At 39.2% G+C, this 576,716-nt stretch overlaps 2 protein-coding genes and 1 long non-coding RNA gene across 4 annotated transcripts; 2 read left to right on the forward strand and 1 right to left on the reverse strand.

The window, feature by feature from the left end:
- Positions 1 to 17,224: 17,224 nt before the first annotated feature.
- Rnf150 (ring finger protein 150) lies at positions 17,225 to 258,670 on the reverse strand. Of its 2 annotated transcripts, none has more exons than XM_074041195.1 (7): positions 258,078 to 258,670; positions 114,425 to 114,675; positions 97,888 to 97,959; positions 96,832 to 96,914; positions 78,311 to 78,407; positions 72,288 to 72,498; positions 17,225 to 25,571 (listed from the first exon to the last, which is right to left on the reverse strand). In XM_074041195.1, exons 1-7 carry the CDS (start codon positions 258,568 to 258,570, stop codon positions 25,453 to 25,455), a joined length of 1,326 nt encoding a protein of 441 aa, XP_073897296.1. In that variant the 5' UTR covers positions 258,571 to 258,670; the 3' UTR covers positions 17,225 to 25,452. The 2 variants fall into 2 exon arrangements, with proteins under 2 accessions (XP_073897296.1, XP_073897297.1); XM_074041196.1 differs by lacking the exon at positions 17,225 to 25,571 and adding an exon at positions 30,852 to 32,592.
- A 31,464-nt stretch (positions 258,671 to 290,134) lies between these two features.
- Positions 290,135 to 303,800, forward strand: LOC141410716 (uncharacterized). The gene is made up of 4 exons (XR_012435505.1): positions 290,135 to 290,204; positions 300,862 to 301,194; positions 302,023 to 302,137; positions 303,442 to 303,800. It is a non-coding gene; the product is annotated as an uncharacterized lncRNA (long non-coding RNA).
- A 22,820-nt stretch (positions 303,801 to 326,620) lies between these two features.
- Positions 326,621 to 337,621, forward strand: Znf330 (zinc finger protein 330). Its single transcript, XM_020179372.2, has 10 exons — positions 326,621 to 326,753; positions 327,873 to 328,004; positions 329,602 to 329,621; positions 329,710 to 329,780; positions 331,356 to 331,435; positions 333,341 to 333,467; positions 333,947 to 334,051; positions 334,527 to 334,573; positions 335,704 to 335,821; positions 336,869 to 337,621. Exons 2-10 carry the CDS (start codon positions 327,885 to 327,887, stop codon positions 337,141 to 337,143), a joined length of 963 nt encoding a protein of 320 aa, XP_020034961.1. The 5' UTR covers positions 326,621 to 326,753; positions 327,873 to 327,884; the 3' UTR covers positions 337,144 to 337,621.
- Positions 337,622 to 576,716: the final 239,095 nt, after the last annotated feature.

Here is a 576,716-nt window from a genome sequence, read left to right on the forward strand (position 1 = left end):
AATGCAGAAGCAAAGACACAGAAAGGCTAAGTAAGTCTCCTGAGATTTCACAGCTCTATGTCTCAGAGTTGGGATTTAATCCTGGCAGGCTGTAGATACCGAGATTTAAACTATTTAGGCTGCTTTCTTCTCTCTTTGTTTTCTCTCTCTCCCTTCATATTCTTTCCTTCTTTTCCTTTTAATAAGCAAACTTGTTGTGTGAGCATTCATTAGTGAATAAGGCATTTGTCTTTATCCATGCACAGTGGGGATGACGCTTATGTGAATAAACCAACAAGCAAGCAAACCAACAAAACTCTCAGGAATAATTAACCAAGGACACTTGTGAGATACTGTGATTTTGCTCTCCCTTGACTGTCTTAGCATTTTAAATTAACTCCACTGTAGAAACCTTCCCATTCTTCTTGAACTGTTCTGGAAGTCTTTGTGCACAGATATGACTCATTTTACCTGGTTCAAATTCTAGGAAGTAATGTTTATCTTTTATGCTCTGTCAGGTGGGCACAGTGAGCATCAGGTAAATATAAGCTGGCTCAGTGGATTGATGGAGTAGCTTCAGTCAACATAGAACCTGCTCATGGTTGCCCGTTGTCCTCAGGTTCCCTCAGGTGAGACCAGGGACCTGGCCCAGGGATGAGTCTACCTCTAGTTGGTTGTTCTGAAGGATGCACAAGGACCACCATTCTGAGTGGAGTTTACCTGGATGGAGCATCCTGAGTGGAGTTTATAGTACTTGGATATCTACCTGAGCAAGACCCTCAAACTTAAAGGTGAAGCCACCTTCAAAGAAATCATGACAGCATTTACATAAAAAGAAAGGCCTGCCTGACATAACATTTTTAGTGTGTTTACATTTTTTTACATTTTAGGCATCCTTTAGGATGTTGTGAGTTCTTTAGTATGTAAATCAGGTTGCACTGAATTCTGGGAGAATCTGTAACAAGTAACACATCATTCTGAACCCCACAAAGCTGGCTGGGGATAGGAAATAATTGTAGTTGGCAATATGGCAACAATTTAGTTTCTAAAAGACAGCAGGTCTTCCTGAAAAATAAGGAAGTCAAAGTCTTCTGTGTGTGCACCACTGCCTTCTAAAATCAGGGGAAATTGTTAGAAAGGCATTGTTGTGCAGTAGGTGGGAGGCTTCCTAAGAGAGGCCATCTTGAAAACAGAGCTTGTACCTTTGGAGCTTTTGAAGCCAGGCCTGCCTGTGCATCGTAGCTCCAGTCCTCCACCCAGCTAGCTTTTCCCATGTCACTACTTGGTGTAGCTGACATTCCTGACGATGTAGGAAGATGAGTAGTCTTGGTCTGGTTCAGTCATGATTAAGATTCTCTGCAGGAAGGATCTGGAAAATTTCAATTTCCTTCTTCTAGTAAACAGTTCATGAGCCTTTGATGTATATATGAGAAAGTCCATGTGTCAGTTGCTTGGAGATCATGGAAAGGAAGAAAGGTTATAAAAAATGTTTATATTCCTGCGTGACATTGACTTACTGTCAAGAAAGTAAAAATTCTGGAAGTCACTGCTTATACCTTTAGCCCTGCCCCTCAGCCTGGAATCCACAGGTCTCTAATGTGCTCTGTCCTGCTCTAAGTCCAGACCTGGGTGTTCAGAGTCTCTGGGCACCAAAAAGGATGACACAAATCATTCTTTTCTCCTCTTCTAACCCTTTACTTACTCAAGCCAAGACCAGAAGTAGATTGTGTCCATAAAGACCTCCACTGATGAAGGCCCTCAGAAATGCATGTGGTTTGGATAAGATTTTTAGATCTAATATACACATGCCAATCACATACTAATCACTTATTAGCATGTGTAAAAATCTAGCCAGGCTATGTTATGTTACCATTCTACATTTTAAGCACTTCTTGGATCATTTTCTTCTTCCCTGCCCAGGAGGGAGCCTGGCAGAAGGCATTGTCCTCAATTATTATTTGTTTACTAAATAAATCAGCAAGAATGCTCTTTTAAAAATAAACTGAGTGAAATATCCTTCATATATTTTTCTGGCTAGAAAACTCTGCAATTTCATTGTAAAAATGTACAAAACTCATAAGTATATAGAAATTATAATAGAAAGTCTTTTGTTGGAGATAACCACTAGTAGGTTTTATGTATAAACTCTCAGAGTTTAGAGCAAAGAAAAGAGAGAGAGAGAGAGAGAGAGAGAGAGAGAGAGAGAGGGAGAGACAGAGAGACAGAGATGTGAGGGAAGGAAGGAAGGGAAGGAAGAAAAAAGGTAGGGAAGGAAGCAGGAAAAGTAAGCAAGAAAGAAAGAGGAAAGAGAAAAAAAAATACGTGAATTTTGCCATGTGACTTCATTTCCATTCACTACATAAATGCTTAGGTCACACTTTCAAGTCAATATATATGGACAACATCGTTTTAAAAAGGGAGTCTTTTGTGCCTTAGTATACCTTTGTATGTAGCAATAAAGCTGCTATTGTTAAACTAATTGTTTCTTGTTTTTACAATGATAAATAATGACAATATTGATTCTTTCAATCCATGAATGTGGTATATCTTTCCACTTATTTATGTCTTCTTCAAATCTTTCATCCATGTTTGATAGTTTTCTGTATATAGATCTTTTACTCCCTTGGTGAAATGTATTTCTAAGTATTTTTGCTTTATTCCACATAGGACTGTTTCTTAATTTCTATTTTTTTAATAATTCCTTATAAGTATACTCTCTATTTCTTTTCTGATAGCTTGCTGTTGTTTACAGATATTCTAAGTGTTTTTAAATCCCTTCTGAAATAACACAGGCTAGACATAAGTAGACATACAAACTAACCAACAAATAAGCCTCCCCAAACTGCCTCATATTTCCAGGGCCTCTCACTTGCCAGACAAGTGCTCTACCACTTGAGCCATGCCCTAGTCTGTGCCTCATTGTTGTTGCAAGGAAGAAATGAGATAATTAAAAAAGCTTTATGTATACTGAGAAGCAGGGTACTTATAAGAGATACTGTATTCTGCTATTTGTTTGCTATAGTATTTGATATGTCAATACATTTTTCTTTATGACTAAATAAATACTGGTGGCTTTGGTGAGATTTTTGCTCCCATTTCAGAAATAAGTAAACATGTTAAGAAACCTCTTTCCTTTCAATTCACTGCTCCACATACATACACCTGAACTAAGTTTCTTGCTACTCCTTTTTTTTTTTTTTGACACTGAGGTTTAAACTCAGAGCAGAGATCTGCTAGGCAGATGCTCTTACTGCTTAAGCCACTCCACCAGCCCTTTTTTTTTGTGATGGGTTTTTTCAAGACAGTGTCTTTTGAACTATTTGCCATGGCTGGCTTTGAACAGTAATCCTCCTGATCTCTTCTTCTGAGTACCCAGGATTACAAATGTGAGCTACCAGTGCTCGGCAATCCTATCCCCTCCTCGATTTTTCATGGGCCTTCCATCTTCTGTGGGTATCATTGGTAGAACTTACAAAACGTGCTTCTCTCTTTATCTACACCTCGTCCTTGTCTGTTGCACAACACTTCCCAACTTCCCAGCACTCAATCTGCCACCTGCACTTCCCCATCCTGTGACCCATCCTTACATTCTTTCACCCGAGTGACCAAATGGATTTTAATAAAAATTCTGGAAATCAAGGATTTTAAGATTCAAATGAGTTATTCTCTAATAGAGAAATCTTGGCCAGAAAATTAGTTTTTAGCTTGGTCACTGAGAAAAGAGTTTGCCAAGATATTGAAATATATTAGTATAGTTTCTTTTCTTTTTTTGTGGTACTGGGGTCTGAACTCAAGGTTTTGTGCTTGACAGACATGAGGTCTACTGGTTGAGCTACACCTTCAGCCCTTTTTGTTTTGGTTATTTTGAGACAGGGTCTTGCTTTGTGCTCGGACCAACCTGGATCTTCCTGTTTGGCCTTTCCCACAGTAGCTGGGATGATGGCAGTGTATGACTTCCCAGCTTTTCTTGTTGAGATGGGGGTGCAAACCTGGATGGGCTTGGAACGATAATTCTTCCCATCTCAGCCTTCCAAGTCGCTAGGATCACAGTCTTGATCGTGGCATGTAATTCTTTGTAATTTTCTCTTTGTAGCTCATTTGGTAGGGGTTGTGGCATAGATATTTATAGCCAACCAAGTAGCCACGTGACAACAATTAAGTGAGCTCTTATTACAAGTTCTCACCAATGGACTGAGTCAAGTCAAGTGGGATGAAATATTTAGCACTGGTATATGAACTTCCCCACCAGCTTTTCTGAGGATGCCATGTGTCCCAGGAAATGGAGCTACATGCTAGTGAGCCTCCATTAGCTGGAGTCTGTGTGATTGTGGGAGCAGAGCTCCTCACAAACTCAAGTTGTTGATTTCTGAGTTTTATCCCATGTTAAGTCTTTGTTAGATAAGTAGTTTGCAAGTATTTTTTGCAGTTTGGTTTTCACTTTGCCAAAGGGTCTTTCACAGAGCAAAAGTTTTTAATTTTGGTGAGGTCCAAGTTATCAACAGTTTCTTTTATGGATCATATTTTTAGTATAAAGTCTATGAATTCTTTGCATAGCTATAGAACCCCAAGATTTTCTCCTGGTTTTTTTTTTGTACATTTATAGCTTAACGTTTTGCCTTTAAACCCATTTTATATTTGAGTTAATTTTGTATAAGATGTGAGACTTAGATGAAAGTTTTTTTTTTCCTCCTCCTGTGGCTGCCCAATTGCTGTCACCTAAAAAGTCTCCACGTTCTCTGTTGAATTGTAATGTACTTCATTGAAGCAGTGTGGGTTTTTTCCTGGAGTTGTCACTATTCTGCTCCATTGACCTATTTATCTCACCTCTGCCAATATTGCACAGTTTCATTAGTGTAGCTATGTCTTAGAAATGAGTAAACTAATTTTTGCAACATTTCCTTTTTCAAAATTGGTTTAGACATTTTAGCTCTTTGCCTTACCATATAAATTTTAGATTAATCTCATCTATCTCTACAAAAAGTATAGTGATAGAAATTATTTTAAACTTGCATGTCTATTTGGGGAGAATCAACACCTTCACCGTGTTAAAACTTCCAATCCATGACCATGGATGTGTGCTTTTATTTATTTTTATCTCTTTCGTTTTCATTTATTGACATTTTATAGTTTATAATACTGCATATAAGCACTGAACATGTTTTGCTGTATTAACCCTTGTGTTTCTTTTTTAAAAGTGATTGCAAGTGGTATTGCATTTTCACTTCAGTGTCTGTGTGTTCATGGGAATGTTGAGAAATACAGTTGATTTTTATATTTGATCTATGTCTTTGACCTTGGTGAACTCACTTATTAATCCTGTATTTTTTTAAATAGAGTCCATGGGATTTTCTGTGTAGTCTTATCATCTGCAAAATGGAAGAGTTTACTTTTTCTTTCTGATCTCCATGCTTTTTATTTCTCTTTCTTGATTTATTTTGCTGACTAGAATTTCAAGCATGATGCTGAATAAGAGTGATGGGAGCAGACATCATCACCTTATTCCCACGTCTTGTGGGGAGAGCATGCAGTCTTTCTTCATTAAGTAAAATACTAGCAGCAGCTTCTCTGTCAATCTATTTGTTAGAGGAAGGGTTCTCTATTCTTATTTTTCTGAGGGTTTTTTAAAAATCATGAGTGGGAACTAAATTTTGTAAATCATTTTTCTGTCTTAATTGGTACAATTGCTATTTTTCTTATCTGGATTTCATTTTCCAATTTTTGTTAAGAACTTTTGCCTCTGCATTCATGAGGACTATTGAGTTGTTGTTTTTGTTTTTGTACTGTCTTTGGTTTTAGTATCAGGGTTATACCAGCTTCCGAAAAATAATACGGAAGGTTCTGTCCTCTTCAGTTTGCTGCAGGAGCTTATATAATATGCAGTTGAGTTTTCTTTAAATGTTTGGTAGAGTCCTCTGTGAAACTCTGGATTTTGAGGGGAGGGTTAAAAATTTACAAATTCAGTTTTCTTATCTTTCCTTATATGAGTTTATTTAAATCATCTGTTCCATGCTGGTTGAATGATTTTTGAGAAATCGATCAATCGATCATTTCATCTAAGTTGTAGAATTTGTGTGAGGAATGGTTATATTATTCCCTAATTTTCTTCACGATGTCGACATGGACTGTACAGATAGCCTCAGATTCATTCCTAGCGTTGGTAGTTTCTATCTTCTCTCTTGTCCTCTTTGTCGGTCTTGCTAGAGGTTTGCCAATTTTATTGATCTTTTCAAAAAACTGTCTCTTTGTTTTATTGATTTTTTTCCTGTAGTTCCAATTTCATTGATTTTCACTGTAGTTTTTATTATTTCCTTTCTCTTGCTTGCTTTGGATTCATTTTGTTATCCTTTTTCTATGTTCTCAGGGTGGAAGCTTAGATTATTGATTTGAGATGTGTTTCTTTTCTAATATATGCAATTAGGGCTATAAAATCACTCTGCTTAATCCTTGGGTCTCTGATTTCTGTAGAATGGTGTTTTTCATTAGTACTGAGATTTTTAACCTGCATTTTCTGTCTCATTCCTTCCCTTCTCACCCTCTGAGGCTCCAGTTAAACCCTTGCTGCCTCTTGTCTTTTCTCCTATATCAGCAAAAAAAAAAAAAATGTTTTTGTCACTCAGTCCTTCATTGTAGATAGGTTTTTTTTGCTTATTTTCCACTTGATTTACTTTTTCTTCACCTCAAGTTAATCTGCTATTAAACCTATCTACAGAGTTTTAAATTTTGTATTTTTTTTCTAAAATTTGTATTCTTCAAAAATCTTTTTTACTTTAAACTACTGAAGTATAACTGTTTATAGTTTCCTCTTCTCTTACTTTCTAGACAAAAATTTTTAAACATGAATGTTCTTTTCTGGGGGTCAGCATTGGGTTTTGAACTCAGGGCCTCGCTTTTCCTAGGCAGGTGCTCTACCACTTAAACCACTCCACCAGCCACTCCCCCGCAAAATTTTAAACATAGTCCAGTTAATTTATACAATTCTAAGATTTGAAGTCTCTGCAATTCTGTTTCCGTGCTCTGTAGTCTGCTGAGTATTGCTCACAGTGTCTACTGTCTTTACATATCTGGCTATCTTTGACTTAGTCCTGGATTTGAGAAATTTACTGGATTTGAGAAATTTATTGGATAGATTGTCTGAGGCCCTCCTGTTCCAGGAGGGATTTACACTGGATTCTGCAAGGTACTTACAGGTAGCACCAATTTAAGACAACTTTAATCCAAGTTCAAGACTTGAGATTCCCTGGGAAACAGAGGAAACCCAAGGGACTTTACCCCAGAGTGTAATTCTGGACCAAGCCTGGTCTACATGGGGCACAACTATTTTACAGTCAAGATTACTATGGAGTGACTCTCTTATTAGACTCTCATATTTTATGTGATCTCTGGGCTTTTCTTTCTTTTTTCCCTCCCAGAATTTCACTAAAATGAAAATCCAAATTTTGGGGGGTGGATAACTATTGTCAGAGCAAAAGGAGCCTCTCCTTCATCCATGACCCTACTTTTCCTCAGGTAGGCTGGAGATTCCTTCCTGTTTTGTGATTTTAAGATGTATCTCTCTCTACTTGTTTATACTTTATCCTATTTAAAAAATGAGTTTTTACCAGAAGGACTGGGCTGAATGACCTGATTCAGTATGTAAGAGAAAGGATAGGCTTCCAAGGGAGAACAGATGTCAGAGAGCCTATAGGCCAAAGGTATTGGCTTCTATTGTTTCTCTGGCTTTTCTTCTCCTGGGTGATCAGGAATGTTTTTCTTCTTTTAGGAAGTATTAAATTCTGAAATCTGAGGACTGTTTTTTTTTCTGAGGCCATTGTGTGCATAGTATAACAATAGATATTTGCATTCTATCACTCTGTTTCCTTGAGATTGAGAATTTTCACCATAAAATGAAGGAGATGCATACAAGTCAATAGAGGAGTGGTTAATTTTAAAAACTTTATAGAACTCATAGTGTCAATATTATCTCAAGGGGGTATTTTTCTTTTTCTTTTTCTTTTGGTGGTGCTGGGGCTTGAACTCAGGGCCACTCCTTCATCCAGCCTTATTTTGTTTGTGATGGGTTTTTCAAGATAGAGTCACATGAAGTATTTGTCTGGGCTAGCTTTGAACAGCAATCCCCTGATCTCTGTCTCCTGAGTAGCAAGGATTACAAGCATGAGCCACGGGCACCTGGCAGTATTTTTCTTTTTTAAAAACACAAATGTATGTATCACTGAAGAGGCCTCACAACAATCCAGGCGCAAATGAGCGTTGTCCCTGCATAGATTCAGTCTTGACACATTCTGCTTAGGTGTGGTTAATTCTTAGGTGTGGTTCTGGAGCATCTTGGTGTACCAGACCGCAAGAGAGCACTCAAGGACTAGTCACATCACAGTGCATAAGGACTTAGAGGCTGACTCTGACGCCCCATTGGCCAGAGCTGAGAGAGCAAAAGAAGCCATGTAATTGGGGTCGCTCAGCTCAAGGGCCTCCTGTGTTGACTGCAGCTTTCCTTGGAATGGGTCCTTGCTCAAGGCCCAGCTGCATCAGGAGCAGTGCTTTCCCACCTCCCCTGAACCAGTACATACACACATAGAAGCGCTAATCTCCCTAGCACAGCCATAGAAAACTTGTCCTTCTGAAGGTCTGTCTTAAAAATGACACCATTTTTATTGTATGTCATCTAACCTTTTATTCTTTCCTATTACTTTTTTCTGTATCTTGTACAGCTTTTCTATATCATTCTATATCATTTTTTTCCCCAAATCTCCCAGCCGGCCTAGAATAATACTCAAATATTACTAGTTCCAATTCTTGGATGAAAGGGTTTTTTTTTTTTTTTTTGTCTTTTCTTTTTTGGTGCTGGAATCCAACCCAGGGCCTCACACATGCTAAGCAAGTGCTCCACCACTGAGCTACATCCCAGCCCGATGAAAGTGTTTTGTATAAAAGGAGTAAAACAGATAGGACTGGGCTAGAAGAGCTGGCAGGGACACAGTCACTCCTTCAGTTATTTATTCCACAAAATACATATTGAAAACCTGCTCTTAGCCAGATCTTGTGCTATGTACCGGGATGCATGGAAAATAAAAACATGCTCCCTCATGTAATTTGTGACCTATTAGAGACTGATGTTAATCGAGCAATCATACAGTAAATTCTGATTTTTAAATGCTGTTTGTTGCTACATTAAGTATATGGAGTAGATCTGTCACTAGAGCTACGAAGAGACAGTATAAAGCACTATGTGAGCATTTCACAGAGATGCCTAACTTAGGGGTTAAAGCAGATTCTTCCAAAACAAAGCCATTGGGCTGATGTCCAAAAGACAACTATGAAGAAGGAGAAATGGGTGAGAACAGTCAGGCAGAGGAAGAAGCCTGTGCAAAGATCTTGTGGTAGAAGAGTGCTCTGCACGCTAGAACCAGAAGATGCTAAAAAAAAAAAAAAAAAAGACAGTGGAGATAGAAGACATGGACCACATGGGAAAATGCAGAAAGTGATTCTGGAGATGCCAGAGACTCGATGGTACAGGACTTAGGAAACTAGTTAAGAACTCTGTTCTGTGCTTGGACTTAACAGAGATGTGAGACCATTAAAGAATTTTCCTTATGTGCCTGTGTGTGCAGAGGCTCTTGCTGCACGTAGATAGAGTTTGATGCATGAGCTATGTTGCTAAGTGCCAGGTAGAAGAAGATATTTGTGGTCAATCAGTAAGGACAGAGGGTGTTCCAAGAGCAGACTTTCACTATTACTTTTCAGAAATACAAGTCTTGTCTGGGGTAAGGCATTTCTATTTTTGTCACTTGTAAGCTGCTTTTCATTTAGGGATATAGAGTTCCAGCAACTGATAGGTCTAAGAACATCCCCAAGGGCTGCATAGTCTAAATCACCTCTCCCTTCCATGAAATGTCCACCATGTTGGCGGGCGCTGCCCATGCTCCCTCTGATACTGTGCAAATATTGCTAGAGTCAATTTCGGAATGGTTATTCTCCCTCCAAAGTTACCCTACAAACTTCAAAGTAGAATCCATGCCTGGTTTCCAGTGCCAGGACATCTTTTCCATTTAATGGGCAACAGAGCCCCCTACTGGAAGAAATGAGTATGCTACACAAATGCCAACAGAAAGGGCAAAGGTTCTGTAACACTTGGTGCTTTGGGTTTTGTTGTTTACCCAGCTAATGCTAAATGTGACTGCTGAGCACCAGCTAAGAGACCTACTCATTACAGTTGAATAACTTTAACATAGAATCACAAAAGATCAACTTCTCGTTCATATTTTCCGATTACTCTGCCTTGAAAAATCATTGTAACAATTAATGCAAATAACAGATATATAGTTTTAAAAATGGAATGTCAAGTAATATTTTGGATAAGCTTGGTGGCATGACTTGATTGGTAGAGTGCTTGCCTAGCAAGAGCAAGCCCCTGAGTTCACACCCCAGTACTGCCAGAAGAAGAAAGGAAAACAATATCAGTATTCATCAAGAATATTGAGCTGGGTATGGTAGGGCATGTCTGTAATCCCAGCACTCAGGAAGCTGAGGCAGGAGGATTGTGAGTTCCTGGGCTCCATAGTGAGGAGCCTGCCTCAAAACAAAGAACAAAACAGAAAGGAAAAAAAGACCATCATCTAAACTTTTCAAGACGCTGAATCCTCTGTTCTGTTCCTAACATTTCCAAGAAGAAGAGTCAACAATTACACGGAAAACCAATTTCTGTGTTCCTAGTGATTTAATGGTTCTCATATTGATAACAGCACTTCCTTAAGAATGAACTTATTTTGTAATAACTATAGATTTTCAGGGGAGCTACAAAGACGGTGCACAGAGTTCTGTGTGCTCCTTGCCATGAGTCCACAGTGGCTCACGACCATTATCTGAATTCCAGACCACCGGATTTCATGATCTCTGTAACTTTCTCCTGCTGTCCTCAGTCCCAGGAGCTCCATCAGGATCCCACGTTGCACGTAATTACACGTCCTTTCCCCTGGGGCTTGTCTGGTCTCCGGCAGCTTCTATGACTGTTTTTGGTGACTGTGCAGTTGCGAGGAGTGCATGGTCACGCGTTTTTGTAGCTCGCCCCCAGTGCATTTGTCTGAGGTTTTTGTCATGGTTCCGTGGGCTCTGGGTGAGGAGGACATTCTCATCACACCATATCATCAGGAGAGTGTGTTATTGTCATGATTTATCATTGTTGACACTGACTGCTCATTTTTGAGACAAGGTCTCACAGGTACCGCAGGCTGGCTTAGAAACCGAACTGCTCCAGCCTCCAGGAGCTGGGATTATAGGCTTTTCCATACCACGTACCTCACTGTTCTCAGGTTAACTTTGATCAGTCGGCTGAGGTTTGTTAGATTTCTCCACCTTAGGTTTACCTTTTCGTTATCCTTTTTCATGTTAATATAAATCTTTTTCTTTTACAGAAATGCAAAGTTGTCAGTTTTCCTTTCAGAAGAGGGAAGTCAAAATAATAATACTGAAGGTCAGCTGTTGTCTTGGTTTGTTCTTTTGAGACACTGTCTCCCTATGTAGCCCAGGCTGGCCTCAGACACATGATTGATTCTCCTACCTCAGCCTCCCGAGTGCTGGGATTATAGGTGTGGTCCACCATGCTGACTCCAGAACAAGTTTTAAGAGCCCTAAAGATGGGCACGTGAACAGTTTTGCCACTTACTGGCTGCGGATGTTACCTTCTGAGCTTCACTATCAAGGTGTGTGCAGTGCTGATCATCATATACTTGCCTCCAAGGGTTATGGGAAGGGCCAAGTGACTCAACGCACACGAAGCACTTACGGGTGTCTAACGCTGATGTGATAGCAGCGATCCTAAGCACTATGAATTTAGTTTAAAGTCATTGTTGAGTTTATTCTTCAAAGCCAGTGGGAGCAAATCCTCAGCATGCCATTCTTTCCGTGAGGATGATGGTCTGGTGGACTTGGTCCATCCGGTTAAATCCGCAAAGGTTCCCTGGTTCATTCAGTTATAATTTAATGCTGCTTAAGGAACTCTTCCTAGGTCTTGAAGACACTTGGTTGAACCAACAAGGGACAAGGTGGTTGTAGTCTGTGAGTCAGATGGAAAGTGCATAGACAGAGGTAACTGAAGGCACAGCCCTGGTCGGATTGTGAGGGAATGAATGACAGGGGTGACGCCATTGTGGGTGAGGGATACATTTTAAAAGCAGACATCTAAAGAGGTGTGAGAAACAACAAGCCTCTTACCAAGATAGCAAAATGCAGCTGCAGGATGTGGGTGGCAGACCCAAGACCAGGACAAGCAGATCAGACCTTCTTGAAATGTTCAGTTTGATAAGGAAGGGGAACGGACAGGTGGCCGGGTTCAGCAGGAAGTTGACTAGGTACCAACCAATCACAAATGTACTTTCAAGATAGAATAGTTGGACCTAAGCCAGACAGAACCCTATATCACTTCTTAACTCTGGCTATACCATGGCTTAGCTTTCCCTAGGCCCCTGCCATGCGGGAGCTTTGCTGTCTTTTCCATGAACTTTGTGCTTGCTTTACTTTTAACTCCTGGTGTGGTGTCTTCAATCAGTGACTTCGCTTGGACATGAACCTGGGATCAGCAATCCAGCATCTAGGTCCGATGGGATCCAATGGGTAAAATGTAAGAATAAGCTTGAGTATTCCTTCCTCACCAAAATGTCAGAGCCACAAAAGTCATAAGAGCAAGAAAACATTTAATGGATGAAATCCAGTCTCGTCCGTACCATCATCAAGATCAAAGTAGACTAACCAAATTAACGATTTTCCTATTGTAGAACTCCGCCAAACCCACCACCCCTGCTTCCTACTTTCATTTTAGTGGCTCTGCTGTTGAGCAAAGAGTGGCTGTCAAATATTAGGGTGCATTTTACTTTCCTGAAGGGCCCTTAGACGCTTATTTTATATCCTGTCCCTCTCCTTCCCACATTACCAGTGTTTCTCAACTCACTTCCTCACTGTGACTTGCTCCTTCAGTATTTTGAGATTTTTTTTCTTTTTTGGTTGGACCGGGGTTTGAACTCAGGGCTTTGCACTTGCAAAGCAGGCACTCTACTGCTTGAGCCACAGCTTCTGGCCATTTTGCTCTGGTTAATTTGGATAGGGGGTATCATGAACTATTTGCCTGGGTTCGAACCACATCTTAATCTCAGTCTTCCCAGGTAGATAGGAGGTAGTACAGGCATGAGTTCAGTGTCCAGCCTGAGGTGTTTTGTTTTGTTTGTTTGTTTTTTTCTTGAGGCAAGGTTTCACCAAGTAGCCCATGCTGGCCTTGAACTTGTGGTATTCTATCTCAAACTCCTGAACACTGGAATTATAGCTGTACTCCACAGACCTGGTTATTTTGAGATTTTTTTTGGTGGGACTGGAATTTGAACTTGGGGCTTTGTGCTTGCAAAACAGGTGTGCTCTACTGCTTTACCCTGTGAACCACATCTCTAGTCCATTTTGCTCTGGTTATTTTGGTGGTGGGGTCTCCAGAACTATTTGCCTGGGCTGGCTTCAAATCTCCATCCTCACAATCTCAGCCTCTTGAGTAGCTAGTATTATAGGTGTGAGCCACCAGTGCCCAGCTGACAGTCCTCATTTCTGATGGTGTTTTTTCTTCCGGACAAGCTCAGACCCTTCCTTTCTTGTCATTTCTGGTGACCAAGAGTTTCTTTTACTTTCCCACCAAGCTTAGATACTCATCTTAAAGGAGCTTGGAAACATTTCATCCATTGTTTTTAGCTGCTTTCTAGACAGCTGGTCCCCATAATACATGAGAAAGAAGTTCTCTGTCTTCACTTTGTCATCAAATTTCCATGCTTTAACAGGTGCTATAAGGTGGGCAGGCTGTAATCTGCCAGGCAAATTGGAAAGTACAGTGTAACTAAGGATGTTTTGAAGGAGCAGTCTAGAAAATAATAACACACATTGGGATTGTAAGACTGCACAGCTTTTTGGCATATCTAAAATTAGACTATATCCACCAGGAGCTTTGTGTGTGTGTGTGTGTGTGTGTGTGTGTGTGTGTGTGTGTGTTTGCACATGTCTCTCCTTATGGACTGTGGTTACATCCCTCATTTTTTTTTTCTGGATCAGACTTTGTCCTGTTCAGAGAATGTTTCATGACTATACAATGATCTTCCTATCAATACAACAAACTACAATTTTCAGTTTTTCTTGGTTTCCATTTCTGAGCGTCTTGAGCAGGCAGGAGATGCCTATCCATTTATGGAAGTAAAATGCTGCCACCCAGAAAACTCTGGCATGGGGTCAGCAAACTCAAGTGCTAGCCTGACTCTGCCCCTCACTAATGTCCTCCCTTTTCTCCTCCTTCTTCCTCCTGTTGCAAACAGAGGGAATGAAAACAGGGAAGGAGAAAGTGATAAGAGGCAAATGGCCACCTTTAAAATCCCGTCTTAATGGAAGGTCTGTGAGTTAGATATGCTTAGCTGCTGGCACTTTACCTCAATCCCAATCAAAGGTCTCCTGGAATGAGACGCACTGGGAGTTTTGCTGGTCTAAGAAAACATGAAGCCCACCCAGCGTGGTGTAATCTCATTCTCAGAGCTAGCTCTATTGTGTTCATACATTCACTTCTCTGCTCTCACAATTCCCAAGCTCTGAATTACATTTTTTTCTTAGAGATTTGAGATTCTTGGCTCCTGCTAGGCCTATAATATCAATGACAGCTGTGTTGTGTATAGAGCTCTCATAGCAACCAAGTACAACTGCCTGCCAATGAAAGCTGGCTATGTCTCCCCCTGGACTGTTTAATAAATGATTCTTAAGAACAAAGAAGGCAGGAATGCTGGAGGGAGGCTCAGAGGGGGTGATCAGGCTGAGGTCCTGACTATGATCAGAACTTGTGGATAGTCCCATACAGAGGGGGGGATGTCTGCCATAACAGAAGGGTCTGAAGAGATGGAGGGGTAGTTTTGTTGTTGGTGGTGGCACTGGTGTTTGAACTCAGGGCCTCCAACTTGCTAGGCAAGCTCTCTACCACTTGAGCCATTCCACCAGCCCTTTTTTAGTGGTAAGTATTTTCCAAATAGGATCTTACAAACTATTTCCTTGGGGCTGACTTCTAACCATGATCTCCCTCATCTCTGCCTCCTGAGTAGCTAGGATTACAGGCGTGAGATCCAGTGCTCGGCTCTGTGGGGATAATTTTTATCTCCCACCATGTCAGCACATACAGGCTCCCACTCATTAGGGACAGGGTGGCGTTCTTCTGCTCGTGAGGGTGCTGTGCTGGAATCCAGGAGAGGAGCTGTAGTCACTATGAGCAGAGTGCCCCTTGATCTTTGGTGGCTCACTGTCCCTCATTCTTCTCAGAGCCAAGCAAGAAGAGAGAATCTTAGAGAGTCTTGAGGGAAACTATCCCAGCAAGTGAGACCAAATAAGAGGTAAATAGTTTTTGCTGTTGGATCACAGGGAATGATAAGATTACTGTTTTAAAATGACTCATAAATATGCAACTTTTCTCGGTTATCTGGCTTTACCTTTCCCATCCCCCCACCCCCAGCCTGGAACAATGCAGTATTCAATGAAGGAAGAAAATGAGTTGCCATACTAACGTTGGTTATAAAGGAATTACGAGAGTCAGAACAGAGCTAGACACCTTTTCATGCCTTCAGAATATGGGTTTAGCTTATCATTCCCCTAAAACGTGGGGATGAACAGAATAAGAGTCACATGGCAAAAACTGGCCTCCCTGGCGGATTCAAAGCTTTGGGGAGCTTTAAACTTTCTGGTCTCCACGGGATGAATCTGCTATATGGCTCCTCCCAACAAAAGCCAGAGAAGAGTTATTGGTGTGATAGGGCCTCTAATTGCCTGGGGAAAGTGACACAGAATGCCAGGTCACTGCCCAGTGCCCCCTGGCACACACGTGCCCTGAGCAGCACCCAGTGACCTGTCCCCAGGACATACTGTTTGCCCCAGGTGACAGTGCAAACTGTGAACTGCTTGAGCCTTCACTAATTGACTAGTTAGGGACAAGAGCAGGGGTCCAGGCAGCATGCAAGATACAGGTGGGAAACCATGTCTGGTAGCTTTTATCAGTTTGAATACCACGGTGTTCACAGTCTGAGAAAGAGTCTATCAGTCAGGCTTAGGAAAACCTGCTACAAAGAGTTACAGAATGACTTTATGAGGGCCTCTCAGACAGAGCTAATATGTGTTGCCCAGAGCCTTGACCTTGGGACCTTGGGACTCTGCTGGTAACCAGCCCATGACCCACAGGACCCCCTGCTCCAGTGGAGAGATCGTCAGGACTGATGGGTCTGGATCCTGGATAGTGGCTTCATATCCTTAGGTGTCAGTGACCCTGCTGTCCATGGGTGCCTGCCTGCTAAAAATCGCCACGATGGAATCATGAAGTTCGTGGTGCCTTCCTGGGTGGCACAATTGTTTTTGTTCCTAATGATCCTCTCAGATGACCTTTGTACCCACAAGTCCACTGCATTAATGCTATCTACACAGCAGCTCCTGGAGGCCACAGCACTGTAAAGTGAGTTTTTGCCAGTGTAGTCTGTGGGATCCACAATTCCTGGAGGGGAACTTGGTCAGGGCAGTCTCCAATCACAGGCTGAACTGCACGTGAACTGCTGTCCAACCTGTCCAGCTCTTCAACGGGAGATGGTGGGGATCTTGGATGGGCCAGACAATGGGGGGAGGGGTGGGGAGGGTGCGAGAGAGGGGAGGAGAAGAGGGGACTACCCATTTCAAGCATTTCAAGCTGGGGCACCCCATTGCTATTCTCATCTTCCCAGCAGGCAGCCCCATCCCCCATCTCTTTTCTTCTCTTTGCTAATGTCTTGGTAATCCCAAAGGACAGCGATTTAAAATCCCTTAGATACAGACAAGTAGATGTAAAAAGGATGAGACTGTCCTGACTTCCCTCCCCGGCTGGCCGCATGGTGCAGCCCTGCTCTGAGTATAAACCTTCTGGAGACGGAGATGAAATGTCAGGGTGATGTTGGGTCCACCTCACAGCACCTTCAGCTAATGTACCGAACATTTTTCTTGCTCAACTCTGGACCAACTCAGAGATGAGCAGAGCTAAGAGGTCTAGTGCCTGGCACTTGACTGACTTACCTAAGATAAACGGGAAAATTATTGTTATCCAAAACCACTGGCGTCCAGATTATCCAAAGCTTTTTAACATAATCACAATTTACTAGTAGATATCAGTGTTTTCAGATCCATAGTGCTATCTCAGGAACACAAAGAAACTGGCAAAGTTAGGGAGTACAGATGACACCACAAAAAGCATCCAACTCCATTTTATTAAAAAAAAACAAAAACAAATTCTGCAGTGAAATGTCCTGGAATTCACAATTCTTGTGTTAAAACTTTTATAGTTGCAATATATATTTTTAACCAGTCCATAAGAACACGATCACACTTATTTACATTACAATCTTCTATATAACAAAAATAGTCATGTGGTACCATTGAGTTTCCAACTACCATCCTTCCTGTTTTATCATCAGCTCACTACAAGACAACCTGTTTATGCTCTCCGAGCACATGGAGAACGGAATAAATCAAAATAAAGTCAGTGTCTCCTAGTAGAAGACAAATTCCTTTAAAGACAGGTATAATTTTTTTTCCAAATTTCTTTGTATTATGAGATATAAAGTGCTTTGAAAGGAGGGTAGGTGTCGAGGAAGGAGAGAGATTTATACAGAAAAAAAAAAACTCAACAAAAACCCTAATCACACCAAGTTAACTAAATCCTTTAAATATGCACATGACTGTACAGAAAGTGACATTTGGGTAAAATGGCTGTAGAATCCACTGCTACTTTATTTCAGCAACCAAAGTCCAAGTTCAAATTCCTTATGCAAATTCCACTGGGAGTAACTTTTTGTAATTTTTGGGTCAGAGGGTAAAGAAACCAAGGAAACGGTTCTCATGACCTGAGGAGGGGAGCTGATGAACAATTCTAAAATGCTGTCACTGTGTGTCTGACCTGAGGACAGGCTAGAAATACCTCCTGGAAAGTTAAGGAAACTGTTCACGGGGGCACCACTCATTTTACAATCAAACCACAAATTCCGTTAGGAAGGGAAAAAAGCCAATGGATTTTCCTTTATCCAAAGGGAGGTACAGGAGATTGATTTAGGACATCGTATCTATTTCATAACTGTAAGTTCATTCTTTGTAGATTTTTTTTCCAGTGTGAAATAATGGTGTGCTATACGAAGGGGTTCAAATAACTTGGATTTTTGTCCCCATGGTTTTAAAGTGGCAATTGCTGGTTATGGTCTGCACTCTACAAAAGTGGGTACCACCTATGTACTGCTTGGGACGCTTACCTGGAAACTAGAACAATCCTCCTTCCAGCTCATAAATGTTTACAGATCAATACCTGTTTTTTTTTTTTAATTGATTTTCAGGAAGTGGATGGAATGTAACTTTTCACAAATACAAAATTACTTCAAATTCTCTAACTATAAGGGACATCCTACTACAAAAATAACAGCCCCTCCCCTCCCTCTCCCTCCCCCTCCCTCTCTTTCTAATTACAATGTTTCATATTCTAATGTGAAAGCAGGAAGTGAATATGTTATGTATGTACAAAACACATCGTATTTTCACACCATTCACATTCATATGAAAGAAGTCCTTTCATGGATCTTCCTTTGCAATTTCACAAGAAGAAAGCTGAGATAAATGAGAAGTCAAGCAGATCTCTGCTGTGAACTCTGCACACGCATTCCAGCCAAGGCAGCTTCTGTGCACACAGACCAACAGCACACTTGCTGATGGAAGAAGGGCTGACAGTGAGATCTTCTGTGAGGTCTCCTTTGACTTTTCAGTTTGTGACATTCTTTCCTCTTTTTATGAGTGTAGATCACGTTCTCAACTACTGAGGAAATTGTATGATGAAAGGCAAAAAACAAGTTGAAATGAGACCCAAGTCCAACTAATATGCTGAAAGAAAGAATGGTATTATTCCAGCAGAGGGCACTAAGCCCCTTGTGATAACATCGCCTGATCAGTAAGTACACAGATGCTAACAGTCAGACCGGGAAGTCCAGGTGCCAGTCCTTCTTCAACTGCTCTGCTATTAGTATAGGCAACAATTTGGTATTTTCTTCAAAGATCAGGATATACTATAATGAGCTAGCTCTTATACAGGAAAATTCTTTGGCTCTTTAAAATCTTCACTTTCTCAAAGAGAACAATATTCTGAGTTCAATAAAATGCTAAGATTTGTCTGAAAGTTTTGAAAAGAAAAGGAGGAAAAAGGGGAATGGATACTATACTTCAAAGATGGTGTGGTACTAAGACCACAATTAAGTTATTTTAGATTTCTGGGTTTAGTAAGGTCAATCAACAGTCTACAAAGGTTTCAATCAACAAACTACAAGGTTTCATGGTGATCGTCTTCACTTTTATTTGTGAGAACACTAGGAGAAAATTCAGCTAATTCATGGAAGAAACATGTGTCCATTTGGATGGTGATCAGTCTTTGGTTTATGTAGCACACATGGTCCTCACATTTTCCCTGCTTCTCCTAGACCACCACATGCTGCCAAGCAATGAGTTTGGGTAACTCAAATTAAGCTCCCTTTTCCATAGATTTTTCTCTGTTTTCACACCTGCAGGCCTCTTGGGAGATATATAGCATTTGCTCATCATTGTCACTCATACATATGTATCAGGTGGCCATATGCACACAGCTCTGTAGTAAAAGACATCCTTAGTAGCACAGGACTAGATCTTTGATCACTGAGGTTCCTGAAAAAGTTGCTCAATTATGAAACACATAACACCGGGAAAGAGAAATGTGAATAACCTCTGAAGGGTCTTATAGAAAAATCAAGTTTTGCAATTAAAGTGTTCAGTAAGTAAGGGTCCACATCTATGATCTGGACTTATTTCATTAATTCTGGGAATATAATTTAGTGCTCAGAATGGAAGAATGTGATATTGCTCTGTGAGTCTTTAAACATTTGTGTCCCTATGACAAAACCTCTGGGGTGAGAGGGAGGGAGGGAAGCAGGAGAGGGACAAGATAAGTGATGATGAGACACACCTGCTTCTCAAAATTGGTCAATTTTCATGATATCCCCATCTCCTTTGCAATCAGCAGTGTTTTAATTCATGAGTACTTAATTCCCTTGGCCCTGGAAACCCTGAATCTTCTCTAAACCGGAGCACTTCAGGGAGAACATGGGTTCTCTGCATCACTGAGGCTTTCTGGCCCTGCTTGGAGCAGCTACCTGACCAGAGGCCCTGTCATCTATTCTGACTTCCTGCAGGGTTCTGGTCCCATCCCCTGTGAACCACCATCATCAACTGTGCTGAGCGTAAAACAAGAACAGAGATGAGGGCCTCTCAGGCACCAGGCACTACTGCATACCACGTAGTCCTCCCTTTGCAGGACAATCTCTTTGTGCCTCTTTGTCAGGTTAAGTGGCCCTGAGATTCCGTACAAAGAGTAACCTGTTATGCTAAGACATTAAGAAGCATGAGTGGACGTCAGATGTCCCTCATCCACACAGGACACACAAATGCTGACCCTGGAGGCATGTGATGAACTGGGAAGATTACAAGTTCTGGTGTTTAATAGATCTAGAGAACATTGTAGCATTGTGACTGTGCTAGTATTTGCTCAGGAGACTTTTCTGGCAAGGATGCCTAAAAACAGGCAATAGCTGTAAGTAAAATTAGGGACACCAGGGATAGAAATGAGGCTAATGGATTTAAGGAGGAACTTAATTTATCTTTAGAGTAAACTGGTCTTCCTCATAAAAGTAAATGTATAAATCTTACTGAACAACACAATGAAGAATAACACCAACATTCCTGATCATAGTGATCACAATACTATAGACAGGAGCTGCCAGTTTTTTGAAGGTTATTTGAGATTTTCTTAGAAGAAGAGAAAACGAAGAAATAAGATAAAATGAAATAAGGAGAAAAGGAGAAGAGAGAAGATAGGAAAAGTGTGTGTGTGTGTGTGTGTGTGTGTGTGTGTGTGTGTGTGTACAGTTAGGCAGTCAAAGACATACAGAGAGACACACAGAGACAGAAAAGGGGAAAGAAATCCAAGTAAGAGAACATAAATTGATACTGGAAATTGCCTCAGTGGTCCTGGAACCACAGGAAGTGACTCCATAGCTTAGAGTTTCTGAACAAGTTTTGATTCAGTGAGATTTCTTTTTGTTCAGTCAAGACGATGCATCCAATGGGTAGCTAATGCAATTTAATTCTTAGGCTCTGTAAGAATTTTCTGCCTAAACAAAGCTAGGAAGAAAAGAAACCTAGGCTAGACAATCATCACTTTTGGTTCTAAAAATATGGTAGCCAGAGGGATGTTTGGGCAATGACTAAAAGTGCTACTGGGCACTGCCATTTTGATATGACATCTAGACCTATGCATATCCATAGATAAGAGAAATGTTAAAAACCCTCTTTGGAAAGACTTGACTCCATAGTCAGGAGCATCACCTTGTGATGTCACAATAGTGAGATGCCTTTGCCATTTTGATCTATTTTCTTCAGACTCTACCTCTCCATTGGCCACGTGACCAGAATTGACATTCCAGGTGTGGTCAAACCCTAGGGAACAACCAATATTCAAATGCTTTACTTCTGATCAGGGCTCAGCTCTTCCAAAAGGACAAGCTATATAGTTCAAGAGGCGATCTTAAATTATTCTGAGTGAATGCAAATGTTCTTTTTCTTCCCTGAAGCCTTTGGGTGATGTGTAATGCTAAGTTGATAGAAAGCTAGCTGCTGGAGGCCATAATTCAACAAGTAGCATCTAGATGGTCATAAGCCCCAGTGATTCTTTCTCCACAAGGCTCAAGTCATATATTTGAAGCCAATATGTAATTTGTCTCCTTTCTTCCTACATCCATAAGTTCTAGCTGGTGCCATGGGGTCAGGAGAACATTGGGACTGGAAGATGACCTTCTTTCAGTCATGAAGAGGAAGAACTAGGGTTTGAGGTAAAGTTGGATGGTTTCACTCTGGAATTCTCCTTGCCTCCTAAGTGTCACGTATTAGTCTAAGGGTCTGTCATAGAAGTGAGGCATATAATTTTTTTTTAGCACCAAATCAACATGGTTGGTATGACTTTTCAAAAAAATAACTTGTCAGAGAAATAACAATGAATGACAATGGATACCAGTGGTTAGAAAGGTCAAGCAGAAATTTCAAAAGGGGCTGTCTGAACTTTTATTTTTTACAAAACCAGTGGCTCTCTGGGCCTCGCATTAGGTGACTTGGTTGGTGTCTAGTTCTCTCTGAAGGTATTTGAGGTTTTAACTTTTTACTTCTGTCAGGATTAGGGACTCTTGTGAGAATATTGAAGGGCTCTAGCTCTGCAATGTCCAATCTGTGGCCACTATACATGTGTGACTTATGAAAGCTTGAGAAGCAGCTAGTCCAAATTGAGATGCGCCATGAGTGGAAAAAATACAATGGATTTAAAGACTTGGTACAAAAACAGAATGTTTCATCAATTTTTTTATATCAGTTACATGTTGAAACAGTAATATTGGGTTAAATAAAATACTATCAAAACTATTTAATCTGTCTCTTTTTACTTCTTAAAATGTGGGTAGTAGAAAATTTAAATATCTATATATATCTCCAGCATTATCTGCTGGGCAGTGTTGGTCTAGTCCCTTGCTACAGAAAAATGTGCATCTGTAAGGATACAGTTTGCATCTCTGGGCTACATAGTCTTTTATATCCTTGATCGTCTGACCATCTGATCGCTGGTCAGAGTCTTTTCTTTGGGGGAAGTGGAAAAGAAGGCAGTGGGGAAGGGCTTTTCCCATTGTTTTTGAAAGGGAAGTGCTCAGGTTCAATGTTTTGTTTTATTTTTTTTAACTGCCAAGGCTGCAGGGAAACCCTTGAAAATCCTTTGGAGAAACTCACAGGTTTAGGAGGTTTGCAGCAGGACCTCATTGGGGTTGGATCCTACCTAAGGCTCTGGTACCCCCCCTACCCTCATCTATTTCCAGGGAGCAACTGTGACCAGGGCCTGCATATGCAATGACTTCCTGACTCACCTGACCATTGGCTGAAAGAGGAACACTCATCAAAGAGAGGACTATACAATTCAACGACCATTTTCTCACTGGGCATAGAATACAATTTGTATTAGTTTTGCTCTCAAAGACTTCTCATTCTATTAGACTTAATTTAATACCAAAATTTGTTTGGGACATAGCTGACATGGAGAAATAGGAGACAATTTTTGTTCTCAGCAACATAGGAGTTCCAAATCCCAAAGGCTGTTATTGCATGTGACAGGTGGAGTCACTCTGCTTTCCCAGCCATGAAGCCTGCTTGCTACATGACATGGCTATCTGCAAAAAATGTAAAGTGCTCCTCAGTGATCCTAAAGACAGAGGGAGCCTTGGGAATCATCTTGTGAAAGTCCACTTTACAGACGGGGACATTGAGGCCTCCACAGGGCATGGCTCACTGAGCTACGACTTCTGTCCCCTGTTCAGAGTTCTTTTCATGTCCCCCTCCCTGTCTTCTCAGCCCTAAAGGGTGGAATTCATTACAGGAAGTCACGAACTCTCAGAGAGATGTGACCTTTCTAAGGTTGGTAATCATTTTCTCTGTCTTGCTTAAAAACCATCAAGGAAATCATTAGAGGTGGCGATGAGAAAGCAAGGAGTGTTTTCCCTTGATCTGCACCCCACGTTCCTGCAGGCAGCAAGGGTTTCCAGCAGAACCCAGCTCTGTTTGAATACGCATTAGTGTAATGAGGCAGAAAAGCCCTCATCAAATATGTGAATAGCGCTCCTACAGCTTGGTGAAAACAGCTTGCTTTTGTAGTTAATCCAGCAGCCGCCCGGCCTTCACTGACTGTTTAGAGAACATGAGGTGATCCACCGGATTCTCCACAAACGCGGGTCATCGCCCTCGTTGTCTTGCAGCGATCGGGAGAGTCTGAATGCCTTACAAAATTACCTACTGGAAAAATAGCATGTTTCTGTCATAGTTACAGAAAAAGAATAAAAACATAAACGGCTTAAAACACACAGGTGGGTTTTAGCACTCATTGGATTCTTCTTTTCCTTTCCCTCTGATTTGTCTGGCTCAGTCAGGATAAAATTGATCTGGCCGACTCCCCTGCTGTACTTTTTGGTTGAAATGAGTCATCAAATCATACCTCACACCGCACTTGGGACCTGGGCACTCTCGGGGAGCCCAAAGAGCAAACTGCTAAGGATTCACTGAAACCCTTCCTTGTGGTCTGGTAAGGTTTAGCAGAAGGGTGTAGAGAGTAAGGTTAAATGTAGGTAGGCTTCAAAATGATTGGATCTTTCTTGCAGACCCCGTTTCCTGCAGAACTCACCTATGGAGGTGATAACTGAGTTAGTGCCAGGGAAACCAGTGCAACAGGCTTTTCCTTTCAGTGGGAAGAAGATGTGACATTGGGTTTGAAATCTAGGCTTGTTGTTCCAGACACTACTTCTGAAGACTTAGGTCATGGCCTGGAGGGGAGTTCTGAGTTCAGAATTTTAGCCAAAGACCCTAAGACTCAGGGGAACCAGAGTCCTCCCCTAGGGCTTCCTCCTCATGCCACGGTGGCCCTAAACAGAGCCTGGCAAATGGAAACCACCGAGGTAACATAGCTTAAAATAATAAGCGTGGCCTCAGCTGATTTAGAACTTAGTGTTGGGATCTCTGGCAACTGAGATTTTCAAGATCCCCTTAGAGGAATTTAGGTTCTTTTTTTTTTTTGTGGTACTGGGGTTTGAACTCAAGGACTGCACCTCGAGCCACTCCACTGGCCCTTTTCTGTTATTGTTATTATTTTTTTTGAGATAGAGTCTCACAAACTATTTTCTTTGAACTGAGCTCCTCCTGATCTCTTCCTCCTGAATGGCTAGGATTACAGGTGTGAGCCACCAGTGCCCAGCCTGAATTTAGGTTCTTAATGGAAGTTGGCTTTACACTGTTTCAGGGTACTGAGGCACTTCTCAAAACCATGCCCACTTCATGCTGTGAGGTCAAGATCACAAACTGGTCATAGCAGGAACTTCTAAACAGAACTCTATAGAAGAACTGAGCGAACCAAAGGAGAAAACAAAGCAGTAGGTGTAAACTACACACAGTCTTTAAAACTAAACAGCCAAAGAAACTAAACAGTCTTCCCCAAATGAAAACAACACAACCTGGAAAAATGCAAATGAGGCTAAGAGGCCCTAGAGGTTTCCTTTCAGTCTCTGTTTTAGGAGCTTCTGAAATCTGTTTGCCTACAAGGATGAGGGAGGAGAAATCAGCTTTCAAAGTCTGAGCTGCCAAGGCCACAGACTGTCGCAGAGGTGGGAAGCCTGGGTCCCGATTAGGGAGACTTTGGATATTGCTTTCATTGCCCTTCATGAGCGGAGTGCCCTGGACTTGCCAAGGTCATCTGAAGGTGGGTGCCAGGTTCAAGTCTTGGAGCACTCCTCCCTTCTGTCCCCTTGGGTCCTACCATCTCTGTTTTCTGTATTTGCTATTTCAAGATTTCACCTCTTCGCAGTCTTGGTCAGTGGAAAGTTCCACGTCAGACAGTCCCCCTTCCATTGCCATAATCAAGGAGATATCCGAATCGCTGCTTACAGCTGGCTCCTGCTCACCTGCGAGGAGAAAGCAAAGTGAAGGTGAGCACTCAGCCACAGCTTTGGGTGTGGCTATTTCAGTACATTGCTTCTAACAGTATTTCTTTTAAAGTCAAGAGAAAATATTAGGAAATTTGGTTACAGGGCTAGAGGCATGGTTTAAGAGGTAGAGTGTGAGGTCCTGAGTTCAATCTCCTGTGCAGCCTTCTCTCCCCAACCCCCTCCCCAAAAAAGACTAGAAAAACCTTGGATACAATGAGAGCCTCATTTTATATTACATCCCAAATGAGTTCTAAGTGAGTCAAAAAGTTAAGTGTAAACAACAGCAGAAAACCAATAGAGCTAGAAGAAAGAGTGTCATGTACACACATATAAAGTAGGAAATACAGAAGAGGCCAAGGAAAGTGACTGAGCAAGTTACAGAAGACTGATAAATGTTAAAAACCATTTCAAATAATATCAAAAGGTATATATTAGACTGGGAGTTTGCAAAAATTTCACACAGGATTGTATGTTTAAAATACAAAAAACTCTAGGTAAATAAGAGTCCAACAGACTTTTAGGTCACCATCCTGGTGCAAAGGTCACCATGATGTGATCCACAGGAGATGGTAATATAAATAGAAGGTAAAAAACCAAGATATTCTTCTTGCCTCTGTAACCTTCTCTCTTCAGAAAAGATAATGGTACAGTTAAGAGTATATTGAGATAGGTGTGGTGATACATTGCACACAGAACTATGAAAAGTTCTTCCTTTTTGAGACATAACATTTGTACATCTTTATGGGCTGTGTTCTGGTAATTTAATACATGTATATAAGACATAGCCATCAAATCACAGCAATAATCATTTCCACCTCTTCAACATTATTTTTATGCATTAGAATTTTCATACTCTTTCTTTTATAGTCCTTTTGAAATAATCACCGATTGTTTTAACTAATAGTTACCTTACTGTGCTTTAGAAACACCAGAACAAATTCCTCCACTCTGTTTCGGTGCTCATTATTGAACCTCCACCCTTCCCAATCTCTACTGATCACTATTTCATTCCATTCTTCCACAAGGTTAACTTATTAGAACAGTGAAATGTTCACCTGGTAATTTCACTCCAGGAATGTATTGTATTATAGGGAAATAACTGTAGATACAGAAATATTCATTTAAGCTGGGTGATGGTGCATGACTGTAATCTCAGCACTCAGGAGGCTGTGGTAGGATTGTGAATTTGAAGCCAGCCTTGGCTACCTAGTGAGAAACCCTGTCTTAAAAACCAAAAAAAAATTCATTTAAGTTGTGACACTTTGCAAGTAACTTAAAATCCAATAGCAGAGAATATCTGGATAAACTGTTTTTCTCTAAAGGACAATATTCTCAGTAGAGCCATTAAAGTGAAGTTTCTGAAGAATTTGCTGTTATGTGAGTAAACATTTAACAGTATTCAGTACGACAGCATAGCCTTATATGAAAACAAAATGGCTGCGAGCTTGTGTACAGGGGATTCACAGACAAAGCTACCTGGAGGCAAGGAAACAAAAATGTGACCACAGTTATCTCTAATTTTAGGATTTGTATTCATTTTCTTAAAAAAAAGAAGTTCTACTCCCCAATTTTTGCAATGAACATAAAACACACATTCATTCAAAACATATTTGTTAGTTAGTTGGGGTATGGTAGTGCTTGCCTGTAATCCTGGGACTCAGGACATTGAGGCAGGAGGACTGTGAGTTCAAGGCCAGCCTGGGCTACATAACGAGACCACGCACACACACACACACACACTCTCTCTCTCTCTCTCTCTCTCTCTCTCTCTCACACAGGTACACATATATATTCACATACACACATATTGGTATTATTTATTGAACCCCTCTGTGTGCTAAAGATTGTATTAGATGCTTAGGAATGTAAGTGAGACAAGACACTCTGGTCTTCAAGTAGCTTACCACCAAAAAGGGCAGGCAGTCATGCTGGGTGTGGTGGTGCACACCTGTAATCCCAGCACTTGGGAAGTTGAGGTAGGAGGATTGCAAGTTGGAGGCCAGCTGGGGTGCATAGTGATTTCCAGGCCAGCCTGGGCTGCATAGTGAGACCCTGTCTTAAAAAACCAAAAAACCAAATACCAGAAAACAGAAAACACAACAACAGAAAACTAAAACACCACCACCAATTAAAAAAAAAAAAAAAAGCACCACAGTGGGACACAACGGGATTGACGCTGTGGTGGAAGAGAACGTGCCAGGCACTGTGAGAGCTGTGCAGCCATCTGCTGGGTCCCAGAAGCGGGTGCAATGTCCCGCTGGGTGCAATGTCCACGCAGAGTCCTGAAGTCTGCTCTGTGAGAGAATCATCTTTTAAGGAACCTGTACAGATGGGTGGGGGTGATGGGTGGCCTTGGGCATCACGGGATGGCTAAGTATGGCTGGCATGTGCAGTCAGGCCCGGAGCACGGGCAGGGCTGAGGAGCTGGGATGTATAAAAGCCTTGTATGTTCTCTTACCCTGCCCAAGAAACACGCATGTAAAAACCCAACAAAAATGTGTAAGCACTGAAGAGGGAGAAAGGCTACAGTACTTTTGCTCTGATCAGCGCTGGTATTTTTCCAGGTTGAGGCGCAGTCCAGGATGATACATGAGTTCCATGAAGGGCGGAGAATTCCTAAGATGTTTTAAAGAAGGCAAATAAAGAGAACTAACCTAGACTTATGACCTGAAGAATCAGTGTTGAAGAAATGCAGTGCTTCACAGGGAAACCTCAACCTCAGGGCTGCGCTGTAATGTTCCCAGAGCCACCTGTGCTGGGAGCCCACAAGGAGGACCAGTTCAATGGCTAGACTACAGCTCTGAAGCAGCTCTGGGAGGAGGGACCGACTTAGCATTTGAAAATGGTGGCATTCAGCGAATGCCTGATGAAACTGGGCATCTAGAAAGAAGTGCCATTGGGTGCTTGCCTACACTTCACCGCAAAATACCTCTAGGCTGGGTGTGTGTGTGTGTGCATGAGTGTGTGGACGTGCATGAGTGTGTGGCTGTGTATATGTGCATGGGTGTGTGTGTGTGTGTGCATATATCAGTGTGTATGTGTGCACATGTATGTGTATATGTTTGAGTGTGTGTGCACGTATATGTATATATGAGTGTGTGTATGTGTGTATATGAGTTTGGATGTGTATATGAGTGTGTGCATGAGTGTGTGCATGTGTCTGTGTGTGTACATATATCTTCCATCTGTATTTTTTATGTCTGCACATCCTTTTAATTTCTCCTTTTCTCCAGTTACGTGACACCTTCAACTCCTGACCTTTGGAGAACTCTTAGGTGCACACAATGGGTCTCCTTTTCCCCACGTCATCTCAGATCATGGTGTGCTCCTGTGCAGGGCGGCTCTGCATCTCTAAAGGACACACCTCACCTCCATGACATGTCTGGGTGCAGGGCCCCCTGGAGTGGGACAGTCACACCCTACATGGCTAGATGTTTGCTCTGTTTTTCAGCTCTGCTAAGTCATTGACTACTCATCCATTTTTTCCATTTGCCCAAATTTTGTTACCATCTCCCCTTTCATCATCCCTGTCCAGGTTAGAAAATTCCTTCACTAAGTTTTTGGTGAGGTTTTAGGAGAGGATGGAAGTAGTTTCATGTGTTGGAGCCAATCGTTTTACTCAGGGCTCTCCTTAAGTGTCATCAAAAAATAATCACACAGTGGGGTTCGCTGTGATGTTTCCACACATGAACTTAATGCACTTGGGTCATACTTACCTCCCCGTCACACCATGCTCTCCTCTCACCCTCCTCCTTCCTGCTGCCCACCCCAACAATCCCCCTTTACATTCAGTCCTTGCTTTTTATCAGTCTAGAGTGTGCACGTGAGAGAAAACTGCAATACTTGTCTTCTGAGTCTGGCTTACTTCTCTCATGCTCATCTCCAGCTCCACTCATTTTCCCATAAACAACATGACCTCATTCTTCTTATGGCTGAATACCACTCCATTATAAAAAGCCATAAAGAATTACTTATGAATTAATTGTTTAAGAATTAATTACTTTAGCCATTATTGTTATATACCATATTTTCTTTATCCATCCATCAGCTGATGGGCACTTCGGCTGATTCCATAGCTGGGCTTTTGTGATTAGTGCTGCTAGAAAGATGGTGTGCAGGTGTTTCTTTTGTGTGCAGACTCACATTTCTTCAGATACATGCCCAGCGGTGGTACAGCAGAGCATATGGCAGTTCTAGTTTTAGTTTTTTGAGGAACCTCCATGTTGATTTCCATCGTGGTTGCACTAATTTACATTCCCGCTAACAGTGTATACGGTTCCTGTCTTCTGTATGACTGCCAACATTTGTTATTGCTTTTCTCTTTTTTGGGGGGCATGCAGTACTGGGGGTTTGAACTCAGGCCTTGTGCTTGCTAGGCTGGAGTTTTACCACTTGAGCCACTCTGCCAGTCCTAAAATGAGAACCTGACTGACAGAGTTCTTTCTATTTGTTTATATATGTATGTGTTGATGTCAGTTTAGCACTGTGTTTTATACATAGTAGATTCTCAATAAGTAATGTTTTAGTAGAATTACCACTGAGAAACAAAGTTGTTAATATTTGTTTTTTTCTCTGTTAATCACAAAGGAGTTCTGCTTGCTGTTTGTGTAGTGAAAGTGTGCATTAGCGGGAGATTACACTTAGGGCTATAATGAAAATCCTAATCTTATTCCTAAAATAAGAAAAGAGAAGCTGGGCATGGTGGCACATGCCTGTAATCCCAGCACTCGAGAGGCTGGGACAGGAAGATCTCAAGTTTGAGGCTGGGCTACACAGTGAGTTTGAGGCCATCCTGTGCTACATAGCTAGATTCTATCACAAAACAATCAACAAAAAATGAGAACTATACTCTCCAGGGAGTTTAATCTTCTTTCTTCCTTCTTCCTTCCTTCCTTCCATGCTACAGATTGGGTCTGGAATTTTCCCCCAGAGGCATGTGTTAAAGACTTAGTCCTCAGCTTGGCGCTGGTGGAAGGAAGAGGCTTAGTGGGGAGTTTTAGATAGGGGCCATGGACTCAAAGTGGATATTGGGACCCTGGCCCCTTCTCCCTTTGCTTCCAGGCTGCTGTGAGGTCAACATAGGCTCCTGCCATGACATACGGGGTCACTACAGGCCCAAAGTGATGGACCCAGTGGTCAGGGACCCAAACCTCCAAACCTACGTTGATTTATGTTAGGCGCTTGGTACAGTTATAGCCATGGAAAGCTAACAGCTTCTTCACTCTTCCCTACTTCCCCTTCCCACCCCCTCTCCTTCTTAATGGCGACCAATCGGTTCAGCTCAGAAGATGTCTAATTTTTCAGCTCACAATTAAACTGCAAATCAACCAAATCACTTATTAACATGGAGCAGTTTCATGACTTTTACACGGATCTAGAGAGAAAAGAGGCACAGATAAAGAGCTGATTTACCACCGTTCCACAGAGACAGAGTCACTGCTGGCGGTGGCAGCTCTTGCCATCACTCTTGCCACCTGCCTCAGCTGATTTCATGGCTTCATTCTCACTTTGGTGTTTTCTAAGTTGGAATGAGTGAATTGGGGGGAAAAAAGGAGGCCTCAGGAACTGCTAATGTGCTAACCGATAACACTATTTTGGAAATTAAGACTGTCCTATAAAGCTTAAGGCAAAGGTGACTTCAAACGCACAAAAAGAGATTTGCAAAAACTGGCTAAATTTTTACACGGTAACATTTCACCAACTTCAGCATTTATCATTTTCGCTTTAAAAACTTCTTGTAAAAATGACCTGAAGATATTTGACATTATTTTTTAGTATATCCTATGTTTTAAATTGAACTTGATCTGCTCCATAATTTTTTTTAAAATCAGAGTTTTATGTTTTAATTAAGGTATATGTTTTACCTTGAGGTCTCAATAATATGAAGGGAAATTTTGTCATTTAAATATTTAGAAGGTTCTTTGTTGGTGGTAATAATTGGAAAGTGTAAGGAGTTATTAAAACATAAATGATCACTAAATTTTGCCTCCTTCCCTGAAAAAAGTAATGTAAAGCTAATGAAAAATAATATCGTTCTTTAATACTGTTGATGTAGGCTTTATTATTCTCATTTTACAGATGAAAATACATTTATTCCACTCGACACAGCAGTATAGTTATCTACTTGATATACTTTCTTCTCATGCATTATAAAGACATTGAGAAATTTTAACAGGGAGGAATATGATCTACTTAATATTTTAAGAGATACTTGCTGTTTACTGGAGACAGGTCAATGCACAGAAGGAATCCAGTCAGGAATTATTGCAGGAACTAATGAACATGGGGCTTACTGTCCAAATAAGAATGGAGATAAGGAGAGAAACTGAGGAGTGATCGGAAATGCAGGCTATATAGAAAAGTGGTCTGGACAACGCCAGCGAGAGAATAACTGTTTCTTGAGCAATACAGGTACCATGGATTGAGCCAGAAACAATGGAGGAGGAACAGTATTGGACACAGATGTAGAGTTTAGTTTTGCATACGCTGTAAGTGTGAAGTGCTTATGAGACACCCAAGGGAGAGACGGAGGTGGCAGCTATGTAGAGAAATCTGGAGTTTAGAGGGGAAGCCATGACTGCCAATAAATTTGGGAGGCTTCAGAACAGAGAAGGTTTTTAAACCAAGGAAATAGATGAAGTTTGAGGTCCTCTAGGAAAAGACTGTAAAGTGGGAAGATAAGGCCAGGCAAAATCTCCCAGGGGCCCTGAACTCTAGAACCAAAGTCTCAGCAGGTGAATTAGTTAACAATATTTAAAAATCAGTATATTTTAAATACAAATATACACCTGAAATTTATTTTGGCAAACAAAAGATCTGGCAATCTAGGCCTGATTCCCTAGTGGAAACCATTGGTGTGGGCTGAGCAACTGCTTCTCCATTTGGTCCAGTTTCACAGGTCTTGGTTTCTAATTTGTTGGGTGGCCCAGTGTGTGTAGACTCTTCAGTTTGAAACCTTACATTTAGGTTGAGGGCAGAAGAAGCAGAGAAGGGTAATCTGAAAAGGGCCAGGATGGTAAGAAGAAAATTAGCAGAATATTGTGTCATTCATTTTCTTATTTTATCTGAAATATGCTCCTTTGGCTTTTTACCTCATTTGTAGGTAAAATCCATATCCAAGGAAATGGGGCACTGTGATACTGCTGAATTAGCGGGGCACAATTTAAAGACTGACCCCCAGTCATCTCATTGAATTTCTCAGTCTTGAATTTCTCATCACCCCCCCATGGTACAGCATGTCTGATTGGATGAAACAGAAAATGTGGCTGTAAGTGGAGCTTTTTGACCTATTTTGTTGACTCACAACTCCTGCTTCCACATTTGATTCTGGGTAAAATTCATCACAGTTAGGGTAGCCTAACTGTGGTTAACCAAAAAATTCTTAGTGGTGCGATTTATTAATTCCATTTAGTTCATAAATTATGAATTTTTACTTTGGCTCTTTCTTCTTTAATACATAAAATGTTACCTAAAGAGTTTCCCTTTGTGAAACAGGCAACAGCTGTAGTCCTACTGTGGTTTTGATAGAATTATTGATTAACAATTGGCCAGATGGTTGCTGAGGACATTCCAACCTGAGAAGAGGAAAGACCTGGAGATCTGCTCCATTTAGTGTTGGCACGGTATGGTTTGAATGTCTCCTCCAAAATTCATGTGCAGCCAGGCACTCATGGTTGATACCTGTAAGTCTACCTACTTAGGAGGCAGAGATCAGAAGGATCCCAATTTGAGGCCAGTCAGGGCAAATAGTTTGTGAGACCCTCGCTTGAAAATACTTGACACAAAAACAGGCTGGTGGAGTAGCTCAAGTGGTAGAGTGCCTGCCTCGCAAGCATGTAGCCCTGAGTTCAAACTCCAGTACTGCCAAAAAAGAACAATAATAATGATTACTGTGTGCTTTGTAAATGCCAGGAACCATGCTAACTAACTACATTAGGTAGAGTATCTAATATCTGTATTAAGCTACAACACAGAAAGTATGACAATTTCTATTTTCTGATGCTACACCCCATATTGAAAAATGTTAAAAATTCCCCAGGTTATTTGGCAATTAAAGTTGGAACCAGAATTCAAACTACCTCTGCTTCACTCTAGAGGACTCTAGTCCATGAACTCGATCGTCATCTATACTGTACTTAAGATTCTTCACCTGAGCATAAGGGAACTTGCAGTGGAATTTGCATACAGAAAATTACATATACGGCCAGGCGCTGGTCCCTCAACCCTGTACTCCTAGCTACTTAAGAGGCAGAGATCAGGAGGATCATGGTTTGAACACAGCCTGAGCAAATAGTTCTGGAGACCCTATCTTGAAAACACTCATAACAAAAAAGGACTAGTGGAGTGGCTCAAGATGTAGGCCCTGAGTTCAAACCCCAGTACTGCCCCCCCCAGTCATATACAATTTTGTGTTTACATATACATATAGGCATTTTTCACTAGATTCTTAAGAGAACCCACAAAAGAGAGCTTGCTTCCTTGGCATGCTTGCTCTCTGGATAGCACACTACTGTAAGCAACAGAGCAGCTGGGTTTGTTTTTGTTTTAAATGCATATTTTGGTTTACATTCCACACTGTTGAGGTGTTTTATTAATTTGACATGATAGCTTTCACATGAATAATTGTTTCTTCATGGTGCTTATTCAAATCTTTAGCAGAAAACTGTCCTTCCCAGGTTTGATATTTACTCTGTTGCCTGTCTTATGAAAGAAGCACAGACCAGTAGCAGGCTGGAATAACTCCTCCTCTGTTAGGAATCAACAAACACCACCCTGGGAATAAGTGCTTTCTGTTTGGAGAGAAAATTACGGTGGTGATGGCTACAATCCCCCAGGTGTCCTGATTCTTCATAAGGTTTGGTGTTCACATGCTGGGAGCTGCTCCACCTCACATAAAAGCTTATTTTTCCCTCACATACTTGAAAAGTAAGGTTTCAAAAAAAATAGAACAACTTCTGTCCACTGCTACTGATGCTTATCTTCTGGAAAACAGGACATCATTTCCAATCAACCTTGTATTGTGTTTTTTTTTTTTTTTTTCTTATAGTACTGGGGATGGAGTCCAGGGCCTTTTGCATGCTAGGCAAGTGCTCTACCACTGAGCTGTAACTCCTCCAGCCTTTTCACCCTTGCACGGTGTAAGAGCACCAGGGGGGCACTTTCAGCCAGACTGGTTTCATTCTAACATTGCTTTTTCTTCATCTCTTCTTAGAATGTGAAGGTCCCCTCAGGCTGAAGTAGTTCCTTTACATTCCTTATCATTTTAGTGGGAAAGTTAGACTTGAAATGCCAGAGTTTTTGATTAGGAAATGTGTTCCTTTGCATCCTTTGCTTTGGCAAGAATTTTTGAGGAGATAAACTAGTTCTGATTTGGTTTACATTTTCCTGTTTATGAGTACCCTCTGCAGCAATGGCAGCTGTCAGAGGTGATGTATTAAAATGTCAAGTAATAGGTAGGATGCACTGGATCCTTTCTGTGTCTCAGACAGTGTGCCAAGCAATTACCTGTTACGTCTGTTCTCGTAACAATCTATTTCCTCATGGGTGTATGGCTACCCATGGTTACATACAGGTGAAGTCAACTTGTTCAAAGTCAGGCTCATAGAAAGTGGTAGGAAGGGGCTCTTGACCCATTGCTGTTGACATCTCTGCCATTCTAGAATGGCAGAACTTCTAGATTTACATTTGGCTAAATTGTTCTCACTAACAGTGCTCGACTATCTTTAGAAATAAACACTTCAGGCTTATGATATAAATTTATACACTTGGCCAAGTGCTTCGCACAATTGTTCAGACATAACTGGCAATTTTACCTAAAATTTAAATTCCTGCTCCATAATTGTAAAAATACATACAACAAGCCCAAATCAGGAAGACTCTTTCTCACTGTTCAGATGGGGAGGTTTAAAGCATTGTTTTTGTTTGGTGAGGGAGAATTCCTGGGAGGTCTATATATTAAATTAGATCACAGAGTTAGAACTTCACTTTGCTTTGATCTGGTCCCCACTGGTTTTCCTTCCCTAAGACACTTCACCCAGCTCGAGAAAGATCTGCTCCAGTTGCTCACTCTCATCTGACTTCTTGGCAGTCCATTCATCCCATACCGTGTGTCAAAAGAAGGGGAAACATGATTTTTGCATTAGTTTTACATTTTAGTAGTGGAGAGAGCAAAATCTAGTGAGCATTTCTGCTGCCGATGGCTACTTTAATCCATAGTTAGAACCACCTGCAGAGAACCTTAAGCACTAGCATAGGATCTGGTAGATGAAGGCTTTTGATGAGTGTGAATGTTATGGAAATGAAAGGGAGTGAAAAGGGGAAAATAACCAGATGGATTCACAAACAGGTTTACTTGTTTTTGCCACTCTATAAAATTATCCATAGACTTCATTCATTCATCTATCAATGTATTTAGTCATCCATTTATCCAACAGGTATTTATTGACTGTTACTAGGCGCACAGCACTACTGGTGAGCATGGTGGAGGAAATAAAAGATGATAGAAACACAGGTTTAAGTTAAACACAGGTTTAAGTTTATACACAGGTTGAAGTTGAATTTGATCCAGTAAAAGAGATCAGATGCATGGCTACATGAATTAGATACAAGGCGACACACACTCAAAGAGTAGTGGAAATGCCCTGTTAAGGAAGCTAAGGTGTGGGGAAATTTTCACCTTTGACTGGGTAGCCACAAGGATTAATGAAGTACCTTACATGGAAACTAGCAGTACGAATCTGGTTAGTATTGGGAAGTGTGGGGATGAGGGGAAATGGCACTCCTTTCAGGAGAACCAGTGTGACTAGATCAAATGCCAAGGCGTATGGATGGTTTACTTAGTGGTAGCTTAGTGCATGAAGAATGATAAGCTACGTAGGTTGAGTGTATTTGTGGCCTGTCCATCTTCTTGCCTTCTCTTTTGTGTTATAGGGAACTAGAAGGCAGGGAACTACATTTCCCAGACTCACTTGTCAGCTAGTGTACTGCCAATGGGATTGAAAGCCAGGAGGAATAGGGAAACCACTGTACTTTTGGTTCAGGTAGGTTCTTGTGTCTCCAGAATCAGAGGGAAGAGGATTTTGGGCTTCTTCCTACACAACAGAAGGGCTGGTGATTTCCCCAAAAGAAGCTAATGTTGCTCCAGTAACATCAAAATTATGGGTACATGATGCAGAGGTCTGGTGACACCCCCTTCCTCATCCATTCTTCAAAAGGTGTTTTTCACTGTGTAAATAATTTGTTGAAGCACAATTTACCTATGGTGAATTGCATCTACTTAAGTGCAGGATGTGAGGAGGTGAGATGGGGTGTTAGTAATGTACCTATGAAACCACCACTAATGTCCTAGTTTCTTTTTTAAAAGAACTTCAGCATTTTTATTTTACCCAAACGTTCTCATGCCACTTTATACTCAGTCTCTCCCTTTCTCCCAGGCCCCAGGTAACATCTGATCTGTGTCTCATAAGTCTTTATGAGGGTTTCTCAAAGTCTGATTGATATTTGGCACTGGGTAATTCTTTGTTGTGGAGGATACCTTGTGAATTGAAGGATTTTTTTCTTCCTGGGGTCTTGGTCTCTACCCATGGTAGCATAAGATGCAATAAAAATGTGACCCTGTCAAATGTCCTTTGGGGAACAACCCTCCCCCCCCCAGTGAAGAATCATGATTCTGGACTACGGTATTTTCTAGAACTTTGTATATTGGAACATATGACAGGATAACCTTCCATTTTAAAGTTGAGAAATATCCCACTGTATGTGTATACAACATTTGCCTTTATTCATCCATCCATTGATAGACATTTAAGTTGCTTCTATCTCTTGACTACTGTGAATAGCACTGTGGTGACCATGGGTGTGTATATGGGTTTTTCTAACATCTGGACTTTGATTCTATTGGATACACAGCCAGTGGGCCAGCGATATCATTTAGTACTTCTATTTTTAAATTATTTATTTATTTAATTTGTTAGGAATCGCCATATTTCAGAGTAGCTGTAGCATTTTACATTCCCACCAACAGTGCACAGGGTTCAAACTTCTCTATACCCTAACAGATTGAAGGGAATATGTCATTGTGGTTTTGATTTGCAGTTCCCTCATAATTATTAAATATCTTTTCATAGGCACATTGGCCATTTGCGTATCTTCTTTGAAGAGCTATCTAATCTAGTCGGTCACGGTATATAGCATCTTAATGTATGGTTGAGTTTGATTTAATAGTATTTTTTGAGGATGTCTGAATATTCATCCGGGAGAATGGTCTGTAATGGTTCTTTTCTTATAGTATGCTTATCTGGCTTTGGTATTGGTGCAATCACGACCTCATAAAATGAGTTTGGAAGTTTACTTTCCTCTTAAATTTTCTGGAAGATTTTGAGAAGAGCAGTCATTAATCCTTTTTCACATGTTTGGTAGAATTCTCTAGCAGACCATCGTTTGGAGAGGCTTTTGATACCTTCTTACTGTGATAGATTTTTTAATTCTTCAGATTCAGTCTTGATAGCTTTTATGTGTCTGAATGTATCCATGGCTTCTGGGTTATTATCTAATCCATTGGTGGCTAATTGTTTACAGTACTCCCTTATAATTTTTATTTCTGTGACATCAGTTGTAATGTCTCCTTTTTTAATTTCTGACTTTATTTGGCTCTCATCCCTTCTTAGTTTGGTCAGCCTAGCTAAAGGTTTGTCCATTTTGTGGAACTTTAAAAAAAAACACTCAAGTTTTATTTCATTTTCCATTGCTTTTCTATTCTTTATTTCATTTATTTTTGTTCCAGTTTTCATTTATTTCCTCCCTCCTTTTAATTTTGCATTTAGTGTGTTCTCCTTTATCTAGTTCCTTGAGGTATAAAGTTAGATAGTTGGTTTGGGACAAATGCAGTTATCTACTGGTATTAACTTCCCTGTTAGTACTGCTTTTGCTGTATCCCATAGATTTTGATATGCTGGCTTTGTGTTTTTCTTTGTCTTAAGATATCCAATTTCCTTTGGGATTCCTTCTTTGTCTCATTGCTTGCTGCTATAGTTTGGATCTGAAATGTCCAGATCCAAAGGCCTCTGTGTTAAGGGTTAGTCCCCAGCTTGATATTATGGAAGATGTAGAAAAGTTATGAGGTGGGACCAAGTGGAAATTCCTCTGGTCATTGGAAACATGCCCTTAAAGGGGAGAGTAGGACCCAAGCCTGTACTCTTGTTTTTTTTTTTTGGTTTTTTTTGGTGGGACTGGGGTTTGAACTCAGGACTTCATGCTTGCAAAGCAGGTGTTCTACCACTTGAGCCACACCTCTAGTCCATTTTGCTCTTGTTATTTTGGGTCTCATGAAGTATTTGCCTATGCTGGCCTCGAACTGCAGTCCTCCTGATCTTAGCCTCCTCAGTAGCTAGGATTACAGGCATGAGTCATGGTGCCCAGCAGTTATTACATTCTTAAATGCCAGAATTTCTATTTTGATTTCATCATAGACTCTATTGATATTCTCATTTTGTTCAGGTATCATTTCACTGATTATGTTTTATTTGTGTATTTTCTTCTTCAATGAACATATTTAAGACAGTTATTTTGAGCTTTCTGATAATTCATATACCTCCATTTCTGCCTGGTTGGCATCTGGGTATTTAATTTGCTCCTCTGATTGGGCCATGTTTCCCTGTTTCATGGCATGAATATCCTGTTATGTTCTGTGGGGACTTTAGCAGCTGAAGTACAAGCCATCTCTGCTAGTTTTTTCAGTAGGTTTCATACAGAAATAAGTAGTTCAACAGTGAGGTTGACTAGAAATTCTGGAGACCTCCCAAGCCTTTTCTGGGGTGTGTTCTTTCTGTTATTTTGCACGTAATCTAAGGGAAGAAGTTTGCCAGTTTTTCTCAGGAGCGCCCCCTACTGATTGTCGGCATCACCCTGGCCTTACGGGTGCTGGAGCTCCCCCTAGTGTCTGTCTTTGGAGGTGCTCCAGTAAGTCTGCTTGGTCATCTTTGTATTCCATGGCCTTTAAATCTGTCACCCTGTTCCTGTCTCTACTTAGATACAGGCAAAATTGAAACCAGTTACCCAGGTAGTCCCCAAAAATTCAAAGCACTGAATATCCCACTGTACATCTCACTTTTCTCTTCCCTGGCCCAGCATTAAATTTTGAGTTGACAGTTTTCTCCAGTGTCATTCCCTGCTTGGAGGAGGGTCTCAGGTCAGTAAGTATGGTGGATTTTTCTTCAACATGATATGCTTTGTGCTTGCCTGGGTGCAGGAACCTTTTAAGCAGTTTCTGTATTTTTACAAAGACAATTAATACATACATTCTTCTTAGATTGGTTGGCACCTCCATGGGGGAGGGAAGGTCCTATTCTGCCATCTTGCTCATGGCCCCTCCAAACTGTTTTTCAACAGAGCTGTACAATTTTCATTTAGAAGGGCAGTGTATAAAGGCTTTAGTTCCTCTACATTTGCTATCATGAATACTTTTCACCTCAGCCCTTCTAGTAGAAATATTGTGGTATTTGTAGTATCAGTGTATATTTCTCTGAAGACTAATGATAGCGTGCTTCCTTCCATGTTTGTATTACTCAGTATATTTGTCTTCTTTTTTTTTTTTGGTTAAATGTTCAAGTCCTTTGCCATTTTTTCCCAGCAAATATTAGCTTTAAGTTATTTGTTTATATTCCATATTTTTCCAGAAGAGGAGTACACACGTGTGTGTGCATGTGTGAGTGTGTGTGTGTGTGCATGTAGGTTGAGTGGAGTGGGCAGGACATAGCTAAAAAGGAGGAATGGATAAAGAATAGCTGAGCCACGCATCCTGTGGTGCTTTGCAAGAGTGTCCTGCAGGCCAGTCACCTGCACACATTGCCCATTTTTAAATTAGGTTGTTTGTCTTTTTATTGAGTTTAAGAGTCTTTCATGTATTCTTCACAAGTTCTTTGTCAGATACACATATTGCAAATATTTTCCCTCAATCTCTGGTCTGTAAAGTTTACATATCCATTTTTCTAGGGTGTTGATTGAATCTAAAATAACTTTCTTTACCCTGAAGTTGCAAACATTTGCTCCAAACTGGGCACCAGTGGCTGACGCTTGTAATCCTAGTTACTCAGAAGGCAGAGATCAGGAGGTTTGCAGTTCAAAGCCAGTCTGCACAAATAGTTCACCAGACCCTATCTTTTTTTTTAATTTTTATTTTTTTATTATTCATATGTGCATACAATGCTTGGGTCATTTCTCCCCCCTGCCCTCACCCCACCCTTACCACCCACTGCACCCCCCCTCTCTCCCCCACACCCCCTCGATAACCGGCAGAAACTATTTTGCCCTTATTTCTAATTTTGTTGGAGACAGTTTAAGCAAAAATAGGAAGGAACAAGGGTTTTTACTGGTTGAGATAAGGATAGCTATACAGGAAGTTGACTCACATTGATTTCCTGTGCGTGGGTGTTACCTTCTAGGTTAATTCTTCTTGATCTAACCTTTTCTCTAGTTCCTGGTCCCCTTCTCCTATTGGCCTCAGTTGCTTTTAAGGTATCTGCATTAGTTTCTCTGCTTTGAGGGCAACAAATGCAATCTACTTTTTTAGGTGTCTAACCTATCCTCATATCTCCCTTGTGTGCACTCACTTTTATCTTGTGACCAAAGTTCAATCGCCTTGTTGTGTTTGCCCTTGATCTAAAATCCACATATAAGGGAAAAACATATGATTTTTGGTCTTTTGGGCCAGGCTAACCTCACTCAGAATGATGTTCTCCAATTCCATCCATTTACCAGCGAATGATAACATTTCGTTCTTCTTCATGGCTGCATAAAATTCCATTGTGTATAGATACCACATTTTCTTAATCCATTCGTCAGTAGTGGGGCATCTTGGCTGTTTCCATAACTTGGCTATTGTGAATAGTGCCGCAATAAACACGGGTGTGCAGGTGCCTCTGGAGTAACAGTGTTTTGGGTATATCCCCAAGAGTGGTATTGCTGGATCAAATGCTAGATCAATGTTTAGCTTTTCAAGTAGCCTCCAATTTTTTTCCAGAGTGGTTGTACTAGTTTACATTCCCACCAACAGTGTAAGAGGGTTCCTTTTTCCCCCGCATCCTCGCCAATACCTGTTGTTGGTGGTGTTGCTAATGATGGCTATTCTAACAGGGGTGAGGTGGAATCTTGGTGTGGTTTTAATTTGCATTCCTTTATTGCTAGAGATGGTGAGCATTTTTTCATGTGTTTTTTTGGCCATTTGAATTTCTTCTTTTGAGAAAGTTCTGTTTAGTTCACTTGCCCATTTCTTTATTGGTTCATTAGTTTAGGGAGAATTTAGTTTTTTAAGTTCCCTATATATTCTGGTTATCAGTCCTTTGTCTGATGTATAGTTGGCAAATATTTTCTCCCACTCTGTGGGTGTTCTCTTCAGTTTGGAGACCATTTCTTTTGATGAACAGAAGCTTTTTAGTTTTATGAAGTCCCATTTATCTATGCTATCTCTTAGTTGCTGTGCTGCTGTGGTTTCATTGAGAAAGTTCTTACCTATACCTACTAACTCCAGAGTAGTTCCTACTCTTTCCTGTATCAACTTTAGAGTTTGTGCCAGACCCTATCTTGAAAATACTCAACACAAAAAGGGATGGTGGAGTGACTCAAGTTGTACGCCCTGAGTACCACCAAAACAAAACGAAACAAAAAGACAACAAAACTCTCCATTTCCTCTTGTTTTTTTTTCTTGAAGTTTTATAGCTCTAGCTTTTAAATCAAAATCAATGGCCCATTTCAAATTGTTTTTATGTATATTGTGAGGTATGGACTGATGTTCATTTTCCCCTAACATTTTTGTAATCAATTTCTTGTATTAAATTCCTGCATTTTGACATACCTAGAGAGATTACCATTTCCCCGAGTGCTCTCACTTGGTACAGCTGCAGGCTTAGAGAGAGGCGACGCTCAGTACTGCGGAGGTGTCTGGATGCTGGCCAAAAGCATCACAACATTACGTAACTTACATGGATGACATCATGTTGATACTTATTGGACTTTTTTTTTTTTTGGCAGCACTAGGGTTTGAACTCAGGGCCTCATACTTGCTAGGCAGGTGCTCTACCACTTCATGTTGATACTTAAGAAGTACTTGGGAAGGCGTGGGATATGCTCAGTGGAAGGGCACTGCCTAGCATATGTGAAGCCCTAGGTTCAATCCCCAGAGTCACAGAACAACTTGTTTAGATAAAGCACTGAAAAGTAATGATAACACAGCCTTTTGTAGCCTGTAATGCAATTTGGCCAGTACACACACATGCACAGTTGTGGGCAGCTGATTATGAAAAGCCTATCAGAACTTGACATAAGCCACAGCTGTGCTCAATGATCTACAGGCTGAGTTTGGCATGGCCCCAGCTGCACAAGGGGGAGAAGGCAAAATGCAGCACAGCTGCTTTTCCTAAGTTGTTTATGAACGTGGTTTTCTCTTGTTGCAATGTCAGGCCCCTCCCCGAGAAATGTTGCTCCACCTCCTTGTTTACCACTGGATATAAAAGACTTGCTGAGGAGGACCCAAGGCTTTTTGATGGGGGTTGATTGATTGGTGGGCTGCTGAGTTATGCTAGAGATTAAAGGGAGCATGGCACAGTGCAAGTCTGATGGCCAAGACTTTAAGAGAGAGTAAAGGAAACACAGAACACTGCAAGTCTAAGGAAAGAGACTTTAAAAAATAGAAAAGAAGACTTTAGAAGTAAAGTTTTAAAGAACAGAGAAAACAAGCAAAGTAAAAGAAGAGTTATAGAGAAAAGAAGCAATGAGGCATGATCCTATACCTTAAAGACCCAAAAAACTCGACTCAGAAGCTCCTAGACACCATCAATAGCTACAGCAAGGTAGCAGGATATAAAATCAACATAGAAAAATCATTAGCATTTCTATACACTAACAATGAGCAAACTGAAAAAGAATGTATGAAAACAATTCCATTTACAATAGCCTCAAAAAAATCAAATACCTAGGTGTAAACCTAACAAAAGATGTGAAAGACCTCTACAAGGAAAACTATACACTTCTGAAGAAAGAGATTGAGGAAGACTATAGAAAGTGGAGAGATCTCCCATGCTCATGGATTGGTAGAATCAACATAGTAAAAATGTCTATACTCCCAAAAGTAATCTACATGTTTAATGCAATTCCCATCAAAATTCCAATGACATTCATTAAAGAGATTGAAAAATCTACTGTGAAATTTATATGGAAACACAAGAGGCCACGAATAGCCAAGGCAATACTCAGTCAAAAGAACAATGCAGGAGGTATCACAATACCTGACTTCAAACTATATTACAAAGCAATAACAATAAAAACAGCATGGTACTGGCACAAAAACAGACATGAAGACCAGTGGAACAGAATAGAAGACCCAGATATGAACCCACAAAACTATAACCAACTTGTCTTTGACAAAGGAGCTAAAAATATACAATGGATAAAAAGCAGCCTCTTCAACAAAAACTGCTGGGAAAACTGGTTAGCAGTCTGCAAAAAACTGAAACTAGATCCATGTATATCACCCTATACCAATATTAACTCAAAATGGATCAAGGGTCTTAATATCAGACCCCAAACTCTTAAGTTGATTCAGGAAAGAGTAGGAAATACTCTGGAGTTAGTAGGTTTCTCAACGAAACCCCACCAGCACAGCAACTAAGAGACAGCATAGATAAATGGGACTTCATAAAGCTAAAAAGCTTCTGTTCATCAAAAGAAATGGTCTCCAAACTGAAGAGAACACCCACAGAGTGGGAGAAAATATTTGCCAGCTACACATCAGACAAAGGACTGATAACCAGAATATATAGGGAACTTAAAAAACTAAATTCTCCCTAAACTACTGAACCAATAAAGAAATGGGCAAGTGAACTAAACAGAACTTTCTCAAAAGAAGAAATTCAAATGGCCAAAAAACACATGAAAAAATGTTCACCATCTCTAGCAATAAAGGAAATGCAAATTAAAACCACACTAAGATTCCACCTCACTCCTGTTAGAATAGCCATCATTAGCAACACCACCAACAACAGGTATTGGCGAGGATGCGGGGAAAAAGGAACCCTCTTACACTGTTGGTGGGAATGTAGACTAGTACAACCACTCTGGAAAAAAACTGGAGGCTACTTGAAAAGCTGAACATTGATCTAGCATTTGATCCAGCAATACCACTCTTGGGGATATACCCAAAAGACTGTGACACAGGTTACTCCAGAGGCACCTGCACACCCATGTTTATTGTGGCACTATTCACAATAGCCAAGTTATGGAAACAGCCAAGATGCCCCACCACTGACGAATGGATTAAGAAAATGTGGTATCTATACACAATGGAATTTTATGCAGCCATGAAGAAGAACGAAATGTTATCATTCGCTGGTAAATGGATGGAATTGGAGAACATCATTCTGAGTGAGGTTAGCCTGGCCCAAAAGACCAAAAATTATATGTTCTCCCTCATATGGGGACATTAGATCAAGGGCAAACACAACAGGGGGATTAGACTTTTAGCACATGATAAAAGCGAGAGCACACAAGGGAGGGGTGAGGATAGGTAAGACACCTAAAAAATTAGCTAGCATTTGTTGCCCTTAATGCAGAGAAACTAAAGCAGATACTTTAAAAGCAACTGAGGCCAATAGGAAAAGGGGACCAGGAACTAGAGAAAAGGTGAGATCAAAAAGAATTAACCTAGAAAGTAACACACATGCACAGGAAATTAATGTGAGTCAACTCCTTGTACAGCTATCCTTATCTCAACCAGCAAAAACCCTTGTTCCTTCCTATTATAGCTTATACTCGCTCTTCAACAATATTAGAGATAAGGGCAAAATAGTTTCTGCTGGGTATTGGGAGGGGGGAGAGGGAGGGTGTGGACTAGGTGGTAAGGGAGGGGGTGGGGGCAGGAGGGAGCAATGACCCAAGCCTTGTATGCACATATGAATAATAAAACTAAAAAAAATCCTTCACAAAAAAGGGCTGGTAGAGTGGCTCTAGGTGTAGACCCTCAGTTCAAGCCCCAATACTGCAAAGTAAAATAAAATAAAAATCTCACATCACTAAATCTCAAAAAATATAAATAAATAAATAAAATGGATGTTTTGGCAAAAAAAAAAAAAAAACAAAAAAACAAACGCAATGAGGCTGTTGTGAATTTCCATCCAAGTGCCCAGAACACCTGGCCCCAGCTTTATGCATGTCTGTCTTCTATTGTTTGTCCTTTCTGCATCACCCGTTGCCCCCAGTTAGGTTGGTACAACAATAGCTTGAGAAAGCTCTCTACACACAGTGTTGTACACTATGTTTGGTACATGCTATACCACATATGTTGCTATTAATATATGTAATTTATTTATTGGGAACCTGTTTTATTCTTTCTTGATTAAGCTCACTAGCCTCCATCATTGCCCATCAGTGTGCTGGTAGATGAGGGAACACCTTCCTTTTCTTGGCCATTATCCCACTGTTTCTGTAATGTTCTATTTCTTCAGTGTTGTTGGATGTAGGTCAGTGCAGCCATATTTCATAGAGATCGTTCACCATGTGACAGCTTTGTACCCAGGTCTTGTTCAACTGTCACCCTGTTACATGATACTCCAGCACAAGAGCCAGAAGAAACTAGAGAACATGGCTCGGATGGAAACACAAGATCTAGTTTAAAGGTCAAGTCAGAGAACATAACAAAGTAGGAAATCCTTTCTTTTGCCCTGGAGGGGCTGGAGAGGGAAGGACAGAAGTAGGAACATACTCTCTTACACAAGCCAAGCATTTTCAGAAAGGGAGAAGCATTTAAAGCAGAAGATTTGTGCTCTATCATCCTTGGGAAATGCAGAAACAAATTATAAACTGCAGAGCCCAGTGCTGACCTGGACACTAAACACTGCCAGGTGCACACATGGATCTTTACAAGAAGGGCTCATTTTACATCAACCTGTCCAACTACTATATAAGGTTTGGAATAGAGTTGCCATTTTGACCATTCTGACCATCTGCTTTACTCAGAAAGCACACGGAGAAACCTGCTGGCAAAACTTTAAGACACTAAGTCATTTGTTTAGAAGAAGTTTTGATTCAATAAATACCTTCTCCAAGAAATACTTCACAATTCACCTTTGGCTGGATTGAAAGCAGGTCACTGCATATATTAAAAAGACTGAAAGATCCCAATCAATGACCTAATGATACATCTCAAACTCCTAGAAAAACAAAAACAAGCAAATCCCAAAACAAGTAGGAGAGAAATAATAAAAATAAGAGCTGAAATCAATGAAATAGAAACCAAAAAAACCATACAAAGAATTAATGAAACAAAAAGTTGGTTCTTTGAAAAAATAAACAAGATCGACAGACCTCTGGCAAACCTGACTAAAATGAGGAGAGAAAAAACCCAAATTAGTAGAATCAGGAATGCAAAAGGGGAGATAACAACAAACACCATGGAAGTCCAGGAAATCATCAGAGACTACTTCGAGAACCTATATTCAAATAAATTTGAAAATCTTAAAGAAATGGACAGATTTCTAGATACATATGATCATCCAAAACTGAACCAAGAGGAAATGAATCACCTGAATAGATCTATAACACAAAATGAGATTGAAGCAGCAATCAAGAGTCTCCCCAAAAAGAAAAGTCCAGGACCTGATGGATTCTCTGCTGAATTCTATCAGACCTTTAAAGAAGAACTGATACCAACCCTCCTTAAACTGTTCCATGAAATAGAAAGGGAAGGAAAACTGCCAAACACATTTTATGAAGCCAGTATTACACTTATCCCAAAACCAGGCAAAGACACCTCCAAAAAGGAGAACTATAGGCCAATCTCCTTAATGAACACTGACGCAAAAATCCTCAACAAAATAATGGCAAACCGAATTTAACAACACATCAAAAAGATTATTCACCACGACGAGGTAGGCTTCATCCCAGGGATGCAGGGGTGGTTCAACATACAAAAATCAATAAACCTAATAAACCACATTAACAGAAGCAAAAACAAAAACCACTTGATCATCTCAATAGATGCAGAAAAAGCCTTTGATAAGATCCAACACCATTTCATGATAAAAGCTCTAAGAAAACTAGGAATAGAAGGAAAGTTCCTCAACATTATAAAAGCTATATATGACAAACCTACAGCCAGCATTGTACTTAACGGAGAAAAACTGAAACCATCCCCTCTAAAATCAGGAACCAGACAAGGATGCCCACTATCTCCACTCCTATTCAACATAGTACTGGAATTCCTAGCCAGAGCAATTAGGCAAGAAGAAGGAATAAAAGGAATACAAATAGGTAAAGAAACTGTCAAAATATCCCTATTTGCAGACGACATGATCCTATACCTTAAAGACCCAAAAAACTCTACTCAGAAGCTCCTAGTCACCATCAATAGCTACAGGAAGGTAGCAGGATATAAAATCAACATAGAAAAATCATTAGCATTTCTATACACTAACAATGAGCAAACTGAAAAAGAATGTATGAAAACAATTCCACATACAATAGCCTAAAAAAAATCAAATACCTAGGTGTAAACCTAACAAAAGATGTGAAAGACCTCTACAAGGAAAATTATACACTTCTGAAGAAAGAGATTGAGGAAGACTATAGAAAGTGGAGAGATCTCCCATGCTCATGGATTGGTAGAATCAACATAGTAAAAATGTCAACACTCCCAAAAGTAATCTCCATGTTTAATGCAATTCCCATCAAAATTCCAATGACATTCATTAAAGAGATCGAAAAATCTACCATGAAATTTATATGGAAACACAAGAGTCCACGAATAGCCAAGGCAATACTCAGTCAAAAGAACAATGCAGGAGGTATCACAATACCTGACTTCAAACTATATTACAAAGCAATAACAATAAAAAGAGCATGGTACTGGCACAAAAACAGACATGAAGACCAGTGGAACAGAATAGAGGACCCAGATATGAAGCCACAAAACTATAACCACCTTGTCTTTGACAAAAGAGCTAAAAATATACGATGGAGAAATAGCAGCCTCTTCAACAAAAACTGCTGGGAAAACTGGTTAGCAGTCTGCAAAAAACTGAAACTAGATTCATGTATATCACCCTGTACCAATATTAACTCAAAATGGGTCAAGGATCTTAATATCAGACCACAAACGCTAAAGTTGATACAGGAAAGAGTAGGAACTACTCTGGAGTTAGTAGGTATAGGTAAGAACTTTCTCAACGAAACCCCAGCAGCACAGCAACTAAGAGATAGCATAGATAAATGGGACCTCATAAAACTAAAAAGCTTCTGTTCATCAAAAGAAATGGTCTCTAAACTGAAGAGAACACCCGCAGAGTGGGAGAAAATATTTGCCAGCTATACATCAGAAAAAGGACTGAAAACCAGAATATATAGGGAACTTAAAAAACTAAATTCTCCCTAAACTAATGAACCAATAAAGAAATGGGCAAGTGAACTAAACAGAACTTTCTCAAAAGAAGAAATTCAAATGGTCAAAAAACACATGAAAAAATGCTCACCATCTCTAGCAATAAAGGAAATGCAAATTAAAACCACACTAAGATTCCACCTCACTCCTGTTAGAATAGCCATCATTAGCAACACCACCAACAACAGGTGTTGGCGAGGATGCGGGGAAAAAGGAACCCTCTTACACTGTTGGTGGGAATGTAGACTAGTACAACCACTCTGGAAAAAAATTGGAGGCTACTTAAAAAGCTGAACATTGATCTAGCATTTGATCCAGCAATACCACTCTTGGGGATATACCCAAAAGACTGTGACACAGGTTACTCCAGAGGCACCTGCACACCCATGTTTATTGCGGCACTATTCACAATAGCCAAGTTATGGAAACAGCCAAGATGCTCCACCACTGATGAATGGATCAAGAAAATGTGGTATCTATACACAATGGAATTTTATGCAGCCATGAAGAAGAACGAAATGTTATCATTCGCTGGTAAATGGATGGAATTGGAGAACATCATTCTGAGTGAGGTTAGCCTGGCCCAAAAGACCAAAAATTTTATGTTCTCCCTCATATGTGGACATTAGATCAAGGGCAAACACAACAAGGGGATTGGACTTTGAGCACATGATAAAAGCGAGAGCACACAAGGAAGGGGTGAGGATAGGTAAGACACCTAAAAAATTAGCTAGCATTTGTTGCCCTTAACGCAGAGAAACTAAAGCAGATACCTTAAAAGCAACTGAGGCCAATAGGAAAAGGGAACCAGGAACTAGAGAAAAGGTGAGATCAAAAAGAATTAACCTAGAAGGTAACACACATGCACAGGAAATTAATGTGTGTCAATTCCCTGTATAGCTATCTTTATCTCAACCAGCAAAAACCCTTGTTCCTTCCTATTATAACTTATACTCTCTCTACAACAAAATTAGAAATAAGGGCAAAGTAGTTTTTGCCGGGTATTGAGGGCATGGGGGGAGAGGGAGGGGGCGGAGTGGGTGGTAAGGGAGGGGGTGGTGCAGGTGGGAGAAATGACCCAAGCCTTGTATGCACATATGAATAATAAAACAATAAAACAAACAAACAAACAAACAAAAGAAAGCAGGTCACAACTCACATCCTGAGGGATAGGGCAGGTGGGGAGGCCTCTAAGTGGTGGCACAAATAAGCCTCCAAAATGATAGACCCAGTCTTAGCTACAGAAAAGAGGTCTGATGTTTTGATCTAGAGTATGGGTTGATGTCCTAACAGTGAGTTACTGAAATTCACCTGAATGAGTGTGTTTGCATGCCTTCCGGGAAAACATAATGGATTAAACCTAAGCAGACAGTAGCAGAGCAACGGTCCTGTCATGCCTGTTATAAAATCATAGCCCAGTGCATTGTGCTGGCTCACAGAACACAATTTCCAGCCTTTTGTGTTTAGAACAAGAACCCCTAATTTACAGTCAATATTTGTCCTTGCAGTGGGAGTTCCTGGCCATGATTTAGGGTGAGAATGAAACAGAAATGTGGAAGGATGCTCAGTGAGGTAAAGGTGTGGAAAGGCAGAGGGAATTCGGGCATGGAGCTGGCCAGACATCTGTCCTCTGTTTGGCCCCTCTGGGATGGACACCACCATGTTTTTAATCTCTTGTGTCCTGTTTCATAACTGGGCTGGTAAAGCTGGAGGACAGAGCTTCTGAGAGGTACTGAATCAAATAGGGTAAGGCATATAAAACCTTTGGCCCAGTTTCTGCTCCAGAAGAGCCCTTAATAAAAAGTAGGCAGATGGTAGCGACGATACAGCTGGGGTTGCTCACGCTGTTGATGAGTCCAGGCTGTGACCTGACAGTGGAAGTCACACCAGGGTCCAGTGGGCAACCCAGATCCTGTCATGTCAAGATTAGGTGTCCTAACTCCTTACACAATTTTTTGTGACTTTATTTTACTTTCAAGAGCACATTTTTCAAACTCAAAGACACAGTGAACATAAAAAAATCTTATCCTTCCCATGAAGGTCTGACACCAGCGTTCCCTCCTCTCTCATCCTTAAGAATTGCTACTATCTTTCCTGAATCTCCAACTGTCAGAAAGATTGTTAAAGTGGCATTTTAAAAAACTTTTTGTCTTTTCTCAGTTATAAAATGAAGCCATTGCTTGGTGGATGTTTTCCCAGGCACATACTCCCATCAAAGTTGGTTCATTTGGTGTGTCATTTAAGGTCTCTGCTACTCTGAAGCAGACTTTTTTTTATTCTGGTGGTAGTGGGGTAAGATATTAAAAATGCTACCCAAGTGCAGGGAGTAATATAGTAAGTTAGACTGCCATGTCTCCATCACTAAGCACTGATGCTTTTGACATTCAAACCTTAGCCCTCAATGTCAATCCCTGAGATAAACTCTTCTCCATTGTTTGACCTGAGAGCCCCTTACCTGACCTTATTTTAATTTAATTGATAGTCATATCCTGACATTCTATTCTATACTTCTTCTGTCTGGTTCAACAGGATGTCATCTCCAGAGATCAGGGAATGCCTACACCAACACAAATTTCCTAGCACAGAGAGAAGGGTTTGAGATGCTCCAAGCAAGTACTCATTGAATGAATTGTGTTCTGTTTAAGCTTATATTTTTAGCAAAGCAAAATGGAAAAAAACCAAACAACTAAAAATCCCACATGAGTTCCTTTCGAACTTTATTTCTAATTTTATATGCTCTAACAAAGCAATCATTACTATGATTTGATATGAATTCTTGCAATACATTCAATGTAAGTCTACATGTACAAATGTGTACGTGCCTGGTCAAACAAACATGCACACATTTGTATACAGTGAGATTAATGTCCTTATAAGAAGTGTAAGAGACTGGAACCTGACAAAAATAAGTGTCCAACTTGTTCGTGGATTTATTATCTGCTCAAACATACAGACACATTTGTACACGTACATTTATATTGAATTGCTATATGGATTTATGACAATGCTCTCTCTCCTCTATGTGAGGACATGGAAAGATCCTAGAGTTCCCAGTTTCCTGAGCTACCAGAAATCAGTATCAACTATTTAACTTACTCAGTCTCTGGCATTTTGTTATAGCACCCTGAGTGGAGGGATACAGTGTATCTTTTGGTAGTTTTTCTATTAAGTGTTGGCTTTCTTCTTTCCTTGTTCTCAGAGCTTAAAAATATAAAATCACTTATTTCTCCTTGGAGAGGATGGGATGTTTTGAGAAGTTTAACAAAGCAACTCCCAGATGCTATCACTTATTTTGACTTTCCAGAAAATAAATGTCAAATTAATAAAAGAAATGAAGAGTTGTAAAGTACCATTTTTAACCACTGGTCCCTAAGATTAATTATAATAATAGCTACTCAAATGTCTGCATTCGTTCTTGCAGTTTGTGCTTATGGCACAGGATACTGAAGGTGGGAGGAACAGGTGAGTAAGATAGCACTGGTAGAAAGTGGCAGATTTGGCTCAGAATTGCTCTAACACTATTCCACAATCACAACTTATCATGTCATCATCCATTACTTTTGTTTAGTTTATAATCTTCTGTCACATAATTGTATATTTTTACATTAAGCTTATTATTTTGTTATTCTGAAGCAAACTTTTTCTTTTCATCATTTTTAAGAATTACAAGCAGCAAAACAAAACAAAACAAAACAAAAACAAAACCAAAAACTTACAAGCACACATCCTGACCTTGTTGGCAGGTTTCAGGGCATTCTGTGAAGTCCTAGGGTCTGCAAAGACACCCCAGGGGATGCTGTGGCATAGTCAGGGAGGCTGAACCATGGTGGATGATGATAACGATGAAAGTATGACAGCAATTGGAACAAGAACCTCTGAGACGGTTCTTCCCGAACCCATCCATTCCTTCCTCTCCCTTAGTATTAGTACAGCAATATACAGAGGCAGATGACTAACTAATAGTGTAATGAATCTTAGTTGAAATCATTTGTTAAATGACTTCATTCTAATCTGATGTTCATTTCCTTTGCTAGTCTGATCTCTTATTTCCTGGAAAGCCAAAATAAAACAAAACAAGCATCTGGTAGCTAAAATTAAGTCTCCCAATGCCTCTTCTTCTTCAAGTGATGCAATAAAGGAGAGAGAAGGACAAAGACTTCAGTAGACTCCGTGCCCGAGAGCTTTAAAAGGCTTATCTCTTTACTGCCTTTCAGCTTTACACAAATACAGCTGTCCTTTTGTATCCATTGGGGTTTGGTTCCAGAACTCCAAAGTGTATCCAATCCTTGGATGCTCTCAAGTCCCTTATATAAGCTGGTGTAGTGTTTGCATGTAACCTACATCTATCCTCGGTATGATTTAACTCATTTCTAGATTACTTCTAATGCCTAATACAATGTAAATACTATGTAAGTAATTGTCCTGCTTGCTTAAGGAATAAAGACACGACAAAAGTCTGTGCATGCTGAATACAGATGTAATTTTTCCAAACACTTTTCATTCACAGTTGGTTGAATTTATGGATGCAGAGTGTGTGCATAGGAAGGACAACTGTATTGGGTTTGAAAAGGCCTCTGCTGTAAAAAGCTCAAATGAAGGAAAGATTACGGACAGTCCACACCTTTCACACAATGGCAATTTACCTCATGCTACCCGTCTCTGAGTGGGTTAGAGGCTCAGACTCCTTGCCTTCAAAGACTCCTTCTCACTGGGGATGGCTGGAGCTTTGTCCAAGCTGTAGGGGTAGGTGCTGGCCACCATGATCTCTGCTTTCTCTGAACAGCACTTACAATCCACAATGTTCCAGAAACTCAGTTAAGAGCGCTGCTTTATTTTCATTATTACAAGCACTGATATTTTCTTCTCTGAATGAGAGCAGATTACAAATTCTCAGAGGGTACGGGTCTATTTTTCATAGACATCCCAAATCTCCATCCCCAAGGATATACAAATAAAAGAAATACAAAAGTTGTCACTTGAATGTATTGAATGAGTGCAAAATTCTGAAAAAAAAATCATGTCGATTTGCTAAAGTCTAAAACACGGGGGAGGGAGACTCATTTCCTTTGATCTCAGTACTCCGTGGAGTGCATCGCACTAAGTCATCAAATCCAGAGACTGGGCTGAGAGAGTCAGGTCCTGATCACGCACTAAGCCCCAGGGGTCCACTGATTTTACAACAGCCAGGAAACTTATTCCTACTCTGTCCAACTCTCCCACTTTACCAGGTACCTTCTAAGACAACTTCCTGGTTTTTGATGACTTCAGAGCCATGCCCAACGCCTGCCAGAGAAGCAGGACTACCTGTGTGGAATCCCATCACCATCACTGGCAAGAATCGGGTGTGAGGGAGCCGGCTGCTCTCTGGTGAGCTTGTTAAGCTTGAAATGATGAGGCAAGGAGAACTCCAAAGATATCATTTATAGCTGAACCACCATAAGGGAAAGCATATCTGTGACAAACACAGTATTAGGAAAGTGACCTAAAAACTAGCATTTTCCAGTATTAAGGTAGAAAATCTAGACAGAGGCATTTCAGCTAGTATCTTTCAATGTGTGTCAAAAAGGCCAAATTCCCTGAGCACGGCCATTGGGAATTCCTGGAATTAACACAGGGTTTTATTATTTACTCTACCAGATCATTCCTCTCTCCTTTTTAAACTAATGAGGTCTAAGAAGCCCCTGCACAGACGAAGCCTTTAGTTGATCTAGACAATGAGACCACTTCTTAAGAACTAGCACTTGGCAGAGTAACATCTGCCAAACATCTGTTTTACATCTATTAGACTCTAAATCCTTTCAGAGCAGGGACAATTTCATCCCAGCTCAAAATAGGCACTAATATTATACCATATCACCCACATCTTCAGCAAAATGGCTTTGACTAATTAATGAATCAGACTTCCAGATTCACTTCCAGTGAGGTGTCCTAGAAATTTTCAGTGGCTTATAATTTCTTCTTTTCTTCCTTATTCTTAATACATTTTGTAAAAGAAAGTCACTTCAAGATGTGACCCAGGTAGATTAAGAATTTTAATTTTTCAAAAGCACCAGACTGCAGCTATTTGGAACGACTACTGCTGTTTATAGTGAATTCCTTCCTTTCTTTTTAACCCTACAACTATGTAGAACAAATAATCCTAATATTTATTCCAGATAGAGTTCCTTCCTTTGCTGCATGCTGTGTATATCTTGCTGCTGATGTTTCCCAGGGGTACACCATCAATGTGCATTTCGAGCTGGTATTCTTGAAAAATCTGCAGCCACAAGTAAGGGCCTTGTCCCAAATAGGTACTTTATTAGTTTTCCGGATTTGTTTTTCAGCTTGCAAATATTTTATATTATTTTTTTCATAGAGGAATAGCTACTGGAAATGACTTCCAACATTTCCTTTAATGTGGGTTAAAAATCCATAAACTCCCAAATCACATATAACTTGCTCATCTGGTGCCCGGTCTACCAAGGGAGCATCTTCAATTGAGGGGCCTGCTGTGGAAGGAAGACTCCCTTATCCACTGGGAATATACTTGCCTTTTGTAAGTCCTGCTGGTTAACTCACTGGGGCCTAACTCACTAGGGTGTCTTTGTTTCTTTCACTCCAAGAGAAATATCCATGCACATATGAACTGATTGGGACTTCTGAGAATGTTTGGACGTTTCTCCCTCAAAATCTTGCAATTCCAGCAGCAGAGGGGAGTACGGTTTTCCATTTTACAGCTCTATTTTAGAGACAGGGCTTCTCTCAGAGAAGGATGCAATTCCAGGCACTGAGACCACCCTGGCTGAAAAATACGAGCATCTTGTCAGCATGAGGGTGTACCGATGGAAAGTCAAGCTTCCAACAATATTCCTTGGAAGACAGAAACATATTTCACTAAGAAACTGGCAAAATGCATTGTGAGAGCTCGGCACTAAGCAATGCTTCTTTTCTCTGGGTGGCACTGGAGTTTGAACTCAGGGTCTATGTGCTTGCAAGGCAGGCATTCCACCTTTTGAGCCACCCCACTAGCCCTTTATGCTTTAATAAGTTTTCGAATAGGGTCTGGGGTATATGCCCCGGCTAGCCTGCACTGTGACCCTTCTATTTATGCTTTCTGCATGGTGAGGCATGCCTCACCATGTCTGGCTTTTATTGACTGAGATGGAGTCTCACACATTTTTTTGCATGGCTGGCCTCAAAACACAATCCTCCCAATCTCCACCTTACAGGAATGAGTCACTGCACCTGGTTAAACCATGTTTCTATATGTTCCTTAACTGTAACTGTTCATCAAGAAAGAAAAATTAAAACAATGAAATAGTTTCAAACATTATGGCCCCCTTCCAAGTATCAAACTCGCAGCATATATTTTCTACCCTCTACCTTCGGTGAAAGATTATGGTGCTTAGCAACAGATACATAGAACTAGCCAGTTCTATCTTGAAGATCTCAGTGCCCATAAAGCCAGAGAAACCGTAAAATGTAGGTTTGTTTACTGATTTTTTCTTGTAGCAAAGAAAAGACCTGTTTCTGCAAAAAAAGTGTGTATCACTGGGAAAACCAATTTTAATTCTTTCAATCACCTTTCAGTCTACGGGTTCGAGGACTTGATTCAGATGTTTTCAATAGGAAGCACTTCCTTCTTCCAGTGGACAGATAACTCAGGAGTTGCTGCCTGTGCTCAAAATGTAAGTCGATGCCTGCACCACAGTCTGTGCGTCTCATGTCAGATCCACAGTGTCTCACTAGCAAAGGAGTGATTATTACAATAAAATGGCAGTGGGAGTCTGCCCCATACAGAAATGTGGGCTCTCAGAGTTAAACTTCATCAATACCTCAAGCAGGCATGACAAGATGAATATCTACTTCTCTTTTGTATGGATATTCCGGAGGTCATCTTAATTGCATACATGGGTAGACTGCATGAATCTTCAAAGAAGAATCCATCCAAAGACCAAGCACATAAAATCGCACTAATGTGTTCATTTGAGAAGCTCCCAAAACAGAGTCAACAAGAAATAGATGAGGTTAGTTTGGTTGAAGAGCATGCTCTAATTCTAGCGCCCCTGAATAAAACTAGTTTCAGGGTAAATATAGATAAAATTTAAATGAGCTGTTGCAATAGAAGACACATAGAATTTTTGACTTGTCTGGTTCTGTCCTCCTTGGCAGGCATCTTGGGGTAGTGGCATAGTTTGAGAAAGAATTGCTTGGGAAGTGCAATGGTTCAGATGTTGCTTGTCTTGAAAAGGTTGATGTGCTGCAAGCGTGATTTTGGGAGGTGTTGTGAAGCCTTTAAGAGGTGGGGGCTTAGGAGAGATCTTTCCATAAATCAGGAGCCAGTTCACAGGAAGGATTGTGAGACCCCAGTGGCTCCTGCTTTCCTGCTTGGTCATTTGTTCCTGCCATCTATCATGAGACAATGCCACCAAGGGGGGCCCTTGTCAGAACCTGAGCCATGCTGTTTGGACTTTCAGCATCCCAAAGTGTGAGCTAAATAAACATTTTTTCTTTATGAAGTTAGCCTCTGTCATTGATATCTTATTATAGTAATGAAAAATTGACTGATACAGGAAGCCTGGTAAACATGACAATTCTCAGTGCACCCCTGGAAACTGTGAGATGCTGGGATCTGAACTCCATTTAAGTTCAGACCACACCTGAGAAATGCTGGTGTGCTAGAAAGGGCCTGGGCTTTGGAAAGCATGACAAAAGCCCTGCCATTTACCCTATGCGTGCTCTCTGACGTGGTTCCTAGACTGTGCTAACTCAGTTTCTCATATGTAAGTGATCATAATTTTAAAGGTTAAATAAAACATGCCAAGGTCTTTGCAAGATTCTTGGCTCAAGGCATATGCTTAATAATGTGTGAGTCCCTTCTACTTTCTCCTCTGAATGATAGCAAGAGTGAGCATTTTCTGAATGCTTATTATAGACTCGGAACTTTCTAAGGAATTTGTATTACATTTAATCACATGAAATAAGTGTACAGATGAGTAAACACGGGTACAGAAAGGTTGAGCCATTTGCTCAAAGCCACATAGGCAGCAGGTGGCAGAGATGGGTCTTTTATTATTATTATTTTTTCTTTTATTCCTATGTGCATAAAATGTTTGGGTGATTTCTTCCCCCTTCCTTCCACCCCCTCCCCCTTGCTACCAGGTGGAAACTATTTTGCCCTTATCTCTAATTTTGTTGAAGAGAGAGTGTCTGCAAGTGCATCCTATTGCATAAATATTATGTCAACTTCAAAACAGAGAAATACATTTTTAATCCACTGCGATCTGCATAAAGTTCGAGTTCCAAATCCAGTTTTTTAATTAACTCCGTATGTAAATACCAGTGGTAATATTATTATGGTATTACTCTTCTTTAAAAAGTCATCCCGCTGTTCTTGTTCACAGCAGGAGTTTAAGTGTAGCCAATATTTTTTCGTGTCAACAGCTCTGACTAAGACCTAAATCTTTATTTATAGAAATGATTAGTTTGATAAGAAAGTTTCAGAGAACTTTAGTTTATAAACCCACTAATTGTTCCTCCCTGCTGTGAGCATTAGTTACCAGTGAGAATACTAGCTGTGAAGGTTGTGGGTAATAGGCCCACACACTGCTTTACTGCATCGTGTAACCAATAGTCCCTTTTTAAATTAAATGAGATCTAATAGGAAAATTGAAAACATCGATTTTCTCTGAGCCATCCATCATTACATGTGAAGGAAGTATGGTTGCCCTACAACTGTCCCTAACTTTGTAGTGAGTGGAAGAGTTCACACTTTATCTCAAGAGGGTTGTCATGACTCTGGTTAAGTCAAGTGTCACCGAGAGGGAGTGTGGTCCAGACTTGCTATGTCTTTCAACTTCCTTGAGTTGGAATTTCAATTTTGCATGCAAAACTGAAATGATACTTTCTAGCTGAACTTTATCCAGGTGTCTGCAGACCAAAGGTAACCCATCTGCAGGGAGCAGAGTCACGAGGGCTCTCATGCTACCTCTGCCCAGAACAATTCCCAGACATCAATTTCCTAGTGATTTGGAATGATGAGCTAGGTCCCTGGGTATTGGTGTGTGTGTGCATGTGTACATATGTGCCAATGTGCACTCAAGGACACATGTATAGGTAGGGATCATAGGGAACCTGGCTTGACTTTCACTTTGGGGCCCACAGGAAGCCTTTGGAGCAAGGAAGGACAGTTTCCATCCATACCGGCATTCTCACACAAACCCAGACCAGAGGGAGGGTGTCCCAGCTGATAACAAACACAGCTGGGCCCTGGACAGATGTGGGGAGGAGAGTTTGATTAAATCAGTTAACCATGAAGAAGAAGTGAACTGCAGGTAACCTTGGCATTGTTGAAAATGTCACATTCAAATCACAGCCTCAGCAAGGAGGAGTAGGAAGTAACCAGCTTCCAATGCCTTTTATAGCAGATGGGCCTGCAGACAAGGCTTGAGCTACCCTTGGCACGACAAGAAACTAAACTAAGAAGATATTTGTGCATTTTCAGAGATTCCTGTGCCAGGCTAGAGGACTGAATTGTCCAATATTAGAATTTCTTTGAGGAGAAATTAGGTGAGAAAAAATGTGATTTTAACAGTTGTTCCAGTTTTAGAGGAACCTAACAAAGAACATCTAATGGAACCCGGTGTTTCTTCAATAGCAGATGTCTGACGGGAAAAACAAGACGTTCACCTTCTGCAAACGAATGAACTTCAAAGCCTGCCCCAAACCTAACTGGAAAACACCAATCCTCTTGCCAACCATTTTACCTTTGGTTAACAAGGTGTCTTGGGGGCCAACAATTTAATTTGATACTGATGGCCAGAAAATAGAGGCTTACCTGAGATTTCAGAAACATGCATACTCTAAAACAAAAATATGATATTTCTGAAACATCATGGAATGCCAGATTATGGCCAAGTTCTAGGAAATTCAAGAAAGTAGTCAAGGGAAAAAGGCTTCAGAAAAGTTGTGACATGAGTGAGAAGACTGAGATAGAGGAGGAGGACACTAATACAGAGGAGGAGAGTTGCTGAAGTGACAACTTCAGCTCAGAAGTCCACGTTGACATCTTGGGCAAGAATTGCTACAAGAGCGTTCAGTCCAAGGCTGTGAATTTTTGTTTCATTCCTACTTTCCTGGAGGCCTTTTGCTGCAGGCCTCTGGTGTCAAGTGGTGTGTGGTCCATGGCAGATTCTCCCTGCAGATGTAGCAGGGTGGGTTCACATGCACTTTCATGCAGATCAGACTTGGGTCCCTGACACTCTCAACAGAATGATTTCCCTCCTCCTGTTACCAGCCTGTACTTTCCTATCCCTGGGACTAGAAGATAATGTTATGCCCCGAATGTGTTAAAAGGAATAAGATAATTATGAAAAAAAATGAATTGTAATGGAAGAGATGAAATCAACACATTGTAGGAGACCATGTCACCCCCAATATGCCACCTTAAACAATGCTAAGGTATTACTTTGATCTGAAGGCAACTGTGAGGAAGCAGACTGCCAAAAACTAAAAAGCATTTGGGCAAAATAATAGGACATAGGTTTACAGCTATTCCTTCCTCCATCTCTTCCAGGACAAGTGATGGGGACCCTGGGGAAATTGACATGCATCCCAATAATTGCTATGCTGTGTTCCAACCATCATCACTGCTTTCTAATGCCTTGAGTCAGACTTATTAAATGTTTAGCTATAGAGAAAATGATGGTTTTAATTAATAGATTTTTTGAGCTGTTTTGGGTTTACAGAAAAATTGAGCAGCAAGTACACAGTTCCCATATACTCTCCTCCTCCTGACTCTTCTATTACTAAACTCTTGTATTAGTGTGGTAAAAAACAAATCACTTAGCCACAATATATATTTTTTTCTCTAGAAGTTTTCCTATCCCAAAGGGAGGAATAAACTACAGTGAGAACCACAGAAGAAGCCAGTGAGTAAATATTCCTAAAGTTTAAAAGGTCTCCTAGTGCTCTCTCACTCTCTCTCTTCAGTACTAGGGATTGAACTCAGGTCTTTGCACTTGCTGGGTAAGTGCTCTACCACTTGCCCTAGCCCTTCTAGTGGTTTTTCTATGTGTATGCTGCAAATTTGGAGATGTGTATCAGTGGACACTTTCAAAGTTTTTGCTCCAAGCTGTCCCCTGAGGTTCCATTTACAAATATAAACAGAACATTTCAGATCTGAACAACAGATCTGAAGTTACTAGTTTATCCATAAATCAGTTGTCTGTTGGTGTGTATGCTCAAAACATGACCTAAAATTATTGGTAGAGCCACTGTCTATTGTATACAGGTTGAGTACCCCTAATTAAAAAAAAAAAACCTCCAAAGTGGGGAACTTTCTCAGTGCTCACATCATGCCACAAGTGGAAATTTCCACAGCTGATCTCATGTGACAAGTCAGTCAAAATGTAGGCATCTTTGGGCCATGTGTAAAATGAATATATGAAATACAAATGGATTTCATGTTTAGACTTGGGTTTCTTCCTCAAGATATCTCAATATGTATTTCCAAATCTGGAAAAAACCCAGAAATCTATAACATTTCCGATACGGGTTACTTAACTGATATAAGTGACACAAAGCCATGTGTAGAAAGGGCATTAATTATGACTCTCTAGGAATTGACTGTAATGGGTTGTTGATGGATTGATGGGCTGACTAGTGCGGATGCTGATAACCTGAGAGGTTCCTCTGTAAATGATGCTATAAGGAAGACATTATTTTCAATGAGATCATGGTCATAAAGACTGTAGTTAATAACTCAGGAGTACTCAAATGATCAATTAGTGGGAAAGATAAAAAAGATGAGTATGCATGCAACTGAGGCTCAGAACTAACATAATTCTGGTAACTGAACAAGAGCCAGGTGATGTCAGTTCTTATCCCCACAACAGATGGTCTGGGATCTAGCTGAGAGTCATCAGGTCTTGGAGATGTGCTGATATTTTTATACCAAAAATTTCAGTTGTACCAACAGACACCTGGGTATGTCTGTCCTATGCTATTCTTTGGGGAGAACAGAGGTAGGGTGGGGATAGAGGTAATGCTAATGAGTTGCTGAGTGCCAGGCACCGAAGCAGGAATTTTATACACACTATATCAACTCATTTGATCTTACAATGAACCTGTGAGGTAGGTTTTTGCTTTGTTTTGTTTTCTGTGGTACTAGGGTTTGAACTCAGGGCCTACACCTTGAGCCACTCCACCAGCCCTTTTTTGTGATAGGATTTTTTTGAGATAGGGTCTCACAAACTATTTTGCCTAGGGCTGGCTTTGAACCGTGATCCTCCTGATCTTGGCCTCCTGCATAGCCAGGATTACAGGTGTGAGCAAGCAGCACCTGGCATGGGTGGGTTTTATTTTGACAATTTTATTGATGAGGAAATCGAGGCCCAGAGATGTTAAGAGAATTGGCTACAGATAGCAAGTGGTCAGGCCAGGACCTGAGCCCAGATCTGTCTGACTCCAAAGTCATGAAGTTGCCACAAGTTTAAATTATCTCCCTTCTTTTATCCTGGATTAATGTGAAATAATGAGTCATGCCAATGTCAGAAACAAAACTGAAAAGCTTCATGCAAGCCTGCCGCGGTTTCTGGGCATTTGTTTTCATGCCATTACCAGTGCATTTGCAGAAATTTATGTGCAGTTAGGCTGAGGGCTTTTTTCCCAAACATTTCCCTTTGCTGCTGTTTCTGCTCCTCTCTCTTCACTGCTTTTAATCCTGTTTCTGCTGTGCGGTACAATGCCAATTGTGATAAATAATAAATCATCAGTCCATTTCTACAAGGCATTAGTCTCCCTCCTTCTTTATATGTGACCAGTTTAGCATTGTGCTCTTCTGTCCTTTGGGGGTAGGGGGTCACAGTATCATCACAGAGGGACTGCCTATGGGGAGGGCCTGGTCTTTGGAAGATAGGTTTGTTCTTTTCATTAGCAGACAAAATACAAATATAATCTCCGCCACTGTCCTATTACCATTGTTTTACCTTAAAATTCACCACATTTATTCATTCACCTAAGTACTGTTTATTGAGTCTAATGGCATGCCATAAACTATGCTGGGTTTTAGATAAAGGTGAAAAACTCAGTCCAAACCCTTCGAGGGACTATGAATTTAGTGGGGAGACGGCAATTTATCAAGAGAGGAGACTGTAGGAGAAGAAATACCAGATTCTACTTGGTGTAGCAAGAAGACATCTCAGAGGATACAGCAGATGGCGATGGGCTTGAAAGATACACAGGCAGGTGGGGAGAGAAGCATGGGGGCAAGTGTGGCTAGAACCACAGCTGGCTTAGAAAGCTCTGATGTAAAGTGCAAAGTAGGAGTGGTGGAAAATCAGGGAGAGGTGGGCAGAGGCCAAATGCTAATGGTTGATTGGATTGGCCAGGCTGAGATTTTACTCCGAGATGGTAAAAATGAGATTTTACTCCTAGATTTCTATGGATGATTACTCCGGAAGCTGGATGGGGACACCTGAAGGATGGTGAGACTGGACACAAGAATGAAGAGATGCTAAGGTGACGGATGATATGATATTTGTAATGGTTCCTAGAGAGATATTCAAATGGGGTTGTGATGATGGTTTTTCTATAGAGGGTAACAGAGCAGAAAGAATATAGGGTCACTCGGAGTTATTGACTTGAGCCTAGGCAAGGAAGTGATTTCACTGTAAAAATGGAAGTCAGCAACTTGTAAAATAAACCAATACATTATTATATTGTAAATGTAACACAAATGTGGCATGCAAAAAAAGAACTACTTAAAAATTTGTCATATATTTTCTGAAGCCTCGTGTGTTATGTGAGACCATAATTTTGGTTTAAAAGCAGATTTTTGCAGGGAGGGTTAATACAAAATGTGTTAAATAACAGCCTGTCACAGCTATTGTTAAACTGTACAGTGAGGCCATATAAAAACCAGGTGAGTACTGCTTCAGAACATTCTGTGAAGAGAGGACCATAATACTCTGAGTACAAGGGACTCTAAGAGGGAGCCCGTGGTACAGCTAGGGACCAAGGCCAACTGGGCTGTTCTTTCAGCCATCTCCATGCACTGCCCTCACCACTATTTTCTTTTCGGTGATACTGGGGTTTGAACTTAGGGCTTCATGTTTGCTAGGCAAGTGCACTACCAATTGAGTTGCACCACCAGCCTATTTCCATTTTAGTTTATTTTACAGACAGGATCTCTCTTTTTGCCTGGGGCTTCCTCTATACCTGCAATTCTGAGTAGCTGGGATCAACATGCATGCACCACCATGCCTAGCTTATTTGTTGAAATGGGGGAGGTCTCATTGACTTTTTGCTTGGGCTGGCCTTGAACTGTGATCCTCCTGATCTCCACCTCCAGAGTAGCTGGGATTACAGGCATAAGCCACTGCCCTTGGCCTTTCTACCTATCATTTTCTATGAAAATGAGCAGATGCCAGATCCCACAGTGGTCATCTGGACTCTTATAAAAAATGTGGGGTGGGAAATGTGCAGAGGACACAGCTCCTTACTAGGGTGGCTTAGTGGTGCTGGAAGAAGAAGAGGGCAATAAGGTCTTGTAAGTGAACCAGCAGGATCTTGACTCTTTCCTACTGTGACTCGGAGCTGTGCCAAGGTAGTGCTCCTAACTTTATCACAGAGTTGTGAGTCTGGAAAGGATCTTAGAAATCACTTGCTGTACAATTGATTAATGGAAAAGAGGGTAGGTGACTGATCAAAGATCACCATAATAATTAGGCCAAACATGGCTTTCAGACCCAATTGTCCTTCCTCAGGCTAGCTGTGTTCCCATGACCTTGTCTTCCCAAGTAGCACCAGTGACTTTCCCGACCCATCGCATTTCACTCCTGAAACACTGTGACTTACTGAGCCTTTGGACTCTTGATTTTCAAATCCAATCCTTATGCCATCCAAAAGGCATTTTCAGCTGTCCCTGCTCTCAGTCGCTGAATGATGGAACTTCCGTCATTTACTCTCCAGGTGAACCGCAAACAAAAAACTGTTATCTCATTTACACCTGATGCTGCCCAAACACTGAGAAAGTGCTGACCTGCGGGGCCCTGTTTCCTGCCCCCAGCTGTGCCTGGCTGCTGAGGTCCCTGTGCAGTGTGGGATGTCTGATAAAGTGCAGGTTTGCTCCAAAGTCCTGTCCTCGGCGCACACTGGGAACAGCTGCTGAGCCACCACACCTATCAAAAGGGAGATGGCGTTGTGAGGAATTAATTATGCGGAAGATGGTGCTGTCAATGAGTAACTCAGAGCATCTGAGATGAAATCCCAGCAACCAGTGCATTTAATCTGCTTCACTTCAGGAAGACAAGCTTCTTCCGGGGGGATGGTGTGTGTCCTATCCAGGCTGAGTGCTCCAAGTGGCCAGTTATCTGTGATTGAAATTGATTATTTCTCTACTGGGCTGTTTGTGAATCTGCAGATCCTCAAGCGTCTGTCCCTGTCAGAAGCACCAGACACACAAACGGGAGACACTGGGAGTCTGGCCCTGAGTGGGCTTGCTCAGATTGGCAAATGTTTTTAATCAAGGAGGAGCGTTGTCACAGGAACGCCTGTGGGCTGTGGATTGAATAGCTGCCATCTGGACAAGCTTGGTGACCAAGGCACATGCTCTTCACAACAGCTGTCCCTCTGCTGAAGCTGCCACCAGGCTGGAGAGCTGGAGGGCTCAGGAGCAAGGCGCTGATGTTGCTCCAGGGACCTGTCACATTGAGAGACATGAGATTGATTTGGAGCACTGTCACGATCTGTAAATGCTTCATTTTGTATAGATGTAGTCCACTGTGGGTTAACTACTTCCCGAAGGGGAGATGACATTGGGTCTAAGATCTAAGAGGCTGATTCCTTTGTCTATACCATGGAATCTGCTCATGAATTGAAGCAATCATGACTTCCAGGACTAATGTGAATCTTCTGGGTGCCAAAGGATATCATTCTGGTGGCTGGTTGCAGTTGGCATATTTATCCATAGTTAAGGGCAGCAATTTTGCCATTTCTGGCTTTAGAAAAAAAAAAAGCAGACGTGACTACTCACTCGTGCAACTCTCTCATAAACCCTGGGATGCTTCGCTTTATCTACATGTGTTTGTTTCCAAATGCTCCCGTGTATTTTAGAGCCACACAAACCCTGGAACTGCTCTTTTGCAAGTGCAGCCCGGCACAGTTGCGTATCTGAAACAGAAGTGTGATGTTCATGCCAGCGTTTGCTCTTTCTCTTGGCTGTCTTGACTCACTGAGGTTCAAAATCGGTTTCCCTGGAAAAGATCTGAACACACATGTTTTCTTGTTTGTTTTCATGTTCTGGTTGAGGTCAGAGCAGGCTTCAGGGCATCTAAGACTTTTGAATACAGACATTCCAAATGCTTCATCGTTGCTTGTTGAAAAACACAGGACTTAAAAAAGTTCGAGTGGATCTCACTTCTGGCCTGATTTTAAGAGGATGTGTTTTAGTAGTGAAGAATCCTCAGAGAGAAAGTGAATCATTTCAGAGACTAAACATGAGTCTCTGAATGAACTCTCTGGAAGCTTTTTCCATAATTAGTTTGAAGTGTGTGTCCCTGGAGGGTCCTGGGCGGTGGCAGCAACAGCTATGAGAGCTGGTATAAAAACTTTTTTATGCTTCAACTTCAGTCATGCTTTAACAATTATTTCTGCCTTGTGAGTGAATTTTGAAGATGACCATATATACATATTATGTATATTTTCCCTGCCAAAGGACTGACCTATCTTTAGGCTCTTTTAAAAGGGGCTGTTTAGTTAGCGATACCAGCTAAGAATTCGGTCCTAAGGCGAAGATCATCAAGACATTAAGGAACTAATTCTTTTGTGCTCTCATAGGACTCTTCCTGCCTCAGTTTCTCCAGAAGAGATGTGGACAGTAAAGAAGCAGAAGATAGACCCTCCCCTCTGCTTCTCTGCTCCCTTTGCAAAACGGACAAATGATATGAAAGGAAGCCTGTGCTGTGACTCTTGGCCCATGGGCCATTGAGAGGTAATAAAAAAGGAGAGAGATGGAGTTTATTTAGGGACAGTGCTGTCATGCTGAATTCCACACCTCCAGCCAGTGGGCTGGGGAAAAGGAACCTCCAAACCTCCAGGCCTGTGAAGGGTGCTGCAGGAGGGCCTCCCAAGACGTTCTGACATAGGCACTCCATGGTGGGACTCACCCCACTGGACTCAAACTTCAGAAGAGCTATAGCAGAGAGTGGACAGAAGTCTCCCTGATGCCTGTAATCTGCAGAGAGGAGGCCAATGGCCCATGAGGAATCAGATGCTGGATCCTGTTGCTGCTGGACCAGGAGAGGTGACATGTAAGTGCCTCTGTAATGGTGCCATATAAGTCAATGCACCAGACTAGGGTCAATGTGGAACCTATCTAAACGGATCTCCAGGATGGACAACTGTCAGTTACTTAAGAGTGAACAGAGAGGGGCTTGATTTGATTAAAGCATGATATAACAGGCCTGAAGTATCAAGGTGAATCCCTCCTTGGAATATCAATATGTACTTTTATAAAAATGAAGGGCAGGAGGGAAAAATAGGCCTTTTCTGGAGGTGGGTACCAGTGGGAGCGGGTAGGCACCAGGAAAGGGGGAATGAGGGTGAATATGATGGATGTATTTGTATCCATATATGAAAATAGAAGAACGAAATCTATTAAAAATTTTTTAAGAATGTGGGGCAAGAGAAAAGGATGGAGGGGTAAATCTAAGATACAATGCAAGCACATATGTAAATATCACAATGTATCTCCCTGTACAGCTATTATATGCTAATAAAAATAATTTTAACAAAAGATGACAAACTCAAAAAAAAAAAAAAAGAGTGGACAACTGCTAGGTCCACTGGAATTTTCATCCAGGGCAAGGAACATTATCCCCACTCAACACATTCTAAATAAAGATGCATTTTGAAGATGCCACAGCCATGTGTGCTCAACGCATTAGATACTGCACTCTCTCCCCAAGGATCAGAGTGGGTAGAAAGTTGGCAGAGGACATTTCCCAGAGGCGATCCCACCACCTTTCATCTCAGTTGGTCAGGATTTATCAGCCTCTGCACCAGCTCCTATGTATTGCTTCCTTCTGGCAAGCTTAAGACCAGATCTCCTGGTTATGTGTGTCCTGCCAGAGGCTCCTCCAAATGTCCTGGGGCAGATGTGAGAGTTCTTCGTTCTGCTTGCTTCCAATTTGAGGTGGAAGGATGGCAAGTGGGTAGTGGTCTGTAGGCAGCACCACAGGACTTTGGGATGATTCAGTAGAGAAATAAGGAAATGGATGGTAGAGTCAACAACTTTCTTGAAAAAAATACACGGAAGACTAGAGCAGCACTGAAGGGTTTTGGGAGGGGTAATAAAGTATTCTTTCTTTTTGTCTTTCTTTAGCTCCTCTCTGGAGTCTCCAAACACATAGGACTGTTTGTTTATTTTGTCTCCCTTTGTTCCTAAGAAATATTTTTCCCAGTGGAAGCAAGCACAACGATCTTCAGCCAAAGCTAGGGGACTCAGAAGCAAAGGATGTTTGGGTATGATCCAGCTGCAGATAGGGACTGGTGGGTGGTATTTGGGCATCCACACCATGGCCCCTGCACTAAAGCAGAGGAGAAAACTGTGATCTTGACTGCCACACGAGGTTACAAAAGATGGAATGTCAGAAACATTAATTAAAAGTGTATAAGTAAGACTGCCTCTCTTCCAATGTTAAGTTTGGGTTTCTGTGGATTTGTGAATGCTTTTTTTTCCTTTTTTCCTGGGGGCTGAAGATGATCCCTTAATGCTGGGTTTTTCCATCTTCACTCCAGAGGCAATCTGCTCTACTCCTTCTCCCCATGAGTGTTGAAAGGACTTTGGCAAGCATTGGATCTACACACCAGTTCTACTTACCAGGAAAAGAGGAAGGAATAAGAGTACAAATAGGAATGAAGCAAAGTTTTGATCTTTTAAGATTAAGATTACCAAAAGCAGGAAATGAATAAACTAAATGAGAAGTGAGTGAGCAACTATGTCAGTTGTGCTCCCCCCCACCCCCCTCATTCATTCTATGAGCACACAGAGCTCTGTAGTCAGCAGCCTGGTTTGAATTCCAGTGCCACCGACCACCATCTTAGGACCTTGGGTCAATGACTTTAATCTCTCTGTGCCTCTGTTTCTGCATCAGTAAATTGAGAATAAAAATAATATTTATCTCACAGGGCTGCTGTGAGTTAATGAACCAGGCTTCAAAGAGTGTCTGGTGCAGTTAGTACTACGTTATTTGCTAGCTGCTATTTTTTTCTTCATTTTCTTTCTTTTCCTAGGTCTGTGGATATGTGAGGAGGGAAAGGATAATTTGGAGAAAAGTCAGGTCCAGTCTCCGCTGGACTATTGATTTGTGATTTCTGGGAGTATTAGCTTCATCTATACTATTTTAGTAGTAAGCAATCTGATGACAATAACGTTGCTGAGAACTGGAATTGTTTCACACATTTAATGATATATTTCTGTTTGTTCATGTATTGATTATGTATTTATTTGAGGAGGGTATTAGGCAATTTAAAAACCTGCATAGGGAATTTTCCCCTTAAAAAATCTACTGCTACTTCATTAATGGTTATGTTTGTTAAATTCTGTTAAATCCCAATAAATAAGACCAATCAGAAATAGGTGGTCTAGGACAATGTTTTGTGACTAAAATGCAGTTTCTGTGCTGAGCAACTGATATTTCCCTGCCACATTCATATTGGTCTTCTGACTATAGATATGGTTTTTTTTCCTCCTGCCTCTTCACCTCACTTTTCCAATACCTTTCTTTGAAATTAACTGGTGCTTTTTTCTCCTGTTGCAACAGAAGGTTCTTGCTTCAGGCCTATGGTTGAACACTGCACCTCAAGACATCCAATAAACATCTAACATATGCCTGCTGTGACTTACCACGTTCATCCTATTTTACTCGAAAGCAGTTTAGAGGTTATGAGTCATATGGATATAGATTGTAATTTTCTGTTTCATTTTTGGATGTATTTTAACCCACAGAATGCTTCCATCTTTTAAGATTTTGGATGTTATTTAACTGGTATTAAATTAAAATGCTTTTTCATTTGTCATTTGGGATTTCCTGAGATGTATCAAGATATAGTCATTTTTTGTAATGAGGAATCTGAGATAACACATTGTCTCCTGAGAATCAAATAATTGTCCTGTTGTAAGGATAATGATCCAATTTTTATTTTGTTCTTTTTACCATCTGAAAAACGCTCATGCCTTAAATTTTTTGAACTGCTAGCAATATTCTGTCAGGCCTTCCAATAGACTTCCTTAAGGTCGTTAGTAGTCACATGTCTGATGGTGAGGGAGAATGTCCAATAAATAGAAAATTCACAAACCATCCTGTCCACATCCTGTCCACTGAGAGGAGAATTCATTGTTTGGCCTGGGTCACACATTTACGCATGATAAAAATTAGAAGCCACACCTTTCTCATGATAAAAATGAGAAATTCATCCTGATAAAAATTAAATAATCCTCAAGGTTCTATTTAAATCCTTGAGATTCTGGATCTACGTTTTCCAGGATGGCAGCCACTGAGCACATATGATTAACTGAGCACTTTAAGAGTGGCCAGTCTAAACTAAAATATATTGGAAACATAAAATATATTACAGGTTTTGAAGACTATACAAAAAATGTAAAATATTTTGAATATAAAGGTAAATGAAGTATATTATTAAATGATATTTACCCATTTATTTTAATTTTTGTAGTGTGTCTATAGAAAGTCCTGCATTACATATATGGCTTGCATTGTATTAGTACTGGATAAGCTCAGTGCAGATCTTTAAAGCAGAGGGATTAGAATCAGTCCTTAAGGAATTTTAAATGTTAATGGTCAGTATTTCAGTATTGAGATCCTTGTACTGTGAAAAGTCAAGTTTTTGGAGTTAAACCTCTTATTTATCAAGAACTAACAAACTTGGAATAGCACCAAATTCCTCTTCAATTTACCGTCTGTCAAAGTCCTGTGAAAATGCTAAGGTTTCAAAACTCAGCATTCATTTCTATAGGATTATCTCAACTCTGTCATAAAAAACTGATCAAGAAATAAGCCACAATGTTAAAAGGGACTATGTCTAGATATTGTGCCTTGATATTTTCTTTTTTATTTCCTCCCTCCTTCCCTCCCTCCCTTCCTGTGTTTCAACAGTTAAGATCGAAATGCCTATCTTTACATCTTATCAGAATTTTGTAGATCTGTAAAAAATCACAAAAATGTAAAAAAGAAGCTGACTTAAGAGAGAATGCTCAGGGTACTTCAATCTGCTTGTCTATATTTCTAAGTTTTCCAAAGAATAGTTTACTTCTATCAAGAGAAATACACTTTGTTTAAAACCTGCACCATCCTCCCACTCTTTTAACTTCAAAACCCAGTTAATCTGCACACCGATTTTCTTAGACCTCCTTAAGCTTTTGTCTCTTACTATATTAAACTAAGACTTTAGGTTTAAGCTTCAATCTTGATGTACTTATAGATGCTGTAATATTTTTGTGATAACTACCAGTGAACAAAACAGGATTCAGTGACAGACTAAGCAGGAGATGAGGGCAAGAATACCCAAAGGATGTTAAAATGTGCAGGGCCATGCCACTGTGTTCAGGGGTTCAAGCTATCCTACAAAAATGCCCATATAAAGGGTACCATTTACCTGGGCATGGTGGTGCTTGCCTGTAGTCCCAGCTGTTCATGAGGCTGAGGCAGGAACATTGCTTGAACCCAGGCATTTGGGACTAGCCTGGCAAGACCTTGTCTCTTACATAAAATAGAAAGTAGAGACTGTTTCTGTCTAAGTCCTACAGTAATGGGAAAACAGCCTGTTGCACACAGTCCAGACCAGCTCCTACAGCCACAAACACTCAAGAAGGCTCAAATGCTCCCACATGTGCAGACACATAAACAGGTTGGAGGGGCGATGACCTCTCCAGTCCTCCTGAGCATCTCTTGCAGTTATGGCTGTTACCTGCCTCTACTCTCAGAGGCCAGGCCCACAGCCATATCTGCTGCAGGTACTTTACTGAAGGGTACAAAGAGAATGTGCTGTGGGGTGTGTGCTGTAGTGTCAGGGAGGTAGGAGTGTAGGGACCCAGAGCCAGGTCTGCCATCTGTCCCACCAACTTTGGAAAAATCATCCTCTAAGGACCCAAGGTGTATGACTGTTGAGTGTGGCCGTGATATACTCACACAATGTACTTTTTTCTTCTTGAGGAAATGTTTCTTTCTCCAACTCCCAAGAGGCAATGGCCCTTTTAAGCACAGCAGACTTACTATTAGTAGTAAAGATGATGTCCCCCTCTTGGGGTGTGGGGTCTGTGTCCTGGACCACTTGCAAGGCTCCCACCGTTCGGACAGCAGGGTCTAGAGTGACTGAACTTTCATTTACTGTCGTGTCGCTGGCCCCTGTGATCTGGTTGGTTGGTGGGCCTCCCAGAGAGCCCTCAAAGTCAGTGGGCAAGTCATCCATGCAGTCGGCATTGGGCTGAGGGGAGGAGAAAAGCATCTGTTCTTAGAGCATGTCATCAGTTTAGAGATGAAATGTCTACAGCTTATTTTGTCTCAATGAACAATTAAGCTCTTTACTCTTTTCTTCTTGAACCACTTTGTTTAAAGTCAGTGCATATGTGGTTCCAGTAACATGAGAGGATCTTCCAAGTTCACATGAAAAGATCTTCTAACATTTCCTTCCCAAGGTTCCTTTAAGATATATAGGTATAGTTTATACATAGTTTTAATTTCAGGACTGGCAAGATTTCTATGCTTAAATAATTACTTGGGAGGAATGCATGATATCTGTTTATAATGATAGAACCTCCTTATATGTAGTGGGTTTTACTCCCCACATAGGATAGAGCTGGCAGCCCAATAATTATTCCCAAAGACTCATATGGGGTTCACAAATATATTAATGATATGAAAGTGGAAGGGGAACATAACCTGACTCATTGTGAATTGTTCATTAAAGATGCATACGTACCCACAAACACACACAAAAGCACAGTGCTAGGCTGCTTTTTTAAAAAGAGAAGCCAAAAATCAAGTATAGAAAAAGCTTCCTATGTACTAACATGGTATTGATCACACATTAGTCAAACCCTTAAAATCTTAGAGTCATAAATCTAGGGTGAGACCAGTCTATTCAATGGTTGCTTCATTATAGGACTTTTCTCTCTAATATGGCCAACTGCTCCCCTTGAGCCACACGGCAGTGGGAGCTCTCTGCTCTTCGAGGTAGGTGGCATTGGTCAGCGTTGGCCTTTTCTACTACTGGGTAGAATAGTACTCTTTGCGAGTTTCCCTCCTTGCTCTTAGTTCTTCTGTGGGTGTGTTTGTCTCTCTTCCACGAACAGTGTTCAAAATTACTTTCAGCCCTTGTGTCTACTTGAACTCATGAAAGTTTCGAACAGGTGGTGAAAGAAGGATGTAGTCTTATGGAATATTAAGAATAGCTGTGTTTTTTGTTGTTGTTTTGGGCTTTGTTCTGAACTTCAACTTTGCCTGATTCCCTGGGACTGTGCAGAGCCTGATGGTCAGGGTCAAGGGAAGAGAATTCTGAGTGGACCCTCACTGAATTAGCATCACCACAACACTGGAGTCAAAGCTCATTGAAACAGACACCCTGAACTCCTGGACTCACTGGGAGCAGAAAGCAGAAGACAACATGCTGGCCTCTTCCATGGTTTTCTGCCTGTCAACTGTGTAAGGTTAGCCTCCCGAGAGCCACAGCTGTGCTTCCAGCAGTCAGCTGGAAGTCTTCATCATCCCACAAACTCCCCAAAGTAAGCTCATTCCTTTCTTCTCTCTATCCTCTCTTCTTTTTGCCTTCTCTGCTCTATTGAAAGTGAGCCCATTCACTAAAACTCAATGTAGAAGATGATGGACTCACCAAATTTACTGATTTTGACATTGGACGTGAACAGGTATGCTTAGGAATGTTCTCACCCCATTACCAATCTCTGTCTCCTACCTGTCTCAGTTTATTTCAGTCTCCACTTTCTCACCAACAAAACAAAAGAAAACAACAATAAAACTCACGTAGACATGATTTCTCTGTTTTCCTGAGGAATGCATTACAATCTCCTTAGCACGACAGACCAGATGCTCTAGAGCCTCTCCAGCCTGTTTGTCTGGCCTCACCTTCAGTCTTCGAAAACAGACTGCACTGTACATTCTCTTATCTCAGTGCTTTTCCTTACACTGCTTCTCTGCTCAAGGTGACATTTGCCCCAATCACCTTCTCTTCCCCATTCCAAGGTCTCCAGCTGATCCCTGGTGAATTCCTAGTCACTCTTGGACTCTCAGGTCAATGCTAACATTTCTAAAAAGAGTTCCCTCCCAGCCAGTCATCACTGATCCTGTAGCACTTTATAAGACACTGCTCCTACTCTGTGTGGTCACCGGTTGATATGTTTGCCTCATCCCAGTCGCACCCAGCACTGTAAAGAGAAGCAATTGTATTGAATCTTGACTTCTGAACCTCCATGTAGGGCCTCAGACAACGTGAATGTTGATTTACAACAAAGTAAATATTGATTTGAACATTTTATCTGAGTCTCAGATTTCCCCTCTGAAAACTTGGGTGTATTCATATCTAACCAAGACCAATTAAGGGATGATTTGAGAAAATACTTTAAGAGCTGTAAAGTTTTGTGTCAAAAGTCAGTTTTACTGGGTGAAGATGTTTATTAAGTGGGGTATCAGGGAAGAAAGGATTTGGTAAAGGGGGCACACTGATGGTTATTCCTTCAACCATAAGCAACCAAATGCAGTCCTATGCAATACCAACTGACAAACTTTTCAAAATATTGATCCTGGTTGTTGACACTGTTCTTTCACTTTATGTCTTTCTTAGTTTTGATGCAGTACATCTTTGCTTATAGTTTGTGGGATGGCAGAAAGGGTGCTATGTTCTGAGCATGGGAGAGAAAAAGAGCTAATTAGCTCTGCGAGACTGTCAATGGAGGCAGGCATGAATGTGGCTTGGATATGACATGTAACAGATCATCCTTCTAGAACCTCTCAGTTTATATCCATTCGATATGGTTCATCAAACAGAACATTGTGAAAAGAAAACAAATTTATATGCTTCTAAGAGAAGTCACAGCCACAATGTTTAAAGAAGATGTCAACTGCTATCTTCAAATGAACACTGTGAGGTATTTAAATTCAGGTTAGCAGGGGGAAACTCAACTACATCAATGGATAATAGTTAGGAATACACCAGCAACATGGGCTTTTCTAGATGGTGACTATCATCCTCCCTACCATGGCGACAGTGGCAGGAGGAGGTGCCTGCTGGCATCAGAAAGACTGGGCTCCGTGGTGGCTGACAGGAGGAGTCATGGAAGCTGGGCCATCCCACAAAGGAGACCTGGACCTGGCTAGGTAGAAAGGAAGATGAGCCGTGTAATGTAGGGTATTATTTTCCTTTTGGCAGTGATAGCCACTGTGATGGGAATTTCATGATCCGTGAGCAGTACTATCATTCTTCAGCTCCGTGTAGAGAAATCATTTACAAATAAAAATGTCCCTAGGTCATGGCTTTTGACTTGTATTTGTTTGCTTGTAGGGGCAGGTAAATGGAGACTTGGTTAAAAACAATGGAAATGAAAAATCAAACAAACAAAAATAATATGCCTCAATCACCTGGATTTGAAACATCTAGTCAGTGTCATGACCAAGTCATATGTGAGTTGACATTGTTTAAAGGAGAATCAGGGTGTAATTTATAAATGTGGTTCTGGAACTGGCAGCCTTCACAACTCTGAAGGGCTACAATTCTACCGACATTTATCAAACACTTAGCATATGTAAGGGAAGGATTACAGAGGTGAAGGATTGACAGACATCAGCTATCAGAGTGACAGGCTGTTTATAACCTTCGTTAAATAAAAACAAATGGCAAGCCAAGTGTGGTGGTACACGTCTGTAATTCCAGCCCTTGGGAGGCTGAGGTAGGAGGATTACAAGTTTGAGACTAGCCTGGGCTACACATGGAGACCCTAAGAAATAAAAAAAATCAAGACAACTTCTTTAAGCTGCATAAAAAGGGTTTCAGTTAGTATAGGAAGTGTTTTCTAATTAAGAAAACGCAGTGAGCTTGTCTGATGATAGGCAAAACTGTAAGAACGGAGAAGTCATCTCATTGTATCTTTTAGTCATAGTGCTCCCCAGTGGCAGAAGAATGGAGCAGAATAAGACCTCAGATTCCTTCCAGAGCCTAACTTTCTCATTCTTTAGGACAGAAGCGGAAGAGCCCTGAGTGGTGTTTGTCAGAACTAGCATGGCATGCTACTCGCGTCTTGTTTATCACGGTGGATGTTCTGTTGTGTGGGGTGACCATGGGTTTGTGTCATGTCCTTGTTTGACTGACCTTCAAAAATCCTTGGAAAAATCCAAGAGATTCTACTGATGCTTATGGTCTCCCTCCAAGTACTAACCAGGCCCGACCCTGTTTAGCTTCTGAGATCAGATGAGACTGGGTGCGTTCAGGTTGGTGGGGCCATAGACAGTGACGTTTATTTTCTGAGAGTCAAATGTGCTAAGTAAAATCCTACCCTACTTGGTGGGCACCAAACTATGGCCAGAATGTCCAACTGCTAAAAAGTAAAATCTTACTGAACTTAGAAATAATCCAAAAGACCACTCAATAATTTCACTTCAGCAACATTAATAGTGATCTTTGTAACTCATGGACAAGTAGCTTCTGGAGAAATTATACCTCTGTGGGAATAGTTTGGAGCCAAATAGTACTCAGTGAAAAATTTAAGTATGGGGGTGGGAAGTGTTTGGTTTCTTTGTCCTGACCAAAGAGCACTGAGTCTGATCCTTAGGCTCTGAAAATATCCTGAGCAGTAGAAACTAGATCAAATGATGCAACTATCTCCCTCGAATTATGACAATTTTGAAGATTTTGGAGGCCAAAGACACAAACACATGTCTCCTCTCACCCTTAAAATATTCCATTGCAATAAAAAAATGTGAAAAGCACAAAGACTGAGTTGGATTTTTCAAGTTACCAGTGTCTGGTAGAGATAGATGTTGGGGTTTTGCTAACATTTCACATTTGCTGAAACTGATTTTCACCTTGACTGCACTATGCATTTGCAATTCTGATCTCAAAATTTAATGCATTGTCTTTAGAATCTAGCTTTAAAACCACAGTCATACAAGTTGGTTTGTGTTTGGTGGATTAATTGTACACATGAGCATACAGCAGGCAGGGAGGCAGCTGGCATAGGGCAAAACTCCAGCCACTGCATGACTCACAGGGCATCACGTGTACCCTGACCATCAGAGCTCCTCCGATATTCCTAATTAGCCCTTCGGCATTAAAGACAACTTTGATATGTGATCTGGTCCTCCTCTTCAGTGACGTCTCTGGATGACTCCATTCCCTTTATTCTCTGCCATTAGCAGTGAGGAGTGACTAAAGGCAGAGTGCAGGAAAGTGGAGCAGGGGGAGGATGAGGCTGGTTTCTGGATTCTGTCTGGTGGCTTCTTTTAGATAGGGCCTTGTGTTTTTTCCCTTGTGTCTCTGTGGAGTGCTTGGATCTGGTGGCCTGGCTTGTTTCCTGACCTCATCTGCTCAGAGGGGATAACACACAGCAGCTGGTGTCTCACCAGTTGCCACTTGTGAGTTCACTTAATATGGTCCTGGGAAAGGCTTTTCAGGGAGTGTGAAGCCAGCTGGCAGGATTCTCTTTGCCCTGGGGAGAGACTAAACTTTCAAAAACATGTGACTGCTGAAGCTGCTTGATGGGAGAGCTAGAGTTAAGTGGCTTTGGCTCTGGCTTCCTAAAGGTCTCCATAGAGATCTGAGTTTACCAGAGGCTTTGAGCTCAATTCTCAGCATTGTCCTCTTCTCCCATTGCTGGGAGGGACTCATTCCCTCTGAAATCTGGGAGATTGTGAGGCAACACCAGAAAGGTACCATGAAGATCTCCTTGATGACAGAGCAGGGTGATGACCAAAGAGACAGTCCATGTGGCTCATCCTACCTCTGTTGGTGTTCCATCTACCCTCAGAAGAGAGCTGTGAGCTGTACAATGGCACCTTGACTCACACACAAATTCAATGGACATGGTGAAGACTGGGATGTCCTCGGGTTGAGAAAAAGTGAGAGGAGAAATGTTCTCAACGTGGAGCTCTCTTGGGGCCTCATTGGATGATGTCACAGCTATGTGATTGAGTGGACATGGCAGGCCCAGGTAAGATGCTTTCTCCCTGCTTTGGGTAGGGGGAAAGATGCAGAAAGACAGACATGACAACGCTGTCAGCTGTGCTGTGCTTACCGGGATCCCTAGGGCTTTAAGAATGTTCATCTTGCACATGGGACAGGTGCGATGGTCTAGAAGCCAGGGGTCAACACAGGACTTGTGGAAAAGATGCCTGCAATGAGAACCATACATCTTAGAGCTGTGGTACCTGCAGAGACTCCCTTGTCCACTCTAGTCCAGCAATCTGTCTAAGGTTGCTCAACTGCTCAGTGGCAGGGGCAAGACTCAAACCTCTATCACCTAACCTGGGCTGAAGTGCTTCCCACTACAGCTTTGGTGATGTAGCCAAAAGCTGTCTGGATCCCAGGAGTGCCCTATATGATTTGCAACTGACTTCCAAGTTTCAGAAAATGTAGAGAATGTAAAAACAGAGATTTCTCTCCTTTTCAATAGGAAGAACATTTGATGGCAAGTAGGGAAAACTTTTTTTTTTTTTTTTTATGTTTTGGTGGTACTGGGGTTTGAACTCAGAGTTTTGTGCTTGTTAGGCAGGTGCTCTGTCACTTGGGCCATATCTCCAACCCTTTTTGCTCCAGTTATTTTTGAGATAGGATCTTGCTTTTTGTCCAGGCTGGCCTAGACTCCTATCCTCCTATTTTATTTTTCCAGCTGTTACAAGGATGACAGGTGCACACCACCACACCCAGATGTTAGTTGAGATGGGGTTTCAAAAACTTTTTGCCCAGAGTGGCCTTGAACTGCAGTCCTCCCCATCTCTTGAGTAGCTAGGGTTACAGGTGTGAACCACTGGTGCCTGGCTCAAGTGGGGAAACTTGTACAGGCCTTGCAGGATGATTCAATAGGGACTATTTAAAAAATTCCTTTTGCCATCCTCAGAAGACAGCTGGAAAGTAAAAGCTGATTACCATTACTATTTGGGGTTTAACACAAAGGGCAGAGGAGCACCTGGAGGCATTTAATAATACAAATAATATTTTAAACTGCTATGGTCACTGGCTGTCACATCAGAAGCCAGTGGGAAAGGCACTGTGCTTTTGCTGTGAGTGACTGTGCCTGTCTGCAGATGTGCTCATCTGTGTTGCTAATCTCAAGGGCTAGTGGGGATGAGCCTTTGTCTGACTGGCAGGAGAAGGGGGTGGGCATGAAGAGGGCTTCCTGACTCAACTTTGAACTTGGCTCATAAGAGACCTCAGTAGCTGCCCAAGTCAGAAGCTTTGCCTCTTACAAGACTCCAGACTACGGGACAGAAGCAGTCAGAATTTCCCACTGGGGGCAAGAAGAGGCAGCACTTCCTGTTTACAGCATGAGGGCTTCCTTGGGACATTCCATCTATGCCAGACTCCTCAACAGGGTACTGGTCTTCAATACTTCCACCCATTCTCCAACTTTCATCTTTTGTTTGAATACTTCTGATAACCTCATTTGCTTTGTGTTAGAGGGCCTTGGGTTCAAATGCTTATACATTTGAGTGCTCCCAAATTACAGAAGGGTTCAGGGAGGGGCCACCTATTAAGGTGAAATCCAGAAGAACTCACATGCCAATGACGGGATAACCTGTGTCCAGGATAGGACCATACTGGGGATAAGAAAAAGGAGAGTAGCACCAAGCTGTGCCACTGTGTTTCCAGAGGATTGTCAGGATCCCTGCAAGTTTACCGCTTGGAAGGAGAGCATCTCATTCATTCATTTTGTTATCCAATTGTTCACTCAACAGTAGCATATGTCTAGACTTGTGTTCAATACATAGAATCAGTAGAACGGGACTTGGCTCCTTCCCTTAAGGTATAACAGGAAAGACAGCATTACTAAAATAACATATGGACTACTTAGTGAAAGCAGTGCTAAGTATCACATTAGAAGGACAGAGTTTGGGGGCAGAGCTTATAACCAGGAGCTCCCAAGCTCAGAAAAGGTTCTGCAGAGGAAGTGACAAAGCTGAGACCTGAGGGCCATATGGACACTGCCAATAAGAAGAGGAAGGAGGGAGGGAAGACCAAGAATGCTCTAGGTAAAATGAATGTCTTATGCAACATGGCTCTTGCAGCAGCCTGAGTTGGGCACTGGGAGCGGTCAGTCCCAGTGGTGAATGAGAGGGCAATAAGGAGATGGGGGTGTGTGGGATCCAAGTTGGTGGAACTACTCACTGCACTCCCAAAAAACAATATTGACTGCCCTATGACCAGACTCCACCTTCAGAGAGGAGGAAACAATTTCCTCAGATAAACTTGCTCAGCAGTTGGTGTTGCTTCTGGGAAGTCAAACATTCTGGTTGTTTTGACTATTCCTGGGAAGTAGGTCTCTTTGGGGTTTTCTGCACATGCAGAGTCCTGATGGTGGCAGGGCCAATCATTAGCTGTCTTAACATTCAGATAAGGTGCTTACTGTCCTTAACCCTCAGTTACCGCATCTGTACAATGGGGACATAACTACGCAGGCAGAGAAGGCTTTCCCTGACACTCCAACCATCGTAGCCAGTGGCTGTCCTCTATTACTTGGCGGTGTTTGTGTCTGTCATTCTTGCCTCTCTTCTGTGATGGTTAGATGTCTGTGTCAACTCAGCAATGCTGTACCCAGTTGTTGTAATTCAACAGTGATCTAGGTGTTGCCATGAGATATTTGTAGGGCTGGATAATATTTGCAGTTGGTTGACTTTACGTAAAGAAGATTATCCTCAATCTAGGTGGGCTTTATCCTACCATTTGAAAGGCCTGCAGGGCAAAGTTGAGGTTTCCCTGTGAAGAAATTCTGCCTTGAGACTGTAGTGTCAGCTCCTACCCCTATATTTGCAGCCCACAAGCCTGTGCTGCAGACTTCAGATGTGCTAAGCCCCTACATCCCTGTAAGCCATCCTTGAAATATCTCTCTGCTTATCTCTGCCACCCATTGTCTGTGCTTCTCTAGATAACCCTGGTCACTACATCCTTTAGGTAGCCTGTAAGTTTCACAAGGGAAAAACCCTCATTTGCTTGGCTCATGGCTGCATCCCTAGTTCCTGGCACACAGTTGATGCTCAACAAACATTTGCTGCGTGAGTGGATATTTATGCATCCAGGGACTTCACCCTCCGCCCTGCCTCCACATGGTCATGGACTCTCATTCACTCACTCTTCCTAAGCCTCCGCTCCATTCACCACTTCTTTTCTCAATGTAGCTCCCTTGCTCATCACCTCATTATCTTTCTATTACCTCAGTAGCATCTAAGATGCTCTCCATGCTGTCAGGCCTTTCCTGTTCTCCTCATCCCACTCATTGTTGCCAGATTTATCTTCCTAAAATAGAGCACTAGTTACGTCACCCCCTGTTCCATTCTGTTCTGTGCTAGGAGATGGTACACAGATGAATAAGGTCCCTCCATTTAAGGCAGAACCGCAGTCCTCTGGTGTCACCTTGTTAACGACAATGTAATGATCATTGAAAGCCCACACTCCTGGATCCATTGTTTCCTGGCATTTCAATCTTAGGCAAGGTACCTTAGCTTTTAAAGACTCAGTCATTAATGAAATTTTACCTTTGGGTGTGGATCTTGCAAGTGAAAAGTCGTGTGTGTGTGTGTGTGTGTGTGTGTGTGTGTGTGTGTGTGTATGAGACACACACAGAAAGAGAGAGAGAGAGCGAAAGAGAAAGAGAAAAGACATAATGCCAATACAAGTCCTGTTGCACACGGTGATGCATGAGTATTTTCCTAGCACTTGGAAGGCCAAGTAGAAGATCATGAGTTCAAGGCCAGCCTGTGCTACATAGTGAGATCCTGTCCAAAAAAATGAAAAAGCAAGCAAACAACAATATAACAACAAACCCCACAACTCCTGGTACTCCTAAACTGTAAGCGATCATTAGTCTTATCACTACTATTGCATCTTAATTTTAGGCATTATATGATTACTAGGATTTCTACACTTTGGTATAAACTTTCTAACATAGAAACAAAATAAGTGCAAACTAAAAAAAAATTAAAGAGAACTAAGAGTAATAAAAGAAAAAGGGCTGAAGCAGGATGTAGAGTGGCCTTGCTTATCATTAACTAACATTCACTTAGTTCTAGCACCATATTTCTTGTGCCAACCATCAAAAATGAAAACTGTATCCTTATAATTGGGAGCACAAAACATTTTTATTTCTCCTAAATGGAAAGAAGAAACAAGTCAATAGACTAAAACGATAAACAAAGGGATAGAGAAGGAATCTAAAGTTTAGTTAAATACACAATTTAGTAAACATCTCTAAGGCAAACTCAGTCTCAACTCAGCTCACTTTATTTATAGAATTCACAGTAGCCCACCATGTTTTACCAAGTGTAGCTTGAGAAAAAGATATATAGAGGAACAACAGGACAGGATATTCTGTCCCTTTACAATCCCAACAAACTTGAAATATGGCAGAGGGCTGACCAAAACTGGTCTTCCTCCTATTCACCAAACTGAGCACACATTTTAGGAACAGTTCTTCCAACAGCTGATGAGAAAGGATGCTGACATCTGGTGCTGAGATGGTTATGATTAATCGGTTCTCACAATTTTAGCAGCGATGACAAACCAAGCTGAACTCGTTCGCACACCTATTGAGCCTGTTTCCCACTGTACTTTCACCTGTATGTGTTTTTCCCTCTCTCCCCAAGTCAATGGCATTTCTTCTCCTGGTCTCTCTATTTTGCTCACTTTTAGGGACTTTCTCAACCCTACCACCCTAGAGTTGGGATTAGGATTCTGTGGTGTTGGCATCAAGGCAAACCATTTCATTCTCCTTAGTGAAATACTTAGTGGCAAACATAAGTCACTTAGGCACCTAAGAAGTCCATGCCCTCAGGTAACATCAGTTACTTAAAAAAGTACCTCTGTGAGTAGCCAAAGTATTTTTTCAGAGCCTCTGTGCCATATCTGCCCAGTTGTCAATGAAGTGAGAGTGAGTTTTAAGTGAATAAACACTCCTGACAATGTTCACACTCATTATAACCCTACTGTGTACCAGGAATATTGTGTACATAATTAATTTACACCTGTCCTTTGAGGCACAAATTATTATTCTCATTTCATGGAGGTGCCATGAGCAGACTCCCCCTGCTAATACACGGTGGACAGAAATGAGTAAGAAAGCTTCAATGTCCTTCACAGTTGGTGTTTTGTTACTGCAGCAAAGCCTTAGTCCATCCTGGCTTGGAAAATATCTTCAGGGGTGGTTGTAAGGATTGAAAATGTGTGTTTATACAGTGCTTAGCTGGTAAATGTTCAGTGGATAATAGTGATATTAACTATTTGAGGTCATATAGATACAACATACAAAATGACAGGCATTAATAGATGAACATAAAATGCCCAGAGTTCAGGGAAGGGAGCCGTTACTTTCTAAGGAAATTCAGAAGCTGTTGGATAGTATAAGATCTTTTCTGCACAGTCTAAAAGAAGTGTAGAGATAGGAGGAAAGAATTCCAAGGAGAAAGAATTTATGAGAGTCAAGGTAAAGAGGCAGAGTATCATACACGTGGGAAACTAGGGGGCTGAAAAGTAGGCTGCTTTGAATGAAAGAACAGAAAGTGAAGTTGGAAAAGGTGAATCCAGCTCAGCATTCTGAAATAATGTGGATGGAATCAGTAGAAGAGACGTGTGAGCTGTGAGGCCTGAGTATACTGTCTTGTTCCTTGTGACGATGGACTTACCGTCGCTAAGCCATTTCCTTCTATACCATTTCACCTTTCTAGGTCTTCTATACAGGAAGCCCTGGCAACAGTAAGGAGGCAGTCACCACCTTGGTGCTTGGATTGTTCAAGCCAGGTGAGTGGACACCTGCCCTTCCTGCCACAAGCACCATCCTAGTGGCCCAGTAGCTTACTGTGGGCGTAAATGTTGCTATTGGGCTCCACTGGAAATAGTGAGACCAGTTGTGAAAGCTCCACTTCCCCATGGGAGACAAGAGGGAGAAAGGGAGGGAGGGAGGGAGAGAAAAGAAGAAGAACAAGAAGGCGGAGGAGGAGAGAGAAACAGAGAGGGAGGGAGGGAGGAAGGAAAGTGGGGGAATGCAAAGTAAAATCCAGAACAAGTAGGGTAAAAGCAAAATATTTTGTAAAGATGGGCTAGGTGTTCTTTGGTTTCCTTAGAGTTCTTAGGCATTTGGCTGAGTGACTTGGGGTATCTAAGACAAAATCTCTCTCTCTTTCTCTCCAAAACTCTCTCCTGAAAGAGCTGATTTTCTGCAAAGCTCCCACACAGTGAAGAGCCAAGGGTGGGCAACGGTGTCATGCATATAGCCAGTGGCACAGTGGAAAGAGCACTGGTTCAGGGAACAGAAAACCTGGCTTGGCTTCGGTCCTGTGACCCATCTGAGTTAAGGTTTTGTTTTAGTAAAATCCAGAGATCATAATGCTAATTTCCCTATCTATTTTATAGGTTGTTGTGAAACACAAATTAGACAGCATTTGTAAAAGTACTTTATAAACTGCAGAATCCTTTTCAAAGTTAAGGTGTTTTGATAATCAACCATTTATTTTTCCCAGCTCTCCATTGTATGAGGTTTAAGTAGCATGAAAATCCCCCAAGAAAACTACAAACAGAACAAAAGAACAACACCCCTCATTGTATCAGCTCCACTTGCTTCTAAACTCAGTTTTCTCTATTTTTAAACTACAGTGGAAGACATTGATGCTTTGGGAATGAAAGTTGGGAAGGATTTCCAAGTCCCTCATTTTACAGTGTGTCTCACTCCTTGGGGTTCTGGTAGAGGGAGGCTCTGAACTTAGAACTTGACCCTGGCCTAATTACATCATTTGGCTGGGGCACCAAGGCTGATTGGCTTCCATCCCATGTGTTCACTTGATTAATATGACTGGAGATCAGGACATCTGAAGTCTGAGTGCCATATTTAACAAGGTTGTTACAGTGAAAGACTTCTTTCCTAAGTCCGTGTTTGCTCTGTTAAATGACAGCAGAAACAAGCACATCAGACATCATCTACCAGCTTTGCCCTCTTCCTTCATCTTTTCTTCCTTTAATTCCTTAATTAAATGATATCTAATCACTAGCAATTCAGGAAGTAGTACACATAAAAATCTGAAGTAATCAAAGAAAAATGGTTAGAAAATGCCATCAGCAAACTTTGATCTTGAATATGATTTGTTTTGGACAACATGGAAAGTGACTTATTTGCTTTTACATTCTATGGAATCGCTTCTTTGGTACATCATTTTCTTCTTCAACACCTTAAATAAATTGTACTATATAAGAAATTGCATAAACCTTAAGCAAGTTTCTGACTTCTTAGGTGTGAGCACGGTTATTTACACACAGATGTGCCAGATGAAGTGGTACAAGTCTCCCTCACTCCAGAAAGTCCACTCCCGCTTCTTAATCAGTGAGCAGCCACTTCGGCCACGTAAGCACCATTGTGACCTCTGTTACCAGAGGTCATTCCTGAATTTCATATAAATGGAATCACAAAATATGTATTCTTTTTTGCCTGGCTCCTTTTGTTCAAAATAATGCCTTTCCAATTCATCTGAACCTTGGTGTATATCAATAACTTTTTTGTTTTACTGAATGGAAGTACCCCAACTAGTTTACAGATTATTTTTGTAGTTAGACATGTGGGTCACTTTCAGTTTCTAAGCTCATATGAATAAACATGTTATCGTCACTCTAGTACAAGTCTTTCTGTGAGCGTGTGTGGTCATTTCCCCTGGGTATACGTAATTGCTGTGACACAGAGAAGTGTGTTTTTAACTCTGACAGAAACCGACAAATTTCCAAAGAGCTTGTTCTGTTTAAAACTCCCATCGCAGCTTCCTAACTTTATTCGGCCAAGTATGTAAAACTATGTCTCTGAAAGAATGTTTTTAAAAATGTTTTTCATAACAGTGACCATTGAGTGGGATACAATGTATCAACAGATGAATTTAGAGAATGTAGTTAAATTGCTCAGTTATTTAATTTCTTTGTAGGGAAGGATTAAAATAAGGAGGAAGAGAAAAACAGAGATAAAAATTCATAAATTTTATAAGATGACTTTTAAACTCTAAATCAAAAAGTATCATAAGAATAAAATAATGTCATTGCAGTGAGGAAAAAAATTATTTACCCAAAAATATAAAAATAAATTGTGAAAACTGGTTAATACATTCCTTCATTCTCCACCCATGTTAACATAACTTAAATTAGGAAACTTGTTCCAGTCAATCGCAAGGAACTTGTGTTGGTGACCAGTAATATCCCAGAGAAATTAAAGACACAGGAGTTAAAGCTTCCCAAATATTTGGCTGGCAGATGAGAAAAATGGTTAAAAAACGTACTAACTCCTGGCCCTGGGGAGCTAAGCTAAGGTAATTCCCCTCCCAGCAGCGAGCAAGCTGTCAATCATACCACCTTTCTGAAAAGCGATTGGAAAAAATTTCCAAGACCCTTCAAAATCGTTTTTACCCAGTTGTTTACTTTAGGAGTGTATCCCAGGGATAAGTTCAGAAAACAAAAACTTGAAAACAAAAGCCTAATGTCATGATCTTATAATGATGAAAAAGTGAAGCAAATTAAAATGCTGAACAATAGAGGAAAGTTAAATAAACTCTATTAATGGGTTATTAGGTAGCCACTAAATTATTCTGGAGTAATTTCCAAGGTTATAAAATATTTGATTACTTTTTAATTTTTTTAGCAGCACTGGGGTTTGAACTCAGGGCCTCATGCTTGCTGGGCAGGTGCTCTACCACTTGATCCACTCCATCAGCCCAAATTTGCTTACTGTTTAATGTTAACTGAGAAATTGAACAAAAACTATATTGATTTCTTGACTCTACAATGTTTAAAAAATACATGTATGACGTTAATAAATATGCATTATAAAAATTAAATACATTAGTAATTGTTATTTGAGTAGTGAAATCATTGATTTTTGTTAACTTCTTTATACTTTTCTCTATTTCCAATATAATAGCAACAGAACCTTGAAAATTATTTTAAGAAAACCAACATCTACAAACAGCTAGAAATAAAATGCTTTGAAAACTAATTTGTATAACATGGGCATAAAAGAATAAGACAACTAGTAATTACCATGCTTCAAAAAAGGAAATTGGATGGAAATGTGCTCCTGATCAAGCACAAGTATCATCATGGGAGGGTAAACTGAGGACAGGCGTTGCTGCCAGGCTAGAAAGCACTCCTTTGTCTTCTTAGTTCACGGGGATGGGGTTCATAATCAGAATCCTGATCATATTACAGAGTTTTATAAAACTCTTTTACTTACAAAGACCTTGGCATTTTCTCTCCTTACAGACATTTGGCTCATTTCAAATCAAACTGGTCCCTGGGTTTAAAAATCTTAAGGGGTTAGTGTCTATTTTTTAGTGACTTCAGTAAAACTTGATTGTGACTCTTTGAATTTTCAGTATTAAAATTATGTTCACTGTAACATCAGGTTATAATTTTGCAGACTGCATGATTTATTTTGGTCAGGTTGCACCTGGCAGACAGCTTGACTGAGTGGTCCCTCCTCCTCTAAGAGAGAATGAATATTGGAGTCTAGCTAAGGATCCACAGGAGAGTTCTGAGAGAAGCAGGGGTGGTTATGATGCCCCGTGAGCTTGGTGGGAAGTGTCTAGTGACGATAAGGAAACTGGGACAAACTGAGGAAATGGCCGACCAAGAGCCTGTTCCACCCAAGCTGCTGTTTGTGAGGGACTTCTGGGGTAGGCACTGTGCTCTTTCTGTCACATTAGCTCAGTCCATCTCATTAATCAAATTTTAAGAAGACCAGGCCTTTGGCAGACAGGTCATTCTGAGCTCTAGGATCCCTGCTTGTTCAGCAAGCTTTACGTATGAACCCTTCCACTGTTTCCCATGTACTTTATGCTAGCTGTCACCCAGGCTGCTTCTCTGTGTCCTTGGGGACGGGAGTTAATGGAATACAGTACTTGAGAGTTCAAGCAACACTGAGACCCAGGTCAAAATAAGTATCAGTCACATTAACGGAGAAAGAAAAGTGGCTGTCGTCTGGCTACATGGACAGGGACTTAGGAGAATGGTGTCCACTGTGGACTCGTGGATTCACAGCAGGCCTTCATAGATATACTGAAACTAGAGCACCAAATTTAGGCTTTGACTTTTTCAGCAGCCCACAAAAAATTCCTTTCCCAAGTCTCCAGGCCTTTTCCTTTTGGGGTCTAGATGACTCAGCCACTGAAATGGCATTGGAAATTTCTTCGGAAGTTAGGGTATCTGTTGCCCCAATTTAAACATATAAGCTTCATCTGTCCCTTTGCCATGGGTGTGGGACATCATTGTGTTTAATCTTTTTTTTTTTTGGTAGCCCTGGTGTTTGAACTCATAGCCTCAGGGCCTCCTGCTTGCTAGGCAGGTGGTCTTACCACTTGAGCCACTCCGCCAGGCCAGGAAATCATTGTGCTTAAATCTCCATGTCATCTCTTGCAACACTAATGCTGTTAGTCATGTTCTGATTTTTGTAAAAAATATATCCTTATAAGGTGCAATGACTCACATCTGTAATTCCAGTTATTTGGGAGGCAGAGATCAGGAGGATCGTGGTTTAAGACCAGACTGGGAAAAGACTTGGTGAGACCTCATCCCAACAAACAAGCTGGGCATAGTGGCATATAGCCATAATCCAGCTATGCCAGAGGCACAGGTAGGAGGATTCAGGTCTAAGACTGGCCCTGGAAAGTGCTGATCTTATCTGAAAAATAACCTAAAGCAAAAAGGGTCACAGAGATGGCTCAAGAGGTAGACCAGTTGCCTAGCAAGTACAAGTCCTGGGTTCAAACTAGTACTGCCCTCCCCCCACCGAAAAAAGATCACTGAAATTTTAAATTTATAAAGAAAAGGAAACTGCATGATATAGTATATTTTCTAAGTTATAAAAAGGAACTCAAACTGATTAAGAAATTTAGCCACTTTCCTACAAAGGAGAGATGAGAAATAGGAAGAGTGACACAGTTGTCAATGTGAATGGATCTTTGCCTTTATGACCCAGTTGTGGGAGGGCTCAGGAGTTGGGAATGTCTCTGAAAGAAAATAAGCCAAAGCTGGCAAGTGTTTTATTTGTTTCTTGGTAAAGAAAAATCTGGTTTAGTACTTTCAATCTATTCCCTATGCTATATTTTTTTATTTAATTTTTTATTTTTTAAACTGTTTATACATTTATTCATATGTGTATTCATTGTATGGGCCATCTCTCCCCACTGCCTGTGCTATAGTTTTTGAGAGATGGTATCCCTGGATTTTTCTTTTCACTTAAAATCTGAATGAAAACACATGATCATGTTTTAAATGCAAAACAACAACAACAAAAAAAACTCATGTACCGATCAGCCACCAGCCTGTGAAACAGGTCACAAAATCACAGATTAAAACTTTGAAAAGTTTGGGCCTCTGCTGCTCCCCGGCCTCTCTGGAATAGATCCATCTCTGTGACACCTCAGTGCTAATACTCAAATTCAGTCTCCAACAATTCTTTCCTAGATTTTACAGTAGTCCCCAAACTGGTCCCTTGGACTCCAGACACATCCTGTTCAGCCACACTCCATACTGCTGCCAGTTGCTGTGTGTTGATCACAAACTAAAGCTCAGCAGGCCCCAAGGACACGGGGCTCACCCAGGCCCCTCGGCTGGGCATCAGGACTTGAACAAGGCTTCTGCCATATCCCTGATTCTTAACAACTCCAGGCTGCCACAGTTAGCCTCTTACGCCTGACTGCAAAACTTCTTCAGCATGACTTAATGGAGTATAACTAATCAATTTGAATCATAACCTTAGAAACTAGGAAATAATCCAAAAACTGAACGAACACTTATACCCAGAGCTCTTTACCATAGCCTTACTGGTAAAAGCAATAAAAGGCGTGAAGGTGTGGGGAACTGTCTGCAAGTAGTTAAGCAAACACATGGTATATGAGTTTGCATTTGAAATGTTCTCGACAAGGCCCACATGGTAAAGACTTGACCTTCAGCATGGTTCTATTGGGAGGTGGGGAAAACCTTAAGGGTGGGTCTAGTGGGGAGGACCTAGTTCCTTGGACACACGTCCTTGAAGGGGGCGGTGAGACACCAACCCCTTCCTCTCTTTCTTTTGCATGCCAGCTGTGAAGTGAGCGTTTGTGCCACTGTGTTCTGCTTTTTACCACAGGCCCAGGAGCAACAGGACCGGTCAATCAGTCATGGGCTATGAGCCAAATATACCTTCTGTTTTCATGAGTTTATTTTCTCAGATATTTGGCACAGTTATGGAAAGCTGATGGCACAACAGGATATGCTATGTGAGTGATGAGTGACGTTGATAAAGTTTCTAAAGACATGCAAAGTATTTATTCTAGAAAGGACATAAGGTAACTTAGAAGATGCAAATATTCAAAAAGATGCCTTAAATGCAAAAGGAGAAAGAAAAGAATGGAGACATAAAATCGAGTCATAGCTGAGGCTAAAAATACCTTTGGCGATGGGTAGCTCTTAGCTTTCTATCACAAAAATTCTGGGCAGTGTCACAATTCAGTATTTACTATATGAAAACCTTGTCCTTGGTTGGGAAATACACAGTCACTCCACAGGGGAATTGCTCTGGTGGGTCTCCATGAAGTCAGAGAACAGATCCCAAGTTTTTCAAAGACACAATGGTGAGTTCCCTTCAATAGCTTCTGACAGTTGTTCCCAAAGTAACTCAGTTCTCCAGTGGGGAACACATGTGAGGTACTGCATGTTTTTAGGTTTTTTTTTTTTTTAATGAATTACCTTGTTACAGGAGTACATTTTTAGATAGCTAGAAGTACTGGATTACATTTCAATTAATCTTCCCAAAGAATAATTTTACTACTCACTTTTTTTTTTTTGACAGTACTGGGGCTTGAGATCATTGCTTTCTGCTCTACTGCTTGAGCCAGGTCCCCAATCCTTTTGCTGCTTTTTAGTTTTGTTTTCAGGTAAGTTCTCATGTTTTTGCCCAGGCTGGCCTAGAGCCATGATCCTCCTAACTCCACCTCCTGAGGAGCTGGGTTCCAGGCATGCACCACCACGCCTGGCATTTTGTTTTGTTGAGTTTTGTTTGAGCCAGGGTCTTGCTATGAACCCTACAGGTGTGAGCTACCATGTCCAGCTCTAGCCAAATCTTTTATGCACTTGCTGAAAAAGTACCTGGAGTCCGGCAACTCTAGTTTGATAATTAAAAGTAGACTTATCAGAATAAATAATTAAAGGTCAAAGGTAGAAGGAAGGAGATTAGTGAGAGGCTACTGAAGAAGGCCAGAAAATGACATTAGCAAGGGTGTTAGCATAATTGTGTGAATAGTAATGCTAATGGTAATAGCTTAGTATTGCAATAATAATAATATCAGACATATCTAGAATTTTCACTTGTTGTCAGGTTTAGAGTCTATAAAAACCACTTTTTAGTCAGTCAACCTAAATTAGACTCTTAAATCCAAATTTGAGTTCCATAACTGACATTTCGGGATAATAAAAGTCAAACTTAAATTAAAAACAAAGCATACAGAAACATCCAGACTGGGAGATGTTGTTACTGTTCAGAGGGTTCAGAATTCAGTTTAGAAAGATGAAGAGGCTCTGAGGATGGACAGTGGTGACAACTGCACAGAAATGTGACTCGACTTAATGTCACTGCACCACACACTTGAAGATGGCCCAAAGGTACATTTTATGTTGTGTATACTTTCAAACAAACCTAGGAATCTGTTCTAGAGTGATCTCACAGGTGATCTCACTCAGGCAAAACTGATGTCCTGTTGTGGAAAGAAGCCTAACAGACCCTGGGCCTGTGGAACTGGTGACTGTTCCCAGAGCAGACATGGCGGTTTCCCTCCTTCCAGTCCCCTGGGCAATGGTTTCAGTGTTGGGATGCTGAACAGCTGCAGTCCACTTTCAGCATGGAGGGATTTCAGGGTAGGTGTTGTTACTTGCCTACTATATTCTACCACTTCCCCTGCTTCATCCATGGTGAAAAGAGCTCTGATTAATCTCTAGGCAGCACTGACCAGTGCTGCTTCTTACAGTCCCTGCTTCCCTCCAGGAAACCCTGTTTACAATCTGTAACCACAGGAAGTGATTTGTGAATCAGGTAAAAGTTGGGGAGCATCCAGCAAAGGTAACAGCTGGAGTTTTAGAAAATGTTAATTGTAGCTCAACTCTCATAATAGTAAGTCAGCAGGATGCATTGCCTTTACAGGTCACAGAAGCAAACAGTACATCGATGCCCAAGAAACTACTTTCATCTGTCCTCCATAGCATGTGGGATGGTGGATTGTGAACAGTTCCTCACTGGATTATTAAGAAGTAAGCTCAAGGGTCCAGGACACATTTCTGCTTTACCTCAGCAGGAAATTCTGGATGGGTCATGAAAAGCCCCTTCTAGAGAGAGTTCTGCATAAACACAGCATCCCAGGGCCAAAAGGTCAAAAGGAGCCACAAATAATCTAGTGCTACTTCTGGCAGATCCTTGTAACTACAGGTAAAAAGGACAGGGTGTTAAATAATGGTGACAATAAACCCTAACTTGCAGAAATGGGCATAAGAAATAAAAGGAAGCAAATATACGACAATGTTAGTTGCAGTTACCTGGATGAGGGAGTGAGATAATTAAATATTTTATCCATTTTACAAATTTTCTGTAATGACAATGTAAAGGACAAATGAAAGCATGGTTTGAAAAATCTGAAGAGACTGCTTTTTCTATGGAACCTTTCTTAATTTCCTTATGCCTGATATTAGCTCCACCTATTTTGTATACATTTTGTTATTATTGGTACACACATCATTCTGAATCTTGATTATTTATTGGAATTCCTGCCTTTCCCAGCAGGCCATTTCCTTTAGAGAGTGTGGACCGTGTCATTTATCTATTTCATGTCTTACAGTTACCATAAAATTCCTACTATTCCTGGCACACGGTGGCTTTAAAATATGTTATTCCAAAGAAAACATGATAAAAAAGTTTGTTATGCGAATCTGCTTATTAAAGAAAGAGGGTTCTAAGTTTTCCCCTCAGTTGTGGAGACTTTGCCAGACCAAAGGAAGAGACAATAGGAACTTATATCCTCATGAGTTAGTGATAATGCTACAGTGATAAATTAGAGACGGAAAACAGTTTATAGAGAAAGAATACATACATTGTTTGCTTTTACAGCTGGCAAACATGGATGGACTTTGGCTTGCGTAAGGAGTTCTATTCTTTCTGAGAAGTTGTGTGTTTGAAATTGGGCACTGAAATGGGCTGATATGAACAATTGTTGAGCATCAAGTAGGGACACCACAAAATAAAAGCCATGAAGAATCAGAGAGCCCAACCTATTCTCCAGACAAGGGAAAAGACAATAAAGCTTTGATAAAATATCTTTTATTACTAAAAATCATCCAAGACACAGCATCATGCATATTTTGGCATGTGTATGACGTAGCAAAACCAAAGTTTCTTGAAAAGGTCTTAATGATGTAATATGTCCAAACCCAAACTACAAAAGTTAGACCTGTCTGACGGTGATGTGCTCTGTGGACCTACATAGGTCTGTAGGTCTGTCCCTCACATTGTGTACACGCATCCAGCTCAAACTAAAGGAACCTCGTCTTCATATGCTAGGGAAGGACCAGATAAAAAAGAATGTGGGGGAGAAAACGTAGACTGTATATGTGGGTGACTTCCCTTTTAGAAAATCAGCTTGTCAATAAATAAAAGAGGAGAATACATTTGCTAATTTATCATTTGTGCAGGGTTCTCAGGAAGAGAGAAACAATGAAATGATTTTGAAAAAGTCATGGTACAAATTCACGCGTGGGTGACTTAGAAACACATCCTTAATGGTAACAGTGAAGGTGCACCTAGTAGGTCTGTAGTTATGAAGCCACAGAACAAAGCATTAGAGAAGGGACAGGGCATTTTTTGAAACAGAGATGCAAAGAGTTCTGTGGATGAGTCAGCCTGGAAATAATAGGAAAGTGAGTCTATGTGCTCACAGGGGCAAAAGTTTAATGATACCCCAGAGGAAATTATTCAGCAGAAAGCAAATGCCACTGCCTGTGTTGGATAACATCCATTAGTGCAAACCACCTGGCAGAAACCAGCGACAGGCAGAAAAATATCTTAAAATCAGCATGGTAAAGAAATGCATGAACTATCTGAAGAGTGTCTGTGTGTGACCACTATGAGATCAGGCAGTAATTAATCTAACCTATGCTTGGTAATGCTGTATTTTGCTATTAATAAAGCAGCATCCACAATAAAGAAATAAAAATACATGACCAGTAAGGAGCTTGAAGTGAAAAGAATCAGGACTGAACTGAGAACTAAAATCATTTGGAAAAGAAGGAGACTGACATTCTCAAAGTGGTAATTTCCATGGTCAATATGAAAATATAATTTTTCATGAATAATATTTGTAAAAAAAATTATACTAAAAGGAGGTCTGGACTAACATGAAAATGGAAACATTGCTAAAGCAATGTAATTGTCATAATTAGAAACTAGAATCAGCCAAATGTTCCGAAACAGGACATGGTAAATGAAGTTGTGACACAACCATGGCTTGACTGTTAGGCAGCCTCCAGCAGTGTTATGTAGTAACATGGAATTCACTCTTTACAGAGCTTTCAGTGACAATTACTCCACACTGTATGAATTGCAGAGCTAAAGCAATGCCATGTGTACATGCATATATACACATCTACATATATACATACATATATGTGTGTGTGTGTATATATATATATATATATATATATATATATATATTATATATATATATAATTTTGATAGTGCTGGCTAGGCAAATGCTTTACCATTTAAGCCATGCTCCCGGCTCTTTTTTGCTTTAGTTAGTTTTCAGGTAGGGTCTTGCATTTTTCCTAGGGCTGGCCTCAGACATAGATCCTCCCACTAGTGCTTTGTAACTGGGATTTATGGTTGTGCACCATCACACCTGGTTTGTTGGTTGAGATGGGGGTCTCCCTAACATTTTTGTTGGGATTGGCCTTGAACAATACAGATCTCTGCCACTAGAGTGGCTGGGATTATAGGCACAAGCCACCATGCCCAGCCTTCTCTCTCTTTATATATAAATATGTATATATTATATATATAATGTATGTACATATATTACATATATGGATATGTACATATTATCTGTATATATTACATATATAATTTTAAAAACAGATTTTGTTAATTGTACTTGGAAAGTTCTTTGGATTCTCAGCTATTAAACTTTAGTTACTTGTGGATATTTTTTATTAGTAGGACCCTCATAATGCTCTAAATAATCTCTTAGAAAAATACAGGGAAGCACCTGACTTGCTTCTTACAGAACCCTTAATAAAATACTTCGGAACTGAAAGATGGGACCCCGATGCATTTCCTGTAGTTCACATCCTCCCCTTCCTTGCTAGTGTTTCTGGAAGTCACTGAGTAAGACCTGAGTGTGGTGTCTAGAGAGAATGCACATACAGTGACCACATACACAGGAAACTAGTCTGTAGAGTCCCCATTTACGGTTTTTGTTTTGGAGGTAAACTAAGGACAGTGGCCACCCTTGCAGGCTGGGGAGCGGGCACACTGGACTGTTACCCCTTTTCCTGATAACAATTTGCCTGTGAGCATTTGAAGGATGATCTGTGCCCTTGGGAGTATCTGCATTTATTTGAGCATTCAGTCCTTTTTTATTTTTAATCATATTGAGATTGTTACACCAACCCTAAAGCCATATTTTATTCCTTTTGTATTTCTAATAAACGGTTCCTCAATTTGCATTGTTTAAATGAACCAATGGATTGTTTCATATGTTTGTGGTGCACAGTTTTCTACTTTACTCACTTTTGAATTCTCTTAACAATTTTTAAAGCCAATCTAAGGGAAGAACATTTTATCAAGGCATAATTTCATTTTTATTTTTAGGACATATTCACGGATGCAAAAATAGTAGAAGGATTTTCAATTAAGGAGGATGGCTTTTATACAACTTGAAAATACTTGATGTAATTGAAGTGTTCAAATGTAACAATTCGAGAGAATCTGGCACCTTTGCAGTGAATTTTAATCAGGAAGAAGCATTAGGGATATGGGAGAACCACCTGAGGAGTTTCCCCAGGTCTATACTCTGCCATTTTCACCTAGACCCCAGAATTTTATTTGGGGAAGAGAATGTCACATGGTTTTTCTGTAGTAAAAAGTTACGGGAATTGAAATTGCCTTTCGCTTCTTACTCACTCCTGCCACATTCTGATTGCTGAGCTCTTCATGATCATTCACAAAATATTTGAAGGGATTTGTTATTTCAATGAAAATACCAGCAGGGAAAGTCGGGACGGAATGTGAGCATCACAGAGCTGTTCAAGCAAACGCACACCTGGACCCAGAACACCACGTTCAGTCTCGTGAGGTGCTAGTTAATCGCTTCCTTTGATGCAAAAAGGGTCAGAAGAATGCTGCCGATTTCAACTGACACAGCCCTTTCAAGGTTCAAGGGTACCGGAAAAGGTGTGTTTGGCTTGTTGGCAAAGGCAACATTGTCACTGGGCCAGCAGGGCGGGGCCCGGGAGCGCCCCCCGCCACACACAGCCAGCCAATCAGAAGCAGGAGGTGTGGCCACTCACCTGCAGGGCAGGATCCTGACCACGTCGTTGGGCTTGTAGCCTTCGATGCAGACTGCACAGTTGTCAAAGTCGGGCTCCGTTTCCTGCAACAGAAGCAGCATGGCGAGCCGCCTTGGCCTCGGGTCCCAGGGGTCCCACACAGCAGGAGAGCTGGCGCGCAGCGAGCGTGCACAGCAGTCCCAGGGTCGAGTCCCCCAGCCAATAATTTATTACGGGTATAAGATTTTATCTTCTTGCGTATATAAATCGCTTTTGAGATCTCATAGTTTATTTCTGTGTAATAGTCCTTGAACTTTTGTTTTTCTCCGATGGAGGGGGAGAAAAGTCATGACCAAAATTTTAACTTTAAATTTGGTATAATCATTTTAAATGAATTTTATCTCATTAAGGTCAATCGTGTTTTCATTTGGTTGAAAAATAACAGCACATAATTTGTGTATAAAATCAATTATTCAGACTAGTGACAACACCTGGTGCACATGTGGACAGTGGAAGTTTCACGCACTCATTCTGCAGCCAGGGCAACTGCGATGACTTTGGGGTTCTGAGAGCTAGGGTTCAAGAGACAGAAGATCCTTCCTGCGTTTACACTACAGATGTAAGCCTTTTCTGTAAGGATTACTGGAAAATCTTTATCAGGTGGAGGTCATGTTTGTTTTTATCTTGTGGGACACTGGAATAAGGTAGTTGAAAATTGTTTAAATATTGAGTTTTGTTTCCTTTTTTGCATTGACGGATAGAAAATCCCAACTTAAACTCAGGGCCCATTTCTGTTATAGCTCTCAGGTAATGCACTTGTGTACTATTACCATTCTGGCTTTGTCTGTTCTCTTGCACACTTATTTTTATTTCTCATATTTATTAACCAATGATATTTTTTGTCCTTTTATAAACTGCTTTAGGTAACATTTAATTAAAAGAATGTATCAAATGCTTATAGCACAACTTTGAAAGAGCCTTTCCATTTCCCATTCTTCCCTCTTTCCTGCCCTGGCTGTCAGAAAAGACAAGAGCTTCTATGACTAGATCCTCACCACAAAGAAAAGAAGCTGTTACCTTGTCACCCTTCTTGATGGTTCTGACCTGGAGTTTGCTGATGGCTTTCTTTGCAGCATCTCCCAGTCGGCGCTGAAAAACCAAATGCTACTTGTTAGTAATAAAGAAGTGTAATTCTTGACTGCATTTCTAATGGCATTGAATAAGGCAAGGCAGCTGTCTCTGAAATCATGCACGTATGGCATGAATGTTAAGGATGAAGGCAGAAGGATGGGTGGTGGTGGCTGTGCGGAGTGGCTCTCCTAGTCGAGGACTATGAAAGAGCCCTGTCATAGGGAAGTGGCACGTGTCATAGAAAGATCCTGTCCTAGAGTGACTTCAGTGTAGGTTACATCTGCTCTAGCAACAAGCAAAAAGAGAAAGAAAGAGAAAAAGAAAGAAAGAAAGAAAAAGGAAAAAAAAGGTCTTTCTAGCTTGCCACTCTGGCTGCTCAATTTGTGACATGGATCTTTGACACATCTGGAGTCGTTGGAATAGACTTCATCTCCTCTTTTTTATGATCAGAGTATTTACTCCTATAAACCAATTCTCAGCTTAAATTTGGCTTTTTCTATCCTATTCAGTCACATTCTCACATGACAAATCCACCTTCTTTAAACATGAGTGTGAATGTACATAGGGAAAAATACATTATACATCATGTTCAGGTTATCAAATAATTGCAAAGCAAATACCTGGGTAACTACTACTGCTCATGTCAAGAAAAATATTATCAGACCCCCTTTTTGGTAGAGAAAATTACTACCTAATGAGCCCAGCAATAGTGCTACAAGAGGGCAATGAGGAAGAACGGGGAGGAAGAGAATTAACATTTTTATCCTATCAAGGAGAAAAATGGCTTCTTGTGTGGCTGTGTGTTTTCTAGATGTTTGTTTCTCCATTCTTGGCATGTGCACCACTAGCCTGAAATAGATGTGCCTTTATAGCACGTATTTACAGTGCGACATATTTGAAGAATTAAAATCAACATGGCTAATGTTTAAAACAGGTTAATTGTTTGCTTTCACTAATTTTGTTCTGTTTGGAAAAAACAATCATACTTCTTTCTTTCTGTGTCAAAAATTTTAATTTTATTTTTCTTGTGGTATCTGGGATGGAACCTACGAGGTCTTGCACATGTTAATCAAATGTTCTAACAATGAGCTATATACCTGTTCCTTTCTTCTCTCTGAAACAGTGAACACACAATATGTCTGAGGCACCTTGCTAAAACTTTATCTGCAATATCACCTTTAGCTTTACTACAGCACTATGAGAAAAGTACTATTTTTTAGAAAGAACTGAGACTGACAGTAAATTGTTAGCATTGGTAAGTTGTTCTATATCATAGAGTCTGTGAAAGTTTAATAAAAATTTGATTAACTTTAATGCCAAAGCTGATCTATCACCCTCATCTTTATTCACCAAACAGTTTTCCAGTTAATCAACCAGCCAATGAGGCAACCATCCAACATCTGGCCTTCCAACCAACCAACCAACTAGCTAGTCAACTCACCAACTGTTCAGCAACTAATCAGTCAAACAGCCAACCAACCACTCAGCCAACCAGTCATGCAGTCAAGCAACTAACCAGCCAACCTGTTGGCCAACTAAACAATATTAAGTATTTATCATGTAGCACTTCCCTAGCACATAGCAATTAAAGTAAATGAGCAGAAAAGGAGATACTGGCCTAATTAATTCATTTCTCTCTTAGATATTTTATTCGTTATTTCTAAAGTAATACTGGATGTTTTTTGGCATTATTCAGGTTTGAACTCATGCTAGCTAGGTGGGTGTTCAACCACTTGAGCCACAACTCCAACCCAATGCTGGCATTTTTATCTGAAGGGTAAGTATTGGATGTTTACTAAAAAGAGACTTACATACACTTGAGATTTATGAAAGTCTATTAATAGTTGGCAAACTAAGGTAGCAGGAAGAGTTTGCAATGGTAACTACCCAAGGGAACATGAGAGTGAGAGGGAAAGAAAAGAACTGAGGTGGAACTAAGCATGATGAGCCTTCCCTCTCCAGATCCTCTAAGACATTACTAATCACCATCCAGTCCCAGCTCAAGTCACTTCTTCAAACAGCCTTCCTAGATGTTCCCAGCAATATCTCTCTCATCTAAACCGTCATAGCACTTTGTACTTTTATAGCACACTCACGCTTGAAATTTGGTATTTGTTTTTACGATCAATCTCTGTTACACTCACCTCAAGTAAGCTCTGGGGGTGGAGGGGATGTTTATTTTGGGTCCTCAGCATGTAGAATAAAACTACCTTCAATAACTGGCATGTAATCCTTAACAAAAGAATTTTTTTGAGATGTGTCTTGCTATATAGCTCATGTTAGCCTTGAACTTGCTATGTAGCTCAGGCTGTCCTTGAACTTGCAGTCTTGCTTTCTCAGCCTCTCAGTGCTGGAATTACAAGTATGTACCATCATGCCTAACCAACACGTACTTTTGATCATATCTTCTATGCCAAACGCAGCTCTGGGTCTTAGAAAAATGCTACTGAAAAATAGCTCCCAAATTCCTGTCCTCTGTAGTTTCTAGTCCAGGAGAAATTCCATGAATAAAATATTCAGCCAATAGATTTTTTTTAGCATAGAAAGAACCTGAGAAATTTATTCAGTTAATGGGAAGATTGGCAGACAAATTATAGTGATATCTGGAACTTGTGGCAAGGATGGAAAGGCACTGAAGAAGGACTACTAAGTAAAGAGAGGAAACACCACCAACCTGCAAATTTCACATTTATAATAAGAAATCCGAACCCCAGATAAACAAATGTTGACTGCTTTGCTTTTTGAAAGCTTGGGCATTTTTTCAGTTGTGTTCAATTAGTATTTTATAGTATTTGTATCCAATTCAATCACTTAAATTATTTCTCTTTTCAAAGACTGAGGAGAATAATTAAATGGCAAACAGTATTGTTAAACAATGATCACAGATTATGACCAAAGGAGATCAAAGTATTGAAGCAGGTAAAGTGAAAATCAATAGTTATTTATTTTTTTGGTGGAACTTGGGTTTGAACTCAGGACCTCATCCTTGTTAGGCAGGTGCTCTACTACTTGAGCCACTCCCACCAGCCCCTTACTTGTTTATCTTTACGACAGGGTCTTGCTACATAGCACAGGCAGGCCTCACACCTTAATCCTCCTGCCTCGGCCTTCTGGGGGTTGGGATTACAGATCTGAACCACTGTACCAGCTAGGAATAATGTTTCTAAAATTGAATTTTATGTAAAACAATTGTTTAGCAATTGAAATATGTGTCCTTAAAATGTGGGTGTATAAGGTGAATTCAAAGATTAAATTTTGGCTATGTTTAATTTTACTTTTTGGCTACAAGAAGTAGGCTTGCTTTTGAAAATATTCCCTTTCTCCTTCTTTTTTTCCCCCAGGGAAGTGTCTCTTTCTGTGCCCTTTGAAAGGAAGTTGGAAAAAAAAAAAAAAAGCAAGTCAATTCAGGAGATGTAAAGCAAGGCAGCACTAATGTACCAGGGATTATGGCTAAACAGGAAAGTTAATGGTTGGGGATTAGGAAGATGATCTCCATTGCTGGCATCGTATGACTAGGGCTAGAGGGGATGAAGGAGTTTAGCAAAGGATAAAGTCATTTAGGAGATGGGCTTCCCAAATGAGCAGAATTAATGGACTGAAAGACTAGAGTAAAAGGGAGAATAATAAGGTCTTCAGCATGACGTTTATGAGGCCCTTCTCCCTGGACGCCTGGAAAAAATCAGTTCATTCACAAAGTTATGGCTGCATCTCAGAGACTGCTTTTGCAGAGAGCACTGTCCCTTCCCTTGGCCCTGCAGATGCCCAGTGGACAACTGATAGCAGGATAAAAGCTTGACATCTCTGCCTTAATTTTGGGTCTGTCACCCCTCTGCACACAGGTGTGTTTATCATTTCAGGAGCTGTCCTCCTTCTTCAAGGCTGAAGACACCCAGTTAAGAGTAACTAAGGTGCTTTCAAGATTTGCAGGGACCCTAATTAATAGATTGTCAACTGCCAGTCTTTACAATGTCTAGTTCCAGAACCCTGGAGTGGCGTGCCTGACTGTCTCCACACTGGATGTTTTCAGTCATTTCCATACACCTGCAGGAATAGGGAGCCTTAGAGGTGGATGATGTGCCTGGGCCCCCATGCAGGAGTAATCACCTCACAATAGGAACCAATTTGCCCCCTCAAGTGATTTCCCACCCACCTCCAGCTTCACAAAACCAATCTTGAGATAAGGACCAATCAGAGCAGTTTGACCAGGCTACTTGACTTCTTAAATCTTTCCCTATGTAATCCTGGAGCCCAAGTCTGCATCCTTGTGGATGCTTGACCCACATTGTTTTTCTAATAAGCTATGTTGAAAAGCTTCATTTCCTGCCTTTCACCATTACTTTTTCTGTTTGATTTCTGGGGTGAGTGGCTGGACCTGTTTTGTTAGGACTCCCTGACAACAGGCTCCCTCTTGCCTTTAGCTCTGGTAACAAAAGTAAGAAGACTTATTTTCCTCCATCATTCTGAAAAATACCTTAATAAATTCCTTTCCTTACAGTTCCTTGAGTCAAGACTCATTCCATATGTTACAGATATGTAATACACCCATACCTCTTTAGAAGAGGAAGAGGACAGCATTTTGGTAGTGGCTCATGAAGGCTATGAAAACCTCCTCTGGGAGGAGCAAAAGAAGTGATCCAGACACAACTTCTGAAAGACACATGTGCATGCATGCACACACACATGGTCACATAGCACTGGGCTTTTTTCTGGAAAAACAAAATATCAGGAAAAGCACCACCAACTTTTCCAAACTTTGGAATGTACTACATCCATTAGCCATTTACATGTAGCATTGCCAGTATATCCTCTTTTTAACTGACATGAAAATCACATCCAGAACAAATTGTTCCGTTGTCAACATTTAAAAACTTTTCAGTTGGGTGCTGGTGGCTCACACCTACAATACTAGCTATTTGAGAAGCAGAGATCAGGAGGATCCAGGTTCCAGCACAGCCAAGACAAAAAAATTCATGAGGCGCCCATCTCAATGGAAAAAAGCGCCCATCTCAATGGTGCAGCGGCACTTGCCTGTCATACAATCTGCCATGGAAGTGTAAAACAGGTCCTGTCATGGTTTAGCTATGCAGTGCTCCCCTAGGCCCATGTGTTGAAGGTTCCCAGTTGGTGGTGCTGTTGAGAGGTGATTGGATCAGGAGGATGGTTCATCCTCAACAATTCATTGATGAGTTCATTGCTGAGCGGGCTGTTAGGAGGTAGGGCTGAGTTGGAGGAAGTAGGTCACTGGAGGTGTGCCTTTTATATCTTGTCCCCAGCCTCTTTCCCTAACCCCCTCTCTGCTTTCTGATATGAGCAGCCTCCTCCAACATACATTCCTGCTGCTATGCTGTTCTGCCTCACCACAGGCCCATAGCAATGAAGCCAGCTGACTGTGGACTGAAATCTCTGAAACCATAAGTTAAAATAAATCTTTCCTCTTTTCAAGTTGTCCTCTCAGGGTTTTTGTCTCTCAGGGATTAAGTCATAGCAGTGAAAAGTGACTGACATAGGCCCAAATAAAGCAGTTGTTGGCTTTCCTAGTTGACCTCTTCTGTCTTTGGGAGTTTTGTTTTGTTCCGTTTGTTTTGGTGGTCCTAGGGATTGAGCTTACCACACATGGTAAACTCAACCACTGAGCTACATCCCAGCCCTGTGTGTGGGTTTTTAATGGCACCAAGTACAAAGGGAAAGGGAAACTACCGACCCTGCTCAAACTGAGTCTTACTCAGAGCCAGAATAGAGAGTCTAGCACCAGAACCTGAAGTCTATCACTGATTCTCAGGAATACAGAGTAATGTGAAGCTAATGGAGAACTTGGGACTACTTCTGACAGGCAAGGAGGCCACAGAAGGCCAGTGTGAGACTTTTGTTTGAGGGTGGGACTCCTCTGCCTTCTCCTAGATGGTTCTATGAATGTTCTCTAACCAAAACACATATAATCATTCTGTTTCTAAAAATTATCAGGAGTCAGGCATTTTGCTAGTTAGATTTATCCATCTATTTGATATAAATAGGTAGAAGAAAATATTTACAAAAGCTATTGGTTTTGCAACAATAGTGAAGATAAACTGTTGCATGGAAAATAAAAACAAAACCATATATTAAAAGAAAAAAGTCCTACATAAATGCAAACAAGGGTGCTAATAACAACAAGTCCCAATTTAACCCAAGACACAATAAACTAGTGATCTTCAAAATATTTAAGAAACTGGGAAAAATAAGACACTTTCCTCTTCATCTCCTCTGTGTTAGAAATGTTAGAAGGTAATTAAAAACAACCATGCAAAAGCAAAAGCTGGGATCACAGGGCACCAAACACAGAACTGGGTTGAGAAAATGATAGCCCCCAAGCATGCTGTTTTGGCATGCTGAGTTCTTTGTACTAAAGGAGACTGGAAGATCAGAAGCAGTCTCTCTCTGGCTTCTTCCTGCTCCCCTGAAGTCAGTCATAGAAAGCAGATTTCTCTCCTCCCAGGTGAGACATGCAAACTAGAACCCTCACTCCCAAAGCAAGCCGTGCAACTGAGAAAGGTCACTTTCTCTGTTCTCCCTTGAAGACCCTCATTTCAGAGCAGGAAGAGGGGCTGCACAGAGAACCCAAGAAGAATCTGGACAGACAGGTCTTGCCCCCTCCCCCTCTATCACCATTAGATGGAATCCTCTATTCAATCACACATTTACATGGCTGTCTATTCCTCATTTAACCTAAGAGTAAAGATGGTTTTCCCTCGGTCTTTGGGTCTTCATTTCTGAAGGCCCTGGTGCCATGTAAAACATTGCTTAAATAAAGTAATTATGCTGTTCTCTTTTTAACTTTACATGTGTCATCAAAGGTTGGCTGCGATTCTTATGATGGGCAAGAAAGGTTCCCCACCGCACCATAACTGAGTTTGTGTTCTCCCAATCTCATTTGATTTGATAACTCTGTATCACAGTTGCCCCCCTTTTTCTAAAAACTGTATTTTATAATTGTGTTAATTATCATCACCACCACCCAGTGGAAAAATAACGAAGTGGTCTTACATGGTAAGTGAGGGAAGGACTCCGCCAAGGAAAACGGAGTTGTCTGGACACTCACGTGACCAGAGGTAACTCACACATTTTCCTCGTGTGCTCTCAAACATAATAAGGACCCTCACAGGCTGGGCTGATAGGACTGAAATGCTCCACAGCCAGTCTAATCAATTTCCATGATGCAGAATTAGACTATTTTGACAGTGGTACTGAACCTCATAGAGAAGTGATGTAAAGCTGTGTGTTCTCAATGTGAGGTCAAACCCCAGGGCTGTTTTTTAGTGGGAGGGGAAGGCGATGCTAGTTAGCTCACTGATACTTTATGGGTGCAATATGCACTTTTGCATTCCTATCCCTCTGAGGGCTTGGTGCTTTCTTCTAGAGCAGTTTCACGGATAATTTTAGTTCTTATTCTTCAGGAGACAGACAATTCCCTGCCTACTCTCCAATCGTGGCTGACAGTCAGCATACACCTTTCCCTTTCCCTCTGAAGTTCAAGTTTGTTTTAAATTCCATGACTTCTTTTGTTCCAACATAGCACGAGCACCAATATGGGCAAAAAGAGATCACAGACACGTGAGCTCTGTACATGAAACAGTAGGAAAAGGATTTACTCTGGGAGGGAAAAAATCCTTCAAGAAAACTTCACTAAGTGTCATTACCAGGACTCACATAAAACAAAACCAATCAAAACAGGTTTGGCTTCCTTGATTAACCTCAGAAGTAATATTTAGGAAAACCAAAAAGGCTTAGCTAATATGCTCATTTCTGTAACTATTAACACAGATTGGGATTTGTGTGTTTTTCACAACAGGGACCCAGTCCTTGTATCTGAGATGATATCAAGACCTTCATAAGAAGACACACCTATCTGTCATGGACATGCCAGGAATACTTATAGGCTGGGTTTGCTGGGCCATTTTGTAGGTTTCCACCAATAGGACAAGGATAAGAACAGGGCAGTCAAAATGGCACATTTGGGAAATGAGAGGCACATGCCTCCTGGTTGGGGGGGGCACAATCCATTACGCACATTGGTGTTCAGAATCTCAGAGAGTGTCATGCACTTGTCCTACATCCAAGTTCAAGAGGTCACTAGATGGCAGGTCAGGAGATAGGTAGAATGGAGATGAATCCTTAGTACCCTCCTGAGGTTGGGACACTGGGTACTAGAAAAGGATTTAACAATTGAGCCTCACTTCTAAACCCAGAAAGGGCTCATGGTCAATGGTCAATGGCCAAGAGCTTCTTGTTTTACTGCCATGACTGAGTTGGGAATGGGAACCCTCATCAAGCCCTAAAGCTCCTCGACACCCCAGTGCTGCTGAGGTAGCTTGGTCTGGCAGAAACCATTTGACTTGAAATCACCAAGCTGCCTATGTGTCCTTCAAAAAAAATCACTTAACATTTCTCTTTCTCAAATTCATTATATCAAATATCCCCGTAAATCCTAAAAACTATGATTTGGGATCAGGCAGTCATCATTCACAAATACATGAGTCCAATTACAGCCGAGTGACTTCTGCCTCCTAATTCTTAGGACTATAGTTTCCATACACAGCCCTTCTGGGGACAAGGGTTCTCAGACTGACCTGAGAGGTGCCCATGTTGTGCACGGTAGAAGCCCACACTGGTGGCATTGGTGGGATATTTACTAAAATACTCAGAAAGGGGATTATTAGGGCTTGTGAGATGAGAAGGAAAGGTCTGTTATGATATTTAAAAGTTACCATGATATATGTTAAATGTCCAGGAAAATGTTTTCCCTAATCAATACTGCATTTGTGTGTGTGCGTGTGTGTGTTGCAATTTAATCTAGCCCCTCATGCAACTAGACAAGTGCTCCACCATTTAGCTGTACCCCAGCCTTTACCTGTTCCTTTAACAGGTGGAAGTATTACATAAATTGCTTCACCTAAGCAGCAATCCCTCGGCTTCCTCTCTTGGCCTGAACGGCTTTGGGCTCCATTTCTATCTTTGTATTAGATCCAGTCCATAACTCTGCATGATTGTATTTACAGACTACATTGTCCTCTGGCCTCATGATGCTCCCCTGCCCCAGACTCTGGTTCCACTTTGCACTAAACCCATCGTTAGATATAAACTCTCTAACCGTTAAATGTTCTCAGCTCCTGAAAGTTCACCCGTGACAGTGTTCTATGTCCTCACCTAGCTGCCCGGAAGGGTCACATTTATGCCTGATCATGAAATGGAGGATTCTGCATTTGGGCAGAGAGGAGATGTCATGGGTCTAGGATGAGACCTTGGGGAACTGACTCCCTGAAGGTCCTATGTGTGCTTGGAACAGACCTGCATCCTAACCCACATGAGAGACTTCCACAGGCTCTTACATGTCACAGGGCGCATCCAGGAATGGGGCACAGACCCCTGTACATCTAGTTACTGGGGCTTTGCTCAGAGTGGGCTTGAAACAATCAGTCACTGGACTTAGGGACACACAGGTCACCTGACAGATCAAGATTCCCAAGGGAGGCTGGACTTAAGCTAATGGCTTGCACTACAGACAAGCATCAGCAGGGAGACAGTGCTGCAGGGTAGTTAACCCTGAGTGGGAGCAGTGGTTCCAGGTGGTTGAAGGCTGAGCTTGGTCTCTGCAAACCAGCCTCCTGTTTCACCTCCCTCAGCATTCCTGCATGGACTGGGAAGGTGGGTACAAAGCAAGCAGGTTTCAGATGGTCAGAGTTTCCTGAAAATGATAAGAACTGGGAAGAAAAATAAAACAAGTCCATAAAACCATATGATCCAGGAAAAGAGACTGGGGAGTGGGTTAAGGCCACAGTACAGTTCAGTATCCCAAACTCAGGTCTCTAACATCTTCACCTGGGATAGCCACTCTCCATCTGAACTCCACCTGCTCTGATTATTTAAATGGCATCAATTTTCTCGAGGTCTTCCATGTTGCTATGTCTGACTTCTCTCCTGAGCTCCAGGTGGTGGAGTGGTTCAAGTGGTAAAGTGCTTGCCTAGCAGGCCTGAGGCCCTGAGTTCAAATCCCAGTTCTGCCAAAAAAAATTGTGAAAAACTCTCCTGAGCTCTAGCCTTCATTCTGAAAGCTGTACCTGGGATCCCTGCTTCAATAACTAATAGGCTTCTAAATGTACAATTGCTAAACCCATGTTCCCGACTCCCCAACCCCTCTAGATCTCTTCTGCTGTCTGTCCTATTTCAGTAAAGGTCTTGACCTTTGCCCTCTTTGCATCCTTCGTTCCTCTCCCTCTCTCAAACGTATGCTAACCGTGTAACTTCTAATCGAAACTGCGATTTTTTAAAACTTTATTATTTTTATTACCTATTATTGTTGTACTGGGTGTGCACTGTGACATTTACAAAAGTTCCTACAATATAGCATAGTTGAATTCAACCCCTCCATCATTCTTCTTTATCCCTCTCCCCAAACTGCAATGATTTTGATAGTAAACTGAGGAGCTAATAGTTAGGCTGTGTGATATCATGGTATATAAAAACATATATTTTGCTTTTTATCCCAGTTTCTGGCTAGAGTTCCTAAAACTCTTGTAATTTCCTAAGCCATGAGAGTGACAAAGGTGAAAGGACAGTCTTTTGTACCTAACAAGCCCCTTTCAACCATTCTGAGTTTATATTAAAGAGGTGACCTTTGGAAAGTCCCTAAAGATGGGGTCTGGTTGCCCAGGGAACCAGTCTTGTGATTAAGGGTTGGAATTTTCAGATCCACCACTTCCCGGGGAGGAGAAGGGGGCTGGGATGACCACCAGTGGCCACCAATTTAATACACTCTGAATAGGTAATGAAACTTCCACAAAGGTCCCACAGGGCAGAGTTCAGAGATCTGCAGATCATGGGGAAGAAAGGAAGCTGGTGCTCTGAGAGAGGGTGGAGGCTCTACACCCCTCCCCCACATTGTGCTCAATGTGTCTTTTCCATATCACTGTTCCTGAGCTGCAACTTTGATAAGCAAAGCAGTGCCCTGATTTCTGTGAGCTGTTCTAAAAAAATAAGCGAATTTGCCTTGAAGAGGGAGTTGTGAGAACCTCCCATTCAGAGCTGGTCAGTCGGAACTGGACTGGTGTCTGAAAAGAGCCACATGGAACCGAGTGCTCCATCTGTGGGGTTTGATGCTGGTGGTGTTAGACTGAAGTCAGATTGAAGACTGATGTAAGGGAAAATGACTGATGCGGGAAACCCCCCATGCATATGGTGATACAGAAATGTTCATGGGAGTACAGCAGGAGAAAGCAGGTTTTTCCCCTACTCTACAGATTGCCACAATAGGTACAAGCTAGGATATATTTTTATATTCTACATTGAATCCACAGAGTTTTAAAATCGTGCTTTAGTCTAGTCCATTCCTAGTTTTTTAACCTCACTCACTGTGGTCCAAACCCATCACCTGCCATCTATCTGACCCTTCAAGTGATCTACTTGTTTTCATAGGTGTTGCTTGTTGATGCTAAAATGTGGAAAAGAACTTTAAATATACACGCACAGATATATATAGGACTGAAACATCTTTGAGCACTCAAGGGAAGTGTGGTTAAGAGTTGCCTCTGTTAGAAGAAGGGAGTTCGCTGAAGGGAGTTCAGTGTGGGGAGAAAACTTACGCAAATGTATAACTTTTGCTTATTTATTATTATTTTTTACTGGGTACACATTTGTTGTTAGTTATAAAACAGTGCTGCACAGAAGATTTTTCTCCAAGAAAGCCAGATTATTTCTCTTCAGTGTATTTATATGCCTTCCTTTTCCCATAACTCTGGAGAAAACACAGAAGATCTCACTTCACTTGAAACTGTGTTATAACAGCTAAAAAATCCATATCTAGACTTAACCACATGTGAGTTGTGTAAGAATTGAGCTATGTACATCTTAGGGAGAAATACTATTTTCAAAATTTCTTTTGTCCACTAAAGGTGACCTCATTAACACCCTTCTAACAATGTCACACATTTTCTTATTCTTTCCTCCCAGCAAGACTACAGGGTTGGCCTGTTACCATTCTTACTTTATACATGAGGAAGCCTAGACGTGAGGACGAGAAGGAGCTCATGCAAGGTCACAACACTAGGCACCATCAAAGGTTTGAATCCAGAGCCACTTGACTCCCAAGCTGAAGCCTTTAAGAATTGTTCTGTACTGGACTTAACTTGGCACAGTCACTTTAGGAAACATGGCACAGCAGCCACGCCAACCATCCTCTCCATTTTCAGCTGTAGCCCTTATTTCTCCATGTTAACATCTAAGAGATCTTGCTGTGAACATCTAGCAATCTCGCCCCACGGGAAACTGCACTGAGATGGTCGTGTCCAGGTACAGTGTGGCATGAAAAGGGTCTTGATTGTGTAAGATGCTGGGGACTGTCCTTTAATTCTGAGCCACACAAAGTCAGGCAGACACCGATGTGCTCATCTGGCTAATTCAGGTTCAGTCTCTCTTGAAACAGCTGAACAGCTGGATACTTCACCAATATGAAATTACCATCTTTCATATTCTATTTCAGGCTGTGAACCTGAGAGTCACTCTTTCTGAAGGTCAATAATGCTTTAATAAAAATAAATGATTTAAGTTAACCTGATGCTTATTATAGCTATAGCTTGCACAGCTATAAGTTTCTGGTGAATAGAGTGGAACATTGGCCATCAAAGAGAAATACTTTTTCTAAGAGAAATTAAGTTCTCATTCCATTCACCAAAAGGCTAAAGTATAGTGACCATTTGGATCAGGAAATAGTGCTAACTTTTAACATGATCCCAGTTCCCCAACTGACCCTGAAGATAACATCCTGTAATTCAAAGAAAGTTAATAAAAATGAAGCAGAGTAAAAACTTAAAACCTCATGAGCCACTTCCATATTATCACCTTTCAATGGGTTTTTACTTATCTCATAGACCATGCACCTGCTAAACAGACATGAAAAGCTGTATCTGCTTGCACAAAGTGAAATGATTGAAGCAACTACTCAATTAACTCAAGGTTTAACTCATTCAAAACTTAAAAGTTCATCCATGTCTTAAGTGCTGAATAGTTGCTTAGCTTAGAGGGATGAAAATATAGGGATACCATCTCTATTTAGCACTGTTAGATTAGCTGGTGATAGACTTTTTAAGAATTGATATACACATGTGCACTTCATATGTAACCCCATAGGAACCACGTGAACATATTAGTTGCAATCCATGTTCACTGCCTTGTGTCTGTTACTGTGCTCATTTCCAGAATATGTAATGAAAGGACCAAGACTGGACTTGGGTGTAGTCATGAAGGAGTCAATGTGACAGGAATAATAGGTGATTATTGTCATGCTGAGGAGCTTTAAAAATATTGCAAATTAACTCATTTTTTTCTTCACTGTAACCATAGAGAAGTATATTTTACTGCCATTTAGTACAGAATATTAACAAAGACATTAAATAACTCTCTCGCTTTTGGTTAGTGGTGGAACCTAACTGTTATATAGCTACAAAAATTATATTTCTGAAGATTATTTAATGATGGGGAAATTTTTCAATATTTAATAAAAAGTAGAGCATAAAACACATATGTGTATGTTTGTGCCTCATATATACAAGGAGACACACATATACTGACAATTTCCCCCAATACATACGTAAAGGATTAAAAATACTTGAAAGGTAATATACTCAATTGTTAATAATTTAGTTGTTGTAATGGAAAATTCATCCTTTCGCTTCATGATAGCTAGAGTTTATTAAAATGATTATCATTTTGAGACTCAGAAAAAGCAATCGTAATGATTAAGAAATTGTTCTAGAAGCTGTAGGAAATTTAAACAGGTCTATTGTCACAAAAGAAATAGAAAGGTGAAAGGAGCTATCCTCCAAAGTGAACAGCTCAGACCTTATTAACTCAAAAATGTCTGCTGGTACATTAGAAGAGGTAACCCCGGTGTCATTTAAAGCAGCTCAGAGCAGCCATGCCCAGTAGAACTTCTGGGATGATGGCATGTGGCAAATGCATGGAGAAACAGAGTTCCCAACTTTATTACAGTCAATTGAAATTAAACAGCCACCCATGGCTAGTGACTTCCATGCTGCACATCACGACTCTAGACTAGAAAACAGCAAAGTTCAATGATTCTGATAAAGCCAGAAAAACCATTACCCAAACATGATAAAAATGTAAACTGTGACAAATTTCACACATGAATACCAACGTAACAAATAAATAATATACTAAATAAATTTGTAAATAAATTACAAATATAATCCAGACAGGTTCTACTTCAACTGTATCAATTGGGGATATAATTAGGGTTAGAGGATAGTATATACTGAAAATTCAGGGTGATTCAATGTTGGGAAAGCCATTAATATAATCCATTCCTTTTTTTTTCTGGTTCTGGGCATGCTAGGCAAGTGCTCTACCAGAGCTACAACCCCATCCTAACCCATTCTTTTGAACAGATCGAAAAACAAAACTTAGACCACCACAGCTATTGAAAAGACATGTTGGAATAACCTTCATTTTTGATTAAAAACTGTTAATAAAATAAGACTAAGTTGACATTTCTGACATTATTTTATAATGAGAGAAAACATATATCTCAATAAAGAAGATTGCACGGGGAAATAACAAATTTGAAAATGATAAAAACAATCCCATTAAATTGAGGGCACTCATAAGAAGAATGTGTGAGATTGATAGGGATGTTTACAAATGCTACTGGGGACAAAAAGAGTGTGTAGAAGGAGAACAAAATATATGTATATATTTTACTTGGAAAAGAAATTTCAACATCAAAGGTTATAAATTTCTCCTAACTTATTCTATAAATTTGCCAACTGGTATGGCAATTCTAAACTCATATAAACAGTGAAAACAGAGCAACAGAAGAAGTTAGCATGGGCAGATAAGAGATATTATAATTCTAGGGTAATGGAAAGAACAGCTGCGTAGGCAGGTGGATTAATGGTACAGTTTAGACAGCATTGAAACAGGACTGAGTACACAGGGGGATTTAATATATGCTAAACGGCTATACTGCAGTTGAGGGGAAAGCAACTACTCAAGAAAATGGTAAGCCATCTGAAAAAAAAAGGTCTTCTACTTCATTTTCTGCACTAAGTTCTCTGGTATTTAACCATAAAAATGTGATGGATAAAAACATGAGAGAATTTTCTCTAGTCTTGGTCTGTAGAAGATCTTTTTATACAAATCTTGGCAGCTATATTAAAAGATTGATAAATTTAGTTATGTAAAAACCAAAGATGTTTTCATATCCAACATCACTGTAGGTAAAATCAAAGACAATGACAAGCTGGGAGAAAACGCTGAATCCTATACCACAAATAATTATGAATAAAAATTTGTATACTTTAATAAAAAAAGATTGACTAAAAAGTGACAGAATATAAGCATATACTTTACAGAAAAACTTCAGTTTTTTTATACCTAAAAAGATATTTAATGTTACTTTTAATTAAAAAATGTGATATCATTTTTAATCTATCAAATCACAACAAAAAAGGTATTACACATTCTTTTGGTGAGGGTATAGGAAGCAATTTTTATAGACTGCTGATTAAAATATAAACTGGTTCAATGTTGGTTTTGGCAGACAATTTTGCAGTATACATTACAATTTAAATTAATATACTACCACCCTAACAAACTTCCAGTATTTACCATATAGATATACCTATACATGTGCTAAACTTCATATGAACATGAGTGTTTTTCTTTTGTAAGAGAAAACAAGTCCACGAACAGGAGCTGGTTAAATAAATGTGACATATGCAGACAGTGAGGAGACAGCTTGGTTTGTGTGATGACATGAATTAATCTCCAACATAATCTCCAAGATGAAGTGAGAGAGAAGGGAACAGAGTTGAGTGTGCGCTCTTTTGTTTAAACAATGTGTGCACACGTAAGAACAAGTGCATTTATATGTGCATGAAACAGCCCTAGGAAGAGAAGACAGTTCTTGGACTGGAACTGGGTAGTTGAGGGACACACATGGGAAAGCAACTGCTTTTCATCATATCTAATTTTATAACTTTTGCATTTTATACCATACTTATATATGTGTGTGTGTTCAAGAATTAACTGCTTTAAAGATAGCTTATTTATTATATCCATTTCTTCTTCTGTTCCCCAAGAGGACATCTTGGCTCTTTCCAAAGTGTGTTGTCCCTTCTAGCATAATTCACTTCCCTTTGTCCCTTTATTCTGGGCCTAATTAAATAAATAATTGTTTACAAAAAGCAACAGGAATGTGGGACAAATCACTGTCATTTTATGCAATACAAGTAAAACACCAAAATACATATATTTAAGAGAAGTCTAAGAAGCTCTAACCAGAAAGGTCACGAGTGTTTCTGTTGAGTGGAAGTATAATAGATAGTTTTCACTTTGTCTTGGTAATTTTCTGTGGTTGTAAAGTTTATACAGTACTGTGCATTGCTTTCGCAGTAACTTTTAAAGGTTATGACTTTTTAAACGTTTTGCTACTCACCTGGTTCCTGTCCCTGGCATTTGCATATCGAAACCTCTGGATATAATAAAAGACCAGCCATGCGAGGGAAATGATCATCAGAACAATGAAGGAGATGGAGACAAACACAACCGAGGTGCGGCTCACGTATTTCTGCAAGTTCCGTGTGCCGATGGTGATGTACATGCTTACGGTGACGTTCCTTTCCAGCAGGCCCACGATCTCCTTCCCTTTTGGCTCAGGAATCATTATGGCCACGATGTCTTCCACACCTGTGGCAGAAAAGGCAAGAGGAGGGGCGGGGGTGAGGGCAGGAAATCAGAGTGAAATGTCTGCGTGAAGCATCGTGCTAACAAACAATGACACTATTTCTGAGAGCCTGTGTACTATGCAGGGTAAAAGTTACATGACTTTATCCTAAGAGAGAGTCATTAAAAGTGCAGGCATCTAAAAATGGCACAAAGTGAAGTGAATTGGGATGAATTATTATTCTGATTAATGTACAAAATCCAGACAAAAAGGTACTCTGCTCGAGGGTCTAATTTGCTCAAAGGAGACATGGGTGCTGACGCGAATAACTAGACTGTTCCCCGATCTTTGCTTCATCCCAGCAGAACACCCCAAGAATAACTGCAGTGTAAGTGACCTATGTATGTGTGAGGCAGGAAAGATGAGACACAGGGGCAGGCAGGGAGAGGCTGGGGGGTGCAGAAAGCCCAGGGAGGGACCTCAGGGTCAAATCTTGCCCTAAGTAGCTATACACTGTCTATGTGTGGCACAGTGGTGGCTCTGGATCTCAGGGAAGAGAAGTTAACAGATGGCACATCTTGAAAGGGTAAATCTAGAGGTCAATCTACTTGGGTAATTCTGTGTTTACGTGATGCCTAGTCACTTGAATATTGAGTGACTCTTTTGGCAAAATTACATCAGTCTACCATCTATCTTCCTCCTAAAGGTACTTCATATTTCTGAGTAGCAAGTGATAAAACTACGTATTCTGGAAAAGCTTTTCAGTCTGAGGGGAGAAAGTGTGGCTAGGACACACAGGAGTTGGCTGCTGGACAAAGCAGGAACAATTTGCTTTTTTAATGCTTCCTTTGTCCATGATAGTACTTAGCTACTGTGATCTCATTTGGTAAATGCAGGTATGTAAGAAGTCAGAACAAAAGTTCGCAAAGCTAAAAGAATGTTCAATAACCAGGAAAGCCTCATAAGTTCAAGCCAGGTTGTTTAAACATTGCATTGGGAAAATGTCTACAATACCAGCAGAGGGCTAGACTGAACAGAACCTGCAGTCCCATTCATTCCTGTGCACCTCAGGGGGTTGTGACCTTCCTTTCATAGGTTCCATGTGATGAAGACTGTTTCCAATCCCCTGCATTCTTCTCTTTTCCCTAATCTGAACTTGTCTCTCTGTTGGCCCTTTGGGATTTAAGAAAATATAAGAAAACTTCCATTGCTCCATTTATAGATACCTTCTATTTAATACTGCTACAGTTTTTTTTAAAATATAGTCAGCTTCTGATTATCATCTATTCTCAAGTGAGATAATTTTATGTGAATTCCAAAACTGCAAAGGTACCATATAAATGCAAATTGTTATTACTACTTTCTGCATCAACAAATATGTATTTGATATACACAGATACAACAATCCTAAATAAAGCACTCCCAAATAGAATCCAATGGTACAGTAAAACAACTTGTATGCTCAAGTGGGGTTTATTCTGGGAATATGAGGATGATTTAATGTCAGAAAATAGGATGTTTTTGAGCACATTAACAAATTAAAGCAACAAAGCATATGATTTATCTCACATAGCTCCTTATCTTCTGATACTTGATCTGCTTTTCCTCTACAGTATTAGTGCTTATGCTAGATATAAGTTGCCTAGTGGAGAGCATTAACCCAAGACTCCCTTGCAGCTAGACGTGGCCGTGTGAGTAACACTGGCTGCTGAGGTGTGAGACTGCAGGGTCTTGTCGTAGAAAGGAAGAGTGCAGCTATTATCATTTGTGTAGCCACATGACCATGTACAAAAGCAAAGACAAGACTCAAAATCAGTATCCAAAATAAGCAGCTTCCTAGACAATAATGCATAGCCAGAAACAGAAAATTATCTAGCCATAATAGCAGTTTAAAGTTATGCAATTTCTAAGAAGACCTAATAAACCTTAGCTCTAAATAAAGCTATAAAAAAAAAGGTTTCCCTAAAAAACATAACATGTTTCTAAAGAAACAGATTTCATTTTTAACTCAAGGATTGGTAATTAAGTACTGTGTGTATCTTGCTTCCAAATACATGTAATATTTTAGTTATCCATTTATAATCATTATGTTGTGTTGTTGCAGTATGGACAAGGAACATAGTCTCTTGAAATTAGTCCTTAATTATGGTTTTTATGGGTAAATGCTCCATTTGTATTAAAGAAGCATTGCCTATCCTTTGTTGCATATACATAGCTTATTGATTAAGTTCATTAACTGTATTCAAATATTCCTTGTGTCTCCTTAACTTATTAATTTTGTTCGATCAGTTTCTGAATGGGGTGAGATAAAATGACCGATAAAAGTGTTGATCGCTTTCTCTGTAAGGCTCTGCTGCTGTTTGATGCATTTGGAGTATGTGTGGAAAATGGCTTGTGTTTTCATGATGGTTGTGCCAGCTCAGTAGCATTGCTACTGAGTGGGCTCGTGTCATCACAGTTCACATTCTTTGAAAGTGATCTGTCTTGTGCAACCCTCTGGAGCTGAATTGTAGAGGATCTTTGAGTTTGTACATGTCACTATGTCTATTTGTGAGCACTCATCCATTACCTTGGCCCTTGTGAACATTTTCAGACTCAAGCATTTCATTCTTTCCTCTAATTCTGAAACATTTGATTTCATGCTATTTTCAAATATTTCTTCTTATATTTTTTCTCTCCTGTAATGCCTATTATCCTGTTGGTGGTAATCATTCCTCTATCTTACATGTATTTCTTATCCTTTTCCTTGTCTCACTAAAACAAGTCTTTATTTTGAAATAGTTACAGACTAATAAAAAGTGGCAGAAACCGTGCACTGAGGTCCTGTGTGGCTGTTTCCTGGCTTTCTCCGATGGTGTCACCCTATATAATTTTGGTGCATTATCAATGATGCTCTCAGTTGCAGACCTTACTTGCATGTATCAGTTTTTAAAATGTCTCTGTCTAGAATTCTATGACATGTTAACATATGCCTAGAGTCATATGACACTAACGTTGTCAAGATATTGACATTTCCCATCACACAAGGGAATGACCTCCATCTTCCCTGTCCCTTCCCTAACCCCTAAGACCACTTTATCACCTCCTCTTTAAGTTTTCTCATTTCTAGACTGTTACATAAATGGAATCACATAACCTGTAATCCTTTGAGATCAGCCTTTCTGCCTAATGCCCATAACATGCAGCCATGAATGCATGGGTAATTTATTCCTATTCATGTGTAAGTAGCATTTCGTGGTATGGTACATCACACTTTAACTATTCACCAGTTGATGGATATAGGGTTACTGCCAGTTTTGGATTGTTATGAATAATGCTGCTATAAACATTCATGTATGAGTTTTGTGGAAATACAAATTTTCATCTCTTTGGGATCCATGCCCAAGAGTAGTGCCATGACTAGGTCATATGTTTGTTTTTTGGTGAAACAGCCAAACTATTTTCTAGAATGACTGTAGCATTTTACATTCCCATCAGCCATGTCTGAATCATCTAGTTTCTTGTCTAGCATTTAGCATTAACACTGTTCTTTATTTCAGCCATTCTCATGGGTACACAGGAGTATTTCATTGGGTCTTTTATAATTTCTTTTCAACGACTCTGGCTAACTTGTGAAAGAGGTTCCATGTTAGCCAGCTTTCTGTCACTGAGGTAAAATACCTAAGGCAAATCACCTTAAAAAGGGATGCATATTTGGGTTCAGGATTTCAGTTCATGTTCAAGTCCAGGGGATGCTTTGCCTCTTTGCCTTTGGGTTGTGGTGGCACAGCATACAGAAGAGGTTGTTGCTTATTGCATGGTAGCCAGGAAGGGGAAGAGAGGAGAACGAGAGAGGAAGAAAGGGCTGGGGTCCCAATATCTCTTTGCCCTGATGACCTACTTCCTCCCCTAGACCCCATCACCTAAAGGTTTCCCTTCCTCTCGATAGCACAAGCTAGTGACCAAGCCTTTTGCTTATGGGCCTCTGGGGGACGCTTAAGATCCAACCGTAGCAGTTTCTCAAGCTGATTTTCTAGCTTGTCAGTTTGTCTTTAGCTGTATCCATTCTATATTTTAGCCATTTATTGTGTTCTTTAATCTATTGCATTTCTCATGCTAAATATTTACTATTGGTTCCTTTTCACAGTTCTGTCTGTGTAGCATCATTCTTTATCTAATGTCGGTGGCCATCATCAACATCATTCCTTCACAGGTGGTACTTACTCATTCGAACCGCCATTAATAATGGGGCTACTTCTCAGTTGTCTGGTTAATGGCCTTTGCACTCATCTTCCCCCGATGGAACCAGCTGCTCTGTCTGGTGCTGTTTACTGGAGCAAAACCAAGTCAGAGGCCTTAGCCATATTGCTCCACAAGATTAAGAAGAGACATAAGTAGGTTTGGGTGACCCCAATTACAGGGCAGTCAGTGGCTCCTCCAGGTACTCACTCAGGCTCTCTGCGAAATCACTGCTTACTCACCTCCCCACAGGTAACTGGAGCTCCAGTTACCTTTCACCTGAGGCACTGCTGAAGTTCAGACCCCGTGGGTCAAGAATCAGCACAGATACTGATGGCAGAGCTGCTCTGTACATCATGTTAGTCAACTTAATTTCCTACCCATGTCCACTCCAAGCCCCTCTGAGACGCTCAGATATTTAAGGCTCTGGTCAACAGATTCCATCATAGCCTCAAACTCTTCCAGGAATGGTCCCTTCACCTCCTTGATGATCACTCTTAGTGATAACTGCTTTCACTGTACTGTGGTTAAGGGGAAACTTCACATTTTTTACAATTTATTTTTATTACATCACGCATATGTCAGGGGTAGGACCAGATCTTCATTCCTAGCCTCATCACATCCACCTTCAAAAACTACTTATCTTGCCACACACCTGTAACCCCAGCTACTCAGGAGGCAGAGATGGGGAGGTTTGCAGTTCAAGAAAAGCTCAGGCAAAAAAGAGGGACCCTAGCTCAACAAGTGGGTGGTGCATGACAAAAATCCCAGCTGTGTATAAGCTGTATATAAGAGAATCAAAGTCAGAGAAGGCAAAAAATGTAAGACCCTATCTGAAATGAACAAACAGACAAAACAAAATAAAGCAAAAAAAAAAAAAAAAAAAGCTCTTGGGGGTTTGGCTCAAGTGGTATAACACTTACCTAGTAAGCATTTTAGGTCCTGAGTTCAAAACCCAGTACTGGCCCCCCAAAGAAAAACAAAATAAGAAAACCCCAAAACATCTTGAGATGCTCTCCACTGGATTTATAACCCTACCATTCTCTGCTTGTTGCCCTCTGCCAGCCTCTTGCTTTTCTCTTCTCCCCCCTTTAGTCTAGCTAGCTTAATAATTATCTGCCTTGGATTGGAATATCGCTGGTCCTAGGGATAAACCCATAGAGCTCTGGCCTCTTGGTTGTTTGCCTTCCTCCTCCCCATCTACCTTTCTGGTTCTCCTTGGACACCTACTCCCAATGCACTGTCCTGGACCCATCACCACAAGGAGCTATGCCACCATGCAACCCTGCTTTCAAAGACTTCCCTTTCCAAATGCTGTCTCCTCTCCTTCCAGCTGTCTTAGCTCATCTACCTCTCTCTACTCCCCATCAGCTGGCTTCACTTCTCTTAGCCAGCCTCCATCACGTAGTCTACAGTAACAAACTTTCCAACGTCCCCTGAACTCCTCTTCTGTTTCTCCACCCAACCCTCTTACAAAGTCACCTTCGCCATGCCTCCACTTCACCATGTGAACATGGCCAAGAGAAAAATCTCACAAGCCATCCACTTTCACTTAAAATTTATGATCCCCATCCTCAGATGAAACTGGATATTGCCCTGTCCTACTGTACTGTGGATCCCCTCCCCACTCATCCAAAGGATGACCTCATATCTTCATTCTTCCTGAGAGCCTCCAGTACCCCTTCCTGCCCACATTCTCAATTAGTTACCTTCGCCACAGGAGTCCTTGAGAAAAACACCCACCATGGAGAAATATCCTGTCCTATTAAGAAATGAGGTAATTCTCAGTGAATTTCTTGGCACAGGTCCTATAGTATATAACCAACCACTAAATAGATGTTAACTTTTATTATTCCATTACTGTTGTCTTACCACTGCCAAGTGCACAAATCAGCCTGTATCCCTGCCACCCTCTTCTGATGACAAGGCAATACAAGGGCCTTCTGCTCCAGTGGCCTCACCCAATCAGTGCACTGGGCACCATCTGCCATAGTGACTGGCTCAGGTCCAGACAGTGCACACAGAAATTTTATTTGAGTTCTGAGGGAAGCAAATGCCCTTTTCCCCATAGATCTTAAACAGGAGCACCAGTGAGGCTAAGCTCTGGGGGTCATTTCAGCATAAGAATAGGGATGAGGCTGCACTGAAGGAGGAGGCCATAAACCAGGGCAGATTTCATCATCTGAGTCTTGATCAAGCCACATCTGAAGGCAGCCTCTCTCTGGACTATGCAGTTATTTTTAAAGGCTGCTTGTATTTTCTCCTACATATCTGTATTATACTTCTAGGTAGTGACAAAACACAAAATTCTGAGAATATAGACCTGAAATCCAAACTAGAGTCACCAAATCTCATTATATTATCATGCTGTTTTTTAGGTGGTCTCTAATTTAATTTTACTTCAATCAGTTCATTTGATTTCACAGTAGAATTCACCCTTACTGTTGTCATATAGTTTAGAAAAGATTGTCTCTATCTATCACGCTAAATTATTGCTGTGTGCCTGGTACATATTATTTCAAAGCCATCCTAGACCATGACTAAATGACCATTCTGTACAGCTCCAAAGTATGTCCTGTTAGTTTTTCTACCCTGGGGAGAAGTTACTGCTGTACTAAAATATATATCTTTCAAGCAAGTCTGCACTGCCACACTGTTGGGAACAGCAAGGATATTGTCTGGAACACAGACAGTCTGGACAATAAACATAGTTTCCAGGGTATAAAAACCTAAATTCACAGTAGGACTAACTGAAGAGTTTGAAATTCTATCATTTGGGGACCAAATCCAGAACCTTTAGTACAGACCAACTGACATGATTCTCTAGAAAACCTCTAAGCTCAAAATCAAAAGGTTCATCTGAGTTGCTGGGTAAGCCCTGGTCAACCTGTGCTCTCCAGTGCTCAGCTTCAGTCTTGAAAAATGTCAGATGCTGCAGGTTGCTGAGGTGCATTTTAATTACACACCAGTTTCTCTCAGTGGAGATTTGTCATTACAGCCAATCACAAATCACTTTTATGAGGTTAGAAATCCTTTAAGGAGATGCTAACAATAGCCAAGTTTTATTTTCCTTGGAATGGCTCTAGTAACTTAATTAACTCACTGATGTCAACTCCTCAGCTACGTTTGACAAGATAAATGAGTCATACTTTTAAAAAAATTTCATACATGTTCCTAGTATACAAGTGTAGAATTTTCTATGAATTTGTGTAAGGGGGGTGATGCATATAAACTAAGGAGAGTGATGAGTAGAAAATAAAATAGTTGTAGTCCCATCTGTAGTATTTCTTAGGACATATTCAGTAAATCATAATGAAAAATAACTTGCTTTTAGTTTCTGTGACAATTTCAATCGTTGAAATGGATGACAGAGTCCAGGCTGAAGTAAAACAAACCATAGAATACTATCTTGATTTTTATAATAGTTCAGTTTTGATTATAGCAAATAATCATGCTCAAGAACTTTCTGTTTATATATAAAATATTTTAAATTCTAATTTTGGTTTTGTACGTAAATCATCTCATTAAGGAGCAGATAGAAGAACCATAGGGCAGGAGATTAGGGGATACTGAGATTTCCCAGAAAATTTCTCTTCTGAATAGTCATTTAATAAAATTAAAGAGACTCATTTATCAGAGCTTCTAGCTGGCTGACCTGGGAAGATTTATTAAACCGTTAATAATCGTTAAGCTTCAAGTTCATTATTGTCACAACTCTAATAGCAAATGTCTCTCATCCAAAGTGTTGAGAGCACAGGTTAAATGGAACAATGCATACAATGGACCTGTTTTTATTTATTTTTATTTTTGGTGGTATTTGGATTTGAACTCAGGGCCTTGTGCTTGCTAGGCAGGTACTCTACCACTTGAGCCACTTCACCAGCCTTACAATGAACCTCAAACACAGATGCTCAGTAAATATTAGTGATGACTGTCATCATTAACATCATCTTATCAAATAAATATTTAAAATATTCCGGATAGTATTAAACCTGCTGCTGTGGTTTAGAAATGAGATGTCCCCTGAAGGTGCATGTGTTGCAGGCCTGGCTCCATTGAAGAGTAATTGGATCATGAAGGCACTAACATCCTCGATGGATTAAATCCACTGATCAGCTCATAGGTGAATGGGCTAATAGAAGGTGGGGCCTATGTGGTAGAGTTAGGTCACTGGGCATGTGCCTTAGAAGGGGGTGTCTTGTTCTTGGTCCTTTCACTCTCTCTCTCTGCTTCCTGCCTTCCATGAAGTAAGCAGCCCTGCACACCACATGTTCTCCTATCTCACCTCAGGCCCAAGGTAATGGACTGGCCACCCATGGTCTAGAACCTCGAAACCATGAGCCCAAATCATCTTTTCCTCCTTTTGAACGGTTTCTCTGAAGTATTTATGACAGAGATGGAAAACCTAACACACTGCATTTAGACAAAAAGAGGTAGGAAGTGAAGGAGCATGTTAAAGTTGTTTTCCATTGGTGCCCAGAAACAAGCATGAGTTACTGGGCAACTTGGAGCATCTGAGTTCTGCAGGGACTCTCTAAGCAGTTGAGGACCAGGAAGCCCAAGCTAGTCAAGTTCTATGCTGCGCTTTGGATGAGCATCCCTTAAGGCCCATGTGTTCAAAGGTTGGTCCCTGACCCATGGTGTTATCAGGGAAGTGGTAGATCCTTGAAGAAGCGGAGCCTAGCCCAGTGGTGGCTCATGCCTGTAGTCTTAGCTACATGGGAGGTAGAGGTTGGGAGGATCATGGTTTGAATCCAGCCTGGACAAAGTTTGTAAGACCCCATCTCAACTTACATTTGATGTGGTGGTACCCATCTATCATCCCAGCTATGCAGGGAAACACAAATAGGAGGATCACAGTCCAAGCCTCCCCAGGCAAAAAATGAGACCCTATCTCAAAAACAACCAGAGTGACAGAAATAGTAGGGCACCTTCCTAGCAAGCACAAGGCCTTGAGTTCAAACCTCGGTACTGCCAAAGAAAACAATAGCAAAAAGAGACAGAATCTAGTTGGGAGACTAGATTATACGGCGGTGAGCCCTCCAAGGGGATATTGGGACTCCATCCCTTCCTCTTGCTCTATCCACCATGAGGCGAGCTGTTTGCCCTACTACATTCTCCCACATGATGTGCTGCCTCACCACAGGTCCAGAAGCAATGGATCCACCTGGCCATGAAATGAAACCCCCCAACTTTTCTCAGGTATTGTGTCATAGTCATGGAAAGCTAACAAGCCATTTCTATAGCATTACAGGGCTAATGGTTTCACCCCCGCTGATCAATGAGAGCAAATTCTAAGGCAGATGAATATAAAATTCAGCAATTAGTGACCCAATTCATATTATTCTCTCAAGGTAGCAAAAAATAAAAAATATATATCTATAATGAAATATTCATATAATCGAACAAACATGGATTTGTATTTTGTTTTGCTTTGAGCTACTGGGAAAATTATAACTACTCTCTATTTGATTTTTTTAATAATACATGGCAAGAACCTAGAATTACAAGAATAAATCATTATCTTGGATCTAATGAACTTTTGTCGCATAGTATACCGTACCATTGCACAGAATAGGAAAATATACACAAAGTACCTCTTCTCACAGTTTTTGCTTATTTTTTTTGCCAGGTCTGGAATTCCCAATTTTTGCATAATTATTAAATGTCTCATGACTTGATTCATTTCCATATTTCTTTTTAGTACTCAACAAGTTGTCTTCAGTAGTGTTTGAAAAGTAGAAATGAGAGCACTCTTTATTAAAAGTGCACACTGGAAAAATCCCCTCTTAAAGGCCAGTTGAAGTTTCCTGTGTTGCCTTCTAGAAGCTGGGAATCCCCACATAGTTTTCCCTATGGTCAGAGGACTTGAGTTATGACAACAACAAATAATATTAAGGTCAGTTAAAAGACTAACTATGAACAGAACGGTGAAACATAGCAAGAGTGGGATAGAATTTGATGATTATTGGTGTGGCTAGTAACTGGGCTTTTCAAGAACCAGAGGACAAGTTCCAAAGAAGTAGAAAACACTGCATATCATCTGGTCTGATAAATTCTAGGGATGAACCATGATGAACATTAGTATAAAAAGATGTTTCGATTGATAACGTGTGTGAGTAGTCTATAAATTGCCTTATTCTTTCCGTCAGTAGTACTCAGGGCACGGAGTCTGGGTGGCATTTTATCAGGACCTCAACCTTGTATGAGGAGAAAGTTGGCCAACTGAGTATGTATTTTGAATCAGCTCCAGAGCTCTGATACCTATCTCCCTGTCCTCTGTTTGACATATTCTATATTATAAGTCAAAAAGTGTCTGTGACACATTTGGTCCATTACTCTCCCACATCCCCCAGCCCATACCTTTTAGTGCACGTTGTCTTGACTTTCAGACTTCTTTGTCTAAATGACTTCCGTAACCATTAGGTATCACTCTGTGAGTGGTATGGGATGGGAGAGGGGGATTATTATCTCCTGATAACTTCCCTACACTAATAACTGATCATGTGAGTGTATAAATGCCCCAGCTCCCCACTCCAGGGCTGGAGCGACACTGCAGCAAATTTTCTACACCATCCCCCAAAGTTTCCAAGTGGAATTAAGCTTAATAATACTTTTTATTGGCTCCATTCCTTCCTTGTCACACTCTTTCTGCTCTCCCTCCATTCCTTCTTCCTCCCCAACTCAGTGGTACTGGGGTTTGAACTCAGGACCTCACATATGCTAGATGGATGCTTTACCACTTGAACCACAGTCCCAGGACTTTTTTTGCTTTGTCAGACACGGTCTTATGCTTTTTGCCTGGGGCCACCTTTGGACTGCCATCCTTCTACCTATGGCTTCCTACATAGCTGGGGACACAGACATTCACCACCATGTAAAGCTTGTTTTTGTTGATATGGGAGTTTCACTAACTCTTTGGCCCAGGCTGGCCTTGAACTCCAGTCCTGCCAATTTCTGCCTCTCTAGCAGCTGGGGTGACAGGTGTGAGCCACCATGCTTACAAACAGGTGTTTTCTGAACTGCTACTCAAATAAATGGTTTGCCTCCTCTGCTTCTGGGGAAACCAAAATTAAGACTGCCAAAATATTATATTTCTTTTTTCACAGTTCTCTGATGTCCTAAATACTAGAGTTCATGCCTCAGCAATACTGCTCCACATCCAAAGTACCATTCTTTAAATTTTAGTTGATTTACAGACGTGAAAAAACCCCACCACATACAAAAAACATGGATTCTGCTCATTTTTTTAAATTTTAGAAAAGAGAACCATTCAGTAGAAGTTGCCATAGAATCTTTTATTTGTAACTTCTATGTCTTGTTGCTCTGAAGACAGTTGTTGTTACACGTAGCTTATGAAAGCTACCATTGCAGTTACCTTTCTGATGGGAGAGTCCAGCCTACCTCCCACTTTTGTCCTGAGGGGAGAATGATCGTTTTTGGGTATTGAGCAGACAGCACTCACTGTTACCACTGAACTTATCAGGTACTCAATGGGGTTCTTTGATGTAGTAGTCACTAGCCACCTGCAGCTATGAAGTACAGCTGGTAGGACTGAGGAACTGAAATTTTAATTTTAGTTATCTTCAGCTAATTCAATTTTAACTTCAAACCATTACTAGGCACAATTGTTGGAAAAACTTTAAAATATGTTTGAAATGATGTGGTATGAGAAATGACTTTATCAACCATAAGGTTTTTTTTTAATGAAATCTAAATGTACTTCCAGTGAAAAGTAAACATGTAAACTGAGATGTGTCAAAGTGTAAGATACCCAGAAGTGTATATACCTAGTATAAAAAATTGCTGGTAGAGTGGCTCAAGTGGTAGAGACCCTCCCTAGCAAGTGTAAGACCCTGAGTTCAAACCCCAGTACTGCTAAACAAACAAATAAAGCAAACACACACAACCAAAAAGAATATGTTTAGCTGAGTACTGGTGGTTCAGCCTGTAATCTTAGCTGCTCAGGAGGCAGAGAGCAGGGGAATTACAGTTCGAAGCCAGCTCAGTCAAATATTTTGTGAGACCCTATCTCTAAAATACCCAACACCAAAAAGGGCTGGCAGAGTTGCTCAAGTACTAGAGTGTCTGCTTAGCAAGCATAAAGCCCTGAGTTCAAACTTTAGTTTCACCAAAAAAAAAAAAATCTTAATAATAATTAAGATTGGGATATTTTCAGTGAGATTTTTTAATACTGAATAGATATTGAAATAAATTTTGGATATGCTAGATTACATAAAACATATTAAATCTAATTTTGTCTCCTTCTCTTGTCTTTAAAAAATATGAGTCCTAGAGAATTTAGAATTAAATTTGTGGTTGCATTATATTTTCATTAAGCATCATTGTTTGGTCATACACTATACAAAATTTATTTGCTAGCCTCATGGATGCAATCATCAAGACAAAGAAATAATATCCTCTCTTTTTAAGGAGTTGATGTTTTAAAGGGAATGTCATAGGTTTGGTGATAATATTGAGGTTCAAATAAAAAGTAAAAGGCATATAAATCCTTCTTAGGGAAGGTAGCTATTCCTTTACATGAATAAATTGCTGATATGAAAGCGATTTAAGAACTGATGCTGTTATCCTCTTTAAGCATGTACAGAGTGTGCTCTTTATGAACACTGGAGCACATGCTCTGCCCATATCAGTTTTGAGGAACCCAAATGGAATACCAGAATCAGGCAATTAGGCCCTGGAATGGGTTTCATTGTCTCTGACATCAACTATTCCTTCATTTTACAGAGAAAAAAAAATGAGGCCTTACCTGGTTAGGTGGCTTGTTTAAGGTTCAGATATGCTTTTGTTTTTTCTCAAAGAAAAACAAACATCAGAAGGCAGAGATCGGGAGGATCATGGTTCAAGGCCAGCAAAGGCAAAAAGTTAGCAAGACCCCATCTCAACAAAAAGTACTAGATGTGGTGGTGTATGTCTATAATCCAGGTACGAGGGAGGCACAGGTAGGATGGTCATGGTCTGAGGGCAGCCCCCAGCAAAAGCAGACCGTCTCTGAAAAATAACCTAAAGCCAAAGGGGCAAGGAGTGTGGTTCAATGGTAGAGTGCCTGCCTAGGCAGTACAAGACCCTGAGTTCAAACAGCAGTACTGTGAAAGAAAGAAAGAGAGGGAGGGAAGAAGGGAGAAAGAGTGAGAGACAGAGGGAGAGAGAGAAAGAGGGAAGGACAGAAAGAAAGAAAGAAAAGGAAGAGAAAAGAAAAGAAAGAAACATTAATTCCAATCCAGCTTCTTGCCATTGCAAAGTTCAGATTCTAGTTGTTGTCACATACATCTGCCACTAAATCTTCCTGGTATTGCCCACACATTTCCTTCTGTATTTCTAACTAATATGTTCCACTGATACTCCTTGGCTTATCGATTTTAGACCTCTTCTACTGACATCCTGCCATGGAAGATGAGGACTGAACTCATATTCGCTCCTACCTTCCTTACTTCTCTGCGGAAGCTTCACTGGATGAATCAACAGTCATTCAATGCAAACAGTGTCCACTGTAGAGCCCAGTGGCAAATTACAATTATGTACCTATCTGTCCTTCGTTCTTTCTGGAGTTAATAATTGCATCATTTTGACACTTTTCTGGCTTTCAATATTTTCCCCAACTGCTACAATATCTCTGCCATATGCTTACTAAACGCTTTTTCTTTACTAGTGAAACGTTAATTCCTCTTATCTTTTTGATTGGGATACTTCCTTTCTGAAACTCAGTGTTCAGCTCTCATATGCTTTGACCGCCTCGAGCCCCAGGAGGAAGCAACCACTCAGGGGTGTGTCTCACAAGCGAATGTACTGATAGGGACTTGTACTACCCAAGTCCACTGGCTTTTTCTAAAAAAGACATATATTGAATAACAGCAAAACGGCACCGCCAACACTTCAAACACCCAAATATTCCACTTGCTTAAAATATTAATTGATAGTTTTTCTGAATATCTGCAATAGAAAAAGAGCTTCATAGCTTGCAGTGTTATGAATACCCTTCAGCAAATGCTACCACAAGCTGTGGTGGCCTAGCTTCATTGTAAGCGGCTAAAATCTGGTCACTTTCCAGGTGGCCATCGGTCTGGGGTCCACACATGCTGGCATCCACCATGTTTCCAGGATTATTCAGTTCTTAATCCCTAACTGTGTAGCTCATTCTTGTAGGAAAATAGGACCCAGAGACTTTTATAACAAGGTCACATCGATCCATTTGGAATCTAAAATTAGGGCGTTATGATGGTTGCCATGGTGATGGTTTTTTTTTGGGGGGGGGGCTGGTGCTCACCCAAAGCAAATATCAATGTTAAGCTGACCACAGAAGAGGTTTCAGATATGGACAGAAGTAGGAAGAGCCACTGCAGACCAGAAAGTACTACTTTTCTCGAAGCCAATTGATGGTACCAGCCAAATACACCCTTTGGAGTTTGTAAAAAGAGAAAACTGAGGCCTGGGAAGTTATCCAAGACAAAAGGAGAGTGGGTGGCAGCCTATAAGTAAGCTTTAAGAACATTTAAAAGGATGGAAATAATGGATTCCTAACAGATAAATTATGTTCTTACAGATGGATGTTGTCATTTGTACAAGCTAAGCTTCCTGGAAGAGACAGAAATCATTTAAATATTCTCATCAATAATTCTAACCCTTGGGTATGTATCCTGTAATATTATAACAACTAAATGTGTAAACTGAAGTACCAAATCATTATCCTTTTACCTTGTTTATTTAAAACCACATGAAACACAAATCTTAAGGACCTATTAATTATTTACAGTCTAGCTTTGAGATGATAGCAACTGAAGCAAATTACAGGTACATGCTGACCCTAAGGTTCATCCTACAAAGACCCAGTCAGTCACAGGTTACTGGGCACAGAAGAAATTAAGAGTATTTTCAGTCTTTGTTCAGAGACAGACTTGCCTTAGACATGTTGCTCAATCCTGAAGTTATTGTTTGTGTGTAAATCACGTGGCCAAGAAATAAAAGAAGGAAAAAGTTCTTTTTTCCCTTCGGACCTGGTTTTCAGCATCTGTTTGAATGTTCTGAATTATAGGTAGGTTATTCTAGATACTCTGTTTGTTTATTTATTTTCCTGAGTTTCTGGGGATCCAACTCAGGAACTTAGGCTGTATTACTCGGTTACAATCCCAGCTTTAGGCAGCCTGGCCAGTGCAGTAATGTTAAAAGTCATATCCATTGGCTGACGTGTCTGTGTCCTACAGGCCTGGGAGCTGAGTCTCCTGACTTCCACTGCAGGCTTCTCAGCCAAGGCATGGTATCATTGCCTGGTACTAATGGTTTCCCTTTGCCTGTTCTAAAATTACCACTTGTTTCTCTTTTGTAAGCAACTCTGGAAGGAAATAAAATGATAGCTTTTTAAAAATTTTAAACCACAGTGACAACTTTCATTTGGAAAATCATTTGCAAATAGTAATTGCTGGAAGTTTGGAAACATGTTACTAAGTTATAACCATCAAACCTTATTTCCTCACTAGAAATACTCAGCTCTGAATATCAAGTCTTCAACCTTCAATAAGATCCTAATTAGGGCAAAAGATAGTTACATTTTTGGCTTACTGAGCAACTGAGAATGCATTTTTCCAAATCTAAGCTCAGTAAGTACATTCTAACTGAAATTTATATGGAAATAATATTAACTAAAGGATAAATTCAGAGAACAAAGAAAAGCATGGTTGGTTTCACCAGTGAAATGATGAATAATTAGAGAAATGCAGAAAGGTTGGGATCATGCATATTCAGAGACTCCAGATCTTTAAGGGGTCATTCAAGAACTGAAATTCTTAAAATAATACAAACAGCTTCTGCAAATACATGCAATACAATAAATGTGACATCTTCCCCAAAGAAGGGACTTCAAGCTCTCTCATTCTGCATCATCAAAGGGCGTGTAGCAATGTTCCCATTTGAGTTTTCTTACTCCAACCTTCAGTGTAGTTGGTATCTTTTCTCCACCCTGTCCTCAGTCTTTAGTACCTCCATCTGACTACACGGAAACTTTAAGGCAAATTTGCCTGGGATGATGAGATGAAGAGTTAACCAGGGGTCTGGGAAGAAAAAAAGATGACAAAACATAACACTGAGTAGAAAGCTTTCTTCCAAGGCAGGCTCAGGAGACCAAAGGAGGCTGCAGTCCAGTGTACTGGGCCTTGCTATTGCTGGTCACTATGAGCAGAAGAGGGGCGACATGCTAGACAGAAGTTGTGGGGACAGTCACCATTTATCCCTTCCAGAAAACTCAACTTTAGGTCTGTGAACAAAGCCTTCCTGGGCTTGACAAGGCTCCCTGACCCTGGTACTTCCTGAAGGAGAGGTGACTTTCAGAAATACTTATTCTGAAGGGTGGTCTGGACATAGGAAAAAGAAATTCTTCCTCCCTTTTTGCCCCAAGGATACCCCCACTCCAGGACAACAAAAGATGGCTGTCCTACAAGAGGATGTGATCTGCTTCTTGTCAGGGAAAGGAGATGGGATTTGGTGGCACATCACGGGCTCTGACTGGGGAGGAAGAGGCCAACTGAGATCTAGCAGCCATTGCAGGATGGCCTGCACCTCCTGTATAGGAGTTAAGGAGGCAGAGCAGCAGGTGGCCAGAGCAGTGACATCAGTTCTCCTCCCTGGGGGTCACAGGGAGTGGAGAATAGCTCAGACATGCTCCATAGGAGTGACATACCCTCCTTTGAGGGGTCGATCTTGGTGAAAACTTTAGTTTTTTATTACTGATGTGACAAATTACCACAAACTTAGTGGCTGACAACATCAACTTATTATCTTATAGTTTCGAAGGTCAGAAGTCTGAAATTGGTATTACTAGGCTAAAATCAAGGTGCTGACAGGGCTGTATTCCTCTGTGAGACTCAGGGGATTATTCCCCTGGGTTTTCAGTGCCTAGAGGCAGCCTGCTTTCCTTGGTTTGTGGCCATACACCTTCATCTTATACTTCTTTTGCCAGATCTCTCTCTGATTCTCCTGTCTAAATTTTATGAGTCCTTATGACGAGACTGAATAACTCAGGATAACCTTCTCCTCTCCAGATCCTCAGATTCATTGCATCTGTGAAGTCCCTTTTGCCACGACAGGGAACATATTCACAGGACATCTTTGCTGGCCATTACTGAGCAGACCTTGGTGAAGCTGGTGAGATGTATGTCTGGAACAGGCCATGCATGCATCCAAGTACAGACAGAGCATCCCTGGCCACATGAAGGCCTCTGATTTTCCCAGCTCTTTATATGGCTTGTTTTTGTGGCTGGAGAACTAAGATTGTTTGATTTCCCCAAGGTTTGCGGTGATGCTCGAATAAACTGAATTTGGCTATGAACTGATTTCAGTACATGTTTAAGCTCTCATTCCTCCATGTTGAAAAGAGGAGTTATCTTCTTTCTCCTTTCCCCCTCAATAAGAGAAAATTCCAGTGGACCAGCAGGTGTTCAGCCACGTGAGAGATGGATGGATGGATCCTAGGCAGATAATTCCAAGTAAGGCCTTGACACTCACTCATGCTAAAACACTGCCCAGGAAGGATGATGGCCAGGTCCATGTTGGCATGAAGAAAAGTTGTGTGTGTAGGTGTTCTTGGCTTAACAGTGATGATTTACCTCCTAGGGTCTAAAAATAGATGCCACCAGCAACTGACAGGGCAGGAGCTTTCCAAATAATGACCTGTTTTGTCTTGGCTTCAAGACCACATACTCCAAGAGAAGAGCAAAGGACAAAAACAAGAACCTGCAGATTAACTGTGTTTGAAATGAAAATCCAAGCGCATTCCTGCTCAGAAAAGAGCCCTGCTAAATCCTGCAAGTTCTTTGTTTGCAGTGCACAAGTCTTTGTGCATGCTAGGCAAGTGCTGTACCACTTAGCTACATCCCCAAGCCCCTGGAAGATTTTAAAGAGGGTTAAGTGTGAAAGCTGCAGATCTCCTCATACTAGAGTTACCAGGCTGTCTGGGAGGCGAAGGCCCAGAGGCTAGGACAGAAGAATCTGCTGGAGCTCCCAGGCCATTGTACGTATGTCAGATAGTGGCACAGGCTGCTGGTAAGAGTAATGCTGATCAGGAGGGCTATTTATAATAAATATTGACTGTGCTGGACGTGCACAAGAGTACGCGTGCACACACACACACACACACACACACCCCATTGCTTATTTAACCAGTCCTAACTAACTGAAGCCAGAGGCTAAGATCGAACTGTGACCTTATTGTGGTGGCTGGCCACATGACAAAAACCACATTTAAAAGGAATCAAGACCAAAAGTAAGTTCTGAGAGTAAGCAAATGTAGGCAATAAAAAAAATGAGAGAAGGTTTTGCATATTCCCTGAAGACTACCAGCCCTGCAGGGTGAAGTGATTCATTTGTGAGGCTCACTAGAGTAAAGGGCAGGGGACATTTTCTATTCAAAGTTATCACCTCTTGGCTTTCACTGGGACCATCTGGATGAAAATTTATGTTCAATCTCCCACTCTTTATTGAATGCTTGATGTTAAAAGGTAGCCTTGTGCAGTATAAAGCAAACTTGATGATTCAGAATGGTTAAGACTGGGTTATTGTCCTGACCTTACCATTTCACAGTTGTGTGACTGGGCCATTGACCTTACTGTGCTGTCTCTTCACCTCTACACAGAATAATTATTGCTCTGGCTGCTTCAAAAGGTTGATGAGACAATAATGTCCCCATATAACTGCTCTTTCTGACCTAGTTAAATGTTGCAGAAATTCTATATTACTATTAGAGAAGCAAGGTAAATTTTTGTTTCTAGTTTACAATCCAGTTTGGGAAATAATATATGCACACGAAATACTTAAAAAGCAAAATTATTTTTGGCAAAGATTTAGTCAGTTACATTTCCTGATACCAGTAACAAACGTTCATTGTGTGGCACAGACCAGGAATAAAATGGAGATAGACAGTCATTGAGGAACACTTCACAGAAAAGTTTGATCTGGGGGTAAAAAGGCAGGAGGAAGTGGAAGAGCATTACAGAATGTGAACTGTGTGAGTCAAATACTCAGACAGTGTAAAATAAATATATGTGTTTTACCTACTTCTAGGAAACTCAGTCATAGTTCACACCCACTCACAGTCCTCCCCTATGGACCATGGTGGGAACAAGATGGCAATTTCTGTCAAAATAGAAATTCCCATAACTTTTCTTCCTATTTTAGAGGGGTAGTATGAGAGCTTGAATTCAGGGCTTCACGCTCACTAGGCAGGCACTCTACTGCTTGAGCCACACCTCCAGCCCTTTTTTCTCTGGTTATTTTGGAGCTGGAGACTTGCTTTTTGCTCAGGCTGGCCTGAACCATGATCTTTTTATTTTATGCTTCCTGCTGTAGCTGGGATGACAGGCATCAGCCACCAAATGGACCAAGCTTTTTTCCCTAGAGATGGAGTCTCACAAACATCTTTGTCCAGGTCCTGAATGGTAGTCCTTCCAATCTCAGCCTCCCAAGAAGCTAGGATTACAGGCATCCAGCTTGCACATAACTTTTGACACAGCAATTCCACTTTTAGGAACGACACTACTGATATATGTGTATATGTCTGTGTGAAATAATATTTGTTACAGATACTTGCTGTAGCCTAGTTCCTTTGCTTGATAGAAACATAATTTAAAATCTAGAAATATAACACAAGAGGCCATTAATGGCAGACTGAGTTGAAAATTGGAGTGTATCCACAGTGAAATACTTCAAAGATTATGTGAAATATAAACTATATAAAATATTAGCTCCATATGCAGTGATAGTGTCACAATGTATTAAATGAAGAGAGTAATGCACATGTATATACAACATGCTAGCATTTGTGTAAGAAGTTTCCTACGGACTTTATTGAGTAGTTGGTTCTGTTATAGACTGAATGGTGAGGTCAAAGCCAAACCTCATGCATCACTATGTTTGCAGATCAGCCTTTAAGGTGATAGTTAAGGTTAAGTGAGATCATAAGAATGGGATGAGTGGCTTTGTAAGAGGAGAAAAAGACACTCGGAGGGCACCTACGTAGAGGGAAGGTGCTCACTGTGAGGACACAGTGAGCAAATGGTTATAGTAAACCAGCAATCAGAACCCAACTCTGCCGGTATTTAGAGCTTGGATTTCTAGTCTCCAGCACCATGAGAAAATAAAAGTGTGCTGCTTACCCTCTCCAGTCTGTGGTTTCTTGTCACGGTAGCCTGAGCAGACAGGTATCATCCTGGACTCCTGTGGATGAGGGCAGTTCTCCAGCCAGTGGGAGCTCTGCCCATTGGCCCCATTGTAACACAGTAATTAATACTCATGCCACCAAGTCAAACAAAGTGAACATGGGGAGCCCAGGGTCCTAGTTCCTCAGCTGCCAGTGCCAATTATCAGCCTGTGCACGATTTGCTTCAGGAATGTCTTTGTTCCTTCCAGCTCATGGGTTCCAGGATCTGCGACATACAGACAGTAAAGTGTGCCACCACCAAGAGCCAATCTAGCTTCCAAAAATAGTGCAGATTCATATTTGTGAGCAATAAATAGCAGCCTGTGACCTAGGAGATCCCACTCTGTGACACTAGATCTACTTTAGGTGTCAAAGCCCTGCAGAGTAAGCTGCTGCTGGTTGCTGTTGCCCAGAAAGCATTTGCAGACATTGTCTAGGTAGGGAAGACAGGTGTGTCCTACTCAGAATTCACTGCTTTGACACTTCCGGCAACCTCAGAAAGGGGTATAGGGAGGGTAGGTCTTTAGTTTCACCATCGGAGAAGACTATGACAATTCCCATGGCTAGCTGAGGAAGAGAAGCTGCGTCAGGCCAACAACTAGAAAAATTACAGGAATATCATTCATTCCAAAGAAAGACTCGGCTTTCCTGATGAGCACATCCAACATCCAAAAGACAAAGAGCCAGGTGTACTCCAGCTGTTGACATTTAACATCAGACAATAATGAAACAGAATGTGGAAGCCCAGCCTAACGGCAGTGATTTTTCAGTCATTATGGGTGCACATGATATTGGAACATCTTATAGTTTGGGCATGGAATAATTTCTTTGAAGACAAATGAAGTTAGGGAGATGGCTGTGTTTGTTACAACATAACCCAGGATTGTGAGTGACTATTTCAGATTACTGATCTAGTCCTGAACTTGGAATAGAACACTTTTCTATCAGATTCACTTCCAACAAAGCTGAAGAAAGAGCTTTATCAGATCAGGAGCTGAAATAGACTTGGCAATCACTTTTGGAAGCCAGCAAGGCTATTTGAGGAATGCTTTCAAATCTCTCTGAGAAGATAGTTCTGAAAGTAAAGCATAGTGTTTACATATTTCAAAAACAAGAAAATAGCTCAGCACAAATTTCAAAACTGCACTCTAGATTTCTTTAGCTGGTATATATGAGGAAGATTCCTGGTTACAACTTTTAATCTTGAAAGATCTCTAGAACTTTGAATGAAGGAGTGGCTTTTTTACCCTCGAATCAATGTAAACACGGAAAGACACTGGTTCACCAATAACAGTGTTCAGTTTTGAGCAGTGCCAAATGGCTGGGCTGGTGACAGACTAATGATGTTAAAAGTAAATGCAATAAAATTTTCATGTATAAATCAAAGGATGTTGCAAGTATATACACTTCTGTATGAATATAATCATTTTTATTGATTTTATTGATGTAAAATTTTTGACTTTGTTTTTGGTGCGCACTTAGCTCAGGACAAAGGTAGCAGGATTTGTTAAAAATCTGTCTCATTACATGCCAAAAGAGTTTTAGCCTAAAATCTTATATTTCGATGTGGATTTTGTTTGGGAGGCCACACAAATATTTATTCCTTGAAACAAGCAATTTCATTCAAGAGCTAGAATTACAAATGGTATCAGATAAAAATAAGTATGACCATGCAAAATCTTTTCAGCTGAGTTTTGCAAGTCCTATGCCACAATAATTACGAACAGAATGCCTCATCTAGTGCTAATTTAACTGTGTCCTTTGAAAATTGCTATGCAGTGAATGAATTAAATAGATGAACTTGACATTACTTATAATCCAATTATGATGCTGAATAGATGTTTGAGACACACAGAGTAAACCCAGAAAGATACAGGCCACCTATTTCCCAGATTTGTACTTGGACAGGGTTATGTCACACAATACTTTCAAAAGATTACATTCCTATTTATGCTAACAGTTGTAAAAATTCAGTCTCTCCCAAAGTCCAACCTGAAATACCTCATAATGAATTGATTGTAATCTTATTAAAGTCTGTCTCTTGGAGTATTCTGGTCTCTCTTTCCTTTGAATATTACTGATACCTCTCTAACCATTTCCAACTTCTCATATTTCCCCAATTCTTGCAATACTCCCTGTTCCTTTGTCTCCTAGACTTTTTTCTCAACTGTCTTTTTATCTTCAGTCATTATCAGAGATCTGTATTTCCTAATTTGAATTTAAAAAAGAAGATAAAACATAAAACTTGTTTAAGACTTTTTGGTTATCTTTTTATAGTATTCTATCAAGTTTTTCTGCCCTTTAAAGAATATATTTTCCTGCCTCTGCTTTAAGGCAAAATCGAAAATTATTGGCTAGATATTCATATTGAAGTAAGCACAAGACAAGTACATTTACTGGAGGAAAGAAACAGAGAAGGAGTTACAGGGAACATAGATTGTATTGTATTCTGATTAAGAAACCCTATTGAAAAATGTTTTTAAAGGTATAGTTCAAAATTATAAAATAGCATCAATAATTTAAATCTCTACTGCTTTTGTTAAATAATTTATACATGTTTATTCTCAAAGAGAATTTTAAGCAGCACACAATAAAACCTCACAACCTTTTTTCTCTTTAATTCACTCACTTTGTTTTACTTTCATACTGACAAATAACATTTGCAAAGTAATGAGTTTTATGTGATTGATGTGCGCCTATATATATGTTTATATGTCTATATCTTTTTATATCTATAACATTGTCTCACACATCACCTGAAATTCTTTCATGGTTTGAATTCCCACTTTAGGTTGGAGAAGCAAAATAACTGATTAGAAAAGCAAATAATCTCATTATAGATTATTATATAGTCAAGTAGCATTATTAAAGAGTTACAATCTTGAGTATTAGAAATGCTTTAATTTGTTTGGGTTTTTTTTTTTTTTGGTGGTGGTACTGTGGTTTGAACTCAGGGCTTCACACTGCTAGACTCTACCACTTGAGCCACACACCCAACACTTTTTTGTTTATATACTCTTCAGGTAGGGTGTCAGGTTTGCTCGGGGCAATGTCTACTGCATAGATGGAGTCACAGGCATGTACCACAAAGTCTGGCTGATTGACTGAGATGGAGTCTTACTAACTTTTTGCCTAGGCTGGCCTTGAACCACAATTTTCTAATTTCCACCTCCCAAGAAGCTAGGATTACAGGCATGTACCACAGTACCCAGCAAGAAATGCTTTTTAACCAGGGTTTTCTTTAAACATTTTTATCGACAAAGAAGCATGGGACCCACTATTGTGTCGATTAAGCTTATACTTGGTCAGGTTATCTGACTCTTACCATAGCTCCATCAACAGTCTCTTATTCTAAGAACAGATCTATGATGTCATCCCTTAATCCATCTGCCTCACCCACCTCCTTCCTCTCCTCAGTCTCTTAAGCTATGCCACACTGAATGATTAAGAGCTTAGGTCAAAACAGCATGGTTATATAAACATTCCCTATTTCTGTCTTATGAAAATGCTTCCTTGTGAGTTACTCAATATACTTTTCAGATCAGAGAATGCATCTCCTTCCTGGGCTGGCACTGAAAGTCATACTGCTTGGCCTAATCTCACTGACAAATTGCTAACCCTTTCATGCAGGGCTGCTGCAGGCACCACGGAACAAGACTACAATTTCAGCTGGGCCTGAAGCTTATAAGCAAGGCAGCTGTCATGCAGAGGGGCTGAGCTTGGAGGCAAAGCTGGGCAAAGACTGGCTCTTGTTCCAGCTCCAGCTCTGCTGGCCTGGGAGACTCACATGCCCTCACTGAGCCACCGTTTTCTCAATAATGAAGTCAGCGTTGACGATCTCTGCGATGACCTTTAAGCCCATAGCATCGTCTGACACACAGGAGGTGCTTAAAGGACACTTGTTGAAACGGGAAATGAGGAGTTAGGTTCACTGTCTCCCTTGCAAAGTGATTGTGACTTAGTTACTGTAAGAGTCTCTTTTTGCCTGGTAGAGTTATATTTCTTGAGCAGGCACAAAATTACTTATTGTTTATTGGGCCAAGTCTGAGAGGTAAAAATAAGCAACTATTAGATGACTAAATTTGGAGGATGAATGAGAGAAGGCCATGGGATACATGATACACAACGGTCTACACGTATGTTATCCTCCAGAAAGAACTGCCATCCAGAAAAGCTCAGCACCAATGGTATAACTCTTTTAGGAGACATCGAAGAGGGACCTAGCGCTCCCGCTCCAGTACCCCCCACCACACACACACACACACACACACACACAGGGTTACAACTCTGAAAACTGCCAGGACAATCTGTCTGCTGAAGCCCTTGGAGGGGAATGATGGCCCAGGGGATGAGAAAGTGAGAGGAAAAAGGCAATTTATTTCTACCCTCTTGTTCTTTCACGTCTTCTTTCTTTTTTTGCTCTTTGTTTTTTAAAAAATTTTTTATTATTGTTGCACTGGGGGTACATTGCGACATTTACAAAAACTCTTAAAATATATTATAGTTGAATTCACCCCCTCCATCATTCTCTTTTATCCTCTCTCCCTCCTCCCCCATTCCTGGAATAGTTTCAACAGGTCTCATTTTTCCATTTTTGTACGTAATATATCCACCATATTCATCCTCCCACACCCTTTTCCTATCTCTCTCTTTTTCCATTGCCCTTTCTTATTTTGATAACACTTTCCACATTCTGCTCCCCAACATTTACACACACCCCCAAACCCGGAGACCCACAGGAAGGGGAGAAAGGCACCTGATATCCCCATCAACCACATGGGAAGCTGCAGAGCTGCAGGTCTTCCCCGTTCCTGTACTGCAGAGGAGAATCCTGGCTGGACCACAGGATGTAGGAGCTAAGGGTTTTATCCCCATTTTGTTTGCTTATGGCGGTAATGGGGTTTGAACTCCAGGTCTTGTGCTTGCTAAGCATGAACTCTATCCCAGAGCTCGTTGCTCAGTTATCTTTCAGATAGAGTCTTGCCTTTTTGTGATTACAGGTGTGACCTACTACAGGTCTGTTTATCCCCATTTTTGTCCAGCACTATTTCCATTGTTCTTTCAAGTCCTTCCTCCCTCTTCTCTTTCTTTGAGAGAGCCCTTGATTTAGATTCAAGTTCTTCTAGCTGCTTGGATTTCAAAACAGCCTCAGGTAGGAGAAGCCCATGAGACAGGAAGGAGGGCTCTCATGGGTGTGGAAGGAGTGGGATAAAGGAGTTGTGTACCAGAAACTAATTAGGATTCTGAATTCAGTTTCTCAAAGAAGCTTTATATGGAACATAATGGTTCTATGCAGTTTTCACTTCAATCCTTCAACAAGCCTCTACTGAGCACTGACAATGTTCCATGCTAGGCTTTGGGGCCACAAGAGTGAGCAAAACTGAGTAGTCCCTGCTTTCATGGGGCTTAAAGTTTGGTGGGAGAAACAGATATTAATTTACAAAATCTCTACCAATGAATGCACAACTACAAACTATGGTAACTAACAAGAAGGAAAAGTCTGAGTTTCTTCAGGAATGTTCTAGAAAGGAGCCAGCCATGGGGCGACCAGTCAGGAAAGACTTCTCAGAGGAGTTGGTGCTAAGGCAAGGCTCTGAAGGCTGAGTAGGAGACTGATCAGTAGAGGTGGGGGTGGGAAGCATAAGGAAAATGAAGAGGCAGACACATTCAACCCCTTGGGCTTTACAGTCAAGCCTGTCACTTGTCACATTATATTATTCAGATGTCACCTGCAGAATTATGTCTGAAAATGTTCTAAAGATACAGTTGTTTGTGAGAACTCCGGTAAGGGCAGAGGTTGCGAATCAGGAGATTCTGATCTGTGACCTTTGGGTCATCAATTCTGTGTCTTCTTGTGACCCCTTTCATATTTTGGAACTACAAAATTGTCGTTGCTAGAATATTGTTGTCTGGACTTCAAAAGTTATTGCCTTTGTAAAGTAACCATTAATCCTGGTGTCACAAGAAATTGTTAGCAGAAGTTTTAAATCTCTGTTCTCTACTTGTCTCCAACCTGGCCTGAATGAACTGATAAGTCAATGACTACAACAAACTACTTCCTTTAAAAAGAGAGAGAGAGAAAAAAAGAGAGAGAGAGAGAAATCTGAAGCTGGGTGCAGTGCCTCACACCTGTAATCTTAACTACTCAATAGGTAGAAACTGGAAGGATTGTAGTTCAAGACCAGCCCAGGGAAAAAGTTCACAAGACTCCATCTCAACCAAAAAAAAAGCTGTGTGGTGGCATGTGCCTGTTATTCCAGCTACACAGGAAGTGTAAACAGGAGACCTAGGCATAAAGGTGAGACCCTATTTGAAAAATAGCGAAAGCAAAAGAAGCTTGGGGGCTGGCTCAAGTGGTAGAGCACCTGTCTTAGCAAGGGCGAGTCCTTGAGTTCAAACTGCAGCACCATACCCCATCCCACAACCAAAAAAAGAAAAAGGAAATCTCAAATGAGGGATTTTTGTTTTACCAACAGTATGATCAAAGATTCTGTGGCAGGAGAGAACATGGTATGTTCAAAGAGTGTTGGATGCAAGTTGGTGGAATAGGAAGTAAATCAACAAGAGATAGGTAGGTACTTGAGAAGAGATGGGGGTGGTCTCAAGAATGGCCCACCATTTCTTTTTTTTTTCTTTTATTCATGTGTGCATACAATGTTTGGGTCATTTCTCCCTCCTTCCTCCCCCTTCCCTTCCCCCCTCCTGCCCCCTCCCTCTCCCCCCAACCCTTGCTACCAGGCAGAAACTGTTTTGCCCTTATCTCTAATGTTGTTGAAGAGAGAGTATAAGCAATAATAGGAAGGAACAAGGGGTTTTGCTAGTTGAGATTAGGATAGCTATACAGAGAGTTGACTTGCATTGCTTTCCTATGCATGTGTGTTACCTTCTAAGTTAATTCTTCTCGAACTAACCTTTTCTCTAGTTCCAGGTCCCCTTCTCCTATTGGCCTCTGTCACTTTAAAGTATCTCCTTTAGTTTTTCTGCATTGAGGGCAACAAATGCTATCTAGTTTTTTGGGTATCTTACCTATCCTCACCCCTCCCTTGTGTGCTCTCGCTTTATTGTGTGATCAAAGTCCAATCCCCTTGTTGTGTTTGCCCTTGATCTAATGTCCACATATGAGGGAGAACGTACGATTTTTGGTCTTTTGGGCCAGGCTAACCTCACTCAGAATGATGTTCTCCAGTTCCATCCATTTACCTGCGAATGATAGGATTTCATTCTTCTTCAAGGCTGCATAAAATTCCATTGTGTATAGATACCACATTTTCTTAATCCATTCATCAGTGGTGGGGCATCTTGGTTGTTTTCATAACCTAGCTATTGTGAATAGTGCTGCAATAAACATGGGTGTGCAGGTGCCTCTGGAGTAACCTGTGTCCCAGTCTTTTGGGTATATCCCCAAGAGTGGTATTGCTGGATCAAATGGTAGATCAATGTTTAGCTTTTTAAGTAGCCTCCAAATTTTTTTCCATAGTGGTTGTACCAGTTTACATTCCCACCAACAGCGTAAGAGGGTTCCTTTTTCCCCGCATCCTCGCCAACACCTGTTGGTGGTGGTGTTGCTAATGATGGCTATTCTAACAGGGGTGAGGTGGAATCTTAGTGTGGTTTTAATTTGCATTTCCTTTATGGCTAGAGAGGTGAGCATTTTTTCATGTGTTTTTTGGCCATTTGAATTTCTTCTTTTGAGAAAGTTCTGTTTATTTCATTTGTCCGTTTCTTTATTGGTTCATTAATTTTGGGAGAATTTAGTTTTTGAGTTCCCTATCAGTCCTTTGATGTGTAGCTGGCAAATATTTTCTCCCACTTTGTGGGTGGTCTCTTCAGTTTAGAGACCATTTCTTTTGTTGAGCAGAAGCTTTTCATTTTTATGAAGTCCCATTTATCTATGCTGTCTCTTAGTTGCTGAGTTGCTAGGGTTCCATTGAGAAAGTCCTTGCTTATACCTATTAGTTCCAAAGTATTTCCTGCTCTTTCCAGTACCAACTTTAGAGTTTGTGGTCTGATATTAAGATCCTTGATCCATTTTGAGTTAATCTTGGTATAGTGTGATAAACATGGATTTAGTTTCAGTTTTTTTGCAGACTACTAACCAGTTTTTCCAGCAGTTTTTGTTGAAGACGGTGTCTTTTCTCTATCGTATATTTTTAGCGCCTTTGTGAAAGACAAGTTGGTTATAGTTTTGTGGGTTCATATCCGGGTCCCTTATTCTGTTCCACTGGTCTTCATGTCTGTTTTTGTGCCAGTACCATGCTGTTTTTATTGTTATTGCTTTGTAATATAGTTTGAAGTCAGGTATTGTGATACCTCCTGCATTGTTCTTTTGACTGAGTATTGCCTTGGCTATTCGTGGCCTCTTGTGTTTCCATATAAATTTCATGGTAGATTTTTCAATCTCTTTAATGAATGTCATTGGAATTTTGATGGGAATTGCATTAAACATGTAGATTATTTTTGGGAGTATCGACATTTTTACTATGTTGATTCTACCAATCCATGAGCATGGGAGATCTCTCCACTTTCTATAGTCTTCCTCAATCTCTTTCTTCAGAAGTGTATAGTTTTCCTTGTAGAGGTCTTTCACATCTTTTGTTAGGTTTAAACCTAGATATTTGATTTTTTTTTGAGGCTATTGTAAATGGAATTGTTTTCATATATTCTTTTTCAGTTTGTTCATTGTTAGTGTATAGAATGCTAATGATTTTTCTATGTTGATTTTATATCCTGCCACCTTGCTATAGCTGTTGATGGTGTCTAGGAGCTTTTGAGTAGAGTTTTGGGTCTTTAAGGTATAGGATCATATTGACTGCAAATAGTGGCCCACCATTTCTGACCTACCCACCTGGATGGACAGTGGAGCCATCCTCTGAATTGAAGAACATGGGAGAAACCTGAATTTAGGGGAGAAGTTATGATTTTGGATGTGGTGGGTCTCAGGTGACTTTGAGAAATCCAAGAAGAGCAGATGGATCTCCAGAAAAGTTCAGGGAGTGGGGAGAGAATTCAAAGCTGTTAGAGCAGAGATGACACTTGAAATGTGGGTATGGATGAGACTGAACCGACAAGAGGGCATAGCGAGAAGGAAGTTTAAGATAAGGTGTTGGGAATTCTACATTTAGTGCTAGCAGAGAAAAAGGAGACTGTAGTAAGAGTCAGAAAAGTGCACTCAAGATACCAGGCATGACAGATGCTGAGATTAGGCCTGCTAAGAGAGGAAATGCTTTTTCAAGTACTAAAACTCTAGAATAAGTGGACTTTTTTTAAAGATGCCCACACATCATGTAAATACTTGAAACATTTTGCCTGAATGGCAGATAAAATCTGTATAGAATGTGGCTATCCTAACATGGGTGTGAACCAACCTTATATTTCACTTTAGTTAAATTTCAAACATTTTGAAGAGTATGGAGGAAATGAGACATAAACACATTAATCCATTTTTTGTGCATTTCTCTTTTGACTCTGACTGACCAATTTGGCTGTCAGCTCTGTAGCCTCCTATAAATTAAACTGCCCTTCTGTGTGACAGCAGTAAGAACTGACCAACATGATCCATGGGAAAGTAACATCTGGCAACATGGAACAATAGAAGGGAATACAGCTAAAAACACAGATGGATGTCAAGTTCTTTTCAATTTAATCCTCTCTGTCATACATGATTAAGCTGGACATGGTTGATTAAACAATAAATGCTTGTTTTATTTGACATTTGGAAATCTGAGACCATGGTTCCACCAGCATCCTTATCTATTTCACAAGGATGAGGAAGTACACTGATGAAGCAGGGCTCTGGGCTCCCAGTTGTGATAGCTCACACCTAACAGTGCACTAAAATAATATGTTTTCCCTAAATATTAAGAAGCACTTCAGAGACTAATAGATATTGTTAATTGCAATTCTCCTAAATCCATGTATCTGTTTCTACATTGTACTTCAGAGTATAAAATATGGTCAACATATCAGATTTAGGTATTTCTTTCTTTAAGAAAAATGTATGTGTACTTGAGGATTGCTAAGTTTTAGTCTAAAATATAGACATTTGGAAGGAAACTGGAGAGTCTGGAAAGTCAGTTCTTAATGAGGAAAAACAGTTCTTGCTCTTAAAAGGCCTTTGAAAGTTTCCAGACTTTGCTTATTTTGAATTTCCAAAAGTTAGAAAGTAACTCAAGTACTAATAAATTGCGATCTGTTCTTTTTATAGTCTAGCTCCAGTGATTCATGTTCACACACCTGAAATACAGAAAGAGCTGGAAAGCAGCCTGTTACTGCACTTGTTTCAACACAGCAGAGAATTATTGAACTTTCAGGTTTGTCTGTATGTGGTGGTGGTGAGAATCTTTTGTACAGAATCTGAAAAAACTCCTCCTGGGAAAGTGAAAGACCACAGATGGGATTTGGGACATTTAGGATTTGGTCTTAGTTCTGTCCTATTAGATGTTGACTTTAGCCTAATTATTAAATATCTCTGAGATTCACCTCTTTTTTTTTTTTTGGCAATACTGGAGTTTGAACTCATGCTTGCCAGGCAGGCACTCTACCACGTGGGTCACTTCACTAGCTAGAGATACCTCTTTCTTTCTAAAATAAGTTCAGTGGACTGCACTGATAATCTTACCTATTTAAACCAAGTCTATAATCATACTTTTTAATGTTTCAGTTGATTTTGGCAACTTTAGCTATCCCAATAATCTTGGACACTTGAGAGGCATTCTGATCTATACTTGATATATTTACATTTTCTTACCTTTAAAAGCAATATTAGAAAGTTGGGCTTGGTGGTGCATGCATGCAATCCCAGACTAGAGAGGTTGAGGCAAGAGGTCTCGAACTGGAGGCCAATATGGGCTACCTGGTAATACCCTGTCTCAAAATACCATAAATAAATTAGAGGTTAAAGTAAAATTCCCACTTATTTCACCTCAATAAAGACCTAAATGCTTTATCTGGCCAAAGGCAGATCCAGAAGTTGGCATGGCTCCCACTCGTTGGTGCAGAAGGATTAACAGAAATTAACTAGTGCTCATTGCCACCTGTCCATTCCTTACCTCCCCACCTTCTCAGGGAGCAACATTCCAAACGTATTTTAATTGCGCTTCAAAGACAACTTTGTTCATACCACCCCCCCCATTTCCTTCTAGGGTTCAGAAAGCATAATGCAAGATAAGACTCATCTGGAAATGTCATTTCCAGAGCTGCCAGAGGGCTGATGCTACAAGTTTTAGAAGACTTGGTATTTAACTTTGCCTGGCTAATTGTAAATCATGTCTCCTCTTTCCAATATACCTCAAAATACCTCCAAGAGATAAAGTAATGAAACCAGGAATTTCTTGAATCCTTAAAGGAAAATTGGCTTTTTGTTACCTATTATCCTATTTTTTTTAAAGCATAGTATCTTACACAGAGAGCTTGGGAATCTCCCTAAACTTGAGATGATAGTAGGTAAAATATTTTCATCGTAAGTGTCACAGAGTCAGGTCACATAATTTGCACATTTGCATATGGGATAAATTATAACTCATTTCATTTCTTAAAGGTCTTTATAGATGGGGCCACAAATGGCCCCATCAAAGCTCCACATGTGCCTCTGGACAAGCCATGCAACCTCACTGTTTCCTGTGCACAAACTGTTTATCAGGCCTCCCCATCATTTATTCCTTTCATCTGAATACTAGGAGGAGAGGGTGGATGATACTCACCCATGGCTGTGCTAGGAGGACCACTGAGATAGTCCACATAAGAACAGTGCCTGGCAAATTTAGGAAGTATTTGAGAAATGGTCATTATTATTATTTTTTCTATCATAATTATGTTTATGTTTCAAATTCTTCCTAGTTCAAATTGCACCTCCTCTATGAAATTTTCTCCAGATGAAAGGAAAGGAAATATTAATTCTGACAGAACTCCAGTCTCTCTCCACCTCCACCTTTACTTTCATCTTCTTGACTGGGACTGGGGGCTGTGCTGTTGGGGTTTGTCTGCCACTGCAGACTTCACTCATCCCACAGGTAGAAATCTCTGCTTGCTGCTTGCCCCTCTAGATCTCTGCCTGGTTCCCTGCCCTTACTTGTTCAATAATATTGGTTATGTCCTATTCAACTGGCTCAGGGAAGGAGACCACAAGGATGCCTGTCTGTGAGTAATGCTACTTGATCAGGTTGCTTTCCAAGAAGCATGACATTTGAGTGGCTTTTAAACAAATGCCTGAACTTAATACAGCAGTCCCCAATTGCCCAGAGTTTTGCTTTGTGCAGCTTCAGGTACTTACTAAGTGGCATCCAAAAGTATTAAATGGAAAATCCAGAAAGAAACCATATATAACGTTACATTTTTATTACAAAATATTGTTATTATTAGTTAAAATTGTTAATCTAGATGTGGCTAATTTATAAATTAAATTTTATCATAGGTATAGATGTACAGGTAAGACATAACATACAAGAGTTCAGTACTACCCATGCTTCTAGGGATTACTGGTGGTCTTGAAATGTCTGTGTCATCCACTAATAAGGAGGACCATTGTAGACAGTTTCTTAGTGAGACACGTGCAAGGCAAGGAGAAATTGTACTAATATTCAGGAAAGTGGCTTGAATACTGGCGTGAAAATACTTGGGGTCCCTGGAATAAGTGATTAGGGTATAATCTACTTTTATTATGAACACCTGAAGTTGATGGAGATTTTCCAAATATGATTTTAAAGCAATAACTGCCCCAGGGGATGTAAAGATACTTGCGTTTTTAACATAAGAGAATTGGAACTTTATATCATGGGTTCAGTTTCGAGTTTGTGGTTGGAAAGCCTTGCTTGATTTTTTAATCCCAGAGTTTTGATCTACTCAGGTTGAGTGTGAAGATTAACTTCTGCCAAAGGATTTTATTTATTTTGCATTAACTCTTCTCTCTCACGCCACACAGTTTTCAGGTCTCCAGAAAGGAGTATAAATGGAGCTCTGTATCATAGAATGGAATATGTACAATTACACACTAAGAAAACAAAATAAGTTCTATCCTTTTACCATCATCAAGCGCTACAAAACAGGCTCAGATTCAGATTCTCAGGCTCCTTAGAGTTCCAGATTTCTTAGTGGTAGTATGGGTATCCCTTGTCTTCCCAACTCGGATATGAGGGGACTCAGGAGCCTCTGTGGACCAAGTTCCACTCATGCCTGCCCCTAGGAACTACCATGGATCATCAGAAACCCCTATCCCTGCCACTCTGAGCTGCTTTTGACACCTAGGGGGAGTCACAGAGACAGGATGGCCCACCCTCAAGAAGATAGCCCCAGGAAGAGGGCTTCCTGAGCCTGGCACTGGGAAATCTGGGGTCCTTGTGAGTAAAGGGTGGGTCTCAACGACCAAAAGAAAGTTTTCCAAAATATAGGAAATGCGTGGGCCTATGAACAGTACTGATGCTAGTTAAAGGACTTTATTATAATATTCATAACAATGGAATATTTTCATCTCAAGGTATTTAAAAACCCATATTTGTATGAGCCTTTGGCATTCCTCATCACCAGTATAGTATTAAATAAAATTTGGAATTACTTTTTCTGTGACAAAGGAAACCTATACTTTAAAAGATTTGCTGTAATATTGAAATATAAATAATTGCTGGAAAGAAAGAAATGACACTTGCTTTTATTTTTTTCCTACTGTAATTCTGAAAGCTGTGTACCTGATGCCTTTTCTATCTCATCCTAAATCAAAAGGAGAAAAAAAAGAAAACTGGCTTTTCATGAAAACCATGTCAGAGGGTCCATGGCAGCTGAGTGGACAATGGGAAGCCACTGATGAAAGCTTCTCAAAATCACCTTTCCCTGGAGGTTGAGCCATGTGGCCAGTCTTACTCCAGACTGGGCTCCCCTTGGTTCCACCCTCAGAAATACAGCGGTTAGAACATCAGACCTATTTACCTCGTAGGTTGGAGAGAAACAAAATCTCTAATAACATACTGTCTTGAATACCTCTGTCCAGACAATGTGCCTATGTCACTAAAATACAAACGTTGAAGTCATGTAAATGTGATTCTCATTTTAGCTCTGTCACATTATCATTTTGCGACATGGACTTGGGGGACACTACAAAGTCCCCATTTGTGAGGATAAACAGGATCATTTCTGTCAAAGGACCAAGATGGTTAATAAATATCCAATATCTTCTCTTTTCCCTTTTGGGCCTCTCCACTGCATTAGACTCATATTTCAGAATCACTGCAAAAAGCAGATCAACAATCCTAAGAGGGACTCAAAGTGACTTTCATTCACGCAATGACTATAAAACTCTGCATTAGGACACATAATACCAGGATTCAGATTCATGTGCACGAAAATCTTAGAGTGAAAGGAACTTTGCAAGCTTATCTGGGGATGTACCTAGTGGTTCTGAAGAACAAAGAGTCCTTTGATATGAAATTGATCTTGAAGACTTCATTATCTTCTAAGGCTGCATTTCTGGTTAACCTCATTCTTTTTGAGTACAGCTACTCTTTAGAAATCACTTTTTCACTAATCACTGCCAATCATATTGAAGTTATTGTGAAATAAAGAGTCATTTCTTTCAAAAAGCCACAATTCAAATCATAACACACAGGGCCTCCAAAGAGCTTCTGAAAGCTGCTGGCAGCAGCTGTCTTAGAGACCCGTGGCAGCAACCTGCAGGGCAAGGCCCATCCTTGTGGCTCTGGGCTGGCCCAGGGAGGCTGCTGACCAGGCTGGGCCATGCTCAGAAGCTGGCTGTGCAGTTCCAGCAGCCAGTTTTCCTCTCTGTAAATGTAACTGCTGGTTCAGATTGAGGAAATAAATCGTCTCCTTCCACTTTGTACTAGGAAAACACTCTGAGTGTGTGTGTGTAGTGTGTACCAACTCAGCAAAGTGTAAGGCTTCACATGGAGAATGGAGACCACTTATACATTCAAAACGTTAGCGCTTTTCCTTTCCTACATATCAAAGATGCTATAACTTCTTTATTAAAGAAAGGAAAAGCATCCAAAGCTGCTGTCACAGACACAATGTTATACTTAAGGAGGCTGTGTAAGGACCTGCAAATTCCTGTTTTTGTTTGCAAATAACTCATCAAAACTTCTAATTTAAGCACTATCCCCTGGCAAAGCAGTACTGTAGACACACCAGGGAGATTTAAAATAAATGGAGGTCGTGGTCATGAGGCACACACTAAGGTTCCAATTACAAGAGCAAAGTTTTCTAAGAACATATGAGAACACCACAGTGTAATCGAAGCTTCTGGATTCTCTTTAATTCACAGTGAATCCTGAGGACTGAGCTACTGCTGAGATATGACTATGGCTGTGAACATGTGGAGCTCTTGGTTACAAATACCGAGAAAGCATCTCTAAAGCACTCAATTCAAAGGTACCACCAGGGCTACAAAGAATCTGAGTGGTACCTTTGAATTGGCAGAATAGTTCATTTTTTTTCCCAATAAAATTAAGTCTTTAAGAAGTAAGAGACTGTGACAGTATAAATGTTTTGGTGAGCTAAGCCAAACCAAACCAAATCAACCCAAAATCTTGGTTTCAGAATGAGAATCCTTGGATTAAAAACTTGGTGAATCCAGTGATACTGCTTCTGGGCACCTACCCAAAGGAATGTAAGCAGGATACAGTACAGACACCTGTACACTGATGTTCATAGCAGCACTATTCACAATAGCCAAGATCTGGAAACAACCCAGATGCCCTACAACTGATGAGTGGATCATGAAATTGTGGTATATCTACACAATGGAGTATTACTCAGCCACAAGGAATAATGACATGGGGTTTGAAGGTAAATGGATGCAATTGGAGGACATTATGTTAAGTGAAGTAAGCCAGGCTCAGAAACACAAAGCCACATGTTTTCTCTCATACATGGAAGATACATCCAAAAGATAAACATATACATAGAAACAAGCATGATCATGTACAAACTCAGATGTAGAACATGTTTGTAACAGTGGAACTGCTCTATGGAACTCAGGGAAAGAGGGAAAGGAAAGGAGAATGATAGAGCATCAGTAATATCACATACCATATGAAGGTAGAGGATATAAGGATGTGTATTGAAAACTTGAAAAATGGGGTGTGGGAGGTAAAGGGGTAAGGGAGAGTAATGGAAGGGGTTAAACAGACCAAAGTAAAGCACACCCACAGTGGGCATACATTGAGACACTCCTTTGAAAATCAACTTAAATATTAATAATGAAAACTAGGACTGTAAAATAGGTACAGTGTGTGTGTGTGTAGGGGTACAAGTGGGAGAGGGCAGGGTGAAGGAAGGAGATAAAGGTGATGGCATGTGGTAGATGGACTTCATATACCTATATGAAACAGAACTAAGAAATCTCTTGCAATTGCTTTAAGTGGGGGTGGGAAAGGAGTTGAGGGGGAGAGACCATGGGGACAATGTAAATAATGTACAATATAAGTCTAATTGGAATTGTCACTATGAATTCCCCCCCTCCCGTATAATGAATATATCCTAATAAAAATTTTTTAAAAAAAGAAACCTGGCGAAAATGGTTACTTGCAACAACAACGATGAGGTAGAGGGAGGAGAATCTACAACCTTCACTTTATCTCTGTACTTCTTCCTCCTGAAGGCATCCTTTGCAGAGGCCCCCTTTCAGCCCCTTCTTTCTTTCTTGCTCTCTCTGCCTGATGGGTTTCCCCTCACCCCATGTCTCATTAGTTCTGTTATCCTTAGAGTGTCCCTGCCATAGGTCCCAAGGTTGCCCTTCTACTCTGCATCAGGCCTGCTGCACCCATTTTCCCTCTTCTAGTTCTAGAAAATCCAGCTCTATAAATCTTGAAATCCCTGCTTCTGTAGTTCCTGCTATCTTGGGGAGACTTTCTCTACCTCTCTTCTTTGGCAATTGAGAACATTCAGCCTCTTTTGCTCTAGGCTCTGTAGGGTCCTACTATTTGAATTTAGAATTAAATTTTAATTTGATTTAGAGTAGGCAATATAGACCAGGGCTTAGACTAATGGTCTCTGGTGATAGACTTATGGCTCTGAGTCTTGGCTCCTGTATGTCTACAAGCTATATATCTTTGGACAACTTACTTAATTTCTCTGTGCTTCAGTTTCTTCATCTGTGATCTGGTGAGAATGAAATCATAGGGTTGCTGAGAGAAATAAATGAATCAATGCAAATATAATACTTCTAGTAGTGCCAACCATGAAGGAAACACAGGGTAAGTATTGAGTATTATTTTAGTGTCAAGTGCAGCTTCAGATATGAGATGCTGTATGTATGTTCTTCTACCACTAAGCTAGCCAGTCCAACCCCCTGACATTTCCTCATCTCCACTACAACCAGGGGGAAGATCATGGAGTTCCCTGTTAGTGGATCTCCTGTGCTCAGTTCTAACATCAGCTGGCATTCCATTACCAAGAAGGGGAGAGGTAAGAAAAAGCAGTTACAATGAGTATCTGTGATGTGCCAGCACCTGGGCTTGGTACACTAACATTTCTAATCTCATGTAATCCTCCTAAGGGTCCTAGGAAACCAAGTGTAATCATGGTCCTTCTTTGAATCTTGACTGAAAACAAAGCACCTGTAAAACTCCACTCAGACAAATGAGAAGATGAGCATGAATTGTTCAGAAGATACTACATGTTGAAAGATATTAAAAGGATGTTTATAGTTTGGGCTTGTGGCACAGTGGTTACATGGTTTTAGCCTTTGTAGCCAGAGATCCACACTGAAGTGTTTGTATGCAAGGCTACATGATGACTGGGTTGGATAATAAAATATTTCACAGCTTTTCCACTTCACAAAGTATGTGGTAGACAGATGATACAATATTGATACTATTCTGGTAAGTCTTGAAGTTGTATGATGCCTGTTGTATATCCTAAGATCCCAGAGTAAAAAGTTTTTTGTTGTTGCTGCTTTGGTGGTGCTGGAGTATGAACTCAGGGCTTCATGCTTGCTAGGTAGGTGCTCTACTGCCTGCATCTCCAGTTCTTTTGGCTTTGGTTATTTTGGAGATAGGGTCTCACTGTCTGATCCTTTGCTTCCTGCTGCCAGTGAGATGTCAAACATGTGCCACCATATCCAGCTTTTTTCTGTTGAGATGGAGTCTTTTGACTCAATTAGCCTGGAACCACTATTCTTCTAATCTCAAGCTTCTCAAGTAACTAGGAATACAGGCATGAGCCTTCTTTAAAAAGAAGGTACCTCATTTGCAAACAAGGAAACTGAGATCTCTAAAGGCTAAGTAGCTTGCTCCAGGTCTTGGAGTATTGAAAGTTCTCTTGAGTTAATGCTGTTATATTACCTAGAGTGGCTCCTCTATGCTTGCAGTGCTCTCTCTTTCTTTATATAAACATTTCTTTATATCACGCACGTGCTGATGGCTTATGCCTGGAATCCCAGTTACCTGGGAGACTGAGATAACGAGGACCATGGTTTGAGGAAAGACCAGGCAAAAAAGTTTGTAAGACCCCATCTCAATGGAAAAAAGCTGGAGGTAGTGTTGAGTTCTTGTCCTTCCAGTAACATGGAAAGCCTAAAATAGGAGGACAGCAGTGGCCTGGGCAAAAATCAAGAACCTGTCTCGAATATAACCAGAGCAAGAAAGGGCTGGAGGCATGGCTCAAGTGATAGAGTTCCTGCTACCCAAGCTCTAAGCCTGCTCCAAAAAAAAAAAAAAATCTCTTTATAGCTTCAAAAATCTCTTTATAGCTTTCTTTATTCCAGACTCAGAGGAAGTTTTCTTTTTTGCTAATGAAACCACTCTCCAATTTCCAGCCAAGAAAAGAGACACCCTGAATTCTTAACTCCATCCTCCTTGCTTCCAACACAATTTTTTTCCCCCAGTACCAAGAGTTGAACTCAGGACCTATATCTTGAGCCACTTCACCAGCCCTTTATGTGTTAGGTATTTTCGAGATAGTCTCTTACAAACTGTTTGCCTGGGCTGGTTTCGAACTGTGATCTTCCTGATCTCTGCCTCCTGAGTAGCTAGGATTACAGGCATGAGCCCGGTGCTTCCAACACCATTAATAAGACTTTGACACTGGGTTTCCTGCCACTTTTTGAAGGTCTCCTCATGAAAAGCCCCCTTCTGATGACCTTCATATCCCTTTAGTCCTCTGTTTATACTTTCGACGACAACTGTTGCTTGCTCAGCTCAAATGTGCTTCCTGCCCCCACCACTCAAAACACTAGGTCTCTCAGAGGTGAACACATAAATTAATTTCCAAATCATCTGGACAGTTCTCAGTTTTCATCCTGCTCCGTACCACTGCAGTTGGCTGACAAGTGACTTTTGCTCAACTCTCCTTGCCCTTGGGTGTTGCTGTCCTCATTCTTATCCCCAGCTCTGAATGTTCCCTGGAACCACCTTCTCCCTTACTAGCTCCACTCAGGGGTTCTTCCAGATTCTTCTGGTCCTTTTGGACATTTCCACCCTCAATGCCCCAACAGCAACCTTGGGGTGAACTGCACTTCTCTACCCTGCAGCCACTTTCTCCCTGGAGGTCACAGAGGTCACAGAATCTCACAGTGGAAAGAAACTGTAGAAACCATTTGGTGGCTCTCTCTACCCCATGTGTGATTCCTCTCTGTGAAGCAGAACAAGTCAACATGTGCTGACATGCTTTGGAAAATGTAAAGAACCATAAGGATGTGAAATGTATTATGGTCCAGTCCTGTACTTCCAACTGCTCACTGGCTATGTCCGTATGATTGTTAGTCAAGCCCCTGGCCTTAAAAAAACCCCAAGTGGACGGATCCAAGATGGCCACCAGGACACAGCCCAGACCTCCTGAGCTCCGTGAACCAGGGACTTTGCTGAGAGGCTGGAGACACACTTGGCTGAGGTAGAGCACCAAGGAGAGCCAAAACATCAGCACTCTGAACCCCTAGTTTGTGGAAGGCTTCTCCACTCCAAGATATACTAAAAGAATAGCCAGTGCTGCACGTCAAGCCTTGCCCCATAGGTCCGTGGAGCTGCTCTGCATGCCATGGGAGCTCCGATCCTTCAGCCCTGCTCCTTAGCCCTGCCAGGGCCATGCTACCCCAAACTCCCACCCCTCAGACCCACACAATCTCTGCCGAGCGAGCCCTTAAGGCCTGCCAAGCTGGGGATCCACAGACATTCATGATCTCTGCCGGCCATGCCCTCAGGTCTGCACAGGCCTGCACAATCTCCACTGGGCTGCACCTCTCACACCTGCACAGGCCTCCATGATCTCCACTGGGCTGCACCCCTCACACCTGCACAAGCCTGCACGATCTCCGCTGGGACCGTGCCCCTAAAGCCTGCCAGGCTGGCAATCCACAGACATGCATGATCTCCACTCCACCAGCCTGTGCCCTTCAGGCATGCCAGGTCCACACTCCAAAGGCACACAATTTGCCTGGAAAGGCCTCCACCTGTAGGCCTGTGGGACCCCACCCACCTGCTACCCAAGAGACACACACAGACAGGTCTGGATGCTAGAGGAGTAACATCACAGCAACTAAGACTGCAATTCTACTGTTCCAGAATGGGTGAATTTTTTTTCCCCTTCTTTAAGGGATTTGCTTCCTGGCTTGCTATTTGATCACCCATTATCTCTCCCCCTTTTTTTTTTCTCTTTTCCTCTCTTCTCTCTTCCTTTTAACTTTCCATCTCTTTCTCTTTTTTATCCTTCTCTCTTGGTTTTGTTAGTATTAATATTGTTATCTGGCTAATACTAAATTACACATAGTCCAGGGATAGAAGTGATACCTAGTGGAAATATGGGAAGAAGAAAAAGGGAGAGACACTATTCTCACCCCAAAAATAAAGCAGTACAGGATTCAGAGGGAAATGAAGAAAATGGATACCCAATCCAGACTCCAACAAAGCAAAGATAAACTACACCAAGGAACCCAACAAAGCCCACAAAAACACCCTGAAAGAAGAAATTCTACAAGTAATCAATGAGAATTTCATAAAGATGTTACTAGATATGGTCAACCAAAATGTACAGGAGGCACTCAAGAAATTCCAAGACAACAAAAACAAAGAATATGAGAAAACCCAGAAACAAATAAATGAAATCTAGAAGCCCTAAATAAACACCACACTGAAACTGAGACCACCAAAACCAAGAGATAAATGAATTAAGAGCAAAAATTGACAATATTAAAGAGGAAGTAATCCAAGATATAGAAAACCTCAGAAAAAAGAATGAAACAGAAATACAAAGCAAAATGGAAGGCCATTCTAGCAGAATAGAACAAACAGAAGACAGAATCTCAGAACTTGAAGATGAAATGGCAATTAAAGGAAAAACTGAAGAACTATTAATTAAACAACTCAAGACCTGTGAAAAGAAAATGCAAGAACTCACCGACTCCATCAAAAGACCAAACCTGAGAATTATGGGCATTGAAGAAGGAGAAGAGGTGCAAGCAAAATAATAACAGAAAATTTACCAAATCTAGAGAAAACTATGCCCATTCAGGTACAGGAAGCCTCCAGAACACTGAACAGCCCTGACCAAAATAGAACTACCCCACGGCACATTATCATTAAAACAACAAGTACAGAGACTAGAGAAAGAATATTGAAGTCTGTAAGAGGGAAAAAACAAATAACATACAAAGGCAAATCCATCAAAATCACAGCAGACTTCTCAACAGAAACATTAAAAGCAAGAACAGCATGGAGTGAAGTCTTCCAAGCACTGAATGAAAATAACTTCAATCCTAGGATACTTTACCCAGCAAAACTATCATTCAAAATAGATGGAATAATAAAAGTCATCCATGATAAGCAGAAACTATAACAATATATGACCATCAAGCCACCACTACAAAAGATTCTTCAAGGGATTCTGCACACAGAAAATGAAAGCAAACAAAACCATGAAAGGATAGGCAGCACCAAACCACAGGAGAAGAAAACACAAGAAAGTAGAGAGTAACATTGATCAGCTGCACACAATCAAACCCTTAAACAACAAAGACAACTAAATGACAGGAATCACCACATACCTATCAATACTAACACTGAATGTTAACAGACTTAATTCCACCATCAAAAGACACCGACTGGCAAACTGGATAAAAAAGGAAAATCCAACAATGTGCTGCCTACAGGAGACCCATCTCACTGACAGAAATAAGCACTGGCTGAAAATGAAAGGCTGGAAGAACATTTACCAAGCCAATGGCCCCTGAAAACAGGCAGGAGTAGCTATACTTATCTCTGACAAAGTAGACTTCAAACCTACATTGATCAAATGTTCATTTGCAGGTAAATGGATGGAACTGGAGAACATCATTCTGAGCAAGGTCATCCAGGCTCAGAAGCCCAAGAATCGTATGTTTTCCTTCATATGTGGACTTTAGATCAAGGGTAAATACATCAATGTGGTTGGACTTGGGTCGCCTGACAAGGGAAGAGCACATATGGGAGATATAAGAATAGGTAGAAAACCCAAAACATGAAAGCATTTGATGTCCCCATTCCAGAGGAACTAATACAGAAACTTTAAAATGACAGAGGTTATCATGAGAAGGGGATCAGGAACCAGTGTAAAGATCAGTTACAGATGAATCAACTTGGGTTGTAACACATGAGTACATGAAAGCAATAGTAGGAATCTCTCTGTATAGCTATCCTTAACTCAGCTAGCAAAAATGCTTTGTCTTCTTTATTATTCTTATGTCATTTCTTCAACAAAATTGGTGATAAGGGCAGAACAGGACCTGCCTGGAGGGGGGAAGGGTAAAAGAAGGGGGGTAGGGTGGAGAAATGACCCAAACGATGTATGCACATGTGAATAAATGAAAAAAAAAAGTAGAGAAAAAAATCACTAGTGGAATTTGTCATAGTTCTCAGAAACCAGTTTCTTTTCCTAACATTGCAAACAATATCACTACTATTTAACATAGGCTTAAGGTCTTAGATCATCTTAGACTATTTCTTAATTAATATAATTTTTTTTATGTTTTAGATTTTTTGAAACAGGCTCTCCTCACTGTGTAGCCCAAGCTGGCTTGAAACTCACAATCCTCCTTCCTCAGTCTCCTGAGTACAAGCATTTACCATTTACCACAACACCCATGATGGCTGCTTCTGAGTTTGGCAATTATGAATGAAGTTGCTATAAACATTCATATTCAGGTCTTAGACTTAAAAAAAAAAACTTCAGCAAACCTCACACCCAATAATAAAAATTTGTATAGTGTGTAGGGCTTAAGAGACTTAGTTTTACTATGTAGTTTGGCACATGCATTATAATTTTCTAGCTAATAATAGAAAGCAGGATCACTATAAGGAACACTCATCCAAGGCTATATGGACAGCACCTCAATGGAAGAACACTGACTTTGGTCTTTTCAACTTCTGTTTATTTGACAGGTCCTAATATCCCGTGTCTTGACTCCATCATTCCTTTTCACAGTCACTTGGCACCAGAGTGGCTCAGAAAGGACCTCCTGACCTTTTGTGTGGCTCTCACGGTCCTCTCCTATTCAGATACACTTCTACTGGTCTACCACGACCCCTCTCCATTTTACCCCCTTGACCACAGTATGCCGTGTGCCCCTTCTGTGAGACTTCAGTATCTTCGGCCTACTGAATAAATCCCAAATGCCTCATCCTGGCACTTGATGAGCCCTGGAGTCCCTATACACATTCTATATCACAGCAATCTAAGATAAACCCCAGCCTTATGTGCCTGCTCTAAGTCATCATGACTCATCCATCTCCTGCCATGCAGGTCCTTCCCTATCACTTTCACTGACCGATTTCAGCAGGTCACTTCCAAATACTCATAGCACAGACAGAAGAAGGATGTTCAGAAAGTCCCCCAGCTGTTCTCTGCTTGCCAGTGTGGTTATAAAAGTATCTGGCGAAATAAAAATGTCCAAGTCATTTTCTCAGTGTTCTGCAGGTGTATTCAAATGTAAACAAAGAACAAAAAAAGCAGAGTGGTGGATAAAATCACTGATTCCTCCTTTTTTTGATTCAAAGAGGTCAAGAGGAAAGGGTAATAAATTCTCAGGAGCATTACAGAGGGCTTTTCCTGGTTACACAGCACTGTCGGAATTATACAGCACTGCTGAATTTTTGTCTTCTAATTATCTATAGTGTTACCAAAAAATTCAACCTCACAGCAAAGCAATATATAAAAGTAAGCATTTACAAGGAAGGCACTACACTAAATAAATGAGATCAAGGTTTTCTGAGACATAATTACTTGTTCTGTATGGTCCACATTAAGATTTTAATCTTGTTTACAAAAAGACACATACTGTTGAATCTTAGAATGTAAATAAAATCAAGATGTAGGGAATACTTTATACTCATCAAGAAAATAATTGTAGATATTATAGTCTGGGTCTATGGAACTGATTTTAAACTATTTTATCCAGCTTTGAAAAAAAGATTTTTTTTAAGTATCACTGTCATGCTTTTTAAGAATCTTAGACTAAAAGACTATTTAGAATTTTATTAGATGGAGAATATCAACAACCAGACATTTTATTTTAGTGGAAATTTTATGATTAAATATAGTGTTTAAAGTATATTTTCCCCTGCAGACATTTTTTTAAATGACTGAAATTGTAATTATCTAAAATACAACTTTTGGAAGAACCACTTATTCTTGTCCATTTTGTGTTTCTCTTTGAACTTGATCTTGACTTTGCTTTTAAGAGCTGGTGTCTGAAGACATCCTGGTTGAAGACAGTTTTATCCAAGAGGCTTTCCACAGAATACCTTGCAAGCATGAGGGAGCTACACTTACAAACTTTCACAAAAGACTTGTTCTTTGACTTCTTGGTGATTTTCTTCTTGCCTGTGGAGCTATCACTTTTCAGGGATAGCAGCCAATCTGGACCACCTGAGCACAGCTACAAGGTCTATTTGAGGTGCCATGATAACCATTTTTCATCATGATGGCTTTGCAAGTAGAATGATGTCCAACCAGGACCGGGACTCTTTATTACGGAGCCTCTCTTGGCAAGTTTGGATTAGTGGCTCTCAAGTGTTAAAATGACTGCCTAATTGAGCTGTGGAAAGGATTAGCTCTAAGTGCTAAATATCCCTCATCATTACCATCACACCTCTCACCCTCCACTGCCAAGCCCCCAGCATATGTTTAAAAACTAAGCTGAGATTTAAATATCTGCCGTCTGGAAATGCATATGAAAACCTTTCCACATTCCCAAGTCTGCTAAGAGCAAATGCCTCTTTCATGTATCTTTAATGCTAACCAATCCAAGAGGTTTTCTTTTTTTTTTCATTTTTCTTTTATTATTCATATGTGCATACAAGGCTTGGTTCATTTCTCCCCCCTGCCCCCACCCCCTCCCTTACCACCCACTCCACCCCCTCCCGCTCCCCCCCTCAATACCCAGCAGAAACTATTTTGCCCTTATCTCTAATTTTGTTGTAGAGAGAGTATAAGCAATAATAGGAAGGAACAAGGGGTTTTGCTGGTTGAGATAAGGATAGCTATACAGGGCATTGACTCACATTGATTTCCTGTGCGTATGTGTTACCTTCTAGGTTAATTCTTTTTGATCTAACCTTTTCTCTAGTTCCTGGTCCCCTTTTCCTATTGGCCTCAGTTGCTTTAAGGTATCTGCTTTAGTTTCTCTGCATTAAGGGCAACAAATGCTAGCTAGTTTTTTAGGTGTCTTACCTATCCTCACCCCTCCCTTGTGTGCTCTCGCTTTTATCATGTGCTCAAAGTCCAATCCCATTGTTGTGTTTGCCCTTGATCTAATGTCCACATATGAGGGAGAACATACGATTTTTGGTCTTTTGGGCCAGGCTAACCTCACTCAGAATGATGTTCTCCAATTCCATCCATTTACCAGCGAATGATAACATTTCGTTCTTCTTCATGGCTGCATAAAATTCCATTGTGTATAGATACCACATTTTCTTAATCCATTTGTCAGTGCTGGGGCATCTTGGCTGTTTCCATAACTTGGCTATTGTGAATAGAGCCGCAATAAACATGGATGTGCAGGTGCCTCTGGAGTAACAGTCTTTTGGGTATATTCCCAAGAGTGGTATTGCTGGATCAAATGGTAGATCGATGTCCAGCTTTTTAAGTAGCCTCCAAATTTTTTTCCAGAGTGGTTGTACTAGTCTACATTCCCACCAACAGTGTAAGAGGGTTCCTTTTTCCCCACATCCTCGCCAACACCTGTTGTTGGTGGTGTTGCTGATGATGGCTATTCTAACAGGGGTGAGGTGGAATCTTAGTGTGGTTTTAATTTGCATTTCCTTTATTGCTAGAGATGGTGAGCATTTTTTCATGTGTTTTCTGGCCATTTGAATTTCTTCTTTTGAGAAAGTTCTGTTTAGTTCACATGCCCATTTCTTTATTGGTTCATTAGTTTTGGGAGAATTTAGTTTTTTAAGTTCCCTGTGTATTCTGGTTATCAGTCCTTTGTCTGATGTATAATTGGCAAATATTTTCTCCCACTCTGTGGGTGTTCTCTTCAGTTTAGAGACCATTTCTTTTGATGAACAGAAGCTTTTTAGTTTTATGAGGTCCCATTTATCTATGCTATCTCTTAGTTGCTGTGCTGCTGGGGTTTCATTGAGAAAGTTCTTACCTATACCTACTAACTCCAGAGTATTTCCTACTCTTTCTTGTATCAACTTAAGAGTTTGGGGTCTGATATTAAGATCCTTGATCGATTTTGAGTTAATATTGGTATAGGGTGATATACATGGATCTAGTTTCAGTTTTTTACAGACTGCTAACCAGTTTTCCCAGCAGTTTTTGTTGAAGAGTCTGCTATTTCTCCATCATATATTTTTAGCTCCTTTGTCAAAGATAAGTTGCTCATAGTTGTGTGGCTTCATATCTGGATCCTCTATTCTGTTCCACTGGTCTTCATGTCTGTTTTTGTGCCAGTACCATGCTGTTTTTATTGTTATTGCTTTGTAATATAGTTTGAAGTCAGGTATTGTGATACCTCCTGCATTGTTCTTTTGACTGAGTATTGCCTTGGCTATTCGTGGCCTCTTGTGTTTCCATATAAATTTCACAGTAGATTTTTCAATCTCTTTAATGAATGTCATTGGAATTTTGATGGGAATTGCATTAAACATGTAGATTACTTTGGGGAGTATCGACATTTTTACTATGTTGATTCTACCAATCCATGAGCATGGGAGATCTCTCCACTTTCTATAGTCTTCCTCAATCTCTTTCTTCAGAAGTGTATAGTTTTCCTTGTAGAGGTCTTTCACATCTTTCGTTAGGTTTACACCTAGGTATTTGATTTTGTTTGAGGCTATTGTAAATGGAATTGTTTTCATACATTCTTTTTCCGTTTGCTCATTGTTAGTGTATAGAAATGCTAATGATTTTTCTATGTTGATTTTATATCCTGCTACCTTGCTATAGCTATTGATGATGTCTAGAAGCTTCTGAGTAGAGTTTTTTGGGTCTTTAAGGTATAGGATCATGTCGTCTGCAAATAGGGATATTTTGACAGTTTCTTTACCTATTTGTATTCCTTTTATTCCTTCTTCTTACCTAATTGCTCTAGCTAGGAATTCTAGTACTATGTTGAATAGGAGTGGAGATAGTGGGCATCCTTGTCTGGTTCCTGATTTTAGAGGGAATGGTTTCAGTTTTTCTCCATTAAGTATAATGCTGGCTGTAGGTTTGTCATATATAGCTTTTATAATGTTGAGGAACTTTCCTTCTATTCCTAGTTTTCTCAGAGCTTTTATCATGAAATGATGTTGGATCTTATCAAAGGCTTTTTCTGCATCTATTGAGATGATCAAGTGGTTTTTGTCTTTGCTTCTGTTAATGTGGTTTATTACGTTTATTGATTTTCGTATGTTGAACCACCCCTGCATCCCTGGGATGAAGCCTACCTGGTCGTGGTGAATAATCTTTTTGATGTGTTGCTGAATTCGATTTGCCATTATTTTGTTGAGAATTTTTGCATCAATGTTCATTAAGGAGATTGGCCTATAGTTCTCCTTTTTGGAGGTGTCTTTGCCTGGTTTTGGGATAAGTGTAATACTGGCTTCATAAAATGTGTTTGGCAGTTTTCCTTCCCTTTCTATTTCATGGAACAGTTTAAGGAGGGTTGGTATCAGTTCTTCTTTAAAGGTCTGATAGAATTCAGCAGAGAATCCATCAGGTCCTGGACTTTTCTTTTTGGGGAGACTCTTGATTGCTGCTTCAATTTCATTTTGTGTTATAGGTCTATTCAGGTGATTCATTTCCTCTTGGTTCAGTTTTGGATGATCATATGTATCTAGAAATCTGTCCATTTCTTTTAGATTTTCAAATTTATTTGAATATAGATTCTCAAAGTAGTCTCTGATGATTTTCTGGACTTCCATGGTGTTTGTTGTTATCTCCCCTTTTGCATTCCTGATTCTACTAATTTGGGTTTTTTCTCTCCTCATTTTAGTCAGGTTTGCCAGGGGTCTATCGATCTTGTTTATTTTTTCAAAGAACCAACTTTTTGTTTCATTAATTCTTTGTATGGTTTTTTTGGTTTCTATTTCGTTGATTTCAGCTCTTATTTTTATTATTTCTCTCCTTCTATTTGTTTTGGGATTTGCTTGTTCTTGTTTTTCTAGGAGTTTGAGATGTATCATTAGGTCATTGATTTGGGATCTTTCAATCTTTTTAATATATGCACTCATGGCTATAAACTTTCCTCTCAAGACTGCCTTAGCTGTGTCCCATAAGTTCCGGTAGGTTGTGTTTTCATTTTCATTGACTTCTAGGAACTTTTTAATTTCCTCTTTTATTGCATCGATGATCCATTCTTCATTAAGTAATGAGTTATTTAGTTTCCAGCTGTTTGCATGTTTTTTGTCTTTACTTTTGTTGTTGAGTTCTACTTTTACTGCATTGTGGTCAGATAGTATGCACGGTATTATTTCTATTTTCTTATATTTGCTGAGGCTTGCTTTGTGCCCTAGGATATGATCTATTTTGGAGAAGGTTCCATGGGCTGCTGAGAAGAATGTATATTGTGTAGAGGTTGGATGAAATGTTCTGTAGACATCTACTAGGTCCACTTGATCTATTGCATATTTTAGATCTTGGATTTCTTTATTGAGTTTTTGTTTGGATGACCTATCTATTGATGATAATGGAGTGTTAAAGTCTCCCACAACCACTGTGTTGGCGTTTATATATGCTTTTAGGTCTTTCAGGGTATGTTTGATGAAATTGGGTGCGTTGACATTGGGTGCGTACAGATTGATGATTATTATTTCCTTTTGGTCTATTTCCCCTTTTATTAGTATGGAATGTCCTTCTTTATCTCGTTTGATCAATGTAGGTTTGAAGTCTACTTTGTCAGAGATAAGTATTGCTACTCCTGCTTGTTTTCGGGGGCCATTGGCTTGGTAAATCTTCTTCCAGCCTTTCATCCTAAGCATATGCTTATTTCTGTCGGTGAGATGAGTCTCCTGTAAGCAACAAATTGTTGGATCTTCTTTTTTAATCCATTTTGTCAAACGGTGTCTTTTGATGGGTGAATTAAGTCCATTAACATTAAGTGTTAGTACTGATAGGTATGTGGTGATTCCTGCCATTTAGTTATCTTAGTTGTTTGAAGGTTTGATTGTGTGTACCTAACTTGATGTTACTCTCTACTGTCTTGCTTTTTCTTATCCTGTGGTTTGGTGCTGCCTGCCTTTTCATGGTTAAGTTGGGTGTCACTTTCTGTGTGCAGGATCCCTTGCAGAATCTTTTGTAATGGTGGCTTTGTGGTCACATATTGTTTTAGTTTCTGCTTATCATGGAAGACTTTTATTGCTCCATCTATTTTGAATGATAGCTTTGCTGGGTAGAGTATCCTGGGGTTGAAGTTATTTTCATTCAGTGCCCGGAAGATCTCACCCCACGCTCTTCTTGCTTTTAATGTTTCTGTTGAGAAGTCTGCTGTGATTTTGATGGGTTTACCTTTGTATGTTACTTGTTTTTTCTCTCTTGCAGCCTTCAATATTCTTTCCTTAGTTTCTGAACTTGTTGTTTTAATGATGATATGTCGTGGAGTAGTTCTATTTTGATCTGGTCTGTTTGGTGTCCTGGAGGCCTCTTGCATTTGTATGGGAATATCTTTCTCTAGATTTGGGAAATTTTCCGTTATTATTTTGTTGAATATATTACGCATTCCCTTCGCTTGCACCTCTTCTCCTTCTTCGATGCCCATGATTCTCAAGTTTGGTCTTTTGATGGAGTCAGTGAGTTCTTGCATTTTCTTTTCACAGGTCTTGAGTTGTTTAATTAATAGTTCTTCAGTTTTTCCTTTAATTACCATTTCATCTTCAAGTTCTGAGATTCTGTCTTCTGTTTGTTCTATTCTGCTTGATTGGCCTTCCGTTTTGTTTTGCAGTTCTGTTTCGTTCTTTTTTCTGAGGTTTTCCATATCCTGGCTGTTTTCTTCTTTATTGTTGTCTATTTTTGTCCTGAGTTCATTTATCCATTTATTCATTGTGTTCTCTCTTTCACTTTGGTGTTTATACAGTGCTTCTATGGTTTCCTTTATTTCTTCTTTTGCTTTTTCAAATTCTCTATTCTATTTTCTGAACAACAGGTATTTCAATTACAAATAGTTTTAGCAGCAAGGCTATTTCTTTTGACCCCAGACAGATTCTGTCAAGTTTACAGGGAAAGCAGCTCTAAAACATGAACATAGTAGTTTAGCATTTTATGGTTAGGCTCTAAATTCAGTTTGTAAGTCAAAATTAGCCCATCAAGCTCCTCCAATCACCCATGAAGTACAATTTGTGTACACTGTGTCACCTGCTTGGCAATCTTATCACCGCCCTTAACTCTTTCTTTTATAGTTGGTGTCTTCTTAGCATGGTCATTACTCTGTTTATCCATCCACAAAGCACTCCTCAATTCCTTAGTCACTGGAGATTTTTTGATTTATTTACATTTTATCGTTTCATTCATCAATGACCAAAATAAATCCTTAAAACCTTTCATACATACAGTTTATACATTTTTCTGATTGTGGTAAGGCATGGATGCTCCATTGTCTGTGGCATGAAATGTACTTCCAGAGAATGTCTGGTCAGTAGGAATAGTTAAAGATATTTTCCTTTCTTCCTCCCTCTCCTCATCCCTAGTAAGTGTGGCACTCATTTGGGTCATTTATATACAACTCCACACCCTGGGGATGTGTAAGGTACAGGTGTTATTACCTATACAAGGGCACAGCTGAGGGACAAATGGGTGCTAGCCTCTAGCTTAATCTCTGCCAGCAAGCCAGGTGCTTATGGGATTGGAGCCTCTTGGAATTCTCCCTGAAGTACCTTCCTAAGTAGCATGGCTCTAGAAAACTCTGTTCTTTTGTTTGAACTGTTTGTAATACCTCTTCATCCTCCCCAGGAGACCTGAAGGTGACGAGAATCTTAACCCTGATCTTTCTAAACAGTCAGGAGGACAGGGAAAAAGCTAGGAACTATGGCTGGTCCTACAAGTCCTACTTCCTCAGCTCAGACTACCAGTCATAACCCTCCTAATGCTAGAGCACATGTCCTCTCAGGATGAGTTTATGTCAGAGGCTTTTCATGATCTAAGTGCCTTCGTTTGGTTACATTATGGAGTAAGACTCATGGAGGGTTAAAGATGAGATCCTGACTAGGCTAGACCTTTTACAACTGGATGTGAAAATAAACAAAGTTTGTGGTTAAGCTGTGTCAGAGAAAACCAGAGCTGGATAGCAGTTAAAGTGGTAAAAACAGATTTTATTTAGGGCTATCATAATAGAGAAAAAAAAGCCTCCATAGAGAACTTGGCTTATTTCCAAAAACAGCATGAACAAGTGAGAATTTATAGCCAAGGAGCAGGCTGGGGTCAGTGCATGTGGAAGCACTAGAAGAAAACATCAGGGCTGAGGTGGCATTCTAGCTAAAGTTGTTTGGCAGGACCCTTGCTAAAACCAGACAATATTGAGACAAACACAGAAATCTGAAAATCTAATTGAAAAAGAGCTCAGGAGAGCCTGAGTGAGTTTGACAAAGGAAAGACTTTTTGTCAGCTGCATGAAACAGAAAAAACGCACCCTCATCCTCTCCAGTTTGAAGACTCACTCTGCTCCAGGAAAACATTGCGATTGATTCACAAACACTACTGAGTGGCATGAGAAATCTAAGGGGTCAGAGGTAACAGAGGAAAAGAGGCATGCTCACTAATTCTGTCTCTCCACGTGGCTGTTAGGTCCTTTTGTCTCTCTGGCTAACAATGGAGGTACATGGACAATTCCACACCTAGACTAGAACACTAAAGGTATGGATTGAACCAGAGGATGTCTAATAAAAGAGAGAATTCCACTTCAAAGATAGCTGTGCCTTCCATGTCCAGATGCTTTCACCATTTGGTCCATATGCCCATCTCCCTAAGGGGGACCAGATGTGTCCCACTGTTACAGATAAAGGCCAACACCAGGAAAACAAGCAGCCAGAAAGGTCCCAGGCACAGCCCTTCCGTCCTTGGTATCCCAAGTCAACACTCTGAAAATGTGAGAAACTCTTGTGATATGAGAGACTCAAAGGAAAGGACCAGCTTGTTAACTGACTCCTGCAGTCCAGGAACAGGAGAATTCGCATTGCAGAGCAGGCTCCATTCCTAACAGCAGAATGCTGGGGCAGGAATGGCAATGACAACTGGAGGCCCACCAAATGAGCAAAGATGCTGGTGCCAATTCTAGGGAATAAGGGAAAAAAGGCAAAAATGGCTCCTGTGGACCATCAGGTGGTAAGCAATTTGGAATCAAGCCTCATGATCCCTTTTGCACTGGGGTTTGGACTACAGGCTAGTAGGATGACAGCTCTCAGGAAGCCCCAGATGGGTTAGCCTATGTTCCTCTTTCATGAGTTTACTCCCCTTCCCCACAGCCCCACTTAGAAAAAGAACATCTGGACTTAGTTAGAGGTCTGCTGTGGAATGCAGAAAGTGACAAAGGCAAAATGTTGCCAAGTGCCCTTAGAAATGTCACATTATTGGATTACTGGTTGCATACAGATGGGGGCAAGGTACTGCTTTCGCAAATACTGTGTTTGGTTGGCTGACTTTGCCAGTTATGGCTCATTTCTCATCCCAAAGGCAAAATACCAAGCAAGTTTAATAGTTCTGGTGTAAAGGAAACACTTTGAGCGTGTGGCATTTTCCTCATTCCATTATCCTCTTTTTCTTTCTGTATTTTCAGATGATGAATGAATGAAAGATGAAGTAGGGAAGTAGATTGGCTAAAATACTAGAGAGAAGCCAACATCAAACTGAGAACGTTTTTATTACATTTTTCAGGTTCCTCTTCTTAAGTGCTTTTCATTCTATATTGTGTCAAAACTTTCCTACATCATTTAAAGTGTGAGAAAAATTTTCTGGAAGAAAATGACTGAAGATATGTAGGTTATTGTGCTCAAGTGATTGTCAAAAGGATTCAGCTACACTCCCCTCTGCCAACTACTTTCTATCTAAATTTGCCACGCTGCAGTGAATGAAATTTTATCTTATTTTTAAATTTTATCACGTCACACTTCCATGGATATAAGATCATGAATGGGAAGTGTTTACAGATATTGTGAAACTCATCACATACCAAGTTTTGGAATAACAAGAGACAAGTTGAGGTTACTAACTGATTTACTTTATTCATTTATTCAATCAGCATTAATTGTGTATTTACAATTGTACCCAGTGCTGGTCAACAGACATAAGGAAGCCACAGGCAAATTAATTTATTAATATTAATAAGTTAATATTTTCTACTAGCCATACCTCCTGATCATTTTGCTTTGGTTATTTTGGAGATGGGGGTCTTTTTAACTGTTTGTCCAGGCTGACATTGATCCTCGATCCTACCAATTTCAGCCTCTCAAGAAGCTAGGATTACAGGTGTGAGCTACTGCCTAACATTCTTTATTTTATACTTAGTCTTCAAAACCCAGTTTGCATTTTAGACCTTCAGGATGTCTCATCAAGAGCTCAACAGCTATATAGAGACAGTGGCTCCCCTGTCAGTCAGCACATCTCTGGATATATCAGCCAATGTGCTTTCCTGCTTCCCTTACTTGTTTACTCTGCCTCTCTGCCAGAATGTTCTTACACTTCATCTACATTCACCCACTCATTAACACACTAAGCCTCAGATTATGGCAAAATAGCAGGATAATTCATTGAAATATTCCTTTTATAAAACCCTAAGAAACACTTCCTATTCTTCCTTGAAATGCATATTTTTGAAATGCTTAGGTAGGATTACAGAATAGAAGGAACATTTTCAGAGGCAAAGCTAGAGAGAAAGCTAAAAAGTGGACAGGGAGTGGAGGTGCCTGAGATGCCACAGGGTTGGTTGTGGCAACCAAGCAGTTTGTCTTGCACACGACACAAAATGAGGCTGGTCAGATGCTAGGACATAAGTTGGAGTTCACATTGGTGGGACCACAGAATAGGATTGCCATAGTGAAATGCTGAATCAGGGAAAAGTTCTCTCTGCGTCCCAGAAGAAGGCAGCAGGACGAGCTTGCTGACTGCTTGGCCTCTGAATGGGAGAGAAACTCTCCCTTACAATTCATCTATATGGGCTAAGGAGCCCAAGTGGTAGAGCGCCTGCCTACAAAGCAATGAATTAAAATCCCAATACAGCCAAAAAAGAAAAGAAAACCAATTCATCTCTATGTGTGTCTCCCCTCTTAAGCACTGGGGTCAAATTTAGAAATTTAAATAAACACGCAAATACACATGTGTTCCAGTAATGCCCAGGAAGCAGGACCCAACACAAAACTTCAAGTTCATCCCTGACATATCAGATAATCACTGGTTCCAAACATAAACTCAGGATCCCAAATTACAAACCAAATGAGGAAACTGTGCAAACTGAAAAGGTATTAGCTGACAAATAGGAGGATTAGACCTTCTTAAAAATTCTGATAATAGAAATACGATAAAAAAGAGAGCTGGTAACATAAACGTACCTTAAATATTAGATTCATAAAAGAAGTTGGCAAAAACAAAAGAACAAAGACAGTTAAAAAAAAAGACAAGTAGATGAAAACAAGTAACCAAGTAATACTTGCAAAGTCAAATATAAACATTCCACTTCATAAAATACCCCCAAATCCTCCATAGGTTGTCAAACACAATTTCAAGATAGGATTAGTGAATCAGAAGAAAACTGTCTGTAATTCCATAACTAGATAAACTACCAGTTAAGAACTATGTTGAAAAAAGAGCAAATTCAGGAAAAGTTTTATAAAGCTTTCCACTGAAAGACACTTGCTTTTAAAAAATACTAAAAGATATTGTTTCAATAGAAGGAAACTCAATGCAAATGAAAGAAATGAGATGTGAGAAGAAATGTCAGATAAAGAAATTAGTAAGCCTGGGTTTATATCTAAATAAGGATCAATTATTTAAAAATTCATATAATTGGGCTGGGAATGTAATTCAGGAGAATTTAAATACTTATGCTTTAAGTTAGATGTACATGCTAAAATTTTAAAGGTAAAAAATTTTAAAACACTGAAATCTTTCCTTTTTAATTTTTAACACCAGAGTAAGGAAAGAAGGGTGCTATGGACTGAATGTGTCCTTCCAAAATTCACCTATTGAAACACTAATGTTTCAATTGATACATTTCAATTGAAACAAAATTCACGTATTGAAAACCAATGTTTCAATCAATATGATGGTATTTGGTGATGGGGCCTTTTGAGAAATAATTAGGGTAAGAGGATAGAACCCTCAGGAATGGGGTAGGTGCTCTTGTAAGAAGAGAAAAGGAGAGAACTTTTTTTTTTGCTGTGTGAGTACACAGCAAGAACTCTGTATGCAAACTGGAAGAGTGGCCTCACCAGTGGTCAAATTAGGTGGAGTTTTGATCTTGGACTTTGTAGCCTCCAGAATTATAAGAAATAAATGATTGCTTAAGCCCACTAGTCTAACCTACTAAGACAAGGGGGGCAAAAAAAACCCCAATAATATCATCACGTGTCAGGCACTGCACAAGAAGTTGGAATCCCCAGAATGAGTGTAATCGTCATCAAGGAGAACTATTTATGTTGCATTGAAAAAGGACACAGTCAGTGTATAGTGGAGAGAATGGTTTATTCTGTATAGAACATTCAGAAAAGGATGAACAAGCAGTCCTACAGCAGTGTGGTTGAGAAGAATTACAACACAAGGTGCAAGTCAAGGGCTCAGTGGTTCTTTGTGGATAATGGCAAAGGCACTGGACCTCTTGGGGATGCCAACTTGTTGGTCTGTGTATTGGTGCACCCAGGAGCATTTAGTTATCAGGTCCAGTGTATTTTTCTGCAATCAACTGAGTTTGGTTAAAAACTAGACTGAACAAAATTAAACAAGTGTGTAAGCTGCAGAGCTCTTCAGAGTCTTTAACACATATGTACTCCCAAGGAATAATTTGTTATGCAGTAAAATGTTTCACAGATATGTTTGCTTATGTAGTAGTTTTTGTCTACAGCACACCTGTCAATGCCTTCCTGAAGAAGCGGCAGTGGAACATCAGTTTGGGACACTCTGGTTTCAGTCTAGGTAGCATCAAAGGAACTGAAAGATGTGAAATTGGAAACACAGGCAAATGTCAGGCCAGAGACTGGTCTGTTACGCAAAGAAGCTCGGATCTTTCAAAAACAAGTGACAGGAAAGTGTGAAGATACTTGAGCAGGGAGGTGCAGTAAGGAGGGAGGTCTTTCAGCTGTAGAAGCAGCCATGAGAAGCTACAAGGTGCTATGTCTGGCATTCCCTTGCAGTGACTTTTCTAGGGGCCTGCTGGACACCTTCCCCCAGTTAAAGACAGCAAAGCCAACTTCGATCTTGTAGGCTGATGGTGCCATCATTCCTCTTCAGTGGGTCTGCCAACTTCGGAGAGAGGATTCATTAACAGCTGAGGAGTCAACAAATCCCCAAATATAGAGAATGCTTTCCTTGACTCTGGAACCCATGTAGTTCAAAGGGAATAGGATGTGTTTACAAGTCACACTAAACTACAAAATCCTCTGGAATGAATGATTTATAATCAGAACGCTGGCTGTGAAGTATTATTTAGGTTATGGCTCTGTGTCTTCTGAAAAATATATTTTTGAATGTGCAATATATTCATATTATTCAAATCTGTCTCTGTCTCTCTCTCTCTCTCTCTCTCTCTCTCTCTCACACACACACACACACACACACGTACATAGATTTACTCAGTGAAGTCTTAGTCCTGTTCTTGTTTTTCTTTTACTTAGTTGCCATCACACCGGCTAGGGACTAGGTAGCTGGGGTCTAAACCTGCTTCCTCTTCTTCTTAGCATACAGTTAAATTCCATTTCTCAGTCCCCTCTGCAATTAGAGATGATCAGGTGATTAAGTACTGGTCAAGGAAATATATGCCACTTCCCAGCTTGGCCTGCATCCACCCTCTCTTTCCTGGTCTGCTGTGTGAACACAGATACCTAGAGCAAACTTCTGAAGCCATGCAAGGAAGGAGAGGTCTCCACCAGCCTTGGCCCCTGAATGACCGAATGGAGCAGAGCACATTCCTCACTGTCCCCTCCTATGGAGTATATGGGTATATTCTAGTTTATTTATCCATTCTTTCATTCATGAGCATTTGGTTTAGACATTGATTTTCAACCTTCCCTACTCTATTGTTCTTAAAGACCATTAGATAGTCAGTGAGCTTCGAGTATTTTTTTCCACCTTTCTTGATCAAGATGTATATCTAGTGTGAAGTAAATCTGACAGGAAGTTAAAGCTAGAATATGACAGGTGATGGATTGCATGGCTGAGCCACCTCTGCTACAGAGCAAAACACTACTGAAATCTCACATTGCAGGCTGCATATTCAGGCCTGAGACAAGCTGCAATCAAAAAAACCCTCTGCAGAATTAATCATATTACTGCGTAGAGCACTAGACAATTGCTTCATTCAGATGTTACTAATGTCATGTGAAAAAAAGGCTGATGGGTTCACATTTGACATTCATTAAAAGATAGTGGCTGGAATTAGTCAGAATCCTTGGTGATTAATCTTGGCTATGCATGGCCAGAAATGGGGCTCAGGGACTTAGCCAGCTCTTTTTCTGCTCCTGCTGAAGGACCCAAGCCTGTCTCATAAGCCATTTGCTTAGTCGTTTAAATAGAGTGCTTGCTTTTGCCAACAACTTGACAGTTTAAAAAAGAATAAAAGCCTGTTCCCCTCTGGAAAATTTTGGAATTTTGCCATAATCATTACAGACAGTGCTCTTAGGAAATTCCAGCTTTCTAGCTCATTAGACAAATGGAGTATGATTTGTTTTTTTTTTTTGTCAGTGGAGAACACTAAAAAAAAGTAAAAAAACGGGGTCATCAATGCAAAATATGCTCTTTAATATCTGTCTTCAGAATTAATATTTACTGTAACTTTGCAATTTATTTTCAAGTAACAGCTGTTGATGATTTGAAGTTCTAAAGGGTAGTCTTGGCCTCAGAAATATGGCAAAAATGAAGTGCTTCTTAAATTTAAAACATTATACAATTCCCAAGGGTCATCTTGACATTTCACTTTGTTTCGTGTTTTCCAACAGCAAAAGTATCATTTCAAATAAAAAATAAACTTTGCCAATAAAGTCCATTTCATAAAAGGCAGACAACTATTTATCTGGCTTTCTTTGATATAATGACATTAAGATTTAGAAATTAGGAATCAAAAAAATCACAATTACATTCCCCCATTGTATATTAAAACATGCTACAATCATTAACTATTGTTTGTTTTCTCAGTGCTCAGGAAATACTTGGTTTTAAGAATGGATGGCTTAGATATTTTTCACAGTTACCCTTACAGGCACCCATGATCTAGATGCATTTTAATGGGGAAGTTGACTGGGTATAACTTGTGAACACACTGATATTCTGAGATGAAAGATTTTGTAGAAACCACAGAATGCACATCTTTCCTGCAAAAAACGCAAACATTTTCCCTGGCTTCTATGCTAGTTGCTTAATATGTCATTTTGTTGATAATTTATAAAAACAGGCACTATCACCATGCAATTCCAAGCAACCTCCAGATCTTCCCTACCTCCAGATTGTTTACATTTTGTCAAACACTCTGGGAAGAGTTGAATAACACAAGCCAGACACCCACCTTCACAAACTCAGGATCAGCCACCCCAGACTGTAAGTCAAACAAACATCCTTTCCTCACCTTCCCTCAACCCTTGTTCAACTTCTAGAATGCTTAAATCAGAGTACATTTGACACCTTAATACTTGTACAGTAAAGAATAAGGAATATGATGTTTCTTTTTAAAGCCTTAGTGTACACAAGTTGAAAAGCCATCTTCCTTACTATTATTATTGGCTAATGTAAGTTGGAAAACCTTTTCACAGAATTATACCTCACAGTCAGTAATTACCCAGTCAAGAGAAATTACTGCTTATACCTTAGCAGACCAACTAAGAAAAATTCCTTTACAAATTATGGCATCAATTGTCAAAGCCAATCCTATTGGTAAATATCTGTAAATATCACCCCAGACCCACTTGGATGGTGACTATAAAAAACAAACAAATTTTAAAAAGAGAGAAAATAACAAGGTTTGGCAAAGGTATGAAGAAATTGGAACCTTTGTGCACTGTTGGTAGAAACATAACTTGGTATAACTAGTGTAGAATTCAATATACCAGTTCCTCAAAACATTAAAAATGAAATTATCACATGACCTAGCAATCTTACTTCTGGGATTGAAGTACTGAAGACAGGGTCTGGGAGAGATACCTGCGGTAACACATTCATTGCAGCATTATTCACGATAGGCAATATATGACATCAACTGAAGTATCCATCTATAGGTGAATGGATAAACAAAATATGGTAGGTACCAACAAAGGAACAATTTTCCAGTCTTAAAAAGGAAGGAAATGTTGTCATATTATTACAAAACTGATGAATCTTGTGGACATTGTACAAAGTGAAGTAAGCCAGTCCCAAAAGATAAATATAATATGAACCTTCTCACATGAATTATATACAATACTTAAAAGTCACAAAAAAAAATAGAACGGTAGTTTCCAGTGGCTGGGGAGGGGAGAATGGGAAGTTTTGTCTAATGGGTATAGAGTTTTAATTTTAAAGATAAAAATGTTCTAGAGATCTATTGTACCACAAGATAAATAAACTTGTTTCTTCGAAATGTACACTTAAAATGGCTAAGATGGTAAAATTTATGTTACACAATTTCAAACATAATTAAAAATAAAAGTGTATTTTAAAAACCCATTGCTATCAGCCAGTCTAAGAAACCACCACAATTAGCCAGGTGTGGTGGTGCATACTTATAATCTCAGCTATTCTGGAGGCAGGATGGAGGATTGTGAGTTTGAGGCTAGCTTGGGCAAAGGTAGCAGCAAAACATATTCTCAAAAATAAAATAGAAACAAAAGGGCTGAAGTATAGTTCAAGTGGTGGAGCCCTTGTCCAGCATGTACAAGACCCTGGGTTCATTCTATAGGACTAGGGAAAAAAACCAAAAACGAAAACATCAAAGTTACGATAACTCCATTAGAATTCTGTAGCTCCCACCCAGAAGCAAATTGACACAGTTACAATTAATCTCTCCTTGACAAAGTGCCAGAGCATGCAATGGTGAAAAGACAGTTTCCTTGATAAATGATATTGGAAAAACTGCATATACACATGCAGAAGAATGAAATTGAAACCTTATACCCTACTACATTCAAAAGTCAACTCGAAATGGATCAAAAACTTAAATGTAAACTAAGACTGTTTAACTACTAGAAAAAAAAACCTGGGGAAAGTTCTAGGACATTGGTCTGACAAAAATTTTTTGGATTGGAACCCAAAAGCAAAGACATCAAGGTGAAAATAGACAAAACTAAAAATCTTTTGCATAACAGAGTAAACAATCAGTGAGTGAAGTGACAACATAGGGAATGAAAGACTATATTTGTAAGCCACACATCTGGCAACAGTAACACACAAAACATACAAGAAACCAATGCAACTCATTGCACAAATAATCTGATTTTAAAAATGAGCAAAGGACCTGAACAGACATCTAAAGAAGACATACAAACAGCCATCAGGTAGATGAAAAAAATCTCATCATCACTAATTGCCAGAGAAATGCAAATTAAAGCTATGATAAGGTGTCACCTCAAGCCAGTTAGATGTGTACTATCAAAAAGATGAAAGTGAGAGCTGGCAGGGTGGCTCAAGTGATAGAGTGCCTTCCTAGTAAGCATGAAGCCCTGAGTTCAAACCCCATACTGCCCTCCCTTCCAAATGATAAACATGCTGGTGAAGATGTGCAAAAAATGGAACACTTGCACACTCTTGGTGGGAAAGTAAATCAGTACAGTCATTGTGGAAAAGAATATGAAGTTATTAAAAAAATTAAAATACTAACTAGTCTATGATCCAGAAATTCCATTTCTCAATATATGTCCAAGGAAAATGAAATTAGTATGTTAAAGAGATATCTGTGGTCCCATTTTCATTGCAGCGGTATTCACAATAGCCAAGATGTGGAGAAACTAAATTCATCAACAGACGAATGGATAAATAAAATGTGATATATATGTGTATGTATAAACACATAAAGAATCATGGTAATATATATACATATGTGTATATATATATATATATATATATGGAATGAAATATTATTCAGCCTTAGAAAAGAAACTGTCATTTGCAACAACATGGATGGACCTAAAGAACACTATGCTAAGTGCCCCACACCCAGAAGGACAAATATTGCATGATATACATATGGAGTATAATAAAAGTAGGACTCAGTGAACGGAGCAGAATGGCGGTTGTCAGAGGCTGAGGAATGAGAAAACAGAGAGATGCTGGTCAAGAGGCAGTTTTAGGTACAGGTGAGGGTATGTTCTGGAGATCCAACACACATCAAGGAGATTATAGTTAATTATACTAAATAGTGAAATGGCTTAAATGTTCTCACGACACACATGGAAGTAGGTATGTGAGGTGATGGATATGTTAATCAGCTGGATTATAGAAATCATTTTACAATGGTTTATCAAAATGTCATGTTGTACACCACAAACACACACAAGTTTAATTTGCCAATTACATCTTTATAAAGCACCACAAGAGGATTGAAAAAAGAAAGCAAAATCCTGTATCTCTCAAAAGGCAGTGTTAGCTGCTTTTTTTCTGACTAAAACAACCTTTATAAGGTCTAATGAAAACATCTTTTTCTTTTTACAATAAAGAATGGTTATTGGATCAGTGTAGAAGAGAACAGAGGGAAGTAAATTAAACACTTAATAGCAATGGGGGGAAAGTATGTGCTCTAATACTCTAAGTGGTACAATAAATCTAACCCCCTTCAAATGTTACTGTTGCTTCAAGAGATGAGTTAGTTTTGAGAATGTCACAAAGAGGCCAGGATCCTCATTAGTCACTCTACCTGTGGTGATGTCCCTGTGTTCAGTCAGTTCCTTCATAAGTCTGTAAGTCCACATCATGGAGTCCACTCATCGTAAAGCATATGTGATATTTGGTTGTATGCAACTGAATGAAACTTTACAGCCAAAGAGTAAAGATTAAAACAATGTATTTTGTATGTGCTAGAAAAAGCTATTTCAAGATGCTTTTCATAGGGCTTTTTCCCTTTAAGAGACATTCTTTAGTGTATATTACTGTGCAAAATACTCTCTTCAACATTGAAGCTATGCCCCAGGGATAAAGAAAGCCATATAACACAATGCAACATGGCAGTCCAAGGAAGAGCTGCATCTTGAGGTTGTGTTTGAATGGTGTCTTCACTGATAAAAGGACTGTTGATAGGTCTAGAAAGAATGAGGAATTCAGAAGCCAAATGGGAAGCCAGGAGGGCATTTAGGACTAAGAGAGCATCATCAAAGCTGTGACAGTACATCAATGTATGTGAGGCAACTGCTAAGGATATCTATGGAAAGAGCCTAAGGAACAAGAACAAATGAAGTAGCTCTTTCTATTTTAGTGATATTTTATTTTAAACTTTGCATGTGGGTCTATGCCTGTCTTGTTCATTGCTGTACTTTACATGCTTCTGGTATATAATTTTGTTGACTGGATAAGCAAAAGATGAGGACAGAAAGACAATTGTGGGGCTAGATCACAATTGCCCATGAATGCTAGGCTTAGAATTTGGATTGTATTTTTTTTCTTGTGATTAAAAAAGAAAAACCACACAAACTTTACCATCTTAACCATTTCTAGATATGTAGTATGATACTCTTGACTACATATGACAGATCTATAGAACCTTCTCATAGTGGAACTCCCCATTTAGAATTGGGATTTTGTGGTTCAGGCAATAGCGTGTTTCTGAAACTTTCCCAAAAGGCTCTTTTGCATTTGAGGAAGTGACCTGCCAGTAATGCTAAGGGTATGTCAGAGTATCAATGTGTTTCATGAGGGAAAATCAGTGGTTGGTTAGTGAATCTCTACAGTGAATGGAAAATCTTAATTTAAACACAATTGTGAAAATTTCTGCTACACTAATTTAGCTGAAAAGTACTGGTAATCATACCACATTTGATTGAATTAAAGAAAAAGAAATTATTCAAAACAGTAGCCTAATACCAAGCTGCACAGCACAACTCAAATAAATGTAGTCTTAATTGTAATCTACTTATAGTACTCAAAAAAGCCCTCAGTTAGAAATTGCTGCAAGCCTTGGACTGCTGGTTTGAGTTCTCCAACAAGCTTTCTATTCTTTAGCTATCTGAGTTCTGGGCTTTAACCTCCTATTCCCTTGGCCAGAACCCAGTACTTAACACACATTCATCAGTACTTCATTGATTTTTTTTGCATGCTTGGTTTTATCAGGTGATAAGAGGAGAGACAAATAATGGTTGTCCTTAATGGACACAGAGTTGTATTTCTTCTTAAACATGTGATATTCCATTTAAGGTTGCTGTTTTTCTTTTTTCATTTTAAGTAAAATATTTTATCTTCGGCATCTCCCTACTAAATTGTCTTTAGCTTATTAGAAAGCATAAAATGTAGCTCCCATAAACTCATTTCATTATCATTCAAACAGCCAGTATAAATTCAACAACTGTTCTTTAAGTCAATACATTGTAATTTGTAAGACCTTTAAGACACCAACACATAACATGTGCTAAAAAATTTTTATTTTAATGTCGGGATATGCTAGTAACAACGAGAGGAATAAATTTATTAAGAAAAGTTAGAGGAAGTCAGAAAATACAAAAGTAATTTCATGAGAACATTAAAACTGTCTTTTCTTCTGAAGGAAACAAAATAGCTCAAGAAGATTTGGAATTTCCAAATTGCTTTGAAAGCATTTTTAGTCCTAGTTTCCCAATAAAAATAATATCATTTATTTTGTTTTTCATCATGTAAACAGAAGCCTGAATCATTTTTGCAATAAACTGTTGGATCAAAAAAAAAATTTTTTTCCGAGGTAGAAAGGGAAAGAGCTCTCCACCAAGGACTAAATGATTTCAAGCTGTAAAAGTAGATTTCATTTTTCCTGGGAGAGCTGGTAGTAGCTAATCCATGCCATTTGTAGAATATTAAAGAAAAGACAACTGATGGACATTAACAATGCAAATCAGTAAATGAAGTACCAGGTACTCACACTTGTAGAGTTAACCATGGTTGGAAAATATTTAAATTCACATGTAGTATGCTAAACTTTAAATAAGTATTACTTACAGTTTATAAAATGTAAATGATTCATAAAATAATTATCATACAGGCAGAGAAGGGAAACCCTGTTCTGTATCCCTACACTGAGAATGTGGGAATCACATTCATCATATCTATGCACTCCACAGGTCTCCAGGTGAAGAGAGTTCTTGGCTGATTTCTCAGGTCCCAGAATAAAACTAAACAAAGAAGGAAGACAAAGACTACACTCACTTTCTGAAGACAATAAGGTGCACACTATTCTTGGAGCCACTCCTTGTAATGTGACCTTGGGTGGTACCACTTGAATATCCTCCAGCCTTCGCCAGAGGACCTAATCTAGGAAATCAAGAAGGAAGAATGAGTAATTAATAGAGCTAGTGATCTCTTTTGAGGGGTCAAACAATTGTTTTAAAAGAGAACCTTCTTCCCATTTGGATGGCAATAAGAGCAGAGGGTATGACTTGTAACATCAAGTGATGAAAGAGACAATGGCTTCAGAAACAGAAAAAAGCAAGAGTGGAAGACATCTTTACCTACAGCTAGACATGTACCATAGCCTCCTAGAGCACCCAGGTCCTTGAGGAGAAGAGAGGATATGGGGTGGTTGCTGGAAGGTCTAATGTGAATGACAGATTTAGGTTGAGGATGTTAAGGCCTCCTGTAATTGGCAACCAAGCATTACCGAGACAACTGACTACCCTGGAAAGAATGCAAAAGCCCAAGTCGTGTTTGTGTAGTAGGCGAGGAACAAAGTGTGGGAGTAACATATTCGGAAAATAAGGTAGTGTGCATAGGAAAAAATTAGTACACTCTCCTTGCTTGGGGTTGAGAATAGGCATTGCATGAAAATACAAGAATCTTAGGAGTCTTTTAAGTGGCAAGTAGGTGAAATATAAATAGGGAATACAACATTTGAGAAATTGATGTGGAGTAAGAGAAAATGTAAGACAAGTTTAACTGTTTAAAGTTAGTGAGCAGTTTTCTTCAACTGGAGAAAGAGGGAGAAAAAGAGGAGGTAGAGAACGAAATGGGGGGGAAGGAGAGAGGGAGAGAGTAAAGGGAGCAAGAGAAAGGGAGGGCAAACAGATAGAGACACCATAGATTCATTTAAATAAAAGACACATTTAGGAGTTGAGTCATCACAAAAGAGGAGTGTCTTGCAAAATTAAATAGACGACGAATCCTTTGTAATAATTCTTAAAATGTGCACACACAAGCACACCTGTGCACACACACATGTGACTTTTACAGAAGAAACTTAGACATTATTGGGGCTTGTTGATTTTCAAGCTACTTCAGAGGATGAAGAAATAAGGATGAACTAAAAGTGATGCCAGAACAGGTGTTTTCTAACTTACTGTAATCATGGAATACACACATTTGGACAACTTCTAATGTTCCAATGGCTAGAAATAATAAATCAAAATATGTGCCACTGTGCATAATAAAGAAAAGGACTGAAATCAAATTTATAACAATATTACTAGGAATGGGACACTTATAGATGGAAATAATAATATGTTTCCAGTTTTCTTTTATACACTTCTTGCAGATCAAGATAAAATAAATGCAATGCAAACATCTACCTGTAAGTACAGACACCATCAAATTTATAGTCCAAATCAAGGTCCTTCTGAGAGAAGAAGGGGAAGCTATTAATAATTATAATAAAATAAGAGGGCAGACCCCTTATTAAAATAAACTGGGGCAATCAGAGAGGTCTGAGTCCCCACCACATACAGGTGTCAAATAACACATTGGTGGCCTTCTACCTGTGAACAACAAACTGTAGGATACAGAAGTACTTTAGTACAAAAATCCAAACACCCAACAAGGCAGTCAGACAGAAACATAATATACGCATGTATATATGGATCCAAAACGTCTATAGATAGTATCATGTTTTATGAAGTTCAAGTGCACTTCAACATGACAACACTCAAGGCAGACTTAGATCACCAGGTATGTTCTCACTCAATGACTCCTAAGAATGCCATCAGCAGCATGTGCCTGGCTGAGGAAGCTTTTAAGTTTTAAAAGGGTTTGCATTCATTTTTGGGTCACTGTTAGCTAAAGCAGCCAATTTAGTTGGCTATTACTACAAACATTCATTAAGAAATCATTAATTGATGACTGACTCTGATATAAAGCCTACAGCTAAAAATCTGAATGTGTTCACTATCTTTGACAAACTCAAGCAAATAATTACAACCCTCAATGCTAAATGGAATCACGTAAGTACAGGCAAGTCCTATGATGCCATATTTAACAGATAAATCACAATGTAACATGGCAAAAGTGAGGGTTAAATATGAATACAGAATTCTGAGGTCATAGAGGGTGGAATGACTAACCAGGAGCAGAAAAGGAAGACTTGGAGCACAAAGATGTCTCGTAATGGGGGGAAATCCAAGTATACCACATAAACCAGTATACCACATGCACAAAGTAGTACAAGATAAAGCTTGAAGTAGCTACATCAAAAGAGTGGTATGGTCACAGTCTCAGTGAGGCCCAAACTAGAAAGACAGTTATTTTTCTCAACAAAAAGTTAGTGATTAAGAAATTTAGAATATCAGTAAAAAGTAAACATGTATTTATTTGGCATTTTCTGGTAGTTGACATTAAGACCTATAATAAAGAATAAAAAAGGAAACCTATAGTGAATCAGACTTGGTTAACTTAACAGCATGTTAAAGGAAATTTTACATTAGAAGATTATAAGTTTTGCATACAATGTGAGATGCTTTTATCTAAAGAATGAAATTGCCAAGACAAACAGAATTTAACTTCAACAAACTTGAATAAGGGGCAAATTAACACCTTTGGGTCTCTCTATTCTGACATCAATTCCTGTGACCTAATTAGAAAGGAACAAATTATTCCCAAATTTTCTCAAATATTGGCTCCATTCGAAAATTTCAATTAGTTTGTTCAAACTGGTTTTCATTCTTTGAGGCTTTTTCTATGCAACATGAGATGAGCCTGAAAAATGCAATTTGGCTCCATTATTATAATCTGTAATTTTTTTACTATGTCCTGAAGAACCAAAAAGTGCCTAGAAACCAAAATATAGTAGCAATTGCCACCTATATGAAGCAAAAAAATGAACACCAGGACATATAACTCGAACACTAATAACTCAAGTTCTATTGAAGGTAGAGATTCTTAGCTCCCTCATAGATACTCTGCTTCCTTTTCTGATATTCATGTGTTCATTCTCATTCCTTCACCCCTCCTTTCTGGGGATGGTGGTAGTAGCTATCTTTTTTCTTTACATCCACACTAAATGCACATATATAAGCCACCCTCAGGGCTGGTGGAGTAGCTCAAGCAGTAAGAGCGCCTACCTAGTAAGTGGGAGGCCCTGAGTTCAAACCCCAGTGCTGCCCCCACCCCCTCCAAAAAAAAGAAAAAAAAAGCAAACATATTTATAAGCCACTCTCAGGGAAGTCTATGAAGTCCTTGAACCTTGCTTTCAGTATACTTTTCCAGGGAAATTTATAGAAGGATTAAATACTTATGGATTAAATGATCAAGTCATTTGTGACAAATTATTTGACTTGTTTTTATTGGAAGGTATCTGAATATCAGTATCTAGAAAAAATTCAAATATAATTTGTTCATAGGTAGTAAGCTAACAAATAATAAACATAGGCCTATCTACAAGGGAAAAGTGGAAATCTTCCCAAGAGATAGGTAGGTCATTATGAAAGAGAACACAAAAACATGGTGTATTTGTGAATGACAGACCCTGACCTTTGGATGTTTCTGATAAAGGTAAGATGCCAATCTATATACAGATGATGGTAAAAGAGGGTTTCTGGAAGGCATTTACCTACTGATATGGGAATAGGTCACTCTTTTTTTAAACAATAATTCTTAAAACATTTACTCTTACAAAATGACTGAGAAAAATATTTGTTCCAAAAAGCTCAGTAATATTAGAAACAGAATGGCTAAATCTTGACATATCCTATCAAATTTACATGTTGTAAAAGTTTTCACATCTTGTCCACAGACATTCTATGTAGAGAAACTAAAAATACATGAATTTTTCTTGTTTTAAATATGTTCTCCACAGATTTCTATTCTCTTTTATTGTTATTCAGATAAACCCTGGCTATAGAGGCAAGATTAAGGGAAGCTAATTTGACACAGATGGCCAGTGGTTGAGTGGGTCATGATATGCTTTTGAACTGAGTGAATAAAATGGTTTGTTCAGTAGTCATTCCTTCTATATTATGGAAGATAGAAAAAGAGGTTATCCTACAACTGAGAGTATATACAGATGTAAAAAACAGTACTCAGGATTCATGGATCACAACCTTGACTCTGGATTCCAAAATTAATCATCTCCCTACCTCAATGCACACCAACCGATGTTATAGGGATCTGGAAGGATCGGGGAGGATTTAAACAACCAACATTTATGAAGTACTTAGGTTCTCTTGATATGCACTTAACCCTTACAACAACTGATTAGATTGTTATATGTTGCTGTAACAGACTACCTGAGACTAAGTAATTCAAACTTACTTCTTAAGGCTTTAAAGGCTGAGGAGTTTCAAGGTCAAGAAGACCCCTTTTGGGCACACAGCCTTCTTACTGTGTCATCCCAGGGAAAGAGGTGGAAGGACAAGAACACATGCACATGAGAGAAGGAAAGATGCTGACCTTGTCCTTTATAAGGATGCACTCCTGCAAAAATACCATTAACGCCCCATTCATGAGGACTCTGTCCTCACAACCTAGACACTTCTTAAAGGTCCCATCTCTCAACACTGTTGCACTGAGGATTGTTTCTAACCTCTCAAGTTTGGAGGACATATTCAAACCACAGCAGCATCTTTTGTAGTAGGGTTGAAGCAAAAGTACTCTATTGATATCCATCAAGAATTCCTTCTATTCTTATGTAAATACACACATGCAAAGCAACTTTATAGGCGTGCATATTGAATAGGAGATATCAGAAATCTTAGAGAGGATGCCTTTTGGAAGGAGGAAGGATTGCACACATGTGTAACTAACATTACACATGTGTGCAATCCTTCACACCAAGCTAAGTACACATTCACAACCCCTTCAGTGCCCGTGAGTAGACCTGAGGTCAGTGGCACTTCTGGTAGCAAATTTTATAGAGGAGCAGTATTCAAAGGCTCAAAATGGTGGTCTGTGTAAAGGAAGTCTTGGTCTACAGCCAAATCCTGGTGATGGAGAAGAAACTTTTAATTTCATTTAACATGATCATTAATATGCGAAAAGTGCACGTATAAAATTCCCATACACATTCTCATCCTCTTAATCTCCTATGCTATTTATCTGACATGATTATTTGATAGTTGAAAAAGAAAACAGTTGAAAAGATTTGTCTTAAAATGGAAAATATCCTTTGTTCATCCAGTTGAAAAAGAGCAAAGAAAGTTAAAGTCACTAAGACACAAATAAGAAATCAAATACTTCCCTCAACTAGTTCTAATTCAGCATATCTAAAAATCTCAAATTCAAATCAATCCCAACATATGTTTTTGGGACTTATTTCACATAAAAGCAAGTTGTAAAGCACTGGAGAAGGGAAGACGTACACACGCACACATGCACACACACTCACACTCACACATACACTAGTTCAGTGAGTCTGAGAGAGTCTGGACTTCAAAACTCTGAAAAACATGGCAGCTCTTCCTGGAACATCAGTTGAACATTATACATTTGTTTTCTTATGGAAATGGGACTAATTTGCTAATTGAATATATTAACGTATTTATTTTTAGTTATTGTCTATGAAACATTTACCATATGCCCAGCCACCAAGCTAAGTATTTTATATACACTGTCTCTTGTAGCTCTCACAATGGCCCTATGGTGTATATCCCAATGGCATTTCCACTTTATAGAGAAAGTAAGAAAATGGGTAGCCTTGTGAGGTTAAGAAAGGTGTTCAGAGGCAGTCAGTTAAACTGTGTAGGTTCAAGAACTGCAAAACCAAATTCCCAATCATTAAGCTACACTGAAACTCCTAACATTGATGGACTGGAACAGAAAGACACAACTTTAAATCAAAATTGGAGACCTTACAGAAACACCCTGTTAAATGGGGAACACAGCCCTTTTGCTCTTCCATGTGCACAGGCATATTTCAGACACTGTAATGACCAATGCCCAAACCCTGTCATGACCACAACAAGCCTGACTGAAACTCCACAAGCACATTCCAGGCTTCCTTTATAGTTGGAGCTCTATGCTTTGAATTCTGGGATGGAAACATAAGTCAGGTCCTTCATTTCAAGCAATTTTACTGATGTACTAACTTACAAAGCTTCATTGGCCATTTTTTAAATTTATGAATGCATCTTATCAATTATTCCAATGACTTTTTTGACAATCTCAATAAAGGGTTCTCCTCATTTTTAATTTTAAACATATTTTCAACACATTCTTTGCAAAATTGAAATTCAGATATGACATACTTCTTAGTCAAGGTTCTGCATGTAAGCTCAAGGTGAAATAAAAAATAAATACAAAGGAAAATGACTTAACAAGAAAGCCACAGACGAGAATCTAGTTATATACCAGAAACAAAGGAGAAGGACAGAAATTGGAGTATTTTATAGCTACAGAAATGTTGAAGTTATGATTCAAATGTAGGATTCAGCACAAAGGGCAAAAAGTTATCAAATGTAATCATGGCCTGACTGATAGCTGATAAAGATGAGTGTCTCTTTCTCAAAACCTTGGATGGGGCTGGGGCGAACTACATATTTCTCCTTCCTGAGAAGACACCAACACTCCTCTTTAAATAGAACACATTCTTTTCTATTAGTCACATCCATGGCTGGACTAGAGTCCTTAGTTGCCAAAGCTGGGGACCAGTTATGTAAACTTGTTATCGAAGCATTCTAGGAAACACACAACCACAAGTCTGGGAGGAAGTTGCAGAGTAGACTGTGCTTTCATACAACTGGTATTTACTGACACCCACCAGGGCCAAACTTGAAGTTCACATTCATGAGTCATTGGCTCCATGTCTTTGGAAGTGTGGTGCATGACAGATTCTCAAAGTGCTGATGGTGTCCTCGGCTTCTGAACATCTGTGTTGCTCTATTCCCATGACCATTAATTTTATTTTGTTTTTGGCCAGCTGAAGATTAATTCAAATCAAAAGGCAATTCATCATGCACAGTTTTCTCCACATTTACTCCACTGGCTGGGGAATTACTGCCAGATAACAACTCATGTGGCTTCCCAATTACGGGGCCTAGGTAAGAGGATGGATGTTTGTCATTCCTTAGCAAGAGACATCAGAATAAAAGGCAATATTGTGCTTGTTTCATCTTGTCTGAAAGACATTTTTGGATCACATCATTTTCTTTGCCTTTCAAGGTTTCACATTTGCCTCCATACCAATAAAAAAAATTCGTTCCCTGCTACAAAAAATTTAAAAAAGTGCTTAATCTCAGTGTTGAAGACAAGTGTAGACCTTCTGAAGTTCATGGGAAGACTGTGTGTGTGTTTCCCTGCTTTAACATTACACAGCATGCTTACATCTGAAAAGAGTTAGAAAAACATGTGCGAGAGCTTGGCTTTGAATGCTAGTTTTTCCATAGGCTAGAATGTGACAGTATTCTGAACAAATGTGTCAAATGCCTTTGTCCTTTCCTACTACAGGAATGCTGGCCCTGCCCTGCACCCAAGAGCCCTCCTCCATTAGCAGAATTTCCATTCGCAGCTCTCAACAGGGAGGCAAAAAGCTGGACCAAGTGAAGCAGCTGGTCTTGTGTAATTGTGCACGTTCCCAGAACTGATCAAAGACAGTTGCACAAACAGATGGTGAATCACAGGATAAACTTTTCATCAAAAATAAATAAATTCAAGGAATACATCAGAGGATATTAGTTATAAGGCATTTTACCTTGAAAAACAGGATCTTGGGGACAAATAAATATTTTAAATGTTCATCCTTATACACACACACAGAAATCCAATTAAATTAGGGAAAACGAATACCAGCAACTTCTTTATACAGTGAGGCTCCTGAGCCACAAGCAAACAGTTTTCCAGGGATCTAAAGTCAGAAGATAACAAATGCCATGTCCTGGGTGATCCCAAAAGGTTCCCATCATGGCTCATTTGGTATAGGTTCTCTTTCCATCTCTCCTCTCCATAATGCTCAATGTTGCAAATTTTGTTTAAACAATAAAAAAACACTCAAGTAATCAAGATTTCAAATCAACAGAGAAACCTTTCATTGTTAACAGTACAAAAATTATAACTGACATGAGCCAACTGTGACATGCCAGGAGGAAGTCCATTTTCCCTCTAAAAGAACAGATTCTACTCAGCTCTAACATATTGTAGTCATATGTCTTTATTTGTCAGTAATATTTGAAACTCAGATGCTTTTATGAAATCTCCCAAGTTATAAAACAGTGAAATCAAAATTCTCCACAATCGTATCGAGTCCAGCCACGACACATTTTGCAATTTGATGACTCATTCTGGGTTCTGGGACACCCCTTCCAACATTTCTTTGCTTGGCCTCTTTATTCCTAGTTTCTGAACTGTAAAAAATGAGATATTAATAGTCACACCTACCTAGTAAGGTTGTGGTGAGGAATAAAGGATGAATGAAAAGTGTTTAATTTTCTGCTCATTGTATAGTGAAAGGTCCGTAAAGTTACCAGTTTTAAGATTGGTTTTCTACTGAAAACAAGTACTTGGCAACTACCCACTTAAAACTATCAAAGTTTTTGATTGGCAATTCTTTCTGGTGCACAATGGATATAGACTGGTATTCTGAGGACTATGCAAATAGGCAAGGCAATGAAGCAAGTTATCTGGAGTTTCAGTCAGCTTTGCATCACTATAACAAAACACTCAAAGTAATGAACTTGTAAGAGAAAGGGTTTCTTTAGCTCATAGTTCCTCTAAGATCATGTGGACTGTGGCTTTGGGCATCTGGTGGGGGTGTCAGATAGCAATAGTGGGGAGCATGTGGTAGAGCAAACTACCCACAATTCCCTTTAAAGATGCATCCCTATTGACCTAAGTGCCTCCCATAGTGTTCCTCCTCATAAAAGTCTAGAGCACCTCCCAACAGCATCACCCTAGGGACCAAGCTTTTAACAAGGACCTACAGGGGATATTCAACATCCAAACAATGGTACCACTCTCATCAATAAAATGACAATGAGGAATCAGCATTAATTTGTACTAAACCAACCCTAGGCTATGCACCAAAATTCAAACAGTACCAAATGGATATTAGCACAGTCATAAATAACACTAGTATCCTAAAATGGAGGAATCAGTATTAATATGCATTAAACCAACCCTAGGCTATGCACCAAAATTCAAACAGGTCCAAATGGATATCAGCACAATCATAAATAACACAAGTATCCTAAAATAGAGAGTGATGGGAGATGATGGATTGTAAGGCAAGGCAGGGTGAGGCTACGCAGAGTAGCTTCCTCAGAGGAATAAGGGTTGAGCTGCAGCAGAGAACAAGAGATTATAGTTAAACTGGTGGTACAATGGGAGAGAAAATGGATTAGGAAATTATGAAAACTATCACTGATGTCATCAACACATGTGAACATGGTATGTTAGTTTCCCTGGCTGAGGCTGACTTCTGTGAAGGGAATAAGGGGAAACTGGCTATGGGAAGGCAGGTCAGGAGAAGAGATGCAAACTGTGAATGGTGAGAAAAATGGCACAGGCTCCTTTGACCTTACACCGAAAACCCTCTCCCACCAGGCAGAATGGAAACCACAGCACCCGGCCAGTGAGACAATTAAGGTGTCCCTTATTTAGCCACATCTTTATTCTTTACTCCTTTCCAAAATCATACATTTGCTGTAAAAACCACATAATGACATTTCAGGGAAATACTTCAAGTAAATTAAGAGTGCCTTTAGTTCTCAAAGCAAGCACAATTCTTTGCATTTCTACATCTTCTTATCTAATTTATGTCCATACATCTATAGATCTGTGAGTTATAAACACTGTTATCTAGTTTGCTTATTATCATGTATCAAAAATTTCTCCTAGGTTTTTATGGTCATCATTATGACTTAAATGACTGCATACTAGTTTGTCAAGTTGAGGCTTCATAATTTAATAAAATATCAGACAAATAATACCCCTTTTTGGCATAGAAAATGCTAGAGTGTGCATATGTCACTCAAATTTTTTTTTTTTTAAATGTTGGGCCATCTCTTCAAGATAAATTCTAAATGGTAAGAAGATGGGTCAAAATGTATGAACAACTTTGTAATCTGCATCTGAGCATGAACAGATTATAACACTATTATAAGGGAATTGGAGAACTTTGGATATGTGACCACAGACACTTCAGCTGGAGTGTGATTTACACCAAGTCACACTTTGGTTTTGAAAATGCTCCATGACCTCATCATAGTCTGGACACACTAGAAATAGGCTTTTTAATAGAGTAAAACTGAGTGCCAAGATACATCTTTTTCTCCCTTAATTCCTCTTAAAAAGTTAATGTGCTGATGGCAAAGACATGAACAGCAACTCTCTCTTTTTGGATAAATTGCCCAGAGAGACATGGTAGTGGTTCTGTAGTCCTGTAAATCTAATAAACAAGAATCATCCAATATCGAGAAATGTGAGCAAGGCATAGCTCTGAACTGTATTAGGTGCTAATATAATAAAAGGATGAGGTGAGTGTACTCATCAAATTGAAACTATAAATCATACTTGGGAAACTACCGAAGCAAATGTGATAATGAAGACTAAAATTGAGGTTAAAAAATCTGCAGCATTTTGTAAAATGTCATTATTTTATAAGACACACCACAAAAGGAATGTAATCATTATTCCAGTAGCACACAATGAAAGTGAAACAACTGTGGCTATAGGTTTTTGTTCACCCGCTGGTAATAAACAGTGCACTGGAAGTGGTATTGGTGTGTACTGATAAAGAAGGAAGGCCTGAGATACAATTGTAAAATACAGTTCTAAGCCAGCAATGTGAAATGAAGACAGGATAAAAGAACCAATTCTGAGAGTTTCATAATTTCACTTGCTCATCTGGGCCATTTATCACCAGGTGCCCAATCCCTTGGTCCAGGCACACAGAGATCATGTTTGTATAAAGGAAATGAGCAGGCACAAAGTGACAGCAAGACGGGCTCTGCTGTTCTTGGCCATCCACTCCATGCACCTGGTTGGCAAGGACTTTCTTTAGCTATGCAGTAATTCCCAAGGGATGGTTAATTTAGTGGTTGCAGTTTTGCCTGCTGTGGCAAAACGTCTCCATCCAGTCTTATGACATAACGCCATCAGCTACTGCACAGGATACTGGTTTCTTAAAGTTCCATCTCATATGAAATCATATGTCAAAGGTTACATGACATATAGTTCCTATTTTCTGTACAGAGGTGATTTAGATGCCCTGAAAGTTCTTCTTAAACGTAAATAACTAGTATTTTAAAAAAAGTTTCATTGCATTGCTGAACTCAGAGGGTATGAGAAACTTCAGAGGAGAAAACCAAATGAATACATAGGACTTGAAAAAGTGGTATTTATCTGAGAGCGTGTGGTATGCTACAGTGGGAGGACAGGACACGAGTACCAACGTGGTAGGGGTGAGTCTCAGATTCCTGGGTAAAACCTGAGATGCTGGATATATGAAAGGGTCCCAAATCATCAAATCCCAATGACAAACAAATCCTCAACTTAGACCTGCCAGCTTTTCCCAATTTAAAATCAACTACATCTGAATTCCATCATGAGTGAGTGAGAGTTAACAGAAATCACAAACAACAGCGTTAGACAACAAAGACTTTATATATGAAAATTTAAAATAGCTACAGTATGCTTAAAAATTGAAACATGAAGAGAAACAAGCACAGTTTTTACAGATGACAGTAAAAAATTTAGGACATTGAAAAATGGGACTTTTAGGAAGAACTAGAACTACTGAAATAAAAAATACCCTGCTGGTAATTTAATTCAGAGTATACCAGGAAAAATACGCACTATCACCAGCTAGATGCAATGAATCCTTTCATTGCTTATATCTTAAAGTGATTTTCATAAATGATCTGTAGAAGACCAAAGTGACAAAAGGATCCAATGTGACCATATTTACAGTTTATGCAACCATTTGAACACAGCTTTAGACACAATTAATAAACCGAATGATGGCCCTAAAGAAATTACCTAGATTGTAGCACAGAGGCTTGGAAACAGAACCTAATAAGGCATATGGAAAACAGAAAATGAGACAGTCCGGTAAACATGTAATGAATTTCTCAAAAGGAGAAACTAGAAAGAATGGAAGAGAAGCCATATTTGAAGACAGAATATCTGATGATTTTTCACAATTGTTTTTAAAAAATCCACACCTATGAGATATTTTAAATGACTCGAGAATTGTCATGTAAGAAAGTATTTTACCCACATATCCCAGGCACAGATATGCAGTTTAAGGAAAATACTATCCATGCTATCCAGCATTTTCTAAATGTCTATGTGCCAGGAACTGGCTAAACACTAACAGGCCAGAGTGGTTCATAAAAATACAGGTGCTCCTTTCTTTACGTTGAGGGGGAGCAATCGTTGATACCAAATTTTGCATAAATCATTTTTATTGAATCATATTTTAAGCACTGTGTGGTATATTTCTATTTTTAAATATTACACATCCCTTGATAAGAAAGGGGATCTTTCTATAAAGCAAATACTAAGAAATTGATTTTTCACATTTATATACAATATGTAAATATATACCTGTGAAAAGAGCTATTTGCTGTTAAAATGTCAAAACACCTAGAAACTTAAAATAGAAGGATGTAGGGGGCAGGTTGGACTGCTAAGACATGGGTCCCAATGGTCAGTACTGACAACCTTTGCTGGGTCATCACAGTCTTTTCAAGATGTTCCCCCCTTCTTTTCTCCTCTGCCTGAGGCCCACACAGTGCATTTTAAAACCATGCAATAGAGGAGGAGCAAATACTTTGCATTCCTTTCCTCTCCTACACCTAGCCCTAAATTCTTTCCTTAGTGGCAGAAGATATGTAGGAGAAGAAAACAAAACAAAGCAAAGCAAAAAATAAAACCATTCTTATTTCCCACCCCTTCCTATCACCATCCTGGTTTTCTGGACAAGGCTGGAGAATTATGGTCTACAAAGGCCTCCTGTAGTCCTTATGCATCCTTACCTGTGAAATTATAATAAGCAGGGCCAAGGGCTTGAGGAAAGGAGAAAATCTGGTTATACAAAATGTGTACCTGAATTTTAAAAAAATTAGGTATGAGTCATAATATTGTAATTGCTTAAAAATAAAGGGCTGAGTTGAATCTACACTTTCCAAGCACCAGCAGTATGCTTTTTTGTATGTTTTTTAACCTTCAGTTTAAAAACTGTTTCAGTTTCATTGTCTACCAAACAGGGATAAAAAATACACCCATCTCAGGAATTCTGTGGAGCATTAGCTGGTCCATCATCAGATTCCACTGTATCCAACTTTAGTTTTGGGGATTCATGGGGTGACAAGTGAGAACTTAGAACAGTGGCTGGCATATATAGATATTCCATAAATGTTAATTCTTATTTTAAAAGTATATTAATATCAATTATAAATTATACCTAAATTATAGTTACACAGTTAATTACATATGTAAAGCTACATATGTAATTGTGTATGGAATGTCATTTTTAAATAATCTAGACATAGTTTAAAAGAATAGCACCAAAGGTTCTCTGTAGTTATTTCAAATACTGTGGTTAGTGCTGATTCCTCACTCATCCTATTATTACTTGAATGATTTGACTTGTGTGCAATTAAAAGTGATATACTTACAAACACAAAATTTCATGAAAAACCATAAATAATTGAAACAGCTGTCATTTTAGCTTGGCTTCCCCAAATACAGAGATGTTGAAAAGTATTACATTTCCTTACATGAGTAAGCTACTTAGTTTTGCTAAAACGTGCCACGCTGTTTGAGTATTCTTTAAAATCTCACTCTTTTGAAAAATATTCATACAAAAATATGACATCATTTCTTTGACCAATATGGGTTTGCTCATATCAGTACAATGTTTTTCAAATTCCTTACTGACTTTATAAAAGTTGTACAATTGATGGTGTGGTTGCTACAGTTGTTATCAGAACCTTAGCAACAATAAAAAAGGTTAGGTTTGCTAATGTGACATTTGTAGTTAATTCTTTATTTTGGAGTTATTTTGGGGGAGGAAGGGGTGCCGGGGATTGAACCCAGGCTCTTGCACATGCTAGGCAAGTGCTCTACATAGAGCCACATTGTAGCCTTCTGGTTTAATTGTATACCTGGAAACCAACTTATCCTAACCTCTAATGTTGTCGCCAAGAATAGGCAGGGCAGAAGGGAATGCCTCGCCTGACTGGATGCTCTGAGGCCCAAAGTGGCTAATTTTACAATGACTCAGGACTGGCTATCTCCCGCATCCATAGTCCCACTTGGAGGTTTCAGATAGGATTGCGATGGCAGAAATCAATTGGTTATTATCACCCATCGGGCGACAGTGGAACTATGACAAACAAAGCAATCACAGAAAATCATTCCATTTGGTCTGAGGATGCAGCTGTGGCTCATTTTTCAAATTAACTGTCAAAATTCTGGAGGGTAAATGGTCCAGTTACATGCTGAGAAATCCTGTCCGTATTCAATTTGTGTTTTTGTTTTTTGGTTTTTTTTTTTGAAAATCCATAAAATGAGTAATTCTCATTAAATTAAAAGCATTGTGCTCTACTTATTTGCTTTCTACCATGAGCTAGTAGAAAAGAGCCTGGTAAACCAGTCAGCTTGGTTAACATACCTCTGTTCCTTTGAAACCCAGTAAGCACCCATAAGCCCTGCAGGAGGACTGCTGAAAGACTTTCTGTTTTCTGGAAGACCTCCCTGCTGATTCGTCCACCAGTCTCCCAGGGGACTGGGCTTCTGGAGAAGCCTCACTTCTTTCAGGTGCATGGGTTGGGCAATTCCTTTGCCTGGCCCTATATACTCTGGCATCTTTCTTCCTCTGCTTCCCACATAGCAAACTGGGGCAAGAGAGCAACTGCCCCACCAACAGGACCTAATCCGGAACCACACCGAAGCAGCCTTCCTGCTGTGACAGTGATGGGTAGGAAGACCAAGCTGTACAATTGAGGACATGATGTTTCAGTGATTTTCTCCTAACTAAACAACACCATTATGCTTTAATAAGGTTGAAATAATTAGGGAGTGGCGATGGCTAAGATGCTGTGAGCTTCCAGACAAGGCAAATCTGTATACAAAATAAACAATGCATACTGCCAACAAAAGTACATGCACAATTTATGTTCTTATCCTGATATATTAAATGAATTCATTCTTATTGCGATGATTTAATGCTGATTTTATTTTCCCAGATACCAGAAATGTGTTCTCTTTTTTGGGTGGAACTGGATTTTTTAAATAATATTTTTATTAGCATATAATAGTTGTACAGGGGGGTTCACTGTGAGATTTCTGTCTATGCTCACAATGTACCTTGGTTAGGCTCCCCCCACCCACCATCACTCCCTCATCTTCCCCCCGCATAATTAATTGCAAAAGGTTTCATTGTTCTATTTTCATTTAAGTATATAAATATGTCAGCCATATTCACCCTCCTTTACGCACTCAGTTCACCTCCTACTAGTATCCGTCCCATGGTAGGGCCTTCTTTACAGTCCTCTTGCTCATTTTTACGTGTATGTTCATTGTTCAAAGGGGGTTCTCCATGGTATTTCACCTGTGGATATACTGTATTTAATCAGATGAGTCCCCTTTATTACTCCCTTCCCCTTTCCCCACCTCTTATTACCCAACAGCTGTCAGTGCATTCTGTTGTAACACCTTCCTGCCCAGATGCAATGTATTTTGATGCTGTTTACTTTCTATCATTCTCTTTTCCTCTCCCTCCTCCCTCCAATCCCATTAAACAGCCCCACTATTGCAAACAGGATATATATATCATGTTTTATTTGTGTAAATGTTTATTTTTTAGATCTGTCTTCCCACATATGAGAGAAAATATGTGACCTTTGTTTTTCTGCACCTGCCTTACTTCACTTAATATAATGATCTCCAGTTACATTTGTTTACCTGCAAACAGTATAATTTCATTCTTTAAGGCCAAATATAATACTCCATTGTGTATAGATACCACATTTTCTTAATCCATTCACCAGTTGTAGGGCATCTTGGCTGTTTCCACGGTGGCCATTGTGAATAGTGCTGCAGTAAACATGGGTGTGCAGGTGTCTCCATTGTATTCTGACTTACATTCCTTTGAGTATATGCCTGGGAGTGGTTCACCGAATCATATGGTAATTCTATTTTTTAGTTTTTTGAGAAATCTCCAACTGCTTTCCATAGTTGTTGTAGAAAATTACATTCCCACCCACAGTGTATAAGGGTTCCTATTTCCCTGCATCCTACCAACATTTGTTGTTGTTGGTGTTCTTGATGGTAGCCATTCTGACTGGAGTGAGGTGGACTCTTAGTGTGGTTTTGATTTGCATTTCCTTTATGGCAAGGGATAACTGAGCACTTCTTCATGTACTTGTTGGTCATTTGTATTTCTTTTGAAAAAAGAAGTCTGTTCAGTTCATGTTCCCATTTCTTCAATGGGTTGTTGAGTCTTTGAGAATTTAGTTTTTTTGAGCTCCCTGTAAATTCTGGCTATTAGTTTCTTGTTAGATTTATAGCTGGCAAAGATTTTGTCCCATTCTGTAGATGGTCTCTTGCGTCTAGTGACTGTTTCCTTTGCTGTGCAGAGATTTTCGGTTTAAAGCAGTCTCAGTTGTCAGTTTTAATTGCTGATCTCCTGGGATCAGGAAATCATTGCCCATGCTTATGTGTTCCAGAGTTTCCCCTTCTCTTTCCTGTAGTAGTTTCAAAGTTTCAGATCTTATATTAAGGTGTTTGATACACTTTGAATTAATATTAGTACAGGGTGAAACTAGAAAGTGATCTAGTTTCAATCTTTCACACACCTGTAAGCCAGTTTTCCCAACACCATTTCATGAAGATGCTGTCATTTCTCCAACGTATGTTTTGGGTTCGTCAAAAACCCACATGGCTGTAGCTGCGTGAATTTATGTCTGGGTCTTCTATTCTGATCACTTTTTCTTCATGTCTGTTTTTATGACAGCATCATGCTGATTTTTTTATTATTATAGCTCTGAATTATAGTTTGAAGTCCGATATCGTGATACCTCCAGCATAGTTGTTTTTGCTTATAATTTGTTTGGCTCCTCAAGTTCTTTTGGGTCTCCATATGAACTTTAGGATTGATTGTTCTATCTCTGTGAAGAATGTCATTGGAATTTTGATGGGATTGCATTAAACAAATAGACTGCTTTTGCTAGTATAGCCATTTTCACAATATTGATTCTGCTGATCCATGAGCATGGGAGATCTTTCCATCTTCTGATATCTTCTTTGATGTCTTGATAGCTGCCATTCTGATGGATGAGATGGAATCCCAACATTGTTATAATTTGCAATTCCTTTATTTTGAACATTTCTTCATTTGTAATAAATGTTCTTCATTTGTACTTTTTTAAAGAACTGGCTGTTCAATTCATTTGTACATTTATTAATTGAATTATTTGCTCTTTTTTGAGCTCCTTATATATTCTGGATATTAATCCTTTGTCGAATGATTAGCTAGCAAAGACTTCCCTCCATTCTGCAGACTGTGTCTTTATTCTGCTAGTTATTTCTTTTGATGTGCAGAAACTTTTTAATTTGATGCAGTCCCATTTGTCAATTCTTGCTCTTATTTCCGGAGCAACTGGTATCCTTTCCAGAAAGTCATTGCCTATGGCTGTTTCTTCAAGTGTTTTCCCACAGTAATTTCAAAGTTTCAGGTCTCTCATTCAGATCTTTGACCCATTTTGAAATGGTTTTTGTACAGGTGGGAGATACAGCTCTAGTTTCAGTCTTCTGTGTATGCATATCCAGTTTTGCCAGCACCATTTGGTGAAGTGGCTGTCTTTTCCCCAACATATGTTTTCAGCAACTTTGTGGAAAAATCAGATGGCTATATCTGTGAGGATTTATTTCAAGGTCTTCTATTCTGTTCTATCAGTCTATGTGTCTCTTTTTATGTCATATTATTTTTGTTACAATGGCTCTGTAATATAATTTGAATTAGGTATTGTAATTCCTTTAGCATTGCTCTTTTTGCTCACCTTAAGTTTCTTTTCAAAGTTTTGAGGCCATGGAAACAATATTTTTCCTCCATATTTTGTGAGGTTTCTTCCTCCCTCTCCTCTTTAAACTCATCGTCTTTCTCCAAAGACTTGCTGCAGACTCTTCTTGTGGGGTCTCACACTCGTGGGATTTTTATCACCTTCAGCCAATGTGCCAACCATGTGGTCAAGTCACTTATTGCTGAACCCTCTTGTCTATTTCAGATGCATATTTCAATGAGGTGGGTTTTGAATAATTTCCACAAAGTCTAAATATGTATGGTTTCTTAAGAAAGTACTTAATAATTATGATCAGTGCTCAAGTGGAGTGCTCTTTCTGATTTCTGTTTTCAGCCACAAAGACATATATAAAATCTAGCCAGATGCTGGTGGCTCACTCCTGCAATTCAGTACTTGGGAGACCAAGATTAGGAGGATTGTAATTCAAGCCCAGCCATGGAAAAAGTTAGTGAGACTATCTCAAAACACAAGCTGGACATGATGCTGTATGTCTTTAATACCAGTTACATGAGAGGAGGATTGTGTTTTGAGGTTAAGCAGAACAAAAGTATGAGACCCTATCTGAAAAATAACTAAAGTGAAAAAAAAATGCTGGTCAGAATTTTAGCTTTAATGTAAGATATAAAGCTGAGACAATTTACCTGAAAGCCTATTTATATTTATATGTTAGTGACAGACATAATTCTTTGAAAATAATCAAAAAATTGCACGTACTATTTAAATTCAGTATAGTGCACAATGAACAAAAGATGGGGAGAAATGAACACAGCACACTAAAGTGAGAAAATGAATGCCATCAAATTGACTGAAAAAGAAATCTGACTTGTTTTAAAGCAAATCAGGTATAGCAGATCAAAGAAAAATGTCAATAATTTCTTATAATGATTTCCAAGGAAGCCTGGCAAATTAAGTCTTACTCTGCCTAGAGATCACAGTGATTAATACACCTAGAAATAGCTAAGAAATAACATACTTATGAAAATATAAATTTTAAAATATTTTATCATACTTAAAATGAGCCATTAGCAAATGAACTAACTATATAGCATGTTCTACCTAAATTACATAGGTCCTACCTCAATGGATATAAATAAGGAATTGCCTATGAAAATTATATTGACTTTGAAACCTAGCTAAGTATTTCAGAAAGGGAATAAATCTGGTAAATTATGAGAGGTAGAATTTAAAGCAGAATTATTAAAAGCAGACTAAATACTTTATCCAAACAATCTGTACCTAAGCTACCTCTGATTTCTTAAGGTTCAAAGAACTGAGAGCTTCATTTTTTATACCAGAGCAGAAAAACAAGCATATTAACAATGAAAATAAGAAAATTGTATCTATCATGCCCAAGGTTATAAGATATAAAAGTAAAGTAGGAAAAACTATATTCAAATTCATTTCTTAAATGTATGAAATGAGTTTTCAAGTTGGTATTTAAGACCTGTCTTTTTTTGTATTATAAAAGATGTATGCAAATATATAAACACACTGATACACATGTATGTATGTATAGACATATACATGTGTGAGATAGCCAATCTGGAAGGAATCCATGTGCACAAAGTGGCTAGAGGGAAGCACCACCCACAACACTCATACTGAGAGGCAGTGCCTTTGAGCAACATGGCGTCCCCCCAGCTCATCTTGTTCCTATACATTCTTTAGATAGTGAGGATCCAATTTTGTAGACAATTTTGTTTTCTGTTGTTTTTCAGATGACATTATATTTGTTGTTTAAAAAATCTTTTAAAATAATTTTAATGACTCATAAATATTCACAATCTTTATATATAAAATATATCAATCATTAGCAAATTGATTTTACTTATAGAATATTTTACTTACTCATAAAATACTTAAATTAAATAGATGTTATCTACCTTACTTGACATAAATAAACCAAATTTGAAAATTGAAGGAATTGCCTCCCAAGAAGATACAGATTTCAAATTATCCTGAAGCATCCAAGTTTTATTTAATCATCCTCCCCTCTGTTCTTACAGCTATGTAGGGTTGCAAGAGTTGTTGCTTTTAGTAAACAAACACAGACACAAGTATCTTTGTACTAAAGGTATTATTTCCTTATGCTAGAGTCTCAAAAGTTAAATTTGTAGGACAAATTATATAAATTCTTTTCATGGTTCTTGATACAAATGCTACCTTATAATTCCTGCCTGCCATATGGGAAAGCACTGGTTTGGAGAAGACATTGTTTTATTTTAGCACATCAAGAACAACCTGAAAGAACTGGTGCTGTCAGTTTGATAAACCAGCTGATTCTTTAGAATTTCCCATGTACAAGTTATGCTACGCTCCAGGGAAACAAAAATCCTTTGCAGGACATACAGACTGTCATAGTTCAGCATGTATATACTTATATGTGAGTGTGTTCACACATGTGTGCTCATGTATGTGTGTATTTTTGGTGGTGAGGGGGTTATAAATGCAAAACTTAAGTAACCAATACCCATGCCTTTTTTCTAGTGGAAAGTTTTGGCCTTATCCCTTCCTGATCACTGAGCATTAAGACCATTCACAATCAACCAGTACAAAATCCTAATGAATCAATGGCATCAACTGGTAGACCCACAAGCATATTTAATCGAGTTAAAAAAAATAGATCCTTGAATAAATCCAGCAAGTTTAACATTTCTTATTCTTCTATTCTACTTTCAAAGTTCTACTTAATAAACACAAAACATGTTGTGTCCATAGGCACATAAGCACTCAGTATGACTTAACTAATTGAACGCTTGCAGCAACCCTATGAATTAAGTACTATTAATTCAATAATTTTACATCAGACAAAACCAAGCTAGCAAGTGGCAGAGGTGAAATTTCAACCTCTGTGGACTAAGTAAGAAAATGCACCCTACTCTGTCTGGTATATGGTGGCACCAGGAAGATCTGAACCATTGTTGACTCTGTATGTCTCTAGGTCAACTTGGTTCTCCAGTATCAGCAATGAATGCTTTGTCCTGAATTCCTGATAAGATATGGCCAAAAAATGCTATCAGTAAGGGGCAGAGAAGGGAAGAAACAGAGAGAAATGTACTCCATGAAGGCATTTCCTAAGATTATTGATATCTGATGCTTCTGACCCCTTGCAAACAGGAAAATGAAAAGTATTTGACAGTCTTAGAAACAGAAATTATTGCCAAAATTAAATACAGGAGGAAAAGCCCATTTGTTTGCAATATATTTCAAGTTTTCTATGTTAGCAATGAACTGCTTAGCTATCATTTAACAGATGGCTCTTCATGAAAGGCAGTAAGTTGGGTGTATGAGCTAAGAAATTCAGTATAATTCACTCTTTGATGATTGATTGGAGTCTTCAGTTTAATAATGATAAATATCTCTGCCCATGAAGCTGAATATTGTAAAAACTGACCCCTGGGTGTGAAATTAATGCTAACCTCTCTTGGTCTATCAAATACCAACCCCCTTAACCACAGAAAGTGATACAGCTTGCATGTGATTCCTCAAATACGATGGTGTGGAGTTAGCATAGCCATCTCTGTTTTAATGTTGAAATAGACTGGATCTTAGATTTTTATACAGCAACCCCAGGAAAGGCTTCTGTGCTGGAGCTGCTCTGGTAAGATGGCATGCTGTGCACATTCTCTCTGCGTGGGTGGTTTCATCTCCTCTGGCCTTTCATTCTGAGTACCTTCTAGCCCTTCTCCCTCAATGTAAGCTGATTCATGTGGCCTAAGGGTGTTCAATGTGGAGACAGATGAATCAGCACTAACCATTTCCTCCTGCTGGGAGGTTCTTTCTCCTTATGACCCTTCATCTCTGGATGCAAGAACAGTGGACCAGGATGCAATTGTTAAATGCTATTATTTTTCTAGGATATGTTCAAGTATTAATCCATTCTTCAGTAATTTTAACACACTGCAATTATACTTTAAATTTCAGAATTCATATCTCCATCATCTGTAAGTCAGTTTTTTCTTTACAGTGGTAGTGATGTTTCCTTTCTACAGAGATGGTATCAAAAGAGATCGCTGTACTGGGACAAATAAAGAAATAGCAATTCAGACATGAAAACCTTTCTTAAAAAAAAAGATACTAATTCCACTTTCATGTAAGTTTTCAGTTAGTTTCCACTAAAATCTTTTAAGTGCAAATCCAAATATGTCTTCATACTAAACCAGTTATCGATATCAACTCATTAAAATCAAAACAATTCAAAAAATTTAAACAAAATACATATCTTATAAAATTTTTTAAGAAAGAGTTATAGCAACTTAGCAAGCATGTGCCTATGGCAATTTATAAAACAAAAGGTCTTTAAAATATCCATCCTACCTAACAATATTTTTATAAATATTTTTCAAAGCAGATAGTGACCACAAATACCGAAGAAATCTAAAAGCAAGGAATATAAATTATGTAGAATATTTAACTACTAATGTAAACCAATGTAAAGTCTGAATTATGAATAACATGTACCCACAATACACTGCTATGTTTTTAAATAACTTCAGGTTAATTACTTGCAAATACATCAAGACTTGCCTACTTCAGTTTTTAACAACATTCTGTCTTTAGAATATCAATTGCTTATTCTATGTAAAATAATGTATATACAATAATTAAAGCTGTCTAAAAATTATCCTCTTGCAAAAATATGAAATCATCCTTAAACTCGTAGCATTGTAAATCAAAATTTTCTTCAGAGAGAAAAGAAACTACAGATTGGTCTGAGCAGAAGCATCACAAACTCTGGGTCAGTGGAACACAAACATATTAGTATTACCATGGTTTTTGCAGTGAGTTGTCAGGCTGTTTCTTGACTTATCAAGTCCAAGTCTGTGGCTGGGTATGCCTATGTAGCAGAAATAATGAGAGGAGTATGGAAGAAACACCAAGTTCTAGGCTAAGCATTTAGCACCTGTCTCATCATGATCATAAGCTGAGATGGTATAGTTTGATTAATTCACATCATATACTCCCTTACTGATGAGGAAAAAAAAATTCTTGTTCCTAATGATCCAGAATAGTTTCCTTGATCAATCTGTATCAGCATCTAATTATCCAGTTATTTGCCAAAGAACTTGACCATAAATTACTAAGAGATAGTCTTTAGAGCTTTCTGCTTTGAAAAGGCTTTTTATGGTAAGATGGCAACATCTCAAAAAGCCCAGAGGAGAAGACAAACAACAGTGTTTTGTAATTGTCTAAAGACACAGGTAAAAGTCAAGTATCTCTATAGACAAAATTCACATATAAAATACTTTTTATACCATCGTGATAGAGTCAAGATGCACTGTTCTTAGTGAACTAAATTGGCTTAGTGAACTAAATTAGCACTGAAATTACACAGCAAGTTTTGGCATTGAGATTGATCAAACAATAAAAAATATATTTCCCGTTATTGCTTGTGGTCTTTTAAAAAGTAGAATAAGAAAACTGGGTAGCAATTTAATTCACAAGAGCTGAAGATCTCAAATATTTCTGCCTTATCAGCAAGAGAAAAGAAAAAAAAAAGAAATCAAGAAAGTAAGAAGGAAGGCAGCAAAGGAGGGAGAGAATTTATTGAAAAAAAAAAGCATGAGTTTGGCATACAGTTTAATTAATTTAGTATATGGTGCAAATTTAAATATATACTATCTGAGTGTGATATCATTCTTGTGAAAAGCATCCCCATGATCACGGAAATACACCATTCCATGGTTGTTGGAAGGATGTGTGTTGAGAAAGACTGGGTTGATCTGATGGCTAACAGTCACCTATACACCTTAGGAAGTATAGATAATCAAATCCAAACAGATCGCGAGGGAGCTTTCATTCTGCCAGAATATAGGACATTTACCTCTACCAAAGCCCTGGGAACCCAGCATTGTCACAGTCCCCAAGACCGGAAGCCGTAGTGCTAATGCTGGCATTGTTGGACCCTGTAACACTTATTTTTTATTCTATGGAGAAGGGAATCAAATACAAATGAGAGATTCTGCAATGACTTCAAGCAATTTCTACAGCAATGCTATTCAAATATCAATGCACATCTGAACAGCCTGAGGATCTTGTTAAAAAAGGAGATTCTGATCCAGTCCTTCCAGGGCCCAAGACTGCACTGTGAACAAACTCCCAGGTGCTTCGGATGCTGCTGCAGCACCTTTCCAATCCCAACAGTGCGACCAAGTCATAGGAACCATGACAAATGAGTTGTTTTACATTATGAAGGGGACAGGTAAATGTGCTTTGTATTACAAAGGATGAAAGTTTCTGCTATTCAATGCCCACTTCTGCAAAACAGAAACTGCATTATCAGAAAAGTCCACTGTGGGTGAAGGTCTCTGGAATTCTGAAGGTAGCCCTAAGATAAGAGAGACAGCCTGAGTCCAGAGTGATGAGACCCTAACACTCATCTCTGTAGTGTTATGCGATTTGGGCATGTGTATTTTCAGTGGGACAAAAATGAAAAGAAGATTGACATATGTATTTAAAATTTATCTCATCTTTACTATTTCGCCTTTATAGAATATTCAAACTGCATAATATCAAGTGCTGTAACATCCTCATGCCATCAAGTCATATATAAGAGACAATCACTAATATAACTGCATTTTAAAACAGCTTTTGCTTAAATATTTAAAGCTGTAAAGTGTAACACAGACAGATGTGAAAAGTGTCCATTTTATTTCCCATCCCTCTTCAAAGCAATTTTAGTTCTCAGTCTCATTTTTACTCAGTGCACTGCTATAATCTATGAACAGCACAGCACCATATTCAGTCTGGCATTAGTTGAGTCACCATCAAGAATCAAAGAGGCTTCCATATCCAACAATTATTTTATAACCTTTAGAATCACTGTAACTTCTATACTGAAAGTTTTTCCCTTATGTTCTATATTTGTCAACCCTGGTTTTGTCAGCATCATCTACCTTGCTTGCTAGATAAACCATCACTGAGGGAGCCACACCACACTGGTTCCATTACCCATGGTCCCTCAGATATGGAATGAGGGCGTCATGCATTGGCCATGGTGCTGCTGTCTGCTCATCTGTCACGTCAATCCCAGATAAGGAGAAGTAGAAAATTGAGGGAGATGGTACCAGTGGATGACAAGAGGAAGAGGGAGCAACTGAAAAAGCAGAGATAAGCTTTGAATAGAGGGGAAAGGCTCTACCCTGGCTATAGCCAGTCTTCCTCAGCTTCCTGAGAAGAGCCATGGAAATGGCAGGGAAGTGACCACCCTAGAAACAGGAACACAGTGGGGTGGGGAGATGGAGTCCTGACAAGGCTGCACTGTCTTTTCTCTCTTCCTAAGCTTTGCATCCAATCCCAAACAAAGGTCTAGATGCAAGCCTTGTCCTTGTTACAAAATGTCAGGAAATCAACCCTTACCTATGATCTGAGAATCTTGTGCCTCAGTTTCTTAATTTTTCTAATAGCAATAATGCCTCCCCTTCATGGAGGATCAAAATAAAATGAGATAATATAGGTGGAAAGGACTCTGGAAAGAAACAGAACTATGCTGTTAATTATTACTAATTACTCACAATACTTATTAATGTTTTATAAATGTATCAGTAGACTGTTACATTGATCTAAGAGGCCAATTAAATTATTGTGCTCAGTGAAAAAATCCCAGGGAAAATGACAGGAAAGTACAGTATTTAAATTTGAATTCCATGTTAATTCTTGGGTTTTTTTTTGGCAGTACTGGGGCTTGAACTCAGGGCCTCATGCCTACTAGGCAGGAACTCTACCACTTGAGCCATTCTGCCAGCACTGATTTTGTGAGTTGTTTCTTTTTTTTTTTTTTTTGAGATAGGTTCTCATGAACTATTTGCCCAGGCTGGCTTCAAACCATGCTTCTCTTGATCTCTGCCTTCTGAGTAGTTAGGTTTACAGGCATGAGCCACTGGCGCCCAACATAATTCTTGTTTCTATGCCTGACCAGCCACAGTTGGTGGTTAGCTCTAGAGGAAGAATGGAGATAATGAAAAATGAAATCTTAGCTAAGACATGTGGGAAGAGCAGGGTTATTTGGATTAAGGGAGGGTAGGAAAGGATTCTGGCAGATGGACTGCGAGAGTGCCAGGTAGGCTGAGAGTGCACTCATCTCCGGGACTATAGCACTGGATGGAGGCAGGCAAGGAGAAGGCTCCTGAAGTGAAGGATCAATCCTGAGACCGTGCGCTTTCTTGAGTTTTGGGGCAAGCAGAAGATTCTGGCTTTTAAATACTTAGTACATTCATGTGCTAGTCAATAAAAGTCCCTCTTGGAGCCAAGATGGCCTTGTGTGTGTGACAGCTATGATTCCATCACTGTTCCAGTCCCCTGATGTCAATGGAATTGCTGTTTCTTGTCTCCCAAATCCCAGATGTGAGTCTAAGGAGCTCAGCTTGAGAAGGGCAGGTCACAGCCCTGAAGCAGCCATCGGGTCAGGAGCTATGGCATTATCACTGCGCTCATGAAAAAAAAAAAAAAAAAGGATAGAAATTAAGGAGTTAAATCCATTCAAACAGAGAGAAGATCCAAGACAAATGAAAACACATACTCACACAAAACCCTATCAGTGAATGATTACAGCAGCTTTGTTCCTCATGCTGGAACCAACTCCACATCCTCAGGGAGGGGCTGTCTGCACATACTGTGGGACATACAGAGGAATGCTATCTGGGAGGGACCAACTGGCACCTGCAACAACACAGCTGAATCCCAAATGTCTGTGCTAAGCAGGAGAAGCCTGATGCAAAAGGCTGCATGCTGTAGGATTCTGTCTCTATGACATTGTTTTGTAGACAGCAGATCTGCAATGCAAAGCATCTCAGGGAACAGGGCATGTGACTAAGAAGGGGAGCACAAAAGCATGCGGGGTGACAGAACGATTCTGCATCTTGCACACGACTCTTGTCAAAACTCATAGGTCCATGCAAAGAAAGAAGTAAATTTGGCTACATATGAATTAAAAAAATGAATGTTAAATAATTCTTACCCAAACACATAACGACTAAAGAGTTGATGAGCTGCAGGGGACTCCTCATAACTATGGAAGCAAGAACAGAGCCCAGGAAAAGGAAATTTTCCCATTGTTTAGTTTACGACCTGAGGAAGGTTCTAGGATTCTTTTCCTTATGTTTCCTCTTTGTGGTTAAGTGATTGGTCGGGCCACTGTTCCTGCCTGGTACCAGGACTCTGCACTTGCAGAGGATTTGATTACTTGCCCTGGAGCCATGCTGAAGGCAGTTTGGCAGGCCACCCCCAAGGTCTGGGACCTATGCCAGGGACAGCCTTGCTTGGGACTTTGTATTGCATACTGGCCACTGAGGTGAAGCTATTTCTCTAATCTAAATTATGGAGTCTTTGATGTTTTCTTGCAGCAGCTTTAAAACAAAGCAAACAAAGCCCAGCAGCTGCTGTTTGCATCAATCTCTGAGATTTTGATCAGGAAAAGAAATGAATCATTTTTTTTTCTTGAAACCTAAGAGTCCCCAAGGGAAACACAACAGTCTGCTCTCATTTTTTTTTTTTTTAATAAAATTTCACCATGCTTTGAAACTGAGAAGGCCATACAAAAAGCAGAAATTGAGGCTCTGGGAATTTATACTTTCCAAATTATGACCCAGTATGACTACAAGATAACTGAACTTGGCTTTTCCTTGAGTCAGTGGGATAGACTATGAAGTGTGACAGGATTTTGCCCCATGACAGCAGGAACTTCAATCAACAAAAGCAACTGGAGTCCATTTTCTCTCTTCCTCCTTGTTAAAATCACAGAAGACAGTAGGGTTTTGAAAAGGTAGGTTGAGGCTACATTGTGTGTGCTGCTCTGCCTTGGGGAGCAAAGCAAGATTTCTCTCTATTCCACATTACTCTACTACCAGGCTGGCTTTCAGAATTAAAGGAGATGGTGTCAATTTTTAAAAGAGTATTAAGATTACAGGTAATGTTCATAGCAAGACTTTTTCTAACTTCAAATACAAAATAACTCAGCAAAAACTCACAATGTTGGTATTGGGTAAGACTGTGCTATTTAATGAAAGCTATTTTGTTCCATCGTCGGGTACTAATGGAGGCAGTCTGTGATTTGTGGGAGCAGGAATACTCATCTGCTGCAGTGCAGCAGTGTAAAGACTGGAGAGATTAGGAATGTGTTGACTTTCCATTCTCTCCAGCTCCAGCTACTTGCATTCAACAAACCCCATCAGATTCTCAATGATCAAATTAAAGACTCATAATTTAAACACTTAAATTATGAACAGTATTTGGCCATTAAAAACTCCTAAGAAAGCTCTAGATTGCTTTGATAATTTTTCCATTTTATTCTCACATTCATTCTTTTCATTCTTTCAGGAGAAAGATAATGATGAATTTGTGCACCAAGGGGTCCAGATGAATTGGTGGTAGACCAATGGGTCTAAGACGTTCTGGGTCCTGGCTCCTGTTTCATCACTTAATAGTCATGTGAGCTTGGCCTAGTTTCTTAACCTGAGCTTCCACATTTTCACTCTAGAAATAAGAGGCTGATAAGCATACAGTTTTCCCTTAGTGTCCTTGGGGGGTTTGATCCAGGCCACCAAGGACACCAAAAGCTATGGCTACTCAAATCCCTCACATACAATGACCCTGTTAAATCATCTCTAGATTTATTGGAATACCTAACAATGTAAATGTTGTAAATAGTTGTTTAGGTAATAATGAAAAGAAAAAAGTCCATCCATGTTCAATACAGATATAAATTTTTTTCAAATATTTGGGTCCAAGGTTGGCTGAATGCATGGATATAGAACCCAGATGTGAAGGGTAGACTGTAGTTACTACTCAGGATCCTTGTAGGGAGAAAAGAGTTAGGACACACAAGGTGTTCAGTATGATACCTTGAATGTAGCAAGTACTGTAAGTATGAGCAGTCATGGAGCTGATGTTGTTAGGGCAACATCTGTCACACACTACATTCAGTGATAGAAAGAGAATGGTGTGGAAGACCACATGGACCTGACTTTACCACCTCTTACTGGCCACATATCTTCTCTGAGCCTCAGTTTCTTCAACTGTAAATGGAGCTAACACCACCTAACAGGACTACTAGATTCACATGTATTGCCTGGCACTGTCCTAACACTGTGCCCAGGGTCAGAACTCAAGGCCCTGGAACCAGAATACCTATGAGACACTGGGCAAATGCCAGCCTCCCTGAGGTTCTATCCTTTTATATGTACATGGCAATGACCGTGGTGCTGATTGATCGCACTGCCACACAATTACATGAAATAAGGCACCAAGACACTAGTGAGGATTCCATAAACACTGCTTGAAATTGTGAGGCAGACATGTTCTCTAAGAGCAAGTTATATTACACTGGAAACTGGGGAACATATTCCTGACTCAAAAAAGACATAGTTAATACTTTAAACAAGCAAAAAATTAAGAAGTGCTTCTTCTTAAGGGGAAAGCATACACTGTACCCATATATAGACTTTTCACATAAAACACCCTTGTACTACTAATAAATCCTAAATAAAAAGAAGCAAAAAAAAAATCCTCTTACTAGGGAAGCCAGATTAACCATCAGTGCAGGAAGATTTCTTTATAGCTGTGAATTAAATCCCTTCACAATTTGTCATGAGACCTACTGCCTCTTTTTATAATCTAAGACCTGTCTTTCCCCCTCTCCCTCTACTATTCACTTCTTATTTCAGTCAATTTCTTTGTCGTTTGGGCTACAAAAGACAAATATAACACAAAACCCTTAGTTCATCATCAAATTTGAGGTCACCTGTCTGCATTCTGACCACTTTTTTGTCCTCACCCAATCCAGAACCAGCTGCTATAATCCATTTTTTTTTCATTGTTGAAATGCAGCACCCTGACTGTCAAAAGCATGTCTTGCAATTTCTTAATTAGGTTCAGTTTTTATTCCTTAATGATCTCAAATATGTCCTTTTTCAAGAATGTCTCCTAACAGAATAGAGGACCCAGATATGAAGCCACACAACTATAACCAACTTGTCTTTGACAAAGGAGCTAAAAATATACGATGGAGAAATAGCAGCCTCTTCAACAAAACCTGCTGGGAAAATTGGTTAGCAGTCTGCAAAAAACTGAAACTAGATCCATGCATATCACCCTATACCAATATTAACTCAAAATGGATCAAGGATCTTAATATCAGACCACAAACTCTAAAGTTGATACAGGAAAGAGTAGGAAATACTCTGGAGTTAGTAGGTATAGGTAAGAACTTTCTCAATGAAACCCCAGCAGCACAGCAACTAAGAGATAGCATAGATAAATGGGACCTCATAAAGCTAAAAAGCTTCTGTTCATCAAAAGAAATGGTCTCTAAACTGAAGAGAACACCCACAGAGTGGGAGAAAATGTTTGCCAGCTACACATCAGACAAAGGACTGATAACCAGAATATATAGGGAACTTAAAAAACTAAATTCTCCCAAAACTAGTGAACCAATAAAGAAATGGGCAAGTGAACTAAACAGAACTTTCTCAAAAGAAGAAATTCAAATGGCCAAAAAACACATGAAAAAATGCTCACCATCTCTAGCAATAAAGGAAATGCAAATTAAAACCACACTAAGATTCTACCTCACCCCTGTTAGAATAGCCATCATCAGCAACACCACCAACAACAGGTGTTGGTGAGGATGTGGGGAAAAAGGAGCCCTCTTACACTGCTGGTGGGAATGTAGACTAGTACAACCACTCTGGAAAAAAATGTGGAGGCTACTTAAAAAGCTAGACATCGATCTACCATTTGATCCAGCAATACCACTCTTGGGGATATACCCAAAAGACTGTGACACAGGTTACTCCAGAGGCACCTGCACACCCATGTTTATTGCGGCACTATTCACAATAGCCAAGTTATGGAAACAGCCAAGATGCCCCACCACCGACGAATGGATTAAGAAAATGTGGTATCTATACACAATGGAATTTTATGCAGCCATGAAGAAGAATGAAATGTTATCATTCGCTGGTAAATGGATGGAATTGGAGAACATCATTCTGAGTGAGGTTAGCCTGGCCCAAAAGACCAAAAATCATGTGTTCTCCCTCATATGTGGACATTAGATCAAGGGCAAACACATCAATGGGATTGGACTATGAGCACATGATAAAAGCGAGAGCACACAAGGGAGGGGTGAGGATAGGTAAGACACCTAAAAAATTAGCTAGCATTTGTTGTCCTTAATGCAGAGAAACTAAAGCAGATACCTTAAAAGCAACTGAGGCCAATAGGAGAAGGGGACCAGGAACTAGAGAAAAGGTGAGATCAAAAAGAATTAACCTAGAAGGTAACACCCACGCACAGGAAATCAATGTGAGTCAATGCCCTGTATAGCTATCCTTATCTCAACCAGCAAAATCCCTTGTTCCTTCCTATTATTGCTTATACTCTCTCTACAACAAAATTAGAAATAAGGGCAAAATAGTTTCGCTGGGTATTGAGGGGGTAGGGGGGAGAGGGAGGGGGCGGAGTGGGTGGTAAGGGAGGGGGTGGGGGGCAGGGGGGAAAAATGACCCAAGCCTTGTATGCACATATGAATAATAAAAAAAAAAACAGAATGTCTCCTAGGAAAAGTTCTACTCTGTGACATATCAACTGCCTGGCTGATACTGTACTTCCTTCCCCTCTCTCCCCCAGCCACTTTTCTGTTTCTAAACAAACCTCTGAAGATATTAATTAACTCCTCGGGTGAGAAAGGGCAGGGGGAAACTGTGTCACAGTTAAAGTGGGAGCTTCGCTCTGCAGAGGGCTATAGAGTCAGTCCTCAAAGCAGGCTGATGATAATTGGAGATATTTGGTTACCATAGCTGCAAGTGTCCTGCTGGGGAAGCCACTCTGAAGGTGGAGGGGCAGGGGGAGCAGAAGTGAAGAAGAAGCCTGGGAGGCAGGGGAGCTCCACACAGGAGGAACAGTCTGTGGGCCAAAGGTGAGAAGTCTGATCACCAAGTGAGAACTGTAGGTCCAGTTCTGGGTTGGGTGGTCTATTTGCTGAACCAGGAACCCAGTATGGTGTCACCATGGAGGAAGCAAGCGATTCTAAAGTATGAGCCTTGGGTTGGTGGCCATCCTGAGTCACAGCGTCCTTTTCCTGAAGGTCCATGGTCAGATTGGTCTTGAGCCTTCCATGCTGTCAGCCCTGAGAGCACAGACACTTACTGTAGTATATACAACAGCCATCACTGCTTCTTCAGTGCCATGTTCTAGAGAAGGCCGTGGCTAAAGATTGTCAGCACTTAGGGTCCCTATGGGTCATGGAAATAAATGACTTTTCCATGTTACTTGAGCTGCTATTCTGAGAGAGGTCATTTTCCCTACTTCTCACTATGTCTTTTCAGTGCTCCCTTTCTTAACTTGATCTGCCAAGCAACTCACTCTGAGCCAAGAGAGAACAGATGGTTTTCTTACCTTTGCCAATGGAGAACAAGAAAAAAATGAGCCAAAGGAAGCCACTCTGTCCAAGATGGCAGCACTAAAGGCCACTGCTTTGACTGCACAGAGATTACAAACATTGCTGTCCATGAAATCTTAGCATGGAATGGATTCTCTGTTTCATGGATTCATGATATTTCCATATTTGAAAAGGCTACATTTTTATCTTCCAAATCATATTGAATAAAGCAATTCCGAGTATGACTTAAATGAATGCAAAAATATAAGCACAGACAAAATAAATGTCTGTGAGGTGCAAGAGTCTTTCTTGAATTGTTTTTGGTGCTGGGAATCAAATAGAGCACATTCTTTGCCACTGAGCTCCATCCCAGCTTGAGATCTTTCAGAACAGATGAATGATAATTGGACTGTTCTTTAATGTGTGTGTGTATATATATTTGATAGATTAAAAATATTCTTTTAAAGATAGGCAATTTTCATGTATGTTCAAAGAACCATTTAAGCTGATTCCTTCAGTAGTGTTTGTATATACCACCATTTACAATGGGATAAGAGCCAGGTGTGATGGTGCATGACAAAAATCCTAGGTACTTAGGAAGTAGAGATAGCAGAATCATGGTTCTAGGCCACTGCAGACAAAAGTGTTACCAAGATTCCATCTCAACAAGTAAGCCAGGCATGGCATTTCACACCTGCAAACCCAGGCATGCAGGAGGGGGGAGCGGAGAATTGCCATCCAAGGCCACCCTAGGCAAAAAATGTGAGACCCTATCTGAAAACAAATTGAAAACTAAAGACAAAAGGACTGGGAGCATAGCTCAAGTGGTGGAGCACCGGCCTAGCAAGCATGAAGCCCTCAGTTCAACCTCCAAAATTAATGGAATAGAAAAGCTTTCACTTTTATTTCAGATTTCTACTCCTTGTGGAGAATTGTATTTAATTTGCAAAACCATGTTCATGAACTTGATGTTTACTCGGTGTTCAACACTGTTTCACTTTTTCAGCTATAATTATGCACCCATACCAAAGAACGTGAATGCAGCTTGTTCCCTGAAAGTGTGCTTCAGTTCTGCTGTTCGAGTTTGCTCCTAGTCACAACCCACAGGCTATAGACACCGTGGAAGTGCCATCATCTGAGCTATGAGTTCCTCTGCTGTGGTGAACTCTTTAGAGCAAAGGGACTGAAAGAATCCAATACGTACTACTGACCGAATTCCCAGAAGGCCTAAAAATCAAGCCTAAAGTAAGGCACATAATAATTGAGGGATGAAACAGTGATTCAAGTGTCATGGTTCTGTAATCATGGGCCATGTTTCCCATGAACAACAACATAACTTTGACACCAAGCTACAGGACAATCAAGGGATTGTACCCGGTTCTTGGGACTCTATGGTCATAGACACCACTCCTGGTTTTCCTAGTGTTTTCTGACAGTTCTGTTCTTCATTTCCTGAGATTAGTGATTCCATGAACCTTCACTGAGCTCCAGACCCTGACTTTCCACTCTTTTCTCTGCCTGTTTAACTCAGTGTGGGAATTGAAAAAATACAAAACAAACAAACAAAAAAACATGGCCGAATAGCCTAGTAGAGGAAGATGTCTGGAAGGTCAATAAATAGAGATAAAGTTATTTTAAGTGATATCTCAGCTACATTTACAAATATCAGGTCCAGAATGGTTTTCTTTGATATTCAGGTAAAGAGCCTCTCAATGGTTACAATAGTTAATATGAAAAATAAATATATTAGTAATATGTCACTTTCTTTGGGTTTCCAAACATTTTTTAGGTCCTCTATAGGCACTTATTTTATTGTCTAAAAATAAATTCACCCCGTTTTCTGACCTCTTAGACATTGCAATAGAAGGCATATTTCAAACAAACTTCATAAAAGAGCGAATCAAATAATAGTACCACATTAAGTTCACCCTCAAACCATAGGGTGACTTCTCAAGAATGCAAAATGCACATAGAAATAGCCAATTGCTTTGACTTTGTGTAACCAGGAGCTGAGAATCTTAAATAATGACTTTTTTTCCATGAGCATGAAAAACCACATCAATAACCATATTCAAATCAATTAATCCAGTGACTCAAGCTGAAAATTCTTTATGCTCAACACCACAATCTTGAGCTTAAATTAATTCCTACTTTGTTCTGTTCTTCTCTTACTCCTTTTCCTGCTCTAGCTTAGAACTATAAATAGGAGTGATGTACATGCGGTGGTGTCAGTTTTAAGACATTCTGGCTCTACCTTGTTTAGAAGTTATAAAGCTGAGCCTCAAAAGATGTTGAACCAAAGTGAGACCCAGCCTCATAAAGACATGTGAGGGTGGGAAGGGCAAGGTGAGGACCCTGGTCAGTAGGAAACCAGTGTCAGGGAGGAGAGTCCTGTTATATATCCCCATTTGACCCTTCTTCTTTGGTTCAAGGACACACAGACCCTAAGAATGGGCACAAGGTTGGCTGTAGAGTCCCTTCTGCCAGTGGGACAGAATATGTACACATACCCACAATGCTGCATAGTTCAAATCGCTCACGTGACTTGGCTGCCTTCCCAGGCATCCATGCAAGCTCCAAAGGCAACTGAATAAAGCTTTACTAAAATATGCATAAGTGAAGATGAAATAAAAGATTAAACTTATGCCCATGGAAATGTGGAAGAAAATCAAATTAACAGATTTATAAGCCTGCCGTCCTCTACTTCTACCTTTGTGCAAATGTACCTAATTTCTATTTCTTAATAAGCAGTTGAATGTGGGAGAGGTAAGTTTAAGTTTGCCCCTAAATTAAATCATGATTTTGAAATTTAAGTAGACTGCATATTCAAATGCAATATATCCATTTCCTTCTCTGGGCATGAGTCACAAATAAAATGACAAATGACAATTAATCCCTCCTGAATACTGACAATTTAAGGACAAGTACAGCTCAGCAGATCTGACCACTGTCCTACTCTCACTTTCTCCTAAATAAATGAAATGATTATTATCATTCCTTTGGCTTTATGGCATTATTGTTTATTCTGAGATAACTATTCAAGCTATGTATTCTGAAAGACAAAGAATATTCAGGATATAAGTTTCCCTAGTAAATAAAGTTAAATAAAGAGTTTTATATTCAAAAGAGGGAATTTGCAAAACAAATAGATTAAGCCTCCCCTCCCTCACACCCATACACACACAAAGCTGAATAGCAAGGATATAACATTTTGAAAATAATGTTGAGTCTATTTTAGCCTCTAACTAACAGCCTCTTAAACTGTGCCAACTATGGAAACAAAGACCTTAAAATTAGCAGTAACACTTCTGCCTTTCCCAACAAGTGTGTGCTTTTGGCAGCCTGTGGGGTGAGTCAGTCCTGATAGATGCTTGAGCTTCTCATCAGCAGAGACTACAGATAATTCCAAAACAGGAGCAGCATGAACTTCAGCGTAGATTTGGGATTAAGACTGGAGAGCAGACAGGGGAAACAACAGGGTTGTACTAAAGATCCATTTAGGCAGAATTTGGGTTGGACAATGTGGGAGACTGAATTTGACAAACAAGCCATCACAGTATGTGCCATCCCTTGTGCTCGTCTTACAATGTGACCTGGACACTGCTCCCATGGCAAGGTGGGCTTTATGACCCTCTCCTTGAACCTGACTGGGCAGACCTTTGTGACTTCCTCTGCTAACAGAAAATGGTAGAAGTGGCACTCTCTGACTTCCAGGGCTACTCTAAAAATGCCTTGCTTTCTCATGAGGTTCCCTCTTGAGGCCCAGCTCCAGGCTGTGAGGAATTCCAAACCAGCCCAGGTAGACCAATTACACAGAGAGGACATAGGCCAGTGCTCCAGTCAGCACCCAAGATGAAGTGTCCATGTACTGTCACCATCAACATGTGAGCGAAGATGTCATCCCCAACTCAAGTCTCCTTTGAGAGGTCAGGAACTGGGGAACAAAGGTAAGTGGCTAGCACAGCTAATCTGTTCAAGTTTCTGATTCACAGAATCTAGGAGCAAACAAATGGTTGCTTGGTCATTTAAGCTTGGGGGCAGTTAGTTATGTGGCAAAGGTGACTGGGACAGAAACCTCTGGCGAGACAAGTGTTAGAGTTCACATATGACCAGACTATGCAATGGGATATCATGCTGAATTCTCGAGTAGTGATTTTTGCAATTTAAGACATTAGAGAGATAAGTTAATAAGACAACAAAACCATTTTTAAAAAATTATGACATCTCATAGTCTTACACAACTTCAGTAGGAGCAGATGAAGGGCAGGAGAGAAGATATATTTAATTGGAAGAGTTAGTAAACCTTGATGCTAATAGGGTTTTAAAGACAGAAATGAGAACACACACACACACACACACACACACACACACACACACACACCCCTCCTAGGCATCAGTGACAAGCAAGATAAATAGAAAGACCACCAGTTGCCAGGAAGTGGGAAGGGAAAGGCAACTTGGCTTTAAACTGAACAAATGTGACTCAGAGGTAGATGACAGCTCCTTTAGGGAGCTTGAAATCAGAGGATAGAACCTAAGTGAAGAGATGGGCTAAGATCTATGCACAAGGAAATTTTAAAGTCAAAAGAATTGCTTTATGAATAGAAAGAGAAAAAAAGAGAAACAAGAGGGTCAACTACTCAAGCTTTTCAGGGCACCTATAGTTGTCAGGCAGAAAACCTGGTATCAAAGAAAGATCAAAATCAACAGTACCCCTTTTCATTCACAATCATGTTATCTTCTTTAGCTACATCCAATGCACATCCTCATCGTACTCCCTCCTCTACCCCAGGCCTCCCATTCTGTATCATCCTCTTCCTTCATCCTCTGACCCTTCATCTTACCCATAATCCCTCTCCCTTTTATTTCCTATGAACTGAATTATGCCCTTCCCAATTCATACATGAAGCCCTAAGTCCCAATGTGACAGGATTTGGAGATAACACCGATGAGGAGGTGATAAAGACCAAGTGTGGTCTAAGAGTAGACTCTAATCAAATAAGGCTATAAGGCTATAGCTCTTAGAGGAAGAGGAAACACACACACACACACACACACACACACACACACACACACACTCCTCTCTCTCTCTCTCCTCCTATCTCTCTCCTCCCTGTGAGGACACAAGAAGTCAGCCCTCTATAAACCAAGAGAAGTAGCTCAGAATAAACCCTACCTCATGGCCTTTGCCACACCATGCTTTTTCTTTCCATAGCTCAGTCAATGTGTCATCCAATTTCCTACATGCTTCAAATGACTGATTTTGTTTGCTCTGCTTATTTTGGATGAAGGTGTGCCACCATCTCCTATCATAAGTATAGATGTTTAAAGATTTCCTCCTCATGAATCTCCTAGGCTCTCTTTTTTACTTTAAAATCTATAATGTAGATAGAGCACAAATCTATGATTGCTTTATCTTCTATGTGGGTTACAGTAATAATAGATTTTAGTAATAAATATTTGACTTTATCCCTATTCATGTTTTTTATTTAATTTTTATTTTTTCATTATAACTGTATTGTTAGGGGTAGTGTTTTTAGTTAGTCGGGTGTTTATGTACAAAAGCAGTGTAGTAGATTAACTTATTTAGATGAACTATATTCAATCTTAAGTAAGAGCATATGCTTAAATAAAGTGCTAAATTGGATTTATATACTTCATGTACAGAACTTATTTATGCCACTGTACTACTTTTGATGCTTTTGATGCTAAAAACTAAAATACAGCACAAATCCTTCAGGTATCGAAAGAGATGCCTGCCCTAAGGGACCAGAGTCGAAATCATGTTCTCTATCATGGTGTGCAGACATAAATTACCACTATTTATTTGAAATAAAATAGATACTTCTTGTTTACAATAGTGTAAGGCCACAGTCCAGCTGAAGAGGGATTGCTAAGGAGTTTCTACTTCAAAAAACCTTCCCTTCTCTCTCTCTCTTTCTTTCTGCCCCCTTCTGTGCATGTATTTTTTTTCTACCATTCCCTTTTACACCTAGCTTTCCCTCCTCCTCTCTACTCAATGCCTCCTCCATCTATTCTAAGTCATCTATAACCACTTACAAATTTAACTTCTTCTTTCCATTCTCTTCCAACTTTCAACACTATGAAATCACATCTTTGAAATACTGTTATACAGTAGCTAGCTAATAAGTAATATTTAATAGCCTTCTCTTACTTTAAAAATCATCCAAACTTTTTAAGTTTGTTTTGAACAAACACACACACACAGAGAGAGAGAGAGAGAGAGAGAGAGAGAGAGAGAGACAGAGACAGAGAGAGAGATACTATTTTTTTTCCATCTCGTTCTTGATTAATTCTTCAGATGGGTCAGTAACTTTAATTAGAAAAAAAGTTCCTCATCCAACATTTACCAGTTAGATTGAAAGAATGTGTCTATAATGATGGTAGTCAGGTCTCTTAGGACAACTGCTTCACATGTTTTTATCAACAGAAAAAAACAGATGCCTAGCAATATTAATTCTGATTCCCTGGGCATATGATCAAGGTCTGTTGTAGTGAGTCCCAACAGAGGTGGACAATGTCCCTATACTTGGTGACATGCCTGTCCCATGGACAGCAGTGAGCGTTAGTGGACAAGGATGGGCTCTGACTTCCACCAGAGTAGGTCTGTATTTTTACTTTGTCACTTACCAGGTGTCCAATTGTGGATAAGTTACTTAAACTTTCTGAGCTTCTACTTACCTACATACAAACTGGTATAATATGGAACTACTTTTCAGTAGATTATAAGGATCAAATTTGTTGCCTAATGTCCATACGGTGTCTGCCACCTAGTAGGCATTCATTATGCAGTAATTAATTATTCCCCTTCTCTGCCCAACTGGCATGTGCACTGTACCCTGAAATTCAGAAGTGATCCAGAACCCTGATCTCTTCTTGTTCCATGAAAGGAAAAGAGAAGGAAAGATGAAACCATTTGGTTATCAGAATGATCAGAATTTAATGAGGATTAAAGCCATCTCAAAGGAGAAACTGGGTTTGAAAGAATATAAACTATTTGTATGGTTAATGTTAGAATGTTAGCCTCATGACCTAAACTAATGCTCTTCCTTGCCTTACAATTCCTGATAAAAAAAAACTTTAGGGGAAATTTGCTTAAGAGGAGCTGCATAAAAAGGTGAAATAAAAGATTGTGACTAAATGGGGAATTCAGTTATATCTTTTTGTTGTTGTATGGTTATTTGTGAATTTTGGCAGCTCTGGAGTAATCAAATATTGCTGAATTATCACCTCAGAAATATAAGGTGCAGAGACACCTAGCTTTTCATTTACACACACACACACACACACACACACGAACATACACATACACACATGAACACACACACACCACATGAAGAGAGAGAAGGAGAAAAAGAGAGTGGGGGAGGGAGTTGGAAAGGAGGAGAGGAAGGGACTAGGGGAATGTATGTTAATTCTACATCCTTACTAGGCTTCTATGCTGGTCACCAGAGAACATATCTACATGTCCAGATCCATTGTTTTTTCCTTTCAGGCTAGATGTCCATGTTTTCCTAGGGAAGAAACTCTTCCAACATGTTCCATGATTCTCTGAGATAAAAGGGAGGAAGCCAGTGTGAAGCTTCAGATATTTCAAATGATGGCTGAAAAAATCTATGTGAAACATCTGGATGGATTTTCTTGCTGATTGAGCCTCTTGGATGGCTGGTCTCCAGGGACACAATGTCTATGGAGTTGTTGTGTAGCCTGGAGGCCCTCAGAAGTGCAGAGGAGGAAAACGAGTTGGTAAAAATATTGTGCTAGGTCTGGATCCTGGAGTTAGGGAGAATACAATTTAAATCCTCATTCTATGCTTTACTAGTAATGTGGCCCTAAAAGCAATTTCTTTAGTCTCTGAAAGGTCCAGTTTTGTCATCTGTAAAGTGAGAGTTAACCATGATACCTATCCCATTAGTGAGCATTAAGTGAGCCAATGTGTTAAAGAGTGAAGCCTCTGCTACACATTTTATGCTAGACGTGAAGTGAGAAAACTTGAAAATAGGTTTTATAAAGAACTGTAGAAATTTGAGACTGTTTTCCTCAGGTTAAAAAGGGGACAACATATTTATCTTTATCTGTATGATTATCTGTGGGGTGACTTAACCTTGTTTATGAGGTCCTGGGGCAGGAGAGGAGAGTAACAATCAGTGACAGTTAAAGGGAGACATTTGGATTCAGTAAGAGAAATAATCACATGGTTAAATAGTCTAGTCTGTTCCCAAGGCAATATTTCAGTTTCCTTTCCACTGGAGGAAATTAAACCTAAATTAGAGAGCCACCGGGCAGATACACAGAAGGGAGGTCCAGTATTAAACGAGGGTGGCTGTGGGAATTATATAAACTGATGCTCTAAGTTCCCTTCCAGCCCTGAGACTTTAATAGTGAGGTGACATGGAGGCAAACAGATCCAATTTCTCAGATGTCTTGAGTAACTTATGTGAAGCAAGCTGCCAACACACAAAGGAACCACAAGAATAATTCAGCTGTGCCAAAAAGGTATCACTAGCAAGGGTTCTGCTGATTGTGACACACACACTCACACACTCGTACTCTCACACACACTCACACACACACTGGCACACACACACTCACTCATACACGCACACACATGGAGAATATTTAAGGCCAACATATGTGACTGCAATCTCAGTGTACACTAAGCTATTATTTGTTACACTGACTTAAGCTAAGGTTACTCTGATCAGATCCAATATTTTATTTTGCTGGAATCAAGAAAAGGGAAGTGAATGTGACATCTTCAAGAAATTTACATTGGTTGCTTTTCTATTTAAAACCCTTGATCTTAGAGGTACCTAAAGTGCTTATTCTCGGCACTATTTATTAAAAACAACATCATACATTTCTGGAACACTGGATGCTTCATGATTACCTTCACAGACAAAGATTATCTTACTAATTTTTCTTACAAAACCACATGAAGCAACTTGAGCAGAAAGTACAGTCCAAAACACTGGAGGATCTAAACTGAGTCAGTGGCAATGTTGAGTCTCCTTCCCACCATTCCACATTGTGGTTTTCTCATTTATTTATTTACTTATTTCTTGGTGGGACTGGGGCTTGAATTCAGGGCTTCACAATTGCAAAGCAGATGTGCTTGAGCCACACTTTCAGTCCATTTTGCTCTCGTTATTTTGAAGACAGGGTCTCGAGAACTATTTCCCCAGGCTGGCTTCAAACCATGATCCTCTCAATCTCACATTATTTTTAAAGATCCAAATACCTGTTTTCTTCCTGAAAAGAGAACAGGTTTACATATAGTACACACACAAATAGAAAAGGCTTGGCTTACCCATTCCTGTAGCAGATGGGCAAAGGCATTTTAATAAAGACACTTGCCCACAGATTCTCAATAAAGGTATTTCAAAGGAAACTTCAAAAAGATGTAAAATGACACCGAAAAGTATGAGATGCAAGAAGAAATAATGAACTTAACATTGGTAAACATGTGTGAAAATCCAGATGTACACTATTTGTATAATAACAATGTCTCTAATGGATAAAATAAAACTTATCTGAAGAACCAACACAGGACTGCTCTTTGCCTATGATTTAAAGGATGGTACAGAATGCTGCTCCCACTTGACAATGAGGAAAAACTAGAACATTGTAAATTTTTTGACCCTACCAAGAGCAAAAACTGAGGGCACAGGGTAAGCAAACCGGCGGGGGGGTGGGGGCGCTGGGGGTGGGTTTCAAGGCAACATGAGGGGTTCTGTAAGGAAAGAAGGGCAGTTGGAGCTGGCTCACCCAGAGGGGGGCAGCCACCATACAAGTGGTAAGAAGACAGAAGACACTGGCTACCATTTTCAGAAGCTGTTGGAAGTCAAACATGGGCTGACACAGCGAGATGTGTACTCAGTAGAAAGCTCTCTTCTGGCAACTTGTAGTGAGTTCTTTCCAAGAGGACAGTGTTGCATATAGGAAGGGACCAGCTACCTCACCAGGAAGAGTACAAAACCTCTTCTTACCCAGACCCTCCTCTCACAGGAAGCAAAAACTTTAGGTAAAACAAAAAGAAGACATGACAGGAACAACCCAAATGCCTATCAACAAAGAACTCATAAAATGAATAAATAAATAAATAAATAAATACATAAATAATGACAAATTCATGTAACAGAATATAATACATATTTGAAAATGGTTGAAAGACATAACTCTAAGGGAAAAATCAGACACAAAATGATTCCACTTATGTTAAACTAACCTTCTCAGTTGCATGACATTTGTGCACTACATAAAATGTTTTATATAGTATATAAAACAAGTAAAACAAAAACATATGTGCGTATGTATATTTTCTTTTCCTTAGGGCTGCCTATGCAAGGTTAAAACACTAGAGCAAAGGAATGATTTAAAAACTTGAAGATAGTGTCTGCCTTTAGAAGAAAGGGCTACTACCATGGAGATGCATCTGGGGCTCCAAAAAAGTTCTATTTGTTAATAATCTAGTTAGCATGCTGAGTGTCGGGAATATATTTTCCTTTGTAATTGTTCATTATTCTTCAAGCTTTATACATATGTTACATGTATTTTTATTTTACATATCTTACTATCATAGTATTGTTGTACTGGGGGGTGACACTGTGACATTTACAAAAGTTCCTATGATATACCACAGTTGGATTCATCCCTTCCATCATTCCCCTTTATCCCCTCTACCCTGCTCCTGGAATTGTTCAATGGGCCTCATTTACCCATTTATATATGAGTATATACTATCTCCTCCACCTTCACTCTCCCAATGGTACCACCCCCCCACAAGACCTGTTTTACCCTCTTGTTCTCCGTTTTTGAGAAAAAGACATTGTTTGTTTGTTAAAGATAGCTATACAGGGTGTTTCACTGTGACATCTCCATGTACACATGTTACATGCACTCTTGTGTAAAGATGCTATAGTTTGTAATTTTAAAAATGTTCTGTGGAAGTAAACATATCAGAGCAGTGATCTCTGTGGCCGGGACAGGTGGAGGAGAAGGTTAGTGGTCATAGTTATTTCTTATTAAATGTACTTCTCTTCCTGCTTGATTTGGTTTGGTAACACAAGTGTCGTGCATTGGCACTGATTTGTATTTATTTATTAAAACACTAAGTAGAATTTTTAGTTTCTAAAACAATGAACTATGCCCATTTTAGGAAGACATTTTTTTGTCACACGTTCAAAGTACCCCAAATGGATGAACATCAGGTTTATACAATCTTTACTTTTACTGCCATAAATCATGTAATAAGTGCAAACACCATTGTTAATGATACCTGGAAGTCTTTTGCCATGTTTGTTCACTTTAGAAGAGAGAGCATTTAAGTTTACTGTGATCAAATTATTCTCTTTTGTGATTATTGTGGATAACGCAACAAGACTGCATATTCCATTACACAGACAAGGGCCCTCAAAGGCCTGATCAGCCAAGTAGAGAAAGTACTCAGGATACTTGGGGAAATTCCAAGAAATTTCAAGAATCATTGGGTATATCGCTTCTCGGCCTTTTGGCTAAGATGAAGTGAAGAATCATTGGGTGTTTTATTTCTCCTATCCCTAAATGACTTCAAAATTCCTTGGTTTGATAACAATGGTCAATAAGGCCAGTGAGCTCGTTATGTGGGATTTAGTGTTCTCTAATGCTCTTTCTAGGTCTAACAACCTTTTGGGCTTCATTCAAGTATAGCCAAGTCCTCAGCAACTAGAAAATGATGGTGCAATTAGTGTCTTCGTGTGGCTTTATCAGAGACAGCAGCTGAAGTACTAAAGCACTATTTGCCAAAACAGCCCATAATCTACAGAACTGTGTTGTTTGGCAATCATTTCCTTCTCTCCAAACGGAATGTGAGTTCCATCAAATAAGAGACCTTCTGGTAACATTTTGGTATTGACAGAGCTTCTCTGACTGCCTGGAACCCCAAAGGACTGAGAGGTATTTGTTGAGTGTATTTGCTTGCTTTGCAAATCCCTGAATTAATTTCTTTCAGCCATGCATTTTGCAAACTTTTATTTCTGTCAACATTGAGCCAATCTGGACTAGATATTGAGATTACAAAACAATTAACATTCTTTGATGCCCTTTAGGAAGCTAAATCTATACCAAAATATAATTTAAAACTACATTATCCATGTGGATGAAATGCATACACACAATATTGTGTTGAGCAAAAGATGTCAGAGTACATTCCATCTGATTCTATATATGTCACGTTCAAAACAGGCAAATTTAATCTGTGGAATTTGAAGTAGAGATGGTTCTTAATTCTGAGGGGGTTAGTGACTAGAAATGGGCAGGACTGGAGCTAACGAGGTTAGTATTTTCTTTCTTAATCTGGAGAGACCGTTAATTTTGAAAATCCTTCAAACAGTACACTTATGATTTGTTACTTTTATACATATGCATAGTATAATTGTAATAGGGACAATGCTTTTTAAAAGCATATGGCTTACAGGTAAGGATTTCTTTTACAGCAAACGTACAGTTCAATACCATTTTCAACTCTTCCCAGTCTTGTTCTAACTCAAACACCACCCCTTCCAGAAAGCATTTTGCTTATGTGTCTCCCTTTCTTTATTTAAACATCTTCAATGTTCCCACGACCTATCAGTGCTGTGGATCTTTTAGGTGTTCAAACATTGTTAAGCAAATAAACTTCGTTCTACTGCCTAAACTGGAATGTCTACCAAGAAGAACCTGTTTGAGTCTAGTCTAAATGTGACAGCAATAACCCTTTTCTACTGTGGACTTGGAGAAAACAGCATTGTTCTTTAATTCTAACTGTAATGATAACAGTCAATGCATAAACAAAAAAGTAAAGAATAATGACTTACATGTCTTATAACTCACTTTTTACTCTTACAGCATTACAGGCGTTTTTTTTCATGTCTGGACAGGCATTTCTCACTGAAGTTTATCACATTCTGGAACAGGAAGGGATAGCCAAGTTTGGCATAGGGGCTACATGCTAAAAGAATGTTAAGCCAACTCTCCATCTGAGGACATCTCTGAGTTAATTCAATTTTGTTTTTTTACTTTTCAAAGCAACAAACGTCTTTGTGAAATTCTTATTCTCAACAATTATGTTAGAATAAATTACTAAAGATTTATTTTCTGGGCCCAAAGTACATGTATGACAAGGACTATTTTAGGGTACCTCTTGGGCAATGAAGACTGCAGTAAGGTGTTTCTACAAGAGCAAACTCCCCATTTCATTCAAGTTACTGCATGTTGACACCTCTGAAATCAGAATTCTCCTATAATCTACAGCACTCATCCAATCACAGGCAGCCAGGTGGCAGCTGTAATGAGGTTATCACTGCCTGTGCCACCCTGCAACATTCAGTCAGAAAACTACTTAACAACCATCTCCAAGGGTATAGAACTGCTGGTGACTGCCTGAAAGCATCTTGATATCTTATTTAAGATCAGGAAAGTATCACCATTGAATCTCACAGAATGAGTGTAGGTGGCTTAGGAGAAAAAAAAACCAGATATCCGAGCAGAGAGCTCTGGTGAGAGGCTGCACCCTCACCATCTCAAAGAAACATGAGGTAACCTTGGGGTAAAAAAACATGGATGTTGATGACTATGTGAAGAAGTGATTCAGAAGTGCTGGATTCTGTGACAAAGTTTTAGAAAACACCAAGTCAAACAAGTTTACTTTGCTTCTATTTTCTTCCTGTACATGTGGAGGAATGATAATTGAAGTGTATATCTAAATAAGTGTAAAGAATAGCTTATAATAATAAGTATTGTGGGCAATGGAGGGGATGCAAAACACCTCTTATACATGTATGAAAATGAAGCCCACTATTTTGTGCCACTAATAGACACTAAAACAAATAAATAAATATGTAAATAATAGGTTTAAAACTATAAAGTGAATTTTGAGTGATAAGAGAGTACTGTGTCTGTTTAATTGGTGGCACATTTTTTAAGTAATATGTTAAATAACAATGAGCCTTAAAATTGAAGGCAACTTAAATTGCATGAAAGAGAATCCAGTGTCTCTAGCTCCTTCTACTACTGGGTAGTGTGTTTTTTTCTGGATCTTTGCCAATTTCACACAAAATGATTCAATGTTTTAATTTATATATATAATTGGTATATATAACTATCAATTACATATTATATATTATATATCAGTTATGATATATATATTGTATATATAATTATATATATATAATTTTTTGCAGTAGAGGAGATTGAACTCAGGGCCTTGTGCTTGCTAGACAAGTGATAACCAGTTGAGCCACACATCCAGCCCTTTTAGGTTTTATTTTGGTTTTTTTTTTTTCAGATGGGGTCTGGTGCCTTTGCTCAGACAGCCCTTGGGTGAGGAGCCTTCTACCTCTAGTAGCTAAGAGCAGAGATGTGTGCCACCAGATCTTCTTCATTTGTTTTTGAGATCAGGCCTAATTTATATAGATTTTACTATTTTTTGGACAATTTATAGTCCTTATTGTAAACTACCTGTTTTTATATTTTTGCCTGTTTCTCTACGAAGATGTTTGTCATTTCTTGCTGGTTTTTGTTAGTTCTTTGTTAGTTAAAAATACTAAATCTCTGATATACACCATGTCAAAATTGTCTCAATTTTGCCCATTGTTTTAACATTGCTAATGGTACTTTTTGCAATTTAGACAAATTCAGTTACTAAAATTTTTCCAGCCAATTTCAATGTGCTCAAAGTCTACTAATCTTCATATTATAATAAAATTGTACATCACTTCCCTTAAAAATTCCCAATTAGTGTCACTTTGTATTCACAATTTCAAGACATTAGAAACTGGAAGCCAATTTCCAATCTTTGATCACATTTATCCCCAAAGTATAACAGTCTAGGTCTTGCCAGACTAGCACTTGTTTTGCTACTTCACAGGATTCCGGGAGGTAATCATGTGAGTTCCAGAGGAGCACACAGCCATTCATGTGAGAATTAGCTTTTTCAGGCTGTTCCTAAGCACCCTCCAGCTTCAACCTCTGCCTCCCAGTGCTGGGCAGGTCAGCCAGACATGCCTGGGAGGTTACTTGTTGATAGCCCAGCCAGGACTCCATGGTGATTAAAGTGTAGAGCAACCTCTGGCATAGTGGGCACTGCTGTGTACTAGGAATAGGAGACTCAGGTTCTCACCTTGGCTCTGCCACTCAGTGGGGACATGACCTTGAAGAAATGATTTTGCCTTTCTGAATCTCAGTGTGCTTGCCTTTCTGATGGGAGCAGTGTAGGCTTACAAATGTCTAAGCCCTCTCAGCAACCACATTCTGGGTCTGTGGTACACACCTAACCACAGTTCCTCTCTTGTGCTGCCCATCTCTAAAGGCACCAATGACAAATTCAAGTGTGTCATTCTCCAGAGTTGCTGCTCTTAAATGTTTTGCCATTCTTTTTTTTTCTTTGTCTTTTTTTTTGTTTTTCTTTATTGTTGTGCTGGGTGGGGCACATTTCAGCATTTACAAAGGTTCTTGCAATGTATCAACTATATCATACTTGAATTCACCCTCCACCCCTCCCACTTGTCCCCTCTTCCCCCATTCATGGAATGGTTTCAACAGGTACCATTTTTGCCTTTACATGCATATGTACACATTTTTTGCACAGTATTCACCCTCCTACCCCCTTTCCCTGCCACCTCGTCCCTCCACTGGTGCCAACCTGCCCCCCGCCTTGTCACATTATCATTCTTATATTAGCAGAGAGCAGTTTGATTTGTGTTTTCCTTCCTCATTGCCCAAGGACTGGGTGAACTTGAAAGTCAAGGTTAAAAACATGAAAAGGTTTAATTGGACGTTTGACCCACTCACCTCAGCCAACACAGAGCAGTCCTAAAAACATGTCTACTGTTTTTCCAGTCGTTTTCAACAATCACAAACACAGAGTTCTTTTAACTTCCTTTAGAAATCTGTTCTATAGTTCCTTAACTTGAATGGGATTTTTTTTCCCCTGAAATGTGGTAGTTTAGGAATTCTTCCCTATGTCTCCATCCCATCATTTTTGCTTTTCTAACACAAATATACTGAAAATCCTAAGATTTATTATTTATAATTTTAGTATGATTTGTATGCTAACATTTCACATAATTGATGGCATTTAAAAAAAAGGTGAAAAAAATGTTATTTTCCAAAAAAACAGCACTGGAATTACTCTAAAAGCAGGAAATGCCTTAGATTGGGGCAGGAGAACAGAACGTCCCCTACTTCCAAAGCAATGGATGCTTTAAAGAGAAGTGAAAGCTAGGAGAGAAGTCCAGATGGACTCTGCAGGAGATAAAGACCAAGGGAAACTTCTGGTAGTCAGTAGTCGAATTCTTGCTCTGCCACCAGGGGAATTTCACTCCAGTCATGTGCCTCCCACCAAAAAATGAAGACAATGGGGCTCCAGAAAAGGGTGCTCAGGAAACACAGGAGGTAGAGGAAGGGCTAGAGAGATCATTTGAACTTCACAGGCAATCTCTGCTTCATGGAAGCAGATGGAAGAATTACAGGCTAGAGAAGCCAGCTTGAACCCAGGGCTACACCATGGTGTATCTGACAGGATGACAGAGAACAGGATATACCGGTCCACATCACCAAAGTTAGAAGAAAAAAAGTCTTTCGTGAATGACAACGTACCTTAAATGTAATACTGGACCTCTCAGGTTTTTAGTAAAAGTCTGTACACTAGAACAACATTCCGTGTGTGTGTGTGTGTGTGTGTGTGTGTGTGTGTGTGTCTGTGTCTGTGTGTCTGTGTGTATGTTAGGAGGACCTTGTGTGCATCTGCATCTCATACCTAATGAGGTTCTAGTCAATGCAGTATGAAAGAGACATCAGCAAGGTCTCATGAGAACCGTGAAAATATAAGCCCCATGTAAAGCAAAAAAAAAAAAAAAAAAAATTGGAGGGCTGGGTATGGTGGTACACATCTATAATCCCAGCTACTCAGGAGACAGAAATAGGAGGATCATGGTCTGAGGCTAGCGTGGACAAAAGTATGAACCCCTATCTGAAAAACAAACTAAAAGAAGAACTGGGGTTGTGGTGCAAGTGGTAGAGTGTTTTCTTAGCAAATGTGAGGTTCTGAGTTTAATCTCCAGTACCAACAAAGAAACAACAGCAACAACAAAATTCCCCAGAGATGTTTTTAAACTTTTATATGGCACAGGAAAAAAAAGATTAAAATCAATGTAATAGAGACTTCAAGGAATTATGAGGACCCAACTGATAACTAGATTTGCTTCTTTACCCAAATGCTATTTACCTGTCAACATCTTTCAGGTTTTTTTCAAAAACTGCTTTTTAAAAGCAGCAATTTCCAGAACGAATTAAATATATAATCCCTACTTGGAATAATGGAGTGAATTGGAGCGGATTCCAATTGTGGAATCCATTTGCTAATGGAAAACAATATTCTTTCTACTACCACATCTAGAAGGACAATAAAACCAAATATCTTATCACAGATACTATTAAAAAAGTAGTGGTGTCAGCAATGTCCAGTCTTCATTTTGTAGGCTGACCCAATAGAGTGCAACATCAACAAGGGGACATAATTTTATCATGCCATTTTCCTTTTCGACATTTGCTAGGTCTCAGCAATGTTGAACTCGGGGTTCCTCTGTTGAGGACATTGCATGCTGGAGAGACATATTTACGATCTGTTTTCAAGTGGACTCACAGAAGGTATAAAGAAAGTCACATTTTAGTCTTCTTTTCAAATCATTCTCTACCACTCATACCAATGCTATTAGCAATATTGACTAGAATTTCCCTGCATTGTTCCTCCTTTTAAAAAATTAAAATGGCCGAAAGATATGAAATTAGGAATTCAGGGGGAAAAGCAATAACCCATACATTGAATAATTGTGCTCTCACCCAGTCCCTTCCGAAAGATCATCAACAGGCCAGTCTTTCAATATAAATGACCAGTTAGCTGCCAGGTGCTGGTGGCTCATGCCTACAATCCTTGCTACTTAGGAGGCAGAGATCAGGAGGACCCCGGTTCGAAGCCAGTCCTAGGCAAATAGTTCTTGAGACCCTATCTTGAAAACACCCAACACAAAAAAAGGACTAGTGGAGTGGCTCAAGTGGTAGAGCACCTGCCCAGCAAGCATTAGGCCCTAAATTCAAACCCCAGTAATTGCCCCCCCACCCCCCACAAAAAACCCCAAACAGACATCCTTCACCTTCCCCAACAACATGCAGGAACATCTGCACAATTTCTGTTCTCTTATTAAAGAATAAGTAGATAATGTCACAGTTGCCCACCCCATACCTAAGAAATCCCTACGTCAGTGATAGGGTTCAGACAAGAGCCCCTCTCTCTCCAGGTGATCCTGCTTTCCTGGCTCGACCAGGCATCAGCACACTGGTAACAATGACACGATGACATGGACCAGGAGCCTGTTGCTAACTCACAAGGAAGGGCATGTTACCTTCCAGATTTACACAACTATGACAGGATTTTAATGCACACCATGGATGAACTGTGTACGGTTTACTAAGCAGTTGTCTTGAGCAGTATAAAAGAATCCCAACTAAGGGATTGATCGAGTGTAGTTCCAGAGTTAGCACAGTGTGGTCATGGTTCTCTGTTAGTCTTCACTAGTTGTTACTGAAATAGCCCCTGGAGCAGCCAGGGTGGCCAATGGTTCCACCTGGTTGCCTTCTTGTCTCCAGACTAATTCACCTCCATTTCTCAGACGCGTGCAAATGAAGAAAGCAACTGCAATACATTCTTCTCGCGGTGCAAAGTACATCCTGACTCCTTGACTGTGCAGTCTGTATGGACTGTACTCATATTGCTCCTGACAGTAGGCATCCTGTTTGCCAGGTCACATGGGACAGAGACTTGCTGGCAACCCATCTCCCAGGTAAACCTACACTCCACATCCAAGAAAGACTATGCAAGTTTCTGCCTGTGCAATTGAGTTCTGTGCTGTAGCTCTTCCTGACTTTAGGTCAGAACAGAATAGCATTGAAGCTGTGAAGACTTCTCCTTAGCCAGTAAGACCATCCCTCTAAGGGCTAAAAATAGAAATAATAAATAAGCAACAAACAACAGTAGAAGTTAAAAGTAGTTTCTATTAGCAAAATTCTCACAGCAGCAAGTATCAGCCTGCTACCTACCTGCCGGGAAACATGGGAGATTTTGCATGGTCACCGTGGGTATTTTTACAGAAGACAGAAAATAGTACCATAAGGCAATGGCTTTATAATTACCTAAGGCATTCAGATCCACATACATGTGTGTGCATGAAACAACAGTCTTCATACACAAACATGCAACTCCATGCACATGAAACAAGTCTTTCAAAACAATAGCTGCCATATTACTTGGGATGAATTGTAATATTTTTGTTTCATTTGTTGCAAGTGTTACATAAGCCTCTAAACTTATTTTTGAACTGCAGTTAGAAAAACCACTGCTATCACAGGTTAATGAGACAGAGGGCATGAACTGAAGCCATCTATTTGCAGGGAATTCAGGAAACACTAGTTCTGTTCCTTTAGGTTCTGGGACTATTCCAGTTACACACAATTCCAAACACAAAGTTCCAGGGACACCCATTTAATTTTTATTAAAGGAAAAGGCAGTAAAGCTGCAGGGGAAATAGCAGTTAGTTTTACTTCCATTTTGAGTCAAGCCATATTAAATTAACAAGGTCGCAGTGCAATAGGGAAATACTAAATAGAGAAGGTAAGGGCAGGCAGGGGGCCTACGGGAAACGAGTAAAGGTCACATCTTCTTGGTTTGTGCATATCACCCCTAAGCCCAGGGGAACGTCCAGCAGCAGCTGCTTAGAGCAGAGAAGAGTTAGGAGATGCCTGCAGCGTGGGTCAGAGGTCAGCAGCAAAGATGCAAGGTTTCTCTCATCCACACTACATAGACACCCGAGCTAAACCACAAGAGCCATCTTCCCAGCTGCTCACCATACCGCACGGCAAAATTCTCTATGTAGAAATCTGTTCCTTTCATCCATTTTGAATTCTGTCCAATAACAGGAACAGCAGCCAGAGCTGAGCAGAAACCAGCAGTAGAAGAGCTAGGAAATGTGTGACTTCTTTAGGAAAGCAAAGACTTAACTAAAACATTGCAAGAGTCCAGTGAGTACATTTCACCTTTAGATATTGTTACACATTAAGGATGCTATATTCAAGGTTGTGCAAAATACTACCTTCCTCGCTCTGAAGCCTTCAGAACACAAGATAGTGCAAAGACAGTAGCTGGTGATTCTATTCCATGCTCCAAATCCAACTTGTCACAGTCTTAAAAAGAACCGAAACTGTCAACTTTCTTTTCCCCAAAAAATAATGTTAACCAACAGGCCAGCATTTGCAATGGCACAAACGATGATCAAGTGATGATCAAGCAAACACTGAAGACTCTACAGTACCAGGTTTCTATCTTTGTAGATTTTGAAAAGGTGTGTACATTGAAATCATTCATCATACAAATACAGACATTTCCAGTTCTATCATCTGCTTATGTCTGTCACACACACACACACACACACACACACACACACACACACAAACACACACATACACAAACACACACACACACACAAACACACACACACCTCTTACATTCCAATAGTAGTCTCTAGATATTGTTTATCCCAACATGATTTGAAGTAGCAGCAAAATATTAATATAGTGACTATAATTTGATCTAATTTTTAAAAATCTCAATCCTGTATGTCTATTATTTAAGGGGGTTAAGTTAAATTTAGAGTCTTTTGAATCTGATATATTCTACACATTCAAACATACCTAAAATTCTTCCTAAAGAGTGAATGCTAGGATGGGCAATGACAATATCAAATTCACACTTCTAGATAAATAGACATAAGGCCTCTGGTGATAATTTTGTGAATTAAGGATTTCTCCAAATTGGTCTGTTTACTTTATTTTTTGCCCCCAGTAAAAGCTATAGAAAACTTCCAAATTAAGTGTCAGTATGGTGAATGCATGGAATTTTGGCTCCTATCTAGCCCAAGTCCAGTTATACACAGAATGACAACATTTGTTGAAAACAGACTGCATATATGACAGTGGTCCTGTAAGATTATAATAGAGCTAAAAATACTCCCATTGTCTGGTGACATCTTAGATTCAAAACACAACACATTAATCACAAGTTCATGGTGATGCTGACATAAACAAACACACTGGACTACCAAGTCATCCAAAATATAGTATGTACACTTATAAGCAGCACACAATACTTGAAATTAACAGCCATGTTTAATGTACTTATAATAATCTTATCATTATTCCAGAGTGTGCTCCTTCTTCTTACATATAAAAAAAAATCAATTGTGAAACAGCCTTGGGCAGGTCCCTCAGTTCCTCAGGATTTCAGAAGAAGATGTTTTTATTATGGGAGATGACAGCAACTGCCCTGCACACTTCCAGACGGACAGGATGTGGAGGAGGAAGACAGTGGTACTGAGGCTCCCGACCTTCTGGAGCCCTAGGCAAATTGCGTGTTTGTATCTTCATTTTTAACAAAAAAGTTCTTTAAAAAAATCAAGCAGAAAAAAAAGCTACAGAATAAGGACAAAAAGAAAGTAATTTTCTATACCTGGACATGTTTTGTGTCAAGAGTCAGAAAGTTCTAAAACATATAGTTTATCAAGTAAATAAGGAACAGAAAACTAAGGTTAATTTACTGTTTAAGAAAGTTAAATTTTATGAATTCAGTGCAACCTAAGTGCATGGTTTCTTTAAGTCTACAGTAGGACAGAGCAATTCACCACCATTCACTGAATCATACAGAACAACTTGCAAGCCTGCTGTCCCCACTCAAGGCAAGCACCCTGTATAGGTGTACTGTATTTTTATTTTCCATACCATGGTTTTTTTTTGGTGGTACCGGGATTTGAACTCAGGGCCTAGTGTTTCCTTGGCAGGTGCTCTACCATGTGAACTACAGCCCCAGCCCTCATGGTATTTTTACTGTACCTTTTGTATGTCTGGACATGTCTAGATGACAAATATATAGCATATGGTACAAGTGCCCACAGTATTTGGTGTATAACATGCCATACAAGATTATAGACAAGGAGCCATGGGCTAGCTGCATCACACAGCTGATGAGTATAGCAGGCTTTACCATGCAGATTTATGTAGGATCATTCTATGATGTTTTCACAGTGAAGAAATCACCTAAAGACCCATTTCTCAGAATTTATCCACATCACTAAGTGACACCTGACTGTATTACAAGTCAAATCTGATAGGTGTGGCCTCTTCATCTCTTAGCATCATCAGGCATTGTAATATAAAATTAAAAGTCTTTCATTCCTTGGTTTCCATAATTTCAGCTTTCCTCTAACTAAAAAGTCCATTTCTGCTACCAATCACCAAACACTGTTTCCTCTCTGGGCTCTCTTTCTTCAGGTTGTACCTCCTCCTGCCTTGGCCCCGCCCATCCTCACAGTTTCAACCACCAGGACCATGTTAAGGATGCCGGAATCTGTGTGTGTGTGCGCAGCCTCAATGATCTCAAATTCAAAATGCCCAACACTGAATCCACACCTTACTTCTAACCCTCTTCTCTTTCTTGCATTCCTTTGTTATAATGTCAGCAATCATCATTTGTCCATCCAAAGATGTTAATTATATTTCATTTCATTCTCATATTCAAATACCAATTTCTAGAAATTATTTCTGAAATCTCCAGATTATTGTTATCATTCTCCTATTGAGTATTCCCTAAAATCAGTGTCTCCTAACCATATTTACTGAAATAGAACTTTAACAGGGCTTGCTTAAAAACCTTCACTGGTTTCCTATCACCTAGAAAACGTCCAACCTCCTCATCCCTTCCCCATCTCAACCTGTTTTTCAGTCCCACCTCATCACACAACCCATTGACTTGTCACCCTGATCCACCCACCCTCCTTCAATAACACAGTTCACTCTTTCTTTTATGCAGTATTCCTATAATCTCAGCTATCTGGGAGGCAGATCTAGGAGGGTCATGGTCCAAAGCCCCAGGCAAAAACACAAGACTCTGTCTGAAAAAAGAAAAGCTAAAAGTTGAGTCTGGGGTCATGGCTCAAGAGGTAGAGAGCTTGCCTGGCAAGCACAAAACTCTGAGTTAAAACTCCAGTACTGAACAATAAATGTCACCATGTCTACAAAGCTCTCAGGCTGCAGGCCACTTCATCATTTGTTCACACTAGTAATGTCACACACCGACTATACTCTTCTTGTCGTGTTGCTTCTCTCTTCCCTGTTAGATGGTGACCTCCTTTAGGAAACAAGTAATGTCTTGCTCTTTGTATAGTCAGGATTTCATATACCCAGCACACAGTGGCTGCTTATTCAACAACCACTTGTACACACAGTGACTAACACTTCTGAATTAGAGATGTGAGTTTGATTGTTCATAAACTCAGCAAAGCTAAGAATAACACTCTGACCTACAGTGTCTTCATCTCTAGGGTGAGATAGTGTCTTTTCCACCTGTGAAGTGCTATCACATCACAAGGATCAGATGAAACAGGCAGGAGGAAAGCACTGTGTTAAATACAGACTGCTGTAGTAACTACAATCCCAGAGGATGACCTTCCAAATGTCTATTCATGTACCTGAAGCATATCAAAGGAAAGAGACTATAAGACCAATGCACAAATTAAGCACAGACATGATAAAAATAGGTAGCATATCATCCTAATGTTACTAGAAATCAAGGGTGACGTCAGCTTAATATGATCCACACAGAGCCATGACAGTAAATGCTAACTGGTACACCACAAAATTATACAGAAAACTACTTTGGATTAAAAGAAGCGTGAATCCTGACATCACGTATTCTGTTGCTTCATTAGCAAATGCTTTTATAGCAATTATTATATATGTGCATACATATTTCACCTATATTAAATCCATTTATTTCTCACAAGGAGTCCCTCAAACAGATTCTATTATTCACTTTATTTGCATTTTACAGACAAGGAAGTTGAAGCAGAAAGGTTTGTTGACTTGTCCCAGGTAGAAAAGCTATCATGAGGCAGAGCTGGAATTTGTGACTGGACAGGTAGTTTCCACTCTGGCTCTCACCACTCAACCCTGTAGCCTATCTAAATAATGAGGCAACCAACAGCAAACTCTTGACAAATGATAGTAACCTTTGCTTTTGTACTTAGCAGTGCTCAGTGACAACGATCACACATGCATGTGGTCACCATCTGTTGGTAAGACTCCCGTGACATATGGATTCCTAGGAAAAGGAATTTTTTCTGCATAGCATATTACCTTCCTTCACATATGAATAACTTCCATGAAAACTAGAAAAGATCGCACCTTTTTAATAAGCTAATCATGCAACTGTTCAAATGGGATACATATTTATTTCTTTTGTTAAGTCATTGCTGTGTCATTACACCATGCTGAGGCAAAGGTAGAGAATTTGCCAGTTCTACTCTTCCAGATCTTCTGGCTGTCTTTTGAAAAAGTCCAGCACATCACTTGCATTTTCTATTGTAATCTGCATGGTTCACATTATGCTAACTTGCCCTGGCTCCCCTCCCTACTGATAATCTTACAGAGAAACACTGCAGTTCCTTCTTTAGCTTAGCATTCATGGAGGAATGGCGTGAAAGCACTCTCCAAAAATAGCTCACACCACAGCAGCACCCTTGACGGCTTCAGTCCCAGAAGAGCACATCTGATTACAACTGGAGGGGAGACCAGCCTTCTTCACAGCCCTTTCAACAAGGAAGGGTTACTTCTCACGTGATCCATTCGGTACTCATATGCTCTTGATTGTTCTCTTAAATGTTTTTCTAGTTTAGCATCATTTTCTAGTTCAATAAAGTCCAAATCTCTCCATTGTCAGCTACACAGGGCTTCTTAGATTATTTACTGGTACATTACCAATATTTTATAGTTATATATTTAATAATAATTTATTTAGCATCTCCCACGTGCCAGGTTTTATGCAAACTGCTTTACACACATTAGCTCATAAAATTCCCACCATGAAGTTGTGATACAATGTATTTTTTAAAGACTTCTTTAAAAAAAAGTTTAACATCTCTGAAATCAGGACACTTCTTACAATCAATACCAGATATGTTGAAGCTATGATATTTTTTCTATATACATACAATATTGTTTCTTTGTAAAATCATTGGCATTTTAGAGTCAATGAAATTCAGTCAGTACCATATTTATTTCCACTTGGAAGTTAAACAACAGAGGATCTGTACATTAAGAAATGTGCCTAAGATTCAGGGATTTACATTACAAACATTTGTACATGTAACAGGGACCTCACTGACTTGTTCTTTTTAATTGTAGCATAGACAGGGGTCCATCCTATAGTATGTACCCTCTAAAGTTTCACTGGGTCTCAAATCCTAATTGTGCTACTGCACGAAATATATGATTTAGAGCATGTTGCCTAAACTTATCAACCTCATCTGTAAAGTCAGAATAACAATCTAATCCCAGATTTCTGAGTTGATGAAGTGAGATAATCTACAAAAAGTTCATAGCACAATAAGAGACACATAAGTGAGTGAATGGAAGTGATGATGATAATTTAATCAAACCTAATAAGGAAGAAGTAAGTAATTGAAGTAAGTTGTTTTGCTCTTACCTCCAACCCAATTTTATTCCATAACACACAGTACCATTCCTATGAGCTCTTCCTTCCTACTGCACCAACATTTTGTATGGTACAAATGCCAGCTTCAAACTTGGCAACAAGTCTTGAATTCAACAGTCACTTCTATTCTATAACACATATTCTGAGAATCCGCTCTACACCGAGCTCTATTCTTTGTACTAAGTCATGGAATGGAATCAAGGATAAATAAGGAATTGTCCTGACATTGAATCACTTAAATCTAATGGGAAAAGACAAGTATACACAAACATATGATTCATGGTAAAATATGATAAGTGTTTTGTTTTGGGGTGAGAGTACTGGGATTTGAACTCAGGGCCTTGTGGTTGCTAGGCAAGCACTCTACCACTTGAGTCATACTTCTACCTCCAGCCCTTTTTGCTTTAGTTATTTTTCAGACGGGTCTCATGCTTTTTGCTCAGACTGGCCTTGAGCCTTGATGCTCCTATGTCTACCTCTCAGGTAGCTGGGATTATAGGTATAGACCACTGCACTCAGTGATAAATGCTTTTAAACAATACAGACAAAAAAGCTATCAGAGAATAAGTAAGGAAGAGTTCATATTTAGAAGGAAGACTCCTTCAAAAATGAGGTAGCAATTAAGATGCATCTTGAAGGCGACACTATGTAAGGCAGGTCCAGAGGTAATTCTAGGAACAGAGAACTGCATAAGGAAAAATAAATAGGCTCATTCTTTTTCCATCTTTGATGGAGGAGCCTGTATCACAATAACATTCCTGTCACCAATAGTAAAATAAAATTTAAAAACTCTAAAAAGACAGCTATTTAAGATGATGAAAGCAACCAAGACAACAAGGGCATGAAGGGCCAAATCCAAGAAAGAAGGAAAATACACTGAGGGTGATTCTTACATTTGCTGCTATTTTTTAATCTCAGAGAATTGTCATTTTGGGCCCCAAACACAGTGACCAAACAACAGCAGCCTAGGGCTTGCTGAAGTCTCATTGGGCTAGGAAGGAAACAAAAAAATGGAGTTCAAAGCTATCACAGATGCCAGGACATGAGGACCAAGGACTTTGATAAAAGGGAAGGATAGAACGATAGATAAGAACATCCTGCATGCAATTTCCTCCAGGCTTCTGACGACTCTTACTAAAGAGAGTAAAATGCCTCGAACTCAATTAGAAAGCAGCCATGAAGCGGTTGAAAAGCTGATCAGCGACTTCAGCAAGCAGGGAGTGGGGGAGAACAGAAACTACGATTCAGGACCTGTCAAAGAAGGCTACCTAGTAAATCATCTGAAGTCCTGCCCTAGGAGTCAGAACAGAGCAACCCTCAGTAAGGCAATAAACTTTTGGGGCTCTGTGTTTTTCATTGGTGGAACAAAATGATTAATTCATGTCTTTAATCAATAAAATAATGCATTTAAACTTGATCTCTAAAATATTTTCTGTCAGGAAACACCTGGTATTATTTTCTGATTAATTTAAAAGTAATATAAGTAATACATGGGGAATTATGATACTACAGTCAGAAAAAAAAATTATGAATTGACCTGTAGTCAAAGCATAAACTCGAATGGTGAGGGCCTACTGTAGCTGGGATTTGCGCACAAGGCAAAACAGGCATATGTTCAGAGGGAAAAAATTAAGGGATACTAACTATATCTAATAAGAATATTACAAGTGCAATGCCAGGAGTTATGTTAAATAAGCAACAAAAGGGAACACTAAAAATAGACAAGTGAATTACTAAGCATGAGGAAACACAAATGCAATTAAAGAAAATCTTATTTAAAATCAAGGCTGTAGCAATTTAATAAGCAAGTGAAAGTGTTCTGGGATTACATGAATCAGCTATTATCCAAGCCCAATTAAAATTCTAAACTAGCTATACACCTTACATGTACACTTCATTTTTATGACAATAATGATGTTATTTTTTGTCTTAAACTTTAAATAATATTTTTCAGACAAATGGATTTAATGTTGGTTTACATATGGTAATAGAAATTTACAAATTTAGAAACTCACAGTAGGCGAATGTAAGGAGAATGATTTATTTATAATACTAAAATTAATCTTTAGTGGTGTAAATTTGCATAAACCCTTTTACAACAGTCTTAGCAGGCAAGAGCCTGACTCAATTCTCTAATCATTTTGACTAAGGAAGTAAACAATTCTATGAGAACTAAAACTATTCTTTAAGCCACAATATTCAGACAATGAGAATAGTGTATCAAAGACATTACCATCTCTATACCAGGCAGAGTGTTACTTGTGGAATAATCAAATCCCTAATAATTTATACCTTATACGTCAAGAAGAAGTGCTTCTTATACAACAAAAAGAATTGCATTGTGCAAAAATGCAACCAATCTAATAACATTAGCAAAGCATTGTTATCCAATTTTGTGGTAAACAGGTTGAGACAGTTTCTTAGCCTTAAGGAATTAATTTTCTTTTTCCCGCATAAGAATACACTGAAACATAAGAATTAGCAATAATTAAATGTACAAAAAACCTGGGCACCTTATGATATAGTTGAAGTTTTTATAGCTTTGGATTAGAATTCCAATTTTGCTTTTATTATGTAAATCTGTGACGTTGAGCAAATTTGCCTGTGAAAGGGATGAGGAATGGAAGACCCCTAACGGACAACAAACAGCCTCCGATCAACAACAGCTTTTCCTTTCAATCCAACAAAGACGTGCTGAGTTCCACTAAGGAGCAAGGTGTCAATTTAATACATAAACCTGGAACCAGAAGGGGTGATTTGCACAAAAGGATTCCTTGGTTTAGTCAAAAATTAAGAGAATCTTCCTCAGGAAAATTCCACAGGAAGGGGAGGTAGACTGAGAGAAGCAGAGCTCCATGGCTATTAGAATGGCCAGTTTGTCCCTCCCAGAGTGACTGCTGACAGACCGGCTCCCCCACTACCATCAGTCATCTGCCTTCAAGTCCTTTTGTCAGAGGTACTCCGGCTCTGGTCCCTGGGGAGCTAGTGCCAGTCCTGCTACATGGCTCTGAGCTCATGAATACAGAGACATGGTCTGAATTTGACCATGTCAGTGAGTTGCTTAGACAACAGTAGCTGTCAGAAGAGGATTATGTCAGACGATTTGCATTTGAATTCCACTGCTCTGTGATCTTGGCAATTGAACCTAACAACTTTTGGATGATTCTAGGTTCCTTGCAGCTTGTGGTTTTCTTAGTCTGGAGGACTTTAACTGCAAACTCTATACTTAACAGATGACATGGTATTGATATAGCATCTTATTCAAGCTGTCTGCTAGCTACACAAGGATAGTCTGTTCGCTTTACCAGAAATTCCTATTCCTCAAAAAAGATGGCTGAGATTTGGGATTGAGACTCACCCAGAAGCATATGGCTGTAGAATGAATGCTCAATGACACTGAGTCCCCCAGTCAGTTTCCCTGCATAACAACACATTTCTTTTAGCAATATGGTGGTCACCACCTGTCCAGGCAAGGTAATGGCTTATTTCAATACTACTGCTCCTTTGCAAAGTGACAGCTCATTTCAGTTACCAGAAAAATCAATCAAGGCTAAAGTTTGAGCTGTGTGTTTTTATTTGTTTGTTTTTGTTTTCTTATCTAAATTGTTCACTAGTAAATATGGTGGATTGCAAATAGAAAACATAGTAGAATATATTTTCACCAGTCAATGAACTGCAATTGTTTTAATCTAACAGTGACAGCATGTACTGTTCCAATATTTTAACCTACTCAGAAATTTCATTTTAATGCCAAAATACCACTCATTTTGGAATTCACAAACTGTCCTGTAGTAATTATGTGCCAGCTTTTCAAAGACCAAATATAAAAATGTCAAACAGTTTCATGGTTATACTATGGTTCAAAATGAATTCTAATTAATCTCACTAAAGAAAATTGCCTTTGTTCCCTCTTGCCTATAATATAATGTATTTTTAACACTATGACTAAATTAATAAACTTAAACAAAAAAGGCTTTTTATGAGTAATAAGCTATACTACTTCCTATAATATCTCAATAGAAGAAAGTTGATGAGTTTCAGATAGCAGATAACAGATAGCTATATTGAAAGTAAGACTTTCTAATTTAAGAGAATTGAGTTTTAATTGGGTGAAGAGGTTTTCAAGATAGTCACAAGAAGATGAAAAAAACATTAATGATGTTTTAATATGTAAAACTTGGAATGTGATCAAGCATGCTTCATGCTTTCTTGAGCAGAGTGGAGGGAGGTTGTTATTTATTCCTCCTGGGTAGCTCTTGTGTAGACAGGTAAACCTCACAGATGTTAATTACTTCCATCAAACATTTTCTTTAAAAGCTAGATGCCTCCCACCAGATAAAGGACATCAGGAAGGTCATGATCAACCAGAACAATTAGCTAATATCATCATGAATGGCGACTCATTTAAGAAACTTATGCTAGTTTCCAGTGTTCAGGGGCTGGTGCACAAAACAAGACTCAGGAAGCTCACAAACTAGCAGGAGAGACTGCAGAAGAATTTAACTCAATAAAATATAATCACATAATAAATATATTTATGAAAGGGAAGAACATCAAAGTAATGACACCATATATGATATTATTTACAGAAATGAACCATTAAAATGACAAGGATCTCACCCAATTGCTTAAACTATCTGTGCATATAGATAAAATGTAAAGGCATACACTGCACAGAGATTAAATTCATTCTAGAGCAAATTTCAATTACTGAAACTAATGCCACTTTTCTTATTCTGATTTAAGCAAAAAACTTGAGTGCTCTCTCATTGCCCAAAAGGTCACAACCTGAAATATCTCACTGGCTATTTGTCATTTGCTATTTCCTGCATCTGGAAGAATCCTGGCATCCTTCTTCCTGTCTCATTGACTTTGAATTCTTCTGGAATGAAGTAGAGTTTACAGAGAGCAACAGATTCATACACAGACCTATATAGGTAGGATTTACTATCAACCTATAAGATTTCCTTCCAGTAACACTCAAGGTTCCTTGAGGCATTAGGTCTACCAGATGCCCAAATCCCATGAAGATCATTTAGGCATCACCAGGTACAGATATTTTGGGTTTTTTGGGTTGTTTTGTTTTAAAGATTTCCTCCTGTGTTTGATAACAGCTTAGTCTGAAGGATGTTTCTATTTCATTTACTATAAAAAGTCCCCTTGAACCTCTGAAACAAAGTTCTTTCCTTACAGCAGACAGAGAAGCACCTGTGAACAGGAAGCACCTCATCAAGAGTTAAATTCAGGTAAGAGATTAGATGAATCCCTCAACACAGCTCCAGCAAGAGCAATCTGCTGGGCACAGGATACAAACCAAGTTCCTATCATTCAAATTCAATTTTGCCTACAGTGTTAGACAGTAAAGTATATTAGCAAAAAGTCTCATTATTTCACCTCTTAAGTGAGCTATACCCCTGAGAACTACGGGTGGTACATGTTCTGTCATTCATGTTTCCAGTCTATTTAACTGGATGCCTTTTCTTACCAAGCTCTAGGAACACAGCCGTTAACAAGACAGTTGCCTTGCTCTGGGGAAGTTTGTTTTCATTGGAGAGACAGAGAATAATGGAGTAAATAATGAATATAACAGTTGTGAGTAACGATAAGAAAAATAAAGGAGAGTAAAAGAGAGCAAGAAGCAAATGAATTTTTTTTTCCACTGTAGCCAGAGAAAATCCCTAATGCAGCTCTGTGAAGGGGAGACCCATGTAAATAGCTGAGGACAATCTGCAAGAATTGAAGTTGGTACCGGGGTATGCTCTCTGCTGAGTTGAGCAATAAAACTCCATGATTCTACGATATACCAAATTTCAATTAAAAAAAAGTACATGGCTTATAAATGAGGGGAATGGGTAAATAGCTACTAGATATTGTTGTTTGGGGGTTCTCAAAAATTTCTAAATTATGAAAAGATGTTTAAAATAATTCTGTTTGAAAAAGCAGGAAAAGGGGTTTTAAAGGCCCTGAGGTTAGAGTGAGCTTGGGGTCTGTGAGGACCAGCAAGAAGGCAGGAGAGGCTGGAAAAGAATGATTAAGGGACTCATGGTAGAAAGAGGCTGGGCAGGAGGCAGAGGCCAAAGCCGTAGGGTGCTAGAGTGAAAGTGTTCGCCATCTGATGAGAAGACCCTGGAAAATCCAAGCAGGGGATTGATTGCCTTCAGTGTGTGTTTTTAAAAGCTCATCTTGTCTGCTGAGCTTGGGAACAGATTAAAGGGTACAGGAATAGAAGTTGGACACTAGCTGGAGGTGAGAGCAACAGTTCAGGCAAGAGATGATAATAGAATGAATTCAGGTGACGATAGCATGGTGGTAACATGAGGTCAGATTCACAATAACTACAGATAATGCTTATTACACGCTCAGGGTTTCCTCTACTGCATTACCTGATAGAAGAGTTTGCAACAGCTCCAATGGATAACACCCAAGGCTCATTTTACGGGCAAGGACTCCAAGACTTTGAATATTTGCTTCCTGAGTTCCCAGGCCCTTTCTTCCTAGCAAGACATGCAGTCCTTGGTGGCTCCTTTTCCACTGCCCTTCACCAACTACAGGGTTGGAATCTTGCCCTCACTAGCTGATTGACTTCAGACTTCTATCTCCAGCACTCTGTTGCTTTAATCTCCCTAGACAAATGATTGTATCAGGACACAAATCCAGGTCAGTTTGTACCACAGCCCCTACCTCCATCACCCTATTCTGCTGCCCAAACTGGGTAGTGACAACCTCGATGAATGAAATGAGGGTATTACCTACATGTTAAAAACAACACTGTATCTCAGCCTCTTAAGACTGAAAGGCTACAAAGAAAATAATGAACTTTTAGCATATAAATGAAATTTCACTTGATTTAAATAAATGTCATTTCCTTTTGTCTTAATCATTTAGGACTCATTATTGTTCCCTTCTTGACTGTTCCACAGAAGTGTCTATGCTTTTCAGTACTTGCTGTGTTTGCCATCTGCTTGTCTTGTTCCTGGTTGCCAAGATCCCATTGTTATCAGAGAATCACTAGTTCATGATTGAAATAATATTCACTGTACATACTCTTATAGTTTTTATCACTGTTGTCCCTGGGAAATAAAAAAATGCTAAATTTATTTTCATGTAAGATTTTGACACCTTCAAAGGAAAAACACTATTTCTTTAAATAACTAATCAATAACCCTGTGAGATAAAATCTTGAGGGAGGGAGGGAGGGGACTTGTAGCAGGCTGCACAGAGGTTGCTGAGGACATTGTTCACCAGTTACCATTAGGCAGGAGGAAAAAGTTTTGATTTACTGCACAGTAGGGTGACTATAGATAACAACATGTACTGCATACCTCAAAAAGCCAAAAAAAAAAAAAAAAAAGAATCATGAATGTTTTCACCATAAACAATTGAGTTTTGAGGAGGTAGCTATGTTTAACTTAATCAAACATTCACAATGTGTTCATGTACTGAAACAGCAAATAGAAGCCATTAATAGGTACATTTTATGTATTAGTTAAAATTCTTAAACTAATAAATAAATAAACACAGCTGAGTGGTATAAATAAGGAAAGAAGAATGAAACTACTCATAGATGTCACTTGGCATGGGGTAAGGAGTGAGACAGAAGATGTTTTTACTGTGCATCTTCTTATATTTGGAGGAAAGAGGTTGAACTATGTGAGTTTATTCCCTATTATAAAATTGTTTGCATAAATGAAAAATACCGAGTGACAACAATCAAGAAGAACTAGAGGGGACTTTCAATTCATCCAGCATAGTGGCTGTCAACCCGACTGCACATTAGAACCTCCTGGGAGCTTCCCCAACCATCCTGATCCCTTTCTGTAGGGATATCCATGGCTTAAACCCTCCCAGATCACTCCACTATGCAATCAGGGTGGAGAATTTCTGATCTAAACCAAATCCCCCTCCTGCTCACCATTTTCAACAGATTGAAAATGAAACCCAGAAGAGGGAAGGGACTTGCCAACAGCAAAGCCAGTTTGAGGGAGAACCACTGCTGAAACATAGTTTTGCTACTGCTGCTTCAACCTGGATCCAACATCCCCAGCCACAGAAGAGTGTAAGGGAATGCGGGAGGGAGGTGCCAACAATAATACCGATGATTCTATCACAGAGGCTTCCATGCTTCTGACTCTCCACCTTCTGTGTCTTGCATCAGCCGCGAAACTGGTCTAGCTTGCAGAAAAGAGATGCTTAAAAGCTGAGACAGGCTCCAGCAGCAACAGCAGCGTGGCCACCACCAGTAACTGTCACATTTTTTTCTCCACAAAGGAGAGAAGACATTCAAAGACTTCTCTAACAGGCTCTCAAAACAAACACCCAAAAGACTTGCTCTGCCACTACACAAGAATAACATTCAACTGTCCCGTGTTCTAGACCTTGATCTAAGAATGTAACCAAAAGAATCCAGCCATGTTTAGCTATATAAGAATGTTTATTGCAGCACTGTTCATGTAAGAGAAAAGTGGAAGCATCACAAATACCACGGACATTGAGGAAATTTCAAAACATACACATAACATAGTCCCAACTTGGTAAAAGCAAATATAATGAGAAAATAGAGTAAGTAAACAATTGGGATGTGATTTTTTTTTTATTATTTTCCTTTTTCTTTTTAAATGTTCTACATTTTCAAATTTCTCTATATGGTATATGTACTTCATTTAAAATAAAAACACTTAAAAATATAAAGTTGCAAGACAATAAGCACAAGTACAGAACTGTATTTGATTACAAATTTCTCAAAGCCCTAAGTCCTTCAATTACAACCAGTATCTTTTCTCCTTAGATCAATTACATGAAACAAGCACCCCATTTTATATCAAATTCTATGAAATGGATATTGACTGACTGATTGATTGATTGATTGTACTGGGATTTGAACACATGGCCCCATGATAGCTAGGCAGGTCAGGTGCTGTACCATTTGAGCCACATCCTCAGTCCTTTTGGATTTGGTTATTTTTGAAATTGGGTCTCACATTTTTATGCTTGGGCCTGCCTGGACCACAACCCTCCTATTTATGTTTCCTACATAGCTGGGATGACAGGTGCATGCCACCACGCCCAGCAGAATGGACACATATTTATAATGGAGTACTCAAGTTAGAATCTCCCTGACTTCAAAAACTAAGAAAAAAGCCTTTAATGGCAGATAATTACACTTTGCTATGAAATTAGAGATTAGCATATCAACACAGTCCGTCTTTCTGGTCTACAAGTTATTTAACATTAGTTACTGAGTACTTTCCATGCCAAGGCTTGGAGAACTTAACTGAACAAAAAATGTCTTGTGGAACTTATGTTCTGGAGGAATGAGACAGACATAAACATTAACGGTAAGTAAAGGAAAGCAGAGAGAGTAGGGTGTGCTGGGGAGGAGCAGGGATGGATGCCGCTGTTTCCAAGAGTGGCTAAGGATGCCTTTGTGATGAGGTCACACCAGGAAAGAGAGGTGAAGAAGCAGCCAGCTCTGTAGGCATCTGGATGGAAGAATATTCCAGGCCTCTTCCTGATAAACGAAGGGGAAAACACCTCTTCTTCTCCCACTATTCTTTGGATCATTTAGAATTACATTTCTGATGTAAATTTAGTCACTTTGTGGCTACACAATAGCTAGATAATTAGCATCTGAGAAAGTCAGGACCAAGAAAAAGAAAAGTTAAGGGGGAAAAGTGGCATTTGTGTGTGTGTGCTGACACTTCCCCAAACCCTCAAGTCTTTACCTTCTCAATAGTGTGAAAATGGACTGTTTCCAATGGACAGACACCAGGCTGAACTTGTTAAGAAACAAACCTTTCATGTAAATGGTCTTATCTTATATGCACACTCATTGCATATCTCGTCCTAGAAAAGACATGGCTGAGCCATACATTTAGTGCAAAAAAACTATTTCTAATATCTTATTTAAAAATCTCTATTATAATGAAATAGATGTTCACATCACACACTAAATATGAAAATGCCAAATGACCTAGCGGGTAAGTTTTAATTTTTTCACAAATGATGCAAACTTCTAGTGAAAAAGTTTTTCTAAATACCAGTATGCAGCAAGGAATAGGCAAAGGCATGGTAACAAAAGTAGCCAGAAATAACCCCACACAGGTACAGCCAGCCTGATTCTCAACAGAGACACTGGAAACACAGCTGGAGAAAAGGCAACCTTTTCAACAAATGGTGTTGGGAAAACTGGATATCCACATGTAGAAGACTGAAACTAGATCCCTCTCTCTCCTCTTATATAAAAATCAAATTAAAATGGATCAAAGAACTTAATGCAAGACCTAAAATTTTGAAGTTACTACAAGAAAACATGGGGAAACACTGAAGAAATAGGCAAAGAAAGTCTTTACTTTCTGACTATAATGCCAAATGCTTAGAGCATATGAGTAAGAAATGACAAATGGGTTGCATCAAATTACAAAGCTTCTGCACAGAAAAGGAAACAATGACAAGAATGAAGGAGCAGCCTACAGAATGGGGGACAATCTGCCAGCTACTCATCTGACAGGATTAATATCTACAATATGTAAGGAGCTCAAAAAATTAAACACCATAAGAACTAATTCAATTAACAAATGGGCAGATGAACCGAACAGACATTTTCAGAAGCACAAATGACTAATGAAGAAATATTCAATATCCTTAGCTGTGAAGAGAATGTAAATCAAACCTACACTGAGATTTCATCTCACCCCACTTCAGAGTGGCAATTATGAAGAAAACAAACAAAAACAAATGCTGGTGAGAATGTAAGGAAGAAGGAACCCTCATACACTGTTGGCAGGTATGTAAATTATTGCGGCCACTATGGAAATCAAGAAGGACTCCTTAAAAAAAAAAATAAATAAAAATAGGCTGGGTGTTGGTGGCTCACACCTAGCTACTTGGGAGGCTAGGATCTGGAGGACTGCAGTACCAGACCAGTCCAGGCAAAAATGTGTGTGAGACCCCATCTCAATGGAAAAAAGCTGGGCATAGTGGCCCATGCCTATAACCTCAGCAATGGCGGGAAGCATAAAATAGGAGGATCGTGGTCCAGGCTGACCTGGGCAAAAAGCAAGACCCTGTCTCCAAAATAACCAGAGCCAAAAAAAAAAAAAAAAAACCAAAGGGGCTGGAGGCGTGGCTCAAGTGGAAGAACACCAGCCTAGCAAATATGAAGCCCTGAATTCAACACCTTAGTATGACAAAAAAAAAAAAAAAAAATCCACCAAAAATAGAACCACCACACAACCCTGTTATACCACTCCTGTACATCAAAAGGAATGAAAGTCAGGATGCGATACCTACACCTGCACACCCATGTTTACAGCAGCACTATTCACAATCACTCAGCTATGGAATCAGCCTAAGGGCTCATCAACCAATGAATGGATAAAGAAAATGTGACACAGATACACAGTGGAGTATTATTTGGTCATAAAGAATGAAATTATGTCACCTTCAGAAAAATAGAGGGAACTGGAGATCATTATGTTAAGCAAAATAAGCCAGACTCAGAAAGATGAGTATTGCACATTTTCTCTCATACGCAGAACACAGACCTAAAAAAAAGACATGAATATAAAAAGGGGACTGTTGGGGAGGGAGAACCAAAAGAAAGTGAAGAGAAAATATAATCAAAGTACTTAATATGCATGTATGAAGATAGAATAATATAGCCCATTAAAGTTATTTTTAAAGTTGGGGGGGAGAAAGAGTAACAAAGACGGTGATTTTTTATCAAAGTACATTATATTTCTGTATGGAAATAGTACAATGAGACCCCTTTGTGCAATTAATAAATCATAATAGTAAAACATTAGACAAAGGAAAGAAAAAGCAGAGATTACTTATAGATATCAATTTATAGTCACAAATCTGAAATAATAGAATAAATTTAATTTTGCTCTTATGCTATAGAAAAAGTCAGAATTAAGTCTAACCATAGTATTTAATATTTTGACTTCAATATATATAACGCATTATTCTATCATAAATAAAACTGCCAAATGATTACTCAGTCAAAGCTTTAAACAAGAGTAGAGTTTGCATTATATATCTATGAACAAGGTTTCTATTGAAGGGAAAGACCATAAATGCAATTTAGTAGAACAATCCCGTCCCACCACGCTACCTTGTTTCTCTGAGTTCTGTATTACCAGTTAGCTGAGGGAATCTGAATGGGACTTGAATTCCATTTTAATTCAAATTTAGCAGCTCTCAATTTTCTGAACTACACACACCCTCAGCATCTCATTAGTCCCTCCACAGTGAGCAAAATCCTCTTCAGAGTATACACAAGATGAAGAATCTCTTCCAGGTGACTGAAGATTTTTTTTAGAAGCTGTCAAAATACTGAATTCTTTATACGCCAAGTTTCATGTCCAGAAATGTGACACTAATGGTTAAACACCTTCTTTAAAAAAGTGGAGACCCATTTTTAAACACACGAAGATGCCTCGGAGACATGATCACTCCTTTCTGAAGACTATAAGAATGAGTTGTAAATACAACCTCCAAGTTCTTTCTGGACCTTTCCAGAGTTCATGGCCATAAAATTACACCCTTTAGTGAAAAATCTAAGGATTTTTAAGAGTAGCATGAAGATCAAATTCTTACTAAACATCAGGAACAAGAATTCCTTCCAAATTCCCCAGATATGAACTTGCATGGCCAAAAAAGTATAAACAAGTTATTTAGTTTTTGGAACTGCTCAGGTCATATTAAATTACACTGCCAAGAATGTTATTTAACACTTTCAATGAATTATGACTTTTAGTAAGAGAAGCTGGAATGCAGGTTATTGGAGAGCTGTCAGTACAGGGACAGGTGAAGAGTTATGGTTTAGTGCAAAATAAATAAGCACACACACACAGACACACACACACAAAGTAGGGAGGGTGAAACTGTTTAGGCATGAGATTAAGACAAAGCCTAAATGATAGTTTCAATGTGTAGAGGAGAAAAATGAAGAAGGAACTGATATCCTTAAGAAATATGTTCCTGAAGTACCCAAATCATAGAAAATCAAGTGATCTCAGGCTTCAGAAGCCCTCAAAACATCTCTGACTGGGACTCTACATGAGTCCTGGGGTTGGCAGTTCCACAAGGTTTCCAGTGTTCCAGGTGACATTCAATCCAAATCCAGAGAAAGCTTAACCTCCCAAAGAAATCTCTTCCATTCTGAATAATTTGACACTTTTAAATATTTTTCATTTGTCAAATCTAGTCTGTTTTCTGCATCTTCTCTTTACCAACCCTAATGGGTCCCAAACATGTTGATCCTAGTCTTGAAACAAGGAACACAAATGTATGGAGTAGGCCAAGAGCCATAGAAGGTATTGGCAAATGTGAACGTGGTAGCACATTTCTATAATCCCAGCTACTCAGAAGACAAAGGCAGGAGGATCTCAGCTTAAGGCCAGCCTGGGAAAAATTATCAAGACCCTATTCAAAAACAAAGTAAAAACAAAATTGTTGGTGGCAAAGCTCAAATGGTAGAGCACTTGCCTACCAGACTCAAAGCCCACGTTCACACACACACAGACACACACACACAGATACACACATGCACACACACACAAAGGTGTTGGGACTTGAACCAACTAGAGGTCACACCACTCATGCAGCGAGGCAGCAAGACTCCTGTTGCAAGATTTTCTGATCAACAGAAGTCAGAAATTGAATTTTAGTGGACATATTTTGATTTTTTGAAACATTAAGAATACATTTTAGAATTCAAGCAATTCTTAGAAACCACTTAATGCAAACTTCATATTTTATAAAGGAAAACACTGAGGCTGAGAACAGACTGACTGACAACTGAATGGTCAAGTGAGGTAGTTATTGAGGAGAATTAACACACACACAGTTTGCTCTCCAGTCAACAATGCATTACCTATGGACTTGTTAACATGCCCTGAGTCAGGAATCAGTCTTAGAGCACCCCCATATCCAATATTAAGTAAACACTCTTCATATCTACTTTTATTTGGGTGTGTATTACTCAGCATTGAACCTAGGATGGAGGATGCTAGACACTACTACTGTAGCTATGGCCCAGCTCTTTGGTTTGTATTTTGTTTTGAGATAGGGTCTCACTAATTTTGTGTGGGCTGGCCTCAGAACCATTGATCTTCCTGCCTCTGCCTCCAGAGTAGCTGGAATTACAGGCATAAGCCATCTTGTCTGACCACACCTAGTTTTTATAGTATCATCACAGGTTGAGAGGACATAAGAAGCAAAAACTATAAGCACAGACACAGGGGACAGACTGCCTGGTTCTACAAGCCCAGTTCTACGTCTTGCTCCCTGCATGACCAGGTTACCTCAGGTTGTCTTAGTTTCCTTATCTAGCAAATGGGGCTGGTAAGGGCACCTATCTCATAGTGTTGTGAGAATTAAATTAATACAAATACATGCTCAGGCCATACTTGGCACAGAGCAAGCACTACTTATTCAGCATTATTACTACCCAAAGAGAGGGCTGCAACATGAGAGAGAGAGAGAGAGAGAGAGAGATAGAGAGCAAAGCATATCAATTAATGGAAAACGTAAAACAAAATTGCACATAGATATTCTAGAAACACATAAGCCTTGAAAATTTTTAATTAAATTAAAGCAGTTAGTTCTTTCACATAGAGGTTAAAGCCAAGGTAGACTTTAGCAATTAAAGTAATGCCCATAATGGGAGCATGAACCCATAAATTAAACTGTTAGCACCCACATGCCTAGGAAAGAGCCCCAACAAGACTCTTTCTTGTTCTCCCAACCTTGTAGATGTCCAATATGCATGACAGTACTCCATCCTGGGCTTCTCCCTTCCGAAGGCTGAGTTTGTCTTCTAAAGAATTTCTGTAGCCTCCCCTCCCTCATCCCACCCCCAAGTTGCTATTAGGGATGCATTCCTCCCAGACAGCTAGAGGTTTAATTTCCTCTTGATTATGTACTAGTAACTGACAAACAGAGAGTACGCATGTTCACCAAAAAGGGGGGAAAAGAAAACATATCGCTTCCTCTACATCACAACTTGTTCCAGATAGCTAACATACCCAGATGTGACATTTCAATTTAAGGCAAGAAAATGTGCAAACACAACAGGAGAATTCTAAGGAGCTTGCTGATCATCAGCGGGAACTGGGACAAGCTTGTCTCAAGACACTGAGGCCACAAACAGAGTGGGGCATGACTGTCCAGGACTCTAAAGCATGAAAGGATACCTAAAGATTTGTTTCCCAAAGCTGCCAGGGCCAGTCATCCCCATTGCTGTGATGGTCCAGTTTGTAGCTCCTGATTGTTACTGTGTGTGTTCAGTGCTCATCAAGGTTACCATGGACGTGCTCTTGATCTGGCACTGTATATGTACTAACCCATTTCATTCAAATAATAAGCAACTAAAGTGGATGCCATTGTGGTTCATGTCACAAATGAGGAAGCTCAATTCAGGAGAGGTTGAATAACTTGTGCAGAGCTACACAGTGAGAAAATAGCAGAGCTAGGACACAAAGTCAAGTGCTTGGCTCTAGAGGCTACTCTGCTACATGGCCTCCCTTACATGGCCTGTAGAAATGTCTGATGCCGCACTTTCCCCAGAGGGTACTGAAAGAAGGCTCACAGGCAAGCAGCAGACCAGCTCCAAGGACATAATGGGGGTCTCACTGCCTTTACCTGCACCTGAATGTTCAGTCCTAGGGCTTTCAACAGGTGGAACTACATTCCTGAACTTGCTCAGCTCCCCTGCCTGCTCTTCACTACACGTGGGATTCCTCATATCCTTTTAGAGGGAACATTTTGGTCCATTTCCCTCAAGGAAAGGAAAGGCATTTGTATTCATTTTCTTTCTTTCTCTCTTTCTCTCCCTGTCCCTCTCCCACTACCTCTCCTCTCTGTCTCTTCCCTGGAACAAAAAGTGTACATTTTAAAGTCTATAAAAGAACATGTAAGTATTAGCTGACATACAGAGAAGCAAAACAAAGAGTAGAGAATAAGTTGATAGTATGTTAAAAGTAACGTTCAGTCATCAGGGAAATAGGAATTAAAATTACAATGTAGCTATTACTTCACATCCATTTGGATGGGCAAAATTTTCAAAAGATCCCTTATAACAGGTGCTCGTGAGGATGTGAAGAAACCCTTTATGTACCACTGGTAGGAATGTGGAATGACAGTACTTTGGAAAACGTCTGGCAGATCCTCAAAAGGTCAGCTTACGAAGTTGCCAGAAATTCTTACTTGGACTATACCCAAAGGAAATGTCCATACAAAAATCTGTACATAAATTTCACATCCCCATTATTCATAAAACTCAAAGAGCGGACCATCCACCCCAAAAATTCAGAGATATTGTCAAAGTACTACACATGTGCTCATTGCCAAGCAAAAGTACTGCTATATTTGGTGGAATTTCCTTTTTATTTATTTATTTGCTTTCAGGACTGGGGTCCATCAATTGGTGAATAAATTACAAAATGCTGTGTATCTACACAATGAAACGTTATTTGTCAATAAAAAAGAATGAAATAACAGCATATGTTACAGGCTTTGGTGGGCCTTGGAAACATTTTGTTAAGTGAGAAAAGTAAGAGAAGTCCATACATGATGTGATTTCATTCACATAAGATGAACAGAAGGGACAAAAATATAAGAGAGAGAGGGAAAGCAGATTTGTGTTTGCCTAGGATTGGAGTGTGGGAGATAATGAGGAGTAACTACTAACAGGTACCTTGTTTCTTTTTGGAATTAGATAGTGGGGATAGTTGTATAACTCAGTCAGTATGCTAACGAACATTGAGTTGTACACTTTAAATGAGTGAACTGAATAGTATGCAAATCACATCTCAACAAAGCTGTTAACACTAGGGGAAACAAAATAACTCTTTATAAAGAAAAACCACAAGTCTCTTCCCAGAAAATCTGCATCTTTGAGAATGAGAAATCATAACTGCAGAAGTGCCAGAAATTCAAAATCATTTGTTCAGGAAAAGAAAAAGTCAGAAATAAAGGGTATATAAAAAGGAGAAAAGAGGTCTGGAGTACTAGTCTAGCTTGAGCAAGACCCTGAGTTTGATTCCCAGAACTGGGAGGGGGAGGATAAAGATAACTTCCATTGAGTTATTTCAAGATACTGAGCGCAGACAGGTCCCATCAGACCAAGTGCATAGAAACTATATGATGAGCTGCTCAACTCTAAATTTAGACCTTCTCACTGAAAGCTATAAGCTCCAAAAACAAAGGATCTAGGGGAGAGGCAATACAACATCAGCGTTCGCATGTTTTAAAACCTCTTGGTGTAAAAATCCACACTGCATTCCAAGTTTCCAAATAAGAATATTGGATTAGCATCCAAAATGTACAAAGTTTCCTAAAGTGAATTTAAAAGCTGGCCACACATTTAACTAGAAAAAGTAAAGCTTTCAAGCCAGGCATGGTGGCTCACACCTATAATCCTACCTACTCAGGAGGCTGAGACTAGAGAATAGAGGTTCCAGACACCGCCCAGTGAAAAAGTTTGTAAGGTCCCATGCGAGGTGGGGGTCATGTGCCTGTCATCCCAGCTACGTCAGGAAGCATGGTCTAGGCCAGCCCAGGCAAAAAGCAAGACCATATCTCAAAAATAACCAGAGTTCAAGGTAAGGTTCAGGTGGTAGAACACCTACCCAGCAAACACAAAGCCCCGAGTTCAATCCCGTTCAATAAAAAAAGAAAAAGGCAAGCCTTCAAGTTCTGGAATCAAGTGTAAGACACTGACAGTCAGACTAGTGCTGACCCTGTATACAATTCAGGCAGAAGAATTTCAGAGCCCAGTGAAGGGTTCACCATGCTACCGCACCACATATCTCCTTATAATGAGACTCCAGCAGAAATCAATACACCCTCTGACTAATGTGACAAAATGTCAAAAAAGAATACAGAATTTTGTGGCTACCAGCAAATACAGCATTCACACAATTTTGGAGACAGAGAACTATTGGAAAGAAGACAACTTTCTTTACATGTTTTTTGGCCTTTGACTTTTAAACTATTACTAAATGTTTTACTCCCACTATGTCTTAACCAGTCACCATTTGGTGGAAAAATTAGCTTACTACTTTCTTTAAGAACAGCAGCCATTAATTGATCCCATGTGTTGGAAGTTCTGGAAAACCTTTTTAAACAGGAACAAATGATGCCTCTTCGTTTGTGCTCAAAGAAGCTGAATTTAAGATTTCATACTCATGCACAGAGAAACATTTCAGGAATCCTATAAAGGGATATAATGATGTTCTTGGAGTTTAAGGAACCATGAAAAATCCACTCTTTCTACCCCAGAACCCGGATTTTCTATATTAAATGTTCATTTAAATATACTTAACATAGCCAGGAGCCAGGCAATCATAGCTACTTGGAAGACGGAGATCAGGAGGATCACAGGTTCGAAGCAAGCCTGGGGAAACAGCGTTCGAGACCCAGTCTTGAAAATACCCAACACAAAACTGGGCGGGTGGAGTGGCTCAAGTGGTAGAGGGCAGGCCTCACAAGTGTGAGGCCCTGAGTTCAAACCCCAGTACTTCAAAAAAAGACACTTAACATGACTTAAAGTAAAATTCCATAGTCCAAACATCCTTGGATAAAAGTTTAAGTAGTACTCCCAGGATTCAAGGTCAAAGTTTAATGTTTTCCCCTAGAAGACATTTTAAAGTACTGGATCATGACTTTTCAAAGAAGGTGACTGCCTCTCCTGTTCATTAATTAACACACCACTTTTTTTTTTCCTGGCCTGTGTTTGTAAGTCTCTAACATGTATCTTCCCCATATGTTCCTGCTAAGGTTGACAAATGCCCTTGACCAAAACAGCTGGTGTTGATTACTAGCAGCAAATTAATTGTATATTTCACTAACCGGTGACATGAGCTCTTGGAATGGAAACTTATCCCCACAGAGAACACCTTGGCAAAGGTAGCCAAAGCCTGCTGCTCCATTTCAGTAGTCTGTTTATTAAAATCTGCCTTTGAAACACAATAATAGTTCTGACTTAGCTACTCCACTCAGCAAATGCATCTGTCTGTTCTGCCTCCTTCTTCCTCCTGCTACATGCCACAGCCCGAGCCCAGGAGCCCCTCCAAAGAGGGAGGGTCCAGTTCTCTGGCACGCAGATACATCACAGTAACCCTAGACTCCGGGAGGCTAGACTGCTAAAACTAGTGGCTTATGCTAACAAACCTGAATAACACAGCTTTTTTGGCGGTTTCCTACCACGGAAACATTGTTTATGTTATACGCAGACGTTATCAAGTGGAATTTGGGGGTAGCAATGTATTTCTAATCTGGCACTTGGGATAATTAAGAAAAGCTTTTTTCTGCACTGAAATCGCCTCATTCTCACCAAAAAGAAACATTCAGCGCATTAAACTCTCAACCAGGCAAAGGCTAACACAGCACTGGAAAAGTAGTTAGAACTTTATAGCCCTAAGCTCTTCTTGGCTTGCTGATGACTGTCGTTATTTACCATAGTGCCTGTCCATCAGTTTCTCTGGATGACAGCCTGGCAGAGCACAGTACTTGTAATATTACTTATAACGTACATAAACCCAGCAAGTGGGGGGGGAAGGGGGAGACTCTTAAACTCTCAGTAAGAGCTGAAATCTGACTTGCAGGAGCAAGTTCACAGTGGTAAACCGTTAGCAGGTAACCCTACCCACCTCCTGATACACAAGCGCACGCATCAGGGGTATACTTGATGCACACACCAAAGTGCAGAACTCAGTTATCAGATCTTCTGGCCCCAAACAGGTGCGGGGTGGGTCAGTAACCTAGAACAGTATCCGAGCTCTGAGCTGCAGACCCCATCTTCCCAATTCTCTTTGGAAAAGTCAGCCACCTCCGTGTTGCCCAGCTTTGGGATATGCCCCTTGCACAGTGAATCCTCTCGCCTTTGTAACACCCTCCGTCCCCTCTTCCTCCGTCCCCTCCTCCGCCGCCCCCGAAGTGACATGGGGCAAAACTTAAGCAGGGCCAGGGAACCTAGACGCGTCTTCCGCGCAGCATGGACTTTGCAGAGCGCAGCTGGGAGGCAGACGCTGGATGGTTCTCGCCGCCTCCATCCTCGCGGGCTCCCCTCCCCCGCGTCCGGCCTCACTGCCAGAGCCACTCACCTGCGTGGGGCATGGTGATGGTCTCGTTGGTGTTGGAGCCCACGTTGAAGATGACCACGGCGGAGGCGTTCTGCAGGAACGCGTTTCGGATCTTATCCCTGTAAGTGCAGTTGCCCTTGGGGATGAGGGCTATCCAGTTCTTGCCGTGCGTCGGCGCAGCGAACTTGGTGTTGGGGTCGCAGGCCAGGCGATCGTGGGCCGAGCTGGCCATGACCACCTCCCCGCGAGCGTCCTGCTTGGGCGAGTGCTCTCCATAGCGCCCGCACTCGGTCTTCTCCGTGTGCAGCTCGGTGCCACCGCCGCCGCCGCCGCCAGTCGCCCCGACCCCGGGGTCCGGAGCGGGCTCGGAGTAGGTGATGTTCACGAAGGCGGTGTACCATTCCTCCTTCTCGGCCACGGTGAAGTCCAGGCAGAGCAGATGCACGAAACAAAAGGAAAGCAGCCATGTTGAGAGAGCCAGGCTGCGGCACGCTTGGATGAGAGACCTTGCCATCTTTCTGCGCCGGGGTCCCCTCCCCGCCCCCCGCGTCCTCGTCCCGCCCCGTCCCTCCTTTCCAGCCCCGGCCAAGCCCGGGCCGGTCTCCGCTTCTGCTCCCGGCTGCTGCTGTTCACTCCTGGGCCCCAGGGGCCGCGGCCGGGGCGCGCAGCCGCCGCCGGGACCGGATTCCGGGTTGGCGGGTGGCGCGGGCCCCTTCCCCTCTTAGCCAAAGCTCGGCGATTGCATTTTGCTTCTCTGGTGAACTGGGGGCGGCGGGAAAGGGGGAGGCGCTCCGAGCTTGCGGGGGAGTCCGGCTGCCGCGCGTCCTGCTCCCTCGCCCGGCTTCTCCTCTTCTCATAGGGTTGGCAGGGGACCCAGGAGCGTGCGGGGTGGCGGCTCTGCGGGCGTAGGCTGCTCGCAGTCCCGGGTGCTGCTGAGGGCGTCCCGGCCGCCGCCGCCGCCGCCCCGAGCGCTGGGCGAGCGGGTCCGGCTGCGGTCGCGGTGGCCGCAGCCCCTGCGCGCGGTCCCTCGGGCGATCCGCCTCTCCGGTGGCTGCGCGGGGCGCACACGGGCCGCGGGAGGGGCCGGCTCGGGGAGAATGGAGCGAGCCGGCCGACAGGAGTACGCGGTCCCTGCGTGTCTGTGTATGTTTGTGTGTGTGTAATGTGTGCGTGCAAGGAGGAGCTTCGCGTGATGTCAAAGCTGCTGGGCTGCGCTCGCCGCGCTCCCCCAAGTCTCTTCGTGGGCGGCAGCGACCCCTGCCGGGTCTCAACCTTAGCCTCTGTCTGGACCAGTTGGGGGCAAAAAGGGAAGCCACCCATTGACTCGGGTATAGGAACGACTTCCTGAGCCTTAAATAAAGTGCAATGCCCGACTCTCTGATAAACAGTCATATTTGCTTGGAACACTTACAGTACCCTTCCCAGGGCCAAAATGTAAGGCTGGTGGATCTCAAGGTCCTTCCGACACCCGTCCTGGAATATGTAGGGCAGCGGCTATCATACAGTAGTTTTAAGACTCAGACTGATGGGTCCGGCCACCGCAAAGTTTTGGATTTACTAGGTATGGGGAATATTCATTTCTGTGAGTTCCCAGGTCGCTAGTCCAGCGGCCACAGCATCGCAAGTGTCGGTATAGATATGTGCTTCTTTTCTCTCATCTGGAAGCGAACACGTGGTATTTGTTTTCTTATATAGGGTGTTTTCTAACTCTGTTGGAGACTGGGTGAGATATTTCTCTCCTGTTTATTCTGGTTGTCATGACTGGTAACAGAGGACTCACGGCGTCAACTGGCGAGGGAGGATTGTGTTTGGGTTACTGTTTAAAGTGCGTTCTCCAGTTGTGCGCAGACATTGCAGCTAGTCAGCAGAGAATTCAGGTCCCCAAGAGTAGTGTCGTGAAAACTGGGACATAGCATAATTCCTTACCAATTAAACATTGGATGCTTGTTCTCTTTTCTCACCAATGGCTTCCTTGGCTTGAGACACCAGAAATAAGAAGTGTGGCTCTCAATCACTCCCATTGTACTTCCCGACACTCCTTCAGAAAACCAGGACCCGATTCATAATAAGAAAACAAAAATCCACCCTTTCCCCCAAGACCTTGCTATGTGTATTTCTGTGAGTGGACGTCCACCATCACTTCTTTTTCCCCAGCAGTACAAGCAGCTGGTGGCTGTTCAGGGAAAGCAGAGAGCCCCAGCTCTACCCAAATTAGAAGCAGGCACAAGATCTATTTAGAAGAATCTGTCTCTATGGTATTTGATATTCTGAATTTGTGATTCTAGCTTATTTATTTGAGAAAATAGGCTTCTAGGCCATCAGGGCAGTGCTTTTTATAGTGCTTAATGCCACTGAGGCTAAAGTGGAGACTGCCAGTCTGCTGGTTTCTGAATCACCAGAGATCTGAGGGAGATACCCATTGGCTACAAACCCCCAGGGTAGATTCTGTGTGAATGCCTCTGCAAACTACGGTGGTTCCCCAGACCTCGCTATCTCTTAGCAATTTTTTTCCAGCCACAAAACTTGGAGAACATGTGTCATTAAGACTGTGTGATGACCCTCTAATCCTTCCTTCCCCTTGGAAGAGTTAGGGGCTGAAGAGATGGCAAGGCCAACAGCAGCATCATGGCAGGGAGAGTACCATATGACAGGACCATTAAAATACTAAGTCAAATAGGTCCCTGGCTTCATGCTGTTGGAGAAGGAATGTGTAAGAATGAGAAGAAAGAAAGATATAAAGAGGCAACCCTGGGGCATTGGATCAGATTAAAAATGAGTGTGGAATCCCTTTTTAAACTACATATACAATGTAGTAAACTTTCAAAATAGGAGGGGGAGACAAGACCACTGTGCCCTGAGCACTGAACATTAAATTATGATGACAGCCAGTTCACAGTCCATCTGTTGCCTCTCTTCAGATATGAATGAAGTTGAACTTTCCATTTTGTCCAAATTTTGAAAGCATTTTTTCAAATATTTTTAGGTTAATAAAGACTCAACGTCTCAATAATCCTTCTTAAAGGGGTTCGAAAATAATTGCTAATGAATTTTAAAATAAATAAATAAAACTATATGTGTGTGAGCGGTATGAACATGTACACCATATATACCACAGGGCTCCGCATTCAGAGACCAGAAGCAATGGATGAGTTGTGGCCAGAAGACCTTGCTTTCTAAATGCCATCCTCTGTTAAAAGGAACCATGGCTGATTCCAGGGCTGGACCTGGGAAAGTACAAAGTGATTCTGGAGATACAGAAGTGCTCAAAACAGGATGAGAATGTGTCAAAAGGACACATGAGCCAGCTAGAAGGGGTTACCACCAGCCAAACCAAGACAATCTAGCCATCAAAATAAATAATGATAGTCGTTGATTATAACCTAATGAATAAGAGGTGATCTATGCTAATATAAACAAATAGTTAAAGAAATAAGTAGGGAGGAAGGAAGCACACTTGTAGTGATAGAAATGCTACTAGTACAGATTGATGGGGATAGGAAGTGACCATTTGTTTTATTCAGATAGCAATCCTCAATGGATGCTAAGGCTGGTAGGTGGATATTTGATGCTAAACAAGATGTTGACCAAGTCTTGAGTATATGCATACTGAAGGATTTGAGACATTCCGCCTGCAACTTGCTCTTAAATGTTTAAAAAAATGATACCTAGCTATAATATCTTTGCTTCCACGGGCCATACTTTCGGAGAACCTGGAACTCAGTTTACAATTTTTCACATGTGAAATTCACATTTGGGGGACGGATATTAATATGTCTCCAGCTTGGTGCCAATGATTCTCCTCCAGCACAGCTAATTTTCCCAGTGGCATTTTTTTGAACCACTGAGTTGGGGCTGTTTGTTGAAAGCAAAGAACCCTCGCTACATTCCCCCAGGTAGAGAATATCCTTGGAGAGAAAACGTCACTGTATTTCTTCATTTAACAATATTTACTGAGCATTTTTATGCATGAGGCAGTGTTCCAGGCACTGAGTATAGTCAGGAACAACACATAAGGTTCTTACTCTCAAGGAATTTACAGTGTGGAGTTGGAAAAAGACAGAATTAAAAAAAAAGATTTAGATTATGTTAGGTAACAAGTGCTAGGAAGAAAAAAGGCAAATGGGAGTGTGTGTAGCTTATTTTATGTAAGTTGCGATCGTTATTATTATTACTGATACTATATTTCAGTGGTACTTGAGCTTCAGCTCAGAATGTGACTCGCACTGTACCACTGGAGCCATGCTCCCAACCTTTCTTTGCTTTAGTACTTTCCTGGGAGAGTCTCACATTTTTGCCAGGGGTCAGCCTCAGAGTGTGATCCTCTCACCTATGGCCTCCCAGGTAGCTGGGACCACAGGTCTATATCTCCGTACCCAGCTTATTAATTGAGATGGGATCTCACTAACTATTTTTTTCCTTTTAGCAGTGTTGGGATTTGAACTCAGGGCCTCAAGCTTGCTAGGCAAGCATTCTACCACTTGAGCCATGCCCCCAGCCCTTTTGGCTTTGGTTATTTTTGAGACAGGGTCTTGCTTTATGCCTGGGCCACAATCCTCCTATTCATGCTTACAGAACATGACATGTGCGTGCCACCATACCCAGCTTTTGTTGGTTGAAATAGGGTCTCATAAACTTTTGCCCTGGCTAACCTAATCCTCCTGATTTCTGCCTCCAAGTATCTGGGATTATAAACTTGAAATAGGGTCTCATAAACTTTTGCCCTGGCTAACCTAATCCTCCTGATTTCTGCCTCCAAGTATCTGGGATTATAAACTTGAGCCACCATACCCAGGCCATTAGGTGTCAAGCTCAATTGCTCTGATGAGATGATTTTTTAAAATCAAATCCTGAAAAAACTGATGGATCTCTGTGGGTATTTGGGGGCTAATTGTACCAGGAAGAGGGAACCATAAGTACAGTGGACCTGGGCAAGACTGTATTTGATGTGATGAAGATAGCAAATAAGCCATTAGGGACAAAGAGAAGGGAGAGACTCGGGGGAAGGCGGTGAGGTCAGAGAGATGGGGAGATGGGAGAGCAGGTCTGCATGTGGTCTTGCAGTCAACAGGGATTTTATATTGTGTTAGAGGAGAATCCTTTGAATATTTTTGAATAAGGAAGTGTGTAATAATATGATGGGTTCTTCCAGGCTTATTCTGCCAGTATTGGAGCAGGTATAAAAGCAAGGAGAGTCATTAGGAGTTACAACAATGATTTGGGAAATGGAGAACAGTGCCTTGCAAGTGAATGTGTTGAGAAGCGATGAGCTCTTCAGTATATTTTGAAGGTGGAACAAGCAGTATTTTTTGATGCATTTGATGTGGTGTATGAAAGAGAGTTGGGAGTCAAGAAGCAGCTGCCGCTGGACACTGTGGCATGTGTCTGTAATCCTAGGTACTTGGGAGGTGGGGGTAGGAAGACTAAGGTATGAGGTTGGCCCAGCAAAAGCCCATCACCCTTGCTGGAAAAAAAGGACAGGGAGATAGATCTGGTGATAGAGCATCTGCTTAGCAAGCTTGAGGCTCTGAGTTCAACACCAGCACTGCCAAAAATAAAACAAAACAAAAAGGCACCTGGCAAAATGGAGTTGTCATTTTTTGAAGATGAGGAAGATTGGAAAGGGAATTGGTTAGAGTAAGAACCAAGAGGTTCAAAGTGCCTGGGTGTCCAAAATAGCAATTGATGGAATTTCCCTCATCTTAGAGGCTCAGAAGGGAAATAGCTAGATCAGTGCATATGGCATGTCATAGTCACGCTATATAGGTCTGCCGCATTGCATTGCTCTTCCAAGGCTGGCATTACCAGGTATTAAAAAAAATTGAAAACAGTCTTTGAAATATCCCTTGAAGACAGCTTAGTGATGGGTGCTGGCCTGCAAGGGGACTCTGTCCACCAGCCAAGGTGAAGGCTTCCACAAGGCTTTTCATGATCTGATTTCATGCAAAATAGGAGCAGATTTGAGTTAAATACCTGCAGCATGTTTGTGTCTAAGTCAAAAACGAAGAGCAGCCATAGCACAGAACAGTAGTGGCCCAGTTCTCTGAGTGACAGCCAAGTGAACTTTCTACAGATGCTTCCAACCTTGACACTGTTTTTGTATTTTGTCTTTAATGTGCACAGCATGTTCAAAGGGAATTTGACCTTAGACTTTTAAAAAGTCAATTATGACATTTGGAAATATCATTCCTCCCACACTTACATACAGATTTTAATGATTTAATAGGAGTTTTCTTTTATGTGTAGAAGGTTCAACTCACAGGTTCTCTACTTATAATGCAATGTAAATCTTTCGTTTTACATTGACTAATTGATTGCTTTTTAAAAACTGATGCTCATTCAAGTTTTCAGCATATGTCCTTTCATCCCAATAAACTCCTGAATAACTAACCCCATGACTGAAAGAAAAAGGAAATCATTCAAAACTGATCAATATGACTGTGGGAGGGGGAACCTTTAAAATATCACAGGGCATTTATACATCTTAAGAGCAAAGGCTGGCATTATTAGTTTTAAAAAAGATTTCCCATGGAAGAACATGCTGTGATGTTTCAATTTCATGTGGTTATCTTCCAGACACTTTCCTTTCTTCAGCCTTCCATATTTGTATGAAGGGGAAGCACCAATCTGCAGTGGAGAATGGGAACTTTGGTACCACACAATCAGGGTTAGGATCTCAGCTCTACCACATGGGCAATTTTAACTGTGTTGAGCCACAAGTTTCTCTTCAAAATTGGAGAAATTATATCTCCTGCCAAGATGGTTAAAAAGTTCTAAAGGGCAGCGTATGTTGGGCACACAGAAGAACGAGAGAGACTTAAGAAGGGGTCAGGACAAGAGGAGTGAGAAGAGAATCTAACATTTTTAATAGCCAAGAAAATTTAAAGAAAGTTGATTGAGTTATTTATGATACAGATGATTCTCTACTTATAATGCAATGAATTCACTGTAAACTGGAAACACTGTTAAGACAAAAATGCAATTGACAGTTAGTCTACTGAATTTCATAGTTTAGCAACACAGGAAACCATAGAGTTTTAGCTCTTCACCCTCACCATTTCATGGAAGCTTACAAGACAGTGTCATATTGCACATTCTATCCTTGAAAAGATCAGAATTCAAAATTAAAAGTCCGGTTTCTACTCAGTGCATATTGCTTTTGTACCATCACAAAGTTGGAAAATTATAAGTCAAACCATCATAAATTGGGCCCTCCAGATATTGTTGCCTCTTCTGTAGTAGGCCCTGTGCTGGGTCCTTCCCATCAAGGATGTAGGATCTAGTTTTATACACAGATGTAATCACCCAAGTGAATTGTGAATGTATGTGTGATAATTTTTAAAACATACATATAAAAGTAGCAATATTTGAGCTGTGTTAACTGTATCTCATTGAGCACAGACAACCTTCAGGAGAACTAGGCTTACAGAGCCTGTCCAGGTAGAGTTTCCTACTCATGCTTATAGTCCAAGTATCTACTACCGTGTCTGGCTGGTGGCGGCCATTAATAAGTGTTAATGAATAATAAATAGTAAGGAAAAGCTGCAGTTGTTGAACACTTACTATATATTCATCCACTTCACTCTATGCATTTATATAGTCTGTCTTACTTGGCTTTCAAGGTGGCTTTCTGAGGTAGATATCCTTATTCCCATTACACAAATGAGGAAACAGGAGCATAAAGGAGTAGAGTAGCTTGCTTGAGGTTGTGCAGGTAATAAATGGGATTTTATTCCTGGAAGCCTGGCTCCAGGCTATGGTGTCAAGGATTGCGATTTTCTTTGTCTTGACTCTCCACCATCTTGTTCATTAACTTGACTGATTTGTAACTTCACTTATTTTGCCTCTGGCTAGTTCATTTTTCCAGTTCAGCTCTCTGGCTGCCACTTTTACCTCCCTTTTGCTCTCATAGTCCACTGTTCTTACACAGAGTGTGAGCTTTGCTGCTCCTCTGAGGCCAGGTACTTACCAGGTGAAGTATTAGACCTTGCAGAGTCCGACAGCCCCTTTAACTTCTGCTGCAGACGGAAATGAAGGGTTATAGAAAAGCTTTTTGAGTATGTGCACGAGATTAATGATATTCATTTCTTTGCTCTTTGTTCTTTTACTAACTTCTCAAATTTTGACTAATATACTAGGATGCTAAAAGTAGACTTTTTATTTTTGCTCCTTTGAATTATCCAATTACTTTTTTAATTTCAGTGTTTGATACAATTTTGACATTTAATTTGGTCTTTCTTGGTTCTAATCATTAACTAGAACCCTTCCAAACAACTTTATGTCATAAAAATGTTTTGAGAGGCTAGAAATGGAAAATTAGCTTGGAAAAACTCATTTGGGACTTGAGCCAAAACCAACATAAAACTCTTCACCACAATACATCTGTTTCCCTTTCCTTTATTTTTCATTTACTTCACATAGTTCAATTTTTTTATTCTAAATCATTGCTTTCATGTGGTGTATTTAAAAAAAAATTCTATTCTTTTTAAGATCATCTTGTACTCTTTCACCAGAAGGCTGGGATAGGGCAGGATAAACCTGCAAACCCAAGGCATTCATAGTATACTTCACACTGAGTGACTGTGACAACTATTAGACACAAGGGTCTTCACACTGTACTTGGTCAGATTTACCAGAGTGAGAATCTAGGCCTTCTTTCTGCCCTTTCTACTTGACTGATTAAAAGGATGCTTCTATGAACCATTTCCCTTTTGTAATACAGCCTGTTCCCACCAGGTAGGTAAACAGCCATAGAGCACAATCCAGGGAGATGGCTTTAACACTGAAAAGCACAGGTGTCCGAGTTTTAATCCTAGCTCTGTGCCTAATTCGCTATTTAGGTCAAGACTGCAGCATGACTAATCTCTCATTTTGGCATACTTTACTATTGGTACTAATTCCTAAACATCCAGTGAGTTGTAATCACACACAGTCAAGTCACAAGACTATAGCATTAATGTGTTTCCACGGACAGACTCTTTCTATGTAGTAAGGTCACTGGAAAGGAACAGTAGATAGAAAATAACATTTATTTATTATTTTCCAGGCCCTCTGCTAGTTTTCATAGAAGTTATATAGTCTGAATTCTTGCCTTGGTGCTACAAATAATTCATGTGAAAGGCTAGACCAGTCCCTTCTTGGTTTAGTTTCTCTCCTATAAAGAGGAGGTGCTGGATTTGATGCCTCTAGTTCTCTCTGACTCTGATGTTCTGTGCATTTAATGAGTCTCTTAATCAGGTCACATATGATTCTACATTTGTTTTCTTTGCTGTTGTTACAGTTGCTATTACTGATGCATTGGTAGGACAAAAGTCAAGGGTAGTTTCCTGAATCCAGTGTTATTATTTAGGATTGATTCTCTTGGGGATTCCAAATGGATCTGGAGAACATATCTGGAATGTCTTTTTGAGGGAACTAGTCACTCAACACCATTGACAAAAGAATAGGCTCCCTCTCTCTGGAAAATCTTGCTTCATTGACTAGGATGTTAATAATGACACTGAGGAAATGTCTGGACCAGTCAGGTCATCCAGTTTCGTCATGGAGAACATCAGGGTAACAAAAGTGAAGGACAGGTTCCTTTATCCTCTGCTATTATTTTATATTATTAAAGATGGTACTACTGAGAGGATCAATTTTATTTATTTGTTTATTGTTGTGCTAGGTGGAGGTACACTGTAGCACTTACAAAGATTCTTACAATGTATCAAATATACCATACTTGAATACCACCCCTCCCAGCTGCTCTCCCCCATCCCCCCACCCCTGATTTCTGGAACAGTTTCAACAAGTATAATTTTTGCACTTACATACACGTGTATACATTGTTTGCACCATATTCCTCATCCTACCCCCTTTCCTTGCCACCTCTCCTCTCTCACTGGTGCCAACCGCTGCCCGCCTCCCCCTGCCACAAACCTGTTCCACCCTCCTGATCTCTGATTTCTCTGATTTTGTAGAAGAAAAAAACATAAAAGATAAAACAAGAAACATGACAGTTTTGCTAGTTTGAGATAAAGATAGCTACACAGGGAGTTTCCTTGTGCTGTTCCCATGCATATGTGTATTATAGCCTCAATTGGTTCATCTCTACCAGTCCTCTTCACTCCTCCCTAGTCCCCTTCCCATGGTGGCCCTGGCCAGTTTAAAATTTCTGTGTTCATTCCTGTACAGTGAGCACATCAACCTCATTCTACTTTTTAGTTTCATTCCCTTGCTGTATCCCTTCCGTGCGTGATCTCCCTTTAGCGTGACCCATGTCCTATGATATTGCTGCATTTGTTTTGGGTCTGTAATCCACATATGAGGGGAACATGCATCTTTTGACCTTCTGAGCCTGGCTAACTTCACTTAAGATGATGTTCCCCAGTTCCATCCACTTACTTGTGAATGACAAAATTTCATTCTTTTTTGTGGCCAAGTACATTTCCATTGTGTATAAATACCACATTTTCTTAATCCATTCGTCAGAGGTGGGGCATCTTGGCTGTTTCCATAGCTTGGCTATTGTGAATAGTGCTGCAATAAACATGGGTGTGCAGGTGCCTTTGTAATAACCTGAGTCACATTCCTTCAGGTATATCCCTAGGAGTGGTATTGCTGGATCATATGGCAGATCTATTTTTAGTTTTTTAAGGAGCCGCCATTCTGTTTTCCACAATGTCGTACTAGCTTACATTTCCACCAGCAGCGTATGAGGGTTCATTTTTCCCACATCCTTGCCAACATTTGTTGTTGTTGGTGTTCTTGATGATAGCTATTCTAACAGGACTCTTAGTGTGGTTTGGATTTACATTTCTTTTATGGCTAGAGATGGTGAGCATTTTTTCATGCGTTTTTTAGCCATTTGGACTTCTTCCTTTGAAAAAGTTCTGTTGCCCATTCCTTTATTGGGTAGACTTAGTTTTTTTGTGCTCCCTGTATATTCTAGTTATCAGTCCTTTGTCTGATGTATATTAGCAAAGATTTTTCTCCCATTTTGTTGGTGGCGTCTTCTATTTAGAGACTATTTCTTTTGTTGTGCAGGAGCTTTTTAGTTTCATGTAGTCCCATTTGTCCATCCTTTCTCTTAGTTGCTGAGTCACTTGTGATCTACTGAGGAAGCCCTTGCCTATACCTATTGCTTCCAGTGTATTCCCTGTTCTTTCCTGTACTACCTTTAAGGTTTCATGTCTAATATTAAGGTCCTTTATCCACTTTGAGTTGATACTAGTACAGGGTGACAAGCATGGATCTAGTTTCAGTTTTCTGCAAGCAGATATCTAGTTTTCCCAGCAACATTTGTTGAAGAGCCTGCCTTTTCTCCATTATATGTTTTTGGCATAGCTGTGTGAATTCACATTTAGGTCCTCTGTTTTGCTCCGTTTGTTTTTGTGTCAGTACCATGCTGTTTTTATTGCTATGGCTCTGTAGTATAGTTTGAAGTCAAGTATTGTGATACCTCTACCATTGCTATTTTTGCTCAGTATTGCCTTAGCTATTTGCTATCTTTTGTGTTTCTAAATGAACTTTAGGTTAGATTTTTCAATCTTTGTGATGAATGTCTTTGGGATTTTGATGGAAATTGTGTTGAACATGCAGATTGCTTTTGGTAGTATAGCCATTTTTACTATGTTGATTCTACCAATCCATGAGCATGGGAGATCTTTCCTTCTGTAGTTGTCTTCAATTTCTTTCTTCAGTGGTTTGTTGTTCTCTTTGTAGAGGTCATTCACATCCCTTGTTAAGGTTATTCTTAAGTATTTGATTTTTTTGAGGCTGTTGTAAATGAAATTGTTTTCCTATATTCTTTTTCAGTCTGTTCATTGTTGGTGTATAGAAAGGCTACTGATTTTTGTAAGTTGACTTTGTAAGTTGATTTTGCTAAAGCTTTTATGGTGTCTAGAAGTTTTTTGGTGGAATTTTTGGGATCTTTTAGCTATAAGATCATGTCATCTGCAAATAGGGATAGTTTGACTTCTTCCTTACCTATTTGTATTCCTTTTATTTCTTCTTCCTGCCTTATTACTCTGACTAGGAATTCCAACACTGTGTTGACTAGGGGTGGGGATAGTGAGCACCCTTGTCTCGTTCCTGACTTTGGGGGAAATGGTTTCAGTTTTTCCCCATTAAGTATGATGTCGAATATAGATTTGTCACATATAGCCTTTATAATGTTGAGGTATATTCCTTGTATTCCTAGTTTCATCAGAGCTTTTATCTTGAAATGGTGTTGAATTTTATCAAAGGCTTTTTCTGCATCTATTGAGATGATCAAGTGGTTTTTGTCTTTGCTTTTGTTAATGTGCTTTTGTAGTGGTGGATTTGTGGTCACATATTGTTTTAGTTTCTGCTTATCATGGAAGACTTTTATTGCTCCATCTATTTTGAATTAGGAGTCCTTTTTGATTCTTCCCTTTCCTCCACTGGTCTCTGCTCCACCCCCAAATAGCTAATCCTTCAGGTAGTTCTGTTAATTCAACTTCCACAATTGATGTCAAACTTATCCTCCTCTCTATTGCTCCTTTAATTACCACTTTAGCCCAGTCCACCAAACTGCCACTGAAAATGAGTAAAATAGTCATCTAACTGGACTGAAGGCTTTCCCATTTATGATTCTCCACACACTAATTAAACTTCTCAAAATGTAAATCCCAGGTCATTTTGAAGACCTAAATTTTCTGGGGCCTGAGAGCATTCCTCTTCCTAAAAGCATTAATGAAGATCAATAGCAAACTGATCTCATCAGTCACAAAGTCTGATGTTAAAGTCTAAATTGAAATATAACTCTGGTTATTTAAGACATTTACTTCACATTTGTGTTGTACCTCTTCCAAAAACACAATTAGAATAAGCTTACAAAATCGAACATAATAAAAAGTAGGCCAATGGAAAGTAAAAAAGAAAATAGAATCAGTTAAAAGGAATAGAAAGAAAAATGCAGCCTGTAAATGATCTATTAATTATTGTTCTTTAGTGCTGAATTTGCTCAGAATTCCTTAATTGCTCATAAAATGAAACATATTGAATTAAGCAGGAGTTTGTTTTATAAAAGAATGATTTACCTTTAGCTACATATGTTTTTTCTTACAAAAGATTTCTATATACTTAAAACATTCATTGTGATTATTATCATAGTATAGCAATGTCGCTAACTATACTTTTGTGAAAGCATGGTCATGTTAAATGGGCATTTCTACATTGGCCTTTTATAAAATTCAAAGGAGAGCATTGATAAATAAAGCAATAAAAGAACTTCTGTGGCACATATAAAATGGAGATAATAAGAGTCCCAGTAAAATAAGCTAAAATGCACATCTGTAAAGTGCATAGGACAGCAACCTCTTAACAGCAAGCACTCTGTGCATATTATCTACTGCTGCACACTTACTACCACTTCTGTTAGCACATCAAATCTCAGACATTAAATGAGGACCCTAAAATGATATGATCTATCATGGGCACTAGTCCCATGCTGATAACACAAATAGGTGTTACCACTAGATCCTCCATAAGAAAAAAGAATTATGCAGCCATGTTCATATATACATTTGTATGTATTTATCTCTCTTGTTTGCTAGAGAAGTAATCTTGAAAATTTAAAAAAAAATCAAGTCAGATACAGATCAGACTGAGAACATATAATCTGTGCTCTTTTCAGATTTCTAATACTTCAGCCTTAATTCTCAATTCTTACTTCATCACCTCTATTTACTTGTGGTGAGGGTTGAAGAAGGAGGAGAGTTCATTTTTATTTAGGGTCATACCTCAAAACTTAAAATATTCCTAACTACAGAGGACAATCCTGGCTACATATGAGAATCATCTGGGAGGATTTGCTTTGTTTTGTTATTTTTCTTGTGTAATACCTGCAAAGATTTGGACTCAGATGCAACAGGATGGGACTCTGACAGTGATCATCTTAAAAGCAACTCAGGAACTTCTAATGTGTGCCCAGGGTGAAAATCATTTGGATAATTTGTTTAAAGAAGTTAAAATAAGGACTTTTAGAAATATTGAGAGATAACTATAGTATCTCAGCTCTATACTAGGTAATACTCGTAAGTGGATTATTAATTTCTTTTAACTTTATCTGAAGTAGGTTTGTTATGTGAGTTTTTAATGGCAAATAAAACTGTAGAAATTAGTTACAAAATATCATTAAGATGAAAGAAAGAAATTAGACATGGGCCTATGAAGAAATAAATACAAATTAAGTTAGAAATACTGTAACTTAAATTGAATAAGATTAAAATTATAATACTTAGGCAGAATTTGTCTAGTTAAATATGAAGTGGGAAAGGCTATTACCAAGGCAAATTTTTAAAAAAGAAACTCACAGGCTATATGGCTAATATATATATTTCACTTCCAATTGAAAGAAATGAGTGTGCGTTCATATGACCAGTATAATTGAACATTTATTAGTGAATAACCTGTATAGGATAGATAGCCTACCTCAATTCTTGCTTTATTTACCACAGATACACTAAATTGACTATTCCTTGGAATAAGGTATTACGAGAGTTAAAAAAAAGCTCATTTGGGGGAGCATAGACAAAAAAGAAAAGACAGAAATTGTATCAATTGCACAGCCAACCTTTTCACTCAGGATAAAAGTGCCTCACAGGTCAGTGCCTACTTGGATGACTGTATCATATGGAAGATCCAGTGCTCAGGTTCTGCCATGGTGGTTCAAGTTCCCAACTTTTACATCTTGGAGAGATTTCAAAGATTCAAGTTATTTCTCAGAGCAGTCCCAAACACAGGTGCCTCAGGTTGTGCCTGGGGTTGACATAAGTTTAGGGTCCCACTGCCTCCACCTACTGCTCATTAGGGTGTACACCAACTTCTCATTGATCCCCCTTTGCTGTTACCTTAGAAGGAAGAATTTTACTAGTGGGATTTTTATAAGGACTCAGGACTAAAAGCTGTGTTCTAACAAACACAGATCTACATCTTATTATTAAGGAATGCATTTGCTTAATAAATCAGAAATGGAGTTGGTCTTATTGAATAAGCCACGTATTAACATTTATATTTCATCATGGTTGAAAGTAATAGAACCCTTGACTTTGCTTTCCTGCAGAGGTAAAATGTCTACAAGAGAACCATTCTTTACATAGGTGAAACCTTCTTTCACATTTTTATACCATTCCCTCCAAAATATTCACCTAACAACTACTGTTTGCTTAATTTGACAAGCATTTCTCCCATCATGCAGAGAATTCTGATTGCATTCTTTGAGACAAGAAGGTCAACATATGGGTATGATCATATAATATCAATGAACTATTCTTAAAGGATAGCTAGACCATCTTCTTATTTAAGAACTTGGGCTGCTCTCTGAGAGTACTTAGGAACGCGTCATCTTCCACATTGATCAGCAATATGGCTTATAGAAAAACTTATTGACGTATAATGCAATAAAAGTCAACATTTGTGATGAGACAGCCATACTCTGTTTCCTATGCAAAGTTTCCTTCAAACATTAGCCTGACTTTGGAGCACCTTCTGATATAAGACCCACCAATGGCCCTGCTGGAGCTCAATTTTGTAGGTCTTACATCCCACCCAAGGCACCTTTATTATCTCTATACCAAAAGAACTACACAATCTGCTGGAAGATTAAATGATCTGCAAATATCACCCTATTTCCACTCCCAAGATTAGAGCAGATTGAGAGATAGACAAGATTCTGAGTGATGGAGGCAATACATTACCTTTATTACTGGTAAAGTTCTTTGGAGAATGTGATTGTATTTGATTTAAGTAATACTTTCTTGTCAACAAACAAACTCTAAACTTTCTCTGGCTTAACAGAAGTTTATTTTATGTCCTTGTGATTTCCAAAAATAATGTTCCTGCATGGTAGGTGGTCTTCAACTTGGTCACTCAATGGAGTTTCCATAAGTGGCTCCCTTAGAGCTTCATAGACTGGAGGAAGAGGGAAAGTGAAAGGTTTACAGGGGGGATTTTTTTTAGCAGCCAGCTCTAGAAGTCATATCTATAAGTTCAACTCACATTTCATTGCCTAGAATATAGTCATGTGACCTAACATAGTGAAATAAACTGGGCAACTTAGTCTAGCTTTATGTACACCAAGCAGAGGAAATGGATTTTGGTGAAAAAAATATCACAGAAGTGGGTTTGCCACTCGCTCCTCTCTGACTTATGCAACACAGCTCATTCCCTCCATGATAGCACCTGCCACTGAGCTTGTGGCATAGCTGAGGGCAAGATTGAGAATGTACATTTTTTTGTAGGCAGGTAGATTCTAGAGAGGGGAAGGAAAAGGTTGATTGAACATGACTAATTCCTTTTCTCAATCTCATTAATCAGAAGAAGGAAGAAGACAGAGTCCAGGAGTGGTGTTCTAGGAAAATCATCTACTTAGACACCTGAGGAATACAGATCAAATGTCTTCACCCTTCCCCCTGCCCCCCCCCAATCCAGTAAGTAGTTGAATAAAAAGCCTTTGAACCAATGGATGTTTCATCTTTTGATTTTTTTTTCTTCAAAACCATACTACATTGGTGGATGATGTCCCTAAAATATCTTCTCATGCCTGTCCTTAATTTGGGGATTTATTATAATAAAATATCTTGTGTATAAAGTACATTTTAATTACTAATAAAAATTATATTTAACATCTTTTTGAGTTGTTTTGAAATACTATTTTTTTTGTGATACTGGGGCTTAAACTGAGGGTCTACATCTTGAGCCACTCCACCAGCCCTTTTTTGTGAAGAGCTTTTTTGAGATAGGGTCTTGCAAACTATTTGCCCGGGCTGGCTTCAAACCACAATTCTCCTGATCTCTGCCTCCTGAGTAGCTAGGATTATAGGCATGAGCCACAAGTGCCTGGCTGAAATACTGTTTTGACAACTTTGCCATATATATTCTATTTGTACATATGTATATATCCACATATATACATAAAAATACATACATACTATATGTTATAAATACATACATACTATATGTTATAAATACATACATACAAATACATACATACATACAGCTATAAAATTCTTTATGGAATAAAATGTAAAGAATGGTCTCCCATAGGCTAAGTATGAGCAAAGTTAGTTTCAGATCATCAATGGTCTGTCACCCAGGACCTAGAATATGAATGAACTATGTTTTCCTTTAAAAACAAAACCTTGTGTAATGTTTCTTGGATGTGCAAGACTTGTTAGGGAAATTTAGGACATGGTTTTATTTTTTCCCAGTAACTGCTCCTAGACAAATAGCTGTGTAGGTCCTCATAGCTTTTTCACATTCAGATGTGTCAAGACTCCATTTCTCTTTTCTTGAGAGTGTAAATTGTCTGACCAAGTCTGTTTTTCAATCTTTAGTCTTCATTCTTTTCCCTGTGCAGTCCCACTCAGTTCAGGCTCAGAAGTTTCGGAAGGAAAGGAGAGCATGGTGACATTCTCTCCTTCCTGATCCAACATCTCCCCTACTTGCATCTACTATTCTGTTTTAGTATCTATCCCCAACTCAGAATAAGAGCCCAGAGAAGAAGGGGATTAAAAGAACATGGTTGTTGTTGTCACAATCTGATGTGGCCATAATGGATGCAATGGGCCAGAGCCCCATCCGTGTGTCAGATGGTACAGTGTGACTTTCTGTTCTGTGGGCATTTTGGTGGGCTCCTTGACAGCCCCACCACGGGCTGATTCATTCATCTGGTGGTTTTAGAAGACCAGCTTTCATGGTCTACCCAACTCCCTTTCTCTCTTCTCTCTCACTGTCAGAATCAGTTTGCCTTGGGGATTGAGTACAGAAAAAAAGGAAGAAAACTTTATCTTGATGAAGCTTACAATTTACTATGAGGAGACAAACATTTGTGTAATTAAGAAAATGTCAGGGATCATTTCATACCAAAGGGTATGAAAAGCTTCATGAGATTTTGGAATGTTGTGGGGTTTTTGTCTCAAGGATTATCTAAAACATATATATATATATATATATATATATATATTTATATTTGGTACTGTGTGATGGAACACCATACAACAGTGTCATGATACAGAGTTCCAGGCCTTCACTTTGGCCCATAGTTCCAATTGCTTTCTTGCTACTCAATCCTATGTAGTTGTTCTGGTCTAATGACAAAAAGATGAAAGGAGCACAAGACATAAATAATGAACTATCACTATATAGAGGCTGTGCTAGTCAGCTTTCAGTTACTATAACAAATACCCAGGATATTCAATGTATAAGGAGAAAAGGGTTATTTGACTCATGGTTTTAGAGGTTCTAGCTCAAGGCCAGGTGATTGCTTTTAAGCCCTTGGTGGGGCTACCTTATGGCAATGGTGCTCACCTCATGGCGAGGAAGCAAAAGAGAAAATGAAGGGGCCAGGGTCCCACAGTCTGCTTCGAGGGCACACACTTAATCACTCAAAGACTTCCTACTTGGCCTCACCTCTTAAAGATTCTACCACTTCCCAATTGCACCAATCTGGAGGCCAAACCTTGGACACACAGGTCTTTAGGTGGGATTCCAGACCCAAATTATAGGATCATTTAATAAGAAAGTTTTATCATGCTTCTCGTAGACAAACAAAGTGAGATAATTGATTCTTTATATCACAAAATAGTATAGGACTGGCATATTAGCAATCAGTGCTGTATTTGTATTGCAAGTAGCAGTTTGGTTTCAGCAAAGTATCATCAGTTAACAGCTGCTTCTTCCTTTCAGTTGCTCAGGGGGAAAACCTTGCAGTCACCTTGGCTCCTCGTTTGCTTTTGTACTCATATCCAAAGTCTCAGCAAATATACCACCTCTCTCCATCTTCACTGAGCCACTCTTGACACCTGGATTGTTGTAATATATTCCCACCTGGCCCTTTATTCTAACCTGACCTCCCTACATGGTTGCCGAAGTAAAACTGATAAAACACAAAGCAGATGAAGGCTCTCCTTTGCTTATTCTCCTCCAGTGGCATTCCATCTCTCTTGGGTTAAAGCCAGTGTTTTAAAATAGGCCTCAATGAGGCTGAGGATCATAAGTTATAGTCCAGCCTGGACTGCCTAGTGAGATCCTGTCCTAAAAAACCACCACCACCATCACTACCACCACCACCAACAACAACCAAAAGGCCTCTATGGACCTTCATGAACTGGCTTTTGTACTTAACATCCTCATATCCACCTCCCCAGTCCTTCACTACAGATGCAAGGGTCTCCTAGCTGATCCTTGGAGATGCTGTATTTGCTCTCACTTCTTGGCCTTTGCACTGGCTGTTCCAGCTGAAACCTATTCTACAGGAAGTCTTCATGGCTCACCCTCTCACTTCCTTTAAATTTTGGTGAAATGCTTGCTTCCCTGATTACTCTGTTAAAAATGGACACGGTTTCCTCTAATGTTCCCTTCTTTCATTCCTACTCTTTCTCTCACCTGATTTCCATTTAGTTCTATGTGCTTTAATGTTTGTATGTTCTCCCTTCCTGCTTGTTGCCTTTCTCCTCTCTCTCACCCTCCCCTTCCTCCTCTGAGTCTCTCTGTAGCTCTCTATCTCTTCCTCTCTAATAGAATGTAAATCTGAGAATGCAGGGATTTTCACCTATGTTCTTTACTGCTGTAATGCTGCTGGAATACAGTATCATAAAAAAAATTGTGGAATTAATAAATCGAGTATGTTAATCTTCAGCATTATTTGATTTGAAAATGAGTTTGGTTTTATACTTGTATAAGAATTATAAGAATGGTTAAATATACTTAAGCAATAATATTATACAAGTAATTAAAGTCAACATCCGTGGTTATAGGAATGTCTTTTTTAAAAGCATTGGTTGCGTATTTATTACATGTTACTCTTTGAATTACATTATTCTAGCTAGTAGTAACCTGGAGAAATCAGAAAATTGCAAGAATATTGGAATGGAGAAGAAAATGAAATATTATCCAATTTAACATTTTATCTTAGATTAGAACAATTCCTAACATTATGAGAGTTTACCTTTGTATTTTGTGGCTCACTGTTTACCATGGATTTTAAGGGCAAGGAAATGATGTTTCTAGTCTTGATAATACTTATATTTACAAAGACATTGAAATTCCCCAAGTTAGGAAAATGCGTTCCCATGATAAAATAAAATTCTTCACAGAAAAATTTTAATATGCTAGCTTCAAATTTCATTCAGATGGAAAAGCTGCTCTAATTAACTTCACAGGTAGCTATTGTTGGGAAATATTTAATTTTTGGAAAAAAATCATGATACTACAGACCTAGTTCGCCATATGAAGTTTTTTGTTTTTTACAAACCTTTTATTAATATCCAAACAATATCGAGGCTAGTAACAGTGATAAACATTGCTGTCTATTCAATTTTAACAAAGTTTTTTAATGCAGTATCTTAATCTCCCTGAAGTAGCTTGAGAAATTCCACCGTGAATCATTAGAAATATATGAAGCTTTCAGCTGTGCAGTTATATTAGGGAACTCTATTATGCTAACAGATCCTTCAGTGGGTGGAACAGTGTCATGGTGACATTTGCTTAAGAACTTAGTATATTGCTTATGTATCTGAAGGGTGGATTTAATACCCATACTGAGGAATTTTGCTCAATCATACAAAAATAAAATATGAGCATTCCTTTTCAAAAGTATTATGTTTTGAGATGAATACAGCTATATAATTAGTGGTGGGAAGAAATCAGCTATCCTCTTAAAAAAGTGAATATGGACTGTCTGAATATTATTTTGACCTGTGACATGACTTTGTTGCTTTAATGTAATATATTTCAAATTAAAAAGTGCCATTCATTGGGTTATTTGTTTTTGTTATTTAATTATTCATTTGCATTAAAAAGTGAATTTATTCATAGGATCATTGCCTGCAATTTCAGTTTAGTGAATAATGGCTCTTACTATGAATTACATATTGAGATCTTACCAACCCTTCTGTATATATTATTTCCATTTTTAGGACTCACTAAGAAGATGTTTGACATATACTAACCACTTCTGAGGGAGCAAAATGGGGGTGGTCAGCCTATGTTTTTGTTAGATAAACTTCACTTCCTGCTTCACACATATGTAACATTTTGTGATGAAGAGAATGTTAAATTAGTCTATAAAAACAACTATAGGCAGTGTTTTTAAATAACCAAAAGCATACCCCTAGGAAATATTTACTTCTTAATTATATACTTTGCTTACAATATACATAATTATGTTCTTCTTCCCCTGTCTCAAGCTGAGAAAGGTTTTTAAGTCTTCCAAGTACTGGAGGCATGTAGTCATTGAAAATGTCAAAAAACTTTTCAGAGAAGTTGGTGGGGAGGAGAATTAATACAGTGCTATGAGCTGAGTTTTGCCCTTTGCCAAATTTGTATTTTGAAGCCCTCACCACTGGTAGGTTAAAATGTAAGTAGGTTTGGAGAAAGACTCTTTAAAGAGGTAATTAAGTTAAAATAAAGGCATTAGGCTGGGTCCCAATCCAATATGGCCAATGTCTTCATAAGAAGAGAAATTTGAACACAGGTGTAGACACTAGGAGAGAATGGCCTCTCTTCTGAGAGGCTTCAGAAGAAACAAACCCTGCTGATGTCTGGACCTGGGTCTTGTAGTCCTCTGAATTATTAGAAATGAAAGTCCCATGGTTTAAAGTCACCTAGCCTGTGCTACTTTGTTATGGCAGCCTTTGTAAACTAATACACACAGCAAAGCAATAGGAGTAAAAAATCTTCAGATAAGCCAACCTGTCAAAATAGAAAGAAGATAGTGATGTAGTAGGTTTAGAATGGTCCAGAGGAAAAAGGGTTATGGTTATCTTTTTTTTTCTATTTGCTTCTCTTCTGGATTGTGAGGTCACACAGAACAGAAATGAAGTCTAAGTTGTCTTTGAACCCCTGTCTCTGTGCACACAGTAGGTGCTCATGCACATCTAGTGACTAAACCAAGAATAGTTAGTTAATTAGAGGAGGTGTGAAGCAATAAGCACACACTATGTAGGATGTATGGTAAAGAGACTGACTCTGGAGTCAGGTTACTGAGGTCCAACCCCAGATCTGCTGCTTATAATTGTCTGATTTGGAGCAATTTTCTTCATCTCATTGTGCCTCACTTTCTAGTATATAAAAAAATTATTATTATATCTACCTCTTCTGTTTTCTGTGTATTAAGTGAGTCCATGCATATAAAAACCCTTAGAATGGCACCAAGAACATAAAAGGCACTCAGTAAGTCTTTGCTATTAAATGAGCCATTTCAACAATGTCCAGAGAGTGTGTGACAGGGTAACCTCTGCTTAACAGTTGACATAAAGCAGAAAGACTCTGTGTCCAGTGGATAGTGCTATCAGTTATTTGGCTAAAGTCCAGCTTATGTGCTTCCCACATAAGTAGCCAAATACTCCCCACTCTGGGGACAGGAACTGTCTTTTATAAAGATAAAGAGGAACTTTGAAGGTCTGAATAGTAAAAAAGAGGTCATTGTGTCCTTCCTTATCTTGCTTGTGTAGCACAATATTAGTATGTGTTAGTAGGATGGTTAAGGCAAGCAGTTCTTACTATTTGCCAGGTAATGACTGGGTTTAGATCAGTAAGCTAAATATTGGAGTACCAAGAAAGGGCCAAGAAGAGTGAGGCAACATGGACTCACAAGCAAATAGAAGGCAAAAATCTCTGCTTTGGTTGGCTTCCTTGCAAACCTGATGTATACTGAGAGAGATGGGATATGTCCTCATATACCATATCTGAAAACTTAAGCAACTGTACTTAGAATACAGACCATAGACTTGAGTTCAAAGAGGACATAAATTAATAGTTGAACTTAATACTGATGAAGCTTGTCATTGCTCTCAGTAAGCTTTGGAGGATGAAAGTTTGTAAATTGGCAGAGATGATGGAAAGAGGGCGACAGTTATTCACCAACAGCCTATGTTTCAAGTGCAGCATCTCATTTAATTCCATCAGGAACTAAATTCACTAAAATAAATGCTAAAAGATGGTGCCCCTCATCAAACTTATATTTTACCAATACCTCTTTCGTAAGGATTCCCCTAGTGTCTAAGCTCTTATTGCTTCATGTATAGTAGACATATTTAACTTTTGCTATAGAGGATTAAAAATTTTTTTAAAAAACCACCAAAGTTCAGGCATTTCCAAGCATAGAGTCCTCAGAGAGTGGTAACATCTTGTGTTGTAAATGTGAGGATGCTTTCAGTTGAAAGTAACAGAATTCTCAACAAGAATAGCTGGAAAACTAATGGACCCAGTCTCTCACATAGCAAGAATCCCAAAGGTTGGCCAAGTGCACAGCGCATCACTGTCAAGAATTCAGGTGCTTTCCCTTTTTTCATCCTGTTCCCTTCAGGGTATCATTGATGTTGCCTCACACGGTCAAAGATAGCTATAGAACTTCAATCCTGATATGTATTGAAATATGGAATATGCAAAGACAGAGATAACAGTACATTAAAAAGAGAGGGTGCACTGCTTCTTATAAACTCTTTTTAAATAGCAAGAAAATTCATTCTTAGAATGACCATCCACACTACAGAAGTCCCCGCTCCCCTCCACCCCCACAAATTCAGATACCCCTGGCATGAGTTGGGTCCTATAATCCAGACCAAATTTAGTCACTGAGACAGGGAGGAGAATTATGGATAATTTAGTGATTAGTAATTCATAGTACATGGGAGGTTGAACCTCAGAATAAAACCAAGTCATGACCAGTAATGGAGAACAGGGAAGGAGGTGGCAACCAACAGTGTCTGCCTCAATGAATTCATTCTGGTAGAGGGGAACATTGTTTCTGTTTTCCAGTCCCCTTGTAGTTGACTTCATATTTTAGCTCTTAGAAGATACTCTATTCTCTTATTCTTGTGCCGGAGCTGTTCTGTTTCCCATTATTTCTTGACCCTATGGAGAGAACTATACATGATCTCAACATCCCTATTTGCAATGTGCACTTCAGCATAAGGGGAGCTTCTATATATAGCTTCCCTGTTAATCAAAACAGCACTGGGAGTTGGCCAAGGTACAGGCACAGGTACTTAGAACATGTCTTCTCCAGAATCAAATAGCTTTTAGATTGTTGTGTTTCTTTATGGCTCAGAGGTTCTGACTCCTCACCAAATGGTCCTTCTACTCTTCCTTCCTGATGCAAAGAACTATTCCAACAACATAATAAATACTCTATTTGTTAAATGGGTAGATTAACATTTAAAATCTGGAAAAATGTGCCTGTCACTTCTGCAATCCTTTTTCAAGGCAAAATGAGAAAATATAAAGCACTATGACAAGCCAACCACTGGGGGTCACTATTATTTCACAAAAAGAATCTCTTATTCTTTCAGAAAGACTAGCTAGATGTTTTAAATTCCAAATAAAATGATGTTGGTAGTTGTTATGTAACAGCTACTGAGTTCCCAAGGCTTTAGCAATTATACCTGTAGAATGCGTGTCTGTAGTGTAGTTTATGTTAGATTTTGTAAATATTCTGCTCAACTGGCATTGTCAATTGTTTTCATGATATTTTGCTTATTTAACATTACCACTTTTTTTTTTACAATGCAAAAATGGTGAGGTCATTTTGGCAATAGATAACGTTCTTTCATCAAAGTTGCCTTTCCCCCATTCTTATATTCCCAAAGAAGAACCATCAATATTTCCTGTTATAATATGAGAGACACTTATTACCCAAACCCTCTCTTTGCCTGGGTTATGAAAGAAGGATCAAGTCAAGTTTGGAAAATGCTGCAAAGTACAGCTCCCATGTGGAGCTGAAAAGTCCCCAAGTGTTTTAAATGGAGCAACAGCAAAGAAAGAGTTGGTGTTACTTTGTTTAACAAGGTATTTCCAAATGTTTTGACCAGAGGTCAACAAATTCTGTCAAGAGACAGATAAGGAAATATTTTAGGCTTTGTGGGTCATCTGGGGTGTCCGTTGGAACTACTCAAATCTCCCACAGTGATCAGTGAAGCCCCAGCGCAGCTTCTGACAACATGGAAGCAGAGTGGCCGTGCTTTAGTAAAGCTTTGTGAATAGATGCTGAAATTTGAATTTCATATAATTTTTACATGTCATGAGATATTATTCTCCTTTTGATTTGTCTCCCAACCATTTAAGAATCTAAAAACTCTCAGCCGTACAAGTTTTGTATGTAGCTCATAGTCTCCACCAAAACAGGCTGTGAACCAGATTTTGCTCCATGGGCCTTAGTTGCCGACCTGTACTGCAGACCACAGCTTTCTGTCATTACCCATCTTTACTTTTCATGTAGCGCCTATTAAGGTTGAGTGGAATAATAGGATGCAGTTTAGAAAACAGTGGTATCCAACTTTTGTAAATTGCATTTTCAACCTAACAGCCTGCTTTCCGACTTCAGATATTAATAAAGGGAAAGAGAAACAAGAGTGATCAAGCTTTCTTTGGATGACAGGGGGTCCCAAGAGGGTACAGGCTCTGCATAGTCCTTCTTCCGACTGTCCATGCTGCTGTCTTACTTAGCAGTGATCCTGGTGCAATGGTATGTCAAGATGCTTCGTTAAGTCTGTATTTAAAAATTCTTCAAAATATCAATACTCTGACTTTCTATGTAGATTGGCTTTCTAACCTATGTATTACTGCACCACACTAGATTTAGGCAGTCTTTAATGGTGATGGACATTGCAGCTTCCATGTGACATTGTCATTTTTACCAATGTGACCTAGAGATACTGCGTATCATTTACTATGTATCCTGTATTTTAGTTTTCACATCTGTAAAATAATCAACCTATCTTACAGGATCGTTGGGAAAACAAAATATGTTCATATGTGAAAAGCATGTAGACCTAGTACATAACAGCCTCTTATTATGAAAATGTAATTCTGTCTCATCATTTTCTTTCTTTGTTTTTTTGGCAGCACTGAGGTTTGAACTTAGGTCTTTACACTTGCTAGCAGGTGCTCCTTTCTCTTGAGCCACTCTGCTAGCTCTTCATTTTCTTTAAATCCATTCATGAGTAATTTTTGTAGTTAAATAATTCTCAACATTTTATGCTTCAAACAAAAGTAACACAGTACAGAATATGAATACAATGTAAAATGTATTTAAAGACAGAAATTATTTGGCCATGACTTCCTGAAATATTTTTCTTCTTTCTTTCGTTTTTTTTTTTAGTACTGGGTTTTAAACTCAGGGCCTATACCTTGAGCTACTTAACCAGCCATTTTTTGTGATGGGTTTTTTTGAAATAGGGTCTCATGAATTATTTGCCTAGCTGGCTTTGAACCACAATCCTCCTGGTCTCTGGCTCTTCAGTACCTAGGATTACAGGCATGAGCCACCAGCACCTGGCTCCTTTCTTCTTTTCTTGTCTGTGTTTTGGTGTTTTGTTGAGGACAAAGGTAATTACAAACAAAGGATTTAACTGTTACGTTCCAACTGTACACACATATTTAAGTGTACATACTGTGCATGTACACACTACACATATATTGTCCTAGTTTATTATCTTTATCAATGTTTCTTTCTCCAAAGATAAAAAATATTCACCCTTTGAGAAATTACCACTGATAGCAGAGATGGTGCTCACAGACTATCTGTCTCTTATCCCTTGTCATTTCCTACCCTTTGCAGTTTAGTTAAGGCCATGTACTGTTAATAGAATTAGTATAAAATATCTACTTCTGGGTCAAGACTGATAAAATATGTTCCTCTATCTTTATCTTCCCACTCAAAGCTGACCATGGATATCACAATTACATAGCAAAGCCTCCAGGTGGAAGCCACCTGGATGAACGCTTGGCTTGTTTTCAATTTTTAAAGTTGTAAACATTGCTACAATCTATTGGTGTGTGCCTTCAAGCAAAGCTGCCATTTTGTCTCTATCTCTAGACAGATAACATTCTGTTCTCTGTTTGTTAAGATAGTAATGAATAGTGTTCTGGGCATAGGCACTGAAAGAGATTAAAAAACACAAAATTACCCAGATTCTACCCTTCTATATTAAAAAATCTATTCCAGAGTTTTCAAGAAGGGAAAGAAGAATGTGAGGACAGGGTGACTCACAAGGATTTGATCACAAATTATTCCAACAAAGTTGTACTCCACTAGGGAAAACAACATAAATCCAGGTATCTTGTGTTATTGTTGGTAGTTTTTGAAGATCCCTTGGAAAGAAAAAGAAAAATAAGTCTAGCAAAAGAATGTGACCATCTAGAATGACACTCTGGAAATGTCAGTCAAAACACATCAAAATAACCTTGAAAGGTGAGTGGAAAAAAGTAAATATCTTGTATTTGGGATATCAAGATGGCGCACATTTGTGGGAAGGTGACAGGTGTATTGAGTAAGCTGCATGTTTGAGTTTGGCACAGCCCTAAACTGCAGAAGGGAACAAGTATAGTTATGCCCAGTAAAATTGCACGCTTGATTGGCACAGCTTCAGCTGCAGAAGTGGGCAAGATGCAGTACATCTGTTTTTCCCAAAATGTTTACATTCAGAGAGAAGCTGTCACAGGTTCCTGCTGTTCCTGAGAATCACGGTGTCACGCCCCCTCCCCCAAGAAATGCCTCTTTGCCTTGTGTTGCTACTATATATAATAAACGCAGTGGAGGTGGGGGTGCTGGTGTGTCTCCATCAGAGCACACAGCCTTCCTGGCCCCAGCTTTATGCGTGTTTGGTCTTTTGTCTTTCTTTTCTGGCATCTCCCGTTGCCCCCCAATTAAGATTTCTAAGACAAGCTCATTCAGAACGTGAGACACATTGGGGCAGCTTTCATGGCAGTTTTAGAGACACTAAAGCCTCTCCATGTTTTGGAATTGTTCTTATTTCTGATTTGTTCACTCAACATTTCAGCCATAGCCAAACACCAATTTTTACTCTCTTTTAAAATTGCAAACTACTTTCATCTGTCACAATGTGCAATAACTGGACACTGATCATTTTGCAACAATCATTGGTTGTGTAGCACCCTTGTTTACAAACGTCCTACAGCTGTAGGTAGCCCTGTCCCAGGCACCAACTTCAGGGTCACAAGGTACCTTGTTACATACGCAAATTATCAGATTCCATCCCAGCAGTATCTTAGTTTTTGGGGGGAGGGGAGAGAAGGGGTGGTATTGGGGTTTGAAGTCAGGGTTTCTGCTTGCTAGGCAGTTGTTCTAATGCTTGAGCCGTGCCTCCAGCCCTTTTTGCTCTGGTTATCTTAGAGACAGGGTCTTATTTTACAGGCCACTGTGGACCTAATTCTCCTATTTCATGCTTCCTGAAGTTGCTGGGATGATAGGCATGCCACCACACCCAACTTTTTCCCTTTGAGTTGGGGTCTTGCAAACTTTTTTGCCTAGGCTGGTCTGGAACTGCAATCCTCTTGATCTTGGTCTCCTGTATAGCCTGGGATAACAGGTGCGCCTGCCACAGCACTCAGCTCTTGGTTGAGATGGGGTCTTGTGAACTTTTTAACTCAGCCTGGACTCAAATGACAATCCTGTCTTAGCTCCCTGGGTAGCTAGAATGACAGGTGTTAGCCGCTGGAGCCCAGCAGCAGTGTGCATTTTCACGTCTTCCCTGATAGTGTGATGCATGCTGAAATTTAAAAACCACTGGACAGAACTTGAAAGCACTGGTCAGAATTTTAACATTCTATAAGTTGAGAACAGGAAAGAGAAAGTCTGAAAGCCACCATGGATTAATTGGCAAAGGCAAATCAATTGCTAAAAGACTAAGTATGGAAAGGACCCTTCCATGTGGTGGTAGGAAATGACTGGAAGAATAAGAAATTTGCATTACAGTGGAAATTCTTGTAGATATCCTGATGTATCTTATCCCAAGTGTCATACTTATATAGCTGTATAAATATTAAAGTACATAACTTCATTTAGAATAGCTTAAGAACTTTACAAGTAACCTAAAATCTATCAACTCATGGAAAATATTCAGTAAAAAATTAATTATCAACAAATAGTATTTCCTAAACATTTTAATGGTTATAATTTGGTAAGGAATCAGAGTATTTCACTTAGGAAGGAGAAACAAATATTTGTCCACAGAGAAGCAAGAAAAAATTCAAGAATCACAATAAAAAGTTAATGTTTATTTGAAGAATGATATCTGGTATGGGATTAATTTTCCTTTGCATGATCTATTCAGGTTTCAGCTAAGATATTAAATTTAATTCTGTAATTATTTATTCTTATACTTACTTTCAGCTTTTAGACATAGTCTTTTGTGGAAATATTTACCATTCATTTTTTGACATTTGTAAAGGTATTTAAAATTCTGTTATTTTACACTAAAATAATGAAGTCTTGGATAGTCATGTGTCATTTAAGACATTTTTTTCTAATCTTGATTTCAAAGGTCTTCTCCTATAATCGTGTGACTTCACAATTCTCATATGTGCTGTACTCTAGAAATCCCAAGAAGAAAAGCACAGGAAATGGGTGGATTTGTTCAGAAGAGCAATTCAGAAAGAAGAATCCCAACACTAGTGTTTATCTTGCATTAAACTAAACAGGATTTTAGATTTAGGGATGGTTCACTGATCATGTAATTAAGCTAATGTTACAGAACTACAGAACCATGAGTCTGCAAATGAAAAGAAATGTAGCTATTGAACAAATTTAGAGTTAACGACCCTTATCAGGCTTCCTGTGTTAAACAATATATTCCATTATTATGAATATTTGTAACAGTTATAAATCAGATGGCATCATATTGATGACTGTGATTTGGACCAAGTAGTCTGTAATTTCTCCGTATTTAGAGGAACTTGATCATTCAGATAACATTTGATCCATGGCTGGGGCACCTGTACATGATTTTTTTTATTGTGACATGAATCTCCATGTAGTGCTTGAATGGCTGAAGGTTGCGTCTAGATGAGCAGAGTTGTCAAAATCCATTTTTACACAAAGATTGTAAAAATAATAACAAAAGCAACTCTATTAACTTACATTTCTATTTTTGTGAGATAGCTCTTTTTATCTGCTTGAGAAAGTAAAATCTATTAGAATTTTTTTCTGTCCCTGAAAAGAAAAATCTATCATTAAGGCTGTCAAAATGACTGATTATTTTTCCTAAGAAGGGTCATAGCTTTTATTTTGATTTCTGAAATTGTGCCTTCACTACAGTGGAAGTCTTGGGTAGGCTTCTATTTAGGGATAGTACAGCAGTCAGTAAACAATCTCATTTTGGAAATGGCCTCCAGAAGCAAATGGCGGATGACATATGTCTACCGGCTGCACAGTGTTCCAGAAAACAATCAAACCTTTACTCTTGGAAGAACCTAATGGCAATGGGTGGGCTGTCAAAAGGACAGCAGTGTCTTCCACTTTGACTTCCCTTACCCACATGGAGATGTTCGTATCTAAGATACAACGCACTGACTGATTTTTGGTCCATAACACTTACTTATGCATATTAGGTACCAAACAGTGTGGTAGAAGTTGAGAACAAAAAGAATAAGAGATAATCCTTCAGAGAACCTGGCCTGCAGGAGGAGAAAACCTGTGCACAAATGTAATTTCAGTACAGTCACGTAAATGTTGTGATAAGTATATTCACCATCTGCTTAGGAAGCTTCTAGCATAAAGCAGTATTGACTGGCTTGTGGGAAGGAGGCTTAGAAGACAAAGTCTCCTGTTCCTCAACAGTACACCAGTTGGGTCTAGGGAGAGCTTCAGCACATAGCAGAACCAGGACTTGACTCTGGATTTTCTCATACTTTCCAGTGTACTTTCCAAAAGCAATAACACCTCTTCAGAGAGGTTACCTTCACAGCGGCCTGTGTGAGAACTGCGCCTCATAGTGGATTATCTTTATCTGTGAATTCAATAAAGCGTGTTTAGTGTGTGCATGTGACAGGGAGAAAGAGAGAGAGGAAAAAGTAGAATTCTTACTGGCAAGCAAGCACAGAACAGAGGAATTGAATCTATTCCCTTAGTTGGTCCTGGTTTTCTCCGTGGGCTGCATAAGAGCTCTGACTCTAAGGATGTATGCTGGGTTTGAGGTCTCTACTACACCTTAAATTAAATCTACTACAGTGTGTCCACAACCCAATTCAAAGACAATTTGTATATAATCAAAAGAACTGGCCAGTGCCTGTGGCTGACGCCTGTAATCCTAGCTACTTAGGAGGTAGAGATCAGGAGGGTCGAGGTTTGAAGCCAGCCTGGGCAAATAGTTCATGAGACCCTATCTTTAAAAACCCACTGAAAAGTGGGGAGGGGGGACTGGTGTAGTGACTCAAGGTATAGGTCCTGAGTTCTAGCCCCAGTACTGCAAAAAAAGAAAAAAGAAAAAAAGAACTGAGCTGAATTTCAGTTTACTAGTTGAAAAGCTTCATTCTGTAGCTAGTTAATTTAATAGTGCAAATTTCCCCTGCCCTCTCCCATATTTTAAAGTCAAGAATTGTCCTCAGGTTTTAGGCAGATCCCAATGCCGCTTTCACCAATGAGTATTGTGCCATCATACCCAGGTGCCTCTTTGCTTATTAGCATCTTGCCCTGCTTAGTGTAAGATAAAAATACTTAAATTGTTTTTTGTCATGTGCTCCTTAGTGTGTGCTATAGAATACATTAATACTTATATGTAAGATTAATGTTTTAACTAGCTACTGTCACAGTAGTTCTCATTAGAAAAGAATCACAAAAGCTCAGTGGTGTACAATAGGGCTTTATTCTTGCCTCAGGAATTTGCTGGCAGCAGCTGCTTCTCTGCTTCATAGTTGGGTCAGTGCGTAGAGCTGCTCCTCAGCTCTCTCACAGGACCATGAATGACCTGGAACCTTGGCTTCGTATGGTGAAGGTAGAGATGCTAGAGGCCAAATAGAAACTCAAGAGATCTCTTAAGACTTGGAGTGCCAGTCATTGTTTTCCCCATATTTCATTAGCCAAAGCAAGTTACACAGCCAAGCCCAAAGCCAAGGGGCAGAGAAGTACACTCTCCGAAATGCAGCTCTGCCAACAGTGTGGATGCAGATGGAGTTAAAAATTGGAACCAATAATTGGATTTACTAACTCACTTTTCCTACCCTCAAAGTGTTTGCTATGCTCTGCAGGTGATTAAAAGGATTTTCATGATATATGGACTTACCCTATGACCTTATCCCTTGTATAGATAAGAGTCAGCTGTACCTACACCTGTTGGTGAGCTATGTGCCATGACATCAAGTCACCTGGGTGAATCTTCAGGGTTGGAGTTGCTTTCTTCTAGTCCTAAGGTAAGAACACTCATTTGAGCATTAATTATACTGGGAACAAAAGTTGAATTTAAGAAAATCAGGAGATTCATCTTACTTTGAAACAAAATGCTATAGAAGACAAGGTTCGAAGTAAAGGGGTTAATTCTACCAGCTCATTCATTGCTTTGAGATATTCCAGTGACTACTGTGTTACTCAGACTTTTTGTCACTGTGACGAATACCTAAGAGAAACTGTTAAAGAGGAAGGATTTATTTTGGTTCATGGTTTCAGGGTTTTTAGTCTGTGATCTGCTGGCTTCATTGCTTTGAGCCTGAGGTAAGACAGAATTATCAGGGTAGTGGGAATATATGGTAGAGCAGGCTGTTCACTTCATGGCAGAGAGGAAGCAGAGAGAGACAGGAAGGGGCTCAGGGCAAGATAAAGCTTTCAAGAACATGGCTCTAGTAACCAACTTCCTTCAACTAGGTCCCACCTCCAGAAGTTTTCATCACTTTCCAAAAATTTCATCAAATTATGAATCCATCAATGGATTAACTCTTTGATGGAGTCAGAGCACTCATGATCCAATCAGTTCCCAAAAGCCCCATCAACTGGCAGCCAAGCCAAAACACTTTTTGCCTTCGGGGGACTTCATTTCTAAATCATAACAATGACTTTATTTGTATCAGAGGTTAGGTCTTTTTGTCTTTTTTCTTTTATTGCGAGCAAGCCATCATTATAATGTTTTCCTTTATCTTCAACTAACCGTTGGTGCCTTGATCACTTATCACCTGTTACTTTCAGAATGATAGTTCACAGCCTTGCTTTATAGTGGGTGCCTTTTGTACATTTTTGATTATGTGTCTATCTTCATTATACATATTCTTTTGTTTGTTGTAAAAAATTGAAAACTTAGATAAGTAAAAGAGTATATTACAAATATTCCCCACATCCTATAAGATGGATATTGTTGGTGAAGGGTAAACTGAGGAGCAGTGAGATCAGGAATTCACCTTAATTGATCCAGTTGGTAAGTAGCTGTCAAATGTCAGGATTTTCTGGCCACACAGTCATAACTTCCCTTCCCTTCCCCTCTGTTCCCTTCCGTTCCCTCCCCTTCCCTTTCCTTCGCTTCCCTTCCCTCCCCTTTCCCTCCTTTCCTCTCCCTCCCTCCTTTCCCTTTCCTTCCTCCTTTCCCTTCCCTTTCTTCTTTCCTCTCCCCTTTTACTCTCCCCATACAGTCTGAAATGTACAAACATATATTAACATCAGAGGAAAAACCATGCAAACAGACATTTTATTATCCTGCTTGGTCAAGCTTTCTTATGAAGACAACTTTTCCATAAGAGAATTTTCACCATCCAGATACAGGCACTGACATTCTCTTTCCCGGGTGTATTATTTCTCATACTCAGGCCTTGTTTTGTTTTCTCTGATGTTATAGAAGGAAATTAATGGAACAGAATAAATTAAGAGCCCTGGTACTTTGTCATCTCAGCTGTGCAGCTCATTCAGTCGACACTTTGGGGAGATGTGGAGGTGCTTGCTGATAACTTCCTTCAGAGCAAAGGGCTTTTTTCTTATTTGTTTTTGTTTACTTTTATGCTCTATTTAGCATAAAGAATCTTTTACTTTTATGGCGCCATATACGTAGTAAGTACAATAGAAAATATGGTAGTTAAATTGGGAGGGGCATACTCTATACTTTTCAAAAGAAATGGCAATATTTCATTCCAAAATATCAAAAACAGACAAATCTGGTCAATTTAATTGGGACTAAACTGAAAACCTCTATGTTTCATTTAGAATTCCAGAATATTTTTAACAGTGAATAGAGGTACTTAAGAAGGTTATAGAAGTTCTCTTTTTAGAGTTGTTTCAGATGGGATTAGGGCTAAGCTTTGAATGTTTTCTCAGTGTGTGTGCATGTGTGTATATTTGTGCACATGCTTGTGTTTACAAATGCATGTAGACACTATTTTCTTTACAACTGAATGAACAGTGTTAGTATAATGGAGCCTTTGTATCTGATTTGAGGTTGAAAGCCATTTTGTGTATTTCAGGTAAAAGAGTTACCTTTCTGTTTCAGATCTGAAAAAGTTAATTTTCTTTTACATTTTATTTGATTTTTTTCCATGTGAGAAGTGCATCAGGAAGAGCAAGTTCTGAAGGAATTTTAGGGGAAAAGAGTGGGTGTCACTTCTCAGTTGCTAAAAATCACCAGCTGAGAGCCCACTTGTCATTTATTTGCTGTCTTTAGCTTAAGAAGGTGAGCTCTTTGGGGTTATAGGGGTAGAAGGAGGGTGCAGAATGTAGGTGCAGCCAAAGACTAAACTGGTATGAACAAGGGCCAGGGCAATTCTGATTCATGGGGACACTGGCTTATGTTTCCAACTTCCTATCTTTTTACTTAAAAACATTTTTTATTAGTATATCATAGTTATGTAGGAGGTTTTGTTCTGACATTTCCATACATACACATATTGTTCTCAGTTTGGTTCATCCCCTCCATTATTCTTCCTCCTACCCCTTTCTCCTTCTTAAATAACTTCAACAGGTTTCAATGTTCCATATTCATACACATGTAGAAATACGTCAACCACATTCATCCTCCTTTGCCCTCTTCATTACGCTCCCTCTCCCACACAATCTCTTTACATTCTTGTCTTTCATTGCTTAAGTGTCTGCTCATCGTTCAGTGAGGATTTTGCCTTGATATTTTACCTATAATATATTGTACTTTAGGGGGGAGAAATGGCCCAAACAATGTATGCACATATGGATAAATGAATAAAGAAAAAAAAAGTTCCCCAGTAAGAAAATGTGATTCACACACACACAAAAAATTGTACCTTAATCAGTCTGACCCCCTCCATTACTCTTCCTCACCCTTTACTCTCCATCCTGTATTATTTAACAGTTTTCAGTGTTTCATTGTGTCTTATTCCTACACAGATGTGATATGTTTCATTATTATGTCTGTCATTGTTTATCATTCTTTTCTTCTTTTCCTTCTCCTTAGTCTCCTTTAACTGTCTATTTTTAGAAACACATTCTGTATATATTTATATGTATATATGATAACACTTGTATTTGTATTTTCCACATATGAGCAAAAACATGCAAACTTTGTCTTTCTTAACCTGGCTATCTTCACTTAAGATGATGTTCTTCGGTTCCATCCATTTACCTTGTAATGACAAATTTCATTCTTCATTGTGGCTGAATAAAATTCAATTGTGTATAAATACCACATTTTCTTATTCCATTCATCAGTTGGAGGGCATCCGGGGCTGTTTCCATAGCTTGGCTATTATAAACAATGCTGCAACAAACATGGGTGTGCAGGTATCTTTATTGTAACATGACCTACATCCCTTCAGATATATCCCTATGATATAGGAATTGCTGGATTTTATGGCAGTTCTGTTTTTAGGTTTTTGAGGAGCCTTCATACTGTTTTCCATAGTGGTGTACTAATTTATATTATCACCAACAGTGTATGAGGGATCCCCCCCAGTCCAGAAAGGACTATTGGGACTCCAGCCCCTTCCTGACTCTCTCTGTTTCCCAGCTGCCATGAGATGAGCAGATTTGCTCTCCCATACTCTTCCGCCATGTTGTGTTATACCACCATAGGCTCAAATGCAATGTGGTTAAACCATCATGGATGGAAACTGCTGAAACCATTAGCCAGTGCAAACTTTCCCTCATTATAAGTTAATATATCTCAGACATCTTGTCACAATGATGGAAAATTGACTTGCACACAACTGCTTCTTAGTGTGAAGCTTAATATTTTTCATGTTCAATTACATACTTTTGCACCAGTGGAAATATTCCTACAAAGCTGAGTGTGACTGGGGTGTATATTCCTCCTACCTATTGAACAACAGCTCATGATTCTTCAAGTCCAAGTTTAAGGTTTCTTCAGGAAACCTTGCTTGACTCTTAAATTTAAGTTAAGATCCCTTTAAATTTTCTTTCTTATTTGTTCTCATATTAAATACATAGGAATAAAATGATATCATGTATTAAGATCTCTTAGCTATTAAAAGTTAGCTCTCCTTTGTTCAACTATATACTCTTATCAAGGCAGGTGGTATTTTATCTGGCCCATGCAGCATTGGTTAGTTTGATTGGTAAACAGTCAATCAGTATTTCTTAAGAGAATAGATCTGTAGCTGTTTCTTTACTTTCTCATGTTGGAATTTATGAGATTCTTTTCATTTCATTCATTTGTTGACTTTTTTTTTTTTTGAGATGAGGTCTCATTATGTATTCCAGGCTGGCCTTGAACTCACTTTGTAGATCCAGCTGGTCTTGAAATCACAATCCTCCTGCCTCTGCCTCCAAAGTGCTGGTGATTGCCTTCATTTCTAGTTAACCTTCTACTGGCATCATTCTTTACCAGTTTAGGTGAATAGTTTTGTCTTCCTTCATTGCCAAGGGGTTTAATGTTTAAAAAGGTTTAATAATGATTTTTTCTAACTATTTTACATTTTTTAAAAGCTAAATATATTTGTTCACAAATACTGTCTTTACTCCCCTGGGGCAATGTCCTTTCACAAGTGCTGACATCCACGTAAAGGGCACCTCAATCCATTGCTATCGCACGACTCAGTTCAGTGGAATTCTGGGAGTTTTGTTTTCTTTTTGCTTCTGGATGGTGACAGCAATAATTCTGTCCTGTTAACCTCCAGACACGTTATAAGCTATGGAGCCCCTGGCTGCTGCTCAATCTTTCTGCAATACAAAGCCCCCGGGAAAAGAGAGACAGATTAATTAGTGCCAATTAACTTTGAGTCAGAAGATGTCCTCTTTGGATGACAAGATACAGTGAAATTCCTCACACAGTTTGCTCAATCAGTCAGAAAGATGAGGTTCCACTATCCAGTGCACGCATGGCATTCTCTGTCCTGGGAAGCAAAACAGAGCCGCATAAACAAATCAAGAAACTTTCCTTGGTTTTGCTGTCACCTCTGGTTACCAGCCAATTAATCAGATTAAACCAGATAATTGAGCATCCAGTTAGAATGCATTCTGCCCCACTGCCTGGCTTGTCACTGTTCAAACGGAGGAGGGAGATGATTTTTCTCACATAACAAGAAGGCTGAAAGCTGTTGTTTGTTGATGTGTGTTCATTGGCTCACCATGTCAGGTCTCTGTGTCCATGTTTCTGTGATTCTCATGGTCCTTTCCACATGGTTGTCAGAGGACTGACACAATCTCTGCTCACACCATGTTCAAGAGTGGGCAGCAGGGGAAGCAAGCATTAGAGTTTCTGCTTCACTTCCTTCTTTCTTAGCCAGGAGTAAGAAAGGTTCCTCCTAGGACTCTTGGTTTCCTTTACCTCCCCTTATCTTTCATTGGCCAGGGGTTCTATGGCTGCCCCAGCTGGATAAAAATGCATAACAGAATTTTCAATGTTCTGTCTGTAGGTGACAGAAACTGCATAAGGGGTTTGGGATGTTTTGAACAGGTACCAACAAGATCTGAAGTATAAGCCCCAAACTGCATTCTTAGTGGTGACACTCTCCTCATTCCTTAACACTGTCCTTCTTCTCTGTTTGGTGTCACATTCCCTTCCTTCTCACTTTCCCAAAAAGGGAATGTTCAGTACAGAATCAGCAAATCACACATATATTATGGATATTGCAGGATATGGGTTATTTTCCAAAGATTCTTTTCATTTTCAAATGCTTACCTCTCACTAGGATTTTGCTTTCCTTTTTCTGGAGACCTTTCTCAGACACTGCACTTCCTAGAATAATAAATGTAGCAGTTTAAATCAGGTTGTAGTGCACTTTTTACTTATATAAATGTGGGAATCTGCAGTAATTTCATGATTTCGGATATTCAAGACAATCATAATGTGGTTTTCTTGGTATTTTTGAAAGGGTAATACGAAAAGTTCCCCAAGTTTCCTAAAATACAAAATTTAATCAAAGTCTGTACATGCTAAGCATGTAATATGCTAAGAAAGAGTGAAGAGAAAAAAAATACAGACAAATGTTCTTGGCAACTTTTGGCAATTTAGTATGTAATGCTGCAAAGTTACCCAATATGATAATCTTTCATGTGAAAGAAAGAAAATAGACTAGGAATAATCCTTCCATAATTGTGCTTAGGTAAAGAAGTTGATTGGCCTGAACTATTTAAAATTTTTTTATCTGAACATAATTAAAATAAATGAATTCTGCAAGATAAACTTTTTTTTATAATTCATTTATTGGATAGTCTGGATTTGACCTCTTTGAAACCACCCTGCAGCTCTGCTTTTTGTTTGCTTCTTTCACTGGGCATGAGCAATCATTTATGCATAGAAATTCTTCCTGAGTCCCTCAGTGACACTTTCTCTTTTGCATACAAATGCTCTAATTTTTTTGATGTCATCAAATATCCATGCTCCATGATCTATAAATATGAGGAGTTCAGTGTTTAAATATAATATATAACAAAGTTAGTCTGACATGTATTTAATGGTGTACATAATTGTTATTGGGTTGTGTGGTAATTGGCAATAAATAGTAAGCTACTCAAATGACAGCAATAGAAAAATATATTTATAGGGATAGGCCTGGCATTGTCATATTTAGCAGTGGGAGGAGTCAGAAGAAGGAAGAGTGAGAACAGAGATGAGGATCCAAAGCTTTTTCCTGTCAAATGGAGACTGAACACTCCCTGTTTCCTCTTACCTTTATCCTCTCTCACCTAGCGACTGTTATCTAGCACTCAGGGTCTTTCCTAACCAATTTCCCCAGGTTTTAGATGGACTATCACGTGAATCTGGCTAGAGGATTCTTATGTACTTAGGTGTGAGTTTCCTGTGTTCATCATTTTGGAAAGAAAAGAAACTCATTCAAGAACTAAGATGTCAGACAACTGCTGATAGGATAAGTAGGACAGAAAGTTTTACATGTATCATTATGTTGGCATAAGACCCTGAGAAGCTATGGTTCTTTATGGTCATGTGTGGACAAGTCAGAGAATTTGTGTCCTCATTTTCAAAGGGCAACATATTACCAGTTGAGGTGTAGAAAACACTTTGTAAGTTTAGAGGGTTGTGGTAGTATGTCTTCTATTACTGACTCAGTGGACACAGTAGGCAGAATTCTATGATTGGTCCCAGGATTCCTGCCCCACTCCCAGTATACGCTCTGCACAATCCTCTCCTCTTGAGAGAGGACAAAATCTATGAATATCTTGAGATATCACTGTTAGGAATAGACTAAAAAGGAGTGGTGAAGAAATTTTGAGTGACTCTAAAGGGAGTTTTTCCTGAGTGGACCTGAGCTCCTCAGATGAGCAGTGAGAAGAGAGAGATTTTTGGCTTTGAAAAGTGAGCTGCCATGTTTTGAGATAGTCATGAATCTAAGAGCAGAGGTCATCCCTAGTTGCTAAGAGCAACCCTAGCCAAAAATCGCCCAGAGAAGAGGAGACCTTAGTGCAACAACCACGTAAGACTGAATTCTACCACTGACCTGAGTGAGTTTGGGAGAGGTCCTTGGTCTCCACAGGAGAGCACAGCCCTGCAGACACCTTGATTGCAACCTGGTGAGATTTGGAGTAAAGGACTCACTTAAACCGTGCTTGGTCTTCTGATATGGCAACTGTGAGAAAATAAAAGGGTGTTTGTTGTTTTAGACCACTAAGTTTGTTATACAAAAGTAGGAAACTAACACATTTGGATTTATTTATTCATACATTTAACAGATATTTCTTGGATTCTTACTGTCTCCAATCCTCTTAATCTGTCCTGAACATGGATATGCAGAAAAAGTTAGGTTTCCTTGTATGACTGACTAGATATTCATGAGTCTTCACCAGCCTCACCAGTCACAGAGAGAAAAGCTTAAAGTTACTTCATTAAGTCACTTCAGTCCCTTGCAATTTAACACACTCATTTCGTGTAGGTGATTCAGTCATTTTGAAGTAGAGCTCCATCAGAAAGATTTCAACACTGTATACCTGTTCCAATTCAACTTTCCAAATTGGCACCCACTGACAACATAAGCTTTCCTATGTGTTCATTGTGGTGTGTGGGTGGGAGGGTCCTTAAATCCATGCAAGGACCTGGAGTCTCTCACAGGTCTCAGCTGTGAAGTGGTTGGTCTGGGGGGCTCTCTGGGTGGTGACCACTTAATTGGGACTGATCTTAACCCTGATCATTCTGCAGGAGTCCACTGATGATGATAGTGGGTTTGGATGACAGCCATATCTCCCATGATGTGGTCTGTGCCTCAAATATTCCATGACTCATGCAGCCTTATTCAATCCCTCTTCTGAACCGCTTCCCTTTATCTCTGGGTTGGGTGCTCTTCTTTGGTCCTTTGCCCAAGTAGGTCCAGCATCAGAATCCCCACCTCTTACTCAACTTTCAGCCACATTCTGTTCCACCTTCTGTCCTCCAAAAGCACACGAGTACTTCTAGGTCCTCTGGAACTGGAGATTGCCAAAACCCAGCCTTCTTATTGTCTGATCAGCTCAACCCCATCCTTTCAAGGCTATTACCTAAGTATCTTGAGTGTCCAATTGTGAATAAAATAGCACAGTCTCTGCTTCTTGCAGTTAATATCCTGGTGAGATAGGCAGATATTATATACAGTATATAATTCTAATCTGTGGTGAATGTTTTGAAGGAAAACAGCTGGGCAGAGAGAGAATGTCTGGGATTGACAGTGGTGAGAAATAGCCTAGCCAGAAGCATCAGGAAAGGTCTCTGAAAACATACCAGAAACCTGTGGATGAGAGGGTGATAGCCAGGCAGAGCAAAGGTAGAATAACATGTTCCATGGCTTCCAGGTGGAAGGCAAGGGACAATCTATGGTGCCTTCATCTCTCTGCAGAGCAAAGGCCAAAGTCATGCTATCACTTAACACTGCTGTGATGTAACTCCCCATCACCTAGTGCTCTGGTGTCCTTTTATCTCTCCAGCCGTATTTTCTACTTCTTTTCTCTTCATTCCTTCTGGAATGGCCATACTTGCCACCTTGCTGTCCCTCATGCATGCCAGGCAAGTATTCACCTCAGGGCCTTTGCATAAGTCATTTTCTTTGACTGGAAGTCTCTTTTACCTAGTAGCTACAAGAATTACTTCTCACATTCTTCAAGTTTTTCCGCAGGGTGCAACCTCTTTTTAAGCCTTGGCTTGATCCCCTTATCTAAAACTCCAATCCTCCTGCTTTTATGCTTCTTGTCACCCTTCCTGCTCTCTTTTGTTCATCTTACTTATTGCCTATCCTCCATGTAACAATGTAAGGTAAACTGTGAAGATCAGAGGTTTCATCAGTTTTATTCCATACTCTCACGTAGCAACTGAAATAGACCTGGCACATAGTGAACATTCATAAATGTCGAATGAATGAATGATTGGCATGTGATTGGCCTTTGGTCCTGTTTGATTTCTTTCCTTCTCAGTGTCAGTTCACCCGTGCCCTCTCATGGGCTCACCCCATTCCATGATTTCTCAGTTTCTCTGCTTCCAGTTCTTTAGCACTCTGAAACATCTCCTGGGCTTTAGGTGATCAAGCATATTCTGTTCCTTCATAAGTGCCCTTGGTGGTTATTTGTGGGACTATGGATCAGGTACCATTCTGGATGCTGTTGATATGGTGGCAAAAAAGAGAACATTTCTGCTTTCATGGTGCTTAGATTTTAAGCCCAATTTCCCCCACAGGCTCTATCTTGTTACAGACACCTTCACTCTGATTCTCTTCTGCCTCCACCTGCTGTAGTGCAGCAATCGCAGCAGTACCAGCCTGGTAGGGAGCCCCATGGCTGAAGTCAGCAAATGTTGCACAATGGAGCAGGATGTAGGTGCAAGGAATGAGAGATGAGCCTGTCTGATGCAAATCTTCCAGAAGGATGCAGAGCGGTGTGGGCAGTGGCCCCAGGAGGAATGATTTAGCTAGGAGAGGCCAGAGAATTCCCTATTTGTGGATAAACACAAGCTGGTCTTCCAATTTCCCACTATTGTTTTTCATTACGCGATAAGGGGGATTATTTTATTCTAAATTTCTTCTTAGATAAATTAGAATGGCACTGAGGAAGAATGGCTACATCTGTGTAGGCTATAAAAAGCATGGAAGCGTTGTCAGTCTGATTCCCACGAGCACATGGTTTTACAAACTTGATTACTCACATCTGGACGTGCCATTTGAAATGCACATATTGTACCCTGTAAACCACACACTTGCAGTGTGACAAATGCCTTCAGAAAGCTAACTGGGACCATCAATGGGAAAGCCTGGTGAGGACGCGTAGCTGGCACTCATGCCTCTCTGCCAGGATTCTGATGCATTTCAACAATTACAGCAAATGCGATTGGAGATATACTATTATGCCCATTCAAAATTTGAAAGATAACTAAAAGGACTCTGGGAATAATTAATTTTTACTTGTATATTATAGATGATGAAAAAGAATTAGAAACTATATCTATGAATATGTATACATATATAAATATGCATAGTATTTTCACAGTTAACTGTATCTTAATAACTAGTATCATTTTCATACTTTATATTTGATCACATGGAATTCTTACCTAATGAATGCCAGGTGTTCTCCATAATAATGTTAAATTTCAGTGTAATTATATATGGAGAATCATAGACCTTTTCTATGTCTATTGGACAAAAATGAATACTGCCACACTCCCTATTATAGCATTTTCATTGCCAAATCTTTCAGGGCAAAGAGAGGACATTATTCCTACTTGGTTTTCCTCAGACAATGCCAGAACACCAGGCACAGAGCCACACATGTAAAGGTGCTCAGTACAAGCAGAATGACTCAAGGAACTGGAATGTACACTGGCTGACTTCGAGAAGAAACAGGCATGAGAGCTCAGTTTTCACACAGTTCACATGGCTGTTACACCATGTCAGCATGAACTCTGGGTTGAAGTCCCAGTTCGACTGCTAATGTGACCTTGTGCCTCAGTTCCCTGCTCTGTAACACGAGGACTACAGTGACACCTACCTGACAGGCAGCCAGGAGGATTGAACGGATTAATTAAAACAGGTAAGGTATTCAGAACATTACTTGGCACATGGTACAGATGCAATGATATTAGCTACTACTGTACAATATAAGCACAGATCTTCAAAAAGAAAGCATAAAATACCGGACAACAAATCCTTTGTCACTCTTTTCCTCCTAGATAGCCCCTTTCCAGACATATGCACACACGTATATACACACATGCTTGCCCATAGGACTGTCCATACACATGAACCCTTCATAAAGCTGAAAGGCCACCAGAAAGAATGCTCAGTTCTCCGCTGAGGACCCTGATGCATTCTGCCATTCTAGACCTGAGCTGGGATTATGTAAAAGGGCCCTGTAAGGCCTCTAAGCTCTGTCTCTGGAACAATTCCAGGTCATTTTCCATCTGCCAGTAATGTTAATCCTTGATCTTGGCGTGACTAGATAATCTTTTCAGATATTAATTTATGTGACTTTCTCCCTGAATCTATCAGTTCTTTTTTCAATGCCCCTGAAAACCTTCCTTCTCCCTCTCCCTCTCCCCCGACTCCCTCCTGTCCCATTTAAACTGATCCTTGATCTTCAGCTCTCTGGGGAAAGCTGGGAAAAGTGGTTAGATAGAAAACTTACTACCCTTTATAATAGCCTGACTTCCTTTGTTAAAAAAATCTAAGCTCACAGGACAATTAGCAGGGTTGTAAGATTGGCAGAAAGGTTAAGTGAATTTATGGGGGTGGAATAATTTAGAAGCAGCACAAGGGAAAAAAGAAAATGATTTTACAAAAGGATTCCATTGAATCATAACAAGGTTTGCAATCTGAGAGATCTAACAGTAAAAGAGTCCTGAACATTGTTCTCTGACAGAGTCACAAAGATGCTTCTGTAAAGACGTGCAAGGACTTTGCATCTGGTGAGTGCAAAGCCAAAACAAGAATGGCCAAGACATAAAAGAGTGGAGAAATATTTATTACCCACAGTGGTAAGTAGAGCGTGGGTTATTTCCACAGTGATGCCCTCCTCAAACAAAGGAAGCTGGGGGTTTATTTGGGCATATTCATTTAAGAAAGCCCTTCAGGGGCAGGCACATTCCTGAACATGCTAATGGTAAGTTCATCATTTAAGAAGGTGGAAAGATGCATTTCTGGTCATTCTTAGCTCAAGGTCGTAAAGAACATGTTGAAAGATTAAAATGGTGGATAGAATGTCTCTGGGCATGTTCAGCTTGCATCATAAAGTTTTAGTTGAAAATTAAGGAAAAGACACTTTGAAGGTGCATTAGTATAGGAGTTTGCCTCTAAAGGTTGTTGCCTTGCTTAGTGGTTAACAGGATGAGACTCAGGAAAATGGCTGCACTGTGGGCTGGAAAGCTGGAGTTACAGGCATCTCATTAAGAGTAGTCACACAAATGCCGGGTTGGACATGATAAATTGCCAGCAGAAAAGGGTCACTTGTACAAACATGCAACAATGCAGCAATGTAATTGTAGTATCCACTAGTCTAAATAATCAAGATAGGTCGTAGGACAAAATCAAAAGTGCCCCTTCATTGTGCTCTGGCAATGCACAAAGCTTTAGAGATACAACAAAATACCTGTGCGTGAAGAAACCCCAAGAAATAAAGTCTCCCACTTGTCTGATGGGATTGGGCTCAACCTAGATATGAATTTGATGCATACAAATCTGGGAATGCAGTGGTCTGCCAGATGTTTTTACCTTGCAGTGGTCTTTATCCTTTCCTCTACTAACAAGTGCAGGGAATTTACATGTCTCCATTTGGTGGAACTGTTGACCAAGTTTCCCTGTCATCCTATATCAAAGTAGAGAGGAAAAAAGACCAAAACAAGACCAGTCAGAATTCTCATTTTAGGACTTTGATTCTTGAGAGGATTAATTCAAGTACTGGTGGATTTGTGTGATTAGTTTCAGTAGGGCTCAGCTCCTGTGACCTAGATCCTCAGAGTTGCCACATGCAGTTCTTCAGGTCAATTGCTTCATGGATTTCCAATACGTTCTTCCTCAAGTCCAAAAGACTTTCAGCTGAGATACAAAGTTAAGAAGGAATTGATTTCTAAAGCTATCAGCTCTAGGTATTGTATGCCATACCAGTGTACATAGCATCGGATTGAGGAACTGCTGAATTGCAGTTGTAGTTGGCTCTGGCTTCTAAGATACACATGTGGTCATTTTTTTTTAGCTGCAAACACTGACCCTTCTAAGGATAGGTGACACACCTTCTACCTGTTTCAGTCCAGATGACTGATTCTTTCAATTGCAACTATTCCAGAATCTGCTTTTTGATGACTACAGGGAGGTGACCAGCTGATCCAGCCTGTCAATCAATTACATGATGTTGGTCCATCTGCCTCAGTCTGTGCTGGGATGAACATTGCTCTGATAATGTCTGCTTGTCATGGCGTTAGAGTGACCTGATCTTCTGATCAGTGACTGATGTGAAGAACTGAATTAAGTTTTTTTTTCCCTAAAGACTAAGTGTTTTTCACAAATTTCTCTTTCCCTTTTGTATCATTTCTTTTTACCTGAGTTGTAGCTTTTGTTGCTGTACTAATACCACCTAAAAATTCTCTTTTATTAAAGTTTATTTATTCAAAAATTAATAAGCTTACAATTGAAACTCAAGCATCTCCATTTGGTGTTGGTGAAAAAATTAATGTGAGTATATATCAATGTTGGTTTGAATCACATAATGATAAATTTGGTTTTATACATGTTAAATACATAATATTTTGCTTTTGAGTGTGTGCACATCTTTTTTTGTAATTTATCATATTAGTATTTCAATATATAGTCTAAGGGAGGGTAAAGGGTGAAAGATATATTGATTTAAAAATTCTCAGCCTCAATAGATAGGTCATCCAAACAAAAAATCAATAAAGAAATCCAACATCTAAAATATACAATAGATCAAATGGACCTAGTTGATGTCTACAAAACATTTCATCCAACTTCTACACAATATACATTCTTCTCAGCAGCCCATGGAACCTTCTCCAAAATAGACCATATCCTAGGGCACAAAGCAAGTCTCAGCAAATATAAGAAAATAGAAATTAGACCATACATACTATCTGATCACAATGCAGTAAAAGTAGAACTAAACAACAAAAGTAAAGACAAAAAACTTGCAAACAGCTGGAAACTAAATAACTCATTACTTAATGAACAATGGATCATCGATGAAATAAAAGAGGAAATTAAAAAGTTCCTGAAAGTCAATGAAAATGAAAACAAAACCTACCAGAACCTATGGGACACAGCTAAGGCAGTCCTGAGAGGAAAGTTTTTAGCCATGAGTACATATATTAAAAAGACTGAAAGATCCCAAATCAATAACCTAATGATACATCTCAAATTCCTAGAAAAACAAGAACAAGCAAATTCCAAAACAAATAGAAGGAGAGAAATAATAAAGATAGGAGCTGAAGTCAACGAAATAGAAACCAAAAAAACCATACAAAGAATTAATGAAACAAAAAGTTGGTTCTTTGAAAAAATGAACAAGATCGATAGACCCCTGGCAAACCTGACTAAAATGAGGAGAGGAAAAACCCAATTTAGTAGAATCAGGAACGCAAAAGGGGAGATAACAACAAACACCATGGAAGTCCAGGAAATGATCAGAGACTACTTTGAGAACCTATATTCAAATAAATTTGAAAATCTTAAAGAAATGGACAGATTTCTAGATACATATGATCATCCAAAACTGAACCAAGAGGAAATTAATCACCTGAATAGACTTATAACACAAAATGAAATTGAAGCAGCGATCAAGATCTCCCCAAAAAGAAAAGTCAAGGACCTGATTGATTCTCTGCTGAATTCTATCAGACCTTTAAAGAAGAACTGATACCAACCCTCCTTAAACTATTCCACGAAATAGAAAGGGAATGAAAACTGCCAAACACATTTTATGAAGCCAGTATTACAATTATCCCAAAACCAGGCAAAGACACCTCCAAAAAGAAGAACTATAGGCCAATCTCCTTAATGAACATTGACGCAAAAATCCTCAACAAAATAATGGCAAACCGAATTCAACAACACATCAAAAAGATTATTCACCACGACCAAGTAGGCTTCATTCCAGGGATGCAGGGGTGGTTCAACATATGAAAATCAATAAATGTAATAAACCACATTAACAGAAGCAAAGACAAAAACCACTTGATCATCTCAATAGATGCAGAAAAAGCCTTTGATAAGATCCAACATCATCTCATGATAAAAGCTCTAAGAAAACTAGGAATAGAAGGAAAGTACCTCAACATTATAAAAGCTATATATGACAAGCCTACAGCCAGAATTATACTTAACAGAGAAAAACTGAAACCATTCCCTCTAGAATCAGGAACCAGACAAGGATGCCCACTGTCTCCACTCCTATTCAACATAGTACTAGAATTCCTACCCAGAGCAATTAGGCAAGAAGAAGGAATAAAAGGAATACAAATAGGTAAAGAAACTGTCAAAATATCCCTATTTGCAGATGACATGATCCTATACCTTAAAGACCCAAAAAACTCTACTCAGAAGCTTCTAGACATCATCAATAGCTATAACAAGATAGCAGGATATAAAATCAACATAGAAAAATCATTAGCATTTCTATACACTTACAATGAGCAAACTGAAAAAGAATGTATGAAAACAATTCCATTTACAATAGCCTCAAAAAAAATCAAGTACCTACGTGTAAACCTAACAAAAGATGTGAAAGACCTCTACAAGGAAAACTATACACTTCTGAAGAAAGAGATTGAGGAAGACTATAGAAAGTGGAGAGATGTCCCATGCTCATGGATTGGTAGAATCAACATAGTAAAAATGTCTATACTCCCAAAAGTAATCTACATGTTTAATGCAATTCCCATCAAAATTCCAATGACATTCGTTAAAGAGATCGAAAAATCTACCATGAAATTTATATGGAAACACAAGAGGCCATGAATAGCCAAGGCAATACTCAGTCAAAAGAACAATGCTGGAGGTATCACAATACCTGACTTCAAACTATTTTACAAAGCAATAACAATAAAAACAGCATGGTACTGGCACAAAAACAGACATGAAGACCAGTGGAACAGAATAAGGGACCCGGATATGAGGCCACACAACTATAACCAACTTGTCTTTGACAAAGGCACTAAAAATATACGATGGAGAAATAGCAGCCTCTTCAACAAAAACTGCTGAGAACACTGGTTAGCAGTCTGCAAAAAACTGAAACTAGATCCACGTATATCACCCTATACCAATATTAACTCAAAATGAATCAAGGATCTAATACCAGACCACAAACTCTAAAGTTGATACAGGAAAGAGTAGGAAATACTCTGGAGTTACTAGGTGTAGGTAAGAACTTTCTCAACGAAACCCCAGCAGCACAGCAACTAAGAGATAGCATAGATAAATGGGACCTCATAAAACTAAAAATCTTCTGTTCATCAAAAGAAATGGTCTCTAAACTGAAGAGAACACCCACAGAGTGGGAGAAAATATATGCCAGCTATACATCAGAAAAAGGACTGATAACCAGAATATATAGGGAACTTAAAAAACTAAATTCTCCCAAAACTAATGAACCAATAAAGAAATGGGCAAGTGAACTAAACAGAACTTTCTCAAAAGAAGAAATTCAAATGGCCAAAAAACACATGAAAAAATGCTCACCATCTCTAGCAATAAAGGAAATGCTAATTAAAACCACACTAAGATTCTACCTCACCCCTGTTCGAATAGCCATCATCAGCAACACCACCAACAACAGGTGTTGGCGAGGATGCGGGGAAAAAGAAACCCTCTTACATTGCTGGTGGGAATGTAAACTAGTACAACCACTCTGGAAAAAAATTTGGAGGCTACTTAAAAAGCTGGACATCGATCTACCATTTGATCCAGCAATACCACTCTTGGGGATATACCCAAAACACTGTTACTCCAGAGGCACCTGCACATCCATGTTTATTGCGGCACTATTCACAATAGCCAAGTTATGGAAACAGCCAAGATGCCCCACCACTGACGAATGGATTAAGTAATATGGTATCTATACACAATGGAATTTTACGTAGCCATGAGGAAGAACAAAATGTTATAATTCACTGGTAAATGGATGGAATTGGAGAACATCATTCTGAGTGAGGTTAGCCTGGCCCAAAAGACCAAAAATCATATGTTCTCCCTCATATGCGGACATTAGATCAAGGGCAAACACAACAATGGGATTGGACTTTGATCACATGATAAAAGCGAGAGCACACAAGGGAGGCGTGAGGATAGGTAAGACAACTAAAAAAAATTAGCTAGCATTTGTTGCCCTTAACACAGAGAAACTAAAGCAGATACCTTAAAAGCAACTGAGGCCAATAGGAAAAGGGGACTAGGAACTAGAGAAAAGGTTAGATCAAAAAGAATTAACCTAGAAGGTAACACACATGCACAGGAAATCAATGTGAGTCAATGCCCTGTACAGCTATCCTTATCTCAACCAGCAAAAACCCTTGTTCCTTCCTATTATGGCTTATAGTCTCTCTACAACAAAATTGGAAATAAGGGCAAAATAGTTTCTGCTGGGTATTGAGGGGATAGTGGGGAGAGGGAGGGAGCAGAGTGGGTGGTAAGGGAGGGGTTGGGGGCATGGGAGAGAAATGACCCAAGTCTTGTATGCACATATGAATAATAAAAGTAAAAAAAAAATCCTCAGCATTTTTATGATTTATCGTATTGTAGTATTAAACTATTTTCAGAAAAACAAAGAAAGTTAAGCTAAAAATTTCTTGCATTTTGTATCTAAATTTACGTTTATTAAATCTTTTTGAATTTTTGGGGTGAGCTTTTTCTTGCTCCTGTTACTACTGAACCTAACTGGGCCTAACTGGGGGATGGGAAAGGCAGAAAGAACAAAGAATAGATACACAGTCATGCAGAAAGTTGGGGCCAGTTGTGTTGGCCACTTGGATGGAGATGCACAACAGCCTCATTGCTTTTTTACTCTATTATTCTCTTCTTTCACTTTGCTTCTTTTCTCTTATTCTGTATGGCCTTCCTTCTAAAGTCTTTTTTTTTTTAAAAACCTTGTTTCTAAAGTCTTCTTTTTCTGTTCTTTAAAGTCTCTTTCCTTGAACTCACTCTGTCCTCTGTTTTCTTTAGCTTAACTTTTCTAAAGCTTATGTAAAAAGTTCTAGGTGCAGACTTTCACTGTCCCATGTTCTCTCTTTAGCTGTCTTAAAGTCTCCACTCTCAGAATTGCAGACAAACAACAGTGGCCACATCATTCAGTGGCAGTCCCCTTGCAAGCTGCCAACCAATTCTATCAACCCCTCTTTAGCAATTCCCCTTTAGCAATTCTTTTCCCTTCAGCAATCCTCCCTTCATGAATCCTCCTTCCAGCAATTCTTCCTTCAACAATCTTCTCTCCAGCAACTTCTCTTCAGCCAAACCCCCACTCCATCAAAAAGCCTCATGTCCTCCTTCAGTGAGTCTTTTATATCTAGCGGTAAACAAGGAGGTGAGCAACAGTTCTTGGTGAGGGGTGTGACATTGAGGAAAAGCAGCTGAGCTGCATCTCTCTTTCTCACCCTATTCTGCGGCTGGGGCTGTGCCAAACTCAGCCTGCAGTATATTGAGTACAATTGTGCTTGTGTCCTCATAGGCTTCTCATACTCCGCTCCCCACAAATTTTTATTTTCAACAGGCAAGTGATTACACATTTAGAAATGATCTAAATAAGCAAGATGCCCAACACATAGTAAATGCTTAATTAAATATTTATTGACTTAATTAGCAAGGCAATTTGCTTTGTTTGTTTTCACTACAAACCATCTTACAGGGTATTAAACTACTCTTCTTTAGTTGTCACAGATCATCAGAAATTAACTTGAGATTTTTTTTAAGCTATATATATTTGCACTGTGTTCATTAGAAATGCTCTGATTGCCTGAAGTTTTCACATTAGGTAAGATTCATTCATTACATGAACTTTTACCATGCACTTATTTTGTGTTGTGACTGCATCATCCTTGGTGTTCCAGGAAATCCAGTGTAAAATGCATAAATTGCCATGAGACTAAAGAACAAGGTAAGCAGATCCACAAGTTGTACAGAATTAAATTTATTGGGGTCTTACTGACAAAAGCATGGCCAAAGTGGCAGCAAGATCAGCAGATGCCTCACAATTTGTGTCAAAGCGAGGGGACTTATGTAGTGGTCAGGAAAATAGTGATCCAAGCTAAAACTGTACCAGCTTTTCTTAAGTTACTATCTTAGATGTCAGGCACATGTGGGGCACTGATGGCTTCAGGTGCTGGTGAAACACCTCCACATACCACCCTGTTGTATTTATGGCGCAATTGCTGGAAAGCTGTAGGGAAAATAGACCAGGGCTACTTAGGAGCAAACATGGTTCTGTGACTTGAAGTGAGTGCAACCTGGTTGAGCTGGAACCTTCTACTCAAGTTCAAGGGGTTTGGGGAGTTGCAGAGTAAAACAATGACAAAAGCAAAAAGAGTTAACTAACTGCAGTCCATGCTATGTTCAGAGGTCAATCACTGGACAGAAATATATGTTTGAAAGGCTTTGGGGGTTGGGAAAACTTAACAGAAGATGAGATCAGAGATATTATAAAGTATGAAGGGTCAATGAATGTTTTCTTGCTCTTTTTAGGGTAAAGGCATCTCAAACACATTTCTTTCAGTTTCTGCCTCTAAAATAAATTTTATCAGGTAAGGCTAACAAAAAGTAGGTGTATATGGTTGATATACTTTCTATACAAGAACAAATATTGAATTTTAAAACCAGTTGAAATCACCATAAGAAGGGTACTAAGGTATAAAGGAGAAAAATAGAGGGAATGAACTAATTTGGGATATAATATATATATCTGTGGAAATGTCCCAAACTGCCTGCATAGCTATCTTATACAAACAAAGATGTCTTTTTTCAAATGTGGAGAACAGGAAGGTAAAACAAGTCCTGTCTGGGGATTGTTACCAATGGGAGGGGGGAGGATACAAGGAAAGGGTGTAGGAGGGCAAATATGGTAGAAATATTATGTACTCATGTATGAAAATGGAAAAATGAGACCTGTTGAAACTATTCCAGGAATGAGGGGATGGAGATAACAGAATGATGGAAGGGTGAATTCAACTACAATATATTGTAAGAACTTTGTTAAATGCCACAATGTATCCCAGTACAACAATAATAAAAAAGTGGGTTTCATAACATTAAAAGCATAATCCATAATAGAAAAAAAGGATAAATTAGATTTTATCAAAGTTTTAAACTCTTGCTCTGCATAAAAAACCGTTAAGGGAATGAAAAGACAAAGTTACAGACTGGGAGAAAATATTTATAAATCACATTATCTCACTAAGATTCTTAAATCCAGAAGAGACAATCAGCTCTAAAAACTCAACAAGAAAACAAAGAACCCTACAAAAAATGAGAAAAAAACTTTGAATAGATACTTCACCAAACAAGATATGAAAAACAAACAAACACATGAAAAGATGCTGAATATCATTAATCATTTAGAGCCATGACAAGTAGAACACACGATACTACTGCAGATCCTTTAGCAATGGCTAAACTATAAAACCCCAGCAACACTGAATGCTAATGAGCATAGAGAAAAACTAAAACTTTAATACATTGTTAGTAAGATTGCAAAATTGTACAACCACTTTAGAAAATAGTTTCTTATAAAGTTGAACATCCATTTACCGTATGACTCAGCAACCTCATTTTTATCCAAGAGAATAAAAACTTACATTTACATAAATCCTTTACATGAATAGCATGAATAGCATGAGCATCTACTCATAATCTCCAAAAGCTGGAGAGTTTCCAAATGTCTTTCAAACAATGAACGAATAAATCAACTGTGATACTTTCATACCATGGAATACTATCCAACAACAGAAATACACTGTGGAGAAACTCAATGATATAGATAAACATCAAATGCATTTTGCTACGTGAAAGAAGTCAGCCACAGGGTTACACAATGATGCTACTTATATAACATTCTTTGTAAGCAAAACTATAAGGACAGAGAGGAAATCAGTGGTTCCAGGTTCCAGGGATGGACAGAGTGTTGACTAAAGAGAGGCTGCACAGGGCAGTGTTCTTCTATATCATTATTGTGGTGGTAAATATGACTATGTTTTTGTCAAAACTATAGAAGTATATACCCAAGAAAGACTTTTACTATATATGTATTTATAAAATGGAAACAACTAGAGTTTCTACCTTCTAATATGTTACTCCAAATTAAAAATAAGGAGATAAAGGAACCTCAATTTTCAGAAAATGCCTTTGTATTAATGGTGGATAAAGAAAAGTCTAGACTATACCCTGCCATCTTCTTGGTGTGTTTTCACATAGTGGAAAGGGCTGACAGAGCACTCTTTCCTGAGGGCACCAATACCATTCATGAGGGCTCTACCTTCATGTCTTAAGTGTACCCCGCACGAAAATGTCCCTTCTCCTAATCCTATCACATTGGGGTTAACATTGCAATATATGAATTTTCAGAAGGTAAAAACATTTAGTCCATCACACTTTTCCAAAAATCTATGAAAACAAAGATCAAAGAAAACATATATAGAGGTACAAAAGCATCTTCAAGCAAAATCTATGAAACGTAAGACAGCAAATGTTGGCATTTGGTTTGACGGGAGCACCTTTGGTTTTCATTCTTGCCTGCCACTGCACCAGAGAGGTTGAAAGGAGTAGGCTTCCCAAGTTTCCACACTATATATACTGGGAACCTCCCACACAAGATCTATTGTGTTAATCATGACTCGTATTTTGCATTTCACAAAAATTCAACCCCATCTAGATTAAGTTGGAGAGTAATTTACTGACCTGCAGGATGAAAGGAAAAAGATGTAGGAAGCTGAGACAATAAAATAAAATATCAGACTAACATGAATTAGACACCTTACTCTGTCAAACTTCCCAAATAATTTCAAAGATACAATTATGAGATACAGGTGAAGCAAAGAAATAGTCATGACATCAATGCAGAACTCCTCATCTTACGCCTGGATACACTGTGGCCCAGATTGACACAGGAGTTATATAAATAATGCACAAAGCTACATCATTCACACCAAAGAATGCTGTTTGGTTACAAAACATTCCTGTCTAGTATTCATGATAGTTACATACTTTGCATGAGATTTTCCAGGGAACCAGGCTTCATAAATTCAGATTCCATAATTGTTGATGACGTGATTCTTTTATAGACCAGAGAGGTCTTTCTGAAGACATCACATAGATCAGGATCCTCTCCATTATAAATATTAGCAGTGTATTTTCCAGAAGGTCAGTCATTTAAGTTTTTACAAGGACATTTGACCAGGTTACCTGTTTCTTTTTTTTTTTTTTTTCAGGATATGCCACCTTCTCAAAGTCTCCAGGAAAGTGAGAGGCTGGCTGTAGTCTTGTAAGCATTGTCTTGGTAACAAAGCTTTGGGGAATTCTTAAATCAGGGACTCCAACTCAACAACAGGTTTCTTTCTATTTCTCTAGAGTAACTAAAATATCTGAATAATTCTTGTCTTAAACACAACTAGAGTTTAGTCAGAGTCCTAGTATTTTTTTATAGATACATTCTTTAATATGTTTTTAATCTATATTTTACCAGTACAACTTTTGTATACAAAATTCTTAGCTACTTGGGAGGACAAGATCAGGAGGATCATGGCTGGACACCATCCTAAGCAAAAAGTTCATGAGACCCCCACCATCTCCAAAATAACCAGAACAAAATGGACTGGAGGTGTGGCTGAAGTAGTAGAGCACCTGCTTTGGAAGTGTGGAGCCCTGAGTTCAAACCCCAGTATCACACACACACACACACATATACAAAATCACACTAAATTTAATATATGATTATTTTTCAAATTAGTTTTTTGTAGATAAGGAAGTTTTACTCTTATTTAAAACATTCTGCAAATATTTGAAGAATCTTTGGAGTCTTTTATAATAATACTTTAAAAACCAATGTGCAATTATACATAAAAATACTGCCATTAGCTTTTACCTTAATAAGTATTAACTATATATTGATGGAAAAAATTTTCAGAAGTCTTTAGGGGTCAGGTAACTATAAAATTAACAATATTTAACTCTATAACTGCAAAGTGTTCCACTTTGGCTGTAGAGAATACTGTGGTAATAAATCCTTACAAAAAGAGGATGCACTTTAGTATGCATTTAAAAATAGAATTCTTGGTGGGTTCCTGAGTGTGTGCGTGTGTGTGTAAATGCTGAATGATATATTTCCTGTTTTATGGTATGACTACATGACCATCAGTTCAACCTGTCTTCATAAGTATTTTTTCAACAAAAAGAACAATGGCATATTTATGCAGACAAAAATACGTGCTCATAATGAAAAGTGTGGCCTCTGCTCATTCCATGTGAGTGGGAACTTAAGTGACCTGGTCACCATTTGTTCCTCCTTCTATACTTCCTTTGACAAGGATCATTTTGACTTAACTTGAGAATCAAAGGTACCAGGTTTGGAAAGGTTGTTCTCAGCCCCCCTATAAATTGCAGAGTCTTTTTCTTATATGTTTGCACCAAAAATATAAAATGTATCAAAGGGAGATAATTTTGTTTTGTTTTTGCTTTCAATAACAGTACTGTTTGGTTCTGAGTTGGACAGAGAAAAGTCTCACTGAAAGGGGCAGGTGGGGCTTTGTGCACAGCAAAAAAAAAAATCAGCTCATATCTTCTTGACTTTTAATTTTAAGAGTAACAGAAGTATACTCTCACTCACAGTAAGAAAAAAATAGTTTTCTCTTGGTATCCATGGGGGGGCTTGTTCTAAGATCCCTGAAGTCATAATAATCCATGGTTGCTTAACCTATGCACATCCTTCTGTACACTTTAAATTATCTTTAGATTACTTATAATACTGAATACTATGTAAATAGCTGCTATACTATTTTGTTTGGATAATAATGACAAGAAATAAGGTTTGCAAAAGTTCAAGACAAAAACATCTTTCCTCTCAAATCTTTTAGGTCAGAGATTGGCTGAATTTGTGGGTATGGATCCTCTGAACATGGAGGGGTGACTGTAGTTCTGCTTTACATCTCCTCAGAGGAGTAACATTTCTGTGATGAATTTTGGGAAGATGAGTGTAGAAGAGCAGATGAATGCAGGGAAAAAGAAGACATGGAAGCCACAGCAGTATGGCGGGAAACGCAGCCACTCAGGCTGGAAATGCACTGTGGTCAAAGACCAGGGCCCTCAGGCAAAGAAACAGGGTGGTTTGTTAAGGACCTTGGACTTCACTGTGTAAGTAAGTTATGGGGTCCATTCAAAGTAGAGAACCAACATGAGTGGGCTGTAGTGTTGAAGAAGCAGTTGTGCTGCTTCAGAAGATAGATGTAGGCCAAGCCAGCTCGCAGGGATGACAGCCAGAAAGTGCCACATGACAGTAGGGAGAAACCAGAGCTTCTGCGGGAGCCCTGAGAATAGAAAAGAGAGATGTTGAGGAGTTACCACTGAAAACACAAGTTGTTCTAAGCTATGGATGTGAGTGCTAAGAAAGGGGTTGTACTCTCCATATTGCACTCAGAAAGATCTTTGCAGAAAGTTAGTATGATAATCCACTCACCTTGCTTAAAATGCCTTCCCTGGCTTCTTTTTAGATAAAAAGACAGAATTCATTATCTATTTCCCTTTGCATCACTAGTACTTGATACAGTTACATACTTACATGGCTACACAGTTACAGGCAGGAAGTAGAACATTCTACTTCCCCTCTCCTGTTTCCAGTTCTGCCATTTAAATTGATTCATTTTGTTCCCTGAGGGTGGAGAGAGATTTTAGGGAAAGATTGAGGCAGAGCTGGAAAAAAAGGTCTTGGGACTCGCACTGCCAACTGTGCCATCTCTTCCACATATGATAACCAAGAAAACTAAGCTTCTCAAGAAGTGGTAAATTTCAATACAAATATAAAAGTTATTATTGTACTTTTTGGCACATTTGCTCCTCAGTCTTTAGTAAAACATCAATAAGTGCTTTTAGGGTCACAGATGTGAGCATTCTCATCTTAGCATGGCCACAAGCTATGACTATTTATTATTTTAAAGGACCTTTTTCACATAAGCAAAACCCAGGCATATTTTGGACTATAAAGTTTTGGCAAGGTCATCTGATGTATTCTTAAAATGTATGCCTAGAGGTTTTTTTCCTAAGCATACTTAACCTATTTGGGATAAACATTCCTAAAATAAAATTATTTTACATAAAATAAATATTGACATTCTTTTTAACGGTCATTTGACACAAAGCTAGAATGTTAACAGGGGCTATATTTTGCAATACAAATCTCAAGTGTTTAGAATCCATAATAACTTATTTTGAGTTTCTGTAACCTCTGTAGTACCTACAGTGTCTCGTAAAAATACACAGCTGTTTGCATACAATGCTTGTAAGATGTTTTCCACATTCCATTATTTTGTATAAATAATCAGAAACTCAAGGATGTGAGGTGATAAAACAGATTTTTTTCCAGCCGTTCTTTATCTATGCAAATTTCATTTCTTCTTTTCTGAAATCTGCTCCATGGGTGATAAAAGAAACAAAAAGATGATGCTTGGATCTGGAAAAGCAAAATTAGAGAGGGAAATAGTTTCTGTTATTAAGATAAATGATGCATTTACAGAACCAGGGCGAAAGAGCTGGTCATTTTAAAATTCATATTGTTGTGTTCCACCTCAGAGCACAAATATGTTGCCAAGGTTTGTGGGACGGGGTTTGTATTATGAAGAGAAATATTTCTCCCTGTTGCCAACCATCAGGGAGTAAACCTCACCCTAGTGGAAAGCTAGACACCTTATTTGCTTATTTAAAGAGATTTGGCTATGTTTTCTTATCATTCAGAATAACCTCTTAATTTCTAAGTCCAAAATAACAATACTAAATTGTCTTTCCATTTCAGAAGGGGCTTTTGGCTAAAATTGACTTTGAGAAAGTATATTTCCCAATTTTGGTTATTTTGTGAGTGTGTGATGGAAGGGAGGCTGCCCAGTTGGTAAGAATTAGCATTTATAATTTTTCGATAGGGGGAAGAAGTGAGTCTAGCATCTACAATATAAAAAATAAAATAATTATTGTGTTACCTCTATAAGATGGTCCACTCTTTCCAAATCGACTCATGATCACTCTTTTAGGACTTGGTTTAAAAGTCACCTTGGTGTGTGCATTTCATGGTTCTCTTCCCACTGGCAGCTTCTCCTACCTTTCCCTTCTCTCCTACTTAAAGGCAGCTCCCCAAATCAAAATATCACATTAAAAATGATCACTATTGTCAAGGGCTTTTGAAATTTTTCTAGTCTCCTAATTACCACCAAAGTCTATAAAGAGTCTGGGATTTAATTCTTACTTGCAGTCTGCCAGAGTAGCTTGTTACCACTTCATGATTGCTGGCAAAAGACACAGGATTCTTGGGTCAGAGATAAAGGACTTTAGCACTCATGGTACAGCAGTGGTCAATGTCAGAATGGTCATATTGTTTCCCCTTAATTCTCAAATTTTATAGAAGTGCTAGAGAGGGGCCAGGTGGTTACTGGCACGGTAAGTTTGCATCATTGTCAAAGAACACTGAGCTTGAAGAATTCAACTGTTTAGTTTCAGGGACTTTCAGAAGCAAGACTGCTCTTTACCCAGTGAGGCATGTTATTTCAATCCTGAAAGCTGCTCCCTGCAAACATAACCCTAAGAAATGTCCCAGCTAAGGGTCTTTACATTCTCGGCATACCAACAAATGAGGGCCTGTCTCAAATTGCCTCTCCAAACAACTGCCAACCTCTGGATCCTGCCAAGGCTCAAAGAGACACACAGGCGGTCATCCACATTTACAATGTAAATATTTAATATTTGTCATATGCACAATAATAAGTGTAGTAAGCATGTATACTCTATTTCTAAGATTTACCTAAAAATCTACATTGCTATTGTTCATTTTCCCTAGCATATAACTTCCCAGTGTGTATTTGTGTAACAATGGTATGAATACCCAGTGGGTATTAGTTATTCTTCTGTTGAACTTTTGAACTGGTTTTGCAGGTCCGTTACATTATGAATATTCATGCATATATTTCTGCTACATATGTATAGAACTTTCTCAAGAATATTTCACTGGATGAAATTACTCAAGTATTAATGAGGCTAAAAATATCTTTATATATTTAGTCACAATGTGTATTTTCGTATCTGTGAATTTCTTTTCATATTCTTTGTCCATTTTACTTTTGGGTTGTGCATCTTTTTAAATTTATTAAAAGGTCACGTTTAAAACCAAATCTGTTAGGAATAGGAAGAAATGTTGCTAACCCCCACCTGTCTAATTTCAGTCATTTTAATGGCAATGTGATTAAAGCAATTCTCTTTGAAGAGACCAAAGATAACCTCTGCCATGCTTTCTACTAACCATCAAAGTAAAGACCTACCTAGATCAATAAGGAAAGAAAAGGAAATAAGATACAAGGAATTGGATAGGCAAAAAGAAAACGAGCATTAGTCAAAGATGATACTATATAGTGGTCTACTTAGAAAAGTCAAAATTATTTGTAGAAAAATTATTAGATAATTTTTAAAGTTGTATGGGTCTTTAAGATCATGAGTTATGAGTAAAATATTTTTTCTGTAATTAATGAGATGACTTTAAGCTGCTAATGTGATGAGCCCCATTTGATGATTTTCATTTTGTTTTATATTAGACAACTTCTGTGTGTTTGGTGATCTTTTCTTGTGACCTCATGCTTGGCTGGTTTTAATCTATGGCAGTCTAAATGCCTAAGGTGATGATTCTCTCTTTCGGTGTGTATTTATATTTGCTTCTTGAAGGAGTCAAGAAGCACCACTGACCCAGGATCACTTTGGCTGCCTTCCACATTGGACCCTGAGACTGTCTAAAAGCTTGCTTGTCAAAAGAAACCTAAGACTTCAGCAATAAAAGTTCTAGAGCCATTGTTCCTGGATCTCTTATAGTGTGAGAGAAAGATAAATTACCTTTGTGAATCCACTATAAATTGGACTTTCTGTTGCACATAGCTCTCATCTAATATATTTGGCATCTGATTTTGCAGTAATTTTTTTATTGTCATCCTAGCATTTTTATTAACTAGCAGACTACAGAAAACAAAATCACATTAACAAATTGCATCTATTTTAACTGTTTGGTAACTTAAATGTTTTGCTCTATTATGGTTACCTACTGGGGATTTGAGCACCCATGCTGGTTATTTCAAGAACTCTTTATTGAAGTTAAAATTTGACCCCATTCAAAGAAAAACAGAACTGTAAGTTAAGTTATCATCTGATATTAGATATTTATCATGATCAATACACACACTTTATCCTCCTAGTGAGAAAGAAATCTGATTCCGTTTATAATCATGCCCTGTTACTTTTTCCAAGTACAATCATTCTTGTACTTCAAATTTATCATATTTAGTCTGCTTTTAAGACATTGAAGGCTATCTATGCACTGCTATGCCACCAGTTCTCAAGTAGGAAAGTAATTGACTGTCCCTTTAACTATTTTCATTCTTTTAAGCTTACATTAGTTTCTGTTAGACATCTGGTAACTATTGTAATCCAGATGGCTGTAGTGGATAAAAGTCACATTCTATATTCAAAATTAATTGCAAATGACTTTTGAGGTTTAGAAGACAAGGCAGTTTGACTTTGCTCTATAATCTTTACTGTCAATATTTTAATCAATTTTTTAAGTTCTGTATTCAGGCTGATTTCTAATAGTGATAGTCCCTAAAGTGAAGCTAGGATGCTAATAGGAGAGGAAAGTAGAGAAAAGCAGATGCTCAACTCTGCACAGTATAACCTTGAACTCCTTATCTGATTTAAATGTCTCAGTTTATTGTTCCCAGAGTCCCAGACAAGGTAGTAACAACAGAGTGTCTCACCACATAACCTGGAGGACCCACAGCTCATCTTTGGAGGACGGAAGCCCCACGCATCAGGGATGCAGGACTGAGCTGTGGAGAGTGTCTAAGCCATCTAGGGGCTGTGGATCTCCTAGATCCTGTAGCAAAGGCAGAAGTAGCTTGGCACTTAATGGCACCTATGTGCCAGGCCCTGTGCTGTGTCCTGCATTTGTCATCACACTTAGCACTCATTACACCTGGGGAGAAGGGAGTTGTAACTGCAGACCAGGGACCTCAAACTTTGTGAATGTTCTTGATCATCTTCAGCTCCCTTGTGTCTATTATTCTTATTTCACTGTGAATTACAGTGGTTGAAACCTTTTAGGTCAAACAACAGCTCAGTGCTTGAGGGTGAGCTTGTGCTTAGGAATTCCCTTATACTATTTTTTAGTTTTAATCTTCCCACTTCACTAAGAGGCAAAGGTACACAGGTAATTATTGCTGCTCCCTTCATCTTTGTGGCAAGATTTTTCTAGCCTTGTTTTTGTACTGAGGATATTGTCCATCCTAGGCCCCTGTTTTAAGTAAGTGTTTTTAACCTAGCTGGCTATTCATGTCACTCACAAGGACCTCTGTCTCCAGTGTTCTAGTTATTCAGAAGAATCCATGTTCAAGTTACTTAGTAGAATCCAAATTCTAGGTTACCGGGGATTTTCAGATGCTCCCAGCCAAATGCTAGGTCCCGAGTTTACTTACTCTCTGGATTCCCACTTTGTCATTCCTTCTGGTCTTTGTGAACTTTTATTACTTTCCTGCCAATTTAGTCATACACTGGAAAACAATTTTAGATTTGTTTACTTTGTTATCTTATCCACAATTTTGCATACTCTGTTCTTACACAGTTTTTCTACACATCTTGCTAGAAATAGAGATCTGGACTGTCCTAAGTAAAGTGCTTGACAGATAATTTGGAAGTCAAATTACAAGGCCTTAGTGAGTAGATCAGTGGATTAGGGAGATGGAAGTGTCTGGGTTGACTCCAGATTTCTGGCTCAAACAGATGGATTGGTGTTCTGTGTTCAGTGAGCTAAGACACCAAGGAAGAAGCTTCTGTTTGGGGAAAAGATGATGAATTTAATTTTGAACATATTTCATTTGTCATGACAGCTACGACTAACTTTCAGCTGTCTGTTTGTAAAGTGGAGATAATATCTACTTTACACCAGAGTTTTTATGGGTATTAAATGTAGTAATGAGTATTAAACTCTCAGGAGACTACAAAGGACAATATGCAGAAACCCCTCCACTCCCCCCAATGCTGATTAGTCAAAGGAGCTACTTTAAAGACTTACTCATGATACATTGGACCAGTGGATAATAGGGTATGGTGACCAGAGAAAAGGGAGATATAAGTTGGTAGGCAGTTATGAACAGTATAAGGCTTTTCCATGACATACAAACAAACTGTAAAAGGATCATTTATCAGCCTAACTAAAAACTGTGTAACTTTGAAGGAACTGAGGTGGAATGGATCATGCAGTTATTTTGTGAACTACAATTACTTCCCATCTGATCCTCAAGGATAGTGGGGTACACAAAAGATGGACAATGTAGGTATCTGGATTTGGAAAGAAATTTTATGAGTTGGACAATTGATTTAAGATTTTTGTTATATTTAGAACACTTAACATGAGATCCACTCTCTTAACAGATTTCTAAGTGCATAGTACAGTGTCCTGTCCATAGCCACAAGGTTGCCCAGAAAGTCTCTAGAACTTGTTCATCTTGTATTTCTGAAATTTTGTACCTTTTGATTAGTAACTCTCTAGTTCCCTCAGGTAACCTCCATTCTATGCTCTGCTTCTAAGAGCTTGAATATTTTGGACATCCCCATAAGACATCTAATTGTTATCTCACATAACAATATAGATAAATCTCACAAAAATAATGTTAAGCAAAACAAGCTTAGAATAAGAAAAAAGAAAAAAAGCCCTTGTTATATTCCAAAAACAGTAAAAACTAATCTACTTAGATGTTAGGCAATGGTTACCTTTGGGAGAAAATAATGAATGGAAAGGGTCCCAGAATCCTGCAGTTACTATGTCCCTTTTTTCCCAGGTGTATTGAGTGTGTTAAGTGTGGAGATATACATAGGGCACAGCTCAGTGCCTGGCCCATGGAAGTCACTAACTGACTTCTTCCTTTGGAATCATGTAGTATTTGTCTGTCTGTAGTTGGCTTTTTAAATTAGCATAGTGTTCTCATGGCTTATCCATGGGATGCCATATATACATTGTCACGTATGAGAGGATTTCCTTCTTTCTAAAGGTGAATATTTCTTTGTGTTTACCACATTAGAAAGTGGATATGTATTTGCAGAGGTAAAAACTTTAATTCCTTAAGAGACACCAAATTGAAGAGCACTTAACTGTGTAGGCTGCTGGGTCCTGTAGTGCAGAGCTCTCAAATTGTGTTGCTCAGCACATTTGCTGCAGAAAATGGGTTGCAGTTTGCCTGCTCTGGAGCCTTTGAGTCAGAGATTAGAAATGAGAGTCCTCTTGTTTCTAAAAGCAGTATGTATGAGAAGTGTTCTGTCATGTGAACACATGAATACTTTTCAGGGAGATAAATGAATAGGGATTTTACTTTCTTACCAAGGGAAGAAAATGAAAGGGGCAGGGAATCACAGTCACCCTTGGCAACAAACGGACAGATCCTATTTATCCCTATGTGCCCTCTAAATATTTTCTCTATTTTTGCCACTGCAAATAAATGTATATGAGCTGCTTTTACATCTTTCATCCAGATTTTATGCCTCTATTTTCTCTATTTTAATTGGTACTTCTTTATAACTTGTAGTGAAACATAACATTAGAATTACCTAAATTGTAAGTTTGAGATTGGAGAATGCTCACAGATTGAACACAGTGATCACAAACAAAATATTTCAGGCACCCCAGGAACCCGGCCTGTGACTCTTCCCATTCACCACCTTCTCCCAAAGGTAGCCACTATCCTGACTTCTAACACAGTTTTGACTATTTCTGAAATAGAATTACGGTGGGCTTTTTATCTTTTATTCTTGTTCTTTGTGTCTGTGGCTTGACATTTTTTGTGAGACTTATTCATGTTGTTACATGAGGCTGTAGGTTGTCCATTTTTGCTGGTGTGTATTCCATTATATGAATATGTCATGATTCATTTATCCATTCTCTTTTAGGGAAAAATGGTCGGCATTAATTTGGTGATTTTGCAAATAGGGCTGCTGTAAATTTTTTTTTACATATAAATACAGGTTTGAATTTAGAGGATACATATATATGTATATACAATACATATCCTTTAGTGCATCATGCCAAATAATTTTCAAAGAGATGGTCCTGATTTGCACTCCACATACGTGGATGAGAGTTCTGTAAAAAGTTCTTCATCTTTACCTCTGCCTAATGCTCATGTGACCTCTATGTTTTCCACTTGGTATCCAGATATCTGAGTCTGTAGCTAAGCTTTCTATTCAGTTACACATTTATTTGTTAACATCTGATGCTATGCAATGTTGTTTTAATTACTATACTGTAGCTTTAAAATAAATAATGGTATTTTCCTTCTGCTTGTGTTCAGAATGGTCTGGGCTTTTCTTGCCTCTTTAGTTATCTCTATCAATTTGTCAATTAATCAAATTCCATTATAAAAATCTGTCATGATTTGATTTGAGTTATATTGGGCTTATAAAATATTTCATTTCTGTGCAGTTTCCATGCCCCAAATTGTTTTAGTTTTATTGTTTTAACATATATTTTTGATTTTATCCTATTTGTTAAATGAATTGATTACACACTACAGTTATTTTGGATTCCTCTCCCTTCATTCTGCTCCTGTTTTCACTTTCCTGAAGTACACCTTTGGGAGTTCTGTAAATGTCTGTGAATGGTAAGAATCTTGGGTAATTATTGTGCCATCACCCTTTAGGCTTCCTATCCTATCCCTATTTAGAGATGAAATTCTTATCCCCTGAGACGCTGGGATGCAGCAAGCTGACACCACTCAGCTGCTCACTCTCTTCAGGAGTCAACTAGTCTGAGGTCACATCCTTTCCTTTAGCAGTCCTCATGAAATGACTGAATGTCACAGGTGTACAAAGGCCCAGGCCACCTGCCTGGTTCAATATAACTCTGAAGAAACATCTCAGATTCATAGCAGAGGCTTCACTGAGACTACATGCAGGTCAGCTTTTCTCTCTGCCCAATCCTGTTACCATCCCTTCCCCAAGCATTGTTCCCACTTTCCCTAACACATTCCCTATACCCATCTTTGACTCAGAGTATCTTCCTGGGGAAGCCATCCTTAGGCAATTAGTGGGAAATGTGGTCCAAGAAAGTAGAAACTAAGATAGGATTTAAAACTTGAATCATGGCTGCCTGACTGCCAGTGCAGACTTCCTAACTGTTGATAAGCTAAGACAGATAGACCATGACACAAAGTAACAGTGCAGTAGTTAAAACTTTCGTCAATAATGAACTGGGATGAAATTCTAATAGAAGACAATATTCTAGTGCGTGCAATGTATCAAGCATTTGAGAAATATGAGGCAAATAGTTACCTTAAGGACAATGGCATTGACTGTTGCTAAGTAAAATTAATTCTTTGGAAATAGCAAAAAGCAGGGAATGGTTAATTGGCCGTTAAAATCGAACAGTAAAATGGAGAAGGCCTCTTTGGTAGCAAATAAAGAGGCTTTTATTCTGCAGTGGGAAGGTAGAAAAAGCTGAGGAACAGGCCTAGCAGTTAATCATAAGTGAGGCAGAGTTCCAAAGGGGATTATCCATGAAACCCAGCTAGGAAGGCTATGCCAAGGTCAGGGTGCTGGATCAGAGAGAAGAGACTCTGATCTGAAGGGCTGGGTTGTGACATCTGAAAATCTTCATTTCCAGTTTCTCCTGAACCCTCTGAGCCTGACATGTTCCTATACTCCTGATTAATGCCTAGTCTTCCCCTTGCACGGAAACCATACCATATGCAACCGCCCTCCTAATAATATAAACTTTGCCTCCAGTTTTCCCTATTGACTACCAGGTCTACAGCTAGGATTAAATTACAACATAACTTCGCACAAATATTGCAATGAATGGCAACAGCTTTGTGTCAACAGGGAGGGGATATTTGACACTCAGAAAGTTAAGAGACAGATAAAATATGATGTCTCCAGGGACAGAGTGGATAGGTAGCACATAAGGATACTGGTCAATCAATACAATCAAAAGAAATCAAGGCAGGACATGGTCAGGAGGATGAGGCAATATTCTGACAAGGAGTCATGATTCCTCTCCTCATTTCTAGGACTGAGGCAGTTGTTGAATCTGGAAACTGTCAACAGAGGAAAAGGCCGGGTCCCACGGAAGAAGGCACTGGAATATCATAAAGGTGTCCACACTAGTCATTTCCCCAGAGGATCCTTTGTAATTTCTCTGGCTAACTATACCTTGGGAAAGGGAGAAGATTAAGATATTTTTGTATGGAGTGACAGTTATAGGAATCTACCCATTTTCTACTAAGCATTCTATTAAAGGTTTTTGGAAAACTGTAAAACAGTTTCAGTCTTCTCTGTATTTTGTCTCAGAAAATAGGTATTTTTTCCATGAGAGTTCTATTTAAATTAACATGGAGTAGTTATATCAGTAGTATTTTAATGGATTAATATTTTAAATGTTATCAATTTTAACTTCTTATATGGTAAATATCAATAGCTATAATTTGCATTACTATCTTCAAAAGGTTTGTTTGATTCTGTTTTTAGCAGTGACAGGGATCAAACCAAGGGCCTGGATCATGTTAGTAAGTGCTCTGCACTGGGCTGCATCCACAGCCCAAAGCTTTTAAGGCTTCCTAAGATCAAAGAATTTGAGAACTGTGAACTAGATCATAACACATGCCAAACTAGCTGTATGAGCTTGGAGCAAGTTGGATAGTCTCTCTGCCTGAATTTTCTCACATGTAAAATTAGGAGTTGAGGCCACATATGTCTTGTGCTTAGAATGCATGGAGCAAAAATGGAATGTGTTGGCTGTTACTGACATTTTTCTATTTTATTTGTGAAATAGGACATGAGAGTATCTATTGAAATTGATAGAAGTGGTGGAAGGTTGACAAACAGAAGATCACTTGTTAAAGACATTGTGGCTAATGGGAATGACAGAGCTGATTAGGAAGATGTAGAAAGACTATAGAAAAATCCTGAGATACTTGTTGAGTTTGGTGACCATGAATTTAAAGAGGCAATTTGATTGTATGACTTTTTCCCCCAATAACATTCAAAGGTCAGTAGATGAAGGAAAAGGCAAACTGCTAAATTAGTGAATTGGGAATGTTCCAGTTGGTTTGACTGGAAAGAAAATATGGCAAATTGTGAGGGAAGTGATGAACTCTGTTGTATCAAGTGGCATTAAAGAAAGAGAAGGGAAGAAAGCAGAATGATGATCAACAAAGAGAAATAAGAGAGGTGAAGACATCTGAAGTGCCCATTAGCAGGTAAAATTGAGTGAGGGAGTTGGCAAGATAAGAAGTTAGATAGTTGAGGTGTTTGGATTTTGGATTGCAGTGATGTAAGCGTTCCAATGCTGATGAGGCCCATGGTGTAGTCATGAAAATGGAGTGCAGTGGGGTTAAGTAACGGCTGCTGGAAATGAAGAAATAAGGACCCACGAGAACGGGTCTTCCATCTAGATGTTGATGTGACTAAGACTGACAGCAGAAGTTGGAAGTCAGGTTCCAAGGTTTTCCATCAGTAAGAGGTGAGTATAAAACAGAAGGAGTGAGTGTAAAAGGTTGGCATGCCACAGAAAGGAGTGATCATCTGGGTTGGGGTAATGGGTAACAGTGGCACTCCCTGCTCACCAACACATAAGGGAAGGGTATGAAAATAGCCATCTTACGTCCGTGAAGGCTAAATCAAGAAGTCTTTTTGGGAAGAAGACAGTCAGATTTCAGTGAGGGAGGGCAGAGCACACACAGAGAATGTGGGAGAATTTACTCACAAAGGAATGGAATCCATTATGCATAAAAGAGACAGAACGGTAAGAATTTCATCAGGCGGCTGAAGCCACAGCTTGTGAAAAAACCAATAAAAAGTGGGATGTGAGGAATGGCATATTTAGATAAGGGAAAGGTTTTCGAAAGAATCAGACAAGAGTTTGGTGTTTGAGCAAATCCATTTTTCTCTTCCTTTCAGCTTTTTCTGCATTTATTTTTCTCTTCCCTTTAGATTTCTCACCTTTCTGGAAAAGTAAGCCTTTTGTCCCTTCCTGCCGTCTCCCTATTTTCCACCTCTCTGGCATCTCCTCTCAAAGTCTCCAGTTCTGGAATGGAAGGCCCCGCCCCCTGCGGGAGTGGGCGGATCCAGGGCGGAGCGAACGGAAGTGGGCGGGGCTATGGAGGGCCTTTCCTGTCGACGTGGGCCGTACAGACGCTGCTGACGTAGGAGGACATCCGCTTCCTCTCCCGGCCGTACCTGCCCTCCTGACGCTCAGTAGCTTCCCCCGAGTTTTGGTTCCCGAGTTGGATTTATCGCTGTGGCAGGCCGGGCTCACGCCATTTTCTGCGCCTCGGACCCCGTGGTGAGCCCGGCCTCCTCGGGGCCGCGCGAAGTCGGCCGGGAGCGCGCGAGGTACGGTGTCCCCGCGGCGGTGCGGTCGGCGGGCCGCGTCTTCCCCGACGCCCGGGCCACCCGGGGGTTCCTCGTGCCCTGTCCCCGGGCCTGTGTCCCTCATTTGGTGACAGTTGGAGCGAGCCTGGAGACGGGCTCGAACCTATACATGGCTGAGAGTTCACTCTTACATGGCGAGACACCTAGGAGAGAGAAAAAAATCGAGGCTCGGCCTTCTCTGGGTTCAAAATGCACCCTGGAGCCGGGACTACTTTCTCATCCTTTTGTGACCAGGCCCTCGGTTTTGCTGCATGGGCGTGGGCGTTGCGTAAGCAGTCGCTCCTTGCTCTTAGCCCTGGTCGGCCCTGACTACCACTTGGTTTTTGATCGGACCTTCAGCTGGGAAAACTTTGAAAGCCAGTTTTATGTGGTCCTTTGGTTATACATGGCAAACGTTTTCTTCAGCCTAAACTTAAAAAAAAGTAGGCACATTGCGTGTAGACAGGAGAGCAACTTTGAAAGTACCTTTGATCTCATCAGAGACAAGGGCGTAACTTCGTGTTCGGCGGTGGCACTTGATTATTGAGTGTCTTACCGATAGCACCTAGGAAATACCAGGTCTTTTATGCAAGGCTAAATGTCTTGGCAGCTGAAAACAACGTAAAAAAGTATTCGGCCTGTGGTGATGGGGCTCTCCTTGGACTACTTAGTGAGACCCTGTTTCGCAAAAAGAAAAACACAAGCAAAAAAAAAAAAAAAGATTTAAACTGGGTTAACACACATGTTTTTAATAATTTCTTATTAATGACACGTGCCCACTGATTTAACGTCAAAGAAACATTTTCCCTTAATGAGAAAAGAAAACTACTTTGGCTTTTAGGATAAATTATTTCTTAATGTGTATTTTTACTTTTTAGAATTGATTAATAGTGGAAATAAGTGCCGTATTTAAGAACTTTGCTTTATTTGCAATGCTGTGTATCTAATGGCTGATGAAGGGCGTTAGCAGTGCTTCACCATCAAAATGACTGTTTAGTGAAAACTTCGGGAGAGTAGAGACACTTTGTTACACTATTTATGAAGTTTATTAAAATAGTAAATGCAACCAGGCAATTAAATGTTTTATGTTCTCTTGTTTAGAAAAAGGAGAAAATGCCTAAAAAAAAGACTGGTGCGAGAAAAAAGGCTGAAAACCGCCGAGAACGTGAAAAACAACTAAGAGCATCAAGAAGCACTGTAGACTTAGCCAAGCACCCGTGCAATGCTTCCATGGTAACGGCTTTTTCTTTTTTTTCCCCCCCCTTTTATCAGTTGGTAGTTGAAAAACCATATTGTATTTATCTTAAAAATATTTCAGTAAATACTGCATTCATGCATTTGTTTTGTTACGGAATCTGAAACCTGAGTTAGATTTAACATTCAGTGATAATTTGACTTCTCTCTAAACTCCCTAACTTTTTGACATCTCTTCTGGCTTCCTGTTCTGTTACCATATTTGCTGTGCTGAATGGATTAGTCTTGATAATTTTTGGCTGCTTGGAATGGTGAAAATTGTGAAAAAGCAAAAATTTATTTCCTTTTTTTTTCTGTTTCTCCAATTATATTGCTCCCTGTTTCCACACACCTTTACTTTTTCTGTTCCCATCATTCTTTTTCCTTTCTTATTTTATTAGCTACATGTGAAATGCATTACAAATAATAATTTAGGAAATATTTATTGTATATTTACTCTGTGCTACATACTATTTTAAGTACAGTGGGATACATACCCTCTTTCCACATGCTTCTATACCTCAGGTGTGTTATGTATTAGTTGGGACTTGCTTATTAATGAACAGCAGAAACCCAACTTAACTAACCCTAGGAAAGTGTATTAAATGATTGGAGTAAGTCATGTAGCCTTAAAAAACGGTGTGGCTGGCACTGAGGGGCAGCTGCAACCTGGACAACTTGCAGTTCCATTTTTTGCTTTTGCTTACTCTGTTTTTATTCAGATTGTCTTATTCATTTGTTTGGTTTCATAGTTACTGGTAACATGCATGTATCATATCACATATTGTTGAGCTCAGAGAAGAAAAGAACTCTGATAGTTTGGGTCTAATAGAATTACATAGCACAGATGTGACTGGGCATTCCCTTCTGTCAAGGACCTTTTGAGAGAAGAGGTGTGCTAGACAGACAAAACAATAAGTGACTGACCTACATAAATGTATATAATGAGAGCTAGGTCTTGATAAGTATTTTCAATAAAGGTACAGTGTAATTCTTAGGACTAAAAGGAGCTAAAGTTGAGTGCATGTGAAAGGGGTAGTCTACAGATGAGGTGGGATTATTACCAGAATGTTCAACAGGTAGAGGTTAAAAGAAAAATACTAAGATAAAGGCATGGAAAAGAGAGAGTCTTAAGACATACCGGGAGAAAGACTGTCAGTAGTGATTTGACTCCGTAAAGGGAATAGACTAGTAAAATGTGAAAAATGGTTGGGGAGCACACTGGAGAACTTTTAAAGCTCTGTTTGAATGTAGATATTCTGTGATTTTACTTATTTTGTGTTTTCTGCTGTTTCTGGTGTCCACTCTGTAGTATTTGGTTTCTTAAAAAAACAGGGAAAAACTAAACTATCACTGTGGTGAGCCTCCTTTGTAATGATGTCATTGTTTCCATATTGGGGAATGCGCAGAGAATAACTTTGTTGTATACCTTTGCTATTTAAGTTTGTGTAGATGCTTGTATATATGGGTGAAGTTGGAGGCTTTGGGATTGTAATACTTAAATTTTAATGTGGAAAACAAAATGTTCTTTATAATGTAAGTAATGTGCAATTTTCAGCCAGCAGAAAAATTAATCTTTTGCTTTTCCATTTTACAGGAATGTGACAAGTGTCAGAGGTAAATTTTCTTTCTTTTTCTGTCTATATGTAATGAAAGTCTCATTTTTCTAAAATTTACCATATTTAATTTTGTTTTACATGACAAGACGGCAGAAGAATAGAGCATTTTGCTATTTCTGTAATTCTGTACAGAAGCTTCCAATTTGTGCACAGTGTGGTAAGTATATAGTAAGAAGGAGTGCTTGTCCAACATCAGTTTGAACTTGTGGATCTGTTTTTATTGCTTGCAGTAATGTTATCTTTATCGTTAAAAAAATTAAGATAAAATGTTATATAATGTACCAAAACCAGCAAGTCCTAGTTCTCTCTCTTTGATATAATGATGGGGAAAAACTAAGGTAAAATTTTTATATATAGGTTAGCAATGAGTTGTTTTAAACATTATAAAATCATTTCAGACTAAACATTTGATAATCTTGAAGTTTTAATGATACCACCTTAGTCTTGTCAATATCTACTTTTGACATTTCTAAATTTTGATTCCTGCTGGTATGGCTGCAGTCTGTTAGACCATTGAGAGTAATTTATTCTATGTATATCTTGTTCAGATGTTTTTGGTAACTTCTTTTTTTGTTTGGGTCTTACCATATGATTCTTGAGTTTTCTCAAATGTATTTCCACGTGACTAAAATAAATTCTTAAGTCATGTGCCCAGGTTCAAAGCATAAATGGGAACTTTTATCTGAAATGGTTATTCAAAATGAAACCGCCATGTGGTATTTCACAGAGCAGCAAGATTGTTGTTTCCCAAACTGTCGTCCACATATTAGCAGGCATTTTTTTAAAAGAATGAATTTGAGAAATGAAGGATGTTCATCTTCTGATTTACAGCTGAGACTACGAATTTATATATGTTAAAAGTTCTGATGGACGACCTGCCTTAAAGAAACCTGACTATTCACTCCAGATTTACCCCTCAAACTTTTTTTTGAACAAACAGGTCATTTCTACTTACTGATTCTCATACCTAGTCTTAGACATGGAACGATGGGGTAGCTGCCGCCTCATTTCCAGTTTCTTTTTCTTCCCATCTCCTGTCATACAGCTTTGTTCCTTAGGAAATCAAGATAGCAGACAGTTGAGCAGCTATGTTCTCTCATTTTGCTTTGTGGAGTCTTGGGTGATGAATGTATCATCAGTCTTCACCTAGTATCTGATAAGCAGATTTCCTGACAATTTTGGGGGTTGATAACTTACTTCTCAATAAGAGCATTGGGGGTATGTTGTCAGTTTTGGTCTTTGTACTTTAGTTTTTGTACTGACTTGAACACTATATTTAAAATTCTGTTAGAAAAATATTCACCTGGGGGCTGTGTTCGTACATTTGTATGTGTGGATAAAATATAAAATTCACTTTCAAGCATGGCCTTTAAAAAATGTTTTTATTCATCTAAAGATTCATCAGAATTTTAACTGTTAGAACATCATTGGATTACAAAGCATACCTGATTTCTGATTTTTAGTATGAGCATGAATTAGCATGTAAATTAATTTATTATATAATGCCTTTTTACTGATTTATTAATGCATTTCTAATCTCAAAAGTTCTGACTCAGGTAACAAGATCTCAGTTACCCATTTTTTTTCTTTTTAGTTATATAAGCTGTACAAGATGCTGATTCATTTTTTTTAAAGTTTTTTCTGTAGAAATTGGGCTAGATCAAAAGAGGAATAATTGAATACTTACATGTGCTACTTTGCAGCACACTAATTGTGCAAATTTCTTTATTAGGGAAAACTAAGTGCATGATGAAGTCTTCTGACTGTGTCATAAAGCACGCTGGTGTGTACAGTACTGGTCTTGCCATGGTGGTAAGTTCTTTGTCCAGGGATAAGAAAAAGTCATCTAAGTGGCAGTGCTTTGTGTCTTGTTCCAGTTAGTCATTTCTCTTAGTACCTTTCTAGTGTGTCTTATCAGACTTGAAAAAAATACCATTTACTTTACTGCAAACCCCTCTTAGACAACACTCAAGCTTTTTGTTCTATAACCAGCAAAACTCCAGAATTTAAGGATTAATTTTTTTTTTAATTTAAGGATTAATTTTTTTTTTTTTAACTCAGGGCCTTGCCACTTGCTAGGTAGGTGCTCTACCACTGTGCCATAGCCCTTGATTCTGAATAGTTTTTTTTCAGCATTAAATTAAATTGCCTGTAATCTCTTTATTACATGTGGGATATTCTAAGGAGATTTAGTGTTTATTTTAAATAATAAAAAAATGCTTCGATTGTTTCATTTTGCTCATTTTTTCACTAAAATGTTTTAAAATATGAGTTAACTAATTTACTATATTCTATTTGATTTTATGCTTCATGTTCAAATTATAGTCCATAAGAAAAGTAAAACTACTTTTGTGTCAGGTGGAATATTTTATTTTTGATATCTTTCCATGATCATACAGTTTTTTATCATGAGGCTGACCTTTAGCTCATGGCCAAAACTTCTCTCCATAGACTTTCTCTCAGGCTTCAGGTGCCCACTCGCTTCCTTCTCTTGTCCCTTCAGGTATAAGGGTAGTAACTGCCTAATCCCTGGATATTTTGTTCAAAGCCTTTGCTTATCAGTTTCCTCTTTTAAACATTCCTAGCTTATCTGGTTTGAGAGTACCTTCTCTTTTCTTGCTAGAATCCTGACTAATCCAAGAGATATATTTAAGAAAGATTTGCTGTCTATATTGATAATCAGTTTTTACAAGTCAAAAACATTCTGTTTGCTATTTTTGTTACCAGCTTTGAATGGTACATACTAATTGAAGTTTGGGAGACCCAGGTTCAAATCTGCTCAGCTGTAATCCAAATCTTGAATTTAGTGTTGGGACTTAATGTTTCTCATTCATAAAGGAAAGACAATAGTAAAATTATTTCTATTTCTGTATATTAAGATGTCAGTTGTATTGATACAGAGTTGAGGAATATTTTCTGTAGTTTAGTTCCCTATATTTACCTAAGTTTTTTCCACATACAAATGTTATAATGACATGAGGGTAAGGTGACTGAAGGAGTCGGGGGGAGAATGGCAGAAGTTCCATATTTTTTAGTTATTCTAGAAGAGCTATGTGATTATTTTATAAGTTATGTAAGAGGGATTTTTCTTAAATAAGAAATGGTGGTATTTAAAATTTCAATTCAGTTACAGGAATTCGTATAGACAAGAAAGCTTCAATTGTGGACCCCAAACCTCATTTGAATTAGAATTCATCTTGAAGGCAGCACTTAGGATCCATGACTTAGTTTAATAACATTGGGGTGAGGATGTAGTTTCTTTTGAATTATAGCTTAGAGAATGTGTGTCTGTATGTGTCTATTACTGGGGTTTTGAACCTCAACCCTCGCACTTGGTAGTCAAGTGCTCTGTTACTTGAGCCATGACCCTGTCCTTTTTGCTTTAGTTACTTTTCACTGAGTCTCCTATTTTTTTCCTGGGTGGGCTGAGATCTTCCTATCTCCACCTCCCAAGTAGCTGGGATAGGCATGAGTCACCACACGTGGCTATAGCTAAGTTTTATATAGTGTGGATACATATTGACGAATTTTTTTTAGAGAACCCTCTTTAATTTTGGCTGAGAGTGAGTGGTAAAATCTCTTTAAAGAAGGTGCTTATTATTATTGAGCCTTGATAAGCTGCCAGAACGTACAGAATTTCAGTAGTTGCCATTAGTTGCACAACAGTCGCAGCTGGTCAAGTAACAGCAAGTAAATGTTCCTTTTTTTTGGTTGCAGGGTGCAATATGTGACTTCTGTGAAGCTTGGGTTTGCCATGGAAGGAAATGCCTCAGTACACATGCGTGTGCCTGCCCTCTCACTGATGCGGAGTGTGTTGAATGTGAGCGAGGTGTATGGGACCATGGTGAGTGATTAGACACAAGCAGTGAGCTTTGACTTAAATGAAGACTGACTTCTAAATATTCTAAATGCTGTTTAACACTTTTGAGGATACTGTAAATTCTAATTACTGGCAGTGTTTTGATGATTAGTTTGGTTGGAAAGGGACTTAAACCAGCAGTAGTGAGTACTCGTACTGTTTAGCTAAGCAGGAAGGGGCAGGGGTGTCAGGGAATCAGTGGTCTCTGAGCTGTGACTGTGAGTAAAGGGTATAAGTAGGCAGGGGAGGTGGGAGCCCCTGTTTCACTGCTCACTTGGACGTGCTTTAGCAGTTTCATGTAGGTTTTCACAGAACAAAAATAACTGGTTTGATGCCTGTGAAATCATTTGCCCTCTCTTTATAGATAACTTTTATAGATAAACTTTATAGATAGCTTTTATAGATAAGAGCTAACTAAAGTTTTGTCATACTTGCATTTGTGGGTTTTATTTTTAATCCAACAGGAGGCAGAATATTCAGTTGTTCTTTTTGCCGAAACTTTCTCTGTGAAGATGATCAGTTTGAGCACCAGGCCAGCTGCCAAGTTTTAGAGGCAGAAACATTTAAGTGTAAGTTTTTATATTGAATGTTCTTCTTACCTAAGGTTTTGAATAGTACAGATGTCAAACTTAAAAATCAGAATTTTATGCTATCTCTTAGGAACTTTGACTCGTATGTTTATTTTGTTTCTAGAATATTTCAGAACATGTAGTCCTGAATTCAGCAGGGATGCCAGTTGCACATTGGTTAAATCAGTTCATTTTGTGGGCTTCACCAGGCACTTCAGTGATCATGGCATTCCTGGTCCTGAGTGCCGATGTCATTTTTGACCTCAGTTAATGTAACAACCAAACCCCACCTTCCTTCCATTTCTAAACACCCTCAATTAAGCGATGCCACCCCAGCATCTTTGTGTGTTTATAGCATTTGAATCTAAATGGTAGCTACTGTGAGTTATAAGGTGGTAATAGCATTGAGAGTCTTTAGAAAGAGCAAAAACTGGTAATAATTGACAGGATTTTAAGATTAATCTGTTTCCCACAGGTGTTTCATGCAATCGTCTTGGTCAGCATTCATGTCTCCGATGTAAGGTATATTTTCATACTTACTTGGTTTTTGAACCCCTGTGCTCTTCCACTCTCCTTGGATTATTTATAGCTATAATTTATAGAGGACCTAAAATTATGTAGTTTAATTGTTTTATACAAAATACTTTTATTTTTTGAGACAGAGCTCACTGTTTAGCTCAGGCTGGCTCTGAGCTGCTTGTCTTATAGTTCAGGCTGGCCTCTTGCCTCTGCCTCTAGAGAGCTGAACTATAGGTATACACCACTACTCCCAGCCACCTTTCTTATTTTGAGATTGGAGGCTTGAAATTGAGCCTTCTAGTTGGCTTATGGTGCATTTGTCTCTAGTGCCGTAGTACATGTCTCCCAGGTCTCGGTTCGGTTTTTTACATATGCTTACATAGAACATTCTGAGCAGAGCATTCAGAGTATATTTTAATTCATGTCAAAATGTACCTGCTTGGAAGAGTGGGTAAAGTGAAGATTTCTATAATCTTTCTTAGGGTGTTTCCAGGTAGCTTTTGTTGGTGAGGAATCAAAGATCAAAGATACTTTATCTCAGAAACATTTCTCGGTTCTTGTATATATTCCTAACCCTGTCTCTTATTTCTCTCCCAAATCTGCCTGAATTCTACCAAATGACTTTCAGTTTGTTGAAAGTATTCATGCTCTCAGGCTTTTAGGCATTGTCTGTTATTTCCTTTGTCTGGAACTGTCTTCCATTTTTGGTTACTCCACTGCATCCCCACTCACCTTCAGATCTCAGCTAAGACTTGAATTCTGTGTCTGGCTTAGGCCCTCCCCTGCCCTCTCTGTAGTGCACAGAGCCTTGAGCTTGCCTCTGCTCCCCAGCTGAACCACGCTGTTCACCATTATGTTACAGGGACTGAGAATACTGAAATGTGTATAAATGAGTAAGTGTATGTCCATATCATTCTCTGTGTAGTAAGGCTGTCCCATGTTAGGTCCTGTTTCAGAACGAGTCCTGGCAAAAAACATTTTCCTTAAGAAACTGAAATCAGGAGTGTGCCTAGTCTCAATAAAATTCTTAGTCTTTCTGCCTTAAACTACCTTTAAATTTTCTTGAAATGCTGAATATGTCTTTTCATATCTTTTACATTATTTACTTATTTATTTATTTTACTTCTGTATAGGCTTGCTTCTGTGATGAACATACAAGGAGCAAGGTGTTTAAGCAAGAAAAGGGAAAACAGCCTCCTTGCCCTAAATGTGGACATGAAACTCAGGAGACGAAAGATCTTAGCATGTCAAGTAAGGTTCCTCCTAAGATACCAGTGGAATGATTTACCTTCGTGCTTAGATTAGTTTGCCTCCCCTTCCCCCCCTTTCTCTTTTTCTTTCTTATTACCTCTACTTCTGTTTGAAAAGATGAATATGCTCTCTTAAGCAAAGGGGATTTTATAGCTTTGAAAATATGCAATATAGTTTCTCAGTTTGACTTAAGAAATATACCAATTTTCATCTTAATACTTAGTAGTTGTCTTAATTAATGACAATGAATGTTGGGATTTAAGATTAAAAAAAGGAGTAACTTTTCTATTTTTACTAAGCCTTCCTTAATAAATAATTGATAACTGTAAATCTTTACTATAGAAGTGATGATAATATTCACTTGGAAGTTGAATTCATTCTAAAGTTATTAGGTGTGTGGTATGGAACACAGTGCTTGCTATAGTGTATTGTTTTATGATTTTTATGGGACCTTTTTATGAAGGTTCTGCAACAGACATGTGACTAGTAATACAGCTCCTATTTTGCTAAAGAGAAGTTTGATTCTTTAATAAACGTGTTAGAATGGAACCATAATTCCAAATGACAGTCAAAGATGAAGTTGTGGAATGAAGTGAGATTGATGATTTTGCTGATCTACATCAGACTTTGTTACTATTAAGGCAGAAGAAATGAGTTTTTTGGGGCATCTGTAATATAAAGTTTCTGTGCTAAGAAAATTGTAATGATATGTGAAATTCACTGTATTCTGTTATTTACAAATTAGCTTTTTATTGACCAAATGACAGCATTTTAACTTTTAATGTGCCTTATTTTTAAAGAATTTTATTAGTCTAATTTTGCTTTCTAACTTTTTTAGATTTAATGAAATGATACTATAGTATTTATTAATTGTAATGGTGTTGTATAGACCCGTTACGTGAGAAAGTCTGGAATGGCCTACCTTTTTTGCTTGAGAGTAAGAAGCAGTCAGTGAAGCTCTGTCATTTTGCAAGTTACAGAGGGGATGAGGATGTGGAGCTTGGAAATAGCAAAAGGACATATGCATGCCTTGTTTGTGTTTTGTAGCACGCTCCCTGAAATTTGGGAGGCAGACTGGAGGTGAAGAAGGAGATGGAGCTTCTGGGTACGATGCTTATTGGAAGAACCTTTCCTCTGACAACTGTGGTAATGCTGGCTACCATGATGAGGAGGAGGATGAGTATGAAGCAGAAGATGATGAAGAGGAAGATGATGAAGGCGGGAAGGATTCAGATGCTGAATCATCAGATCTGTTTACTAATTTAAATTTAGGAAGGACCTATGCTAGTGGATATGCTCACTATGAGGAACAGGAGAACTAGGAGACCTGCTTGTCCATTGGCAGTTGTATGAGAGAAGCAGGAATGTGTGCTTGATGAATCACATGTGGATGTTCAAAAGCCCACCTGGGTCTTGTGCAAAAGACAAGTCACTCTAGGCCCAGGAGTAGAGTGTAGCATTTTTATAGGACTGATAACCAGACTTTTAGTGTAAGAAAATGAGTTTCAAATGCAAGGTCTTTATTGATCCAGGCAAATGAAGTATCATGGATTGGATTGTTGCTGATCTCAGTAATCTAGTAGGTTTTGCCAAGTAGATACACATATTCAGGATAAAGGAATAGAAAGGTAATATATTTATTTGAAATTAAATTACTGTTTTTATTTAAAAAGCAATGCTTAAAAATTCATTGTGTCTGATTTTGTAAATTGTAATTGATTACTGTATTTTTCTTTTATGTCTACCCACAGAGTAAAAGTCATATTCTAAATTTTCATTAAAGATTCGTTATCTTAGTAATCATGGACGTTTTACTCGTTGACACATTCATCTCTTAACAATGAATGTCCTGAGCAGTACCTATTAATGCCTAAATATATTGACAAAGTTGACTACCTAGTTGGGTTTTTCAGACACACAATACCAGAAATAGTGTTACCCAGGAAATTTCATTTCTTTTTTTGAACAAAGCAAGTATTTCACTTAAACACGTTGATGTTTAATTTCTCATTCTCAGGTTTTTCAGCTCATTGGAATAATCTGAATATTCCAGTATTTTTCTGTAAGCTCCATTTTTTGCCTAATTTGGAAATAGGGAACAGGTTGATTGTGTAGTAAACATTAAGATAGGCAGTCTAAACCCACCCCATCATTGATGGTACATGGAGAATTGACAGTCCCTGGTACAACCTCCAGTTGTTGCAACTTCCTAATAGATGGAAGCAATGTAGTTAGTGGTAGAAAAGAAAGCATATCTGACTGGCTGGCATTATGGATGTATGGAGAAAATTTGGATGACTATTTTTATGCCATCCTTGTTCTGGAGAAACCAGAGCATCTGGTGGCAATAAGAGACAACAGAAGGCAGATGTGAAAACCACAGGTGCTCTGGTTGCATGTTTAAAAGCTTTTCATGTCTTGGCAGTGGAAGGGCAGTGAAAACAGGACCACCCAGCTTAATAGTCTGAATTGAGCCTCAAAGATGTTACCAATCAAGATAGGTCTGTCATGCTAAGGTCAGGGTACTGCTTGGGTAAACCTCAGACCCTGACAAGCATCCGAATGGATGCTGTTAAAGGTTTTACTTTCCAGACTTCAAACTTTTTGAACCTGCAGTCAGCCTGTTCCTCCCAGTTCAGGGTGAGCATTGCCAACCACATTGCAGAGACTGCTCCCAGCAGTCTCTTTGTGCCCTTTTGGTAATCACCCTGTTTCCAGGCCATTATAGTTGAATCTCCAGACCTAAAATTTGGTTTAAGTAAAAATAATTCAAATAAAACTCAGGAGGTTCTAGAGCTGAGGAGATAGACTATAACTCCGCAGGAGCTAGAATTAATTTGGAATGTACTGGACAGTTGGAAGAGTGTGCTTGAGATGAATCACTGCTTGAGAGGATCAGAACAAGAAAGAGTTTGATGGCAGCCCTCATACTAGTTCCTTGAATTGCAGATTAAGAGTTGATAGGGTTAACATCCTGGTTTGTATCCTGGGAGGTGGTGTGGTTTCATTACCAGGATGGCCTCTAGGTAAGGAAAAATCAGTGGCCCATTTGGAGCTAGGATTACTATAACAGATGGAGGAAGGGATTTAAAAAGCCTAGGGAAGTGGGTATCCTGTAATGGAAAGGCTGCACAGATGATTGTGGCCAAGAGAAGGCTCAGTGGACACATCAGTGTGGCCATGCAGACACGCACTGATGACATGATGCAAATGTCACTGAAAAGTGTAAGGTAGCTGTATGACAGGGAACAACCAATATAGAGCTCAGCTTGCTGATCATAAGTGGCCAAGTAGCAGTGACTGAGTGCCTGAAGTCAGGGGATTACAATGTAATGACTATCAAGGTGAGAATATTTGTCTAGAGGACCAACCCTGCAGTTGTGGAAGTTAGTACAACACAGCTCCCTAACAGACAGAATAAATGGGTAGCCCACAATGCTACTGTGCTAATAAACATACATTAAGGATAGATGATAAGAAGGCTGAGGGTGTTCACCCCAGTAGAAAGTTGCCATCCCTTGTTTGATCTCTGGACTCAAGCCAGTTTTCACACCTAGAATCCACTAAGCAGAGATGACTGAGCAGTCCCAGCAGAAGGACCCAACAAAACTGTTCTGTCAGCATAGTTAATTCTCTCAGTGCTTTTCCAAGGGATCTGCAGCTATTTACTCTAGTAATTGTACCTGTGGAAGTGGAATACAAGAATTTCTGGCCTGCAGGAGATGAGTCTGAATGAACATTTAGTACCCAGCAACTCAGTGTCCTTGTTGCTTCCCTGTTAGACTGAGGGAGGAGTTTGCTTCTGCAGGAGTCCTGGGCAAATTTAAACTTCCTATAGTTTCACTGGGTACATAGAAGTCCAAGTGGAAGCCTTTAAAGCTGACTTCCTGTGCTTTTCTTCACTGTAATAAAAAGCCTGTTTATATCAGAAAAAACATTCTGTTTATAAAAGACAGTTTATAACAGAAAAGACTTTTGGCTACAGTTTTGGTGGTTCAAGTCCATGACTTGGGGCTGTGGAGAGGCAGTAAGGTAGGCTCCCGCCATTCACTCCATGGCAGAGCAAAACCACTCACCTCATGGCCCAGAAGCAAAAGAGAATGAGGAAGAAGCTGGGGTCTCACAATCACCTTTAAGACTGCTTCCCAATGACTTAAAAACCTCCCACTAGGCCCCACCTCTCAATGGCTCTATCGCTTTCCAGTAGTACCACCCTGGGCCAGGTCAAGCTTTAAACTTGCAGGTTTTTGGAGGGCATTCAGAAGTCAAGCTGTAGAACTCCCATGGCTCCTCACTCAAGCCAAGAGTAATAGACAGTGGTATTGCCTATAGTGACAGCAGAACTTAGTGGTTCTTTTACGGATCCAAAGGATTCAGAGACGATGTCCTACCTTATCTACAAGACTTACCATTCTGGCCATCCAGAGCTGGATAGATCCTGGAAGATGACTAGACAACTACAAGCTCAGGTAAGTAATAGCAATTGCAACTGCTATGTAAGTATGGCATTTTTTTTGTTAGAGCAGTTCTATATGGCAAAGCATATAAAATATCCTGGATTGTGCATACAGAAAAAGAGATCAGAAATAATTTGCATTCCCCTGGGATGAACAACAATGTACGTTTATAGTTTCGTCCTAGGGCTTTGTTACTTACGCCACTTTATCCTAAAGATCCTAGATCTGTTATATAACAACATTATGTTGAAGAGGCTGAATGAACAAGAAGGGGCTAGAACATGGTGGCCTTGGTAAGACATGTATGTTCCAGAGGGAGGAGGTAAACCTTAAGGACTTTTAAGAGATAAACGATGTGAACTTCATACCATACCCATATCAATTTTAGGATTCCAGTGGTTAGGGTATGTACAAAGTAAACAGACCACATCTACCTCCTACCCTGAAGAAGGGACACTGCTTGGAGCACCTTGAGTTCTGGAAGCAGGATAGTAATTTGCCCATATACCAGGTGATAGAAAAAGCTGCCTCCTTTGAGAGAGGGGACCACAGCAGCTGATCTGTGTTGCAGTGAAAACAGCTGCTTTCTGTGCCATAGGGTGGATGCTAATATATATTGGAGGCCTGAGTGATAGGAAAAGGTGTGTTGTGGACCTCGTGGCAAGCCACAGGAAAGTGAATCAATCCCAGTGCAGGCCCATACGGTTCTAAAAGTTATGCCAGCCTCATGTGGAGTTACATAACCCCGAGCTGGACAGTATGTTCTCCAGCTTTCCAAGACTGACCTAGTTAGCACCAATTTCTGAATGTCAATCCTGTTGGCAACAAAGGTAAATGCTAAGCCCTGTTAGGGTATCACTGCTTTAGGAGACAGATCAGGCCAGTCTTCCTAAAAAGGCCAGAGGTTCATTTTCAGTGGAATAGATTTACATTCTGGGAATGGGCTTGCCTGCCTTCCTGCAGGGCATCAGCCAGCATCAGTACCTGATGGCTTACAGAGTATTTGATTCACTGGCATGAAATCCTACATCAAATATGCCATGTTAGGGAATCACCCTTAAAGTGAAGGAGGTTCTGCAATGGGCCCATGACCTTCATGTGCTACACCACCCAGCAGCTTCCTGCCTGAAGATGTGTTGCAAGGATGTGCCCTGGATGCAGCTGAAGCAGCAGCTTAGAGGCAAATAGCTAAGACTTAACACCATCCTTCATGACACAGATATGTGTGGAATTCAAGATTTTCCTTTTCCTCCGTGTTCCCCATGCACAAAATGCATTATGATAGGTTGAATAAGGTCACCACAAAATCCATGTCCAGTTGGAACTTCAGAATGTGACTTTATTTAGAAATATGGTCTTTACAAATTCAATTACTTAAGATGAGGTCCTTCTGGGTTAGGGTGAGCCCTAAGTCCAAAGACTGTCATTCTGATAAAAAGAGGAGAACGAACACAGGTAGACGAATGCCATGAGAAGAGGGAGTAAGAAGTTGGATGACACAGACCAAAGAGCTGCTGTCACTCCTTATGATTCTCTGAGTCACATGTTTCCATTCCTGTGGCTCTGGGTTCTGGATGACTAGAACTTTATGTCCCCAGTGGACCCAGTAAGTGAAGTGTCCCAGTGATTTATAAGTCATGCCTGTCACCTTAGTATTTGTGGCTCTTTATGCCAGGGACCAAAAGGCAAGATGAGAATTCCCTGTCTTGACATAAATATGGTCGGGTTCTTTTGGGTTATGGATACTGGGAGAAACGAGTGTGCTCCAGACAATTCACATGAGCATTCTAGGTGCTCCTTTGCCACTTGGATTGTAAATGGACGGGGGTGGACATGACCAACACACCACAGTGAAGGGCATCATACCTAGGCCCTGTGGGGAAGTGGTCTTGACCACGCCAAAGGGTAAATCACCAGGAGCAGGGGAGGTCGCAGCCCTTAGGAAGCTCCAGTGCCCACCTCAGCTACAGAAAGTTGCCATGACTGAGAACGTCTGGTAACGGGTGACTTAGTTTGCTGTTTTGGCTCCACATGACCCAGTATCTATTGAGTTAACACCCCTAGACATGATCTAATTGCTGACACTTAAGTGCGTGGAGCTCGATGTAGTTTCCACTTCTGCCTTTTTGTTCATGGTTTGGCAAACTCTTTGCTGGAATATTGCAATGATGGATGTGAGGGTGACCTTTATAAGTCACCTCCAAGCTTCTGCTCGTGCAGAATGTAATTGTCCATTTTGGAAAGCGAACAGACCATATAAGCATGCACAGCTGTGCTTCACAGAATGACCCTGGTTACTTATTTGCCTAATGGGAACAATTCAAAGGATTGAAACAATATATTAAGCTCTAATCATATTTTGTAGAATCAGACATACTGCAATGATAAATCAGACATATTGAACAATCTTAATAAGGAATTAGAATTAAAATTCAATGTACTTTTGATAAGGAGCTTATGGGCAAAGGCAAAATAATATGCTAACTGCAACTTGCTAACAGCATTTTTACCTTAAATCAGGGAAAAAAATTCAGCAATTGCCATATACCTATTGCCAAAATACTAGAATCTTAGGTAGGACAAATGAAAGGTTTAAAGATAAGTAAGGAATGATCTAAGTTCTTAGAACCTGCATTTTGTTAGAGAAAACAAGAGACGATACAATACTGATGGTAACTAACATTTGCTGTGTTTCCTGTGCTCAGAGTTGTTCCGCCATGAGCTCATTGAAGTCTCACAGCAGAGGCTGTGCACCGGATCTAGCACTAAGCTCAGGCTTACCATGCTATGGAATAGAGCAGTTCTCGTGGCAAGCTGCTCTGCTGCTTCTGTGATCGTGGAACCAGAGCACTGGTGATGCTACTGCTATTGTGGCCCCTACAACCTAAAGAGTCCACTGCGGTAGTTGCAACCAAGGTCTCTTTGTCCTTGCATTACAACCTGATCACATCTCCTGCCATACATCCTGGGGCTTTTCAGGTGCCACTGGGACATGAGTTGCAGCTGGACTTGCTTTGGTCCACTTTTGTGTAATAAAAGTGCAGGATATTAAATCCTCATGAGTGTGACTTCTGGTAAGGGAGACAGGAACAAGTGTGTAAATGAGTCCCCTTCCCCTTTTGTGGTACTTTCCAATGTTCTCTCTGAAGCTGTCACCAGTCTATGAGGCTGCTCTCCTCTCTTCATCACTTCACTCTTCCCTTCCACCTGCTCCTTTGGGATCGCAAGTCCATAAACTATTTTCTAAGGAAACTGAGCCAACACAGATAGAAGTCACTAACACCAGTGTACATGTATGTTTAAGAAAAGTACAAGAAATAGCAGCTGTGAAGGTAGAAGTAAAAGTTGGGGAAATTGGAAAGAGTTAAAACAATAGCGAGCAGAGCAGGCTGTGTGTGAAGAGGGCTACACAAACAACACACTGAAAGAAACAAATCTAAATGTGCTCTTTTAATGAGCAAAAAGCAAATGACCTTGGGAACTATGCACTTCTTCATGATGCTTTTTCTTGAGGAGAAGTTTGAACTTTGTAGGCACTGCCATAATTAACTGGTTTGACTGTGTACCTTGTCATGGGCTCTAAATGATTCTTGACTTTCCAGAAATTAAATTTGGGATCATTTGAAGACTTGAAATTTATAATCTTTTGAAAATATCTGTGTGGAATTATTTATTAAAGAAGATTTTAAAAGAGATTTTAGCACCTTTAGAATAAATTAATCATGTTCCAAACTGACTTTAAAGGAACAACATGTATTTTAATATAAAATGGATACATTTGTATGTATTTTACTGATGTACTTTTTAAAACTTTAGAATCAATTATTGTTTCAAACATGGGTTTATCACTCCATAAATATTATCTTACTTTGCTAATGTGTTTCTATTTAGGAAAAAGAAATATTGCACTTAATACTGTCAGACAATCACAGTAAAAAGGGCCAGTGTTACTGAAGTTTTATTTTCCTGGAAACTATTTTTGTTGGATAAAAGGAAGTTTAAAGAAAGTATTTTACCTCTGAATTTCGTTCTGGAATGCCACCCAGGCCTCCCAACCCAGCTTTGAACTTGAGTCTAAAGAATATGTTTGATCTTCTTTGTCTTTCAACTTGATAGCATGCCCGTCTTTGAAATACACTTTTTGTTTTATGTGTGCTTGTCAATGTGTTATATAAATGTGAAGCTCTTGGGACAAGAGATGAGCCTTTTCTTATTTAACCTTTGGACACTCTCATGTCTACCCCTCCACGCTGCCATTCCAAAAATATTATTAATTAAACCTTATTCTTCCTGTAGTGGTTTGGAAGCAATCATGGGAAACACTAGGTTTAGCTTCTTCACTTGGAGGCTTTATAGAATTGATACACAAAAGAAAAAAAGAAAGATACGCTTAGCTGGGCACCAGTGGCTCACACCTGTCATTCTAGCTATTTGGGAGGCAGAAATTGGGAGGATCGGGGTTTGAGTCCAGTCCAAGCAAATAATTCGTGAGCTCCCCATCTCCAAAATAACCACAGCAAAATGGACTGGAGTTGTAGCTCAAACAGTACGTGCCTTCTTTGCAAATGCAGAGCCCTGAGTTCAAACCCCAGACCCACCAAAAAAAAGAGAAAAAGATACACTTGAAGGTTACATTTCATTCCCATTCAATGAATATTTGTTTAGGTCTGTATGGTAATAGTTTATGTTTACTAAGAGATTAACTGGAATAGTTAATATGATTAAGCTATGTGATTGATACTAAGAAAACACAGAAGTTATCTGTGAATTAAAAAAATACTTTTGTTGAGAAAAAAGATACTTATTGCAAAATGATGTCATTTGGCCAAATGAGCAGAGAATATCAGATTTTGGCCATATAATACCTACCCTTATTGAGTGCCATATATATATATATATATATATATATATATATACATAAAGACAGCACTATATTTCATTATCAGGTAGGGATCCTGGTGCTATGGGCTGAAATCCAAGAGAAATGCTTTCTTAAATGTTCTTACCTTGAAATGCTTGCTCACTGTGTCTCTTCCACTAAAGTCGGGTGAAGTAAAGAGGAGCTATAACAAGAGATCGGAAATGCAATTGATTAAAGTGTGTCACACAGTTGACACAGAATAATACAAATTGCCCAGTCCTTGTTGGAAATCATCTTTTCTGACTCCAGAGTTAATTTTCAACAAGAACCCTGTTATTGCCTTAATTTTTGTTGAAATCGAAGTGAGAATATTCTGATTTTAGGTCAAACAAAATTAAGTCCATCCTCCTGCTTTGGCAGAAAGCCATTTCAACTGAACACTTGTCATTAGGAAGAATGCATGAGCTACTAAGATAGCCATTAATAACTAATAATATAGTCATGTATAGTTCAAATAAATGCATTTGCATATCACTTATACAACATCTTGAATATATATATATGTATACATGTTAATGCATTAATGATAAAATCAGATTTTTCCCTCTGGTTCTTTAGTCGTTTAACTCAGTTTTATTTTAAAAAGGCACTTATGTAGTCTGGCTTTCAGAGAATCCTTGACTCCTCAGCACATGGATGTCTGTTAGTACTAAACTGCAAGGCTACAGTGACCTTCGTTTATATGTCAACTATGAACGAAGTCTAGAAACAGACAAAATACCACCCACTGCACTCACTGCTTTAGTGGAAGTTTATATCATAGAGATAGTATTTTTTTTTGAAGGAAAACTAAAAAGAACATTGTTCAGGTATGGAAGAATAAAGAAAGCCAACATACTGTGGCAGAATAACAAGGGTCTGCTGCTTACCAAAGATGAAGAATGGGGTCCCCACAGGGCTTCAGGGACCAGAAAGAGGGCTGAACCTTGGTGCCTATGGCAGAAATGGCTGGTAGAGCTGTAGACGTCTGTGCAGCTTTTGGTAGCAACAGAAGAGTGTTTTAGCGTTTATGGAGTCACCACTCGTATTCATTCTTAACACAGTTTGGATGCTCTACTGCCCTTCCTGGTCACTGGCCCAGCACTTACAGACCTGCATGACGCCATACCTGCTCCTTCTTACCCTCCCTCCCCTCAGAATTTTACCCAAGGAGCTGCTTGCTTTTCCCTGGAAGATTTTTCCCCTGGTTTCCACCATTTCACAAGCTTCCAATTTTCTTCTAACCTCTCTGGCCACTCCTTTTTGTCTCCTTTCTCCACGTAAAAATGTGTAGCTATGCATATCTCGCCTTCATGATCTCACCCAATTTCCAGGCTTTAATTCTGTCTTCCAAATCTAAGGCAGACTCAAACAAACGTTTCAATTTTATCAGTGAGAAGAATCAAAGGAAACATGTTTAAAGTTTTAACAACTGAAATATCTATCTATCTATCCATCCATCTATATTTAGTTACATACGTATGTACTTTTAAGGACATAGAGAAACTAGCTATAAATACTTGTTTACTTGTTAATTGGTTGCACATATTAATAATCATATAACATACAACATGATGTATTAATGTAAAGATAATCTTCTTTCTAGTGTCACAGTTCATGAAATAATTTTCTGCAAACTTCTCCCTGTGGTCCTATCAGTCTCTGCCATTAAATACAGTTCCAGAATTTATCATCTTCATTTCCATTTCAGTTTCCTTGATTTAACTTTTTGGAATTCTGAATGATACTATTACTGGAAATTTTATTGCAAGCTCCAAATCCTTATTCATGCAATATTAGGACAGTGTCTTTTCATTTTTTCATGTGTACGTATTCATAATAACCACTAATCATAACTCTGCTTTAAGTAATTTTGATAGGTTTTCTTAGAAGGATATGTAACATTTATAATTATGCCATATCTTGTACAATAATATTTATATCTGTATTTAATTTTTTAATTTTCTGTTTGTGGAAAATGGTTTTCTTAAGCATCCTAGATGAGAATTTATTGAAATCTTTTGTGCCTATGTTTTCCTTAAACATTATTTTGGTTTTCAAATAGGATTATCTACTAATCTGAGTTTTTGATGGCTTGAGATCTGTTTCTGTTTAAGCTTACTTTATTAAACACTTTCAAATATTTTAATTGCTTTTATAAATGCATTCTGTTGAATGTTTTTAACTACTTTAACTATCTGACTTTAGAAGCTAAGCATTCACAAGTACTAAAACATTATAAAAATCTAGCAAACTAGGGCCAGGTGCTGGTGGCTCACACCTGTGATCCTGCTGTTCAGGAGGCAGAGATGAGGAGGATCGCAGTTCAAAGCCAGCCCCAGGCAAATAGGTAGTGAGCCCCTATCTTGGAAAACTCCATCACAAAAAAGTGCTGGTGGAGTGGCTCAGGTGAAGGCCCTGAGTTCAAACCCCAATACTGAAAAAAAAAAATCTAGCAAACTAAATTTAAACATACTCAAGTTACTGTAAATATGCAGATGCAGTGATGAAGTAGGATGCAAACCCCATAACTGAAGCCTAAATTACTCAGTTATGGATTTTAAATTGTCACTCTGGTGGGTCAATTCTCTTGTTATTATTATAACCACATGTAAAACCAAATATATACAGACTTCTCAACACAGAAAACAGTAATTCTTTGGTCTTGGTTCTCTATTCTTAACAACTCTGTGTCTTCTTGGCATTGGATGTGAAGTGTCTGTTAGGAAAACAGTTCATGAGGTTACTTATTAAAATTCTTACCTATGTTTGTAAACTGACTAAACCAAGTAGTTATTTTTCGGTACATTTTTATTGCCACTTACAGTTAACAAATTGCTGGAAGCACCTTTCCACAATAAGGAAGTAATGCAAACAAATGTCAGGCTAGATTCTGCCTGCCACACCTAATGTCATCTCTCCTGCAAGTCTACTGAAGTCTTAGCTCTCGGTTCTTTCAGGTGCTTAGTAGCCTCTCATATGTACGATTTGCTTATGGAAAATTCAGCATTATTCTTGTGTTAGGATTGACCAGTCTTCTGTTGGAGACAGGCAACCAAGAATTCCTAGAACTGACAGCTGGACATTGGATCATTTAGGGATACAGCTTACTGTATTATGTCTAATTTTACTGGTTATAGGGCTCTAGATTTTTATTCACCTAAAAGTGAGGAATATCCCTACAAGAATCTAACACTCTAAACAGTGCTCTGAATAACTGTAAACTTACCTGAATGCAAATAATTTTTGTTAATAAGAAACCTATTTCTTGTATGCATTATCTGAATTATCAAAGTCCCGACTATTGCTAAGAGCTGAACATAGTTGAAGTACACTTATTAGTCCTCTCAAGAGTATAACCCTTCTAATTAAGTACTAGCCAAAGACATCTGGAAGGTAAATTCCTGATTTAGGTAACTGACTCCCCTAGGTGAAGGCTGAAATGAAGTAACATAAATTTATATCTCACATGATATGTTCAACAGTTGTAAAGAAATTACAGATATAAATATACCAGTGAAAGATGTAAATTCATTCAGAAACGCCATAACTGCTCTAATTAACAGAGTTTATGTGTAACTAGAGATCACAGCCGTGAAGAGGACTGGGTTCTTGTCAGCCACCATGATGAGATGTGTTGAGCTGTATTCTTAGCTGCTGAGAACTGGCTCTATAATGAGGCAGGTTTGTAGCCTTATCCTCTGGATTCTTGCTTCACTTACTCTTCTGAACTCTTAGAAGTTAGCAAATCCTACTCAGCTTGATCACTTGATTGTCCATAAGAATTGACTTACACATATTTCTCATGAATTTAGGCTTCTGATAACAACTTGCAGGTCAGTCTGCTGATCTACCTGTTATGATGTCCCAACCTGGGAATCATTCAAATAAATTCTGTAATCATTTTTCTGAAGAAAACATATCATGCTATACTTATATATATGGAATACATGACAGTAGCACTCAAAGTTATATTTCTAAACCCTGATAATTTCCTGAATTCTATATTGGTATTTTCAGTCATTTACTTAACATTTGTACTTAAATAACTAATAAATATCTCAAGCAATCATAGACAAAATCAAACCATTGAGCCATCTTCCCCATCTCTTTGATTTCTGCTTCCCTGTGTCTTTCTTATGGCAGTACAGAAGCACTAACATCCATCCATACCTTTGGCCAAAAAATCTAGAGGCTGTTCTTGGTTCCTCTTTCCCTTTCCTCTTCTTCCTATGCCACTCACCCTTTGCAAGTTCTGTTGCCTCTGCCTGTAAAACACGTCCAAGTCTCCATCATCTCTCAGCAGGACAGGACACCTTCACTATCCCATTAACTGGTCTTGCTGCTTCCATTCTTGCTCATCTAGCATCCATTCATCACACATGATTTTGTTAGAATTAAATTGGATGTTTATTCTCTGCCTCAAACTCTAAATTGTTCTTACCACATGTGGAATAAAGTGCAAACTCCTCACCCTGTCTTAAAAGAAACTGTCTTTCAGATTTTTTTAGCCTCATCTCCAAGCGCCCTCATTAATCACTGGATACCAATTAGAGAGAGCCTTTTTGTTTTCTTCAGATCACTGGCTTTATTCCTGGCTCAGGGCCTGTGCCCTAGCCCTTCTCTCTGAACAAAATACATTTCCTCTGACTATAGGAAGTCTGATCCTTTTTGGGTAACTGAAGTTTCAGTCAAAACTTATTGACACTTCAGTATTAATAATTAATACTTCTTAACAATATATAGAGATCATGCCTACTTTGTCCTTTACTGTCAGGGCTTATGGGAGTTTGTTAGGCCCTCAGTGAGTATTTTTAAAAGAATAAGCATTCAGAAGATAATACAGCTCTCAAAGTGTCTACTGATAATCTCCTTATGCACATCCCACGGGCATCTCAGCATTTACCCATTTAGGGAAGAGGTTTTTTTTTTTTTTTTTTTTTTGTCTTTTCTTTTTTGGTGCTGGGATCGAACCCAGGGCCTCACGCATGCTAGGCAAGCGCTGTACCACCGAGCTACATCCCAGCCCAGCATTTACCCATTTAACTGTGCCTTTTCCTCGTCCCCCACAACCAATCCATCATCACCTGTCAGTGCGATTTTACTTTTTGATGTCCAAATAGGTGTTCAGGATCCAGAAAAGATTATTCAGAGGACACATCTTCTTTAATATGTGACTTTTAGTGTAGTCTGCAAATCTAATTGTGATGTTTATTAAGATAGTAATTTTCACTTGTTTATGTTTAACTAGTTACTTACATTTCTTTAAACATTTTAAACTATGTTTATGCAGCTACTATATTTGATTTATTTAAAAAGTACTTCATTTGGCTCACTAACAGATAAAACCTTCCCAAGGACTTAATTCTTCAAAGTCTAATAAATTCAACTTATATATGTGCTCTGAGCTGTCCTGGTATTGTCTATAAACTTTGTAAAATTTCAATTTAAAAAAAGTCTAAATCAATTGTGATTTACCTATTTATTATTGGAATTATAAGATTAAAGAGAAAAACTTTCAGCTTTTTGGTGGTACTGGATTTGAATTCCATACCACGCCCTTTTCCTTCAGCTGTTTTTCATTTTTGCCCTTGGACTGCGATCCTCCTACCTATCCCTCTCACACAGCTAGAATTACAGATATGTAGCACCATGCCCAGCTAGTTTTTGAGATAGGGTCTCACTAACTTTTTACCCACCAAGCTGCTGGATTACAGCATATACCACTATGCCCAGTCTGACGAAAATTTTTCTTAAATCAAAAATATTTAACATGCATATTTTCTTCAACAAAATATTAATATTATAGATTTTTTTATTTCACATTTTGATAGTTAATTCTTCCTGAGGTAGAGAATTATAATTACATAATCCATACAGCTTTAGGATTGCCACCTCAAGCAATTTGTGGGATTAACTTCTCACTTGATAGAAATTATGTCTCAAGAAGCAGTTTAGATGGAAACATGTATGGAAACATCACAGTGAAGCCCTTCTGTACTATTAACATATACTGAAAGAAATAAATAAAAGATTTAAAAATAAATAAGTGAACTCTGTAAAGTGGTAGATTTAAAAAAAAAAAACTTGGGCTTAATGTGAGGTTCACACTGCAAATACACAAGGTGACATTTTCTATTTTCTCCAGCTGTGAAGTCAATGCCCCTCAGATGAGGTGCCTTTGAAATCCGTTTCCTGAATTCCTGAGTCTTCACATCTCATGAGTCTGTTCACTCCTCACAAGATTTGCAGCCATTTTTCCTCTCTGAATCAGATGATTTTTTTCTTTTTTTGCCTTGTGAGATATTTAATTGTCATCTGATTGGATCCTGCATATATTTAAAATTTTTTCACTCATTAAAATTCCAAGATCACATTAAAGACATCACTACAAGGCAGAAATATGAAAATAACATTGACCTTCTCCAGATTAAAATTGTCACTTCTCTGATTTATTAAAGGAAAAATTATTCAGGATGCTTATTAAAGACAAGAAAGAATGCTTTATTCAGCTGGGAGGGTGTACTAAAATGAGGTTTTGTAGCAAGGGATTGAGATTAGGCTGAACTCTGGATGCAGCAAGGAAAGTAGGAGTTTGCATATAGGCAAGAAGTAGGGTGGGGGTGAATGGACCAAAAGTTACATCACTGGTGGAGTGGGGAATTCTGGCTAAACCAGCCTAACAGGGACATTGCTGAAGGTAGGCCAGGGTGATCAGATGGGGAACCACACTAGTTATGGTTGAGGTATTGAGGACAAGGGCTTTTGGCTAAACTGGATTTGCAGTTTTCTTTTTCGTCCTTCCTCCCTTCCTCCCTTTCCTTCCTTTCCTTGTCTTTTGGCAGTACTGGGGTTTGAACTCAGGACCTTTTGCTTAGCATTCTACCTCATGAGCCACATCCCAACTCTCTTTTGCTTTAGTTACATTCCAGATGGGATCTGTGCTTTTTTCCCTGGGGACAGCCTTGGATCTAACAGAGACCCTCCCCATTTTTGCCTAGCTGGGATTTCAGACATGCCAGGATGCACTCTTTTCTTACTAGACTGGACTCCACAAGGAAAAGCAAGGAGGCCAAGTTCCAGCCTAGGGGAAAAGGAAGCTCAGAAGATCCTGATCAAAGTTTGGTCGAGGAGAGAATCTTGGTCAGTTATTTTTCTTGCTCTGCTTTTATAATTCCAAGGTCATGCTAATGACATCACCACAAAGCAGTAACCTGAAAATAGATGTTCCTTTCTTGTCAACCTTCCTCATAATGAAACGGCCACCTTTCTAAACTCTACCGTTGATCTCAAATTAATTTCATTCTCCACATTCTTTCCTACTGCCTCAGTTCAGGTTGGGATTTTTAACTCCCTTGAACTCTTGCTGTCCTCCACAGCTTTTCAGTCCTGGCCTGTGCTCCACACATCTGCCAAGCAATTTTCTTTAAATGTAATCTTCTCATATCACTCACTCTGCTCCAAATCTTGCAGCTGTGGGTAACTGCCAGGATTATGTTCAAACTTTTTAGCATGGCATATTCTCCATCCACTCCTGATTCATTCATTTCCCCATCCATCCTCTATCCATTTTCTGCTGGACATTCCATTATCTCTCTTCTATTTCTATGTATGAAAACTTATTTTAAGTGACCAGTCACCTCATCACTCTCTCCAAATGTGCTTCAGGTAGACTGAACTGCATACAGCTTCTCAAACATGCTATTGTCTTTCATATCTTGTTACTCTTCCCCAATAGCTCCTCTTGTCCGGAGGTCCTTTTCCTCCGCAGCCACTGAACTATCTGGTACCCATCTTTAAAAATCCTGAGGTTAGCCTGGCCCAAAAGACCAAAAATCGTATGTTCTCCCTCATATGTGGACATTAGGTCAAGGGTAAACACAACAAGGGGATTGAACTATGAGCACATGATAAAAGCGAGAGCACACAAGGGAGGGGTGAAGACAGGTAAGACACCTAAAAAACTAGCTAGCATTTGTTGCCCTTAACGCAGAGAAACTAAAGCAGATACCTTAAAAGCAACTGAGGCCAATAGGAGAAGGGGACCAGGAACTAGAGAAAAGGTTAGATCAAGAAGAATTAACCTAGAAGGTAACACACATGCACAGGAAATCAATATGAGTCAATGCCCTGTATAGCTATCCTTATCTCAACCAGCAAAAACCCTTGTTCCTTCCTATTATTGCTTATACTCTCTCTTCAACAAAATTAGATAAGGGCAAAATAGTTTCTGCCAGGTACTGAGGGGGTGGGGGGGAGAGAGGGGGCGGAGTGGATGGGAAGGGAGGGGGTGGGGGCAGGGGGGAAAAATGACCCAAGCATTGAATGCACATATGAATAATAAAACAATAAAAAAGAAAAAAAAACATACATTCAAGCATGCAAAAAAAAAAATCCAACTCAAGGCCCACTTACTCTAAGATGTCTTCTGTGATCTGTTTCCTCTTAGACTTTCATGTATGTGTGCATGTGTGTTTATGCAGCTATAAAACAGTATTACTGGTCGTGATTTCATTGTCTGTCTCTTTGAATTGAACTTTCATCTTTATAATCTCCAGTATATAGGAAGTGTTAAGGATTCTACAGTTTTAAAAATAGGTGACTGAATAAAAGATGCTCGTGTTTTACAAAGAGCATGTTTGATCACGAATCCATTTTTAAGCTCATCCAAGATGGTCATCTACAGATAGGGGTCAAGTTGCATCCCAAATTCATTTGAGTGAGAGAAATTTGAAGCCTGAGGGACAGCTTGTATTTCTTGAGAGAATCTAGTAGATGGCTGAAGAGAGGGGACTATTTCCTTCTTTCTCATTCATACCCATCAAAAGGCCTCTTTATGCAATTAAAAAAATTTAAATAAAACACATACTCAGACTTCCATACAAATGAAGTCTATGGAACAGTGTATGATTATAAACCACACAACCAACTCAGGGAATAGAGGTTTTCCAGTCACCCAGAGCCCCGCCCCCCATGTAATCCACCACTAGCTCCCATAGGAGCTAGATAGAAACCATTATTAGGACATTTTCAGTAATCACTTGTTTTTTCTAAAAATAATTTTATTATTCCATTATGCATATTTAGGATCTATATTTTAGCTTTACCCATTTTTAAAACTTTGATATATCCCTTAAATGCCTTTATATGTACCTCAAAATCCCTTTTTATGTACTGATTAGTTATCTAAGGAAGAACTAAAGCCATGTTTCATGATAGTGTTTCTGGACTTTTCTGGATACTCTGGATTTTTCTGATTTCATACTTTTGATAAGGATTAGTGTTTGCTTATGTCCTTGGTGTGTCCTGAAATTGGAAGGCTGCGTCTAAAGGCTTGGTGGGTCTCATGTCTATTTCCTTTGAAGACTATGGGAGGTTTTATGTTCTCATACCAGGAAGCAATGCAATTTCTGATTGCGTCTCCTTTGGTGACATTAGCAGTCATTGATGCACATGGCCTGAATTCATTTATATTCATTAAAGTTGCAATTGTTTTCCTTATTTAAAGAATGGTGTGATAAAGACAAACTTCCTTCTTTTCTTATCATCTACCTAGGGGTACAGTTTATATAAAAATGCATAATAAATATGGGAATTTTCTCTTTTATTTTTTGAAAACAGTTGATTCCCTATTATTGTTTGAAGCCAACCAATGAATGTTTCTTTTTTTAAAAAAATCACTGTGAATTTTTGGATTTTAGCATGTTGCAGGTTTTAAATGACTGCATTTCTTATTCTTGTTGAAGCTCAAATTAACACGTTTACTGAGGAATAGTGTCCTGGGTCCTTTGGCTACAGTTCATGCTTTCTTTGATGACTTCTTCAGCATGTGGAATTATAAGATGCTACAGGCTTAATACATACACTTCCCACCCTGGACCTTAGATGATCCAGGTCTCCCAAAGCCTTCTTGTGCCAAAAGTGTCTCTACTTTTTAAAGAACCTTGTTCCAAGAAAGCTGATTGTTAGCCCAAGTGGACAGGGTTATAAGAATTGAAGCAGCTGTTCTGGGCTCTAAATTCCTTCAGTTAACTGAGAGCAGATAGAAAAGTTAAATTTCATATTTTGTCTACGTTTACAATACAAAACACTTCGCAACACCATGATGCCTTACCTTTCACTGGGACCTCCATCCCCAAGGTCATTATCAAGGTCAGAGTGAATCTAATGAACAACAAAGTCCAGGCTGACTTTAGAGGCTTTTTCTATTTTATGCTGGGGATGGAACCCAGAGTCTTGAATATGCTAAGCATACACTCTATCACTAAGCTACACCCAAACACCTAGAGGCTGTCTTAAAATTTACACAGCTGTGATCAGAAGCAAATCTTTCTTGGGAAGCCTCAGAGCAGTGGTTCCTTAACAAGAATCTAAAGTAAATTTGAGTCAAACATATGCAGTACAAAAAAAAAAAGAGCAAGTGCTTGGTTTGGCACTGTGTGAACAGGAACAAAAATAACAGCATTAGCAGTTCTTTCCACAATTCTTTCACTATTTATACGCTCTTTTACTAAATAAATTTAAGCTTTAAAGAAATTGTTTCCCTTTCTTTCTTATACAATTGTTATATGCTCAAGGCAAATACAGTTAAATATTTAGACAAGAAGCATTTCCCTAGTAACGGAATATACGTTGATGTCAAAGTTTGTTGAATGAATACTGTAGCTATTTACTGTAGTTCATGTTTTTTCCCCGTTATCCTCACAACAACAGTGAAATATGTGTAGCAATTTCTCATCTCATCATTAGAATATGGGAGATGGGCTAGTTGAAGAAACATAGACAGTAATTTTAGATCTGAGATTCCAACTCAGTGCTCTCTCACTTCAGAGTCTTTGCCTCATCTGCATCACCATATAGATGGTGTGGCTGAGAAGAAGAGAATGTGAGCGCCAGTTGTATTTCATCTGCTATCAACACCTCTTCTGCCTGAAACTGTTGATAGGAGCGAAGATAACTGTCCACATTTCAGCGAATTATGGAAGGGGTGGATTTTCATATTTTAAGTAGTTAATAACTTAATGTTATAGATAATGAAACTTTTCAAGTAATCATTGTGTCTATTAAATACCAGGATAGAAAGTCAAAAAGGTGTGATGCTTGGACTTTAGAGCTAATGAAAATATAAGTTGTGTACATAAATAACGTGAGGATGCCTCCCTGCTGTTGGAGACTTCAGGCAGACATTGCAGGCAGAGGGGTGGGGAAGGCCATCTGTACTGAATTGCAAAGATGTGCACACTGGTGTTGGTGGGAGCGGAGGGTCCTTAGGGAGCCTGTGAAAGATCTATAGCCACAAAATAGATTCAGGGAATTTGAGACTGAGAGAGGGTTGTGAGTGGAGGAGAAAGTTTTCCTCCACTGATGGGAATGGATAATTTAGAGTTTTTCAAGTGAATTCAGGTGCCCTGCTTTTGGAATTATACCAGGAAGGCAAACTATCATAATTATACATGCAGGAAGCTGCATTATCCCCTTTAATGATCTCTGGTCCTGAAATTTTGAAACCTTTTCTCTGTCCTCCCTACTTGCCCCTATATGAAAGGCACAGACCTACTCATGTACCATGTGTACCTCCTGAGGTACCCATCAGCCCTTTTCTCCCAGGGAAATGAAAAGTTGTCCCTTCCATCAAAGACTGCTGTCCATCCTCCCCAAGCCTCACCTTTCTCTCTCTACCCTTTAGCGTCTTCTGGATTCTGCCCACTGGCTTTAAGCAGCCCAGCCCTTTCCTACTTCCACAGACAAACACAGTGGCCCTTCCTCCCCAAGCTTCACTGGATTCTCAGTCCCCATCCAGCTCTGTCCTTTTCCCTTCCCACTCTCCACAAGAAAATTGCTGGAAATCTGTTGTCTGGAAATCTCTGTCAATTTCTTCATATGCAGCTCTTTTCATATCCAACTCCCTCATTCATCTCTCCACTGAAATAACTCTCCGGAAGATCAGCAGTGAATTATTCTATGTCCTTAAGTCCTGGTGGTGTTTTTCAGTTCCCTTCTGTACTAGTTAAGGTAGTTAACAAAAACTTCCACAAAAGACAACTCCATGATTATCAGTAGCAAAAGTCAATTAAAGTATTCTTTTTCTCCATAATGCATGGTGTGCTGTAGGCCAGCTGGCCTCTTCCGTCTTGTGGCTGTGCCATACGGGACATATAGTGGTCCTAGGGATCTACTTCTGCAAAAAGTGCCCCGAGTGCTACTGGCTTAAGACAACATCAACATTTGTTTTGTTCATGTATCAGTAATTTAGAAAGGGATTTGTACATTGCCATTTTCCTCTGGTCTACTCAACAGTCAGTGGAGTAGCTCCAAGCCTGAAATTACCCTAGGTCATGCTCTCTCAAGCATCTGGGAGTTGACTGGCTGTTGACTAGGAACTTAGTTGGCACTGTTACGGGAACAGTATGTAGACTCCCAGGCTGTTGCTTGGTTTTTAAGTGGGATGCCTGGGGCAGACAGCCCAAGAAAGTGCAGGTCGAAAGGTGAATCCTTCTTAACTTATTGCTGCAAGTCTCCACCCTCAACTTGCAGTATGTTTTGTGGTGCTTTTTCTGCTCCAGCCACACAAACTGTTTTTCTCTTGTTTAGTCCATGCTCTCCCACACCGTGGGGCGCTGGCCAAGGCTCCTGTTGTTCCTGGATTGCTCTTTCCTCCTCCTCAGCTGATTGTCAGTTTTCTTAAGGTAGCTTTCCTTGCCTTTCGGTATTAGTTCAGATCTACCAGCTATTCCCTCTGACAGCAGCATATATACCTCTTCTTTAACTTCTTTATATCAGTTCTAGACCTTGACTTATTTTGTGTTTCTTATCAGTCTTCATTTTTATATATACACCCAGTAAATGGGGTCTACCTGTTTGGCTTGTCTTGGCTAGCAAGAAATATAGTACATGTTTTATCAATAGTTCTAAGGTACAGGTAGTATCAACCTCCTAAAATGATGTTTGGGAAGTGTGTGTGTGTGTGTGTGTGTGTGTGTGTGTGTGTGTGTTGAGATTGAGAGAGAGAGAGATAGAGAGAGAGAGAGAGAGAGAGACAGTAGTTATGCAGGGTCAGTTTCTACCCATGCTTTCCCACCTGCAATGAACAAAGCTGCTTCAGACAACAAAGAATTGTCTTATAGCACATATCACATGCCCCTCCTACTTTGAAAAATCATAAATCAGTGGTTTCACTGACTTTCTCAGCTGATCTTTTGGGTTCAAAAGAAGAAATATGAGAGCCTGGCAGAACTGAGTGAAGTCCTGTAGCACTGGGTCCCTGCACCCTACCTTCTCCATTCTGTGAGGTGCCATTTTCCTGAGTCTCTACTAAAGAATGTGAATATGGCATTGTGATGCCAGGCCTTGTGGACTGTGAGACCTGTGTACCTCCAGCAAGTGCCTGCAGGGCCTCCAAAATCAGACAGAGGGGTCAGTAGACAGGCAAAGGGACAAGTTTACTGTTTTTGAGGTCTACTTCTTTGTCATTGGAGCATATCACAGAGTGAGCAATAGACATGCACAAATGTAGCTCTTTAAATTTGGTAGTTATGACAGGGATGGCAGAGCAGCCAGGATGAAAGATGGACCTGATCAAAATGCTTATGGCTTTCTCAGTTGGTTGAATTTTCATCCAACTCCTTGGAGCTTATTCTGAAGAGTTGAGATTGCAGAAGAGAGAAGGATTACATTAATCATATATTGATGCATAACAAATTACTGAAAACCTAGGGGCTTAAAACTAGCAATACTATTTTCCTCTTAGTTTCAGTGGGTCAGAGGTACTGGAGTGGCTTACCTGGGTGGTTCTAAGTCAGTGTTTCTTATGAATTTGCAGTTAGATCAGGGCAGACTATAGTGTTGACAGGTTGGACAACAGGATTTTGGTCTGAGGCCAGCCTAGGCAAAAAACCATGAGATCTATCGATACAACAAACTAAAAAAAGCGTAAGAACTGGGGGTTTGCCTTAGCTCTAGACCCTGAGTTCATTCTTCACTTACCCACTCCAACCTCCCCAGACACAAAAAAGGTGTCATGTATACATCTCAGTAAGTTGAGGTATTCCAGCAAAGCTAATTACATGTCCTTTTCTTTTTGGTGCTAGAAATTGAACACAGGGTCTCACACTCTACCTCTAAGCTATACTCTCAGTCCTACCCACCCATCCCATTCTTTTCCACACTGAATAATGGTATGTATCATCGAAGTAATGATAACCATCCAATGACTAATGGGTGAGAGGCTAGAATTTGCGCATTAAGAAACATTCTTAAGTCTCTGTTGTGTGTGTCTCTCTTGACCAGCACTACGAGCCTAGGTAAATGACAGGGAAGTGCATGCAGCCTCTCAGGTCGCAGGAAAGATTACAAGGCATGGAGCAGCACAGCGAGCCTCTGATGACTGTTATCATTCTGGTCAAATCAGGAATGAAGTGGAAGAAAATGAGCAGCCAAATGTTGCCTGTAGAAAAGAAATTGTGTGTTGTGGCCAAAGATTTGCAAAAGACAGATGACAAATTTCAGAGCAGGGACAGTGAGGTTTGATTTGAATCCTCCTTTGAGATCCGTCTGTTTTTAAAATATTCAGATGTTTACGTAGACGTGATAGAGATGGCTTTCTGAGACTTGCATAACCCACCTGGTCCCCAGCTATTCTTTTAAAACTGCTCAAAGCATGAGAATTGAATTTTTTTTATGATCTCTCCTATAAAACAGAGCTTTTAAAATAAAATGATTCCTTTAACAATGAATTGTAAGTAATGGATTAATCTGAACTTTCGTGTTTTGTGCAGCTTTTTAAAAGGTGTGAGTCATTTTCTGATGCTATTATTTAGATTTTGGTAAGTTTTTTACATTGCAGGCTATGCATATTTATTCAGTCTTTAATAATATATCACAAAGAGAGGGAAAGCAGCCTTAAACAATATTCATTAATGTCTTGCAGCCCAGTGTGAGGCTGAAGTCCTGACAACATGAGAGTCGTGTGGCCACAGTTTTGTAGTTGGAGAAGCTCCAGGATCAGGTTTAAATCTTTAATTCAGTCACAGCCTAGGCATGTGACCTTGGGGAAGATACAGTATCTCTTTGAATATGAGGCTGTTCTTTTACAGAGTCAGTGCAACCCTTCACATTTGTGTGTAATTATATGATTAAATGTTGCACATGAAATACTTACTTTATCTCTCCCTGTTATGCACTTAAAAGTTTATATAAACATGCAGAGACAGAAGGAAGAAAATAGCAAAATCAAAATGACTGAAACTTTTTCAAAGTTACCTATGCTGTGTTATATATGCAAAGGTGTCCTTGTTTTATTTTTGGTGATATGTTCTTGAAAATACAACAGCTTTATTCTTAAATTTGTATAGTATATCATATTTTTATAGTGTATCATTAATTTTTGTCACTAGAGGAAAGGTGTTTGCTTGTAAAAGTGTAATATAGAAGGTACATAAAACATGTGAGATAAAACTTAACAGGGTATGAATGTAAAAAGTAATGTTTTATAATTGTATTAAGTTCAAATTATAAATGCAACTAATTCAGCTTCTTTTGAAAGTTTATTGTATAGCTAGGGATTGAACCCAAGGCCTCACCCATGCTAAGCATACTGAACCCTATCTCTGAACTACACCCTCAGCTCTGTATATCCAAATAATGTACACCAAATAATGTAATGACCACCATCCAATCGATAATATATCAGGCACTGGTCTGAGTGTGGTGGATAAAGTGGGTACTAAAATAAGGCTATTTACATCCATGAATCTTGTATCTTTCAAACAAAAACTGAAGCTAGAATTTTCAAAATCCTCAAATTTAATGAGATTCTATTCTGAAGGGAAGTTTCAGTCCGCTGCTTAAAGAGGAACAGTGCAATGCTAAGGTAAGACAGAGGTATGGTAGAACTAACTAACTTCTACATTACTGCAGCTCTGTTACTACAATCTTAGACTAGGCTGAGCATTCAGTTAGAAGATGAACACCTAGCAGTGTTAAGCCGGGTTAGGAAAAGTTAAATACGTATATCGTTATGGAAGATAAGACAATTACTCCAGACAGTATATGGTGTATTTCATATGACAGGGCTATTCTCACCTCTTCTATTCACCATAGCGCTGGAAGGTGCAGCCAAATCAGTAAGGCAAGAGAAAGAAATACAGGGTGTCCAAGTTGGAAAGAAGTAAAATTTCTCTTTGCAGATGACATGATGTTACATGTAGAAAACCCTAAAGACTCCAGCAAAGGACTGTTAGAACTAAGACACAAGTTCAGCAATGTTGCAGAACACAAAGCCAAAAAAAACCCAGCAGCATTCTATATATTACCAACAAGCTATGTGAAAAGAGAAATCAAGAAGACAATGCCATTTACTACAGCTATCAGAAAAAAACCAAAAAAAAAAAAACCTGAGTAAATGTAACTAAGGAGATGGATGGTCTCTATGTTGACAACTTTAAAATGTTGATGTAGGTTTGGGGTGTGGCTCAGGGATAGACTGCCTGCTTACATGAGTGAAGCCCTGTGCTCCATCTCCAGCCCTGCATAAAGAAAAGAAAAAAAGAAGCCGGATATGGTTGTGCACAGCTGTAATCCTGGCACTCAGGTAGTTGAGGTAGAAGGATCTCAAATTTGAGGCCATTGTGTGTTCCAGGTGAGCCTGAGCTAAATAGGAAGACTGAAGGAGTTGAAGAAAACAAAAGTAAAAATCATGTTTATTGATTGAAAGAATCAATCTTGCTAAAATGTCTATGCCACCCAAAGCAAATTATAAATTCAAAGCAATTGCTGTCAAATCATCAATAATTTTTTCACAGAAATAGAAAAATAATCCTAAAATTCCTTTGCAAGCACATAAGATTCTAAATAGCCAAAGCAATCCTGAGCCAAAAAAAGCCGGAGGCATCACAATACTTTCAAAATATATTACTAAACTGTAGTGATCAAGACAATATGGTGTTAGCAAAGAATAAAAAAATAAAAAAAAATGAATGGCAGCAGTGACAAACCAGACAGACTAATGGAGTAGAATATGTCCAGATGAAATGGGAGAAGACATTTGCAACCATCCATCTAATAAGTGGTTAACACTCCAATATACAAGGAATTCAAATAACTCAATATCAAGAGGACAACCCAATTCAAAATGGGCAAAGTAATTGAATAGAAATTTCTCAAAAAATGCATACAAAGGGCATTTCTCAAAAAATGCATACATAAAGATAAAATGGCTCAACAATACTAATCAATCGTATCTCATTAGAACCACAATGAAGTATCACTGCATACCTTTTAGAATGGCTATTATCAAGATTACAAGTATTAGTGAAGATATGGAGAAAAGGGAACTCAACAGTGTGAATATGGATTAGTTACAGACATATGGAAAACCATGTAGAGGCTTTTGAGAACATTAAAATTAGAGTTGAGCACTGGTGACTCACACCTGTAATCCTAGCTACTTTGGAGGATCACACTTCCAGGCCAGCCTGTGCAAAAAAGTCTGAGACCCAATCTCAACAGAAAAAATCTGGGTGTGGTGGTGCAGGCCTGTCTTCCTACCTATGGAAAGAAGCTTAAAATTGGAGGATTGAGGTCCAAGCTGAACTTGGCTAAAAGTGATCCCCTATCTCTAAAATAATCAGAGCAAAAAGGGCTGGAGGTATGGCTCAAGCAGTAGAGTGCCTGCAGCAAGTGTGAAGCCTGCAGCAAGTGTGAAATCCCAGTACTACCAAAAATAAATAAATAAAATAAAAATAGAACTGCCATACAACCAAGAAATTCCACCTCTCAGTACACATTCAAAGAGAATTAAATCAGTGTCTTTAAGAGCTATTGCTGCTCCACCATGTTAATTTTGGCATTATTTACAATAACCAAGAAATGGAATCAGCCAAATTGCCCATCAACTGATGAATAAAGAGAATGGTACATACATCCAATGGAATATCACTCAATTATATAAAAAAGGAAATCCTGTGATTTGCAAAAACATGGATGAACCTGGAGGACACTGGATTGGCAGGTGAACTGGATAAAATCCATGGCTCTTTCAATATCAATATTCAATAATCCTATTTGTAATGTGGTTCTATCACTAGAAACATGTTTGGTATTACTTGTAGCCAAGTAAGCATGGTAATGTTATTTTTAAGAGTGCAAAAATTGCCATTTCCTCTTGATTTGCTTCCAATGACACATTCATCCTCTGTCTTCTTCCCCTTTTGAATCCATGCTGTCTGGTGGTTAGTAACATATTCCAATTCTAGAGGTGCAAATGACCCAGACACAGGCAATCAGAATATTAAATTCCCCTGGTCATAGTAATTGCCCCAGGGATGAATGAGCACAGGATTCAATTAGAACCCCAAATATTTGTAGTAGGATTTCTGGAAAGGCCATCTGTCTTCCAATGCCCTGTGTAAGGCTGAGAGTTTATAGGCCTGGAACTCCTGCTAATATCTTCCGCATGAAGCCCAAATCAGAAGCCACACATGGAAGGGAAGAGACAAGTGACAAAAAGAAACTACATTCCAGTGACCTTGCTCAAACCTTCAAGCTCACCAGGGTGAGGCCAGCCAGAGCTACTGCTGGCCTTTTCAGGTTATGTAAGTTGGGAGATTGCTTTTTGGTTAGTCTGTTTGTGAAAGGTTTCCCTCCCTTGCAACATTAGGCTTCTAACTAAATCTAACTATGGGTAAAGTTTGCATAACTACTTGATAGACTAGTAGGTAGTCACTAAAAGTTGTTCTTACGAAGGCTGTGTAATCACCGAAAGAGGAAAGATATGAAATATGATTGATTCTCATTACTCCCAAATTCCATACGTGGGAATTTGCACTACTTGCTAAAATTTATTCCCACCCCAAATTAATCAAAAAAGCACCCATGATGCTTTTGCATCAAATTCCCCCAATCAAATTTATATCTAGGAAATGTGACCTAAGCCTCAATACACATACTATAATTATGAGAGCTTTGGAACGGATGGTGGAGTTTATTTCTCTAGCTCCCCATTCCATATAAACACCCTGTACTCCATCAGTCAAGACAGAACACTGACTGTTTTCGTGTGCTCTGTAAAGGAAAATTTACTACCAAGTCATACCTTTTTGATCAGCTACAATGGTTATGAATATTTCTTATATCTATCCATATTTATGTAATAATCTGCTTTTTTAAAAGGCAGAGCACAAATCACATCCTCTTTGTAGAATAATTTTAAGGAGGTCATCGTTCTATTCCTGGAGCTTGTCTTTCCTAGGTTAGACATCCTCAGGAACCTTCCCCATTCTTTGAAAGACAATGTCTCTAAATCCTCTGTTGCTCTGTTCTCCCCTGTCTCCTTGAACTCCAGCTTAGCACTGCCCTCCCTAACACCATGAAATCAAGCTGAGGAGAATGTGGGATTTGCAGTCCCAGCCACAGCACTGACTTCATTGCACTTGACATTTCTGCAGAGAAAATCCAAAATGGCCTTGAGCATGGGTGGCTTCTGGGATAAACACACTTGCCTCACAAGATGATCACTGAGAAAAGTTACCATGGTGGGGTGAGTAGGTTAGCATGTTATTAAAACAAGAATCAATTTATATGTATAACTTAAGTTTTCTCTCTTTATTTTCTGGTTCTTCCCCTAATTTTTATTGACCATAAATTCAAACAAATCATTCCCTTCTTATCTCATTTGAGTGTTTTAGTTTTGGTCCTTGCTCTGCCCACTTTTATGGAAATTGTGGGTTTTAAAAGAACATTATTGTCTAAAGAAAGCAAGTAAGTTACAATTCAAACTTTCCAAATTCTTAGAACTATTTTTTGTCACATCACCTGTGAAATGTTTTGGACTTTGATTTGCTAACCTTGTGTTTTTATGCTGTATTGAATAACTAGAGTTTTGACATGTTCACCCTGCTTATGGGATAATATAGTGTTTATGTCCCCCAAGACTCCTGACTGAATAATAAAAGCAATCAACCGCAGTGTGCTGGATGATATAGAGAAAAATTTATAAGCTCTTTTGTTGTTGTCAATTGTACCTTAGAAAATCTCTGTGCATCCTGTTAGCTCTAGGGGTAAAATACATATTGTAGATTTTTTTATTACAAGGGATTTTATTGTTGTCAGGCATAGTCTTTCTGAATATCTAATATTGAGATAAGTTCCTTAGCAAAAATCCTAAGAATTCTGGCTTTAGGAAGAGATTTATGAACATCACCTGATATTTTATTTCTGTGCACTTTTCAATGCAATCATTTGTTAATTGACCTAATTAAAGTGGATAATTTCACATATAAAAATTCATTCAAGATAAATCTTTCTGAATTTTTTGCATTCCTATTATTAAAGATAAAATAATCTTTTCTTTACATAACTATTTATTCCATTAATATTAATTTACTTACTATTCCATCCATATTTCTATGCCAATTTGTATTTCATAAATTAGTTGCTAAAGAACAGATTAGGACAAAGTAAAAGAAGCTTGAGAAGTTTGCCATCTAGAAGTCAAATGTGTTCTCTGGACATTCTGTGGTGTGGAAGATATTTGGGTTTCTGATTCTACTCCAGGAATTTAGGATTGGGGGCCACCCCAGGTAAGGGAATGTGTTTCCACTTCTCTGGAGGATTGCTGTGATCATGTGACTCGCTTTAGACAAGAAAATGTGAGCAGAGGTGTCAAGCAATGCTTTGGTACAGAAGTACCCTCTGCCAGAGGGACTGCTGAGCTCCCTCCTGCTTGGTTGCAGTGTGTTCTTCACAGTCCTCCTGGGATGGAAGTGCCACATTGGCAGTCTAATTTTTCTTCCATACATACATAACTTTTGATAACTCATATCTTTATATTTTTCTTCTTTTTTTGTGATACTAAAAGTTTGAACTCGGGGCCTTGTGCTTTCTAGGCAGGTGTTCTACCACATGAACCACACCCCAGCCCATTTTTTCTCTTAGTTATTTTTCAGATAGAGTCTTGCAATTTTTGTCTGGGGCCAGTCTCAAACTGTGATTCTCCTATCTAGGCTTTCCACATGGCTGCTATTACAGTGAGGCCCACCACACCCAGGCTCCCTGTCTTTCTTTCTAAGGTATGTAAATCTTTGGCTTTCTTCCTTTCTATCTTTTACTTGTACTTGCAGATAAAATCCAGCAGAGATGGTGTCAGGATCTGAAGCTTTCTGATATGTTCATGTTGGCTCCAACAAGAGAAGTTTTTGAAGCCTGGAGAGGACATTTTTCTATTGATTGTTTTTATGGGTGAACAGAGTACTCTAAAGGAACAGTGAATAAGATGTCAACTGTATAGGAGAAGACTGAAAATGCTGAAAAAAACTGAAAATCATTAGGAAGCAGCATGCTGGCCTAACTTTGAGAAAAACGACTCTAGAAATCCCTGTTCTTGAATAAATGAGGTGAGGGACGAAGTCCTCATGTGATACAGGCACCACATTGAAACTCTTTCTCTTGGTGTTTATTTTATGCCCTTGTTATCCTTATCCTAAAGTGGCCCTGGAAGGAAAAATTCAAGATGCTTTATGAAGGAGGGGCAATGGTGGTTCATTTGACTCGGTAGTGTTTTTTTGGAAGTCTTAGTCTGGCATTCCCTAACCAATGAAATAACAATTCCTGATAGAAAATCCAGGGACATTTAAGAATTCTGAGAAAAAAAAATCTAACCATTTGTAAAATACTTTAATCTGGAACATACTCATTTACAGTCTAAATGAGGGTTGGCTTGGTCCAGCAAAGGAGGCACTGGCCGTGCCAGGACCAAATGCAAAGTGCTTGGACATCTTTCATTGCCCGTCAATGCCTTTATACCTGTGGTCGCTGTCACAATGCCTGCTCTTTAGGAACTCACCGACTGTCCATGTGACCAGAACACACTTCGATTTGTATTCTGAAACAATTTAGCATTGGGGATTTAACAGTCATTTCATCAATCCTGTGTGTGGCTCTTGTTTTTCACTCTAGGCAAATTAATGTGAAAATCATCATAACACATTAAAAAGATTTAATTGTTCATTGATCAAACAGTAACACTGAAATGTGCATATTTAAGGATGGACTATTTCCTGAAAATTTGAAGGCTTGAAAAACATTCCACCCAGTTGACTGAGTGGCAAGATAGAGATGAATACTGAAATATATGCTAAACTTAATTCATTTTTCTATGAAGTTACACTCATAAATTAGCAGTATGGAAGGATATTGTGTACATATAATTTGTACATATAATTATCATGAAATCAGAGTTTCTTGATATTAAATTTAAAAGTATACCCTTAGCAAATTTGAACAATGCTGAATTTACAGATTAGTTATCTTAATGAATTAAAAATGGTTCTAAAAGGAGCTATATAAAAGCTGCTAAACTTAGTATCACCTCACCTTTTTGCCAAGCTTGTGAAGCCATCAAAACCTGAGAACAGAAGACATCTTCAACAAATAATAAGACACAGGAGATTATGACGGAAAGTGAGTTCTCCCGTGTTACAAAATAAAGAGAGTTCATTTTTAGAAAAGAATTTGAAGGAGAAACAAAAGATGGGAATCTTTCTTTTTACAAACTTGCATGCTAATGCTGCCATTTTTGTAAGCGGGCTTGCATTTAAATGACTGTTAACAAGAGATTCTGTTTCACCATCTTACGTTTTTAATATTTCCAAAATTTAGGGTTTTTCTCAGATTAAGAAGAGTCTGCACCTCTTTCTGTCTCACCTTTATGTATTTATAAATATAGAATTGCATTTTCATATTTTGTAAAAGAACAGAGAAGGTAAGAGTTGAATAAAAGGCAGTTTCATACCAAAAAAGTCCAGCCAACCTGTATGAGGGACTAGGACTGGCAGTGTCTCAGACTGCAATGCTGGTGCAAACACCTGAACATCATAGGCGTGGAATTGTAGTCCTTTAGAAAGAGATTATAATGATAATCTAGACACCAAAACCTAGACCTCAAACTAAAAGCCACTTTTTGCAATGCAAGATCTTAGGGAGGATAGCTGGAGAACTGACTAATGCACTCTGTATAACAATTTGAATATTTATTTGATAACATAACTTCAAATACTGCAGCAGAACATTTATAAGGTCTTATAATTTCTTAGATTTTCTTATAGTTTCTATTGCTAACCAAAGGTAACTAGCTTTTCAAGTTAACTCAAGGTTGAGGAATGAAAAAATATGTGCAGCTTTGCTCACTCATTTATTTATTAACAAATTTTGAGAACAGTGGAGCTCTAGGTTCTGGTGTAGATGCTTGGGGAATGTCAGTGCTGACATAAACAAAAAACTCTGCTCACGTGCAGTGAGACAGATAGAAATCATCAAAGTAATAGGTAAGTTGACATTCTAAAGGTGGTTGTTTAATGTAAAATGTAGAACAGGATGAGGGGGAATTAGAAGTATGGCGTGGGGTTAGTGTGAAAATGGTTGTGTCTTTAAATGTAGTGGTCCAGGTGGGACTTGTAGAAGGTGAGGTGTGTGCAGAGGCCTGAAGGCAGGGAGGAGTTAGTGAAGTAAAAATGGGTTGAAGAGCATTCTTGGCAGAGAGAACAGCCAGTGCAAACTCTAAGGTATGCTTGGTGTTTTAGAGGACTAGAAAAAAAGCCAGTGTGGAGTGGAGTGAGAGTGGAGATTGAAGCAAAGGATTCACACCTGTGGTACTGTTCTCTCCTAGATCTCTTCCCTGGATCATAGTTTTTTTGTTTTTTTTTTTTCTTTTCCACGTGACTGTAAGTGGGGCCTGTGTACAGAACCCTAACCCTCTCTCCCCTCTCCAATTTGTCCTCACCTCTGCCTCTGTGTCATAACACAAGGCATCTTTCTTAGTATATAGTCCCCCTAGGAGGTGAGATAAGGCTGAGGTTACAAACAATTAAAATTTACTGTGTTTTTCTTTGTTCTACAACTTTGATTTGTAATTATAAAAGCAACATATTTGCAATGTGAAAAATTGGAAAATCAAAGAATCACAAAAATGACCCTCAAAAAAGAAAGTATTCATAATGTCCTCTCCTAGATACATCTTCATTCAACACATCTTTTGTACTATTCCAGAACTCTGTGTGTAAAACTGAAATTGTGGTTTTCCCTACCCCACATAGATAAGAAACTGGGTAAGCTTAGCAGACACATCTCCCTTTTGACTCTCCTGGATGGGGAGTAGAGGATCCTAGCAAGCTTTAGTCAGGCAAGGCCAGCAGCTGTCCTTCAGAGCTGGGAACAGTCTTGTTTCCAATGCCCCTTTGCCTATCCATGAAATAGAACATGTTTGGTGGCTGTCATCCTCAAGGGCATTCCTTACTCCAGTGCCCAGACTGTTTGTAGTTAGACTGAACCTCTTCATTTGGGGTCTTTGAGGGGGTACTTCTCCCCCTCAACTTGGATACAACATGGTTCTTGGAAGGCAGACAAAAATTTATCTTGCTTCTTAACCAGCCTCTGGTCTTGTCTCTCATCCTGTGACCCCTGTCCTTTCTCCTCTGTTTGATATCATGAGAGTTTTGGGGGCCTACTGCTAACTTTTGGAACTTCCTCCTAATGGCTGAGGCCAACTGTCAAATAAAATGGGTATCATAATAGAAAGAGACCAGGTTATTTACAAAACAAGTCCATGAGAGGAAGTCATTGCTCCCTGACTCCTAATAAAATGGTAGGAACAAAACCTTCAAAATTTCAGAGCAAATCAGGCATTGTTCCACAGGGACAATCTCTACTCACCATCAAGGAAACAACAGCAAAATAGGTACTAGACAAACTAGCTGAGAAAAGGAAACAAGGAACACGCTGAACAGGAATATAGAGGCTGGCTTACCTGGATTGAAGGAGGATAAAGTCACCTGCTCACTCTCTAGAGGTCTCTTCAACCCTACTCTCTTAGCTTGCCAAAATATGTCACTGGATTCAGGCCACCAGGTCTTGGGGGCCATAAATTTCTTGGTCTTATTGTAAAAAGAACTTAAGGATAGACTCAGAGACAACTTAAGGCAAAGCAAACCAAAAGCAGAGCAGAAGTACACCCTCCAGACGGGAGAGTGGGCAGGCTCAAGAAGGAGCCCGGAGCCCTGGAGGACTCAAGCTTTTATTGGAGATGGTAAACACAGGGATGGTCAGTCCTGGAAAACTGAGTCAATGTGTCATTAACTTGCCGAGTCTGGGTTATGCGTCATCAACTCCTCCCACATTCTGGGTAGGGGATTCTTAGCATTGGATGGTCAGACCAGGCTACCATTTTCCACAGGCTAGGGGCTTCAGGTCAGCAAGACTCTGCTGTATGACATGAGTTGATCTGTTAATGTGAGTGGGCCAGGATGTATTTCCTTATCAATATCCAAGCCATTGTTCTGTTGTCAGGTTTCCCGACTTCCTCCCTAACTCCTGTACTAGTAATACCATTCTCACCATTACTTTACCAAGTGGTTCCTCCTCTCCACAACCCTCACCAACACAAGAGAATATTTAAAAGCATAATTTCAAAGGTTAATATTCAAATGAATTATGCATTATTATTTTGTTGTACTTTAATGGTTTTATAATGGCAGTAAAGATGTGCCAATACCCTGCAGATTTCAACTAAGACATCTTTCTTTCTCCTGGAATGGATTTCTGATGCACTCATTCTGGGTTGGCCTCATTACAAATTATCCTGTAGAGTTCTGGAATTTGGCTGGCACATTACATACAGAACTTTACTTTTTATTTACTAGACTTTAAGACCAAGGAGGGCAGACTTCCTCCACTAACTGGCATACTGCAGCTTCTCAATGGATATCTGATAGTCACGTCTTTAAATCCTTTTTTTTAAATTTTTATTGTTTTATTATTCATATGTGCATACAAGGCTTGGGTCATTTCTCCCCCAGCCCCCACCCCCTCCCTTACCACCCACTCCGCCCCTTCCCTCTCCCCCCCCAATACCCAGCAGAAACTATTTTGCCCTTATCTCTAATTTTGTTGTAGAGAGAGTATAAGCAATAATAGGAAGGAACAAGGGTTTTTGCTGGTTGAGATAAGGATAGCTATACAGGGCATTGACTCACATTGATTTCCTGTGCATGTGTGTTACCTTCTAGGTTAATTCTTTTTGATCTAACCTTTTCTCTAGTTCCTGATCCCCTTTTCCTATTGGCCTCAGTTGCTTTTAAGGTATCTGCTTTAGTTTCTCTGCGTTAAGGGCAACAAATGCTAGCTAATTTTTTAGGTGTCTTACCTATCCTACCCCTCCCTTGTGTGCTCTCGCCTTTATCATGTGATCATAGTCCAATCCCCTTGTTGTGATTGCCCTTGATCTAATGTCCACATATGAGGGAGAACATACAATTTTTGGTCTTTTGGGCCAGGCTAACCTCACTCAGAATGAAGTTCTCCAATTCCATCCATTTACCAGCGAATGATAACATTTCGTTCTTCTTCATGGCTGCATAAAATTCCATTGTGTATAGATACCACATTTTCTTAATCCATTAGTCAGTAGTGGGGCATCTTGGCTGTTTCCATAACTTGGCTATTGTGAATAGTGCCGCAATAAACATGGGTGTGCAGGTGCCTCTGGAGTAACCTGTGTCACAGTCTTTTGGGTATATCCCCAAGAGTGGTATTGCTGGATCAAATGGTAGATCGATGTCTAGCTTTTTAAGTAGCCTCCACATTTTTTTCCAGAGTGGTTGTACTAGTCTACATTCCCACCAGCAGCGTAAGAGGGTTCCTTTTTCCCCGCATCCTCGCCAACACCTGTTGTTGGTGGTGTTGCTGATGATGGCTATTCTAACAGGGGTGAGGTGGAATCTTGGTGTGGTTTTAATTTGCATTTCCTTTATTGCTAGAGATGGTGAACATTTTTTCATGTGTTTTTTGGCCATTTGAATTTCTTCTTTTGAGAAAGTTCTGTTTAGTTCACTTGCCCATGTCTTTATTAGTTCATTAGTTTTAGGAGAACTTAGTTTTTTAAGTTCCCTATATATTCTGGTTATCAGTCCTTTGTCTGATGTGTAGCTGGCAAACATTTTCTCCCACTCTGTGGGTGTCCTCTTCAGTTTAGAGACCATTTCTTTTGATGAACGGAAGCTTTTTAGTTTTATGAGGTCCCATTTATCTATGCTATCTCTTAGTTGCTGTGCTGCTGGGGTTTCATTGAGAAAGTTCTTACCTACACCTACTAACTCCAGAGTATTTCCTACTCTTTCCTGTATCAACTTTAGAGTTTGTGGTCTGATATTAAGATCCTTGATCCATTTTGAGTTAATATTGGTATAGGGTGATATGCATGGATCTAGTTTCAGTTTTTTGCAGACTGCTAACCAATTTTCCCAGCAGGTTTTGTTGAAGAGGCTGCTGTTTCTCCATCATATATTTTTAGCTCCTTTGTCAAAGACAAGTTGGTTATAGTTGTGTGGCTTCATATCTGGGTCCTCTATTCTGTTCCACTGGTCTTCATGTCTGTTTTTGTGCCAGTACCATGCTGTTTTTATTGCTACTGCTTTGTAATATAGTTTGAAGTCGGGTATTGTGATACCTCCTGCATTGTTCTTTTGACTGAGTATTGCCTTGCCTATTCGTGGCCTCTTGTGTTTCCATATAAATTTCACAGTAGATTTTTCAATCTCTTTAGTGAATGTCATTGGAATTTTGATGGGAATTGCATTAAACATGTAGATTATTTTTGGGAGTATAGACATTTTTACTATGTTGATTCTACCAATCCATGAGCATGGGAGATCTCTCTACTTTCTATAGTCTTCCTCAATCTCTTTCTTCAGAAGTTTATAGTTTTCCTTATAGAGGTCGTTCACATCCTTTGTTAAATTTACACGTAGGTAATTTGATTTTTTTTTGCGGCTATTGTAAATGGAATTGTTTTCATATATTCTTTTTCAGTTTGTTCATTATTAGTTTATAGAAATGCTAATGATTGCTGTAGCTATTGATGATGTCTAGAAGCTTCTGAGTAGAGTTTTTGGGTCTTTAAGGTATAGGATCATGTCGTCTGCAAATAGGGATATTTTGAGAGTTTCTTTTCCTATTTGTATTCCTTTTATTGCTTCTTCTTGGCTAGGAATTCCAGGACTATGTTGAGTAGGAGTGGAGATAGTGGGCATCCTTGTCTGTTTCCTAATTTTAGAGGGAATGGTTTCAGTTTTTCTCTGTTAAGTATAATGCTGGCTGTAGGTTTGTCATATATAGCTTTTATAATGTTGACGTACTTTCCTTCTATTCCTAGTTTTCTTAGAGCTTGTATCATGAAATGGTGTTGGATCTTAGCAAAGGCTTTTTCTGCATCTATTGAGATGATCAAGTGGTTTTTGTCTTTGCTTCCGTTAATGTGGTTTATTACGTTTATTGATTTTCGTATGTTGAACCACCCCTGCATCCCTGGGATGAAGCCTACCTGGTCGTGGTGAATAATCTTTTTGATGTGTTGTTGAATTCGGTTTGCCATTACTTTGTTAAGGATTTTTACCTCAATGTTCATTAAGAAGATTGGCCTATAGTTCTCCTTTTTGGAGGTGTCTTTGCCTGGTTTTGGGATAATTGTAATACTGGCTTCATAAAATGTGTTTGGCAGTTTTCCTTCCCTTTCAATTTCGTGGAACAGTTTAAGGAGGGTTGGTATCAGTTCTTCTTTAAAGTTCTGATAGAATTCAGCAGAGAATCCATCAGGTCCTGGACTTTTCTTTTTGGGGAGACTCTTGATTGCTGCTTCAATTTCATTTTGTGTTATAGATCTATTCAGGTGATTAATTTCCTCTTGGTTCAGTTTTGGATGATCATATGTATCTAGAAATCTGTCCATTTCTTTAAGATTTTCAAATTTATTTGAATATAGGTTCTTGAAGTAGTCTCTGATGATTTTCTGGACTTCCATGGTGTTTGTTGTTATCTCCCCTTTTGCATTCCTGATTCTACTAAATTGGGTTTTTTCTCTCCTTATTTTAGTCAGGTTTGCCAGGGGTCTGTTGATCTTGTTTATTTTTTCAAAGAACCAACTTTTTGTTTCATTAATTCTTTGTATGCTTTTTTTGGTTTTTATTTCGTTGATTTCAGCTCTTATTTTTATTATTTCTCTCCTATTTGTTTTGGGATTTGTTTGTTCTTGTTTTTCTAGGAGTTTGAAATGTATCATTAGGTCATTGACTTGGGATCTTTCAGTCTTTTTAATATATGCACTCATGGCTATAAACTTTCCTCTCAGGACTGCCTTTGCTGTGTCCCATAGGTTCCGGTAGGTTGTGTTTTCATTTTCATTGACTTCCAGGAACTTTTTAATTTCCTCTTTTATTTCATCAATGACCCATTGTTCATTAAGTAATGAGTTATTTAGTTTCCAGCTGTTTGCAAGTTTTTTGTCTTTACTTTTGTTGTTGAGTTCTACTTTTACTGCATTGTGATCAGATAGTATGCATGGTATAATTTCTATTTTCTTGTATTTGCTGAGGCTTGCTTTGTGCCCTAAAATATGATCTATTTTGGGGAAGGTTCCATGGGCTGCTGAGAAGAATGTATATTGTGTAGAAGTTGGATGAAATGTTCTGTAGACATCAAGTAGGTCCATTTGATCTATTGTATATTTTAGATTTTGATTTCTTTATTGGTTTTTGTTTGGATGACCTATCTATTGATGATAATAGGGTATTAAAGTCTCCCATAACCACTGTGTTGGAGTTAATATATGCTTTTAGGTCTTTCAGAGTATGTTTGATGAAATTGGCCGCATTGATATTGGGTGCATATAGGTTGATAATTATCATTTCCTTTTGGTCTATTTCCCCTTTCATTAGTGTGGAATGTCCTTTTTAAATCGTTTGATCAATGTAGGTTTGAAGTCTACTTTGTCAGAGATAAGTATTGCTACTCCTGCCTGTTTTTGGGGGCCATTGGCTTGGTAAATCTTCTTCCAGCCTTTCATCCTAAGCCTATGCTTATTTCTGTTGGTGAGATGGGTCTCCTGTAAGCAACAAATTGTTGGATCTTCCTTTTTAATCCATTTCATCAAATGATGCCTTTTGATGGGTGAATTAAGTCCGTTAACATTAAACGTATGTGGTGATTCCTGTCATTTAGTTGTCTTAGTTGTTTGAAGGTTTGATTGTGTGTACCTAAGTTGAGATTACTCTCTACTGTCTTGCTTTTTCTTTTCCTGTGCTTTGGTGCTGCCTGTCTTTTCATGGTTAAGTTGGGTTTCACTTTCTGTGTGCAGAATCCCTTGCAGAATCTTTTGTAGTGGTGGCTTTGTGGTCACATATTGTTTTAGTTTCTGCTTATCATGGAAGACTTTTATTGCTCCATCTATTTTGAATGATAGTCTTGCTGGGTAGAGTATCCTGGGTTGAAGTTATTTTCATTCAGTGCCTGGAAGATCTCACCCCACGCTCTTCTTGCTTTTAATGTTTCTGTTGAGAAGTCTGCTGTGATTTTGATGGGTTTACCTTTGTATGTTACCTATTTTTTCTCTCTTACAGCCTTCAGTATTCTTTCCCTAGTTTCTGAACTTGTTGTTTTAATGATGATATGTCATGGGGTAGTTCTATTTTGATCTGGTCTGTTTGGTGTTCTGGATGCCTCTTGCATCTGTATGGGAATATCTTTCTCTAGATTTGGGAAATTTTCCATTATTATTTTGTTGAATTGATTACGCATTCCCTTCGCTTGCACCTCTTCTCCTTCTTCGATGCCCATGATTCTCAAGTTTGGTCTTTTGATGGAGTCGGTGAGTTCTTGCATTTTCTTTTCACAGGTCTTGAGTGGTTTAATTAATAGTTCTTTGGTTTTTCCTTTAACTACCATTTAATCTTCGAGTTCTGAGATTCTGTCTTCTATTTGTTCTATGCTGCTGGATTGGCCTTCCATTTCGTTTTGCAGTTCTGTTTCATTCTTTTTTCTGAGGTTTTCCATACCCTGGGTGGTTTCCTCTTTAATGTTGTCTATTTTTGTCCTGAGTTCATTTATCTGTTTATTCATCATGTTCTCTGTTTCACTTTGGTGTTTATACAGTGCTTCTATGGTTTCCTTTATTTCTTCTTTTGCTTTTTCAAATTCTCTATTTTTGTTGTCTGTCTTGGAATTTCTTGAGTGTCTCCTGTACATTTTGTTTGACCCTATCTAGTATCATCTCTATAAAATTCTCATGGAGTACCTGTAGTATGTCTTCTTTTAATTATTCTTGTGGGCTTCATTGGGTTCTTTGGCATAGTTTATCTTCATTTTGTTGGAGTCTTGATCTGAGTATCTGTTTTCTTCATTTCCCTCTGGTTCCTGTACTAATTTTTTGCTGTGGGGAAACTGGTTGCCCTGTTTTTTTCTGTCTTCCCATCATTGCCCTTGATATTTAAATCCTTTTTAAAATTGTTTTTATGAGTATATAAGAGTTATGCAGGGGTTGTCATGGTGACATTTCCATATACATGTACAGTGTACTTTGGCTTGATTCATCCCCTCATTATTCTTGGTCTTCTCCCTCTTCCTTCATAACATGACTTCTGTAGGTTTCAATGTTCCATATCATACATCTGTAGAAAGTACACCAACCACATTCACTCTCCTTTACTCTCTTTGTTCCCCTCTCCCTTTCACTAGTGCCCTTCCCTTATCATGATCTGTTTTATATTCCTGTCCTTCACTGTTTAAGTACCTGTTCATTGTTCAGTGGGTGTTGCCTTGGTATTTTGTGTATAAATATACTATACTTTATTTAATCTAACCCCCTATTATTTTTACCTTTCCCTTTTTCCTCTACCCATTGTTGAACAGTCTTCAGTGTGGGAAACTGTGATTTTTAAATAATGAAATAGTTTAACAATTGTTATAATTATGACTATATGTGTGGCTCATGCCTGTAGTCCTACCTACTTGGGATGCTGGGATTGCAGTTTGAGCCAATCTGAACAACTAGTTTGTGAGACCCAATCTCCAAAATAACCAGAGCAAAATGGACTGAAAGTGTGGCTCAAGTGGTAAAGTAACTGCTTTGCAAGCATAAAGTCCTAAGTTCAAACTCCAGTCCCACCAAAGAAAACAAAATTATGCTAATTATATCATTGGTTAATATCTTTTCCCTTTGTTAATAAAAGTGTATTTTACTTGACCATTTGAACAGCAGAGCAGAGACATTATTTTTTCCTAATTTCCAGAAATTATAAACCTATATGAACATGTTAGGACCCTGGAGAATGAATGAGTGAATGAATAGATGGTGGGGTAGGTAGAAGCTCTTCCCATTTTTCTGTTTTTGGCCCTTTCAAGTCTGGCCAGCTGAATGAAAGCATTCTGGTCAGCTGAATGAAGTATGAAAGTTGATTAACAACAACAAAACAAAGCAAAAGCACAGGCAAAGAGGAAACCCATAAAAGATCAAAATGGATAATACACTTGTCCTTCAGTATCCCCAGGGGATTGATTCCAGGGCCCCTGCAGATAACAAAATCCTCAGATGTGCAAATCCCTTGTGTAAAATGGTATAGTGTTTGCATATAATCTATTCATCTCCTCCTATAAACTTTAAATTATCTCTAGATTGTTTTTAACATATAACATATGTCAATGTTTAAGAAATAATAAGAAAAGTCTGTTCATGTTCAGTACTGATGCAGTTTTTTTTTCCTGAAAATTTTCAATCTGGGCTTGGTTGAATTTTCAGATGCAGAACTGCAGATACAGAACACAACAGAATTCTAGTTTATAAATTAATTCAACTTCAGAGCTTTATCTATGATTAGTTTTATAGCTAATCCTTGATTTTCCAGATTATCTATACACTATTTGTGGTCCAGAAGTTCTAAATACATAATAAATTAAGGGATGTCTGCATTGAAAACACCAGATTTTAACTGTTCCTATTACACATACTAGGAATTCCCAACTGAATATCTTCTACAGTCAATTCCAAATCTAAAATCCTTCACAACTTTATTTTATTAATATACATCTCCCATTCATATTCATGAGCCAGAAAAATCAATCTTATTTGCCTTAGTTAAATTAATAAAATTTACCAGTATTTAAGTACTAATAAAGAGATAAAGGATATTCATCATTTTAATGTAACTAGTGAGAAAATGGAAAAGTGATTTTGGCAAAAGTAATTGGGAATGGATTTTGATTGTTTGAACACCTGAAGTTCAACTATTGCAAATGCATTAGGAAGTGGAGGGAGTTAGAATTGAGGGACCAATCCACAGCTCTTTGTAACTGGTGAGACAGATGCGAGAGGACGTTTGATTGTAAGGCAGCAATGCATAAGATTGTTTTAAGCACTATACTTTTAAACACAATGAAGGTATGTTGGGGATTGAGAGTTGAATGCAAAGTACAAAAAAGAAAAATTTGAAGTGACTTTTTAAAGTAACATGTAATATTTCTAGTTTCTGTTCCTCATGATAAACGCCAGCACAGTCACAGGGTGGATGGATTGTGAAAGAGGTGTCTGTTCCCCTGGAGATTATTTTCAATCAGCAGAGTAAAAGGCTTTTTCTGACAGTTTTGCTTGGAGGACTGGATTAAAGAGTATGAAACTTTGCTTGACACATTTAATTAAATGTTTGGTTTGAGCTTCTAAGGAACTCCTGTTTACTTTAGTCAGTTCAGATTGCAATAGATCACTAAAAATTCCATTAACCATTATTGTTGACATTCTGAGTTTTTAAAAGTATGGTTTGCAAGATAACGTCTCTCCGATACAAAATTTTTGACTCTTCTTTGACATATTTTTTGTTTGGTGAGGGATTTAATTTCATCATCTTATAGTGGTTTCCTGATTTTGTAGTTTATGACTCAGATATTGCTGTTTAATCAGTGGGTCAGGCTCATCAACCCAAGCTCATGCACACTGAAATCACAGCATAAGTGGATTTGAATGACTCTGTTATCTTGTTAGAATATTGGCTACTTCGTGCAATTACCTGTATAGTTATTGACCATGGTATGTTGTAAGTTTCGGGAGGATGTGAAACATGTCTTTATAACTTGATCCAAATAGTTTTTAATAACACATAAAGACAGGTTAGATTAAATAATGATGGTAATTATATTAATAATGATTTTTAACAATCAGAAATAAAATTAGTGTATAACTTCTCTGTGCCTGGCACTGTTTTGTGCATTTACACATCCATTGTCTCTGCAAGATAGATGTTATCTCCACTTTATACATGAGTTAATTGAGGCTCATTAAAGTTAAATTATTTGCAGAAGATTCAGAGTTATTAAATGTTAGATATAAAAAGCAGTTGCATTACTCCAAAAATTACATTATTCTAATGCATACATTCTTTCTAATAGTTGAATGGCATTTTCACCATTAAATATGTTGTGTCTTAGTATATTCGTAACATGATGGAGAAGTGATTTTCAGACTTTAATATAAAGATCTAGTTCAAGTGCAGATTCTAATTTAGTGGGTCTGGCATGGAGACCCATTTTGTAGAAGAAAATATATAAAACATAATAAGAAAAACATGGCATTTTTGCTAGTTTGAGATAAAGACAGCTATACAGGGAGATTCCTTGTGTTGTTTCCATGCATATGTGTTTTACAACCCAAATTGTTTCATCTCTACCAGACCTCCTCAATCCTTCCTAGTCCCCTTCCTGTAGTGGCCTTGGCCAGTTTAAGATTACTATATTCACTCCTGTACAGTGAACATATCAACCACATTTCCTAGCCCTCCTGTGTGTGGACTCCCCTTAGTGTGACCTGTGTCAAATAATATTGCTGCATTGGTTTTAAGTCTATAATCTGCATCTAAGGGAGAACATGTGATTTTTGGCATTCTGAGCTTGACCTCACTTAAGATGATGTTTTCCAGTTCCATCCATTTACCTGAAAATGATAAAATTTCATTGTTCTTTGTGGCTGAATAAAATTCCATTGTGTATAAATACCACATTTTCTTAATCCATTCATCAGCAGTGGGACATCTTGGCTGTTTCCATAGCTTGGTGATTGTGAATAGTGCTGCATTAAGCATGGGTGTGCAGGTGCCTTTGGAATAACCTGAGTCACATTCCTTCTGGTATATCCCTAGGAGTGGGACTGCTGGGTCATATGGCAGATCTATGTTTAGTTTTTAAAGAAGCCTCCATATGGTTTTCCATAGTGGTTGTACTAGCTTACATTCCCACCAGCAGTCCTCCCCCCACATCCTCACCAACATTTGTTGCTGGTGCTGTTCTTGATGCTAGCTATTCTAACAGGAGTGAGGTGGAATCTTAATGTGATTTTGATTTGCATTTTGTTTTATGACCAGGGATGGTTAGCATTTTTTTCACATGTTTTTTGGCCATTTGGACTTCTTCCTTTGATAAAGTTCTGTTTAATTCAGTTGCCCATTTCTTTATTGGGTCACTGATCTTTTGGGAGTTTAGTTTTTAGAGCTCCCTGTATATTTTGGTTACCAGACTTTTGTCTTATGTATAGCTAGCAAAGATTTTCTCCCATTCTGTGGAGGCCTCTTCAATTTAGAGATCATTTCTTTTGTTGTGCAGAAGCTTTTTAATTTCATGTGGTCCTATTTGTCCATCCTTTCTCTTAGTTGCTGTCACCTGAATTCTACTGAGAAGCCCTTGCCTATAACTATTGCTTCCAGAGTATTCCCTGCTCTTTCCTGAACTGACTGCAAGGTTTCAGGTCTGATATTAAGGTCCTTTAGCCACTTTGAGATGGTACTTGTACGGGGTGACAAACATGGATCTGGTTTCAGTTTTCTGCAGGCAGATATCCAGTTTTCCCAGCAACATTTGTTGAAAAGGGTGTATTTTCTCCATCATATGTTTTTGGCACCTTTGTCAAAAATGAGGTGGGTGTAGTTGTACGGATTCATATCTAGGTCCTCTATTCTGTTCCATTGGTCTTAATACATGTTTTGTTCCAGTACCATGCTGTTTTCATTACTGTGACTGTGTAGTATAGTTTGAAGTCAGATGTTGTGGTGCATTACTGCTTTTTTGGATCAGTATTTCCTTGATGAATTGAGTTCTTTTGTGTTTCCAGATAAACTTTAGGGTAGATTTTTCAATCTCTGTGATGAATGTCATTGGGATTTTGGTGGGAATTGCATTAAACATGTAGATTACTTCTGGTAGTATAGCCATTCTTACTATGTTGATTCTGCCAGTCCGTGAGCATAGGAGATCTTTTCACTTTCTGTAATCTTCTTTGATTTGTTTCTTTAATGGTTTGAATTTCACCTTGTAGAGGTCATTCACATCCTTTGTTAAGTTTATTCCTAGGTATTTGATATTTTTTGAGCTATTTTAAATGGAATTGTTTTCCTATACTCTTTTTCAGTCTGTTCATTGTTCGTGTATAGAAAGGATACTGATGTTTGTAAGTTGATTTTTATCCTGCTACTTTTCTGAAGCTGTTTATATGTCTAGGAGTTTTGGTGTCGAGTCTTTCAGGTCTTTAAGGTATAAGATCATGTCATTTGTGTATAGAGATAGTTTGACTTCTTCCTTACCTATTTGTATTCCTTTCATTTCTTCTTCTTGCCTTATTGCTCTGGCTAGGAATTCCAACACTATGTTGACTAGGAGTAGGGAGAGTGAGCACGCTTGTCTCATTCCTGACTTTAGGGGAATGGTTTCAGTTTTTCCCCATTTAGTATGATGTTGCCTATAGGTTTGAGGTACATTCCTTCTATTCCTAGTTTCATCAGAACTTTTATCATGACTTGATGTTGAATTGTATCAAAGGCTTCTTCTGCATTTATTGAGCTGATCAAGTGGTTTTTGTCTTTGCTTCTGTTAATGTTCTGTATTACATTTATTGATGTGCATATGTTGAACCACCCCTGCATCCTTGAGATGAAGCCAACTTGGTCATGGTGAATGATATTTCTGATATTTTGTTGGATCCAGTTTGCCATTATTTTATTGAGGATTTTTGCATCAATATTCATTAAGGAGATTAGCCTGTAGTTCTCCTTTTTGGATGTGTCCTTGTCTGGTTTTGGGATGGGTATAATACTGTCATCAAAAAATAAGTTAGGCAGTCTTCCCTTTCTATTTCATGGAAAAGTTTAAGAAGTGTTGGTATTTGTTCTTAAAAGTCTGGTAAAATTTAGCAGAGAATCTGTCAGGTCCTGGACCTTTCTTTTTTGGGAGACTCTTTATTGCTGCTTCAATTTCATTGCATGTTATAGATCTGTTTAGGGATTAATATCCTCTTGGCTCAGTTTTGGATGTATCTAGACATGTGTCCATTTCTTCTAGATTTTGCAGTTTATTTGAATATAGGTTCTCAAAGTAGTTCCTGATGATTCCCTGCATTTCTTTGTTGTTTATTGTTATGTCCTCATTTTTGTTTCTGATTTTACTAATTTGGGTCTTTTCCCTCATCATTTTTGTCAGATTTGCCAGGTGTTTGTCAATCTTGTTTATTTTTTCAAAGAACCAACTTTTTGTGTCATTGATTCTTTGTACGGTTTTTTTGGTATCTGTTTCATTGATTTTGGCCCTAATTTTTATTATTTCTCTCCTTCTGCTTGTTTTGGGTTTAGTTTGTTCTGGTTTTTCTATGAGTTTAAGATGTAGCATTATGTCATTTATTTGAGATCTTTCTGTGTTTTTAATATATGCACTCATGGCTATAAACTTTCCTGTTAGTACTCCCTTTGCTATAGGTTCTGATAGGTTGTGTTTTCATTTTCATTAAATTCCAGGAACTTTTTGATTTCCTCTCTTATTTCTTCTATGACCCACTGATTGTTGAACAATGTGTTGTTCAACCTCCAATTATTTGCATATTTTCTGCTGTTGCTTTTATTGTTGAGCTCTGGTTTTATTGCATTGTTATCAGATAGTATGCAGAGGGTTATTTCATTTTTCTTATATTTGTTGAAACTTGCTTTGGGCCCTAAGATATGGTTTATTTTGGAGAAAGTTCCATGGGCTGCTGAAAATAATGTGTATTGAGCTATTGCAGGGTGAAATATTCTGTAGACATCTGTCAGGTCCATTTGTTCTGTGGTGTTATTTAGTGCTAATATTTCTTTGTTAATTTTTTGTCTGGGTGACCTATCTATTGCTGATAGAGGAGTATGAAGTCTCCCACTACCACCATGTTAGAGTCTTTATGTGATTTTAATTCTTTCAGTGTATGTTTGATTAAATTGGGTGCACTGACATGCTGTGTATATAGGCTGATAATTGTTATTTCCTTTTGATGTATTGCATCTTTTATTAGTATGAAGTGATCTTCTTTATCTCGTTTGACCAATGTAAATTTGAAGTCTACTTTGTGTGATATAAGTCTTGCTGTTCCTGCCTGTTTTCAGGGATCATTAGCTTGGTAAATTTTCTTCCAGTCTTTCACCCTAAGCCAGTATTTATTTCTATCAATAAGATGGATCTCTTGTAAATAACAGATTGTTGGATCTTCTTTTTTAATACAGTTTGCCAAACAATGTCTTTCAATGGAGGGAGATGAGTCCTTAACTTTCAGTGATAATATTGATAGGTATGTGGTGATTCCTGGCACTTAGTTGTTTTTTGTTGTTTAAGGATTTGAGTGTGTGCAGCTGAATCAATGCTACTCCCTGATTACTTGTCTTTTCTTCTCCTATAGTTTAATAGTTCCTGTCTGCACATGAATTTTTCATTTTCATCTTCTGTGTGTAGAATTCCCTACAGAATCTTCTGTAGTGGTGGCTTGGTGGTCATATATTGTTTTAGTTTCATTTATCATGGAAGATTTTTATTGTGCCATAAATTTTGAATGATAGTTTTGCTGGGTAGAGTATACTAGGGCTGAAATTGTTTTCTTTCAGTTCTTAAAATACCTCATTCCCTGCCCTTCTTGCTTTTAAGGTTTCTGTTGAGAAATCAGCTGTTATTTTGATGGGTTTATCTGTGTATGTTACTTGTTTTTTTCTCTCTTACAGCCTTCAATATTCTTTCTCTGTGCTAATTGTTTTAATCATAATATGCCACAGAGAGGTTCTATTTTGGTCAAGTCTGTTTGGTGTCCTGGTGGCTTCCTGTACTTGAATAGGCAACTTTTTCTTGAGATTTGGGGAAATTTCTGCTATTATTTTGTTGAATATATCATGTATCCTTTTGGTTTGCATGTCTTCTGCTTCTTTGATATCCATGATTTTTAGGTTTTGTCTTTTGATGGAATTGCTGAGTTTTTGCATATTCCTTTCATATCTCTTGATTTTTTTGACTAAGAGTTCTTCTGTTTTTTCTTTAATATCTATTTTATCTTTGAGGCCTGAACTTCTTTCTTCTCCTTGTTCTAGTCTGCTGGAGTGGCCTTCTACTGTATTGTTCATTTGATTAAAGGGACTTTTTATTTCCAAGATTTCTATTTGATTCTTTTTTCTGAGGTTTTCCATATTTTTGTTCAACTCCTCTTTCATATTTTATGTTGTCTTCTTTATTTCATATACCTCTTTTTTATAGTCTCCTCTGTTTCACTTTGGTACTTGTTGAAGTCCTCTTGGAGTTCATTTAGTTGTTTCTGTTTTTTATTTGTGGTGTCTTGATATTTCCTGATTTCATTCTGCACCTTCTGTTTAACCATGTCTTGTGGCTTCTCCATGAGTTTCTCAATGATCTCATCCATGACTTCCTTTTTGAGAGATTTTTCTTTGTGGATGTCATTGAGCTCATTTGTGATATTCTTCATTGTTCTGTTGGAGTCAGGAACTGGGTGTTCATTTTCTTCATTTTCCACTGAGTGCTCTATTGAATTGCTCTTTTGAGGAGTACAGTTTCCTTGTCTTCTTCTCCCCATGATTCTAATTGGTGTTTTGCTCCTATGTTGTTGATTGGCTAGTTGGCAGTTTTAATTGCCTGTTTTCTTTCCTTTGATTTAATTATTGTGTTGAGACTGGCTTAGTTGTTAGCTAGGTTGATGTACTATTTCTGTCCCTGACCTGGCAATGTAAATTAGCAATAACAAATTCACAGGTTCAATGCCAGAACAGTTGTTTACATATTATATAGAGAACCCCTTGGTGATAATATCTATAAACAGCTGGAGTTGGGGAGGGTAATGGTTGTTTGGAATAAGATAGAAACTTGGGTAATTTGAAAAGGTGGTCCTAAAAGGGGGGAGTTGGGGTGAGTGTGGGAAGAGGTGTGGGGGCTTCAGGGTTTTGGGGCCCTTGTGTGTGTTTGGGTGTAGTTCTGTTGTTGCAGTGGAGGGTGCTTGTGTCATAGTTTGCAGAAGGCTGGAGGTGTGTGTGGTTGGTACAGTAGGCTAATCAGTGGATGGTAAATGTAGAGGAGTGAGGGGTAGTGTGGTAATAGGTTGGGGAAGGCTAGGAGGGGGCTGTTAAGTCAGGGGAGAGAGTAGATGAAAAGGGACAGAAAGAATAGTTGGGAGGGAGAACAATGGAGTGTAGCACAAGGAAAGGAGAGAAAGTGAAGGAGGTAAGAATAAAGATAAGAAAATAGTAATAGTAAAGTTAAAAATACTAAATAAAAAAGGAGAAAAAGAAAAGAAAAGAAAAAAGAAAGAAAGAGAAAAAAAGAAAGTAAGCCAACCACAACAACCACAACAAAAAGTATGGCCAGTTTGGAAAAAGTTCTGGACTTAGTCCTTTGGCATCCCATCCTGGTATTGCTGCTTGGTATTCTGGGCTATGTGGGAGGGTGCTGCCCCTCTTGTTGGGCAGCTTGGGGTGGAATCGGCTGGAGGTTCCCTCCCTTCTTTGATCTTATGGGCCATCTGTTTCAAGTAGAAACTCTGACATGGTCTCACCAGATGGTAGCTTGCGAGCAGTATTTGGTTCCTCCTGTCCACAGGGCAGGTTGCAGTTGGGACCTGTGGTAGCTTACAACCAGTTTGTGCAAGGTGGTCTGATCTGTTGTTGTTTTTTCCAGGTGGCAGCTGCATTGTCCTAGAGCTGCAACTCTGGTTGGTCAGTTCTAGCCCCAGCAAGGTGGGGCAATTCAGTTTTGTGCACAGCCCTCAGTCCCAGGAAACTAGCTCAGTGATCTGCCAAGCCCCTGCTCTGGGAGGTTGGCTTGTCTTCCCAACCCCACTCTCAGCCTTTATCCCTTGCCATGCCTCTGCTTGCTGAGAGTTCATCTCTTTGCCCCTCCCCCAGTCTCAGAGATTGGTTCAGCATCCCCCACCCCCGCCACTGTAAGTGGTAGATTACAATTCCCTGCCTATGTTTTTCACTTTTGTTTAGTTGAGGAGGAGGGGTTCAATTTGCCCATGAGCTGCACTGGATTTTGCTCCTGGGGGTGGGAGGGGGTCACATGTGGTGTGTGACACTTGTCTGTTGGATCTGCAGATTTATGCAGGCAGGTTTGAAACCAGCCAGCAGGGGGAAATGGTGGACAGCTCTTCTCAAGGCAGGCACTTACTGGGAGTGGGTTCAGCTCAGTGGGGTGTAGGTAGGCTTCCCATAGGGTTCCAGTATGCCGTGGGTTTGGTTCCGTTTGAAGCTCTATCTTCTGCTTTTCCAGGAGTCTTCAGATTGGCCAAAGGTACCTCAAGATATCTCAAAGGTATCTACTGGAGCATGTGTGTTACAGCCTGAGCATGAGGACACTTCAGGTTAATGTAAATGGGCAAGGAGAAGTTTTCAACCCACGGAGTGCTCTTCTTCCTAGGAGCATCTGATACATCCTTTTTCACCTCCTAAGGTCAGGGCTGAAGAGAGCCATGAGCAGAGCAGTTCCCCCGAATATGTTCCAAAATCCATGGGCAATTAATGGCCTTATATTTGTGCTTTTTGTCTATACATAAATATAAAAATTTAATGCTTTTCCCATCTTGTTGGATCTCTTATCATTCACTACATTTATAACTTCTGCAGTTTGAAATGCAACAACATAATTAGCATCAATTTCTGTTTCTTCTGTCACCATTCACAGGTAGATTTATTCTTAGTGCAGATAAGTATACCTCAGTATACCTTTTTCCTTTCCTTATTAGAGAATTTTCCTCTACTTAAAGGAAGAAATTTATGGTTTCTTAACACAAGCACTGAGATACTTTGACAGTTGAATTGACAACCCATAGGCTACTGAGTGACTAATGGGCAGGTAACATTTATAGAATGCACATATTGAACAAAAATGATTCAAATTTGGGGCAAGAAGGAGTGGGACAGTGATATTTCATCATGGTATTCAGAATGATGTGCAATTGAAAATTTATGAGTTGTTTATTTCTGGAGTTTTCCATTTATTATTTTCAGACTGTGGTTGACTTCAGGTAACAGAAGCTATGGAAAATGAAACTGCAGATCAGATATGGAGAGACTGTTGTGCTGGAAGGAGAGGCTGCTACACTGAAGGGAGTGCTTTGGGACAGAAAAGGACTAGAAATGACTGATTCAGCCATTTCATACACTAAAAGACAACATGAGGAATTGGTAAAGCTATCAATGCTATAACATGATCAAAGCAGAGAGGAAAGGAAAAACAAAGTAAGAAAACCAAGTTATGAAAAGAAGGTAGGTGGGAGAGAGAGAAAAATGAAAGTAGAGGAAAATTACAGATGGTGGTTATTGCCCACATGACACCAAAGATGGTGGCAAAGAGAAAGTCTCATGCCACTACACAGCATAATCTGAAGAAGTTTCTTTTCTAATAAATCTACTTCCTTAGTTTGTCAAGAGACTCCTCACATACAGTTTTCATTCAGAGCAGCCTTTGAGATAGTACTGTGTGTTAATTAGCTCCAACCCACCAGCAACTTCAGGGTGAATATTGTGAGCTGGACAGGAAAAATAATCTTTCACTTCACTTTTATCATTGATATTGTAGTTCTTGAGCCATCTTGTCCTCTTAGTCTGGCTAAGAAGTTTGTGTAATTGAAAAGAGTGGAATGGAATGAGAGGTAGTCAAATTCCACTTGGTACTTTGTTCCTGAGAAGTGTGTATGTGTATGCATGCACGTGAGTGCACATAAACATATGCCCCTTATCACATCATTGCATTGAATGTTGAAGAAAATGAAAGCTAGTCTTCTATCAGTTATATATTAAAATAAAATTATATTTTATAATTCCTTGCTTGAAAGAGCACATAAGTGAAAATACCTTGCCCAGATTATTGAGGTAGAGAGTAAATGGAAATATTACAGAAGCCATCAGCTAGCTTATGGAATAACATCTTAGTTTTAGTTTGTTGTTGTTTTGCAAAACACTACAGTAAAATAACCTTGTGGGAGATCCTGGTAAGAGAGGTAATAATAAGGGCCAACGTGAGATCACAGGCACCATTGCCTTGCACATAATGATGAAGACATGAGTCCAGATTCCAGTGTCATCAGCCTGGCTCCCATTTCAAGTGTGATAAGACAAGTTTTTGGACCCTTCTCCAATTACCTACTGGTGGTGTGTGCTCACTTGGGACTTCTCATTACAACACTGAACCTTACTAAAACCACCCATGAGGGTTTCATGCTGCCATGACCTTGATAATCCTTACAAATTAGTTCACTCTCATTAACTCCTTGGTGTGTGTAATGCTATCTGGATGGAATCTGTGCCATCTATCTCAATTTTGGAAAGCTCACAGATTATCAATCCATTGATTTCTACACAGTTTATTTACGATCTATGCCATTTTCCTCCTTGAGAAATTGCACGTGTCTTTGCATAATAGTGTACATGAGAAGTATATTGATCTTGGTATAGTTGTGTTACTATTGGTGATTGCTAAGCCACTTATCACCTTGTGGGAAATCCAACGGCGAGGCATGAGATTATCTGTAACACTCATTGATCATTATAGAGATGCTGAGCCTGAGGACAGAATGCATATGTTCTAACTTTCATGAGCTTCTAATTGGCCCTGAGTTACCACTGCTGCTGCAGAAATTGCATCCTAATAGCATAGACTGAACCTCTCATGAAGGAGCAGAGATGGACTTAGTAACCTTTTATTTATTTATTTTTCCAAATTTGATTCTGAATGACATCATACCATTTTGGGAGCAGATGGATGAATGTTTTCCACTACAGATAATTAAAAAGTAGTATATAGATGACTTGGTTTGATTTATCTCAAACCATAAGGAACTTACAACTTAACTGGTATTTCTGTCAGTCTGATAAGGATGCAAGGACCACAGACAAGGTGACTTAGAGGCAATAGAAATTTATTTTACACTGTTCCACAGGGTGGCAGCACTGTTGGTTCTGAGACCCTATTCTGACCTGCAGGTGGAGGACTTACTCTCATTTGGTAGAAGCAGAGCTAGAATGTTCCCTGGGGTCTGTTTTATAAGGGCTCTGATCTCATTCGTGAGGACTCCACCCTCTTGGCCTCATCATTTCCCAGAGGCCCCACCTCCTAACACCATGACATTAGGATAGGATGTCAAAATGAGTTGCGGAGGGGCACAAAACCACTCATGATACTTTCTATTACAATGTCGAAGAATGCCTTTAAAACAAACTGTTTTGCAGCTTTGCATGTATGCTCCACAGTGTACTTCACTTTTGTCTGCCAGCTCTAGATTTTTGTGTTGCCATCATAGTGCTGCCTTCTTTGTTAGGAACAGGTTTATTAGCCAGGCTTATTATTTTATAATTTTAAATTATCTCACAGTGCCTTAAATTATCATAATTTTAAACTAATATGTCATTTAATCTCTAATTCTATCCATAGTGATAAAAAGACAATCAATTTTTGTCTAGTAATAGTCTTTTCAGCTTATAAAATTAGGGTCAAATTGTCCTAATACTGTTAAATACAAGTCTAACTTATTATTTTTTATTGTGCTGTGGCTACTTTGTTGCATTATAAAAGTTCTTATGATCTATCAAATATATCATACTTGAATTCACCCCCTCCATCATTCTCCTTTATCCCCCTCCCCCATTCCTGGAATAGTTTCAACAGGTCTAAATTTTCCATTTACATACATTTGGCATACAATATTTGCACCATATTCACCGATCTATACCCCTTTTCACCACATCCAATCCCTTCCCATTGACAGGACCTGTCCTGCCCTCCTGTTCTCAGATTTTGTAAAAAACAAAGACATTTTTGTATGTTTAAAATAACTATACAGGGACTTTCCTCATATTTCCATGCATAAATGGTTCATCTGCTCTATTTTTCTCCTTTCTATCTTAGTCCCCCCCTTTTTTTTCAGTGCTGGGACTTGAACTCAGGGCCTTCACCTTGAGCTACTCCACCAGCCCTATTTTTGTGAAGGTCTTTTTGAGATAGGGTCTCATGAACTATTTACCTAGGCTGGCATTGAACCACCACCCTCCTGATCTCTGCCTCCTGAGTAGCTAGGATTACAGGGATGAGCCACCAGCACCTGGCTTTAGTCCCCTTTTTATGGTGATTTCAACATGTTTAAAAATTCTATATTCATTCTTATATAGGAAGTTCTTTAACCATATTCACCTTCCTAACTTCCTCCTTTTCCCCTTCTCTTCTTGTATGTGACCTCCCTTTAGCATGACCTGTTTTTCACAATATTGCTTATATTAGGTCTGTATTCCACATATGAGAGAAAATATGTGACCTTTGGCTTTTTGAACTTAAGCTTAAATTATTGATTAATTGGTTTAATTATAGATTTTACTCAGTTTTATACCTTTATAGGTATCAATTATATTCAAAATTCATAAAATATTTCAACTTTATGTGTTACATTTTCTTCAAGGATATGTTTGTGAGAAGAAATAAAGGAGATTACACTTCAGTATTGATTTTAGACCTGGCTGAAATTTTCCATTTAAATAGTGATTAACTTTTTCTCACTGTCCCGATGTGAAAATTAGAGAACAATTATGTTTCTTTGACTAACTAAAGATTAATTGTTAAAAGAAAAACATACATACATATGGACAAATAACAAACAAATACAAACCCCAATGTACATGGAGAACTTTCCTTTACAGAGTTCCATGACTGGTAAGTAAAATTACACTAAGGAAGAGAAATAAGCCAATGAATTCCTATTATAAATAGCTAAGTAGTGGATGCTTATTGACAGAAAATTTCTGACTTTTCTCACTTCTTTAAAAACTATTTTTCTCTATATTTTTCTACAATTACTTTGTAGATATGTAATCACTGAAAATAAAGGTGTGTGGAATCAGAAGGGCCATACTTTAAAATTTTTAATTGAAACAAAAAATCCATTACCATTTAAAATAAATATCCTAATATAAAGGTGGACCATTGAAGAAACTTCTTTGGGTTTAAAGCAGAAAATTTGGAATGGAACCCAAGCTTCTTGAAGAGAAGTACCAGGAGGAAAAAGTAATTTTCCTAAAAGCTTGGTAATATCTTAAACCAGTTCCTACCCCTGCAGGAAGCTGAGGCACAGCGTGCTAGCTTGGTTCCCCCATGAACTCAGTTCTATTTCAGATGCAGAAGTAATAAGTATAAAACAATCCCAGTCCCACAGGAGTTTCCAAGTTCTATGAGATGTCAAGATCAATTTCCACACGAATATTGTATAGAAACCAGGCCTCCTTTAGAAAAAAGTTTTAAAAACTATTAGTTCAAAACTGGGGAAAGGAGGGAATGCTCACCACCATAAAGAAACTTCTGGTCAATGATTAGAAACTTGGGAGAGTTAGGCGCCTTTCTTTGAGATCTTTCTAGACATTTTATTAGAATGGCTTACATAGAAATTGCGTTCTGAGCACAACTGGTTTTCCCTCCCCACCTGGAACAATCCACAGCAGGCATTCCCAGCTCTCACAGGGGTCTGCATAAGTGAGGGGCTCTGAGGTTTTACATTTCCCATAGACCTCATGTGTGAAATTTCTTCATTCATTCATTCATTCATCAGATATTTATTGAGCAATTTTTATCTGGTTCACATTGCTCTCACTGATGGGACTGAGAAATGCAGAAGACACATAAGCCACTGTTTTCACAAAGACAGAAATACACTATGTGTCATGCCCCAAAGAAAAACAGGAGATAAAGGATGACAAGCAGGGGGATGAGGTGAGCTTCACTATAAGTTGATAATGAAATAAAATCACTAAAAAGGGGGTATTTGGTAAAAGAGAATCCAGTCAAAGTGATCCAAAAGCATGGGGGCTCAGAGTCTGGGGCACACTGAGTTTGAGGATGTATAGCAAAGAGGTCATTGTGCCTGGGATGGAGGAGAAGAAGGGCAGAGGCAATGTAGGTAGGGAATGAGATTACAGAAGGCCTTGTAAATCTTGGTCAGGGATCAGGAGGGGTCTGAGCGGAGGGGTAACATGATCTGAATTGGGTTTCAAGAAGGTCATAGTGACTGTTGTGCAGAATGAAGAGCAAGGGTGAGAAGCTATCTAGCACAGGAGCCCAGGTGAGAGAAGGCTTAGACTAGTGTTTTGATTAAGAATTCATTGAATTCTGTGTTTTCTAACATAGTGTCTGAAGCACAGCTTCAAAGAGAATGAGTTACAAAATTTCAAGGAGGTTAATTCAAGAAATCCTGCTGTCTGCCACACTAGTATTTATCCAAGTATGAGGGCCAGGCTGCCTCAGAAGCCCCCTGGTTTTTGTTAAAATAAAGATTCCAGGGCCTTGCTTGACCAGACCTGGCAAGGAATGTGGCCCAGGAGTCTGAGGTTTCAACAAACTCCTTGTGTGCTGCTTCACACAGGATGAATGTTGAAACCCATCCTTAGGAAAGAGCGCTGAGCCCTTGCAATGGTGCGTGTCTTATTAGACGTTTCAAGCCTCACTATAAATCCCACAGCCAGAACTGAGAGCTTAGTAACGAGAATTACAAAGGCTCACTGTTTCTGTCTGAACTCTTGATTTGGGATGTCTGCTGCAAGCCGTCATATTTCAGCCTTATTAGGAGTTTTGTGAAATTTGTCATTTTTAGATTGATTTTCATATTATGGAAACTTTTGGGTAAACTTGATTTATTAGTCTTAGATTAGAGGTTGTAAATACTAATGAATGGACCTAGAATTTTCTTAAGCCTGTGTCTATTTGAGTCAAAAGTGTGAAGTTACATGTTTAAGAGAAGAGAAAGGGGATTTGGGATTACTTTCTAAGACCATTTTGCTTTATTATGTTTTATAAGACATGCTCTGTCTTTACAAACTATTGGTGAAATGAAATAGACTTCCTTGGATTCCAAAACAGAGAAAATGAAACTTTGAGATAAGCCAGTAAAGAATAGGGCAAAAAAAAAAAAAATAAGAGCTAACATTTTTTCTGTCTTGCTTCCTCTCCTCCTTCTACTTCTCTTTATTGCTCAATACTGAGTCAACTTTTAAAATAATAATTATAATAACCTGTAGCTATTTATGCTAAAATCTTTTGCCATGGTACACATTTGCATTATAGTCAGAGTGTGAATAGCATTCTGTATTCTGTGTTTGTTTGTGGTATCACATACACAGCATAAGCCTTATGTCAGTGCCTGGAATTATAATTCCTAATGACTTTGTAAGTAAAGCATTGTAACACTATACTGTGCTTCATATAACCATTTCTTTACTGTTTTCTATTTATAGTTGAGGCTTTCTACTATATATTAATAACATATGATATGACTCTAAGCATCTTCATACAAATTACTTCATTTTCTTTGTGGCTATTTTCTTAGGAAATGGTCCCAAGGGTATGATTACTGGATGAACATATAAGAGATTTAAAAAAATTGTAGCTCACTGCCAGATTGTTTCTCAGAAAGCTTGGAGTGATATTCCATGAGATGGGTACTATTTCCTCTTCATCATAGCAGTATTAAATTTAACCTCTTTAAATTTTTTTTGTCAGTTTGATAGATGGAACTTACCCTATTATTCATATCTTTTCGTCATTTTTTTTTTGGTTGAAATAGGATACTTGTAAAATTGGGGCATGAATTTAGGGCAGGTTTAGAGTGATAGCTTTCTTACAAATGACTGCTTGGCTCATCAGTATTATGTTCAAAACTCTTTGGCCCCTTTTGCAAGACACAGCCTAACCAAGAGAACTTTATAGGTACCACAAGGCTGTCACTTTGAAGAGAAGTTCTGCTCCTGGGCAGAAGATGGCACTGCTTGTTTGTACCAAGGTAGGACAAACTCTGACCTGTTTGGGGAGAGTGATTGCTGCCAGAGAAAGCTCTTTACACTTGTGGTCAGTGACCACTGAGGTTGGCCACAGCTCCGTCCATGCCTGTCAAATCCTGGTAAGTGTTCAGTTTGCTATTATTCACTGAGTTATATACAGTTCCAGCTGCCTAGGAGACCAATGGAGTCATTTACACTGCTGACACCAAGGGCTTGGCATTCAGGCAGGTGCCTGTTGCAAGACAGAGTGCTGGTTAATCCCAGGAGACACCAACCTGGCAGGACACCTGCAAGGCTCTGGGAAACTACAAGGTTAATTAGGGTTTGATGAATGGTGAAGGTCAGGAATTCAGGGAGGCTGGAGTAGTAACCAGACTGGGAGTGAAAAAGCAGTTTTGTTAAAATTGCAAAATACTATCCATTAGTTTTTAGGTCAAATATACTTCCAAACATCTTGATGGTTTTTATTTTGTTATTATTTTTTGAAATCTGTTGAATAATGGGATGTGGGAGGGAAAGGGTAAGGGAGAGTAACAGAGGGGGTAAAATATATTCACAGCTGGGATACATTGAGAAACACTTTGAACATTTATTTTGGAATTAAAAATGAAAGACAGGACTGCAAAATAGGTGCAGTGTGTGGGGAGTACTTGTGGGTCGGAGGAGGGTAAATGAAGGAGATACATAGATCCGTGATGAAACAGAATGATAAGACTACTTGAAATTACTTTAAATGGAGTGGGGAGGGTTGCAAGGGGGGTGGTAGTGAGGGTAATCTATCCAATTTATAATGTAAGGCTATTGGGAACTGGCACAATTAATCGCCCCTGTACAATGAATATATGCTATAAAAGTGAAAAAAAGAGACTAAAAAAGCCACATATGAAATGTACAAATGCATTTTTGTTACAAAAGAGTAAATCACACCATAGGGTGTTGAGAAACCCATTAAGTCCCCTTTTACCTATTTGTGCCACTTCCACTTCCATTCTCAAAGTTCTCCACTGCCTGCAGTTTGATGATGTCTTTGTGGGCATTTACACACAGAGGTTCACACATGTATACACACACACACACACACACACACACACACACATTTTTTTCCTCCAACAGAGTGATCTTATCATCCATATTATCCTGAAGTTAGTTTTTCACTTAATCGTAAGTCTTGTCCCTGTTTCTGTGAGTCCTAATTGGTATATTTCATTCCACATCTCCGTCTATAATGGATCATCATGAATTAATTTGCCATTATACTAACGAGAGACAATTAGGCTTTCAGCTTTTACTATCACAAAAAGTGCAAGGTGAATGCCATTGTGTATATAACTTTATGTACAGACTCAAGTGTTTCTGTTGGAAAAGAGCTGGATATAAAATTGCAAGGTCAAATTTTATGATCACTTAAAATTTTAATAGATGTGGTCAAGTCGACCTCCAAAAGGGGAGGAGATATCTTCTTAAGGCTACTGTTAAGTGTTGTCATCAGACTAACAGTACTAGACAGAAGAAAGTCTGGAAAGAATTTTGTGGGTACAGATCTGGAGTAGGCTAATTCTGTCTGCACAGTTGCCTTTGCTTCACTCCAGTTAGCTCATTATAGACTCTTTCCTAAATGAGACTCTTGGGGTTAGCACAAAAGCCTTGTAAGCTGCTATGAGCCTCTACCATATCTGTTTTGGGTTTGGGCAGAAGGTTAGGGTAAAAGAAGGAGAAAAGGAGCTTTTGATCTGTAAGAGTGGTGGGGGAAATGCTCCACCCACCAGGGTGGTTCATGGGAACAGGTCCTAATCAATGGTGCTTAGTAACTGACTCAGCCCCAGTTCTGCTCACTACTCTCTACTCTGTCCTTCGAAGCATGAGTTAGATCATGTTATCCCTCTGAAAACATCCTATGGGCACTCCCCACAACTGGACTAAAATGCAAAGACCTTGATTTGGCTTTCTAGGCCCTTTCATAGTCCAGACTCTTTCTCTGTTCCTCCTCTGAAGCTGACTCAGCCTCATTCTGACCTTAAATCCACCACATTGAGGGAAGCTCCAAGAAGATGCCCTGAGAAAGGTCACAGAGCCTGCACTGGGGTTGACTGGGGTCAGGAATCAGACAGAACAGTAACAAGGCTAATGGCTTATGAAGCAGAACATGGAAAGTATACAGCAAGGTTGGGCCAGAGCTTCCCCTGACAGATGTGGACCAGAAGGGGAGAGGTTTCATCTTGGGACCTACAGTAAGGAGGTGTTGGGTCTGGAGACCTAAAGGGCAGATGAGTGAGTATCCCATTCCCCATGGAGAGCACTATGATTCCTGCATCCCACGAAGGAGGTGTAAATCTGCATTCCTGCACCTTGAAGAGGAGATACAGGGTCTCATAGATCTGCCAGAGGGCTGATGAGCAAAATGCTCTCAAGATTGTTTTCCCCACCCCAGTAAGGGGCAAACAGACCAGCTCATCTAAGAGAGCCTGAGAATCCACAGCCAACGAGAAGAGCCCACCTAATGCTTACCTAAACCCAGAGTAAAAAGTCCATAAAAGCCCCAGCATTCACCTGAGCAGGGAGCCACCGGTTTCCGGGCTCTGCTGCACTGCTCTAGTTGTCGCCTTTCCTTTCTCTCTAATAAATCCGCTTCATGTATTGGCCTTGTCTCACAAGTCAGTCAGCTGAATCTGAGCCAGTTCTCTGGCCTGTGAAGGCCAGGACCCTTGACACCAGCCCACAACATTTCACACCAGCACATAACATTTTGGCGACCACACGAAGGGACATCTCTCCTGGACCAAGGTTGGTGTGACTTGAGCACCAAACCAGCAGGGGTATGCCTAAGGTGCAGCCATGAGCCTCTGGTGCCCTGCTGGATGCTCCTGCTGGGGGAAACCCCTGCTGAGGATTAACCGAAAGCAGACTTCCCTGTGCTGCTCCCCCGTCGCTCTCTGTTCCTGTCTTCCTCAGGGACTTTCCTGTTATGGTGTCAAACCAACAGCTCCTAGCCAACATTGGCCTCGTGGAGATTCTGGCCCTGGGGGTGCTTTTTCTCCCTCCCTGAGAACCAAGACCAAGCCCGGGGTTTATTCGGGTACACCTTATGCTACATTGGAGGAGACCTGATTGATTTTGGTACCTGACAATCTTCGTTTTCCCCCACCTGTCAAATACCCTCTTCTGCTGCAGTGAACTGAGAGTGGAGATTTTTGTGTAGCTGACAGTGATCCAGTATCACTTAGTAGGAGTGAGCTGAAAGCACACTTATCATTAATCTCTCAGGCACATATCATGCCTCCCAGCCCTGCCTTCCCCTCCCTTACCTAGGATGTCAGATCATGCCTTCTGTTCCTGCCAGAAGCAGCAGACATACTTTTACTCACACACTCTCTTCCTGGTCCCATCGCCTTGTCCATCATCTCTGTCTGCCTTCCCCTCCCTGGGCTTACTGGGACCCTGGCCTCCCATGGAAAACTCGTACCATGGTACCTTATGACTTTCTTAAGTTACTCCCATGCCTAGTTTGTCGTGCCTCTTGATCCACACCAACTTTAAATTGGCTGCTGGGCACCGGCAGGAAACTGAGGCTGCATCACACACACACACGCCCTAACTCCACCCCCATCAGGGGATGAGGGAAAACAAACAGGCACACACATGCACAGGGAAGCAGGCCCGTCCTTCTGGACTCCCTGGGTGCACCCGCCACAGCTAAGGCAATCCATAAAAAGGGCCAGTTGGGCAACCAAAGCCACCCCCCATGTACATTTAATTTTTCTCTCATCCCTTTTTTTGGGGGAGTGGTGGTGGATCACAGTAGCTGCCACATGTGGCTGGTGGCTTTGGATGCCCAAATGGCCCTTTTTATGGATTGCCTTAGCTGTGGCGGGTGCATCCAGGGAGTCCAGAAGGACAGGCCTGCTTCCCTGTACATGGGGGGAGGGGTGACACGCTGCAGGGGTGGGCCTGGGCAGACAGGGTTGCTCATCCTTAGCAAGCCATGCTCCCAGCCCCACCTCATGCTGGCCTGAGCCTGACTGACTTAGTCCTTGGAGCCAATTCTTATCTCAAGGTATGGTCCCCCAAACCACTAATATAACCTTCTGGGAACAGCAAAAAAAAAAAAAAAAAAAAAAGGGCTTTGCTATAGGCTCTAAACTTCTCGTTTAAAATTTCCTATACTTTTGGCCTCATCATAAAAATTTCCTTCGAAATATTAACACTAGTTGTCCCCTTCTGGCACTGTGATCGTCCTGGAACTCCTTCTGAGTACCCTTTCTCTAGCTTTACAGGCATTTCCCCAAGTGATGCATCCCTTTGTTAAAGAGGCTGCCTGCTGTTGGTAATATAAGGCTAAAAGGCAGGATCCTAGAGTTTTTTTCTCACTGTGTCAGTAAGATGGCCCATCCCAGCCAGTCACTGCATTTCCTTCAGTCTTGGCCACGGATGGTGGAAGAAAATCACAAGACAGGGATGCCTGCTCTCATCAGGTCCAATCCCCACTCAGGACATCAACAAGAGGGGAACTGACCCAATTTTTTGTTGTTGTTCTTCTAGATGGGAACTGCCCCCTCCAGTCTTCCGGCCTCAGTACCCAAGCTGTCTCTGCTGGCCTGTCTACTGAAACTTTGGAAGGACCTTTACTCTATTAATCTTCAGAAAAAAACCCTCATCTTTCTTTGTACTGAGGCCTGGCCTCAATATCCATTAGGTGATCAAAAGAAGTGGCCTTCAGAGGGCTCCTTAAATTATAATACCGTATTCCAATTAGACCTTTTCTGTAAAAGGAAGGAAAAGTGGACTGAGGTCCCTATATACACCTTTTCTTTTATCTCCGGGACCACTCAGAATGGATCCATAATTGCTATCTAGATACTCAAACACTGGCCATTCTTTTAAGCCACAGGATAAACATGGGGAAGGAGGACCAGAAGAGCCCCTTACCAATGACAAGACCCCCATCCCTATTGCTCCACCCTCTGCCCTACCTTCTAAGCCACCCCAATATTCAGAACCTCCTAATGGATGTTTGTCCCTTCAACAGGCAGGAAGAAGGCGAGTCTATGTTTCCTTCCAGTTATCAGATCTAAGGGAGATTAAAAAAGTTCTGGATAGCTATACTGATGCCCCAGACCAAAACATCTAGATTTTATCTCTTTGATCCAAACCTTTGAACTGGCATGGAAGAATATCATGCTTCTACTGAACCAGACTCTTTCCTGGTTAGAAAAGCAATGGGCCCTAGCCCAGGCCACTCAGGTTGGAGACAATTTCCATATACAGTGAGCCCCAATAACCACAGCACCTGGCAATGATGGAGTAAATATGCCTATGCCCACAAGGGCACAGGCAGTCCCCTTGGCAGATCCATATTGGGATCAAAATGGTGAGGAGGATGAATGGCGTCAACACCACTTCACCCATCTTATAGTGGAAGGGCTAAAAAGGGTTAAAGTTAAACCTCTAAACTATTCCCAGGTGACTGTAGTACAACAAGGCCCTGATGAAAACCCCCTTATCTTTCTACAGTGTCTTAAGGATGCTATCAGAAAGCATACCACAGTGGACCCAGAGTCACAGGTGAGAGAGGTTCTCCTCAAAGATAAATTTCTAACTCAACCAGCCCCAGATAGCTGTAGAAAACTCCAAAAGACTGTGGCTGAAGGGGAAAAATCAATGGACCAACTAATGCAACTAGCCATGCCTGTATATTATAACTGGGGTGTCACTAAAAAAGAAAGAAAAAGATAAAAAACACCATGACCTCCTCACAGCTCTCAGGGAGTGCCCCACCTGATGGGGACCTACATTCTGAGCTTGCTACCATTATGGACAGGAGGGGCACTTCTGCAGAGAATGCCCAATAGGGGGACAGTCTGGGAGATAGCCCTGGGACCTTGCCTTCTCTGTAAAGGTAACTACTGGAGGTCTAAGTGCTCCTCCCCTCCCCCCTCATCTCCAGATGGAAGGCATGGTGCCACTTCCTATGGATTGATGGGTCTGGGGGCCTTCTGTCCAGGCTCCACTTCTTAACATCAATGTTGAGGAGCTTTAGGTAACGTGATAGTAGAGAAATGAAAGGTCACTTTCCTCCTAGACAGTGGAGCTTGTTTCTCTGTCTTACCATTCTCTCCTGGTCCCCAGTCCAATAATAAGTTTATCATTCAGGGTGTATCTGGCCAGCCCCTATAGTGCTATCTTACTTAGCCTCTGGCCTGATCTTGGGAAGGCTCTACTTCTGTCACTCTTTTCTCATAGTTCCTGAGACTCCAGTGCTCCTGCTGGGATGGGATTTACTATCTCAACTAAAGGCTCAAATTCTACACCCCCCAGGTGACTATCTCTGCTGCCCCCTTCTTCAGGAACAAGTAGATCCCACAGTGTGGACTGGTGGAATGACTGTAGGGTGAGCCAAAATGGCCCTCCCAATTCAAATAAAACTCAAAGATCCCTCACAGTTTCCACATCAAAAACAGAATCCCCTCAAGCCTTTGGAACAACAGGCCTTTTACCTGTAATAAATTCCTCAAAAAAAAAAAAAAAAAAAAACCAAGGGCTACTAATTAGTTGCTCCAGCCCCTATAATACCTCTATTCTTGCTGTCCACAAGAGGCCAAACAAATGGAGGTTGGTTCAAGACCTCTGACTCATTAATGAAGCTGTCATTCCCCTCCACCCAATTGTTCCCAATCCCTATAAGTTATTGACTCAAATACTCATAAAACCTCAATATTCTTCTGTCCTAGATTTAAAGGATGCTTTCTTTTGCATTCCTCTGCATCCTGACAGTTAGCCTCTGTTTGCTTTTAAAGACCTCACTAATACTTCACTACAAATAACTTAGACAGTTTTGCCACAAGGGTTTAGAGACATCCTCATCTTTTTGGAAAGTCTCTAACTAGAGCCTTATTAGATTGGCACTACCCAGAGGCCACCCTTCTTCAAAATGTTGATGACTTACTTCTGTGTGGAGTTACACAGCCCCTCGTCTTCAAGGTGACTGAGTCCCTTTTAAGCTTTCTGGCCTTCTGGGGATACAAAGTCTCCAAGGAAAAGGCTCAATTATGCATCCCTCAGGTCACCTACCTAGGCATGTTCTTTAAGTGACAGACTCATTCCCTGCCTCATGAGCAGATCAACTCAATCCTCTGTTTCCCACTCCCCCAGAACATAAAGTAGCTTAGAGCTTTCTTGGGATTATAGGATTTTGAAGAGTCTGGATCCCTCAATATGCAGCCCTTGCCAGGACCCTACACCACGCTCCTAAAAGATGCTCAGTGAGATTCTCAATACCTTTTAGAATGGGACCCTGAAAACACAAAGCTTTTCAGGCCCTCAAACTGTCACTCCAAACTGCCCTGGCATTGAGCTTGCTCACCCAAGACTGTTTCCAGCTATATGTTTATGAAAAAGAGGGGGCAGCCCTAGGAGTACTAACCCAGCTCTGAGGGCTCACTCCACAACCAGTGGGATATCTGAGCAAAGAGTTAGATAATGTGTCTAAAGGGTGGCCTGGGTGCCTAAGGGCCCTAATGGCAACCTGCCTCTTTGATCCAAGAGGCCCAAAATTAGTTCTTGGATGGCCCTTAAGCATATATACTCCACATGATCTAAGGGGGCTTCTAACTGCTAAAGGAAGACTATGGTTATTATGGTTATTACTGTTCTTAAGTAACAACAGGTTACTTAAGTATCAGGCCCAATTATTAGAATGTCCAGATGTGAACCTTCAGGTGTTCTCTGCCTAAAATCTGGCATCACTCCTCCCCACCGAGGGGGACACACTCACACATTCCTGTGAGGAGGTGCTGGCCAAATGTTATTGGCTAGGGCTGACCTCCTTGACCAGCCATTCCCAGACCCAGACCTCACTCTCTACACAGATGGAAGTTCATTCATCCAGGAGGGAACTAGATGAGCAGGGGCAGCTATGGTTTCGCTCACTGAGACCCTATGGGCTGAACCTTTGCCTCCTTCCACTAGTGCGCAACTGGCTGAGCTGACGGCTCTCACTAAGGCATTACATTGATCTGAGGGAAAAATTGCCAACATCTATACGACTCTAAGTACACTTTCCTGGTCCTGCATGCTCATGTGGCCCTTTGGAAAGAGTGAGGATTGTTAACTACTGAAGGATCTCCTATCAAACATTCCAGGGAACTCTTAAGCCTCTTAAAAGCAGCTTTACTTCCAAAACAAATAGCAGTAATTCACTGCCCCGACATCAAAGGTCAGAGGATCAGGTTGCAAAGGGAAACCAGAGAGCTGATTTGACAGTGAAGGAGGCCGCCAGGAGGCCTTATGTTCAGGCACTTGTCTTATGGGAACAATCCCTCTTTCCATCTAAACACCTGCAATACTTGCCTACCAAACATTCACAGGCTTCAGAGAGAGAGGTTATTGCTTAGACCACAGAGGATGGTGGAGAACTCCTGAGGGCAAATTATTTCTCCCACAGAGAGGCCAATGGAAGGTCTTAAAAACCCTACATCAGACCTATCTATTTGAGGGGATAAAACTAGGAGATACTCTCTAAGATATTATTAAAGGATGTGAAATCTGTCAGTGTAACAACTCCCACAACACTGTCCTGTCTATCCCTGGAACTCAGAGGCAGGGGACACATCCAGGGGAGGACTGGCAGCTTGACTTCACCCACCTGCCAGGGGGTCCAGCCTCTGGATTACTCCTGGCTCTGGTAGAAACCTTTACTGGGTGGGTTGGAATGTTCCCCTGCTCCTCTGAAAGGGCCCAGGAAGTAATTAGTGAGATTATCCCTACATTTGGATTCCCTCGACTCTCCAAAGTGACAATGGGCAGGCCTTTGGAGCCGAAGTCACTCAGGGAGTCTCTAAGGCTTTGGGAATCAAATATCACCTCCACTGTGCCTGGAGACCCCAATCCTCAGGCAAGGTTGAGCGAGCCAATGGACTACTCAAGGGACACCTGTCTAAATTGCCTCAAGAAACTTACTTTCCCAGGCAAAAATTACTACCTCTAGCCTTAATCTGACTTAAAAATACCACAAATAAAATGGGCCTTACTCCCTTTGAAGCTTTGCGTGGGAGACCCTTTCTCCAAAAAGACTTAATTTTAGACCCCAAAGTAACAAACCTGTTCTCTCACATCACTCAACTAGCTAAATGTCAGCAGGTCCTCTCTGAAGTAGGGAGGGAGGAGCCCCAAGGCCTTTCCTTGGCTGCCTCTTGCCCTGGAGATCTAGTCCTTATCAAACTTCCCCATAACTCCCAGGGTCTCTCTGAAGCCCCTTAGGAAGGGCCATACCCGGTCTTGTTATCTACCCCCACGGGAATTAAGGTCCCTGGGCTAGGCTCCTGAATTCACATCTCCCAAGCCAAACGTTGGACACCAGAGCCTGGTGCCTCCACCCTGAGGCACACCCTGCTTACCAGCCTACTCCTGTGAGCCAGTGGAAGATCTCAAATATCTTTTCAAAAGGAACGCCTCAAACACATAACTTATGTCTTCACTTTCTCCCTTTTTGTGAGCTGTTTGTACTCTGGTCCTCTTTATTCTGAGTGTTGGGTTTGTGGGAAACTTCTTCCCCTGAATAGATATGGCCTTAATGAAGAGCCTTAAGTGGCAGGTAGCCCATCCTGTGTACCCTGCTCTTTGTGTCTCCTCCCTCTTATAGTCTGCACCTTGGCTGCAGATCCCCCTTCCTGCCCCCATGGATTGCAGTTACTAAATGCTGCACCTGGTTTTTCCTACAGCAACTTTTGCTGTTTAAGAAATGGACAACTATATGGAAAGGCCTTAGACCCAGGCTTTGTTGGTATATATGGTCCCACCCAATGCCTTGGGAGAGCAGGCCAGTGGGTCTGTTGGCCACAGGAGGAGGCAGAGGGAGAAAATAAAAAAACAAAGGAAACTATAAAAACAAAAGTTGAAATATTGGCTGACATGTCACAGGAAGATCATGTAAACTACGTATGATGGAGACTCCCACTTCCCACTCCCCCTTCCAGAAGGACAATAAAACCTCCATAGCCTCAGCCACCCATAAATCTAGATCTCCAGCTGTACAGTTTACTCAATTCTGCCCATCATCTTCTAAACTCTACAAACCCACTTTGGCTGAGGATTGCTTTGTCTCTTTCCAAGCCTTCCACAGGTATTGGCAACCCCATGGACTCACTTGAGGCCTCACCGGGTAATAAGTTAAACTGTCCCCTAACAAGACCTAATATTAGCAATATAAAACTAACCCATCCTGCTCCCCAGTGCCTCCAAAGTTTACAGGGGTCAATTTCACTGGGGGAAGTCTCTAAAAACCTTTGCATCAATATCACACAGTCAACAAATGACACTCAGTGTTTGTTTTCTCCTGGAACTTATTTTGTTTGCAGAACTGCTGCTTACACTTGCCTGCCTCTCAGCTGGAAGCGAATCTGTACTAAGGCTCTCATAACCCCACAAATTTATGTCATCCTGGTAACCAGTCCCTTCCTATTCCTTTAAAGCCCTACACTTGATCAAAGAGAGCCATCCAAATCATTCCCCTACTGATAGCAATGGGGATCACGGCTGGAATAGATACTGGCATCAGGGCATCTCCTCGTCAGTCTATACCTATCAAAAGCTGTCAAGAGAATTTATTAATGACATAGAATGGGTCATACAGTCCTTAGAGGCTTTACAAGATGAAGTAGATTCACTAGCATCAGCAGTGCTTCAAAATACACACACACTTGATCTATTAACTGCTGGAAAAGGGGGGAACATGCCTTTTTCTAAAGGAGTGATGTTTCTATACTAACAAATCTGGGGTGGTCAGAGACATGGCCTGATGGTTAAAAAGAATGCATTACAAAAAGGAGAAAAGAGCTAGCCAATTTGTGGTCCTTCTGGAACAACATATGGAGCTGGACTCCTTGGGCATTACCTCTGTCTGGCCTCCTTTTTATGCTCCTGCTAATATTCCTATTTGGGTCTTGTATAATAACTGCTCTCTCCAGATTCATATCTCAACAGGTCCAACAGATCAAACTCTAGCTCTTAGTCAAGAAATACTCACCTCTGCCTACACATGAGCCCTCTGTCCAGTTCTATTGGGGACCTCTGGAGACTACACTGGTCAACCTCTGAGACAAGTACCACCCTCCCACCCTCTCCACTCCCTCACCCCTGTCACCCCATTGCCAGCATGAAGCAGCTAGATGAATCATTGCCTCTCTCCTTAATAGCAGTTAGGTACTTGTCTCAGAGGGGGGGACTTGTTGGGTCTAGAGCCCTAAAGGGCAGATGAGTGGGTATCCCATCCCCCATGGAGAGCCCTATGATTCCTGCCTCCAGAGAAGGAGGTGTAAATCTGCATTCCTGCACCCTAAAGAGGAGATACAGGGTCTCATAAATCTGCCAGAGGGCTGATGAGCAAAATGCTCTCAAGATTGCTCTGCGAAAGCAGACCAGCTCACTTAAGAAAGCCCACGAACCCATGGCCAATGAGAAGAGCCCACCTAACCCTTACCCAAACCCCAGAGTCAAAACGTCCATAAAAGCCCCAGCCTTCACCTGAGCAGCGAACCACTGGTTTCTGGGCTCCTCTGTACTGCTCCAGCTGCAGCCTTTCCTTTCTCCCTGATAAATCCTACTTCATGTACTGCTGGCTTTGGCTCACAAGTCAATCAGCTGCCTCACAAGTCAGTTCTCTGGCCTATGAAGGCAAGGACCTGCAACACTGGCCCACAACATGTCACACTGGCACATAACAGAGTCAAGGAGACTTCAGAGAAAAAGGAGAGGCTGGATTTTATCAGTGCACAGTGCATGCATGTGTTGAAATAATCACCCTAAACCACATTAAGGAATGTTTATAAAAATAAAAGTAAAAAAAAAAAGAAGTTGGTATGGATTGTAGTATACAAAGTAGCTATGGAAGGAGTGACAACCAAGGAAACAGTAGGTGGGAGGAATCTGGGAAACAAGAAATCCTGAAAGAGCCTTATTTAGGAAAAGGAAACCTCCCAGCCAAGTAAGAATGGGGCTGGCTCTTGATCTCTCCTCATCCCTGCCTCCTCTCTTCTCCCACCCCGGCCTTTGCAGAATAGAATGAAGGCTGGGGGCCGGTGACTGGAGAGTAGAAGGCAAGAGGACTTAGCTCACCTGAGATTCCTCCATCAACCTGGCCACATGGACTAGGGCAGCGATGAAACACTAAGATAGACAAATCCAGGGGCTTGGCCTCCTCGAGAGATGTAACAGTGAAATCACTGAACGCACACAAAGGAGCAGAAGGCTTAGCGTCAGAGAGTTGTCAGAGACTCGGGGGGTTGTCCAAACCTTCAGACACATTCAGGGAGTTGTTGGAAAGTCGGGGGCTTGTCCAAATCTTCAGACACTTTCAGGGCACTTCCACTCCATCATGTGCAAAGCATGGTGCTCAGTCTTGGCTGCATATTTGTGTCACATGAGGAGATTTCACAATTCCCAAGGCCCAGGTTGTGCCCAAACCAAGTAAATTAGTATCTTTGAAAGTGGAGCCAGTCATCAGTCTTTAAGCTCCCAAGTAATTTCAGTAGACAACCAAGTAGTGACAGACAAAAATAATCTTGATCATAATCTGGAGACTTCCCATACTAGAAAATTTTGGATATTTTTTTTATTGTTAATTCCATGGCCTTATAATCCTCTGTCTTCTAGGAGATTATGCAAGTTATATATTTAAAAGTAAACTAAAATTTTTTAGGTTGTTTGTCACCTCACATTACACATAACTTTCTCTCTCTCTCTCCTTTTTAAATGTAGAGATAAGAACTTATCTACAGACAAGAGTCTAAATTACCTCCAACATTGAGTTGTGAGAAGGTTATATATAGCCCAAACTGTTAAAGTTGAAACATGTAATTATGCTATAATGTGATGAGTTCTCAATTAAACTTACACTGGGACATATTCTAATTTACCAATACATATCAGGTTGCTCAGTTGGTTTAGTAACACTGGGTATTCGTGGTTCTCTAGAGAAACAGAATCAATAACCTATGTCTATATCTACATTGGTATAGAGACTTATTGTAAGAATTGACCCCCAAGATATGGAGCCCAACAAGTGTGTTGCCTATAAGCTGGAGAACCAGGAGACCCGCTGGTGTCATCAGTCCGAGTCCAAAGGCCTGAGGACCAGTTGCACTGATGTTCAAGGACAGAAGATGGATGTCCCAGTTTGGAATGAATTTTCCCTTCCTCCAGCTTTTTATTCTGTTCAAACAGGCTTTTAACAGATTAAAAGATGCCCACACACATTGATGAGGACAAATCTTCTTTCTCAGTCTATCGATCCAAATGCAAATTCCTTCTGGAATCACTATCATAGAAACACCTAGAAATCATGTTTTACTACCTGTCCTTTAGCCCAGTGAAAGTGACACGGGATGAATCATCACTGTGGATTTTAGGAGCATTGCAGAGTGTTTTGGTTGAGTTTAGCTTCCTGCTTCAAAACTAAGATAAGTACCTGGGAGAAAATATCAGTCTGGCAGAAATGGCAAGAACTTCACTTATAACATTTTTTTCCATAAAAAACTTTCACCCTGATGGTGTTTATTGATTTGCAAAAGCAGAGTGTTTGGTCTGACTGCATCAGAATCACTTTGGGAGCCTATTAAAACTATTGATTCCCTGGCCCGTGACCAGACCTCCAGCTTTTCTGGTGGGGAAGCCTGAGTAGTGATATTTAAACAAATGCTCCCAGGAGGTTCTGACACCAAACCAGGATAAGGCAGTACCAGAAATGCTAGCTGATAATGAGACCTTAGGTGAAGTATAAAAGCTGCAGTGAGGAGAAGAAGGTCTCAATTAGGAAACAAAGTAGCTGTTAAAAGATGGCATTAGTGATCATAGCTGTGTTTTCTCAAAGCAGTCTGCCTGGGATGCCATTTGAGTTTGTCTGTGAACATCTGAAATATTTTTTTTTTTGAGCCACTGGGAAGGATTTTTTGTATTTTCAATGGAGTCATGGGGAAGGTTACTTGGTGAATTTTCAAAGATGTATACTTTCTCTGGTTGTATGTTGAAATGATTTGCTATAGAAATAGGAAAGAGGTCTCTCATGTGACCTCAGCCATTTTACAGGACATGAACTTGTCTGAATATGAAATGTCCTTCACAGGTGCAAGTGTTAAGCACTTGGTTGCCAGCTGATGGTGCTGTTTTGGGAGCTCATGGAGAGGTAGGAGGTGGGGCCTTCCTGGAGGAGGTGGGTCATTAGGGTGTGGCTTTTAAGGTTGTATCTGTTGCCCAGACTTTTCTCCTCTCTCTGCTTCCTGTCCACTGTGAGGCAAAGAATCTTCTCTGCCATGTGCCACCATGATGTTCAACCCATGTGCATAGGTCCCAGAAACCTGTGAAACAACCTTAAAGTTGTTCTCTCAAGTATTTTGTCCCAGCTGTGTAAAAGTAACTAACACAATAATTCTTGCATCCTCTTTCTTCTCCACATCACACAGGGAAAGAAGAACAGACTTATTACATCAGACAGTTATGTAATAAAATCCTAGTGCTGCCACCCATTTAATCTTTCTGAGTTCATCAGTCAAGGAGGATTAACTCTTCACTGGTTTTCTTGGAATTAAATGGGTGAAGAATTTAAACATGCATTCAACCAACTCTGAGTCTCATCTATAAATCCATGACCTTGGCTTCAGAGACACCACAAGGGCTCAGTGAATGATGGGTAAACCTAGGTAAAGGATGTAAGTTGCATAGGATCTCAGATCTGTCTTATGTGTTAAAATATTTCTGGAAAAAATGTTTTGAGCCAGGCTTTTGCTATGTAGTATAGGCTGGTCCAGAACTCAAGATTCTCTTGTCTCAGCATTCCAAGTACTGGGATTTTGAAGTCTTGTCCCACCACCATGCCCAGGCAGAAGTCTTGTGACAGAGCTAACTGTGCTCACTAGAAGTCATTTCAGGGAGTATTTTATGTAATTGGAAGAAATTCTTTCATAAGTTGCCTAGAATGGAAGTGGAGTGGGAAGCGTGGGTGTTGATGGGCACGGCCGTACCTCTTACTTTGCCCGAGAGAGTCCCAACTGGTAGCTGTTAACAGCACCGCCTTTCATTCTCAGAAGAATACCAGGTTGGAAGCTAAATCATTACCATGAGAAGCTCACTGTGTTAGACAGGCTTTCATCACTGTGACAAATACCTGAAAACAATTGTTTAAAGGAGGAAAGATTTATTACGGCTCTCAGTTTTAGAGATGCTAGATCCATTGTTTCTGGGCCTGTGGCGAGGTAATACACCATGGCGGAAGGACACGAAAGAGCAACGTTTCTCACTTCCCTGTGACCGGGAAGCAGAAAGAGACAGGCAAGATGGAGTAGGGGACAAGACACATCCTTCAAGGGTGCATCCTTCATGCCTCTTTCTTAGTCATGATGTCTTGCGTTTGGTGACCTAATTCCTCCCACTAGGCTCCACTTCTACAAGTCTCCATCACTCCCCAGTAAGCCACCATGTTACGAATCCAATGGTGGATTAATCCATCAATGAAGGAGAGCCCTCAGGTTCTAATCACCTTTCAATGACTGGATCCACCAGCTAGAGATCCAGCTTCAACACATGAACCTTTTGAGGGGGTACATTTCATATTCAAACCATAACAGTCATACTCAAGTAACATAAATTAGTCACTACACCACATTTTTGAAGAGATGATTTACTGAGGAGCTCAGGGTCCTCTGTGGAGTGGGACAACTTGGGGCTGGAACACTAATGCACCATGACTCAGGCTACATGTATTTACCAGATAAGACTACATGTATTTACCACCTGGTAGAGCTATTTATAAGGAAAAGAAATACACTAAGCACTAGGAAGTCCAGACTTTAGTCTTAATCATTGTTTAACCTATATCTGAGTTATTTTCACCAGTTCCTTCTAATTATTGTCATGGCACAAGCCTCTGATATGGTGTCTGCTAACTTCTGACCAGCAATATGCTGGAACTGTAGTCATCAATTTGAATTTTGAGCTTAAAATAAAAATGAGCCCTGTGTAGTGACCCATGGGACTTTTTTGTAACTTAAAGTGAGTAAATTCTGAGGTTGTCCTACTCTTTGGCTGCCGGGTAAATGTGACATAGACACATCAGTGAAGTATGGCTGTGGGGTTTGCACTATATTCTGTCAGAGAGGCAGGTAGGTTGACATGTGACCTTTCCTCTTTAATGTCTGTGCTCATTCCTTTGATACTCTATTCTGGTCCCATGAAACTACTGCCATCTTTATGTAGATGAATGCACTGTGGAATTCTTCCCTCAATTCTAGTCTGGTAGGTACAGCTGCATATTTGCTATTTCTTCATAGGTGTCTGCTGGGTCTTTCAAACAATATGTTCAAAATAAAATTCTTAATCTTACTTAAACCTGTTTTTCTTCAACTTTTCTCATCTCACTGCCTGGGAATTCTCCCAGTTGTTCAGGTAAAAGATCTTGGAGTCCTCTTGTTTCATTATTATTATTATTCATACTACATGTAGTACTTAAGCAAATCCTCTACATTTTGCCTTCAAAATACATCCACAATTCAACTACTTGTGTCGTCTTCACTGCCAGTGCTAAGATCTAAACTAGCCTTACATCTTTTCAAGATTGTTTCCATTGTCTCCTACCTGATGCTTTTGCTTTCACCCTTGGTCCAGCTACAGTTGAATGTAATCACAGAGAACCAGTAAATATAACATGCATCATTTCACTTTTTTCCCCTCAACATTCCTCGTTGGTTTTACAGGCCTGGATGTATTCTCCATTCATTTCCCCAAGTACCACTTCTCTAAGACAATCACCTAAGGCTCTAGTTGCATTGGCCTCTTTGGTTTCCATTTAGCACAGGCAAACATTTCTCCCCATAGCCTCCCACCATGTAAACTCCCATCTTGGGCTTTCCTCTGACTGGAATGCTTTTCCTTGAGATGCCCTCCTGGCTCATTCCTTTCCTCCTCCATGCCCTACTCCTCAGTGAGGTCCTGACCTCTATCTAAAGCTGTACCCATTCCTCTTACTCCTCCTCCCCTTCCTTGCTTTATTGCTTTTGCAACACTGATTACCACTTAATATACTTTAATAGATTGTCTGTGTTCTTCAATTTGAACATAAGCTCTGAGGACATTGAGGTTTTTTTTCTGGATAACTGCTAGAGTCTCAGAGTTTTGTAAAGTATCTGACACATACTAGTTCCTCAAAATATTTGCTGAAGCAATGAGTGAATGAGACCAAGCAAGTTCAACTAAGATTTTCTGAGTATCGGCAGAAGGACTTCTGATATACCTTATGACACACAGATGACTTTCATGACTTTCTTTTTAATCTTTTTTCTACTTAGAAAGATATTAACCAGATGCTTATTGAGAATTCTCTTCCTGGCTGGTCCCACTTTCTTGGGGGGGAGGGTGTGAGCTCAAGGCCCTTTCTAATATCACTAATCTATAGTTATTATTCTTGTTTCATATTTTGAAATGAGAAGAGTCAGGGGACAGATGTTTTTGTTGTTTTTAGAAGGTACTTTCTGCTTCTCTAGGAAGCCAAATGAAAGTGACCTTTGTGTACTTCTGCAGCCGGTACTGTCCTTTTTAGTGATGCAAAGGCGAGGTGGGTTGGTGTTGATGACTTTGGCAGAGTATGACCTTCTTCTCTTATGTGGTCTTTGGCATGGCCAATCTCTATCTTCCCTGTGTTTGCAGGACTCTCAGGAGGGGGTTATGAACCCATTTGCGTAAGGGCCCAGGAGCCTTTTGAAAGGGAAGGGACTGAATCGCTACCTTAGAAGTCAACAAATATTTTGCCCAAAGATCCAGATGGCCCATATGTTCTGTTTGAGGGCCACAGAGTCTCTGTCCCAGTAACTCAAGCAACATTTTTGTTATCCTAGCACCAGAACCATCACACGTAAGTCTTAAGTGAATAAGTATGGTTATATTACAACAGTTAACTTGTGGACCCTGAAATTTAAAATTCATGTAACTTCCACCTGTTATTAGATATTGCTTGTATGACTATTTTTTGGTGTTGGGCATTGAACATCATGCATGCCAAGCACATGTTCTTCCACTGAGTCACACCCTAGTCCCTATGTTCTTCCACTGAGTCATACCCCAGTCCCTGACATATTTTTCAAATTATTTTTTAAAAAATTTAAATTGATTTCCAGTTCGTGGGTCATATGGAAGCAGTGGACTAGAACCAGCCTACTGATTTCACCTTGTAGACCTTTGCTGTAATCCTCTATCCCTAAGATTATCTAAGGGCTCCCTTGTTTGAGGAAGGGACTCGTTCTAGCGCATAGCAGGTGTTTATGAATCTAATCCTCTTTGGCATCATGCTATGTTTTGAGAATCATTGGCTTATGTTCACATATGAGAAGAGAGAACTATAATATTGGGGTGTAGGTGTAGGACAGCCTTATGGTCTCTGCAGGGGTCTGGCACCATTGGCATGACCACAGAGCATTAAAATTCCACCATTTGGGTTATGTATTTGATTGGCATGCCAGTATCTCCTTCTGCTTGACATTGGGAAGCTTGGCTAAACCCTTTTGACATTGGTAAGTTGCTAGGATGTTTATGCCACTTGGGATAGGCTAATGCACATTCTCCAGAGGGAGTTATTGCACTTCCTGACAGTATGGTTATATAGAATCAAGTCAACCATATTTACTTATAATGCAGGCTGATGATCATATCTGCTATGAAAGGCACATCCTGAGAGCTCAATAAGTAGCTGGTGAATTGAATAGAAACACAAGTCAGTGTCCCTTCATTGACCAGTCTTTTCTCAAGAATTTTTGGGATCAAAAGGAAGGGGGCAAACATATTGAAATATGATATTTTGGCATGGAGCTGTGTCATATGTGATCTGCTTTAATCATTCCCAGAAGGTAACTATCTATGTTTAAAAGTGATAAACAACCTGCCCAATGCCCTGCCTAAAAGGTGATATAGCCTGTTTTTGAATATGGGCCTGTCTGGTTCTTTACACCTCCTTTGCAGTTCAGTAGCTATATTTGATGCATGAAAATAGATCATTGTCAATCCCCTCACTGTCACTAAATGTCAAGTCAAAGATCTGTCTCCCTGTTTCAGACCATTCATACCAAACTACATATTTACTTTATAATATATTGCTGTATAAACTTTGTTAATGTACTTTAAAACATATTCACTTCTGAGGGTAAGAAGTTCTATCTTCTAAGAGTCTGAAACTTCTTACAGAATACACCAGAGACTCCTGGGTTTGAGTTGTTCCTGAAAAACTCTTACTTCCAGTGTTATTAAATCCCTTTCCTTTAAGTTCAACATGTCAATGTATGTAATAACTCTGATTACCCTTTCCATAAACAAATAACCCTCAGTATCTTCAGCTGTTGGTCCCAGGTCAGATTCTTCCCTGAAGAATCCTTCAGGTTTCCCTCTATCTTTCTCCCTTTCTCTCCTTTCCTTTGTTTTACCACAGAAACTTGGCCATGAAGAGATCTATGCAATTAAATATGTGCTGAGTTTTTCCTCTCTTCCTAGAGAGGAAAGACCATTTAGATAGCAGTAGCCTTGTTCTACCTCTGATTTCCTTCAGTACAGTGACTTTTAGCTAGCATTAAAGACTGCTGACCTGGATCAGACCTTGCTGGACACCTGACATTACTTATAATATTAAGATTGTCAGCAAAGATCAACTGATATCAAGTGTTACCATTTGAATCTGAAATGTCCCCCAAAGGATCTCATGTCCAAGGCTTAGTTGCCAGCTGATGGGCTTTTGGGATATGATTGGATCATGAGGGCTATAACTTCATCAGTGAATTTAGTGGATTAATTATTGAATGGATTCATAAATTGATGGCATTATTGTAAGTTGTGGAAACTAGGAGGTGGAGACTAGTTTTTTAATCCTGTCCCTGGCCTCCTTCTCTCTGTCTTTCTCTGTCTGTCTCTCTGTCTCTTTCTCCCAAATTCCATGCAGTTAACAGCTTTCCTCCACCATGCCCTTCCACCATGATGTACTACCTTACCACAGGTCCAGAAATATGGAGCCAAGTAATTATGGACTGAAATATCTGAAATTATGAGTCAAAATAATTCTTTTCTCCTTTTAGTTGTTTTTCTCAGGTAATTTGTCTCAGTGTTGGAAAAACTAACACATCAAACATCTGCATATAACATTAGAGGGGTGTAAGAAACATCAATTACATTCTTTCAAGAAAACTATACATACTTATCTATGACAAACTATCAAGGAAACACAATGGGCTAAGAAATCAGTTTCTCATTCCCCTTCACTAAGAAGTTGGTGATAATAACATCCCCTTAGTGAAAAGTATGGCTGCTTTTTAGCCCATGTCAATCCTTGTAGTGTTTTACACCATGCTTGTTACCTATGCATCATTTTACTTTAGAGACCTTATAGTGAACATGCATAGTTTAACAATTTCAGTTGTTAGTTTCATTTTTTTTCTGCTGAGTCTGTTTTTACTGTTTAGAGATCAGAGATCTTTTGAACTGGAGTATCTTCGGTCTTTCGCACTCTAAAGATGAAGAGTTCTGAAGCACTTTTGGCAGGTCAGAAGTAGAAGTGGAAAATAGACCTCACATTTGCACAGCCAGGTGATATTCCCATATATTGCCATTAGCTTGCCTCCTCCAGGCTACAGAGGCTCAGGACATTGTGATCAATTTCCCCTTGCCTTTTAAAGTGGGGATGGTGACAGCTCACTGGAAACACCAAGCAGAGGGCACTCTGCTTGGTTAGCAGTAACTGCTCCTTCAATCCGAACCTTACCAGTTCTTCCACAGAACTCTGGGTAAACACGGACAGAACATGCAAGGCTCCACAGGTGGACTACACATGGAAGGAACGTTGTGTGTAGGTCTGGCAGAGGTATGGCTGAGAATGCTCAGTGTGCTAGATGTGTTTAGGGGACTGTTCTGTTCCCCATACTCAAAGACCAGTTTAAGGAAATGGAGGGACAGTGGTGGAATATGTCTCAAAGAAATGGTAAGACAGTAATGAAAAACCAATTAGAGAAGACAGATGGCTGACATACACTTCTTTCTTCAGGATATTTAGAGCAGTTATTTTTATAGCATGTGAAAGCACTGCCTGACAGCAGGTGTTAGCTACCATTGCTTAGAGTGAGTCTAATAGAGTCTTAGGTAGGGAAGCAGGAATACTGACATTTTATTTTGTCATTTTCTTATTAAGATGTCAAACAGACTTTTTAACAGCATTTTTTAAATGATTTCAAAGGACAACTTATCAGCTCTCATCTCCGGGCTGTTGACACCTTCACTCTGACTGGAACATCCCTTCCATAACTTTATAAGCTCAATGTTTCAAGGAAAGATCAGGTATGTTATTTTTCAGATTAGAATAGTTAAGTAAAATATGAGTGTAGAATGCTGCTTACTACAAGGGGTAGAATTGAGGTTAAATTGCCTAATTTGTAAATCAGAGCTCCAGGGGTCTATTCCCAGCTGTGAAACTCAAATAGCAGTAAGAGCTAAAGTCATTTTGGGTTTCTTGGAAAACTGTTTACCCTTAAGCAAAAAAGAGTTCCAGGGAAAGAGAAAACTGAGGGAAAGAAGATCATTGAGTTGAAGAAAATTTTGGAAGAAGCTTCTTCAATTCTTTAATTCTGAATTCACCAGTTAATTCTATGATGCTTCATGCAATCGAGTACTGTATTGAACACCTGCAGACAAAGCTTATTTAAAGAACAAGGAAATGAATGAAATCAAGTGTAGGAAAGGGGAACAAGAAAACAGTAAAATAGCTTAAAGATGTAATTAGAAGAGTTTTAAAGGAAGATTTTTCCCTCCAAAATATAAATTCTTAAGTGAAATAGAGAACAGGTGGATTGTGCTTGCTGAGGAAGAAAGGACAAGATTGAATAGAGTTAATTCAGGAATGAAATATCACAAGAATAAGCCCTCAAGGAAAATTGATAAACACCCACTTAAGATTTGTGTAGTTCAAGTTCTGATGACAAAACGAATGGACTACTCAGAGCATATTTTATGTTACTTCTTCATCAATGAAGGAGTTTTAGGAATATGGAGCTTCTTTTTGAAATAAATAACCGAAAGGAAATACATGGCTCTTCTTGGCTTAATTTCTGTTAACAATTCTAAATGATTCAGTTTACATATGTGTGTAGCAATTTCTGGGAGATGAAATTATTGCCATAAAAATATATTCTCCTGTTAAGGAGACATTGCCAACTTCTAAGTTGTACATTGGTGGAAAATGAAGTTAGAAGCAAACATTTTAACATTATTTAACCTAAATTCACAAGCATATATTTCTGCTAAAATACTGGCAATGATTTTCAGTTTAATAAATGGACATGAGCACTTGCTATGAATACTAATTGAGCATCAAGTGTTTACTGAGAAAGAGGAATAGAAGGCTTGAGCGTGATCAAAGTGTATTGTATGCATGTGTGAAAACATCACAATGAAATCCCCAACACTGTGCAATTAATGTGCCAATAAAAAATGTGAGGAAAAAAAAAACCCCAAACAACAACAAAAAGAAAGTGTTTACTGAAACAATACACTGAAAATCACAGGAGTATTTCCAGAAATATGGCCCATTTCCTTCATTATGCATACCACAGATGACAATGATTTGATGGTACTGGGGTTTGAACTCACGGCCTGGTACTTGCTATGCAGGTGCTCTACCACTTGAGTCATACTCCTAGCCTTTTTTATTTGTGGTACTTTTTGGGGTAGGATCTTGTGCTTTTGCCCTGGCAGGTCTGGATCACGATTCTCTGATTAATGCTTGTAGCATGTCACCACACCCAGCTATTGGTTGAGATGGGGGCGGGGGGTAGTGGTGTTTCACTAAATTTTTGCCCCTTGAACTGTGATCCTCCTAAACTGTCCTTGAACTGTGATCTTCCTGATCTCTATCCCTCATGTAGCTGGGATTAGGCATGACCCACTGTGCCTGGCCCACAGATTATTCTTATGAGCTTCAAATATCCTCAGTGTGCCTAACTTTACAATTAAAATGATTTTAGCATTCTCATTCATGTCCCCATTTAAATATCTTGGTCTTCCTTCTCTTTAGACATACCATTAAGAAACACTTGGATAATTCATTTTTATAATTCTACATGGAAAAAATAAAGACATGGAGCTAAAATTGGAATGCAGAATTCATCTCTAGCAATGTGACCTCTTTAATATTTTCAGGCTGCAATTATTGAATAATATTTTAGGGTGATCAACAAATCAATAATCAGAGGATGTTTTAGTTGGAAGGAGCTCTGGAGCTCATCTGTCTTTTATACATTATTTTATAGACTCAGTCTCTTTCAGAATGAGCTTACTGACTTGGTGTCAGCACTGGAATGGGTGCTGTGACCTAAATAAAGAAAAATGACTGGTAGAGTGACTCAAGTGGTAGAGTGCCTACCTAAACATAGAATAATGGAAGGTAAAGAGATCAATGACTTATCCAAAGTTATTGGCTATATAGATACTTTCTGTGTGAGCCATCCTCCATATTGTCTTCTCTGCCTTCTATCTCTGGAGGCTGACCTTCAGGGACATTTCATCAATAAGATTTCTAGTCTTCTGGCTTCCAGGTAAAATTAGCCTTCCCAAAGATCAGAGTGTAGTGAGGAGAGTGAAGTCAAGACATTCGTCCTCCTGATTCCTTTCCTTCTGAGTTCCCACAAGCTGGTTGTGTCCCTAGACAGAGCATCTATCAGGATGATCTCAAGCAACCCCCTCCCTCCCAGGTTTTGATAACTACAACTTTTGCTTGTCAGGCTATGAGTGGTAAAGGCTTTCACAGTTACTTACCCCTGGTTACGCATCATCCCTTGTAGTTTTCCTCCATCCTGCTCTTATCTTTATAAATAGTCCTTTAATTAAACACTCTTAAATTGCCCAGGTTCAGAATGCCATCTGTTTTCTGCTGGGACCATGCAGGATATACATCCTGCAGAATGATTTTCAGTTTACTTGATTTGTAATATCTTTTGTGGTGTTTGTAAACCAATCTTATACACATTTCACAATGTTCTGATTGTTAAAAGAGGTTAGCCATTTCTCAACTGTTGATTGCTAGATGAGGAATCTGCAGTGGAGACAAGATGGTAGAATCAATTGTAGCTCTGGATATCTACATTTAGCATGCTCAAGAACTGTTTAAATAATTGGTGACACAATCATCTTCAATGTTTTTGACTTCTACTAAATGGGTTTCTATTAGCCAAGGGATGCTTGGTCTATCCTTATTCTGTACAAAAGTTACAGTAAAGACCAAATCATTGTGTTTTAGTAGAATTGTTACCAAGAGTCTGATTGCCAAAGTAGGAAAGTTGAGAGAGGGTTGGACTAGACCTGGGAAGGGTCTAGGAAAGAAGAAAGCCTTAATATATGCCTTCCTTAGCCTCAGACTTCTAAAACTCTATTCACCACAGGCTTATGGTAAAAATCCTCCAATGTTGGTGCCCATTCTTGAGATGGGCTTCAGATTTTGATGCCTGATCTAACTGTGCTCTTCTTGTTGGTGATAACATGTTGAACTACCAGTGATTCAAAACCACCACAGGTGAGAACATTATAGATTTGCCTGAGAAAGTTTTGATTTGGGAGCAAGTTGACATCTGAAGGTTTGGGTCCTAGAATTGGTGTATAAGTGAGGGATTGAGGGAGCAGTGGGGGAAAAAGAAGACACTTTCAAATGGGGAAATTACATAGTACAAATTTGCCACACTAGAGGATGGGAAGAGACTTAAGAAAATGTTGAGAAAATTCTTTTAATTTCAGAATCAGTTGCAAACAATGAAAAGTTCTTGGTGTGAATTGCTCATTTCTTTGGTCCCAGCCTTTGGCATTATACATGATTTATGCTGATTTGGATTCAATGAAGAATTGATATTGGGATGTATTGACTGATTTGTCCACATTTCCATTTTTATAATAATACTAGTCATATTGGTTTAAGGCCTCTTCTAATTAACCTCATTTAAAGTTGATATTTTTGTATGAAAACCTTATTTCCAGTTGGGTGCCTGTGGTTCACACCAGTAATCCTAGTTAATTGGGATGCTGAGATCAGAAGAATCACAGTTTGATGCCAACCCATACAAATAGTTTGAGAGACCTTACCTGCAAAATAACCTGAGCAAAATGGACTGGAGGTGTGGCACAAGCAGAAAGGACCTGCTTTGTGAGTGCCTGGTTTGTGAGCACAGAACCCTGAGATCAAACCATAATCCCACCAAAAAAAAAAAAAAAAAAAAAAAAAGAAGAGTGTGAGGGGGACGGAGAGGGTCGGGAGGTTAGGACTTCAGCACATTCTTAGGAGGACACAGTTCAGTTCCCATTTTAAAGATGAAGAATCTGAGATAAGGACATCAGCCAAATTGTTTACAGTCACCGACGAAGTAAGTGGTAGTGGTGAAGAGTGTGCCACTAACTGTTGTACTTGTCTGCAGTAAGGAAGCCCAGGTGTAGAAAGACTGAATCACAATGTGAGGGGAGCAAATGACAAAGGTAACTTTATCTCAGATAAAAGTGACAGGAAGACACCCTTAAAACAAACACCCAAGGAGAAATGAGGAGCAGGCCTCTCACCAAGATAGTAAAATACAGTATCTTTCTCTTAGATAAGGGAGACTGGAAGTCATCTTTAAAAAAAGAAACATTTAAAGTGATAAAAAACAGGTTCCTCAAGGAAAGTAACACAGAAAACTTCCACCAACATAGCAAAAGGGAGTTGTAAACTGTAAATGGTGAGCCTCACCAAGATAGCAAGGGGCAGTCATAAAATATAAATGGTGGGCCTCAAAGCCAGGGTGAGATGGCCAGACCCTCCAGGAATGTCCAGTTTGATAAGGATGGTGGGGGAGGGGGCAGCCAAATGGTCAGATTCGGTGAGAAGTTATCATAAATGTAGTTTCAAGGTACAATAGGGGGAGCCTGAGTCAGACAAAGCCCTGTATTATCCCCTAGACTTCAGCTATTCCTTGGCTTAGCTCTTTTCACTAAGTCCTACTTATCAGGGTGCATTGCTATCCTTTCAATAAACTTTGTGCTTGCTTTATTCTTACCTCATGGTCCAATGTCTTCAATCATTGGCTTCTCTAGTACACAAACTCGGGATCAACAATCCAGTATCAACAACACAGCAGAATGAATGCTAGGTTGTATTGATTGACAGGTTTCCCTCCTCCCATTCTGTAGCAGCTATGGGCATGGAAGCCCTTTAAGTTGATTTTAAATTGGGATTTGTATTAGTGCTATCTGAAGACATATCTCTTGAACAGCTTGGCTGATTGGCACTGGAGAAGAACATTAAAATTCCATTTACTGAATAACCCGATCTTTAAGTTGAAATTTCACATGAAGTCTAAGAAAATTGCTTTTTCATGAGTAGAGTTTGTAAAAATTTGAAGTATACTTTATAGTAAAACACACACCTCTTTAGTATATGATTTCGTATAGTGACAATTGCATATACTTGTATGTTATTATGGAATCAAAGGTCTTTGATGTTATTTTTGCATCCTATTAACAGTGGAGGTCCCTGATTAAAGACAATTTTGAACACTTGTCTGAGTGTATCAGCTTTCAAAACTGATGAGATGAAATAGTGCATAGACCAGGACTTACTTTATTTTTTTTGAATTATCTAATAGTATATTTCACCTTTCCCCCTGCAGTTCCTCAGTTAAATGTCATCAATAATTTTAACATTTTTACTGGAAATTGTTTTTTATTATCATATTATTGTTGTACTGGGGTATACTGTGATGTTTATAAAAGTTCTTAAAAGAAATCATACTTGAATTCACTCCCTCCATCATTCTCCTTTATCCTCCCTCCCCCAATCCCTGGAACAGTTTCAACATGTTACATGCCAGTGTCAAAGTGTTGTAGGCCAGTGTCGAGGGTCCTTGCCTTCTCAGGCCAGAGAACTGGCTCATGAGGCAGTTGAATGATGAGCCAAAGCCAGTGGGATTTCTTAGAGAGAAAGGAAAGGCTACAGCTAGAGAAGTTCAGTGGAGCTTGGAAGCCAGTAGCTCGCTGCTCAGATGAAGGCTCAGGCTTTTATGGATGTTTTAACTTTGGGTTAGGTGGGTTTTTCTCATTGGCTGTGGATTCATGGGCTTTCTCAGGTGAACTGGTATACTTAACACCTTTATTGGGGGAAGAGAAAAATCTTGAGAGCATTTTGCTCATCAGCCCTGTAGCAGATCTATCAGACTCTGTATCTCTCCTTTAGGATGCAGAAATGCAGTTTGCCACTCCCTCTCAGGGTGCAGGAATGACATGGCTCTCCAGGGGGGTGATGGGATACCCACTAATTGCCTTAGGTCTCCAGACCCAACAAATCCCCCCTCTGAGACAAGCTCCCAACTGCTGTAGGGGAGAGGGGTGATGACTCATCTAACTGCTTCGTGCTGACAATGGGGCTACAGGGGATAGGGGAGAGGGTATTTGTCTTAGGGGTTGACCCGTGTAGTCTCCATGGGCCCCCCATAGAATGGGATGGAGGGCTAATGCATAGGCAGAGGTGAGTATTCCTTGACTAAAAGCTGGATTTTGATCTGTTGGACCTGTCAAGATATAAATCTGTAGAGAGCATTTATTATGTAAGTCCCAAATGGGAATATTAAAAAGAGCATAAAAAGGTGTCTGGCAAGGGCTGCATATCTAGGGATCCAGATTCTGCAAAATCCTGTAACTCCCAAGAAAACTTTAAGCTGCTTGATGGTCTGTAGGAGTGGGAAATGCAGGACTGGGTCGATTCCCTCATGACTCAGGGAGTGAGTCTGTCCCTTTAAGACCACACACTGAGGCCAATAGGAAAAGGAGACCAGGAACTAGAGAAAAGGTTAGATTAAAAAGAATTAACCTAGAAGGTAACACCCACGCACAGGAAATCAATGTGAGTCAATGCCCTGTATAGCTATCCTTATCTCAACCAGCAAAACCCCTTGTTCCTTCCTATTATTGCTTATACTCTCTCTACAACAAAATTAGAGATAAGGGCAAAATAGTTTCTGCTGGGTATTGAGGGGGGGAGCGGGAGGGGGTGGAGTGGGTGGTAAGGGAGGGGGTGGGGGCAGGGGGGAGAAATAAACCAAGCCTTGTATGCACATATGAATAATAAAAGAAAAATGAAAAAAAAAAAAAAAGACCACACCTAGGTAGGTGACTTGTGGGAGACATAATTGAGCCTTCTTCTTAAAGACTTTGTATCCCCGAGAGGTCAGAAAGTTTTAAAAAGGACTCAGTTGCCCTGCAGATGAGGGGCTCTGTGGCTCTGCACAGAAGTACGTCATCAACATATTGAAGAAGGCTGGCCTCTGGGGAGTGTCAATCTAATAAGTCTCTAGTTAGAGCCTGTCCAAAAAGATGGGGGCTGTCCCTAAACCCTTGTGGTAAAACTGTCCAGGGTTTGTGGAGTCATTAAAGGCAAACAGGGGCTGACTGTCAGGATGCAGGTTAAATGTAACACTTTTGGATAAAAGAGAGTTTCAGCTCATTATTTTATATAAATTTACATTTTTAACTTTGTAAATGTTTGTATATATTTAGATCAAGTATAGACACAATACTGTCACAAGGTGGTCATTTAAGACACACGAGCAAATACATAAATGAACTCTGATTTAGTAGTACTCAAAGCTTGACGAGATCAGCAGAAAACACAAATTATTTCTTTGATAAAATCTTTCTCTGTAACAGTTTTCTGAAGATGTTATTCAGAGCAGAACAAGATTAAGATAGCCTTGTTATTTTATGGGCATAGAGAATTAGATTTTAGTTTGACATGGCCCTAAAAAATCTTTTAGGCAACTCTTAGATTATAGTCAACGTTAACTTTATCACACACCAAAGCTTTTATTATGCACTTTTAAGATTTACTCAGAACCTTTGTATAATATTCTGAACCCTCTGATGGTTTGTCCTTATTCCTCCTCTTCATATTTGGAACAACCTTTAGGGCAAACTCTTTTTTACAAAATCCTTTCTCATCTAAAAAGATTTCTTATTTCCTTCAATCTTCCCCTAAAAAAATACACTCAACACCTATCTATATTCTTTCTACTCATTTACTTTATAACTTGTATTTTAAAATATCTTTCATAAGAATTTTAAATTTAAATAAAATTGTTTTTCCATTAGCCTTATTTTTATTATATAGGCCCATATAGAAAGGCAATTTTATTTATTTATTTTTTTCATTTATTCACATGTGCATACATTGTTTGGGCCATTTCTCCCCCATCTCCTGCCCTCGCCCCTCATCCCCCAGAAAGGCAATTTTAAACTGTTTTTCTACAATAAGTAACCTATAAAGTCACCATTTGTTAATAGATCTAATTGTAAAAGAATTGAATGTAAATTACTTATGGCAAAATGGAACAGACTAAGGTTACTGTCCATATAATAATGCCTATAATTTAGTTAGACCTGATTGACATAACTTTTAAAAAACTGGTTTTTCTTAAAAGTAGCAGAGGTAGGGGAGAGAAGAGAATAGAAGCCTTGTGTTTTTTACATTAAGTCTATAATAAGAATCATCCTAAAGATGTTTAAATGCATGCATATGTAAAAAAATTTTAAATTAGGCATGCCATAAAGGTCAATTTAAGGCTGCATAGATTCAAAAGCTCAAAATATGTAAAAATTAACTAAGTGGCCACAAGTACATTGATTATTATAATTTTTTTAAAACTTTTAGGAGCAGATTGAGAATTGTCCCATTTTGTTCTTTTAGGACTCATTTTAACAATTGAGGCAAGAATCAATTTTAGGAATAGTGTCTTGAGTCAGTCTCAGTTTTTAATAAGACTTATCATAGCTATTAGAGTTTTGTCTCTAATAAATCATATCATAGACATACACAAAACTTACACAATGAAACACAAAACAATTACATTAATTTTGAGTGCATTCTTGGACATTGAAAACTTTAGACTTAGGAATGCAAAAGAAAGCATCCTCTAAATCTAGTACAGAGTAATATAGGGCTTTTGAAGGTATTTGAGCCAATAGAGTATTGGGATTGGGAGCAATTGGGTGGAGGGGAATGACTGCTTCATTAATGAGCTGGAGGTCTTGAACTGATCTCCATTTGTTTGGCCCCTTGCAAATAGCAAGAATAGGAGTATTATAGGGGCTGGAGCAACTAATTAGTAGCCCTTTTTTAAAAAAAAAATATTTAAGGAATTTATGGTAGGTATAAGGCCTTGTCTTCCCTCAGACTTGAGAGGATATTGTTTTTGGGTGTGGAAACTGTGAGGAATCTTTGAGTTTTATTTGAAAAGGGAGGGCCATCCTGGCTCACCTGACAGACATCGCATCAGTCCACACTGTAGGATCCATTTGTTCCTGAAGGAGAGGGCAGCAGAGATAGCTGCATGGGGGAGAAGAATTTGAACTTTTTAGTTGAGATAGTAAATCCCATCCCAGCAGAGGCACTGGAGTTTCAGGAACTACGAGGAAAGAATGACAGAAGAGGAGATCTCCCCAAGAACAGGCCAGAGGCTGGGTAAAATAGCACTCTAGGAACTGGCCAGATATGCCCCAAATGATAACCTTGTTATTGGAACAGGGACTGGGAGAGAATTGAAAGACAGAGAAACAGGCTGCACTGTCTATCAGGAAAATGACCTTTCTCTTCTCTACCATTATAGCTACCCAGGGCTCCTTAACATTGATGTTAAGAACTGGAGCACAGACAGGAGGCCCTGGGACTCATCAATCCATAGGAGGTGGCACCCCACCTTCCATCTGGAGATGGGGGCACTTAGATCTCCAGTGGTTACCTTTGCAGAGAGGGCAGGGTCCCAGTTGGGGTGGGGCTGTCTTCCAGGCTGTCTCCCTTTTGGGCATTCTCTGTGGAAGTGCCCCTCTTGTCCACAATGGTAGCAAGTTTGGGATGCAAGCCCCAGTCAGGTAAGGCCCTCTTTGAGAACTGTAATGAGGTCATGGTGTCTCTTATCTTTTTCTCTCCTTTTAGGAAGGTTCCAGTTATAGTATACAGACATGGCTAGCTGTATTAGTTGGTCCAGTGATTTTTCTCCTTCAGCCACAGACTTTTGGAGTTTTCTATGAATATCTGGGGCTGACTGTGTTAGAAATTTATCTTTGAGGAGAGCCTCTCTCTCCTGTGACTCTGGGTCCACTGTGGTGTGCTTTCTGATAGTGTCCTTAAGATGCTGCAGAAAAGTAAGGGGGTTTCCTTTAGGGCCTTGCTGTACTACAGTCACCTGGGAATAGTTTAGAGGTTTGACTTTGGTCCTTTTTAGCCCTTCCACTGTAAGATGGATGAAGTGGTGTTGATGCCATTTATCCTCCTTACCATTTTGATTTTAGTGTGGATCTGCCTAGGGGACTGTCTGTGCCCCTGTGAGTATAGGCACATTTATTTCCTCATTTTCAGGACCCATGGGTACTGGGGCTCATTGTAAATGGTAATCATTTCCAACTGAGTGGCCTGGGCCAGAACCCATTGCTTTTCTAATAAAGAAAGAGTCTGGTCTAGTAGAAGCATAATATCCTTTCATGTCAATTTAAAGGATTGGATCACAGAGATAAAGGCTTGGATGTATTGGTCTGGGGCATCAGTATAGCTGCCCAGATCCTTTTTTAATTTCCATTAGATCTGATAACTGGAAGGGGACATAGACTTGCCCTCTTTCTACTATTGCCTATGGCAGGGGGAAGTACCCATTAGGAGGTTCTGAATACTGGGGTGGCTTAGATTTATCCTGTGGCTTACAAAGAATAGCCAGTGTTTGAGTATCTAAATAGCTGTTATGGAGCCAATCTGGGTGGTCTCAGAGATGAAAGAAAATTTGTATAATGGACCTCAGTTCACTTTTCCTCTCTTTTACAGAAAAGGTCTAATTGGAGTATGGTATTGCAATTTAAGGAACCCTGTGAAGGCCACTTCTCTTGGTCATCTAGGGGATACTGAGGCCAATCTTCAGTACAAAGCTTCCAACATTTCCTTTCAATGTTTCAATAGACAGGTCAGTGGAGACCACATGGGTACCAAGGCCAGAAACTGGAAAGGGCAGATCCCATCTACATGAACTTGTCAGACTCCCCTTTTATCGGTGTCCTGACTGAGGATTGACCCAACTAACTAGACCAGGCTTCCCTGCTTCATGACTTCCCCCTGCCATCTGTGGCCAGGATCAGGGAAGGTGAACTGGTTGGATTAGACCACCTGATCAATGCAGTGAGAAGAGCTCTAGGATCCTGCCTTTATGCTAACAGCAGGCAGCTTCTTTAATAAAGGCTACCTTTTAAACCAAGGAATATGTCATCTGTAAAGTTAGAGACAGCCAAGAGATGAGAGGAAAAAAAGCCTCTGTGCATGGAAGTCTGGCTGCCCTCATGTAGCATTGGCAGTCCAGTATAAGCCCCAGCTGGCCTCAATGTTCTCTCAGGTTGCCTGCTTTATAGCTGTAATGGGCTCGGAGCTTTTCCTCAGTTTCCCAAGGGAGAAACCCTCCTTGACAAGAGAGAGAGAAAGAGAGAGAGAGAGAGAGAAAGTTGGCCTGAAAGGTCCACCTAGCTAGGCCATGGTGGGGGGATCTCCTGGAGAACAGACTTCACTGGAGTGCCTGACAGTCACAGTCAAGTTCCTAGGCAGCCCTTCCCAGTTTGGCACAACCTGTTCTGACCTTGGTTCAGAAGAAATGTCCCTTTTTGCATTGTCAAATGTTATGTGCCGGTGTCAAATTGTGTCGCAGGCTGGGGTCAAAGGTCCTTGCTTTCACAGGCCAGGGAACTGGCTCGTGAGGCAGCTGAATGACGAGCCAAAGGCAGTATATAAAGAGTGGGATTTATTAGAGAGAAAGAAAAGGCTACAGCTAGAGAAGTGCAGTGGAGCCTGGAAGCCAGTAGCTCGCTGCGCAGGTGAAGGCTGGGGCTTTTATGGACATTCTAACTTTGGGTTAGGTGGGCTTTTCTCATTGGCTGTGGATTCATGGGTTTTCTCAGGTGAACTGGTATAGTTAGCACTTTCATTGGGGGAAGGGAACAATCTTGAGAGCATTTTGCTCATCAGCCCTGTAGCAGATCTATCAGACTCTGTATCTCTCCTTTAGGATGCAGAAATGCAATTTACCACCCCTCCCAGGGTGCAGGAATGCAGACCTCTAACTCCTCAGGATGCAGGAATGATATTGCTCTCCAGGGGGGGATGGAATACCCACTCATTTGCTGTAGGTCTTCAGACCCAACAAACAGGTCTCATTTTTCCATTTTCATACATGGATACATAATATTTCTACCATATTCACCCTCCTACACACTTTCCTTATAAGTTCTCCACTTCCACAGGTACCAACCCCTAGACAGAACCTGTTTTACCTTCACATTCTCCATTATTGACAAAAGATATTTTGTTTGTTTAAGATAGCTGTACTGGGAGTTTCCTTGTGACATTTCCATGTATATAGATACTATGACCTGAAATGGATCATCCCCTCTATTTTTTTCCTTTCTATCTTATCCCCTTCTTATGGTAATTGCAATAGGTTTACAAATTCTATATTCATTTTGTTATAGAAAGTGCATCAACCATATTCACCTTCTTAACTTCCTTTTATTACCTCCTCATAGCATGACCTGTTTTTCATAAAACTGCTTGCATTTGTATTTGGTCTATATGCCACATATGAGAGAAACCATGCTGCCTTTGATTTTCTGAACCTGGCTAACTTCACTTAAGATGATGTTCTCCAGTTCCATCCATTACCTGCAAACAACAAAATTTCACTTTTCCTTATGGTGAAATAAAATTCCATTGTATGTAAACACCACATGTTCTTAATCCATTCATCAGTTATGGAGCATCTTGGCTGTTTCCATGGCTTAGCTATTGTGAATAATGCTGCAATATACATAGGTGTGCAGGTGTCTTTATTATTATTATTACATTCCTTCCAATGTATACCTAGGAGTGGTATTGCTGGATCATATGGCAGTTCTGTTTTTAGTTTTTTGAGGATCCTCCATACCATTTTCCATAGTGGTTGTACTAATTTACATTTCCACAAACAGTGTATGAGGGTTCCTTTTTCCCTTACATTCTCTCCAACATTTGTTGTGTTCTTGATGGTAGCAGTTCTAACAGAAGTGAGGTGGAATCTTAACATTCGATTTGCATTTCCTTTATGGGCAAGGATGTTGAGAATTTCTTCTTTTTTTTTTTTTTATGTCTATTTAGGCTTCTTCCTTTGAAAAACCTCTGTTCAGTTCATTTGCTCATTTCTTCACTGAGTCATTGATTTTTTGGGAGTTTAGTTTTTTGAGCTCCCTGTATATTGTGGTTATCAAACCCTTATCAGCTGGCAAAGATTTTCTCCCACTCTTTGGGCAGCTTGTTTAAATTGGTGACCATTTCTTTAGATATGCAGAAGATTTTTAATTTCAGGTAGTTCCATTTGTCAATTCTTTCTCTTAGTTTCTGAGCCACTTGAGTTCTATTTAAGAAGTTATTGCCTATGCATGTTAGTTCCAGTGTATTCCCTGCTTTTCCCTACACTAGCTTCAAAGTTTCAGGTCTATATTAGGGTCCTTAATCCACTTTGAGTTGATACTTATATATAGGGTAAAAGACATAGATTCAATTTCAGTTTTCTGCATGCAGATAACCAGTTTTCCCAGCAATATTTGTTGAAGAGGCTGTCTTTTCTCCATCTTATATTTCTTCTGCCTTTGTGGAAAATCAGCTGGGCATAGCTGTGTGGATTCATATCTGGGTCTTATATTCTGTTCCACTGGTCTTCATGTTTGTTTTTGTGCAATATCATCCTGTTTTTGTTGTTATGGCTCTGTAGTATAGTTTGAAGTCAGGTATTGTGATACCTCCAGCATTGCTCTTTTTGTTCAGTATTGCCTTGGCTACTTTCAGTTTTTTTTGTGTTTCCAATTTAACTTTAAGGTTGATTTTTCAATCTCTGATGAATGTCATTGCAATTTTGATGGGAATTGCACTGAACACATAAATTGATTTTGTAATACAGCCATTTTCACAATATTTGTTCTTCCAATCTATGAGCATAGGAGGTCTTTCCATCTTCTGTAATCTTCTTTGATTTCTTTCTTCAATGGTTTATGGTTTTCAATGTAGAGGTCTTCACTTCCTTTGTTAAGTTTATCCCCAGGTATTGCAGTTTTTGAGACTATGGCGAATGGAATTGTTTTCCAGTTTCTTTCTCAGTGTGTTCATTGCTGGTGTATCGAAAGGCTACTGGTTTTTGTAAGTTGATCTTGCATCTTGCTACTTTGCTGAAGGTGTTTATGGTGTTTAGTTTTTTGGTGGAGTTTCCTGGGTATTTTAGGTACAAAATGATGTCATCTGCAAATAGGGGTAGTTTGACTTCTTCCCTTCTTATTTGATATCCCTTTGTTTCTTCTTCCTGTCTTATTGTTCTAGGTAGGAATTCCAAAGACTATGCAGAATAAGAGTGGAGAGAGTGCACATACTTGTTTCATTCCTGACTTTAGAGGAAATCGTTTTGATTTTTCCCCATTAAAATGATGTTGGCTATCAGCTTGTTGTATATAGCATTTACTATGTTGAGGTACACTGCTTCTGAGGGACAGAAAGCAGGACATATGTAGTTAAGGAAAGATGGCAGATTCCATGAGGCACCAGTGATGCAGGGGCTTCTTCATCCTGACATGCCCTAGACTGGGAGGACTCCTGCACTTCCATACTTGTGTAGTACTCATGCACACAGATGAGGGAACCAATCAAAGGACACTTTCCTACCTGGTGCACATGGATGGAGGATCCTATCAGGGACAGGGAAAAGCCACATGGACAGAGGGTGATGGAAGTCCGAGGAAATTGAAATGGAGGGTATACCCCACACCATCTATAGGAGAGGAAAGGAAGGATCTTAAAAGGGAAATCTCAGAGGATGTCAGTGGACTACCAGTTTCTGGGTCACCTTCTCACTGGAGAAGTACCTGCTTTACTTTCACTTTCTATTTCCACAATAAATCTTTGCTAAATTCTCACAATTTTCCTGCCTCCTGATTCTTTATTTGGTGGGGAAAAAGAACATGTACCCTAGATAGTGACATCTCTGGGGGCTGATCATGAGTATTGAGAGACCTCCCCACAAACACCTACTCAAGGGCTGCATACACTGAGCTGAACTGAAGAGGGAGATCAAAAAATGGCTGTTGCCTGAAAAACTAGATAGCATTTGTTGCCCTCAACGCAGAGAAAGTAAAGCAGATACTTTAAAGCAACTGAGGCCAGTAGGAGAAGAGGACCAGGAACTAGAGAAAAGGTTAGTTCAAGAAGAATTAACTTAGAAGGTAACACACATGCACAGGAAATCAATGTGAGTCAATGCCCTGTATAGCTATCCTTATCTCAAACAGCAAAAACCCTTGGTCCTTCCTATTATTGCTTATACTCTCTGTACAACAAAATTAGAGATAAGGGCAAAATAGTTTCTGCCAGGTAGTGAGGGGTAAAGGCGGGTAAGAGGGGTAAGAGAGGGAGCAGGGGGAAGGGAGGAGAAATGACCCAAACATTGTATGCACATATGAATAAAATAAAAATTAGAAAAAATAAGAACAATACAAACACCACACACACAAAAAAACAGTGGCTGTAGAGTGTCCAGCACTCCTGATATTTGCCAACTCAAGGAACCCCTTCTTCCAAGAGTAGCATGACTGACCTCCCAGCAGGCAACCCTTTCTCCCATTCTCTACCGGAAATGAGTGTCCTAGGCAGAAATGTCTTTCTTTTCAGACATTTGGCAGAGGAGTCTGTCTTCAACAACTGACCTATTGATATGCCTTGTTTCTGCCCTCTTCAATTTCTCGCCCATTCTGTTGCTCACAGAACGCTCTGATATGTTTCTCTTTCCTTTAATTAGACACTTGATCCATCATAACCCTATAGTACCCAATATGGATGCAAAATACATGCAGGACTTGATGGCCATGTGAAAGAAAGCAGTCCCTTTAGTGTTAATTACCCAACTACTCTGAGAGATAGAGAGAGGAACAGGACAGTCCCCAATGCTGGACCCTAAATCTACCCTTGCCATGGTGCATAGCTATCTGACTCACAGAACTATGAAGCCTGTTACAAGGTCAACTTCACCACCTCCTCTAGCTCTCCTATCCTGATGACAACTTTAGGGGCCTTCATTTCTACAGCCCTATTTAAAATCATGGCCTTGGGGAACTAGAAAGAATAGAGATATTGGGGATATAAGAAACAGAAAGGTACAAAACCCAGGCAGGACCACATCAGTAATGGCGGCCTAAATCTGGACAGGTCCCAGAAGAACCCTGCCTTTTGATAACAAAGGCAGGGGTGGTAGTCAAAGGGGAAGACATTCCCCTTAAAAAAGGGATCAGGACCTTTTTGGAGACAACTGATTAATGAATCTTGATTCATGGGTTCACTTTCTGTCTGTAATGAGTGTGAGCTCCTCCAAGATCCCTGAAGAATGTTCCCTTATCTGCCTGCTAAAGCACTGGGGGGGACCTAGATCTCCAGAGCCTGAAGAAAAAAGTTCTAATATTTTATTGTATTAAAGCCTGTCCCAAGTACCTGTTGGGAAATAAGGAAACCTGGCCTGAAGGCAGAAGCCTTAACTACAGTACTGTTTTACATTTAGACTATTCTGTAGAAAGGAGGGTAAATAAATAGAGGTTCCTTATGTCCAGCCTTTCTTTTACCTGAGGGATCACCCTGAATGGACCAAGAGATGTATATTTGACACCCAGACTTTGGTGGTGGTCTGCTCCAATGCTCATCCAGATGCCTCCAGTAAAATGGAAACTTCCCTTTAGCATCTCCTAGTGGGATGGACATCCTGCCCTTGGGACTGAACTGCCCCAATGGTTGGCTCACCAACTGGAACAGGAATTTGTCCAGACCTAAGAAAGTTGGAGAATCAATCAGACCTCTGTTACCTTTGTGTCCCTTATCCAGGAAACAGATATACTCAAATAAAGGAGTCCCATAGGCCTCATCTGGGAATGTTTCCCACGAGAGCAATACCAGGGGGTGAATATGGGCTTGAGTTTGTACATACTCCCTTTTGTCTTAGTAAACTAAAAGAAATAAAAAGAGACCTAGGGAGCTACATTGATAACCCGGATCACTATGTTCAGGCCTTCCAGCAACTTACCCAAATCTATGTCATGGCCTGGAAGGATAGCATATTATGATTAGAACAGAGTCTTACCTCCCTACAGAAGCAGAGGGTCCTCAGTCAGCTGGTGAACACTGAAAACAACTATCATCTGTCTGCCACAAAGGCCCAATGGACTAAAAGGGAAATTCCCACTGTGGACCAGGCAATTCCCCTGCAGGACCCCAAACTGGATATAGAAGATGAGAGACGTCAATGGGAAAGAAGTCACTTCACATATTAATGTGAATCCCACTAGAGGGATTAGGAAAGGCTAAGGTAAAGGCCCTTAATTACTCCCAGCTGGCTGCCATCCACTGGGGGAATCAGTCTCTGGTGACATTCCTTCAATGGTTGAAGGACACCATTAAGAAATATACTAATGTGGAACTAGGAACACAGGAGGAGGAGAATCATCCTAAAGGATACATTTTTGACACAATCAGCCCTGGATATTAGTTGAAAACTTTATAAACTTATGGCAGAACCAAGCAAGTCATTTGATCAGTTGGTCCAGGGGACTACTGCTGTATTTTATAATAGGAACCTGGAAAAGGAAAGGAGTGACTCCTTCAGGAGCAGGCCTTTTAACCCAAAGGCCCACTTCCTGTGTGGGCAGGAAGGCCATTTTGGGAGGGAGTGCCACTAGAGGCAAAGGCTACCTCCGGGACCCCGCCCATTCTGTAAGGGGTACCACTGGAAGGCTCAATGCCCTCAACACCAGATGGGATTGGGTTCACTGCTTTCTAGGGAACAATGATGGTTCCCAGGGCTTTCATTCAGATTCTTGGAACCACGGTTAAAACAGAGGAGCCCTGGGTCATGCTCACTGTGGAACAGTGAAAGATAAGCTTCCAACGGGACATAGGGGCCTGCTTTTTGGCTCTACCCTCCCCTTACTCTCCTCCCCCAGATCCCAAAATAAAGTAACCCTTCAGGGCATAAGGGCATATTAGGCCAGCCCCTAGAGCACTATTTCACTCAACCTCTTGCCTGTTCATGGTGAGATCTCCACTTCTATCACTCCTTTTTAATAGTTCCTCAGACAATGACCTCACTTTTAGGGTGGTACCTATTGTCCCAATTAAATGTCCAGCTTCTTCTGCCTCCTGGAGAATACTATTGCCTGCCCTTAATAGAATCTCAGGTGGACCCAGCCATATGGACAGATGGCCATAACAATCATAGTATGCCTCAAAGACTCTTCTCAAGTCCCCTACCAAAAGTAGTGCCTGTGGAGAATCTGGAGGTCAGAGAGTGCCTGATTCCCATTATCAAGAGACTTAAAGAACAGGGGCTCCTGACTGAATGTTCCATCCATTAAAGCACTCCTATCTTGGGGATTAAGAAGGAGTCCAATAAGTGGAGGCTGGTCTAGGACCTCTGGTTGATTGATGAGGCAGTAATCCCTCTCCACCCTGTAGTCCTAAACCCTTACACCATCTTGGCTCAGATACCTCCTGACATTACCCATTACTCGGTTTTTGGACCTCAAAGATGACTTGTTTTGCATCCTCTTACACCCTGACAATCAACCCCTATTCGCCCTTGAGGACCCAATCCAAAAAACAAGTCACTTAGACAGTTCTTCCCCAGGGGTTTAAAGACAGCCCTCACCTGTTTGGATTGGCTTGAGATCAGGACCTAGTGGGATGGGCCTACTCATAGCAGTTTTACTTTAATTTGTGGATGACCTCCTTCTTTGAGGGCCTTCAGAGGACACCATCTCCCAGGCTACTGAGGCTCTTCTGATCTTTCTGGCAGAACAAGGATACAAAGTATCCAAGAAAAAGGCTCAATTGTGCCAGGTTCAGATTACTTACTTGGGACTAGTTTTAATGAAAGGGACGAGGGCCTTGGGGAATGACAGGATACAACCAATTTTAGCCTTCCCTCTTCCTAGGACCCTAAAAGAGTTGGGAGCCTTTTTGGGCTATTGCAGGATTTGGATTCTGGATTATCCAGATCTGGCCTTACCCCTATAGCAGGCCCTCCAGGAGGCTATAAAGCACTTCCAGCCATTCATTGATTGGGATTGTGCTGCCATTAATGCTTTTCATCAATTAAAGAAGGCTCTAACGAAGGCTCCTGCCCTGAGCCCACCCACACAGGATGCACTCCAACTGTATGTCCTCAAAAAAAAAAGGGACTGGCTCTGGGAAAGGCAACATGACACCAAAGGCCTGCCCACCTCCCCCACCCCCAGCCGATAGGCTAAGTACAGAATTAGATCAAGTAGCTAAGGGATGACCAGGATGCCTATGAGTGGTGGCTACAGTGAACCTTTTGACCATGAGGCTCAGAAGCTCCTTTTGGGCATGCCCCTGACAGTTTATACTCCACTTGATGTAGCGGGAGTTGTAAATTCCAAGGGAGGCCTATGGCTATCTGACAGCAGCCTTCTCAAATACTGGTTCTTTTACTAGAAGGACCTGAGATCACCCTAAGAGCCAGCCAAAACCTCAATCCTGCCTTCTTTCTGCCTGAGGGTGAAGGGAAACCTGAACACTCATGTGAGAAAGTATTAATGGAAAGTTATGCTGCCAGATCTGATCTAACTGACCACCCCTGGACAATCCTGACCTGGTATTATATACAGATGGGATCCATTTGTCAGAGATTGGATCAGACATGCAGGATTCACAGTGGTATCAGATTTTGGCATAATTCAGTCAGGTCCCCTAACCTAAAACACTAGCGCTCATCTTGTTGAACTGGTAGCTTTTACAAAGGCCTTGGAATTATCAAAAGGGAAGAGGGTCAGTAGCTACACTGAATCCAAATATGCCTTCCTAATCCTCCACACCCATGCAGCTATTTGGAAGGAACAGGAAATGCTAACTGCTGCAGAGTCCTCTGTTAAGTATTCACAGGAGATCCTTGCCCTTCTAGATGCTGCTTTACTGTCCAAACAAGTGTCAGTAATTCATTGCTCCACCATCAAAAGGGAGATGATACTATATCCAGAGGAAACCAAGCCACTGATGAGGCTGCAAAAGGGCAAGCATGAAGGAATTGCTGCCCAGTCCTCTCCTCTGGGAGGAATCCCTGATTCCTCCGGGAAGGCCCCATTACCAGCCAGAGGGCACCCAACAGTCCTCAATCCAAGGTGGTCAAGTGATCATGGGGCTGGGGAATCTCCCTTGAGAGTAGTCCATGGCTTCCTAGGGCACTTCAGTGGAAGGTCCTAAAGTCACTCCATCAACTCTACCATTGGGATTGGAAAATTCCCTAATCTTAACAAGAAAAGTGTTCAAGGGAGGAGGGCTCAAGGATACAATTCAGCTAGTAGCGCAAGGATGTGAAATATGCCAAAGAACAAACCCCAATAACAGGCACCTCCAGGCCCTAGGGACACAGAGGCAAGGGACTTACCCTGGTGAGGACTGGCAGTTGGACTTTACCCATATGCCAGGAGGGCCTAACTCAAAATTGTTGCTACAGCTAGTGGACACATTTAGGGGATGGGTAGATGCTTTCCCTTGCAAAACTGAAAAGGCTAGAGAAATAGTCAGAATCCTAATCACTGAAATCATTCCCCAGTTCAGCCTCTCTAAATGTCTCCAGAGTGATGACAGCCCTACCTTTAAAGCCCAAGTGACCCAGAGGCTCTCTCAAGCCTTGGAGATAGACTATCATCTCCATTGTGCTTGGTGGCCGCAATCCTCTGGTAAGGTAGAAAAGGTCAATGAGCTCTGAGCTCTTAAAGAGACAGCTCATGAAACTCAGTACCCATGGACCAAATTTCTGCTCATCATACTCCTCAGACTTAGAAAAACCCCTGGGAAGCAGGACCTGACTCCCTTTGAGTGTCTATATGTCAGGGCATTTCTTACTAATGACCTCCTCAATTCAGAGATGGCTCAGTTGGTGTCCCATGTCACCCAACTTACAGAGTTCTAGGAAATTCTGTGTGAGAGCCATCAGGGAATTCCTAGGGAACAAATAAATGGATGTCTCTTTTGGCCAGGACACCTAGTCTTGATTAAATCTCCAGACCCCAGCTGAAACTTAATCACCCCACCTTGGAAAGGTCTATTGCCAGGTATCTTACCTGCTCCGACAGCAGTGTGGGTGGCAGGACTAGACTTCAGGATTCACCATTTGAGGATAAAGCACTAGAACCCTCTGACAAAGGACATGTCATCACCAAATCTAACAGCTCCAGAAAACTCTTTCTCCTGTGAACCTAATGATAGACTCAAGCTACTCTTCAAGAAGCGGCAGACTCCTACTTCTCCAGATAAGTGATGCCTGGACTTTTCTGGGCCTTTGTTGTCTTTGGAGTAGTCATAATAATTATTTTTGGTGTGGGACTATATTCTGTAGTCCCCTCTGAATGGACCATTCCGAAAAAACTCCTCCTTTGCTTCTTTTTATTCTATATTTGCTCTATTTTTTGGGTCTGTTCTACGTTGGAGTCTTCTACAAGCTCCTCTTCAAAAAGTCTGCACCCAGTTCAGCCAAATAATTATGTTCCTTGCATTCCTTTCTCTCTTCTCCCTTTTCTCCCCCACAGGAGTATATCTGGTAGGGAAATTTCTTCCTCTTTCTCTCTGGAGCCTTGGCCAGAAAGAACTCTCCTCTTAAAAACTGTTGGATCTGCTATGAATGGCCCAGTGCTGGAAAAATTCCTGAGTGGCTTGTCATCCATTTAACTGACGCTTTCACATCTCATTCACTCCCCCTTATGGGGAAGCAATTTTACTGCACCTCTAATTCCCTTAGCAGGGAATCACTCCTCCTGCAGGCCTTCCTTTAGTTTTGGCAAATGTCTCTGAGTACCTGTGGAGCACCAACATGGATCCTGGCTTCAACTTGTCTAGGGACTCCAAAGGCCAGAATCCTAAAAGAAAGTATGAACCAAATGGTAGCAATATGACAGGAGTTCCATGTGACTACCCTGGTGACATTGTCACCTGTTAACATTGTAGCGGTACCAACAAAATGTATATCTATACCGAACACCATAATTTCTGACCTTACAGCAGTGTAGCGTCGCCAGATCCAGTTGCTCTGTTGTGCTCCAACTTGTAACTATACTCAGACCAAATAGGGTAGGGCCCTGGGATATCCCTGGGAACATTTCAGCTGACCCTAATCTAAACTCTTCCAATTTTATTACAACAAAGCTACTCTGCCTTCCTCTGGGTTTATTGGAGTAGCTTATTTTTATTTTTTTGTGGTACTGTGGCTTGAACTCAGGACCTTCACCTTGAGCCACTCCACCAGCCCTATTTTTGTGAAAGGTTTTTTGAGATAGGGTCTCATGAATTATTTGTCTGGCTGGCTTTGAACCACAATCCTCCTGGTCTTTGCCTCTTGAGTAGCTAGAATTATAGGTGTAAGCCCCAGGTGCCCAGCTGGAGTATCTTTTAATGCCACCAAAATAGAAACCTTTGGACTTCAGTGTTTATACCTCTATAAGAATAGGGGTAAATGGGCCATTGGACAATTAGTTACTAATGACAAACAGGTTAGTTTCTGGAGTAACTCCATCCTTCAAACTATGGAGTTCTTCCAATGAACTGGGACTTCTATTCATAGGAATAAATGGGAACCGGCAGCCTTAATGGTCTTAGGAATTACAGCCCTTGCAGCCAGCCTGGCAGGACTTTCCTATGGGGTAGTGGCCAATACCATGACTGCCACCAATTTACCTAGTATAGAGGTACATATGGCAATGGAAACTGGGCTCAACTTTAAGGATATGCAGAATTCTCTTAACTCCCTAGCTGAGATGGCCTTGGACCACTGTCTGGTCCTGGGCTTCCTATTAGCTGAGCAAGGCGGAGTCTGTGTCCTAGTCAACACTTCTTGTCACACTTACACAAATACCTCAGGAACAGTACAGGAATGTATCAAGCAAATTTTAGAACAAGCAAAGTAGCTCAAAAACCAGTCCCTGGACTCTCAGGTCACTAGTCAAGAATGGGCCTGGATCTGGTCTTGGTTACCCTATGCTACTTGGTTCCTTCCCTGTTTGGGTCTCATAGTCACCATATTTTTATTATTCATTTTTGGGTTCTGTCTTTTTAACCTACTAGTAAAGTTTGTTTCTTCTCATTTAGAATCCATCAAAAATGATTGTACATGTGGAACCTCAGTTCCATTGAAGCCATCTGGATTGGCCTAAATCCCCCTCAGAGGAATCCTGACTTGCTGACTAACTCTGTGCCTCCACACAGCAGGAATTAGTCATAGTGGTCATCGTGCCTGGGAAATTGAAATGGAGGGTATACCCCACGCCACCTAGGGGAGGGGAAGGGGAGGTTCTCAAAAGGGGAAATCCCCGAGGACATGAGTAGACCACCAGTTTCTGGGTCCCCTTCTTGCTGGAGAAGTTCCTGCTTTACTTTTCACTTTCTATTTCCACAACAAATCTTTGCTAAACTCTCTCACAATTTCTTGCCCCCTACTTCTTTGTCCAGGGCAGAAAAAGAACCCATACCCTGACAGTAACATTCCTATTCCTAGTTTCATGAAAGCTTTTATCATGAAAGGATGTTGAATTGTGTCAAAGACTTTTTTTTGTATCTATTGAGACGATCATATGGGTTTTTTTGGAAATTGTCTCTTAATCAGAAATGGTTCCTGAGACCCACGCCTTGGTAAATTCTATCCACAACCTAATAAAGCTTTTTCAAGGATTATCTTGAATGGTGTTTTTCTCTGCCATGAATGTAAAAACAGCAACGATTGGAGAGCTAGAGGGAAACTTAGAGCCCGAAGGAGAAGGCAGGATCTCCCTGTGCAGGTTGTGTGCAGAGCAGTATGGCAACTCCTGGTGTTTTCTAACTCTCAGTCACAGAGTGAGACACCCATGGGACAGTCTCAGCAGATACTTTCCTCACCTGTGAGAACAGCTTGATACAGTCTTTAAGGAAAGTGGGACCAGATTGTGGTTGAAGCGGGGAGTGACTTCAGTCTTTCTAAACTTCTTTGTTCTCCTGCACGTCTCTGTAAGTACAATAGGATTCCAGAAAGCTACAGCTTGGAGCTATAATTTTGGGATCATGTAGAAACTCCTTAGCAATAAAGTTGAACTAATTGAGCCTTCATAGCCCTCCCAACTCAGTGATTCTAGAGTTTATTTTTCAAATAAAGAAGGTGAGGTCCTAAGAGATTAACTAACCTTAAAAATAACATACTAACCATTATAGGTGACTCACACCTATAATCCTAGCTACTCAGGAGGCAGAGGTCAGGCAGATCATGGTTCAAAGCCAGCCTGGATAAATAGTTTGAGAGATCCAATCCTGAAAATACAAAACACAAAAAGGGCTGGTGGAGTGGTTCAAGGTATAGGCCCTGAGTTCAAGCCCTGGTACCACAAAAAAATAAATGAATAGCTAAATGAATAAACAACCAAATAACATACCCATAGTTACAGTAGAGCAAGGACCATATGACTTGTAGTGTAAACTTTGACACATCTGCTGTCAAGTCCATTAGCCCCTGTGTCAGTCCTAAGTAAGAACCTATATTCCTTCTGCCCACTTCTAGACTTTTATTTCCTACTCAGACTCTAGGATCCTTGCTAAAATGTTCTGTATCAACTGATGGTTAAATATCCCTCTGAAAAGAGTGAGGAGAACGTGGCTATACAGAACATACCAATTCCTCTTCCACTGGCATGACTTCCAACTAAACTCAACATGACCAACATCTTCCTACATCCACACCTTCTGATGCACTTCAATATACTAGTGTGGTAAAAACTTTCCAGTCAGTAAGTTTGCTGTTATAAATTGGGAATAAGAAGATAAACAATATTTAATTAAAAGTTCAGATTTGTTTCACGTACTAATCCAAGAACTGTGGTTATCTCAGATTTTACAATCACAGAGAAATACTGTACTCATAGTGCAGAGTAGGTTGTAATTGGAAAGGCTAATTCCTCTCGCCTTTCTGTTTCCTCCTTGAGAGCTTCATGGAATATTCTAGCTAGCACCCTGGAATTCTGAATCGAGTCTTGCCCAATCCTAGTGTGCAGATAATTTCCCTGCCTACCTTAGTTTCCCTGGGAAGAATTTATACATATGGATAGAATGCCCGGTAATAGGAAGAAGTCTCAGGAAAAGTACAGCAAAGAAAGCAAGGCAGCCTAAGGGCCAACTGCTATTCCCAAGGTCAAGACCTTTGATGGCTCTTACCTTTTCTTTGCACCACACAACACGGAGCTCTGCACATTCTCTCATTCCTCTGTTAATGCTGCTGGCTGGCAATTTGCCTTCTTGGCTAGGCAGCCCTTGCTGTATCACAAGGTGGAATTAGCAGGAGCCCTTCTCCCAAGCTTCCCTGCCAAACTCTAGGGGGGATTTTGGTCCATGTCTTGAAGCCCAAAGATCAAATAAGAGAAATAAGACAAAAAGTACACTTAATCAATTTCTGATTTTTTGTGGTGCTAGAGATCAAACTGGGCTTGTGCCACTTTACCTCTGAGCTGCAACCCCATCCTTTCAATTTCTGATCTTTATCTTCTAAGTATGTGTGAGTATATGGTAACCACCTAATTATACTAACACATCTGCATCTGAATTCTAGAACACTTTCTCAGTGATGCTCTGTGAATCTACCAGAAGCTTTGAACACAGGTAGGGAAATCAACATATTTCTCTGAGTCATAAGCAATATGGATGTGCTTAATAAACCTGGTTTTACTGAGATTGTGATCATGAATCCTCAGCTCTAGCAAAGTCAGGGAAATGAGTTATCCTTGGGGCAAGAAGGATGCAAATGCAAGAATGTCAACGATGTTATCCCTCCCTGGTGCTTCTTAATCATTGAATATACATGGAATAATTTAAGGCTCCGTAGGAAAAAACCTTCCTTATATTTAAAAAGCCCTTTTAATTTATTAAAGGGCAAAATTGCTACACATAATAATAAATTTAAATTGTACTTAAGTATATAAAAGAAACTATGAAAGTCTATCACCCTCTTTCTCACTCCCCAGAAGTAATAACTGTTAACAGCTTGTGTATACTTGCAAATGTATGTATGTATATATATAAATGTATGTATGTGTATATATATATTATATTTATAACATATAAAGGTCTACATATCATTTTGCAACTTTTTTTATCACTTAGTAATACAAGTTGTGGTAATATAAAATATAAAATATATACAACTAATTCATGCTTTTAATTGCCATTTACTTTTTCAGCTTAAAAGACTTTTACCCCATCTCTCATTGATTCTCATTTTTATAGTTTCCAATTATTTTTTTATTGCGAACAATGCTAAAATAAATATTCCTGTGAGCAGAAATTCTACAATCTATATTCTTGTAGCATTGTTTGCAACAAAGAATCGTTACAACTCTTTTTGGAGAAGGTAAGTGTGTCTTTAATATAAACTCTTAAAGGAAACAATGCTTTTCAAAGGGTTTTTTATATATATCAGTTGTTTTCATATGCCAGTTTTAGACAATCACTTATTCATAAGATGACATACTGGTTAGTGGTTCTTCTAGTCTTGGCTAAATTGAGTCATATATCTGCCTTCAGCTGTGGGTTGGCTAGATATTTCTGATGCAGGAAGAGCCCAGCCAAGACCAACAGGTCTAGAGCAGTGGGTCTAGCCATCCACTAGTCTAGAAAGACTCAACATTGCTTCTGGAAGCTCATCCTGAGCACAATCTAATAGGGAGACAGAGGTCAATGAGATGAAGTGGAAATAAACTTTAAATTTACTACTTCTTTCATTAATCAAAGTAGGCTACATGGCTAAGTGTAGGATAAGTGTGGGAAAACATTAGCATGGTACCGAGGAATTAGAATTATTTTTATGGTCACTGTCCATAGGTATTTAAAAATTTATGGATATTGCCTGTTATGATTTGCATTTTAAATGTATCCCAAAATCTCATGTATTGAAAGCTTGGTCTTGGCTGATGGCGCTATTGAGAGCTGGTGTAACCTTTAAGAATTGGAGCCTGGTGCAAGGAAGGGAGGTCATTGGGCCTTGTCCTTGAAGGGTATATGGTGAGCTTAACTCTTTCCTTTCTTTTTGCATCATGGTAGTTGTGAGCTGAGCAGTTTTCTCCATCATACGCTCCCCATCATGATATTCTGCCACTCCATAGGCTCAAAGCAATAGGGCCAAACAGCAGGAACTGACACCTCTGATAATTTGAGTCAAAATAAATCATCCTTCCCTTTAAGTTGTTTATCTCAGGTATTTTCTCACGGCAACAGAAAGATGATTAACATATTGACAATTGCCCTCCCACAGGATTTAAGTAATATTCATTACTATTAATGATGTATAAAAGTATTTTGGCAACAAAACTCAGTCTCCTAGTGTGAAAAATTAAGAACATGACCTTTGCCCCTTCTTTCTGTTTTTTGCCATTATGTTCCAGTTTATTAGGCTTGTTATCTTTTGGTTATATAGTTTGTCCTAAAGACTTATAGCACTTCCATTCTTTTTACAACTTTAATTAAAGCAACTTTAATAGTACTTTTTGCACTGACTATAATTTATAAAGAATTAATGTTTGCTCTCTTAGACTTTTCATAAAGCAGCTTCCACATTCTTTTGTCTATAGCTTGAACATCTGAGTTGGATGAATTTTGTTACCAGTTACATTTCCAAAACACGTTCAGGGTACTATATTTTCTGAGACCCTTCACATCTAATGATTCCTTTCTATTAGTTTTGCACATGAATGGGTTAAGTGTAAAATTCTAAGGTTACCTATTTCCTCTTATTTGCCCATTCTCTTTTGGAATTTAATGCTTCTGTGGAGAGCGTTGAGATGGGTAAAAAAATTCATTCATTAAAAAAACATTGATTGAGCTTCGACCACGTGTCAAGCCTTATTCTAGGTACTGAGAGTATAGAAACAAATAATACCCATGCACAAATTCTCCTGCTTTCCTGGAGCTTAAATTCTGGTGGAAGTAAAAAATATCTATATAATGTAGATACATATGTGTTAGAATTAAAACAAGAAAAGAGGTATACAAAATGTCACAGTGAGAAGTGATTTTAAATGAGGTTTTCAGGAAACATTCCATGAGGAATAACATTTGAAGGAGATGAGAGAGGGGGGTTTACACATATTTGGGACAGAATCATTCCAGGCAGAGTGAACTGCAAGTGAAAAGGCCCTCAGGTGACAGCAATCTGTCACCATTGAGGAATAGAAAGAGGCCAATTGAACTAGAGCAGAGCAAGCAAAATATAGGATATTAAAGGATGAGGTTAGCGTGCTCGCCCAGGATGAGATCAGGTTGCCCCTATTATTACATTAAGATTCTCGACGACATCAGATGGAGTGGAGAAGTCTGACTTAATGATTTAATATAAATGTTTTGGCTACTTATGAGTAGGTGAGTGTTTCTCCCTTATAGATCCTCACAGAAAAATTTCTAGATTTTAGCCACCACCTTCCCATCCCTATCTCTAACCACTCATGCTGGTATAGAAGAGAGATTGAATCCTCTGACCCTTTGCTTAGATTTAGAGTTCTTTTCCAGAGCTCTTGAGAGAACTGACCCAAACAGAGGAGAAGAATATGAGTTCTTTTACTCAGTTGTGTCACTTAAATTAGTTGACAAATCAAGTACATTCGTGGTTAGTTAACAGTGAGAACTTCTTACTTAGCTGAATCTCAGAAGACTCTTAATGAGGAAGTGATAATTCAGGCATTAGAAACTATTTTCTGTCTTTGAATTGCTTTTGTTGTTTGTAGAAGATTTGAACATAGATCTAATATAGCACAAGGTTATGCAAATGCACTGAATGAGTTATTTCAACAATTTGAGGCAGAGAAATCTGTTTCTGAATCAAATTCCAGGTGTAGGGTCTTCCTTTTTGCACTTTGTAAGTAGAAGAAAAAGTAAATTCTTAAACACTCTAGGTTGCCAAGGAAACAGTGTTTTCCATTGAATGGAGGAGGAACTCTCCACTCTTGTTGACTCACTACAGGTCAATACTAATGGCCCTGATTAAGTGGTTTGGCAAAAACCTCTGTTGTCTTTTGTACAGATGGGAACTTTACGCAGCGTAAAAATTCAATAGTTTACTTACTCATTTCTTTGAGAGTGTGGTTTTGTCACAGTGGGTCTTACACATTATTAATTGGCTTTACTTTCTGTATGTCTTCCTTTCCTCATTGCTTACATGAACATCTAAAGGCCATAGTACCAAGCTGCCCCAGATTAGTGCAATTTGAAAGTATGCAATTTGAATGTTATTCTAGGTTTTGAACAGCTCGTGGTTTAGAGGCATGCTAAAACGTGTAGCCTTATATAGATGAGACGTTCCTAATTAACTAGCTTCACACTCTCCAAAGAGAGCTCTGCTTGCTATTCTGATGGGATTATAAGATCTCTTTGGTTGCGTGGAGAGTGGAAGCAAGAAAGAAGAGCTCCTACTCATCCCACAAGGTTCACATAGCCTCAGCATCAGAAATAAACTTGAGCTAAACATGAAGTAGAAGTAAGTACGGGGCATCCTATAAAGAAGTCTATTACTTCTTCAGATATGGCACGGTATGAGGTTCTGCTTAGGGAAAAAGGACCATACCCGATGGTATTCTTATCTGCTGCTGTCATCAAGCTTTGACTTCACAACATATGATTAGGCATCTGTCTTTGAAAGATATTGTGAGCTTATAAAACTCTGCTATTCTGTTTATATAATAGTAAAAAAGACCCCAGGAAGCACTGCAAAAGCTTTCTTTAATGTTTATGTGCCTCTGGTATAGGTTAGATACTCAATAAACAGTTATTCAGTGTCTGTCTCTGTAGCTATTACACTGAAGAAAGTCATTAAGTATGAATGCTCATTGAGAAAGGATGTAAAACTGAAAAGTGAAAATAATTTGAATAAAAGCAAGTTCTATGCACTAGAAAAATTAATGAGGAAATTCTTACATTTCCTTAAAAAACACTATTAAGTTCTCAAATGCTTAAGGGTCTTAATTACTGTTATGGACATGAATGGCTAGAACCTTCATGACCTATTGATCATCAAGCCAGTGTCTTTTTTTTTTTTTCATTGATCTAAATACCTTTTTGAACACTGAGTTCCCATTTGAAAGATTGAGTGTCCTTTCCAGACAGAAAACACCATTGTTGGGTCCAGACACTTTATTTCTTTGGATCATTAGTGTCTATTAATACTGTATAGATTCTGGGAGGAAAAATGCAGGAGCACAGTGACAGAAGCTTTGAAGTGTTGGGTTTCTCCTGATCTATATTTTAAAGATTTTATTTCACAGCTTGCAATGTTCTCCCCCACCTTCTCTGCTGTTCTAAAATTGTCAGTTTCATATCTATATTACCTACTTCTTATTGAATTTTATGAGCAAACGTTTAGCTGTCAATCCATAATCATATTAAATTTCAGCCAAAGGCAAACCTCTGGCTTTCTGGTTTATGTTATTCTTGTGAATGGCTAAGTTCATGACAGATGTGGTCCTGCTGGAAAGCAGGAAGGAATTAAGCTGGAAAGTCAGTAGTAATTATAACCCTGTTTATTTTTGTCTGACCTCCTGGAATTCCAATTTCCACAAACATTTTACCTAATGTATTATAAAATACACTGAGTAAAATCCAAAAGGGGATGGAAGAAGCATACGGTGAGATGAATGGTTGGTTCATGAGTGAGAGAATTGTGCTGATATTGTGGGCCTGGCACCAGAATGGTGAGGAGAACTAGCACTTGTCTTCACTTCCCTGTGCTAAGGACTTTAAATAGGGTCATGTATCTAACACTTAGAACAGCTGTTTTAAGTGTTAAGTTAGCATTATTTTGAGGTTGAACCAAATGAAACAGCAGTTTTTGTGTGTCAAATATGATTGTATATTGGCAGCTTCAAATGAAATAACATAATTTATGTTCATGAAGAAAACACATATAGAGACAGAAAGAGAAGGAAGATATAAGTAAAGTTATTTTCTCAAACAGCGCAGTTTCAAACTCAGGTTTTATGACTCTTAAATCCATTCTTCCTCCTCTATACTGGGCTGCCTTCCAAAAAAAGTAGTGTGATTATCTCCCTATTGATGTTGCAGAAGTCACTTAATATGTTTGTACCATGAATTTCATACTCCCAAATGATCTATTAATACCTCCTTGACTACTTGATAGGGTTGCAGTTAGGATCACATGAACTTGTGTATAACACTGTTTGGGGAACAGGTCCTGGAGATGAAGTGTCATGGCTGTGTTTTCCAGTCCAGGAATGTGTCCAAAAGATATAAGATCAACCAAAATGGAAAGGTACAGCTTTCCACAATAGAAAATATATTTTTATAGTTTCTCCTCTAAAATCTCTTAAATTTCTGAATCTCTAAAATAAGTAGAAGAATTTATCTTTAACTGTAGAGAAGTTCACAGCTTAGAAATATTTTGCCTTTAGATTGGAAAAGATGAAAACTATGTTAACATTACTCACTAGGTTCTTAAAGGTAGTTAAGTGTGTTTGTCCAAACAAAAAAGAAAAATTTAACAGGATGTTCATGAAGCCTAATAGGTTTATGGCATTCGCAACACCTAACACAGATTTTCTTACACATAGCAAGTAGTTAACAAATATTAAATGAATGGCAAAATCTAGAAAAGTGATTTAATGTTCTCTCTCATATGTGGAAGCAAAAAAAAGTTGAATTGAATGTAGAATAAGGGACTACTAGAGACTGGAAAGGGTGTGTGAGGAGGAGGAAGGGCAGACAAAGGGTGTATGGATTTGCATTAACGCACTGTATAACAATTATGGAAATACTACACTATGTGAAGTTAATATGTGAGGTTAGTAAAGTGTGAAGATAATATGTGTTAATAAAAAGAATATAGAAAAGAAAGGATAAGTTATGAGAGATTAAACAAAAACACCCTTACTATCAATTCCAAAGAAAGAAATAATAGAATGACTTTCTAAGTCTTCTGATTTTCTGAATATTATCTTACTAACCAAAAAAGTTAGTGATGGTTAGAAGCTATTAAAATAAATGAGTAGATTCATTTTACTTGAGTGTGTGTATAACATGTCTCTTTTCCTCTTAAGTGGACTTGGAGCATATTGGTACCCAGGACTGGACTAAACATCTCATGAAACCCTGCTCACGGTATCTTCTAGTGCTCAGGAGACTCTGCCTGGCCAATTGATTTCATGGAAATTTGTTTGAGCAGAGCTGAAAGAGGAAGAAAAGAAGACAGTTTGGGTTAGATGAGGAACATTCACAGGAATAAGAAACACTTGGAAGCTTTGAGGATGCATACTCAGTGTTTAGCTGGTGAAAATTGTGATTTTGCATGCCTGGCTCATTGTGCCTGGAAAAGAGGAGTGGCAATGTCAAAGGTTATAGGGGATTGTGTGCTACATAGAGAGAGGCATTTGCAGTGCTCAAACCTCAGCAGGATGACAGCACAGTAGCTGCAGGGTAAGAAGCCAGCTGTTGATACTTGGTCCTCATCCCAATCATCCTTGTAGTCACTGCCAACCTATATTTGCCCTGATCTTTGGCAAACCATCCTTTACTATATGCAGTAATTGGCAAGCTTAGCACATGTGGTAAGGACCACTACATGATATTTAATCACAGAAATATTGTTTTATTAAGAGACTTCTCATGGCATAAAAGAATTGGTATACTTACAAAGGTGATCAATTTTCTGCTCAGTGTATGAGCTTCTAGGACTAATTAAGATGATAGCATAGCTATGTGCTGTTTTAATAATGCTGAATTTAATATAAAAGCAATTTTTAACAAGTCTCACATATCTCCTTAGAAGGATTTGGGTTAGAACAAACCTAGGAAGCCAAAGTTGGGTACATTACCTGATGTTCGACAGGTACCTAGGCGTGCACATGAGGAGTTTGTGAAGTTGACAGATTATATTGTGCTGTTGAAGTTAGAACCAGAACATCCAACAGGGTGAAGGCATTTGGTAAATGTTAGTTTCCTTTCACCTCTCTATTAGAAACTGCCCTAGGGCCAGCTATCTAGCTTTATAACTAAAGAAGAGAGCTCAGGAAGGAAGAGAAGGTAGAGACTTTCTTTCTTTGCTTCTGGGGGCATTGCACATGTCTTGGGCAGGAAGGGGAGGATCTAGCAGGCAAGTATAATATTAGAGAATGAACTCTGGTCAGATTAAAAAACTTTGAGGAACATTGCCCTTTCCTTCAACAAGAAAAGAAGTTTGGAGTAAATTTAGTGTTTTGTAACCCTGGATGTATGTTATGAGTGTCTGGTTAAGTATCTCAAAAAATGTAGTGCACATGCTAAAATGATCATAAAATTTATCACCCAAACTAAGGTCCTTACAGAACAAAAGATGGAGATAACAATAATAGCATCAATTTTTCTATGAAAATGTCAAACATGGCTTTTCCTAAGTAAATCAAGATATATATTTCCACATGATTTCCTGGAAATTAGGACTTATTTGGTCTGGGGTAGTGTCAAAATTTAATCAGATGATTCCAATGAGCACTCACTAGTAAATCACTGTAACCCTCCCACTCATGAAGTCCTTGCACTGTACTTAACAGAGGTGTACATTTTTTATACCCATAAGACAATAGTTGGCCATGGGTGGACAGCTAACATCTGGGTTTTTGTGATCTGCCCTTCGTCAGCATTAGTCACTGATGTTTTTGAGCTGTCTTTCCATTCTTTCTCTTTCTTTCCTATGACTATATGGATTGAAGGGAAGCAGGAAGAACAATTAGAGTAAAATCTTGAGGCCCATTTTGCTTATTTTTCTCTTATCAGAAACTCAATTCTAAGGTGGTCCCTCTGGGGCCATGGCCTACCACAGAGACAGTAGATTAAAAAATTATTGTGCCCTCTGGGAAGAACATGTTTACTCATTCCTGAATTCAGGTCATATTAGTGAACAAGAATTAATGGCACATCCAATTAAGGTGAGTGCTAGGAATCCCACGTGAAGCATTGCTCTGACAATTACTGCCCACAGCTTCTCAGCATATCGGGCTTTCCAGGGAAGGCACTAAACAGTCAGCTCTTTCTAATGACAAAAACCGTTATTATATAACTTACTATGTATAGCTAAGACCCAATCTGGTAATGCAGATTTTGTTTATCATCCTTTATTTTCTTCTTATAAGAAGCTGTAGTAGTTTGAAACATTCTGGAAATGATGTGAATCAGTATCAATGCCTTGTCTGTGGTCTATGAAAGCATGCTCCTTAGTCATCCCTGTGTCAAGACATGTGACATCACTTGGTCGGGGGCAAGGGTGGATAGCTGAACCTAGGGCAGTTAGGGGCATAGCAAAAGGGATGACACAAGACAATACAATTTCCTTTCTCTACAACATGGCCTAAGAAAAGGTGAAAATCAGAATTAAAAATTTGTCGTGTAGTAAGTGGGGAGACAGGGTCACTTGCAAAGCAAAGATATGGGTGATAAGAATAATAAGAGAGAGCCGATGTGGTGCCGGTGAATGTGTGGTAGGGACATCAGCTCTGATCTGCAATGTGTTAGGGACCAGTCTGTCATAAACAAAGAGAGAGAGAGAGAAGCTTTTAAACAGAAGAGCAATTTAACAGTACTGTGAAATTCAAATGTGTGATTTTATGTATGTTTTATAAGAGTATTAGTCCAGGCTGAGTTCAGTCAAATGTAGGGCAGAGATGTTCCTCCACCACAGATAGTTTGAGAAGAACTGGATTAGAGAATGACAAAGTATTGGGTCATGATATAGGAAGAAGGAACCACTTGGGAAAGTTCAGGGTCACCTTGACCTTTGAATCATCCCATCATTTTATCCTATTATTATTGGAACATTTTTATTAGCTGAGTGACTTCTTGTTCTTTGAAACCAAAGAACATAAATAGAAAGCAGAGAAAATAAATAAATATTTGCAAAGTTGTGTTGGGTATTCTGATTACACAAATAGATTAAGGAATGTCTTTAAATTTTTTTAGCATATTAGGTCAGGCATATTAGGTCATCATACTTAGAAATGGGTTATTTAACATATATTTTTTCAATGATAGATGTGTTTAATGAACTAGTGAGCCCAAGAGTAAGCTATCTTGACAGCAGAGAGGATCTCAGATCCATAAGAGAAAAAAAAAATCATCATAAGAAAGCCTAGCTGTCAGGTAGACAACAGAGTAAAAAGATAACCCAGGGGTTGGGGATTTAGCTCAGTGGAAGAGCGCTTGCCTGGCAAGTGCAAGGCCCTGAGTTCAGTCTCCAGCACCGAAAAAAAAAAAAAAAGATAACCCACAGAATGGGACACAATGTTTGTAATTCATATACCTGAAAAGGGGTAAAAACATATGAGGAGCTTCAGCTGTTCAACAACCAAGCAAATAAGTTGTTGTAAAAATCAGGAAAGAACTTTAACATAATTTTCCACAGAATAACTACAAATGTCTACTAAACACTGTAAAAAGTGCTCAGCATCACTAATCATAACAGAACACAAATCAAAACCACAATATATTTCCCCATGTTCTGTAGGATGGCCACTATCAAAAGCACAGAGAATAGCAAGTATTGCTGAGAATACAGAGAAACTGGAACTGTTATGCCTTGTTGGCAAGTGTGCAAAATGAGTAGTCATTATGGAAAACAGTACAGTATAGAAGAACTCCAAAGAGCTAAAAATTGAATTATTGTAGGATATAGCAACCTTATTCTGCCTATATTTCCAAAATAATTCAAAGCAAAATCTCAAGGAGATATTCATGTAGCTGAATTACTCAGCATCATTTACAATAGCCAGGAGGTAGAAACTATCCAAACATCCATCAACAGATGAATAGAAAATAAAATATGGTATATGTGTATATATGTGTGTCTACACACACACACATGAGAGTATTGTGCAGTCTAAAGAAGAAAATTCTGACCCATGCTGTGACATGTTGAAGACATTAAGCTAAGCAAAATAAGCCAGTCACAAAAGAAAACATAGTGTATGAAGCCATCATCATATGAGGTACCTAAAGTCAAAATCATAGAAGCAGAAAATACACAAATGGTTGTGAAGGGCTAGGAAAGTGAGAGGGGAAAGAAGTGTTCAAAGGGTATATACTTTTAATTTCACAAGATGAAAAATTTCTAGTAATCTGTTGCAAAGCAATGTGAATATACTTAACGCTACTATGTTGTGGTTGGCATGTTAAATTTTATATTTTTTTACTACAATAAAAGGAAGAAGGAAGGAAGGAAGGAAAAACTAAGAAAGAAAGAAAGAAAAAGAAAAAATGAAAAAAATGTAGGAAGGAAGGGTGAGGAAAGGAAGAAAAGACAGGCAGGAAAGAGATAAGGAATGAAGGAAGAAAGGATGGAAGGAAGGAAGGAAGGGAGATTTCAAATAACTCAGGGCATAACATGAATTTGTACTTGATCCTACACCGAGACTGACTCTTAGAATACCTATATCCATGGAAACATATTATAAAACTGAGCAACATATATCACTATGGAATCCAATCATTCTTCCAATTCCTTCCTCTTTGGTATCCTCAGTAAGAGAGCTGAAGTGTTCCTAGTGCAATTCTGGGGAAGAGGAATCATGGAGTGCTGGCGGTTTTCTCCCTGATCAGAAATATAAATGTAGGGGACAATGGAGAGCTCCGGGGAGCTGCAGGGAATGGATATGATGCTTCGGGGTGATTGGTTCCTATGTAGCAGTACCTTTCAGGTGTGCAGAGTCTGAACAGAAAGTATGCTATGTGTTTGATAGTGGTATGGGGAATGGCTTGGAAAGGTTCAACATGATGGAGTGAATGACTGTGGAATGCAATCTAGAGACATAACAAAAACAACTAAAAAATGGGGGTGCCATGATTAACAGCACAAATTATACACGAGGCAATTCCTTATTTCTTCTCCCTGTGAACTAAAGTATCTGGGGCATTTACAGAGACCCTAAAAGGAAGAAAGGTTAATTTCCTGTCATTTTGTAGGCAGTGATGTCAATTTTTTAAATCTGCAAAGTGATTTAATGCAAGAACAAAGTGAATCAGATTTACAGTTTGCTTGGGGGAACAGTGGCATACACATACAGGAACAAGGGAGTCAGAGATCTCAAATTTGGCATGAGAATGAAGTTAGGATTAGTAGATCATATAATTAAGGACTGCAAATGCCAGATTCAAAAGCCTAAATTCATTCCATAGGCCTTGAAAGGCCACTGAAGATTACCATAGGGTATATGGTGGAGGGAAGATTATATAATACAGATTTATGTTTGCCTCGTGTGTGCAGGATGCTTTGGGTTTATGCAAGCAGATCTAGGAAGAAGTTCTGTGGCGCTAATGTGACCCCTGAACTGAGAGTGAAAGGGAAACACCAACTGATAAGTGTGAGACACATTGGAAAATACGTATTAATAAGACTGGTTAGATAGATGTTTGAATAACTTAATCAGCCTAATCTCTTGTATTCTCATGTTAGTTGTTATCCACAACTTATATTGATTGCCAATTTGATTAGTCAATATACAGAGTGAATGAAATAGACCCCAACACGCGCCTTAAGAGTTCCCATTGCAGAATAAGCAACCACATAAAAAAGGAGCACATGGCAAGCTCTGGAAATGTCATTCATTTAAGAAAAATAATGATTGGGAAAAGAATCAGTTTAAAAGAGTGAACACTCAGAATTACAAAACATTTTATTTTATTATTGTTGTGCTGGTTGGGGGTACATTGTGGCATTTAGAAAAGTTCTTATAAGATATCAAATATACCATACTTGAATTCACCCCCCCCCACCATCCTCCGTTAGCCCTCACTTTTTGAAGACATAAAATTCAGTCCATAACAAAGACATAACTGCCAAATGCTCAAGACTACAATTGTTTTGCTTCTCCTATGACAGAAATAACTTGTTAAATTCTTACTCCAGAATTGCTGGCTAGATGGCTTTGTTAGACTCTTAGGAATGTTTTCATCCTAGTCCCCAAATTTTGTATTGTTCTCCATGTTCCTAAATTATTTTATACTCACATCAAATATAATTAAGTATTTTTAAGGATATCTTTAATTCAAACTAAATTTATCCCCAAATATTTTTAATGATGGATTAAGCAAATTAGTGTTTACCAAATTATGATTTAAAATTATTATTTATAAGAACATTATATATGAAGAATAATAAAACTATAAAAATTTATTTATCAATTAAAATAGAACTTGTACTATATATAATGTCAACTTAGAACCTCTAGTTCTACATGAACTTGAAAATAATAAAACTCCATTTCTCTTAAAATGCCATGTTTTCTCTCATATGTAGAATATAGACCTAATACAAACACAGCAATATTATGAAAAATAGGTCACACTAAGGGGAGGTCACATACTATAGGGGGAGAGTAAAGGAAGGAAGTTAAGAAGGTGAATATGGTTGATGTGCTCTCTATACAAGAATGAATATAGAATTTTTAAACCACCATAAAAGAAGACTAAGGTAGAAAGGAGAAAAATGGAATGAACCAATTCAGGTTATAATACATATATATGGAAATGTCACAAGGAAATTCCCAGTGTAGCTATCTTAAATAAATTAAAATGTCATTTTTTTTCTTTTACAAATTCAGAGAACAGGAGGCAGAACAGGTCCTGCTGCAGGGTGGCGGCGGGGGAGGTTGGTATCAGTGGGAGTGGGGGTGACGTGGGGAAAGACTTTAGGAGGGTGAATGTGGTGCAAATACTTTGTACACATGTATGTAAATGGAAAAATGATACCTATTGAAACTGCTTCAGGAATGCTGGGAGGAAAGGATAAAGAGATACTGCTTTTCAGAAAGTAATTAAGGTTAAATGGCTTTGTAAGGGTGAGGTCCTTGCTCAATGGGACAGGTGTTCTTGTAAGAAGAGACAACAGAGTGTTCTCAATCTCTCTCTCTCTCTTTCTCATCTCTCCCTCCTTCTTTCTTCCAGTGCACAGAGGCAAGGCCACCTGAGGATGTAGTGAGAATGTGGCCATCTCAAGTCAAGTTGTTAGTATTAATTTCTGGAATTTCTCCTCACCCTTGCCACTTTATCTCTTGGTTGGTTGAACTTATATTATGTCTTTAATTGAATTAATGGAACTTATTCTAATTTAAAAGAATAGTGAAACTCTGGCTGGCTTTCAAGCTACCTCTGACATATTCTTTATCACATGGATTGAGTTTGCATAATTAAGACATTCACACCCAAAGTGAATCTTAACACTTTTTCTCCATTTCTTGAGTTTTCTCTTTCACTTTTTAATTCTTAAAATTTACTCATGGACATAAGGAGGATGAGAAAAAGTATTTACAGATAAGGCAAATAATATCTTAAAAGAAAGTCTGTCATATATTTTTGCAACCCTTTATTATACATTTTTTAAAACTTTACACTAAAGGAGCTGACCTTCCCATAGCCTTGGAAGAAGGCCCTAGCTTTCCAGGAAAAATGATTCAAATAGAGCTGTTTTATGGCAATTAGATGGCTTATAGAAAAGCCTTTAACAACTCAGAGCCTGTCAAACAAGAAGACATTATCTAAATTCCTTTGAAAAGTAGGTTTTAATTTCATTATTACTTCTTATCCATTTAGGAAAATAAAGCTCATGGGAGAAATGCCATTACTGGATGCATTAACATTTCAAATTTCCACAAACAATTCTGTCATGAGTTCTGTAAGAAGAGTCACGCTAAACATTGAGAATTAGGAATTTTTACTGAAAGAAGAATCAATCAAAAATACCTGAATTGTATTTTTTTATAATTTATTTCAATCTATTAATTGCTCACTCAATAATTTGCTTACATACTTTTGTATATTAGGTACCTATGCCATATATAGTACCATAGAAAAGTATAGTTAAAACCAAAATAGGTTATAACTAGAAATAGCTAAACTTAAGTCAATTTCCTTCCAGTGAATTTTAGGGCCAGTAGGTGAATTTTAACATTTTTTGCTAAAGTAGTTCTTCATTTGAAATTATTAATGATTCAAGTCTGCTCTTGACTCTTGTCCCCAAAGGCATATGAATTGGGCTTTGGATTTAATTTTATAAAATGATTTTTTCCTAGCTTCACAATAAACTAAGCACTTCTTTTCCAAGGTAATCAATCATAATGGTTGGATTATAGCTACCTATGCTTCAGTACCTAAAAAATCCTTTAGATGTCTCTGTTTCATATCTCATCTGAACCACAATAGCAAGCCAGTGGGAAAGACATTGCCTGAAGCTGGCTTCCTAGCAAGTTGAATTTGTCCTCAAAGGGCAAACAAAGCTCTTTGAAAACAGAATTTGACTAAGTTAATCAAAGAAAAATATAGATGATGGCATGCAGATAAATCATTACTACTTCATAATATTTTTATAAGCCAAAGGGAAAAAATGATCTCTATTGGGGGAACTGTCCTTTTCTATGTGGCTTGCAGGCAATTCTGTTGCACAATGCAAATTTAACACCATTTACTTTTGTAGTAAAACCTGGAATGTTCATTAGAAGATATTAAGTAAAGCTGAAATCACAAAAATTAGGTCTACTTTTTTTTCATTCTATGATCTTTTTAAAGGATCTAAAATATTGAGATGACTTTATTATATAAATGCTCCTTTCGTGGTGATGGGTTTTGTCCTAATTAACCTATCAAGAGTTGGAAATACATAAGTAAGAGGCATATTTAATACACACAATCTACCCAACATCAATGCTTAGAATCGCAGTATACTGTAGAGTAGCAGGTGTTTCTCATCATGATTATGTGACTAATGGGGAGCTGAAGTTTGCTGCCACCATCCAGCATCACTGAGAGCATCGTACTGCATATGGCTATCCCAGGAAAAGGTCAAAATTCAAAATTAGAGGCATGATTTCACAGCATCATAAAAGTTGGAAAACTGTAAGTCAGAGAGCATCTGTATATGTGTGCACAAGTCTCAGGAATTTCATCGTCCTAGGATATACAGTAATGATTTGTTTGGGAAAGAAATTTGAATGTTATTAGATTTATGGTTAAATGTTTTGGATTAAATATAATTACTTCACCTTTTCTAACAAATCCAAACTAAAAAGATATCAAAAAGAATAAAAATGTGTGACCCAATGGATAGGAAGGACACAAAAGGAAATTTTTTAGAAGTCACCAAAATTTTAGCATAGAAGAGCAGAGTGGAGAAAGCTGCTGGTTGTGTGTGTGGAGGCAAGAGGCAGGCCACAGAACTCTAGGAGGCTCCAAATGCCTTGGGAGAAAAAGTTAGGGATGGAGGTAAAATAAGTCTTGGTGGATGGTTTGTGTAGGGAGTCACTCATGTCATTCATCCCCTGTAGTATTGTCCAAACTCTGGAAGGCCTATCAACTACCCCTTCCTCCAGTCCCTGTGGAACACAGGAAGTTTGCTTCCTGGAGAAATACAACCTATGAAAATTTGGACTTGAAGACACCAGTAATATGAAAATGGAAGGGAAGTGAAATGTTGATAAAAAAGGAACCTCTTTTGTTGATTTATTTTTATTTTATTTAGGTAGAATATTATAAATAACTAAACATTAACCTCCTTTCCTTTCAACACACAGGTTGTGGGTAGCTGTGGTTTCCATCCAATGAGTAGTATATTGGCTGATTTTTCTCTGGAACATTTGACTGGCTTAAAAGAAACAAGTTACCTATTCTGACATTTTACTTTTACTATGCTTCAATGAAACCGCTCCTCCCCACCCATGAATGTTCTGCCATCAATAGCCAACAATAAGTTACAAATGTAAGTAGGCAACCAAGGAACACTAGACACTTGAAGACTGCATCTTATTTGGAAGTTACCAAGATGAACAGAACTCAAAGGAAGGAAGTAAAGACAATGTAGAAGCAGAAAAAAAAAAAAAGATTAAGAATCCTCAGAGACTCAGGAATTGTATTTTACTCTTGAAGTGTCAACAGGAAGATAAAAAGAATTCACAGTACTATGAAAGTCATATAAAGTAAAAACAATTTAATTCAAGTGAAAAATTTAAGGGTAGTAAGAAAAGTGAGGATGGTTCCCAAAATTAGAACAAAGAAAGCAAGATATGGCAAATAAGAAAGAAAATATATGTTTTTAAATTAGTGGACTAAATCAAGGGCAGAACATTCAAGTCTTAGGTCTTTAGGAAAGAGGACAAAGAGCGAAGAGAGGGTGGGAAAAATCTTAAAGAAATAATGTGAGAAAGCTTTGAATTTCTACTTTCAAAGAGTCCTCCAAAAGTGTGCAGAATTGAATATGAATATTTACCCCAGTGCAGAACCCTGAGGACAAGATGATGCTAAACCAGCCTCAGAGGAGTAATAGGTCCCATCCAAAAGATGGTAACTAAAAATACAGAAGTTGCTTCAAAATTGTGACAAATAGGCTGGGTGTGGTGGGTTAGGCATGTACTCCTAAGGAGGATCACGGTCCAAATTGGCCCTGGCATAAAGTGTAACTCTCTATCAAAAGTAACCAACACAAAAAGTGCTGGAGAAATGGCTGAAGTGTGAGAGTGCCAGCTTAGCAAGGCCCTGAGTTCAACACCCTGTTCAAAAAAGTTTTAGAAAAGAATGAATCATAACCCAGACTTGAATAATTAGTCAAGCTGTCAATCATAAATGCAGAATAATATTCACATCTGTGTAATCTCAAAAAGTTTATCTACTGTGGACCATGCAATAGGGAGAGAAGAGACTAGATGGTCAAGGAAGTCCCAGGGTCAGAATAATGAGTCCAGATTAACAAAACCAGCCCAGAAACCTTAAAGGGTGTGCTTCCAAACAAAGAAGCAAGCAAGCAAACAAATGAACTTAGTCAATACCTGGTGCAGTGCACTCGATAGCCACAAACTTTACATCTAGCAAACTCAAATCAGGGATGCTTTTGTGTTCCATTGTCTGTTTTCAGTTTTTCTGCCATGGATAAATTCTCTGTAATTCTATGTGGCTACTTAGCTTACTGTTACAAAAGAAGCAGCTAGGGAGGCAGAACCAGGCTGGCTGATCACCAATCATTTCTTCCTCTTTGGCACAATGACTGCATTTCCTAGCCTCCCTTCCACTCAGGTGTGGCCATATAACCTGTTTCTGGCTAACAGAATATAAGAGAAAAAACATTCTTGATACAAGATGCTTCATGTTCTCCACTTGGTACCAGATTTGTGCAGAAATGAACTTGGTGGCTCATGAAGCTATATGGGCAGAACCATAAGCCGGAAAGAGACTGAGTCTCTGAATCTCTGGTGGGTGCTTAGAGCATAGCCACATGCCAGTCCTCAAGAGGATTTCACGTGATCAAAAAATTTTGTTTTGTACCACAGGAAAATATTCAGCAGTACTGTCCTGTGGAGACTGGAAAGGCACATTCCAATTTCTAGTGAGCCCATACCTTTGGAGAAAGGTTTGGAAAAATCTGGAGAAATAAACATTACCATGTGCTTTCAGCAAAGTCTTACTGGAAAAGATGAACTCAGGAAAGAACTGGTAATTTTGAAAGCAGAGTGAAAACAAAAAGAGAAAACCAGGAATTTGGACTTAGAATTTAAGAATTTCAATATCAATTATGTTCTTAATATGTCAATTAAGATATCCAGTTCCTGACTATAAATAAAACTTGTATTTGGCTTAGCATACAATTTCTACTCTCAGACCTGAAGTAGGCCACCTGCTTTGTATGGGAGAGGGCATATGATCTTTCTGTCTCCATTGCCCACACATCTGCCATTTAAAAGCTGTTATTATTGATGCTATGAGAATGGACTCAGAGGGTAGAGGGGAAAAAGAGGCAGGGGAGTTTATGACAGCCCTGAAACTGCTGTAAGGTGGCAGATGTTTGGAGCTGGTTTTCCTCTTTGCACAGCTTTGGTAGCTTCTCAAAGGCTGGCCTGCTGGGCTCTTCTGAGTGTCACAGTGTGCACAGTGGGTATGTCTTTCAAGTTGCCATTCAGCCCTGCATTTAGGGATCCACTCTTTGCTCTCTTTCTGCTAGGTACTCATTACCCTGCTGTGAAGGTCGCTTTGGCAGTGCTAAATATGGCCCGAGCCTAACTCCCTAAGGTCCTCATCAACTCCAACAGAAGTATTTTACTCTACTGCCCAAATAGCTCTCCAGTTGCCCACTCTGTCTTCCAATCATCTGTTAGATGCCAGCCCTCCCATCTTTTGAGCTCCAGCAGACTCAATCTCTCCAAGTTGTTGCAGTGAAACCCTGTTTGCAAAGGGTAACATGATACCCCATGCTTCAGAGAAGATGAAACAATACGGTGGTGTGTGCATGCATGTGTGCCTGGCCCATGCACGCACGCACACACACACACACACACACACACACACACACACACTTCTTCACAAGTAATGTTCTCATCTTGAATCTCTTGGCCATTTACACCCTCTTGTGGTTGTGGAGCTTCCTGACTGGTACTTGGATAGCCCCTTTAAAACTCTCCATTTTATTCTGGTAGTTTTCTTTGGAATTTCATATTTCACTGTGGTGATAGCTGAAATTTCCAACTTAGTATTAAAGGGGAAAAAATTCACTGTTGACTTGATTCTCAGCACTTCATTTCTGATACCAAATAGATGGAGGTTTTCCCACAGCAACCAATTCCAACTCTCTGGACACAAACTGTGTCACACAATTCAGTTATGACACTAAGTACCTAGAGTTAGTGCATATCCCACAGGTTAGTCTCAGTCTTATGAGTGCCCCAAGTTCTCCATCACATCTGTGCAATTTGTCTACAAATTGAGAGGTTCCCATAATCTCCTCCTTGTGTTTGATAATTCGCTCTGACAGTTCACAGAAATCAGGGAAACACTCACTTATATTTACTAGTTCATTATAAAAGATATGCTGAATGATATAGACAGACAGATGAAGAGATACACAGGGTAAAATCTGGCAGTGTCTTGATAGCAGGAGTCTCTGCCATGTGGAGTTGGAGTGTGCCACCCATCTAGCCTGTGTACATGTTCGCCAACTTCAGAGTCTTTGAACCCTGTCTTTTGGGAATGTTTGATGGAAGCTTTATCAAGTAGGAATGATCAATTATTGACTCAATCTCTAGCTCCTCTTCCCACCTGGAGCAGATGGATGTGCAGTAGGAAATTGTAATGGGTTGGTATTTCTGGGTCCAGGAATGCAAAAAGAGTTACCCCATTAGAACAAAGACATTCTTAACACACAGGAAATTCCAAAGTATATAGAAGCTTTGTGTCAGGAACCAGGGATAAATATCAAACACACACACATGCGTACACACACACATATATATAAATTTTGTATGATGACACAGACATCCTATTGTATTATATTTTCAGAAAACATGTTGTAACTGTTGGAAGTTTAGGGGAGAGAATTAGTTATGGGCACAAAGAAACCAATTGTATAATTAGCAGGATTAATAATTTAGTAATTTTAAATTCCATATAAAATAAAAAGTTGTATAAGAAAGGAAGCCAATTGGCTTCTCTCTATTCCCCCTTCATGGCAGCTGCCACAAGCTACTTTTTGATTAGTGTATCAGAGAATGGTAATAATGGGGATGGGACACTTAGCCCCAGAGAATGTCACCAGGTCACTGTCCTCTACTATAAAGAACCACGGAGGTGATGGACTCAAAAGGTGTTTTTTTTACATCAGGTTACCCATTCCAAAATATTAAAAACAGCTAAACAAAACACATTCCTTTGTGTAACTTGCTTCTTTATCATAGAAAAAATGGTTTGGGTATGGTTAATGGGCTGTCTGCCCATCCATTTTTAAAATAGAAAACTCAACTTCAATCCCAAATCTTTCCTTTGACTCATTCTTCCTGACATGTAACCATTCTCTGAGTTCAGTCAATCTTTTGTGGTTCTCTGACTGAAACCCTGGAACATCAAGACCTAACTGTGACCTAATTGTCATTTAAATCCTGAAATACATTATAAATCAAATGTGGAAGAAAATGAGCACATTCACGAACATGTGGGCTGTTTTTCACTTTCTTCATTTGCAGAAGGTATTTCCTTTGTAGGAGAGGGCTTTCTATCCGTCAGAAGGAATTGCTGTTACTGCCATTCTCAGCTCACAAAGGCAGCCATGTGCCTCATTTCCTGTGACTATGTCACTGCTAATGGCACATTCCATCTGCTAATGGCACATTTTTCACTATAAGAGGACACCTTAAGATGAAAGATCTTACACATTTTTGTGTCTATGCATCTAAGAACGAGACTAAAAGAGAGCTGATATAATGCTAAATGAGTAAATGAGTGAATAAATTAAATAAGACTGCAATGAACTCAAATATGATTTGCATTTATTAACATTTTGAATCTTCTAATTGTTTCTGTGTGCATTTCCTCCTCCTCTTGACTGAGAGTGACAGTGAATGAATGTTGCCTGACTTATTCCAGTAGCCTCAGCATTCAGCACACATTGTGCCTGTGCCTAAAATATAGGGGTTGCTCTGTTAGGGTTTGGAAATGAAGAAATGAGTGCATTACATCATGAACTGGAAAGCATAGACTCCCTAGGTAATCTGAGTCCTGTATTTTCTTAATGTCATTCCAATCTTCATTTATAGAGTCTTGAAAATATAGTTGCTATATAAAAAATAATTTGGGGGGGACTCTTACTACCATGTATTTCATCTTCTGAAACACAATTTTGGTTTTTAAAAAATTAGCATACACTTATAGCACAAAGAGATTTTGTTTATTTTATTTTTGGTGGTACTGGGGTTTCAACTCAGGGCCTTGTACTTACTAGGCAGGTGCTCTACCACTTGAGCTACACCCACTCCCAGCCCTAAAAGGGAGTGCTATTGTGATAATTTCACAGATGCAGATGTCTACAGTGTACTTTGAATAAGTCTCTTACCATGTCTCCCTTGCCCCAGTTTTTCTGTGTTTGGTGGCTTTCATTATGTTATCTCTTCATATATATATTACTTTTTAAGATAATGATGTATGCCTTTTTTCCCCTAAATTAACCCTGTTCTTGAACGCAGACCTATTTTACAAATGCAGTCTGGATTAGCCTTTTACAGAACCTGTATTTTGGTTCATAAGCTCTAGCTTTTTTGCTATTGGTGTTGGATGACTTAATAAAAATCCCAGAGGCTTAAGATAAAAGGATTCACAGAGCAAGGCATTGCATTGGCTTCCTTCCTAAATAATTCTTCTTACTGAATGTCTCTGACACTAACCCAAAATAGATAAAATACTAGTGTTTTCAAAGTCCTATATCCAAACACATGTGCTGCTCTCACTTCCGCCAGGCTTAGTCCTGCCTGACATCAGAAGTACAACCAGTCCCTGCTTTTAGGCAAAAAAGAACAAATTGCTCTCCTTATTCACAAGGCAGAAGGAATATCCACAGGTCAGCTCTGTGTCACAAATTATAGAACCATTGTGGAGTCTACACGTTGCTTCCCTGTACAAAAGACAAAAGCCACTGGGAGGATAGATTTAAAAAGTCAAACTGCTACAGGTAGTTGGAAATTTAGTTTGCCCCCAGGTGAAAGAAAAGAAATTTACATTGCAAAGCAGCAGTAAAGGAAAAGTTTCACTTATCCAAGTGGTTAAATCTGTTGTGGTTAATTCTGCAGCAGAGAAAAGTGAGATGAGTGCATTGCGACAGTTGAGAAAGTGGCTTTTCAAACTCAGTTTCTTATGAGAGTAATTTAGGATGCGTACTGTAAGAGTCATTAAGTATGAAGTACCATAAACGTCAATGTGAGTTGTATTCTGCTTTTGTTTGGTTCACTGGGTGACATAACGTACCTTAAATCTGATGAGGAAGCCCTTTCAAAGGCTGTAAAGGGAGAGGCTTTAAAGCAACACTAGGCACAGCAGTGAATTCTCTGGGAAGGGATCCCTAAAACTGCATTTGGCTATCTTGTTGAGGAGCCAGGAGGAAATAAGAGGAGGCCTTCGCTTCCAACTTGTGAATGAAATAATACAAAGAACCTTCTTCCCTTCAGACTACCTGGGGGACTTCTTCCGGCACAGCTCATAATTTAATGCACTAATTTCTTCATTTCTCAAGCGTAACAGAGTAACCAACCACTATGTTTTAGGCACAGGCACAATGTGTGCTAAATGCTGAGGCTATTGGAATAAATCAGGCAACATTCATTCACTGTCACTCTCACAGCCAAGAAGAGGAGCAAACACATATAGAAAGAGTTAGGGGCATGGCTCAAGTGGTAGAGTGCTTGACTTGCCAGGAGAGGCCCTGGGTTTCATTCCCAGTAACACAAACACACGCACACGCGCACACGCGCACGCGCACACGCACACACGCACGCGCACACGCGCACACGCGCACACACGCACACTATGGACAGTTCAACATGCTGACAAATGCAAATCACATTGGAGTTCATTGTAGTTTCACTGAACTTATGAAACGTTCACCCATTTATTCACTCATTTAACATTTATTGAAGCGTCTTGTAGGCCTTGCTCTTAGACAGATGGACACAAAAATGCATAAGACCTTTAGCCTTAAGGAGATATTTTATAGTGAGAAACATGCCATTAGCAGATAGATTGAGGTACAGGTTTGTCACTGCTATTAGCAGTGACACAGTTACGGAAGGTGATGGCTGCCTGTGTGAGCTGAGAATGGCAGTAGCAGCAATTCTTTTGGGCCAACCACCCTCCTTTGGTTGAAGAAAAAGAAGAGGAAAGTGAGCAGGAGCAGTGCGCTCTGGGCAGCAGGAGGGAGGAAGGGAGCTTGGGTCATCGGGCTGTGACTGATGACTGCTGGAAAGAAATGTGAGACAAAGCCTAGCTGTGGCTCAAAAAGGCTCCTGAGCAAGTCCATCACTTACCTTGCTGGGATGGGAAGATAAGGAAAAAGCACAGCCCCATGCTTCTGCTAGCCTGAAAAATAATGGCGAGTGATCTCTTGTAAATATTAACTAGAAGTTCTCACCAGCTCTAGAGAGGTCTAAAGCAAAGAAAAACACACAAGAAAAGGCATTATCGCTCCAAAATCTCAAGGAGACTATATTTTAGGGGTTCACATGTGTTGAATATTTCCTGATCCTGGAAGAGAATGGACAGTTTAGCCTCTGTCCACATTCTCCCAGTTTTTTTCGCTCACTCATGTTCATTTTGTCTTGCTGGCAACCAAAAGCCTTGTCCTCAAAATAAAGCTTCACTCTTACCCGCTGTGGTACAGTGGCCGCCTCCTCTTTGCCAGTGCCCCTCCCCAGCTCCAAATAAAGAGATGGAGCTACACCATCGAGTCTAGATTTATCGAGGCTCTTCTACACAAACCATTTGTAGTTCCTTCGTTGTTTTGCCTCGCCTCTCAGCCATTGCTTCTTAATATGTCTTTGTCTGGACTTCCAATAGCACCTAAGATTTAGCCAGAGTGAGTTGAGGTATGGGTTTGGGTGAAGTCACTCTTCTCCATGGTCTTCCTCCGCGGCTCCAGCTCACACTGTGCCCCTATTTCTAAACCTGCCCTGTGAGGCGGCCACATTTGCTCTTTAGTCTTACTCGAGATTGCTATCATCTGATCTCCTGGATCATAAATTCCGCTGTATTCATCACAGTGATTTATTTGTTTATATGAGCCTTCTATGTGTTGTATGATAACATCTGTGCTGTTCTCTCTCTCTTTCTCCACCCCTTGTTCTGTGTGTGTGTGCGCACGTGCACGTTCTGGGAAAAGGGAGATTCCTTTTTTATTCCCCTTTTCTTCTTTCCAAAGCATACTTGTTTATCTATTCTGTCATCCAGTCTTGGCAGAAACACCAGGAAACAACCACTACTAATCAAATCCCCTCATCATGCCAGGGATAACAATGAACACCCATTCCCCAGTCTGTCACTATTTTTGGGGGGTGTGCTAATCGTCTGATTGCATGACCTCAGCTCAGATATGAGCCCAGCTGGCTCAGTGGTGGTGTGGGGGTCAAAAGAGTGGTCAGCATACTGACCGTGGGTCAGGTGCTTTAAGATGGAATGGGACAGAGGAAGGGTTCATAATTAGGAAAACATAAGATGATAATCTATCATTCTTCTCTATTTAGTGAGGCAGAATTCCTTTAAACATGATCTCCTATTTAAGCCACTTTTTTCACTTATTCTTTCACTCACTCAATTATTTGTTCATGAATTCACCTGTCATACATTAAGGTTTATTGTGTATGAATACATTTAATAGGAAAGTGTATTGGCTGTCTAATTGGCACAATAGTGCTGCATAGCAAACACCCAGAAAATCTCACTAACACACAACAATAAACATTAATTTGTAGGCTATTTTTCTTGTCTCGTCCTCTGAGCTTATTGGTCCATCTCGTGTCAGCTGACATGGAGGAGCTGGTGATGCCAGGAGAGCCTTGACTAGGATGGTGAGGCAAGTTAAGTCTGTCACATGGTCTCTCCTCCTCCAGCAGGTTTTCACAGATGGAGCGATCCAAGGCAGTGATGGGGTAAGCAAGAACTCTTCAGCCGTGCTTCAGAACTGGCAGAATGTCGCTTCTGTCATATTCTGTTGGGGAAAAAAAAGTCAAAAATGTTAGCCCAGATGCAAGGTAAGGGCTGAGTGGATGGGAAATAAATTCTATTCCTTTAAGAAAGAGTTGTGAATGAAATCACATTGCCAAGTATATAAGTTCAGGGAGCTGTTTGAGCCACTCATATCCCAAGTTAGAATATAATGTTATAAGGACCATGTATACAATGGCGAGGGTGAACTATTTTGCAATCTCTCTTCTATCTTCATTAAATTGCTTTTAAAGAAATAAGAGGAAGCATATCAGATAAGAAAGAGGCTTAGAGCCTTTGCTGTCCCACCAACGCACACAAAGACTTACCGTGGAAGGTCTCCATGATAGTCAGGACAGCTGAGACATGGGACTGAGTGGTTTGGAAGCTAGGTCCTGCCTACAGAGCGCTTATGTGAATGCACATTTTGTTTCTTGGCAAAGAAGATGCTATTTGGTAACTAAGCTCATATTTAAAACCTCAGATGCCTTCCTGGGTCTTCAGGGAGGCTTTTCTGGGTTACTTCTGTTTTCAAAGTCAGAATTGGATGCTAAGCTTCAGTTCAGTTTTTCATCTGGAATTTGTCACTTGGTCTCATTAGATTTCTGGGTCTCACTTGTCTGTCTGATTTAGACTCCTGTCAACTCCCAAGGCAGAAGTGGCTGCCTGCTATATTTTTCAGAACTTAGTAAAGGCTGGATGTGGGTTTAAATCAATGAATCTTACATTTTCTCATCCCAAAATTCAGAAATTCCAGTAGCACACCGATAACCTGTCTGAAAGTCAATTGCTATTTACTTTTGGGTGTTCTTACAGGAAAAAAATCCTATTAGGGCTTCTCAATGGAAGGTCCCTTGGATATTGCCTTAGTCCTTAGCCATGGAGAATGGAGAAGCAGGGGTAAGTGACTACATGCAGGAACAGCTTTCCCTGAAGAGGTGTTCTAAACTCTTGAGTTACAATCTTCTTGTGCTTTTTTGAACTACCAATAATGTCCTGTATTGAGAAGAAATAATTCCAGTTGAAGAATAGAACTTTCGATTATAAGGGTCTTCTCTTATAGGAATGACATAGCCTTTTCTCTAGAAATATTTAGGAATAGGATAAACAGACTTGAGCTGAGAATGGTGGCCCATGCCTGACATCCAAGCTACTTAGGAGGTGGAGGCAGGAGGACAGAGTTCAAGCCAGCCTAGGAAAAGTTACCAAGACCCTATCTCTAACCCAAAATAAAAACAAAAGGACTGAAGGAATAGCTCAAGTGATAAAGTGCTTGTCTTGCAAGCCTGAGGCCCTGGGAGAGACTCTTGTTTGTATTAGACTAGATGAGCTCTGAAATATGTCCCAGAAAACATTTTTTGAATTTATCAATATCCCTTGTATCTTTGCTTTTTATACACACACACACACATACACACACACAAATACACACACACATACCTTGATTTAAGTCCACTTTCTTAACAAGGGTATGCATAAATTTGTGTATTTACCTGTGTCACTTAGATTAAGAACATTAAGCTAAAATGTATGCTGAAAACTTCTGGTTCAAGCTGTTTGTTGCACAGGTAAGTAAACAGAACCACACAGGTGAAAAATATCTTGCACAATATCTGGTCAGTTGCTACTTGTGTTAGAGGTATCCTGACTCCTTGTGCATTTGAATTACGTAATTTCTATAAACCTGCTTTTACACATGAATGACTTTGAGGAGGTAGAGGCATCAGCAAGAAGGCAATCGTATGGTGTGTTGGAAACTGGTATGGACCGGCCAAGTACAAAGAGGCTGCAATACAGAGGCAAAGCCACCTCGAGGGGGAGGTGCCTATTGCTATCTATTTGTCTCAACTTGGAAACCATAAAAACTTCCAATCAAGAAATAATATCTCAATCATTACCAAAGAGGCCATGCTTCTCACTGTGCCCAGCTTGACCCTGTTTTATACCTACTGTCCTGAAATAATTATTAACCTTTACTTTCAAAATGGATCCTGTTTAGACACTAACCAGTCATCCCAGCTATCAATATAGTAGATGCAGTATCATTATTTTATATTATAGAGGTGTTTTGGATTCCTTGTGCTTACTTTGTAGCAGTATTGTGTAGAGATGCAAAATCTGAAATCTATTGAAAACAATTACCAAGACGGGGCTTGGTGAGTATGAAGAAGATAATGAAAGAGAAAGAATTTGAAAAGATCCAAGGTGTATACTACTCATCTTTCACTGACGCCAGAAAAAATATTCCAGTTTAAAGTCCGGTCAGCTTGCAAATAATGTTGGTGTCAGCAGAAAGTATATTGCTGAACTGTTTTGTTAAAGGGAAAGCAATCCATTATTTTCCATGCTGAAAAACACCAACACAAGTTTAATACTACTATAAGCCCTCAGAAACTTTTTTTTAATGTCCATCAACACCTTAATTGATTATTTAGGTGGGCACCTATAATCCTAGCTCCTCTGGAGACAGAGATCATGAAGATCGCAGTTCAAAGCCAGACTGGGGAAATAATCTGTGAGACCCTATCTTGAAAAATACCCAATGCAAAAAAGGTCTGGAGTAATGGCTCAAAGGGTAGAGCATCTGGCTAGCATGAAGCCCTGAGTTCAAACCCCAATACTGCCGAAAAAATTGTTTGATGTCTAACCTTTCAAAATAGGTGTATATGTATTTAAAAAATTGATTCTACAGTCCTCTGGCCCCATCTTTATCTTTTCTTTATAATTTATAGTGAAGAAGTTGTGTAGTTTGACTTGTACAGTTTCTCACACATTTCTATAACCACTGCCTGATGGATCAGCTGCAAATTGGCAGCTGGGTCCAAAGGCTTGGTTGGTGATTAGTGATTGGTTGTTGGTGGTTTGTACCTTCATCAAGAGGCAGATGTTATCTGGTGGATTCTTGTGTTATGATGTTAGTAGCTGCTGATACTCATTTCCTAATTCAGGGCCTGCAAACTGAAGCTTGAAGTCAAACCTGGCCCAACTCCAGTTTTATAAATAAAAAGTGCTACTTTTGTTACAACCACAGAATTAAGTAGCTGTGATAGACATGTGTGTTCCATAAAACACACAGTGTTTATTATCTCTTCACAGAAAAGTTTGTTGACCTAATCCACTATCTGGCAATTTCAAAATACTAACAGTATAATTCTATATATTGTGTATACTCTTTTAAAATACACTATAATATCTCCTGAATGAATAGTAAAACTTCTAGTTTTAATATAGGATTACAGAGCTCAGAGTTTTTACTTGGACTGTTATGTATGTATATGTATGGGGGGAGTGTTGGGTGATTGGACTCAGGATCTTGTGCTTCCTAGACAGGTACTCTACAACTTGAGCCACTTCACCAGTTCTATGTGTGTTGGTTATTTTTCAGACAGGTTTCACTCTATACCCAGGCCAGCGTGGACCATGATCCTCCCATTTGTGACAGGATGAAGACTTGCCACCACACCCAGCTTTTATTGGATGAGATGGAATCTCGTGAACTTTTTGCCCTTGTGTCCTTGATGCCAATCATTTCACCAATGTACAAGCATATATAAACAATGAAGTATTGCTGTTATTTTGAATAAACTGTTACATTAGATTAAGAATAAAAGTTTTAATTTTGCTTTTCCTTATTCTCTTTCAATATTTTTCGTATTTTTATGTAGATCTGAGTTTCTGACCCACATCATTTTCCTTCTCTTTCAAGAATTTCTTTTAACATTTATTACAAGGCAGATCTAATGGCAACAAGTTCCTTCAATTATGTTTCTCTAAATAACTTTCTATTTCTTCTTTACTTTTTTTTAATTTTATTATTCATATGTGAATACAAGACTTGGGTCATTTCTCCCCCCTGCCCCCACCCCCTCCCTTACCACCCACTCCACCCCCTCCTCCCCCTCGATACCCAGCAGAAACTATTTTGCCCTTATTTCTAATTTTGTTGTAGAGAGAGTATAAGCAATAATAGGAAAGAACAAGGGTTTTTGCTGGTTGAGATAAGGATAGCTATACAGGGAGTTGACTCACATTAATTTCCTGTGCGTGTGTGTTACCTTCTAGGTTAATTCTTTTTGTTCTCACCTTTTCTCTAGTTCCTGGTCCCCATTTCCTATTGGCCTCAGTTGCTTTTAAGGTATCTGCTTTAGTTTCTCTGCATTAAGGTCAACAAATGCTAGCTAATTTTTTAGGTGTCTTACCTATCCTCACCCCTCCCTTGTGTGCTCTCGCTTTTATCATGTGCTCAAAGTCCAATCCCCTTGTTGTGTTTGCCCTTGATCTAATGTCTGCAAATGAGGGAGAACATGCGATTTTTGGTCTTTTGGGCCAGGCTAACTTCACTCAGAATGAGGTTCTCCAATTCCATCCATTTACCAGCGAATGATAACATTTCATTCTTCTTCATGGCTGTATAAAATTCCACTGTGTATAGATACCACATTTTCTTAATCCATTTGTCGGTGGTGGGGCATCTTGGCTGTTTCCATAACTTGGCTATTGTGAATAGTGCCACAATAAACATGGGTGTGGAAGTGCCTCTGGAGTAAGCTGTGTCACAGTCTTTTGGGTATATCCCCAAGAGTGGTATTGCTGGATCGTATGGCAGATCAATGTTTAGATTTTTAAGTAGCTTCCAAATTTTTTTCCAGAGTGGTTGTACTAGTTAACATTCCCACCAGCAGTGTAAGAGGGTTCCTTTTTCCCCGCATCCTCGCCAACACCTGTTGGTGGTGGTGTTGCTAATGGTGGCTATTCTAACAGGGGTGAGGTGGAATCTTAGTGTGGTTTTAATTTGCATTTCCTTTATTGCTAGAGATGGTGAGGATTTTTTCATGTGTTTTTTGGCCATTTGAATTTCTTCTTTTGAGAAAGTTCTGTTTAGTTCACTTGCCCATTTCTTTATTGGTTCACTAGTTTTGGGAGAATTTAGTTTTTTAAGTTCCCTATATATTCTGGTTATCAGTCCTTTGTCTGATGTATAGTTGGCAAATATTTTCTCCCACTCTGTGGGTGTTCTCTTCAGTTTAGAGACCATTTCTTTTGATGAACAGAAGCTTTTTAGCTTTATGAGGTCCCATTTATCTATGCTGTCTCTTAGTTGCTGTGCTGCTGGGGTTTCCTTGAGAAAGTTCTTACCTGTACCTACTAACTCCAGAGTATTTCCTACTCTTTCCTGTATCAACTTTAGAGTTTGTGGTCTGATATTAAGATCCTTGATCCATTTTGAGTTAATCTTGGTATAGGGTGATATACATGGATCTAGTTTCAGTTTTTTGCAGACTGCTAACCAGTTTTCGCAGCAGTTTTTGTTGAAGAGCCTGCTTTTTCTCCATCGTATATTTTTAGCTCCTTTGTCAAAGACAAGTTGGTTATAGTTGTGTGGCTTCATATCTGGGTCCTCTATTCTGTTCCACTGGTCTTCATGTCTGTTTTTGTGCCAGTACCATGCTGTTTTTATTGTTATTGCTTTGTAATATAGTTTGAAGTCGGGTATTGTGATACCTCCTGCATTGTTCTTTTGACTGAGTATTGCCTTGGCTATTCGTGGCCTCTTGTGTTTCCACATAAATTTGACGGTAGATTTTTCAATCTCTTTAATGAATGTCATTGGAATTTTGATGGGAATTGCATTAAACATGTAGATTACTTTGGGGAGTATCGACATTTTTACTATGTTGATTCTATCAATCCATGAGCATGGGAGATCTCTCCACTTTCTATAGTCTTCCACAATCTCTTTCTTCAGATGTGTATAGTTTTCCTTGTAGAGGTCTTTCACATCTTTTGTTAGGTTTACACCTAGGTATTTGATTTTTTTTGAGGCTATTGTAAATGGAATTGTTTTCATATATTCTTTTTCAGTTTGTTCATTGTTAGTGTATAGAAATGCTAATGATTTTTCTATGTTGATTTTATATCCTGCTACCTTGCTATAGCTATTGATGATGTCTAGAAGCTTCTGAGTGGAGTTTTTTGGGTCTTTAAGGTATAGGATCATGTCGTCTGCAAATAGGGATATATTGACAGTTTCTTTACCTATTTGTATTCCTTTTATTCCTTCTTCTTGCCTAATTGCTCTGGCTAGGAATTCCAGTACTATGTTGAATAGGAGTGGGGATAGTGGGCATCCTTGTCTGGTTCCTGATTTTAGAGGGAATGGTTTCAGTTTTTCTCCATTAAGTATAATGCTGGCTGTAGGTTTGTCATATATAGCTTTTATAATGTTGACATACTTTCCTTCTATTCCTAGTTTTCTTAAAGCTTTTATCATGAAATGGTGTTGGATCTTATCAAAGGCTTTTTCTGCATCTATTGAGATGATCAAGTGGTTTTTGTCTTTGCTTCTGTTAATGTGGTTTATTACGTTTATTGATTTTCGTATGTTGAACCACCCCTGCATTCCTGGGTGAAGCCTACTTGGTCGTGGTGAATAATTTTTTTGATGTGTTGTTGAATTCAGTTTGCCATTATCTTATTGAGGATTTTTGCATCAATGTTCATTAAGGAGATTGGCCTACAGTTCTCCTTTTTGGAGGTGTCTTTGCCTGGTTTTGAGATAAGTGTAATACTGGCTTCATAAAATGTGTTAGGCAGTTTTCCTTCCCTTTCTATTTCGTGGAACAGTTTAAGGAGGGTTGGTATCAGTTCTTCTTTAAAGGTCTGATAGAATTCAGCAGAGAATCCATCAGGTCCTTGATTTTTCTTTTTGGGGAGACTCTTGATTGCTGCTTCAATTTCATTTTGTGTTATAGATCTACTCAGGTGATTAATTTCCTCTTGGTTCTGTTTTGGATGATCATATGTACCTAGAAATGTGTCCATTTCTAAAAGATTTTCAAATTTATTTGAATATAGGTTCTCAAAGTAGTCTCTGGTGATTTCCTGGACTTCCATGGTGTTTGTTGTTATCTCCCCTTTTGCATTCCTGATCTTACTAAATTGGGTTTTTTCACTCCTCATTTTAGTCAGGTTTGCCAGGGGTCTATTGATCTTGTTTATTTTTTCAAAGAACCAACTTTTTGTTTTATTAATTCTTTGTATGGTTTTTTTGGTTTCTATTTCATTGATTTCAGCTCTTATTTTTATTATTTCTCTCCTTCTATTTGTTTTTGAGTTTGCTTGTTCTTGTTTTTCTAGGAGTTTGAGATGTATCATTAGGTCATTGATTTGGGATCTTTCAATCTTTTTAACATATGCATTCATGGCTATAAACTTTTCTCTCAGGACTGCGTTAGCTGTGTCCCATAGGTTCCAGTAGGTGTGTTTTCATTTTCATTGACTTCCAGGAAGTTTTTAATTTCCTCTTTTATTTCATTGATGATCCATTCTTCACTAAGTAATGAGTTATTAGTTTCCAGCTGTTTGCATGTTTTTGTCTTTACTTTTGTTGTTGAGTTCTACTTTTACTGAATTGTGATCAGATAGTATGCATGGTATAATTTCTATTTTCTTATATTTGCTGAGACTTGCTTTGTGCCCCAGGATATCATCTATTTTGGAGAAGGTTCCATATGCTGCTGAGAAGAATGTATATTGTGTAGAAGTTGGATGAAATGTTCTCTAGACATCAACTAGGTCCATTTGATCTATTGTATATATTAGATCTTGGATTTCTTTATTGATTTTTTGTTTGGATGACCTATCTATTAATGATAATGGGTGTTAAAGTCTCCCACAACCACTGTGTTGGAGTTAATATATGCTTTTAGGTCTTTCAGGGTATGTTTGATGAAATTGCGTTGACATTGGGTGCATACAAGTTGATGATTATTATTTCCTTTTGGTCTATTTCCCCTCTTATTACTATGGAATATCCTTCTTTATCTCATTTGATCAATGTAGGTTTGAAGTCTACTTTGTCAGAGATAAGTATTGCTACTCCTGCCTGTTTTTGGGGGCCATTGGCTTGGTAAATCTTCTTCCAGCTTTTCATCCTAAGCCTATGCTTATTTCTGTTGGTGAGATGGGTCTCCTGTAAGCAACAAATTGTTGGATCTTCCTTTTTAATCTATTTCGTCAAACGGTGCCTTTTGATGGGGGAATTAATTCCATTAACATTAAGCGTTAGTACTGATAGGTATGTGGCGATTCCTGCCATTTAGTTGCCTTAGTTGTTTGAAGGTTTGATTGTGTGTACCTAAGTTGAGGTTACTCTCTACTGTCTTGCTTTTTCTTTTTTTGTGGTTTGGTGCTGCCTGTCTTTTCATGGTTAAGTTGGGTTTTACTTTCTGTGTGCAGAATCCCTTGAAGAATCTTTTGTAGTGGTGGCTTTGTGGTCACATATTGTTTTAGTTTCTGCTTATCATGGAAGACTTTTATTGCTCCATCTATTTTGAATGATAGTTTTGCTGGGTAGAGTATCCTGGTGTTGAAGTTATTTTCATTCTTTGCCTGGAAGATCTCACCCCATGCTCTTCTTGCTTTTAATGTTTCTGTTGAGAAGTCTGCTGTGATTTTGATGGGTTTACCTTTGTATGTTACTTGTTTTTTCTCTCTTACAGCCTTCAATATTCTTTCCTTAGTTTCTGAACTTGTTGTTTTAATGATGATATGTTGTGGGGTAGTTCTATTTTGATCTGGTCTGTTTGTTGTCAGGGAGGCCTCTTGCATCTGTATGGGAATATCCTTCTCTAGATTTGGGAAATTTTCCATTATTATTTTGTTGAATATATTATGCCTTCCCTTCGCTTGCACCTTTTCTCCTTCTTTGATGCCCATGATTCTCAAGTTTGGTCTTTTGATGGAGTCAGTGAGTTCTTGCATTTTCTTTTCACAGGTCTTGAGTTGTTTAATTAATAGTTCTTCGGTTTTTCTTTTGACTACCATTTCGTCTTCAAGTTCTGAGATTCTGTCATCTGTTTGCTCTATTCTGCTGGATTGGCCTTCCGTTTTGTTTTGCAGTTCTGTTTCATTCTTTTTTCTGAGGTTTTCCATATCTTGGGTGGTTTCCTCTTTAATATTGTCTATTTTTTCCTGAGTTCATTTATCAGTTTATTCATCATGTTCTCTGTTTCACTTTGGTGTTTATACAGTGCTTCTATGGTTTCCTTTATTTCTTCTTTTGCTTGTTCAAATTCTCTATTTTTGTTGTCTTGGAATTTCTTGAGTGTCTCCTGTACATTTTGGTTGACCCTATCCAGTATCATCTCTATAAAATTCTCATTGAGTACTTGTAGTATGTCTTCTTTTAAATTATTCTTGTGGGCTTCATTGGGTCCTTTGGCATAGTTTATCTTTATTTTGTTGGAATCTGTATCTGAGTTTCTGTTTTCTTCATTTCCCTCTGGTTCCTGTACTAATTTTTTGCATGGGGAAACTGGTTTCCCTGTTTTTTCTGTCTTCCCGTCATTGTCTTTGGTGTTGTTACTGTCACTGTACTGTGTGTAATTAAGTATTTTCTAGCTTGTAATAATAACAATGGTAATATTTAGATTGGAATGGTGAGCTGAGACGGAAAGCAAGAAGTTAAAGAAAAGGGAAAAACAAATACACAGACAAGAGGGAGAAAGCAGAACAAGGTTTCAGACAAGAAAGTTTTAAAGGTATAAACAGGGAGCATTAATGTACTAATTGACGGTAAGCTGAACAGACATTAGAGAGACAGAGAGAGGATTGAAAATCAAAAATAAAAAAAATAAAGGTAAGAATAAAAATAAAAAATAAGTTAATGAAAAGAATATCTATATATAAAAATGAATTAAAATAAAAAGGAAAATAAAAAATTAAAAAAAAAAACCAAAACCCAGAAAACCAAAAAACCTCCAAGTTTAAATGCAATGAAGTTTCAGTCTTAATAATTAGGGTGTCTGTCTCAGTCTCCAATCCTGGAGATGGTGCCTCAGATGTTGTTCTGTAGTTGTCTCATCAAAGGGGATGCATAAAGTAGAACAAAACTACACACACACACACACACACACACACAAAACTCCACCAAGTGTCCCAAGCTCAAATGTAATACAGTTTCAGTAAGTTTTTCAGCATGCAGGTGTAATTCAGTTGTTCTCTCATCAAAGGTAGGGAGAAAAAGAAAAAAAAGAGTCTGGAGACAGTTCTGAGAATGGTATCTGCAGCTGTGGCTTGCCTGCCCGATGCTCTCAGCTAGCTGTTGCTGGAGGCGTTATTTATGCAGATCTCTGGGGTGAGCTTAGCACTCACCTGGCCCTGCAGGCTTTGTTTACTCAGAGTTCTCCTGTGCGGGAGCCTCTGCTCCAAGCTTTCCCCTTTCCAAGCAGAATGGGAAAGGTGACACTGTACCCACGTTCTCGGGCCTGCGTGTTTATTTACAGTTCATGTAGGAGGTGGTCTTCCCCCCTCTCCTGTGCAGTTTTCCTCCCACCGCCACTTTCACAAGCTTTCCTGTTCCTGATTACTGGGCAGTGCTGCTGCTCCTGCCAGCTGCCATGTTTGTTTACAGCTCACATGGGAAGTGGGTCTTCTCTCCACTCCTGTGGAGTTTTCCTCCCTCCGCCACTCTCACCAGCTTTCCTGCTCCTGGTTGCTGGGCGCGCGCCCCCGCTCCCGCCAGAGCCTCTCCTGCCTGCCTGGCTTGTTTATTTACAGTCCCAGGAAGGGTTCCCTTCCCCCAATCTTCAGTGCTCAGGGCAACCCACCCTCTTTCCCGCATGTCTTTTTTGTTCTTATTGCTTATTACTCAGTTTCTCTTTTGTCCCCGGGTGGAGGTCAGTCTGTCCAGGGGGATATGCCGCTCTGGCCCAGGCTTGTCTGTGGGAGTACCGTGGTACCGCGAAGCTCACCTGGTCCGTGTCTTCCTAAGCCATCTGGGTGCTGGTGACTGGCAGCCCGGAGGCCCTCCTGGTTTCTCCATTTAACGTGAAGTGGAGATTCTCTGCACTGGCTGGAGATGTGGAGGGGTCAAAGTTGTGCCTCTTCTCAGTGATTATGTCTGCAAAGTGTGTCTCCAGCATCTCTCCAAGATTTCACTATAGGAGGTTTGCTTTCTGCTTCCTCCCTCTAGCCTCCATCTTGGAATCTCTCTTCTTTACTTTTGAAGAGTAATTCTGCAGGTTATAGAATTCTAAGTTGGTGGATTTTTCACTCAATTGTCTCTTTCAACATTTGAATAATTCTCTCCACTCATTTCTTTCTTACATGGTTCTGAGGGGAAGGTGAATCTAATTTTATCTTTTCTCTAGCTTAGCTTCTTTGTTTTCTCATTGATTTTTATGTAGTTTGAATATGAAATACCTAGTGTAGTTATTTTTATATGTTTATTCATATGTGTGTACAATCCTTGAACCATTTCTCCCCCCTCCCTCTCCCTCTCCTCCCCCCCTCACTTCCAGGCAGAATCTGTTCTGCCCTTATCTCTAATTTTGTTGAAGAGAAGACATAAGCAATAATAAAAAAGACAAAGCATTTTTGCTAGTTGAGATAAGGATAGCTATACAGAGAGATTCCTAGCATTGCTTCCATGTACAAATGTGTTACATCCCAAGTTGATTCATCTCTAACTGACCTTTTCACTAGTTCCTGATCCCCTTCCCATATTGACCTCTGTAGCTTTAAGGTTTCTGTATTAGCTCCTCTGCAGGGGGGACATCAAATACTATCACGTTTTGAGTTTTCTGCCTATCCCATACCTTCCATATGTGCTCTCCCCTTAGTGTATGATCCAAGTTCAACAATATTACTGTATTTTCCCTAGATCTAAAGTCCACATATGAGGGAGAACATACAATTTTTGGTCTTCTGATCCTGGGTAACCTCACTCAGAATGATATTCTCCAGTTCTATTCATTTACTTCTGAATAATAAGATTTCATTCTTCTTCATGGCTGAGTAAAATTCCATTGTGTATGAGTACCACATTATCTTGATCCATTCAACAGTAGTGGGGCATTTTGGTTTTTTCTTAACTTGGCTATTGTGAATAGTGCTGCAATAAACATGGGTGTTCAGTTGTCTCTAGAGTAGCTTGTGTCACATTCCTTTGGGTATATCCCTAGGAGTGGGATTGCTGGATCATATGGCAGATCTATGTTTAGATTTTTAAAAAGCCTCCAAATTTTTTCCCAGAGTGGTTGTATTAGTTTGCATTCCCACCAGCAGTATATGAGGGTTCCTTTTTCCCCAGATCCTCACCAACACCTGTTGTTAGTAGCGTTTTTAATGATGGCTATTCTAACAGGGGTGAGGTGGAATCTTAGTGTGGTTTTAATTTGCACTTCCTTTATGGCTAGAGATGGTGAGCGTTTTGTCACCAAACATGTTTTGGCCATTTGAATTTCTTCTTTGGTGAAAATTCTGTTTAGCTCACTTGCCAATTTCTTTATTGGTTCATTATTTTTGGGAGAATTTTGTTTTTTAAGTTCCTTATATATTCTGGTTCTCAGTCCTTTGTCTGATGTGTAGCTGGCAAATGTTTTCTCCCACTCTGTGGATGTTCTTTTCAGTTTAGAGACCATTTCTTTTGGTGAGCAGAAGCTTTTTAGTTTTATGAAGTCCCATTTATCTATGCTATCTCTTAGTTGCTGTGCTGCTGGAATTCCTTTGGGAAAGTTCTTACCTGTACCTACTAACTCCAGAGTATTACCTATTCTTTCCTATATCAACTTTAGAGTTTGTGGTCTGATATTAAGATCCTTGATCCAGTTTGAGTTAATGTTGGTATAGGGTGATATACATGGATCTAGTTTCAGTTTTTTGCAGACTGCACCAGTTTACCCAGCAGTTTTTGCTGAAGAGGCTGTCTTTTCTCTATTGTATATTTTTAGTGCCTTTGTCAAAGACAAGTTGGTTATAGTTGTGTGGCTTCATATCTGTGTCCTCTATTGTGTTCCACTGGTCTTCATGTCTGTTTTTGTGCCAGTACCATGCTGTTTTTATTGTTATTGCTTTGTAATATTGTTTGAAGTCGGGTATCGTGATACCGCCAGCATTGTTCTTTTGATTGAGTATTGCCTTGGCAATTCATGGCCTCTTGTGTTTCCGTATAAATTTCACGGTAGATTTTTCAATCTCTTTAATGAATGTCACTGGAATTTTGATGGGAATTGCATTAAACATGTAGATTACTTTTGGGAGTATAGACATTTTTACTATGTTGATTCTACCAATCCATGAGCATGGGAGATCTCTCCACTTTCTATAGTCTTCCACAATCTCTTTCTTCAGAAGTTTATAGTTTTCCTTGTAGAGATCTTTCACATCCTTTGTTAGGTTTACACCTAAGTATTTGATTTTTTTTTTGAGGCTATTGTAAATGGAATTGTTTTCATATATTCTTTCTCAGTTTGTTCATTATTAGTGTATAGAAATGCTAATGATTTTTCTATGTTGATTTTATATCCTGCTACCTTGCTATAGCTATTGATGGTGACTAGGAGCTTCTGAGTTGAGTTTTTTGGGTCTTTAAGGTATAGGATCATGTCGTCTGCAAATAGGAATATTTTGACAGTTTCTTTACCTATTTGTACTCCTTTTATTCCTTCTTCTTGCCTAATTGCTCTGGCTAGGTATTCCAGTACTATGTTGAATAGGAGTAGAGATAGTGGGCATCCTTGTCTGGTTCCTGATTTTAGAGGGAATGGTTTCAGTTTTTCTCCATTAAGTATAATGCTGGCTGTAGGTTTGTCATATATAGCTTTTATAATGTTGACATACTTTCCTTCTATTCCTAGTTTTCTTAGAGCTTTTATCATGAAATGGTGTTGGATCTTATCAAAGGCTTTTTCTGCATCTATTGAGATGATCAAGTGGTTTTTGTCTTTGCTTCTGTTAATGTGGTTTATTACGTTTATTGAGTTTCATATGTTGAACCACCCCTGCATTCCTGGGATGAAGCCTACTTGGTCGTGGTGAATAATCTTTTTGATGTGTTGTTGAATTCAGTTTGCCATTATTTTGTCGAGGATTTTTGCATCAATGTTCATTAAAGAGAGTGGCCTATAGTTCTCCTTTTTGGAGGTGTCTTTGCCTGGTTTTCAGATAAGTATAATACTGGCTTCATAAAATGTGTTTGGCAGTTTTCCTTCCCTTTCTATTTTGTGGAACAGTTTAAGGAGGGTTTGTATTAGTTCTTCTTTAAAGGTCTGATAGAATTCAAGTTATTGATTTTTGTAAGTTGATTTTGTATCCTGCCTCCTTGCTGTAGCTATTTATGGTGACTAGCAGTTTTTGGGTAGAGTTTTTTTGGGTCTTTAAGGTATAGGATTTTATCATCTACAAATAGACATATTTTGACAGTTTCTTTACCTACTTGTACACATTTTATTTCTTCTTCTTGCCTAATTGCTCTGACTAGCAATTCTAGTACTATGTTGAACAGGAGTGGAGATAGTGGGCACTCTTGTCTCATTCCTGATTTTAGGGGAAATGGTTTCAGTTTTTCTCCATTAAGTATGATGTTGGCTATAGATTTGTCATATATAGCCTTTACAATGTTTAGGTGCTTTCTTTCTACTCCTAGTTTTCTGCCTTTATCATGAAGTAGTGTTGGATCTTGTCAAAGGTTTTTCTGCATGTATTGAAGTGATCAAATGGTTTTTGTCATTGCTTCTATTAATGTGCTGTATTACATTTATAGATTTGCAAATGTTGAGCCGCCTCTGCTTCCCTGGGATGAAGCCAAGTTGGTCGTGGTAAATGATCTTTCTAATGTGTTGTTGGATTTGGTTTGCCATTATTTTATTGTGGATTTTTGCATCAATGTTCATTAAGGAAATTAGCCTATAGTTCTCCTTTTGGAGGTGTCTTTGTCTGGTTTGGGGATGAATGTTATACTCTTTCATAAAATGAGTTTGGCAGTTTTCCTTCCCTTTCTTTTTTGTGGAACAGTTTAAGGAGGGTTGGTATTAGTTCTTCTTTAAACATCTGGTAGAATTCAGCAGAGAATCCATCAGGTCCTGGATTTTCTTTTTCGGAAGACTTTATTGCTGCTTCAGTTTCATTTTGTGTTATAGATCTATTCAGGTGATTAATGTCCTCTTGTTCAATTTTGAATGGTCATTAAGTGTCTACAAATCTGTGCATTTCATCAAGATTTTCAAATTTTTTAGAATATGGGTTCTCCAAGTAGTCTCTGATGATTTCCTGAATTTTCAAGGTGTTTGTTGTTATCTCCCCTTTTGCATTTCTGATTTTACTGATTTGGGTTTTTTCCTCTCCTCATTTTAGTCGGGTTTGCCTGGGGTCTATCGATCTTTTTTATTTTTTCAAAGAAGCAACTTTTTGTTTCATTGACTCTTTGTATTTTTTTTTGTTGTTGTATCTATTTCATTGATTTCAGCTCTTATTTTTATTATTTCTATCTGTCTGTTTGTTTTGGGATTTGCTTGTTCTTATTTTTCTAGAAGTTTGAGATGTAGCTTTAGGTCATTGATTTGAGATCTTTCTGTCCTTTTAATATATGCACTTATGGCTATAAACTTTCCTCTCAGGACTGCCTTTGCTGTGTTCCATAGGTTCCAATAGGTCATATTTTCATTTTCATTAAATTCCTGGAATCTTTTAATTTTCTCCTTTATTTCATCAATGACCCATTGATCATTGAGCAATGTGTTGTTCAGCTTCCAACTGTTTGCATGTGTTTTACTGCTGTTTTTGTTGTTGAATGCTAGTTTTAATGTATTGTGATCAGATAGAATACATGAGATTATTTCTATTTTCTTAAATTTGCTGAGGCTTGCTGTGTGCCCTAAGATATGATCAATTTTGGAGAAGGTTCCATGTGCTTCTGAGAAGAATTTATATAATGCAGAAGTTGGATGAAATATTCTGTAGACATTGGCTAGGTTCATTTGATCTATGGTGTGATTTAGATCTAGGATTTCTTAATTGATTTTTTTGTTTGGATGACCTATCTATTGGTGATAGGGGGTATGAAGGTCTCCCACTACCACTGTGTTGGAGTCTATTATGTTTTTAGCTCCTTCAGAGTATGTTTGATGAAATTGGGTGCATTGACATTGGGTGCATATAGGTTGATAATTGTTATTTCATTTTAGTGTATTTCCACTTTTATTAGTATGGAATGTCTTTCTTTACCTTGTTTGATCAATGTAGGTTTAAAGTTTGCTTTGTCAGAGATAAGTATTGTTACTCCTGCCTATTTTTGTGGAGCATTGACTTGGTAAATCTTCCAGACTTTCATCCTAAGCCAGTGCTTGTTTCTGTCAATGAGATGGATCTCCTGTAAGCAACAGATTGTTGGATCTTCCTTTTTAATCCAGTTTGCCAAATGATGTCTTTTGATGGGGAATTAAGTCTGTTAACATTCAGTGTTTGCATTGATAGGTATGTAATGATTCCTGTCATTTAGTTGTCTTTGTTTTTTAAGGGTTTGATTGTGTGCATCTATATTAATGTACTCTACTTTCTTGCCTTTTCTTCTCCTGTGGTTTTGTGCTGCCTGTCCTTTCATGGTTTTGTATGCTTTCATTTTCTGTGTGCAGGATTATTTGAAGAATCTTTTGTAGTGATGGCTTGGTGGTCATATATTGTTTTAGCTTCTGCTTATCATGGAAGACTATTTTTGCTCTATCTATTTTGAATGATAGTTTTGCTGGGTAGAATATCCTAGGGTTGAAGTTATTTTCATTCAGTGCTTGGAAGACCTCACTCCATGCTCTTCTTGCTTTTAAAGTTTCCGTTGAGAAATCTGCTGTGATTTTGATGGATTTATCTTTGTATGTTATTTGTTTTTTCTCTCTTACATCTTTCAATGTTCTTTCTTTATTCTCTGTGCTTATTGTTTTAATGATAATATGTTGTGGGGTAGCTCTATTTTGGTCAAGTCTGTTTGGTGTTCTTGAGGCTTCCTGTATCTGAATGGGCATAGTTTTCTCTAGATTTGAGGAATTTCCCATTATTGTTTTTTGAATATATTATGCATTGCTTTTGTTTGCACCTCTTCTCCTTTTTCAATGCCCATGATTCTCAGGTTTAGTCTTTTGATGGAGTTGGTGAGTTCTTACATATTCCTTTCACAGGTCTTGAGTTGTTTGAGTAATAGTTCTTCAGTTTTTCCTTTAATTTCCATTTCATATTTGAGTCCTGAGATTCTGTCTTCTGCTTGTTCTAGTCTGCTGGAGTGGACTTCCATGGTACTTTGTATTTCTGTTTCATTTTTTTTCTGAGGTTTTCCACATCATGGGTCACTTCCTTTTTTATATTGCCAATTTTCATCCTTAATTCATTTATCTCTGTATTTATCATGCTCTCTGTTTCACTTTGGTATTTATTTAAGGCTCCTATGAATTTGCTTATTTGTTTTTGTGTCTTCACATGTTCTTTATTTTTATTGTCTTGGAATTTCTTGACTGCCTCCTGTACATTTTGGTTGATTATGTCTAGTAAAATCTCCATGAAATTCTCAGTGATTTCTTGCAGGATTTCTTCTTTCAGAGTGTTCTTGTTGGCTTCATTGGGTTCCTTGGGATAGTCTGTCTTTGTTTTGCTGGGGTATGGAATTGGATATCCATTTTCTTCATTTCCCTCTGAATTCTGTACTAATTTATTGTTAGGGAGAGAATGGTTTCCATCCCTTTTTTGTCTTCCCATCATTCCACTTTGTGCTGTTTCTCTTCCTTTTCTGTGTGCAATTTAGTATTAGCTAACTTACAATAGTAAAAGTAGTGAAACCAAGAAAGAAAGAGCAAGAACAAAAAAGGAAGAAAAAAAAATAGAGAACCAAAGAAATCAGCAGGCAAGATTGTGAGCAAGACAAGCACTTAGAGAGAAAGAGAAAAAAGAAAAAAGGAAAAAAAATTTCAGGTTCTGGATCAATGAAATTTCAGTCTTAGTAGTTCTGGTGTTTCTCCTTCAGCATCCAGTCCTGATGTTGGTATTTAAGCAGTAGCTCTGTCATAGTCTCACCAGGTGTTTGGGTCAGGAGACAGCTTTGTGAACCACTATCTGCCCTATTTCAGGCAGCAGCTCATCTTCCACCTACTGTCAGCTGTCTACTTTTGCAGGCTTTGTTTACTGAAAGTTCCAGTGGAGAGCTCCCTCTCCCCACTTCTCCAGTGAAGGGCCTTGCCTGCTGGGTAATTTTGCAGGCTTTTTTAACTGAAATTTTGGGTGGATCGCTGCCCTTCTCCCCTTCTCTCCAGTGCGCTCAAAGCACCCCACCCTCTCTGCTGTGTGTCCTTTTCAGTTCCTTGTTTATTATACAGTTTTTTTTTATGGGATGGGGGTCAGTCTGTCCAGGGGGCTATGCTGGCTTATCCCAGGGGTGGCTGTGGGAGTACCACATTCCACTTATTTGCTCACCTGTTGGTTTGAGTCTCCCAAGCAGGTTTGGAGCCAGAGTCTGGCGGCATGGGAGCCCTCCTGGTTTCTCAGTGTAATGTGGCGTCGAGAAGCTTTGTGCTGGCTAGAGGTTCAGGGTATCAGAGTTTTGCTTATCCTTCGTGGTTTCTTCTGCCAAGTGTGGCACTAGCCTCTCAGGAAGATTTTTGATTTACAGAGCCCACACTGTCTGCTTCCTCCCTCTAGTCACCATCTTGGATCCCTCTAGTTTTTTTTTTTTTTAAACTCTGTCTTGTGTTCTTCCTGGATCTGTGGTTTGGTTTGCGATATTAGTTTGGGGATATTCTCAGTCATTATTGCTTGAAATATTTATTTACTTCCTCTTACCTCCTCTCCTTCTCTTCCTTCCTTCCCTCCTCCTTCCTTCTCTCCTTTCCTTCTTCCCTCCCTCCCTTCTTTCCTCTCTCCTCCTTCCATTCCTCTTCTTCTTCCTCCTCTTCCTCTTCTTCTTCCTTCTTCCTCCTCCTCTTCTTCTTCATTTTTCTTTTTCTCTCTCTCCCTCCCTAACCCACCATTCCTTCCTTCCTTATTTCCTTCTTTCCTTCCTTCCTTCCTTTCTCTCCTTCCTTTCCTCTTGAATTTCCATTATGCAGCCTATGTTACATCTTTTGTTGCCACACAGTTCTTTGATGCTCTGTTCTATTTTCTCCAGTTTTCTATCCCTTTGGTTTTTTGTTTGTTTTTTAAAGTTTCTACTGCTACATCCTTAAGTCTAGAGGTTCTTTCCTCAGCCATGTCCAGTGCACCAATGAGCCCATGAAAGCATTCTTCATTTCTGATGTATTACTTCTGATCTCTATCATTTCTGTTTGATTTGTTCTTAGAATTTCCATTGCTTTGCTTATATTTCCCATCTCTTCTGCACACTGTCTGACTCAAACATTAGAGCCCTTAGCATAATAATCATTATTGTTTTAAATTCCTGCTCTGATAATTTCAACATCACTGTCATATGTGAGTCTGCTTCTAATGCTTGCTCTGTCTCTTCAAGCTGTGTTTTTTTGCCTTTCAATATGCTTTGTAAACTTTTATTGATAGTTATATTCCAGACAAAGGGAACTATAGCAAGTAGGACTTTGCAATGTGAGGGTGAGGTGGGGAGGAGGGGAAGCACTCTATAGTCCCAAGGTTTAGGTTTCAGTCCTTTAGTGAGCCTCACACTTCTGTTGTGTGAATTCCACAAGTGCTTCTTGAATCTCCACCCTTCACACCCTCTTTGGTTGGGCAGGATGACTAGTATGCTGGAGCTGGAATTTTCCTTCCATAGGTTAATTAGGCTCCAATAAATTCTCAAAAGTTTGACTCTGGGAAGAAATGTTTCTTTTGAAAGCAGATCTTATTAAGAAGAAAAAACAATGCTCTGGTGTACTTCAGAATGGTTCCACTTCCCCTCCCGTGCTGGAAACAGAAGGGGATTTTTCTACAATATTCATTGAGCTACTGGAAGCAAACCTCACAAAAGTGTGTGTCCCTTTGGAATTTTTAACTCTCAAATTTTCCACACTGGTCCTCCAGCAACTTCTCAATATTATTCATTCATTGAGAATGTATACTCATTCCGGCAGAGGTTTCTGCTGGGCCTCTGCTTCAGGAAGTCATAATTCTCTGCATTTGTTGTCTGCCTTTCCAATTTGTGGGCAGAGGTTTGCCCTGTAATCTTACTTCTAAGAAAAGCTGTTGCTTTTAGCAGCAGGTTTTTGCCTATTGTTAAGACAGGGTGATGACTTCTATGTTATTTTCAAGCCACAAAGAAAACTGCAAGCTCATTGTTGTCTGTCTTTTGCCCTTTTATTCTTAGGTCAGTAAGTAAGCACATATTTAAGAATCATCACCATTTTATTCCACTAGCATTGGTTATCTGAAGATTTTTCTCTAATCTTCACAGACTCCTATGAATTTGCTCACAGGATTAACATCCTTTTAGTTGTTATATTGTCATCTCCCACATCAATGATTTTTCTTTTTGTGGTTTCAGTTACCTGTGGTCAACTGTGGTCTGAAAAGTGTAAGTGGAAAATTCCAGGCATAGCAAATTCTGGAATAAGGTTTAAACTGCATGATGTTTAAAGTGATTTTTAATCCATATGGCATTCTGAGTCGTGTGATAGCTTGCCCTGTACAGTTCCATCTGGCTGGGAATATGAATCATTCCTTTGAGCAGTATGTCTGTGCTGTATTCACTACCAGCCCTCAGTCACTCAGTGGCCATCTTGGTTATCAAATCAATTCATGCAATAGTTCAGTGTTTGTGTTAAGTAGTTCTTATGAAGTAATCTAACCCTACATCATTCTTGTCACTCTATCTTATCAGGTTGGCCTTATGTCATTTCACCACAATAAGAAGAAAGGTAAGTATAGAAGAGTAAGGTATTTTAAGGCAGGGAGAGTCAGAGAGAGAGAGAGAGAGAGAGAGAGAGAGAGAGAGAGAAGGAAGACATTAACATAGTTTTTTCTTACCATATTGATTACAAATTCTATTTAATTATCATTATTAGTTACTATTGTTAATTTCTTACTGTGATTAATTTATAAACTAAACATCATCATAGATATAATATATAAGAAAAATGGTATGCAGAGGGATTTGTGCTATTCAGGTTTCAGGCAGATCTTGGAGGTCTTGAAATGCATTCCCCACAGATAAGGGTTGACTACTATATATTGATGTTAGTTTGTAGATTTTATTTTATAATGTAAGTTTTATTGGCTAAAATCCTTGGTTTACATTTTTTTCTTTAATGCCTTAAGTGTGTTCCTTCATGTTGTCTTGTTTGTTTGTTTTCGGTGGCACTGGGGTTTGAGCTCAGGACCTCACATTTGCTAGGCAGGTGCTCTACCACTTGAGCCATGTCTCCAGCCCTCCTTCATGATTTCTTCAGATATATTGTCATTAGAAAGTTACTGGTATTTTCTCCTGGCATACCCTAGGTGATCCCCAGTACTTTTTCCCCTGGTACCCATGCCTTTGTTTAATCCTCTCCTTTTGAATGTGGGTAGAACTTGGCACTTGCCTCTAACTAATAGACGGTGGTAAATGTGATGTGATTGTAGGATGATATAGGTTGCATTGAATAAGATTACATTTTAGTAGATTGAAACAAAAATCTGTCCCTTCCTGTCTTTTTAGAAGCTAATTCTTATCTTGTAAGAGGGTCAAATGGCTAGGAGTTGTAGTGAGCTTTTAGGGGCTGAGAGAGGCCACCAAACAAAAGCCAGCAGAAAATGGGGGCCTCAATTATACAATCAGATGGGAATGAATTCTCACTACCTGAATGATTTGGGGAGCATTCCTTCCTTCTCAGTCAGGCTTCCATTGAGAATTCAGCCTGGCCTCTACCTTGTTGCAGCCTTGTGGGACCCTGAGTACAGAGCCCAGTCAACTCCTGGAATGGAGGAACCAGAGAGTATAGTGGACACACCTCACTTTTTCCAAAAGCCTGGAAAAGGTGGGATGACATTGTGGATAAGCTTGCATTTTAGCCAACAGAATGACAGAGATATAAGGTGGAATTAATTAGCCTAGAGGTTGGCAGACTTTCTTTGCAGTGGGATAGAGAATAAATATCTTAGGCTTTTGGGCTACGCGGTCTCAGTTACAATTATTCAGATCTGCTCTTGGAGCTTAAAAGCAGTCACAAATAATACATAAACATAAGGCACATACTAAGTACCAGAGAGTTTAATAAATTCCCAGTTATTGTCAATCAATGTGCATAATAAAAAATCTCCACCATTCTTATTTCATGAAGACCTCCAGCTCCCAATGATTTCTGTGGCTATATTTTGATAAAATTGCATATATTAAAATGCACAGATCTTAGCTCTATAATATTAAGAAATGGACATATTATATAATTCATATCCCTACCTCAGTAGAACTTTAGAAGGAGCTGCTTTTAAAAGGAGGTCAGGACTGGATGTGGAGGCTCAGACTTATAATCTTAGCTGTTGAGAGGCAGAGATGGAAGGACTGCAATTTGAGGTAAGCCTGGGCAAAACATGTGAGACTCTATCTGAAAATTAACCAAAGCAAAAAAGAGTTGTGGGTGTAGCTTAATGATATAGTACTTGCCTAGTAAGCATGAGGCCTTGAGTTCAAACTCCAGTACTACCTTCCCCCCTCCAAAAAAAAGGGTGCCAGTACCAGCACCCAGTGTGGCTTTTCAGAGACTCCATGGTGCCAGTTGCCTATGGCCTTCTGTTTGAGTTCTTATTAAGAAATTGGTGATAAGTTGTTAGAATAGATGCAAGGTACCTTAGTGTAGAATTCGAGATAGAAACAACCACAAGTAGGAACTGAACTAAAATCTCTAAGAGGAATACCCAATAACCTTGATCAAAAGTGTTGCAAGCAATCTGTAGTTCAGGAAACAGTTTACCTCTTTATTTTACTGATATGACAACTTTCAACTTGTCAAGTCTTAGATTTGGTGTTCTAACCTAGCCTAGCTGATGAGTGCTTCCAAGATATCAAAGTTGCCCTGCCTTCCCTTGGTGAAGACTGCCTCAAGTAAATTTGTTTTCTAGTGAAAGTCACTCAACTTAGTGGAAAGTGGCACTTTGGAAAATTGAGCTCTGTGAGACGTGGTTATTATAAATACTTCATTGTTATTATATATACAACAAAAGAAGAGGCAGAGTTGGATCTAATCAACAGTTTGTGCTATAATTCAAACAGTGAGGCATTGAGTTTGTGCAGGCATTTCTTGAAAGTTCTGAGATTCTGTACAATCACAACAGGGCAAGGATCTTCTTGGGACTTCACTTAGTTAAAGTTACTTACTCATTCATTCAGTGTCCATTTATTGAGCATATAGTATAAGATGAGTCAACTATCTAAAGATAGAGGGGGATCTGAAGATCATAAACTATCTTAGATAAAAGACTGTGATGAAAAGAGGACTGGGGGACCTGTGAAGGAGTAGGGATGGGACTGTCTGAGGGAGTGCTCAGAACTGCTTGGAGATGAGGCTGGGTGATGGGGGGCAGCATGGGATTCTTAGCCAATATTTGGAAACTGTCATAAACTTAGAAAAGAGTGCATAATTACATCACTTCTGTCTCTAGGGCATTTTATAGGGGTGAGCTGTGAAGGATGGGGAGGACTTCATCATGAAACCCCTTTCACCCCTTCATATTTTTTATTTCATGGTATAGCTGTCAAAATTACTTCCTTAGAATAACACAGGTATATCTCTTCTAGAGATTGAAAAACATTAGACTTAAAGAGGTCATTATTTTTAACCCTCCTTTACTCTTTCTTCAATGCAGAACAGAGACGCTGGGACATTGTTTTCTCAATTTCATTGAGCAAGGTAGGATAAGAACCAAGCAAAATAACCTTGAACCCACTTCTCATTCCCCAGTGTCAAGCAGATGTAGATCACCCAGGGTGTTATCCCTTAGACAGGCTAAAGGGTTGCTGTCACCTTTGGGGTGGCAGGGAAAATGGGCAAATGTTCTTTAATGAGGGAATAGAGGTGGAGGATTCCAAGATGGCGGCTAGAGGAAGGAAGCAGAAAGCGAGCCTCCTACAGTGAAATCTTGGAGAGATGCTGGAGAAATACCTTGCAGGCAAGGCCACCGAGAAGAGGCAAAACTTTGAGCTCTCCATGCCTCCAGCCTGCACAGAGAATCTCCACTCCACATTAAACTGAGAAACCAGGAGGGTCCCCGGGCTGCCAGTCGTCCGTGCCCAGATGGCTTGGGAAGACATGGACAAGGTGAGCTAAGTGGTACATGGTACTCCCACAGACAACCTTGGGCCAGATCATCATAGCCCCCTGGACAGAACAACCCCCACCCAGGGAAAAAAGAGAAACTGAGTAATAAGCAATAAGAACAATAAAGACACACAGGAAAGAGGGTGGGGTGCCCTGAGCTCCGAAGAGTGGAGGAGGGGAATCCCACCCGGAACTGTAAATAAACAAGCTGGACCTGGCTGGAGAGGCTCCAGCAGGAGTGGGGGCGTGCACCCAGCAACCAGGAGCCGGAAAGCTTGTGAGAGTGGCGGAGGAAAACTCCACAGGAGAGGGGGGAAGACCCACCTCCCACTTGAGCTGTAAATAAACATGCAGGCCCGACAATGCGGGTGCAGTGTCACTTTTCCCAGTGTGCTTGGAAAGGGGAAAGCTTGTAGCAGTGCCTCACGAACAGGAGAACTCTAAGTAAACAAGCCTGTGGGGCCAGGTGAATGTTAAGCTCACCCCAGAGATCTGCATAAATAATGCCTCCAGCAACAGCAGGCTGACAGCAGCAGGCAGGCAAGCCACAGCCGCAGATAGCCATTCAGAGAACTGTCTCCAGACTCTTCTTTTTCCTCTCTCCCTACCTTTGATGAGAAAACAACCAAATTACACCTGCATGCTGAAAAACTTACTGAAACTGTATTGAATTTGAACTTGGGACACTTGGTGGGCTTTTTTGTGTGTGTGTGCAGTAATGTTCTACTTTATGTCTCCCCTTTGATGAGACAACTACAGAAAAACATCTGAGGCACCATCTCCAAGATTGCAGGCTGAAATTTCATTGCATTTGAACTTGGAGGTTTTTATTTTTTATTTTGTTTTATTTTATATATATTTTTTTTCTTTCATTTACTTATTTTTTAATTTTTATTCTTATCTTTACTCTTTTGATTTTTTTATTCTCAATCTTCTCTGTCTCTCTAATGTCTTTTCAGCTTACGGTTGATTAGTACACTGTCTCTCCCTGTTTATACCTTTGAAACTTCTTTTGTTTGTTTCTCTGTTTTGTTTTTTTTTTACTTGATTATTTGTTTTTCCCTTTTCCTTTAACTTCTTTGGTTTCCATCCCCTCTCACCCTTCCATTCTAAATATAACTAAAGCTATTATTACAAGCCAGAAAATACTTAATTGCACACAGTACAGGGACAATAACAACACCAAGGGCAATGATGGGAAGACAGAAAAAACAGAGAAACCAGTTTCCCCACAGCAAAAAATTAGTACAGAAACCAGAGGGAAATGAAGAAAACAGATACTCAGATCAAGATTCCAACAAAATGAAGATAAACTATGCCAAAGAACCCAATGAAGCCCACAAGAATAATTTAAAAGAAGACATACTACAGGTACTCAATGAGAATTTTATAGAGATGATACTGGATAGGGTCAACCAAAATGTACAGGAGACACTCAAGAAATTCCAAGACAGACAACAAAAATAGAGAATTTCAAAAAGCAAAAGAAGAAATAAAGGAAACCATAGAAGCACTGTATAAACACCAAAGTGAAACAGAGAACATGATGAATAAACAGATAAATGAACTCAGGACAAAAATAGGCAACATTAAAGAGGAAACCACCCAGGATATGGTAAACCTCAGAAAAAGAATGAAACAGAACTGCAAAACAAAACGGAAGGCCAATCCAGAAGAACAAAACAAACAGAAGACAGAATCTCAGAACTTGAAGATGAAATGGTAATTAAAGGAAAAACTGAAGAACTATAAATTAAACAACTCAAGACCTGTGAAAAGAAAATGCAAGAACTCACCAACTCATCAAAAGACCACACTTGAGAATCATGGGCATCGATGAAGGAGAAGAGGTGCAAGCGAAGGGAATGCGTAATATATTCAACAAAATAATAACAGAAAATTTCCCAAATCTAGAGAAAGATATTCCCACACAGATGCAAGAGGCCTCCAGGACCTCAAACAGACCAGATCAAAATAGAACTACCCCACGACATATCATCATTAAAACAACAAGTTCAGAAACTAAGGAAAGAATATTGAAGGCTGTAAGAGAGAAAAAACAAGTAACATACAAAGGTAAACCCATCAAAATCACAGCAAACTTCTCAACAGAAACACTAAAAGCAAGAAGAGCATGGGGTAAGATCTTCCAGGCACTGAATGAAAATAACTTCAACCCCAGGATACTCTACCCAGCAAGACTATCATTCAAAATAGATGGAGCAATAAAAGTCTTCCATGATAAGCAGAAATTAAAACAATATGTGACCACAAAGCCACCACTACAAAAGATTCTGCAAGGGATTCTGCGCACAGAAAGTGAAAACCAACATAACCGTGAAAGGACAGGCAGCACCAAACCACAGGAAAAGAAAAAGCAAGACAGTAGAGAGTAACCTCAACTTAGGTACACACAATCAAACCTTCAAACAACTAAGACAACTAAATGGCAGGAATCGCCACATACCTATCAGTACTAACGCTTAATGTTAACGGACTTAATTCCCCCATCAAAAGGCACCACTTGACGAAATGGATTAAAAAGGAAGATCCAACAATTTGTTGCTTACAGGAGACCCATCTCACCAACAGAAATAAGCATAGGCTTAGAATGAAAGGCTGGAAGAAGATTTCCCAAGCCAATGGCTCCCGAAAACAGGCAGGAGTAGCAATACTTATCTCTGACAAAGTAGACTTCAAACCTACATTGATCAAATGAGATAAAGAAGGACATTCCATAGTAATAAAAGGGGAAATAGACCAAAAGGAAATGATAATTATCAACCTATATGCACCCAATGTCAACGCACCCAGTTTCATCAAACATACCCTGAAAGACCTAAAAGCATATATTAATGCCAACACAGTGGTTGTGGGAGACTTTAACACTCCATTATCACCAATAGATAGGTCATCCAAACAAAAAATCAATAAAGAAATCCAAGATCTAAAATACACAATAGATCAAATGGACCTAGTTGATGTCTACAGAACATTTTATCCAACTTCTACACAATATACATTCTTCTCAGAAGCCCACGGAACCTTCTCCAAAATAGATCATATTCTAGGGCACAAAGCAAGCCTCAGCAAATATAAGAAAATAGAAATTATACCATGCATACTATCTGATCAGAATGCCATAAAACTAGAACTCAACAACAAAAGTAAAGACAAAAAACATGCAAACAGCTGGAAACTAAATAACTCATTGCTTAAAGAACAATGGGTCATCGATGAAATAAAAGAGGAAATTAAGAAGTTCCTGGAAGTCAATGAAAATGAATTAATGAAACAAAAATTTGGTTCTTTGAAAAAATAAACAAGATTGATAGACCCCTGGCAAACCTGACTAAAATGAGGAGAGAAAAAACCCAATTTAGTAGAATCAGGGATGCAAAAGGGGAGATAACAACAAACACCATGGAAGCCCAGGAAATCATCAGAGACTACTTTGAGAACCTATATTCAAATAAATTTGAAAATCTTAAAGAAATGGACAGATTGCTAGATACATATGATCATCCAAAATTGAACCACGAGGAAATTAATCACCTGAATAGATCTATAACACAAAATGAAATTGAAGCAGCAATCAAGAGTCTCCCCAAAAAGAAAAGTCAAGGACCTGATGGATTCTCTGCTGAATTCTACCAGACCTTTAAAGAAGAACCGAAACCAACCCTCCTCAAACTGTTCCACAAAATAGAAAGGGAAGGAAAACTGCCTAACACATTTTTGGAAGCCAGTATTACACTTATCCCAAAACCAGGCAAAGACACCTCCAAAAAGGAGAACTATAGGCCAATCTCCTTAATGAACATTGATGCAAAAATCCTCAACAAAATAATGGCAAACTGAATTCAACAACACATCAAAAAGATTATTCACCATGACCAAGTAGGCTTCATCCCAGGGATGCAGGGGTGGTTCAACATACGAAAATCAATAAACGTAATAAACCACATTAACAGAAGCAAAGACAAAAACCACTTGATCTTCTCAATAGATGCAGAAAAGCCTTTGATAAGATCCAACACCGTTTCATGATAAAAGCTCTATGAAAACTAGGAATAGAAGGAAAGTACCTCAACATTAGAAAAGCTATATATGACAAACGTACAGCCAGCATTATACTTAATGGAGAAAAACTGAAACCATTCCCTCTAAAATCAGGAACCAGACAAGGATGCCCACTATCCCCACTCCTATTCAACATAGTACTGGAATTCCTAGCCAGAGCAATTAGGCAAGAAGAAGGAATAAAAGGAATACAAATAGGTAAAGAAACTGTAAAAATATTCCTATTTGCAGAAGACATGATCCTATACTTTAAAGACCCAAAAAACTCTACTCAGAAGCTTCTAGACATCATCAATAGCTTATAGCAAGGTAGCAGGATATAAAATCAACATAGAAAAATCATTAGCATTTCTATACATTAACAATGAGTAAACTGAAAAAGAATGTATGAAAACAATTCCATTTAGTATAGCCTCAAAAAAAATCAAATACCTAGGTGTAAACCTAACAAAGGATGTGAAAGACCTCTACAAGGAAAACTATACACTTCTGAAGAAAGATTGAGGAAGACTATAGAAAATGGAGAGATCTCCCATGCTCATGGATTGGTAGAATCAACATAGTAAAAATGTCTATACTCCCAAAAGTAATCTACATGTTTAATGCAATTCCTATCAAAATTCCAATGACATTCATTAAAGAGATTGAAAAATCTACCATGATATTTATATGGAAACAGAAGAGGCCATAAATAGCCAAGGCAATACTCAGTCAAAAGAACAATGCAGGAGGTATCACAATACCTGACTTCAAACTATATTACAAAGCAAGAACGATAAAAACAGTAAGGTACTGGCACAAAAACAGACATGAAGACCAGTGGAACAGAATAGAGGACTCAGATATGAAGCCACACAACTATCACCAACTTGTCTTTGACAAAGGCACTAAAAATATACAATGGAGAAAAAGCAGGCTCTTCAACAAAAACTTCTGGGAAAACTGGTTAACATTCTGCAAAAAACTGAAACTAGATCCATGTATATCACCCTATACCAATATTAACTCAAAATGGATCAAGGATCTTAATATCAGACCACAGACTCTAAAGTTGATACAGGAAAGAGTAGGAAATACTCTGGAGTTAGTAGGTATAGGTAAGAACTTTCTCAATGGAACCCCAGCAGCACAGCAACTAAGAGACAACATAGATAAATGGGACTTCATAAAACTAAAACTTCTGTTCATCAAAAGAAATGATCTCTAAACTGAAGAGAACACCCACAGAGTGGGAGAAAATATTTATCAGCTACACATCAGACAAAGGACTGATAACCAGAATATATAGGGAACTTAAAAAACTAAATTCTTCCAAAACTAGTGAACCAATAAAGAAATGGGCAAGTGAACTAAACAGAACTTTCTCAAAAGAAGAAATTCAAATGGCCAAAAAACACATGAAAAAAATGCTCACCATCTCTAGCAATAAAGGAAATGCAAATTAAAACCACACTAAGATTCCACCTCACCCCTGTTAGAATAGCCATCATCAGCAACACCACCAACAACAGGTGTTGGCGAGGATGCGGGGAAAAAGGAACCCTCTTACACTGTTTTTGGGAATGTAGACTAGTACAACCACTCTGGAAAAAAATTTGGAGGCTACTTAAAAAGCTAGACATTGATCTACCATTTGATCCAGCAATACCACTCTTGGGGATATACCCAAAAGACTGTGACACAGCTTACTCCAGAGGCACCTGCACACCCATGTTTATTGCGGCACTATTCACAATAGCCAAGTTATGGAAACAGCCAAGATGCCCCACCACTGATGAATGGATCAAGAAAATGTGGTATCTATACACAGTGGAATTTTATGCAGCCATGAAGAAGAACGAAATGTTATCATTCGCTGGTAAATGGATGGAATTGGAGAACATCATTCTGAGTGAGGTTAGCCTGGCCCAAAAGACCAAAAATCATATGTTCTCCCTCATATGTGGACATTAGATCAAGGGCAAACACAACAAGGGGATTGAACTTTGATCACATGATAAAGGCGAGAGCACACAAGGGAGGGGTGAGGATAGGTAAGACACCTAAAAAATTAGCTAGCATTTGTTGCCCTCAACGCAGAGAAAGTAAGGCAGATACCTTAAAGCAACTGAGGCCAATAGGAAATGGGGACCAGGAACTAGAGAAAAGGTGAGAACAAAAAGAATTAACCTAGAAGGTAACACACACGCACAGGAAATTAATGTGAATCAACTCCCTGTATAGCTATCCTTATCTCAACCAGCAAAAACCCTTGTTCCTTCCTATTATTGCTTATACTCTCTCTTCAACAAAATTAGAGATAAGGGCAAAATAGTTTTTGCTGGGTATTGAGGGGGTTGGGGGGGAGGGAGGGGACAGAGTGGGTGGTAAGGGAGGGGGTGGGGGCAGGGGGGAGAAATGACCCAAGCCTTGTATGCACATACGAATAATAAAACAATAAAAAAAATGAGGGAATAAAATTAAAATTTTTCCTGTGGCCTCCTACAGTCTTGACTCAAGCCTTTATGAGCACAGATGGAGCAGAAACTGACATTCCCAATGGAGCCACAGAGAGTGAAGAGTAGTGGCTGGGCAAGAATTTAAGCAGAGAGGCAGAGTGAGGGGAAGGAGGTTGCATTCCTGTTCCCAAAGCCACCTCTCTCCCAGGCTCTCATGTAAAAAAAGTCTGCACTCCAGCATCCAATAACTGAAACAGTGTTGTAAGGGGGAAGTTGGTGTCAAGTACTTACTCTCCTAATGAAGGAAGAACAGAAAAGCCTTAAAAATTTAGCCTTAGTGAAATCTACTTTGTGGCTTAGGGAGGGTGAACTAGAAGGAAGGAAATGTTTGCCTCTGTATATTCTACTCTCATTCTCATTTTTTGGTATGGATCCTTTGTAGAAATTGTCTACCTCCTCTATCCTCAATTTGCAGAAGTTTGACAGAGAATTAAGTATTATCTGAAATGCTCTCACAGATACAAAATGAAACCTGATCAAAAACCAAAACTTTCAGAGAAAAAAATGCTCAAACAAAATTGTCCCTCTCAAGTAAAAACTCAACCACACATCTCTAGTCCCATTAACCACCAGGAAAAAAAAAAATCAGTATTTCATGTTTAAGTTGTTATGCATTTCAAACTCCCCAAGTATGTCGATCATTTAAAGCAATTTTACTTAATTGAGGTTAATCTTTAATATAGCCTCTGAAGTGTTTGTGAGAGGTTCCCAGGTCAATCATTGTTTTTGTAAATTTCAAATGTTAAACTTGATAAAGATTAATTTATGCCTCTCATGATAATGCACTTGTAACAAAGAGTAAAAAGCTAAATAAAACAAGAAAAGTGGCTTGCTTTGATTTTTGACACTGTGTATAAATATGACACTACCAATACTGAACACATCCTATCGTGGAATCATTTTAGTGAGCTCAGCTCATTCCACCTGCCAGTGTTTGCACCCAAGAGGCATTGCCAGAGCTTCCAAGACCAACTGTAGCATGGACATGTGGCACCACGGCTGCAGAGTCAACATCTAATAATTGCAGGAGTAGATATCAACCAATGACCCTTGGGAGTATTAGTTTTTCTTTTGAATTGAACTATATATTTTATTTATTTTTATTGCATATATTTTTGAGGTACAGTTTGATGCTTCAAAACACAGACACACACACATCTTTATATAGATATAGTAGAATGATGGAATCAAGAAAATTAACACATTCATTGCCTCCTAAACTTAACAAATTTTTTTGTAGCAAGAACATTTAAAATCTGCTTTCTTAGCGACTTTCAAATAGATAGTATATCATTAACTAGAGTCCCCATACTGTATGCCTATTTGAAAATTTGTACCCACTGACCAACCTCACTCCTCATATCTCAGCTCTTAGCCCCCAGTAACCATTATTCTACCCTCTACTGCCATGGGTTCAAATTTTTTAGATCCATATATATGTTAGACCATGCGGTATTTGTCTTTTTGTGACTGGCTTATTTATTTAGCATAATATCTTGTGTGTCCATCCATACTGTTGCAAATAACAAGATATTCTTTTTTGTAAAAGCTGAAAAATATTGCATTATATGTGTATATATATACACACATACACACACACAATATTTTCTTTTTTACACCTATCCATTTTTGGACACCTAGATTGATAACAACTCTGGCTATTGTGACTAATCCTGCAAGGAACATGGGAGTGCATGCCAGGTGCTGGTGGCTCGCACCTGCAATCCTAGGTAGTTTGAATGCTGAGATTGGGAGGATCGTGGTTCAAGGCCAGTTTGGGCAGGCAGTTCATGAGGCCCCATTACCAAAATAACTAGAGGAAAATGGACCAGAAATGTGGCTTAAGTGGTAGAGCACTTGCTTTGCAAGTGTGAAACCTGGAGTTAAAAACTGTAGTACACCAAAAAAAAAAAAAAATCACGGGAGTGCAGGAGTCCCTTTAACATACTGATTCTATTCCCTTTGGTATGTACACTTTAGTAAGACTACTGGATCATATTGTATTCCTACTTTTAATTTTTTGAGTAATTTCCATGTTTTTCTCCATAAGACTTACACAAATTTATATTTCTACCAATATTTCATGAGAATGCCTTTTCTCTATATCCTCACCAACATTTGTTATCATTCATCTTTTTGATGACAGTCCTGAAGATGGGTGGAAAGCCAAATTTCATTGTGGTTTTGCTCCACATTTCCTTGATGGCTAGTGATGACATTTCTTTACATGCTCCTTGGCGTTTTGAACATTTTGGCATGCTATTTGTATACCTTGTTTTGAGAACTGCCCATGTTTTATTGGGTTTATTTGCTTTCTTGCTCCCGACTGAGTTGTTTATACATTTTGGGACTTAATCCCCCATACAGCTTACTAAAACTTAAACAGGAAGAAATAGAAAATCTGAACAGACAAGTAAAATGATTTCAGGAGACAGAATAATTGATAATAACCTATCAACAAAGCTAATTCCAGGACTGGATAATATAAGTGATGAATTCTACCAAAAATTTAAAGGAGAACTAATACCAAGTTTTCTCAAACTTCCAAAAATAATTAAAGAAGGGGATACTTATAAACTCATTTTATAAGGTCAGGCTTACCCCAATATGAAGCCAGGCAAGGATGGGTAAGGAAAGAAAATTAAGGAACAGTTTCTCTGATGAACAAAGATACAATAATTGCAAACAAAATAATAGCAAACCAAATTCACCGCACATTAAAAAGATCTTATACCATGGTCAAATAGGATTTACCCCTGGATGCAAGGCTATTCCAACATATGAAAATCAATTAACATAACACATTAACAAAATAAAGAACACAGTTACACAATCATCTCAATAGATGTAGATAAAGCATTTGACAAAATTCAACCCCCTTTCATGATAAAAACCTTCAAAAATTAGGTATTCTAGAAGGAGTTTTCTTCAATACAATAAAGGCCATGTGTGATAAGCCCACACTAACATGAAACTCAATGTTGGAAAGTTAAAAGCTTTTTCTCCAAGGTAATACTATAGGGCTTCAAAAGTAATTTACTGCAAGAGTGTAATAATCCAAAGCACCATGGACTGGCATAAAAACTGATTCATTGGTCAAAAGAACAGAATAGAACCAAGAAATGAATCTGTACATGCATGGTCAAATGATCTTTGGCAAAAATGCCAAGAACGCAGAATGAAGGAAAGCATAGTCTCTTGAATAAGAGGTGCTGTGGTCAATAGATATCCTCATGCAGGAAGAATCAACCAGGACCCTTATCTCACCTCATGTGAAAAATCACCACAAAATGGATTTACAATTTAAACTTAGGACCTGAAAGTATAAACCTACTAGAAGACATTGTAGGAAAAAACCGATCTTGGCAAATACTTTTTTGGATAGAGTCTCAAAAGAACAGGCAACAAAGGAGAAAAAACAGACAAGTCGAATTTCATCAGACTAAAAAGTTTCTGCATAGCAAAGGAAATGATCAACAGAGTATGGAGACAACCCAGGGAACAGGAGTTTCTGTTTGTTTGTTCAAACAAACCCCACACCCACCGTGTCCCAAGAGTGGCATAATTTTGAGGCAGATGTTTTACATCACTTGCCAGAGTTATGCTCCAGTCACTGTGGTAGAAAACTTACTAAAGCATTTAGTCAGTGTTGCCCGCCCACGTTAGAGGCTGAAATGTGCCGCTGACATTTCTCTTTAGAAATCAGAGACCTATTGTCCAAGTGTAGAGAATGCTACCAGCAGATAGCCCTCCAGCACCAGCCTCCTCTGAGCAGGGCCTCAGCTGGAAAAAGTCATCTCTCCAAGAACATTCCCTTCTCAGAGGGCACTTTACATCCAAAGACTGATTGACTCAGATATAGGAAGGCTGTCTTGGCCTAATTTGGGACAGTTCTGAGGGACTATCCCAATTCCAGAGTTGCCTTCAAGTTTGGCTGAGGCTTCCCCTTGAGACCGAACTGCAGCCTAGTGTGTCCCTCTGTCCAATCCTACTTCCTTTCCTTCCCTTCCATGGTTGTAGGTCCCAAGGGACTTGCCATTAAACCTTCAGCATACTAATTGCAATTTCAGAGTTGGCTTCAAGAGGATTCCAACTGCTAGCTAAAGAATACTGGTGTACCGCTGCTTTCCAAATTCATATATTGAAGCCCTAACCTCCAATATGATGGTGTTTGGAGATGGCGCCCTTGAGAAGTAATTAGGTCATGAGGAAAGAGCCCTCATAATGTAAAGACATAATTAGTGTCTTTACAAGAAGATACATAAGAGAGTTTGCTCTCTCTCCCTCCCTCTCCCTCTCCCCCTCCCTCTCCCCCTCCTTCCCTCCCTCTTACTCTTTTCTCTCTCTGCACCACGTGAGGGTATAAGAAGACAGCCTTCTTCAAACCAGGCAGAGGATACTTACTTAATTTTAGACTTCCAGCCTTCAGAACTGTGAGGAATAAACTTCTGTTTAGACACCCATCTATGGTATTTTATTATAGATAGCAAGCAATGACCCCTTCCCAGGATCACAATTCCGCTCTCTGATATTTTCTCTGTCTCTAAGATTAATTGCCTGTACTCAAATTCTTGATTCACTTTTGCTTCTAATGATGCTAGTAGTGAAAACTGTCCTGGGATCAGACCTACAGCATGGAATTCTGGAAACTGGATAATTTTCCAGCCAGAAGATAACTAGGACCCCACAACTGGTGGAAAATGGGATGATATTTGTTGTTATGTTGAGGTGTTATGATTATTTAGATTCTTGCCTACATGTGACTAAGATGGCTCCTGAAAGGTTGTGCAGGTGGAATGGAATTCACTTGTGTGTATGATGTATCTATCATCTGAAACACAAGATAATTAAATAACTGTGGAACTGATATTAAGTGACATCAAAGTGGTGAAGGAAGAAAATGACAAACTCCAATCAGTATACCAACTATTTAGTGCATGTTATAAAAATTAGAATGTTCTCTATGTGAACATTCAAAGGAGTGCTCATGCTTTGCAGTTAAAGAGAAAATTGGACTGGAAACTGGATCCATGACCTGATAATATGAGCACAGAAATGCAGAAAAGTTTTCATTCTTAGTCTTGGCAATTCTGTTTTAGAATGAGGGTCCCTAATAGGGAAGGGGTGAAATATTGAGACCTGAAATCATATCATCCAGATGGATGAACCTAATTGAGAACTGAGATCTTTTGCTATAGCCTAACAGATGGTTTGGCCTGGCGAAAAAGATGCAGAGGTCTGTCTAGCTGGATACCTCTCCATATGATATATATATATTTTGTTGTACTGGGGTTTGAACTCAGGGCTTTGCATTTGCAATGCAGGCACTCTACCACTTGTGCTACATTTCCAGTCCTTTTTTGTTCTAGTTATTTTGAAGATAGGAGCTCGCTTTTTGCCTAGGATGGCTTGGACCATGACCTTCCTATTTTATGCTTCCCACTGTTGCTGGAATGACAGGTGTGTACTATTGCACCCAGCCATTGGTTGAGATGGGAGCTTTGAACTTTTTACCTGGACTGGCCTTGAGCCACGATCCTTCTGATCTCTACCTCCTAAATAGCTAGAATTACAGGTATGAGCCACCATGCCCAGTGTCAATACATAATTTTTTTTCTCAACAATATTTGATTTCTCTCCTTTCCCCTTATGGTTTCTGGGCCAATAACTCACATCACATCTCAGCATGCCCTCATGAGGAAGTACTGTCCCTTCTTCATGGAAAAAATGGGATATCAATCACTGATAGAGCCACAATGTCTCTGACTAAGACACATTAGGAGAAACTTGGAATAATTAAGATACTACATAGTGGTGATGGCAGTATAAATGGTGGTATAGATTTTAAGACTTATGATAGAAATTTATTTAAAAGGTGTAATTCTCACAATTCTGCATTTAATACTCTGGCAAGGACATGTAGAGCTGATCCTAATACATTGGTGACATTACTTTCGGAAATTTGAAGAAAAATAGACTCCAGTAAAAAATGAGGCAGAATTCAGGGACCACCTTGGCAGAGCATTAAGGCAGAATGGCAGATGTGGGGGCTTTGCATGGAGACAATTGAATTGGATTTCTCTCTTCAAGGTTAATCTAGCTGCTACCAAAGCAGAATCCTTCATGTGACTCAGTCCTACAAAACATCAGCTCCTTGAGGGTGAATTGATCTTACTGTTTCCCCTTCTGCCCTGGAGGGGGCAGCAATTTGTCCTTTCTAGGAGTGGTACATATTCTGATTATGGGTGTATCCTCAAGGACATTAGTCAGCCCTGCTTTCTGAGGGCTCAGAGATAATCTATTATTATTTTTCTGGAATCTCCCATAACATCACCTCAGACTAAGAGAACTACATTGTGACAAAAGACATGGGGCACTAGGTTCCTTATAAAATTCACTAGCTATACAATAGAGTGGCTCTGCCAGGATTTGCTGGGCTATGAGAACTTTAGAATAGCCCCTTGGAGGAATAGCTAAGAAGCTGACTTAAAGACAGTATCTGTGGGTTTGGAATGATGTTGTTGACCTACTGAGGAGTGGCAGCGGATGTGACCCACCCAGGTTCTAGCAGCAGTAAGACAAGTTATCTGTAAAGAATTTAAAAACAGTAATGAACTAACTAGAAGGTTGTCTCCTATTTTTTTTTATCACCACATACCAACAATTAGAAATGATGTCAGTGATACAATACTCCCTTGCTGGAGTGGAACCTTCCCACTGTCTCCCTTACTTTTTGGATAGTACTGAGAGATGTTCTTCACGATCAATAATTTAAACTAAAGGCAAAGTACTTGAGTTCAGAAATTCAAGGATAGAAGTAGGAGTGCCCCAGTTATTAGTTTTGGTAATGTATTTGGGGAATTCAGCTTCCCATCACTACAACTTCTGTCCTGTCAGTGGAGCGATCCCAGAGTCAAGTAGAGAGCTGTTTCTCCTAGAACAGACAGAAAGATTACACTAAACTAAAAATTAGGTACCTCCTCGTCTCCTAGGACTCCTCATGCCAGTTGACCAGCAGTTTCTGGGTGATGGACTTGATTATCAAGAGGAGATAGGACTGCTGTTACTTAAGTGAGCAGAGAGAAGTATTTCTAAAAGTCAGATCTACTAGGACTCTATTTACTGCTTCTATGTCCAGTGATGGCTGTAAATGGAGCTTTTTAGGAACAATGGCCTGATAGTGAGTGGTAACCATGGACTCAGACTCACTGGGGGTAAAGTTCTGGGTTATTCTACCAAGCAAACACTCTAGACCAGTAAAAGTACCATAGTTGGTTGGGAGAAATGATTAATATCATGCCAATGGTAGCATTGCAGTTGTGGCTTATCCCATGAACTTTCCTGACTTTGTTCAACCCATTTGTTTAGAAATCATGAGTGAGCACCATATTGAAAAGCAGTTACTAGCAGGAATAATACACCGTGCAAAACGGATGCTACTCCACAATGTGGGGGGTGGACACATGGAGGCATTGTCAATGCCCTGGCTTTATTTTTTAGAGTTCAATCATTTCAGTGTTTCTGCAGAATTGTAACTGCTAGTATCTTCATCTCTGTGCGTAAGGGTGTTATCATGGAAGGCTTCCTTACCCTGGGCTTCGTAGCCTGAGTTTGCCAGGGAAATAATAACCCACACTCACTCTGTGTGACTAGGGAATTTGTCTACAAGTATCCCAGTTCCCATGCCTCTGAGTAAGATAGTTCTGAGACGTCATTTTCTTTGATTTCTTAGAGTTTCTTGGAGGATTCAACTCCAGGGACCTGCCAAACTTGCTGGCTTTACATACTTTTTGACTTTCTTCCATTCTTTGATCTCCTATCCCTTATTTTCTTGGTGGAGGAGAGGGTATTTCAACCCTTATTTTATAATCTGTTTACATGGAAGCCCAAACAATATTCAAATAAATCCTCTGAAGTTTTTCTTTTACCTCTGAGCCCAGGCAAATTGTCTACACTTTTGTGGGAAACTAAATCTCTCCAGGTTTAAATTTTCTTAATAAATTAAGTGGCAGGCGCTAACATCGACCTCATTGCATTTATTATCAGCATTACAGAAGCTAATATTTGTAAAGCATTTAGAAAATTGTCCATCACAGATGTCATTTGTTTAAATAAAATAATTAAATTTTTTCTTTGGTGGAGGTAATGGGAAGATTTATTTTTAAAACTATTTTTTTTTCTCTCTGACATTTTAAGGAGTAATATTTTCTGGCTATGTTAAAAAGTTTTGACTTTCTTCAAGCATGTAGATTTTGTTAGAAGTTACACAACACATTCAAACTAAAGTAAACTCAGGTAATTTTTTTGTTTTATTTTTTGAGTAGTAAAAAACAATACAACTCTGGCTTGTTTTCCATACACAAATTATCAAATAAATTAGTGAATTCAAGTCAAGATTGGCTTCACTATGGCTTGTTGGACAGAACTTTAACTCCATTTTGGGAATTAAGTTGCGTAGAACTTCACAGCAGATTTAAATATGCTATGAATATTAGCAGGTACTCTTATTTTTCTCTGGAGTTCCAGGATGAAAATGTCCCTCAAGGAATAAAAATGTTTTTGCATGTTGGGGATGTATGATTCTTGAAAGTATATATTTTGCAAGCCTTTCTCCAAATGGTGACAGAATTTTATATGCTAATGAGCGTATGGGACTTGGGTAAGGGTCTTTAAAGAGAAGTTTCCTTTTACCTAGAACTAAATGATACTAGATTCAATTTCATGTTTGCTGTATGATTGCAGGAAGTTTCTGTCCTCATTTATACATTGCTCCAGAGATAAATTCTGCCTGCTGTAAACTCAGGTTTAACTTCTGTGACTGCTACAGATGGTTGATAACGTAACTGAGTTCAGTGTGACAGACTAGGCTTGGTTTGATTTCTTGTGTGACCCAGATTGCTGGCATGGAAGAAGGTTGATTTGACTTGGTTTTGTTGTCAAGGTTTTCCAGACTCTATCCTTCGCCAAGCACCCAAGCCACTTTTCTTCCTTAGTTTTCAGGCATGCCTCTCTGATAGCTTCATCAATGTGTCTTTTTCCTTTTTTTCCAGAGCTACTGCTTCTTCATTCAACCACTAAATGAAAGTATCATGTTACATAAAGACTTCTCCCATTTCCACTGGCTTTTTCCTTCAGCACTGGACCCCTTGGGACTTCAAGAGAGTTAGTGATGACTGCTATTTGCTCATGGATATTTTTTAAGTGTATTGATCATCTCTGCATCGCTACAATGAAATACCCAAGTAAACTAATTTAGAAAGAGGAAAGATTTATTTAGTTCACAGTTTTGGGGGTTCAAATTCCAAGATGGATGGCCTCACTGGTTTGGCCTCTGTGTAGGGTGATGGTGTCATGATGTTGTATAGGAACTATGGAGGAGAAAATACCTCTGTTTAAAATTTTCTGACAGTATAGGGGCTTTGAACTCAGGGCTTCATGCTTGTTAGGCAGGTGCTCTACCATCCAGTCCTTTTCTGCTTGGTATTATTTGAATAGTCTTGCTAACTTTTTGCCTGGACTAGCCTCAACTCACTATTCCCCTGATCTCTACTTCCCAAGTAGCTAGAACTATAGGTGTGTACCATCACATAATAAGTCACATTTGATCTGAGAAATTTTGCCATTTTCCTTTAGGAAAGTGGTTCTCAATAGTTCACTATTGTGTCTCTTCCCCAGATTCATATTAGAAAGTCTTCTTCCCCAGAACCTTAGAATCTAACCTTACTTGGAAATAAGGTTATTGCAGATACTGTTAGATAAGATGAGTTCATAAGGTGGGCCCTAATCCATTATGAATAGTGCCTTTATGAAAAGAAGAATTTTGGACAGGGACAGACATGCATGCATGCCATTTGAAGAAAGCCATCTGAAGGTGAAGTCAATGACTGGGTATTGCCAAAGGCAAGCCAAGGGATGCCAGCGATGGCCAGAAAACAGCCAGAAGCCAGGAGAGAGGCATGAAATATATTCTCCGTCAAAGATCCTATCTTCTTTTATCTGTGTGCAGAGATTGGTTTTTCCCAAAAGATGAATTTAAAATATGATACTCAACTTGACACTTTCAAAATCTCAGGTAAATATCATACTATTTTGATACCTTTTGTCTTCCTGGATATAAAATTCTGAACTGTCACTCTTAAAACCACTTGTTCTTTTAAATTATATAAAACCACAAAACAGAATAAAAAGAGGGAAGAATGGACATGAAATGCTCAAATGTTCATTTTATCTGGAGGAAAATAACTCTATCAACTTAATGGTTTGGTATATTTGTTGAATAATATTTTCTCAGTGTCTAATTTTAAGGCTAGCTGTACTCATTTTGTTACCTTCCTATGTCTTCAGTTTAGGAACAATTTTTAAATACTGGGAAGAGATCAATATATGAGTACTGTTATGCAAAGTATACAATGTAATTGAAGTTTTGTCCAAAATGGAAAATACCAGAAGTTTCCCCATATTCCTCATGGCCCCAGTCAGCAAATCATAAATTTTTCCAATGCCAAAATAGTACCTAACCTCTCTCATGCCTTCCAATGTCACAATATGGTCATGACCCAGTGAGGCCTTCCTACTTCTTGTGTGTGCTTAGTTGCTACATTTGTTAAAGTTGGGCTAAAGGATGTGGAGGAGTTGAACACTATCAAGTTCAGGAAGTCAAAATCCAGTGACAAAGTACTTATTGCACGTCCATGCCCCAGCACGCTGGGATTAATTGGCTCCTGAGTTCTTCAGTCAGGCATTGTGGGATGAAAACTAAGAAGGTGTTAGATTTCTCTCAAGAAGATTACAATTCACTCAGAGGTCTCATGACATATACATGTGCAATAATTGTTAAGAAAGCAGAGGGTACAGGACAGTGATTTTTTTTTCAGATGCTTCATATAGACATCAACTACTCTATGAAGTGACTGCAAAAGTTTCAAGTGTTGAAGGCTTGGTCCCAGCTGGTGACTCTATTGAGAGGTGATTTCATGATGAGGATGATTATTGCATCAATGGATTAACCCATAGATGAGTTCAATCTGAATGGGCCATAAGAAAGTGGGGCCTTAGTTGAAAGAAGTAGGCCATTGGGGGTGTGCCTTTGAGTACTATATATCTTGTCTCTAAACCCTTTCTCTCTGCTTCCTGGCCTTCATGAGGTAAGTAGCTTTGTTTCACACTTCCTGACATGACATACTGTCACAATGCAAGCGACACAGTGATGAGGCCTTGTGACCATGGACTGAAAATTCTTGACATCATGAGCCAAAATAAATCATTCTTCCTTTTAAATTGTTTTTCTCAGGTGTTTTGTCACAGTGACAGGAAGTTACTGAAGTTACAAGCTGAAATTGTATAAAAATATATTAACAATCAATGGACAAGATACAACTCTGCCATTATTGAATGTTTTTGTCAAAACATAAAAGCTCTCTTACTGTTGCTTATAGGTATATGAGGAAATGAAAAATAAGAATTTTTATTTAGTACCCTGTAAGTTATCAAGCACATTGAGAATTTAAGTTTTGCATTGCTTTTTTCTATTTTTTATCGTCATATATTAATAGTGAGAAGGGATTTCATTGTGATTTGTTTGTGATTGTATTGCGTTTGAACTCAGGGCCTCATGCTTGTTAGGGAGGCCCTCTATTACTGGGGCCATGGCTTCAGACCTTTTGGCTTTAGGTTATTTTTTCAGATGAGGTCTTGCAGGCCTCTTATTTTTCAGATAAGGTCAGGGGCAGGGCTCTGACCTTGATCCTGTAATCTAGACTCCAGAGCAGCTGGAATTACAGATTTTACCACCACATCCAGCTTATATATTGATATGGTGCTTCACTAACCTTTTGCCTCAGTTTGCCTTGAGCCATGATTTTCCCAATCTCCGCCTGCTGAGTAACTGGGATTATAAGAATGAGCCACTGCACCCAGCCCCATTGCATTGCTTTGTAAAGATTTGTCAAGAGCAGTTTGAACAGTACCTGCCTTTTCTTTCTCAACCTGTTATTTAAATCTCATGGATTTTCTTCCCAGTGGGGATTCCCAGATGTTCAGTCAGGAGTCAGTGCTTTGCTTTATTTTTTTCATTTTATTTATTAGCATATTATTATTATTATACTGGGGGTACCTTGTAACAATTACAAAAGTGTTCACAATATTTCTTAGTTAAATTCACTTCCTCCATCATACTCTTTTATCTGTCCTCCACTCCTTAGAATAATTTCAACAGGTCTTATTGTTCCATTTTCATACACGAGTACCTAATATTTCCACCATATTCACCCTCCTTCACCCTTTATTTGTATCCTCCCACCGCCCATTTTCCTAACCCACATATAGGACTTGCTTACCTTCTCTTCCTTCATTTTTGAGAAAAGACATTTCTGTTTGTTTATGATGATTACACAGGGAATTTCATTATGACATTTCCAAAGTATATATGTATTATATCTCAAATTGGTTCATTTTTCTCCTTCCTACCTTAGTCCCTTTTTGTGGTGATTTCAACAGGTTTAAATATTCTATATTCATTCTTATATAGAAAATACATCAACTATATTCACCTTCTTTGTTTCCTTCTTTTATCCTCCCCCTTACCAAGAATGACTGTTTGTCATTCTTGTCCTTCATTGTTTAGGTGTCTGTTATTGTTCAGTGGAATTTTTGCCTTGGTATTCACGTGCACATGCATGTGTTAAGTCAATGTAACCCCCTCCACTGCACTTTCTGACCCTTGTCCCCTATCTTGTGTTTAATAGTTTTCCGTGTTTCATGGTGTCTTGTTCCCACACAGGTGTGATGTATTTCGTTGTTATTCATTGGTTCCTTCCTTCTTTTCCTCCTCACTTGGTCTCCTCTACTAGTCCCACTTTTGGGTACATATTTCTATGTATATAATATTGTTTGTGTTTGTATTGGGCCTATATTCCACACATGAGAGAAGACATGCAGGCCCTTAGCTTTCTGAACCTGGTTAACTTCACATAAGATGATGTTCTCCAATTCCATCCATTTACGTGCAAATGACAAAGTTTCATTCTTTTTTATGGCTGAATTAACATTCTATTGTATTTAAATACCACACTTTCTTAATCCATTCATCAGATGTGGAGCATCTTATCTATTTCCATAGCCTGGCTGTCATGAATAAGGCTGCAACACACGTAGGTGTTCAGGGGCCTTTATTGTAACTTGACTTGCATTCCATTGGGCATATCCCTAGGAGTGGTATTGCTGGATCATATGGCAGTTCTATGTTCAGTTTTCGAGGAGCCTTCATACTCTTCTCCATACTGGTTGTACTAGCTTACATTCCCACCAGCAGTGTATGAGGGTTCCTTTTCCCAATATCCTTGCCTACATTTGTTGTTGTTTGTGTTCTTGATGACACCATGCTTTGCCTTAGAAATTCTCAAGGTGCTTTCCTATAAGAACAAATGAATTATGGCCCAGTAAATAGCTTCTTACCCTGCAAGTCCTTTTGTATCTAAGAATATTCACTTTTTATCTTTGTTAAATCCAAAAACTGCTTGTCTAGCTTTGAAACAAACTCACCCTCTGACCTCATCCTTCTTTATTCTGTGCTTGTTTTCCATCCTGTTCTGCTGTTGTGTAGCAGATGTATTTGATCCAAATACTCAGTTACTTTTTGTGCAAGGATCTTCTAGGCCAGTGTGTTTTCTCCCTCCACCATGAACTGTGAATGCCAAAGAAGAGACTGGAAAGAATGAAAATTGGTGAACCCAAGGCAGGTGTGAGCTTCAGTGAGCCACCTGCTGGCTGGCATCTTGGGAAGCCTGGAAAGCGATCTGAGCCTCAGTTTCCTCAGCCTTATTTATAGAAATCCTTTCCATTTCAGCACCTACTACTCACTTCATGAAGAATGGTACGCTCATGAGTGGTGGCTCTACTTGATTGATGGCGGCTGCCTAGAGCCCTCAGTCCTTGAGAGAGATCAGGAGACTAAGTCAGCATTCAATGCTAAGGAGTCCTGCCTTTGACCATTCTTGTCTGTGATGGTTTGAAGAAGGCTCAGGACAGGCAGCTGTGTATTTGGATCCTGTATTCAAAACTCTATGCTAATATCTAAATTTAGTTAAAATATTAACACTTCAGAAATTAGTATAATTGTCATGGAAGAAAACCTGATGGTCAGCCAATTGACTGTACTCACACATTAGGAGTTCACTATAGCTGGTGGGGTTAGGAAAGTCTTCAATAGTTTCCCCTTCCACAAAATATTTGTGGGGACAACATATCTAGACCTAGCTTAAGATATGGAGCCATTCATATCTAGTATTTCACTTAAAAATTGGTTCATAGCTTATTAAGATGACTTTTTTGAAGAAAATGGTTATTTGGAGGTGGGCTACTTTATACATGTGCTAAAATCAAGCTTAATATACAATCATTTCTTAAATGAAAAATCCTCTGCTAGGCTGTTGTTCTATATTAAGGAAAAATGAACTTCTAATGAGTGTTCTCTGCCTGGCACTTGCTAACTCACTCTAAGAATAAAACTCTGTTGAGAGGAGAGAAAGTGAAAATAATGAAAGCACAGGCAAGCTCTTCACATCTTGCTTGTTTCTGAAGTTACTCTTGGGCTACCCTTACCTCCTTCAGACGTGGGATACCTCACCACACTGAACAACTTGCTACCAAGGATCTGGGAATGAGAAGAGGAATTAGCACCATGAGCTAAATATTTGCACAATGTTCCTCCTCCTCTACCAACTTGCCCTTCTCTCTTTCCTCCTACACTTGGCTACCATCTTTAATTTTTCTTCTCTCTGGTCTTTTATTGTAATCTATCCCTCATCCCTTTAAGTTTTTTTTTTTCTCTCTCTCTCTTTCTCTCATACACGCCTTTATTAAATCTACCAGATGTTCTGAGCTGATGTTGGAGTTCTCAGAGCACCTTGGCTCATCTCATCTCCAACAGACTAAGCAAGGGCAGCTCTCTAGTTCAAGAGTGTAATTTCTCTAATATTCATGACCATGCTATGATATACAGAGATGTTTTAATCCATTCACTGAGCTTCCTTCCTTTCATTTCTAATCCCAACTCCAGGCTATTCCATTTTCCCTGAATCCCACAGTCCATTCGTGTTCAATCAAGTACACATTAACAATTTAATGCTACAGAGGAATTTTGGTGCATATGCCACAAGGCGTTGAGTCTTACATTATTTGCTTCTTCCACACAAATTTACATCATCAACAACTCTTTCTAGATATTTCTGGCACCATTTCATCCTGACTCTTACCATTTGATCCTTAACCTTCTCTCATGTTTAAAGTCAAAGTCTTCATGGTGCTTTCAACAGGCCACCTGATCTCCAGTGCCTTGGCCCCAGACTGACCCATTCTTTTAGCCTTGTTTTGGTTTCTGAAAATCCTATATTCTTCCTGATTAAAATCCTGTTTTTTTTCTTCTTTGTTTCTCATTTAAATGCCTTTCCTTTTCTTTCTGTCCTGTCTTCTTATTTTCTTTTAGCACCTTTCCCCATCCTCTTTGTTGAAGTTTGAGCTTGATTCCTTTGTCTGTCTCCCTCTCTTTAAATCACAAATTATGTAAACACCCTCTGGAGTCTGGATGAAGACATCCTGGATTACTTCATTTTGATCTTATTGCCATTTAGGAGAATTTGCCTCTATTCTGGTTTTGAAAGAACATATTGTGAATTTTAACAGAATTCTTTTCTAAATCCTTCCTAACTGTTTCTCTTCCTTCCTATTAATTAATAGCTTTATCATTTTAAGGTCTTTCTTTAAGAAAAAAAACAAAACTAACTTCTTAACTCATCAGTGATCCTTGCCACACTGCCTCATAGCACCAAAGTGACCTGAGAAAAGGAGTTCTGTGTATGTATAGCCATTGTATTACATCTAACAGGAATTCAAAAGTCATAGGTCTCTGGTCTGCACTGATTCTTTTCCATTCATTTAGAAGATATTGTATCTGTTCTTTATTTTCAGTGAATAACATTTTTCATAAACATCCTTTAGTCTCACCACTTCATGAAAGACCTAGACAGATACATCATGACTCAATGCTAATAGAGTAACATTTATAGTTTTTTAATAAAACAAATATTTCTTTCACTATCAACTGAATTATTGGGTTCTAAGTGTTCATAGTTAGTAAAATAAATAACTTACCATAAAATTTGGTCTCTTTCCATACTAAAGGAAATTTTCTTATGAAACTACTGATTTAGTGATAGCCTAATAACTTATGAGATGATAGGATAAGAATTTTGAGATGATTATATGTGCATTTTCCCCTAGATTCTGAATTCATTTTAGGATATAAGCCACTCTTTTTCATCCTTATTATACAGGTTTTGCAAAAGTGCCTGGCACAGTGATCCTCACTAAATACTTGAATAATTTGAAGGCCCCAATGAAAACTAATTTAAGAGTTAAAATTTGGGACTCTATTTACATTTCTCGTAAAATCTTTGCAAAATTATACATCATATCTTCCTCAGGAAAACACATCTTATTTAGAGACAGAGTGGGCTTGCCTTCAGAGGACAAAGAACTGAGGCTTAGTTTTGCAAGTTCCTGTTCTGAACCTCAATGTCTCCAAATATTAACTGCGGATATAATACATATGATAATGTTAACAGAAAAAAAGCAAAATAATGGGAAAGTTTTCAGCACATATTGATAAGCACTTAATACTTATTTAAAAGATGCTGGAACCTTCTTTTTATGATTCCCATTATCCATTTTCTAGCATATAAGATTTAAGAGTTTTAGATACTTAATCCTTTCTAATTAAATATCTTCTTTTTTTTTATTGTTTTATTATTCATATATGCATACAATGCTTGGGTCATTTCTCCCCACTGTCCCCACCCCTTCCCTTACCACCTACCCCGCCCCCTCCCTTTCCCCCCAACCCCTTCAATACCCAGCAGAAACTATTTTGCCCTTATCTCTAATTTTGTTGAAGAGAGAGTACAAGCAATAATAGGAACAAGGGTTTTTGCTAGTTGAGATAAGGATAGCTATACAGGGAGTTGACTCACATTAATTTCCTGTGCGTGTGTGTTACCTTCTAGGTTAATTCTTTTTGATCTAACCTTTTCTCTAGTTCCTGTTTTCTTGACTTTTGGAGATCAGGATTTTTTTTTTTTTTTTTGTCTTAGAATCCAATGATCTGTAGGACTTTGCTTCTGGGAATGCAGCACTAAGGTGCTAGTGGCTGTCTCTCATACAGAAAACAACTACGAATGGACAAATTTCATTGTGCACACTCAGGATAAGAGAGGTCAGGGAGTGGAAATAGAACCATGAGGCTTTTAGAAGTAAGTTCCTCATTTTCTCATCTTTTAACCTCTAAGTTCCTATAGTGAGGGGAGGGGGGAAAGAACACTAGGAAATGATACTGGTTTTCTGGGTAATGGAACGAGGATCTAGAAAATGTGGTTGCTGAGTGGAGCAGGGGAATCCCAGAAAGGAAAGAACCAGAGCAGGGATACAAAAATTCTATCTGTCTACATAGCTGACTCATCCTTGGACCATGCATGTTTTGAAACGATTCATTAGCTCTGCTAAAGAGAAAAAGTCAGAAGAGAGACAGGAGCTTCTCTCCTTGAATTGGTTTTCAACTTAAACTAGCCAAAGTGATTGCCTGTTAGCACAAAACAAATGAGTTGTAATAACTAACAGTATTTAGAATCTCCACAATTTAACCTTCAAAGTATTCAAGATACAATCTGAAATTACCTGACAAACAACAAACAAACAAAACACACAAGGAAAATTGAACACATTCACAAAGAAAGAGAAAATCAAATGAGCCCAATCTTGTTTTAATTTTAGAACTAACAGGGAAAGAGTTCAAGAAGCTATTAAATGTGTCTTAGTGTCTTAGTAAGGCAAAATTAAAATATGTTCACAATGAATTAAAGATATGAAATCTTAGCATAAAATGGAAATAATTAAAAAGAGCCAAATGGAAATTCTAGAACTGAAAATTACATAGGTACAAGAAATATGAAGACTAAATTCAAATTTGGAAACTCACACAGCACAGCACTTGATACAGATTCCCTGTACCTTCCTCTTGCCCCAATCAGTCATAATGATAATATGACAGTCATCATTTTGGGTTGAACTCATCCTTCCAAGTTAATTCTTTTATTGAAGCTACTGTAGATACTACTACTATTATTATTATTATTATTATGGTGACTTAAATAGGAAATTTTTATTATCTTGCCCTTCTCTAGGTCAGAAATTTGATACTGGATTACAATCAAAATGTCAGCAGGACTGCATTCTGCTCTGTAGGCTCTAGGAGTCAGTCCATGTCTATCCTTTTCAGGTGACTTAAAGGACAGCTGCATTCCTTGGCTCATGACCCCATCCTTGGCCTATAACTTCAGCAGAGTGATCCAGTCTTTTTCACACTACTCTCTCCTGTTCTGTACAGCCTGGGATAGTTCTCTGCTTTTAAGGACTTGTGATTAGATTGTTCCTCCTTGGGTTATCAAGATGACCTCTTCCTCTCAAAATCATCAACCTTACTCATATTTACCATAGTAATGTAGTCCCAGGTTTTGGGGATTAGAAAATCGATGTCTTAGGGGGACTATTACTTACTTGTCCACCCTTCCATCTATTTTTCTTCTTAAATTCTTAATGGTGGATGTTGATCTTCTGTATCCTTTGATTTTCTTGTCACATTATCCTTTTGATTTTTTTTGTCCCTGTTTGAATTTTTGGAAGTAAAAAAATTCTAGATTAACACCAAATTGTGAAGATAATGTGGGAAATCCCATAGCCTCTGCATCCAGTTTCCTTTATTAGTGTCATTAGACATTAGTGTAGTTCATTTATTATAGTTCAGGCACCAGTATTGACAAATTATCATAATTAAAGTCTACATTTTATTCAGCTTTCTTTGTTTTTTACTGAATTTTCACTATGTACAGTCATAGAGGAGTGTCCACCTTCTTGATGGTAGAGTAACCACATAAATTATTTGGAATCTTTTGACATGAGAGATTTGTCTTTCCTATTTGGTTTATTCAATTATTTATACCAGTATGTACTCATGGATATTTATTTTATACTTTGTGTTATAACTCATTGCTATTTTATTTTGTTGCTTTATGTTTTCCACCTGGTGTCATTGGGAGTTCTTTCAGTTGTCTCTTGTGTCTCTTCAACATTGTATGCTATGTTTGTTTGCTTTCTTGCTTTTTGAAAGCCTGTCCTTACTTTCTGGCACCGTGTGAGGCAGACTCATCTTGCATGTTTCCTATCCTGGTTCTAGAATCAGCCATTTCTCCATGGAGTCCTTGTTCTCTTCGTTGGAGAGTGAAATGAGAAGCAAGATCTTTTTACTGTGCATCTGTTACCATTGGTGTGCTGTCACTTCTCTGCCCTCTCAGTTGACAGAATGTAGACTTATATGGTATATGCCAATGCTTATATTTATACACATCTGTAGGCAACTACTTCTAAGTACTAATGCTAGCTAGGCTTGAGTTCATACTGATGTCCCAATGCTGCTCCATCACTATGTAGATCATTCCAACCTCCTCCTCTTTTCCTCTCTGTGACTTCTTACTGCAATATTGAGTCAACTGACTCCCACTGATGACATTATTTTTACTATTCAACATCAACACTTCTGTCGATTCATAATCTAACTTTCCTTTGAAAACCACCCATCTTGAACCACTAGTACAGGTGGTTTGCTGGAGTTGATCCTATTCACTGCAGTAATGGTTGGGTCTATTTCCCTGCTCCTGGACAAGTAGCATTACCTTGGCCATGTCTATTGGTTCAGTTCCAGGATTTCTGCTGGAGTAAGAAGAAATAGGAAATTTTCCTTCTGCTTCTCTTGAAGCTATGAGGACAAAAGTCAAATTCTGAAAAAAAAAAAAAAGAATGCCATAAGGATAAAATGTTTCTGGGAAAAGTGAGCAACAGAATAGGTGGAGATATCTTCTTGATGATATCTTATGAGAACCTGAATCTAGCCATGTCTTCCCACAAATGTTTCTCTTGTGAACCAATAGTTTCCCTGGGTAGATTGTTTGGTTTGGATTTATGCCATTTGTAACCCAAACCTCTGTGTTCTTTTATCACATAGGTTTAACCGGATTATATTTTATTTATGAACACTGGAATGCAACACAATTAGGATAACATCCTTCAATTCCAAAGAATTTAAAAACACCAGGTTAATCTCTAGTCTACTGAGAGTTATTCCCCAACAGTAGCATTTCTATTGTAAACAAACTAAGTAGAAAATTCATGCTGATGGGCCATTTTATAATTCAGGCTATTCAAAAATGCAGTATGTATCTGACTTCAATAATATATTGGAAGAGACTGAAAATAATTGAACTTTTGGTTTTCACTCCCTTATGCATATTTTCTTTTTATAAATAATCATTTATCTGAAAATATGTAAACTTGAAATCTAAGAGCATAGGAGAACCTTAACGAAAAGTTTATCAGCTATCTGAGTTGCTTAAGCTATAAGGAGTGTTTTATGGGTTTAGTTTGGATTTGAATATCTCTTCATCAAATTTTTAAAAGATGGATTCAAATATATTAACATGGTACTCCTGCCCCCAACCACAATAACAACCATGAACTTGCTAGTGTACTTTTTCATATATTTGTTTTTCAAAGGCTTGCTGAATGTCAATTAGGTATGGTTAAGTCTCCGACTATTTTCAATGCAATATTTGAATCCTTTTAATATAGGATGCTGAACTAAATATTTTGCAAACTACAGTCCTTTTTCTACCAAGAGGGCTATGAGAGCTACAGCCTTTTTTGCTTCAGTGTCCCCATCTTTACATTAGAAAAGAGTGGAATAAAATGATCTCTGTGTTTGTGGCAAAGTCACAAACTCTTTCTTTTTATGAGATATACTTTTCCCAAAATTATATTGTTTGAAATACGCATATCTTCCCTAATAAGGTCTTAACAAGATTAAACTCTCTCTACTTTTGTTCTTTGATTGAAAATACTTGCTTGAATAATTCAAAACTGAGGTGTAGTTTTCTTGGTATAAATGTAAAGCTCGCTCACTGATTTTTGCTGATATGCCAGGATCATTTCCTTCTCATCGTATTCTCAATCTGGTGTTAGTAAATTCTGCACTTACAAAGAAAAAGTGGTAGTCGGAATCATTTGTATTATTTAGATGTTTGTTCAGCTGTCATGTTAACAGTGGAACAAGTGTTCTTAGAATTTTAAATAAACATCTTTAAGGCAATTCCAGGTTCTATTATCCTACTGATCTTTGTACAGTGTATGAAATTTTACTATTGTTTAAATTTTTTGTTTACTCTTTATTTTCTTGACTAGAGGCAATGTCTGGAGTAATTTTTCATCTTCAGGATGCTAACAACAGGTGAAATAATTTATCAGGTATTTGGTTCTTTTGACCAAACAGTTTGAAAATGGTGGCAAGGGAGTATATTTATTCATGCCCCTGATGTTTCACTCTATGGTGAGAGACATCCATTGATATATCAACTTGGTCTCTTCCTTCTATAACTTCATTTGCTCCTAGGATTCATATAATGGTGAATTGGGAAGTAGAAGTGAGCATGCATTGCGCTTCCTTTTCTTTGACACTTGCTCCCAAGTGAACCCCTTTGGGAAGCGTGTGAACGTTATTGTTTTGGTCATATAGTGAGCTAGTGGTAAGATCCCTGCTCCCTATGGGGTGTTGAAGTCAGGGACTTGGGCTTGCTAGGCAGGCACTCTACCATTTGAGTCATATCCCCCAATCTTTTTTGCTTTAGTTTGTTTTCAAATAGGGTCTCCTGCTTTTGCACTGGGCCTCCAACCTCAATCCTTGCCTCCAGAGTAACTGTGATAATAGGTCTGAAAAGCACATCTGTTATTTTTTGATTTAGGATCTTGCTAACTTTTTGCCTGGGCTGGCTTGGAGCTATGACCCTGTCATCTCTGCTTCCTAAGAAGCTGGGATTATAGATGTGAGCCACTGATTGCTGGGTCCCTTTATAAGCTTAGGATGACTATTTTATTCTTCAAACTATTTTTCTCATCTCGGTAAGGGTGACCTTACAAGTAATCAGATATCTTAAAGGAAATACATAATTTTTTCTGACACTTTAATTTATCTTAGAGGAAATACACAAATTTTACCTATGACTCTAGGAAATACCTAAAGTAACCACAGTGACATTCCCAAATCTCTGTGGCCCTACTGATCGCACTTAAGTGTAGTGAAACCTCATTTTCTAACTTATTTTTTCATCATTTATGCCTTGTTCAAAGACATATGGAAATTCACAGGGACAGTGGTTGCCTTAGACCAGGTGATCTGGGTGTGAAAACATCTTACAGCTATCCCTTTGTCCTAAGAGAAAGGAGTTGCAGATAACATGTGGAGTGATTTTCTGAGCAGAGTCTGTCTGTCCCCTCAGACAAGGCTGGAAGGATCTTGATATGGATGGAAGCCATCAGAGAAGATGACAGATGAAAGACTGAGTTGTGGAGGTGTGGCTTAACTATGAGCTTAATTATTCAGAGGTGATAGAAAAAGAAATGTAATATGGATATCTTTTCTTCATGCACACATTGGTTCGGGTGAAGGGACTGGCTGTCAAACTGACCTCCTCTAAAGACTAAATTAAAATCAAGGTTCATGCTTTTTCTGTCATTGATTCTCTTGTGCTTTCAGAAGCACATGTGAGACACCTTAGGCCAGAATAGAATTGAGTGCATTGACTTGAGAAGGAAGTGCAAACACTGTGTGGAACAGGCAAAGCCATGTTCACTGTGCTTACACTTGGCCACTGAGGTCTTCTGCTACACTTTCCTAAAGATTCTTGGCAAAGAAAGAGAAAATTGTTGGCTGTTTGGGAAATTCTTGCCTTCAGGGTGTAACAGATGTGCCAAGTTTCTAATACCAAACCTATTGCTCATGAGTGCCTGAGTCTGTCCTGCCAATTGACCCTGGTGGGAGATTTGCTCTGTAGTAATCCTTAACCCTGTAGCGCTGATGATCCTTACCCTCCCCAGCAACCCATTTCAACTGGACAAAGTTGACTGGATTTCAGCAGAACAACTGACTCATGGGCAGCTTGTCAAAGGCTAGCAAGAGCCTGCTCTCTGTTGTTGGGCTATTTCAAGGGAAAAAAGTGCCTAATCCTCTGGCTGAGGAATTTAATTAAGTTTTAGTTACCAGTGTGGTTTGAGACTGAAAGGTAGAAGTAGTTGGGACAGGTGAAACAATGGCCAATGATCATTAACACAGGAAAGAACCACAGTGCAGAGATGGAATCCATGTGCAAAGAGAAGTAGGGACTCTTCTAGAAGCTTGAGACAGACATGGGTGGAGGTTGAGGAGACCAAAGAAGAGTCCAGTCTGCAGGGTCAGCTCAGCTTCAGGTGATGCCTTGTTTGTGTGTGGGTTTCTGCTCATGGATCTCCTTTCACTAAATCCTCTTTTCCATACTGTTTGTTGGGTGGGCTTCTGGTCCTTGAATGATAAATACCATATTCTGTCTTCAAAGCAAAATGAAATAATATATATTTATTGTTAAATGTTCCCTCAGATTTCTCAGTTTCGCATAGTGGATAAACATAGGCTTCCTTTTGTGCATCAATGAGCAAGGCCACAAGAATTGTGTCATATTCAACAACATTTTTTCAACATTGTTAAAATGGAAATATCTTTATCTCAGGCTCTTAGGGGAAGTTTCTTGTGGAACATTCTGTTCAGAAACATTAATGCAGTGCACATATTATTTTTTTTGTCTGGCCACAAACCTTGTGTGATAAAAGCCTTTTTAAAAAGTTTTTCTATAATTAAATTTAATCTGAGTTATCGCAATACCTAGTGCCAGAAAACTTAATCTGGTCAGTTTTGGAAACTTACTCCGATATTTTCTCATTGATTTCAGGTTCTCCCACCTCAGCTGTGTTTATGGGTTAGGATGCACTGAGATGCTGGTGCTAGACATTTTTCCTGCCCTGTCTAGACTTCTGCTATTGGTATTTACTGCCATAGCCATTAGGAAGTCCGTAGACCAGTTCTGGTCTTCTCATGGATGCACTAGGTCAGTGCCTTAAAAGTATCCTAGGTCAAGGCTGAGCTCCCTTCCCCAGTATCTTGTTAACCAGTCCTGGTGAGCACATCGTATAGGCATACAGCTCAGCACTTCAATGTGAACCTACAAACTGGTCAAAACCTCATTCAAAAGGAGAGTCATGCATTTAGATGTGGCAATGTCAAATTGCTATAAAGTTTTCTGAGTGCTTGCTCTCATTTCTCTACTTATTTCATCATAGACTCTATTTTCGTCTGGTTTTTAGAGACAAGGTCTTATAGCCTAGGCTGACATGTAAGTCACAATGCTCTTTCCTGCCACTCTGGGGTGCTGGGATTACAGACCTATACCATCATTACAGCTCATCATATATTCTTTTTTTTTCATCTTTTTAGGGTACTGGAGGTTGAACTCAGGAGCTTGCACTTGCTAAGTGGGTGTTTCACCACTGGAGTCACATCCCATAGCCCTTTATTCCTTCATTATTTTTTGAATAAGGTCTCATGTGTATGGCTGGACTTTGATCTTCCTATTTATGCATCCACATAACTGGGATGGCAGTCACATGCTACTACACTCAGCTTTTTTACATATTGAGATGGAGTCTCATGAACTTTTTGCCCTGGCTGACCTCAAATCATTATCCTCCTCATCTCCATCTTCCTAGTAGCTAGGATTACAGCTGTGAACCACTGCACCCAGCTCATCACAGATTCTTAATAGCCAGTTTGTGGAACATCTTTGCTCTATGGACCACAATTTGAGCAGGGCTCGGAGAGGCCATTCTTTTCTGTGGTCACTTGTCAGAACCTGGACACTTCTTTGCTACCTTTTCTTTTTAGTGCATTTAAAAAGTTCCTCACCTAGTTAAACATAGCTTGCCACTAAACAGAAGTACTGAGAGTCCCTAATTTCAGGGGTTGAGTTTCCTTTCTTTATTTTACACAATAATGAGTTTCATTGTGAAATATACATATATATAACATATATATATATATATAATATACTTCAATCTCATAAGCCCCCCTGACACACATTACTCTCTTTTGTCTCACTCTCCCACTCTGCTGGTCCTCCTTCAAAATAGTCCTCCTTTCATGTTCTGCCTTTTTGTCTGTTTGTTTATATTTTTAGATGTTGTTTTCACATATTAGAGAAAACATGAGGTATTTGTCTTTCTGAGTCTGGTTTGTTTCATTTAACATGATGATCCCTTGTTCTATTCATTTTCCCGCAAATAACATGATTTCACTTTTCTTTATGGTTGAATAAAATCCATTGTGTATACATACCACGTTTTTTACTCATTTATCTTTTGAAGGGCCCCCTAGGTTGGAACCCTATCTTGACAATTGTGAATAGTGCTTCTATAAATATGGTGACTCTATTGTAGACTGACTTCAAGTATACACCTCACAGTTGTAGAGAAGGATCATATCATAGTTCTACTTTTAGGTTTGGTTTTTTTTTTCTAGGATCCTCTATACTGATTTCCTTATTGGCTGCACTAATTTACATTCTACCAACAATGTGTAAAGGTTCCTTTTCCCCACATCCTCAACAACATTTGTTGTCATTGTTTTCTTGATTGTTGCCATTCTGAAAGGGGTGAGGTGGAATCTCAATGTAGTTTTGGTTTGCTTTTTCTGTTGAATATTTCTTCATGTTTTATTAGCCATTTATACTTCTTTTGAGCTCTATCTGTTCAATTCACTTGCCCATTTATTGATTGGATATTTATTCTTTTAGTATTTAATATTTTGAGCCCTTTATATTTTTCTGGATAAATCCTTTATCAGTTGCATAACTGGCAAGGATTTTCTCCTATTCTGTAGGCTGCTCCTTCAATCTGGAAGTAGTTTCCTTTGCTAGTGCAAATATCTTCTAGACCTTTCTTGGGGTCATGGGAAACCAGAATAGCCTCCTGTATCATTCTCCTAAGAAATGTGATATTCTACCTCAGACACTTTCTGCCTGGCACGTACCACTTACCATGTTTGACACCTCCCTGGGTTTCATTGGGAAGGAAGACATAGCGACCACCTTCCCTGTTCTTGAGGTCAAATTGCGTGTTGGGTTTTATCATGGCTACTTGGCCTCTACTGACTGGTACCACCTGGTTTGAGTACTACAATGGAAGGAGACCAGGCTCCTCTTAGACAGTTCTCTTTATCTTTTTCTTTCTTAAGTTCTTCTAGCCCATATTAGGCAATATTTATCTGGTGTTGGAGGTAGGGGAAAAATGAGTGTTTGAATTGTTTTATTTTCAGTCTTTAAATATTACACTTTATGCCCTTATTTTTAATGCCTTAATTTTGAGAGACTAAAAGACAAAAGACAATCATCTTGCTCTTCAAAGCGCCTCTTTTACAAAGCTTTTTCCACACTGTGAATTTAAATGTTTATTTTGTAATCCTTTGCCAAATCAATGGAGTTGTGTTAGTGGGTGATAATGAGAAACTTTAGGTTCTTGTGCACAAATAACCCTGTCACACGAGTATAGTATACGTGCAGCCTCAATCACTGTACATTGTATGCAAGTATGGAAATGTCACAATGAACCCTCCCAGTAAACTAATGTATGCTAATAAAAATGTTAAGGAAAGAGTTTAAAAAATGGTATTCATAGTTCTCTACGTATCTCACTTAAGCAGTGAAATCTTTTCTCACCTTTTGAGTATCTAAACTATGTCATCAGAATTTTCAGGATAGGGTAGCTGCTATGAAGGGAAGACTTGTCTCAATCTTCCTTCTATTGCACCTGCTGCATAGAGCATAGCTGAACATTTTTGGCATCTTTGGATCCACACATTCATGCCAGAGGTGGAATGGACATGCAAAGAGTGGCAGAAACAGAGAAAGACACCACTTTTGACACCTTGAGGAAGACATTGTTAGAGACAGTGGACACAGGGAGTGCCCAGTTCAAGCTATACTTCCCTGAGGCCACTCCCAGCTATAATAAGCAACATGGAGGTACTAGGAGATGAAATTCCTGCCTTAGTAGGGTTCCTCTAGTGGTCACTTTTGGCTTGGAGTCTCCCCATTGGCCTGGCTGAGTCTTAGAACTGAGGTGCAGTTGAAGGGTCTTTCTACCCAAACTTCCTATATCAAGTATTATTCTTCATTGGTGCCTAAAATTATCTTGGCCTACACCTTGTTTTTCTCCCTTAATTCTCCATAGAGGTCTCCAGAAATAAATCTGTAATACCGGAAGTCATGTCTCAATGTATGCTGCTCAGGGGACCCAAGCTGAAAAGTAGTGGTAGAGTTCATAGTCCTTAGAAGGCACTGGGTTAAGCCATAGACCCCTGGTCTCCACATAAAAACTTATAGGGAAAAATCAAGGTACAAGCTGTACTTTCCTGACTGGGGTGAGTCTGGGTCTTTCAGGTCTGAACGGGTCCTGAGGGGTTTCATGGGAAAATGTTGGAAAGCATGGTCCAGATGAAACTAGTGGATAAAGAAAACACAGAGGAAATCAGTGTTCCCCGTCCATCTGAGGCTATGCTCTCTTGAGCTGTATCCTGAAGGAGGGAGCAGTCCTCAGCCCGTCATTCCCTCGAATAGAAATGTAAATGCCTGAAACATCCCTTTCGCTACCACATGACAGATACGGGGAAGGTCTGTTTGACATGCAACCCACATTATTAATATTACCACCTAATTTGGTTTTGAATTTCCTGGACCTATTGGAAATAACTTGAAAGAATAACTGGGACATCTGTTAGTCTCTGTACACTAATCTGTTCTATCTTGTGGATAACATCACTGAATTCTTGAAGTGACAGGACTATTCCCGTGAAAAGTGAGTCACTAACTTGACTGGTATTAAGTTTCATGGAATTAATTCCCACTCCTGGCCAGGCATGGTGGTACACACTTGCAATCCAAGCTACTTAGAAGGCAGAAATAAGAGGATCTTGGTCTTAGGCTGGTGCAGGGCAAAAATGAGAGACCTGTTCTGAAAAACAACCAAAGCAAAAAGGGTTAGAAGCATAGCTTAAGTGGTAGAGCCCTTGTTTAGCAAGTGCAAGACCCTAAGTTCAAGCCCAGTACTGCCAAGTAAAAAATAATCTTCCACCCTTTTTTACCCCCTCTAGTGATGAGGATCAAACCCAGAGCCTTTACACATGCTAGCCAGGTGTTCTACCTCTGAGTTATATCCCCAGTTATATCCCCCCATACACCATGTTTTAAACATCAAGGGCTTGTTATAGCCAGATAGGATGATTTCAAGAGATAAAGGCAGGCAGTTATTCTGGCAGATTGTTAACTGAGGGTAAGAGCTCCACTGCCAGGATAATCACTAGCTGAAATTAGAAGCTCTCAAGTTGTTCTACTTTGGAGAGCTGCTGATATTAAAATACAGCTAGCGAATAAGGAAAACAGGCTTCTTGAAAACTCTGGTTAGCAATGTTAAGATTGTGGACCAGGCTCCAAGTAGAGGGTTTATTTTATTTCATGAAAAGTATGGCTCATGACAACTCAGGGTGGGGAGAGAGAGAGAGAGAGAGCCCAACAGAAACTGTCTCCTTCCCTTGTCCCTCCTCCCTCCCCTCTTCCTTTTCTCCTTTTGGTTTTGGAAATAACTAATGAGGCAGTACAGGGTTTCCCAGTTGTCTCTACCATTTGTAAGACTGTACTCTGAACCTAATGACATAGTCTGTACCCCTCACTTTCTTCTTAGTGCCTGTAAGAAAGTGTGATTGCAAAGTTAGTGTCAGGAATACCTGGTGAAAAGTCGTTGGTGAGACACTGTGATGGTGGCCTCCTGAAAGTTATGTTTCCATGGTAATTCATGAGCGCCAAACTTTCAAAAATATGCTTTCTACTGATATGTGGTGGTTAGTGGACCCCAGAAGCAAGGAGTTGGTGTCAGTCTGCAGGACAACTTTGGAGAAGTAGTTTTCTGCAGAAGTCCTGAGGCAGGGAAAGTTGGCTTACCTCTACAATGCTTCCCAACAATTCCATTAATTTGCTGGAATACTACTAAAGCCTTCTTAAACATCAAAGATGAGAAGATAGAAAGGCTCAAATGATTTAAGGCTTTCAGTGGTAGAGTCAATTCCTTTCCAAGGTCTGCCTCTGGCCACTGGGGCATTCCTATTTTAACCCTTTCTTGCCAGAGGTCTCATTTTTTCCCATATACCTAAAGGGCTTCCTAAACCATGTATCCATTGCATTTTACATTACAGGTTTATGTAAAACCAGGGGCTCTGAGGTAGAAAGTCGTTACCTCCAGTCTAATCCCCCACCCACTTTGTTCTCTGACTGACTCCTTCAGAGCTCCTGCTTTTCTTTCTGGGAAGAAGGTTAAAAACAAACCAACCTATCATTTATTTAGAACATATATCTCTCCAGTCCAGATACTGTACTGTGTTTACACACATTATTTGTGTCACTCCATAGAACCCTGTGATATATGTATTATGCTGGTGAGGAAACTGAGGCCCAGCTAGCAGTTGTATAGCTTGTAAATGGAGGTTCCCAATTTGTACCCATGTCTGTTGACTGAAACTCAGGTGGTCTGCTTAGAGTACCAGTCCTAGATTGTTGCTTTGCCCCTGATCCTTGGAAGATCGGACTTTTTTCTATCTACTCACATAGTGATTCTATTTTAATCCTGTTCTCATTTCTTGGGCATACTACGATTAGATTGTTGACTAGGTTTTGTCTTCCAATATCTACTTGTCTTCAAAACTGGCTTTATCTTTCTTCTTAATGTTCCTCACACCATCGTCAAAATCTTCTGTACACTGGCAGCCCTATACACTTCAGCTGCCCATATTCTAAGTTTACAAAATTTGCATCTTGAGCAAGATTTGGGAAACCTTTCAGATCCAACACTGGGTGTTTTTTCCTCAACACATCTCTTTATATACATTGATTGATGTGGACTCCTGAAAGCTGCCCTACACTAACATTTAACTCAGGTTCAAAATTGGAGAGAAATAATGTCAAGTTTAAAGGGAATCTAAAACTCATTTGGAGAATTTCAATTTAATTTTCTGATAAAATATGGGTCAGTTCCCTTTTTATTTTTATTGTAGGAAGAATTTTCTGTGCATTTTCCCATATACATTTATATTTACTTTATGCTTAAGTGTTGAAAAATGGTTAACATGAGAAACATGGACTTTAGTGGCAATTTTGAATTTATAAACATTTTTGAAACTGCCTGAAAATCTGAATAAAAAAGATTCAGATCTTATGAAAGCTCTACTCTTTTCTTAAAATCAACTACTAACTTTTCATCCAAAAAATACATAAAAAGCAGATAAACTCATCACACTTCACAATGCAGAGGAATCAAACATGAGATGCCATAAAAAAGCTGGGTGTGGGTGCTCAGGCTATAATCCTAGCACTGGGGAGCTGGAAGCAGGAAAATCTTGAGTTGGGTTATATAGTATGTATTGGTTACATAGTCTTATGAAAAAAACAGCTGTAAAAATTCAAAATAGGATTTTTGAATAAAATTTAAACAAAATGTGATTTTAACAGAAAAAGAAGAACGATCAACCGAGGATTTAAAATTGTTAAATTCAGTATTGTTGCTTTACAGATTTTAATCAGATATTAAAAGACGTTTTCTGATGAAAATATTTTTCTTTTTCTAAGTATCAATTTCTTTATGCTAGGGACTGTTGAATAGAACTTATTAATGGAATCCAATTAGTTCAAGAGAATCTAAAAAGAAAAAGCAGGCACATCAACAGAAAAGTGCAGATTTTTCCCCTTGTTCGGTTGGCAGAGAACAGCAAGAAGGATGCTCAAGTTCTGATGTTGTGACATGCATCTGGCTTTTATTTAGGGTCATTGCACTTTTCCAAAATCTCTGAGCTTGCACATAGCTTGACCTCTGGAAGAGTGGCAGTTGCCTCTTACTGGAAACTTCCATGGCACAGAAACAATACATTGTTGGTCTATCTAAGAGGAGCTCCAGGACAATGCCAGTTATCTACCGCCTGCCCAGGTGACCATTGAGGAGGGGGGAAGAGGAGGTGGAGCAGCAGGAGAAAGTCTAGTTTCTGGTTTGCTCCTCTTTCACTGCAAGCTGAAGTGGCCATCAGTGTCCTTCTGAGACAGGTTTTGCAAAGCCCTCTTTTCCTCTAGTGATGTCAGTGTTTTGTTCCAATCTCCAGATGTGATCAGGAAATTAAATATTCAAAATTGATCAGTTACTTTGCTTCAATTCCCACCCAGCTTGTGTGCATTCTGACCACAAATTCTCTGGGAAGCTTGGCTTATAAAAGTGGTAGACACTCATGAAGAATGAATGTGACCATCTAAGTTATTTGGAACAAGTTCCAGGGACATAAAACGGCCCAAATATATTACTGGACAGTTTTATCCTCGTGTGAATAAGAAAAGACTTTCTTAGTCATGTTGATAGAACATTTTACTCACGTCAATAAAAAAGGAATTAGTCACCCAAAACTACTTTCAAAAAGAAAACTGCAGGCAGGACTCACAAGAACTTTTAGTTTGGAACTGAAACTTAAAAAACAATTATAAATGTAACATCAGAGGCCCCAAAAGGCTGATGAAGGCAAAGTTAAATATTTTCCTAAATAGTATAGGTATTCTTCCTAAAGTGATGGCTCAAATACCTGTTATCTAACCACTAATTTTGATGTGTGTACATTTAAGTATACAACAAACATTTATCTGTGGCACTTTCTTATCTGGGTCTGTGGTGAAATATAGATCTCCCTGGCTTTGTCTAGTAGGCTTACACTTTGATTCTCAACCCAAGAGATTTTTCTCCTGTAGGGGACTTTGGCAAAAATATCTGGAGTCATTTTTGGATGTCACAACTGAGAGGGAACAGGGTCGTGTCTGTGGCCTGCAGTACGTAGAAGAAGGGTGATGCTACACAGGCTGTCATATGTGCTTAGCTGTCCACATTGAATTATCCGGTCAAATGTGTGTAGTGCTGAGGTTGACAAACCCTGGCCCAAACCCAAACTTGACACAGAAACTAAAGAGTAATGTGTACAACAACAAAACAAAAAGAATAGTTTTTAGGAGTGGGATTTAGCTAGCAGCTTAATAAAATAGTAGTATCCAGAGAGAAGAGAATGCTACCGCAGTATATAAATGCCTGAGGCTTAGTTCAAGTGTTCTAGCACATACTGGTGCTTCTGAAGTTACTTGGGAGAAGTCCTTACCTGTGATTTCCAGGAAAAAGATGAACCTTTTTCTAGGAAAGTGAATGATTTTATTCTCTGTAAGTGCTGTTCTGTGTAAACTACTAGAATGTGAGTAAAATGTATATTTCAGTCTCTATTGCTGCCACTTGATTTTGGTTTGGCCAGGTGGCAGAATTTTCATTTTCTTGATATGTCTGAGAGTATAAGATTGCAAACATGTATTTAGAAATGACTTGAAGAGAGATGGAACCATTGCATTGCTCTGAAATTTTCGGAAGAAAAATGATTTAGATCTTGGGAAAAATAAAATCAATAAAATGGGTTTCATCTAAAAACAAAAACCACATTATTTGCATGATTTAGTAGAAAATTTGAGCCCTGGGTCTAAATTTGTGTCACCTTAAAATTTATTTGTTTATTTTGAGGATGCAAGAGGATCAAATTTCCAGCTGATACTGACAATAACATACTTTATAGTAGAGGCAAGGATAGTTGATATTCTTCCTGTAGACTTCTAAAAGGCATACAATTATAGTTGTCTAACTTGAATTACTAAAGTCTGTTGGCAGTAGAGGTGTTATTCTTTTGCTTTGATGTACTGTGAGCAGTCTGCTTCTTTTGTATTGGAAATTTGTTAAGGTTTCTATTTGTTCTCTAAGAATGGTCTGCATTTTTGTTGAAACTTTTCAAGATTCAACAGCATGTGTGACAATACTTTATTCTAGAGGTGAAAAATCTCATTAAGAAGTTAGTAGTGTATTCAACAGTCAGCAAGGTTGGTTTAATTTAACATTTATGTACTGTCATTAGAATGAAAAGTAGTTTACATAGCATTCAGAATATTTGGTGCTTAAAATATGAGTCCACTGTTGTCCATTTCACCTTCTAGCCTTACCTGAAATGGATTCTTAGCTTGTAACTTATTTGCACAGTAATAACTGTTGTCTGTGATCTTTTCACATGCAAGTATCATTGATGGTCTTCTCCCTGTTGAGGATTATCCACTGTGCTCCAGCTCACCCCACAGAGTAACTCCCCATCTCATGAAAGAAAGGTGAGCTTCTCAAAAGGTATCCTACTATGATGGGATGGTAGAAATAATTCTCTTTCTAGAAACTCCCTTTACCTGGGTAGAAGGCTTATGCACAGCTATTTTGTTTAACATACTACTTCAAGTGCAAATGATACCCTTAGATGAATTGAGGGTTAGAGGAGTTCATCTTCACATCTGAGACCCAATTTCTAACTTCTATTTGATTGCAGTGGGTAAATGCATTTGAATGGTTTGGGTGTAACTGCGCATGGTGCAGGAAAATATTTTGGTGGTTTCTTGAGGTCAATACACAAAAGCAAGCTAAGCTCAAGATACAAATGACCAAGATTCATCAGCCACATTTGTTTTAGTGTTTTTCATGCTACAAAGAAAGGTCACTGGGGAGTGTTTACACACCTGAGTGCTAGATACTTGAGAATTTAACTTTTTTTTCCCAAATACTGCATCATTGTAATTGTGATGTCCAATATGGCAGCCCCCCTAATCAGAAATGGCTATTTAAACTAAAATTAATTAAAATTAAATGAAATATTCACTCTCTTGGTTGCATTCTCTGCATTTCAAGTGCTCTGTAGCCACATGCAACTGGTGGTTACTGTTTTGAAAGGATTATTAAAAATTATTTCTCTTATTGCAAAGATGTATATTGAACAGTGTTGTTGAAATACAGCAACTTTTGGTAAAAGTCACTAAAATTTAAGTAATCAGAAAATGTGTTTTTTCATTATTTGTGTAGTTTCTAAAGTTTACTAAAAGTCTATGAACATGATTCTGCTATATATTTTGTGGGAAAGAAACTAATTTTTTGAGTCAACTTTACTAGACCAGGGAGTACTTAGTTGTTTGGCTAAACATCATTCTGACTGTGTCTGTAAGGGTTTTTCTGGTGACGATCAACATTTGAATTAGTGCATGGAGTAAAGTAGGCTCCTCTCCCTGATGTGTGTCAACCTCGTCTAATCAAGTGAAGACGAACAGAACAGAGTAAGAGAAAAAGCCTTTTGTCTGAGTGCTTGTGAACATTTTTTTTTTTCTGGCTTTCTGAGTAAACTGAAACATCAGCCTATTTGGGGCCTCTGGCTTGGTCTTCAGACTGAAATTTGCATCTTCATCTTTCTTGATTTTTCAGCCTGCTGACTGCAGTTCTTGGGACTTCTCAGATTCCATGAGAATGTGAGCCAGTTCTTTATGTCCTTTGTCCTTGTACTTGTAATCTCTCTCTCACTATCTATGTATCTATCTATCTGTCTATCAAGTATCTATCTATTTATCATCTATGGAGAGAGATATTATTTATACATATATATAATATACATATATGCATACATGTGCATACACACACAGAGAGACACAACACACCTCATTGGTTTTGTTTCTCTGGAGAACACTAAAACACCAAGAAATGAAATGAAAATGTCTGGTAAATAATGGAAAGGGTCATTTGATCTGTCTTTCTTTTGCATTTTGACTGTTAAAATTCATCAGGAAAATGATCCAGTAAGGGAGATAAGTGCTTACCTGTGAGTCAAAGAGAAGCAAAAGGGACAAAATTATCAGAAGTAACCAGATCAAGTGAATTCACAGGAGAGGAAAATATGACAGCCATATAGTAAGCTATGTTTGATGAAACCTGGTTTCCCAAATAGCAAAATACAATTATGAGACTGATGTTCATTATTCAAACTGAATCTAAGTTATCTAAAAATATGGTTGACTGTTCTGAAGATGGCCTCTGATGGCTTAGTGACTTTAAGAATCCCCTTACACTGCTTCATGTAAAATGAATGTACCTAGACTGTCTTAAGGAATGGTTTCTGAGCTCTTGGGCCTGAGGAGTTGATCAATGATGGAAGATTTGAGGCTGTCTTTTAGCCTACACCTTATTTTGTACTACAACTCAGCAGCATACAAAAGACCACTGAGTCATCAACATGTGAAACAACTAAGCAAACACTCATTCTTTTTCATGATTGAAGAAGTAAACAAGAGTGGTATTAATTATCTGGCTAAAATAAATTATAATGAATGCAGACTCATTACTGTTGAAATCAATGCATGCATAGCAGAAGGTACATTTATTGAAGTCAACATACTTAATTACATTTGGAGTAATAAAGAGAGTAGGCATGAAGTCCAATGTCTCTTGGGCCTAAACATTAATTTTGATCTAATTTTCTTTTCCTTGATGTGGAGAAAATGAAAAGGCAAACAAAATTAAAAGACCAATGTTAACTTCATTAGCTCTGTGAACAGGGGATTGTAAACTGTTTGTACTTTGTGTATCCCACATGGTGATCCAAGGAAAGGTTACTTGATTTTAAAGCCTGTAATGTTATTATAAGAATAAAGGTAGCCATATGGCCTTTCTCCTTTTACAAGAGTACAGGAGACAGATACAATACTATGAGTCACAGTGACAAGAACAGAGAATATATGAAACGTTGACACTGCAGAAGGAAAGTCTATCTTTACACTTCAGTTTTCGTCCAAGGATTTTCTTCTTTCTTGAATCCTTTTCTCTTATCTGTCTAAACTATGCCCAGACTCCTCCATACTTTCTGTCAGCACAGAGGTTTTGTGATCTTATTTAAACTTTCAGGTGTATTTATATAACTTAAATAAATATAAATATAGAAACTCCAAATAAGTTCATAGCACCTGTTTCAAAGTTCAGCTAAAAACATGGTAAATAGCTCTCATGTGAGTAAATGAAGAATGAAATTTTGGGTGTCCATTTCAATAGATGGCACTGGTTTATATGATCTTTCTTCCCACTAAAGAGAAAATAACCGAGTCAGATAACAGGCCTAATAGCTATTCTAATTATGTGGCTTGACTGTGAGACAAACAGTTACTGACTCAGGATAGAGAGCATTGGTGTTTATTTATTATTGTTAGTTTCATGGAGGCAGTACTCAACTGGGCCTCCACACTGCAAGAGTCCATAGTCTATCCTTAGTATTATAAGCATTGGATTCTTACAGTGACTGAGGTATTAGCCACTGTTCTTATTTTGACTAAAATGACCACTTGCTTGCAGTGTCGGTTAGTTTTTGTTATGTAATAGCTTCTTTCCATGGGAAGAAGCATTCTTTTTCAGGCTGGCCTGTGACAATTCTCCTGGTCTCAGAAGTGTTTCAAGAGCTCCAAGGCACATTTAAATCTCAGTGTTTCATTCATTACTGCTTCATTGACCAAATCTAGTCACCAAATCTAGTCAATCCAGATTCAAAGAGTGGAGAAATAAATTCTATCTCCATGTGGAAGAATTGGTAACAATCTCCAACTGCATCACATTCAGCCCAGTCCTTTTAAAAATGTGTGGTGCTTCCCTTCTAGGAGAACCAGACAAAAATTTGGGAATATGCCATAGGAAATTATTCAACACTAATGAACACAGACTCACAAATATGAAGCCCTGTCTTGTGACAGATAGTGAAAACTGCCTATCAGCTTTAAACAAGTGAACATAGATGGACTGCCATAGTCATTTCTCTTGCTTCTTTATACATTTCCTTTTTTGTTGTTGTTCTGATACAAGTTTTTATCATGTAGCCACAACTGGCCTCAAATTCATGATCCTTCTGCCTCTGTTTCCTAATGTTGGGATTTCAGGTGTGCACTAGTATAGCTAGCCTGTAAATTTCCCTCTTTACTTGGAAAGGGGATTTAAAAAAGTGTTTACCTGTTATATATTGCTTCACAAATGACTGCTGTAAAGACATCCAGAAATAAAATATCTTTTGTTCCAACCTACTCTAAAACCCAAAGAAGAACATGCTCATTAAAGCTTTGAATTTTTCCCACAAAGATTCAAAATACAGTAGTTATGTAATTTAGAAAAAGCCCAGAGAAGCCACCTTTTAAAAGGCAATGACAATGACTTGTCCTTTCTGCAAGAAAAATTCCCATTAAATACCCTGGGGAAACAAATTAGCATGACAAAGAAGAGAGAAGGTCTTCCACATGAAAATCTAAGGGATTTCCTTTCACTTTTTTGTTTTTGTCTCTAACATTTGTCTTATGGTTATGTGACAGAAATGTTTCCATGCAATGCTCTTTTCTTCATAATAGTCTTGATTGCTAGTGGGTCTGATTCTTTCCCTCTGAAAGCACTAGCCTGTTTTATTTCATTTAGAAAATTGTGTCCCCCAACAAAAAAATAGATTTACAGGCTAATGTCTCTAATGAACTTAGATGCAAAAGTCCTCAATAAAATATTGGCAAACCAAATTCAATAGCATGTCAGAAATATACAAAATATTCACCATTATCAAGTCATTTCATCCCAGGGATGCAAAGATGGTTCAACATATGCAAATCATTAAATGTAATAAAGTATATTAACAGAAGCAAAGACAAAAAACACATGATCATATCAATAGATACAGAAAAAGCTTTCAACAAAATTCAACATTCTTTCATGAGAAAAACTCTGATGGAACTAGGAATAGAAGGAATGCACCTCAACATAATAAAGGCTATAACCAACATCAGACCAAATGGGGAAAAACTGAAACCATTTCCTCTAAAGTCAGAAACTAGATAAGGGTGTCTACTCTCTCCACTCTTGTTCAATGTAGTCTTGGAATACCTAGCTAGAACAATAAGATGGGAAGAAGAAATAAAAGGAATACAAATTGGAAAGGAAGAAGTCCGACTATCCCTGTTTGCAGATGGCATGATGTAAACTTAGAAGACTTGAAAAACTCCACCAAAAAATCCCTAGACATTATAAACAGCTTCAGCAAAATAGCAGAATACAAATCAACTTACAAAAATTGGTAGCCTTTTTATACACCAATAATGAACAGACTGAGAAAGAATATAGGAAAGTAATTTACAATAGCCTCAAAAATACCTAGAAATAAATTTAATAATGGATATGTGAAAGACTGCTACAAAAAAACCTATAAACCACGGAAGAAAGAAATGTACGTCTACAGAAGATGGAAAGATCGCTCATGTTCATGGATTGGTGGAATCAATATTGTGAAAATGGCTATATTATAAAAGCAATCTAATGTTCAATGCAGTCCTCATCAAAATTCCAATGACATTCATCACAGAGATTGAAACATGAATCTTAAAGTTCACTTGGAAGCACAAAAAACAATAACCAAGGCAAAACTGAGCAACATTGGAGGTATCACAGTACCTGACTTCAAACTAAACTACAGATCCATAGCAATAAAAACAGTGTGATACTGGCACTAAAACAGATATGAAGACCAGTTGAACACAATAGAAGACCCATATATGAATCCACACAACTATACACACCTGATTTTTGATAAAGTATCCAAAAACATACAATGGAGAAAAGACAGCTTCTTCAACAAATGTTGCTGGGAAAACTGGGTATCTACGTGCAGAAACCTGAAACTAGATCCATGTCTTTCACCCTGTACAGTATCAACTCAGAGTGAATTAAGGACCTGACACTTTGAAGCTAGTGCAAGAAAGAGCAGGAAATATACTAGAATTAATAAAACAAGGACTCCCTAAATAGAATTCAACTGGCTCAGCAACTAAGAGAAAAGATTGACAAATGGCACTACATGAAACTAAAAAACTTCTGCACAACAAAACCAATGCTCTCTAAATTGAAGAAACTGCCCACAGAAAGGGAGAAAATCTTTGCCAGCTGTACATCTGACAAGGATTTGATAACCAAAATATACAGGGGGCTCAAAAAACTAAACTCCCCCAAAATCAATGACCCAATGAAGAAATGGGCAAATGAACTGAACAGAGCTTTTTCAAAGGAAGAAGTCCAAATGGCCAAAAAAGACACAAAATACTCAACATCCCTGGCCATAAAGGAAATGCAAATGAAAACCGCATTAAGATTCCACCTCATTCTTGTTAGAACGGCTACCATCAAGAACATGAACAACGACAAATGTTGGTGAGGATTTTGGGGAAAAAGAACCCTCATATACTGCGGGTAGGAATGTAAATTAGTGCAACCACTTTGGAAAACGGTGTGGAGGACCCTCAAAAAGTGAAAGGTAGAAATGCCATATAATCCAGCAATACCAGTCCTAGGAATATACCTGAAGAAATGTAAGTCAAGTTGCAATAAACACACCTGCACACTCATGTGCATAATATCAATGTGGTCTCAAATTTCACTTTTATTGTAGTTGTTTTAATAACTGAATATGCAAAGATCTTTTCACAGCAAAAGATAAGCTCTGGAAATTGTTATTTTGGCAATCCTTCGGTTTGAAGTGTAAGGCCCTTGAGTGAAATACATTTAAAAACTATGGCCAGGACATGATGAGTCACACATTTGGTGTTCTCATGTGACTTTTGAGAATCACATATTATTGACTATGGGTCCATTTGCTAAATGCCAGTTTGCCAAAAGTGCTTTCCAGAAATTAACTAACCAAACCCCAGACTCCAAATGACAAATTTGCTGTGTGAACAATTTCTGAGTTGAATGGAGGTACCTGAGGCTGAACCTGTCCATAACCCCCCTTCCTGCTACTATAGCTACTTTGTTAATAAAACCACTAGACAATGAATAAAGGGACCTGGAAGGAAACTAACTGGTGTTCACAGAAATACCACCTGATGGTTGAAATCCTGCTCTCCTGAGGTTACCCTTTGGTGAATACCATGTGAAACAAATGTATTCCCATATGATGCTCATTCATATAAATCTATGTGCTTCTTACACAGCTCTCCTTTTCACCAATTTTCCAATTGTCTTTCCAAATTTTTGACCTTTTAGTCAAACCATTAGCCACAGAGCCTGTGCCCCCTCTTCCATGCAAATGCTCAAAATTCTGTGTACAGACTGGTTTTCCCTGCTGATGGGTAGAAATGTTGTCATGCAATGTTTCTTTCCCTTCAGAATGGTCTTGATTCTATTCTGTGGAGCTGACCCAGAATGAGACCATGGGGCTACAGCTGTCCTGTTGGAGGCAATCATTGTATATTGCCCCAAACCAACTGTCTATAAACCAAGGTCAGGAACTTTTCTGACTAGTCATCTAGTCATAGGGAATTTCACATGAATCACAGGTGTGGGTTGAGAGCAAAGGCAGAAGATGTAGCAATACAGCCCTTATAATTTACTAGCGACTTCTATCCCAATCTCACACATGCTATTTTCACTTTCTTTTTTTTTTTTTCATTTTTCTTTTATTATTCATATGTGCATACAAGGCTTGGTTCATTTCTCCCCCCTGTCCCCACCTCCTCCCTATTTTCACTTTCTGATAAAGTGCAGATTCAACTTTATGTCTTGGTGGGTCAGTTTATGATTAGCAGTTCAGATCAAACGACAACTTAATGGTCAAAACCCATGTGATCAGCCACTTGTAAAACTTAATCACAATCCAAAATCTGTTTCTCAAAAGGGGAATTGTTTTCTGCAAAAGATGGCATGGCTTTACTTTAATCCCTAAAGGTCTGTGCTGTGGTTTACTTATAAGAGTTTTCCATGGGCTCCAATAGCATCCTTACCTGCCACTAACACTTTAAGCATCATTACATCTGTTGAAACAAATAACTCATGCAATGGAATAGCTTTTATGGCAATTTGCTTTTGTTGCAGAGAGTTCTCTTTTTCTGGGCGTTATGTACAACTGGGAGGTTTCATGTCCCTTAGAAGGTGGGTCAAAATAGCATGCCCAAATGAGGTATATGTGGCTTCCTAACCGCAAGTAGGTCCATTAGGAATCATACTTCTTTATTAGTATTAGGACAGACCAAGTGCAGCCACTTCTTTTTTTCATCATAGGAGGGGTTTCACAGAGGCAGAAGACTCTGAGATCTTTTGGGATTTATTTCCTACCCTCTGGCATGCAAGTCTCTTACTAATTGGTTGCTATCTACTGCTTTTCAGATCCAGGCAGCACAATTTCATCAATGTAATGGATCATCCTGATTCTATTGGAGTAGAGAGCAACCAAGGTCCCTGAAGACTAGATTATGACATAGTGATGAGCGTTGATACAGCCTTGGGTTAGGACCAAGGAAAGTGTATTGCTGGCAGTGCTGGATGAAAACAAATTACTTCTAATAGTCTTCACTAACAGGTATAGAAAAAATAACTTTTGCCAGATCAATGGGTGCCTAGCAAGTTCCCAAGAATGTGCTGATTTGCTCCAGTAATGAAGCCACATTTGGAACACCAGCTGCACTTGTGTGATAATGTTCACGAAAACCCACTGTCATTGTCTAGGATCCATCTGTCTTCTGCACAGGTCAAGTAAGTGAATATGGAATCTTTGCTTAGTGAACTTACATTTATCAATTCAACCTCATCTACCTTTGTGTTCCTTTTACTCTGATTCCACACTCTCATGATGTAATACCATATATTACTGTTATGACATATAATTATATATATTCTTCAGGGTTTGCCAATATAAATTGGCAAAATTGTGCATTCTTTTGGTATGTATTACACTTGTATGTATTATACTCTGAATCTTTAAGACCCATTGAGGTAGTTCCAGAATCCCTGAGAGGTCATGTTAGTAAGTTTTGAGAAGGATCGTAAGTCTTAGACAAGCACATACCTCAGGGAAGACCATTACTTCTTCAGGCAAGGAGAGACTAACATAGGCAAGGGTGGGAGGGATGGTTCTACAGGCAAAGAAAGCTCAGTAAAATTTACGGTTGTAAATTCAAAGTATACAACTTTACCATAAATTGCTGTCTAAATTTTCAATGTCACATTCATCACCAATTGTGATGGTTAATCATGTCAACTTGACTGGATTGAGAAGCATCTGGAAAATTAGTAAAGCATACCACTTTGTGTGTCTGTGTGGGCATTTCCAGACATTATTGACTAAGGGAAGATACACCCTTAGTCACCATCCATAGGCTGATGGTCTAGATGGAATAAAAGGGGAAAAAGGAGAGAGCATAAGCATTCTTCTTTCTCTTGCTCCCTTCTTCCTAGCCAGCATGATGTGAGCTTCTTTGCTCTGCCATGCTTTTACCCTGTGATGTACTCAAACATCTGAAATGGTGAACCAAAATAAATCTTAAGTTGTTTTGCTTGGGTATTCTTGTCACAGCAATGAAAGTATGAGCAACTACCAATTAATGCCCTAAAAAAAGATTATATATAATACCCAAAATCCAATTTTTGTTATAATTCAGCAATGTACAGCTTGTGTTCTTGCTGCTATCACTGAAATGTTAAGCTTTGAACCTTTCTTTTGGGCTAGGAACAAGCCTTTAACACATGAGCAATTAGAGTGTGTTGTAATACAAACTTATTCATTCTTTCCCACTAGTTTGAGGTAGTGTGGACAATCTCAGATTTTTCTTCCATGGCAGACATGCCACAACACTTATAGTAAGGAAGAATAGGGCAGAAGCGTGGCTCTTCTGGGACTCTCATAACCAAGAGGAATAAAACAGCATGGAAGGAACTCCATATTTTATTTCCAGATTTAGGTTCAGTAATAGGAGAAATAATTACATCTTTCAGAGGAAGAAAAAGTGATGGAGAAGACAAAAGCCAAAGATGTTACAGAATCACAAGAACCCCACCAGTGAGAAAACACCAGAAGTGGAGGAAAGAAAACAAGTTCTTTCTAGCCAGTAGGGTCATTGTATTTATCGAATTATTTTAAAAATTGCTCTTGTGTTTTACTTATCTGATATTCCACTCAGTGGGGCTGAATAGATGGATCTTGGTTTGAGTTTTTACTTTGTGCTCAGTATTTTAAGTTTTTCTGTTAGTTCTCAGTTTCTAACAGTGTTGTATCTCTTCTACTGTACCTTGGACCTATATCCCAATTTTCACAAAACCAAGCAAAGCTAACTAATAACTTTTAAGACATAGTAAGGAAAATGTCCCATGACTCTCTAGCTTCCTTTCTCTCTCCAAGTGTAAAAGACAAAAGGAATTCTGTATTAAGCTAATGCTTTCATTCATAAAAACTTTCTTATAGTCTTTCCAGTAATATACCTCTCAAAGGCAACTGCAAAAGTTTATGCATTCATAGTTATCTGTCTACACAATTATTTTCATAACTGTTATGAACTAAATGTTTGTATTTCCCCTCCACTGAAAAAAATTATAAATTGAAATCTAATCCCCAATATGATGGTGTTTAGAGGTGGGGCTTTCAGGAGGTAATCCAATCACAATGGTAGAGCTGTCATGAATGGATTTGTTACCCTTAAGTAAGAGAGGAGGGTATTAACTCACAACTCTTTCTGCCATTTGACGCAATGGCAGGAAGTCAGCAGTCTGTATCCTGGAAGAAACCTCTCACCAGAACCCAGTCATGTTGCCACCTTCTCTCAGGTTTCCTGTAACTAAATTTCTACTTTTTATAGTCCATCCAGTATAAGTCTTTTCTTTTTGCAGACCCGTAGGACAGAAGTTGATACTAGAGGTGCTATTATAAGAAATACCTGAAAATGTGGAATGGATTTGGAGCTGGAATTGAGAAGGGGCCAGAAGAGTTTTGAAATGTGTGCTAGAAGATGAGGTTGTCATAAAGAGACTTTTGAAGACAGTTCTGGTGAGAGCTTCCAAAGGAAAGACTTATAGAAAAAGTTTCTATTTCTTAGAGAATATGTAAATAACCATGTACAAAATATTGGAAGGAATGTGGATGGTGAAAGCTGCTTTGAAAAGATCGTAGACAACATGAAAGATAATTCTTGTAATAAAGTGGCAAAGGACTTAGCTGAATTGCATTATGCCCAGTGTTTTGTAGAAGATGAAACTTACAAGCAATGAAATTGGATATCTCACTGAGGATATTTCTAAGCAAAGTACTCAGAGTGGCTTGGTTGTTCCTGAATGTGTATCCTAAAAGTATAGAAGAAGTAAGTCACTTGAAGATGAAATTATTAAGTAAAAATGAACTAGAATTTTCAGTTTTGGAAGATTTTCAGCCTTTCTATTCTACAAAATAGTCAGAAAGAGAACGCTTAAGTGTGTGGCCAAGTGATTTTTGATAATGTGATTAATGAGTGGGTGAACTTACAGACTTAGCCAGCTACACTATCAAGGCAAACTGCCAATTATAACTGAAAGAAAAGGAGACAGAAAGGAATGAAGAACTGTTGAATGTCTGGGATTTTCAGGATTGGACAATAGATATTTAGTTGTGAATGTGTACCTTTTCATCAAGAAAAGGGAAGAATAACCTGAAGGCAGTCAGAGACAGTAGAGCTGAATCCTTGCTCTCAAAAGTGGGACCATGGCCTTGCTTTGCCTCTATCCAAAGCCATGGATGCAGGACAACCCAGCAGAACCCTGAGGTCAGAAGAGTTCTCGGGGCAGAACTTTCACCTCAACAGATCTGGAAAGAGCCTTGAGCCAAATGGACTACTCATGAGCCTTAAAATCTCATGCAGTTTATCTTGCTATGTTTTATGTTTTTGGGATCCAGAATTCCTTTGATCTTTCCTATTTCTCCCTTTTATAAGGTGAATGTCTATCCTATACTCATCCCATCACATAACTTGTTAAATTTCATAGATAGAAAGGAATTTTTCCTCATGATAAACCATACCTTGAGTCTAGCTCATGTCCCATTTGGATGATATTTAGATAAGGCTTGAATTTTGAGGGAGCATGGGTGGAAGATATGGACTGAATGTTTGTGTTTCCCTAAAATCATATATTGAAATGTAACCTTCAAGGTGATGGCGTTAGGAGGAGGGGCCTTTGGGAGGTAATTTGGTCATGAAGATTAGTGTTCTTAAAGAAGACAGATGTAGCTTTTTCCTTCCACCCTGTAGGTATAATGAGAAGTCTGCGGCCCAGAAACCAGAAGAGGGCCCTCACCAGAACCTAACCATGCTGCACCCTGATCCTAGCTTCCATAATCATAATAAAATTTTATTTATTTATTAGTGAACATTAATTTATATGTTAAATTTATCATTTATTTATGAACTTATTTTTGTAGCCACCCAGTCTATGGTGCTGTGAGCGCACAATGTGAAGGTCCTATCTGTAAATTAGAAAGTCAGTCCTCACCAGGCCAAATTTACTGATACCTTGCTCTTATGATTCTAGCCACTAGAACTGGAGAGAAATACATTTCTATCATTTACAAGCTATCCAATATAGTAGCTTGTTATAGCAGCCCATACAGAGTGACACAGACAATACTTTTACTATTCTTTTTAAACATTTTTATTGGTATGTAATAGTTGTACAGGGGGTTTTGTTGTGATACTTCCATACATATGTACAATGTACTACTGACAGAATAGTATAAAAGAGAAAGAGATGAGAAATAGAGCTTATTTCTTTCCTTGATGAAATGAAGATACATTTCAAATTCTAAACCATGAACTAATGAAAGAGTCTAAAAGCAGAGAGCTGTAGGAAGACATAAAGAAAGGCTGACCGTGGATATCAATCTCAGCAAAAGCTGATCAAACACACTCTAGTTTGCAACAATGGGAACAGACACACATGGGCTGATAGTAAGTGATGCTCTGGATTTGGTCTTGTTTCAAAAACAAAGAAAAACAGATGAGGCCTAGTGGGATGAAGAACTGCTCAAAGAAGCCCTGTTCATAGGAAGAGATTGTTACTGTTACAAGGCAGTATGGTCACATATCTGGGTAAGAAGTAAATAGCAAGAAAACTCATATGGCCCAACTTTGGTGCATGAAGACAAATTTTCTATGAGACCTGAACATATTACTGATCCCTCCCCACACATACCTTAGGAAAGCTACTTATTCAGCAAGAAGTTACTTCATTTAAAGATAAGAAACTTTTAAAACTGAAATAAACATGGTTGCTATAAGGATGCTTAAGTTTAAAAGTATCAAATTGCAGGTACAAAGGGGAGCCTAAAAAAAAAAACAAACCTGTCCACAGAACAGATGACATTTGTTACAAACTTATGTTAGTTATTACCAGGGATTCAGAAGTTAAAGTAAAGAATTTTTTATTAAAGCAGTTCAAAGAGATTTACAAGACTCTAGGGAAGGGAAGATCTGGTGAGTTAGAGGTGAGAGGACAAATCATTCAGGAAGAAAGAACAGAAATAAGGAAAGCAAAAAAAAAGAAATGAAAAAAAACGGAGTTAAACCCAGAGAAGATGGCAGTTATGAAAGATAAGCAAAAGCTACACAGCATACATGTGAGTAGAGTTTCTGGAGAAAGAAATCAAAAGAGTGCAATGAAATTAGGATTTATCATTCAAGAAATCTCCTTTTCAGAATTTATGCCCTATCTGTAACAGACACTTTTGTGCAAAATTACCTTCACGTAGGTTTCCTCGTGGCTGCAGGTGCATAGCAGCTAAGGATTTGGGAACAGCATAAACAGTCTTAAATGAATACGTTTCTAACTGAAGCAAATATGGACTCTAATACAATAACTATTGTGAAATTTAAAGAACAGGTAAGTCTTTACATGTGAATATGGGCAGATATCCAGGGTGTTTTGAAAAATGATGAAAGCAAGGGGAAGATAAGTTTATTGATTATATTGTAACTTGTGAAAAGAAAATTTTCGCATGCAACTTTTGACGAAGAAAAATAAGACACTGATAACTCTGTTCCATTGAGGTAGGAACGTGGCAGGAAATGGTGGAAAAGAATAGATTTGTAAGGAGAAAGAGACATTTTTATACATTTTATGATTTTTGGTGCATTAATACCTGAATATGTTACCTATTAAGAAAGTGAACAGGTTCATATCTTACAGCAGCAGCTATTGAATTCAGAAGAGGTATAAGTGAAATAAAGGAGGTTCATAATAAGATGTACAGTCGGTGGTATGTTGACAAATATTTTCTAGAGAAAAAACCTATATACACATTACAAAAGTTACTGATACAAAGGATGGGTAGAGGGGCCAAGCATCATGGCACATGCCTGGAGTCTCAGTTATTTGGGAGGTGGAAATAGGAGAATCATGGTTCAAGGCCAGCCCAGGCATTAAAAAAAAAGGTTAGCAACATTTTATCTCAAAAAACAAGCTGAATGTGATATGTGTCTGTAATCTCAGCTATTCAGGAGGCAGAGATAGGAGGACTGCAGCCTGAAGCCTGCCCTCTATAAAAATGGTAGAACTTTTCTGAAAAATAAACTAAAGCAAAAAAGGGCTGGGAGCATGACTCAAGTGGTAGAGTGAGTGTGAGGCCCTGAGTTCAAACCCTAATACTGCCCAAAGATGGGTAACACATAATTCACAAATAATAGCAAATACATAATATTCTTTATTTTAAATACATGCTACCAACTGATTCTCAGAATATTTTTGTTGACTTTTCCCCCCAAACTCTTGGATTCATAGCTAATCTATTCATAATTCAATGACAATTTGACAAACAAAACTGTATCCCTGTGTACTAATTTATTTCCCAATGAATTAGCAATCATCAAAACTGATGTTTTTTGTTCTTATATAAATTACATTATTAAATGGAAGCATCTTCAAAATTCAGTATTAGATGTGACACTCTTTTTATTTTTAATCTGCCTTGTGACATATTTACCCATAAATGTATTACGTCTAAGCCAAGAGTTGTTAAGCTATGGCTTGTGAAACAAATCTTACTACCTGTTTTGTAAACAAGTTTCTATTATAAAGAGGCCAGGTCCATTTACTTATGCTGATGGCTGCTTTCATGCAGAAGGTCAAATTTGAGTAGCCTACAAAGCCTAAAATATGGAAGGAGAGCAGGTTTTTATATTGCTTTTGTCATATAGATCCAGTAGATATAAAAACCCCAGAAAAGTAGAAAAATAATAAAATATAGTAAAATTGTTAGAAGCTGACTGTTTAGTGTTTTTACCTTTTCATTTAATATAGTGTATGTAGTTTATATAATTTAATGTTTAATAATGACTAATAATGGATTCATGAAATTTCTGAATATTCGTAAAGTCAACCATGGGAGGTAGTATGGCCACAGCCAACCACTGGGCACAGTGCACATCAGAGGTTTTTCAGTTATAAACCTCTATACACCAAAGAGGATAACACTTATAAAGCAAAAACTACAGGAAATAAAAGATAAAACCATGCCTTTATTAATTCATGAAATATCAAAATGTTAAAAGTTAAGCATTTAGAAGACCAAGAAACATAACTAATAAAATATATCTGCCTGACATTTAATAAGCTATAAACCTGAAAACTATGTCATCTACTCAAATTACCATTAAAATTTTATAAAAATTTCCCATGTCTTCAGTCACAAAGAAAATCTGAATACACCTTGAAATTAGAAATATTTTAGAAAATATTCTCTGATCTCAAAGGAATTAAGTAGGAATTCTTCACACCATCAAAATAATAAAAACTCTGAAATAAAAAATGTGAATTAAAATATTGTTTGATTCTTGGAAGGCAGGAAAAAATTAGAATTACAAAATATATATAATATTATTTAAATTTATTAAAGTTAAAGAGGTATAATTCAAAGGAAAATCCAATGCCCTTAATAGAAAATTAAGAGTTTGATTTTTGATGGCAAGAAAAAAATAATAGAAAATGCAATTTTAATGTAAATTAATGAAGACGTAGAGGATGTACATATACACGGAATAAATAAGGAAGGAGAAATCCAATTATTCATCTAGACTCTAACTGGTATCTGCAGGACTAACATTACAAAAAAATTCTACTACTTGTGACATTGTGGAATTAGGAGGAAAAAGAAGGAAGGAAGAAAAGAAGGAAGGAAATGAGGAGGGAAGAAAGAAGGGCAAACCAGAAAGAGAAACTAGAGAGTTGTCCAACTTTTCAGCATAAAATCAATGAAGTTGGGAATATTGGTCCATTATACTCACTACAGTGTCTCCAGGTTGAAATGGATGGTAAACAAGTGTTCATTGAATGAGTTAGTAATGCAACTTGCCGTATGCAACAAAAGTTCTCATGCTATGCAGTAGATACTACTGCCAAACTCCAGTTCCCTCTCCGAGAAAAGCAGTTGGCCACCCTTAACAAGGTCTTCTAAGGGTCCAGCCAGAATAAGGTCATCTGTCCTATTGTCACAATGTCATCTCTGGTACTTATGAAAAAGGCAGCTATTTGAGTTCGTCTCCATATCTAAAGAATTTGAAAGTCTAGTGTGGGGACCAGAGCATAAAAAAAAAAAAAGCAAGGTGTTTCTTACAAGCACTGAAATTTGAGGGTCCATTGTTTTATTGAAATAGTTCTTATTTTTCCCTTCATTTTTCTTAGGATATATTTGTGTACATGGGGGATTCATTGTGACAATTCTGAATGGGCTTACATTTTACATTGGTTAAATTGCCCCCACCATCTCTCCCCTTGACCTCTTCCCCATCCCACTTAAAGCATTTGCAGGAGGCTTAATTGTTCTATTTCCTAGGTGTGTATGAAGTCCATCAACCACATTTACTCACTTTCATCTCCTTTCACCCTCCCCTCTCCCACAAATACCTCCCACACACTGTACCTATTTTACAGTCCTGTCTTTCATTATTAATTCCTAAGTCAGTGTTCAAAGGGATTTCATGATGCATCCCTGTTGTGAGTATAACTTTACTTTGGTCTGTTCAACCCCATCTATTGCTTTCCCTTATCCCTTCCCTCCCAGCCCCCATTATTCAACAATTTTCCACACATATTGTTATATCCTCTACCTGTACAGATGTTATGTATTACACTATTGTTGATGCTCTGTCATTCTCTTTTCCTTTTCCTCCACCCCTGAGTTCCATAGAGCAGTTCCACTGTTAGAAACATGTTCTACATGTAAGTTTGTATATGATCATGTTTGTTTTGTGTATATGTTTATCTGTTGGGTCTATCTTCCACATATGAGAGAAAACATGTGGCCTTTGTCTTTTTGAAACTGGCTTACTTCATTTAACATGATGTCCTCCAAGTTAATCCATGAAATAGTTCTTATAATTGTGATGAAATATTGCTGCTTTTCTGCCTTCTACATAGTTGGTATAATTTACACATTTGGTCTCTTATGTTTAGGTTGCACCATATGACCCATTTGGCTAATTTAGTAGTTCTCAACCAAAATCAATTTTTTCCCATTGGGGAGCATTTGGCAATGTCTGAAAACATTTTTAGATGGCAGAATTTACAGCAGGTGTTGGGAGTAGGGTGAGAACCATGCTCCTTTATCCAGTAGATCAAGGCCAGGAGTGCTGCTAAGCATTATAAAATGCATAGAAAACTAAATACACACACACACACTTTTATATATGTATGCATGTATATGTATATACATATATATGTACCTATATCTCTGCAGCTAAAGTGCTAAAGTGATATTGTGTCAATTCTGAGTCATGTATTAAATTTTTAGTGGGAAGCCCTCCAAGGACAATGCTGTAGATAGATAATGTCACATCATTTAAATGATTTCAACCTCTGTGAAGGTGTAACTTCAGAGAACAGAAATTTCTCCAGGCTACATTTTTATTTCTGCACTAACATAGAGGCTTAACAATGATGGGAAAACTGTCTGGGAGCTGGCTCCTTAGGAAAACCCTTTAATCCCAATTTTGCATGAGCCTCAGATCTGATCTCTAGCTTCTGTGAGCAAGATATGGATATTTTCTGTTTAAAAAAAACTTCTTTGTCATCATTGTATGGCCAAATGCTTTCCAAAAATGTGTTGAAATCAGTCTTTGTTTGTTCCCACTGAATGTTTAAAATGAGGAAAAGGGATGTTCATATTTCAATTTTTACATTATTCTTTGTCCAGATGAAATTCTAATGCTAGAAATAAGAAAAGCAAAATAGCAGTAACTTTTAGAAAGCTTTAAATGAAAGAGATTACATTATATGATAGAGAACAACTCATTTCAATTTGAAAACACAATTTTGAAGCTAAAGAGTGGGAAATGAAATAGTTTCCTTCTTTATTATCTAAAATGTGGTAGGCAATGAATCCTAAAAAATTAAAAGCAACTCCTTTCTGTAGTTCTTTTCTGTAGTCTACCATAAACCACAGAAATAAGGGGAGTGAAATTAAACTGTAGTCACACCTGAAAAGCCCTACCTGAAAGTCAGTGCCATTACCCTACACAAAATGGTGGAAGCTGGAGAACTAAAAATACCATAAACTGAATTTAAGACATCCTTTGAAGATATTTAAAATATCCTTCAAGATATCTCTGCTTCAATATGAAAGTCAGGCAATCGAAGGTGATTATTCAAAACCATGGTCAAAGTCATCGGAAGCAATCATTGCATATCAGAAGCATGATTTGTAAACACAAAGATGTCCATCTGTGGGATAGAGCACTGCCTTCCTTTCCTGGTAGTAGTGACAGCAGAGAGCAAGTTAAGCCCATGTTCTCACCTGTTATCAATTTGTGAAATGGCCACACGTGGTTAGTGAGAGCACAGAGGCTCTGCCATGGAAATTTATTCTTTTATGTGAAGAGGACTGACCCATAAATGGAGCATGCTTTTTTTCCATGACATACCTTCTAGATTATAAGTTCTTTAGGGGAAGCACCATGTGCATTCATGTTTTTATCCCATTCTCTGTCCTGACTCCCATGGTACTCTGTACCATATGCAGAGTAAATAGTGGTATAATAGCCCTTAAGTAAACATGAAAAAAGAGTTGGGAGGAATAGGAAAGGACCTAGTTGAATCTTCTTTCCTGTCAGATGAGGAACCCAAGCCATTTGAGTGAGGAACAGCTCCATGTGCACAGGGTGAGAGCTGAACATGTCAGTGAAGAATGTATTTCATTTCCAAAAGGCAAGAAGATGGTATTTTGGGTTGAAATAAAAGGGAGTCCTCATTGTGTGTGGTGTATTCACTAAATATTTCCACATCCCGGAGACTTTTTATAAGCAAATGAAGAGAATTGGGAAGAAGGTGATTTTATCTGAAGCAGAGAAGAACTTCCCTTCCATTTCAATATTCATTAGCATTATTTCTTGAACAATTTCACAAAAGAATGAATAGTGAGAAATACAAATAAAAAATATATTATTTTCAAAAATTGTTTTATTGGAAATAAAGTTAAGATGTGAAAACTTTATTAGAGCTTATGCTGTCTCTTTCAACTTGCCTAGAATTAGATTTGATATTCGCATGTATTAATTTGTATTTGTTGATTATCAGAACTTAATGAAATTCTTCTGAAGTAATATTAGATGTTCTTTCAGGCTTGCTGTATTTTTTATTTCTCTTTATTAAATAAGAAGTGAACTAATCTTTCAAATATTTCTTTCTGCCTACTGCTAAATAACTCATTGTTAGTAACAGTATTTTCCTTTAGACAGGCCCAAATTTCACTGGCCAAAAATGTAGATAAGAATTGAGAATACAGACATAAAACAACAAAATTATAAATACTCTGAATGTCAGACCCTGCTTAAAAAATGCCCTTAAAACTCTTGGCTATTAACTTCCCATTTATTTTCTTCTTCTCTCTGGTGATCTTAATTATCTTTTCCCAGCCATTATGGGTTCATTAGAGCAGCTGACATGGAGAAGACAAGAGAATAACAGGATTTAAGGATAATTAGTTCTTTATCCATGAAAGACAAGTTTGGAGAGCAATAGTCAATAGTCCTGATGCAAATAACTCTAGCATGTCATGGGAAAGCTTAGCAACTGTCAAAATGGCAAAATGGCATGGCTGAGGAGTTGGAAGTATGCAATTGTGTATTCTTACACATCAAATGATTTACATTTTTGTTTTTATTAGATGGACCATTGAAAAAAATGAGGTTGATCATATTCTGTCAATTTTATTGGCAAATCAGACTAGATAGCATCAAAACCAGAAAAATAAAAACCCATTAAGGTCTACAATTTCAGTCAGTAGTATGCTGGTCTTTAATGTGCTCTCTTACAGGTAAATTACCATGATTCAAAACAGAGAGAGACTGAATGACATCTTGTTAGAGCAAAGGTGGACGAGCTCCTGTCAGAGATGCTGAAACATGTGTAGTAAGCTGTTGACCGCACTATAGAAGACAACCTTGGACAGATTTGAGACCCCAGAGGATAGTATGCTGTACTTGGCAAGAATATTGATCAATAATCTTCTAAATATAGATGAGAGAGAGACAGAGAAGTAGAGGGTGTGGGGAGAAAGAGAGAGAGACTTTGGGGGGAGAGAGAGAGAGAGAATGGTGGAAAGGTCATTTGTAGTCACACTGCTGATTACCAGTTATGTGACCTTGAGAATGTCTGTTAATTTTTCTGGCCGCAAATTTTGTCTGAAATGGAGTTAAAATAATTATCTTGAGGATCAAATGGGATAGCTTATGGCATTAGGACAGTGCCAGCCACATAACAAATGCTTGATAAACACTGGCATTCTTATTAAGATCAGGAGGAACGAGTACAAGAAAAAGACCCTGAGAAATTAATATGCAGGAAGAAATCTCTTGCCAAAGCTGCCAAATTTGACCAGCTCTGTGTTACTGTTTTCTCTCCAGAGTTATTGTGCAGCTTGAAGATAAAAGGAACTAAACGGTTGATAGCTCAGTATATAAAGCACATTCATCCTTCAGAACATGTCAACTTCTGAGGCTTATTTGAAAACAAAGTACAGTAATTAACTAAAGATAAATTACTTTTCAAAGTACTATCTGCTTACTGTGATAATATAAGCAAACTTGTCAGTTTGGGAATATTCTGGATATTTAGGGGTGGTTATTAAACACAAGTACACATGCACAAATGCTCTCACGCACACACACACACACACACACACACACACACTCCCCATCCCTTATTCCTTTTACCGTACTCTGTAGAGTGGAATTGGATTCCACTGTAAATGTAAATTCTTCTCAGGGGAAATGTTGATCTGTAGTCAAACCTTCTAATAAAATTAAATTTTTATATGTTTTCCAATAGTCATTATTTATAGGACTTTTTGGCACTACAGTATTAATAAATCACTGTCCAAAGACCCATTTTGTCATTAGCAGCTACTATTCATAAACTTGCTCTTGGTTACATATTGAAAATGGAAAAAAGCTAGTAGGTATAATATGAAATTAAAGGAACTTGATCTTTTACAACCTCTTAAAAACCTTCAATTTTAAGAAATTAGGATGATGGATCTTGGACATCTATGTTTGCCTGGTTTTACGTCTTTCCACTCCAAGGCAACAATAACAGGATTCTTTATGGGAAACCTAGCTTTCTTGCTCATTTCTCATTGGGTATGTTAGATAGCATGGATTTTGATGTCTGTCCTTCCTGTGTATGAAATTTTTCCACTCATTGTTACACGCTGAACATCATATGAAGAATCATTCTTGGTTCTTTCTGAGGATATGGGTTAGACTAGATCCTGATGAGAAGGAAAAGAATTTGATTGGAATTAGGATCTTCCCCATTTCTACCATGTCCCCTGCCTCCTGACAGTTCTAGACATAACTATGCCTGGCAGGATTATTGGAATAGCTAGGTCCCCGGGCCCTTTCTTTTGCCCATCTCACAACACAGCTTCCTGTAAAGACCATGTCCTCCTCTGCTCTGAACCTCCTATATACCTCAGAGTAAAACTCAAAGACCAACAGAACAACTTGATTGGGCTCTTTCTGCCTCTGGCCTGTTTACCTCCTTCCCCCTATTCCCTGCCTCCAGACCCCCTGGATTTCTTGCTGATCCTGCCCTCTGTACCACCATTCCCATAGATACCCACACAGATTGCTCTTTAACACCCAAGCATCATCTTATCCATCTTCTCTGACCACCCTGTCTGCAACATGAGGTCCCAACCTTAGCAGCCTCCACCTTTCCTATCAGGGGCTACATCTTACCATAGTGTTGTCATCATATTTCATGGTCTTCATTGATTCACCTGTTTGTTTTGATTGTCTCTTCCAATTAGAAAAGAAATTTCTTGCAGGCAGGGATTATGTTTTATTGAGCATCATAACCTTAGTAATTATAATAGTGCTTAGCAAACAATAAGTACTAAATATGTATTTTTCCAATGAATGATTGAAGCCTACTTGTTCCTAATCCTAGATGGTGGAATGGAGTCAATTTTTTTTTCCTGATTCAATTTATCCTAATGAGGTGGAGCTAATTGCTATATACTCTATCATTTAGAAGGGTAACGTATGTGGGTATACAACAGAGTCTTTATGTGTTTTTAAATTTTTGTTCCCACAGGGATTTTTGATAGTTAAGGGCAAATTGGCAGTATCCATCCACAATTACAAAATTTCTCACCTTCTCTGATTAGATAATCTCTGATTCCTGGCAAATTCTACAGAAAAAAATGGCTCAACAGCAAAGGCAGGCGTGAATAAGGATTTTCACTACAGTACTGTAGTATAATGACAGAATAACCACACTGCCAAGTATGATATAACAGTTTAATATATATGAGGGAGATTTTATGTATATATACACACACACAAATATGGAGAAAAAGCTCTTTACGTGTATGTGTATAAATTTGTCTTCCTCTTGTCCAGTATTATTGCTTGTTTGCTTAACTGAAATGTACTCTTTCTCTCCTCTCTCATTTTTCCTCCCTTTATTTCTCTTCATAATTTTGTCCTTTTCCTTTTCTTCTATGACCAAATTCAGATTCCTAAACTAGTCATACAATGCACTAAAGCAAACAGATTAAATTAGGAGAGTTTAAAGTTCCTCTTCTTAATTTCCAAGGCCAGAATGCAAAATTTTTTCACATTTCTCTGTCTAGAGTAAAGCAAATCAAAAACAAGAAAATACTTTTTGCTTTATTAGTGTGCAGTTCTAGTTTTCTTTCTCCTGTGGTCTTGTGGTCCTTGATTGAAAGGAAAAATAATTACAATTGATTTCTGTCTATGTTCCTCAATGCTACTTTTAAATATAAATAACAATTAAATAATTACATCTTTTTTAAATTGTATATTTTATTGTATAACAATAGAATATCATTAAAAGGGTTTACAAGAAAATTACAACAATGTTTTTGTCAGGAAAAGTGAACCCTTGATGGAGGGAAATGTATTGCTCATTGTTCTACCATATTTTGATGTCTAAATGAGTATTTTATACACATGTGTATATAGTTACATATATATATACGTACATATATACATACATATCATGTCATATATGATATATATATATATGTATATGGTGGAAAGCTGGTCCAAAATAAACAAAAATGAAATTTTGTGAGCTAAACAAAAATCTTATTTTCAAGTTAAAAACAACTGCATGTGTTCTGAATGAAGAGAAATTCATTTAAATAGGTGCACCTATGAGAAATATCTGAGCATTTTTGTTAACTATAGGCTAAAAATGATCTAATTATATGACATGGTTGTAAAGTATAAGTCAATCTTAAGCAATACAATAGAACCTGATTATGCAGAAAAAATAACAAGCAAACACAAATTCAGAATGAGAAATGAATCAGAGGAGGCATGCCAATGGAGATTATTTATGCCAAGATATGGAACAATTTCTTGGAAGTAATAGTCCAAACTGCATGCTGCTATCAGAGGTTTCAAGAGTTCTGGAAGTAATTGCCTCTCAGTGATGAGCCAATGTCCCTCTGTCTCTCCATCATGTCTTCAGGTAAATTGCTTCAATCAGGACACTTTTCTTTCTTGCTTCCACTGGGCATACACATCAGAGTCTTTGCAATCAAAGGACTCTTAATGACAAGAGCAGGTTGAAGTTTATGAAGTTAAGTGTCTTAAAATAATATTTATGCTGAAATTCTCCTTAATTCTTTATGAACGATTATATTTTGCACACTTCCACTCCAGAAATATTGATTTGAAAGCAGAAAGTGGCAGTGCCTTCTGCATACATCAGCGGACCCAGAAAGTTCAGCTGTCCTTTCTTTTCTGCCCCTTCCTCCTTAGTTTTCTTTGTCTTTGTTTTCCTTTTGATTTCATCTTTGTTTTTGTCTTCTCCCTTTTTAAATTCTAGTATTTTTCATTCCCTCAGCTTTTAATTCCTGAAAATATCAATTTTCACCCTATATTATTAGATTTTGCTTGCTCGATGAAAAACAGTAAAGATTGAGAGAATGTCTATAGATGTACAGATATGCATGTACAAATATATCTGCTTTCATGTACAGAAACTATAGAATATAAATTATATTTAGAGATTTTAAAGTTTAGGTAAGATTCAGTTATTAGGATATGACTATGTAGTAAAATTTAATAAATTACATGCTATGATAAATTCATATGGTCTTACATTTTGGTATACACTTCATCTTTATCATATTTAATCACAGCTGGATTTCAGTTTTCTTGGCTGACATTTCTGTTACATGATAAATTGCAGTGGCCATAATCAAACACATTTATAATTAGGGTTTTGGACAATAGGAAATAAAAAGTCATAGAAACAGATATTTGGCAAAATCCCAAAATATAAATCTATTTTCAAAGGTTACTAGTATGGTTTTCCATTGCCTTCTTATGTAAGAAGAAGATATCAGTAGTTGAAATGTGTCGTATATAAATTCGGTGGCTTCTGAGCAAAGAAACTTACTTCTTACTGTTTGTGAAGGCTGGGAAGTCCCAGTTCAAGGCACTGTCAGATTCAGTGTCTAGTGAAGGCCAGCTTCCTGATTTATAGACAAGCTTCTTTTTTCTGAGTCCTCACATAGCAGAAGGGCTAAGGAAGCTTTAGGGCTTCTTTATAAGGGCACTAATGCCATTTTGAAGACTCTACTCTTGTGATGCAGTCAACTCCCAAGGCCCCACCTCCAAACACCATTTCATAGAGAAATAGGTTTTAACAAATGAATTTTGGGGAAACATACCCAGTCCCATGGAAAAGCATTGCTGAGAAACAGCTTTCTTTGTATATATTGAGTGGGTTTTTCGTTGTTATTTTCTCAAGTATTTAGAAATGTTCTTACTACTGTGTTAACTTGTTAAATTAACTGCATCCATTTTAGGAACTACTAAAGTGAACTTCTGCAAATGTTATTATTACTCCTACTATTATTAAACTGTTAATTTCTCATTATTGAATAATTAACACATTTACCATCTTTCTAGCACTCTAATTTACTTTCGTTGGTTACCAACACCCTCAGAGATTTTGTGTGTGAGTGAAGGGATGACCAGAGTTAAAAATTGAACTTAAGAAATTAACCATATTTACAAATCTTTTATCTAGTTTCTTTAATTTTAATTGTTTAATCTGTCATGGAAATATTAACAGTTATCATTCTGAACATATGAGGACTTTTCTGTAAACAATACCATCTCTTTCTCCTATTTTATGTTGGTAAGAACATTTAATGTGAGATATACCCTCTTCACAGATTTTTAAGTTTATAAGTGTGGTATTGTTAACTATGGGTCCAGTGTTCTCATACATCGGATCTTTAGCATTTATCTTGAAATTCTGATTTTTTTAACAAGTTTATTAGTAACACCCATTTTCTACAGACCCTGGGAACCACTTATCTATTCTTTTCATATGTGAACTTGGTTCTGTTACATGCTCACATAAGTGGAATAAGACAGTATTTGTTCCCTTGTAAATGGCTTATTTCACTTAGCATGGTATCATCGTCTATCCATGTCATAGATTGCAGACTTTCATTCCTCTTAAATGAATTATGGTCCATAATTTTTTGTCCATTCATCTGTTGCTGAACATTTAGGTGTTTTTCCATTTTGACAACTGTGAGTAGTGCTACAATGGACATGAGAGTGATAATATCTCTTTGAGATCTGCTTTTCAATTTTTTTCCTTTTTTTGGCAGGATTGGGATTTAAACTCAGGGCTTCATGCTTGCTAGGCAGTGCTTTTCCACTTGAGCCACTCTGCAAGCACACAATTTGTTTTTGATAAATGCCCAGGAGTGGGTCTGCTAGATGATGTGATAGTTCTGTGTTTATTTTTTTTTGAGGAACCTCCATACTTTTTTTCCATAATGGCTGAACCATTTTGCATTTCAGCCAACAGTGTACAATAATTCTAATTTCTCCACATTCAACCAGCACTTATCTTTTGTGCTCTTTCTAATAGCTGCCTTACCAAGTAGGAGGTGGTATATCATTGAGGTTTCGATTCACATTTTCTGATGATTAGTGATGTTGAGAATTTTTCATATATTGTATGTATGTATTCTTTGGAGAAATGTCTATCTAGTTCTCAGCCCATTTTTAAATTATCATCTTTTGTTTGTTGTTGAGTTGTAGGAGATTCCTACATATCTTTGAAATTAGCTCATTATCAGATTCATGGTTTGTAAACATTTTCTCCCATCCCATAGGTTGCCTTTTCATCCTGCTGATTATTTCCTTTGCTGTGTAGAAGCTTTTTTACTTTGATGTAGTACCAGTTGTTTAATTTCCTTTTATTGCCTGAGATTTTGGAATCATATCCATGAAATCATTGCCAAGACCAACATCATGAACCTCTCCCCTATGTTTTCCTCTCTGACTTTTATAATTTTAGGTCTTATTGCAAAGTCTTTGATTTATTTTGAATTTATTTTTGTGATGGTATAAGAAGGAGGTCCAATTTTAATCTTTTACATAATATCCAATTTCCTCAACATTAATGTTAAGGAAAATACACATCATTGTGTATTCTTAGCACCCTTGTTGAAGATCAGTTTCTAAAATATGTGCACATTTATTTCTGGGCCCTCTATTTTGTTGTATTAGTCAGTAACCATTCTTTTCTGGTAAAATCATCTTCTTTTTGCTCTGTTTTGCCTTGCCTTATTCAGATCTTCCTCCCTCTTTCTCTTCCTTTCTCTTTCCCTTTTCATCATTACCTTTTTATTCATCTATATCGCCCTAATTGTACCTTGTTTTGGTTTAAAGATTAGAACTAACATACTCTCAAGGAACAAACACAAAACAAAACAACTATTTAGAAACAGATGGATTAATATCTATTTGCTGATGATCTTGTACTACCTTATTTTGAGATAGATTATTTACTTGGTCTGGAGACAATGGTTCATTTGCATTTCCCTGTTGTAACTCTGTTCTGTAAACTCTCTCGCACCCACCCACCCACACTGAGTCTAAGCACCACAAATTGCAATCCAATGATCCAGACCAGGTGTCAGCAAAGTCTGTGGGCCCAACACAGCTTGTTTTTTATATAGCCTACAAGATAAGAATGCTTCAACATTGTAAATGTTTGAAAAAAATCAAAAGAAGCATAATATTTTGTGATGTGTGAAGACAGTGTAAAATTCAAACGTCAGTATCCACAAAGCGAGTTTCACTGGAAGACAGACATGTTCACTTGTTTATCCAGTGTCTATGGCTGTGTGCCTTCTCCAAGGGCATAGATCCTAGGGCCTGCAAAGCCTAAATATTTACTGTCTGATCATTCATTGATAAAGCTTGCCTCTCCCTAGTCTAGGCTTTGTTGCTGACACAAGAAAGTCAGAATATCTGAATAACCGGGAGCTGGCATTTTCTATTGGCTGTGGGAATTCACTCATGGGAAACTGGAGTTAATTGCAGAACAACTTTTTCTTTTTTGGTATGGAAGACTCATTAGAATAAACAAAGAAACAAATGCACTTCAGCATGTGGTGTACGGTGTAAAATTTGGAAACATTCTCAGGGGAACACAGACGGACTTAACCACCCACCTTCAGCTAGAAGCCCTTTCTGAATTCTCTTTTCTAGGGTCGTTAGCACATGCCTAAAGGTCTGACTGATATTCTAGAAATCTACAAGTAGAGGTCTCTTCCTTGCTGCTCAAGGCTTTGGTACACAAACCATTGTTGCACATTTTTCCCCATCTTCCTTTCTTTATTTTAATTTTTCTACATTGTTGTCAATTATTTTCTCGTATTTGGAACAGATGATGCTTTACATTGGCCACCATGAATGTTTAGAATTTTTTCTGTTCGTTTTAGCTCTCTCTTTTAATTATTGTTATAATGTTTATTCAACAAATGACACTGGAGTGATGAAAAGTATTAGAATCCCAATCAGTGAAACTATGACTAAGTTGGAAAATGCAAAGATAGAACTTGGACAGTAACAGAGAAAAGTGTATTTTTCTCTTTTTAGTGATTCAAGGTGTTATTCTGAGGTATATACACACAGGGGATATATGTATGTGTGTACATATGTATATATCATATATATAGCAATATATTACCATTATATATTACAATTTTACACATTATATATATAATATGTTCCAATCATGCCAAGCATCATGGAAAATAAGCTTGCCTATATAAGTAGGGAAGGAAAGGGCTTATTTTCTAGGAAAACAATAATCTACTAACAAATAATTGTTAAATACCTGTAGGGAATCTACTAATGGACTAGCCAGTTACATAATTGTTCCCAGTGAGCATGCACAGTGTTTTGAAGAGATTACAAATTTTTGAAAACTATTTGCAAAGCCAACAGTTCAACCAGAATGATTAAGGTTAGCTGAATTTTATTTGAGGGAAATTTTAATGAATGTAATCAGATATGAGAAGCTAAAATTAATATAGTAAAATTGCTCCATTTTCTCTAGAACTAAGCGCAGGACTGCTCAAGCAGGGGCTTGCAATTGCTACACCAGCACTCTACCACTTTGAAGCATATCCCTAGCTCTGGTTTAATTATTTTTCAGGTAGGGTCTGGCATTTTTGTCCAGGGCTGACATCTTACTGTGACCCTCCTACCTGTACCTCCCATGTACCTGAAGTTACAGACATACACCATCACACCTGGCTTGTTTGCTAAGATGGGGTTTTCATTAACTTTTTACCTGGCTGGCCTAAAACTGTGATCCTACCTATCTCTGCCCCTGAGTAGCTGGGATTACAGGTGTGAGCCATCAATGCCCTGCAGGACTGTTTTTCATACAAAAGAAATGGTAGTGTTTGTGATGTGCCATAAAAATGGAGAATAGTTAAAGCTTGGAGCAGGCTGTTCTCAGCTAGATACTGTTCTTGCCACCTCTTGCCATGTCAAGCCATCCTGAATGAAGTGGGGAGCCACATCTACTTGGTACCCTGGTTGGGGTCCTCTTGACAAGGAAGTGTCATTGATTAGAATGTATCTCATCCTGTGTATGAAGCCCACCAATCTTGTTTACATTAAACTCACCCTTTTCTAAATCTCTGTAATAGACATATCTTTATTGGACATATGGTAAATAAAAATTAATCATAAAACATTCTTTAGCTTGTTTTCCAAGTGCATTTCTCATCCTTTTAATTGACATTGATCGCTCCTTGAGAGCAGTAATTATAGTTTTCCATATTCCCCAAAGTATATAGCACATACTGGGTAAAGAGAGGCGATTTCTTTGTTTCACTTACTTATTATTTATATTCTATTTACTTCCCCCAACATGTGGAGCTGGTTTATAATAATTGACATAGTAGAACCATTAAGTGGAAACTTTTTTTAAAGAAAAAGTAAAAATAAGAATAAGAATGAGAACCATAATGCACATCAAAAATGATTACAGTATAAGTTCTAGCATCTCTTAGCACATTCGTAGCTCAGAATTCAGCTCTGAGTTTCCTAGGGAAAGAGCTGAAGACAGCAGGAGAGACTGCTAGGTTCATGGGCAGAGGACTCAGCCTGTTCTCTGTGGTCTTAGGATCCTGTGTGATGCTCCACCTTGTCTTAGTTGAATGAACACACCATGGGGTTTTGCAGCTGGTAAGCAACCCTGCCTGGTGATTGCTTGCTCTCACTTTATAAGTTGAATGTAACAGCAGCCATTAACTATTTGCAAGTAACCAGCCACTGACTACCTTTGAGGTAGTTTGAGTTTCCAGTAGGGTGAAGGCAGTGAAACTTTAGCTCCAGTTAGCTCACTGTATCCAGATCATTCATCCCTTGTCTTACTCCATACCTGAATCAAATAGGGAAGAGTGAAATGTTTTATAGTTCTCATCTCACTGATAAATTAAAATATGAGAGTTTAAGTAGGAAAAGTAAGTTTTCTCAGATTGGATGCAAGACTACTTCATTATCAGCAGAAATACAATCTGTGTATCTCTAAGATGTTAACATGGCTAAATTTTCCCAGGGTAAGTAGAGTCTATTAAAACACTCAGAGCATATATTCCTGAAGAATATTTCATAACACAATGGACAAGTACTTTAACAGTGGTTCTATTTAAGATATGATGGTGGTAACATGTTGACTTCACTGGGATAAGAGGATGGCAGATAGATGATAAAACTTTTCTGGGTGTTTTTGTGGGGGTGTTTCAAGAGAGTAGCATTTGAATATGTGAATCTGGTAATTGATGAATCTCTCACCAATGTGGGAGAGTATCACCCAATCTTGTGAGGGCCTGAAGACAGTAAAAAGGCAGGGGAAAGGCAAATTTTCTCACTCTTTCTCTCTCATTTAGCTCAGAAACCCATATTCTCTTGCCTTTTGGCAATTGAACTCTTAATTCTTCAACCTTCAGGCAGTATACTGGTTGCTCACCCTCCAAAATGGCATGACTGAACTCCTATAATAAATTTCTTCTTATATATTTGCATTCCATTGGTTCATTTTCTCTGGAAAACCCTAGCATAGACCCGAGATTGTTCATGTGACCTGGGCTGATGTCTGTCAACATTACTCAACCTTACCTTTATGGCAGAAGGGAGGTAGTGGGGGAAAACAAAGTTTTCTCAGTTTATTATTTGCTTTGACTCTGCGAGCAACCTTAGGAAATACATATTATAATACACCATTTTACATATAAGAAAACAGTCAAGAGAGTGAAGAACTTAAACACCCCTACAGAAGTCACCTTAATTGGATCTGCCTTATTCACCTGTGCTTTCTTTGGTGACTACTTTTCCACATTCATTTTAAAATTAAGAATTGCACTCCTTGCTCTAACAGGGGTCTGTTCGACAGTTATCTTTCTCCATAGAAAAAAGTGTATTATCTTAAGAAACGCTAATTGCTTTCTTTCTTTTTCTGTTATGAATTATTTATAAAGTTATAAAAGACTTTCTTGTTATTGACTCATTTAATTTCATGTATGAACTTAAGGGCCTTTTAGCTGCTTAATTTCGCAGTGTTTCTGCCTTTGCAGGACAAGAAGCTGGATGCAATTTTCTTCCTTTCTCTATTCCTGCCTGCATGCCATGTTCACCTCCTCCCGTACGCAGGAGGAGCATGTTCCACAGCGGTGTGGTGAGTCATCTGGGGCCTCTTAATCTACTGCTCAGTCTTAGGCCCAGCCTGTCCTGGCTGCAGCAGTCTCCAGAACAATCTGGCAACTCCTCCAAGAAGAGATTTCATGATCTAGCCCTGCTGGCTGCTGCCTTCTCCCTTGCATAGCAGTCTCTTTCTCCTCCACACAGCCACAAACATATGTGGGTGAGGCTTTATGCATCTGTGTTCCACCACAGTGACTTCCTTGTTGCAATGAATGTAAGACAAAAACAAATGCTGAAGACAATCTTAACAATTTATGAAGTAGCAAGAAAAAAAGTATTATTCCAACACACACAAAGACTGTGAAAAGAACTCAGCAAGTAGCAATGGTAGCAAAGAGACGAAAGCTGGATGTCTGCAGTATTAGAATAGGAAGTGCAGGCTTCCATCACATAGCATTCGTCACAGGCAGCATTGAACCTCACAACGGAAGCATCTTTCTACAGTAGCTGTGTGGGAAATGTCTTAGAAATTCAAAGAACTCACACTGTTTTTTTAGAGGACCCTAAATTCTTGATCTGGAAAATGCGATACCAACCTAAGACCTCCAATGTCACTTTAACATTTTATTACTTAAACTTGTATATTGTATATAGTTGAGTATTAGAAATAAGGATAATGGAGACATGAAACAAAATACATTTTTGTTAGATGTTTTAGAGCTATAAGTTAACAGTGTACTTACATTTGAATTTTGTTTATCAACTCATTAAAAGTATCAATTAAAAAAAGGCTCTGAGTATTGTCTAGAAAATTGGACAAATAAATGAGGCTGTTCATGATGGATCATCTCTAGTTTTGATCTGCTTGATCAGAGGATGATTATCAAGGACTAGCTTTGACCTATTTGATCATGTATTTGATCTATGATCTATTTCAAGATATATGGCCATTTCTTAAAATCTTTAATTGAATTGTCTCATATACAGCAGGCAGTTGTCTACATACCCAATGACTTTTACAATTAACGATTGATTATAGTACATTTTAAAGTCCTCTTAAGCAATCTTCAAAGGATTCAAAGTTAAGTTGAGATTTAATTGCATCTGATTTTATCTATGATGAAGCAACTCACATGAAACTTATCTTGCTGTGAACCATTCTAGTTCTCTTTCTCAAAACTAGATTTCTCCAGGTTGGTGTTGGATGGGAAGTCACAGGAACTCAGGCTATGCTAGAAAGAAGGCAGGTGTGGGTGGATATGGGAAAGTGATTTTTCAATAGATGTTCTGTGGTTTCTCTTGTTTTTACCACCATTTCTTCTCCTTTTCAGAGAGATAGATCCTAAACAATTCTGGATTTTGATTTTGTTCCTTCTGCTGGAAGCTTAAATTTTAGCTTTGTAATGTAGTCATCTTCCACTTGACAGCTTTATTTTCCAAAATTTTGTCATCATTGTCTATTTTACATTCCTAAAATTCTTTGTTCTTGTGAGAGCTTGTCCTAAAAACCTAACTGGGGGTGACTGGAGATGCAGAAAGGACAAAAGATAGAAAACAAACATGTAAAAAGCTGGGGTAAGGTGTGCTGGGCACTCAGATGGAGACAAACAACAGCCTTGTTACTTCTTTTTTACTTCTCTTCTTTTACTTTGCTTCTTTTCTCTAGTCTTTAAAAACCTTACTTCTTTTCCATTCTTTAAAGCCTTTCTTCCTTGCTATTCTTTAAAGTCTCTGTCCTGAGACTTGCACTGTTCCATGTTTTCTTTAATCTCTCTTAAAGTCTCAGTACTCAGACTTGCACTGTCCTATATTTCCTCTAATCTCTAGCATAATTCCTAAAGTCTTAGTCTTTAGACTTGCAGACACACGTCAACCAGCAGCAGCAGCAGCAGCAGCAGCAGCAGCAGCCTCACAAGCAGCCTACAGCATCCTCTTTCATCTAGTGTTTTATATACAGTGGCAAACAAGGAGGTGGAGCAACAGTTCTCAGGGAGGGGTGTGACATTGTAACAAGAGAAACCTGCCATCCCTACTCTCTGAATGTAAGCAACTCAGGAAAAGCCATGCTGCATTTTGCCCTTGCCCCCTTCTGCGGCTGGGACTGTGCCAACTCAGCCTGCTGATTATTGGGCACAGCTGTGCTTATGTCACGTTCTCACAGGCTTGTCATAACCTGCTCCCCACACAAGCCTTATAAATTATTTTATGGATATTTTAGTAGATCTTAGGAGTTAGTGTATCCACATGATTTAATCTTCCACATTTAATTGGAGTACCTCACATTTTTCATTTTTTAAAATTATTCAATTACATGGGCAGCATGCTGGGTGTCTTTTCATTTACGATGATATAAAAGACAGGTGTCTTTTAATATGATATGATAGAAAGCATTCACTTCAAAGTAACTGTGGTATTTCTAAATATCCCCTATGTAAAAATTAGGAAATGAGTACATTTGTTTTTCTCAATTACTTCCATACTTTAATTACACAATTTTGATTTTTGACACTAATAATGATGGTTTCTGAGGTCATGGATGATTGATCTATTTCATCCCTTTATCAAATCCCTACTTTTCCCTGGCTTCTCTAAATCACCTTATCAAAAATGCCTTAGAAGTCTTTTACTCTACATGTTTCCCTCTCCTTCCATAAATTTGTCCTGCAATATCTTTCACAGTCTCAATTGCTTAGATTAGCTACTCTATGCTACTATATGCTTATATTAGTAGTTAGAAAGGCTTAGTATGATTCACTTAAGGTTTTGGCATGTTATCGTGTTTTTCCACCAGGAAGTACAACATGTGTAGTTGATCCTTTTTTTGTTGTTTTTTTTTAGTGAAATTAACTTCCACTGATGGTCATTGTCTTGATTCAAGAGAGATTGGACATGGTCAAGTCTGTAACTCTTTTTTAATTCATTAGTTGAAATACTTCTTTTATAGACAATCTCTTCACTCTTGAATGTTTAGTTATTCAGTTGTACAACTGGAATGGGATAACCCTGCAATGGACTGAGTATTTGGGCCCCACTCCTCAAATTCACATGCTGGAATACTAAATCGCAAGCCAGTGCTATCAGGAGGTAGGGCTTTGGGGAAGTAGAGTAGGTCCTCGGTTTCCAGGGTCTGTGAGCCCAAGGAGACCACCACTGAGAAGGAACCATGGATGCCCCTCCTTCCCTCCTTCCCTCCTCCCCTTCCTCCTTCCCTCCTTCCTTCCCTCCTCCTCTCTTTCCTTCCTTCCTTCCCTCCCTGCTTCCCTTCCTTCTTCTCTCCCTTCCTTTCCTCCCTCCTTCCCTCCTTCCTTCCTTCCTTCCTTTTTACCTATGTCTGCACTTGGTAAAAACCATGCATAATAAATCTGCAAAGAAGGAGGGCTAACAGTAATTAGATTGGGAGAGTGATGCCTTCATAAATGGGATGAGGACTCTTACAAAAGAGGCCTCATGGAGCTCTTTTTTGTTCTTTCTGCCACGTGAGGATACAATAAGTCAGCAATCTGCAAACCACAGTGGGTCTTCACCAGAACTGACCATTCTGGCACCCAGCATTGGCCTTCCAGCCTCCAGAGCTACAAGGAAACATTCTGTCATTCATGTCCTTGTCAATGGAACTTTGTTATAGCAGCCTGAATTAAGTCAGCACTTTATTCTTTCTTTTTATTCATCAGTTCTAACTAATGACCTGGTTTGCTAGCCTTGTCTACCAGCGAAAAGTTAGTTTTCTTTGTTGTTTTGTTTCAGTGCGATTAACTAATGGATTGAAGCATATTTGATGTATTTAAAATTGCTACAGTGGTCTTATAAAATGACCCTATCTTTGTCCTGTGCCAGGACTTTACTTTGAATTCTACTAGTACTTGGTAATTGCCTTGCTATCTGTTATAACAAGTGTCTCAGGCAATATATTGGATCTTATATATTTTGGACTTTTGAATAAGCCATAATTTTTAAAATTTCTGATTACTTTTAGTAGGAAATAGTATTTTTGGACAATCTGAGGAATTTGTTATTGGGGCTCTTATGATATCTCAGTCTTTTCAATGAACAGAGAAAGGAAATGTGTTTTATAAAAATGTACTAAGAAAAAGTATATTGTTGAGTGTGGTGGCATATACCTGTATTCCCAGGCCTAGAGAAGCTGAGGCAGGAGGATTTGTGAGTTTGAAGACCTCTGTTATATAGTGAGACCCTATCTCAAAAAAGAAAATGAAGAAAAGAGAAAAGTATATTATACTGTTTGTTTCCAATCAAAATTTAGATGTACAGTTTTTTTTAATACTACCTTACATCTGAATTTACTTTATCCTACATCAAAAATCTTCATTTTAATAACACTGGAAATAATTCAGATGTCCCAAAATTTCTCATTAGCTTTATCCTGTTCTCCATACAGCTCTCCCCAACATATGGATACAAAGAAACACAACAGATGAAAGTAGTAACAAAACTTTGTATAAACAAATTGTAAAGTTGTAGGTTGGGTGTCCTAGAAACACCACTTGAGTTGGAGAAACTTTTTGCAAGTGATGTATTGAAGATTTGTTCAGGAAAAGTCCACAATGTAATGAGGAAGAGCGCAGGGCAAGAACGTAGGGAGAACCAGTGCTTCATGGAAAGTGACGCTCTAGTGTGACTGTGTGGGGGGCTGTGGAGACAAGTGAGAAAGTTGTCTCACCCAGGGAGAGGCCAGGTGGCTAAGATATTAGACCCACTCACATCACTGGCTATAGACAACCCTAATGAGGAGAAGCACATAAATCACAAAGTATTTCTGGGTCAGGTGGTTTCCATCAGCCAAGGACAATCCTCTGGAGAAAGCCTGAGGTATGAGCCATTAAAAGCCCAAACTCATAGCAGCTGGGAAATGGTTACACTGGTGGAGTAAGTGGGATCCAGGCAGAATGCCAACAGAATCTGTTAGCCCATCCTTCTCACCACTTGAGTATACTTACTGCTCCCATTAAGTTTTCTCTGCCCATTAACAATTTCTGTATGGTTCTGATTGGCTCTAATTTCTGGGGAACTTTGTAAGAAGAGAGGTAGCGTGACAAAATACAGTGCCTTCTGCTGCAGTTCTTTTTAGGTAATTATTGACCTTTCTCATCTTTTCTGTACAATTTTTTCTTAGATTTCCATTATTCTTAACTAGCACTTCTGGCACAGGTAGCTTGGCTGGTAGGATAAAACAGATCCATACACCTAAATCAGATCTTACTCAGTCTATAGTTTCTATAATTGTCTGTTTACAATTACCAGCTTGTAAGCATGCAGCAAAGTCCACTAAATCCCCTGCTTTTGCACCCTCCTGCTTACCAGGAGTAACTCACCGTACACATTATGACCACGCTTACTTAATAAACTATATTTGACAGTGTTGTTCTTTTGACAGAAAAGGTGCAAGTGGTTAGGCAATAGTTATAGCTCTAAAATTTGCTGGAATATTAATCTCTCTCCTGATGGAAGCATACCATTGTTGCAAACCAGGAATTCTAGATTCACAGAGTTATATCCTTGTAGGGACAGGAAGCACAAAATCCTCTAGTGAGATACCACACATGATAGCAAGCATATTCTGCCATCTGGATTCCTGGAATTATGTATTCCACCTATAGCAGACATAGTGACATACATACTATTAATTTAAGATTAACCGTATCTTAAGGATTGTCCTCCATTCTCCCAGGATCTCAACCTTAACCTGGTTCCTCAGCCATGCCTTCAAAAACCCAGTCCACTGGTCTGTCAGGGGAGATTGATGTGTAGTAGTGTTGGATAGTATGTGGTAGATTGCGGTGGATCACATAGGTTTTGTCCACAGCTGCCCATCTTTGGATGGAAATCAAGTCCTATTTAGTATGATCTCCTGTTAGTAGCATAGATATTTTGAGTCTTCAAATGGCTAACAATTATGGGAGGGAAAGGTCAAACTAAATCCAGTTCACCTGTCTATTTTGGTCAGGATGAATATTATTTTTATAGGATGGAAGGGTTGAAAGTAGACACTGTTTCACCAAGTGGCTGAGTTAATTGCTTGATTTCTTCCAGGATGAGGATATCAGGGGCTTCAGCTGAATTTTGTTTTGGCAAATTGGATATTTTGTAGCAGTAGTAGTTAGATCAGGTGTAGGGAGACAAGGGAGACTGATCAACTGGATTTTTAAATTTTTAAATTTTAGTTATTTTAAATGTAAAGCTAAATGGCTATATATGCTTGATGGCTACTGTTTTGGACAGCACAATGCCATGTGGTATTCTGGAGCAGGCTCCAGTAGAAGTTTAAAGAGTGCGATAGATAAAGGTCTGTTTTTATGTAGATGCTATTAATTAGGATGGCGAACTATGAGAATATTTTCAGGATATGCCTAAGTTATTGCAAGGGAGGAAAAAAAAAACATGTAATGGAGTAAGGAAACTATACATTAATACAGGGGACATTAACCAATCCAGTACATGGGCCTTATTTAGATCTTAGTTCAAATGCACAAAATGTTAAAAATCATAACCCAGTTTGGAAAACGTGAACACTGACTAATCATTTGACGGTAGGAAATGTTATATTTAATGAAAATATTTTTGTAAGAAAGCATTTTTTCATTTACAGACACGTACTAAAATAGTTACATAAAATTATACGATATAAGAAATTTGTTTCAAAATGATGTAGGTGGAGAGAAAAACAGGGACGATGAACAAGAACGACCATGACTTGGTAACTGCAGTCCACACAAGAGGTAAATGTGCTTTCTTTATTTTACCTTTTTTTTTTTTTTGTAGATCTGAAACTTTTATTAATAATAGGTTAAAGATTCAGAAAAAATATAATGATTTTTTCAAATCAAAGTTGGTATTTTATCTTTTGGTCTTTGTCTTATAATGTAATTACTAAAATAAAGATGGGTACAGAAATTGTATGGATTTTTGTATTTGCATTGGGCTTTGCCATGGACAGCCTGCAGGTGTATCATTCATTTTCTTTTACACACTTAAGGTCCTGACCTTATTTTCTTCAGTTTAAAGTGCTCTCTCCAGCATCACACAGCTCCAGGACGTCACAGTTAAGTGGTTTCACTTCACATATCATCTGACCCCCTCAGAGGAAAGTAAAGACCTTTTTAAATGAAATGCTTTTGAAGAGATGGGCTTTGAAACCATCTTTGTCTTCTCTTTTTTCTTCATCATTTTCTAAATTTTACTTTGTCCTTACTTTGCAAGCTACTGTTCTGCCATTTGCTTAATCACTTATTTTTGCTAATTTCCCTACCCAAGAAATACTTTATGCTAACAAAATTTCCAAGTTTGATTTTGGGTTGATGATACATTGTTTTGTGGAATTTCTCAACACATATTTTTGTTCAAAGTATCAAGGGGGACCCCAGAAAGTGCATTGCACCACTCTGTTGAGAAATTTATAATATACTTGAAAACAGAAAACTATTAGTTCCACATACACAACGAAAGGAAATGTCCTCATAAAAGACTGAAGACTTATTTTTAAAAATTGATAGAATTTATATAGTTGAAATTGAGAAAGTACCAGAGTAGAATGTGAATGAAGATGCCTCAGTTGAAAAGAGCATTGTTGATTATGGTCAAAACTTGTTACACGGAATGGATGTGAGTTGTGAATAGAGGGAAATTGGGTGGTAGAGATTGAGGTCAGTTTATGCCATATCTGGAAAAGCAGATAACAGAACATGATATATAATGGATATTATGGACAGTAGCATGACATTGTAGATATTATAGATTGTAGCACAACAAGCAATATTTTAGGCAGATTGGCTAGGTAGGGAAGGCATTACGACACTTAGATTTAGGCAGTGGGCATCTGCCCTAGGGCGTCATGTTTCAGAGGATCCCTTCACTTTGGAGTGCCTTCCACAAACTTTCTCATTTCTGTATAATACCTGGAGCAGCTGGAGTTAGAAATATCCTTGAGGCCACATCAGTGTGCCATTAGCCTGGTTTGGCACTCAAATGGCTTCTCTCTTAGGGGGCACTTTCCAACTTCTACACTGTCCATCCAAATCCAAGTGTAGAGAAAGCCAGATGTCTTGAGATAGCCAGGACTTAAGACAGTGAGCCATACCAGAGCTCTGGCTATTCACCAGTTCCAGCAGGGAAGACTGGAGACCAGGTCATGCCTCAGGTCTGGGTAATATTGCTTTCTCAGGATCACTGAGATTAAGCTGCCACATATTTTGGATCACGATGTATCTCACTTATATTGAGCACAGAATGAATTTAGGCTTCTGGGTTACCAATAATATACTATCTACCTGTGGACTTGGTCCATGTGTCTAGGCTTATTTACAATTTGTCTCCATTCTACACATGCTGCCACCTCTGGGCTACAGTCTTCAAGGATACCAGGAATGGTGGTGCCAGTATGGTCATCCCACACCCACTGGAGGTTTCCTGGGGATTATCAGACAAATTTCCTCACAGAATTTTGAGGATGACTGTTTTGTAATGCCAATGGGCTCTTCTGACCAATGTCCTCTTTTGTCTCTGATGTATGTAGTAACGTACTCTGTAGCCCAGAATTAAGCATGTCAGATGAGGGTCAGTCATCTCTTATGTAATTGGACTGCCCTTATCTTGCTGCCCATTTGCACTCCGGGTGATGGTACCTAGAGATAGGTCTGCAGGTAAATTTGGAAGTGATCACATCTTATCAGTCTAATTATTAGGACCTGATGGGAGTGTGGCTCAAGTAGTAGAGTGCCTGCCCAGCAAGAAGCACAGGTTGTGATTCTTTACATCCTGGTGCCACTCCCCAAAATTGCAATTATTAGACCCAAAAAGTTCAAGAGAACTCAAAGTTGGAGATGCATTGTTTCGTGTCCATGTTAAAATTTCTGAATGGTATGCCTGCATGCTCACAGCCCTTGGTTTGATTTCTGCTCCCTTCCCCCCATAAAAGAAAGAAAACTCTGAATGATAACCCCAGTAAACAATTGCTACATATATTTTCCTGTACATTCTGAGTAAGATTTTTATTCACGGACCTCATTAATGAAGTAACGGAATAACTTTGGGAATCATCAGAAGCCAGTATTCACAGGTCGCACATGCACGATGGAGCATTGTGAATGGTGATGTGATTTATACCGTTAAACAAATAGCATCAGGGAAATGCCAAGAAAAGAATATCTATGTTGCTTCCATACAAAATCTATATTCTTTATGAAGAAACATAGTAGTGTGAGTAGTTACAGCATTATTCCCTTTTCCTAACTGTGGAAGATATAAAATTAGGGAGAATGGAACATTTGAAAATGAAGAAACTGAAAAGATTTCTCCTTCATCAGAGAAAGAGGAGAAGGTAACTAGCTACCACAAAAAAAATCTTCATGTGCACTGGTCACACCATAAGCAATATATATTTCTCTTCTCTATTAATTATTTGACTTTGTCATTGATAAATCACTCTACCTCATATGGGTCCGTGGATTCCATAATAATTTTTAATTTAGTAGTTTATACAGGCAGGGATCCACAAAAAGTATTTGTTCATGATTCTGTACCCTCAAGGGTGGCCACAGAGAGAGTAGTCAAAGAAAAGAGTGAAAAAATTCAGGAATGAGAGTAGATGAAAAAGCTTTCACAGCAATTTAGGACAGAGGTCAAGGCAGACAACTAGAAATATAAAATGAGTATGGAGGTGTTACTGAAAAATATGCTAAAGAAAAAGTAAGTAAGATTTGATTTACTAAAGATATAATAGAGGTCCAGACTCTGAGGAGACCCCCTAGGAGTATCTATGCTTAAAGAGTTGAAAATGGGCTAAGGTAGAAATAATTACTTGTGGTAGAGAAGAAAGACAAATTTGAGATACAGATTATCTGTTAAGATATGTGGCAAGTTTCCAGTTACAAAGACTCTTCATATGGAGTAAAGGTCAGTTATGGTGTTAGCCAGCTTTTCATCACTATAGCAAATACTTGAACTTACTAACGTATAAAGGAGAAAGGTTTGTTTCAGCTCATGATTTCAGAGTTTTTAGTTCATGATCCATTGACCCATGAACCTGTGGGAGCACATCATAACTGGAGTGTGTGGTGAAGTAAAACCACTTATCTCATGTCTGGGGGGCAAAAAAGGAGAGGAAGAGAAAGGAAGAGAAGTCCTATTATCCCCTTGAATAACATATGAGGACCTCCCACTAGGGCCTACCTCTGTTCCCACTGCCTCTGACTAGTGCAATGAGCTAGGAACCAAGTTCCCACTGCCTCTGACTAGTGCAATGAGCTAGGAACCAAGCCTCTAACATATGGCCTTTTGGACATTCCAGATTCTCACTATGACAATTATGAAACTCCAGTATCTAAGAAAGACCTTTTTGTCTTTTTTCATATGTGATAAGACATTGACAGCCACCTTGTAGCAAAATTTGGTATATAACATTAGAAGTTGTAAGCTTAAATCCAGTTCTTCATTTTAGGCTAATGATTTAACATTTCTGAACTTTGCCTTTATTCCACAGCAGTTAGATGACCGATGTCCTCTTCAGAGTGCTGTTTTGGGAGATGAAACCTATATAAAAGTGCCTAGCACAGTGTCCAGTGCAGTCCAACTCAGTAAATTGTTTGCTTAAGTGAAAGGAAATGAAATCTACCAGGTTAAATTGCTGTGCAGCTCTACCAATCAGATAAGACCATTTCATTCCAAATGTGACAACAGTCCATGTATTAAAGAGCTCCCTCAGATCTGGGCTCAGGTCTAAGACCTGTATCCTCAGGACCCTACTATGAAGTTTTTCTTACCTGGAGAGACAGTGAAGGTATAAAGTGCCTGCTGGAAAGATGACTTACTCCTCTATAATGTGCCACCTGCATTCTAGAAGTCTGTTTCTATTACTGCTTGGAATGTAATCACATTTGTATTGTATAGTGATGTCCTGCTGAAAATATAAATTAAAACAGTGTGCACTGGGCCTTTGTAAAGAGAGAAGAGTCAAGACAGAGAATTTAAAATTGAATGATACTTCAGTGATTTGTTTGGATAACAGTGTACTTGGCAGCAAGCTAGTAGAGGATTGGTGTGAAATCTCTATTACTCTGCCTCTTTATGGCCACTGCTTAACATGATTAAGTCCTAGTCTATGGCTAGATGCACCTAATGACTTTTTCTTCCCACCAGTGTCCCAGTCTCTCTCTGGCTGCAGGTTTGGACTTTGACCAGTGGGGTTTGGCCCCTGGGAAAGTGGTAGTGGTTGTGGGTGAGGAAACTGTAGGAATGGCTCTGCATGCTTAACAGGGGAGAGGGCTTGCTCCCTGTGTCTCTGAGGTAGCCTGAAAACACTTCTTTTTCCAAGCATGAAAGAAAGATGCTCATGGTGGCTTATCGGACTGTGAAACAGGCTTCACTAAAGGTGCTGAAAGCCAAATAATTTGTGGAATTTAGAACTTAATTGGAAAGGGTCCTTGAGGAATTTGCTCATGGTAAATTGAAAAACATTTAAAGCTTAGGAGAATAGGGACCACTCTGTCATGGTGAGAAGGAAGGACATAAAGCCATTCTAACAGGGACAGATCAGACCCATTGAATGCCATGTCAAGGTCAAAGGTGCAGCTCAGCCCCCAGGGCTGCATTCTGGTCCAACAATGGCCGTCCCCAGATGTATGCAGGTAACCTTTGCAGAAAGGTTTCTATGAGCTGATTCAATGCCTTTCTCGCCATGTTTCTGGGTCAGAAAATACAGCAAGAATTCTGACATGTGCAAGCTAGGAGTTTGGTAGCTCTAGTTTTTGCCATTGTTGTATTTCTTCCCTCAAGTTGAAGTAATGTCAAGTTCATATTTACCCATTAGTCTCTTAATCTCCTTTATTTTCTTTTTTCACTTTCTCTCAACAAAATTGAACCCATTTTTGCAACAGTCTATATCATAAGCATTTTTAAATTACTGTGTATTCCTGCTTTCTTCAACCTGCACACTTCTGTTTGTACTACCCACAATTCATTCCTAAAGGCAATACGTGTAATGGCCACAGCACAAAGGTAATGTGCTTAAATCCAAAGACTCACTTGGATTCAAATTCCAGCTCTTCTTTTTACTGCGTGTGACAAAACACTGTCTCTAGTTCTAAGCTTACTCAACTTCTTTGAGTTGCTTGAAGAATTGAATGAAATTTATTAGCTCAATCTACAATATTTGGTAAGATGCTTTGATGAGCCACACTAAACACTGGCTAGATTCTGGGGTCCTGACAGTTACAACAACAACAACCACACAAGTGTTGTGAGGAATCCTCACATTGTCTGGGGAGAGGCAATAAACAGAATAATAAATACAAAATCATACAATTTGAAGTAGTATTAGAATCAGAAGATGAGGGGTACAACTTAACTAATTACATAGTAATTCAGTAAACTTAATGTTTAAATGCCATAGACAAAGGGGCTGGGTTTAGTCCATTGATAGAAATGACACTGCACACAGGTCTCTTTTAAGCTCTATATTATCAATAACGTCATCTAATCTTTTAATATTCTTCCTGGTCCTTGTGACACCTGAGTTTCTTGTTTTGATTTTGTGACTATCTCTGTGCAGTGATGAATACAAGCCTGAAGGTTGAGTTCCAAATGCAACTTGCACATCATTAGATGTGGGATCCTGCTCCCATCCTTTGTCAAGTGAGTTAGGGTCGCCTTCACTGTGTGACTGGAAATTGGGGCACATTCTTACACACCACTTAATGTCCTACAATGCAGAGTACAAGAATGAACCTCGTATTACTCTTTTCTGTTTCCTTGTCTTTATTTCTCACAAGGCAGGTGATTCTTGAAGGGAGTGACTTTCACATTTGCACTGAACTTCCAACAGTGTGCCCAGGGTTTTATGCATGGCAAGCAGACAACACATACAGGCCACAAAGGTGGGTGATGACTCAAGTGTTTAAGACAGTGGGACGAAAAATTCATACAGGTGTGTTATCTGTAAGGGCAGAGACGTTTGCCTTCATCTGGTGAGAAATGAGCTTATATTGACTTACTGAGTAAAACTGGGCACAAGGTGGTAGGGTGTTTGGTAGTCTTCAGCCCAGAGACTGTGTGTGTGTGAGAGTGTGGATTTATGTGCACACATGCAAAAAACAAGTGTCTTTTTCTCTCCAAATAGGTTCAACTTTTCATTTGCATTTGTTATGTAGATTCAAGTGATCATAACATCATCTCAAAGTATAACCCACACTTTCAATTTTGAGTAATGTATTTATTTTTGTGGTTCTCTTCTGTAATTTCTGACAGGTGATACTGATTGCCATGCAGTAGGATGTGTGTACCTTCAATGTAGATATGATCACAAGTGAGATGTTTTACCTTTATTTTTATTTTTATCTAATTTATAGAAATTTATATATTTGTGGACTATCATGTAATGTATTGGTACATGTATATTGTATAATGTTCAAATCTGAATGAACACTTCTTTCTCCTTAAATATGTCATTTTTTTGCAGTGAAAACACTCCAAATGCTCTTGTCTAGCCTATATGAAATACACAATACATTAGTAAAATACTTTATCATAAAAATAGAAATAGAGAAAATGTATGGACATGCCTGATATCTTAAAGGTGGTAAGAAAATTACTGAAGTTTGAGAAATAAAACTTACATTAATTTTTTAGAAAGCAAAAATACAATATTTTTATTCCTTAGAATTTTTTCCTAATTCATAAATACCTTCTATGAAAATAAGCTAACTCCAGTTTTTTTTTCTAATGTCATCAAATTCTAGGAAAGAGGAAAGTCAGCAGCAAAGCAGACAATTTCCTAATCTTTTTGTAGAAGGCTTTTATATCCCATAGGTTTCTATTAATACCAACAAAAATATTGTTGCCTTGGAAAACTTACAGAGACAGACAGATAGTGGGAAAGAGAGACATCACAGAGAAAAAGAGAGGTCTGTTGTACCTTGTCTGATGGTCTAGCTTTGCACTCATGATTTGTATAATTCTCTCCTACAAATCCTTAATGTCAAAGAAACTTTGGTCCTGATGAATAAAATGAATTAAAAACAAAACATCAGAATTTGAATTTAGAGTGGAGAAACTGAAGTACCATTCTCACTTGTCAGTCTCAACTACTCAGAGTAAAGGAAAAGAGTTTCTCTTTTTCATGCTTTTCTGAGCGGTCTTGTCAGTGATTGTAGTTTCTGTCTTTAATAAATTTTGTTTTATGGCTGTGCTTGGGTTTGAACTCAGGGCTTTTTGCTTGCTAGGCAGGCTTGAGCCACACCTCCAGCCTTTATTGCTGTTCTTAATTGAAAGCCACATCCCTGCTTGATTTACCAAGTAAAATCTGATTTGGCCTGAGGGGCATATGATACACGGTATCATCATTTATCTTTCCAGCATGACAAATTCTCTGAATTGTTACACTAGGCCCATTTCCCAAAATAAAAAGCAGCACAGAGCATAGAGAAAGCATTGGAGGCTTGGGAAAGCTAGTCCTAATTCCTCTCCCTTGTTTAATTTGGACTATCCATACATGACATCTAGACTGTTCCTTTCTTAATATATTCAAAATATGCAGCACATTTCTAGTGCACACTCCTTTTTTTATGGGTGACTATATCTTCTTCATTCAGTTAAGGCTCTGAAGATGTGGCATGTTTTAGACATTATCATGGTAATTATTAAGGTAATTAAAATGAGTTATTTCCATTATTCAGCTGTATGTACTGTACTCTTCTAAAACTAATTCATTGCTCTTTGGCATCCAATTACGCCATTGAAACAGGAAGAGGAGTTTCTAGTCAATCAAGTAAACAAACTCAGTGTGCAGTGCCCACCCCACCACCCATAGCACCTTTTCTGACTGTGATTACAAAATTGCAGTGCAAGGAAGACCAAATATAAACAGAATATGGCAAAAACACTCCAAGGGAGGTTAGAGAAGAATGTTCATATCTGCTTAAATTATTTCTTTCAAAAAAGATTTGTTCAGTTTATCATATTGATGGCATAAGTGTTCTTAACAATCCCCAACAATATATTAACTGTCAATAGTCTATAAATGACAGATTGAATCGCAGTTAATGTAGCTGGGCCAGTGGCCAGTTTGAAACTCAGAAAACTACATATTACAATAATTTTACCAAGTGCAGAACACACTGAGTGAATAACATGAAGTGGTTTTGTGAGGTGTTGTCTCTGCCCTGAAACAAAATGTCGTAAGTTATAAGTCATAGTCATAAGTTAGTACAGTAAGAGCTCAGGGTGAGACACAGAGCAGCAAGCTCATACAATGGAACTTTGCACCTCCCTGAACGGTTTTGTCTACTTATTGTCAGAGGTGGTAAACAATACAATTTCACAACATGTCCAACTGCTGTGTGTGAAAACCCATCCAGTTTCCATGACAGTTGGCTTTCCTTATGAACCTTAATTTCCACATTTGTTTTGGATCTTTTTCAAGAGCCACATGCATTCTTGCTTGTCTTGGGCAGGTTTTGGAACAATTTTACTGAATGGGATGACTGGATTAGCAGAGTGTTTTGATTCTGGCCAGGATTTCTTGGCCTGTGATGATGGCACCATTTCAGTACATCTTGGTTTACTGCTGGAGCAACATGTTTTTGCCTCTTGGTTAAATAAATAGAAACCAAAGAGATAAACACTATCATTAGGTACAAAAGGGAATTCTATATATCCAGAATGCTCTTGCTAGGAATATTATATGAATATGTCATCAGGTAAGATACATAAAATAAAGGTTGTAGAAATCACTTATATTGCTATACCCAAAGCTATACATGGTTTTATCTACACTGTCTTAGAGTGACATTTTGTGCAAGGCTGTTTTAGTCAAATTGCTCCATTTTGTCTTTTTCAGATCTTTCTTAAAGTAACTATAGTAAAGCCATATACATTTTAGAAACTAGCTTGTAAGGACTGTTACTAGATTTGCTGAAGATGTAGTATCTTGATTTAAAAATTATAATAGAATAAAATGGGTAGTCTTTACTTTTGTACCTCTGCTTTTTTTTTTATACGAGTATAGTTCTATCATGTCCAAGTTTTAAGCAATGACTGAATTCAAGAAATACAGATAATATGTTGAATTAAGTAGACAAAACTCACGGTTAAAGGCAGAACAGTACTTTGGCTCCTACTGAATACGTAAACACATTCA

This window comes from Castor canadensis, chromosome 9 (assembly GCF_047511655.1).
Source record: "Castor canadensis chromosome 9, mCasCan1.hap1v2, whole genome shotgun sequence".
Classification (NCBI taxonomy): Eukaryota; Metazoa; Chordata; class Mammalia; order Rodentia; family Castoridae; genus Castor; species Castor canadensis.

What these genes read in the sequence shown, in the direction of transcription:
- Rnf150 (XM_074041195.1), bottom strand. Translation starts at nt 258,570, where the DNA reads ATGGCAAGGTCTCTCATCCAAGCGTGCCGCAGCCTGGCTCTCTCAACA. An exon ending in CATCACCATGCCCCACGCAG is followed by an intron (nt 114,676 to 258,077) that starts GTGAGTGGCTCT and finishes TTTCTGCCACAG; the next exon opens with GTGTGGAAGACATCGTGGCC. An exon ending in CCATCAAGAAGGGTGACAAG is followed by an intron (nt 96,915 to 97,887) that starts GTAACAGCTTCT and finishes CTTCTGTTGCAG; the next exon opens with GAAACGGAGCCCGACTTTGA.
- Znf330 (XM_020179372.2), top strand. Translation starts at nt 327,885, where the DNA reads ATGCCTAAAAAAAAGACTGGTGCGAGAAAAAAGGCTGAAAACCGCCGA. An exon ending in ACCCGTGCAATGCTTCCATG is followed by an intron (nt 328,005 to 329,601) that starts GTAACGGCTTTT and finishes TCCATTTTACAG; the next exon opens with GAATGTGACAAGTGTCAGAG. An exon ending in ATTCATGTCTCCGATGTAAG is followed by an intron (nt 334,574 to 335,703) that starts GTATATTTTCAT and finishes ACTTCTGTATAG; the next exon opens with GCTTGCTTCTGTGATGAACA.